Below are 576,716 nucleotides of genomic sequence, written 5' to 3'. Positions count from 1 at the left end.
CCCTCTTATAAGGCCTCTTGTCATGATATTGGGTCCACCTGATGATCTGGGAGAATCCCTCACATCAAATTCCTTAATTTAATCACATCTGCAATGATCCTTTTACAGATATAAACTAAATATTCACAGGTTCCAGGAATTGAGACATGGACATTTGTTAGGAGTATTGGGGGAGGTGGGTATCATTCTGCCTACCATACAGCCCCCAATTCGAGTTTTCTATTCTCAAGGGAAGCCATCTATCTCAATTATTTTTGGCAGAAAAATGACTCTCTGTAATCCAAGGTCATTTTTAAGAGCCTGATACTGTAGGAATCTCTGTGGGTATGCTCCATCCACACCCCCTTGAAAACAGATGGTCCTTCTACTCAAACACCTTAGGGAGCATATAGAATGCAGCTGCAGCCGAGCTCTCATTTTCCAATCATACACTGATTCAACATTTACTGACTGCTGTACTCTGGACCCTGTGACGGCTCTGGGAGAAGACACATAGTCCTTCCATTGAGAGGCTTGTGGTCAATTCATTTTCCCTGTGTCTTGTTCGTATCTTTTTCCTGATATCCAGCCCCATGCCAGGCATATGGCGTGTACTCAATAAAGAGTTTGTAGAGTTTGTTGAGCTGAAGTGAGCCGAGATGTTGCTCAGCATCATCACCTTCCAATAAATTCTTTCTGCTGCTGTCTTCCTGCTCGCATCATCTTTTGCGCCACTCATGATTCAGGGCAAGAAATGCCTCCCACTAGACTAGGGTCTAGCTGAAAGGACAGGATCTGGGCTGTATGTGTATGTGTGTAACTACTTTTCTTGAAGGCAAGTGTCCGCTGGCTGCAGATTTCCCTCCCACATGATGCTACACAGCAAGATGCCTGCGCCATTGCACCATGTGTTTCAAATTCATAAATACTTGTTGCATGGAGCAAGTGCCTTCCAGATCGTGCAAACACAGGAGGGACTTCTAATGCACTAAAGGAATGTGCTTCTGCAGCTAATGTCACATTAAATATGTATGCCCAAGAAACGGTAGCATTTTCTCCCACAGAGAAAGAAGTTAGGAGCAAACTCTGGAATGGCTCTGTCATGAGTGAAAAACAACAGCAACAACACATAAGTGGCACAAACAGCATCTGCAGTCATGCTTTGGTAATGAAGGGGTCCAGAGAACTGTTCATTTGCTTAACAAATACTGAGTGCCCACTGCATGGCAGGCACTGGCCTAGGCAATGAAGAAATTGGCAGTGAACAAGATAGTCAAAATGTTCTTACAGAGCTTACTTTAGTGAGGGTGGTGGAATGGCAATAGCTGACATTTTGCTGTGTGCTAACCCTGTGCCAGGGAGTGTAGTGAGTGCTTTGGCTATGTTAATTTCTTCTTGTCATCTACAGACTTATTTTCATTCCTCTTTTACAAGGGGAAGGAACTGAGCATAGAACAGTAAATTAACCTGCCCAAGGTGGCAAAACTTCAGGGTGGGCAAGTGGGGATTTGGTCCCAGGTAGTGCTGTGCTATGAATCCCACACTAAACAGCTTATTGGCTGCTTCTTCTCATATTAGAGGTAGGGAATTTAAGAGAAAGTCTTAATCTTCCAAGAGTCACAGCAGAGAAAGACAAATACTTTGGTTTCTGGGATTGGGGACTGGGAGGAAAGATAGGGAAGTTGAGAATGAGAAGAAAAAAGCAATAGGCTTCCTACTGGCCTCCATAATACCTGAAGTCCCATCATTAAGGGTTACTTATGTTTGGACAAACACTGTTGTGGTCTGTGTTAAGTACCCTTAGTATAAATTGAGCTAACCTCCTTTGAGTTTCTCCTAGAGGCCAGCAATACAGTAGGCACTTTACATAAGATACCTTATTTAATTTTTATATCAATTCTTTAAAGCCAATATAACACCATTTACCGAAGGATAAAGTTGGGTTAAGCTATTGGATGATGAAGGATTCAACCCTGGGTGTGTGGAAAGCCCTGTTTAGTGTTTTTTTTCATTGCTCCACCCCTCCCTTTTTTGCGCTCACCATCAATATTATTAAAATATTCAAACCAGTTAACCCAGGAAATCTACTTCTAAAGATTTGCTCTTAAAAACAATCAGATAGAAACAAGAATGTTTATTGTAGTCTTATTTACAACACCATATTGGAAAAATGGAATGAGAGAAGAACCCAAGTATCTAATGACAGAAAATAATTAAATAAATTGTGAGACTCATTTAATAAAATCCATGATACTTTTATAAAAGGTATATTTAAACATACAGAATTATTCTATTTATATTTGGCAAAAACAAATCAAGTTTTGCAGTAAAGTAAATATAAAGGTTTGCTTGTCTGTGTGTGTGGGTGTGTGTACGGGTATGTGCATGTCACAATTTCATGTGGCTCAAACTAACAGAAAAAAAAAAAAAAGAAAAACCTGGCTTGGCATGGTGGTGGCTCAAACTAACAGAAAAAAAAAAAAAAGAAAAACCTGGCTTGGCATGGTGGTGGCTCATGCCTATAATCCCAGCATTTTGAGAGGCCAAGGCAGACGGATCACTTGAGCTCAGGAGTTTGAGACCAGCCTGGGAAACATGGTGTAACCCCATCTCTATAAAAAATACAAAAATTAGCCAGGCATAGTGGTGCATGCCTGTGGTCCCAGCTACTTGGGAACCTGAAGTAGAAGGATCGCTGGAGCCCAGGAGGCAGAGGTTGCAGCGAGTTGAGACTGTAACACTGTAACTCCAGCCTGACCCTGTCTCAAAAAAAAAAAACCCCAAAAAACAAAAACAAAAACCCTGATGGGTGTACACCAAAATGCTAATTATGGTTATCTATTCATAGTGATTTCAAAAGGATTTTCACCTATTTGTGATTTTTTATAATTAAATTTTTCTTCAATGTGCATGCATTGCTCTTTGATCAGAGAAGCCTATAGAAATAAATGCAAATAATTAGAAACATAAAAATTCTATTTTGACATTTATTTTTCAGTAGCATGCTTGGCCTCTCAGGTGTTACGATCTGAGAATAGATTTTTTTAATGGACCAGTTCTAGTGGTTAAATTGAGAACTCATGACAAAAAAAATTGAACAGTTGGAAAAATTGATTTGTGAAATGACTTTTTTTTTTTTTTACTTTTGGAAACATTTGAGCTGAGTTATCAATCAAATTATGTGCAACCTTTAAGGTAATGAACTCACTGGACCATCTTAACACTGCCTGAGATGAAGATGGCATCAGATTAAAAGCTAAACTCTTACCTATGAAGAATTTGTAACTGGCTGAATTAACTGTAAACCAGCTAATCTGGTGTGTCATAGGAAATAATAGTCAAGGTTGATATGATGATCCAGTGCATGTCTCCACCAAGAATGACCACAATACTTGAAAGTCAAGATTTTGTTTATATTTCCCTTGGGAAGGTCAGATGTTTATTAGGTTAAATGAAAGTGCAAACTTTGAGCTATAGGAAAATGCAGATTGAACTGGAATCTTTGTTAGGAAAGAAAGGTACATTATAGAATATGCATTGGCAACAATGTCTTTAATGCAAGGGAAGCAATAATTCCCCTTGACAATGGAATGTCAAGGACATCTCAATTCATGATTTTGATTGTTGTGCCTCTATATTGCAAACCTTTGGTGTGGTCTCTATCCAGGACACAGAAGAGACTATCTTTTTAAACTCCAAGCTCTATTCCACATTGGAGTTTCCATGCCCTCAGAGAAATGAGAAGAGTCTCCTGGAGCTCTGCCTTCCTCCTAGTTTAGAAAGTCCAGGCTCTTGCTGTTGATTTTCCTTTCAGGTTTGGTGTTTTTTATTTTTTGGTTGAAATTTCTTCCTTTCTTTGTAAATGTGAGCTCCTCAAGGAAAGAAACCATTGTTGACACAGTTTTATGCACACCACAGTCACACATGCTTGTAGATAAAATGAGAAAAACAAGGTTCATATTTAGAAAACATTAAACTATGTGTTTATCACCCTCTCCTGCATAAATCATGTTTCTCAGCAGCCAGCCAGTCATCATGGTGGGAGGAAAGGATGGAGTAGAAATGGCATATGGGAAAATCCCTTTTAAATAGAAACTGGAAGTAGAAATTCCACCCTCCATGAGTAGGAGAAAGGGAGAGTAAAACAGGTAAAAGAAGCAGATGGTGAGAGGCCTGTTCCGAACACCCTTTCCAGGCAGGGAAGAATTGTAGATAGGCTAAGAGGAAACTAAAGGCAGGGGGCTTCTGCTCTGCATCCTATTCAGGGCTCACAGCTCACACAGCAAACATGGAGAGACCAGGATAGAGTCCAGGTTACCCACAGGCAGGGAGCCTGAATGAGCATTCCCGACTGAGCTCAGCTGCTGTGTGCAGCGAAGACACTCCCGCGGCCAAATGAAGGAGTCAAACTTTATTTTCTGGGCCATCAGGCCTTGAAGGAATTGTTCCTGTGCCTGTCAGCCTTGACCTCTGGCAGGGACCAGAAGGACAGTAGCCCACACTGACTACCCTCTATGGCCATTCCAGGAGCCCTATGGCCAGAGATTAAGCCCTACCTCCTGGGAAGACTTTAATCCACCTCAGCTGGCCACGAGGTAGATGACTTGTATCAAAGTACAGCAATCACTCTGCTGGGAAGAGAAACAGAAACATTGTACTCCAACACATACAAATCCTCTTGATTGACCCCCCCAAAAAAATTAAATGTCCAACTTACCATCCCTCCACCACTGCTGCAGGAATCGATTTTGCTCCCCAAATATTTATGACTTGTGGAATATAATGTAACTGCTCTGCTCAAGCAGGGTTCTGAGAGACTCGTGCCATGTTTCGTCTCAAAACCTGTTACCAGAAGAGGAGGATATTCTGTCAGAAACAGGGAGGGGGATAAAATTTACACCATCTTCTTTCTAGCCACTGACGCTTCTTAAGATTCATGGCCACTGTGTGTGTGCATTTCATCCAAGCATCTGGCCCTCCATTCCACAAATGCTAAGCAAGCATTCCCTCTGTGCCAGGGCTTGTGCTCACTCACAAGATGCAGACCCCTCCAGGAGCTAACGACCTGGAGTGGGTCAAATGGTGGGTCCTAAAAAAGATTCACCTATGTCATAAGCCCCAGAGCCCTGGATATTATCTTATATGGCAAAAGATATAATTAAATCAAGGATCTTAAGAGAAGGCACTTATTTTGGATTACCTAGGCTGGCCCTACATGTAATCACTGGCATCCTTATAAGAGAGACACACAGAGGAGAAGACACAGAAGAGATGGAGGCAGTGTGGCTACTGAGACAGAAATTGCAGTGAAGTGCCACAAGACAAGGAACATCTGGAGCCACCAAAAGCTGTTGGGGGCAAGGAACGATTCACCCCTAGAGCCTTCAGGGAAGTGTGGCCCTGCTGATTACCTTAATTCAGCCTCCAGAACTGGGACAGGATAATCTTTTGTGGTTTTAAATCATCCAGTCTGTGGGAATTCATTACAGGAGTCAGAGGAAACTAATCCAACACTAATAAGGGAAATGTCCCAGTTGGCCTTTCTGAGGGCAGCCAGGGGACAAGGGCAGGAGTTCCTTCTCAGGCCTCTTTCTGGGAAAGAACCCAGAAGTCCCTCCTGAAGGTAGATGTAGAGGAGTTTAAGACCAATCCTAGTGGGTCAGATTAATCTTCTATAACAATACAAGACTTTGGAGGAAAAAGAACCCTCTCCAAGTCCTTGCTACTGAGAGAACAGTCGGTCTTGAACACCATGTATACCCTTTGCCCAAATGGCCACCAGTCTGTGTCTTTTTATGTCATGGAAGCTCAGGTGGAGGAAGCCAGTATCTCTCTGTGTGGATAGGTAGTCTTCAGTATAGCTCTAGGTGAGTCTCCCACAAAGTTATCCCAAGTCACACTACCTACCTCTGGGAGGGCAGCTGGCTCAGATGGGGTGGGGGCTGGGCAGCTGGCTACATCACAGGCCAGTGCTGGGGAGAAGAATGGAGCACTTTAGGTCAGGCTTCAACCTCCTGAAGGGGGGTGGCCCTCTCCCTGGAGTCCAGTTGAAGACTGTATCTGTCTAATTTTGTTTGGGCTTTGCTGATGGATAGACACAAAGGTATTTAAGCCAACCAATGTGAGATCCCCACACTGATGGAGTAGAAGATTTCAGGATTGTGCATAATGTTCAGGAGGTAACATGTTACACCTGAAGGACCAGGACCACCACATTGCACAAGCTATGTCACATGTGACTTTTATCCATTCTTTTTTTTTTCTCACAACATCATATTCTCTGTGAATGGAAACTCCCAAAGTTTTGCAAGGTGAACGATCTGTCATGGACAAGCCAACATATCAAGGACAGCCAAGGCAGCTTTCTAAGCTGATGGAAATCACAGAATGATCTCTTAATGCAGGAGAGGATGCAAGGAAGGGCCACAAAGAGTGATAGAAGCAAGGAGCCCTGAGGATGGCTTCTGGTCAGCTGAAAGGGCAGGGAAAGATTCTTGGGAACAGGAGAACCTGGGCTGGGCTTGAAAACAGTACCACTTGAGAGAGGTGCTGCGGGATGCTGGGGTTAACCCTTTCATTTCTCTCTACGTTTCACCTAGTGCTGTTTACAACTCATCCATGATTTTTTTTTTTTCTTGGAGACAGAGTCTCACTCTGTCACCAGGCTGGAGTGCAGTGGCATGATCTCAGCTCACTGCAACCTCTGCTTCCCAGGTTCAAGTGATTCCACTGCCTCAGCTTCCCAAATAGCTGGGACTACAGGCGCATGCCACCACAGCCGGCTATTTCTTTTTTGTATTTTTAGTAGAGACTGAGTTTCACCACGTTGGCCAGGATGGTCTCAATCTTTTGAACTCGTGATCTGCCCGCCTTGGCCTCCCAAAGTGCTGGGATTACAGGCGTGAGCCACCATGCCCGGACCATGATTTTTAAATAATGCAATCCCTACTATACTCACCCAAGATCATGCTGTGTAAAGTTGCCCGTGTGAGGTGTAGCTCAATTGTAAATCAATCCGTGTGCCTGGGAGGATCTGCACTTAGGATTTGGATTTGGGGGTACATGTTGGAAGGCTGTGTGCTTTGTGGGCCCACGATGTGTTGATATGCCAGGTGTGTGTCCTCTGGCTCACAGTCCCGGGATCTCTCCTCGTACCTCATTTTAGCTGCTGCAGAGCCGTCTGCATACCGCTTTGAGGTGCCCCCTGGGACTCCCACGGATTTCACAGAGGCCGCGCAGCCTGTACTTAGAGGCAATCCATCCCAAACAGACTATCTAAGCTTTGTGAAAATCAAGCCAACTGCTTTTTATGTTTCACGAGAACAGATAAGCACAGGGAAACTTGGCTCCATTTATGTAAATTCTGGTTCAATTTCTGTCTGAGCATCAGGAGGCCCCCAAGGAATAAGGGAATTTCTACCACCAGGAGAGGGGTTTATCCAAGGCCACCAGAGACAGCATGTGGTCAGCTTGGAAAACTAAATCTGCTCTCTCATGGACCCACCTTAATGGACAAGGGAAGGAAAGGGTGGAGAGGAGAATGAACTGCCAGGTCACGGACACAAGTATTAGGAGGCAGAACACAGAAGGTGTGAGAAATGGGTCAGGGCAAACCGTTTAGAACTAAAGCTGTGAACACAGAGAACCTGAAAAAAGATGCCATATGGTTCAATAAAAATGCCTGAAATGCCTAATAAAAAATGTGTGAGTCTCAAATTATATATATATATCTGACTTAGGATACTTATTGACAATTAACATCACCCACTTTTACTTTGTGTTGCATCAGATGGCTTTTGCTCTTTTTTAGACCCTAATATTTTATTTAGAAAATTTTAATCCTGAAGAAAATAAACAAGTGCTAAATAAATAAAACACTGAATCTTTTTAGACATATTGAAATACTAGATTCTCTGTTGAAAAGAATACAAATGCTCCTCAGCTTTTGATGGAGTTACAGCTTGATAAGTCCACTGTAAGTTGAAAATATCTTAAGCCAAAAATGCATTTAATACACCTAATCTACTGAACATCATAGCTTCACCTAGCCTACCTTAGACATGCACATAGCACTTACATTATCCTACAACTGGGCAAAAATCATCCAACACAAAGCCTATCTTATAATAAAGTGTTTAATATTCCATGTAATTTATTGAATACTGTTCTGAAAGTGAAGAACAGAATGGTTGTATGAGTACGCAAAGTATGGTTTCCACTGAATGTGTATTGCTTTCATACCATTGTAAAGTCAAAAAGTCCTAAGTCAAACTGCAGTATGTTGGGGACTATCCGTCTATCCAAATATCAAGGCTATCAAGTCTTTAGGGATATAAGCGGCATAAGAAAGAATTGTGTCTGTTCCTCTGAGGGGATGCAGGAGGTTGGGGAGGTTAGGGGAGGTGGGAGTGCATGGTCAGGGCAGAAAGACGGGGCAGAGGATCAGAACCCCCAGTAACGTGCTTGGCCCTTCTGTGTGTGTGAGGCAATGACAAGGACGTAGTAAGTGGATTCAGAGAGAACCAGTGCTATGGTTGATTACAAACACTAAAGAGATGAGAAAGCTGAGGGACAAGGGCTAAACACAAATGTGACTCTGTGTTATCCTAATTTTGAGGGTGGGACAAGGTTAAGAAAATGTCCAGCTTCATAGTATTCATCAGGATGCTGGTAAAAAGTATTCTCAAATCAGTTTGTCCCATACAGCAAATGTATTGGCTCACGTAGCTGGAACAAGCAGGGGTTTGCACCACACCACCCTACACCACACACAGGACAAAGCCAGAATGTTTGATCTTGCGTTCTTTTCTCCTGCCTTCTGTAGCAGTGGAGAAGCCTCTGCCATGGATGCAGGCGGAGATCAGAAGGCCCATCTCAGGAGGGCCTGATAAGCCTGGGCATCAAGGAATGAGGAACAGAGAACCCAGGAATATTGCGCATCCAGACCAGACAGTTTAGCCACAAATATCCTGCTGCCAGAGGACAGGTGACTTTTATTTATTTTTACTTTTATCTTTATTTGTTTTCCGAGACAGAGTCTTGCTCTGTCTCCCAGGCCAGAGTGCAGTGGTGCGAACTCACCTCACTGCAACCCCTGCCTCCCAGGTTCAAGCAATTCTCCCGCCTCAGCCTCCTGAATAGCTGGGATTACAGGCACCCACCACCATGCCTGGCTAATTTTTGTATTTTTAGTAGAGACAGGGTTTCACTGCGTTGGCCAGGCTGGTCTCGAGCTCCTGACCTCGTGATCCACCTGTTTCAGCCTCCCAAAGTGCTGTAATTACAGGCGTGAACCACGGCACCCAGCCCAGGTCACCTTTAGGAACCACTTGCTGAGGGGATGGGCAGAGTCCTTTTGACCAGTGCTCCAGCCATGGGACAAACACTGCTGGGCTCAATGAACCTTTTGGAAGCCCAAGGGAGTATTTAAACCCCTCTAGACCCCTAAATCTAGCTCTGTGTTAGAAAGATATAGAAGTGGCTAGGACCCCTAACCTGTGTTTTCCTCCCGTGGCCCACCACTTCCAAAGGCTTCTGAGAAAGAGGGGCAGAGGAGCTGCTCTAGCCAAATTCACACTGTGTACCACTCTAAGGTTTTGGTCCAAAGCCCCTCTGTGGCCAGCTCCAGGGAGCAGGAGGATTCCTTTCGCAGGACCTAAAGACAGATCTAAGAAGAGCTCAGCTCCAGCAGCTCCATAGCCCTTCTTCCCTCAGCTCTTGACCCATTGTTTTACCTTGAGGGCCTTCTTACTTTCCCATCAGCCCACAGCCAATGGCCTAAGCCAGGTACTCCAGGTCTCCCTGCATGGCTGACACTTGAGTTGGTTTCTCCCTTGCTTTCCACAGGGAAGCAAGGGGAGATGTGTCTTCCCAGGCAGAAGGGACTGTGGGCTTCTGTTACCCCACTAGGCAAGCTATAAAACAGTGTTCAAGGAAGGTAGTTTCAAAGGATGACACTGCAGGTCAGGGAAGGCCAGAGAACAATGCCTCGTGCAAACCAGACCCCTGAAAGCCTGTGCCATCACAAAAGCTCCACTTCCTGGTACCTATACCTTTGCCATCCTCCTCTGGGTAAAGTGGTAGAGTGAGGGTCCTCACTGGCCTCGCCTCTGACCCTTTAAACTTTGCCTTCCTACCCACCCCACTGCCTGCTCTGGTCTCAGGGAATGGATGGTCACTGTATAGCCACTCACATCTCCCCCAGTGACCAGCAGGAGAGTCTCTCTTTCTCTCCCTTGTCTCTCTCCTTCTCTCTTTTCTGCTAAAAAGGAGTCTTGTATAATATAATGTTACCATGGGAGTTATATCCCATCACATTTGCTATATAATGTAATTTTGTCAAGGGAAGACATCCCATTGTCAGCTTGGGCGGGTATAACAAAGTACCACAGACAGGGCAGCTTAAACAGCAGGAATTTATTTCCCACCATTCTGGAGGCTAGAAGTCCAAGATCAACATGTTGGCAAGGTTATTTTCTCCTGAGGCCCCCTCTCCGTGGCTTGCAGATAGCCACCTTCCTGCCATGTCCCCACATGGCCTTTTCTCTGTGCACACACATTGCAGGCGTTTCTTCCTCTTACAGAGATACTAGTTATATTGGATTAGGGCCTCACCCTTATGTCTTGATTTAACCTTAATTACCTCTTTAAAGGCCCTATCGGCCAGGTGCAGTGACTCACGCCTGTAATCCCAGCACTTTGGGAGGCCAAGGCGGGCAGATCACCTGAGGTCAGGAGTTCAAGATTAGCCTGACCAATGTCATGAAACCTCACCTGTACTTAAGAAAAAATACAAAAATTAGCCGGGCGTAGTGGCAGGTGCCCATAATCTCAGCTACTTGGGAGGCTGAGGCAGGAGAATCGTTTGAACCCAGGAGGTGGAGGTTGCAGTGAGTTGAGATCGCTCCGTTGCACTACAGCCTGGGCAACAGGAGCAAAACTCTGTCTTAAAAATATATATAAATAAAAAATAAAAGCCCTATCTCCAAATATAGTCATATTGGGGGTTAGAGTTTGAGCATATGAATTTCAGGGGGACATAATTCAATCTCCAATAGTCACTTCTCCAGGCCTTTCCCGATTGCCTCATTCCCATCTTGCCCACCCCGCCCCCACAACCTTTCCATTCTGGCCAGGAAATAATGCAGGAATCAGGTGTCTGAGTCTCTGAGTATGCCTGCCCACTCACTCCCAGCACCCAGCCACATGTGTGCTGGAGACCACACATCCTTCTGTGTCTCTTCCCTTGAGGGCATTTCCACTAGAAGCCTGCGGCTTTGCAAAGCCAGGATTTTGTTTCTCTCTTCCATTTAATTAAGGAATGAGGCAGAAGGGCGCTTTCTCAAGTTTAATGACTGTTCTTAGTTAGCACCATCCAGCAAATGACTTCTTAAATTGAAGACCAAAAACACTCAATTTTCTGGATGTTTACTGTCATGTCTACAGCAACACAGCTGCCACTGAGCATGTGATTCCCAAGGCTCATGCTGAGATGGGAGGAGACGCCAGTCTCCTGGTGCCGAGACCTCCAAACAAAAACAACAACTGCCTGTCAGTCTCTGGGGCTGGCAAAACCATAGCCATTAGCCCAGGCACTCCTGCTCGCATTCCAGGGCAGCCTGATCCTCCAGACACCAGGCACAGCTGCCTGTTAGGAAAGGCAGGAGAAAGACATCTGATCCATGAGCAGAGAAAACACTCACCTCCTTCCAGTAAAAAGGCTGTCTGGAAATGCTGTCTGGCCTGAGAAGAGATAAAATGTTTCCCTGCAGGAGAAACGGTGCATTCAAAACACAGAAGTCAGTGTTTCTTCTTAGCAGGAGGCTCTGAATAGAGAAGGAAGGCTGGGTTCAGGAGTTAAATTGTACCTACATGGAAAACCCAGGCCTTTTTTCTGGATTTCTGTATGGCTGATGGGAGAAACAGAAGAAGGTGTCCTAGTGTCTCTGCTGGTGGAGTGGTGACCCATACCACCTCCTCTCTGTGGCATGGAGCAAGAGCATTCTCTAGCAAATTAGGATGGTCAGGAACCCCAGAATGCCTGAGCTGCAGCTACAGCTGTGGGGCAGTACCATCCATAGGGTGTTCTGAGGACCCTGACAGTACTTTAGCCTCAAGTTGATTGGAGCCACCTCCTGCACAGTGGGCTCCAAGGGCATGACTGAGACGAGGGCTCACATCCCAGGAAAAGCACATCAGTGCCACACGGGCCTTGTACCCACAGCAAAGACCAGTGTACCTGCTCTCAGCCCAACATCTACTCCCCAGTTATTCCTCTGCCCAGAATCCTTCTGCAGCTTTGCTTGTGTGGCTGTCATAGCTATAGGTGACAGAGGCCCATTCACATCTACTTTAGGTACCACATTTTCTTCCACTGAAGTTCTCAACAACCAGGATGCTATAGCCCTTACGGGCCTGTGGGACTTACCACATGTTGTTCCCTCTGCCTGGAAGTCTCCCCTTACCTCCTCACGCCCCATTGCTAATAGGTCAACTCCTGCTTTGGGAACCCAATGTTTCAGGAACTTACTAGGAGCCCTTGAAGACAAATACTGTGTCTTACATATCTACTCCCCTACATAGGGTGTCACACTGTGTACCAGGTGCTGCTGGCTTAGTCATCATTTGTTAAACGAATGAATATCAATGTATTAGTTTGCAATTGCTGTGATAATAAATTACTACAACTTGAGCAACTTAAAACAACACACATTTATTATCTCACAGTTTTTTGTGGTTCCGGAGCCTGGGCACAGCTTAGATGGCTCCTCTGCTTGAGGTTCCCCAAGACTGCAATCAAGGTATCAGCTAGGCAGTGTTCCTTTCTGGACCTGGGGTTCTCTAGCACGCTCATGTAGTTGTGCAGAATTCAATTCTTTGTGGTTGTAGAACTGAGGGCCTTCTAGAAGCCACTCCATTTTCCTGCTATGTTAGGAAATTAACATTATAGCAGCTTGCATCTTCCTTCACGACCAGCAGGAGAGTCTCTGTCCCTCTCTTGTCTGCTACGAAGGAGTCTTAAGTAATATAACATTACCATGAGAGTTATATCCCATCACCTTTGCTACACAATGTAATTTAATCAAGGGGAGGGCATCCCATTGCCATGTTCTACTGGTTAGAAGTAAGTCACGGGTTCTGCCTGTACCCAGGGAAAGGGAAATATACAAGGGCATGACTCACTGGGGCCACCTTAGGGTGGTCTGCCACAGTCAGCAACTCAAAATGAGAAACAATAAAAAAGAAAAAGCTAACATTTACTGAGCTCTTGTATATGCCAAGCTCTGTTCTAAACTCTCTGCAAGCATTATCTTATGAATGAATGAAGTGAAGAACCTGATGAAGGAAGTAGAGAGAGAACCTGGATATCCTATCTGGATACCATGATGTAGGAGAGAACAGCGGAAGGAGTTAAAAAGCAATAGCTGCCCTCCTCAACAAAATATTCCCTCTCCCCCCACCAGTCACGGTGACTCAGCTTCAAATCAACTAACCACAAATGTTTTCAAATCAGTTCTTGTCCTGTGAACAAGCCTCATGCCGTGACCCCAGGTCCTTTCTGCATGACACAGACCCTCTAAATTCCATGTGCTGGCCTGTCTGCCTGTCTGCTAAGCAGATGTATACTACCCAAGCCAGGCCCTACAGCCCCTTTCTCTGCAGTTGTGGACACTGCAGGCCACTCCCTTGTTGCTTCTCTGTCCCCCAATCCTAGTTCCTTCCATGTCTGTCTCCTCCTTTCTGGTTGATCACCTTTGGCCAGTTCTTAACTCTTGCTCTTGTCCAAAGATCTGTTTCCAGTCCAGCAGTCTTCTCATCCTTAACACCTCCCAGACCCTCCTTCCTACCCACTGTGAACATGACTGACCCTATGGCTTCAATCTTCACTGCCTGCCAATGACCCCGAGGACTGTCTTTCACCCCCAGCCTCCTCACAAATCTTCAGGCCCACAGATCCAATCACCATATGGGATATCCCACAGGCTTCCCAGCTCAACATGGGAAATTGAATTCATTGACTTTTCCCCAAATCTGCTCCTCGTACATCTTCTTCCCTGTTACCAAACAGAACTCCTTGGCCTCTTTCTCACTCTGAAATTCTCCTCTCGACACCATCAAATACATTCCACCTCGTCCTGCTGATTCTGCCTGTGGAACATTTCTCAATGCTTCTCCCCGTCTCTGCTCCACACTACCCTTCATGACCTGTCCTAATCTACCTCCTCAGTGGCATGTTTTGTCACCTCCATCCATCTTCCTGGAACCCTGCCCTCCAGCTACACTGAAACACTTCCAATTTTCTGAAGGAACCATTTTTCTTCTCCCGTCTAGCACTTTACCCTAAACGTTCTTTCCACCTGGTACATCTCCCTTCATGCACTCTTCTTTGACTGGCTAACTCATACTTGTCTTTCAGGACTCTGCTTAGATGCAACCTCATCCAGGAAGCCTTCCTGGACTTCTCCATGCAGATTGCACTGCTGTCTTTGGGGCTCCCAACTCCCCGTGCTATCTCTACCAGTTCGCATCACACAGTTCTGCCATCCTCTGTTCACTCACCTGATCTGTGAATTCCTCGAAGGCAAGATCCTGTGTCCCCAGGTCCTGGCTCATGGTGAACAGTGACAAATGTGGGCTGTCAATGGTAACAAACAAATCACCTGCCACCCACCTGCACCTCCAGCTGTCACCTGTCCATTTTGCCTGCACAGCCACCCCCATAAGATTTGTCTTAAGACTGTGCCCTGCTATTTCTGGCCCAGAACTTGAGGCTATGACCCTACTTGTCTCAGTCCATTTCAAAGATATTGATTTCACTTGGCTCCAAGGGTGGTGGGCCTGGAGAGTGTTCTGTAAGAGGCTAAATAAACACAGCTCACCTCCCCTGCCCCTACCAAGACACACACACTGTGGCTGCCTGTCTGCAGCATTCACGTGACAGTTTGCTCCCAGAGAATACTTGGAAGCGAATACTAACAAGAATTCACCTACTCTATTCTTTGGCTCAGTCTGAACCTCCAAACTTCTCTGGCTTCCTCTACCTCAGCTGAGTATAGCTGATGGTCCAGCCCCTTGCTGGGTACTGCAGGGAACTTAGCAAGAATAAAGTCAAAAAACGAAGTGTAAATGGGTAAAACTATTTGCATTTTTATCACTCAATAAGCTAATTTGTTAATATAAAATAATACCCCAGAAATCAGGAAGAAAAAAGACCAAAACAAACTGCAAAAAGTCAGGAAAAAGGGTAAGGTCTAGGAACATTTTAGAGGAAATGGCTCTTGAACATTTAAAATGGTGTTCAGCCTCATTTATATTTTTTAATGCAAAATGAAACTTATAATGCCGTATCTCACTTATTGAATTGACAAAGATCACAAAGTTTGATCACACATTGTGCTGATTAGAGTGTGAGGAACAGGAACTCTTGGGCACTACAGGGAGAAGTAGAAATCGGCACACTAGTAATGGAGAGCAGATCAACCATATGTATCGAAACTGGAAATGCTGACAGCTCTTCCTCTTCTAGAAATCTATCCCACCGGTATACATGCACACAGCAACATAATGCAGCCAAATCATTTGTTGCAGCATTGTTTTGGTAGCAGAAGCTCGGACAACTTATATATCCATCAATAGCAGATTGGGCTAAATAAATTATGGTATATACACGCAAGGGAATGTATGCAACTGCGAAAACAATGCAAGAACTCTTTATGTGCCGATGTTGAAAGTTATCCAGGCCGGGTGCGACGGCTCATGCCTGTAATCCCTGAACTTTGGGAGGCCGAGGTGGGCAGATCACAAGGTCAGGAGATCAAGACCATCCTGGCTAACACGGTGAAACCCCGTCTCTACTGAAAAATGCAAAAAAAAAAAAAATTAGCCGGGCGTGGTGGCGGGCGACTGTAGTCCCAGCTACTTGGGAGGCTGAGGCAGGAGAATGGCATGAACCCGGGAGGTGGAGCTTGCAGTGAGTGAGACTCCGTCTCAAAAAAAAAAGAAAGTTATCCAGATATATGTTTTATGTATGTGTGTATATGTATATAAATGTGTGTGCTTGTGTGTGTAGATACACATATATACACACACATTTATTATATCATGCATAAAATATCTGTGGGAGACAGGCATGGGGGAGAATTTTTCTCTCACTTCCTTCCTCAGTTTCTTGCTTACATATTTGTCCCATTCTGCTCACCCAACCCATGATTCCACTTCTCTAGCTGAGGCTTTCTCCTCTGGGGTAGGAGTCTTTGACATCCACTGGTTATAAAGATGTTTAGTGGGGAGGGCAAACAGCATGAAATCAGGGTTAGTTGCCTTGGCGCTGCTGTAACCTTAAATGTTAATGTTTCACAGGGCTCCATCCACTGCTTCTGCTTCTCTCATTTCATACATCAACTTCGGAGGCTCCCCTTCACCTGCGCGGCTCCAACTGTCCATCATCACTGAATATACCCAGTACTCCTCTCCAGCCTAGGCTTCTCTCTAAGCAAAATCCTAAGAGTGTATATTCCTGGACACCCTCACATCTGCTTAACAGAATCTCCTCTCCCAACCTGGAACCTGCAGAATATGGATCAGGGAGCCCAGATCAAAGACTGAGCACTATCAGACACATCCTTCCTCTAACACCATGTCCTATCCCACACCAAATCTTCCAGCTTTGACCTCACTCATGCTCTCAAATATGTCTGTCAGCTCCAATCCAACCCCTGCCTCCTGTTTTCTGACCTGGACCACCCTAATAGTTTCTTAATAGTTCTTCCTGCCTCCGAGGCCCTCCTTTTTTTCAAGCCACCCTCCACATTGCTGACAGACAGAGTTTTCTAAGATTCAAAGTTAACTAAGTGAAACCCCCTGCATAAGTTCTTTCAGTGGTTCCCCATATTATTATTTTTTAAAATTTTACTTCAAGTTCTGGGAGACGTGCAGAACATGCAGGCTTGTTACACAGGTATACATGTGCCATGGTGGTTTGCTGCAACTATCAACCCATCATCTAGGTTTTAAGCCCTGCATGCATTAGGTATTTGTCCTAATGCTCTCCCTCCCCTTGCCCCCTCTCCCCCAACAGGTTCTGGTGTGTGATGTTCCCCTCCCTGTGTCCATATTCTTTAAACTACAGTGTATTAGTTTATTCTTGAACTGCTATAAATAAAAACCTGAGACAAGGTAATTTACAAAGAACAGAAGTTTAATTGGCTTGTGGTTCTGCAGGCTGTACAGGAGGCATAGTGGCTTCTGCATCTGGGGAGGCCTCAGGAAGCTTCCAATCATGGAAGAAGGCAAAAGGGGAGCAGCATCTCACATAGTGGGAGCAAGGGCAAGACAGTGAGAGGGGAAGTGCTACACACTTTTAAACAATCAGATTTCATGAGAACTCACTCACTATTGAGAGGACAGTACCAAGAGGGGGTTAAACCATTCATAAAAAAACCACCCCGGTGATCCAATCAGCTCCCACCAGGCCCCACCTCCAACATTGGGGATTGAAATTCAATATGAGATTCAAGCAGAAACATAGATCCAAACCAAATCACACAGCGTGAACTCATTCATATGTCTTTCAAGGCACTCTGTGATGGGATTCCCTCCATCGCTTCAGCCTCATCTCTGGCTCACACACACCTATACACTCATGCACACAAACACACACACATCACATTCATGCAACAGTATTATTGAGGGCCTGCTTTATGCTAGGCACTGCTCTTAGTTCTGGGGACACACCAGTGAACAAAACAGACAAACTGCCTTCTCTGAAAGGACAAGAGGCAAAATTAAAAAATAAACCGTCCAAGAAAGCAAAATGATTGCAGATTTGACAACTGCCATAAGGAAATTATAGGCTGATATGATAGAGTACCAAAGGATTGGGGCTGGTGGGAGATACTCCTAACATGGGCAGTTAGGAAAGGCCCCTCTGATGAGATGAACTGTGAGCTGACCACACATGGGGCACCCACCACATCAAGCATCTCAAAGTGCCACTAGCCCTCACACTGGCGTGTGCTTCCCTACTATTTATTTTGCCTGAAATGTCCTCTCCCCTTCTCCAGCTCCCTAATCCTTGCTTATCCTCCAAGACTAATGTAAGATGTCACCTCTGCCAATAGCAAGCCTTTCTTGACCCCCAAGCTGGACTAAACACCCGTCCTCTGGGCTTGCACAGCTCCCCGGCATCCGTATATCACGGGCCTAGGCCCCAGAATATAATTTCCTATTTACTTGTCAGTCTATCCCACTGGATAGAAGTTGCTCCAGGACCAGGCAAGATTTCATAAAGTCCAGAGCACCAGGCTGAGGAGTCTGGGCTTGCTAAGGAGGGAGCCTATTGTAAAAGCTGGAGCCATGGGGTAGCAAAATGTAAGAGAAATATATCTCCATTCTGGCCATTTTTGACAGCTCGCTTTATTGCCTAAAAGGAAAATTCACTTGATGAACTCTGGGCCTGAAGATGCTTAAAAGATAAATATTTTTGAAACAGAGAAGCTACCCTTTGGAAAAATCAAAGCTTTTCTTTCATGTCAGTTTAAAAGATTTATGAGGCCTACTCCTTGCTGCGTCTCTGGGTAGATGTTGCCTGTGAATGCATTAATGAGTGGTAAAGAAACCTCAGAGCGGTGTGGTAAGTATGTGCCACCAGACACCAGACCACTGTCTCATTGTGACCCTTGCCAGGGGTGGGGGCTGGTTCCTGGGGCCATCACACACAAAATTGGCTGTATCAAAGCTCTTGCACAAGCTTTTGCAAGCAGCGTCTTGCTATAAATAAGCCCTGAGCTTGGAGCTGGGGAGATCTAGACACACTCACACTTCAGTACACTCACAACCCGAGATGTGTCAAGATTCATTTGGATATAAGTGTCAAGAACCCAACTCAGACTGGCTAACACAAAAAGGACTTTATAGGCTCACAAAACTGCCAAGTCTAGTGGTATGTTTGCCTGCAGGCCCGAGCAGATCAGGAGCTCAAATAGACTTGGAGGACCCAGGCTCCAGACCCCTCAGCTTTGTCTACCTCCATACTACTGTCACTCTCATCTGACCTCCCTGTACAAATGGGACCCAAGACTCTAGGCTTCCATCCCATCAGCTCAGCAAACCCAGAAGAAAAATGAGGCCTTGTTCCCAAGAGTTTCCTCAGGAATCCCAGGAGTAATTCTGATTGGCCAGTTTGAGGTCATGTGATAACCCCCAAATCAGGAAGGTCAGGTCAGCTCCAGCTCACCAGAGTGCAGAGTTCAGAGGAGTGTATCCTTGAGGAAAATCACAGCAATGCCACCTTATAAGAAAGAGGGGAATGGGAACTAGATCAACAAAAGCAAGAAATGCCCACCACACTGGACAAATCACTGCACCTCGCTGGGACTCAATTTTATCACATGCAATACAAGTGTGTCTATAACACAAGTGATTGGTCTACCCTGGGCAAACTCTAAAATTCTTTGAAATACCCAAAGAATTATATAAACTGAAGGCTGAAAAAGATTTATAGAAATGTTTTAGTGGGTCAGACCTGATGTTTTACCTAGGTGTATTGAGGTTTCAGGAAAGAAGTAGAGAGATGTCAGGAAGTACAACAATGCCCCCTGCTCACATCCCCCATAGAGCCAAACCCAGCACGGATGGTCTGACTCCAAGAGCAAAGTGGTGATTGGCTCCCCCGTCACATGGGTTCTTCCCCAGGCTCAGCACCTTTGGGCCTGGAGCAGTGCTTCTCAGATAGGAAAGTTTTTGCTGCTAGGGGACATTCAGCAAACTCTAGAGACATTTTTTATTGTTGTGATGCAGGGAGGATTGAGAGGTAGAGGCTGCTACTGGCCTGTGGAAGGTAGAAAGCAAAGATGCTGCCAAATATCCTAAAATGCACAGGACAGTTCCCACGACAAGGAAGAGTCTGGTCAAACACATCCATAGTGCTGAGGTTGAGAAACCCGGGTCTAGTGGGAACTGTTCTAGAGCACCTGCTATGTTCACCCAGGACTTAGGTGTAATGAATCCTATAATTTATACACAATTGCAATCAAGGAAAGTCACCATGGCTGCAGTGTGGATAATAGCTTGCAAAGGGGCATGAGAGGAGGAGCAGGGGAGACAACTTAGGAAGCAAATGCCATACTCCAGGTGAGATCAGGGCTGGCTCATGGGCGTAATATGACTTGTGCAGTCACACAAAGCCCCACACTCAGAAGGGCCTCCCCTTGGTTTAATGCTGTCCTGTCACTGTCTTGAAATTCTTAATAACTGTTGAGCAAGGGGCCCTACATTTTCATTTTGCAATGGGCCCTGCAAATCACGCAGCCATTCCTGGATGAGAGATACAAGGGCCTGAATCAGGCCAGAGATAATAACGGTTTGAACCAGGGCAGTAGCAAAGAGGACAGAGGGACCACCCCCTCACTGGGAAAGCATCACCCACTTTTCTAGCTCCCCAAAGTCATGGGCACCTGCCAGTTAAAAACAGGGGCCACAGTTTCAGAAAGTTTATTGTTGTAGGTGTAGTAAATCATGGTAGACTGAGTGAAGGGGACCAGAAGCCAAAGAAATGCATGGCCTTCCACTAGCCAGCTGGAACAATACTCCCATTCAATAAGGGATGGTTCTTGCCCACCTGGCATGCTTTGGAAGAGAGAAAGAAGGAACCTGTGCAGCACATGTGAGCAATGAGAAGCCTCATTGCTTTTAACATTGAAATAAGAACACATTTCTCTCAATGTCCATAGGCTGAATGCTGGGCAGCAGCACCAGAGCAGTTCCCTGATGGCAGGCCGGACTTGGACAAGGTCAATAATCTCAGGTTTTCCAGGGAGGCCTATGGGGTAGTCGTTATGAGCACGGACTCCAAAGTCAAGGGTATCTAAGTTCTCATTCACTCCACCACTATTAGTTCTGTGACTCTGAATAGTTTATTTAACCTCTCTGAGCCCCCATTTCTAGTAAATGAAAAACCAATAATACCAACTGCATGGAGGGGCTGCGTGAATCAAATGACATATTGTGCTTGTGAAACTCTTAGCACATTGCCTGGCCTTGAGCCTTAGTCTGCTCAACCATGAAGTAGGGATATAACTTAGCCACTCTGTCATAACGTGGCTGGAAGGATTCAAGTAGATGATTCATGGGTAAGTGTGAGGAGCGTTTGTTTTTGTTGTGGTCATCATGGCTTGGGCTCCCTGACTCAGACCATTTACCCTAAGATTGATCTCCATGATGAAGCTGATCCCACTGGGCAGATGTCAGAGGAAGTGCTGGCCCTGCCCATGGAGGAGAATCCCACCTCCAGCCCAGCAACCTAAAGGAAGCTGTGTCCCTTCAACTATGCCTCCATAAGAAGAAGCATATGGTTTTCTCAATATTTCCCTTGGTGACACCCAGAGGAACCCACTCTATATCCATAATCCTCTTCTTTATACCACAGTCAGCACTCTGAATACTGCAGTGTTTGGGAGTTGTGGTTTAAGTGTGTGTGTGTGTGTGTGCACATGTACTTGTGTTGAGGGAGAGGTTTCCTTTAAATGACCAAGGGATGATGGTACATATTTGCTGGAAATGTTTGTCACTAGCAGACAACCACCAAGGAAGCGTGAGCTCTGTTCTTCACTCCCTGCCCCCCACAGTGGCCAGCTCAGGATTACTGACCATTCCTTGTCTTTTGGACATGGACCATCTGATTCTATTTCTGAAACTTTGTACTAGATAGTGTAAAATAACAAACTGCCGTCTGGCAGTTGCAGAGGTCACTATTAAACAGAGAAGGCATTTTTCAAATTTCTCACCAGGGAAGTAGGTTAAAATCTGGAGTGCACACAGGAAGGAGACAGAGATGGAAGGCGCAACCTTGGAGTCCTCCATCCCAGTTTTTCCAGCATTGCTTATGCCCTGCCTGAGAGGATGAGGGCCTGGAAAGCCAGCTGGGGACATTATCACTGGCAATAATTTCAGCACCAGTCATTGTTTTTGAGAACTCACTGTATGCCAGGCATCACGCCACATCAAAAGTACCCTGGTTATGCATGAACTTTGTAACAGTCCCACAGGCGAGTGAAGCAGGAAGGACACAGGCGGTGGGGGTAGACAGGCTGAGTCGGAGTGCTGCTCCATCTTTAGCTGGGTGAGCATAGGCAGCCATTTAAACCTCCAAGGCTCAGATTCTTCACCCATAGAATAAGGATGATATCACTTTCCTCCTGCCAGAGGTACACCAGATACCCATCTTGTGCTTGTGGGAGTTGATTGTGCACTTGTCTTTCCAACTCTGTGTTTAGCGATGTCAAGTGGTGGGTTGAAATTAGCCATGTTGAAAATGTTTACATCTCAGAAATTGGCAAACCACAAATCAAGGCTTGCTTTTTTTTAGAGAGAGAGCTAGTTGTTAAACATTTATCAGCACACTAATATCTACCTCATACACATAGAAACTAAGGGAAATAATGTCTTTATAGCTCTCTGCATAATTCCTGGCACATACATGCTCAAAAGTTAATAACTATAATTATGTTTCATATTTTCATACAATGAAACTGATGCTCAGAGCAGTTGCATAACTTATCCTTGGCCACATAACTGCTATGTGGCAGAGACTGGCTGGTTCTGTCTGTACCTCTGTCCCCTCACTACTCTGCACAGCCTCTCGGGCAGAGGTACAGGTGAAAGTGAAAGAAGAGGAGGAAACAGTGTTCAGCAACTTGGTGATTCCTGGATGGAGGGGCAGGAGGGGTAGTGGAAAGGGAAGATTTGAGCATATCTGGAGGGACAATGGGACTCAGAGACACCAAAAAGCCATTCCAGGCTAGGGAATGAAGTGAGCAGAGGCACAAAGATGGGAGTGAGAGTGGCCCATAGCCTGGGTGAGGTTGTTTGCCTCCTTCTTACAGCAAGGACACAATCCAAGCCAAACTTTGACTTCTTTGCAGTTCTTTCAATGTTGGCAAAGTTTTGGAGTCTGCAACAGTCTGCTTTAAACTTACATTGCCTTCCACTTAGGAACGCCATCCTCCCAAAAGCCACTATAATGTGCTCATCCTTCTTGTAGTCTCTCAGACAAACAGCTCTAGTTGTTCCAAAGTTCTCCTTCATGTCCCCTATTGCACCACTCAGTTAGAACACATTTAGGATTAAATACAATATAACCTAATTATATTTAATGATAAGTAGTGAAGTTTTTTAAAATAAAGTCATCGTTTTATTGGTCATAGTAGTAGATTTATGGACCATCTTCATCTTATTGTTTACCTGTCCCTGTGAGGTTGGTGTCATCATACCCATATGAGAGATGAGGAAAATGAAGGCTCAGAAAAATCCAGTGACTTGACTAAGTAACCTCGGCTGGGAGGTTGCTGTAGCAGGATTCAATTTCAAATCTGTCTGACATCAAAGCTCCTATTCTTCGCACCAAGCAACCCACTATTTTTCTGTGGCCTGTTTTGGTACACATTCAGCTTCCTGGCAACAGGCCCTGATGCTGCATCCCCCCTCATCCCCTCCAGGAAACCTGCAAAGAGCCCAGAATGCACACTCTGATCAAATGTTGCTCAAACTAGTAGCAGCGTTTGGAAGGCGCTTCATGACCTGCAGAGTTGCTCCCAGTATGAGGCACTGCCAAGTGGGAGCAAACAATACTTGTGTCCATGCTCAAGGCATTGGTGGGGATTTAGTCTCAGTGACTTGGGAGTATTAGGCTCCCAAGCGCTGCCAGCTCCAAGCAGCAGCCCCAGTGATTTCGAGCATTTGCTGCTGAGACATAGCAAGCAGATGGGAGCAAGGCAGCCTGACCGGGGGCAGGCATCCCATGCCTGCCTCTGCCGAGTCACACCAGAGAAAAAATCAGAGGACGAGGACTGAGATAACGAGCAGATGCCCACGAGCTCCTTTGGTCACCAGACAGCTGGGCCTAATGGAAAGCCCACGTGCCTGGAATCGGAAGGTGAGTTCTCCTCCTGACTACTAACTCAGGCTGCATAACCTTGAGCAAGGAATTTCCCTAGAAATGTCAGGCTCCCCAGCTGTCAAGTAGAAATAGTAAGACTTAACAGGTCTACCTCATGCAGCAGCACTGGCCGTTTCAAATAGGGTCTTTCTCAACTCTGAGCTCTTCCAAGAAGCATTTTATTATTATTTCTGGACAGTGTTTTCTCCTATCTCTGAACTTTTCTTTTCTTTGAGATGAAGTCTCACTCTGTCGCCAGGCTGGAGTGCAGTAGCGTGACCTTGGCTCACTGCAACCTCCACCTCCCAGGTTCAAGCGATTCTCCAGCCTCATCCTCCCAAGTAGCTGGGACGACAGGCACATGCCACCACACCCAGCTAATTTTTGTATTTTTAGTAGAGATGGGGTTTCACCATGTTGCCCGGGATAGTCTTGATCTCTTGACCTCATGATCCATCTGCCTCTGCTCCCGAAGTGTTGAGATTACAGGGGTGAGCCACTGTGCCCGGTCCCGTCTCTGAACTTCTAAAGAATTTGCTCAAATATTCTGGTTATAAACATACTACATGATCATTGTGGAAAATTTAGAAAATACATAAAAGAAAACAACATAAATTATTCATAATTCCATCATTCATAAATATTTTTCACATTTTGTTATCTATCATGTTATATATATATATAAATGGTTAAGATAATTTTCTACAGTTTGCATTTTTCTTTTTTATTTAATGCTATATCAAAAAATTTAAGGTCATTAAAAATATGTTTATGAGCATGATTTTTAGTCTGTAAAATATCCCATTGTATCCAAGTGCCAATCCATTTAATCCTTCCCCTATTGTTGAACATTTAGAAGTCTTCCAATATTTTGATATTATAAATTGTATTTCACAAACATCTTTCTTCATAAAGCTTTTTTCTTCCCCATCTCTGATCATTCACTTAGATTTCTAGAAATGAAACCGTCTTGTCAAAGGGTAGCAGCATTTTGAAGGCTCTTGTGGCATACAGAAATGTCGCAGCAATGTTCATTCCCATCAGCAATGTGGGCTAGGCCAACCTCCTATGGTCTTTCCATCATTTGACTATTATCCTTTTTTAAAGTCTTATTATTCTGATTCAGATAAAATAGGTTCTGACTGCTGCTTCATTCAGATTTTTTAAATTACTTGTTAGGTATTCTGCTCATTTCCATGATGGGCTTAATTCTGCTTCACAGATCTGCCTGTGTCTTCCATTGCATCCACCTGTACATCTATCTAATCTCCTGAGAGACAAGGCCTGAACCCACAGTGGTGGACTGCACCAAAATGCCTTCTCTGGCCCCTGTTCAGATGTCTCAGAAGGGTCCCATCACTTTCCAACCTCACCCAGTCTGTCTTGTGATGTGCCTGGCTCTTTCCTCACCGACTCAGGATCTTTAAAGGCCTCCAGGGCCACATCACACAGCAGGACCTGGCAGCCAAGACAGTGAATTGCGATGGCTTATGAGCCTTCCCACCCATTAAACAGAAAGCTTCTTGAGAGGCTCTCTGTATCCATTAGCTCTCAGTGTAGGGGACACTATTCCCTACCTTTCTCTGTGTTAACAAGCCTTGGCCCACAATAGGAATCTTCAGTCCCAAACTCCCCCTAGAAGTACCAGTTAGGAGCATACATCCTTTCCTCCATTTCCCAGTCACTCATGACAGTGTGTGAGATAGGAGAGACTGGCAGGAAGGAGCTGGGCGTGTGCACAAGTCAAGCTAGTCTCCGGGACTCTGTCAAGTGAGACTGCCTGACCTCAAGATGCCTGTCCTTCTCCATGCCTAAGACTACAAGGTGATCCTATCAAGGCAGGCCTCTCTCCCATGGCTTGTGCCAACGTCAGCACAGTTCAGAGAGGATGAGGAGCAGAAAGGCCCCAAATGACCTCAGATGCAGGCCTTTTCTCTCTGCTCTCCAACCTTAACACCCATAATGCTGATGTTTCGGTTTCTCCCTAACTTGCTGGCCCAGGAGTCATTAAGAGAAAGGAAAGAGAACTCTTGTCACCCCAGGTTCTGCAACACTCACAAAGGTGGCTTTGTGTAGGGAAAGGCTGCATCAGTGGTCTTGCCACCCTCTTCTAGAACTAAGTGAGAGTGCTCTGGAATTAACAAATAAGTAATTTCTAAAATCCACGAAATTAACTTTTTATCTTAGACTATTGTTTCTCAAATTTATTTCTAGATTTTGTGGGCTATGATTGGCATGCATATGTAAAAAATAAAACTTTGGGATCAATTTGCATTAGAAGAACTTTGTAAAACAAAGTTAATAGGTTTGTTACCCACGAGACTTCTCAGAGTCTTTAATATACTGATATATGTTGTGAATCTTCAAGAAAAGTTTGAGACATATGTTTCACAAACATCTTTGACTTCTGAACTCTTTACTGGTTACCTCATACAGAACTAGGGTTCAAGAGAGCATGACTTGGGAACCCTACATTATGTCTCACATTTCCCTCCACCATATATGTATGATATTTCCCAGGAGAAACATCATACACCTCTAGTAGGAAAGAAAGCTCTGGCCTAGTCTCTCCCTGAATCAATTCTCTTTCTATCCAAGTCCTAGCGCAGGCTCTGGGACTGAGTCTGCTTAGATAATATAGGGCAGAGGTCAACAAACTTTGTCTTGTAAAGAGCCAAATAACAAATATTTTAGGTTTGGCAGGCCATACAGTATCTGTTGCAACTATTCACCTCTGCTATTCCAGCTTGAAAGTAGCCATAGATAATACTCAAATGGGCATGGCTGTGTTCTAGTAAAACTTTATCCACAAAAACAGACTGCGGGTCACATTTGGCTCAGGGACCATAGTTTGCTGACCCTTGTTGTAGGGCATCTCAGACTGGGGAGGAAGGGCCCCTGGGGACTGAGTCTGAAGAAGTAAGTTGTGATAGGGGAAGTCATGACAACCCCCCAAGGGGAGTCCAGTGACCCACCCTTGGACAAGAAAGCATTTCCTGAAGCCTGCCACAGTGCAAATGATGGGTAAACAGTCATTTTCCCTCCCTGCTTTGGGGTTCAGCAGGTATAGCTGCCTTCAATACTCAATGCTACCGGTGTGTGATCATAAAAAGTTTCTAAAACGTGAAATGCCCCTGGGAAGCCACATGAGGTCTTGTGTGAAATCCCCAGCATTCCTCAAGAAGTGGATTTCCTTAGGTGAACTGAGGGTCAGTGGCCTTGTCTGAACCAGGATGCTTAATTAGAGAGCAGCTGCTGCAAACTCAGGCGGGAGAATAGGACCAAGTGTCTGCCTGCATTCCATGTGCCATTCTTACTCCTGAGTCCACTGTAGGGGAATGTGCAGGGAATGCAAGGACTGCCAGCAATGTAACCCCCAGAGCACTGGGCCATGTGGACTGAACAGGCTTCAGAGAGAGCAAAACAAGTGCCATTATCTATAAGTCAGGCCTTATCTTCCAACCTGTGATGGAGGGAACCGTGGAGTGCCATCACTCAGAATCAAGGGCTTTGTCAGCAGTGTGATGGGGCAAGCACAGAGGGGTGTGACTGTAGACAAAACCAGCTAGGAAAGCTTCCTGAGGGACTCAGAAAACCCCTCCTCACCCAGAAATTAATCCCAGGTGCCTGACCACAGCTAGAGACCCATCACTTCTTCTTTTTTTTTGTTTAGATCGAATCTCACTCTGCTGCCCAGGCTGGAGTGCAGTGGCCCAATCTTGGCTCACTGCAACCTCCACCTCCTGGGTTCAAGGAATTCTCCTACCTCAGCCTCCTGAGTAGCTGGGATTATAGGTACGTGCCACCACAGCCGACTAATTTTTTGTATTTTTAATAGAGACAGGGTTCCACCATGTTTGCCAGGCTGGTCTCGAACTCCTGACCTCAGGTGATCCACCCGCCTCGGCCTCCTAAAGTGCTGGAATTACAGATGTGAGCCACCACACCCAGCCACTCATCACTTCTTTAGGGAACCCCCAGTGGAACCTGCCTGATCATTGGCTTATCCACGCCCTGGAGCAGATCTCATCATGACCGTACACCTTGGATTTCTCTGAAGTCTTAATTTAAAATACTCTGCCCCAGGTTTGCCATGAGTCCTAATCTGTCACTCAGAAAATGTACAACCGTGACCGTATTTGGGGAAATAACTATGGTAATCTAAGTTATGACCAACAATTTGGGAGCTAGTTCTACATAGAGAAGGCTTCCTGGGAAGTTCAAGTTGGAAGATGCAGAAATATTGAACTTCCTGGGTCATCTCAAGAATCAAGAAAGACTATGGTACAAGATGTGCTGAAAAGGCCCTTATATGAGTAGACAGGGGTATCTTGGCAGAGTACCAAGAGCATCCATTAAAAGTGTTTATTAATAATTATTATTATTAATTATTAATAATAATTATTATTAATATTACTTATTATTAATAATAATTATTATTAATATTACTTATTATTAATAATAATTATTAATTACATGGTTCACTCCATCACAGCTTGGAAGGTAAGGCCTAACTTACAGATAATGGTGCTTGTTTGGCTATCTCTGAAGCCTGTTCAGTCCACATGGCCCAGTGCTCTGGGGGTTACATTGCTGGCATTCCTTGCATTCCCTGCACATTCCCTTCACATTCCCCTACCTATTATTATTAATTATTAATAATACAATTAATAATTAGATATTAATAATATATTAAATATTAATAATATAGTTATAATGATATTAATTAAATATTAATAATAATATAATTAATAACAATGATAAAAATGTTTGCAGACAAGAACCAATTGAGTGCCAAGAACTTCACAATTACCCATAGACAGATAAAACTAAAACCAGAGGCCTTTCCTCATCCTCTTAAACTGGCATGTATTAACTACAGTCTGTGCAGGAAGCCACTCCAGGTGATGCAGGGTGGCCAGAGAACTTGCCCTCGAAGAACTTATGACCTACTTAAGAAGTCAAGTGGTTAAATTTTAAAATTACATAAAAATAGAAAAGTCCAATAATACCTACACATCAAAATAAAAACAGAACTACCATTAGGCAGTATTTTGTACCTACCAATGGGCCTGAATGGAGGAGAAAAATCTTCATAAACTGAAAGAAAGGGAAGAAGAATGAGTTTTGGCAAAGTCAGGGAAATTTCCATGAAGAGTTCTCCATACGCCTTGGCTGGAAGAGACTTTCAAGACCATCCAGCCAAGAATATAATCATTAGACATGAACCTCCTTTCTTAACCATGGTAGGCACCATTAATAGGCCATGGAGTTATTTTCAGCTAAGCCAAGAAATGCAGTTTCAAAAAGGCAGAGCCAAACAATCAGAAATGTTACACAAAATGAAAATGCTATCACTAGGCCTTCAACCATAGAAGAAACAGGCACAGCAACTCAAGCAACCAAGGTCTCACCCAGGAGGTTAACAAGCAAGCCAAGACTAGAGCTCAAGGCTCGTGCCTCCGAATTCTGAGGCCTTTTCTGATATTGGGCAGAGGCAGTGGGCCTCTCCAGTGTGTATTATGTGTTGGAAACCCCAGATGCCCCTTGGAGAATCTCCTTTCATGTGGCTGCAGTGGCTGCTAGAACTCTTCCTTAACAGAAACCCAGATGCTGAGAAGTCCCAGGGCAGTTCTCAGGATTGAAGAAGGAGCCTTCTTGAGGGGTGACAGCTCTTATCCCAGCACTGTCCTGAGTGGGGAGTGTGATCCCAAAGAGGAAGGGGTCCTTCCATTCTGAGGAGATCAGGATATTGAGTACGAAGGGCACCAGCACAAAACAACTTTGTCTGGCTCTGTAAAATGGGGTTCAAATTAGCTCCAGGAGGTGGGAGGAGCTCCCATGTGAAAGCTGCTGAGTGTTGGCTGCAAGTGGCTCCCGCTGCCCCTTTCTTCAGCAAGTTGCCCTCATCCCTGCCCAGGAGGTCACCCTCATCCTCTCATCTGCTCACTGGGAGATGGGTGTGAGTGCAGTATTCATTTGGAAGTTCCCTGGATGGAGCCTAAGAAAAATTAACTAGGCTCAATCAGGTTAATTTTGCAACTTCATATTTATTAAGTCAATGGCTCTAAAACTTGAGAGTGCACAAGATAGCCTAGGGGGAGAGGAGAGGAGACTTTTTTAGAAATAGACCATTAGCCCAGCGCAGTGGCTGACGCCTGTAATCCCAGCACTTTGGGAGGCCTAGGCAGGTGGATCACGAGGTCAGGAGATCGAGACCATCCTGGCTAGCAGGTGAAACCCTGTCTCCACTAAAAAATACAAAAAATTAGCCGGGCGCGGTGGTGGGTGCCTGTAGTCCCAGCTACTCCCGAGGCTGAGGCAGGAGAATGGCGTGAACCCGGGAGGTGGAGCTTGCAGTGAGCCGAGATCGCACCACTGCACTCCAGCCTGGGTGACAGAGCGAGACTCCATCTCGAAAAAAAAAAAAAAGAAAGAAATAGACCATTAAGACTCATGCACAAGGAGAGTGAGGGCTGTAGTGAAAACAGTCTAGTCCCAAGGAATGCCTCAACAACAGAACTGGCTGCCAGTGGTTCCTACAGTCAAGGCCAAACTCCTAACCCATGACCTTCAAGGCCACCCCCCTACATCTTTACCCCACTCTCTCCTTCGCTGTCTGTGCTCCCATCACAAGGAACTTAAGAGAGCCTCACTAACTTCCACATCAAGGCCCTCACAGAAGCTGTTTCCTCTGCAGGGAAAACTCTGACCCCACTCTCAACCCAGTTCATTCCTACTTCATATCTCCTTTCAGGGGCCTTCCATGATACCTCCTCCCCATACCAGACTAGGCCCCACCATGAAAAAACACACTTGGGTGATGATATGTATGATGATTTTCCTACTGCCTGCCTCCTCTGAGCTGTAAACTGCCTAGAAGTATGGACAGTTTGTTTTTACTCACAGTTTTAGCCCTGTACCTGGCACCAGGCAGGCACCCAATAATAATTGTTTGGCCAAGTGGTCTTGCCATTGTGCCATTGTTCTTGCAAGTGGCATACCATTCCTACAATATTTATTGAGTATCTACTGTGGTGTGTGCCAGGGCCGGGACTAGGTTCTGAGTATATGAGGATGGATTAGACATCTGCCATACTCCTTCTACCACATATCGGACTGTAGATATTTGGCCTGTAGACACCAAGGCCTTTTAACATGACCTGTTGGAAATTTCAAATGTTGAAATATACTCTCACCTAGGAATGGGGAGGAACTTTCATTCTAAGGCAAGGTAATATATCTAGACCCCCCTAAGGATGTTCCCTCCTCCACCCCATTTGTCATCACGAAAGGATGGTTTAGGCAGATCTGTGATTGTGCTAGGATGTTGGTAAAATTGGGACAGAACCAGCAAGTTTGGCTCCTAATAGGTTGGTAAAATGTTGTCTCTCTACATCAGGCTTGGACTAGAACTTGCTTAAACACCTGTGACATATCAAATGCCAAGTGACAAAAACATTTCTAAGAATTCTTCCTGCTTGACAATGGCTTATTTTAATTTTAAGCTGCCCTAGACCATGACCATCCACAAGCCACTTGTGGTATCACACAGTACTCGTGCAATCCAAGTAATTTTACTATCAGGAAGTGTATAAATCATTGTCCTTTCTCATATCACTTTATAGCTTTTGACTATCTAATATAGGTAAGCTCATTTCTTCTAGAACCATAAATGAAGCATCCTTGCTAAGTATGAAATTAAGAAACAAAGGGTACAGTACCCCTCTCCCCAAGAAGGGGTGAGGATGGAAAGCTGGGAAGAGGAGACTTGGAAAGACTACAGGAATGCTGGTGGACATAGGTGTGTGAGTACCTCCCACCCACGAGGGAGAGTGCCCTGTGAAAAAAGCTGGCTGCTGAGGCTGCCAGGAAGATAAACCCATGGCAGCTGAGGAATATGAGAGTGGGCAGGGACTTGGGCATCAGACTAGCCTCAGATGCCTCAGCAAAGGCTGGCCTTCTGGGAAAGAAGAGGAGGTGACTGCCTTTGGGATTGGAGGAGGAGGTGCAATGGGAAGGCCCCCTCTTACCAAACACCTGTCTCTCTGGCCTGTATCAGAGCCCAAAACTGCCCTTACACCCTCCTTTGGGCTAAGGCTCCAAGGGTCTTCATTCAGACATTATCTTGGAGTACACCAGGGGAAGTCATTATATTCTGGTAAACCAATGATCTTCGATTGTCTGTACAGTAAAAACACCTAGGGATATTTTAAAAATCCAGGACCCAGGCCACACCAGACCAATTACATTAGAATCTCTGGGGCAAGGGCTCAGGCTTGAGTATTTTTTAACTCCCTAGGTGATTCTAATGTACAGTTGGGTGAGAACAATATCTTGATGAAGATTAGCTTCTTAGGCACAGTGTAAGAGCAAGGGGATGGCACATAGGTGTGGAGGAAGCACTGGGTGCCAGGTGCCCCATAGATATACTCAAGCCTCATCCTCATCCTCGCAACAGATGTAAAAGGGGGTCTTTATTATCCTCATATCTATAATAAGAGGTCTAGAGCTTGGGGAAGTGAAGTAGCAGTGTGGGTGTCAGCATCAATGCCTGTGCTTTTGGTGTTATATTCAAGAAATCATTGCTAAGATTGATGTCAAGAAGGTTTCCCCTATGTTTCCTTCTAGGAGTTTTACATTTTCAGGTCTTAAGCCTCTAATTCGTTTTGAGTTGATTTCGTGTAGGCGTAAGCTAAGCGTTCCGTTTTATACTTTTGTATGTACAAACTTGAAATGCCAAAAAGACTATTCTTTCCCCATTCTATAAACTTGGCACCCTTAAGATCATTCAAGCATATATTTTTTGGTTTATTACTGGGTTCTTTATTTTGGTCCATCGATCTATATGTCTGTCCTAATGCCAGTATCATACTATTTTAATTACTGTCACTTTTTAATATATTTTCTTTACTTTCCTTTATTTATTTGTTTATTTTGAGACAGAGTCTCACTCTGTCACCAAGGATGAAGTGCAGTGGTGCAATTTCGGCTCACTACAACCTCTGCCTCCCAGGTTCAAGCAATTCTCCTGCCTCAGCCTACCCAGTAGCTGGAACTACAAGCACGTGCCACCATTCCTGGCTAATTTTTAAAATACTTTTAGTAGAGATGGGGTTTGTCATGTTGACCAGGCTGGTCTCCAACTCCTGACCTCAAGTGATCTGCCTGCCTTGGCCTCCCAAGGTGCTGGAATTACAGGCGTAAGCCACCATGCCTGGCTGCTTTTTAATATATTTTCAAATCAGGAATTGAGAGGCCTCTAGCTTTGTTCTTCTTTCTCAATATTACTTTGGCTATTTAGGGGCCTTTTACAGTTTCATATAAATGTTTTAATTAAGAAACGAAGGGTACAGTGACTTTTCTATTTTGTTTTTCTATTTTGGTTAAAAAAACATGCTATTGAGGTTTTGATGAGATATTATTAATCTGTATACCACTTTGGGTAGTATGGGCATTTTTACAGTTTTTTTGTTTGTTTGGTTGGTTTTTTGTTGTTGTTGTTTTGGTTTTGAGACGGAGTCTCACTCTGTTGCCCAGGCTGGAATGTAATGGCACGTTCTTGGCTCACTGCAACCTCTGCCTCCTGGGCTCAAATGATTCTCCCACCTCAGCCTCCCGAGTAGCTGGGATTATAGGTATGTGCCACCACACCCAGCTAATTTTTTGTATTTTAGTAAAGACTGGGTTTCACCATGTTGCCCAAGGTGGTTACAAACTCCTGATTTTTTATTTTTGAGTATTTTATTCCTTTTGATGTTATTGTAAATGGAATTATTTTCTTAACTTCGTTTTCAAACAGTTTGTAGTTAGTGTGTAAAAATGCAGCCTATTTTGTATGTTGACTTTGTATTTTGCAACTTTATTGAATTCATTTATTAGTACTAATGGGGCTTTGTGTGTGAAGTTTTTAGGGATTCATATAAAATTATGTTATCTTATGTAAAAGGATACAATTTTACTCTTTCATTTCCAATTTGAATGAGTTTTATTCCTTTTTCTTGCCTAATTGCTCTAGCAAGGACTTTCAGTACTATGTTGAATAGAAGTGACAATTATAGTTAACAATAATTTTTTTGTATATTTCAAAATAGCTAGAAGAGAATTGCAATGTTCCCACCAAAAAGAAAAGATAGATGTTTGAGATTATAAATATCTCAATTGCCCTGATTTGATTATTATACATTGTATACAGGTATTAAAATATCACATATACCTCAAATATATGTACAAGAATTATATAAAAAGCCAAAACCACTACAGTTTCTCTGTCCTACACCCACCAGAATAGACATGTTATCAGAGTTTAAAATACCAAGAGTTGGCGAGGATTTGAGTAACTGAAACTGTCACATGTTAAAAAGAAAGAAAGAAAAAGAAGTGGCAAGAGTGAGCATCCCTGTCTTGCTTCTGCTCTTAGAAGAAAACCTTTCAGTTTTGTTTTGGTTTTTTTTTACCATCGAATATCATGTTGGCTGTGGGCTTGCCCTATATGGCCCTTATCATGTTGAGATAAATTCCTTCTGTACCTCTTTGTTGAGAGTTTTTATCATGAAAGGGTACTGAACTTTGTCAAATGCCTTCTCTGCAGCTATTGAGATATCACATGGTTTGTATCCTTCATTCTACTAATGTGATTATCACATTAATTGATTTGTGTATATTGAGCCATCCTGACCTTCCAGGAAAAAAGTCCCACTTGATTATAGCATATGTTTCATAATTCAGTGAAAATTTTTATGTGCTATTGAATTTAGTTTGCTATTATGTTGCGATGTTTGCTATTACGTTGCTATTGTGTTTGCTATTACATTTAATGGCAAAAAACACACAATTACTCTTGCACCAACTTAATGGTATTTTGTTGAGGATTTTTTCAACAATACTCATCAGGGATATTAGCCTGTGGTTTTCTTTCTTTCTTTTCTTTTTTTTTTTTTTTTTTTTTTTGATACAGGGTACCACTCTGTCACTCAGGCTGGAGTGCAGTGACATGATCACAGCTGACAGTAACCTCAAACTTCAGGGCTTAATTGATTCTCCTGCCTCAACCTCCTGAGGTTGCTTTTTTTGTTTTTCCTGTTTGTATTATAATGCTTTTTGTTCCTCTTTTTTTCTCTTGTTATCTTTCTTTGTGTTTCATTGACTCTTTGTAGTAATATATTTTGGGAGTTTTCTTCTTTTATGTATCTTTTATGGGTATTTTAATGTATGGTGTATGTAATATATGCCATAATTAAGTTGGATTTTTTTCCTGGAAGGTCAGGATGGCTCAGCATTCACAAATCAATTAATGTGATACACTGCATTAGTAGAATGAAGGATACAAATCATACGATCATCTCAATAGATGTAGAGAAAGAATTTGACAAAGTTCAAACATTCTTTCATGATAAAAACTCTCAACCAAACAGGCAAAGAAGGAATTTACCTCAACACAATAAGGGCCATATATGATAAACCTACATGTAAGACTATACGTGAATGCCACCATGGCTGGCTACATTTTAAAATTTTTATAGAGATGAGATCTTGCTATGTTGCCCAGGCTGGTCTCAAACTCCTGGCCTTAAGTGAGCCTCCTGCCTTGGCCTCCCAAAGTGCTATAATTACAGGCATGAGTACTGCACCTGGCTCCTCTTTTCTTGTAGTTGCTGACTGGCTTTGTTATCAGCATAATGTTGGCTTCATAAAATGAGTTTGAAAGTGTTTCCTTGTTTTCAATTTTCTGGAATAGTTTGAAAAAGATTGGTGTTAATTTTTTTTAAATGTTTGGCAGAATTTGCACTTCATACAAATAAAATTTTGAAAGCAGTAAGAAAGAAGGAACTCATTATGTGTACAGGAGCCTCTATAGGAATCTAAGCAAATTTCTCCGCAGAAACTTTGCAGGTTAGAAGGAAATGGAATGATATATTCAAAGTCCTGAAAGAAAAAAGAAAAAAAACCCTGACAACCAAGAATATTATACCCAGAAAAAGTATCCTTAAACAAATAAAGGAGAGAAAAATACTTGCCTAGACAAATAAAAGTTGAGGGAGTTCATTGCCACTAGACCTACCTGACAAGAAGGGGTTTTCCAAGTTGAAAAGAAAAGATACTAAATAGCAACATTAAAGCATATTAAAGTATAAAAGTCACTGGTAAAGATAAATATATAGACAAATACAGAATACTATAATATTCTGTATATTATATACAGATATACAGATTATTATAATGTATATACAGATATACATAATAATATAATGTAATGGTGATATGTAAATCAATTTTAGTTTCATAAAACAAAAGTATAAAAGCTAAAAGACAAAAGTACTAAAAATAACTATAACTACAAACATTTGTTAATGGGTATACAATATAAAAAGATATGAATTGTGACATAAATAACATTAAATGTGGGAAGCATTAAGTATGAGCTTTTTTATTTGACTGAAGTTATGTTGTTTTCAGCTTAAAATAGAATGTTATAAATATAGGGTGTTTAATGAAAGCCTTATGGTCAGCACAAAGATAAAATATCTATAAAAAGTACACAAAAGAAAAAAAACCCAAACATATTATTACAAAAAAAAAATCAATGAAACACAAAGGAAGGTAACAAGAGGGAAAAAGAGAAACAAAAACATTGTAACATGAACAGAAAACAATTAACAAAATAAAAAAGCAAGTGCTTCCTTATCAATAATATCTTTAAATGGAAATGGATTAAACTCCCCAATCAAAAGAGTGACTGAACGACTGGGAAAAAAAAAGAACCAACTGTATGCTGTCTACAAGAGACTCACTTTAGATTTGACACACATAAATTGAAGGTAAAGGGTTGGAAAAAGATATTCCATGCAAATAGTAAACAACAGATAGCAGGGGTGGCTATATTTAATAGTAGACAAAAGAGATGTCAAGTCAAAACTGTCACAAGAGACAAAGAAGGGCATCACATAATTATAAAAGGATCAATTTATCATGAAGATATAGCAATTATAAATACATATGCATGTAACATCAGAGCACCTAAATATATACAGGAAATATTGACAAAACTGAAGGGAGATAAAGAGAGTAATGTAATAACAGTAGGAAACTTAATTACCCCAGTTTGAGTAATGGACAGAAAATCCAGATTTGAATGACACTATGGACCAAATGGACAAACTAACATACAAAACATTTTACCCAAATGCAGCAGAATATGTATTCCTCTCAAGTGCACATGTACATTCTCCAAGATATAGTACATGTTAGGTCACAAAACAAGTCTTAAACAATTTAAAAAGACTGAAGTCATACTAAATATATTTTTCAATCACAATGGACTAAAACTAGAAATCAATAAATGAAGGAAAATGGAAAAAGTCACAAATATGTGAAAATTAAACAACATACTACTGAATAACCAATGGGTCAAAGAAGAAATCAAAAGGTAAATCATAAAATATCTTGAGATAAACACAAAAATATATAATATACCAAAACTTATGGGATGCAGCAAAAGAAGTACTAAGAGGGAAGTTTATAGCAATAAATACACTTAAAAAGAAAAAAATCTCAAATAACCTAACTCTACCAAGCTTGTCCAACCCATGGTTCATGGGCCACATGCAGACCAGGATGGATTTGAATGTGGCCCAACACAAATTCATAAACTTTCTTAAAACATGATGAGATTTTTTTGTGATTTTTTTGTACCTCAGCAGCTATCATTAGTGTTAGTGTATTTTATGTGTGACCCAAGACAATTCTTTTTCTTACAATGTGGCCCAGGTAAGCCAAAAGATTGGACACCCCTGCCTAGATCTTAACGAACCAGAAAAAGAACAAACTAACACCTAAAATAGCAGAAGGAAGGAAATAACAATGATTAGAACAGAAGTAAGTGAACTAAAAATGAGAGAAACAATAGAAGAAATGAATGAAACTAAAACTTTGATTTTTAAGAAGATAAATAAAATTGACAAACCTTTAGCTGTACCTAGCTTAGAAAAAAAAGAGAAGACTCAAATAAATAAAATCAGAAATTGAAGAAGAGACATTATAAATAAACAAGATCATAAAAACTGCTATGAGCAATTGTATGACAATAAACTGGATAACCTAGAAAAACTGGATAAATTCCTAGAAACATACAACATATAAAAACTGAATTAAAAAAAAACAGAAACTCTGAACAGATCAATGATGTGTAAGGAAATTCCTTCGATTTTTGTTTGTCTGAGAAAATCTTTATTTCTCCTTTATTTTTGAAGGATAATTTCACAGGGTACAGAATTCTAGGTTGGTGGATTTTTTTCTCTCAACACTTTAAATACTTTACTTCACTCTTTTCTTGCTCACATGGCTTCTTTTTTCTTTTTCTTTTTATTGTAATGTATTTAAGCTGTACAACATGATTTTTCATATACTTAGTGAAATGTTTACTATAGTTAAGCAAATTAATGCTTACCCATTTTTTTGTGGTAAGAGTCCTAAAAATCTACTCTCAGCAAATTTTCAGTATATAATACAACATTATTATTATAGTCCTCATGTTGTACATTCTCTAGCCTTATTCATCCTACATAGCTCAACTTTTTACCCTTTGACTACATTTCCCCATCCTCTCCCTGACAATCAGCATTTTATTCTCTGTTTCTATGTACTCAGGCTACGTGGTTTCTGAGGATAAGACAGAGTCAGATGTAATTCTTGTCTTTGCTGATCCATAAATAAGGTGCTTTTTCCTCTGGATTCTTTCAAGATTTTTTCTTTATCTTTGATTTTCTGTAGTTTGAAAGTGATATGCCTAGGCATAGTTTTTCTGGCGTTTAGGTGGCTTGGTGTTCTCTAAGCCTCCTTGATCTGATTTGGTGTCTGGGGAAATTCTCAGTCATTATTGTATCAATATTTCCTCTGTTTCTTTCTCTTCTCCTTCTGGTATTCTCATTATGCGTATGTTACATCTTTTGTAAGTGTCTCATAGTTCTTGGATATTCTATTCTGTTTCTTTTTTAAATCTTTTTTTTTCTTTGCCTTTCAGTTTTGGAAGTTTTTCTTGAGATATCCTCAAGCTCAGAGCTTCTTTCCTCAGACATCTTTATTCTACTAATAAGCCCATTAAAGGAATTCACCATTTCTGTTACAGTTATTTCATCTCTAACATTTCTTTCTGGTTCCTTCCTAGATGTTCTGTCTCTCTGTTTACATTGCCCATCTGCATGATGTCTACTTTTCCGTTAGAGCCCTTAGCATATTAATCATGGCTGTTATAAATTCCTATCTGATAATTCCAATATCCCTGCCATATCTGAGTCTGGTTTTAGTGTTTGCCCTCTGTCTTCAAGCTGTGGTAGTATGTCTTGTAATTTTTTCTTGATAGCCAGACCAATGAGGTGGGTAAAAGGAACTACTATAAATGGGCCTTTAGTAATGTGGTAGGAAGGTGTGGGGGGAAGGGAAGTATTTTATAGTCCTGTAATTAAATTAGGTCTCAATCTTTTAGTTAGTTTGTGGCTCTGGACTGTGAGCTTCACATTTGTTTCTCAGTACCACCTCCCTCCACTCCCACCCCTTTTAGTGGGACATGATAGCTAGAGTAGGCCATAATTGAGTATTTACCTTCTTCCACTTGGAAGATTAGAGGGGCCTGGGGTTTGGTATTTCCCATCCCCTATGTCAGTTAGGCTCTGATAAAAGCCCAGCAGGGTAGGCTCTGGTTAAGTAGTTTCCCCTGAGGGCAGGCCTTCTTAAGAATAGATTGCTCTGGCATATTTCAAAATGCTTCTTTTCCTTTTCTCCTGCTGGAAACATGAGGGGATTTTTTTTCCCAATATTCACAGTGAGAACCTGGTAAAACTCCAGCAGCTAAAACTCACAAAAGTGTGAGGGCCCCTCTATGGCCGTGTCCTCTTGGAGTTTTTCTCTCTCACACCTGTTCACATGGAGCCTCCACCAACTCATAAACTATAGTTCAGGGTGTTCTATCCTGACACTTGCTCTTTCTGAAGCTTCTGCTCCAGTAAGCTGTAACTCTCTGTATTCCCTTGTTGGTCTTTCCAGTTTGGGGGTCAGATGTCTGTTTTGTGAATTAATTATCTTACAGATTTAAAAAGAGTTATGAATTTTTCAGTTTATTCAATAGCTTTTTACTTGTCGTTAGGATAGAATGGTGACTTCCCAGCTTCTTACATGAGAGACTGGAAACCAGAAGTCACAAAAGGATGCTTGCTAAAAAGAAGCCTCATATCTCTGGCTCCTTCAAAGCTCACGAGAAGAGGTTGAGTGAGAGCTCTGAGTGAGGGATTGTCAGGAGGCAGGGCAGGCCTGATTTGGCCATGACTCATGGCCCTATGTGGTGTGACCTTGACGCAGGGCTGACTGAGTGTGAGAGTCTAAATGGTAGGCCCCTTTTTGTCCAGAGAAAAACCTCAGTGTAAATCTGGTCTTCTATGGAAAGGCCCTTCATTAGGCAAGTAGTCATTTCTTCTCTGAAGGCAGAGTCTTACTTGTACGATCAGCTTTGTTTTCTGTCACTTGGACAGGCAGCAATGAAATAGTGCTCCGAAAAATTACATTCCCAGCAATTTCAGAGCGTGCCTGGCTCATGAAGCATGCACATAATTGCTACTTCAAACAAGTTTGATAAATGAGGTGCAAAATATACTGCTACTTCCTCTGAACAATGTAAGGGGGTCTTATCTTAGGGGTCATTTTGTGTAATGAAAAACACGACTAATGAGTTCAATTAAAGAATTCATTAACAGTAGAAAATGTTTAGAACTAAAAACAAGCATCTTTACCTGGGACTGTCAAGCCAAGTCACCTCAGCTCAAAGCCTGAGGGGCCAAGGTTTCAGAGGGGCTGGTTTCTGGGCTGTGCTCAGCTACTTGTGACCTCCTTGGAAGTCCTTGGGCACATCCCGGGCCCTCTTTCTGCTTTATTTCTCCCAGCTGGGGAGCAAAGATTATACTTGACCCCTGGATTTTTAGATGTTGGTTCTGGGGCCAAATTTTACTACAAAAACCAGTCCTTTGCACTGGAACCATAGAGAGCCTACTGCCTAGCAGGACACCCAGGACAAAAATGAATGGCAATAGGTGAATTTCCATCCAGATGTCTGGTTTCTGAACACAGTGAAAAGAGCAGCATTGGGTGAATAAAATAGCTTCCATCTTAAATGACTATTTCAAACCTCCATGACAAAGGAAGGCATAAGTGTATGTGTTTATTGGGACCTGTGTGCAAGTGTGTGCATGTGTTTATGAGTGTGTGTTTTATGAGTGTTTATGCATAAGTGTGCATGAGTGTGTGAGAGTATGGATGTGAGTGGGTGGATGTGTGAGAGTGTGTATGTCTGTATATATACCTACATGTATCAGTAGGTTTATGAATGTGTATATGAACATACAGGTGTGTGTATGTGCAAGTTTGTGTGAAGGTGTGTGCATGTGTTTCTACAAGTATGTGTATGTGCTTGTTAAGTGCATATGTATGTGTACATGTGAGGGTATGTGCATGTGTATATGTGTGTGCATCAGTGAATGTGTATACAGGTGCATGCACATGTGTATCATTTTTTAGGTGTCCTGCCTTTTGCCCCCTCATACATGTGCTTTGCCCCCTGCTGGTATACTCCTTCAGAAGCTCTCTCTTCATATTATTTCCTTTGCACAAAGTAACCCCAAGCCGTAGTTTAATAACGCAGCCTGAAAGTGTATGTAGATCAATTTGTAACAGCCTTTAAAAGCAAATTGTTTTAAGCAGAAGACTACAGCATTGCAAAGCAGTACTAACCCATTCATATTATCTTGAAAAAAAGAGCAGGTTCTGCAGAGGAGAAGGCAAACTGTGCCCCAGAACTGAAAAGCCTGTCAGCTGTGAGAAAACAGAGAAGAGTTTATATTTAGAAAAGGTGCCAATTATTTCTTGTCACAAACATAATCTTATTAATGCTTAGTCAATAAAAGCTTTTGTTTTAAGAAATGTATAAGTACTTTATAAAGACCTAAATATATTTGGCCTGAGTCTATTCCAGACTTAACTATCAAAAATAAAGACACACTTTCAGCAGAATGAACTGAGGACATAAATTGAAAGCATAAACAGAAGCACTGTTCTCCTTCTATTCAAACAAGTGTTTGCAAACATTGGCCCAATTCTTAACACCTGCCCAGGTTTAAACATCACTTTCTGGAAGGAGAATTTGGCATTCTGGGGCTAAGAATGCACAGGTCATATAGAAATGTTCCCAGAAGACCAGAAAAGATGCCAATGGACTCAAAGGAAAAAGGAAAACACCCTCAGTTTCCATTCCAGCGTGATGTCTAGATGTGGTCAAAGCTCAAAAAGCTGCATTTTATAAATTAAGTGAACACATGAATAAATGAATTGATCAGCCAGTAAAATAATGCTATGGGAGAGAAATGATAAGCCCCTTCCTGGCTTACAGAACAACTTTCCATTAAGATGAATCCTGCCAATAATGTTTTTATTCTTAAGCCTGCATGATCCCCAGAAATTACAGGTTTCCCAGAAGAAATTCCAACGGCATAGTAATTTTCAGACACAACTATCTTTGTCAGCCAAAGGGATCAAATGTTATAGATATATTTGGTGTGAAAGTAGTGGTTCCTATTGTTGCAGTGACCGTTCTAATAATTGTGAGGATGTCTAAAACATATTGAAGCAGTTTGATTCAACTAATTTTTATTGAGCAACAAGATGCAGCAGTCAGGATACCCACCAGGAAGACCAGACCCACTCCTTACCGTAGAGCTCTTTGGGTCCTCACTCGGAACCTGTGTTAACAGTCCTTATAAGCTGGAAGATCTACTCTCCAAGACACAAAGACTCAACACTTCAAGTTAGAAAATAGATGGCTAGAGACGGCATAGTGATACTGACAAGAAATGATATCAGGTATAAAAAGGAAGGAGGAACATATATACCATTATGAAAGAATTCAGGGATATATGAAGTGCAAAACGCAAGGTAGAAAAAATACATAGTTTGCTATCAATTATCTATCAAAAAGGATTATAAATATATAAAATATATTTGCTTATATTAAAAGTACTGTAGGTCAGAGCTAGACTTCTTTAAATATACTTTGCTTTATAAAGTTAATTTTGGAACCCCATAAATGTTCTACATAAGTAAAAGACAAATTAAATTTTAGAAAAGTAATTCATTAAAATCAAAAGCAAAATGAAATAAGTGAACCTAACTCTGTATTCAGTGAGTAGTATAACCACACAGAGCAGAATTATTCCAAACAATTTAAAAACACAGTAATTTGACTCTACATCCATCCCTAGTGAAATATATCCTAAGGATAAAAATAACTGTAAAAAATATTTAAATTGATATGCAATGCTTAAATCATAATGTCCATGGTGGCGTTTGTACTGTTATTCTTAGACCATTGCATGTGTATTGTTAGTGAAGCACATGAGTAATTATCTGGTGACATTGAGAAATAATATTTCCAGTAAGGGAGAAAAGGCATATAGACATAAGATCAATAAAGTGAAGTAAAATTCCATAATCCTAACCTAAATTGTAGCAACAGTATTAACTCAGAATATATTTCATCTTAAATATATATCCACTCATTTCCATCTCTGTTCATTTTAAAAGCCTAGAAACAAAGGCTAAACCAGTGACAACGAGCGCTGCTAATGTCCGCTTTTCCTAAAAGAAAGCAAGAATCCTCGGAGAAATGTTTAATGACTAGTCTGTGGCAGGAATTCCACAAGTTGAGTCTGGGACATTAAAAAGCAAAGGAACTATGAAAGACTTTTAGGGTCATGTCAAAGGACTCAGGAGAAAACCTGAAGATGCTCCCACTGGCCAAAGGGAAGCCACTTGAGCTTCAATAATGATAACTATAATAGATTAAAGGACATCAAATATGACTAAATTCATCAGTTTATAAAAATCAAAAATAAACTATTTAGTCATCATTGGAAGATGCAAATGAACCAACTAATTATCTTAAAAATTGGTTAAGAGAGGGGGCATAATCAAGCATCTATCTTGCTTTTTCTAAATGAACTATCCCTCAGGGTAACTGCAGAGTTGATGAAAAGAAATATCTATTTATAGATGTATTCAGCTAATAAACAAGGGTGGCATGAGAGAATTAGCTTATCAACATTTTGCCAACCCCAGTGAATTAATGGGTCTAGGCAATGAGCATCAGTGTGTTTAAACGTGACAAAGAGACAACCAGACACTGCATGCCTCCTGAGGCAAGTGCACCGCACCGCCTATGAAGTAGTCTTGCCCCCCCACCAAAAAAAAAGTGAACCTGAATACAGTCAAGCCTCTAAATACGACTAAAAATACAGGCAACAGAGGAACTTGTTAAACTATACCACATAAATACAATCAGCAAAATTCAAAGTGTGACAAACTTTCCAGGACAAGTGACCGAGACCAGGTTCTCCAACAAATAAATTTCAAAAGAAAAGAATAAAGAGCAAATGTATAGATTAAAACAGACTAAAGAAAGATATTGATCTATCACAATGTTTAAATGTTATTTATATTCTTATTCAAACAAACTGTAAAAAAATGTATAAAATATTCAGGAAAATTTAAGCACATATTTGTTATTTGATGAAATTAAGGAATTATTGCTAATTTTCTCTATATGAAAATGGTATTGTGGCTATGATTTTTGAAGAGTTCTTCTCATATAAAGGCATAACCTAAAATATTTAGAAGTGAAGTGATAGAATAGCTGGAATTATTCCTGAAATAATCAGGAATGGGGTGGGAAGAAAGTAGGAAGAGAATATAGAGAAAAAAAGACTAGCTGTGACTTAGTAATTATTGAAGCTGGATGACGGATAAATGGGGGTTCATTATAGTACACACTCTACTTTTGTATATGTTTGCAGTTTTCCATGATAAAAAAGAAAAGAAAAAATAGCAGCTGACAGCCTTATAAAGGCTAAAGTAGCGAACAACAACAATAACAAAAGGTAGCAAGCAATAGGCAGTGTCTAAGAAGTCAGACACATGTAACAGAATGTACAGGTTCTTCCTCTAAAAAAAAAAAGGAAGAACTACAAAACCCACATAAGCCCCACCTATCTGAAAATCTCCATTTGTGGAAGACGTTAGCCTCTAATACCACCACAAATAAAGCTTCACTACTTTTTATGTTTATTGTAAAAATGCCATTTACATAGCATTCCCTAGCTCTCAAGAAACTTCTTTACCCACCTTCTAATTTAATGTTCCCAATATCACTGTGGAGATGCCATTATTAGTCTTACAGATGAGAATTCTGAATCTCAGAGGTGTTAAATGACTTATTCAAGGCCACACAGTGCTGACGCTGGGACCAAAAGCTGGATTTCCCACCTGTCTCCAGCGAGGTTGGGTTTCTACCTGTCCATGTTGGCTCCTCTTTGCAAAGGACATCATGACCTTCGGTGAACACACTGGGTCTCTCCCTTGGAGAAGTGGCACTACAATCTCCAAAAGGGCACATCATGCATGAAGCAAGCAAACCCCTCACAATCCACTGATTCTCACATTCCCAAGGTACCCGCCATTTCATTCAGTGTGCCATCACTGTCTCATTTATTTCAATCATATAACTGATGTTGAAAAATGGTTTCACTAGTGTTTTAGGCTTTGTTGTGCTCCCTGGTTAAAAATATTTATTTTAAGGCAGAAGCTTTCAGTTCCTAAAGGGTCTTTTTGCAGCTCAACTCACTTAATGCAGTGTCATGGAGCCTCATCTTTACCATGGCAAGGTGTGAGTTGCCACCCATGTGAACTAAGTTAGGATTCCTGTTTTGGCCTTTACTTCTTAGAAAATGACATCTCCCTAATTTTAGTAGACATTGGAGCTGGATAATTGACACCAAAGGCAACAAAATTGAACTCAGCTTCTTGGTGCAAAGCAGGAAGCAAAGCATTAGCTGAGAAGGTTGGCCATACTCTGTCACCCTATATGCCCAGTGATGTGACCAGAGGTCCCATCAGGGCAGGAGCCTGGACTTTTGTGTGGTTCTCTGAGTCAGTTCCTTAGTCCTCTAAACTTCACAGTCCCCATCTCAAAAATGAGGATGATAATCCCCACCAAATCTCAGGTGGTGACAGCTGAGAGAGCCATCATGTGGGAGTCCTGGAATCACTGGTGTTGTTAAGAAACTTTGATAAGAACTAGCTCTCAGAACAATGACCGCAGCCGTAACAGCCTGCATTCAGCAAATGCTGGCCATGTGCTGGGCATGGGCTTCCCACATTTCATCCTCACAGAGACCATGGAACAAAGGTAGGATTATGATTTCCATTTGCCGACGAGTACCTTGATACACACGGAGGAAGAGTAAATTGTTCAATCACCCAGCCTTCAGGTAGTGAGATAGTTAGACTCCTGGTCTTGCTGATGCCAAAACCATGCCCTTAACTGCTGGCTACATTGCCTTTGTATCATTAAATCCTAGTACAGGGGTAACAAATGTAAATGCCCAATCAGTATTTTAAGCAAATAAACAAATGAATAAATGGAAGAAAGAATGAATGATTAGTATCTCCTGGTGGTAAAGTGATTGTTCAGTCCATAGCACTGAATTTGTGCCTTGTGTACTATTGTGTTGGAGATGCCCAGGGCTTTGTCAAAAACATTTTTCTGCTGATTATGGTAATAATGCATGTTTGTAGTGGAAAATGAGGAAAGTGCAGAGAGGTATAAAGAAGAAAATAAAACTCATCCATAATCTACCCTTCAAAATGTAGGTGCTATTGACATTTGGGTGCATTTAACCTTAGAAAATGGAAAATCTTGGGTAGTCCAAGACCCAAAGTGGTCCTTTCTGTCTCTTCAAATGTCTTGGTACAGAGATTGTGCACATCAAGGAACTCAGCAGAATTCTAGTACCCTCTAATAATAATCATCATCATCATTTATACAGCATTTAACATGTTACAGGCATCATTCTAAATGCTTTGCATACTAACTTACTTACCAGCTGGAGAAAGAGCCACTTTATTGGTAAATTTCAAAATTTTATAGTATCATAAAATTTAGTCCAATAACCTTAAACTCTTCTCTCTTCCCTTCCTTTTCTCTACGCCCACAAAGAAAAAAAAATCTTTTTTAGTTAATATATGAGCAATGACTTATTAAGCAGTAGCTTTTACCAAAACATTAGGTATGGCTCTTGATAAAGAGGCTACCTTCCCTCTGACTCAAAAGATCTTGTTGGGTTATTAAGGAAACAGGACATAGGCCCACTAAGTAGTAATAATCACTTTAGACCAGCAGCATCAGCCACATCTGGGAACTTGTTAGAAAAGCAAATTTTCCAGCCCCATTCCAGACCTACTGAATTAGAAATGCTGGGGTGGGAGCCAGCGATGTGTGATTCAACAAGCCCTCCAGGTGTTGCTGATGCACACTCAAGTTTGGGAATCTCTGCTTTAAGAGGCTTCGATACCAATCATACCTGCTGTCAGACTGCAGACTGGAGCAATCAGGGAAGCCTTTCTGGAGGAGACGATTCTCAACTGGAGCCCAAAGAGGTCCTCTTTAGAAGGAGGAGAAATGAGGAGTAAGGGAGTACTAGGCTTAAGAATTTGAACAAAAGATGAGTATCTCTGTATAAGCCAGGGTTCCCTAGAGGGACAGAACTAATAGGATACACACACAGACACACACACACACACACACACACACACACACACACACATATATTTTTATTAAGTATTAACTTACGCGATCACAAGATCCCACAATAGGCTGTCTGCAAGCTTGAGGAGCAAGAAGAGCCAGTCTCAAAACTGAAGAACTTGGAGTTCAATGAGGGCATGAAGCATCCAGCATGGGAGAAACATGTAGACTGGGAGGCTAGGCCAGTCTCGCCTTTTTACGTTTTTCTGCCTCCTTTATATTCGCTGGCAGCTAATTAGATTGTGCCCACCAGATTTAGGGTGGGTCTGCCCTCCCCAGCACACTGACTCAAATTTAATCTCCTTTGGCAACACCCTCATAGACACACCCAGGATCAATACTTTGCATCCTTCAATCCAAACAAGTTGACACTCAGTATTAAATATCACAAGCTCCCCTTGCTGAGTTTGGGCAGCACAGCCAGAACTTGTGGAAATCCTTCACTCCCTCGCTTTTAGCTTTCAGTCCTGTCACCATCAGTCAATAGCCGTCAATGGCGATTACTGTGAAGAAGCAGGGAAATGCCGACTGGGCAAAAAGGCAGTGAGAGGTATGGGCAGCAAAGAGCCAGAGGTGGTGGAGAGGTGAGGCTTGGAGCCCACGGGCAGGCCCTCATTGACAGTCCTGTCCCCAGAAGTCATCCCCTGTGTCCTCTGTTACCACAGGCTGCTGAGCCTGCAGCCCAGGATTCCATGATCTCCCAACAGGGCACAGAAAGCCCAGAGCATGAAAGTCAGACCATCCATCAGTCAATGGGCACATTTCCACAAAGGTCTCTCATATCATATGAACAGCTGTGGACCGGGCAGTAGGGGGTTGAATGCCAAGTCCTGCTGGCCCTGGGACTGCTTTCCCTTATGTCCATTACTTGCTTTTCCCCTACTCTGCCCTGCAGGACAGAGGGGCTGACCTTCTTAAGTCTATATTTGCCAAGCTCCTAGGTCAGCAGGCTTCTGGCTGGCTCAACCAACGAGGATGGCAGGAGAAAGAGAGAAGCCAGGGTATTCATCCCCTGCTCTCTCTGCTTCACATGGCGTCTCCAGCCACAGCTGATCATCTTTATGGCTGTGGCCCCCATCATAGGCTCTGGCAAACTTCTTCCCTTTGTCTCCACAGCCCCCTCTTCACCAGTGCCTAGGGATTCCTGGGGCTGCTAATTTCCAGATTAAATTTGCTCCACTGAGCTAGGTGTTCTGCACTTTCTTTTCTCTGCTGGGCCTTGTCTGATCTAATGCCCTGCCCTCCTCTGCCAGCCCATCCCCCCTCAACATCTTCCTGAGTTGAGAGCCCTTCTGAGTTTCTTGGTTCTCATACAATGCCCAGACTCCTTGGCAGACCCCAAACCCCTCTCCAACTTCATTTCCTCCTGCTCTCCTATGGCCGAAGAGGAAGCCTCACCAATTTTTTCCTTATCTGATGTCCCAGGCCATGCCTGTTCATGTGTCCTTGTACTGGCCTCCTTCACCTTACCTGTATTGACCTATCAAAGCCCTCTCCTTCCTTCAGCACTCAGAGTGAACACCCACCCCTGTTTTCAGGAAACCTCCCTGCTCATATACACTTTCTCCTCTGATCCTTCAGGTCTCTTCTGACACCTGGCCTATCTCACATACAACATGAGAATATCTGCTAGGGATTTGCATAGATTTGGTCCCCAGCTCCGTGAGGGCAGGTCCAAGACATCCCAAATGTCTGTTTCCCCACTACACCAGGCACAGAACTTTCCATAGAATAGAGTCCACTGACACATCCTCACTGATCTCACAGCCTCTAACCTTGCTGCCTCTCTCATCTGTTCTCTACACTACTGTCCCAGTGGTCCCCCCAAAATTGTCAGGTTAGCTGCCTGCCCCTTCTGCAAGCCCTTCAACAGCCTTACTGCCTTCAGGATAGGGTCTGTTCTTCTCAGCATGGCCTACAGGCCTCCTTCGATGTGGCTGGGCTTGCAGTGGTGCTCTGGATGGGTTGTTGACTTAAATGGAGGGTAAAGACTATATCTTCCCCTCCTTCTGACCTGCTCCCCACCCCACCTGTCCCCCAGCTATGCCCAGGTCTGGACATATAAGTAGCAAATACATAATAATCAGGATTTGGTTCCCTGATGGATTAATTTTTAAGAACATGGGAGAGAGACTGAGGCAGACACAGACTTAAATCCTAGCTCCATCACTCCCTAGTCCTCTCAATTCTCCAAGCTTTATCTTCTTTCTGGCAATATGGGTACCTCCATCAAAGAACAGCAAACTAATCAATAAGGGCACTTCTGGCCTACTGCCAGTGCCTCCTAAGCACTGGTTATTGCATCATTATTGGCCAAGATACCCCTCCCACCCAAGTCCCCTTGCCTTTGAGGGAGTTTGGGTCTACCCTTCTCATAGAAAGACAGGTCCTTTCATGCACACTGCTGTAGAGGGGCTGAGGTCTCTGCTGCTCTTTGTCACTCACCCTGGCTCTAAACCTTCTCCCTTCTGTCTCTTTGAATGGCATGAAGACATTCAGCTACCCACAGGGTCCTCTAGCTCACCAGTAGTCTTAGAGCCTGCAGATTAGAGCAAGCTAATGCCTCCTTGATGAGGAGTGAAAAAGGTTGTCCTGGTGGAGGCTACTCCAACATTCTGTGTTTGGGGGAAACTTTGCATAGCTTGACACTCTGAGGTTCTGATGTCCTGACCCTGTCCCCTCACAGGTCACTCAATCCTGAGGGGAGGAGATGCCAAACACGGGGTAGAAGCTCAATGGTTCCTGTGAAACGAGAACTGGTTGAAATGAAGAAGGGTGGGAAAGTCCTCCTCAGAGGGTCAGAAGTTTACCTTCAGTAGAAACTTCAGTTCAGATTAACAAATATTTGGGGTGTAGCTAAGATAGGGCAAGAACTGAAAGAGCTAAGACTGGGTTTTTTGAGAATCCCGTTTTTTCGACTCTATATCTCCTGGTCCTTGCACAGTGTTTGTCCTCAGCAAAGGCTTAGGAAAACAAAAGGAAAAGACAGGGAAGGAAGGAAAGAGGCAATAGAGTCCCTACTGTGTGACAGGACCTGGGATCTAGAGATGGACAAGAAGCACTCCCTGATCCCATGGGAACCACATGTCCTAGAGCATCCTCACTGCCCAGACATGACCGCTGTTGAGATGGTCTGTCTCCCACCCCAGCACTCGGCTTTCTGAAGGCAGGCCCTCCCATCGGTTCTCCTCAAGTGGGGGCTGTGAGCACACCTCTGGAGACAGAAGGCTAGTGGGAGACCAAGGGCACACTTGAGAAAGAACCGAGGGACTATGGACACAGTCAAGTGAGAGGCCCCGATAGCAAGGGGTGCCAGACCCTAGATGAAAGGGAGAGCACTCATGCAGCAGATACAGTGACCGTAGCATTCTGGGAGCTTCCCAATCAAGTAGGCCTGGAGCAGAGCCTTAGCAAATAAGGCAGGTTTATTTGAATGAAGAGGAAGGAGCAGGGGCATGTGAGCTGTGGACAGGGCAGGAATACACATGGATGAGTGAGGAAACACAGTAGAGAGGCTGCATTAGCCAACAAGTGTGCCAGGTGTAGGTTCCATCCAGAGAAGTATTAGTAAGTACCAATAAAACTGTTAGCAAAACCTGACAACACTATTGCCCTAAGCAATTTATCACTTGCTTTTATACACACAGTTTCCTTCAGTTGTCACAAGGAGCCTCTTAGCCACCATTTGGCAATCCCTGTTCAATTGCTTCTCATATTCCCCTCATCAACCATTTCACACCCTTACCATGTTCTTGACATTTCTACCACCTCCTCATGCCCGTTGCTCTCAGTGCATGACCTTGTCTCCTGCTTCACATAGAAACGGAGACCCTCCAGGAAGCTTTCTTCTCAAGTTAGACACCACTGCTGGCTGCCATGTGCCCTAGGTCTGAACACCTTTTTATGGAGATGACTTTCCAGCTAGACTGGGAGTTCCCTGAGGCCCCATCTTATTTATCTCCCTGTTTCCTGGGCCCAGCACATAGTCTGGACCAGAGTAAGGGCTTAGGAGATATTTGCTGAAAGAATGAATGATTCCTACTTGTTTGTGGAGTAGTTATTATCATCTCCACTTTACAGCCAAACGAATTAACTGTCAAGGTTACCCTGCAAGCAAGGGCAGAACTAACTCTTAAATACAAAACTTCTGATCTCTGGTTCAGTACTCTCAAGGCCCTAAGATTCTCAAGAGAGGAGCCCGTGAGGGTCAGTAGGGTCATGTGTGAGATGAAGCTACTCGGATGGCTATCACTGTGCAGCTGATTATCTGCTCATGTCTGATCATGAGCATTCACTTCTCTACCAGTCATCCTCAGAAGTGCAGGATGAAGGGACGTATGTGGAGAAGCTGTGTGGGTGGAGAGCAGCCAACATATGGCTCCTATGCCTTCCTGTTTATGCGTGTTGATATTTCCCCATGCCATTTGCTGAGCCCATATCCTCTGTTTGTTTTGAAGTTAGTATAATTAGTGAACCGGGCCTGACTTCTCTCTCTGTGCCAGCTCTTGGCACACTTCTAACTAGATGGTTTCACTAAGGGGTTTCCCTGGCATATATGTAAATGCTGTGGTGCCATTTGCCCTTCCAGGGATGTGCCGATGGGATTGCCATGCGCCTCCCAGAGAGTGGGACATGAAAAGTCAACAGCAGAGAGGAAAAGTTTCAACACTTCCCCTTACCTCAGACTCTCTGCAACTCCAGTTGTCAGGAGATGGGGTCCCAAAAGGGGTGTGGTTTTAGGGGCTTTTCAGCACACACAGGTGGCATTGCTTCATGTGGCTCTGCTACTCCTTTGCTCGAAATCTTTTAAAGACCCCCTCGTTCTGCAGGGTCTGTCAAGAGCACCCTCCCTCCCCCTTCATTGCCTTCTACCTCTGCCCTCGTGCTTGTCTCTGCACCCAACTCTCCAACCAGTTTACCATGCCCCAGCCATTTCACCACTGCTCACCTGTGCTTTTGCCACTCCCTGCACCTGGAATGCCTTTCCTGATCTGCCCCGCACAAAGTATTATCACGTTCAATACCAGGTTATTATATTACTGCAAAGACTGGTTTGTTGTACCCATTCTACAGATGAAGAAACTGCAAGTTAGAAAAGTTGAGTAACATCCATGGTGACACAGTTAGTTAGTGGCTAGTTGGGATTTTGACCTGAGATCTCTTTCATGACAAACTCAATGCTCTTAAACACTTCATGCTTCTATGTTGTATTCTCATTTCTCAGGATTCAGTTCATACTTCCCCTCTTCTCCAAGGTCTCTCCTGATCCCCCTATACCCTGCCAAAAGCTTCTCTCTCTGTCTCTCCCTACACATCCTCCAGGCAGAATTCCGGCAGAGCACCTGAAATGGTGGACTTACCATTCTAGCACTTACTCTCTATCTCCCCACTGGATCAGGCATGCCCCAAGTCAGGGGAGGACTCATTTGTGGCACTTATAGGAAGCTCTGACAAACTTGCAGGCACCCAGTACAATGTTTTTAAATGAGCTAATTAATGGGTGACAAAGATAGCCTAAGTCTTAGTAAATGCAAAGGGTGATGGGAGTTAAAACTCATCCTTCCCAGAGTGACACATCCTTCTTTCATCATCTCAATACCTGGCATGCTTTTTGAGTTTCCAGGATTTACACTCAAGAGGCTCCCAATTTTCTCTTGGACAGTTTTCCTGCACAACATATGTGCAAACCTCATATGACATATGATACCTGCAGCAGAGTCTGGCTGATGATTGCTTCTGGGCACACAACTAGACCATGTATCTTGCTCTCTTTTGCAGTGAGGGGTAGCCATGTGACTGAGTGTCATGTGGCCGTGATATCCACCTTTCCAAATGGAGCACACTTTACTGTAACAAACATGTACTTAAATATTGACTCATATGAAGTGACTTTTATGAAAGAATCCAGGGTGGAGTTCCCTGGCTTCCTCACAAATGCCTACCTGAATGAGGCTTTACCTTCCCATGAAAAGGAGATCTGTAACCCTTCTCTCTGTCTCCTTTACCTGGAGGCAAAAATGCCTTCACGGTCTTCTACTGGTGCCATTTTCTTTAATTCAAGGGAAAGGACATGCTTGTTACTCTCCTTAACATACAGGAAAACAAGTTTCTAATGATGTTCTTTCTTGTCCTTCATCTTTCATGGGAAAAAGAGAAACTATGGAATAACTCAAGAGTTGGATGAGACCACTGATGCTATGAAAACCCTGGTGACAAAGTGTACCTGATCCAGGGAAGCACTTTCTCATTTTCTCTTAAGATAATTTGCACACAGCGATTCCCCTGGTAAGATGTGTCATTTTTACAGAGAGAAAAAGAGAAGAATGGTGGATATGTGGCTGAATGAGTCAAGCCATCTCCCTGCTCTCCTCATCCTTATTAGAGCAGTTAGCAATACTACACTCTAATTGTCTGTGTTTGTGTTCTCATCTCCCTCCCCATTGGTTTTGTTTTTGTTTTTTTGTTTTGTTTTGTTTTGTTTTGTTTTGTTTTTGAGATGGAGTTTCACTCTTGTCGCCCAGGCTGGAGTGCAATGGCAAATTCTCGGCTCACTGCAACCTCCGCCTCCTGGGTTCCAGCAATTCTCCTGCCTCAGCCTCCCGAGTAGCGGGGATTACAGGCGCCCACCACCATGCCCTGCTAATTTTTGTATTTTTAGTAGAGAAGGGGTTTTACCATGTTGGCCAGGCTGATCTCAAACTCCTGACCTGAAGGGATCCACCTGCTTCAGCCTCTCAAAGTGCTGGGATTACAGGCCCCCTCCTCATTGTTGTAAGAACTTCTGGAAGGAGGGATTTTGCCCTACTTTCTCCATATGCCCTGTCCTTAAACCTCATCACCCTTCAGTAAAAGTGGGCTAAATAAATGAATGTATGAATAAGGACATGGGCCAAAGTGAGGATCCCTCACTGAATTCTATCCCAAGTGATCTACAGTTGGGAACTTCACTGTGACTTATTTATGTTCTTATTCCTATACTGTAAATAAAAAGCACATAACAGGAGAAACAATCATAGAGTCCAGACGAGCCATCTCCCACCTTCACGACCACACCTCAAGTATCTCAGATTAAACAGATCAAACTCCAAGCACCAACAAACAGATCACCTACTGTGTGCCAGCACACTACTGGAGATGCAGTTAGAGGTGGCCATGTGACTGAGCGTCATATGGCTGTGATGTGCACCTTTCCAAGCTGAGCACACTTTACTATAACGAACACCATATTTAAATATTAACTCCTATGGAGTGACTTTTGTGAAAGAGTCCAGAAGGTGGAAGATGCCACACCTATTTCTGAACACTGCAGAAGTACAGGGCCCACGGCTACAGTGCTGGACAGCCCAGCTAAAGGCTGGACTGGGGAAGCTGCATAGTTTTTAGGGTCCAGAACAAAATGAAAATGTGGGGCTCTGGCCGGGGATGAGAAAGTCAATCACCTCTTCCCACAGACCTGCTGCCTCAACTCACAGTGGTCAGGCCAGCTCCAAGCTGCTGCATGTCCCCACCAGGACTGAAGGTGAATGGCAGGCCTTTGCAAGCCTCCACTGAGTGTGCTGTGGCACTGCTGGCCAGAGTGAGAGTAGCTTCCACATTGTCCCACCCTGAGATGTCATGGGGCACCCACTCGATCCTGACCTTCCCTATACCCGCACCTCGGCACAGCTAGGGGAAGAGGGTGACAGAAGACCATAGGCCTCCTCCAAGCAATGCAACCTGGTCACCACCCTTAGCAGCATAGGGCAGGGAGGGGAAGGAGAAGGCTAGGCAAGGCCCAGGATGCTTGGGAGTGGGAGCAGGCAGCTGAGAACCCATCCTGGCAAAACCTAAAGATAGCAGGAGGCGGGACCATGTGTGAGCCAAAGCTCAGCCTTGGCAGCATGTTCCATTGTCCTATCAGGCTTCACTTATAAAACACAAATTCAGAGATAAGTTATCACAAATTTTAAGACTAAATCCAGGAGCATTCAACCACCCTTCAGAACACAGGGCCTGTGTGCCTTGTTTTGTGCCCACAGAGCTGGCCCTGGGCTAGAGTGTCACTAACTATCTTGATCTGTTTTGTGTTGTTATAACAGAATACTTGGACTGGGTAATTTATTTTAAAAAGAGGTTTATTTGGCTCACAATTCTGGAGGCCTAAAAGTCCAAGAAGCATGGCCCCGGCCTCTGGTGAGCTTTTGGTGAGAGCCTTGTGCCACATCACAACATGATGGAAAAGGGGAAGGCCAGGAGAGTGCAGGAGAGAGAGACCAAACTCAAGAGGCAAACTCATGACAACAACCCACTCCCACAAGAACCAATCCATTCCCATGGGACCTATCCCAGCCTCTGAGAAAGAGATGAATTCATTTTGACCATCTAATCACCTCTTAAAACCACCACCTCCCAATACTGTTACACTGACAATTAAATCTCTCATGAATTTTGATGGGGCCAAACCATATCCAAACCACAGCACTGACTATAGAATCAAGAAGAAAGGGAAAACAGAATTTATCAGACAAACACTAAGGAGGAAGTGGAACCCGACTTCAGTATGAGTCCTGGAAAAGCATGAATGGGCAGACAGCTGAGAGAGACTATTACAGCCCATCCTGGCTGGATGTAGGAGAGGGCAAGCCTGGCCTGTGCTTTGTACCTATAGCTCTCCAAGTGTGGTCCCAGACAAGCAGCACCAGCAGCACTGGGAAAGTTGCTAGACATTCACATTCTCAGCTCACCCTAGACCCACCAAACCAGGGCCTCTAGGGTGGGGCCCAGCAATCTATATGATAACAACCCTCCAGATGATACCAATACATACTCATCTGTGAAAACCCCTGGTCTAGACCCAGCAGTGTTTGTAGACCACCAATACTCACAGTGATCCCACAGGGAGGAAACCTAACAGAGGCAATGCAGAATAGTGGTTCACAGCAGAGGCTGTGTAGGCAGACTGCCTGGGATTGAGCCCCAGCTGTGCCACTGCCTCACTGTGACCTTGGATGATTCAGTTAATCTCTCTGTACCTCCACTCCCCATCTGTAAGATGATAAAGATCCCACCTCTTGGGGTTGTTCTGATGATCAAATGTGTTAAGACTTGCCGAGTGGTTGGAAGAGAGTCTAGCATATAGTAAGTACTCTACAAGTGCTTTTTAATAAAAATACAATGATGGACGTTAGCATTGATCAAGCACTATATATTTGGCACTGGGCTATATTTATGGTGATGATCTCATTTGGTTGTCACCCAGGTTGTTGCTTTACTATTCATCTTCATTTTACAATGGAGAAGCTTGGGAAGCAAATCCCCAAGGGCAAACAGAAATTAAATTCTGGTTCCACTGCTTACTAGTCCTAAGTCTTTGAACCTGTTGCTTACCTTATTGATCCTCACTTTTGTCCTCTCTGGAGTGACAAAGTATTTGTCCAATTTGGTTGCAGTGAGGATCAAATTAAGTTCTGAAAGGAGTCTGGCAGATAGCAGGCCCTCAGTACATGCTGGCTCTTTGGTGGTAACCCATATACCTGTTCCGTGGGGTGGCCTGCTCGCACACTAGCTACCATGCTAATTGCAGGATGAGGTTTGTCCATCCAAATCTCAGCACACAGATGCCAGAGAATTCTTAATTGCCACATCCCTCTCCCAGCCCTGCTAATAAGAGAGAAACCTCCCTCCCATTATTCCTAAACCATTCCCTTTGAAGCAGCTGGAAATGGTGGCCTAGTCTTTCACCTTGTCTTGGCCATTTCTGTTATTTTTCTCCTTGAAGAAAGGACATAAATATTCAAAGAACACTGGCATTTAGATACCCTACAATTTAAGGACCTATTTAAAATTAAGCATGCTGAATAAAAGGCCTTTATGAGGTGTTCTAAACCCCTATAAAATACCATTGCCGACACCTCAGTAAGTGGGTTATTTGCAGCTTCATAAACAGAGCTATGTGGTGGGTGTCTTAGCTGCACTTGTCTCTACCTTTGTTCCTTCTCATAAATGTGGATTGGACCCTTGGAATACAGTTATGTGAGCCTAGCAGAAGGCACCAAGCTCAGCCTCAGATTGGGGATTCATTGAAGAATTATGTCCTGAAGCATGAGTAATCTCCGAGTGAGAAGAAAAGCAAACAGAGTCGGGGTTTGTGAAACCTGCACATAAATCTGAAGGTCCAAAATGCCCTTCTTCCTCTACACTTGATTTCCGCTTGCCTGGTGGTGGAGGGCCTGGACAATCTTCAAGCCCCCTTGCGCATCTCTGCAGGGGCCTTTTGTGGCTGTGAGGGGCTGAGATACCCCGACTCCAGTGGATCTCAGGTCAATGCCTCTCTGGGGAGTGGCCTTTGAACTATCTTTTCTGAAGCCATTTTCCCTGCTTTCTCACAGAAATGCGAAATGAAAATTCAAAGGGCAAACTACACACATACATTGTCCTAACGTCAATTTCTTGGTTCTATATTTTACTACAGTTACATAAGATGTAACCATTGAAAGAATCGAGGAAAGGGGACACAGGACTTCTCTGTCCTGCCTTTGCATGTTCCTATGAACCTATTTCAAAATAATTATTTCAAAATAAAATGTTAAAATAAATTCAAAGGGAGACACCGGGTTTTGAAGAGTATCCTTGGCTGCTCAGTGAATGGCACATGATGTGATGAGCTGTCATCACCTGCCATAGCGAACCAATTCCTGAAAGAGTTTGGGTGATTTATGTTTTTTGTAAACTGATCCTTGTCATTTAAACTCAGGAAGAAAATTTGATTCACTAGACATTTGTTAAATTGTCCACTAAGTATCCTGCTCTGTGCTGGACTGTTGAATTTGGTACTTGCTTAAAGGAATTTAGCAATTATAATTACAACAAACAACAATATTATATAATGGAGACTGCTACGTTTCGTACTATACTAAGGCCTAAATCTTTGCACAGGCTAGTTTCTTGGTCAGCACTTAACAAAATTCTCATTGATTGGTTGTCTGATTCAATGCTGTTTTTCCTATGTACATCTTGATTAATTTCAATTCAATAAGCAATTCAACAAATGTCTATTGAGCACCTATTATGTAAAGTCTGGAACTCAACAAATACCTACTAAAACTGATAATAACACTCAGTGCAGTAGGATTCAAATAAGTACGTCCAACCATGGCCAAACTGGGCTAACCATAGTAATGGCCATCCCAGGGCACTCACCATATATGGTTCATTGCAACAACTCTGTGTGATAGGTACTATCATTGTCATCATTATCACCATCATCCTCATTCTCATGTCGTAAAGAAGTAGGGAGATGAACTAACTTACCCAAGGTCATGCAGCTAGTGAGTGGTAGAGTAAGGATTCAAACCCAGCAGTATAGTTGCGGCATCGGGGTTTTTGACCCTATGCTACACTGCCTCTTTCTAAGAGACATAACCAAAATGGTACAGAGTGCTATGGAATCCCCTAGGCATGAATAATTCACTCTGAGTTGAAAAATAAAAGATTTCCCAGAGAAAGTGACATCACAACTGAGTTCTGAAGAGTACAGATTCAGTAAGCAGAGCTGAAGAGAAAGTGTTCCAGGTGGACTGAGTCCCCTGAGTAAAGGAGCAATGACTGGCGTTGTCCATGACTATGTACAACAAGCACTGCATTCCTCACCATTGTGTGGTGATGCCTGCATGTCAAAGCCCTAGGAACTCAGGTCCCATGTGGCCAGATGTGTCCACCATCAGAGTAGTCCCTATCTTGCTTTGCAAGCCCTCCAAGAGAACTCGCTTTTGTCATGTGAAAGTGCGAGACTGTCTTCTTCAGTAGTGGAGTTCCCTGTTCTTGTTCTCTGGGCTGCAATGAATTTTTGGCCCCAAAACACAGCAGAAATACCTTTAAGTACTCAGGCAAGAATCTTTTTAGTCTGGTAAAAAATACATAACACGAAGTGTACCCTCTTAACAAACTTTTAAGTGTACAGTACAGTATTGTTAACAATATGCACATTATTGTACAGCATGTCTCTAAAACTTTTTCATTTTGCATGACTGAAACCCAGCTAAGAATTCAAAGACAAAGAGTTGAGTCCCAAGTGGTGTACCTTGGATTAGGGTACTATCCAAGGTAATAAAATACCAATGCCCAGAGTAGCAGTTTCTCTGGTTGGTCCTCAGGAAATGCTAGAACAGAGAGAAAATCTTACTACTATCTTCTGCAATTATCTCACTACTGTTGAAAGTAAGACAGAAATCAAAGAGATAAAAACAGAATGGGAAATATTTTCCTTAAATAAAATAAACTAGAAAAAAATACATGAGACCACTTCAGAAACTACAGTGTTTCAGAGATGGGTTCTTTTCCAAAGACAAAGACAAAGACTGTGGCCATCGTCTAATGAGCACTGAGCTGGGAGTCCACTAAACTCTAGTCCAAATCCCACTTTTGCTTCTCAGATAGCAATATCTGCCATTCTAACTTCGTATAGTTCAAAAATAAAAATGAGATACTACACAAGAAAGCAGTCTATATCAGGAAAGCATTAATACATAGGACATTGTTACTGCTAATAAAGTAAAAAGTAATGCAGAAAGATTGGACAGATTTACTCCTACCAAATAAAAATATCTTAGGTTCTGATTTCCTCACAAATATACTAGATTAGAGCTCTAAGTCATCTTTTTATGGAATTAGCAAAGCCTGTTAGTAAAAAGGATACCAGCTCTCCTTTGAAGAACACTCATTTCTGGCATATCTTGATTGATAAGGCAGGACATTTGACAATGGCCTAATGACAGGACAGGGAATTTACCTTCTCTGGACCAGAAAATGAGGTGCCAGAACATGCAGAGAGGTCTCAGGTCAGACCCTGTTAATCTGAACAACAGGCCCCAGAGATTATGTTGAGTGTGAGGTTACATTATCCAACCCCAAGCTAAAACCACACTCACACCACATTCAGATAGTCAAAACACTTAATCATTTACCAAACTCTGTGGAGTCCCTGTATTCCATGGTCTCTGTCATAAAGTAATTTTTTGGAAAAAGTTGTGGAAGTGAGTTTATGGAGCATCTTGAGATTTCACCTGAGGATTTTAAATATTATCCCTAAATTTTTCCTAAAGAATTTAAATGAAAGAATGGTAATATCAATCTTGGTTTTTAGAAAGGTAGTGGGACTCTCTTTGAGACAGGAAGAGCAGCTAAGGACAGATAGTCTCAGCAAGAAAGAATAAATTCTGGCTGGTGCGGTGGCTCACGCCTGTAATCCCAGCACTTTGGGAAGCCAAGGTGGGTGGATCACCTGAGGTCAGGAGTTCAAGACCAGCCTCGTCAACGTGGGGAAACCCCATCTCTACTAAAAATATAAAAATTAGCCAGGCATGGTGGTGCATGCCTGTAATCCCAGCTAATCAGGAGACTGAGGCAAGAGAGTCACTGGAACCTGGCAGGTGGAGGTTGCGGTGACCCGAGATCATGCCACTGCACTCCAACCTGGTCAACAGAACAAGACTCAGTCTCAAAAAAATAAAAATAAAATAAATTCTAAACCAATAGTAAAGACAGTTGGAGAAGGAGGCACAGATTCTAGAAGTAATTTAATGGGAGATTCTACTGGGCTTGGTGTCTGGTTGGACAGAAATAAAGAACTCTTGAAGGTTGCCTAGATTTCTGGATTGGCATCTGAAATAACATTGGTGCCATTCACCAGGCCATAGAATACAGAATGAGGAAGAGTAGGCTTAAGAGAGGAGATGGTAAGAATGAGGAATTCTACTGTAGGCCCCAGAGTAGGGGCAGTCCTGGTGGAAATAGGTCTGGGATACAGGAATATTTCTTGGCTGGACTAAGAGTTGTCTGCAAGTTGATGATAATTAAAAACGTTAAACAAAAACATTGGCCAGGCAGTGTGTAGATTGTAAAGATACCGGATACCAAACCAGAACCTAGTGAACACCAGAGCTCACAGATGCAGAGGAAGTCTCACAAGATACCAAGAGGGACCAAACAACAAAGTGGGAGTAAACCCAGGAAAGAGTGGTAAGTGATGCCATGCAGAGACAGAGGTAGAAATTCAGTCAAATTTGCCCGCAATGAACACCACCAGGTCTTCGGTGTGATGATCTGATATTTCAAAAGAAATGAGCAATGGAATATTTGTTGAGTACCAGTCCTTTCTTAAAGTTCTGCTAGGAAGCCACAGAACTATAAGACACAATTCCTGCCTTCAAAGAACCTCAACTATTGATAAAAATTGATGATTACCAAAATAAGGGTATGAATCCTGAGAGTCATGAGGAGTCAAAGTGGGAGCAGGGAACAGGCGGTACTTAAGAAAGGCTTTCTGGAGAGGTAAATTGACACTTGAAAAGTGGCAAAGTGCTAGGTGGTGAACTGGGGATCCACAAAACAGAAACAAAGGCCAGAAGGGAAAGAAAAGAGGGCCCTGTGGGATGCAACTTGGCTACAATCAAGCTGTGTCCTTACCTACACTCTCCCTTGAAGCCGTGTTAAATGGCGTGCAATTCCTCCAAAACTCCAAGATGCCATGCCTCCAGGCCTTTTCATATACTCTGTCCACCACCCGGAGTGCCTCACACTCTTCCTATGCCTTAGTCCTATTATCTCCTCTTGAAACTGTCCTATGATGCCTGTGCTTGCCCTAGACAGATCAGAAGACTGTGAGTTCTCAAAGGGAAGAATCTGTATCTCAACTGTATATCCCCAGGGCCAAATTTAATATTATTCAATTCACAATATCATAATTGTTAAATAAATAAATGAATGGTAACCAGCAACATGAAATCAGATGGAAGAGGCGGGGAAGATGTCTTGAGAAGCAACATGTTTTTTAACTGATGATTCACCTGGTGTTTGAGTTTATAAATTTACTTTGCATTATTCCAATGTGAGACAAACTAACAGATCAATAGATCTTATAGTGGCAGTGTGAGGCAGGAATTAGATTTGGGGAGAAGCAAACATCAACTCTAGATTTAGAATTTTTTTTTTAGCCTATCAACTTTTTACCCACAAAATGCATTTTAATCCAAAGCAGGCTGGGTAATCACTTCTGAAATATTGCAACATATCCATAACTAATCACCTGGAGCCTGGGAGCCTAGCTTTATGGCAAGATAAATGTTTTCCATCTTTGACATTTTAATATTCAGAGAGTCATTGGCCTCAGAGAATTGTAGTTAACCAGTTTCCACTTCCTATTGTGCTGGGCTCTGCCAGCCCTTCTACCCAGCCCATTCCATGAGCACTGATGGGGGACTGGCTTCAGCAGCCTTTATTCCTCACTTCCTAACTGTAATTAATTCTCTATTACCTATTTATCCAGTCTCACCCTGGTGAAGAATGCAGGTTCTACAGACTGCTCTGGTTCAAAACCTAGTTGCAGCATTTTTTAGCTAAGGGACCCTGGGGAAGTTCCTTACCTTTCCTGAGACTCAGTTCCCTTACTTGTAGGGAGGGGATTATAATACACCTACTTCATGGGGTAATAGTTCCCAGCTGGGGAAATTTGGCATTGTCTGGAGACATTTTTCGTTGCCAAGATTAGGAAGAGAATGGCATTGGCTACTAGATAGAGGCCCAGGGATGCTGCTAACATCCTACCATGCACAGGACAACTCCCACAACAAAGAATTATCCAGCCCCAACCATCACGAGTGCCAAGGTTGAGAAATTCTGCTCATGAGGTTATTATGAAGGAGTCAATGAATGTTGGCTGTTCTCCACCTCATCATCAGAATGCCATCATTTCTCTTGGCATCTAGCTTCTTCATTCAAAATCCTTGTATGTTCTTTCTTCTATCCTCAACACAAATATCCTGACACAAGCCCACATCTTTTCAAACCTTTTCACATCAGTGTCTCCTACTTCAGCAACTTCCCCCTACTCTTCACACAGCCAAATTCTATCTATTCTTCAAATCAAAGCCCAAACTCACCTCCTCCCAAAAAGGTCCTGGCTACCCTAATCCATCAGCCTCACTCTCCCTTTACCTTCTTGTCATAGGGACCCTGGGCATGTTCCTTCTGTGTCTTACACTCAGTTTCCTCATCTGTGAACCAGGCAATGATGGAGCCTTTTATGGATCTCAATATCCACAACTCTTCTCTAAACAAGTATCAAAACTACTGAGAAATACAGCAAAGTTGAAGGAAGACAGTTTGAAAACAAAGCAAACTTTAAATCTCCGAAGTTTATGTCTGCAGACATTATTAATATGAATATATCTTCTAGATTTCCCTTGATTTTTTTTCTGATTTACTGGCAAATTCTCCCTCATAAGTTTAGAAGAAAAGCTCTTTTTATTTAATTATTTGGGGGAGGGGAAACCAAATGGTTATTAAAATCCCAGTGCATTGCCTCTCTGTGCTTTTCAGCCCCAGGCTCTCAGAGATGGAGCTCTCTGAGAGATGGAGGCTCTCAGAGATGACCATATGTTCCAATAAGCTTCACCCTCAGAGGCTTTTAGCTTCCATTAATAAATGTAATTGAGAGCAACGAAACATTTGGATCTCACTTTAATAAGTCAACAAAATGTAAATGAGGACTGCGGTTGGCAGGAGCCTTTTGTCCTGGAAAAGGAGGCATCTCTTCCACCTACAGCCTGCTTTATTTAGGGGCTCAGGATGGAAAAGGGGATGAAATGAAAGCATGCATATAGAAAACCTCTGTAGGTGAGGTTTGAGAGGCCCCCATGCCTCATGTGCCTCTGACGTGTACTCAATACAGTGCCTGAAATCCCACTATGAGTGGCTCAATTTATTCTTATCCACAGATGGTTCCTCCCTCAGGGTTCACTCCTAACATTGCCTTTGAGACTAACCCTATCCCTGGTTTGGGAGAATTTAAGAAGTTTGAGTGGTGAGTAGAAAAAGCACCAGAAACTTTTGCATTCTTATGAACGCCTGATAAACATCTTTTTACATAGTAATAATTCAGTAACAGTCACACACTTGCCTAGAAACCTCAGCCTCACACTGTCAAGCTGAAATGTAATGGACAAAGGTGGAAAATAAGTTCCTGTCCTCAGATCATTCTATCTAACCTGGGAGAAAACATTACAAGGGTAAAGCCATCACAGAGAAGTTAAGGAATAGCTGTGATGCAAAAAGCATGCAGGGAGGCCTGCGGTGTTTGCTGAGAGGAAGGGTTCTTTCATTCACACATTCAGAAAACATGGGGTGCCAGGCCTCTCAACAGGGTGATGATGAGTATTTAAATTTGCTGAGATCTGATATCTCCTGGACTTTCTGAGCCTAATCCACTGGTTTTGCCATTTGGAGGGCAGGTTGACAATATTTATGGAAGATGAGATACACACACTCTTTGACTCAGCAATTCTACTTCTAAATACTCATCAAACAAATATACTTGACATGTGAAATGTGGCATACATACAAAGATATTTGTGGCAGCAGCGTTCATAATAACAAAGAATCAGAAACAACCTAAATGTTCATCAAAAGGGGAACGCTTAAATAAATTAGTACAGCTGTGAAAAAGAGGTCATTTTTGTATACCAAAATGAAAAGCTATCTGGCATATTTTGTTAAATGAAGAAAGCAAGTTTCAGGACAGTGAATAGGGGAAAAATACCATTCTAAATCTCTGTCTATGTTTGTAAATGCACAGACCGTCTCTGGAAGCACACACATGAGGCTATTAATGGTGGTTGACTCTGGGAAGAAGAAATGGGTAGAGGAGGAGCTGGAAGAATAGCTTGCTCTTCTTTGTGTTTCCTATTTGTATCCTTTTGAATTTGTGCCCAGTATCTGTTTTCAAAGAATAAGTAACATTACTAAAGGAAAGAAAAGCAAGAGTTTTTTAGCTGAGGATATGAATCTCAGCCCTTCCACCTACCAGCTGCATGCCTAGATGTGCTGTCTAACCTTGCTGAGCCTTGGTTTTTTCAATTTCTAAGTAATAATAATGTTATCTACCATATCTGATTGTTGTGAGGACTGAAGGAGACAGTGGCCCATGCTAAGAGCTCAGTAAGTGGTATCCACTGCCACCGTCATAATCAACATCACAAGTGAAGAGCACTAACCATTGCAAAAAGGATGAGAAGGTGGTCTTGTTCTTTCCTTAACCACAGACTGATTCCTATCACTGACAAAGGACTGACCCCAACCTTAAATTCAGACTAAAAGTCCTGCTCAGATAGCACCCTATTCATGACCCTAGACATGGCCAAAGCAGGGTGTTGTCCCAGATGGATCCTATAGAAGAACCAGAAAAACAGTATGGCGTCAGGCTAGAGGTGTGGCTGCAACTATTTTGGTTTAAAAGCTCTCCAGTATGACTCCCCTCATTGCTGGCAAGAGTATAAATTGGCTCAACACTTTACAAAACTGTTAGGCAGTATTGACTAAAGCTAAACATAAATGTACCCTGTAACCAGTGTTTCCATTTCTCAATATATACCCAACAGAAATGAGTGCATATGTGCTCACAAATACTTGTACAAGAATGTATGTTCAGGGGTTGGGGGGCAGGGGAGGAATAGCATTGAGAGAAATGCCTAATGTAGATGACATGTTGATGGATGCAGTGAATCACCATGGCACATATATACCTATGTAACAAGTCTGCACATTCTGCACATGTATCCCAGAACTTAAAGTATAATTTTAAAAAAAGAATGTATATTCATAGAGCTTTATTTATAATAGCCAAAAATTGTTAACAATCAAAATGTCCATCATTAGGAGAATGGATAAACAAACTGTGGTATATTCATGGAATGGAATACTAGCCACCATTAAGAAAGAATTAACTACTAGTGTCCAACACAACATGGAGAAATCACACAGACATCATATTGGGGTAAAGGAAACCAGGCACAAAAAATGAACATAATATACGAGTCCAACAACTGGCAAAACTTATCAATGGTGAAATGAAAGAAGTTAAAATGGTGATTATCTTGGAAGAGTTGGTGCTCACCAGGAAGTGGCATAAAGAAAACTTCTAGAGTGCTGGAAATGCCCAATATTTTGATCTGCATGGTGTCACATGGGTGTCTACATAGGTAAATACAGACACACATCACGGAATGACATTTTGGTCAACAACTGATCACATATACAGCAGCGATCTCATAGGATTGTAATGAAATTGATAATTTTCTTTCGCCTACTGATGTAGTACCATTGTAATGTCATAGTGTAATACGTTACCTTTTCTATGTTTAGATATACATAGATACACAGATACTTACCATTGTGTTACAGTTGCCTACAGTATTCAATACAGTAACATGCTGTACAGGTATGTAGCCTAGGAGCAACAGGCTATATTATACAGCTTAGGTGTGTAGTAGGCTCCACCATCTAGGTTTGTGTAAGGACACTCTATGATGTTCATGCAACAACAAATTTGCCTATCAATGCATTTCTTAGAACATATTCCTGTCATTAATGATGCATGACTGTAGTCATCAAGCTGTAGCTCAAGATTTGTGCATTGTATACCTTTTATGGTATGCATTATACCTCAAATAAAAATGAAATAAGTAATAATAAAGCTCTGTCCCAAAAGTTTTATTGAACTTCTCCCTGTGTATTGATCTAACCTCAAAGGCCAGAAAGCCCATCCTGTTAGCTAAGTTGTCATCCCTTCCCATGAGGGTTTGAGCCTTTCTCACCTGGCTCTATTCAATTGGTCCTGGAAAATATTTCTACCAGAACAGACTTCTTGAGAGGTCATCTTATTCCCCAGTTGTCTGGTCTTGACAGCACACTAGTTGTCTTCACTGTGGGAGCAGCTGCTCCCACTCCCCCAAGGCTTTCTACACATGGGGTTTGGGCAGGGGAGTCTCACAGCAAGGAGGTAAGGTAGCAGATTGCCCCTCACTAAGGCTGTGGTTCTCTGTGGGAAGCCGGCTGCCCAAAGTGGGGAACAGGTGCCTCTGATCAACTGAAGAGCACAAATCCACCTACAACTTCAAGGAGGGGTCCTTTGTTATTTGTTTGGTGTCATAAACAGAGAGAAACAGATGGAAACCAGAATTGCTAATGCTCCCATCTGAGGCCCTTGGAGGCTCTTGGCTTCCATTCCAAGCTCCCTCTGCTGGTTCTTGGGAAAATGCATCCACTTGGCCGGTGTTTGTGCTCCAGACGGAACTGGCCTCAGGGAGGGAATCAGAGGCTAGAAACCTAGCTTCACAATGTTCTCCTCTTCCACCTCTTCATTGGAGTCCCCAAGGTGACTGGCTTTCCTGATCATCCCCACAGCAGGAGAGCCAGGAGAATGAGAAAGCTGGAGGTGTGATTTTGAGCGAGGGTGACCATTTTGAGCCAGGGTGACCACTTAGACACCCTCCCCTCCAAAAACACGCGTGTGTGCGCGCACACACACACACACACACCCCTACACACACACACACAGAATTTCTGAGAAAACTGGCTCCTCGGGAATAAACTGAAAATGTTCATCCACAGAGCAGTTTTCCCCGGGATTATGGAAAGTGATCTAAAATACCTCCAGTTCTTCAAAGCCCTAATTTACACAGAGTTAAATGGTAGAGAAGAGGTGGCCTTGAAGACCAGAGTTATGAGCTGCTTAAAATAAATGCATCTATTTCCATTTCTTGGCCCCCTCTAGGGGATCTTGTCTCTCAGGAATTCTCAAGACTGTTTTTATCTGGAGAAAGCTGAGAGATTTGTGAACTATGCCCAACTGAAGATAGGCGCCTGCTTTTGTTCCAACCTAAGGCGTCAGAATTCTCTCCTATGTCATTAAAACCATTTGAGGTGTAATTATAGCTCCTCTGCCAACTGACCCCTAGGAGTGGGGGTGCAGAAGGCAAGAAACGGAATGCACTCTTTTTAGACTTCTCAGTGCTTTCCCAATAACAGCTATTTAAAGCACTGTCAAGCTAACCAATGGCTGCAATCTTGTTAGAAATATGTTTGTCTTTTGGCTGGGCATGGTGGCTCACACCTATAATCCCAGCACTTTGAGAGGCCAAAGCGGGCAGATCACTTGAAGTCAGGAGATCGAGAACAGCCTGGCCAACACGGTGAAACCCCGTCTCTATTAAAAATGCAAAAATTAGCTGGGCATGGTGTCACATGTCCGTCGTCCAAACTACTCAGGAGGTTGAGGTGGGAGAATTGCTTGAACCCAGGAGGTGGAGGTTGCAGTGAGCTGAGATTGCACCACTGCACTGCAGCCTGGGCAACAGCAACAGCAAGACTCTGTCTCAAAAGAAAAGAAAAGAAAAAGAAAAAGTTTGTCTTTTAATTTTTGTTTTACAATTCCAAGACCTGGTTGAATTTGGGTCAAATTTAGCTTTAAATTCCTCAACAAATGTTTGGATTGACAAAGAAAACACAAGCATCAATATATAGTGCAAAGCCCACCTCTGTTCCGGTTGCTGTCTGGGCTGACAGCCAGTACTTCTGGCAACTTCAGTAGTGGAGAATGTATTTGTTCAGATCCGCAGGACTTGGTAGGACAGAGTGTAAACATCACAATAGCCTGGACCCTGAGACAACAGATTTGAAACATCTGGCCTATTGTTTAAAGTATGATCCAAATAGTAATCCCTATCATTTGTCTAAAACAATCGGGCTTCATATTGTATGAACTTTGGACCCACATGATGGATGAGAGTCACCTGTGTGCCACATTCCCAGTGGCCTTTCCCAACTATCTGAGATTCCCTTCCTGTCTCCACTCCATGCAACCCTCTAAATCTCAAGAAACCATCTCTCCATGCAAGGGATAAGCATGACACTATTATGGGGATAACAAGAAAGTTACCCCAATTTGTTCAGAAAGTGAATCTCTCACACAAATAACAATTTTTAGAAACAAATTGTGTTGAAGAGCAGGCAGCTAGGAACTCATTGGCCATGTTCTTCCAGAGTACCTCCACCACACACATCACCACACCTGACCTGCCCATCACTGCTCTGCCCTGTCTCATGCAACATGCTGTGGGTTGCTGGGAGAATAGGGTGGGCTTTAGGCTCAGGGTTGAGGTTGTACAGCCTTCAGGTAGGACAGGAGCTAGCTAGCAAGAGGAGGCAAAAAGAGAACCCTTGGGTAGAAGATCCCTCTGAGGGAGGAACTGCTACCTAAGAGGTGGGGCATGGACATAAAGGGGGTTGAACAGCATAGAGAATAACTGATTGACAGGGCTGCCATCAAGGAGCAGTTGCCAACATCCATTCTGAAGCTTTCAGGTTGTTAATATGGCTATGCTCAGGAGAAAGAAGGCTGAGTAGTCAAAAACGTTTGGGAAAAGCTTGATCAAAATTATATGGGTTCCTTTCAGCCAGACTTCTAAGAGCCTTTAATGTGTAAATGATGAGGATTATAGTTTTGGGTATGTATGCAACCTGTTAGATCTTACAGTCTCTCTCTCTCTCTCTCTCTCTCTCTCTCTCTGTCTCTTCCAGAGCATCTCAAAGGGTTAATGAGCTGCACCATTCTATTGTCAACTGGGTCAAGTTGAAAGCTCAGAATCTCCTTTTCTCTATGGCTCCAAGTTCAAGTTGGCTAAAAGCAGAACTTTCACAAGACTTGGGAAGTGGAAGTGAAGCAGTAACTGTTTCTCCCTAAACGTCTTTGAAGTCAGAAATGTAACAGAAAGACAGAGAGGTGCCTGATGGGTTTCAACTTGTTCTCATCCCGTTTCTAGCTCTAATCACCAACAGTGGTTCCACACCCACTACCAGATGCCTGGTTACCACAGAAATAGCAGCTGCAGAGATTCAACAGCTTCCCACATACCTTTCCATGAATCCCACCTCACATTTCCACTTCAACATTTGGACCTGCCTGACTTCTCAGATTCTCCCTGCAAGTTCCAACTTGCCCATCCATGTCAGGGCTTGAGGAGGATGGATGGTGACTATGATTCTCCAAATTCCCCTTTAAACTGCATTAGTTTGCTAGGGCTTACACCACAAAGTACCACAGATCAGTTAGCTTAAACAGAAGAAATTGATTTTCTCATGATCTGGAGCCTAGAAGTTCATGATCAAAGTATCAGTAGCATTAGTTTCTTCAGAGGCCTCTTATCTTGGCTTCTAGATGGCTGTATTCTCTTTGTCTTTACGTGGTCTTTCCTCTGTGTGTGTCTGTGTCCTAATTTCTTCTTATAAAGACACCAGTCAGATTAGGGCCCATCTTAGTGATTTATTTTACCTTAATTACCTCTTTAAAGACCCTGTCTCCAAATACAGTCAGATTCTGAGGTACTGGGGTTAGAACTTCAACATATGAATTCAAGGAGGGACCACAATTCAGCCCATAACATGAATCTTCACTTCCCAAATTTTTTTTCGCAATTGTGTAAAGTCTAATTCTTATAGTAAATCCCTTTTCCCGTGACATACACAGTGGCTCCACCTATCTGACTGAACCCAAATACAGAAGTGGTACTAGGATTGGACTGCTGCTGTAAAAGAAAATCAAAACTAGTTATATTGGCCTTGGGACTAGATGGTGGGCAGTGGCTGAAAAAGTAGTGAGGTCAAGTGATGCCCCAAATGCAACCTGCCTCCAGCTTGCAAAGAGGCAGTAGAGGGCTCTGGCTGGGAGTGGGTTGGAGTGCCTCAGGGACAGGGATACAGGTGGACTACCCCAAAATAAACCTCCTTTCAGCCATGGCTTACTGTGCTGATGGCTAAACCCAGAACGTGAAGAGACAGTCCTTCTCAAGGACACCTGGCCTGGTCTAGCCACCAAGCTGACCACGAGACAGGAGCCTCCAGCAACAGGGAAATAGCTATCTTCTCCAGATGACCAGACACATAGGTGAGGCAATTAGCGAACCACTTAAGTCTATCTATAATTAACTATCTATATGTGTGCCACAAACAATGCATGTCCTTCTTCTCCCCTACATTATGCTCCAGCCAAACCAAACCACTTATAGCTTCCTGAAATGTCAGGCTATTTCACGCCTCGGGGCCTTTGTTCAACTGCTCCCTCCCACTCGGAAGCCCTGCCAGCATAGCTGCCTAGCAAACATCTATTCATCTTTCAAGCACCACCTTTACTCTGCAGCTTTTTCTTTTGACATCCAGCTAGCTATCATTTATTAAGCATTTGCCATGTTTCAGGAAATATGCAAGCTACTTCATTTGATCCTCTTGACAGCTCTATGACATAGATACTCTTAGCCCTTTTTACAGATGAGAAAACAGGTTCCGAAAAGTTAAGTTATTTGCTCATAGTCATCCATCTATAGGTGGGACAATTGGGCTTCAAACTCAGACCATTGTGATGAAAGCCTGGCTCTACACATCCTCGTATACTTAATAAGATTGGTCCTCTGAAGCTAGGTTTGAGCCAGAGACTGAGGTGCTTTGGGGTTTCTACCAGCATCCTGATAAGTTTTATAGCAGTCTGGAGGTCAGCAACCCCATCTGAAAACAATTCTTTTCAAGCAAGGCACCCACCAATGTCTGGATCTCTCTGGAACCGCTTGAACAGGACACAGAAATGCCAGTCTGCATCAGGAGGGGCTCCCTCTGCCACAAGGCAGCTCCTGCTTGTCAGAAGTTCTCAGAATACCCCAGACACCTTATAGTGACTCCTGACTTCTCCAGAAGACAGTCATTCTTCCTACAGCAGAAGTGAGAAGTAGGACAAGACGTAGGTTCAAATCTTGCCACCACACTCTCTGCTCCTAGCCCCTCAAGTTGGGAATCAAGAGGCAAGCATCTAGTTTGTTTTGTTTGTTTGTTTTTTAATTTTTTTATTTCCATAGGTTTTTGGGGAACAGATAGTATTTGGTTACATGAGTAAGTTCTTTAGTGGTGATTTGTGAGATTTTGGTACCAAGGCCATGTTTCCCAGCCTTCATTTTCCAAAACACAATTAGGTCCTTGCCAAGTCGTGCTAGCTGTATCTTCCAGTCACTTGTTCATAAAGTCACCCATCTGAACTCTAAGTTGACCCTATTTCCTGTATACATGTCACATGTGCATATGTGGGTAGGGAGTAGGTGTGTGAGTGTGTGTTTTTGTGTGTAGGCATATAATGAAAAGTTTGAGACCAGCCTGGGCAACACAGGGAGATTCCATCTTAACAAAAAAAAAAAAAATTTAATTAAAAAATTAAAAAAAAATTTTTTTTAATTAGCCAAGTAGGGTGGCATGTGCCTGTAGTCCCAGCTACTCTGGAGGCTGAGGCAGGAGGATTGCTTGAGCCCAGGAGGTTGAGGCTGCAGTGAGCCATGATCGTGCCACTGCACTCCAGACTTGGTGACAAAGTAAGACCTTGTCTCAAAAATAATAAGATAAAATGAAATCCCATAATTCCATACACACAAGTGTTCTCCAAGCCTCCTATCACCCTTCAAGGCCTAACTTGACTCAACTCCCCAGCAAGGCTATCCCTACCTCTCTCTGGTCAGAGCTAACCCTCTTCTCCTCCATGTGTCCACCATGTCTCGCTCATATCTCTAGCTGGGTATCGATCATGCTCTGTTGTTATGTGTCTCCCCCACCCCTAAGTAGAGTGAGCTCTGAAGAAAGAAGCCAAAGTATTAAAAACTTTCATCACTTCTACCCCATATCAAATTGGTGCCATTGGGCAGCACGTTTGCTGTATGGTCTGCCTTCTTTGAAAGTTCTTCTGCTTCCCATGGCTCATTTTCACAAAGCCATATTTGCATTATTTAAGATTTCAAGGTTGTAGGTGCCCATTTTTCTTATGGGAACAAGTGACTAATGAAAACTTGAAATAAATCAAATTCCTTGCTCAGCGCAGTGTTGGCTACTTGGCACTCAATATATAAGTGTTGAATGAATGAATGATGTTTAATCATTCAAATTCACCCAAAGATATTTTTAATCTCAGAATTCCGCTTTACCCTAAAAAGAAAAAAACAGAGACTTGGACAAAGTTTATGGTCTAGTGAATATGGAAACATAGCTCTCTAGAGACAAGAAAATTGTCTCTTGTCCTTTGCTCTTCCTTATACTTCCTTCATCCTTTCCTCCTCTTGGCTTCTTGGCAAACACACTGTGCTGCTTAGAGGTCAGTGTTTTAAAAGTAAAATGTAAATGATGTTCATTTTCCCAATGAAATGGTAAGCTTCCATAAGAAAAAAACAAGTAAATATGAAGGGAGAAAGAAACAACTTGTGGTCCTGTAAGCTTTCATCTGCAGACTCTGAAAGAGGCATGAGGGTCAATGCCATTAAGACTTACTGCACAGGGGCAAAGAATGTAGGCTCCGCTGTTTACAGCACCATTTAACCAGACATGGAAGGTCCTTGTCTGTGCTATAAGACCAGAAAAAAAAAAGAGGTGAAAAACTAAATAAATAATAAAATACACAGCTATCATTTTTAAAAAATAATGTGCCCCCTACAGAAGTAACAAAAAATTTATAACCAGCACTACAACTTTAAGAGAATTTGGATAGGCAGTTATAGATAAGATAATAACACAAAAAATCAATAGTATTTCATCACACTGTCAAAAATCACCTAAAAACATAATCAAAAGTAGGATAGCACACACAATAAGAACAAAAACAAAAAAGTATCCACAAATTTAACAAAACCTGCATAGAATATTTTTTTCTCTGTAAGAAGATATACATAACATATGAGTAATCGAAGGGATACACCATGTTCAGTGACAGTTTAATATGGTGCATATGTTAAGCCTTCCAAATAAATAGAAAAAATTCAATGCAATTCCAATCAAAATGCAGCTCAATTTTTTAAGACCCCATTCCAAGACTTTAAAGGAAGAATACGGTGTCATAAATAGCTAAGTCCAAGAAGAGAGTAAAACCTTCTACAAAGCTGTAGTAATAACAACAGTATAGGATAGGCATAGGAATGAAATAGACGGATGGCACCCAATATACCAATAGTACCATCTATATACGGATACTTACATACAGTCAAAGTAGTACACAGAGCAATAGGAAAGAAGATTGCTTAGTGAGTGGTGTGGGGAAATTGGCTTGCCATAAGCTGGACAAGTTATTTTGTGCTGAAAGATTCCAAATGGAATAAATGTGTAATAGGAAAAGTAAAACTATAAACCTCATAGAAGAAAATGTAATTTACTATCTACAATCAAATACTCAAAAGCACAAATCATAAAGCAAAAAAAAACACATGAAAATGGATAGACATCACAATTTGGTAGTCATGAGATTTAACGAGGTGTACCATAGACAAAGTTAACAAATCAATGACAGACTGGAAGGAGATACTGCAATATGTAACACTAATAGTTGATTAATATCTAGGCTAAACTCTGTTGGGAACTTTAAATTACCAAGAAAAAGGTGGGAAACTCAATATTTTGAAGTGGTGGGAATATGAATAGGGAACTCACAAAATAGGAAGCCAAATGAATAATGAGTTAATACCCTTACTCTGTAGTAATCAATATATGCAAATTAAATTATAAATGAGACAGTGCTTTATACCCACCCAGGTAGCAGAAATTAGAAAAGTAGGTAATTTATAGTTGAGGTGAAGATGTGAGGATTTGGAAACACTGTGCATTGCTTGCTGGGATTTTAAGTTAGTACAGCTTTCTTGGAAAGCAATTTAGTAGGATTTGTTAAAACTATGGGGATTTGTGTCTATAATCTGACTATTCCACTCCCATTTATACATCCCAGAGATTTTTCACAGATCTAATAAGGGAACCAGTATGAGATGTTTATCAACAGTGTTATAAGTTTTAATAGCAGGAAGTTAAGCTTGGGGGTCCATCATTGGAGGGGTAGTTAAGTAAAATGTGCTGTAGAATAAAACACCAGGCAGCAGTTAGAAGCTGTGGACGAGATACACATAAATTCAACAAAGATAGACTTAAAAGCATGGATTGAAATGGGAAAAGTCAGAGCCAGAATAGGTTTTATGGGACAACGGTTTTTATGTAAATTAAAACCCAGGCATGCACAAAACAACTCCAGAGATTTTATAAGAAGACACACCTATTTAAATTTTTACACAAAACTCATTAGAGCAGGAGCCTATGAAGGGTGGGGGAATGGGTATGGTGATCAGAGATGGCGGGGGCGAATAAATAGATAAGTAGTAAACAAACAGACAGACCTGGAGAGAGTGGCCCCGTGTAAATAGATGGTAATGGCGAGGTGCTAAAAGAGGAAGAGGAGAGGAAAGAACAAAGGAGGGAAGGCACCCCAGCAAAAGAACCAGAGAGCCAGCAATGGCTTAGGAGCAAACTGGTTGGCTTCTTTCTAATCCTGGCTCTACCACTTAATAGATCTGACCTTGAGCAAGTGACTTCACTGGACTTGGTTTCAGTTTACTCGGCTGTAAAGCAGAAATGTTAATAGTACCTATATCAAAGGATCTTTTGAAGCTTAAATAGTATTCATGCAAAACACCTGACTAGCAGTAGGCGCTCAGTGAACATTAGCCATGATTGTTTCTATATCCATTCTGTGTTTTATAGTAATGTGTACTTTGAAAGAACTAAAGTGACATGACAATGAGAACAGACATGGGGTGTTTTAATTGGCCATCACATGGATCATTTAGTTCTACTAGCAGATAAAAATAGCGTCCCCACAAAGTGTTTATGGGGATTAAATCTGTAAAGAACGCCTTTAGCACATAGGAAGCACTTTGTAAATATTAGTTCCTAACATTGTTGCCAGGGGTGGCGGAAATCCCAGCCAGGCATCTCCAAATGGAAAGAGGATTCCATATCAAAACCCTTTCCAAAAAGTCCTTGTGTGATGGTAAATTCTTCCCAAAAAACCTAGGCACAGCCCCATAGGGGAGTCCACCCCCAAATCCATGACATCACCTCCGTGAAGCCATGAGAGTTGCGGGACTCCTGAATCTCTGGGGTTTTCATCCCAGGAAAGGGACTCAGTGGATGGATACAGATTTGTATGCCTTCTCCCTACAGCTTGCACCATGTTCTCCCTGTGGAAATGAAAGGCAATTTCAGGGGAAAGGGTTGATAGGTGGCCTCCCTTTATGAAATTAAATAGCCAGAAAGAACTCCAGGAGTTAAACAGCCATGTGTTTCTAAGGCAGTCCTGTGCCAAAGGCTCTGGAGAATTCTAGCTCTGACCATAGTAAAGCTATTCACCCTTGCCCAAGGAAACAATGTTTTAAATTTCCCAGACTATTTCTTCCTAAGTCATATTTGCCAAGTGGTGACTCTTCATTTTTGTTGGATTTTATTCTTCCAGATTTCTAATGGAAGTTTAAGTTTCTGGAGGTGGTAAGATTTTAGGAAACTTTCAGTCACATGGCATACATTGAATTTCTGGAGAAGACAGAACGATTTCTCTGTCTCTGAAGAGTAGCCCACATTTCCTGAGCCCAGCCCTGCACTAGGCTGTGAGGCTCTAGCAAGTTTCTGTCCTGGAGATAGTTGTTCTGTTACCAGCAACCCCAAAGATGGGCATCCTAACTAACATCTACTGAACCAGAATCTCATTATGACATCCACAGGCAAGCTTTAGGCACTTCAGCCTTCATGGGCCACTCCCTCCATAAAAAAATTAAAAATTATATTTTGTGACCACATTGGTATAAAGATGACTATAATATAGGCTGGATTCATTATTATATACTTACTATTATATCCATGTTTTTTTTCTGATTAAAAAAAAATAAGATATTTCATGGGCCCCTGAAATTATCATAGGCCCTAAGCTTGGTGCCTACCGGGCCCAGTGGCTAAGTCAGCCCTGTATTGAGCATCTGATATATGCTCCAGACCATTAGATGCTTTGAAGATATACAGAATGATGATAATGAGGAGGAGGAGCACATTATACCATTAATTGAGAGCTATGTATGTGACAGACACTATGACAAGGACTTTATATAAGTTACTTTTTAATACTCTGAGCAACCCTGTGAAGTTGCCATTGTAATTCCCATTTTACAGATACAGAAACTAAGGCTCAGAGAGATTAAGTGACTTATATAAGGCAGTAAATGGCAGAGCCAAGTCCAGCTGGCTATTAACACCCCACTGCATGGCCTTCTTCTGCCCTGGGATACCCAGCCACAGCCTGGGTGGGAGGAAACAAAACACACATCCGAATCAAAGGGCAGCATCGAAGACTCCACCAGGGCTAATTCAAGTGGTTCAGACTGTAGCTCATACAGAACATCAGCAGATAGAAATCTGGGGACATTCTCACCAAATAGATGGCACTTATCCCAGGCCTGTATATTAATCAAAGTTCTCCAGAGAAACAGAAGCAATAGGATATGTGTGTGTATGTATATGTATGTGTGTGTGTATATATATATATGTATATGTACATATATATAGATATATATTTATATAGATATATATAGAAAGAGATTATGGAAATTGGCTTATGTCATTATGGAGGCTGGGAAGCCCCACAATCTGCCATCTGCAAGCTAGAGAACCAGGAAAGCCAGTGGTATAATTTAATCCAAGTCTGTTTGCCTAAGAACCAGAACCAGAGGGGCCGCTGGGGTAAGTTCCAGAGCCTGAAGCCCTGAGAACCAGGAGTTCCAATGTCCACAGGCAGGAGAAGATGGATTTCCCAGCACAAGAAGAAGGGAAAGATTTTGCCCTTCCTCTGCCTTTTGTTCCGTTCCAGCCCTCAACACTTTGGATGACACCCACCCACGGTGAGGGTGGATTTTCTTTATTCAGTCTACCAATTCAAATGCTAGTCTCTTCCAGAAAAATCCTTACAGACATACCCAGAAATAATGTTTTATCAACTATATGGGCATCCATTAGCCCAGTCAAGTTGGCACATAAAATTAACCATCACAGCTTGGAAGACGAAAGAGAATTTGAGGAGAGAGAGGGTTCATTCCGGTTGGGTGAGAACATTCTGGCAAAGAGAGAAAGATGAGAGAGTAGCGTGTGTAAAGTCCACACAGAGCCCCTACTTCGGACTTGCCCTGCTTCTGCCTCTAAGCTACTAGCTAGGATTGTGCAGTGGGCTTCTAGTGCTGAAAGGCCCCAGTGATTTTGCCACATTTCACAGGTGTCTGTTAGCAAAACAGAGCCCCAAATGTGAGCACTTGCTTCATAGCCAACCATGCTAGAAAGCAGATGCTGTCAAACCAAGAAAATGATTTTACAGTTCTTACAAATGATGATTCTACTTCCCTTGGGGACTCAGAAGGAGCTTCTAAGAGAAAAACTCAGCTTCCCAATGATAGGGCTGTTTCCAAGTAAGAGTTGGCATTTGCATCAATTTTGCTGAGGGTGAGCAATTCCTTTTTCCTACTCCAACATGATGGGGCAGGATAAAAGAGTTTGGTTCCTTGAACGAGAGAAAAATATGTTTGAAACTGCAGTCTTGGGGGAAAGATGAAGTCTTGCAGGTTCAGCCCTAGTATTGGTGTTATAAAAGATGGTAACTGTAATGAGGAACATGTGAGGCTGATGGTATCCAACAGGATATGGTCGGCTGGAGACTTTGAACGGAGCCCCTGGACGTCTCTCCATGGGAGCAACCTAGGGAAGGGAGGAAGGACTAAGCATTCCCCAACACCCTTGGGAGTTGCCACTTGTCTCACAGCGTGGTAAGTTCCCATCAGTTTTTGTTTTTAATTGATTTAGTTTTTTCTGATTTTGCGGATTCTCTGATTTTTTCTGTGAGCCTCCTGTCTGCATCCTCTCTAAGCCTTCCCCTCACAGATGTCAGAAATCTTCCCAAAACTCTTGTCTGCGTCCTCTCTCAGCCTTCCCCTCACAGATATCAGAAATCTTCCCAAAACTCTTGTCTGCGTTTGTTGGCCCATAGCTTAGAGACCTCCTACACTCCCTGTGGTCTCAAAGTCCATTTAAATTTCCAAAACTGTTCATGCCTAAAGCCTATTGGCCAGAGAATGACTCTACTTTTTTTGAATTTTATTTCTCTCTTGCATTCAAGGTCCTTTACAATTTTGCCTTTCTGACCTGGACTCCCCATGGACCCTCCAGGACCTCAGCAGACCTCTCATTTATTCCCACTGCCATACTTTGGTTCCTATGTCTGTCCAACCTGAGATGCCCTTGCCATTCCTTCCTGCCTTTCCTTAACAACTTCATTCACCCTAAATTTACTGACCTCCTTCTCTGGGCCAGACCATGGGTTGGGAGTCAGATGGTGAAGACAGAGCTTCTGCTCTGATGGAGCTAGTGAGGGTGAGAGAAAAGGTAAAAGAACTGGAAACATGATGTAGTCATTAAAACAGTAAGAGAGAACTCATGGCACTATTGGGGCACACATCGGGGAATGGCCAGAGGAGGGGCAAGAGGCCTCTTTCCACCACCTCTAGGCAGCCTCCCCTGACCCTGCCAGCATGGCCTCCTCAAGCAGGCAGTCTGTGCAGGGGTTAAGAGTCCATATTTGGAGGCCTGGCTGCCTGAGTTTTTAATCTCAGCTTTATCACATACTAGCTGTGTGGCCTTGGGTTAATATCTTAACGTCTCTGAGCCTCAGTTTTCTAACATGTAAAATGGAGATAATAATAGTACTGACCACTAGAGTGACTACAAGAATTAAATGATATAATTACGTGTCTGGCACAGTGTTGGTGCTACAGAAGTGTTTGCTATTATTTTCTGGGGCCTTTGTATATCCATGCCTGTGGGTCATTTCCAGCACATTAGAGCTGCCCCATAAACACTGCTGGAAGGTAGTATTCAAGAAAATGGTGACTTTCATCTATATAGATACATATGTATCATCATAACCCTCTGCCTTGATCGCCATAATGACAATTCTTCTGTTGGAAGTACTCTATCTCATTGGCTCACACACTATACATAGACTCCCAAAGAGTGCTGATAACATTGCATTTTGATTGGCATTTTTTAAAATGATATTTTAAAAAAACTTCTGTCTTCAATGTCCAAGAATAGACTCCTCAGTAAGTCTTCCAGCTTCAGGCCTTGGACAGAATTGGAAGAGGAAGTGATCATTTGTCGTCTTTCTTTATAGAGTGCATTTCTGGCATCAATTCCATGCTAAATAAGACTTTTTAAAAATAGTCTTAACAAGCATTTTGACAGAGACTCCATTATGGATACAGAGAGATGTAGCCGTGGAGTCAGCATGTATGAAATCTGACCTGGCCCCAGACATATGGCCAGTGGCCCTCTCCTGAGGGATATGTCCAATGGCAGTGGGGACACTGGCTCAAGGTGACCATTTTGGAATATGGTGTTGGTTTGATGCTAAAGCTCTAAATGTCTCCCTTCCTTCAGCTGACACTCATTCCCTGTGTGAGGTAGGATTAGCCAACTGAGAGGCTGTTCATTCCACAATGCCCACTGCCCTGCTGGGTGCATTAAATGAGCCCCTCTTAGGGACATATCCCAGGGTGGGTCTTTTTTAGAGCCTTGTCTCTGCAAGATGAAGTCAAGATCAAACCTAAAATGTCAGTGAATATTGGCTGAGTGCTTTCATACATAAGTGATGGGCTTGGCTGGAAGGAGGGATTGTGTGGAGAGGGAAATGCCAGACTGTCACTGAAGAGCAGCATTGTGGGGTAGAAGGATCTGGGTCTTCACAGGTAGACATGCCTGGGCTCTGTGGAGCTTGTATCTTTCTCTCTGTGTACTCTGGGTTCCCATCTGTAAAGTGAGGATAATAATAATTGCTTTATAGGGATATGGTAAGGAATTATAATACTTACTATTGCAAATGCAGGAATGATCACTATTATTACATCACCTAAATACCCTGTAGAGGCAGGATAAGTCTGCACACAAAGATCACCTTAGGCAGGATAGTAGGTGCTTCATTCTGGAGAGGAAGACAGGAACCTGCTGCCAGCCAGGATCCCAAAGTAGCTGCTGTCATGGCACCCACCCAAAGTGGCTCTAAGGGCAGCTAACTGATGCCCACAACTCTATGCCTGCCACTGGCCCATCACTCCTCAAACATTTCATCAGATGTTGCTGCTAATTCCGGAACCCCTGCCTTACCCCTCTTCATCCTGGCCACTGGGGATTCCTCTCCATACTCCCTCTATTCCCCCACTTTCTCCTTCTCCCTGCCTTCTCTCTCCCTCATTTGCCTCTATTCCTTCTCCTATTCCTCCTCTTCCTTCTCTTCTTTCTGCTCTAATCACACTGCTCTGCCTTTTCTTCTTTTGGCCAGAAAGAAAGTGAAAAATCAAGTGGGACTGGGAAATAGAAGGGAAAGGAGCCACCTCTGAACATCCTTGATTCCAGTCAGTGTGGCCACCAGCACAGCTAGGGTCAAGATTCCAATCTAAGTGTGCTCCCATCTGGAAGACAAAGCTGGAAGATAATAGAGACACCCCAGAGCCCAACCCAACTTAGTACATGCAGGAAAATGATATCCCTGGGGCAGAAGGAGATTTAAATCCTTCCAAGCTCATGGGAGTTCTAGTGTTCCAGACTCCAATCAGGATCTTTCCCCTAGACTCAACCACGTGGTGTCCATTCAACAAGGTGCCTTTGAGACTTAACCTCCAGCCCCTTCTCTCATAAGCAGGCAGCTGATTCCCAGAACCCAAGCTGCAGGCCAGGTATCAGCTGAGCTGGAATTCAAGTGCTAGTCCCTCCATTCCTCACTGCCCTCCTCCCCCACCTTACCCACCTGCCTGTCAGCAATAGAAGGACTGGAGAGGTATGAATGATCCCCACCAAAACTCTTTCTTCCTCTCACTCCCCTGCAACACACACACCTATTGATAATGGCAGGTAGTGAAGGGGATTGTTTCTTTATTGCTCCTTTGCATTTTAAGAGATATTTATCAATTATTCAACCAATCAACAAGCAAACTTCCTGTACTCAGCACTGTGCTTACTTCCATGGGAGAATCAAAGAGGCAGAAGTTGTCACATTTACCTTGAAAGAGCTCACAACCTGGGTGGGAGAGACTAGCAGATTTTCGGCTCACATTTTTATGACATCTTTATTGAGATATAACTTATATACCATACAATTCACCCACTTATAGTGTACAGTTTAATGGTTTGGAGGCATACTCTCAGAGTTAGGCAACCATTACCACAATCAATTTTGTAATATTTTTATCATCTCAGAAAGAAAGTGTACCCATTAGCAGTCATTCCTCATTCTCCCTCCCCCAGCCCTAGGCAACCACTAATCTACTTTCTGTCTCTACAAATTTGTCTACTGAACATTTCACACAAATAGTATCATACAATGTGATGATACGATCCTTTGTGACTGGTTTCTTTCACTTAGCGCAATGTTTCAAGGTTCATTTATGTTGTAGCATCATCTGTACTTCATTCCGTTTCATGACCAAATACTATCCCATTGCATGAGTATACCACATTTTGTTTACTCATTCATCAGTTGATAAACATTTGGGTTGTTTCTACCTTTTGGTTATTATGAATAATGCTGATATGAAAATTTGATTGCAAGTCTTTATGTGATCATATGTTTTCATTTCTCTGAGGTATACACCTAAAAGTAGAATTTCTGGGTCATATGTAACTCTATGTTTAACATTTTGAGTAACTGCTAGACTATTTTCCTAAGTGGCTGTACCATTTTACATTCCCAGCAGTAGCGTATGAGGACTCCAACGTCTCCATATTCTTGCCAATACGTATTTGTCTTTTCGATTACAACCATCTAGTGGGTGTGAAGTGGTATCTCATTGTAGGCTTGATTTTCATTTTCTTAATGGCTAATTACATTGAGCATCTTTTTATGTACCTTTGGCCATTTGTATATCTTTTAGAGGAAAGCTGTCTATTCAGATTCTTCGCCCATTTTTAAATTGTGTTATTCACCTGCTTGGATTTTAACCCTTTGTTTATGAAATAGATTGACTTTCAATTACGTTAGGATTTATGAATATTTTAATCCATTTACATCTAAAAATACTCGTTTAAGAATGTTTATTGGCTCCATTGCCCAAATTGCATCACATTTTTCACATTATTCTCAAGTTAGATGGAGAAAACCGATCATCAGAAAGCCGTGGGTATAAACATGAACGGCTAGAAATACAAGTTTAGGCATGCCGTCTTTCAAACCAGAGTTTTGAACAGAATTTGAACAGAGTTCTTGACAGACAAGCCTACACTGGACACGTGAGGTGATCAGTGGTGGTTGTCCTTCTTACAACTACGCAAGCAGAGTGGGAACCAGCCTGAGTGCAAAGAAAAGTAGCATCCACCTCTGGAATCGGAGGCTCATCTGGCCTAGAGGCAACGGATTTGGGAATTTTTCACACCTGGGGGGATCTTCTGTGCCCTCCTCCTAGTTTCCCATCTACTCACCTGTTTGTTCCCTCAACTCCCCAGTACATACACTAACCCAGCCAGCCTGACGAGGATCAACTATGTAAGTAAGAGTAGGTGCCTCATTCATTGTAAGAAGCATCCTCTGAGCATCTACTTGTCTATGTGCCGGGTTCTATACCAGGCACTACGGCATTCACAAACCATTCCATAACATTAGTTAATCATGGTCTAGTGGGAAAATAGGCAGTTTCCATCCCATGCGACATACTTTGATAGAGGGACGTGAAGGGGGTTTGGGGCACAGAGGGAGGGCCTTACCCAGCCTGGATGTCCTAGAAAGCTTCCTGGAAGAGGGACCCCAGGCTGGCCCTTAATTGTTTAATAGAAGTTATTTAAGAATCCTTGGCTCAAGACATAGTGTATGTACACACCCCCGGAAGGAGAAAAACCGCAGTGACTGTAAGTTCAAGTTTTTTTGATCCACAGCATTTATAATAACAGAACAGCTATGCTCTTGATTTTTTCTGTATTTGTTTGTCTATTTAATAAATCTCAGGCAAAGAAAAAAGACGAAACCCCTATCTACAAGAAATTCCTCAATTATAATAACTTCCTTCACCTGCCGTGAATTCCATTCCACCCAGCTCCAGATTTAAAGATGTGTGCTTTAAATTCACAGATGGACTGTAACTTTCTCAGAAGCAGAGAAAACTTAGATTTCTCTTCTGTCTTCCATAGCTCCTAGCAAGACAGTAACCTTCCAAAAGGCAGAAAGTGTGTCTTTTCTATCTGTGCCTAAATCTCCAACTCTGAAAAAAGAGTCTGGCACAAAGAAAGGATCCAGTGAACATTGGAAGTTGAGGGCAGCTTCAAGGCTGAGCTGAGTCAAGACTTGGGCAAGCCTGAGCCCTGGGTCATGGAATCTTTAAGGGTAGGGCCAGGTGTTTCTCATTTGGGGGACCCTCCAATACTCATTTTGGAGTCCCTCAAGCACTAAGCCTGGCACAATGCCCAATGCATACAAGACAGTTAATGTCCAGTGCGTGTCTATTGAATGTGGTTGAAACATTCTGAATAGTCAAAAACAACTGAACTATTTTGACAGAATGATGGCCTTTTTAGATGACTTTGAGAGAACAAAGAGGGAACAGGACTCAGTTTAGAGGGCAGTGAGGAAACATCAGATGGCTACGAATTTTGATGGAACAGAGCCTCTCCCAGAGCACTATTGTTGGCCCTGAGTTCTGGTCTGAGCTCTGCCATCTGAAACTGGGCATCTAAGGTACTAACTGAAACAAGGAGTTTCCACTTCTCAGGGGTACTGGCCCAATAGCTGTGATGGCTGCTAGGGCTAAGGTGAGTTTTCTTTGTGTCAGGGAGACTTGCATGACTGAACCTGGAGGACAGAAGCAAGGTGAGAGAAGCATCCTGAGTTGCTCTTAAGAAGTCTTGATTCCCACTAATTTTTAACAATTCTCTCTCTCTCCCTCTTCTCTCTCTTCTGAAAGTTTTTTGGATCTTCGCTTTATCTCTGGTACTCTGGCCTTGGTGTAGCACATTTTTCATGTGCTAAGCATGTGGCAGGCTCTTTCTATCTGAAACTCAAGTCCTTCAGTTCTGGGAAATATACTTTTATTATCTCTTTGATAATTTCCTTCCACCAATCTTCTGTTCTCTCTTTCTGAAGCTCCTATTAGTTAAGTTTAGGCCTCATAGATTCAATCTGTAATTTATTTTCTTTCTTTCTTTTTTGTCATTTTGTTCCTTTTTCTGCTTTTTTATTCTCTGTTCTGGAATGATTCTACATGAGGGTGATAAGCCAGGTAGTCAGCATTCTTGTGGGGGCTGAGCAAAGGAGAGGCATTGGGCTCTCCCCAGTCAATTGTGGACTTTGAGTTGACCCCTGTGTTTTCAACACCATCCCCCAGAACCCCCTCTGTCCTGGGTTAATATCCTCAGTTCAGGCCTCACTGATAGAGTTTCTTTGGAGTCATCTCCCACGACCAGCCAAAGAAGAGGAGGACTTCAGTCTACCTGCTCCTTGTACAGACTTGCATTCTATCTGTCCGTCTGAGTCTTACCCTTGCCTCCCCACTCCTGGAATTTTGGCTCTGGGCGTGAAGCAGTTAAGTTCTCACTGCATCCCTGCTTCAGATAATGCATTCCAGCCATCTCCTTAACCTGCATCCCACCTTCCCCAAAGTATGGATCTATCACCCACTGTCATATTTGCTCCTATTCTCTTTGTCTTTGCAGATTTACATAATTTTTATTTCTTTTTTCTGCTATTTTATTGATCTATCAGGAGAGAGTAGAAATAAATGCATGTGTGCAAGTCGCCCTGTTTAACTCAAAGTCTCTATTTTTATTTCTTCTTTTGTTTAAAAAAAAATGCAATTTTATGCTGTCTCATACCAAACAGCTGTGATTGGATTTTAACAATTTAGAATGCCATTTTTTTCTAGACAGTTCTAACACATTTTCAAGAGCCTTAAAAAAATTCTCTTCTGGGAATTTCAAGAACCGATATATTCAACTCCCTCCCATCCTCAAACCCCCACCTCCCCAATAAAACCAGAAACCCAGATAATCCACTTAGGATTCAATCAACAAGGATTTGATGGGAACCAACTGCATTATTACTACATCATTAAATTGGTCACACAGGCCTCTGCAAGATCTACCTGTGAGGGTGAAAGTGAGGTTCTGAACCCTGCTGCCCTCACTTCTCTAACTGGACAATGCAGGGAGGAAGTGGGCCATCAGCCCTCAGAAAGATTTTGAAAGAGTGAAATGAGATGATAAATCTGAAAGCTCTTGGAAAATAAAAGGGCTATATAAATGTACAGTGTCATTACCAGACCTAGGGCAGCTCAGACAAATCCAGCCCTAACTCATTGTAACATTATTGGGCAAGTACATTACAATAATCTATTGTGGAGATAGAAATATCCCTGGACATGACAAATGCTTGGAAGTGTCTATGAAGAAATGTAACATTCATTAAGGAAATTAAAGCCCAGGACATCCAAGGTTGACTCAGGAAGAGATCTTCCCCATCCCTCTCTTCCTCTGCCATGGGGATCACAGAGGACATGTATGAAGATACTGGCATTTCAAAATGGAGGGAGTCTGGGTCCCTGAGTCACCAGCAGAGGCCCTTACTGAACCATATCAGACTTTCTTTAAGTGAAAACAAAACCCCTGTTGAGCTAAGCTACTGGGATTTAAGACTTGTTTTGTTACCACAATATAGCCCAGCCTGCCCTAACTAAGAAGGGCTGCTGCCTACACACCAGTGTCTGGGTGAGTTATATGGGGATGAGGGAAGGAGAGGATCACTTGGATGCTAAGGGCCTTCCCTCATGCCTGGAGGTGGAGCTGAAACCAGAAAGATCTCTGTCTTAGTCTGTTTGTGTTTCTATAAAGGAATACCTGAGGCTAGGTAATTTATGTATTTTTAAAAAGAAGTTTATTTGGCTCATGGTTCTGCAGACTGCACAAGAAGCAAGGCACCAGCATCTGCTCCCAGCTAGGGACTAGAGCTACTTCCACTCATGTCAGAAGGGGAAGGGGACCAGGTGTGTCACATGGCAAGAGAGGAAACAAGAGAGTGGGGAAGAGTTGCCAGGATCTTTTCAACAATCAGATCTTGCAGGAACTAATACAGTTAGCACTCACACATTACCAAGAGGAGAATAGCACCAAGTTGGTTATGAGCTTTCTGCCCCCACAACCCAAACACCCCCTACCAGGCCCTACCTTCAACACTGGGGATCAAATTTCAACATAAGATTTGAAGGGGAAAAAATACTCAAACTATATCAGGCCCCCTGGATTAGGCTTCATTAAAAATTCTGGAGTAAATAAACAAGAAGTGGCAAGATTGGAAGCAATTCACCTCAAAGGACATTACTTCTTCAGGGGGCTGCCACTGGGTGCCATCTTCTGTTTCCCTGATCTTCCCCCTGTGACAGGTCCCACAGCGCCATCTCACAGGCCTACTATGGAACCTATCTTCATGGAGGGACTTTTCTGCCTCCATTTCTTGGGGGAGGGGGAACCAACATTAGCCATGGCCTCCCTGACCAAAGAGACCCTGCCCCTGCCCAGAGGTGTGAGGTCTCCCTTTCATATCTTTCCTCCTTTCAAGGCTTTTTTTGGAAGACTGCACAGCCACTCAGCGTTCAGTTTCTGCCACAGGGACAGGTGCAGAAAGGGTGGCCTTGTCTTACCAACCTGCCTAATTTATGTTGAAACACAAATGACCCTCAGTCCTGACTAAAGTCACAGCTTTGAAAAACAGAAGTCCCTTGGACATCACATATTTCAGTAGATCTTAATCTTTTTTGAGTCACATAACCCTGTGAGGATCCAATGAAATCAGAAAAACACAAATATACACACTTTAACAAAACATTAAATGTGATTTTTTTCTGGTAGTGCCGGGATTATCACTAACCCCAACCTCGGGAGAAACGAGTCATCATGTATCCTACATTCTATGGTGAGCCCAAAGCAGTTAGAGCCAGACATTCACACCCCACCCCAAGGCTTGGATGAAATGGCAGAGCCAGGCCTGCCATCTCCAGCCATGGGCCACACTGTCCTTTACCAGTCTGTTTAACAAGGGTAAAGGGGACTGTCCCAAGGAGAAGGGATGTTGGTGGAGAAGAGGATCACACTCCCCTGCCAGAGTCAGGTGCAGGAGGCTCCAATAGATGAACTTACAGGGATTGAGGGAGCCTGCAAGAGGAGAGTGCTGGCATCACATACCCATAGGTGACTTGGCAAACTTAGCACTCATAGGCCCTCTAATATGGATGCTGGATGGAGTGAAGGCTGGTAATGCATTTTGGGGAAAGTTTGATATGTGTTCCTTGCTATTTGGGGTATATGTCTATACAGAGGCTGAGGCCTGCTTCTCTCCTAGAAATTTCTGAAGGTAGGAGACTGGCAGCAGCCCACATCAGCAGTGTCATGAGGAAGATGGTGTAGAGAGCCCCCACCACTATCACTAACATGTGTGACTCACACCTAGTGCAAGAAAGGACCCTCTTCCATGTCATGGCCCCCAGAAAAGGAGTTATGAATGTAGACTATGGGATAGAATGAAGAGTCTTGGCTGTCTCTTTATGGGTAAGTCCCCAGTTAAGGGAAAGTTGAACACCGACCCCAAAGCCCACGTACATCATTGATGTGGGGATTGCCATATCAGCCACCAGCCAGAGTTAAGACTGCCCCAAACCTCAGGGAGGCCAGCAGCCCCTGCCTCCGTTCCACTAACCAGTTCTCAGATGTGATGAAAGACTTCTGCTGTCTCTTTTTCTTCTCCTTGCTCTCAACCTTGAAGGACCCAGACCAAAGGGATAAAGGGGAGCAGGTGTCTGAAAGACATATCCCAGACCCCCAACTCTGTGGTGCCAGGCAAGGGAACAAATTATAACTACCTTGCTCCTACAAGTTCCTAGAGTCATGGGTAAAATCTTCACTGGAGGAGGAGAGGAGAGGAGAGGAGATCCAAATTGAGCTTCGGATTGAAACTTTGAACTGGACTCAATTTCTGATAACTGAAAGTGACAGAAAAGTGATGGATTCTGCCCAAGATGTTGCTAAGGTCTGAAAAGAGTCAACATACATAGCTAAAGGCAATGATTAGAGAAAATGAAATCATCTCATGCTTATAACCCAACTGAATTAAGACTATTCAATAAATCACATATGCACCCAAAATTTGGCATCTGATTTCAATATGTTCATGTACCACCAAAGATTTTTTTAATAATTATTTTATTTTTCCATTCAACCCATCCATTTTGTAGATTAGTGTAACCAGAGTAGAGGTAGTTTACCCAAAGACACATAGCTAGTAGCCGAACTTAGAGCAATTCACACCCATTGACTTCTGCAGGGTCAGTGGAAGCACCTGTGCCTATCATTGTCCTTAATCATCCCACTGGGCCTGCAAGGGTAGTGCTTCAAATCCAAACCACTGAATAGTTTTTTCTGTCCCCAGATAGTCTGAGGCAATCTGAAGTCAAGCCTGCATTAAAAAGAAGACCATCTCTTAGCTGGTGCTTTGCATACATTTGAGACTTTGAGACCGAGAATACAGGATAGGAAGACAAGCTGCATGATGCACTGCTTTGCTTAGAGCCCTGTGATTTCAGGACATGCGCATGCATATTTATACATAAGTTAAATAAAGGCCAAAACAAATCAAAAATATAAAGATTGTTGGATGGTCTGCCACTTTGGACAATTCACCTAGATTTATTCCCTCCATAATTGCTGACTACTGCATTTTAAGAGTTAATGGCCCCAAGGCCTAATTAAGGGAAGAAATGAAAGAGAATCTGAATAATGAACAGATTCTCATGCCCACATATAAGAAAATATGTGTGTTTCCAAGTTTACCTTAAATACCACTGAATTGTTTTATTTTTAAAAATTATAAGCCAACCTTTCTTTCCTGTTAGAAATTGTGCAAACATGGCACATCTTCAGCATGCCTTGCTAACGACAGATTCTATTATGTGTTTAATAATTGACTATTCAATAGAGCATTGATGCATTTTTGTCTGGAACTAATTCACCTTTGTCTGTGCTTCAGCATGAATGTTCAGTGAATCACAGATAGGATCGTAGAAGTGCTTCAAGTGCTGGCTGCCTGACACAGATCCACATCCTTGGGATTATTCATGTCAGGCCTGGGTTCAGAAACGTTCTAGCATGCTAAAACCACCTGAAACTGTGATTTATGAAAGTCAGAGAGTGCGAGAATACACCTTTTCCCTTCTAATGAAAACTAACAAATCACAGTCTGCAGGACACTTAAACCAGCAAAGAAATTGTAGGCTACAAAATTAACAAAAATGAACACCCTTACAGCCTATTAAGGCCATGGAGCTACCCAGCTGGAAATCAGGCTGAAGTGTGTTGACGGGGAAGCAGGTATTAGCAAATGCATATGTCTTGACTTCTCCGTAGTAAAAGGAAAATCCCTATTCCCTCCTGAAGAGTTTTCACCTTGCCTTTATGGGTTTAGATTTATGAATTTGAGCAGCACCCCAAACAGCACAAATGGTGCATAATTTTATGATGAACTGGGCACACCTTCCTGCAGGGCACTCTCCTGGGAAGGATGAGCTCTGTGCCTGAGCTCAGAGGCTGAACAGGGTTGGTGTGACATGAGCACCACAGACCTTAAAGGGGGTGGGGAAGAACTTATTCCAAAGCCGTTCTTATCCATTGCAATTATCTTGGTTATTTTTATATCAGAAACAGAAGACTTGGCGTGGACCTTGGCAGGGAATCCCGGGTACTGGCTGGAGGAAAAGGGCCCTCCAGCAGAAAACCTGGTTGCTTGGGTCTCTGCCCAGCCATGAAATAGTAGTATTCCAGAATGGGGGAAAAGGGAGTAATGAAGTCATAGGAGAAATATCTATTTTGGTCTTTTACAGAAGCTGGGGCATATGATTTGACAGCTAGTATATTGTTTCATTAAAATTTCCACGCACTTCAAAATTCCAGCTACAAAGTTAGATGTCTAGATCACCTTCTTGTTGTACCTTGAGTTAGTCAATGGAATTTCCATTGCTTGGGGATGTGGGATCTATTATTTTGATTTAGTGGATGTCCTAAAGGAATGAATGACTAAATTCATGTGTTCCATTAAAGGACTATACTCCTCTGTTAGATGCAGGAGAGAAAAAAAATGCCTGACTTTCTCTGCCATCATCATACTAGTTTCATTTGGTTGACTTGAATGCAGACATGCAAATTAGCATGTGCCCAAGGAGCAGGGGCTGAGGATTGCCTGTGCTTTCTGAGGCAGCCAGAGGGTGTGATTTAAGCTCCAGTTATAATCGAATCTGCACCTGGGCCAAGATTGGAGAGGTTGGCCTGCTGATCAATTCTATTTTTCACCAATCAGCAAAGTTGTTAAAATACCCTCAAAACCACTGCCCAAGCCTCAAGACCTCTTGAATGAACAGGAGCTAGCTGCTGTTTTTAACTTTATTATCCTTCAGAATAGTCAAGCTGGAGAATTAACAGCCAATAGTTTTAGCTATAACAATAACTTAAACTTATATAGCAGTTACTAAAGTATAGGCTTTGTTCTAAGTATATTCTAAGTATTAACTGATTTATTCACAATTATATTATATAAGGTAATTAGCTCAAAATTACAGATATGGAAGCTGATGCACAAAGAGGTTAAGTACCTTGCTCAAATTCACACAGCCAGTGGTAGAGCTGGATTTGGAACACAGGCTATCTGGTGCCATAGTCTATGTACTAAATCACCATGCTACTTTTTTGCATAGAGTAGAAATGCAACATGCTGTTGAATCATTGATAATGTAAAAGGTTTTGACCTTTTTTGCCATTAATTCTTTCATTCAGTCTCTAGCATGTACACAGCATTATGATAAACCATAAAGGAATAATGAAATATAAAGATGGAGCACAATCTTTCCTTCCACAATCCAAATAGAAAGATAAGGAGTGTGCAATGGTGAAGAGCAAAGGCTTGGGGTAGAGGGATTGCCAGCTGTGCCTCTTGGCAGCTGTGTCAACTTGGCAGTTTAACTTGCTTCTCAGAGCCTCAGTTTGCCCATGTGTAAAACTGAGATATTAAGCTCTGGCTTGAGGCATTCCACTCCCTTGCAGGAAGGTTGTGTTCACATAGGCCTACACTGAACGGTCACCATTAGAAAGTGCTTGAGGTGGGATGATGGATGGCCAAGGTCAGGGGCAGCAAACATGTCCTGGTATAGGTGATCAGCTGGAGATACTGTGCTAATGTTACGTTTTTAAAGAAGGTGTAGCAGGGCCACCAAGTGTAACCTCACAGAGGACAAGGGACACCAGACACATGGACTGTGGTGTGAATAGCACTACCTGGAGTTATGCAACATGGTGACCCTAGGGTGGGAGAGAAAAGCATGCCTGGAAAGGCTGAGGAGGGAAGATGTAAAGAAAGGAGAAACAGAGGCAGCTACTGAGGGAATTTTTTAAAGGAGTTATTTAGAAAAGTTTAATAAATGTGATGTAACTTCCCCTTCCATCTCTCTTTCTTTTTTTTTTTCTTTTTTTAAGACAGGGTCTTCCTGTCACCCAGGCTGGAGTGCAGTGGCACAATCACAGCTCACCACAGCCTCAGTCTCCTGAGCTCATGCAATTCTCCCACCTCAGCCTCTTAGTAGCTGGGAACACAGGTTCATGCACCACACCTGGCTAATTTTTTAAAAAATTTTGGAGAGACAGGGTCTTGCCATGTTGCCCAGACTGGTCTTGAACTTCTAGGCTGAAGCAATCTTCCTCGCCTCATGGCTGAGGTGAGGGCCTCAACCATGTGCCACATGCACCACATTGGCTGATGGTAGTGACTGCCTTCAGGCTGCACAAACACAGAGAGCTCCCCTTAAACCTCACACATCAACAGAGAGGTTAGAACCTGGAGACCACTGGGACACTATGGGTTCTATGGCTCCAGCTACATTATGAACTTCAAAGGGTTTGGCAATAGATAATTCTCCCAGAGAGGAAAGGCTTACCAGCTAGTCATGAGCCTGCCTAGTGTACCATCCCACAGCTCTCCAGTCCCCACATCTGGGAGAATCAGGTACTATTTGCTGAGTGCCCAGATGAGCCAGACACTGTCTTGGAGATTTTGGGGTCTGGGAAGATTACGTTAGAAACCAGTCTGCCTATTGCTAAATGTCCTATTTCCATCTGTACCCAGAGAAAATGGTTGGTAACCTTGGCCAGATGTGTTGGGGCATGCTCTGTCTCTTCAGAGGGACCCCTTCTTACACTCTAGGTAGCATGATTGTGTAATTAAACCCTATGAGGTGGGAGTTAGAATGACCATTTGACATAGATAAGGAAACCGAGTCTCTCTACATGAGAAACTTGCTCACATTACCCAGCTGCTAAATGGAAGCATTGGGATTTGAGGCCACCAGACACATGATGGGCCTGTCTGACCCAATTCTTCTCCTGCAGCCTGGCTAGAATGCTGCCCTCCAGCCTCACCTTTCCCATGCTTGCTCTCCTGTACTGCCACCCCACCTCCACTCATGCCAAAGACTTGCATCCCCCACGTATCACTGGGCCATTTCCGAGGCTCTTCTAAGTCCCCCCCTCCAACACTCCTAAAAGCTCAGCTGAGGTGCCATTTCTTCTAGAACACTTTCCTGGACACCCCACCACCACCCCCAAGGCTGAGCTCCCATGAGCTCCCATAGTGCCTGTGCTTCCCTTTATCATGGCTAATCAGTGAGTGTCATTGTCCTTTACTTCTCTGTACCCCTTGAGACTAGTTCAGGTGAGATTCATTCTCTAGCTCAGTGCCTAGACCAGGACCTAGCTCATCAGGGACTCAATAACTATTTGTGGAAATGAAAGAAAGGAGGGATGAAAAGAGAAAAGAAAGAGAGGAAGTTAGGGAGGGAGAGGAGGAGGAAAGAAAGGGGGAGACCTGACCCCCAAGGAACATCATACACTCCCCTTCCTATCCTAGCTAGTCTGACTTTCCCCCACCACTACCACCTGACCCTCATATCTGACAAAGACAGTGACTTCTCTATCTCCAGATCAGGGCACAGATTCCCAGGCTGGGGCAGTAAATTGACACTGCAGTCAATTTTTAGTCTTCCTGAAGGGCACAATTTGTTGGCTGGTGATCTGCAGTGAATTTTTAATCACAGATCATCTACTCCCCATCCCCTTGTCCCTGACAGGTCTTGGTACTGTGTGCTGATGGAACACAGACTCTGTTTGACTAAGGTCTGCAGTGGAACTAATCAGGAAGGGAGGATTGCTGCTTAAGCCTCTGCACTGGCTGCTGAAGCCTCATGCAAACATTTTCATATAGTAACTGTCCCCTCAGTGCGGGGGACATTTCGGAGTTGAAAGCATTAAGAGGTGTAGGGATAATTTGCTCACACCAGGTTACAAGGCCTCATGGCCACTACTACTAGGAGAGGCATGGAAGCTGGTGATACAAAGTCTGGTTGGGGGCAAATGTGGACCTAAGACTTCCCAAGTTATAAAGACTTTCCTGTTTGTGACCTCAATAAATCCTCACAACAGACACACTGGAGGTAATATCATAAAAGTTTTTTTGTTTGCTTGTTTTTTTAGTGAATGCTTATAACATGCCAGGTACTTTACACAATTGCTTTACAAACGCTACCTCTTTTATGTCCATGGAATTTAAGAGATAGTTTCTCTTATTTTACAGATGGTATGTTAAGTTCCTTGCCTAAAGTCACACAAGATGTGTGATGAAAGTTCTGGAGCATAGATTCAGGTCTACCTGCTGACAAAGGCCATGCATTTGACCAGGCTGACAAGCAATATGCCCATTTCACAGATGAAAAATTAGTACATGGTAAATTCAAGACAGAATTTGAGCAAAGGTGCAGAGAATTGAGTGTAGGCTCTGAAATGAGATAGAATGAAATTGAAGTCTTGGCTCAGCTACTTAGAAGATATGTGGCCTTGGGCAATGTGCTGAGCCTCTGTTTCCTCAAGTGTAAAACAGGAATAACAGCATCTGTCTTGCAAGATTGTTTGCTGCAAAACCTCTCAACATGCTGCCTCGAAAAAATCAAAATATTCTTACATTGCCCATCTTCTAGATTTCTGGAGCCATCAGTCTTTAGAAGCCAAAGAGTCATTCTTGGCTCAGGTTCTCCCTATGTTAAATGTTCATTCATTAAAGGTCACAGGGTAAAAGAAATAATTACTGTTGCTGAGCCCTGACCACATTTCAGGCACTGCACTAGGCACCTTCATGTGCTTGACACTGGCCTACAAAGTTGGGATTTTTATGCATTTTACAGGTGAGGAAACTGAGGCACAGAGAGGTGAGGTGATGGTCTCAGGTCTGGTCTGGGGCAGAGCCCAGGTTTTTTGGTCCCAAATTCTTTGCTGCCCATCCCACTTGTGATTTTCCATAGCAGTCAGTCACCTCCCAGAAAACAGCCCTTCCTTATTCGGAGCACCTGCTCTTTCATCAGGAGGCAAGGCCAAGTCTCACCTGTACAAGTTTGGCAAATTTTAGACAGCACAGCTCTACTAGGCAAATAACTTAATTATTTGGCCTTTTATGTTTTACTTTTCACCAGAATACAATGCATTCATTATGTAGGTAAGAGATTTTTCCATCTGTTTGCAAATAATATTATTTAGCCTTCTTTGTACTAAAGGGAATGTACTTAGGAGTAAAAAAGAAAGAGGAAAAAGAAAAAGAAAGGAGGAAATTACAGTGCATTATAGACCTAGGGGACATAATTACAGAAATACTGCAGGTTTTGCATTAGCTGAAAAATTGCAGCCATTTCATTGTGGGAATAAAGCTATTTTCTTTTATTTTAAAGTGGATCCTTCACCTTCCAAAGGGCTAATTATGGTACTGCCTACATGTTGTGCTCATAGGCTCCAATTTCATCTTTTCATTAACCACAATGGCAAATAACTAAATTGTGCCTGCGCTCTGGACGTATCTTCGTGATGGCTCTCCTAACTGACGGGAGGAACACAGCAATCACTTGTCGCATGACTCAGTCCATGTTTTCCATAATTGAGCCCACCGAAGACCTTGTCAGAGGCCCCTCCTTCAGCTCAGCCAAAAAAAATGTATAAAACAATGCAAGTGGGCAGCAGGAACAGGGAGGTCTGGGGATGGGGAGGCAGAGGGAGGGAAATTCAACGGCTGTTAAAAGATAAAAGCCCTAAACTGATGTTTATGGAGAGTCTTTAATGACATGGGAGAATGTTTGAAATATAATACTTAGAAGAAAAAGCAAGATATACAATGTGTGGACAGTATGATTTCAACTGTGTTACACATACATATATACACACACATATATTATGACATTTTATATTTAATATATATGTATCAATTAACAGATGTCTTTAATATCCCAATATAATAACTCAACCCCTAACCTCACAGAAAGGCAGAAATCCAAAGCATCCTCCTTGACATTTCAAGGACACCCTGAGAAAAGGAGATTTCCTTTTTCCAGGGGCAGCCTCTCTCCTCTTATTCCAGCCCCTCCTCTTGGCTCAGCTGTCAATCCCCTTGAGAGATCTCAGCACCGACCTTTTGTGCCCTGCTTTTCTCTCTAAGCCACTTAATCCCTCTCAGGACAAGGACCTGTCTCCTGCATTCCCCATGGCAGCAACAACATGAGGCTGTTTTGTGAAACAGCCTTTGTCCTAAAATGTTGAGGACAATAAGGTGGAGGCTGCAGCACATGGCAAGAAAACACTGGGAACCAAAAATCCGGCTTCTGTCTCTGAAGTTGATTGGACGTGATGGGCCCAGGCAAGATTTGCCTGGCACATCGTTCCTAAGGAAGCAGGTTAGTTCTGGTGCTCAGAGTTTCCTGTTCTGCCGTGTGTGTGTGTGTGTGTGTGTGTGTGTGTGTGTGTGTGTGTGTGTTGTGTGTGTTGTGTGTATGTGTGTGTGTCTGTGTGTGAGTGCATGCATGCACATGAGCACATATGCACATTCCTGTTTATCTCTGCCATTGGAGTGTCCCTCTCTGTGTCCCTTCCTCTCCATCCCTCTCTGTCTTTATCTCTGCCAGCTCCCCTCTCTCTATATCCCTCACTTTCTCCGTTTGTGTAACTCTATTTTAGACAATCTCTTAGGCTTCCCAACATGTTCACATATTTTCTTTTCCAATTTCTAGGATCCCAACAATGGAACTTTCCTTCTCTGCTGTCAACAAAGGACTAAAAAACTTCTGTGTGATTTGATACAGACAATTTAGAAAACTTTTGTTTCAAAGTTTCCCATCCAGACTAGCCAAGGAGAGCAAGGGAGGGGAGCTAATAAGCCCATTAAGGTGTCTTCCCAAACAAATGTTTTCTTTGTCCTTCTGCCCAAATGCAGAAACAGCTGCAGCTTTAAAAAATAGCATACTTTTATCTTTTGAAGGAAATATGTGAAAGTTTTAGCACTGGTTGTCTTTGGTTGGCAAGAAATTGTTTAGTGTTATTTATTTCTTCCTATTTTTCTGAATTTTCCAAATTGTCCACAGCAAGCATGACTACTTTATCATAATAAAATCTCCAATGTATTATGCACCTGCTAGATCTCTGACTTAATCTTCACAATAGCCCTAATAGGGAGATATTAATATGCCCATTTAGAGGTTCAGAAAGGTTAGGCAATTTACTCAAGGTCACACAAGCAGAGGTGGAAATCAAACTAGACCTTAGGCCCTGAGCCACTAAATAATGCTGCTTGTGGAGATGCCCGTCCTCTACTTCATCTGCAGGTGCAGAGCCTTGCACATACATGAAAGCTCACAAGATCATCTGAATTTCCTCACCTGACTCCTCATTGTAAATGTAAGTGCTTCAGTACATTATGATTCAAAACATTAGCTTTCCCTGGGAGGGGATACTACTTTCTCACCCCACTGACATCAGACTTGGCCCTGTGACCTGTGTTGGCAGAGGGACTATACATGCTTAGCTTATTGAACCTAAAAGTGGTATATGACTTGCTTATAAAACATAGAGGAAAACGACATGTCACTTCTGCACAAAAGTGGTAGGAGCAAGCCATAGTTTTCCATGTCCCTTTCTTCCCTCTGCCATAAGGCAATGTCTCCAAGAAGATCAGTGTATAAATAGGGAGTGAGCAAAGTAACAGTTGGCCCATGATAGAAATGTGGCCTGGCAAGAAATAGACCTTCATTTTTCTAAGCCATTGAGATGTGGAGGTTGCTTGTTACCACAGTGTAACTTAACCTAAGGTGACTGACTCAATATATGTAAAAATTCAAATGTATAAGCAGTTACTAATACACTTCATACTTCCTCTTCTTGGAAGAAAAATAATAGGAAAGTGTTGACCAAGCATTCGTGTGAAATTTCACTTGTCCTTTCTGAAAATGATCTTGGGAAAATTATCTCCTCCTCTAGGGTGTATTTCAGCAGCATGCTCTGTTGATGGGGCAGGCTGTCAGAATCAGTCCCAGTCATGGGCTCTGGAGCTGCCCAAGGAAAGGCAGGCCAGTTAATGCATGGATCTAAGTCATTACAGGACCACATGGAAGGAAGCATTCAGCCTGCTCTTCTCCTCTCAAGGGCCACTGAGTTCTAACCAACCTCAGCCACAACTGGAGGCTTGAGGCTCAGGTGCCATCTGGGCAAAGCATGAAGCAATAAAGACTGACAGAAGGAATGCTTGGGGGGAATGCAGCCAATTACCACCTTTTGGTCTGAGATCCAGAGAGACACACAGCCTTCACAGACAATCTGGTCTTTCCGTGCCATTAGCAAAGCTGCCTTCAAGAGAAGAATGGCAACTTAACCAAAAAATTTCAGGATGAGACTAGAAGAGTAGCTATCATCACTAAGGAACATGCAAAAAAGAAAGCAGTGCTTTTGCCACTGAATGAAGCAGTCAAGTGATTTTTCAAGGAATCCCTGGGGGGTAGACATGATCATCTAGTCCCTAAATGACTCAACTGGTTGCTTTGTTGCTGAAGTGTCTTTATTCAATTTGTTCTTTTCTCATGATTCTTGCATTCTTTCATTCTTTCCTTCACTCATTCTATAATTCATCCATTCCCTCACTCGTCCAGCCAGTGAGTACCCTGAGCACAGCACTGGTCCAGACATCACAGCACACAGAGTGCAGGCAAGTGCACAGGGCAGGGCCCGGTGGGTGGAGGAAGGAGACAGAGCCAGGGTTCGCAGCTCAGTCTTTGTTACTAGGAACAAGAACTCAGTGATGAAGCCTTCATGTCTGGCTATTATTTTAGATTCTGGAATATGGACAAAACCTGTTCCTCACTATAGATATCACCCTAAACTGCCCCACTTTGTTAGAAAGTTTGGCACATAGCTGTGAAACCTGTGCAGGGGACCTAGGGCACCCCATGGGCTCCTGTCAACAACTACTGGTTGGTAGAAGGTATGGCTGACAGGGAGATGTACTGCTCAAATCTGCCTTCAGAAAGGACTTGCTTCCCAGGTGTGAGGAGTGCAGTTTTCTGACAGTCTTCAGCTGTTAGCTTCTCCAGGGTCTGCCTCAAGTTTTCAAGCCAAGGCCATTCTGTTCTTTGGCCAGCTAGTGACGAAGCGAAGGGAAGGCACAGAAGCCCGGCCATTTCTGCTCAACACAGGACTCCTCTCATGGGTCTGCATCATAGTCTGACATCTCTTCTGTCCAATCCTGCTTCTGCCCTTTTTCTTTTACAGGTGTTTGTCCTTGTAAACCCTTTGCACCTTTAACTCCATCTCAGCAGCTGCTTCCTGAAGAAACAAACAGGCACGGAACACAGGAGGAAAAGTGGGAAGAAGGAAAGAAGGAATGGGCTCCTCTCATGCCAGGAGCTCTGAAGTTTGAGAATGGGTAATGTTTCTTGCCAGCTCCTTCTCCGAAGGCAGATCAAAGTTACGGGATCTAACTTTGCCTAAGAAGTCCTGTCCTCTCTTTGTAAAGTTACCATCTGAGGCAGGACAGCACCAGTTAAGAGACACTAGGTTAGTAGGAAAGATCAGGATATGGCCCTGTGGCCCTACTAGACCAGCTGGGCAGACTGAATGTGGCCACACAATTCTGGCTGTGAGCATTAGAGACAAATATGAAAGGGCCAGTGAGACCATAGAGGACCATTGCAGATCAGGGCCTTGCTGAGGCAGTAAAGATCAACATGGTTTTGCCACAGGAACATAGAGTAGGGAAGGCTGTAAGGAGGAGCAGGTGATATTTGATGTGAGCTTTGATGGGCAAGCTCCCGGGGTACACAGTTACAAACCAGGACTCACAGCCTGCTCAGTACATGTGTATTTAGAAAGCTGAGCATGCATCAAGGTATCACGAAGACTTCTTTGGACATAGCAACAGAAACTGACTCTGGCTAATGTAAAAGAAAAGAAGATTTGCAGGAAGGCCACTGGGGAGCTGAAGAACCAGGCAGGGGAGCAGAGAGAAGCCTGGAAGCTCTGGTGCCCTGTGTGGCAGGAGCTCTTTTTCAACAATTCCACCAGGGCACCACTGTGAAAATGGATGAACACCACGATTTTTAGTGTCAGAGTTTATTTGTTCATGATTCAATTTCTAAGGAGAGATACAGTGTTCTCCCACTAGCTTGGCAGGGTCTGATGTTTTGATTAACAGTCCTGACAAGAAAGTATGCACAATCCAAGAGGTAAGAAGAGAACCAGGAGAATGTGAGGTCACAGAGATAAGGGAGGAGAGGTTTCTATGAAGGCAATAGCCAATATCATCCAATGTGACCAACAGGTCCAGTAAAATGAGGACAAATATTTACCTATAGGAATTAGCAATCAGAAAAAGTGGTTTCAGTGTGGAGGTAAAAACAGAAGCTAGATGCTCTGGGTTGAAGATTAAAGACGAGGGAAAGTGCGGGAAGACCATTCCTTTGAGAGAACTGAATAAGAAGAGAAGGCAAGAGATTTGTTGTTAGAGATGTCATTAGATAAAGGGAAGAGTCTTTGAGGATAGGGGAGACTTGGCCCTCGTATAAGCTAAGAGAAGAGAGCACAGAAGAGGAGAACGTAAAGATACAGAAGAGAATGGCAATAACAGACAAATCACAGAGGCCAGAGGAAGCGATTAGGGCCTAGGCAAGGACCTCCTTTGCACTCTGTCTTTGATGTAGTGTGCTCCTTGCAGTTCAGAATATATTATACCTCACACTTTCTTGCTCTCTTGTTGCTTGAGTATGATTTTAATCTCTATGATGATTAATTTTATGTGTCAACTTGACTGGGCTAAGGGATGCCCAGATAGCTGGTAAAACATTATTTCTGGGTGCATATGTGAGGGTGTTTCTGGAAAAGACTATCATTTGAATCAGTAGACTGAGTAAAGAAATCACCCTCGTGAATGTGGGTGAGTATCCTCTAATCTACTGAGGGCTGGAACAGACCAAAAATCCAGAGGAAGGGCAAATTATCTCTCTTCTTGAGCTGGGACATCCATCTTCTCCTGCCCTCAGACATCAGAGTTTCTGATTCTTGGACCTTTAGAAACTTACACTAGCATCTCTCCTGCCTGCCCCAGTTTTCAGGCCTTCAGCTTCAAACCTGAAGTTACACCATCAGCTGCCCTGGTTTTCAGGTCTTTGGACTCAGACTGAATTACACCATGGGCTTTCCTGGCTCTCCAGCTTGCAGATGGCAGATGTGGGATTTCTTAGCCTCCATAATTATGTGAGCTAATTCCCTTAATAAATGTCCTCGTCTATCTATCTATCTATCTATCATCTATCTATCTATCCATCCTATTGGTTCTGTTTCCCTGAAGAACCCAGACTAATATAACCTCAATTCAACCATAAGCTCCTTGAAGGCAGGAACCATGTCTTTGTAAGCAGAACAGGAATGGTGCTGCATAGGAGATTGAGAGACCAGAATCCTAGGACTAATTTGTATTATCAGACTGTGCTAGACTGAAAGTTACTGATAACTACAGTGGTGTGGCCAGATAGGTTTTTTAATTTTCTTATAAAATAAGAAGGCTGGAAGTAGGCAGTTCAGAGCTGGTACAGCAGCTCCACGGTGTATTTAACATGTCAGACTCCTATTCATTCATTCAGCCATCTTTAGTAGGTGGCTTTGGAGTTCACGCTTGGAGTTCACTTCTAAGATTCATAATGGCTCCTTGGCCTCTGGGCTTATACCCACATTCTAAGCCAAAAGGAAAAAGGAGGAGAGGGACAGAAAGCTTGCAAAGCAAAATCTTCCTACTAATCCCAGGTGGACTCCTGTTTGCTTCTTGTGGCCATCTCTAGCTGCACAGGAGTCTACCGCTCTAAACTGAATTGGGGCTTCATTGTACTCTAGCTTCTCTGCATCCCTGCCTTCCTCCTAACAGCATTCTTTGGGTTTCCGTTTGGGAAATTGCCCCTCTCCACTATGAGAGTCTTAGTAGGAGAGTAAATTCAGATGCTTTCCTTTCAACTTCTGCAGTTGAAGGAGTTTGCCAACACCTTTCCCAGGACAAATAGGAGAGTGTATACTAATGTTGGCCAATCTGAGGGCCTCTCCCAAGACTTTGGCTAGTGTGCAAGTGAAACAAGGGCATAGAAAGTGTCTAGAGTTTAATCATCTATCTCTGCAGCAGCTTCCTGACCAGACCATTTCTACTAAGAGATTATTCCCAGGGTTTTCACTTTCTAGCTTTTCAGAGCTACTTTCTCCCTATCCGTTTCTAAGCCTGGATCTCCAAACTTTCTGTAAGTTCTGAAGGCCCAATCCTGCCAATAAACTCCCATCTACTGGGTCACAGAGACTGTTTCAATTGCTTCTAACAAAAAAGTCCTGACTAATACTCCAAACCCACCACTGGTCAGGCGTGATCTCGAGAAAATCCTCTAACCTCTCTGGGTACTCTCTACTGATCACAAAAGGATGGGTTATTCCTAAAGGCTTTTCCATTATGACTTTGACCACCTCCAGAAGGCCCTCTTTGTACCAAGTAGGCCCAAATGGACATCAAAGCCTGGATTAGGGTTTTAGCAATAGGGGTAAAATATAAAAGCTCCATTAGGAACGGCAGCTGACAGCACTGGGATGCTGCTACTGGAGCACTCCTTGGGCAATTAACCCAGGTAAGCACCAACCAAAACCCACTCCACTGCTTTTGGCACCAGAGTGCAATGTTTTCATTAGCAAACAGGCACTATTTAGTGTCTTCTTGCCATAATTATAAAGGTCCACTTATAATTCTGTGCTTTCAACTGTTCTTGATTATAAGACTTCTTAATTGTGCCACCATAAAACATGTTTTCAGGGGGAATCTGTTTTCCACTTTAAATTCTCTCCTGCAGCAATGTATTTGCCTTACAAAACTTCAGAATAAAGGGTAGAGGCTTCTGTAAATTCATAGTCTGTACCTTCAAGGAAAAATTACTTTGTTAGAATAGCAAAGTGGCCCCAGTTTGGCCTTATTTTCTAGCAAAAACTCATTGCTTAGCTGCATTTAATAATCCATGGAACATTTCTATTAACTTCAGTGTGTGAATTGTGTGACTGCAGAATGGGTAAAAAAAAAGTGAGAATCAGGAATACAAAATATGCAGAAAATGAAAATAAGTGAGATGTTAAATATTTGATCAAGGCCTTTATTTTCAGGTAACCAGTTGCCATCTTGGGGTCTCAAATGCCAACAGAAGCCACAGAATACTATTCTGAATTATTAAAGTGACTAGGAGAACCTTGTTTCTTTTTACTACTTTTAAATGAGTATGTAGCCTCTCAAGCTAACCTTTGCTTAAACATTTAACATAGACATTGGGTGAAATATAAAAAAGCAAAAGTTCTCAGTCTAATACTCAACCTGTAATTATAAATCAGATTACATAATACAGCTCAGCCATTTCATTTTATTTTTCTGTGTTCTAACAATTTTTTTCAGTTTGAGAGGAACCTAACCAAGATTAGTTGAAAGTCTGCATTCTAGAATATTTTTATCTGTATGTGTACTGAATATATTTTTCATTTGCTCAATTCAATGCATTCATTCATTCAACAGATATTTATTGAATATCAGGTGCTAGGCACTGTTGTGGGTGTGAGGACATATCAGGGAACAAAATGTATAAAGATTCAGCCACTCTTGGGCCCTACACTTCTGCGAGGGAGACAGATAATGAGCAAAATATCCTCCAATGATAGGTAGTAAGTACTACAAAAGGGGTTGTATGGGAGTATTTTTGTTTGTTAAGTGGAGCTGTCTACTAGAAAGCTAATGAATTGGGAAAGTTATCCTAAGAGTGGGCGGTGTGTTATTTAGGTCAATGAGGACAGCAGCACCATGGTTCTAGGTGCAAATAGGCCCAGTGTGTCCAAGGAACAGCAACAGAGTCAAGGAAACCAGAGATGAGAATGGCTGACAGCTGGAGCACTTGTCAGGGCAGATCCTTGAGGGCCTTGCACACCAGGGGGAGGACTTGAGATTTTACCCTAATTGTGGTGGAAGCCACTGGAAACTTTTGAGCAGAGGAGTGTTATAAACTGATTCACGTTTTAAAAGGATAATTTTAGCTCAATAGTAAGTATAGCCATGAAGCCAAATTGACAAAGTGAAGGTTTTCTAGTGAGGACCTGCTTTGATGCTTGTATAAGAAAGATCTGGCATGAGCACTATCTGTTCACTGTTTGTAAGAAAACACCTGGCCGGGCACGGTGGCTCATGCCTGTAATCCCAGCACTTTAGGAGGCCAAGGCGGGTGGATCACCTGAGGTCAGGACCAGCCTGGCCAACATGGTGAAACCTTGTCTCTTCTAAAAATACAAACATTAGCTGGGCGTGGTGGCGAGCGCTTGTAATCCCAGCTACTTGGGAAGCTGAGGCAGGAAAATCACTTGAACCTGGGAGGCGGAGGTTGCACGCCACTGCCCTCCAGCCTGGGCTACAAAAGTGAAATTTCATCTCAAAGAAAAGAAAAGAAAATGCCCATCTGCTGAAGTAGTTGCAGTGACTGAAAAGTTTGCCCTCTTTGGTCATTTGAAAAGTCCACCAGTCTCCCTTTTACATTTTACTTTTACCCACTCAAAGCTTGCTTTTCCTCAGCGACAGGTCAGAAGTCAAGGTTAGAATAGGTTCATCCAAATACAGAGGCTGCCCCAGTCTACGGCCTCATCACAATCCATCCACAAGCAAGCTTTCCAGAATGGCCTCAGGTCCATCCCAGGACTGTGACTCTCAGCCATCTGCACATTGCTTACTGCCCAAAGAGTTCCTCCTGAAACTTCATCAGCACACTGTTAAGTGATAGAAGGAAACTGCAGAATAGTGTTATACTGTAGCCAGATCTCATTTTAGTAATGACATTTTTATGCCTAGAAATAATGTTTTAAATGTTCAAAAATATGAGCTAAGTGGTCAGTTCCAGCTTTTTTCCCTGTAGAGACCTGTCTCCTGCAGCCTTGGGTGGGATGATTCCAAGGCATGCTCTTCACACAGTTTTCTAGGGTTTTCCCCTAGGATTAAGCCCTAAACATCTATTATAGTAGCTGGCTTAATCTTTTATTGAGCTCCCCTTTTCTTCCCTGTATTGCTTCTTCATTACTCTGCTGGTGTTCCATGTACCTCTCAAATAACTACTTGCATTAATTCTTACCTCAGGATCTGGTTCTGAGGCACTCAAGCTGAGACATCCTCTATGTAAAATCTTCCTCCTTCCTGAGGTGGCATTAGGTGGCCACCTTCCTTGAGCCATAATGGCAGATAGGATCCAGGAGAAATGAAACTTACCAATAAAGGAGAGATCTGAAAATATTATTCCCATTATACCCATAATCCAGTAGTCTTTTTGTGAGCTTAAGCAAATACAAGACTTGCATTTAGGTATTCCTCCTTCTAAAAAATTAGGAGGTAGTTGCCTCTCCAAAATGGATTTCTCAGCCATTGCGTCTTCACCGCTTAGGTTAGGTAAAGCTTGGCTATTATATGAGGTTCTTACCTTCCAGCACAAGGGGACGCTACTTTTTTAAAAAAATATTTTTATTTCCATAGGTTATTAGGGAACTGGTGGTATTTGGTTACATGAGTAAGTTCCTTAGAGGAGATTTGTAAGATTTTGGTATACCCATCACCCGAGCAGTATACACTGAACCCAATTTGTAGTCTTTTATCTCTCACTCCCTTCCCATTCTTCCCCTCTGAGTCCCCAAAGTCCACTGTGTCATTCTTATGTCTTTGCATCCTCATAGCATAGCTCCCACTTATGAGAATATACCATGTTTGGTTTTCCATTCCCGAGTTACTTCACTTAGAATAACACTCTCCAATCTCATCCAGTTGCTGTGAATGCCATTAATTCATTCCTTTTTTCTTGCCTAGGAAACCAGGCTTCCTCCTAGACCAAGCTTTAGTCTTCACTACCTCAGGCAGAGAAAGCTTCCCTTGCATGAGGAAGTCATTGCCCAGCCTCTTCTCTGCTCTCTGTGTGCAGCTTCTCCCTCCCTGGCCTAGGGCCCTGACCCAGAATGACTCTTCAGCCCACGATTTTAATCGAAGGCCTCTAATCAACCTGTGGTACTACATGCTACACAAGATTCTCAGAAATCCCTAAGCTTTCTCATGAGCCTCCCACCCTGCTGGGAAATAAGCTGACTTATCAATTAAAGAATATCCAAAGATGTTAAGCCACTTAATCCTCCCCAAAACTCAGTGCGGTAGGGGTTGTTACCTCCCATTATACGAAAGGAAAGTGAGGCTTGGGAAGTAAAGAGACTTGTCCAAGATCACCTTCTGGAGCCACATTTTACACCACAGGTAAGAGAAAAGGGATCCGAGAGGGCACGGACACTGTGTCTTCAGACTGAGTGGGGAAGTACCATTTACCTGGGTACTTATTGGGTGCAAGTTGCATGCCCCCGGTGCTAATACACAAGGGACAAATTTATGGGCCTCCTAAAACTGTGGACAGTGCACCCGTCCAGCCAACTTCATGGGTGCACCGTGAGGCTCTGGTGATGTGGACAGGCTTATAAAACACTCTCCATACTAAGATGAGGTTGTGTTCCTGTGTCTAGGAAACGCTGGAAATTAAGTGTACAGCAATCAAAAAACCTTGACATCATCCTTGATGTCTCTCTTTTTCGCACACTCCAATTCACTCCATTAGGAAACTGTATTGGCAGAATCTAGTGAATCTTGTCCTTCAAGGCCTCTCTCTGCAAGGCTCCCATGAGCCCTGGGGGCTTATGGAGAGTTCTGGGTGGGCAGAGGAAGCCAGACTGCGTTAGGGAAGCAAATTTGGGACCTAAATTTCCTAAGAAGGTTTTAGGGGATAGGGACCCCAATCTCTAAGACCCCAGGATTCTGTTAAGATTTATTTTCTCATTCCAAATAAATGTTCACTGGCAAGCCCTAATTCTGTCTTCTCTTTCTTAAGCAGCCCTCCCTTCCTTCTCCCCACACAACTGTGTATGCTTCAGGCCCCAGAAATCCTTCCCTGCTTTGAGGTCTGGCGTTTACCAGGGCAGGGCTTGAGAATAGAGGTGTAAATTTGTCAGAAGGAAACAGGGGCCGCGCAGTAAGAGAGTAGATCCTCATATAACATGGCAGAAAGTCAATGGATAAATCAAGAAATCGCTATGTAAGTTTCTTTTTTTATTTTTTTATTTTATTTATTTATTTTTTTTTTGCGACAAGCGGGTGACCACTAGAAGAAATTAACGGAGGAATTGTTAAAAAGAGCTGTGATGGGAGGGAGAAGTGGCCTGTTGCTTTCATTATAAGCAAATCTAGATAATTTTATTTTCTAATAAGTAAGTGGGCGTTACTTTCATGTATTTTTTTAAAAGAAAATTAAATAAAAATACAAAACAAACAGAATACAAAACAGGAGAATAAAAAAGCAAACACGCACGCAACACAAAAGAGCCTTGGCGGTTGGGAGCCAGCGGGCGGGGGCGGGGGCAGGGGAGAGGGCGGGGCTTAGGACCCTGGGCGGGGCCAGGGCCGGGTCTCCTTAGGGCCCGCCCCAGCGAAGGGGCGGGGCGCAGATCTGTTTCCCTCAGACTCCATCTGCCCGGGGCCGCTAAGGGAGCGCAAGGTCAAGTTCGCCTTGGCCCCGCCTCCAGCTCAGGTACTAGGGGATCTAGACCTGAGGCTGCCCGGGCCGGAGGCAGCCTTGAGTCCCGAGACCAAACGTCGTTTCCCTCTCGGACCTCGGGCGCCGGGCCGCGCGCTGACCGACAGCCCCTGCTAGGCCCAGCAGGTCCCCTAGTCCCCCGCAGTCCCCCGAGACTCGCCGAGCGCCGTTGCTGAGCCCTGCAAATAGCAGGTAAGCGCAGCGTGGGCCCCTCGTCAGCCCACTAGGACCTGGATCGCGGCTGAATGCCCGGGCCCACGTGACTCCTGGCCCCTAACTGAGTCCTGGGAGTCCCCGCTGGGGCGACAGGTGGCGGCGGAGTGCGGAGCCATCCGGGGTGGCGCGAACCGGGGGGACAGCTCCGCGCTGCCTCTGCGCGCCGGCGGTTCTCGCTGCAGCGTGTCAACCTAACCCCCAGCTCCCCTTTGGCTATGACCAGAGTCCCGGAGACGTGGGTTCGGATCCCACCTTTAGCACTCGTGCACTCAAAGGTTAAAAATATAAGCACAGTGTCTAACAAATACTTAACGTGTTCCACTCAGTGTCCGCTGCTGGGCTAAGTGCTGGGGTTACAGTAGCAGGCCAAAAAATGTGGTGCCCTCCCCCGTGCAGCTCACAGTCCAGTGGGGGGAGACCGACAGCAAATGGATATCTATGCAAACAAGTGTGAACGTTAAAACTGTGGTCAGAGCTATGAAGATTGAAATTCTAGGGTGCTGGAGAGATTTTATCAGGGCCCCCAGCTACAAAGGCTGCTGGAACTAAAACTTTAGAGAATTCCCGGGCGGGGAACAACAGAGCAAACTCATTTTGTTGGGAGAGAATGTGGCTTGAGGAAAGGAGGGTTGGTGGGGCTGGCCTGCAGAGAGCTGGGGGGAAAGCAAGTTCCTTAACCTTAACGTTCTCCTCTGTAAAATGGGATTGTTCTACCCATTGAGAATGGAAATGGTGAATGTAAATGACTTAGCACTGCGTGATGGGTGCTGGATGTTACTCTGCACTAAACATCCAAGGCTTGATGTTGTTCTGGACTAAACACAGTGTGCCTGCCTCTCAGCAAAGTCACTTCCCCTCTCCTTGAGTCCTGTTTCTTCCTCTATCAAATAAGTGGTTCTGAGTAGAATCTCTCAAACAGCCTGTTCTCTAAAATGATGACTGGTTTAGTTGTTCATTCTTGAAACATTTAACTGGCGCCCACTTTACCCTGGCTCTGAGGATTCAGAGAGAAATCAGACAGGGGCCCTGCCCTCCTGGAGCCCATGTCCGGTGGGCCAGGTGAAATAAAGTGACAGTTCCACCCTGGCACAACCCAGAGAAAGGGTTCTTACCCACTGGCCTTGCAGGGGAAAGCTTCTCTGTTTTTCTCAGAAAGCCACCCAGGAGCCCCTGAAGGTATGGTTCACACAGCTCCACTGAGCATCAGTTACTTCTTGAATTTCATTGGTGGTTCTCAGCTTTTGGTGTCACCTCTTAAAACTGGACAGAAGACTTCCCAGAAGCAGCAACTATGCTGGGACCTTGCTAAGGACGTGTCAGACCTTGAGACCCCATGGATTTGGGAGAGCATTTTAGGTTTCAGGAAACATCTGTCAGCTGCTCACTGTATTTTATTGGCTCAAATGATCCCAATTTCTTATTTGGCTCTGTTCACAACATTGTTGTAGACAAAGAAAGTGCTCCATGAAAACCAACTGAGAGGCCCAGAGAGTAGGGGAACCCAGATGAGGCAGGAGTCTGGCACCATTTGTGGGGAGTGGTAAAAAAGAACAGGTATGATGTTAACAGAGGGTGTTGGAGGGAAGAGGAGAGAGAGCAGCCATTGTGCAGCCTCTCTTTTCCCCTCTCAGACCACTGCAGGATGCCAGCCCATGAGAAGGGAAGCTCCAGGCTTGGTGGTCACAGACCTGGCACTTCTCAGCTCTGTGACTGACCCTGGGCAGCTCACTCACCTTGTGAGTCGTGAGGATTGCTCAGGCTTAACAGGTGCTTAGCATATCGTTGGCCCTGAAGAAATATTAACTCCCACCCTCTCCTTCTCCTGAATGAACTAAAATATACATAGTTGTAGTGTCTACCTCAGAAGGTTATTATGGGGATTTAATGAGGACCTAAAATACATAGAGCAGTACCTGACATGTGGGAGGATACTACTACTATAACTATTGATATCGTTCCTTAGTCTGGACAAAAATTGATGAAACAAGACAGGGCAGAGGCGGGAGAGGGATAGGAGTGGAGGCAGTATGAGGAATTGTGCAGGGTGATTAGTCAGGGGGTTAGATTATCTGTTGCAGTGGTTTTGCCATAAAGCAAGAGCCTGGCAGCAGAGAGGGGTGTTCTGCATGATAAAGGGCCTCCTGGGCAGCTGCACTGTCAGAAAGCCCCAGAAAGCCCCAGTGTCTTTGTAGACTCAGGCCAAAGAAAGCGTAGCAAAAGTTGGAGAAAACTAGGGTTGAAAAGGGTCTAAAATGGTCTTTTTGATGATGTGTCTCTAACTGATGGCTGAGTGGGGGTTCCCTGCAGGGGGCTGCCACTGCACCTTGCAGACCCTTGCCATCCCTTTGAGCATGGTAACTGCCTGAGACCGTTCTGGCTCTTTGACCTGGGAGCTATGGAGTCTAATTTTGCAAACTTCTCACCCAGCAGAGTACCAGGCCAAAAAGGCATGAATCAGTAATGAACAAATAAATGAACATAAACCCAAGAGGCAGATTTTTCATGGTATATGTGCACGTGTGTGTGTGTGTGTGTGTGTGTGTGTATGTTTAAAAGGAATACGAAGGTAAGGAAAGATGACTAATGTATTTAAGCATTTGCTGAGGGCCAAATATTTTCATGTATGTCGCAGCTTAGTGGTGAACACCATAGTCTTGTAGTCAGATAAAATTGCTCGTGTGACTTTCCCATGTATCACCAAAGTGCTCTAAACCTGTTTTTGCATCTGTAAAATGAGAATCACTGTAGCTAATTCATAGGGCTGTTAGGAGCATTAAGCAAGATAAGCATATGAAGCACTGACCTCAGTATACAACATGCAGTATGGTAAGTGCCCGGTCAATAATGGCTGCCTTATTATTATATTTATTAATCTTCCCAATGATCTCCACAGTGGTAAGGAAACTGAAGGCCCTAGGCACAGAAGGGTGGCATGGATTCTGAACTGAGTCCCATCTGGAAGCAAAGGCACTCTGCAGACACTAACCAGACAGCTTGTGTGAAATGAAATCAACTTTATGTGCATTTCATTCGTTACTTAAAGCACTTGACTAAGTGAAATTTTAAAAAGAAAAAAACCTGCAAAATTATAATTTGTGTGCCTTTCAAGTTCAGGTATTTTATCATCTCGATAAATCTTCCATACATCTATGTTAAACCACTTTGAGCTGTCAAAGCTCTTAAATAAAGTGGCTCGTCCTCACCAGTGTCTGTCTTTGCTCGTTTATCATGGTTCCCCAGTAAAGATGGACAGATCCCATTTTGCGGGGCAGGCCTCAGGATGGCAGCTCCTGCCCCATTGGTTTAGCTGTGCAGTTCTGCATGATGGTATTTAACAAACCACAGTGGACTCATGATTCCTTCATCATTGTGTCTCCCACATACACATAGACCCATGTGCCACTCTAGGAATTAGGAATAGAAAGGCAATCTATTGCTAGAGAGAATCTGAGAAATCAGCTCCAGGGAAATCTAAGATTCTCTGTAATAGGTTTTGGGTGGAAGTGCCTGGGATGAGGGTGACCATGCATCTGGAAGTCAGCACTGTCTGCTCTTTCCACCCAGAAGTGCTGTGTCTGGGCTGCCTTCCTGCCCAGTGAAATCCTGGTCTTCATCCCTGTGCCTCTCTGCTGTCCCTGCCTCTGGCCAGAGCTGCCCCTAAATCCAGAATCCCTGGGGCAGCGGCAGAGGCACACTCTGTTGCAGGGAAGCCTTCCTGAATCCCTCCTCAGCCTTCCCATAGTACCAGCGGGTGCCTGTCGGCATGCCCTTCTCTGGCCACGCTGAATTACCTCCTCTGCTTGGCTGTGAGCACTTCCACAGCTTTGGACCAAGTGTTCCCTGTACTTAGCACCATGCCTGGCACGTTGTTTCTCTCTCTCTCTCTCTATTCCTTCCTCCCTTTCTTTCTTCTACACATACTTCAGGCAGTGTCCTGGGGATTCAAACAGTGAGTCAAAATGACATAGTCCTGACCCTCATGGAGTCTGCACACATCATGAGACAGATTTAACAATAGAATTAAGCACATACACACATAGCAACACATTTTAAACTGGCTTAACTCTCCTGAAGGAGGAGGCTGGTGTCAGGGCCGCATGTGGAAGGGAGAAAGATAGAGAAATATAGTCAGTATCACTATAGACAGAGGGGCCAAAAGTGTTGGAGGGAGGCTTATGTTCCTTTTTTCATATACACCCTTGAAGACCGCTGGATGATATTTTTCTATAAATCCTGGTAAGCAGTGGTGTATGCTGCCAAGGTCATCCTATTGAGAATGTACACTTTTAAAAACAACTGTGCTTCAGCTTCCAAATGGGAGAATAATGCTGTGATCCAATTCACTTACCCCTTTATAGTTTCCAGAGCTCCTCCTCGGATGTTGTCTGGTTGGGTGCTCCAGTTCTCAGCGTCATACATCTCATCTTGGGTAGCAGCAGCAAACAGGGATCCAGCTCACCTGAGGGTAAATCTAGTGGCGTGGGCACTGGAGCCTTTTCCCTTCTGAGTGACAGAGTCCACCTGAGAGCCTATTTGTTTCCTCCTTCTCTGATACTCCTGGGCACACCAGGCTGAGTCTCCAGCATAGATTTTATCATGTTGTGGCTAGTGGTCTGCTGTCTGAGAGGAAAGAAGGGCACTGCTGACTGCTGTTGTCCGGAAAGCTGGGCCCACCAATCTGTGTGCAGCTGTGGCAGGGTGAGCTGGCAGTGATCCTACCCATGCAGAGCCATGCCATGCCAGCACAGTCCTTCGTGAGGAACCAGCAGTTCTCCAGAGGGGCACCATGCCTGCCTTCGAAACCCATTCATTTCCACTGAGAACAGGGAGAAAGTCACACTAAAGACCTGTTCAAAATAAGATGTGATCCAAACAGCCTCAGGAAACATTCTCTGTCCATACTTGAATATTATTAGAGAGTTACTTTGGCCAGAGCTGTTGACAAAATACATCTCCAATCCCTACCAGTCTCAGATGTAGACCTTATCACCAGAGATGAGCTGCCGTCTTCTCTGCAGCAAAGGAAGGATGCATCACTGCACAGAGATTGAAAAGGCCCCCATGCTACTCTTAGTCGGGTGAGTTTGCCTGCCTTGCACAGACTGGTGGGGAAGGGCTATATTCTCAAGGTACAGCTATAATAGGATTGTAATTGTGTGGCTCTTAGCCATGGAGAAAAGAAGTGGTTCTGGAAATCTCCCTTTCATAAAGGCTGACACGCTGACAGTATTTATGCCTCTTGAAAGTACATGTTAAGTGGTGGATATTTATGAAAAGGGTTTTGAGGAGTAAATGTGTCCATCAGTCAACCTGGAACTTTTTAGAGCTCCTAAGATGGTTTTAAATTAGAGCCAATCTTCTTCCTGCCTTCCCCCTTCCATCAGTACGCCCCCCTTTCTTTGCTTTCTCTTATAAAAATGAAGTGTCAAGGCAGGACAGAGCCCGGGGATGAGGTTGGAACTGCCTTACAGAAGCAGAGTTAGCATATTAAAGGCAGGTGTGTAGGGGTTAGAGCCTTGATTCTGGTCCTTCCCCCTTGTCACAGTGTTCTGGAAAGAGGAGAGTACGGAGCAAGGCTGACAAGCATGGCTCAGCCTAATTGCATCCTAACCACTGCCATCAGCAGCCCTGATATCAGCCAGGCTGCTCGCTGAAAGGTTTACAACCATAAAGGAAAAGAATGATGAAAACATGTGATGCAAACCAACCCGAATTTGGGCTCAATAAGTGGCAGGTGGAAGTGAATGAGTGTCAGTGTCAATGAGGGAATCACACCAGGTCAGGTCAAGAGAAACCTTTAGAAGGCTGGAAGTTTCTCTGTGAGCCAGTGATCATTAGAACAGAATGCCTGTTACATGAATTAGTGTGTAGGAGTCTAACTTGGAATTATTACTCACTTTCAAATCTTCATTTTAAAGATCAGTAATAGGTTTATTGCACAAACCTTATACTTAGTAACAAAGACTGCTTTGCTTTTAATTTCCCCATCTGGCCTTCTTCTATGTAACTTATATGGTGCCGTTGATCATTCTTGTCTTAATGTTTGTGTGTGTGTGTGTGTGAGAGAGAGAGAGAAAGGATACCACTGTCTGTTACTCATGTTGTGTTTTGTAAGTAATCAAAGGACCGTCGATGATAAAAGTATAGGAGCTGCCTGTTTCAGGTGTCACTGAAATGCTGCTACCTTTTGGCTTCTTCTGAAATTCTGCTTTAAGAAAATAATCTGAAAATTAGAAAGAGCCACTGTATAAAAATGCTCTCTGCACCATTATTTGCCATGGTGAAAACTTGGAAGTGATCTGAATATACAGTATAGGAGGAGAACAAATTACAGAACGACAGGCTGATGGAGTATTATGTAGTACTTAGAAATATGAAGATTAGCCACATGGGAAACCTTAACATGCTCTGGGAACAGAATGCGGTTACATTACAGACATATTTAGGAAAACAGTCTTCAAGGGAACCCTCTAAGGGGACAAGAGTTACATATGAAAAAGGGAATTATGGATAACCTTTTTCATATATCAAGCTTTCTATATTATTTTATTATTCCTATAACTATTTTAAAATCTTAAAATCAGCCAAATTAAACAATGATCTTTCTTCAGTTTGTAATTTTAGGCCACTACCTTTGTGGCCTCATCCTGAATTAAATCATCCAATCAAAAAGAATGTTAAAGCCAGGTTTGGCTCCCTGTTTCCATGTTTCCAGTCCAGAGATACACTCTGGGTTCCTGGCTGAATGGCCTGCAGATGTGTTCACCCTGTCCCTGTAGACTTGAATTCTCAGGGTTTTTAAGTTAAAGAAGGCCATTGCCTCTCCTGGTCCCCAGTACTGTGGGAGGAAGGAGGAATTTGGAATTGCAGCCTTCAGAGCCCTTATTGGTGACATTTCAGCAAACTCTCCCCACAACCCAACACACACAGTTACTAATTGCCTAGGGTAGCCCTGTATCATTCTGGCATCTTGTCTTGCAGGCATTGTATTCTAGTACCTCAGGAACTGGATATTATGTGTGTACTGCCAACTCTCACTGTGATGGCGTTATATCCGTGTATTCTTTGCTACCTAATGCTGGCCAAAGCCTAGTGCATTAAACTCATTCAATTGGCTAAACATTAGGAAATCATGTCACAAGACAAGGACTTGAGTCTGAGTAGTTTATTTGAAAGTGGACCCCAGGAAGCACTAGCAAAAGGTAGGGAAATTAGCCGGGGAAGTGTACCATCAAGCAGATGTCCAGCAGGGGCATCTGGGCTTTAATCCTGATGGGGATCTCCAGAGCCAGCGCAGAACCATCTCAGAGTTATCCCGTCATGGGGCTGGGGGCTGGGTATACACATACCATTTCTGTCAGTCATTGCTGAGACAAAGAGATAGAGATGCTGTCAGTGGAAGTCAAGCTGGCTTGCTCTAAGACGATGAGGCCTGGGGCTCAGGGCATGGCACTGACAGTGTCTGCTGTACTGTTCTTCCCTTTAACACCATGAACATTATCAGCGTACTAAACTGAAGATAACCAAGTCCACAATTCCCTGCTAAATCAGACCCAGTTACACTACATTGAAGACTGCATTAAGTATAACCAACCCCAAAAGTTTGAGAAAAAAATCATGGATGGAAAACTTTAAATAAGAAAAACATTACCATATTTCTTCCTAGTAAATTGGAATAGACTACCAAAATTTGATTTTAGTGGCAGAATGCTAGTTTTCTGCAACTGTACAGTTTAAGACCCAACACTTTAAAGGAAGGCTTGAGTGTGTAAGGTTTATCTTTATTATGGCAATGTTTTTTCCTCTCTTGTAGCTTGATGATTCCTGTTATTTTTCTGGTAGATTAAGATGATATTAAAAGAAAACTTCATTAGGAGAAAATATTTAACTTTATTTGTATTAATCCATAATTATATCTCCAGTGCCATGTTTTAATATTAATATTGGATTTACTTGCTGTACTCACTAATACAAGAGGATGGCAGAAAATTTCTGTAGTTATGGCTTTAGGTGCTATGATAAATATTTTGTAGTCATTGCCTTTATATAGAAACACTTCATCTCCAATTAAAGATTTAGTAGCTCTTCATCAAAGTATCTATTCACAAACGAGGCATACTCTATGGTTGTGCTGACATTTCAACTTAATTCACTCTATAGTTTTGTGGATCCCAAATCTTTTTTTTTTTTTTTTTTTTTTTTCTGAGACAGGGTCTCACTCTGTTGCCCAGGCTGGAATGCAGTGGCATGATCTTGGCACTCACTTCAACCTCCGCCTCCCAGGTTCAAGCAGTCCTCCCATCTCAGCCTCAGGAGTAGCTGGGACTACAGGCATGCACCACCACACCTGGCTAATTTTTTTTTGTACCTTGTAGAGATGGGGTTTCACCATATTGTTCAGGCTGGTTTTGAACTCCAAGGCTCAAGTGATCTGCCTGCCTTGGCCTCCCGAAGTGCTGAGATTACAGGCATGAGCCACTGCGCCCAGTGCCCCCGTCCATTTTATATGCTTTTCTCCGCCATGCATAGAAGAGGAATAGCAGCAGAAATTTGGGGCATAATGCAGATTCTAGAAACACTCTCTATGTCTTTATTAAGTCTATTGGAATATTTGTCACTACAAATAAAGGCCATACTCCAAGAAATGATTTAAAATTGTAAATCACGTAGCAAGTTCAATAGGGTTTAGTGTTAAAATTCATATGCTTTCAGTTCTGGGCATTTTAGATTTGTGTAGAAAGAATTCAAGATCTTAGTGTTTTAGATCAATAAAGTCATTTCCCTTTAAGTTATGGTCCAAGATGCATTCCATAAAGACTGAGATGACAAATACCTGGTGTTTATGTATTTTTCCATACCCTATGCAGATGGCAGACATCATTGACTGATACCCAAGCCTGATTTCTCCTCAGCAAAGTTCTCTACGCAGCCAGCTGCTGCAGTTAATCAGAATTAGTTCCCTAGATGAAGTCTATGGACTCTCCATGCTCTTACATACCTTTGTACTTGTCCCTGCCATTTCTGTGAATGGTCAACAAAGGAAGTTTTCATAGTCTCCCTTCCAAAAAACATTTTTTAAAGATGAATTCAAGAGGCAGCTGGTTTGCTCACCTAGTGCCTTTTGAGCCACCTCTCTGTTATGCAGATGGTAGGTATTCTATTTGTCAATGACTGACTGTCTCCCTTCCTTTTGTCCTTCTATCATGTGCATTTTGATTTTCTTTCTTCATTTCCTCTAATGTTGCTAAGAAGATAAAACAGGAAGCCCCAAATTATTTGCTATTTTCTCTCTTATAAAGTTTGTTTGAAGTCATTTGTATTAATGGAAATGCATTGAGATTTTGATTTTCTTTTCCTCCCCTCAGGAAGACTGCTCTGCTATAGGTCACCAGCGACCTTCACATTACCAAATCTTACAGGCTTTCTCTGTCCATATTTTCAGTGCAACATGTGACACCTCAGACCATGCCCCACCTTTTGAACTGTTCTTTCTTGGACTTTCTTCTCTCTTCCCTCATTGTTTCTTCTTTGACTTCTCTACCTGCTCCCTTTCCTCTGCTGGCATTTTTAGTGGGGCATCCCCAAGATTCTTCCCTTGGGTTCCTCTTGCCTGTACGTTACACCTGGATAATTTCATTCACACACCTGGTTTGTAACCATCACCTTTATATGGATACCTCCCATATCCTTATCTCTATCACATCCTTTCCCTATAACCCAGACATCTGTGTCCAGCAGCCTGTTGAATGCTTTCTCATGTGGCTCCTATAGGCCTCTAGAGTCAGCATGTTTTGTTTGTTCTAGACTATTTCCTTTTGCACAAGGCTGACTAAATACTTGCCCCTCTCAGATTGTTTCTGCTACCTCCTTGAAGTCATACATACACCATTATGGGCTTGTCAGAAAGCTTCTGTCTTGGAAAATCAAGTGTAAGACAAGAGCACAAACCAAGAACTGGGGCTTAAAATTTAGAAACTTGAAACAAAACTATAATTTTATTGTCTCTCACAATTCTGGGGGTTGACTGGGCTCAACCAGGCAGTTCTCACTCTGGGTCTCATTCAGAGGCAGTTAGAAGGGGGCTGAGGCTGGACCCACTCCAAAGGCTTCCTCAGTAAAGAGAAACCTAGAGAATGGGAGCAAATATTTGCAAACTGTCCATCTGACAAGGAATTAATAACAAGCCTATATGAAGAACTCAACTCAATAGCAAAAAAAAGCCCAAATATTTTGATTTTTTTAAATGTGCAAATGATCCGAAGGACATTTCACAAAACAAGACATGCAAATGGCCAACAGACACATGAAAAATCCCCAACATCACTAACATCAGGGAAATGCAAATCAAAACCACAATGAGAGGTTATCTCACCCTATTTAAAATGACTATTATCAAAAAGACAAAAAACAACAAATGCTGGCAAGGATGAAGAAAAAGAGGAACACTACTACATCATTGATGGGAATGTATTAAATAACTTAGTACAACCATTATGAAGAGCAGTATGGAAGTTCCTCAGAAAACTAAAAGTAGATCAACCAAATGATCCAGCAATCCCACTGCTGGGTATGTACCCAAAAGAAAGGAAATCAGCATATTGAGGAGATATCTGCACTCACATGTTTATTGTGGTACTATTCATAATAGCCAAGACTTGGAATCAACCTAAATGTCCATCAGCATGCCAACCATTCTATCAATCAATAAAGAAAATGTGGTATTATATACATAATGATACATTATTTGGCCATAAAAAAGAATGAAATTCTGTCATTTGCAGCAACATGGATGGAACTGGAGGACATTATGTTAAGTGAAATAAGCCAGGCACAGAAAGAAAATTATTGCATGTTCTCACTCATGTGGGAGCTAAAAGAGTTGATCTCATGAAGGTTGAGTAGAATGATCATAACCAGAGGGTAGCAAGGGTTGGGGAGGGGTGAGGCTGGTACAGTAAAGGGAGGTTGGTTAATAGGTACAAACATACAGTTAGGAGTAAGTTCTAGTGTCTGATAGCACAGTAGGGTGACAATAGTTAACAGTAATTTATTGTAGATTTTTAAATTGCAGGAAGAGGAGATTTGGAATGTTCCCAACATAAAGATGGTAAATATTTGAGGTTATGGATTTCTTCATCATTACACATTGTATGCATGTAGCAAAATATCACAAGTTACCCTATCAATATGTACAATTATTATGTATTAACACAAAACAAAATAATTTTTAAAAGGCTTTCTCACTCAGTGGCTGACAATTGATGGCGGCTGGCAGCTGGGGCCTCCACTGGGATGCTGGAATGGCACATCAGGTGGCCTAGATTTCTGCACAGCATGGCAGCTGGGTCCTAAGAACAGGTATCCCTGGAGGACCAGGTGGGAGCTGAGTCACCTCTTATGGTCTACCCTCAAAAGTCTCATAGTATCACTTTTGCCATATTTTCTGGCCTGCCTATCTTCAGGGGGACAAAATAGACCCACCTCTCTGTGGGAGGCATGTCACTGTCCCATTGTAAGAAGAGCATGTGGACAGCGCATGCTGTTGTGCGTGGGTTGGAAAATACATCCTGCCACAGGTCTCCAACATGTCTGACTACTCCTCTGAGAACCACCTGGAATGACACAGAAGCTTTCTGTTTTATTTATTAAATTTTTTGATAGGTAACATATTTACATGATTCAAAAGTTAAGAAAAATAAATATGAATATATTCAATGAAAATATTCCCTCTCATCTCATAGCTTCTACCTTTGCCTCCCCATAGACAATCACTGCTATATTTTTTATATGCTTTCAGAGTTTATAGATATTTTGATATTTCACTCTTTTTATACAAAACAATATTTCATACTCTCTGTTCTACATTTTGCTTTTTTTTTCACTTAAAATAATTCTGGAGATGACTTATCAATACAAAAAGGTCTCTCTCTCTCTCTCTCTCTCTCTCTCTCTCTCCTGTTACAAATGAATAGTATTCTATTGTGGGCTTTACTTGAGATCACTAAATTAGTTTTCTATGGGTAGGCACTGAGCAGTTTCCAATTTTTTACCGTTACAGACAACACTGCAGTGAATAACATATGCCATCTTTCATGGGAGATAATTAGGAAGCCTTCCTCAAGAGCTCAAGCCAGCATGGTCATCCTCTTCCCACAGTGCCTTATACCTCATTCCATCATGGCACTTACCATGTCTCCTTTCATCAGACCATGGCTCCTAGAGATTATGGACTGTGGCTACTGTAACTTATTTCCATACTGCCTAGCACAGGGCCCTCTGTGTCCACACTTTGCCGAAGACGTCTGTGCCAAGGAGGGAAGAAGGAGGGAGGGAGGCAAATGAGTACAGGTGTCTCAGGGGCCTGTGTTTCGCCTCCTCTTATTGCATCTGTAACTGCATTTCTTAGTGGCAGGTACCACTTAAGGCCTGTGTGGTTTCTTCCTCAATCTGTCACTGAAACTGGAATCTGGTTCTACCCTGTTTGGCCTGGCTTCGTGTACAGGGTGTATCCCAGAAGACTCCAGCCTGAAGCCTAGTTTCTGTAGAGTCTCCCAGGTCAGCCCAGAACTACTCCCTGACAGCTTGTCCTGTTCAAAAATAGCACCAGCAGGAGTTTATTGTGGAGGAGGGTGTGGGTAGTGGTCATCACATAATAGTACTAAGATATCATTGAAAAATTGCTGTCCTGATAAAAATCCAGCAAAATAGAATTCTCCTTTGTCAAGGAAGTATTCTTAAATCTCAGACTCTTATTGTTTTTGCTAGGTTGTCAAGGAAGTATTCTTAAATCTCAGACTCTTATTGTTTTTGCTAGGAAATGTATTCTTTAAGGAATATAAATTGTTTTTGTTAAATTAAGGAGGAAAAATTCTAATTTTCACAAGAAAGATTGATAGTTGTGCTCACTGCTTTAAAGAAGGCTTTCTGGGGGAGCTTATATTCAAGATTCTTTCTATTGTAAGGAAGAGAAACTTCACTGAAGCTAAATTAAGCAAAATTAGGAGTATGGCTAACATAATAGAAATGTTTTGGGGAATCAACACAGCTGGGTCCAGGTTACCAAATAGATGATGGTGCTAGGAATCTCACCTTCTCCGTCTTTCAGCTCTTATTACCACTGAGTTGGCTTCATTCTTTAAGGTAGGGAAGATAGGAGTTCCAGGCTTACATGGAGTTTATAGCCCCTTATCTCAAAACATACTCTTTTTTTCCAGTATCCCTATTGAAAGAGGAACTGATTTGTTCTTCAGGAATCATAGCTCCTGGACCACTCATTTTTCACAGAAAGTTGAAGTTTTCTAGCCATCTTGATTGACAGACTTTTCAGAATCATGAGGAATCGTAGTCTAGCAGTTTTGAAAGCGAAGGTGTTGCAGGACCACACAATGGAGCTGCCTACCATGGATGGTGATTCAAAATTTGAATTTCAGACTGTGAAGAGTATCTAACTTGGGGATGCTAGACCTAAATTAAGAAAGGGTTCCTATGTTAATCTCTCTACTTTCATATATGTTTGATATTTTCTGTAATATAAAGTGCTTTAAAAAAGTGCATTAAAAAATGTTTAATGTCTTGGTTTGGGAACTCTCAACAAACAAGTCTTCACATTTCTATATGTTTACTGTCTGATTTTCTCAACTTCTGTTTTTCTTTTCATTGCACAAAGAGACCTTAATCCTTACTTCCCTCTAAGCTGGGAATTCAGGGGAAAAAACACAGTAGTTGACTTCAGATTTGTGTGGTGTGCTTGGAGGGCATTGGGGTGAAGACAGTCAGGTGCCCTTAAATCCATGTTTCCAAGCTTCCCAGAACAAAAGCCTCAGAAAATTCCAGCCAGGGAGAGAAGGAAGTCTGTGCTGTGACCATAAGTCTACATCTCCCCCTTTCACGGGCAGTACTTGAGCTGGGGTCAGTGTGGACAGATCAGTTGAGGGCTCAGTAGGTCCTGACTTCGGGTCATGTGTATAGTTAGAGGGAGGCCCAGATGCTCAGAGGGTCATGAACTAGCTGCTGGAGGGACTCTTAGAGAGTGTTTAGACTGCCTTTTTATTTTACAGGTGAGGAAGCTGAGGCCAGAGGAGTTAAGTGGCCCAAATTCACACAGTGAAGTAGCAGGAGCAGAGCTAGGTTTGAGATCCCAGAATCTAACTTTGGAGTCTAGTACTACTTAATAGCTGTTTGACTTTGAGTAAGCACCATTGCTTCTCTGAGCACCTTGAGACAGGCAGAATAATGGCCTTCCAAATGTCTACATCCTAATTCCCAGAACCTGTGAATGTGTTTGGTTCTGTGGCATGGGGGCATTAAGATTGCAGATGAAATTAAAGTTGCCGATTATCTGACCCTAAAATAAGGAGAATATCCTGGACCATCCAGGTGGACCCAATCTAATCACAAATATGCTTATCAGTGAAAGATGGAGGCAGGAGAGTCAGAGAGATGTAGCATGAGAAAAACTGGACTGCCCATTGCTGGCTTGGAAGCTGGAAGGGAGGCAGGAGCCACAGAATGTGGCAGCCTCTAGAAGCTGGGAAAGACAAGAATAGATTCTCCCCCAGAGCCTCCAGAAAGGAACACAGCCCTGCTGACACCTTAACTGTAGTCCCTTTTGGACTTCTGACTTCCAGAACTATAAGATAATAAATGTGTGTTGTTTTAAACCACTAAGCTTGGAGTAGTTGCAACAGCAATAGGAAACGAATACACCTGTAAAGGGGAATAGTCGTACCTCCCTCAAAAGCCTGGCATTTACAGTCAGGGAAATCGTGTCTGAAAATTACCCAGAAAAGATCCTGGAACACAGTAGATGCTTCATAAAGAGTAATATTGATTGGGGGGTCATTAAAAGAGAGCAAAGGGAGAGTAGCTGATGGGCAGGTGTCTGAAGAACCAAAGTCTGTGCCTCTGTGGCAAGGCACAGGACTACTAAGAGGCCAATAGAAGACACCAGATGGCCCAATGGGTGGCCAAAGGCACCCTTGGAGAACCTCTCTGCTCCTAGAGTCAGCGAGGCCTTCCTCCTCCAATTCTTCAGTACTTCCATCTCCAGCAGCACCACTGTACATCAGAGGAAGCAGGAGCTAGGAGCCCACCTTGAGGACTTGGTAGGATGTGGGCCTCTCTTTGACCCCTGAGCTTCTGCCTGGCCATCACCCTAATGCTACTGCCTACCCTCATGGCCTTAAAGATTATTACTGCTACTCCCAGTGTTAGCAGCTGCACTTTTATGAGCTTACTATGGGCCAGGCACTCTGTGACACTGTCTCATTTAATCTTCATAACAGCCCTCTGAGGCAGGTCTTTCTCCCCCATATTACAGATGAGCAGATAGAAGCTCCAAGAGGTCAAGCTGTTTGACTGATGGGTCAAACAGCCCATCAGTGACAGAACCAGGATTACAAATTAGGTTCATCTGACTCCAGATCCAGCCTCTTAGACAAAGCTGGTTACCAGGTAGGAGAAGAGAGACAACCGGCATTCACTGGCTACTGGAAGGAGGCCTGGGAGAGTTGTGTCTGGATATTGTGAACCTGTGGGAATGAGAGCCCCCATATCTCCAAGAGGAGTCCCCCGCTAGAGGAAGTGCTCCCTCCCATCCTGGTGCACTTGTGGGAATGATGGAGCCCTCAGATGGGACACACTTGCTTCTTGAGGATTTTGCGGGGACATTCACACCTACCATTCTGAGTCACCATGACTGTGTCTGTGTTTTATTTTTCTAAAAAAAAAATACACTGATGTTGGATTAGATGATATCAAGGAATTTTTGTTAACTGTTAATTTCAGGTGTGATCATATTGTGGTAAAGTAAGACGGTGTCCTTATTTTAGAAAGTGGACTTTATTTTTGAAGCATTGAAAGGTAAAATAACATGGTGTTTATAATGTGCCTTCATATACTTAAGAGGGGAAAAGGTGAAGTAAATATAGAAGTATGTCAATAATTTGGGGGGGCGACCTCTATGTGGCAGTTTATTATACTGTTATTGTTTCCAATTTTTCTTTTTGTTTTTAGAGACAGGGCCTCACTCTATTGCCCAGCTGAGTGCAGTGGCACAGTCATAGCTCACTATCACCTTGAACTCCTGGGATCAACCAATCCTCCCACCTGGACTTCCAAGTAGCTAAAACTACAGGCATACACCAACACACCTGGCTACGTTATTTAAAATTTCCTGTAGAGATAGGTCTTGCTGTGTTATGCAGACTGCTCTCAAACTCCTGGCTACAAGTGATCCTTGCACTTCAGCCTCCCAAAGTGCTGGGATTACAGGTATGAGCCACCACACCTAGCCCTCTACTTTTCTATATGTTTGTGATTTTTCATAACAAAATTTTTTTTAAAGTCACTGAGTACAAGGATGTACTTAGTCTTAGGCTGAGCTAGACGCAGCCCTACACTAGGTGCCTTGCCCGTGGTAAGGCAAATCTTGGGAACAGGCTCCAAGAAAGCCTTATCACCAGACTTGATTCTGAGTTCGCCCCGTTGCACAGGTGCTTTTGTTGAGCTCTTTATAGTCAATCTGCAATCAAGTAAATAAGAAACAGTTGGCTGAGTCTTTTATGATACCTGATCATTGAAAGATTGCTTATGGTATGCGACTGTCCTTCCACAAACAGCTGGGTGGGTTTTCCTCCATGGTGGCGTCATTCCTTTACTGTATTATGATACAAAAAAAGGACCATGGTGTTTTGTGAAATATCTCATGGTACATACTACTTAATAGGCATCGCATATGTCACTTCAGATTTCCCGGCACGTTTTCTTTAGCAAATTCTAATCTTTTTGGTTTTACATGAAAGTTCATTTTTCAAACTTAGCATTGGAACAGATAATCAGATTTTTTTTATCTCCCCTTAGCCTCCTCTTACTTTGTATTTTTCCTTATCAAAATAGCCAGCCGGTGAAAAGGAGCAGCCCTTGGAGTGTTTGTTGTTACCTTATCTTCTAACTGTAAGGTAACAATATTTCCAAGGACTTTACCAAATGTGAAGAACTGTGTTGAGTATCTTTAATAGAGACATCACTGCTAATCAGGAGGCCAGGTTTTGCCCAAGTTCTGGTTTAGCTCTCTAAATACAATGTTATCCTTCAGATAAAACTCCATTTCTTTCCTATAAGCCTTTGAACATATGAACGCATAACAGGTGACCTTAGTAGTAATTTCATGAATTCTTGGTGAAATGAATTGTATAAGATCAATGTATCTGCAAACTCATCACATTTTCTTGAGCTGTGAGGGACTTTAAGATGAATCTGGTACAGCTCTGTTAGTGGAGGAAACATTCATTTTAACTGTGTAGTCAATTCTCAATTAACAAGAGTAATGGAGTGGAAGGAGGTCACTGATAATCAAAAATCATAGTGAAAATAAAATTGTAGTGAACACTCAATTTTCTGAGGGCTGATTAACTGGTTTGTAGATTTAGGTTAATTCCCGGTGGACCATAGGATGTCATCCCTTTGGTCACTGGCCAGCAGCTGCTCACCGCTTGGCACCGACCCACCCTGTCTGTACTCAGGAGGAGAGGGGCTTCCCAGGAGCTGGACCAGGCAGACCTAGTTGACACTGGCTGGAGTGGTACCACAGTAGTGGAGACCTTAGTCTTGGGAGGCAGCAGTGGCCTTTTGGAATTGTCCCATCCACCTCTAAAGCAATGGGTCTCAAACTTCAAGAAATAGAACCACCAAGAGGGCTTGTTAAGACCCAAGTTGCTGGGCCCCAGCCCTGATTTCTGATTGCAAAGATCTGGAGTGGGATCTAAAAACGTGCATTTCTAGAAGCACCCAGATGATGCTGATACTGCTGGTCTTTGAAAATTACCACTTTCTAAAACGTTTCTCATCCTGCGTTGCACGCTAGAATCACCTGGGGAGTTTTAAAGACTATCGATGACTGGATGTACTTTGACCAATTACATGAAAGGCTTGGGTTGTGGGGCCCAGGCCAGGAGGATTTTTAAAGCTCCCCAGCTGGTTCTAATGTGCATCCAGGATTGACAACCATTGCTCAAGAATGTTTCCCACACCTCAAACACCTGCATGCAAGCCTCATGAGGTTTTTCTTATCTTTACTCCCCCCTATATGTTTGTTTAATATTTTTCTTTAAATCAGTTTTTCTGTTATGTAAACAGATATATTTAGAAAGCAAACCATGTATCCCTTGCATGTAGGAAAACTAGTTTCACAGGCCATAAATGGGGCATAGTTGTAAAAACAAATATATTATCATTTGGCATTTTTAAGTTCTCACCTGAAGTCATCTTGCATTCCATCACACTTGGGGAGTCTCTACTCTAGAACTGTGCTTTTTGATCTTCTATCACAAAGGTGATAAAATGCACTATTTATGTTCTTCATACACTCTCGTGGGCCAGAGGGCTATGCTAACTTTGAGCACCTCTGATCTCCCCAGCAAGACAAACAGGTCCTAATGCTAGTGAGTGCAACTGTGTTACAGAATAGCCTCGATTCAGTGATAATCCTTATTCACAAAAAAGGTGCTTCATCAATAGGAGAACAGATAAACTGTGGTATAGCCAAATAATGGAACACCATTCAGCAATGAAAAGGAACAAGCTGCTGACACACAGAACAATGTGAGTGAACCTCAGAAACATTGTGCTGAGTAAAACGGACACAGAAGACCAGACAGTGTGATTCTATTTATATTTAAAGTTCTAAAAGAGGTAAAATGTGTCTGTGGTGGAAAAACTTAGAATAGTGGCTGCTTGAGGGAGGGGTGCAGGGGGATTGAGAGGGAAGGGACACAAGGGGACGTTCAGGGTAAGGGAGATGTTCTATATGTTGAGAGGGGTTGGAGTTACACGGTGCATGATTTGTTAAAATTTATTACATGATGCCCTCAAGATTTGTGCATTTCATTGTAAGTTCAAAGAAACGAAAAAAAATGCTAAACAAATACTGAATTCTGGTTAATAACATGCATGCTGAAGTGTATAGAAATAAGTATGCTGCTGTCTGCGACTTCTTTTGAAAGGCATCAAAAACAGTAAGCGAGATTGCCAAATGGATAGAGGAGTAGGTATATGATAAAACAAACAGTAAAAAATTAATGGTAGAATCTAGGTGGTGAATATCCAGATGTTCACTTTAAAATTCTTTTGACTTTGCTGCATGTTTGAAAATCTTTCACAATAAAGTTTGGGAAGAAATTGCATACATTCAAAACAAACAAGTACTTCATCTGCATGTCTGCACTTTTGAGTTTTTGCCACCCCAGAGGGTCTTGATAGGGGATGGCTCCTCACAGAAGTCAAATGGGCAGAAGGCTTGGAGCAATGAGCTGGGATCGCGAGGGCAGGGTCCTTAAGAGAAGCTGCTGCACTGGGAGACAGGACTCTGAGCCTAGACTCTTCAGTGCTGGGCCCCACTGCAGGGGGAGAATGCCAAGGGTACTTCCTTCCTTTCACTTGTGCTGTATCTTGGGGAGTCCCAGGGTGGGTTAGCTGGGCAGTGAGCTCTGGGAAAGGAGCGCTGTAGAAGCTAGGTTAGATGTGGCCTGCAAATACTACCTGAGCCTTACCACAGAGAGGGGTGCTTCCCGAGCTCCTTCAACCAGCAGAACCCCAAAACACGCCACCCCTGATGTCCACTGGCTACCCTGAGACCAGAGAATGTTAAGGCTGGGGGTAGAGTGTGTTGGGGTTCCTGGGGCATGCACTTACCATTTTGGGGATTGGGCAGGTCCAATGGGCAAGAATGGCATTCTCAGGCCTGGTAGGAGGGAGCTCTTTAGGGAGCCCCAGAGCACACTCATGACATATCTCCACAGCATGCCCATTGCACCCCATGACACACTCCCACAGCACCACCACACCACACCCACCATGATACCCCCCACAGCAAAACCCCCAACAATGTACCCTCATGGCACATTCCCATGCTATATCCTCCATACCATACCCCTATGATCCATCCCCCACAACATGACTTCCACAACACATTGTGCAGCATGGCTCTCCTGTCACCGACCCTCACCCAACCTTCATGTCACACTTCCCCATGAGACACCTATAGGCCTATCCTGCATCAAACCCCTCCATGGCAGACTCCCCACCACAGAAGACCCCACAGCACCCCACCACAGCATATGCTTCTGTATGACAACCGCTGCAACACATACCAGCAACAGCCACAGCACACACCCCACTACACACCTCCTAAGATGCACCTCTGTTGAACCTTGAGTGGAGGCCCCATTGCCTTCGCTAGAGAAGAAAGAGTAATTTCTGACACCTGCGCACTAACCTGTTTTTCCTTCCTTTGCTTGGGCAAAGATCTTGAGATACACAGGAAGAAGAACAATTTACTCTTGAGGGAAGAAGTTATAATTGATGTCTAAAGGATAGTTAATATGCTGATTACATTTATTTCCTACAAAAATGAATGAGCCCATCTTGAATACCAAAGATCTTGTGGCTTGGATGGAGGGACCGAATGGGCTCAGTCAGGGCTCCTGTTAGTTTCTGCCCCTCTAAAGGCAGTGGGAAGTGAAATGGCCTGGCCGGCCCTTCACTACAGGAGCTTGAACTTGCCTGTATTTCCTAGTACCACAACTTGGGATGGAGCCCGGAGTTTCTGTGTCCCCATCAGAAAGAAGATGATAGCACTTCTCTGCAAATGTCTGCAGTATCTGCAAATATTAAAGATAAAAGTGTAGTTACAGGTACAGTATAGGTACTGCCAAAATATGAGTTAGTAGGCCTAAAAATCACCTAGTAAATAGTATATTAACTTTTAGTTACTAGTGATTTGTTATGCTTGATTTATTATTGTCATCCATGAAGGTTCAAAATGTGAAAATAATAAGATTTGGAATTCCTGTTTTCTACCACAAATAGCATTTTGGTCTTTGTTTGTTTTTAGAGACAGGGTCTCACTCTGTCACCCAGACTGGAGTGCAGTGGCACAACCATGGCTCACTGCAACCTCAACCTCGTGGGCTCAAGAGATCCTCCCATTTCAGCCTCCCAACTAGCTGGGACTACAAGCATGCACCACTACATCCAGCTATTTTTAAAAAACAGTTTTGTAGATATGGGGGTCTTACTGTGTTGCCCAGGCTGGTCTCAAACTCCTAACCTCAAGCAATCTGCCTGCCTCAGCCTCCCAAAGTGCTGGCATTTTGAGTATTTAAGTAGCTGCTTGTTTTTCCATATTTGACTGCCCCGTTAAAATGAGTTCCGTGAGAGCAGAGTATATTCTCCATGCCTCTTTCCCCAGGACTGAGCAGTCACACATGGAAGATGTTAAGAATTTGGATGGTCATCACAATAACAAAACTGTTAAGCTCATTCAAGCTGCACTTTAGAAATGAAGCCACCAATAGGACCTTCAAAACCATGGTTGTGATCTCATTTACATGCTACTCTGTCAATTAATGCTACATGCCAATTAAATGGGACATTAAGCTGCCAATAGGTCTGCAACTCTGCATGATAGAATCCTTTCCACTTCAGCCAGTGACCTGAATTCATTGCGTCCTATTCATTAATTACCAGGGTTTGTCCTCAACTCCATCCCCAGCCATCCCTAACCAGGGCAGAAAGGCAGCCAGACAGTCTTGTTTAGGAGAGATTGTGATGCAAGTTAGCATGGCTGGATTCCAGTCATATTACCAAACATTGTAGTTGCTTGGATGCATCTGAGTTAGTGACATTCTAATCTTTTAAAATTCCTGCTAGAAGCAGAAAAAGCAAGATTTAGAGCCGAAGAGTGTGAGGGGATGGCCAGTCACATAAAGCAGCCCAGTTTTCAAGGAGCTACTCTTGGAAAACCCTCAAAAGCAGCAATTCTGCTACCAGCTCAGCTCACCTCTGGTTTGCTGCAATCCAGCCAGGTTTTAGGTAAATAATCACAATGAGCAAATGTGCCCATCTGGAAGGACTGGTCTAACACATCCCATAAGCTTACATTTTAGTTTTCAAACTCTTGCTATTATATTGCCATTGGCAAAAGATGCAGCAGTGCTTACTACTTCCCTCCTTCTGTGGCTCGGGCACTTTAGTAATTTAGAAATGCTTCTTCTTCATCTAGAGAAGTAAAAATAATTATAATAGAAAATGGGTAATTTGCAGCTACAATGCCAGGCTGATAATCAAAACCTTGTAAATGGAAACATAAGCATATGTTTATCACTTCTTGAAATTAGAATGCAATTGAAAGTAGCTGTGGCCTCAAAGAGAGGGCATTATGGAAGGGAAGGCAGACTTACTTGTTAGTTGGAGACCTGCCTGCTAATGAGGCTTTTACGTTGCTGTTGTCTCAGGAGCAGTGAATAAAGGAAAGCATCCCTGAGAGCTGCTCAGCTTGTTCAGGGGACCCTCAGGTAATCACTTATAGACTGATCACTCTCTTGCATAAAACCACGCAGAGGCTTACCAGCCACCACCGTCAGGATCAAGTTTGACCTTGTCAACATAGAGCATAAGGCCCTTGGCAGGCTGGCGCAGGCCTCCCATGCACCTTAGCCACTCTGTTGACCCTGCTACTGCCTCAGCATGCTCCATGGCCTCTCACATTCCAAGGCCTTTGCAAATGCTGTTTTCTCTTCCCAACTCATTTACCTGCCTAACTCGTAGTCATCCTTCAAAACTCAAAACATCTGTTACTTCTTCTTAGCATCCCCCTCTTAACCTGACCGAGCCTAGGGCTCTCCTCTGCCCACCTAGGCTCCCTGTGTTTCCATTTGTGCCAGCTCTTACCACCCTGGGCTGTGACCGTCCTTAGCCTTTCTACCTCCCACCAGCACAGGCAGGTGAGCATCTAAGCATGACTGTGGTGTGTCTTTGTCTCCCTTGTTCTGGCATACTGCCTGACTCATAGCTGCTGTTTGATGTTTGCTGAATGAAGGGATTATTAATGGCAGTCAAGGACTTTGGAACCATTTTAAAGTTTGTCTTTGAAAAGCACAGTTATGACATAGAGTCATTGATAACATAAATCCTATAATGCATTCCACAGCCAGTTGGGCTGCTTGGGTCCTCTGTGTCTGTGTTCATTTTTGTGATAGGCTTAGGTTGGATCATGAGTTAGTCCTGCCCATTTTTCACATCAAAGGCAAAATTGGCCCTAGAAACATAATAGTTTTGCCTCTGTACCATAATCAGGACAGCAATGTGTTTGCTGCTTTGCATCTTATTTTTGTGATATTGTTATAAGTACTGAAGGGCACACAAATGCTTTCGGCATCTGAAGGAGGTCAGTTTCATTAATGAATCAGTTGTGAGCTCAGAAAGCAAGTTTTCTTACTTTTGCCCTTGCTTTGTAACCCAGCGTCTGGCTCTCTCTCTCCCTGGTGGGCCCACAGGCCTGCTAGTGAATGGGCATGTCTGCCAGTGGCTTAGTTTTTCATCACCATCCTTATTCTGAGTCAGTTCCAGGCTCATGGATCAGTAGGGACACACTGTTTACATTTAAATCAGACCCCTGGTTTGAAGTTGACTTTATTTTTATCTGCAGATTAATTGCCAAATGCTTAGCTTTTCAGCTAATCAGGTACCTCTCATGCTCCTATCCACAGGGAAGTAAAGGGGAGCTAAGTGCGAATCCTGCCTGAAGGATCCCATTCATAAGACATAGTGAGCATGATGGTTTTGGGAGCTGTCCCAGTGTAAGACTGTGTGTGCTCTGTACTCTACTAGCTCCTGGACACTGAGGGACAAGAGGGGGGAGCAGAAGCGCTGGTCAGAGGGCACTATTTGCCCTTGACCAGATCTCATAGCTTGTCTCCAACCTGCTGATCTACGGAATGATGAGGCTAAACTAGAAAATGTCTCTGGTCCCTTCTACCTTGCTCTGAAATGCTGCCACGCCCCAGGTTCGAGTTACAACGTGTTGCTGACTGTGACTCAAGCAGTGAGTGAATGGAAGTAGGGGAAGAAAGTCTAGGCAGCTACGGTTTGCTTGAGGAGTTTCTGGGGCTGGAATAGGGTGGGGCTGTGGGGAAGCTCATTTATCCATTCAGCCAGAATTTCGTAAACCTGGCTTATGCCCCAGCTGGGACAGAGCTAGGCACAGAGACCTTGAAGGCAACAAACTGAGCCCTCTCGGGCATCCTCCTGACCCCAACACGTGGCTACTACACTTAGCAGTCAGCTGTTTGTTTCCAAAAGTGTCAGTGCTGGCTGTATTTGCTAATATAGTCAAATAACTTTATTAAATATTATATAAACTAATGAGCTATGAGTATAAAAGGAAAGAGTAGGTTTTGCTGATAAATGATCTGTTTGATTGCTCAGAAAATAATGGCTTCAACTCACATAAGCATTTTATAACTCCTGATTTCCATTATTTTTAAATAGAACAGTTTTTTTTTAAATTATGGGGGTTTTAACAATATCACCTTTTGCATTATTCCATGGCACATTGAGAGGTGTAAGATATTTTGCATTTGAATTAAGAAACACACACACACCTTAGTCCCATGTTATTTACAGGATGACCTCTTAGGAGCCATTTAATCCAAACATAAGTAATTTTATAAAATGGAGTAGGCACAGAAAATGATAGAATAACACCAATACAGTGACATTTATGAAGCAATGACTCCATAAACTGCAACTTATGGCACCACCAACACCCCTGCCCCCGCTGCCAATCTATCCTTTCCTTTAACATTTTAACTCCATTATTTCAATAAAATGAGAGTAAAATACTTATCATGAAACCCATTTTGTACTTTGAATCTTTTTAATCCTCTCTTAGGTGAATGTGCCTCTCACTGGTGAGGCGCATACCTGCTTTTCTCTGGTCACTTTTGCTTCTGGACTTCTAGAAGTACAGCCAAAACTGTTTGCTCTCACAGAGGCAGAGCTGCATTTGGTTCTGTGGTGATTCCCAGCTTCTCTCGAGGAAGAGAAGATGCGTGGTTTATTGGATCTCAATACCCTCTCCCAGGGGAAGAGGCTGCAGGACATCTGTTTGCTTTTGCTTTCAAAATTAAAGTGGATGTAATTTGGTTTTGAAAATTTTGCAATTTCACTTAAAAACATTGCTGTTGGGAACCAGGGAGTCAATGTAGTAAAGTCCTCACAAGGGCCTCTCTTGGGCCCACTGAGAAGTGCTGTTGCCCCCCATAGGCTGCTCTTGCTCATACCCAGGTCCTGAGGGGCCATGCTACACAGCTCAGCAGAGACACCTGGAACACCTGGCAGGGTGGGGTCGAATCTCATCTCAGCTCACTCCTCCTTGCTGTGCAATCTTGGGCAAACAAGTTCAGTTCTCTAAGTCCCAGTTTCCTCATCTGCAAAGGTGGAGTAATAGCATCTAATTGAAATATGTGTGCCCCTTAAATGGTTGGAAATATTAGTCAGTGCAAATGCTTATTCTTTATCTTTCCTTGGATTGTTCACCCGGAGCCATTTAACCTCACTTCTGAGTCCCCTTACACACAGTGATGTTGATCATCTGGGTACCCACAAAATGTAAGGGGACATTACAGCCCCGGGCTGCTGCAGGGCAGTGAAGCTGTGAATCTTCTGGAATGCCATGCCAGGCCTGGGCACTGGCTGGCTGAGGGTAGGACTCAGGGCACGATGGTCTTCCCCAGGCATGGCTTCCTCCCAGCATCACCTCCAGCCTAGGCTTTGGGGGCCTCTAGACAAGGGCCTAGAATTTTCTCTGGCAGGCCTGAAGCTGGGTGGAACAGTGAGGGCTGGACACAGATCAAGGAGTGGGCTCCAGATATGCTGCTCAGTGAGGAAGGGAGGACTTAGGTCCCCAGGCTGTCAGTTTCCCTCCTCCAGGGCAGGGAGCATGGAGCATTCAGAGGAACACTGACTTTGGAATAGCAGAGAAGGCAGGAAATGGTTGGAGCAGGAGCACTGAGTTATGGCTGGGAGAAGCTTTAATAGGCCATTAAGGGGGTGGGATAGGGTAGGGGAAGTAATTAAGGAGGCCATTTTGCACCCTTGCCCGGAGCCTGGGACCCTGAGACCAGGAGTCTAGGGATTCGCTCTGCCCTCAGACCTGCCAGCTCTGCACACAGCCTGAGCTGTACCACAGATGTGGGCCACCTTAATTCCAGCAGCTACCTTTGAGATACACCCTTTGGTTTTCAGGATTCTGGAATCTCATCATGTCTGATGGAGAGGCAGTTCAAAGTCATTGGCAGTGGGTCAGCAGTATTGTCTGCAGATAAAGCATAGCTTCTCTTCTCTTAGTATCACAGATGTTAGGCAGCCTTCCCCTCTCAGAATAACCTCTAGCTTTTGAATCATTTGGCATGAATATATATGGAATCATTGGTGGAGTTTTTAGTCTGTTATTTTTCCATTCAGATTAGTTAGAAATGTACCTTCTTGAGCTAAGGCCTAATACAGAAACTACTTTGCAAAAAAAAATGGAGACTTGGGAAACTTAAAATGAAAATCATATAATGGAAGCCATTATTTAGTCTCTAATCCATGAGTTTTTATGCTGTGCGGGTATTTATATATTATACTTTCTACCAAAGTTCTTCACACAAACAGGCCTGAGTGGGTCTCTTACTTCTTACCAATTCTTACAAAAATTATGGTTAACATGTCATGCCAACTCCATGCTCTTCTTATTTTCCAACACATTTTCCTTTTACAATAGAAATGTTCATATTGGGTTAAATTAGAAAGTTATTTTAAATAATCACTTCTGAGGTATCAAAGTAAGGAAGATTTTATATTTTTTATTTTATAAATGATGTGGTGGTTTTCTTTGATTACTTCTTGGATCCTACTGTTCAGAGAAAATCAGATATTCCTTTTTGTAAGAGAAGTTATGAATCTTCCCTGAAGAGTTTTAGAAAGATAAATACTTCTCCCTTGGCATGATGTCAGCAACTTCTGCCTCGAGGAAGGGAAATGGAGTAGAGAATTGCTCCAGGTCCTTTTCAGCTTTAGATTTCTCTGAATTTATCGCTTTCACAGAAGGGATCTCCTGCATCTTCCACATTTGTCCCAGAGTGTCAATCTCATTAGGCCGAGGGATGAGGGTTATATGTCAGGATGCATTCCTCAGGTAAAACCTAAAAGTCTCCACAGCCAAAGAGCTTGGTTTATAAAGCACTGTCACAGTGTGATAGAAATCTCAGCCCTGAGTCCAGAGCTCTGACTCTAGCTCTGTTATTAACTTACTGTATAACCTTGGATAAGCAACATCACCTCTCCAGTACTCAACTACAAGTGAGTTTCTTCAATTATAACACAGGGGGTTTAGACCACATGTTAACATTCTGCAAATGGGAGCACAAAACCAACAAAGTTAAATATTTTGGTTAAGCATAAGCCTTCCAGATAGAGCATTCCCTCTGCCTAAGGAAAAATCCAACTCCCAATCTATGTATTTTTGTAACAGTATCTTTAAAATGCAGAAGATGAAAATCTTTCCTGAAATTTGTAATAAGGAGTCATAAAATGTCAACACTTTTTATGATTTGTGGCCAATCTTGGAGAAATATGTCTTGAAAAAATAAACATTTCATATTATATGGAGAAGAGAGAGGGATTGGTTCCTTTCATTCAGCAAAAAGCAGTAATTGCAGTAAGAGCCATCGCTTAAGAAGTATTTGTAGAGACCTGTCACCTGTAAAGCACTGCCCCTATGCAGTCTGTGTTTGAGATGGAAGTTACCCCATGCCCTTGCTTTTGTTTATCCAAAAGGCAAGTGGGCTCCTGGTTTCTTGTTGTCCAGAAATCACATCTTTGCTTTGGGGTCTTGAGACACACTCCCATTCATCTCTTCATGGCCCCTAAATTGAATGTTGTGAAGTCAATGCATGTTTCTCCTAGCTGTATTAATGCCTTTGGGGTGTGCAGTTTGTCAGCCTGACTGCATTAATCCAAAACAGTGTTTCAAATTGGCAAGTAAGGTGGGACCCTTTTGATCAAAGAGTTCTCCTTTTGTATGTGATGAAGCGTGGTTTGGGTGTGTTTTGGGGTGCACTCAGAGGAGTGAGGCTAGGGGTGTCCTTTTCAAAGGTATAGTGCCCCCCTCCCTGGTGTGCAACTCACAAACACTAGGAGGGCTGCGTACAATAGCTAACCGTGCAGGAACTGACTGCTCACTGGGGAGAAGCTGCCCTTCCAGGAGGTAAAACAACCTTTGGAAGCATCATCATATAGAATTTTTCAGAAGGAAAGTGTTCAAAAGACAGATTCCCTTGGCTTTTGTGTGAAACTGAGTCAATGAATGGTGACTTTGCCCCACTCTTGTAGAAGAGACAAAAGACGCACTTGCCTCAGACTTTGGCTACTTACTGTGTGTCTTTTTTTTCTTTTTTTAAATAAAAACATGGAAGACCACCAGGGAGTTTGGTGTAAAAGCCAGTTTTTTTGTTTGTTTGTTTGTTTGTTTGTTTTCTTTGCTTGCCATCCTGCAACATTAGCTGGGTTACAGGAAACTTCCAGAAACCACAGGCAATCTTTAAAGACCATCTCCTGCATAGCCCTTCACTGAGCACACAATTACTGAGGGTCGCCACTGTTTGCCAGACATCATTCAAAACAAGGTTCTCATAGTGTATCTTTATTGCATTTTCATCTTTTTTGATTCCTAAAATTACAAAAAAGAATACATGCTTAGGGAAAAAGTGCATTAGTATAAAGTAATACTAATAAAGCCCAAGTCTGTCCACTCTTCTTACCACCCCCTCAACAACCCTACTCCTTCCTTTGAAAGTAATGACTTCTTATTTGATGTGTACCCATCCAACAAATTCATAAACATATCTAGGTGTACATATATATAGTTTCTGTATATTATAACACAGATTGCTTTGTTTAAACCATGTGAGAAAATACTATAATATTGTCTGCAACTTACATTTTTTTACCAGTATTTACTCAATAATCTCCCACATCGGTATATGTAGAAGTACGTCACTCTTTTTAATAGCTGCATAGTATTACATGGAATGTAACCATTCCCTTGTTGGTAGACAGTGGGGTCTCTAATTTTTCACTATTGCAGATAAACCTTCAGAGGACAGTCTGATGACATATGTTTGCAGGTATCTGGCCATGTTTATTAATAATTAAACTATTTGTTTGAAGATATGTTTCTCCAACACATGTACATGCCTACACATCCCTATCGAAACTATGAGGTTAATTTATAGAAAGTTTCTTAAATCCTTGGTTCCCCTCTAATTACCTGCCCCTTCATACTTAATCTGTTCACATGTTTGCTTTAAGAACTAAGCATTTTTTTCTCATGCCTTCAGCCTCCTGCTTCAGGAGGGGACGCTGCCCAGAACTGGGAGTTGGCTGCCTGCTTTTCTTAACCTACATATATCAGTCCATTTTCACACTGCTATAAAGAATACCTGAGACTGGGTAATTTATAAAGAAAAGGGGTTTAATTGACTCACAGCTCCACATGGCTGAGGAGGCCTCAGGAAACTTACAATCATGGCAGAAGGCAAAGGGGAAGCAAGGCACGTCTTACATGGCAGCAGGTGAGAGAGAACACAGAGGAAACAGCCACTTTTAAATGATCAGATCTTGTGAGAACTCTCCCACTATCACAAGGACAACGTAGGGAAAACCCCCCCAGGATCCACTCACCTCCCACCAGATCCCTCCCTCAACATGTGGTGATTACAATTCAAGATAAGATGTGGGTGGGGACCACAGCCAAACCATATCACTACACTTGCATTCAACCCTCTCCTATTCCACTTGCTGCAGGCAGGAAGTTGAATTCAGCCAAATATCATCAAAGAACCATAGAATCTGGGGGATAGCTTTTGTACAAACTGAAACTCTTCCTTCCAACGTGTCTGTGAGTGTATTAGTTTTCTGTGGCTGCTGTAACAAATTACCATAAACTTGGTAGTTTAAAACAAAGGAAATTTATTTTCTCACAATTTTGGAGGCCAAAAGTTCGAAATCAGTATCCCTGAGCCAAAACCAAGGCATCAGCAGGGCTGCATTCAGTTCAGAGGCTCAAGGGAGAAATTTGTTCCTTGCTGAGTCCAGGTTCTGGTGGCTGCCAGCATTCCTTGTCTTGTCACTGCACCCCTCCAAACTTCAAGGCCAGCATCTTCAAATTTCCCTCTTCCATCTTCAAATGGCCTCTCTGTGTGTCAAAACTCCCCTTACCTCCCTTTTATAAGGATACATGTGATTGCATTTAGCACTCCCTCTTCTCAAGATTCTTAATCACATCTGCAATGACCCTTTTTCCAAGTAAAGTAACATTTACAGGTTCTAGGGATTAGGACCTGACATCTTTGGGGGACATTATTCAACCTAGTTTGATGGAGTTGTTGACCTCCTTTCCAATATATTTTACTGCTGGGGCACATTTGATATTTCCTTTGAACCATTTGGGAGAATGTATTTTTATTCATAAGGGAGGCAGAAATAGATGTTATTTTGCTCTGTACATTGAAAACTTAGCTAGAAAGGTGAAGTGCCAGAGTCAAGGTCAGACAGAAAATCTCTGGCTTACAAGCTTCTTAAATTGGAGACTGTGTGGCATGAATTGCATGCACAACTGTAATGAGTGAAATTACAAACGTGCCCATCTTCATTTTTCAATTTGGAAATATTTAGCTGTATGAAAGTTTATATGCCCTAGCTAGAAGGAAATTGAGAAGCTATCTATTATACCTTCTTTCCTGCAGATCAAACCAAACCCATGCCATACATTTTTTAAATCTTCCCAGATGTGCATACAGGTGTTCCACTCCTGTTCAAAATAAAGAATTGTGCTAGGCAATATTAAGGGCATAAGGCCAGGAGAAGTGCACACTGCTTAGGCATTTAGCAGCATTCAAATACAAGGATAAGGTTCGTGAGCGTACATTTAACTGACATTATGTCTCCTGCTTCAAACTCTTCAGTCCTCCCTGCAAAAAGCCTATTACGGTTTTGGACTTGGCCCTCCCCTTGCCATGTGAATGCTAATGTCTAATACCTCCATTTCCCAATTTCATAGCAGGCCTGCATGCTCATAAATTAAACTGCATCGCTCAGCATTATCATGTGCATTCTAGGATTTAGTCCAAAATGGCCCAAACTGCTGCCTATTTCAGCAGAACTCCCTTTGGCCATTGCCTGTTAATATATTATAGAGACATTAGGACAGTGATTTGAGAGTGCAGACCAGGCAGGTAGAGAACATACTTCCCTGCAGAGAGGTCTGTGGGCAAATGGGAGTGGCTCAGGGGAATGATTGTGGGGAGATGTTGGTTGCCTCATTTCAGACAGAGGATGGGGCCTACGTGGACTGCCCCACCTGAAACAGGGGGAATGCATCTGCCACAGACTGTCTTATAAAAAACTATTGAATGTGAATGGCTAAAGTTTAAAAGATAACAAATCAATTGAAAGAAGTAAAATAAATCCCAGACCATGGCTAAGTTTTGTCACTTTCTAAGCCAGTGATGGTGGTTTAAAAACATACCAAAATGTCCACCACAGAACCAGATTGTAAAGGAAACATAGTGGTGCTTGGCTTCTCAACATAACACTAAACACTGATACTTTTAAATCACAACCAAATCTGCACATGGTTTTTTAAAACTCAAGTAGTATAGAAGAGCATTCAATGAAAAGTTGCAGCTCTGTCCCTACTGCCCCCACCCCACCTACATCCCAAAGGCAAGTTGCTTTAGCCTTTTGAGTCTTTATTTTGGAAGTTAAAAGCAACTTTAAATTGTATGCCACTGAGTCCCATTATGAAAAAATAAAGATTTAACTCATTTATATTCTCTGCACCCTACCCTTCCTCTTTCCTCTCACTTTTGATGATTCTATTACAATGTTTATTCTTTAATTGGATACATTTTTACTTGAATAATACATTTTTATCGCTTGAGTCACAAATGGCCAGTTTGCCTATCCAATATCTGTTTCTCCCTTCTTCCTTATTAAAACAAACCCAATTTTGTTGAGAGCAACAATGTGCCATCAAAAAAAACTATACTCCTCAGTTTTCCTTGTGATAGTTTGCCTTGTTACAGTGTTCTGGCCAGTGAGATGTAAGCAGAAATTGTTGGGTAGGAAAACTCCTTATAAAGGGGACTGACTCAGCAGGTAGGTTCCCTTTACCCTTCTCCTCTCTTTCTTCTTCTTACCTGGAGCACAGGTATGATGGCTGGAGCTGCAACAGCGGTCATGCGACCATGAGATAATCTTGAGGGTAGCTGGAAGTCATGTTCTAAGAATAACAGAGAAAAAAATCTAGAGGGATCCTGGCAAATTGGTGACATCAGAGCTGCTGCCCTAACCCTAAACTGCCTATCTTCCTCATCTTCATTTTATGAGAGACAAGTTTAGGCCCTGTTTTGTCTAAGGCATTATTTTCCCCCACATTTGTTATTCACAACAAATCTGTGCCTCTCATTCATCAACTTTAATCAGTATCTAGACTCTCCACGAGGTGAGAGGAAACTATTGGTGCTTTTGCTGTCCTTCCCATCATTCTCCAACTACTGCTTCTGGTAGCTGTATTTTTCTTTTTTTCTTTTTTGAGATGGAGTCTCACTCTGTCACCCAGGCTGGAGTGCAGTGGCATGATCTCAGCTCACTGCAAACTCTGCCTCCCAGGTTCAAGCGATTCTCCTGCCTCAGCCTCCTGAGTAGCTGGGATTACAGGCGTGTGCCACCACACCCAGCTAATTTTAGTATTTTTAGTAGAGATGAGGTCTCACCATTTTGTTCAGGCTAGTCTCGAACTCCTGACCTCATGATCCATCCACCTCGGCCTCCCAAAGTACTGGGATTACAGGTGTGAGCCACCACTCCCGGCCGCGAGCTGTATTCTTACATTGCCAATGTTGATAACATTACCTTTCTATTCTGTGATTACAAGCCTTCTGTGTCTTTTCACTAGATTGACTCTAAAAGTTGAACACCATTAAATAGGATTTACATTATTATGACCACGTATGTGTTCACTCCTGGGTCAAGTGTCCCTGGATCACTCAAAGAGAAATTCCTAATATGGGAGTCAAATTAACTTTTTTCTCATATTCCATCAAGGAGTTAAAATTATGTCCCATTTTAATTTACATTATTTTTGGACCATGTTATTTATGGTCCTTTTTTCTTAGAGCTCCACATTTTCACACTCTGCCCTCAGCTCTTACTCCTCAGCCTATACAACTATCATTCTAGGTTCACCTTTCTCCAGGGTTAAATTACCTCTACTTAGGTTGTTTTTCTTCCTTGTTTTGCTGGAACACATCCTCAAAGAACTTCTTAGAGTGACTGAGTGGTAAACTTTGGGTCCTTTCATATTTTAAAGTGTATTTATTCTATTCCTGTACTTAAATGATGGTCTAGATTTAAAGTTGTTTTCTCTCAGTATGCTGGTATTGTTCATTGTATTTTTGCATGCAGTGTTGCAAATAAGAGGTCAGATGCATGCCAGTCTTATTTGCATTCTTTTGTGAATTTTTTCCTATTCCCTAGAAATCTCAGAGGTCTTTTCCTTATTGTTAGTGTTCTTTTATTTCAGGCCAAATGTGTTATCAATTAGGTTGATGTTGGTTGCAGCTGTCACACCAACTAAAATTGACTTAATGATAAAAAGGGTATTTGTTGGCTTACATAATTGAAATGCCCTAGATGGGATGAGATGGGATTGATGTTAGGAATATAGTTCTATCAGATCTCTGGTACTATTTATGTGTGATTCTCTTGGTATAGGCAACTGGGTAAATCTCAAGACAATCCTGATAGAACAGAAAACAAGGAATCAAGGCAGAGGTTGACAAGCAATGCAATGGCATTGAAGCCTGGCATCAGAGAAGGCTTAACAAGGAGACCTTTAATTTTAAATGTTTAATTGTGATAAAATACACATAATATAAAATTTACCATCTTCACCATTTTTAAGTGTGTAATAAATGCATTGATGTTGTTGTGCAAGCAATCTTCAGAACTTACCTCGCAAAACTAAAAGTCTATACCTATTAAACAATAAGTGTTCCTTCCCCCTCTCCTCCCACCCCCGGCACCGCCATTCTACTTTATCTTATTAATTTAACTGTTGTAGGTACCTCATGTAAGTGGAATTATTCAATAGTTGTTCTTTTGTGACTGGCTTATTTTTACTTAGCATGATGTCCTTAAGATTCATCTATATGGTAGCATATGTCAGAATTGCCTTCCTTGTAAGGCTAAATAATATTTTATTATATACATGCAACGTATATTTTGTTTTTCCATTCATTTTGTTGATCCATTCTTCCGTTAATGGACACTTGGTTTCCTTCCACCTTCTGGCTACTGTGAATAATGCTGCTGTGAATATGGGTGTACAAATATCTGTTTGTATCACTGTTTTTAATTCTTTTGAGTATATACTTAGAAGTGGAATTCCTGGATCATATGGCAATTCTATTTTAATCTTTTAAGGAACCTCCATACTGTTTTCTATAGCAGCTGCAGCATTTTACATTCCCACCAACAATGCACGGGGGTTCCCATTTCTCCACATTCTTGCAACACTTGGTATTTTCTATTTTTCAGTTAACAGTCATTCTAACAGGACGTGGTTTCTCATTGTGGTTTTGAATTTATTTCCCTAGTTATTAGGGATGTTGAGAATCTTTTCATGTGCTTCTTGGCCATTCATATGTTTTCTTTAAAGAAATGTCTACTCAAGTCCTTTGCCCACTTTTTAATTGGGTTGTTTGTTTTTGTTGTTGAGTAAAGAAGACCTTTTATGGACAGCCTTATATAGGCTGAGTGTTGGGGGGCAAAATTTAATAGACAGAAATGGATGGAAAGGACATTCTAGGCAGAGGGCCCAGCAGGATCAAAGGCATGGAGGTGTCAGAGTGCAGGGTACATTCAGGTTTTTTAAGTCACCAGGCTGTGTCAGACCATAAATTACAGGAGGGAAGCAGCCAGCACTAATGCAGGAAAAGCAGGGCTTCCTCACCCTCTGAAGAGGGGGAGTCAGGACACCACAATGAAGGAAGCCCCACTGTGGAGCCATCAAGAATGTGGAGACCATTCTACCAGATGCAGGGCTGCCCTCATCAATGTCCCCATGGTGCCCATGGGACACTGGATGCAGTCCAGAGGGGTCTGTTAAGAGGTTCTGGAGGCAGCTTACCCTGAGGTTAAGTTCTCAGGTCACAGTGCCAACCAAAAATAATGTTCATTCAAAAGTGTTTCTGAAAAGTTCCCAGGGCAGCGCCACAGTGGGGCTCAACATATCATCCTTTCCTAGGCCCCATACACCAAGGCCTCCTCAGGCACAGGTGCAGTCTCTCTTCAACTGCAACCCACATGAAGTTGCTTCCTTGATTTTAGAGACCACATTATGCAGAAGATACTTATCTTTGCACACTAGGATCACATTTGGCCCATGAAAGTGTACACACCATTAGAGAAAGGCAAGAACTGAGGCCTCTTGAGGTATATCTCTTTGGATGCTTTGGGCCACACGCCACTGAACACCTGATCAGCAGGCGCTTTAGCAATAAAGATATTTTAGCAGTTTATATAATAATAAGTCTGGAGAAAAGTAATACTGCACAAGGTTAATATAGTTCTCTAGGCCTTCCCTTTGTAGTCCTAGGAGGGCTGTAGCAGCCCCAAGCATCATATCCCTACACCACAGTGTCCAGGGGAGGGAGGGAAAGAAGAGACAGAAAAGGGGCTTTCTCATCAGTGCTCTTTCATCATCTGGGAGAATATTTCCTGATCTCCAGGTACTTTCTTTTGCATCTCATTGGCCAGAACTAGATCACATGCCCATGCCTAACCAATCACTAGCAAAGAGCTTGAGACTTCCATGGTAGGTGTGGTGCTATGGTTCTCATGCCTCTTATCCCCTGAAGCAAAATAAAATTGGTGTTTGTTAGCCAGAAGAAAAGGGAATTGCTGTGCTGCAAGAAGGACCAGCAGATTCTCCTGGGCTATATCACACTTGCTCTGGAACATCTGCTCATGGAAGACAGCGTAAATCATTTCATGTCAGCCTACATTTTATTTTATATGTAAATTATTATTTTATTTATTGAGTCCAGCACATACAGGTGAATTCTCATGAGTTGGATGTCTGTGGGCTGAAGCTTCACTGCCTTAATTTTGGGGTTGTTACCTTCATATGTCCTCCTTGGGCTTTATCCCAACCTCTGAGAATGGAGTGTTCTTTAGTTCCTCTGGCCTAACTATATTCTAGCTCTGCCTGTTGACCTTGAGGCCCAGGGATATGACTGGTCCCCTGGGGCCAGGCCCTTGCTTTCCTATCCTCTGGACAGCCTCTCTGTTCCAACTATAGAAAATGCTGTGCTTGTGGCATGCACACTCGTAGATCAACATGTATCACAATGGCCTAGAAAAAGAGCCATCAGCTAAGACGTAGCATAGCAGATCAATACGTTAGTTCTTTGGAAATCACAGAAGCAAATTAAGCTTTTGCTGATTTTTAAATTCACACACAGTAAGGAAAATCAACAAGTCCTCATTTTGTGGGAGGGAGCCTGGTATGGGGTTAGCTGGAGGTTTGTGTATAACTTGCTGGCAAATGTGTCAAGCTTCTTGACACTTGTTAACCTATGCATAGGCTTTGGTGGGAACATGGACAGGACATGTTCTGCCAGTTGTAGTTGTGGATTCTGAAGCAATAAGTGCAGGAAGAAACAAGACAGTTTGTCAGCTTAAGAATCATAGAGACTACAGTTGTTACTTATGAACTGCCTACCGTTCTGGCCTAATTTCTAGCCAACACAATAGCGATTATGCATACCATTAAATATATGTTGGATGAACTCAGTTAAAATTTTTAATTAATCACAGCCTCAAATCTGACTCAGGCCTGCTCTGACTTCATAGATCCCTGCCTAGATTTGCAGTTATCTGCTTATCACCATGGCAGTCTGCTCATAGCTCAGTAAAGAAGAGAAGCTGGGCTGCTTGGCTTATAATTTCTAGGAGGAAGTTATATTACACGAAATTGGAGAGAATGGCTCTGGACTTGGTTATGTTGTACCCAGTGAAAGTATCAGGTGAACAGCTCTTCTTGGGCATCATGTCTCTTGCCTGCACCTCCCAACTGTGATTCATAGAGCATCCACTGGCCTGTTCAGCCTTCATGGAGAGCCTGGCCAAGTTTCCACCCTTCCCAGATATTTCAGGATCCTATTGTCATCCTATTACCTTGAGGAAGTTGGTAGTAATGGCAGCTTGTTTTCTTTTTGAGTGAATGAATGAACAAACAAGCTAAAACAAAGTGGCCTTTTTTATTAGGATTTTTAGATTACATTTTAGGGCTGGTCCTAAGAGGATGTGAGAACTTAAGGACAAGGCTGAGTAGCATAGGGGAGACAACTGTCACCCTATATTCCTCAGCAATTTTTCTTTCTCCTTTACCAGAATCTTCATTTCTTAAAACCAGAAAGCAGCCTGGCTGATCTCCTGAGTTTTCCCCCAATCAGGCTGCTTTTGCCCACTCAGGCACAGGGCAGACACTGGGACACTAGCCCCTTCTGTGTGACCTCCTTCTGTTGACTGGAATCCACCACCCATACTGATGGTCATGGTACCATTTCTACTAGCATGTTCCTAGGACCCTTATGCATGCACAGTTTCAGAAAACCTGTCCTGCTGGTGCATGGGACTACAGAGTCCCACCATGCACTGTCCCACCTCACTGGGAAGGGGTTCTTCTGATTCTGTTTCCATGTGAAGACAGCTGGACTGTGGCCATGTAGACAGTCACTTTTATCTGAGTTTCTTTCTGATGGAAATAAATTGTATTATATATGGAAGGAGTGTGGTCAGGGCCTCATGACCTCTAGTATCTCCTCAGCATCTTTCTCTTCTCAATTGTCTGTCCCTCTGTGGTATTTCCTGGTTCACTAGGGGAACTCCAGAATTGACTCTGCTGTCTGTAAAGAACCATAAAGGGTCTGAAATTTTACCCTACTTGCAAGCTAACAAGTTAACCTGCCACAGTTTCATGGATGCTGGCAGAAGACATGAGACTTCTCCCTCGGAGACAAAAGACTTTATTACTCATGGCAACAGCAGTAGCCAGATGTCAGCATTTTCTTGTGCCATTTTCTGAGCTACAATTCCCACAGGAGGATGTGAAGATGGCCACATGATACCCATACTTGCAGTGGATTGTGTTATGGGAGAAGATCCCTGGGCTTCAGGAACCCAGATATTTTATCAGGGACAATAAACATGCCTGTCTTTTGCTCCAAAGAAGGACATCATCTTCATTATACTGGACAGTAACTCTGCCTGCCTTTGTCCCAGCAGGAGACAATATCAGTCTTCCAAGGCTGCTGTTAGCTATTCAAATATCTGTGAAAGAAAGTCCAGAACAATCAGCAGCCAATGCCTTACTTGAAAGACATGCAGAAACATAAGCAACCCATGGAGAACTGCCTCCCAACGTTGTCTTTGTTTTGACCTCATCCATACATTCAATTTGATTATTCCACACACGTTTTACACCTACTCTGAGCAAGACCCTATGCTTGGAGTGTAGGATACAAAAATAAAACACATTCTTTGCCCTCAAGAAGCTCACTCTCCAGTCAGATGGATAGGTGATGAATAGAGAGTAAGGTAGAATGGGATGAGATGTAAGAGAGAAAGTTCTAAGGGGATGTGGAAGGCAGAGGAGAAGACCCAACTTAGCTTGGAAGGAATAGGCATTGACAGCTTTGTAGAGGAGGTAAAAGTCTAAATGATGTAGCTATTAGCCTGGCATAAATAGGTGAGAGTGAGTGAGCACTCAGGACAGGATGAAAGGCAGTTTGACAGAGCAGCCATAGGGAGGGGGTTGGAGGGTAAGTAGCAAGGCTTGGGAGAAAAGGTCATGACCAGATTAGGGGCTCTGGATGACACCTGAAGAATTTCAACATTATCCAGAGTGAAACTGGTGGGGAAGGGATTAAGCAGGGAATCAGCATGTTGATGTGTGTGTTGACAGATCCCTTGGGCAGCTACGCAGAGGATGGATCAGAGGTGAGACTGGAAAAAAGACAGGCTAGGAGTGCATTCAGATCCAATTGAGAAATAATGAGTCCCAATCTAAGGCAGGGACTATGGAGTTTGAGAGAGGGATGAGCAATAAAGATATTACAGAGGTGGGACTGACAGACTCTCAAGTCAAGGGACGGAGATGAGCCACATGGCTGCCAGTTTTGTGATTTGGGCACTAGAAGGGCCATGATGCTGTCCCCTGATGTCATTACGAACAATTGCTCCTGCATTTTCCTGATACACAGGGAAGCCCCCAGGGTAGCAGATGGCATAGGATGCTTTCCCAACACTAAATGTGGCATATTGCCCACTGTTAGACTGGAGTGGGGGCCTTGGGATGGACCCCAGGTTGGGTATGGGCAGAGGCAGGGAGAGAATAGAGGAATCAAATATTACCACTAAGGTGGGAATCAGGAATCAGGGTCCTTGGATGGGGCTCAGCCAAGGCAGCAGATACAACTTATGGGGTTAAAACAAAATTTAAGTTTGGAAGGGAACTGACACCCCAGATTAGGATGCAGAAATTCTGAAGAGGTAAAGCAAACTGGGCAAAGGAGAAGTACCACATTTTGAAGGCAGTAATGGGGATGGGAGGGTGGACAAACCTGGGGCTCTGCTGTTTTGACTTGGGGAATATTTCTTCCACAGCTACCTGCTTCAGCCTAGATCCTGCCATGAAGCGGACTGCTGCTCCCTGGCTCCCACTCTGATCTGCTTTTCACTCTTGCCTTGTCTCCCAATTAATAAGGTAAATATCTCTTTTAGTCACCTTCCACTCTGCATTAGACCCAGTGGGATCCCTGCCCTCAGGGATTTACAGTGTGCTATGCAAGGAAAGAATGGAGGCTACAAAATATAGACTAAAAATATTTATATATAGACAACTATACTATGTCACCTTTTCAAGGTTAGAGGAGGGAGCTCTGACTTCCAGGTGGGCCTTGCAGGAAGCTCTACAGGAGAGTTGGCATGGAAGAGAACATTCTAGCACTAGGAAATGGCATAAACAGAGGCCCAAGAAGCAGGAACATGCAGAAGACACATTAGAGAATGGTAGATGATCCCAGCTTGGCGATGATATGGAGTACTTGTAAGGAATAGAGAAGGTGGGTGGGAGACAAGTAGGAGAGGTAGAGTGAGGCCAAAATCTCCATTTTCCATATGGTTCACTAAGGCTGAGACTGACCAATTAAATCATATAGTAAGCACAAGGCTATTTGCCAGATATTTCTGGCTTTCCACCTTCAGCACATAGAGACCAGTTGTACTTTCTAGCTCACTATAGTTGTGTGGGATCTATAGAGGTGACATGTGGCAATTTGGGGCCAAGCGTAAAGTTGCTGGTGAGGGACTTTCCAGAGCCTTCTTTTTCTCTACTATTGCTACTAACTGCATTCCATGTAGTGGCTGGTCTATCATCTTGAGTCATGGATTGAGGGACAAAGATAACACAGAGCAGAGCCCTCAACTGGTGTGGAATGGGTATGAATTATTAACATGAAATAAACCTTTATTGTTTTAAGCCACTAAGATTAAGGTTGTTTGTTAGTGCAGCTTACCTGGCCTCTCCTGACTCATACACTTAATCAAGGTAACTCGGTTAGAAAGTACTTGTTGGCTTTGATTCCATGTCTGTCTTGTCATCAAGCCAGTGTCAGGCAGACGTCTGTGTACCTTTAGGGGCCCATAAGCAGGGTCAAGTCTAGAGCTGTAGATTTGGACATCACCTACACAAATGTAGTAGGACATGGAAAGAAAGTAATAGAGATTTAGTCTGTGGACTTTGGGAGTGAGGCTTCTTGCCCTCATGTTCTTTCTGTCCCACAGGTTTGTAGTCAATTCCACATGGCCTATTGATAAGTAGGACATCATTGCTGCCTGCAGGGTCTGGAGGTTCAGAGATGCTGGCTTGAGTTTGTTGACAGCTGCACACTCATAACATTGCTAAAAACTTCATAAACTCTGATGCCTGGAAATAGCCCAAGTGATTTGAGGTTTTGCTCACTTGTAAATGTTTGAGTATTGTGTCCACAAATTGCAAATTGAGTAACTCAATTTCGAGGCACAGCTGTTATTTGGAAAAGACCCATCTAGGAACGCAAGCTCCTTGCAAAATAATTGTGCTTCATTTTTGTCAAGTATCAGAAAATCATTAAACTGCCAAGCCATATGGCAAATGCCCACTAGAAGCAGAGTGCAACAACGAGCCATAATGAATCTGTTTTGGGGAGAAGTACATAGGACAGCGTCTGGTTTTTGTGATCTACAGAAAAGATTCGCTGCTGCACATTTCAGCCATCCAGAGTCCTGAGTAAGGGTTTTTCCTCCCATGAAAAATTCATATAACAAATTTAGTTATGGTAGTTTTTTTTTTTCCTTAGGTGTATTTTTTTCCCTTTCAAACAATGTCCATTTGAGTTTCTGCATATAAAATAGACTTAACTGGGACAATAGAAACTTCTAAAAGTTTACATACTTTTCCATTTTTATATACTAACCCAATAAACATTCATTAAATATTGGCATAGCAGTTAGAATTAGGTTTAGCTGTGTATAATAGAAAAATGGAAAATAATGGTGGCTTTGAAGATCGTTTCTACCCCAGGTAAAAGAAACCTGGAGGTAGGCAGCCCGGGGTTGGCATGACAGCTTCAGGGTCATCAAGTCCTGGTTTTCTCTTGACCTATTCTTTGTCAAACCTGGAGTAGGTCCTTGTCCTCAGGGTCTAATACAGCTGCCATGCTCCAGCTATCACATTCCAGGTAGCAAGAGTAGAGGAGAGGAGAAAGGTATGCCTTTCCCTTTTAAGGACAGTGCCTGACCTAACACTTCTATTCAAAGATCACTGGCCAGACCTTAGGCATGTGGCCTCAGCCTACTGCCAAAGACATTGGGAAAGGTAGCAATATGCCCAGCTGAAGACGCATTCTGTGACTAAAGAGGATGGGAGAATGGATATTGAGGAGTCGCCAGCAAACTTTATCCTACCAGAGGTCCTTGATGCTTGTTCTTCCTGCTAGATTATAACCTTCTTGAGGACAGGAACAGATTTTATTTACTCCTCTATCTCCGAGGCACTAGCACAGTAGCTGGTAGGTTGTGTTTTTAATTTTCTGCTATTTGCATTCCTAACAGCAGACCCAAAATACTCCTCACCTTCTAACCCCCTCTTCTGCCTTCTTTGTCCATGTTGACAGATCAGCTATGATTTTAGGCATATTTATTTTTCATCAGAAAATTTTACTTCTACCAGAATGATATTAGACTGTCTGTTCATGTGTTTTTCAATATTGACTCTGAATTCCAGGGACAAGAGATGCTTAGAGGAGGGTTGTTTTCTTGGAGCTAGACAAAAGACTACACAGCATTGGTACTTGGGCTTGACCTTCCTCATCAGCACCCTTCAGTGGTGACATCTCCCAGGCTGAGCTGGCCTGAGCAAGCTGCCTAATAGGTAGAAGGATGCCGAATGTGTGTCCAAGGGCTGCCAGGTCTTAGGTAACTAGAAAAATGGGAGGTCTTTTTCAAACAAGGTAAAGAACCTCCTGGAAGCTGGTATAGGGAGTGACAAATTATGTTTTAAACACAATGAAAGACAAAGGAGCTAATATTTCTAGAGAACCCTCTATGGGCCAGGTACTGTGCTAGACAGGTCACCTCCAATAACCCTCATGAAAGTTCTAAGAGGTAGATATAATTATCTCCACTTTCTATGTGGCTCACTGAGCCTTAGGGAGGTTGATTGGACTCTTTACCAGAAAGCAAGCACAAACCCTTCCCTTCCAGGTGTGTTGAAAGAATTAGCATTGATGTGTGTGAAGTTTTTAGCACAGTGCCTAGCCTATTACTCAATAAACCCAGTAGTAGTTACTCAGACGTACTTTATTGTGGCAATTGAAACTAGTCCCAAATTATGAGTATGGCATTGCAAGAGATCTCATTCCACGCCTTGTGCTCCTTCAAATCTTTTGAAATTTCTCGAAACTAAAGAGTGGGCTGCCTGCTTTCCTGGGAGTCTCATAATTAGGATGAATGCTTAATTGACATGTTTGTTTCCTCCAAGGGGTGGCTGGCAGAGGATCCTTACACCGACAAGGAAGGTATGCTTTGCTTTTGTTTTTAGCAGCATTGTGTGCCCGTAGCAACAGCGGGTTAAAAAGAAAAAGTACTGGAGATCGCATGAAGGTTGATTGCCCTAGAGAAGTCGACACGCTCACACAGATGGAAATGATTTCACCGAGTCCTGAAAAATGTGGTCGTCAGCCCCACATACAAACCACGACTTGTGTTTTCTTTAAGATGAGGAGTCTGGTCAAGAGGTCTGTGTAATAAAAGATGTTTGTAGAATCCATTTCCATTCTGCCTGAAGCCATCTGCTTTATGTCTATAATAAACAGGGATGTTTTCAGCCACTTTCCCGGGCCTGGGCCCGTTACAAATGCTCACCGCAGGGAAAGGTAAATTGACTGCCTCCCAAGCGATGAGCATTTGCACGTTACATCTGCAGTGACGGCACTTAACCTTCCCGGGTCGCCTTCCTTACTGTGCCTCCGCGACGGCCTGTGACAAATGGGCTGAGGGGTGCACACTAGGTTAGAACTTAATACACATGGAGTATTGGCCAGCATCACATTACGTGGTGAGCCAAGTGAGATGTGAGCAGGCGGAAGAGGCCATATTCCAGGAAGATGGAGGCCGTCTGACCTTCTCCAGCCAGAAAGACCTGAGGGCAGCTGGGGCCGTCCTGAGACTTTCTGATGTACCCACTGTCCCTGAAACTTGCGGATGCACTTGAGTGCTCTTTCTGAAACACAGACTGAGCAAGTCACATCCCTGTTTAAAATCGTTCAGAGGCTTCCTCCTTGCCCATAGGATAAAATCTAAACTCCATAGGCACCCAGGGTCCCTCGTGATCCTTCCACTCTCTGCAGCTTCATCTTGAGCCACTCACACATCAGCTCCTGCCTACACGTGAGCCATACTGACATCTTTCAGCTCACCTCCCACCTTCAGCTGCTGTGTCTAGGCCTTCGCAGCGCTGTGCCTTGTGCCTGACACAGTATTCACTATCTTCCCCAGCATCTCAATTCCCTCTCCATTCTTGCTTTAGCTGGAAGGTCCCTTCTGACAGCCTGCCGCTAAAAAGATGGGTGTTTTAACTTCCTATGGCTGCTGTAACAAATCACTGCAGCCATAGGAAACTAATGTGTGGCTTAAAACAACACAAATTTGGCTGGGCACAGTGGCTCACGCCTGTAATCCCAGCACTTTGGGAGGCTGAGGCAGGCAGATCACCTGAGGTTGGGAGTTTGAGACCAGCCTGACCAACATGGAGAAACCCCGTCTCTACTAAAAATACAAAATTAGCAGGGCACAGTGGGACGTGCCTGTAATCCCAGTTACTCAGGAGGAAGAGGCAGGAGAATCACTTGAACCTGGGAGGCAGAGGCTGCGGTGAGTTGAGATCGTGCCATTGCACTCCAGCCTGGGCAACAAGAGCAAAACGCTATCTCAAAAAAAAAAAAAAAATCAAACAAAAACACAAATGTATTCCCTTCAAGTTTTGTAGGTCAGAAGTTTAAAATGAAGGGGTCCGCGTTCCTTCTAGAGGTCCTGGGGACAGTCATTTCCTCGCCTTCTCCAGCAGCTAGGGGCCGTTTGCATTGCTTGGTTCATGGCCCCTTCCTAGCACCTCTCTCTTCTCTGACGACTGCTTCTTTCACACATCTTCTTTCTCTGTTTAGCCCCGTTGCTGCCCTCTTTATGGGGGCCTTCATGATAAAACTGAGTAATCCAGGCTACCCTCCTCATTTCAAGATTCTTTATGTAATCACATCTGTAAAGTCCCTTTTGCCATGTAATATAACATATTCACAGGTTCCAAGGATTAGGACACGGTCATTTTCAGGAGCCAATTATTCAGCCTCTTGCAGTGAGGTGTTAAGCCCTGAGCCCTGATCCCTTACCCTGGGGGTTATTGCCTATTGAATTGTCCTTCCCATAGATGACTGGAAGCTCTTTGAGGGTGAGGGCTGCATCTGCATTGCCTCCTATTGCATCCTACTGTCCAGTAGAGGGCCTGGCCACTAGTAGATGCTTAATAAGCAGTTGTCCACTGAGTAGATGGCAGTCAGGGCAGTGCCAGAGACCAGGCTGTTGTAGAGAAACTGGACGGACTCTGAAAACCAGTGCAGTGAGCAATGTCTAGGCAGTAAAATCTGGAAGGAATTGTCTGGACTGTCTTGGCAAATGGACAGCCATCAACCTCCAGTTCTGTAGGGCAGAGGGATGACCTTGGTGTCAATGTGCAGGAGGCCAGCATATCCCTGTTGACAGGATCATGGTGGTAAAGAGGGCCCAATAGGCAAGGATGTCTTTTTTAAGTTTCAGATTGAGTCGGGTGAAGTGGGGCTTTGGGGAGGGATCTTGTGTGCCTTCAGGGAGCCAGAAAGTTCACTTTATATCTCTGGAAGGCTCATTCCATTGACTGGGACAGAACCAAAGAGAGGAGGTAGACATCTGACAAAAATACTTGGTCAGGGATAGACACTGACTCTGTTGTTCTTTCCACACACATTTCCTGAGTACCTATTGGTGCCAGGCACAGTGCTAGGAGTTGAAAGGACCAAGATGAATTTAAAAACCACTCTCTAATCACTTGAGCCCAGGAGTCTGAGGCTGCAGTGAGCTATGATTATGCCACTGCACTCCAAACTGGACAACAAAGTGGGACCCTGTCTCTTAAAAAAACAAATAAAAAATAAAAAACCTCTAAGATATTATCTTCCACTTGGAGAAGAGCAACATGCATTAAAAAAATGACAGTTCTCTGGTGAAGAAACAAAAAGGTGATAAAATATGTAACAAGTACAGAGTTAGCATGGTGGTGAGGGCAGTAGGGGGGAGGTAAATATTCCAGGGAGAAAACCTTGAAGGCAGATCATCAGGATGGCGTTTCAGGTGGTCATGACTGCTTTTGCAGAAGCAGCATGTTGTGCTTGAGGAGTGGGATGAAATGCTGTCTAGATGACTATGGAGTGGGAGGCAGTAAGCTGGGGAGGGGGCGGGAGCCAAAGGTAGAACCTGTTTGCCTTGTCTCCAGTTTAATGATAAATTCCAACAAGCCTGTACACCACATTCTCAACTTGTTAAATCCTTCAGCTGCAATTATCACTCTCTGGCCTCCATTAAATGCTTATTGATGAGAAGCCTTCCCCAATAGCAGAAGTCTCCCTCACTTGCTCCGTCTCACTAGATATTATTAGATGATAAGGGCAGATGGGACACTTTTATAGCATGCATCTTGCCTTGTGTCTGATGAGATTTGCACTCAAATTAGAGCCAGTTTATTGTCCTGGTGGATCCCTGGAGTGATTCCATTTTAGCCCTATCACTGTATTTCGCTGGGTTTGGCTTGGGAGGGTACTTAGTTGAAGCAAATTTGAGTGTACACATGGTACAGGTGCACTGACCCTGTTACTGATCCTGGGAATGTGCACTCCTGTGTCCTTCAGCCTGCGATATGGCCCAGACATAGCACAGTCACCACTAGAACAGTGTGGCTCAGTATGCCCACAGCAAAAAAAGAAAGAGAGGCACTTATTAAAGGTCATTTATTCTCCTTCTCAGCATCACACTTCATTGCTGTTGATGCCACCATTCAAACAAATTGTTCTAATTTATAGTTTCTGGGAACTTTTGGAAAAATGGATGAGAGCCCCAGGTTACCTGAGATGCTGTTACATATTTTAATGGTGCTAACAATGTATATTTTGTCAAAATGAAACAGGATTTTGAAAGACTTCATAACAGTTGTAAAAAAAAAACAGCCACCTTTTCAGATACAGTCATCACGAGGCTGCTCTTGTGAATAGCTTGGCACACTTTGCAAATATCTCATTAAACCATCCAACCTCCCTGGGAAAAAGCTAGCAGCAGCTTGTTGACTGCTTTCTTCCCACACAGTTGGGGGTATTCCTGCTGCCTCAAAGGAAGTATGGAGAGACCACGGCCCGCCTAGGCTGAGAGCTTTTCATCTTCACACTGTAGCTCAGAGTACATGCCCTCCAGCCTGCCAGTGCCCTGTTTCAGTCTTCACTGATCCCTACTCTGGGCCAGGCTCTGTGCTTCGAGCTGAAATCCCAAGAAGGAGAAAACACCACTTCCCTTCCTAAAGGGTTTACTGTCCAGTGGATAGGAAAGACACATAAGCAGGCTTTTTCAATAAAATGTCGCTTGTGGTTTATTAAAGGTAAGTCAGAGATGAGTTAACCTAAGCTAGATGTCAAAGAAGCCATCTCAGCAGCCTTCCACCCTCCCAAGTCCCAGACACTTGTATCCCCAACTCTGTGGCAGCCACAGTGAATTAGTTAATCCAGTTTCCAATCCCCTTTCCCTTACTGTTCTCACTGGAGAGGCTGTCAAGCTAAATAGATGCCTTTTCTGGCCTCTGTTGTAGCTACAGTGGCCATGTAACCTAGTTCTGGCCAATGAGACAGAAGCAAAATCTACAGGAGGTTCTAAAAAAGCTCTTGTGTTCTTGATTAAGAGGAATAGCCAATCTAGTACAGCTTCTTGCTCCTCCTTCTTGCCTTTATTGAGGTTATGATGTGACCATGAGACAGAAACTGAAAGAATTGTAGGTCATTGTTGAGCCCATGATTTCATGTCATTAGGTGCCTACTTCCAGACTTTTTGTCATGTTAGAAACAAATGAACCTCTCTTTGTTTAGACCACTGAGGTTAGGCTTCTGGTATTTGCAGCTAATATATCCCTAACTGATATAGGTACCTAGCAGGTAATTGATAAATAGTGATGAAGTAATAAATAATGTGATCATATGAATTGGATCTTAACATATTGGGATGTGCCGGGGGGTTTTCTGGTTGGAGGAAACCAAAATAGCCTGTACAGAAGGTTGAAGCAGGAAGCCATGAAGATCTCACAAAGAAGTCCTAATAGGTAGTTCATTGTTGCTAGAATATAAAGTAGGAAACTGGATGAAAGCCTGGAGAAGGAGATAACATGGGCCAAATTGAAACAGTTTCCTTTGATATAAGCAGGGTCCCAGGTTCCTGTGACTGAGCACTCTACATGTTGCCCCCAGAACTGCAGGATTACAGCTAAGACCATCACAGCAAGATGAATAATAAAGGCAATAAATGCATTCCTCCCATTGGTTTCTGTATTATCTATTACTGCATAACCAATTACATCAAAATGTAGCAGCTTAAGATAACACATTTATTTATTATTTTTATTTATTATCTCACAGTTTCTGTGGGTCGTGAATTCAGATATAATTTAACTTATAAAGCCTATCTTATAAAGCTTCAGTCAGTGTTCGCAGGGCTGCAATCACATCTGAAAACTTGACTGGGGAAAGATCACACCCACACTCATGCACATAGTTTTTGGCAGATCCAGTTCCTCACTGGCTGTTGGCCACCAGAGGTCTCTCTCACTTCCTGGGCCCATGGGCATCTCCACGGGGCAGCTCACAACCTGCCTGCTGGCTGCATCAGGGTGAGCAAGTAAGAAAGCAAAAGAGGTGAGCAAGAGGGAAGCCAGGGGCCTTTGGTAACCTTATCTCAGAAGTGGTAACCACTACTGCTGTATTCTGTTTGTTGTAAGCAAGTTTCAGCCTATACTTAAGGGATGAGATTACCAGTGAATACTAAAAGGATCATTGGGAGCCATCTTAAACACTGCCTACCACAGACACACCACCATCTCCTTTCTCCTCCTGCTCCATTAGGGTCAGCAGTAGCAGCACCTTTCTCACCATTGTCATCATCATCACCACAGCCACAGTGATTATTTATTAAATGCTTCTTACGTATCAGGCACTTTCCATATGTAACTATCCTCACTATAACCTTGTAAGAGTAAGTAACATTATCCCCATCTTGCAGGTTAGAAACCTGAGGCTCAGAGAGGGTCTGTGATTTGCCCTAGGCCTCACAGCCAGTGAGAGGTAGAACTAGGGGTCAACCAAGTCCCACCTCGAGGAGGCAGCATCTCAGAGGCAAGAGAGCCGTGTCTGCCAGCCTGCCCTGGAGCCTGGGCTGTTTCCTTCTCACCTTTAACCTCAACAGGGTGAGACCAGAGGGTGGGCTGCACCCTCTCAAAATGCTTGGGCCCCAGATAAAGGACAATAGGTGAGATCAGAATACAGTCTGCACATTAGATAATAGTCCAGTAACAATGTTGGTTTCCTGATTTTAATCATTGTTCTGCAGTTATGTAACAAAGTGTATTCATTCTGAGAAAACACATACTGAAGTATTTAGAAGTAAAGAGATTTTATGTCTATGACTTACTCTCAAACATTTCAGAAAAAATATTTATAAACAGGTATGTATGTGTGTGGAAAGAGAGTGATAAAGCAAGTGTGGTAAAATGTTAACATTGGGGAATCTGGATAAAGAGTATAAAACATTTTGTATAAATTTTGTAACTTTTTTCCAATAAGTCTGAAATTGTTTCAAAATAAAAAGTGTTTTAAAAGTGCTAATCTACTCTAGGACCTTGTGAGATCTATTAGGACTACCAGAGATGGCACTACGGGAGTCTTCTAGCCCTCCTTCTGACCCCGTGGTGATCTGTCAGAGCTCAAGGAGGATATAGAGGTTCAGAATAGAACATGGGTTCTGGGATCAGGCTGCCTTGGTTCCAGTCCTGGCCCAGTAGCTTCTAAGGTCCCTGAGCTGTATGAGTAACCACTCAGGGTCGTTAAAAAGGACTTGGCAAGAGAAGGATACGCCTTGGCATAGCACTTGGCATACTTCATGGCCCATGGCCAACCCTCCTTAAACGTTGTTTTAATGGCCTCCTCAGTCATCTTACAAGTGAGAAGTAATGGTCTGTGTGTGGTTTAGAGAGACTGATCTGGATAATTGTCTCAGTGCTAACTCCCTGACATGAGCTTTTGTCCCCATAAAAGCAGGGTGGCCACTGCAACAGGTGTGGATGTGCCTGACAAGATGAAGAGCCGAATACCTGTGGTGCTCCTGGCCTGTGGCTCCTTTAACCCCATCACCAACATGCACCTGCGCATGTTTGAGGTGGCCAGAGATCACCTACACCAAACAGGTCAGTCAGGGGGCCCTGAGTCCAACAGAAGAACTGGTGGGTTAGGCTTCATGGGGCTTTTCTGGCTGCTGGCATCACTATTATTAAAACAGCTCAATTTATTCACAGCATAACTAGTGGCATATTTTTTTCATCATATTCAAAGGGTTGATGCTTATAGTCTTGTGACATATGTACAAGTCATACCCCTTGCCATAGAGCTGAACACATCTCAAGGTCTCCCCTCCCTGCCCACCTCACATTGGCAATGAACGACAACAGGCCCTCTACAGAACCTGTGCCACAATCAGGGCATCCTTCCTGGTACTCCCAACATCTACCTACACAGCCAGATGAATAGGTAGCATGTGCCTTAGAAAGCTCCTGATACTCTTCAGAGGGTAAGAAAATGCTTGATAATGGGCATTTTGACATTTTCTCATTTTAAAGAATAGATCTTAGATTATTACAAATTAATAATCTTGTATATAGGGCATTTCCAATACAGATGGCATGACTTTGACAGGAATATTTAATCAGCTGGAAATATATAATCTGAGGATATTTCACCTGCTTGACTTTCTATTTCATTATTAAAGGAGTAAAGTGACATTTGTAATCTGCATGATTGTTTCTAAAGAATATAAATAATGTATCTGTTGCTATCGAGTATATATGAAATTATTTACTTGTATATTTATGAATGTATTATGTATTCATATATGTATTTTGTGTTTCTATATTGTTTGTAAAAAGTTTGCCTTTAAGGACATTGTTTTTATACCAGAATCCATCCCTATTTACTTTTAACATAGCAAAAAGTATTTGAGTAACATGGAAATTATTTCTTCAAAGAAATAATGCACAAGTATTAGTTCATTTTAAAGGAAATGTCTTTATTTTAGAAACATATTTTTATTGAAAAAGTAAAAGTGATATCCTATTACTACCAGTAGGACTGTACTGGTAGTAATAGGATAAATTTTGAGGACAATTTGGTGTTCTGTGACAAAAGATTTAAAGTCTCTACCCATACTCAGAACAAAGAGAAAAATGAACCAATGGAAACCAAACCAGATTTGATGCAGATATTAGAATTAGCAGACAAAGACTTGAAAACAATTATTATAATTATGTGCTATATATTCAAGTTAAGTAGAGATATGGACAATATAAAAGGACCCAAGTCAAACATCTAGAATTAAATACTACAACCTGTTAGATGAAAAATACACTATAAAGAATAAAAAACAGATTAGACATTACAGAAGAAAAGATTAGTGAACTTGAAGATGTAATAATAGGAACTATCTAAAAATACAGGAAGAAAAAATTTTAAAAAAGAAAGAATAACAATGAGATACGGGAAAACTTGAAGCAGCTTAATATACTTGGAATTGGAATCCCAGAAGGGGAAAACAAAGGAAGAACTAGAAAAAATATTTGAAGAAATAATAACTGAAATTTCTCCAAATTTGATGAAAACCCACAGATCCAACTATCTGAACAAACTCCAAACACAAGAAACGTTAAGAAAACAACACTGAAAAATATAATAATCAAATCTCTCAAAAGCAGTAATAGTCAAAAGCAACCACAGAACAAAAATAAAGATGACAGCAGACATCTTGTTACTGAATTTACCAAAAGAGAATTTAGTGTAATAGCATTGTTAGAGAACTGAAAGAAAATACTGTCGACCTAGAATTCTATATCCATTCCATATCTGGCAAAAATATCTTTCAAAAACGAAAGCAAAGTAAAGGCATTTTCAGATATTCAAAAGCTGAAAGAACTCACCACCAGCAAACCTGCACTACAAAAAATGCTAAATTCTTCAGGCAGAAGGAAAATAATACCAAACAGAAGCATGGACCAACACAGGAATACAGAGCACTGGAAATGGTAACAACATAGGGCAATTATATAAGATTTCTTATTGATTTTCTTTAAAAGGTAATTAACAGTTTAAATAAAAATAACAATACATTGTGGGATTTATAACCTATGTAGAAGTAAAATATATGATAACACTAGAATAAAGCTGAGGGGGTAAAAGGGAAGTATACATAAAGTGGTATAACATCACTTAAAGATAGACTGTAAGAAGTTAAAGGTATGTTTTAAACTCTAATGCAACTGCTAAAATGAAGCAGTTATAGTTAATAAGCATACAGAGGAAGTAAAATAGAATTGGAATATACTCAGTTAATTCAAAAGAAGAAAAAGAAGAAACAGGGAACAAAAAACAGATGAGACAAATAGAAAACAACATAAGAGATTTAAACCTAACTATATCAATAATCACATTAAATATAAGTAGCCTAACAACTTCTGCAAAGAGGCAGACTGCCAGATTCAATAAAATAAGCAAGACCCAACTATAAATAAGAAGCATACTTTAACCATAGTAACCCAAATAGGTTAAAAGTAAGAGAACAGAAAACTGTCCTATGCTAACACTAATTAAAAGAAAGCTGAAGTGGCTATAGTAATACAGAGAAAGTAGATTTCAGAGGAATGAATATTACGTGGGATAAATAAGGTCATTTCATAATCACAAAGGGGTTAATTCTTTAAGCAGAAGTAATACGCTTTTTGCACTTAGTAATATAACTTCAAAATACATAAGAAGCAAAAACTTATAGAATTGCAAGGAGAAATAGACAAACCCACATTTAGAGTCAGCTATTTTAATGCTCTTCTCAGTAATTAATAGAATAAGCACACAGAAAATTAATAGAAGACTTGAACAACACTATTAAACAATTTGACCTAATTGACATTTATAGACCACTGCATCCTACATCACAGAATACACATCCTTCCCAAGGGCACACAGAACATTTACCAAAATAAGCCATATTCTGAACCATAAAAGAAGTCTCCGCATGGCGCGGTGGCTCATGCCCGTAATCCCAACACTTTGGGAGGCCAAGGTGGGTGGATCACCTGAGGTCAGGAGTTTGAGACCAGCCTGGCCAACATGGTGAAACCCCGTCTCTACTAAGAATACAAAAATCAGCCAGGTGTGGTGGCACACACCTGTAATCCCAGCTACTCAGAAGGCTGAGGCAGGATAATCGGCTTGAATCCGAGAGGCAGAGGTTGCAGTGAGCCGAGATCGTGCCACTGCACTCCAGCCTGGGGAGTGCAGCGAGACTCTGTCTCAAAAAAAAAAAAAAGTCTCAATAAATGTAAAAGAACTGAAGTAATACAAAGTGTATTCTCTGACCACAGTGGAATTACATTAGAAATCAATAACAGAAAGATCTCCGAAAGATCCCCAAATATGGAAATAAAATAACATACTTTGAAAAACTCATGGGTCACAGAAGAAATCAAAATGGAAATTAGAAAACATTTTGAACTCAATGAAAGTGAAAACAATATATAAAAAATTTAGGATGCCACTGAAATAGTACTTAAGAAGAGTTTTATAGCACGAAATATTATATTAGGAAAAAAAGGTCTCAAATCAATGATTTCAACTTCCACTTTAATAAACAAATGAACAGATGAAAAACAAAATAAGCAGAAGAAAACAAATACAATAATTTGCCACACTATGACATTTTAGCAAATAACAGACCATATGTATGACAGTGGTCTGATAAGATTGTAATGGAGTTGAAAAATTCCTATTGACCAGTGACGTTATAGCATCGTGGCTCAAGGCATTACTTGTGTTTGTGGTGACGCTGGTGTAAACAAACCTACTGCATAACTAATCATATAAAAGTCTAAAAAGTCTAGCATAGGCCGGGCATGGTGGTTCACACCTGTCCAGCACTTTGGGAGGCCAATGCAGGCAGATCAGGAGGTCAAGAGTTCAAGACCAGCCTGGCCAAGATGGTGAAATCCCATCTCTACTAAAAATACAAAAATTAGCCAGGCCTGGTGGCACGCACCTGTAATCCCAGCTACTTGGGAGGCTCAGGCAGGGAATTGCTTGAACCTGGGAGGCAGAGGTTGCAGTGAGCTGAGATTGAGCTACTGCACTCCAGCCTGGGCGACAGAGTGAGACTCTGTCTCAATCAATCAATCAATCGACCAATTAAGTCTAGCATATACTATTATATACAGTACATAATAATTGATAATGGTAATAAATGACTAAGTTACTGATTTATGTATTTACTATACTATACTTTTATCCTTATTTTAGAGTCTATTTCTTCTGTTTATTTAAAAAAAAAGTTAACTGTAAAAGAGCCTCAGGCAGCTCCTTCAGAAAGAATTCCAGAAGAAGGCATTGTTATCATAGATGACAGCTCCATGCATGTTTCTGCCCCTGCAGACCTTCTAGTGGGACAAGATGTGGAAGTAGAAGATGGTGATATTGATGATCCTGATCATGTGTAGGCCTTGGCTAATCTGTGTGTTTGTATCTTAATTTCTAACAAAATTTACAAAGTAAACATTTAAAAATAAAACTTACAGGATAAGGATATGAAGAAAAATATTTTTATACATCTGTACAATGTTTGTGTTTTAAGCTAAGTATAATTACAAAAGAATCCAAAAGTTTAAAAAGTTGTCAAGTTTATAAAGTAAAAAAGTTATAGTAAGCTAAAGTTAATTTATTATTGAAGAAAGAAAAATATTTTTAAAAATTTAGCGTAGTTTAAATAAACAGTGTTTATAAAGTCTATAGGAGTCTACAGTAATACTGTAGTCCTTCACATTTACTCACGCCTTGATTCACCCAGAGCAACTTCCAGTCCTGCAGCTCCATTCATGGTAAGTGCCCTATAAAAGTATACTGTTTATATATATATATATATAATATATATAATATATATTATATATCATATATACATTTTATATATATATCATATATATCATATATATATCATATATATGATATATATGATATATATACACACACACTTTTTTTTTGAGACAGAGTCTTGCTCTGTCACCCAGGCTGGAGTGCAGTGCCATGATCTCAGCTCACAGCAACCTCCACCTCCCATGTTCAAGCGATTCTCCTGTCTCAGTCTCCCGAGTAGCTGAGACTACAGGCATGCATCACCATGCCTGGCTGATTTTTTTGTATTTTTAGTAAAGATGGGGTTTCATCATATTGGTCAGGCTGGTCTTGAACTCCTGACCTTGTGGTCAGCCTGCCTCGGCCTCCCAAAGTGCTGGGATTAAAGGTGTGAGCCACCGTGCCTGGCGTGTTTATCTTTTATACCATGTTTTTTACTGTACCTTTTCTGTGTTTAGATATGTTTAGAACACTTCCCAAAAAAAATATACAATCGTCCATCAGGTATATGAAAAACTGCTAAACATTACTAATCATCAGAGAAATGCAAATCAAAACCAACAAGAAATATCATCTTACCCGGTCAGAATGGCTATTATTAAAATAACAAAAAATAGCCAATGTTGGTGATGATGCAGAGAAAAGGGAACTCTTGTAAACTATTGGTGAGAATGTAAACTAGAACAGCCATTATGAAAAACAGTATGGAGATATCTCAAAAAACTAAAAATATAACTACTATTTGATTCAGCAATCCCACTACAAGGTATCTACCCAAAGGAAAAGAAATCAATATATAAAAGGGATACCAGTACTCACATGTTTATTGCAGCACTATTCACAATAGCAAAGATATGGAATCAACCTAAGTGTCCATCAATGGATGAAGAGATAATGAAAATGTGGTATATATACATAATGGAATACTATTCTGCCACAAAAAAGAATGAAATCATGTCATTTACAGCAACATGGATGGAACTGGAGATCATTATCTTAAGTGAAATAAGCCAGACACAAAAAGATGGATCTCACTTATATGTGGAAGCTAAAAAATTTGAACACATGGAGGTGGAGAGTGGAAAGATAGTTAACGGAGACTGGGAAGGGTGAGTTAGGGAAGAAGCAGAAGGATGAAGAGAACTAGGTTAAAAGGTACAAACATGCAGTAAGACAGAAGGAAAAAATTCTGGCCAGGCATGGTGACTCATGCCTGTAATCCCAGCACTTTGGGAGGCCAAGGTGGGTGGATCACTTGAGGCCAGGAGTTGAAGACCAACCTGGCCAACATGGCAAAACCCTGTCTCTACTAAAAATACAAAAATTAGCTGGACATGGTGGTACACACCTGTAATCACAGCTACTCGGGAGGCAGAGGCATGAGAATCAGTTGAACCTGGGTGGCTTGCAGTGAGCCGAGATCATGTCACTGCACTTCAGTCCAGGCAACAGAGCAAAGCCCTGTCTCGACAAACAAAATAAAACAAAATAATAACCCAGTGAAAAACTGGGCCAAATATTTGAACAGACACTTCACCAAAGAAGACATATGGATGAAATATTAGTATATGGAAAGATGCTCAATAGCATTAGGGAAATGCAGATGAAGATCACGGTGAGATACCACTGGACCCCTATTAGAATGACTAAAATTAAAAATTGATTATACCAAGTATGGCTAAGGACCTGAAGCAATTGGAATTTTCATACACTGTTGGTGGGGATGTAAATAGTGGAATGGCTGTGGAAAATAACTTCGCAGTTTCTTAAAAGTTAAATATGGCCAATTGCATGGCTCATGCCTGTAATCTCAACACTTTGGGAGTCTGAGGTGAGAGGATGGCTTGAGCCCAACCTGGGCGACATAGCAAGATCCTATCTCTACAAAAATTGGAAAAAAAAATAGCCAAGCATTGCAGTACATGCCTGTGGTCCTAGCTACTCAGGATGCTGAGGCAAGAGGATTACATGAGTCTAAGAGTTCAAAACCATAGTGAGCTATGATTGCACCACTGCACAATGTCATAGATGACAGCTCCATGCGTATTTCTGCCCCTACAGACCTTCTAGTGGGACAAGATGTGGAGTTATAAGACGGTGATATCAGGACAACAGAGTGACATCCTGTCTCAAAAAAAAAAAGTTAAATGTGTGTTTACTATATTACTGTATGATTCAGCCATTCTATTTCTATTTACACAAGAGAAATGAAAGCAAATGCAAATACTTGTGCATGAATGTTCAGAGCAGCTTTAATTATAGTAGCCTCAAACTGGAAATAAGCCAAATATCCATCAACATGTGAATAGTTAAACAGATTGTGGTTTATGCATACAACGGAATAGTATTCAGCAATAAAAAGGAATGAACCAGCAGTAGACATGAATTTTGAAATAATTATGCTAAGTGAAAAAAGTCAGACCAAAAAGAGTATATAGTATATGAATTCTGTTTACATAAAATTCTAGAAAATATAAATTAATCTACAGTAAGTGCAAAAAGAGAGGATAATGGTTATGTTCATTATCTTACTTGTGGTGTGGGTTTCAGGGGTATATACGTATGTCAAAACCTATCAAATATACCCTTTAAAGATATGCACTTTATTGTGTGTCAGTTATACCTCAGTAAAAAACATCAAACTTTAAAAAAAAAAAAAAAAGACTCCACAAGGTTGCTTCAGTTATACATAAGATACAATACATTCTTTAGGGCAAAAGACACAACAAATAAATAGTAAGAGAAATTGGAAACTATAAAATTCCACAGAGATTTAGAAGACGTATAAACTAAATACCATATATGGACCTTATCTGAATCCTGATTCAAACAAATCAAATATCAAATGATATTCATGAGGGAGTTGGAGAAATTTGAAGACTGGCTGGATATTAGATGGTATTTAAAAATTATTGTTTAAATGTTTTCAGGCCAATAATGTTATTGCTGCTGTGTTAAAATAAAATGTGTCCTTATCTCTTAGGAAAAAATTTTGTACCCTTAGTCTAGCAGGGGGAGAAAGGATGTATTCCCTGTATAGCTGAAAATAGTGAGCAGAATAACGTTAAAGTTATTTTGAGGGTATATAACTTCCTCTTGGCTTGATAAAACATAGGCTTGACTGTTAGCCACTGAGTGCCTTTTCCTGCCAACCTTCACTTGTCAGAAAGGCCCCTGGCATCTTGGGTGTTGTCTTTGTTGTGAGATTTACCAGGGGGCAGGGCTTGTACTCTACTTTGTAGAATGAGCTGCTTCTCAGACAGGTCTACCTACACACTGTATTAAGACACTTGATGGACTTGCAGGCTCTCCTTTAGCCTCAGGAGAAGCTTTGGCATGGCCCAGTGAGATTTCAGAGAGTACTCCTGGTCCCCAAAGGCCATGATAACCACAGCGTACATAGATAATTGATCACACTGGATACATTATATGTTTATATTATATATAATTTCTGTCATTTGGAATACTAGTAGGTAGAGGGGTTTTGGTCACATATGACCTCAATCACCCTCTTGCCTTTATTTTCAGTCCTCCCTCCCTGGAAAGTACTTGGTCATTTTTGAGAGTTCAGAATGGACTCTTCTACCTATGTTAGTGTTGTACATTGGGTTGCCACCTTTCAACATTCCACAGATATTTACTGCATCTTCCAAGCACTATTGCTGAAAATAGAGTTGGTTAAATTGCATCCCCTACCCAAAAGGATTACACAGCATAGGTGGTGACAGACCTACCACATGGTAGCAGGTGATTGTGGCGCTAGGTGCAAAGGAAGGGCATCTTCCACCTGGAGTTAGGGAAAATTCCCTGGAGGAGGTTTAGCCAGGCACAGTTTAGGCAGCATATATGCACAGAAAGCAGCATGGGTAAAACCCGGCAGTGGAGGAGAATCACGTTCCAGTGCACGGGAGAAACATAAGGCTGACAAGATGGGGAGGACTCAGGCATAGAGATGAGGTTGATAAAGGAGAATGGACCCACTTGCCACCATGAGAGTATGTGGAGTGAATTTTCCTTCTCTGCACAGCCAGGCATCACCCACTGCTACCCACAGCCAGCTGATCTGTGCACCGAGCCATAACCCGAACCATCTTCTTTCCAAGGACAGATAATTTAAACAGTGCCTTTATTCTCCATCTGAATCAACTCATGATTAAGTCTGAATGAAACTTTGGTCCCAAGCTTTCTTTTTTCATTAAGAAAAGTAAATCTTTCTTCCGTGGGTGTATTTTCACTAAAACAATTCACAATTTTCATTCAATATTACTTGCATATAAATCAAATTAAGCTGAAACAGTTTGTTTAGTAACTTTAAATAGAAATTAATAGTATCTTCCTGGTTTGCTGCAGTAGCACTAACTACTTTTGGGCCTTGCACTCTTTCCCCTTTCACAAGCATTCCTTCTTCAAACTACAATTGTCCTTCCTTTGTTGATTTCTTCCTTTTTCTCCTGAAATAACAACATAACCTTAAAAGCTGACAGAGACACTATAATATATCAAAACTTTTAACTATCTTTAGTCCTGTGATAACACACCTCTTTATGAGGAAAAAAGTGTGCATTATATAAAAAGGAACTTACGTCTGTAGATTTCATTGTTAATAATACACTGCCAAAGTCATCCGTGCTCAAGAGACAAAATGTTGAACCCAGCTGTTTTTTTCACACTCCTTTACTTGAAAGAATGTTTGGGAATTAGATATAGGCTGGTACAATTGTGTGTTATCTGTGGATTTTCTCTACTTTACAGTGTGGTTCTTTAATCATGGGTACATCTTTGCCTTGTGTCACGTGCTATGCAAGTTGTCACAGAGAAGATTCTCAAAGGCTTGATGGATGAATTTGTGTAGTGGATGTGGGTGGTTTTAAAAAGTTCATTTGGAATTTTTATTCCTATTTTGCTGATTTTTGACAGAAAATGATTCAGCACAACATATGACTAGTCAGTAGCTTTGGACATACCTAAAGCATTCATTGAATATTTAAGAATTTAAGCCTGCATTTCTCTTAAGATGTTGGATGTATTCCCAGTTGTAAATGCTTGTTTTCCCAACGTGTAAGTAAGTTTCCCAACAAACTTACTAATAGAGATTGAATTACATTTAAATTCTGTTTACTGTTATTGAGACAGTTAGTTACTTCTAATCAATATAACTTAATTATTGGCCTGTATTTCAGCAATAATCCACGTGTGTTTATTTTAAATCGAACTTTGTCAGTTAATACTTATTTAGTTAACAACTATTTAGCACTTGTTTATTTTCTGTATTTAACAAACACTTATGTCATCCTTTCTGTTTGCCACGTAGTGCTCTAAGTGCATTACATGAACTCATTTAATTTTCATAACAGCCCTACCAGGTGGGTACTGCTATTCTCCCTATTTTACAGATGAGGAAGCTGAGGCTAAGGCTCAGAGAGATTGAATAACTTGCCTGAGATCACACAGCCAGAAAGTACTAGAGCCAGTTTGCCTCAGAATCCATGCACATAACCACCATGCCATGCAGCCTCCATTCATTCACCTTATCTTTTATTGCGTGTCCACCTGTGTTGGGTGTTGTACTCGATGCAAGGATACATGGGAGCAGAAGTAGCCTCTGTGGTTCTGGAATAGACAAACACTAACTGAATCCCACAGAGACAAAAATTACCAAGGTGACATATGCCACTCAGGGGGACGCTCCCAGTGCCATCAGTGTGAACAGTGTGACATTCTAATGCAGACAGAGGGTCCAGAGAAGGTTTTTCTGAGAATGTTAAGGACTGAGCTGGAGGAGAATGATGAGGTACTTCTTAAGTTAAAGGTGAAGTTCGCTGGAGTCAGGGGATTCAGAAAAAGAACATTCTTGGCTTAAGAAAGTGCATATGCAAAGACTCTGTATTGGAAGAGAACGTGGCCACTGAGGAGTGACCAGGAGGCACAGAGCAAAAGGACATGTTGCAGTAGGTAAAGCAAGAGACACAGAAAGAGGCAAACCATGACAGCCTTGCAGGCCATTTGTGAAAAATGTGCTTTTTAATCCTAGAGCTGTGAGAGGATGAGAATATATGCGTCCACCCTGCAGCACATACACACACACACAGAGAGAGAGAAGAGTGGATGAAGAGAAACCAGTTCAGAGGGAGTTGAAGCAATATTTTTGATGAGAGGGTGACAATGGCAATAAACAGAAGTTGACAGTGAAGGTATAATTAGAAGGTAAAATTGACCTGGTAATGGATTGAATGTGAGGAAGAGAGAGTGCTACCCACTAGAAAGAGAGAGTCCTGAAGGAGGGCCAGATCTGGGGAACAGACAAGTTTACCTTCACACTTGCTGAGTTTGAGAGACCTATCAGAATACAAGACTGGAGAGAGACATTTATGAGTGACCTGTAGGTAATAAATGAAGGTATCCTTAGGGGTAAATGAGATCACAGAGAGAGTGAGAGAGACCTGTAAGGAGAGACGAGCCCTGAGGAGCCCCAGGCTTTGACAGCCTTACAAAGGAGAATCGGCTTACAAAGAAGTTCAAGAAGACCCAAGAAATAGGAGGAACCAGAGTAGTTTCTGTCACAGAAGACAGAAAAGATGAAGGATCCCCAGCATTAAGTGTTAAGAATTTAGTATTGGAGTTAGATGAAGACTGAAAAATCACATCTGTGCAGTTCAGCAATGTAGATGTCTGGGAGAATGGCTTTGTTGGTGATATCTGGGAGAATGGCTTTGTTGGTGATATCTAGGAGAATGGCTTTGTTGAAGCAGTGGTATTGACAACTGGATTGGCTATGCATTCAGGAGAGACTAGGAGAAGAGGAGATAGAGGTGGCTAGTAGCAACAGTCCTCTTGTGAATGGCAAGGACCCAGGTAAAGTGAGGTTGAATGTATAAGAACAAGGAGAGATTATTTGTCATAATAACAAGGGGAGACAATTGAGACAAGCAGCCCTGGGGGAGCATACATGCCCTGTCCAGAAGGGAGAGTGGCCATGCCTTCTAATTTCCCACACAAGAAGCTAGAAATAGGAATTTTCATGTTTGAAAGATTGTTGATGGCTGCATTGCTTGCAACTGCAAAATATGGAAAACAAAATATTAAACTCTAAACAAATATTCTACTCTAATAAGTAGATTTCTTTTTCCTGATACACACGCTAGCATTCTGAAACTACTTTCTGTGTATACTAGCATTGAGCAATAAGTACATATCTTATAGATAATGGAAGTCACGCATCTCACTGTTGGAGAAAGAAGCTACAAATGTGGACAGAGAGAAGTTACAAATGTCCTGTGATATGGGATTGGAATTAAAGGTATCAGGGTGAACTCATGAATAGATAAGATAAAAAGGATAGATACAGTGGGTGGGTCGGTGGGTGGGTAGATGGATAAATGGATGGATGGGTGGGTGGATGGATAGATAGATAGATAGATAGATAGATAGATAGATAGATAGATAGAAAATGTGTGTGGATATTTATATAGATACACATACAACGCTATCTTAGCCCTGTCTGCTGAGAGAGCCTAGAAATAGTTGTACCCCAGTAGCCATAATATAAACCAGCATCCTAATTTTGGTTTCTAAGTACCATTTTATACTAAAAGAGCTCCTTAGAAAAATGGTTGAATCTGGGGCTGGGGATGGAAAATACAAGATAAACTTGGAACATTTTGTGGTACCAAAAAGTAAGGAAGTGTTCAAAGAATGGCACATGTCAAAGGGACACTACAGCCAATGTAAGGTCTCCCACCAATAAAATCTGAGGACAACTTGAACATAAAAACAAATAATAAGGGATTATAACTCATTTAATACATTTACAGTCTATGAGTCTAAACTGATTTAAAACCAATAAATATATTGGTTAATTAAATGAACAAACAAATGCAAAAAAGGGGAAGGCTCTTTCTTACAGTAGAATGCCAATGCAGGAGGAATAGTGTAATCAGAAAACCACCATTTAGCAACCATCCAAATAATTGATTTATGCAAGAATCACTAATGAATCTTAATACTAGCAGGTTGAAATAACAAGATATGTACACGGTCACCAAGTAACTCCTGACAATAGACTGATTAATTCCACAGGAAAAAATATCTTTACAGCTGAGAAATGTAGCAGATACAACCTTAACCAAGTGATCAAAGCTAACACCACCAATATGGGACATAATGACCTCATGTATGTTGTGATATGATGCACCGAGGAGGGTCCACCCCAACTTCTGTGCTGGTTCTGCCAGAAGGGCGTACCCTGTACCTCCTCCTGAGGAAACATCAGACAAGCCTAAAGTGAGGGACATTCTGCAAAATAATTGGCCTATACAAAATGTCAGTGTCATGAAAGACAAACTAAAGAGCTATTCCAGAAGAAAGCAAGCTAAAGAGAACCCAGGTCTGTGGGCCCAAGGCCAGTGTCTCTCTCACTGCCTTGTGCTCAGAGAGGCAACAGTAGGTTTCTATGAGGCCTCCTCAATGGGCAAGTCCCAAACACAGATTTGGTGAGAGCAGAGAGTCTGGTAGACTAGCAGAAAGTAGGGAAGTAGTCAGGGTTTGATCGTGGAGTCTGAAATGCCTGATAAGGAATGGGGACTTTAGGTGAAAGGGACACATTGAAAGTTTTTTTTTTTTTTAGTAAAATATCATAAATGTATACATACACATCTAAAGGCAAATTGATATTTTAAATTTCATCAGTCTTTACAGTTGCTATTCTAGCATCTCTTTTTATTATTATTATTATACTTTAAGATTTAGGGTACATGTGCACAACCTGCAGGTTAGTTACATATGTATACATGTGCCATGTTGGTATGCTGCACCCATTAACTCGTCATTTACATTAGGTATATCTCCTAATGCTATCCCTCCCCCCTTCCCCCACCCCACAACAGGCCCTGGTGTGTGATGTTCCCCTTCCTGTGTCCATGTGTTCTCATTGTTCAATTCCCACCTATGAGTGAGAACATGCGGGTGTTTGGTTTTTTTGTCCTTGCGATACTTTGCTGAGAATGATGGTTTCCAGCTTCATCCATGTCCCTACAAAGGACATGAACTCATCATTTTTTATGGCTGCATAGTATTCCATGGTGTATATGTGCCACATTTTCTTAATCTAGTCTATCATTGTTGGACATTTGGGTTGGTTCCAAGTCTTTGCTATTGTGAATAGTGCCGCAATAAACATACGTGTGCATGTGTCTTTATAGCAGCATGATTTATAATCCTTTGGGTATATACCCAGTAATGGGATGGCTGGGTCAAATGGTATTTCTAGTTCTAGATCCCTGAGGAATCACCACACTGACTTCCACAATGGTTGAACTAGTTTACAGTCCCACCAACAGTGTAAAAGTGTACGTATTTCTCCACATCCTCTCCAGCACCTGTTGTTCCCTGACTTTTTAATGATTGCCATCCTAACTGGTATGAGATGGTATCTCATTGTGGTTTTGATTTGCATTTCTCTGATGGCCAGTGATGATGAGCATTTTTTCATGTGTCTTTTGGCTGCATAAATATCTTCTTTTGAGAAGTGTCTGTTCATATCCTTCACCCACTTTGTGATGGGGTTGTTTGATTTTTTCTTGTAAATTTGTTTGAGTTCATTGTAGATTCCGGGTATTAGCCCTTTGTCAGATGAGTAGATTGCAAAAATTTTATCCCATTCTGTAGGTTGCCCGTTCACTCTGATGGTAGTTTCTTTTGCTGTGCGGAAGCTCTTTAGTTTAATTAGATCCCATTTGTCAATTTTTGCTTTTGTTGCCATTGCTTTTGGTGTTTTAGACATGAAGTCCTTGCCCATGCCTATGTCCTGTATGGTATTGCCTAGGTTTTCTTCTAGGGTTTTTATGGTTTTAGATCTAACATTTAGGTCTTTAATCCATCTTGAATTGATTTTTGTATAAGGTGTAAGGAAGAGATCCAGTTTCAGCTTTCTACATATGGCAAGCCAGTTTTCCCAGCACCATTTATTAAATAGGGAATCCTTTCCCCATTTCTTGTTTTTGTCAGGTTTGTCAAAGATCAGATAGTTGTAGATATGTGGCATTATTTCTGAGGGCTCTGTTCTGTTCCATTGGTCTATATCTCTGTTTTGGTACCAGTACCATGCTGTTTTGGAAAGTCTTTAACCAACTCGCTCACCATGTGCTTACTAGGCCATGGGAGGAGCCTTAGCAAGGAATCTTCAGACACCCTGTGGAAAAGCAACTGCTAGAATCTCTCAGCAACCTGATTCTCAGCCCAGATCCTCATCCAGTGATAGGACTTGCTGACTCTGAGCATTCAGGCCCACTTCACCAGAAGAGGGATGCATGCATTTAGACTACCTGCCTGCAACCTGGTCCAAATGCATACTGGAATGCATGCAGAATACAGGGAGAATACAACTCCATTTGCCTGCAGCCTGGTCCAGCATACATTTCCCACCTCATTGCCAAGGTGATCTTGTGACACCTTGTCAAATGCCTGGATAAGGTTCTGTATTCATGGCTGTTGCTTGCCTGCTCATCTGGAAACTCTACCGAGTAGGAAAATGACTTATTCTGAGTGAACTCTTGCTAGCCATGAGCAGTCCTCTCTTTTTCGAAGCAATCAGAAACTATCAGTTTTAGACTCGGTTCCCTGATTTTGCTCTAGTTCACGTTCAGAGTCCCAAACTATGGTCTCCAGAATGTATCCTCTATGCATTTTTTTTTTTTTTTTGAGACGGAGTTTTGCTCTTGTTGCCCAAGCTGGAGTGCAATGGCACAGTCTCGGCTCACCGCAACTTCTGCCTTCCGGATTCAAGCAATCCTCCTGCCTCAGCCTCCCAAGTAGATGGGATTACAGGCATGCGCCACCACACCTGGCTAATTTTGTATTTTTAGTAGAGACAGGGTTTCTGCATGTTGGTCAGGCTGGTCTCGAACTCCCGACCTCCGGTGATCCGCCCGCCTCAGCCCCACAAAGTGCTGGGATTACAGGCGTAAGCAACCACGTCCAGCCCCCCTCTATTGTTTTTTTATGATCGACTCAACAGATACCCCCAGAAAGAAGAGTACTAGTTCTCTTGATTTGTGGAGCAGAAATGGGCACAGATGTGCTGTCAGCCAAATCTCTGTCCTGTCACGGGCAGGATACAGGAGGCCATGCCTGGCAGCCTGCCAACACAAAGCCCCCCACCCAGCCCTGGCTCACTGCCCAGCTAAGCTTAGCTCTCACTTGGTTGCTCCTGGGTCTTGGGATTCTCTTCTCTATCTCTGCTTTCCCTTAGATGCCACAACCCACAAAAGAAAGAACTGCAGAATTTTGGTGAACTTCAGAGGGCGCATGCTCCCCTCCTTGTGACCATGGTGTCACAGAAAGAGATCACTAGGTTTGGAGTCAAATTTTGGTGTCAAACTCACTTGCTGTATGACCTTGAACAATTTACCCCATCTCTCTAGCTTGTGTTTCCTCAATTGTGAATTAGGAATAATATATCCTCATCATACAGGGTTATTTATTTTAAGGATTAAATATGATGATCTACATAAACTGTCTAGCCCATGCAATATATGTTTGGTCTCTTTTCTTGCATCCTGAGTGGGCCCCAACTCAACACTTCGTTAAAGCATCTCCTATTCCTGTGGCCATGACCAGACAGGTTAACATAATACTCTTATAACTATGCATGGAAGAAAGAAAGCCTCAAGACAGTTTCTCCTGTTTTCTTTTAGACCTTTCTTGATTCTTTATGATGTTATTTCCTAACGATCCTGCCCCACGTGCTTGTGGCATCCCAGATTAAATTGCATCGTAAAGATAACAACCCAGTCCAAAGCCTTGTCCTTTTCTTAACACCACCACCCCCCCCATCCTCACCAACTTTGGACAACCTTGAGGAGAGGAAAGGTATTTTATGGCTCCCAGTTTTTCCTCTCAGTGACTTGCATTTTAAATTGAAGTATATTTATTGTAATATCATTTACACCAGCAATTTTCTGTGTTAAATAAAAATGTCTTATCAGTGTCCAATGTGATGTATATCACTTTTGCTACCTTGGTGATTTTAATTTGAATTCTCTATTGCACAGTGAATATGGAGAGAATTAAATGCATATGATAAGGTGGTGCAGTACAATCTGAGATAAGGGGGAAATTAAGCTATGATAATTCTATTTAAGGCAGTGACAGCCCCAGTTCTGGGTCTTCTGGGCTTTAGGAGATACCACAAGAGCATGAGTAAATATTATATAAGCTCAGCATGTTGCTTTAATCTTGGGCTCACACGGATGTTTATTAATCAAATATAGTGATTTTAATATATATTCATGGAAAATTCTCCAGCCTGGTCTGAAAAACTATTCATTTTCACATTTCTAACTTAAAAGATTTTTCTGGAGAAGATAGTTTTAAGAATGTTGAATTACTCCAACAATTGTTTTGAACCAAGATAATTTTTTTTCATATCATGTGAGGCTTCAAGGATTTGAGGCTACACATGTTAGATTCCAAATTCTTTTAAAATGCTTTCCTGATTTAATAACAAACAGCATTTTCCTTCTTTTTAATATGTCTATCTTGAGATATGGTTTAAATGAAACAGATCTTGAAAGGGTCTCTGAGAAGGAAATTTTCATGGCATGTCCTCTAGCACCAGACTTGACTGCACCAGGTCAGGGGATAAACAGCACTTTGCAGATGAGTGTGCTTTATTTTGAGGCCCTCAGACACTTCATGAGACCCCTGTATTCTGGAATTCACTGCCTCACTACTGCTGATATACACAATGCTATGAAAAATGGGGAACCATTACTCATATATTTGCTAATTATGATACCTCTCACCTCTTCCCCTCTTTTCCCATCCTCTTCTCTTTTCCCCCAACCAAATAAAAAACTAAAACAAATACATATATTTGTTTTATTTTTTGCTTATTTAGTTTTACTGTCTTATTCCTTAATGTGTGCACCTGTAGTCTCAGCTACTCTGGAGGTTTAGGCAGGAGGATCGCTTGAGCCCAGGAGTTCTGGGCTGTAGTGCACTGTGCTGATCCACTAAGTTCTGCATCAGTATGGTGACCTCCTGGGAGTGGGGGACCACCAGGTTGCCTAAGGAGTGGTGAACAGGTCCTGGTTAGAAACAGAGCAGGTGAAAACTCCTGGGCTGATTAATAGTGGGATAGCACTTGTGAATAGCCACTGCACTTCAGCCTGGGCAACATAGCAAGATTTTGTCTCTTAAAAAAAAAACAAGTAAGTTGCAAACCACATATCCGACAAGGGACTAGTGTTTAGAATATCTAAAGAACTTTAAAAATTTAACAAAACACAATCAGGAAATGAACAAAATACATGAAGAACCATTTCACGAAGAGGATACACAGATAGCGGATAAGCACATGAGAAAATATTTAACAACATTAACAATTAGGGAAATGCAACGTAAAACCCACAATAAGATATTACTACACACCTGCCAAAATGGCTAAGATAAAAAATGGCAACACCATCAAATTTTGGAAGGAATGCCGAGAAACTGCACCTCTTATAATTGCTGGAGGGAATTTAAAATGGCACAGCCACTCTGGAAAGCAGTTTGGCAGTTTCTTGTAAAACTAAACATGCAATTGCCATATGACCCAGCAGTTGCACTCACAGGCATTTATCCCAGAGAAATGAAAACTTGTGTTCACACAGAAACCTGTACACAAACGTTCATCACAGTTTCATTTACAATAGCCAGAAACTAGAAACCACCCAAATGTCCTTCAAGGGGCGAATAATTAAACTGTGATACATCCATACCATAGACTACTCCCCAGCAATAAAAGAAACAAATCATTCGTGCAACAACTTGGATGATCTCCAGGGAATAATGCTGAGTGAAAAACACCAATCCTAAAAGGTTACATACTATGTGATTCAATATCTGTAACTTTCTTGAAATGATAAAATTGTGTAAGTAAGGAACATATCAGTGGTTAACAGGGATTAGAGATGGAGTTTGGGAGACAGGAGAGAAGTGGGTGTGGTTATAAAAGGGCAACACAAGGGTTCCTTATAGTGATGGAAGTGAAGCATTCTGTGCCTTGACTGTGGCGATGATTACATGAAAACTACAGATGGGATGAAATTTCACAGAACTACCACACAATCAAAGGACTGTATGGAAAATGAGTGAATTTTGAGTAAGATCAGTGGATGACATCTATCTGAATATCCTGGTTGTGACATTGTGGTATAATATTGCAAGATGTTACCATTGGGGGTAACTAGGTAAGGGGTACACGGGATAATTCTGTATTATTTCTACAACTATATGTAAATCTACATTTATCTCAGTTAAAAAAATACAAAAAGAAACAACATATTTGATTAATTAAATGTTAATTAAGCATGAAAGGGTGAACAGCGGAAGTGACACTGTCCTTCACTGGACTTCTTCCAGTGCCCAAGTTTTCAAATAGCCAATTCATCCTCAAAACAGTTGTGTGAAGTAAGTTTTAACATTCCTATTCTATAGGTACAAGGAAACTTGAGGACTGGAGGGGTAATAAGTTTTGCAAGTGTTTGTTAGGTAAAGCCCCAGTCTCAAAGAGTGCAAAGCCAGTGCCCTCATCCTTGGCAACTAGGGCGCCCCTTCTGAGCAGGCCATGCTGTCTCTGCTGCTGTCGCTGCTGCTATACCAGCCAGCCAAGCCCAACTCTTCACTTCCTGAGGAGGCAGCTCCAGGGTTAATATGCCAAGGCCAGTAACCATCTTTGTCTTCCAAATGGGAAGCGATGATCATTCAGAGTGGAGAACCAGCAGTTGGCTTCTTTGCTAAACAGACCATAAAGAGAAACCATGCAAAGAGCATTCAGAAAACCCAGGATGCCTCAGATAAAACAGAGTGAGGTAAAATTCCCAGCAGCACAAAGACATTAATTAAAGTGAATTGAATAGATGTGTCTGTATAAATATTCCTAAAGATGGGGTTGTCAAGACGGAGTTAGGCCTTGGGGAAATTTATGAGTTACTGATAATTATAGGGAAAATAAATCTTAAAAGGACAAAATCATTTAAGAATAGATTTTATAAACTAATGAAATTGGTGGCTTACAACGGGTAGATGGGAACAGAATAGAAAGAATGGGGAAATGGCAAAGGGGTAGAAGATAGGATGAGGGCAGAGAGACCCTTCTCTGAGTGTTCCTCTTTATATAGCTCTGACTATTGGAACAATGGGATCACATGCCAGAAAACTAAATATACAATGAAAGCCAATCAGGAGGCAAGGGGAACCCAAGATGAAATGCAAATAGTAACAAATGAGCCTGGCTCTATTACAAATGAATACATAGCCACACTGAGGGCAGTAGGAAAGAAAATAACCTCAGTAATATGGAAAGCAGCATTGTGATTGGATACTGCAAGGCTAAGGACAAGAAAAGGTGTACACAAGTCCTGTTCACTAGTTAGTAATTTGTTTTCCACAGGGGTGTGGATGAGCAATTTTGAAACTATTTTATGTAAGTACTAAGATTGAGTAAATGATTGTAGATAATGGAGCCAGGTTTCTTAAGTTGAAGAAAGGAATTATGAATAAAGGAGTGGAGGCTAAAATAAACTCTTTGGTGTTGTATTGGAATTGGAGGTTTCAGTATGAACAGTTTTCAATATGTATACAGATGGATAGTTTTAGAAATAAGTACAGAGTGGTGTGTGTACACATTTGAGGATAGATATAGATAGTTGCAGATATAATTAATATAATTATATATTTATATAAAATTTTCTAGCTTTGCCTTCTAAGAGGGCCTAGAAACCATGAAACCCCAGTAGCAATGAGTACAGCTAGTCCCCTTGGTTTCTAAATGCCATTCTTCAATAAAAGAAACCAGGGCTCCTTGGAGAAATGGTTGATTCCAGGGCTGGGGCAGGGAGCTTACAAGATAAGCCTGAACATCTTGCAGTTCTGAAAGCAAGGAAATGCTTAAATGATGGGAGAATGTAAAAAAGCCACAGGAGCCAACTTAAAGGAGCTTTCATTGGGCAAATCTGGGATAATTTGAGGAACAAAATACATAATGAGAAGGGATTACACCCCACAGAATAAAATAAGTACCCATGAATCCATATTGACAAAAATAAATGATTAGATGAATACAGAAATGCAGGAGAAAGGTCAATCCTTCCTTACGGTAGAATACTAATTAATATTGTAGAAAGAATGTCAGAAATAGAAAATAACTATTTTACAAACTAATTTAACAGTAATAATTGTTACAGAGCAGAATCATCAATGATGCTAAAATTAGTAGGTGAAATATGATGGGAATCAGGATATTTACATAATCTCAAAGTGTTTTCTTACAGGACACATATTATTTACAGATACGCAGGGGGAAATACTAACTTATGTGGAGAAATCTAGAATATACCACTCAACCAAGTATCAAAGTTAATATGACCAAAATGAAGACAAATCAACATCATGTACCCTCTGATGTAGGATGTATTGAGAAGAGCACAGCATCAGTTCTGAGGTATTCTTGCCTAAGGTGAATAAGCTTAATCTAATCATGAGAAAACACCAACCAAACTGAGGGATGTTCTACAAAATAACTGACCAGTGCTCTTTGTAAAAGCCCAGGTGCTGAAGACTGAGGAGCTGTCCTTGATTAGCAGAGACTGTAGATACAGGACAACTATGTGCAATGTGAGATCCTCGATTGAACTGTGGAACAATAGGGAAATAGAAATGATGTCTCTAGATCAGTGTTGAATTAATGTTAGTTTCCTGGTTCAGATCACTGTACCATGGTTATTTAAGTTATTAACATTAGTAGAAGCTGAATAAAGGATATATGGGAACTCTTTGTACTATCTTTAAAACACTCATAAGTCTAAAATTATTTAAAAATAAAATATGTAGAATTACAAAGGAAGACAATTTTCTTGAAGTCATTATCTAGATATTTAAGTAAATTTGTTACAGAAAAAAAAAAAAATCACATGAAGCCAAAATAATAGTAATGTTATATGTGCATGGCTCTTTAAATTTTACAAAAAGAATTTTACATTGTTATTTAATTGCCAAAACAATCCCATGAGGTTGGCATTATTGCCCCCTCCCCCATTTTAGGGACAAAGAATTTAAGAGATGCGTAGTATGGTAAAAACAAGCACCAAAAACATAAAAAAAAAACTTCAAAGCCAGGCAAATGGGCCTGCTTTCAAATCCAAGCACTACCATTTCCAGCTTGTGCCAAACCAATTAAGAAACTTTAGAGAAATTCTGGCAATTGGCTTTTGAGATTTTTGTGAGAATATAAACCCTGTAAACAGCACAGAGCCTGGCACATTCTGGGCACTTAAGAGAAAAGGAAGATGAGGATGAAGATGATGATGGTACTTTAGAGCTGAAAAGCATCTTTGAGTTCAGCCCAGAACTCCCCTGCTCCCAGCATAGAGTTGATCACCTCAAAAGCGGTTTTGGCCCCACTGTGGACATTGTGAAGTGGGTTTATACCCTCACAGATTAATTCTGTTTGAGGGAGCCCAACATAAAAAAAAATCTGTGCCTGTCCATATATGTAGAATATACATATGTTTGCATGTATTTGTATATTGAAAGAGTTAACAATAGGTGCATTCACAAACCAATAATTTCTAATATCAAGATGTCTAAGGAATGAATAAGGATGAGGAGGAAGGACTGGTGATCACCTGGTAGCACCCTTTGTGCCGCCCTCAGACTCATCGCTGATCTGCCTCCAGTGGGTCTTGCTATCGGTGGATGTGCTTGAAAAACTTTGCAGCAATTCGAACCTGAGATATTTTTTCTTGAGACGCACTAAGAACTTGAACACACCTGATAAGTTATGGGATAAGGATCAGGAGGGCTGGCATCGCCCCACCCAGTGCCCTGCATACTGCAGTTCCTCATTGCATACTTACTGGCATGAATTAATGAGGATTTTGCTGAGAGTGGTTGTTGCTCTGCCACCACATTCTGCACCACACTGCTTTGCACTTGTTGGTTTTTCGTGTCTTTTTTCCCCCCTTAGATTTCAGTGAACTTGCATTTCCTCTGGGACTAGGCTTAAAAATCAGCACATGAGATAAATTGCATATAATCAACAATATCCTTGAACATCCCTTAAATTACTTCATGCAAGATGATATATTTATACAACTGATGTACACACACTGCATCTGTGTGTAGACAATGTGCAGACAGTGTGTTAAAATGTAGAGTGTTGGTTAAGATCATGGGCCCTGGAACCAGACTACCTGGGTTTAGATCTTAGTCTTACAATTAATTAGCTTTGTAAGCTTAGGCTAATTATTTAACCTCTTCATGCCACAGTTTGTTCATTAGGAAAATGAGAATGACAGTCACACTCCTTTCATACAGGAGTTAAAAGGATTAAAGAGAGTATATGTAAAGCCTTTGGCACAATTCCTGAGACTCATATATGCCACTCTTTATTATTATTGTACATTTATATATGTGCAATATATACAGCAATGCATACATAAAATGTAATTTTAAAATAGCTCAGTTACATAAACTTGAGCATATAGTTGAGTAAATTAAACACTTGTCTGCTGTAATCCCCTCCCACCAACCTGAACATTCCTCAAAGCAGCAATAAAACTTAATTTTGTGCTGATTTTAAAGCCCCTCTAGTTGCTACGTGGCTTGCACCAGGGGCTGCTCCCTTACAACTAGCTGAAGCCCAGTGTCTACATTTATGAAGGCAGAAATGAATCTTCCAATGAGTTTAGCTGACATGCAGTCGTGTGTGACATCTTTGCCTCCTGTCATAGAGGTAATTGAGGGACCCCTACCTTGGATCAGAAGTCTTATTTAAACTAGACCTTAGACCTCAGGATTCTGCTATGATACCATGTCTGGTTCCACTTGATGGCTATTGGGATGCCATAGTAACTAGGGGAACATATGTGCAATTATATCTAGTGACCAACCTTTGAATATGACCTAGAATAATGAAACTATGCTTTCTATCTCTTCTTCTTTCTTCATCTGGATGTGGAAAGGACAGTGGCGACAGTGGGTGCAGTGGTGGTGGCTGCTTTAACAGCAGTAGTGGTGATGTTTGCACTAGTGGCAGTGGTGGTAGTACAGATCATGGCAGTAATGATGGCAGCAGCATTGGTTAGTTGGAGTGTGGTGGTAATGCTGTTAGTGATTATTGGCATAGCAATGAGGCATATTAGTGGCAGCGGTGGTAATATGGTGTTGGTCATAGTGACCGTGATGGCAGTTGTCTCGCTGGGCACGGTAGGATGGTAGTGGTGCTATTAATGTGATAGTGGTAGTGGGAATCATCGTGTTGGTCGATGCTGATCATGATTTGATGATGGTGGCACTGTTGGTGATGGTGAAGGAGATTGTGATTTCCGTAATTTAGGTCAGTGTTTTAACCTGAATTTCAGAAGCAGGAAGTTGATATTGGAGAAAATGCCCCCAAATATCTCATATACACCCCAAATTGTAAAATATTTTCCTAAGTCTGGGTAACATGGGCAAAGCATCCAAATGAAAGTAACCAATTCCCGTGATATAATTTGCTGATAGAGCTGACTGAGTATTTCACAAAGTGTGGTCCTGTGAACACTCATCCAGCAGAGGGATCCATAAAAACTAAACAAGCATGGGAAGCCCAGGGACTTCTGTCCCCTTCTTGGAGAATTACTGTGCACATTAAGGGCTCTCAAAGGATCCGCAATCTGCAGTAAAAGTCTGTTTCACTTTGTTTGCCCTCGTGTTTCCCAAACATATTTGATCACTTAACCCTTTTTCTTTGGGGAAGGTAGGTGCCTATCAATCATTAGGTAGAACAGTTAGAGAAACAATATAAACAACACTTGAAATAAAAAGAAAAATAAAACTTGAAAAAAGTTTCCCCACAGGGACTAATTTTCAGGTGCTTAGTGAGAATGGGCAACTTTAGGTTATTTTAAATGTCTTGTATTGCAAAGTGGAAAAGATCATCTTAAATTTACATGATCAGAATTGTGTACAAGGAATCCATTAGACATGTAAATTAAGAGTATTATTAGAAACAAACCTCAAAAATGAAATTGCATTAACTACATCAAACATTTACAATCTAAGAAACCCATATCCTTTTATTCTATACTTATAAAATTAGTAATTTGATCATTATAGAAAAGTAGCCCTTGTTTACGTTGGAGCCCAGTGCTAAGTTAATAAAATAACCTTGGATGACTGAAAGGAAGTGGTCTCTCTATAGCCAATGCCAATCTGTGGTTCTCCACTAGCACATAAGAATTGCCTGGGATGCTTGTGAATAATTAAAGTGCCTAAACCTCACTGCCAGTAAGCAGATTTGGTTACAATCTGGAATTTGCATTTTTGTCAATGACATCAATGCAGACTTCACTTTGAAAAATACCAGAAGGAACTGACATTAATATATTGTCTTCTATCCTGTTCATTCTACCCAATGTCAATTTTAGGAAAAAATCTTGTTTCAAGTTTCCTGTTCCTGTAGCAGTTTCAGGAGCAGCCCAGGCAAGGGAGGTTGACTGGTGGGCCAAGCAGGTCTCTTCCCTAATACAATGCTGTTAACCTCAAGGGCAGAGTCCACAGCTCCATCAGATGTGCTTAAAGAATTAAGAAAATGGCTTCCTGATTTCTACAGTGATTCCTTCCCATTTAGTGAGTAATCATTAGTCTTAACATGAATAATGCAAAAAAGGCAGCTAAGCAGTTTAAATTTTATCCATAAAATTAAGCCCTGTGTTTCACCACAGCATTTAACTCCATGACCTATTTTATTGAATCCCCCGCATATCTTGGACAGCTTCCTTGAGTGTAAATTACCATGAAGGTAAATTGAAAATGTATCAAGAAATGGGCAAGGATGTTAATGCAGAATCAAGGCATCATCGAGCTTCAGTTGTTATGAAGATTTTTTAAAGTATCTTTCCAATACAGTTAAAGTGAAAAGAATTGATTTGATTAACAAGGCTTTACCTTTCTTAGGTTACCATCTGCCTTCAACATTGTAGGTGATTCAGTTTCAATGTCCCATCCTCCAGAAAACGTGTTCCAACCTGTTCAGAGCTTCTTTCGGGCTCCTGACACTTCCCTCATGTGTTTCTGCCCAGCAGTGACTACCCATCTGGAGACTGTCCAACTCCCTTGGGACTTTATCCCCCACCCCCAACCCCATCCTGTGAGAGCAGGGCTCCCATCATATTTATTTCTGAATCCACATTGCTGGTACACTCTCTGGCTTGAAGTGTGTGCTAAACTGTCTGCTAAAGAATCAGTGTGTTCCCCTCTTGACTTAAAAGCAGGAAAGGAAATGTTATTTGTAGTGAAAACAAGGAGGCAGGTAGGGGAAAATTCAGATTCTACTGATATTTCTAGTGTGCTTTCCAACCGTGTATCTGCCCCTGAACTATCCCTATATTAGTCATTTGAGTCTTACGCCATGCCTCCGAAGTGTGTGGTATTATTTATTCTTATTGCACAAGTGAAGGGAATAGGGTATAGAGAGGTTAAGTAATTTGCCCCAGGTCACACAGCTCATAAGTAGCAGAGGCTCACACTTAGGTCTGTCTCTGCATGCTGGACCTCAAATTCCTGTTACTGCAAAGCCTGGCTTGAAAGGACAGTTGAAGTAACAGATTGCCCAGGCTCAGTTATTTGTTAATAGAGGACAGAGCTGCTTTGCCTAGATTCCACACATGGAGGATGTCCAGTGCAGTGTTGAGCAGCTTGCCTTCAGCAGGAGCAGACTTTATGCCCAGCCAGAACTGCCTGATTACAACCTGTCCTCACTGCCTGCTCCCTGGCTGCCTTTCTTCCTATGTGAGGTTCCTGCCAGGTCTGAGGATCCCAAAGAGAAGGTAATGAGTTTTTGAGGGGCCATGAGACCCTAGCATTTGGGAGTTCTGGTGAGTGCTTTTTAAAACCCACCTACTGCGAAAAGATTCTGGTCAGTGGGCAGAGAGACACAGCTGGGTGTTAAATGATGGGAGACAGAGGCTTGCAAAAAAGGAGATTCTAATGCTCCAAAAGCAGGCAGGACCCCAACGGAGCACCCCTTCCTCTGGAAGCTATGTAAGGGCTCAGACACACAGAAGGTGCTGCCAGCCAACCAGTGCCACATGTCTGAGACTCAGAGAGATGATTGCAGAGAAAGGAACAGGAAAAAGAAGAAACAAAAACATCCTTTCTGCCAGGTGTGGTGGCAGGCATCAATTTCAAAGGCCTCTTTGTGACTGGATTGAAAAAGCCAGGAGCAGGGAGAAGAATAGATCCAGGTGGCAGGCCTATAATCCCAGCACTTTGGGAAGCCAAGGTGGGTGGATCACCTGAGGTCAGGAGTTCGAGACCAGCCTGACCAACATGGTGAAATGCTGTCTCTCCTGAGAAATACAAAAAAAATAGCCAGCGTGGTGGTGGGTGCCTGTAATCCCAGCTACTCGGAAGGCTGAGGCAGGAGAATCCCTTGAACCCAGGAGGCAGAGGTTGCAGTGAGCCAAGATTGCGCCATTGCACTCTAGCCAGTGCTACAAGAGCAAAACTCCGTCTCAAAAAAAAAAAAAAAATCCTTTCTATCCAGGACCAAAGGGAAGTTTAAACCCTATGAAATATTGCTGCTTTGTTGTTTACTTTGCCAAATTCTTAAGAAGTTGCACACAAAGAAAGCAGGACATTTGGAAATAAAGAAAGAGAAACCTCATACTGACAAGCTCAGGCACTGAAAGATTCTGAAGACCAAAGTGGGCTTTATAGTGTGCAGGAAGAGTTTGCTGATTGAAAGGAAGACTCTTCACACACAAAGAAGTAAGAGAAATTGAAGCCAGACAGAAGAGCACATATTCCAAGGGCACTGAGGAGAGAGGGCAGATGATCACACTTCCAGTAATGGCCACCGTGGTCCCAGCTGGCCGACTGTGCTGCCAGAGGGCTAGGCTCCATTTTGGAGTAATGGGAAGACCTGGATCTATTCTTCTCCCTGCTCTTGGCTTCCTCAATCCAGTCACACAGAGGCCTTTGAAATTGATGGGCACTTCTGGCCAGCAGGACACAGGGCGGAGCAGTAAATAGGTGTTCTCAAATTCATTTGGATCACACAGTTGAAGAGCTCTCTGGAGAAACAAAAAAAGATGCAAAACATTAAATAAGCTTGAAGACTGATAAGGAAAATAAAGACAATGGTGCTAAAATGGCCTCAAAGTCTCAGTAGCCACAGCCAGATCATATTTTCCAAGCTTCACTTAGAGGCGAGGTTTAATCACAACAGTCTGTTTGTAAAGGCATGCATAACCATTTAGTTGAGATTCTGGTCTTTTTTATGTTTTTTCTTAACATGCTACATTACCCCAAGCTTCTTTGTTACTTGATTCTTAACACCACTTGTGACAGTTGCTCCTGATCTCTTAGATTTTTGTCTTTCAAGGCCTTTGTTTCCCAGGGTGCACTTCAGCCAACACAACCAAGGGAAGAAGAAAATGGGCAAAAGTGTGCATGAGGTGGTAGGGGCCAGACTGTGCTTGTGCCCACAGAAACACCAAGCTTCTCCCAGCAAAAGCCCCAGAACTGAAGTCTGCAAAAGGGAAGAGGCAAATTAGTAATCATTCTGTGCTACAGAGCAGCCACGTCTGAGCATTACCTAATGCTTTTCTCAATTGTTTTGACACATGTAGTTTTGTTTTAAATATGTATGGTAATTTTTAATAAAATGCTGATAAGTGTGCCAAGCCATTCTCTGTGGAAATAATGAAGTCTTTACAGTTTGGAATGCTATTAAGTCTTTGCTTCACGGTTTGTGAGGCTGCTAGCATTTTAAGCAGCAATAACATTTTATTGAGGCCCAGTCTTGCTGAGGGGGATGGTCAGCTCTAGAAGGGGCAGTTTTTCCATCACACCTTAGAGTGACCTGGTTTGGGGCTACACATAGATGGAGGTGGAGCTACTTAGTGGTACCCTTCTTAGCCCTGCCTGGCTTAGCTACTACCTCTCCAAAATTCACTGTCCATCATCAGTACAGTGCAGTAGAAAAAAAAATATGGGCAAACCTGGGTTTGAATCTCAAGCCTACCATTTTCAGGTAGTATAACCATGGGAAAAATCACATAAACTTTTTGAATCTCCATTCCTGTTCCAGTTATCAGTATATAACAAACCACCCCAAACTTACTGGTGTAAATTGACCATTCTGTTATGCTCATAGATTCAGTGGGTCAGGAATTTCACCAGAGCACAACTGGGTGGCTTGTCCCTGCTCCATGATACCTGGGGACTCAGCTGAGAAGTCTTGAAGACTGTGACCGAGTGGAGTCCCTGCAGTCATCCAGGGACTCTTCATTCATGTGTCTGGCAGTTGGTGCTGGGTGTTGGACATTGACTACAGCACATGCATGTGGCCACACTGTGGGGTCTTTCTGAGTAGGCTAGTTTGGGCGTTTTTTAGAACCCATTCATGGCAGCTGGGTTCTAAAACCAAGTGCCCCAAGACCATAAGATGTAAGTGCATGGCATTTTTATGACCTAACCTCAGAAGTCACAAAGTATCACTTCTGCCATTGAGTAAAGCAGTCACAAATACCTACCCCAGCCCCCTAGGAGGAACACAGACTTCACCTCTCAATGGAAGAGTGGCCAGGTTCTAGAAGAGCATGTAAACCAGGAGATGAGATGATCCTGTGGCCATGTTTTGAAAAGACCATCTGTCACAATTCTCTCCTCTAGTGAGCCTACCAGGCCAGAGAATGGAGGGAGTGATGATTGCCAAGCACAAGCTAAGTGCCATGAGCTGTTCATCTGTTATCTAATTCTATTTATTTAAGTCTTAAAATAGTATCCACACTTTTTTGTTTGTTTTCAGATAAGACATTATATTGGTCAGCTTCAGCTGCATAAAAACTACAAATTATCAACGGCATACAAGAATAAGCAGTTTATTTCTTGATCACAGATCTTGAGTCAGCTGAGACAGATGTGTTCCTCCTCTCCTATTCTGAGGTTTAAGAGAGTTAGCAGAGGAAGTGGCTGCCTTATGTATTCTTCTCATGTAGATAGCACAGGCAGAGGATTGCAAGCCCCACCAAGCAAGCAAGCTTTAAGTTTCTGTTTATGTCCCATCTGCTACTATCCCATTGGTCAAAGCAAGTCTCATAGCCAATTCCAAAGTCAAGGGGCAGGGAAATACATTCTGGCCTTTGTGAGGCTGTGGCAGAGATGTGGGTGTATAATACTATAATGGCAGAGTGAGGAATTGGGAGCAATAATTCAATCTACCATAGCTATTTTCTAGCACAAAGAAAATTGAATAAGGATATTGTGGCGTTACAGCTAGTGTTTAACAATATAATCTTAGGTGCAAAATACCCATATAAAGTAGTAGGTTATCAAATTGCTAATAAAAGAATAATTCAACAAGACCAGGTAGCATTTATCCTAGGTATTCAAGGACAATATACCATAAAGATATCTATTAATATACCACATTACTAAGACAATATATTTTTATGAAACTTAAATCATCATCTCAATACACACTTGAGTCATTCAATAAAATCCAGCACCTACTTGGGGATTTTTTTTATGCTCTCAGTAAATTAGAACTGTAAGGATCCTTCCTTAGCATGATGCATAATGGCATAACACTTCAAAAGCATCCCCACAGAAGCAAGGGAATAGAAAAGAATGCCTACTCACCACCATTATTTTCCAATGGTATCAGTCAAAAATAAGAAATATAGTTATAGAAAGGAGATTCAGTTTTCATTACTTGCAGGTGGTGTTACTGTGTCCTTAGAAAGTCCAGGAGAAGCATTTGAAAAACTATTAGAACTAATAAGTTCAGTAAGGTAGCCCAGATTCAAAATAAACCAATCAAAGTATGGGATTTCCTATATAATGGTTGTAATGCAATGTAATAAAAATATATATATATATATATATATATATATATATATATATATATATATATACACACATGACAAAAATATAGTGGAAAAAAGATCCCATTCACAAGATGAACAGCCAAGGACATTTGTTACTAGGACTAACCTGAACCATATACATGAAGGGCACCAAGGGCAGCAGGCAGCAGCTCGGCCTGCTCTGAGGCTGGACTAAATGGAAACATGACCAGCTCCTCACAAAAACAGTCATTTATTGATTGGCTTTCCGGTGAAAATGCCAATGGGTGGATATTTTTCTTTATTTGTTAACTTGAGAAAAGTATCCAGAGGCTCTCCCAGAAGACTAACCAGGTGCTCAGAAAGCTTTCAGAGATATCAAAAGGTAATTGTTTTTGAAAGTGATTAAATGAGTGTGATACTGACTCCAGACAGCATAATGGAACATGACTCTATATAAAAAGATAATATAAGGTAAAAACAAAAAATAAGTGGGAGTCAGGGAGGTTATTTAGTAAAAGAAAACAACATAGTCACTTAAGTATTTGGAAGGGAAAAAAAAGCAGTTTGATTTCCTACCACATATATTTCACTTAGTAAAATACTAAACATAAAACCTAAATGTGGAGAATTCCCTGTCAATGGCTGTTTCCTTTGACCTGCACCTACCTCCTGGAACTACACAGGCAGTATATTTCCAGGGGTAGAGAAAAAAATTATGGTAGGCCTAAATGTTGCCTTTATCCTTTCTCCGTGAGCAAAGTAATTAAACAGAACCTCCCCAGGCTCTGACAGGGCCACCCAGCAGCCCATAAGGGACAGATAGACCTTTCTGGAAAAGGCTGACTCGTCAGAGAAAAACCATAGGTCATACGAAAAGGGACTGCAGTTCCAAAGTAGGGACCAGGTGGCAGATTCAGGGCAAGTGGCTCTCCATTTAAGAATATAAAATTTTGTAGGTTGCCTGTTCAGTCTGATGGTAGTTTCTTTTGCTGTGCAGAAGCTTTTTAATTTAATTAGATCCCATTTGTCAATTTTGGCTTTTGTTGCCATTGCTTTTGGTGTTTTGGACATGAAGTCCTTGCCCATGCCTATGTCCTGAATGGTAATGCCTAGGTTTTCTTCTAGGGTTTTTATGGTTTTAGCTCTAACGTTTAACTCTTTAATCCATCTTGAATTGATATTTGTATAAGGTGTAAGGAAGGGATCCAGTTTCAGCTTTCTACATATGGCTAGCCAGTTTTCCCAGCACCATTTATTAAATAGGGAATCCTTTCCCCATTGCTTGTTTTTCTCAGGTTTGTCAAAGATCAGATAGTTGTAGATATGCGGCGTTATTTCTGAGGGCTCTCTTCCGTTCCATTGATCTATATCTCTGTTTTGGTACCAGTACCATGCTGTTTTGGTTACTGTAGCCTTATAGTATAGTTTGAAGTCAGGTAGCATGATGCCTCCAGATTTCTTCTTTTGGCTTAGGATTGACTTCGCAATGCGGGCTCTTTTTTGGTTCCATATGAACTTTAAAGTAGTTTTTCCAATTCTGTGAAGAAAGTCATTGGTAGCTTGATGGGGATGGCATTGAATCTGTAAATTACCTTGGGCAGTATGGCCATTTTCGCGATATTGATTCTTCCTACCCATGAGCATGGAATGTTCTTCCATTTGTTTGTATCCTCTTTCATTTCCTTGAGCAGTGGTTTGTAGTTCTCCTTGAAGAGGTCCTTCACATCCCTTGTAAGTTGGATTCCTAGGTATTTTATTCTCTTTGAAGCAATTGTGAATGGGAATTCACTCATGATTTGGCTCTCTGTTTGTCTGTTGCTGGTGTATAAGAATGCTTGTTATTTTTGTACATTGATTTTGTATCCTGAGACTTGCTGAAGTTGTTTATCAGCTTAAGGAGATTTTGGGCTGAAACAATGGGGTTTTCTAGATACACAATCATGTCGTCTGCAAACAGGGACAATTTGACTTCCTCTTTTCCTAATTGAATACCCTTTATTTCCTTCTCCTGCCTAATTGCCCTGGCCAGAACTTCCAACACTATGTTGAATAGGAGTGGTGAGAGAGGGCATCCCTGTCTTGTGCCCGTTTTCAAAGGAAATGCTTCCAGTTTTTGCCCATTCAGTATGATATCGGCTGTGGGTTTGTCATAGATAGCTCTTATTATTTTGAGATACGTCTCATCAATACCTAATTTATTGAGAGTTTTTAGCATGAAGGGTTGTTGAATTTTTCAAAGGCCTTTTCTGCATCTATTGAGATAATCATGTGGTTTTTGTCTTTGGTTCTGTTTATATGCTGGATTACATTTACTGATTTGCGTATATTGAACCAGTCTTGCATCCCAGGGATGAAGCCCACTTGATCATGGTGGATAAGCTTTTTGATGTGCTGCTGGATTCGGTTTGCCAGTATTTTATTGAGGATTTTTGCATCAATGTTCATCAAGGATACTGGTCTAAAATTCTCTTTTTTTGTTGTGTCTCTGTCAGGCTTTGGTATCAGGATGATGCTGGCCTCATAAACTGAGTTAGGGAGGATTCCCTCTTTTTCTATTGATTGGAATAGTTTCAGAAGGAATGGTACGAGTTCCTCCTTGTACCTCTGGTAGAATTCAGGTGTGAATCCATCAGGTCCTGGACTCTTTTCGGTTGGTAAGCTATTGATTATTGCCACATTTTCAGCTCCTGTTATTGGTCTATTCAGAGATTCAACTTCTTCCTTGTTTAGTCTTGGGAGAGTGTATGTGTCGAGGAATTTATCCATTTCTTCTAGATTTTCTAGTTTATTTGCATAGAGTTGTTTGTAGTATTCTCTGATGGTAGTTTGTATTTCTGTAGGATCGGTGGTGATATCCCCTTTATCATTTTTTATTGCGTCTATTTGATTATTCTCTCTTTTTTTCTTTATTAGTCTTGCTAGTGATCTATCAATTTTGTTGATCTTTTCAAAAAACCAGCTCCTGGATTCGTTAATTTTTTGAAGGGTTTTTTGTGTCTCTATTTCCTTCAGTTCTGCTCTGATTTTAGTTATTTCTTGCCTTCTGCTAGCTTTTGAATGTGTTTGCTCTTGCTTTTCTAGTTCTTTTAATTGTGATGTTAGGGTGTCAATTTTGGATCTTTCCTGCTTTCTCTTGTGGGCATTTAGTGCTATAAATTTCCCTCTACACACTGCTTTGAATGTGTCCCAGAGATTCTGGTATGTTGTGTCTTTGTTCTCATTGGTTTCAAAGAACATCTTTATTTCTGCCTTCATTTCGTTATGTACCCAGTAGTCATTCAGGAGCAGGTTGTTCAGTTTCCATGTAGTTGAGCGGTTTTGAGTGAGATTCTTAATCCTGAGTTCTAGTTTGATTGCACTGTGGTCTGAGAGATAGTTTGTTATAATTTCTGTTATTTTACATTTGCTGAGGAGTGCTTTACTTCCAACTATGTGGTCAATGTTGGAATAGGTGGGGTGTGGTGCTGAAAAAAATGTATATTCTGTTGATTTGGGGTAGAGACTTCTGTAGATGTCTATTAGGTCCGCTTGGTGCAGAGCTGAGTTCAATTCCTGGGTATCCTTGTTAACTTTCTGTCTCGTTGATCTGTCTAATGTTGACAGTGGGGTGTTAAAGTCTCCCATTATTATTGTGTGGGAGTCTAAGTCTCTTTGTAGGTCACTAAGGACTTTATGAATCTGGGTGCTCCTGTATTGGGTGCATACATATTTAGGATAGTTAGCTCTTCTTGTTGATCCCTTTACCATGATGTAATGGCCTTCTTTGTCTCTTTTGATCTTTGTTGGTTTAAAGTCTGTTTTGTCAGAGACTAGGATTGCAACCCCTGCCTTTTTTTGTTTTCCATTTGCTTGGTAGATCTTCCTCCATCCTTTTATTTTGAGCCTATGTGTGTCTCTGCACATGAGATGGGTTTCCTGAATACAGCACATTGATGGGTCTTGACTCTTTATCCAATTTGCCAGTCTGTGTCTTTTAATTGGAGCATTTAGTCCATTTACATTTAAAGTTAATATTGTTATGTGTGAATTTGATCCTGTCATTATGATGTTAGCTGGTTATTTTGCTCGTTAGTTGATGCAGTTTCCTCCTAGTCTCAATGGTCTTTATATTTTGGCATGATTTTGCAGTGGCTGGTACCCGTTGTTCCTTTCCATGTTTAGTGCTTCCTTCAGGAGCTCTTTTAGGGCAGGCCTGGTAGTGACAAAATCTCTCAGCATTTGCTTGTCTGTAAAGGATTTTATTTCTCCTTCACTTATGAAGCTTAGTTTGGCTGGATATGAAATTCTGGGTTGAAAATTCTTTTCTTTAAGAATGTTGAATATTGGCCCCCACTCTCTTCTGGCTTGTAGAGTTTCTGCTGAGAGATCTGCTGTTAGTCTGATGGGCTTCCCTTTGAGGGTAACCCAACCTTTCTCTCTGGCTGCCCTTAACATTTTTTCCTTCATTTCAACTTTGGTGAATCTGACAATTATGTGTCTTGGAGTTGCTCTTCTCGAGGAGTATCTTTGTGGAGTTCTCTGTATTTCCTGAATTTGAATGTTGGCCTGCCTTGCTAGATTGGGGAAGTTCTCCTGGATAATATCCTGCAGAGTGTTTTCCAACTTGGTTCCATTCTCCCCGTCACTTTCAGGTACACCAATCAGACGTAGATTTGGTCTTTTCACATAGTCCCATATTTCTTGGACACTTTGCTCATTTCTTTTTATTCTTTTTTCTCTAAACTTCCCTTCTCACTTCATTTCATTCATTTCATCTTCCATCGCTGATACCCTTTCTTCCACTTGATCGCATCGGCTCCTGAGGCTTCTGCATTCTTCACATAGTTCTCGAGCCTTGGTTTTCAGCTCCATCAGCTCCTTTAAGCACTTCTCTGTATTGGTTAGTCTAGTTATACATTCTTCTAAATTTTTTTCAAAGTTTTCAACTTCTTTGCCTTTGGTTTGAATTTCCTCCCGTAGCTTGGAGTAATTTGATTGTCTGAAGCCTTCTTCTCTCAGCTCGTCAAAGTCATTCTCCATCCAGCTTTGTTCCATTGCTGGTGAGGAACTGCGTTCCTTTGGAGGAGGAGAGGCGCTCTGATTTTTAGAGTTTCCAGTTTTTCTGCTCTGTTTTTTCCCCATCTTTGTGGTTTTATCTACTTTTGGTCTTTGATGATGGTGAAGTACAGATGGGTTTTTGGTGTGGATGTCCTTTCTGTTTGTTAGTTTTCCTTCTAACAGACAGGACCCTCAGCTGCAGGTCTGTTGGAGTACCCGGCCTTGTGAGGTGTCAGTCTGCCCCTGCTGGGGGGTGCCTCCCAGTTAGGCTGCTCGGGGGTCAGGGGTCAGGGACCCACTTAAGGAGGCAGTCTGCCCGTTCTCAGATCTCCAGCTGCGTGGTGGGAGAACCACTGCTCTCTTCAAAGCTGTCAGACAGGGACATTTAAGTCTGCAGAGGTTACTGCTGTCTTTTTGTTTGTCTGTACCCTGCCCCCAGAGGTGGAGCCTACAGAGGCAGGCAGGCCTCCTTGAGCTGTGGTGGGCTCCACCCAGTTCGAGCTTCCCGGCTGCTTTGTTTACCTAAGCAAGCCTGGGCAATGGCGGGCGCCCCTTCCCGAGCCTCGTTGCCGCCTTGCAGTTTGATCTCAGACTGCTGTGCTAGCAATCAGCGCGATTCCGTGGGCGTAGGACCCTCTGAGCCAGGTGTGGGATATAGTCTCGTCGTGCGCCGTTTCTTAAGCCGGTCTGAAAAGCGCAATATTCGGGTGGGAGTGACCCGATTTTCCAGGTGCGTCCGTCACCCCTTTCTTTGACTCGGAAAGGGAACTCCCTGACCCCTTGCGCTTCCCAGGTGAGGCAATGCCTCGCCCTGCTTCGGCTCGCGCACGGTGCGCACACACACTGGCCTGCGCCCACTGTCTGGCACTCCCTAGTGAGATGAACCCGGTACCTCAGATGGAAATGCAGAAATCACCCGTCTTCTGTGTCGCTCTCACTGGGAGCTGTAGACCGGAGCTGTTCCTATTCGGCCATCTTGGCTCCTCCTCTGAGTAAATTCTTTTTTTATATATTTTTAATCTATATCATTATGCAGCTATTAAAAGTGATGTTTTCAAGAGTGCTAATGACCAAGAAAAACCCTTATGATATAATCTAAATAAAGAAGAATTAAAAGTGAATTTACGTGGTTTGAAGAAAAGTATAAAAAAATACAAAATGAACTATAATATAAACCATATTAACATCTTAGATACGTTTTATTAACTTTTTATCCTTCACACTTTTCAGTAGACTGTAATATTTCTACAGCACGCATTAATTTTTAAGCTTATTTTATATATCATATTTATAAATTTATTAGATAATAAAAGTTGTTACTCTAAGGCTTATAGTGTTATTTGTTCCATCCTCATTTCTGATTCCTGGTTCCCAGAGCAATCACTTATGACTCTTTCAGATGTTTTCTCTGGTACTTGACTCCCCATTTCTAAATAACAAGCTTATACTGTTATATCTTGTTTTTTCAGATTTAGATAATATATCTTGGCTTCCTTCAGGAAAAATGAAGATTTCACTCTCTCACACCTCCACCCTCCCATTCACACCTCGCCTCCACCACATGCTCCCAAATTGATTAGCTCATAACTTTGGGTTTGATTCATATTATTGTTCACATTTATGTCTATGTAAATAGTGTCAAGAAAACCATGCAGTGCACTATGATTCCACTGCCTCCCATATAAACTTTGGGTTTTTTCCTAGAGTTAGTAATTGTTCATGTATTTGTTGCCTTAGTTTCCTATGCCTATCATTAATTCAGTCCCAATTTTACCAAAAGATCTCTAAAACTCTTCTTAGTACAGACAAATTCATCAGATGATCTGTCTGTTCCGTTTTGTGTCTGCCCATATCCCTCCTGAAGCCCTCCAGGTCCTAGCTGGACATCCAGCTCTCTGTACCCACTATACTGTCATCCTGGGATTGCCTTTCACTGTCTCCCTGGGGATTCTCTGTGCCTGTTTCCTGATTCAAAACCCCTGTTTCTTGGATCCCATGCCTTCTGCTTTTGGGTTTACTCTCTTATTTGGGTGGTGGAGTTCGTCTTCTGGCATCTTTGTGAGAAAGGGTATAGAGGAGGTAAATTTTCTGAGACCTAGCATGTATGAACACAACTTCATGCCATACTTCAGAGGGCAGTAAACTACAGCCCATGGGCCAAATCTGATCCATAGCCTATTTTCATTCATGTTGTGAGCTATGGGATGGTTTGCTTACATTTTTTAAATGGCTTTTAAAATTATGCAACAAAGCTTGTATGTGGCCCATAAAAACTGTATGTGGCCTGCAAAGCCTAAACTATTTACTATCTGTCCAATAATGGAAAAAGCCTGCTGACACCTGTTCTAATTGATTGGTAGTTTGGCCAAATGTAGAATTAAGGTTGGAAATGATTTTCCTTTAACATTTTGAAGACTTCACTCCACTGTCTCCTGGATTCAAGACTTGCTGTTGAGAAATCCAATGCTATCCTGCTTTCCAGTTCTGTATGTTAAACCTCTGGTTTTCTCTTTTGAAACTTTCAGGACCTTCTCTTTAAACCTACTCATCTAAAATCTTATAATGTTTTGCCATTGTGTGAATCTTCTTTTATGCCAAATGTTGATTCTCAGAGGACCATTGATTCTGAAAATGTATGTCCTTCTAGTCTGGGAAAATAGAATGTCTTATTTATTTGATAATTTCTTCTGTTTTCCTGTTCTCTTTCAGAAATTTCTATTAGTTCACTGTGTACCTCCTATATTAAACCTCTAGTCTTTTCTTCTATTTTACAATTCCTGCATACAATTCCTGCAAATCCTGCATACAATTTCTGCATTGCCTTTGTATCCTCCAAGTTCCTTTGCTCCTGGTGGCTGTTTTAGTCTCTGTCTTTCATGGTGAGCACCTTTCCAAAATTTGTCTCTTCCTAGACTGTCCACTCATGTTTGCAGATCAGGCCCTAAATGCAGGCTAGAAGCTCTGGATGTGAATGTAAAGCTGATAGACCTCATGGTTATATGGTCAGGCCCTAGGTTCAAGACCCCCAAATGTGTGTAGGTGTTGGTGTCTTTTCCTAGGTAGGTCTGTTCCCCAGAGAGACATTCTGGGAAACATACTTAATCCTTCTGTCTTAAAGATGTTACTTCCCCTCCCTCAGCTGTGCCTATATTTGAGAATAAAGGTTCTCTCTGGTCCAACCCAGGCAGAAAGTAGATATGCGCCCTTCTGCCACAATGGGAGGATAACGTAGGCGATTAGAGGCTGGGGTGGATCCAAGGACTCTTCATACAAACTCTCAACTGGCCCTCCTGTTTTCAGGCCCTCTGGCACCCCCACCTGGAGAGGTTCTTGGCTCCTCCGATTCCTGAGCCACTCTGGGCCTCTGCTACTGCACAGCTTGCCTCTTACTGCCTTCCCTGCATGCAGAAGACTCTGCTTGGTTTATTATCAATTTTTATCAGCTCTCCAGTGTCCAAAATGTTTTGCATTTTCCCAACTATTGTCTCCTTTTGCACTCTCTTTGCCCTTATGATTTCATACTTTATTTATTCCTTTATTATCATTTTCTTAGTTTTCAGAGAGGGTAGAGATAAACAAGGAATTCTGTCTGTAGGGATGGTATATCTTCATTCTAACTAATGTGCTCGTCGTGTTACCCAGAACGAAAAGACAAGTTCACGTCCTTAAGGAGCGCTCAGTGTCATGGGAAAGGCACAGGCAGATGAATCATTTTCATACAGGTGCTGTAATGGAGATGTGTCTGAGCAGCAGAGGGTCACAGGAGAAGTATCTGCATCTAGTGGGGGAGGGCCTGAGAGGGTCACTGGGATTGTGACCTAGAGCAGTGGGGAAGGGAAAAGGCTTGGACTTATGACCATTTGGAGGGCAAGAAGGAGTTTTAGATCAAATTGTTATTTTTATTGACTCTCCTCTCCTGGGTGCTATAAAAAAGCATTGATTTCTCAATGCAGGGCCTGTCCTATCAAGATGAGCTAAACCATCACAGGTGACACCTGGGTATCCAACATGCCCAGCAGAGCTGCCTGGAGAGAGCCCTGTCCTTCCACCATTTTCTTCTATAAAACAGAAATTAATGTGAAGGTTAAATGTATGTAAATTGCTCAAGAAAGTCAGCACCCAGCAGGAGTTAGTCCTCCCAACCCCCATTTCTTTTAAACAGGAAGAGAAAAAGAAGGAGCATGTATGTCCCATGTATAACATGAGCTCAGATGCGCAGAAAGATAACTTACTTTGCTTTCTATAACATTCAACTTGATCTTAAGCCACCATTTCCATGAATTGTGAAAAAATATGTCACTTCAAGGGATTCCTGAAGTGGTAAACTTTTTAATTTTCAGCTTAGTCTTTTACAGGTTAGTTATTAATCAAGTGCATTTTTTCCTGCCTACCTCCCCAAGAGTGCATTAAGCATCCTGGATGGCTTAGCATCCTGGCTTCCAAAACAGGGCAGCTGCCCTCACTACTTTCTAGCCGAGGGATCTGTCCTTAATCTTAGGCACTGGCATCTATCCACTCTCGCTCCACTATTGAAGCCTCCTCAGCTTCTCTTGTCTCAGGCATTATATCCCTGTTGTCTGGACCTGTGCCTTGGCTCCCCATGGTACTGTCAATGCCATAGTCCCTGGCTTTGGACTGTACTCCCTATACCCTGTATCTACCCGCTAGTAGCCCAGGCACCTGCTGACTGCTAATTCTCAGCCTCCTTCACTATTCCTCTCAAGGAGACTTAGAATTGCTGTGGATCTGTGCCATACCTTGCCAAAGCTGAAGGAGGCTGTTCTGAAGCTCTCTCTGCTATACACGCCACATGCCATTTCTATTCTGTCAGTGCCGTTGTGTATTGGCACAGGGCAATGCAAGGTGGTCTTCCAGAATTCCAGATGGGAAGCAAAATATAAACTCCACTGCTCTAACATTGTCAGATTTAACTGGGCATCTTAACTATGCCCTCCCAAACCCCAATACAAATTAGGTTTATCTCTGCAGGGTATGAGAGTATAGGGAGCAGGCCTAATACCTGTCTAAACTGTCACCACAGACATTGTCTATCAGGCTTTTCTCTGCCCTTCTGCCCATTCTTCCACCTCACCTCACCCTCAGGCCAAAAAGGGCCTTTTGTTTTCATTTTCACTTTCTTTTCTTTTTACTGCTCTGTGGGCTTTAGTGAAACTGTGCACTCTGATTCCCCGGGTTTTCTGGTTCTTGATTATTTTAAGAGTAACTTTTGGAACTTAAATAAACCTTTTCTCTCTCAATATAGCCTGGCTCTTTTAAATGAAAGCTTTAACCTTCACAAGCATTACCTCTGAAATGAGTTTCAAGAGCCAGTTGTGGGAGTCAAAAACTGAATATGACCTCCTTGCTCTCAGCTGGGTTCTGCCATCCCCTTGAAGGAGGGGGTACCTCAGCCCTCAGGAAGGAGAGCCTGGGCCTGCCAGGATTACCATGGAAGGAAAATGCTTCCAGTTTCCAGGGGGGCAGCCTACACTCTTAGGATCAACTTTTCCATTAAAACAACAAAAAGTGGTGGGTAGCACGTTTTCCACACTTCACCTTTTTTAAACTTTTATTTTGGGTTCGAGGGTACATGTGAAGGTTTGTTATGTAGATAAACTCATGTCTCAGGGGTCTATTGCACAGATTATTTCATCACCCAGGTATTAAGCTTGGTGCCCATTAGTTATTTTCTCTGCTTCTCTCACTCTCCACCCTCCACCCTCAAGTAGACCCCAGTGTGTATTGGTCCCTTCTTTGTGATCATGAGTTCTCATCATTAGCTTCCACTTAGAAGTGAGAACATGCGGTATTGGTTTTCTGTTCTGCTTCTCTTTAGCAAACTTCACTATTAAAGCTAAAAAGCTGAGAGATAAACACCTGGAACCAGAGAGGTTAGCAGGCTATGGGAGCACCAGAGCCACTGGTGCCCTGTTGAGCACTTGCCAGAACGGCTCACTTAAGCTTTGAATCAGCAGCCATGCAAGTCGGGAAGAACAGAATTCAGAGACTGGATCCCTTCCAAGCTGAGAAGCCTCAGAGTTGACTTCCCCTACATTCAGCTGAACCCACAAGGAGCTATACCCTCCGGGGTAAGGTAAACTAGATCTTAATTCACCTTTTCCCCCTAATCCTAGAGAACTTCTGAGAAGCCTTAGTGCTTTAGTGCTGAGGCAAAAGAGGAAAAGTGAAAGAATAAAATATCCCTAGGAAGAAGCAGCCACACATGAGTCCTTGCTCAGATTTGAAACTCCCATCCTGGATTAGCCAAAAAAACTCAAGCCAGGAATTTGATTTCAGGTTATTCATGAGTTTTAGGTGCCTGGCAAAAGCAAATATGAAGTGTCTCTGGAATATCTATCTTAGATCTGGAGGATCTTTCACAAATAACTGCTCAGGAGCATTCACCAGAAAACATTGAAAAATAACTAGGCACAAAAGAAAACAATATGACTAAGAACTATCAGAAAAAACAGACAACAGAAATAACCTGTACAGACTTTGAAACTGGCATTGTATGATACAGATTTTAAAAGTAGTATTTATATCTAAAGAAAAAAGAAACTATAGAAAGTCACCAGATTTGATGAAAAACTCATCAGAATTTCTAGAAATTATGACCAAAATAAACAAAATTAAAAGTTCATTGAAAGCTCATTAAATGTGTGCACACCAAAAACAGGATCCCAAAATACATGGAGTAGAAACTGATAGAGCTGAAAGGCAAAATAGACAAATTCGCAATTATAGGTAGAGATTTCAACACCCCACAATTGCCAATTACTACTGCTAGACAGAACTACTGGACAGAAAATCAGCAAGGATATAGAAATAAAGACACTCAACAACAGCATCAAATTGATGTGTAACAGAACTCTCCATCATCCAACAACAGCAGAATATATATTTTTTTCAAGCACCTATGGAATATTCACTAAGATAGGTCATATTCTGAGCTATAAAACAATCCTGAAAATGTATGAAACAAAAGTTGAAAGTACTAAAAAGAAAAACGGAAAATCCACAATCATAGTGAGAGATTTTAACATGCCTCTGTTTATAACTAATAAAAGAGGCAGACAAAAAAATCAGAACATAGATTTAAGCAAAACAATTAGTAATCTTGACTGAATGGACAGAACATTACATTTGACAACCATAGAATATGCATTCTTTTTAAGCACACGTAGGACATTTACCAAAACTCACCATATACTAGGACATCAAATATCAACACATTTCACAAGATTGAATCAATATAGAGTATATTCTCTGACTGCAGTGCAACTAAGCTAGAAATCAATAACAAAAGATAACCAAAAATCACAATATGTTTGGTAATTAAGAAAAATACTTCTAAATAAGTCATGGATCAAAACAGACATCATAATGGAAATTAGAAAATGCTTTGAACTGAATGATCATGAAAACACTACATATCAAAATTTGTGGGATTGTTTAGAGGGCAATTTTATAGCCTGAACTGTATATAGTAGGAAATAAGGATGTGAGGGTGATCTGGCTGAGACATCTGTCACCCCACTGATTGCCAGAGTTGATTCGGCTGATCTGGCTGCCTAGACGGGTTCCCCTTCCTCCCTCACCGCTCCATGTGCATCCCTCCCAAAGCTGCGTGCTCGGCTGAAGAGGATGACCATCCCCGATAGAGGAGGACCGGTCTTCAGTCAAGGGTATACAAGTAGCTGCACTCCTCTGCTAGAACCTCCAAACAAGTTCTCAAGGAAAGAAGGCAGACTGCAAATTAATTAGTTAGGCATACATCACAAGAAGTTAGAAAAAGAATAGCAAAATAACACCAATAGAGTAGAAGGATAGAATTATTTAAAATAAGACCAGAAATTAGTGAAACAGAAAGCAAAGCTTCAGTAGAGAAAACTAATATGCCAGAAGTTGGTTCTTTGAAAAGAACCAACTAATGAAATGACAAGCCTCTAGCAATATTGCCCAAGGAAAAAGAAAGAAGTCACAACCAACATTAGGAATGAAAATGGGCATCACTGCAGATGGTGCAGATAAAAGACATTAAACAGATAAAAGAATATCATACCGTCTGGTCCGTGCGCGATCACAGCCCGTCGCGTGGCTCGGGCTTGGGCAGAGCTGGAGACGCGTGGAGCTGTTCGAGGACTCGCAGTGCACATATGATATGTGTTTTAGAAATAGCTGTTAAACTTTTGTTTGAATGAAGAATGTCTCTCAATCCACCTATATTTCTCAAATGAAGTGAAGAAAATAATTCAAACTTTGTGGAAACAAAACAGTCACAAACTACTTCCATAGCTTCAGATGATATGTGTTTTAGAAATAGCTGTTAAACTTTTGTTTGAATGAAGAATGTCTCTCAATCCACCTATATTTCTCAAATGAAGTGAAGAAAATAATTCAAACTTTGTGGAAACAAAACAGTCACAAACTACTTCCATAGCTTCAGAAGATCCCCTTCAAAACTTATGTTTAGCATCTCAAGAAGTTCTTCAAAAAGCTCAGCAAAGTGGGAGATCAAAATGTCTCAAATGTGGTGGTTCCAGAATGTTCTACTGCTCTACATGTTACATTCCAGTTGAAAATGTACCTATTGAACAGATTCCACTTGTGAAACTTCCATTGAAGATTGACATCATTAAACATCCAAATGAAACAGATGGTAAAAGTACTGCTATACATGCAAAACTCTTAGCACCTGAATTTGCAAACATTTACACGTTTTCTTGTATTCCAGAATATGAAGAAAAGGACCATGAAGTTGCACTTGTTTTTCCTGGACCTCAGTCTATCTCAATAAAAGATATTTCTTTTCATCTGCAAAAAAGGATTCAAAATAATGTTAGCAGCAAAAATGATGACCCTGACAAGTCATCTTTTAAACGCAAAAGAACTGAAGAACAAGCGTTCTGTGATTTGAATGACAGCAAGTGCAAAGGCACAACACTGAAAAAAATTATATTTATAGATAGCACCTGGAACCAAACAAACAAAATATTCACTGATGAGCGACTTCAAGGTAAAAAATATATATATATTTTTTTGGACTGCTCCTCCCTCCAACTTATTTTGAAAAAACTTCAAACTTACAGATAATTTGAAAGAAGAGTTGCATTGAATACCTATATATTTTGCCACATTTACTTTATTTCTCTATTTCTCTTTATTATATATGTGAGCTTGTATTTATATATTATATATATTTTTTGTTGACCAATTGAAAGTAAGTTTCAGGCTTTGTAACACTTCACCCTTAAATATTAAGTGTACATTTTCTTTTCTTTTTTTTTTTTTTTTTTTTTTTTTGAGACAGTCCCACTCTGTTGCCCAGGCTGGAGTGCAATGGTGCAATCTTGACTCACTGCAACCTCCTCCTCCTGGGTTCAAGTGATCCACCCACCTCAGCCTCCCAAGTAGCTGGGATTACAGGTGCCCACCACCACACCTGCCTAAATTTTGTATTTTTAGCAGAGACAGGGATTTGCCACGTTGGCCAGGCTGCTCTCAAATTCCTGACCTCAGGTGATCCTCCTGCCTTGGCCTCCCAAAGTGCTGGGATTACAGGCATGAGCTATCATGTCCGGCCTAAGTGTACATTTTCTAAGAATAAGAATATTCTCTTATATTAATAAAGAATGACATCTCTTTTATAAACACCCCAATGGTGAACACATTTACTAAGAAGTTAGATCTTCTCTTTTGTTTTTTGCCTTACATGTGGTTTTTTTTTCTTTTTTTTTTTTTTTTTTTTTTTTGAGAGGGAGTCTTGCTCTGTTGCCTAGGCTCACAGTGGCGTAATCTCGGCTCACTGCAACCTCTGCCTCCTGGGCTCAGGCGATTCTCCTGCCTCAGCCTTGCTAGCAGCTGGGATTACAGGCACACACCATTATGCCCAGCTAATTTTTTTGTATTTTCATAGAGACAGGTTTCACCATGTTGGCCAAGCTGGTTTCAAACTCCTGACCTCAGGTGATCCCCCCACCCCGGCCTCCCAAAGTGCTGGGATTACAGGCATGAGCCACCGCACCCAGCCTGCCTTACAGTTTTTAAAAATAACTTTATTGAGGAAGAATTAACATATAATAAACTACGTATGTTTCAAGAGTATTAAAGTTGTCTCATATGTGTACAGCCGTGAGACCATCACTACAAGTTAGAAAATGAACATATCCAACCCCTGCCAAAGTTTCTGCCTGACTTTTATCATCTTTCTCATCCAGCTTTCCCCACAGCACACTTCCACGCTCTCCAACCCCATCTCTAATCAATGATCTATATCTACTTATTATAGATTAGGTACATTTTCTGGAATATTATATAAATTGAATCATATAGTATGTACTCTTTTCCTTTTTTTGGTTTGGCTTTCTCACACAAAATAAATAACTTGACACTCATTTTTGTTGTAGCATGTATCCATAGGTCATACATTTATTGCCAAGTAGTATTTCGTTGTATGGATATGCTACAATTAGTGTTATCTGTTTATCTGTTGATGGACATTTACACTACTTGTTTCCCATTTTCTACTATTTCAAATAAAGTTGCTATGACACTTGTGTAAAAAAAAAAAAAAGATGTTCTCCTGTATAATAAATACAGTACCATTATCACTCCTAAGAAAATTAATGAAAATTACATATCATCTAATATACTGTCCATATTCAAATTTCCCTAATTGACCCAAAAATACCTCTTGTAGCTTCCCCCCATATAGCATTTAAACTCATCACAATTTGGTTATTCTGTATCTTTAGTCTCTTTTAATCTAGAGTAGTCCTGTTTTTGTTTTTCATGACTTAGACTTTTGTGAAGAGGACAGGTCAATTGTCTGAATGTTTCATTGTGATTAGTTCCAGTCTAAATATGTTGGCTAGGATACTTACAGGTAAGGATAAATCCAGAGTTGTCTATGTCTAGTTTATATCTATTGTTTGGGTATAATTATTAATAACATGTAATTTCACTCTCAGAAATGAACCTTTTAGCTGATAAATTGTATGGTTAACCAATTCATAGGTGAATTCATACTTTATTGTTGTATCAAATTAGGATGCACACAATGCAAATTGTTCTATTATTTGTGATAACTTTCATTGCTTGATTAAAGCGGTGATTGCCAAAAAAAAAAGAATATCACAACTAACTTTATGCCAGTAAATTTCAAATTTTAGATATGATGAATAAAATCCTGGAAAATGTAAGTTGCCAAAATCATAATGAAGAAGTGAAATTCTGAATTATAATCATTAAGGAAATTAAATCAGTAGTCAAAAATTTGACTACTGAGTCTACTCCCACTCAGGATGAGGCACTGGAGATATTTAGCACCTGCCTGAATTCGGGCTGCCAGGTGGCGAGCGTCTGTCTGTATGTGCAACACCACTGCTCTCTCTTATGTAGGAATGTACCAGGTCATCCAGGGTATCATCTCTCCTGTCAGTGACAACACAAATTAAACTCTAGCCTCACAAAACTTCACTGGTGAGTTCTACAAAACACTCAGAAAAAAATGTTATTTCAGGCTGGGCACGGTGGCTCATGGCTGTAATCCCAGCACTTTGGGAGGCCGAGATGGGTGGATCACTTGAGGTCAGGGGTTGGAGACCAGCCTAGCCAACATGGCAAAACCCTGTCTCTACTAAAAATTTAAAAATTGGTCGGGCATGGTGGTGCATGCCTGTAGTCTCAGCTACTCGGGAGGCTGAGATTGCACCACTGCACTCCAGCCTGGGTGACAGAGCAAGACTCTGTCTCAAAAAGAAAGTTATTTCAGTCCTAACACACAAGATCTCTTACAGCATAGAAAGAGAGAACTCTCCAACGCTTTTTATGAGGCTAGCACAACCTTGATACCAAAATCTGATTAGGACAGTGAGAGAAAGGAAAATTATAGACCTGTCTTACTACCTAAAAAACAAATTAGCAAAGTGAACCCACCAGTACACAAGAAAGGTAATATATCTTGGCCAAATAGGGCTTATCTCAGGAATGCAGTGTTAGTTTAGGATTAGAAAATTAATCAATGCAATTTACCATATTAACTAAGTAAAGGAGAAAAAAAATCACACAATCAAGAGTTGCAGAAAAATCATTTAATAAAATTCAATGTTCATTTATGGCAGGCACTCTTAAACTAGGAATAACAGGGAATGTCTCAAAATAACATATTTGTCAAGATAGACTAGGCTAGCTGCAATAATAAATCCTCCAGTTTTAGAAGCTTAACACACAAAAATTTCTCTCTCCCCAGATGAATCCCATGTGGTTTAGACGATCTACAGGGCAGTTATCATGGTTAGTGAGCACAGTCCATGGCTATTTCAAAGTACGCTTTCCCACTCCATCAGCAGCACATTCCTCCCAGGTCAGTGGTGGCCTGTGCGACTAGTCCATCTACAGCCAATACCCACCAACCCTGGTTCACGCTAAAATCCCATCCCTTTGTCCTTCATCCTCAAAATCCCCATTTGGGCTAAGAAACTATATATAATTTTCATCCTCACATAGAGGGCAAAAATAGTGCCCCTGTTAATTCCTATAGAAGGGGAAGTCATGCTGTTCCTCAACTATATCCTGATCCTAACTGTCCTCACTGCTGTATGGGACCCTTGCCTGAGCGCCACCCTCACAGCCTTTGTCTCAGCAGAGAAGCCTTTCTCTCAGTGCTACCCGGGTTGTAGAAGGCTCTAGAGGAGAAGCACATGTTCACTAAGGTAGTGCCTTTACCCTTGCCTAAGGGAGCTACCCTTTCTCCCCCATGAGAGAATGCCAGAGTCTACTACCACTCAGGATGAGGCACTGGAGACATTTAGCACCTGCCTGAATTCAGGCTGCCAGGTGGTGAGCATCTGTCTGTATGTGCAACACCACTGCTCTCTCTTACCTAGGAATGTACCAGGTCATCCAGGGTATCATCTCTCCTGTCAACGACACCTATGGGAAGAAAGACCTCGCAGCTTCTCATCACCGAGTGGCCATGGCCCGGCTGGCCCTGCAGACATCCGACTGGATCCGGGTGGACCCTTGGGAGAGTGAGCAGGCACAGTGGATGGAGACAGTGAAGGTGCTGAGGTAATGGTAGTCACTCTCCTGTGTGATGACCAGGGGCCACGGGAGATGTCTGCAGAGCTTACAGGGTAAAAGGTAGGGCAGATTGTGGGGCTGGGTTTCTGCCAGACCTTCTCAGCAAATATCCAAGAAGCAGTTTCTACTTAGCAGGAGAGAGATCAACAGATTCACATTCTCAGAGAGGTCCCTGAGCAGAAAAATTACAAAACACTGTACTTTCAAATGCACTTTGTGGAAACACCCAACCTTATTTCAGATGACGGTAGCACTGGGGTCTAGTGCCACCACTTAGTAGCTGTGTGACTTTGAGCAAGTGATCTGAAGCCTCTGAGACATATTTCTCACTTGCAAAATGGAGACAACAAAACCGAATGAGGATTTTTTATATGTAAATAACTTTCCTGACCCAGAACTACATAATAATATTCAGTAGGTGGGACCTTTTGTTATTTTTATCATTGTCTAAGTTGAAAACTACATCTATAGAATAAGCTGTCTTTTTTAATTGTACAATTCCTGGGTTCTGTAAACCCAGACTTTTATGTGAAATAGAAAAAAAAGACTATAAATCTAGAAACAGTTACTCTGGATTATTTTTTCTTCTGGAATTTCTATTTGTATTCAGCATAAGTAATAAAACTGTTTAAAACCCCAAGCCAGCCCTGCATGTTAGGGCAGTGGGTCACTAGCTTGTGTCTGCAGACTTTAAGGGGGAATTGCCAGAGAAGCAGGAAGTCCCACCTCTCCTGGCTGTTGGGATTGTGAGTATGGCCTGCCTCATCACTAATGACAACCAGCTCTGCTGGAAGGGATTGCAAATTGCTGTGTCTTTTGTCTATTTAGAACCACTAGGATTGGCAGGAAATGGGAGGCAAAGGGACAAGGTGGAATGACTGACAGGCCTGTTCATAATGTGTTTTAGTTTTCATTTTTAACTTATCTTCAAAATCACTTGGGAGAAAAAGATTTACCTTTTTAGTAGAGGTAATCATTTAGTTTTTATATCCTGGTTCTTATTACTTACCTTTTACTGTGGAAAGAAGCAGCCAGAAGCATTCAGCAGTTACAGTGTTGCTTCAGAACCTGTTGCCAAATTAAAAGGAAAGCCATTATAAAATAATTGTTATGACACATGCTCTTCTTTATTTTTTAATGACCCATTAGTATAAACAAAGACCCTTATATTGAAAATTATATAAGGAATAAATTGACACCTAGATCATCCTTTTAGAATGAGTCATGCAGTCATTTCTCATTTATCTAGGCTAAGAGAGGGGGAATAGAAGCAAGAGAATAGATCATCCAACAAGTAATTTAGCTTTAATATGTAGGCAGAAACAGACGCTTGCTCCTCCACCCAGTGAGAAGCACTGTAGCCTAGGACACAGGTTTTAGAGCAAAATTTACTAGCTGAATTACTTGATATAAGTGATTTAGCCTCCCTGAGTCTCAATTTCTCACCTAATAAAATGGAAATGACATCACCCACTTCACTAGGATTCCGTGTGAATTAAATGAGATGATGTAGGCAAAACACCTGGTTTATGGTAGGTACTTAATAATGTTAGCTACCTTCCCTGAATCCCTAATGCTGGCCCATAATTTGTCCTCAAAACAGATAAGCCATTCATGGATAAATAGGAGTTGACCATAGTACTATTTACGATTACTTGTGCTTCTGCTGCAAAATACAGGAGTGAGCTAAGATTGTACTGAACGCATTCATTTTCTTTTTAATTTTTTTTTTTTGAGATAGGGTCTCAAAAAAAGCTCCATGGTGATTCCAATACATGGCTAGCCCACCACTTCAGCTGCCAAGTTTATTAATTAAGCTCTGTTGCCCAGGCTGGAGTGCAGTGGCATGATCTCGGCTCACTGCAACCTCCACCTCCTGGGTTCAAGCAATTCTCCTGCCTCAGCCTCCCAAGTAGCTGGGATTACAGGCACACACCACCATGCCCAGCTAATTTTTTGTATTTTTAGTAGAGACGGGGGTTCACCATGTTGGCCAGGCTGGTCTCCAACTCCGACCTCAGGCGATCCACCTACCTCAGCCTCCCAAAGTGCTGGGATTACAGGCATGAGTCACCACACCAGGCCTCTTTTTAATTTTTTTTAAATAACTCCTTTATTCTTGTGTTGCTCAGTGTTAGTTTGCACACGGGAATCACCCAGGGAGCTTTTAAAAGTACCCATGTCATTGGTCTGGGTTGGGGCATCAGGATTTTTAAAAGCTACCTGGTGATTCTAATATATGGCTAGCTCACAGCTTCAGCTGCCAAGTATATGAATTAAGCTTATGATCAGTACCAAGATGCATCCAAACCAGTGGTCTCAACTCTGGCTGCAGAAATCACTTAATAAGCTTTTTTAAATGCTCACCTCCTCCCACCCACCCCAGAGATTTTGATTTGTCAGGGGTGGGCTCTAAACATTGCTATTTTCATAAAGGTTCCCATATGTATTTTGTGCAACCAAAATTGAGAATCACTGTTACAGTCAACACAGTTTTATCAAATGCTGATTAAGATTTTTAAAATTATTATTTGGAGTAAGTTTCATCTCCAAAATGTACCAACTGCATTTGTGTTTGATTACTAACACTTTCCGAAAATTATCAAAATCAAAGTTTTTTAAGACTGAAAATCCAGTTATAATTGTAAAGTCAGGTGGTTTTAGAAGCATGGTAGAAATCCACCCCATCTTTTGCTCCATTTAGTGTCCTCTTGATAAAGTCCGTAGTGAATCTGCATCATAGTGACATAGTAACAAACATCTCTATGATGTAAATTCACTGTAGAGCTTACTGAGGATTCCTTCTTTCCCTATAAGATAGTTTGTTCTTTGCAGACATGATCTTGTGTTGTCCTCATTTTACAGATAAAGAAACTGAGGCTCAGAGAGGCTACGTTAATCACGGTCACACACAAATAGGACGTGGAGCTCCCATCTGTGGAGCTCTGAAGCCATGCTTATGGCCATCTTCAAAACAGGGATCTGCAGGCTGGGAACATGATGTGGCTGGCTTTACACCTCCCACAGTTGCCCTCCAATCTTTCCTGAAGACCAGTGGGACTGCTGAGGACACCAAGAACATGCCCCCAGGGTCAATCCACAGGCCCAAGGTACCACTCAGGCAGGCAGCAAGAAGCAGTTAATGGTCATGCCCCATAGAGGCGCAGTGGAAGTCCCTGGCAAATGCATGTTGTATTGGAAGTAATTATTTCCACAACAAAGTTCAGAGATCCAGCTAATATTCAAAGTAGGGTCAACCTGAACTAGGACCTTCAAGGTAAGTAAAATGAGAATCACCACCACCTTTTACTAATCACCCTCTATGTGTGCCAAGCTCTTTCATGTATATCTAGTAAGCTCAGCAACTCCAAGAGGTAGGTGGGTTTAGCCCTATTTTATATATAAGGACATGGAGATTCAGAAAGGGTTGTAAAATACTTCAAGTCCTACAGTTAGAAAGTGGAGGTGAGACTCAATCTACTTCAGTCTGATGTGAGAGCCCATGCCAATCCAAGGGTGAATCCTCAGAAATAAAGTTTACCAAAATCAAAGCAGTAAAACGATAATGAAAACACTGAGTCCAGCCAGGCTCTAAGAAGACTCTGCTGAGTCTCTGAGATGATCTAGAAGGGCTTTGAACCAGGTTAAATGTATTCATTCATCCACTCCTTCCAACATTCCTGAATTCAGCAGACTTAAGGAGCATTTTCATGGGTGCTAGGAATATAAAGATGAATTCCGTGGGGTCCCTTTTCACAATCTGGTGGGAAGATAGACTAAGAGTAATGATAATAACAGCTAACACTTATTGGGCTCTTTCTGTATATGGGCTGGTGCTAAGCGTTTCAATTAATCCTCACACCAGCTCTCTGGGGCAGGTTCTGCCGTTATCCCTCATTCTCTAGATGAGGAAACTAGAGACACCAAGACTCCAGAGCTACCAGTTAGAGCCAGAATTCCAACCCAGTCTAATTCTAGAACTTAACACTGAGCTGCCTCCCAATTATAATCAGCAGCAGGCCACTTCCCCAGCATTTGGCAAGGTGGAAGCAATTTTTCATTCATGATCTTTTGATACTCAGTGTAGATAAGCCCAGCATTAACTTTCATGACCAATTTACAGATGAGGTCCACGTGGCTCTGAGAGTATCAATGCTACAGGGTGTCAGGGTCATTCAGCAAAAAAGCCTGAACTTAAACCCACCCACTCTGGCTGAAAAGCATATGCTTTTCCCACCAGGCACTACTGCCCCCTAAATACAGTTCTAGTAAATGCATAATACAGGAAGTGGAAGTTGGAAGATCAAATTGATACAAGAAGGGGTGTATAATGGTTGCCTGTGTTTGACAAAAGCATATATAAGTATCTCATGATTTGCAGAAGATAGATTGCTAAAGAAGGCAGGCATGCCAAATTTGTGAAAGTCTAATCATATTTGAAATGCCCAGTGCACTTTGTGTGTATTAACCCCTTTAATCTTCATAACCACCCATCAGAGGTGGGCACTGTCATAATTCCTCACTGGCAGATGCAGCACCATCCACATAGAGACTTGAAATCACCCACCCAGGGTCACACAGCCAGCTGGTGGAGGAGCTGAGATTCAACCCAGGCCATCTGGCTGCAAGCCCTGGCTCTTGGCCATCACCCTATTGCCTTCTAAAGTACTAGTTTCTAATGAGAGCAGGCAGCTTTTCTGGGAGCTAGCTGTGGGCCATGCACTGTGCCAGTGCTTCATGTGCATGGCTCATTCACCTTCACAAGAGCCTAAAAGTAGGTGTTGTTATCCCTGCTTCTCAAATGAAAATGTGTCTTGAATTCAAGTCTGTCTGATTCTAATAGCCCATGTCCTTAACCCCTACTCAGCAGTGCCTCCTTTTTTTTTTGAGAAATATTGAAGAAAATGTTAAAAGAATAGAAATGTACTAATTTCCCTGCCTTCACCCATGTCACATGGAAAGTAGTGGACTGTCTTGGACAGGACTCTCCATGAAGACCCACATGGCTTTCTGTCCCAGCTCCTGGCAATGCCTGCCACAGAGTAGGCCCTCAACAGATATTTGTGGAATGAGTGAACTAAAGTAGATAAAAGCAGGCTGAGACAAAATCTGAAAATCCCTGGGTGGCTTTGAGGGCTGGAGGACAGACATACCCTGAGCCCATATGTTTACAACACAGGCATCATCACAGCAAACTGCTCAGATCTCCACCCCAGATGGAAGGCCCAGACCATGGCAAGGCACTCTTCTCGACCCCTGCAGGTGGGTGCTGATCCTCTTGTCTGTAGGAGAATGAGATGTCAGGGATTCTGTGAGAACTGAAGGGGGTAGGGGTGGTCACAGCTGCAGAGGACTTGAGTCCAACCCTCTGGGCACAGATAAGGAATTTAAGGCCTGCCTGGTTGGGATGACACTTCTGAGGTTGAAGTTCAGATTAGACAATCTGCCACCACCCCCTGTAAATTGCTCTGCTAATTTGGGATTTTTTGCCCCAAAGAAGTTTACCTACCCTTGTGACTTGTTCTAATGACATGGATTATAGTCAGGGTCACACAGGGATAAACTGATGAGTGCTGCTGGGTTTCTTTTAAAAGCCTTAGCCTTTTTGAATGTAAAATATGCCATTATAAAACTTGAACAAAGAGACTAAGACTTTATTTATAGCAGAATTACTCAATGGTTCACTCAAAAGAGGAAACCTATTTTTAAGGGAATTTAAAGTTGGTTTGGATTATCCTCTTAATTTGTAAGCCTAGATGTGTAAGCCAGGAAGTGTTGTAATTTCCTGGTGTTCGAGAAAACCTTGTTGGCTGTGATTTCACAGTATGAGCTGCCCTGGTGTCAAGGGCAAAATGCATAATGCTCTCATGCAAATAAGCAGAAGCACCATGCAGCGGTGGGCGTGCAGATTCCAGCAGGTCATCTGCAGAATTTCCTACGGCAGGGTCTCCCGACTTTGGTTGGTGGAACACTGCTTCCAGAATAGAAGAGTTTAGGAATGCTGGGGTTTAGCACACCTAATGTGGTTTCTCTACTGAAGGACTTTTTAGAGCCTTTACTATGTCCATGTGCATTGTGATTCTACAAGAAAGAGAAATACCTTGCAGTCATTCTTACCATTTTTTTAAGTATGGAACTCTTTGTTTAATATCTGTTAGTATTTTTCAGAACTAGTGCTTCCTAGAGCAAGATTGGGAAACACTCTTCTAAAAAGACTTGGAAATGCTACCAGGCCCTAAAGGTGCCATGCAACAGTCCCCAAATACTGGCCAGAGGATCCCTCACAGCAGTATCCCCTGTGCGGCTTGTTAAAAGCACTAATTCCCAGGTGTCTTCCCTTCTGAGTGGGAGTAGAGCCCAGGAATCTGGATATTTAATAAGCACTCTGAGGATTTGCTTTACAGCCAGTCTGGGGGGCTGTGCATGAGAGTAAGAATCTAAGAAGGAGTTACAATACCTCCTATATAATCATCTTATATAATGTTTATTGTATTCCTCTGGTCTTTCTGTCTGCCTGTCCTCTCCGTTACCTGCATGGGCTCCTTCCCACCCATCCCCGATAAGCACAGTGCCCAGTATTCATTATCAGCCTCTCCCTTCTTTCTGCATCATCTCTGGCTCAGCAGGTATTCTTAAAAGGATTCTACAGACACTTTTTGAGCACCTCACTGGAACAGACTCTGGGCTCAGGCTGAGAACAGAGACAGCCAGCCCCAGCCCCCACCTCAAGCTGGAGACAGGGTATGAATGGAGGTGAGTCCAGGCATGAATTAGGAAGGCTGCATGGAGGAGGGGGCACCTGCACTGAGACTTGCAGGATGACTGGATTATTGAGGTTGGAGACATTTCTGGGCCAAGGGGCAGACTAAGGAAAGCACAAGGGCAGGAGATAGCATAAGTGTGAGGCACTCCATGCCACTAGGGCAGACTGGAGCCTCCAGTGAGAGGCAGGGGCAGCCAGAGTGACTCAGGAGGGACAACACACTGAGGCCACCATCCTCGCACACTTCACCTCTCTGCATATGCTTCCAGAATCCCTGTCTCAGCTTTTTGCCTGGCCTCCCCTCCTTCCTCTTAATTCTTGGTTCCCCTATTGAAAACCTATCTGTCTGTGAGGCCCAGTTCAGAATTCACCTTCCCTGTGGAACCAGCCCCAGCTGCTCTCATTAATATGAACTCTCTCCCTCTGCCAAAGCCCACTCCAGGTTCTTTCCAGAATCATTTTTCTAGGGGCTACCAACTTAATCTGCTTGGCCCTATATTGTTGAGGGCCTCTTTCTCTCTGTTCAGACCCTAAATCCCACTCACTTGTTCTATTCTAAAGTAACTATTTAAAAAAAAAGGAAGTTTACATGAAATGAAAACTATGTTTTGAAGATGGCCGAATAGGAACAGCTCCAGTCTACAGCTCCCAGCAAGAGCGATACAGAAGACGGGTGATTTCTGCATTTCCAACTGAGGTACCAGGTTCATCTCACTGGGGAGTGTCAGAGAGTAGGTGCAGGACAGTGGAAGCAGCGTACCGTGCACGAGCCGAAGCAGGGCGAGGCATTGCCTCACCCGGGAAGCACAAGGGGTCAGGGAATTCCCTTTCCTAGTCAAAGAAAGCAGTGACAGACGGCACCTGGAAAATCGGGTCACTCCCACCCTAATACTGCGCTTTTCCAATGGGCTTAAAAAACGGCACACCAGGAGATTATATCCCACACATGGCTCGGAGGGTCCTACACCCACAGAGTCTTGCTCATTGCTAGCACAGCAGTCCGAGATCAAACTGCAAGGTGGCAGCGAGGCTGGGGGAGGGGTGCCCGCCATTGCCGAGTTAGTTGTTTCATTAGGTAAACAAAGCGTCCAGGAAGCTCCAACTGGGTGGAGCCCACCACAGCTCAAGGAGGCCTGCCTGCCTCTGAAGGCTCCACCTCTGGGGGCAGGACACAGACAAACAAAAAGACAGCAGTAACCTCTGCAGACTTAAAATGTCCCTCTCTGACGCTTTGAAGAGAGTAGTGGTTCTCCCAGCACGCAGCTTGAGATCTGAGAACGGGCAGACTGCCTCCTCAAGTAGGTCCCTGACCCCCGAGTAGCCTAACTGGGAGGCATCCCCCAGTGGGGCGGACTGACACCTCACACGGCCGAGTACTCCTCTGAGACAAAACTTCCAGAGGAACGATCAGGCAGCAGCATCTGCGGTTCACCAATATCTGCTGTTCTGCAGCCACCACTGCTGATACCCAGGCAAACGGGGTCTGGAGGGGACCTCTAGCAAACTCCAGCAGACATGCAGCTGAGGGTCCTGTCTGTTAGAAGGAAAACTAACAAACAGAAAGGACATCCACACCAAAAACCCATCTATACGTCACCATCATCAAAGACCAAAGGTAGATAAAACCACAAAGATGGGAAAAAAACAGAGCAGAAAAACTGGAAACTCTAAAAATCAGAGTGCCTCTCCTCCTCCAAAGGAACGCAGCTCCTCACCAGCAATGGAACAAAGTTGGACAGAGAATGACTTTGACGAGTTGAGAGAAGAAGGCTTCAGACGATCAAACTACTCCGAGCTACAGGAGGAAATCTGAACCAATGGCAAAGAAGTTAAAATCTTTGAAAAAAATTTAGACGAATGGATAACTAGAATAACCAATGCACAGAAGTCCTTAAAGGACCTGATGGAGCTGAAAACCAAGGCACGAGAGCTACCTGACGAATGTAGAAGCCTCAGGAGCCGATGCGATCAACTGGAAGAAAGGGTATCAGTGATGGAAGATGAAATGAATGAAATGAAATGATAAGAGAAGTTTAGAGGAAAAAGAGTAAAAAGAAACGAACAAAGCCTCCAAGAAATATGGGACTATATGAAAAGACCAAATCTACGTCTGATTGGTGTGCCTGAAAGTGACGGGGAGAATGGAACCAACTTGGAAAACACTCTGCAGGATATTATCCAGGAGAACTTCCCCAGTCTAGCAAGGCAGGCCAACATTCAAATTCAGGAAATACAGAGAATACCACAAAGATACTTCTCGAGAAGAGCAACTCCAAGACACATAATTGTCAGATTCACCAAAGTTAAAATGAAGGAAAAAATGTTAAGGGCAGCCAGAGAGAAAGGTCGGGTTACCCTCAAAGGGAAGCCCATCAGACTAACAGCGGACCTCTCGGCAGAAACTCTACAAGCCAGAAGAGAGTGGAGACCAATATTCAACATTCTTAAAGAAAAGAATTTTCAACCCAGAATTTCATATCCAGCCAAACTAAGCTTCATAAGTGAAGGAGAAATAAAACCCTTTACAGACAAGCAAATGCTGAGAGATTTTGTCACCACCAGGCCTGCCCTAAAAGAGCTCCTGAAGGAAGCACTAAACATGGAAAGGAACAACTGGTACCAGCCACTGCAAAATCATGCCAAATTGTAAAGATCATCAAGGCTAGGAAGAAACTGCATCAACTAACGAGCAAAATAACCAGCTAACATCATAATGACAGGATCAAATTCACACATAACAATATTAACTTTAAATGTAAATTGGCTAAATGCTCCAATTAAAAGACACAGACTGGTAAATTGGATAAAGAGTCAAGACCCATCAGTGTGCTGTATTCAGGAAACCCATCTCACGGGCAGAGACACACATAGGCTCAAAATAAAGGGATGGAGGAAGATCTACCAAGCAAATGGAAAACAAAAAAAGGCAGGGGTTGCAATCCTAGTCTCTGATAAAACAGACTTTAAACCAACAAAGATCAAAAGAGACAAAGAAGGCCATTACATCATGGTAAAGGGATCAATTCAACAGGAAGAGCTAACTATCCTAAATATATATGCACCCAATACAGGAGCACCCACATTCATAAAGCAAGTCCTTAGTGACCTACAAAGAGACTTAGACTCCCACACAATAATAATGGGAGACTTTAACACTCCACTGTCAACATTAGACAGATCAACAAGACAGAAAGTTAACAAGGATACCCAGGAATTGAACTGAGCTCTGCACCAAGCAGACTTAATAGACATCTACAGAACTCTCCACCTGAAATCAACAGAATATACATTCTTTTCAGCACCACACCACACCTACTCCAAAATTGACCACATAGTTGGAAGTAAAGCACTCCTCAGCAAATGTAAAAGAACAGAAATTATAACAAACTGTCCCTCAGACCACAGTGCAATCAAACTAGAACTCAGGATTAAGAAACTCACTCAAAACCGCTCAGCTACATGGAAACGGAACAACCTGCTCCTGAATGACTACTGGGTAAATAATGAAATGAAGGCAAAAATAAAGATGTTCTTTGAAACCAATGAGAACAAAGACACAACATACCAGAATCTCTGGGACACATTCAAAGCAGTGTGTAGAGGGAAATTTATAGCACTAAAGGCCACAAGACAAAGCAGGAAAGATCCAAAATTGACACCCTAACATCACAATTAAAAGAACTAGAAAAGCAAGAGCAAACACATTCAAAAGCTAGCAGAAGGCAAGAAATAACTAAAATCAGAGCAGAACTGAAGGAAATAGAGACACAAAAACACCCTTCAAAAAAGTAATGAATCCAGGAGCTGGTTTTTTGAAAGGATCAACAAAATTGATAGACCACTAGCAAGACTAATAAAGAAGAAAAGAGAGAAGAATCAAATAGACGCAATAAAAAATGATAAAGGGGATATCACCACCAATCCCACAGAAATACAAACTACCATCAGAGAATACTATAAACACCTCTATGCAAATAAACTAGAAAATCCAGAAGAAATGGATAAATTCCTGGACACATACACCCTCCCAAGACTAAACCAGGAAGAAGTTGAATCTCTGAATAGACCAATAATAGGCTCTGAAATTGAGGCAATAATCAATAGCTTACCAACCAAAAAAAGTCCAGGACCAGATGGATTCACAGCCAAATTCTATCAGAGGTACAAAGAGGAGCTGGTACCATTCCTTCTGAAACTATTGCAATCAATAGAAAAAGAGGGAATCCTCCCTAACTCATTTTATGAGGCCAGCATCATCCTGATACCAAAGCCTGGCAGAGACACAACAAAAAAAGAGAATTTTAGACCAATATCCTTGATGAACATCGATGCAAAAATCCTCAATAAAATACTGGCAAACCGAATCCAGCAGCACATCAAAAAGCATATCCACCATGATCAAGTGGGCTTCATCCCTGGGATGCAAGGCTGGTTCAACATATGCAAATCAATAAATGTAATCCAGCATATAAACAGAACCAAATCTCAATAGATGCAGAAAAGGCCTTTGACAAAATTCAACAACACTTCATGCTAAAAACTCTCAATAAATTAGGTATTGATGGGATGTATCTCAAAATAATAAGAGCTATCTATGACAAACCCACAGCCAATATCATACTGAATGGGCAAAAACTGGAAGCATTCCCTTTGAAAACGGGCACAAGACAGGGATGCCCTCTCTCACCACTCCTATTCAACATAGTGTTGGAAGTTCTGGTCAGGGCAATCAGGCAGGAGAAGGAAATAAAGGGTATTCAGTTAGGAAAAGAGGAAGTCAAATTGTCCCTGTTTGCAGATGACATGATTGTATATCTAGAAAACCCCATCGTCTCAGCCCAAAATCTCCTCAAGCTGATAAGCAACTTCAGCAAAGTCTCAGGATACAAAATCAATGTACAAAAATCACAAGCATTCTTATACACCAATAACAGACAAACAGCCAAATCGTGAGTGAACTCCCATTCACAATTGCTTCAAAGAGAATAAAATACCTAGGAATCCAACTTACAAGGGATGTGAAGGACCTCTTCAAGGAGAACTACAAACCACTGCTCAATGAAATAAAAGAGGATACAAACAAATGGAAGAACATTCCATGCTCATGGGTAGGAAGAATCAATATCATGAAAATGGCCATACTGCCCAAGGTAATTTATAGATTCAATGCCATCTCCATCAACCTACCAATGACTTTCTTCACAGAATTGGAAAAAACTACTTTAAAGTTCATATGGAACCAAAAAAGAGCCCGCATTGCCAAGTCAATCCTAAGCCAAAAGAACAAATCTGGAGGCATCATGCTACCTGACTTCAAACTATACTACAAGGCTACAGTAACCAAAACAGCATGGTACTGGTACCAAAACAGAGATATAGACCAATGGAACAGAACAGAGCCCTCAGAAATAATGCCACCTATCTACAACTATCTGATCTTTGACAAACCTGAGAAAAACAAGCAATGGGGAAAGGATTCCCTATTTAATAAATGGTGCTGGGAAAACTGGCTAGCCATATGTAGAAAGCTGAAACTGGATCCCTTCCTTACACCTTATATAAAAATTAATTCAAGATGGATTAAAGACTTAAATGTTAGACCTAAAACCATAAAAACCCTAGAAGAAAACCTAGGCATTACCATTCAGGACATAGGCATGGGCAAGGACTTCATGTCTAAAACACCAAAAGCAATGGCAATGAAAGCCAAAATTGACAAATGGGATCTAATTAAACTAAAGAGCTTCTGCACAGCAAAAGAAACTACCATCAGAGTGAACAGGTAACTTACAGAATGGGAGAAAATTTTTGCAACCTACTCATCTGACAAAGGGCTAATATCCAGAATCTACAATGAACTCAAACAAATTTACAAGAAAAAAACAAACAACTCCATCAGAAAGTGGGCAAAGGATATGAACAGACACTTCTCAAAAGAAGACATTTATGCAGCCAAAAAACACATGAAAAAATGCTCATCATCACTGGCCATCAGAGAAATGCAAATCAAAACCACAATGAGATACCATCTCACACCAGTTAGAATGGCGATCATTAAAAAGTCAGGAAACAACAGGTGCTGGAGAGGAGGTGGAGAAATAGGGAGAATTTTACACTTTGGTGGGACTGTAAACTAGTTCAACCATTGTGGAATTCAGTGTGGCGATTCCTCAGGGATCTAGAACTAGAAATACCATTTGACCCAGCCATCCCATTACTGGGTATATACCCAAAGGATTATAAATCATGCTGCTATAAAGACACATGCACACGTATGTTTATTGCAGCACTATTCACAATAGCGAAGACTTGGAACCAACCCAAATGTCCAACAACGATAGACTGGATTAAGAAAATGTGGCACATATACACCATGGAATTCTATGCAGCCATAGAAAATGATGAGTTCATGTCCTTTGTAGGGACATGGATGAAACTGGAAACCATCATTCTCAGCAAACTATCACAAGGACAAAAAACCAAACACCGCATGTTCTCACTCGTAGGTGGGAATTGAACAATGAGAACACATGGACACAGGAAGGGGAACATCACACAGTAGGGACTGTTGTGGGGTGGGGGAAGGGGGGAGGGATAGCATTAGGAGATATACCTAATGCTAAATGACGAGTTAATGGGTGCAGCACACCAACATGGCATATGTATACGTATGTAACAAACCTGCACGTTGTGCACATGTACCCTAAAACTTAAAGTACAATAATAATAAAATTTTTAAAAAAAGAAAACTATGTTTTTCAGTTTACCAAAATATATCAGGGACTTTAAAAATCTTTGCACTCTTTGCTTGATAAATTCCCATTCTAGGAATCTGGCTAAGGAAATAATTAGAGATTGGGACAAAGATTTATGCAGAAAGATGTTTATCACAACAGTTTTTACAATGGCAGGAAGTAAAAGCAATATCAATGTTTAAATATAAAGGAAAGTATACCTAAATTATACTGTATACATAGCATAAAGAAACTACATAAAAGGTTTTGATGATGTGGAGAAACACTTATGAAGGAAGTGGAAAAAAATCAGGATACAATACTGCATATAATCTTAAGTATATAAAAATATGACTATACTTCCCATCTGTTAGCATGTCTAAATAGAAAAGACTAAGGAAATACACTAAAAACTGATGGTGTTTTGTAGAAAGCAGAATTAATATTGTTGTTGTTATTTCTGCTTTAAATACTTACATATTTTCCATACATTCCATAATGAACACAGTTTGATGTTTGTAATTGGGGTAAAATGTAGAGCAATTAAAAACAGGAAGGTGGAATTTTTCTCAGCATAAGTTTGGCTTTTGATGAGATGGCATGTGTGTTACTAGTGACATATTTCTAAAGGACCATTTTGTGTGCTGCGTATTTTATTGGTGTGCTGTTATACTCTGGGGTTGCAAATTACGTGATGAGCTCGGCAATTTCTGGCTGCCAGAGCCTTGCTTTGCCCATCACTTCTATGATTTGCAGGCCTCCTTGGGCTCACCCAGAGTCATATGGATTGCTACATTCTGGGCTGCTTGGGTGTGACACTTTGGGATGGATGATGCCTTCAGTTCTTTAACAGCTGACTCTGTCTGTCTTTTGTGAAGGTGGCGCCCACCCATGGCTGATGGAACCAAGCACAGCTCAGCCACATTCAGAGGATTCCCTCTCCCAACAGAGCAGGCCCTTTATCTGTTTCCGTTTTATACTGAATGTTCCAAGGTGGCCTTGTATGGTAAATTTAGGTGCTGCCTGTCAGATGCTTCATCTCTCATGTCCTGTTTAGACCCAGAAGTCCCACATTTCTGAGTGTGTCTGTGAGGTACCATGACAGACATCACTGTTGGTGGCAGTGTTCACATGCTGCGCCAGACAGGAAATTTACATTGCATTCTCTCCATCACTCAATTCCCATAACTTCCAAAGAAAGCTTTACTATCCCCATTTTATGGCTGAAGAAACAGGCCCATAGGCTAAGTAATTTTCCTGAGGGTACCAGCAGATTTAAAGTTGAACCCAGAGCTGACTGACCTCAAGATTGGTGTTCTTTGATCTCACAGACTTAGGACAACCAAACTTTCAAAGATCCTAGTGGCACTTCCCTCACAGTCTATGTAAATTTCAGTTTTATCTACCTTTCAAAGCCCTTAGCTACTCAAAGGTAGAGCACACTGCCCCCAGAATGCCTATGGACATCCCATTTGTTTATGTATCTGTATCACTGTTAGGAGAAATCGTATTGATTTCTTTATACTACACCCTGGAGTTACATACTTAGGACTTGGATAGAGTCACTCGGTCTAAAAATTTTGTAACAGTGTTGTAAATGGATTTGGAAGAGATGTGTGAATGCGTTTGTGAGCCCTGAAGACAGGACTGCCAGGAATTAGAAGTCTGAGGCCCATGTTGCCCGAGAAGTGATCTATCACATGGTATTGTCGTCATGAAATAACAGGCACCACCAGCCTCACAGACATGCCTTTGATTTGGGGGGCAGGGGAGGTGTGGGCCCTTGTTCCTTCTAGGCAAGGCTCAAAGTGAATAGTATTCCTTGCTGTCATTGTTAATGAATCAAACGGTACCCAATGTTGAAACTGACATGCAGAAATTGTCCCCACAAAAAAATCTATTGGAAAAAGGAGGTGGTATCTTCTCTGTTCTCTGACCTGTAGGAAGAGAGGGGGTGTGTCCCAGGTCCCAGCAAATCCTGGAATGAAATGCACATCATAGTACCTCCCCCATAGGAAGACCACATAAAACTACCTAATTGTTTGAAAGACCAAACACTGTTCTCCTTTATACTACACTGGTTGGATAGATAAGAAATTGGAGTAAAACTTCACAGATGCAGAACCGTTCAAATATACATATGTGTTGTGAGCAATGGGACCAGCCCAAATTAGTGAAAAGTGTGAGTTACTGAATAATTGTTAAATGCTGTTTTATTGGTTTAAAAAGGCCAGACACTGGGAGACAATTCATAAATGTTGAGTGGGTGTTTCTATGAATAGAGTGGTAGATAAATGAGTAAATGGATAAGTGAATGAATGAATAAATGAAGGGTAATATCCTCATTTTAAAGTTGAGATCACATGAGGTATTGAACGTCAGAACCAGAATTTGGGTGTAAGGTGTCTGGCTCTAGAGTCTTAGTTTGTAACCACTAAGAGTTCATACATGCATGAATGAAGGAATGTTTGAATATCGTTTACTAGACCAGTATTATGCCGCTAGAGCATTTGAAAAGTGTGTTTCTGTGATTGCATATGTTGCTTTAAATGAGTCTAGAGCTCATCATCTCATGGATGGGGAAACTGATACCCAGAGAAAGGTCTTGGCTCTGGCCGCACAGCAGCCTGTGCCCAGTTGAGGCCAGGACTCAGACTTCTCCATGACACCTCCAGTCTCTCACTTTCCATTCCACAGTTGCTCCAGTGCTTTTGTGTGAACTCATCTCTCTGGTCCACATTTGGATTCCTTTAAAGGTTCCACCTTAGAGGATCCTAAACTGACCATTTACACAAGTTTTTCTCCAGTATGGTAGCCCTGGAGCCTCTCTTTACTCAGACTTTGTGGTGACTGACAGGGGCCAGTACTCTGGGACCCCAGTCTTTGCCATTTACTGAAGCTGGGATCAGCTTCTGGAAGAATCAGAGACCCTGCAGCTTGTTTCTAGCATAGACTTGGATTTCCTTTGCTGATTAGCTCACCAAGAGGGACACGGATAGTGCCAGGAAAATCAGTCTGGAACTCTAGGAAGGGCTTCTCCAGTATAATGCAGGTACAGATTTCCACCAGCAGGCAGCAGCAGAACCCAGCAGTTACAAATGCCACACCTGGAGGATGGCTGCCTGGGTTTGACACCTGACTTATCTGCCTAACTGAGTGACCTCAGGCAAGTCACTTATCTCTCTCTGCCTCAGTTGCCCCCTCCATAAAATGGGCACAATACTCACCTCATAAATTGTTCTGGGGTGCATATGGTATTATACACATAAAGAGCTTAGTAGTAGTGCCCACAGTAATCTCCCAATAAATGTTATGTATTATTTCATTATCACAATTAGCATTCTGTTAGAACACATTCCAAAGGATTATCCACATTAAGCATTGTTCTAGAGCTTTGTTTTATTGGAAACTGCAATGAAAAGGCCACCAGCTGGAGTCTTAGAGACCTTTTGTTTATCCAAAGAGCCTTTATAATTAATCTTTATAGTGAGATTGTTATATAAAAGTGCCAGGTACTAGTTCCTAGTAACACAAGGGCTGAAATGGATTTCAAATAAGGCAGTGACTTGTCCAAGGCCCATGGCTTGTTGGTCTCAGAGCTTTCAGAACCTTACCTTCTATCAGAAGACACAGTACTGGGTACAGCACAGCCACCTTTAGAGCACTCTGCCTTGGTCCAAAGCAACCACAGACAGACTTCTGTTAGAACACTGAAAAGAAAAAAAATCGTATTCCTTGGCACTTTTCCAATATTAAACAAAAGGTGTATTGATTAAATCATTACTTACAACTGTATTCCCTGAAATGGCTGCAGATTCATTTACATGCTTTTTCTTTTCAAGTCATGAACATGGAGACACTGAGTTCTCGATACATCCAAGAAAAGCATTTTGTGAGACTTTCCAATGATGTTGTCTTTCCTGGCAGTGACCTCTCTCTAACTTTACTGGGTCCATCCTTGTTTTTGCAGCTGTGCCTGAGCTGAAGCTTCTCTGTGGGGCAGACGTCTTGAAGACCTTCCAGACCCCCAACCTCTGGAAGGATGCGCACATCCAGGAAATAGTGGAGAAGTTTGGCTTGGTGTGCGTGGGCCGAGTAGGTCACGACCCAAAAGGTTACATCGCAGAATCTCCCATCCTACGGATGCACCAGCACAACATTCACCTGGCCAAGGAGCCTGTGCAGAATGAGATCAGTGCCACATACATCAGGCGAGCCTTGGGCCAAGGGCAGAGCGTAAAGTACCTGATTCCCGATGCTGTCATCACGTACATCAAGGACCATGGCCTCTACACCAAGGGCAGTACCTGGAAAGGCAAAAGCACCCAGAGCACTGAGGGCAAGACAAGCTAGGGAGGGGGGACTCAGCACCCACACCTCCTCCAACAAGCTCCTGCTGGGGAGAGGGCTGTTAAGGTTTCTGTTTTACTTTGGTTTTTGCTTCTCCATTTTTCATTTGCTTTATTTCTACAGTGATTCTACTTCTGAGGAGTCTTCTGTCCCAGGAAGAGATACCTTCTTTACAGGAGAGGAAAGGTCTAAATCACAAGGATAGACATTTATCAAAGAAGTTAAAATGGTGTGGCAGGTCATTAGGATTAGGCAGAATCTCTCAGAGCTGCTGGACAAGGAGGTCTACTTATTTTGTGTGGATGGTAATTATGGCATGCACGCTGAATGCAGTTCTGAGCATGGCAGCGGCCCCTGAGGGTCAGATCAGAATTGCCCACAATGTGTTTTTTAACTAGGACCAGGTGCAGCATGCTAGTCTTGATTGGAAAGATTTGACAGGATGCTAATTACTGAACAGTGGGTTTTGTCAACGCCCTGGTTTCAGAATATGAACTGAGGAGTCAAACAGTTGGAAACAGCACATTGCTGATTTACACTGGATCTTGCCTTAGAAACCATTGTCTGCCTGCCTAACCAGCTTTTCATAAAATTTAAACAAAACTCTTTCTACGTAGTGATCCTCAAGCAATATTTTTGATACAGCAAGTGTCAAACTTGCTATAGCATAAAAGCCGGGGCTCCTGATTTCCAGGTTTCTAAAAAGGAACTGAGGTAAAACAGATGCCTGACCGTTTTAAAGGATCTTTTTTAATGTTTTATGACTGCCTGTCTGTTTGAATACTGGCAAAGGGATAAATAATAAATTGACATCAAAAAGTACTAATGAAAAATTTCTCTTTTTTCTTCCTTTGTTATATTATTAATGCCTGATGTACCAGCTGTTGCTCTTCTTTTTAGCTGCTTCATGAAATTTGCTACTGTTCCAATTGAACTGGCATGAATTTAAAAGTTTGTGTTTCCAGGTAGTAGGAATGGAGGAAGCAATTGCTTTTTGGTGCCACACAAACGGCCTTCTAAAAGAAACCACTGGGCCGATAGCTCTTTTCAGGTAGGTCTCTGAAATATTAGAACAGGGGCCTCATGTGCATGTAGGATTTGTCATTCCGTTACCAAATTAGGGAAAGGTTTTGATTGGCCTAATTATGTTTGGGTTTACTCATTATACTTGCTGACCACATGACTGAATGCATTCAGAATTTACGTCTCCATGGTTTTACTCTGGTTCATCCTTGCTACAGGTTTAGTCATGCAGAAAAACAAAGGGCCCGTTAGGAAGAATCTATTTTCTCCCCCCCCGCAAAACATCTCAGTGTTTGCATATGTGTCATGAAGTGAAGTAGGAAATCAGGATTTTCTGGATCCAGCAAGGTCAGGGTGGGGAGCAGATTTTGATCCCTGCAACCGCTGAAGCTGCCAGCCATTCCTCACCCTAAATGAACTCTGCACTCCAAGAGGTCCCTAAGGACCCTGAGAATCCAGGGGGATAGGAATCAGACAGCCTTGTCCAAAAGCTGCCACAGCAAGCTGTGTGACTTTGACTAACTCCCTTCCCCCACTGTGAGCCTCCATTTCCCTGCCTCTAAAATGGGAGGTTTAATCAGACACCTCTAAATTATCTTCTAGTTCTGGTTTTCTAAGACTCTGAGTGCCTCTGACTTCAGCCTACCCAGCCTTCTTTGGATCCAGTGCATGTCTAGCCAGACTGGAAGCTCCCCAGGGGCAGAGAATCTTTGTTTCCAGGGTCCCAGAAAGGGCCCTAATTATATGGATCTCTAATTTCAAATCAATAATTTTTATTCTTATTTCTGGAAAAGGGCCTTCAAAATTATACAAGGTTTTGACTCTACAAAATGGATTTGCCATTTGCCCTGATGACAGTGTAGACAGAAGGGAAGTGACAATGTATTTGAGACCTGAAGGGTGAGTTCACAAGATCTGGGGATGGGTGGAGGCAGCTGGCTTTCAGGAAGAGGGAACATCACATGCAAAGGCCTTGAGGAAGAAGAGGCCAAAATGTGCAGCATGCTGAGCTGGATTCATCATCACTTCCTGGAGAAGGGGTACCTTATTGCATCATGCACCTGACAGCAGGTGTCTGAAGCCCCCATGCCCCTGTCCAGGCTTTCCATAGGCTCAGGGCACCAAGTCCAACCAGTCTGGAGGTGATGTCATCATCTCCCTGATCCATGTGTGCATCATGCAGCCCCTACCAGGCAAAACATCCATTTCTGAGCCTTTATGTTGTCTCTTTCTAAAATAAAACAACAAAACCTACTTCATTAAATACATATATAAATAAAACATTATATGTCTTAATTTCTGTACTCTCACTTTATCTCATTGATTCATGTAGCCTCCTTTTTTTAGCATCAGAAGAGAAATATGTATCACTGCTGTGCTCCTGACTTATTGTGTTAACACTGACCTGCATACCTGATTCCACATTCCTTTCCGTTCCCTCGGGTCTTTTCTGCATCTGCTTTGCCAGGGTGTTTTGTTTATTTTGCAAGAACAGAAAAACAGTGGTTTGGGCTCCTGAGTAAATAGAATTTCCAGCCTTAAATAAAGGTTCTCCTGTGATAGCATGTAGTGCCCAAATGAGAGGAGCTCTGTATCCTAGCCTGAGGAAAGGATTTTTCATTTATAATACTGTCTGTGTCACTTGGGACGGAATGATGTGAAATCCCATGTTAAACCAACAGCGCTCCAGATTTGCAAGGTACATTTGGTAATTGGGTTAATACATGAATATGAATTTCCTTATCCCCATCCTCACACTTTCTAGGCTAACAGTATTTCTGCCCTCCCTTTCTGCAAGGATCTTCATGCACAGATTGTGTTCAGTTTCAGTCATGAAGTTATTTTCCTGGATCAAAAATTGGCATTATAGATATACATGTGTGACTAATAAACAATCTGTAATAATGCATCTAGGCACACGCCTCAGAGTATTTTAGTATTGTTGAAATAACCTCATAGAGGATTGTTCATGGCACCACAGACTGTGAGGACTAGAGGGAATCTTCAAATTCATCTTGTCCTACATTTCCAAATTATCAAATATGTAAATCCCACAAATGAATGGAGTTTCACTACTAGAAAGAATAATAATAATGTGTTCTGTGCATGAGTTTGGGGAGGCCTCCTTTCTGTTCCCCTGTTGAAAATCTATAATGTGTGGAGTGCGTGCCCTCTCAGTCCTACCTTCTATACACCCGCTGTATGGAGCTGCTTTTCTCCATCCCTTCTGTTGCTTCTCCATCCAAACTGCCATCATCTCTCACTTGGATCACCCAACAGCCTCCTAACAGGATGCCCCAATCCAGTCCTGACCCCTCCAGTCCATTCTCCACATAGCAGGTAGGGCAGCTGTATGTGTGTGCAAATCTGGTCATATTACTTCCCTTCCCAAACTCCTTCTGAGGGACATTAAGAAAATGAAAAGATAAGCCACAGACTGGGGAAAAAATTGCAAAATGTATATCTAATAAACAATTTAAATTCAGGATATCTAAAGAACTCTGATGACAAAAATAAGAAGACTAACAACTCAATTAAAAAATGACCAAAAGATTTGACTAGACATGTGCGGGAGACGGGAACACAGCAGGCCTGATGTTGCTCTGTAGAAGGGTCTGCCTGTGGAGCTGGCCTTTGCCTGGCATCTGAGAACCTGGCTTTTGGAATGTTACCTATGTTTCCAGCTGATAAGGCTGTTTTGCCTTCCCAGGGCACTGAATCCTACAGTACCAGCTTGCCTAAACTGTTTGTACAAACAGTATGATTAATGGTGCACACCTGCTTTTCTCCTAGGAGTTTGGAATTTCAGTAATCACCATTGGTTGTGTGGCAGAAGAGTGCCTACATCACTAGGCCACAAAAAACTCTGGATGTCGAGTCTCAAGCAAGGCCCCCAGGCAGAAACAGCATGCACTGTTGCTGCATTTCACTGCTGGGGAGAGAAGCATGTTCAGTGCAAACCCCACCCTAGAAGACAGAACTTTAAAAGCCTGCATGTGGACACCTCCAGACTCTACCTTATGTGCCTTTCCTCCTGTTGTGTGGTGTTTCACTATGGTAACCATTGCATGGATGCAACTGCCTCTGAGGTCTGTGAGTCCCTCAAGCAAGTCCCCAAACAAGATGTTTCACCAAAGAAGATAACATAGATGAATATAATTAGCACATGAAAAGGTGCTCAACACCATTAGTCATTAGAGAAATACAAACCAGAACCACACTGAGATACCATTTTATGCCCACTAAAATAGTTCAAATCAATCTAGCATCCACTCTTAGATATCTATTAAAAGGAGGTAAAAACATATGTCCACTCAGACTTATAGGCAAACATCTGTAGCACCATAATTCACTATAGTAAACACAGGAAGCAATTCAGGTGCCCCTCAACTGACAAATATATAAACAAATGTATTATATCCATGCAATGGGATACTGTTCAGCAATTTTACAAAGGACTAGTGATGCCTGCAACAACATGGATGAACCTCAAAATGAGCTAAGTGAAAGAAACCAGACACAGAAGATACATATTAAATGATTCCATTCACATGAAATTTCTAGAAAAGGCAAAACTATAGAAGCAAAAGCAGGTCAGTGCCTGGGAATGGCATTGACAGCAAGTGGGCACAAGAAAATTTTGGGGGTGATAAAAATGTTCTAAAACTAGATTGTGATGATAGTTGCACAACTGTGTACATTTACTAAGGCTCATCAAACTGTGCCCATAAAATGGGTAGATATTGTGTTATTTAAATGACACCTTAATTAAGGTGTTTAAAAGAAAAATTCCCCTGAGTTTCTCCTGCTTGCATTTGAAGTGAAAACCCAGCTCCTCATGGGGTGGCCGCCTCCCCCCGGCAGCTCTTTCTGTCTCTGCTTCATCCATGGGGCTTTCTCCAGTTTCTCACCCCACCCTCCTTCCCATGAGTGCTCCAGCAGGTGCTGTTCCCTCTGCCTGGCACGCTTTCTTGCTTCTCCACTTCCTTGGAGTAACTCAGAGTCTTCTTCAACTCTCTACCTCAAGTCACGTCTCGCAGGAAGCCTCTCTGGCTCTGCCCACTGCAGTCCTACCTCCCTGCCCTTCTCCTTGGGGACACTCATGACTCCTGAAACTGTTGACTCTTCTCCTAAGTACAGCTTCTGGCTCATAGTGGGTGCTCAATAAATATTTCATAAAATAATGTCTGAATAATCATCTGAATTGTTCTGAGAAGCCCATGATAAACAAACCTGTTTAACTTTGTGTAAACCAGTGTTTCTGAGGCATGTTTTCACAAAGAACCCCCACCTTTTTTTTTTTTAAATGGAGTCTCACTCTGTCACCCAGGCTGGAGTGCAGTGGCGCGATCTTGGCTCACTGCAACCTCTGCCTCCTGGGAAGAACCCCTTTTTATACACATATACTTGATAGTATGTGCAACACAATATTTAGAAGAACAGTTTAGTAAGTTACTGTCTAAAGTTTTTTTCTAGTTTTTTTTTTCCTGCTACAAACAATGCTGCAACAAACACTCTTATGCATAAACCCTTAGAAGCCAGTGCTTTTGTTGGATAGATTCCCAGGAGTGTTTATTGCTATGTTAAATGGTATGTGTACATTTTATTCTAATAGATCTTACCAGATTGTAGACAGTAGATTTTAAGTAAGTTGATTTTTAAAAAAATAAAAAGCAGAATCCCATAGAGCTGCTAAAATTCTCATTTCCTTATTCCTTTCCAGAGAATCTCCTTCATTATCTTTGAGACAAACATGAGCAAAATCCATTTATTTATTTCAACAGATAATCTATGATGAAGAATTTCAGGAATTTATTTGCCACAAAGAGATAGCAATTCACGGGCAAACATTGTTCCTAGCATTTGCTGGGTGCCTAAGTCAAGGATTATTTTTAATTATTGGCAAAAAGGAACTCTTCAAACTGCCTAAATAAAGGAGGTGGGAGCATCAGGTATCATAAGAATGTCAAGAATGGAAGGACCCAATGACAGGACATATGATAGGTTTCAGGAGAACTGGGAAAAAAAGAAGAAATTGAAGTTCCCTCCTCTCCCCTCTCTCTCTCCCTCCTCCTCCTCTTCCTTTCTCTCTCCCTTCTCTCTCCCTGTCCTTCCCTCTCTCCCTCCTCTTCCCCTTTCTCCCTCTTCTTCCCTCTGTCCATCTCTTTCTTCCTCTCTCTCTCCTTCCTCCTCTCTCTCCTTTCTCTCTCCTTTTCTCTCCCTCTCTCTCCCTCCTTCTCTCTCTTCCCTATCTTCTCTCTTTCTCTTCTTCTCTCTCCTTCTCTCTCCCTATCCAGCAGCCTTAACATCTATGGCCAGATGACCCTCCCCCTTCACCCCTCATCTCAGTGTCATGATTCCAAATTCCCAGAGACATGCGCTGTCCCTGAATGGACTTGTTCATCCTTGCCCATGTGGCCATGACTGGCAGGTCGGGGCCATATGTTTCTTCTTCAAACTGTGGCAGTGACATTTCTGTAAAGGGGAAGAGTAAGTAGGAAGAAGGAAATGATAGGCACCCCAAACAGTTGAGTAAGTGCCCCTTAAATCACAAAGTAACCCAAGTAACCTGGCATTTTGTGCATATATCCTCTTACTCCTGTTTTGCTAGAGGCAGTAGACTAGGGTGGCATGCTGGTGGCCAAACCACACCACTGGAGGGAGAAAGGAAAGCTGGCGGGGATGGCACCTACATGTCAGCCCCTCTTCACTGTTCTCCTTCCACTGTGGGCATCCAGCACCTGAGCCTGGCTGGTTGGGCAGAAGCTGGGCCTGGATGAGCCTGACTTCCACAGGGGAGGGCAGAGGAAAGGGACTGAAGCTGGCTGGTGAGCCACCACCTTCAGGCCGATTCTGCAGAGGAACCAGGAAACTCCTGCCCAAGAGGCGCACTGAGCTCAGAACTGGGAGCATCAAGCCAGGCATGAGGGCCCAATCCTCTGCAGCCCCAGAACCTTGTCTCCAAAATTCAACTGGCTTCTTGGAAAAAGGATGGCAAATTTGTACAAATGGATGCTTGTGAGGATTGTGTGGATTTTCATCTCATCTCAAGGTGTCATCTCTTCCAGAGACCTGTCTTCCCTAACCAGTACCCTGCACCTCATTCCCATCAAAGCTGGAGGAGAGTCTCTCCTCTGTGCTCCCGAGCCCCTGTACATCCCCAGTCACATCTCCACTCATCCTGGTTTTCCCATTTCCGTGGCTGTCTCCTTGGCCTGACTGTGTACCTGGTGACAGCAGGGGCTGTGTTGGAACCAGCTCAGTGTCTCACAGTATGCAGACCAAATACCCCATGGAATGGCTTCTGGATAGTCTGGTGAAGGCCTGGCATCCACTCCCCCTTCCTAACAACATCCTGAGTTCCTTTTAACAGCTTTTCTTCCTCATCTGGTGGAGCATTGCTGCATGCTCATTCCCAGATTTTAAACCTGAAGTACAGCAACAGACTGAAAAAGACTGGAGTTTGTTCTAGTGGCTGTGTTCTAACCAGAACCCAGTATGAGGTCACACTTGTTTTTCTTATTTCCCTCCCAAAAATGTTGTTTACTGCTTGATAATCCATCTAATAAATTTTCTTATTTCTTAAGTTCTCCAGAATCTGTTTCTGCTCCTTGCATCTTAAATAGAAAGAAGGGTAGGGGGATGATGGAAGAAAGGAAGTGAGGGAGGGAGGGAGGGAGGGAGGAGGGAAAGTAACTCAAACCCTGAGTGAATGAATGGGTGAAATAAGACCACAGCCTGGCTGGAAAGCCTGCCATCAGCAGGCCAGAAGTGGACAATGGTGATGGTTGCTGTGATGAGCAATACTGTTTTTCTGGAACAGCCAGACCAAGCCCAGACATTCACATCTATGTCAACACTGTGCCAGCCATGGAGATTATTTCAGAAAATTCTCCCCAGCCTTCACAAATGTTATCAGGCCCACGGTGTCCTCTGCCATCTCAGTTATGACTAATGGACATCTACTGAGCTCCTGCTAATAGAGACAGGAAGGCCAAGGCCCTGGGCCTCAGATTGCCCCAGATTGCCAGGGTCAGAGCACAGGGAAGTGGCCAGGGCAACTGAGCTATAAAGATATCTGGGCTCAGGTTCCCAACATGCAGAGAGCATAAGACTCACCTACAGAGCTTGGTAAAGATGCCATCTGCTGGGCGCATCCAGACTCTGATTCAGTAACCTGGAGTAGGCCCAGGAATCTGGGCTTTAACAACACCCCAGGACTCTGAGGCAAATGGTCTCTATTTAGGAGACACTGAGAATTGAGAGAAGGAAGAAATGCAGGTAGGCGTGCCCTGGCAGCAGCAGACAGCTTGGCCTCTGATGAACCTCTGCAGAGCTCCTAGGGGATGGAGCGCATCTGCCCTTCACCCCCTCCCAAGATAATTCCTCCCAAAATATCTTCAAATTGTGCTGCAGTCACTCGGGTGTCAAAAGCATTCAATAGCTTCTCATCATCTCGAGAAAAACGCCTGGCTTCTCGGTCGACCTTTGAGCCTCTGAATCTCATCACTTCCTTTTGCTCCTGTCTGTTCTCTAGTTGTTTATCCATGAACCCTCTCCCCTGAACATCTTGAGATCTTCTCTGTTGCTGTAATAAATCACTGGCTTCCCACCTCACAATATTTGCCCATACCATTTCTCTGATCCAGAATGCACTCCCCTCTCCTCCTATCCCCTCTTAGTACTATTCTGTCTTTGGGACCCCCTTGAGCCCCGTGTCTTCCAGAAAGCTCCCCCTCCTAACTCTGGTCCCCCTCCTCTGACCTCAAGGCTTATGTTGGTGTCACTCTGTATTAGATAACTGAGGCGATATGGGGGTTCTCTGCCTCTGAATCAGGGAATGTCAGAGAGTCCATGAGGAGAAATCCATTTACATTGCCTGACCTGGAAAGATTGGAATGAAATGGGGTGCAGGCAGATTTCCAGAGCAAGTCTGAGTTGGACTCTCAGGTCTCCAGACCACTGCATCAATTCTCAGTAGCACACCGGGCATCTTGACCCAACCCTAAGCTCTAAGTTAACCAACTGTGTTCTTGCTTCATCACCCCGGTCCTCCCTGAGCCCCTTTCTGTGCTTCTCCTGCCCTTAGGTACACTGTGGTTGCCCAGACATCCAGAGGCCCAAACAAAATGGTTTTCTTAGTTCCTCAGGTGGACCCTAGACTGAGAAATAACCAACTGAAAGGTGTGAATTCAACAAAAATCACACCCTATCCCACACCTCCAAGGAGGCTACCCAAATAATGACTCCACAGTGTGGCAATAACAGAAAACAGTGTGGGCTTTGGAATCACACAGAACTGGGTTAGAATTAAGATTTTTTGACTTGAAACTATGTATGCGGTATTCAGCCAATTACTTACTCTCTCCAAATTTCATTATTTGCATCTGTAAAAGAGTGATAAGAACACCTATCCCATGCTGTGGTTCAAGGATTAAATTAGATAATATACGCAACATATTTGCTACATGGTGACCACGCAAACAGTGGCTGGGATCATCCTCGTCATGGTCTTCATCAGGCTTTATGAAAAAAAATTTCTGAACCTTTCTTTTATGCTCATCACGATGTATCCCAGTGCTCCTGTGTCTTGCCTGGGGCTCCTCCACATCCACTATTTGGTCTGTCAAGGAAAATAAAGGCAAGTACTTTGTCAAGGGCCCCGGGAGCCTATGTGCAGATACAATTATTTTAAGATGGGCAGGATTTTGAATATGCTACTCCCTTGAGTCATTACCTTTTGCTGTGTAATGAACCACTCCAAAATTAAGTGATCTAAAATCAGAACCACTTATTATTTTTCATGAGTCTAACAGTTAGCTGGTACCTCTGGGCAAAGATCAGCTGATCTTGCCTGGGCTCACTTACATGTACAGTGGTGACTGGTGGTTGTCTGAGATAATGTGGGTGGCTGAGCCATGTGTCTGTCACCCATCAGACCAGCCAGATGTGTTCACCTGGAAGCAGGTAGTAGTGTCCCAAGTGTCTGAGAACAGAAGCTGCAAGGCCTCTGGAGGTTATGCCCAGAACCGATAACAACTAATTGCTTCCACCACAAATTCTACTGATCAAAGCAAGTCATGAGGCCAGCCTAAATTCAAGGGTTGGGAAAATATACCCCATCTCTTGATGAGAGGAGCTGCAAAGCATTGTGATTTATGGCCACTTCTGTAATCTACGCAGGCCTCGAGCATTTCTCTGCATCCCTTGTGATTCTCAATCGTGCACTAAAGTGAAAATATCTGTTTTAAAATAAAGACGGATGGACAGTTGGAAGGAAGGACAGAAGGATAGTTATACGTGCAATGCTGTATATGAACGAGTGAGTGTGTAGATAGATGAATAGGTAGGCGGTGGGACAATTCCTGTGGAGGTGTATTATGTGGGTAGATAGAAGGAGGTTGTTGTGATAGAAGATGGATTTGTGGCTGGGTGGGAAGGTGATCTTCACACCCCACTCTCATCCCTATAGCCCTGGAGCATGGCGGCACAAGAACAAGACAGCTGTGCCTGTCATTGTATTAGCCCTGGCCATCTCCTGGAAGGCAGAACCCTCCCCTCCCCACCCACTGCACCCCTACAGTATGCTCCATTCCTGTTGTGCTGGCTGGCTTGCCACAGAAGCTCACGTATATAACTTTGTTTCCATAACCACATTTCTCTCCTCTTCTTCTTTCTCTTGTAGTGACACTCCTGTGCTTAAACCTTTTCAGTGGCTCCCTGTTTTCTACAGGATGGAACCCAAGTAGCTCGATATCACCTGTAAGGCTCTCCATGGCCTGGCCCCGCCTGTCTCTCCAATATTTTCTCCCAGTGTATTGGACCATCTCATCCCTCCTGCCCCCCACTGTTCCCCATTTGCCATGCTGAGCCACATTTGGTTATTCTACTTTCCCTGAAGATGCCAGCTTTCCTATGCCATCAACCACCATCTTAACCTTGAAGCACATTTTACAATCCTCTACTTGTTACATTTCTGTCTCCCACTGGACTTTGACTTCCTCAGGATTGTGTCTCACTCATGGCACTGCCCTCAGCATCTAGCCCAGTTTCAGGCACCCAGAAGGTGCCCAGAAGTGTTTGCTGAAAGGATTCATAAGCCCACAGCTTTGGCACCTTCCTCTAGTTCTTTTAAGTTCATGTTACTGTGTGTCCAGCTCTTAACCAGGTGCTTCAAGGAATACAGAAGGAATTTAAGACAGTCACTAGCCACAAAGAATTGACAGTCTGGGTGAAGGAGCTGAAGCAGGTGTGAACAAGCACTCATGCATGAGAAAAATCTCTGTCCACCCAAGGCAGTATAAGCAGCACCTCTGGGAGAGCCCAGGGTTCTCCAGATTCAGAGTGGAGATCATGGTGGAGTTGGAACACAAGGACCTTGGTGAGTGGAGGATAAAGAGAAGATGGAGAATATTTGGGCCAGGGGATCTACAGGAAGGGAATCTAAGACTGGACTGTGAGGGCACAGAAGACAAAGCCACCAGCACAAGATGGTAATGAAAAGGGAAGTGGGCATATGGCTGGGAAAAGATGTTGGGGCTGGATAGTGGAGGACCTGCAGGGACAAGGAAGAGAAGGAAACTGACTCCTCAAAACAACCCTGTGAGGATGATGGCTCAGAGACATTATGTGACTGACTGACCCAAGACCACTCAACTAGAGAATGGTGGGCCTGGGACTCAACACCAGGCTGACTCTAAAACCCAGCTCTGTTCATTGCACTGGACTCTATCTCTCCAGAGGCACTGGGGCTTCATAAATATTATTATAATGCTACTGGGAATGTGTTCTCTGTTCTTGAATCAATGTGCTCCTGGCCTATTTCTTATCTTTTTGGAAGTACAGACTCTCCACAAGCTGCCTAAACATCGTGTTTATCCTCTGCTGCTTCTGAGGAGACAAGACAGATACTGAGGCCTTGAGGCTAACCCTGAAGGGGTGACTTTGGCACACTGCTCGAGGCCGCCCCTCTTAGTCATGGGTCAGCATGAGCCCTGATCTGGATTCACTCACAGGGAGGGCCTTAGAGGACTTGATCCCAGGCTTCCTGGAAATCAATGCGTGTTTGACCAGCTGCTCCCCTTTCATCTCTTCATTGTATAATTCTGCCCCAAGAACGTAAAAACATTGCTATGGCAAGATTTGTTCTTTTTAAATCTGGCCAGAGCCTCACTAAGGTGCATTAATCTTTAACTGTTTATAGATTTTTCTGTTTAGAATGTATGCCCTGTGCTTTCATTTCACTTGGGGATTCAAGTTCTACTCCCATATTGATGATGACTTGGGAGACTTATTTTCTCTCTGGGATTTCCTTCTGCAGGCTCATTTATCAGGTCCAGCAGGCCAGGATCCCATGGATCTCTGCTTCATTCCAGAAGCAATAGGTAGTTAAGACATTGGGCTTTAGGATCAGACAAAGCCAGGGACAAACTGAGTCCCCGGCCCTGCCACTCTACCCATGTGTCCTTGAGCTAGTTATAAAACCTCTCTAAACCTCATGCTCTTCTGAAAATGAAGACCCAATGGAGTTTTATCTTACCCAGGATTCTACAATCAGCACAAAACCCATAAATAGTCATAACAATTACTTTTGCAAAGTCTAACTCTGTGCAAGAACTCCCATCTCATCTCACCCTCCCATCCCTCACCCTTTCCCATCTCCCCTTTTCTTCCAAGGCTAACTACCTGCTCTTCCTCTATTCACCTTATAGGACCACCTGCAATTCTCACCATCACCCATTGCTCCTGATTAGCTCAATAAGGGGGTGCGGGGTGAAATACACAAAACTACCATCTTCCTTAAAAGGCAGGAGGTGGGGAAGGCTGTAAATGTATATAATTCATACCTTTTTCAAATTTACTACTGGCCAAAAATACATTTTAAGAGTTAAACCAAAGTGAAAACACCAAATCGAATAAATTTTCTGATAAGTCTTAAGTCCTCAAGGCCCAAGTACACCAAGTACTTGAGAAAGACTGCTCAAGGTAAGAGATTAAAAAAACAATCCTCCCTCATACCTCACCACTGGCTCAATGGCCCTATGGAAAGCAAAACAAGCACCCATGTGGATGAATAATCTGCTTACACCTCTCTTCTGTCTAAAACTAACTTGGCAATGGCTGCTCCTAGTTGCCAAGCTTCTCAGATAGCCTGCTCTACCTCCCACTTCAGTCCTTTTATGGGCATGTCATGGCATAGAGAGGCTGACTGGCCACCAGTAGGCAGATAAATTATACTGACCCTTACCCCAACTTTCAGTGACTCTAATAAAACCAAATTGTCATTGACATCTCACTTGAAAATTCCTTTAGTAATTGCTTCTGACTAAAAAACATTCTTAGATCACTGTCATGGCATCATAAGGGACAGAATCATGACATTCTCAGTCGTTTCATCTATCATGTCTCTCATAGGTTGAAATGGCCACTTAAAGACTAAAATCAGACTGAAATTCAAAGGCTGACTGTTTCTGATTTCCTATCAGCTATGCCACTACCTGAGATGCTGTTTCTCAGCTGATCCAAGCCCTGAGCAACCAACCTGTTAGGCATCCATAACTCCACCAAAGTCCCCTTAGTCCCACTATCCGGGTTGATGGGCCTCTGAGACGCATAAGGTCTTCACCCCCAAGATAGGGCTGTCAGGACACAAGGCAAGTTCTCCCTGGCACAACCTTGGAACTCATGTGTGGGCTTCTACCAGCCGATGGGTAACCCCTATCCCCAGTCCACATCTATGCTTGCCCCACTGATACCACAAGCTTCCACAGGACCCATGTTCCCTCTTCCAGGAGGCACTTCTCTTGCAAATGGATCGATGTCTACAGGGCTGCAGGACTGGAGAGTCGAGACTGAGGTATATTTGTAGAAGGATGTTAGTCTGGGCGAGTAGGCTGGGATAGAAAAAGTAGGTGTTCTGTTTTTCACAAAACTGCCACAACTAATAGCAGTTGCCTCATTGAGTGCCTGGATCTGCCCACTGAACCACGTTGTCATCACTGTGGGCAGGATCCTTGCCAAGTTCCACCTGCTAAACCACCCTTTCCAAGGTGCCCTAGCCATCTAGTGGCAACACAGAAGAGTCTGCCACATGAGCCTGTGGTTGAAGAACAGGAAGGCATGTGAAAGATGACCCTCCCTCCCTAAAACTGGACCCTGACATAACTTACTGGGGAGCCTACCAAGATGGTGGATAGATATAGCTGCTTATGGGGCCACCTCCCATCTTCCCAGATCCTTGGAAACCCAGCTGTACTCAGAGCCTGGTACATATGGCATTTCTGGTAGCATGTTACACTGAGCAGCCATTCACATGACGTACATCCAGGAATAAGAACTGCAAGTAGAATTTATAAATACAATTTAATAAAACAAACCCGGAAGTCATATTTGTGTTGAGTAGTTGCATCCCACTCTGATAATTATTCACATGTACAGAGGGGATTAATTGAGGCTTTTATAATGCTAGCTAAATAAGAAAATGACTACTCACTTCTTGGTATCAAAACCCTCCCCCAATGCAAATGCAAATTACCCCAAGATACCCTTTTTCACTTGCAAAAATCCAAGAGTTTGAAAACATCATCTGATGGGAAGGCTGTGAGGAAACAGATGTGTTCATACATTGCTGGTGGAAAGGCAAAATAATATAATCCTATGGAAGGAAATTCAGCAATATCTAGCAAAATTGCGTTAGGTATTTGCCCTTTGACATAGCAATTCCATTTCCAGGAATCTATTCCAAAAATACACTGGCAAAAATATAAAAAGATTTAACCCACTCACTGCAGCACTGTTTTTTACAGGAAAAGACTGGAAATTACCTATGTATCCATGAGTACGATACTGGTTCCAGAACCTATAGTATATCCACATAAGGGAGCGCCATGCAGCTGTAAAAGAGGAGGAAGAGGCTGGGTGCGGTGGCTCACGCCTGTAATCCCAGCACTTTGGGAGGCCGAGGCGGGTGGATCACGAGGTCAGGAGATCGAGACCATCCTGGCTAACACGGTGAAACCCCGTCTCTACTAAAAATACAAAAAAATTAGCCAGGCATGGTGGTGGGCACCTGTGGTCCCAGCTACTTGGGAGGCTGAGGCAGGAGAATGGCGTGAACCCGGGAGGCGGAGCTTGCAGTGAGCTGAGATGGCGCCACTGCACTCCAGCCTGGGCAACAGAGCGAGACTCCGTCTCAAAAAAAAAAAAAAAAAAAAAAAAAAAAGAGGAGGAAGCTCTCTGTATATTACCGTGGAGAAATCTCCAGGATGTTTTACTAAGTTAAAGAAAAGTGTATGTTATGCTACTATTTATCCAAAAAAGCAGAGCTGTATATATATATTTAAATTTATATCTTATAATGAAAGAATAAACCATAAAATAAAAGAGATAACCAATGGTATTATATAAAACTTTTTTGGATCCCAATTCAAACAAATACACTGAAAAAAAAAGAGGTAATTGAATACCTGCTGAATATTTGATGACATTAGGAATTAATATTTTTTTCTAGTCATGATGATGTTGTGGTTATATTTCCAAAAAGTGACTCCTTCTTAGAAGCAGTCATCCAAAGAAGTTGCGTTGTCCATGCACTGCTATGCAATTATATGTTTTCAGCAAGATAATCTCAGAGGGACCCACAAAAGTGCGCCTTGAGAAGGAACTGCCTTTGAATACCCACCAACCCAGACAGACAGAAGCAGATTATTACAGTGGAAGTAAGAACTTCACAGTCCAATATCACTACCCCCTTTCCTTGTTTAGTACAGGAGGAAAAAAAAAATAAAAATTTAAATTTAAAAAGCCCAGCTATCTGGGTAACATAAGAGAAGCAAAATGCAGAAAAATAATTTCCTATAGCTTTCTAGCCCAAAGTCATAAATTGGGACAGAAAGAATGTTGAGATCACATTAAGGCCTTGCTTATTATATTGACTGACATTTTTATTACTGGAATGAGATTTTTTTTTCCTTGATATGGTAGGCAGAATAATGGCTTTCCCAAAGTGTCCATATCTTAATCTCAAATAGGCTGGCTACCTTTTTAATGGCAAAAGTGACTCTGGAGATGTGATTAAAGATCTAAGATGGAGAGGTTATCCTGGATTATCTGGGTGGGCATAATGCAATCACATAGGTATCTATACAAAAGGCAAGGGAGTCAGAGAAGAAAATGTAAGGAAGGAAGCAACAGTCCGAATGAAGTGGCCACAAGCAAGGAAATGCAGGCAGCATCTAAAAGCTAGAGAAGGTAAGGAAGAGATATTTCCCTAGAGCCTCCAGAGGGAATGCAATTCTGCCAACACCTTGATTTCAGTCCATGAGACCCATTTCAGACTTCTGACCTTCAGAACTGTAAAAGTTCTTGTTGTTTTAAGCTTTTAAAAAATGAGTTCTTATCTTTGAGAGATACTTTTTGAAATGTCCCCAGATGATATGATATCCAGTATTTGCCTCAAAATAATTTTGAAAATTGGGGAGTAGGTGGTGATATAGATGAAATGAGATTGGCTATGGGTTAATAATTGGTGAAGCTAGGAAATGAATCCATGGTGGCTCAATATACTATTCTCTTTAAGTTTACATACGTTCAAAATTTCCTATAATAAAATAAGAAAGAGAGAGAACAAAAAAAGGAGAGAAAGAAACCCATCTCTTGTACTGTATGTCATAATCTGAGAAACAAATATGTGATTGTATGAAGAGGGTCAGATAGAAAGTAGCTGACCCACACTGCAGAACCATTTTCTACACAGAAATAAATCCACCAGCCACCCTTGAAAGTGGGTTGAAGACTGTGGGGCCTGTAGACATGGTATGTCATTTGCATGTTTGAATATTCATGAACTCATCAAAGAGGAGTGTCCTCAGTAGACCTCAATGCCCCTTAGCCTCTGTGGCCTCTTGACAAGCTCTCTCACTCCCCTACACAGGAAGGCAGCTTTGTTGGGCCACTCTCATCCTTTCAGACATTAACCTCATAGATGGCATGGTAATGGCTCGGAGATTTGAGCAGGGTCATTCTCCATCGCATAACTCCGGAGACATATTTGAACACAGGAAAAAGGAAGATTTTAGAAGTCTCCAAGATAACAATGAGCCCTTGAGAAGAAAAGCAGGGACATGGTCTGAGAGACAGGGAAGCCAGATGAGAAATATTTTCTTATAAGTTGTAGAAGTATCAGGCCACCTTTCCCCTGCTAGGAGTGAATCTCTTGGCATGGGGCAGACCTGGCAGACAGGGTGGGATGAGACTGCAAGTCACCCCCTACCCCAGGATCTTGAGAGAAATATCTTCTGGGGGCTGGGGACAGAACCTCAGGGTCTGTTTCAGGGCTCTCCTCCAACCCCATTGCCTTTGGGAAGCTCTGCCACCCCAACAACTGGGGACCCTGGCAAGCTGCTTGATCTGCAGTGATACAGGCATAGTACTGCCCGCCTCACAAGGCAGGCGATTGAGGCATCATTTCATGGACCTATTTTTCTTTTTTCTTTTTCTTTTTTGAGATGGAGTTTCACTGTGATACCCAGGCTGGAGTGCAATGGCACAATCTCGGCTCACCACAATCTCAGCTTCCCAGGTTCAAGCAATTATCCTGTCCAGCCTCCCAAGTAGCTGGAACTACAGGTGTGTGCCACCACACCTGCCTAATTTTTGTATTTTTAGTAAAGACGGGGTTTCATCATATTGGCCAGGCTGGTCTCAAACTCCTGAACTCAAGTGATCTGCCCACCTCGGCCTCCCAAAGTGCTGGGATTACAGGGGTGACCCACCATGCCCGGCCCATGGACATATTTTTCTGAGCTCTGGTTTGTTCCTGTGGAGTTGACTGATCAGCTGAAAAATGAAAAGGCATATTTCCTTCCTATCCTCACAGGAAGGGCCTGCAGTGTCCCTGAGCTTCCCTCACTCAGGAGCTCACGCTGGAGATCCTTGGCTGTCTCCTCTCCTCCCCAACATAAAATTGTTCTTTGTGCCTGTCTAACTCACTCTATACACAGGCCAGGGTGGTTTCCCACTGGTCTGGCTCTTCTTTGTGGCCTTGGGAGCAATTTGAGCCCCCAAGAATTGGTTGTAGATCTCTGCTGCTCTTCTTTAAAGCTATTGAATAAAGCGAACCCCATTAGAGGTGCCTGAGTATACTGACATCTCTTTCTCTCAGTCATTTACAAGTTGGCCGTTGCTTTGGCACTCTGGCACTCCATTGCTCACCTGTCTCCTTGGTCACCTGGACTATCCTTCCTCCTCCTCATCTCTCTGATCCTGGCTGTCCTCAAGCTCCAGCTAGAGCCTCACCCCGTCCAGGGAGCCCTCACTGATTGCAAGCCCACACAGACACCCTCCTTCTTCTTTACATACTGTGTTCAGTTACTCTTTCTTTGCTTCACACATTCCAAGGAAGATTAACCCAGACAGAAAGGAGCTCCAAAAAATACTTTTTGTTTCCAAATCGAGAACCAAATGGATTAAATCAAGCACAACAGCATGGGCTGAGGAAGGATAACTTTGATGGTAGCTGATGCTTCTGAAGAGCATTTCCCATTTCAACTCATTAGACTGATCTTAAAGCCCCAGAAGAGGGGCACAAACCAGCACCCAGGCTCTCCCTTGTCTTTTCCCTCCCTTCTAGGGCCCCTCTGGCTCAAACAGCAGTGGATCTGGAACAGTACTCAGTGCCACGCCCTGTAGATTCCTCATCCTTTGCTTCTCAGCACCCTGAGAGGTAGTCAGAGTGTCCCCATTTCACAGATGTGGTGACTAAGCCACAAAGAGATCAAGTATCTTACCCCAAATCACTCTGGTAGACAGTGACCCAGCTAGCAAGAACAGGCATTCTGCCTCTAAAGCCTACACATGCAGCCTACCCTTTGCTGCAAGAAATAGCACAGCCACCAGGGGCTGTGCCTGGGAGGAGACCCAGAAGGGCAGGAGCGTACTGACCCATTTGGAAGACTAGACAAAGAGGTGGACAGACAGAAACTGAGTGAAACTAGCTGAATTAAGTGCTATATGTTCAGCTGACCAGGTCAGAAAAGTGAGATCAGGTGAGCAGAAGTTATCCAACGTGGTCAGAAGAGGGAGGAGTGGCAAGCTTGTGGTTCTTTGGGATGGACAAGAAGGACTGGAGAGGTGGGCAGGCCTCTGCCTCGAGCACGAAAGGGCCATTCCAAGCATGGCAGGGAGTCAGAACAGACTGGCCTCTGCTGTGTGCCAGGCACTGTGCTGAGCATTTGGCATAAACCATCTCAGGTGATTCAGCATAAAGGGAGAAGTTTGGGGAGGATGAGAAATCCGGCTAGCTGGGCTGGAGGCATCAGAGAGCAGGGAGAAGAGTTTAGACTAGTTGGAAGTGACCAAGGAATGGCCAGTTCACTGCTTAAGCCTTTGACCAATGCTCCATTCTGGTAAGTCAGGATAACAAGAAAGCCCAAAGCATGGCTGGCCCTGGTGGGATGCCTTACAGAACCTGGGCCAGGCCCCATCCATCCTTGCGAGGTGTCTTATTGCACCTTCAGGTTGGAAGGACTGGGATAGGTTGCCCTGAGTGCCCAGCCAAGATGAGCCCTGGGCTGGCTAGGGAGGGACACAGAGCCAGTGCTTGTGTGAACAACTGATGACCTAACCATCCAGAGCCAGACAAAGAAGCAGTGGGAAACAAGGGCCTAGAGCTGGCTCTCAACCAGGGCTGGTTTACCCAGCACCCACACCCCAGTGCCTTTGACAATGTCTGGCGACATCTTTGTGTCTGGGTGCCACTGGGATCTAATGGGTAGAGGCCAGGGATGCCACTAAATATCCTACAGTACACAGGACAGGCTCCTGTAACAAAGACTTATGTGGCCTAGAATGTCAGTAGCACAGAGATTAAGAAACAAATCCTAGTCTAGGGAAAGAGGGTGAGAAGCGCTGAAATCCAAGTTGCTGCCTGGGAGGAAGCTGTCTCTACCCTGAGGAAGAGGCTCCTTTTCCTAATTCAGCCTGCACTGTGAGAACACATGTGAGCCCCAGGGAGGCACCCTGGGGAAGGTGGTGCTAGAGGGGAAGAAAATGTTATCTGCTGTCACTTAGGCTGTGATTTGTGCAAAAAGCGATTTAAAAGAGGTAGTCAAAAAGAGGGTCAAAAAGTCAGCCCATGTGATTATGTCATCTACTTGGTGGCAAATGCAGTTAAACCACAATGACATACCCACGCAGGTGACAAAGGAGATGTGATCAAAGATTTTCATTGCAGTACTGCTTTTAATAGTGAAAGATCAGAAACAATATAGTTTGTCCATCAGGGGACAAGCTGGATAAGCAATGGAATACTCCGTAAAATAATGGGGATACTTTCTATGTACAGCTATGGAAAAGTCTCCAGAATATATTAAGTGAATAAAGCAAAGTCCAGAACACCGTGGAGTACAGTGCTGCCATTAGGTGAAACGGGAGGAAACATTAATAAACAGTATATTGCTTACATTTGCATAAAGCAGCAGTGGATCTCAAAGTTGATTGTGCATCAGAATCACCCAGAAGGCTTTTTTAGCCACATGCACTTCAAATAACATCAACTATTTTACTTATTTATTTATTTATTTATTGAGCCAGAGTCTCACTCTGTCGCCCAGGCTGGAGTGTAGTGGCACGATCTCGGCTCACTACAACCTCCTCCTCCCGGGTTCAAGCTATTCTCCTGCCTCAGCCTCCCGAGTAGTTGGGACTACAGGCGCCCGCGACCACGCCCGGCTAATTTTTTGTATTTTTAGTAGAGACGAGGTTTTACCGTGTTGCCCAGGCTGGTGTCGAATTCCTGACCTCAGGTGATCCGCCCGCCTCGGCCTCCCAAAGTGCTGGGATTACAGGCGTGAGCCGCCGTGCCCGGCATCCTTTCTTTTATTTTCGGGAGAGACGTGGAAAGTGCCCCAATTTTCTCGCCCGTAGTTGAACCTCCCAGCTTTCCTGACCCCAGCCACCACCGGCGCGAGGCTTTAGACAAAGGCCTGTAAGTGGCCTCTTTCCTTAATCACGCCAGCACAAACCCCAGGAGATTGTTTCCCAACTCCCGAGTGGCTGCTGAGTGTGAGAAGTTAATGGCGTTTGAAGGAAATCCCCAGCAGCCGAAGAGTTCGGCCAACAAAGCAAACGTCCCGTCTCCGGTCTCCTCTTCCTTTGTAGGGGAAACGAACTGAACGTCTGAAACGAAGGTGGCGCGGCCTGGACAAACCTGACCCTTCGACATCCCCCGCCCCTGCGCCCGCCCTCGCTAAGCGGGGAGGAGCGACCGCTACAATGGATCCTCCCGCAGGCTTTGTGCGCGCTGGGAATCCAGCTGTCGCCGCCCCGCAGAGCCCCCTGTCCCCGGAGGGCGCTCATTTCCGGGCCGCCCACCACCCGCGTAGCACCGGCAGCCGCTGTCCCGGCAGTCTCCAGCCGTCCCGCCCGCTTGTGGCCAACTGGCTCCAGTCACTCCCCGAAATGCCAGTCGACTTCACTGGGTACTGGAAGATGTTGGTCAACGAGAATTTCGAGGAGTACCTGCGCGCCCTCGGTAAGCGCTGCCCGCTGCGCCCTGGGCGCCCCGCCGAGCAGCTCCGGGCCGCTCCCTAGAGCCCTCCCGAGACGCTGCCTGCCTGCCTCCATCCCGGCGAGCCGCGGTCCGGTGCCCCCGGACGCCAGAAAGGGCGTCCTCGGCCACCGCTCCCAGGGCAGCCCCCAGGCTGCAGATTGGAGAATTCGGGGTTGTTAGGTTAACCGGTGGCAAATGTCTGCTCGTTGGCCCTGGAGGTGGGTAATTTCATTAGTAAATCTGGGGCTTGGTTTGCTACTTTTTGTTTTTAAACGGTTAACATAAGAGCAGAAAACTTTGTTGGGGGCGGCAGGGGAGGCACAGGCAGGCTGTGCGCAGAGACAACGCAAAGCCAGCGGGAACCCTAACAGTGTTCGCGGGCGGAGAGGGCTCCTGGGGCCCCGCTACCTTGGGAACGGTTCTCTGAGTTTCCCTGCCAACTCTCTGGCGCTCTCTCTCTCCCCGTTCAACCCCCACCGCAGACGTCAATGTGGCCTTGCGCAAAATCGCCAACTTGCTGAAGCCAGACAAAGAGATCGTGCAGGACGGTGACCATATGATCATCCGCACGCTGAGCACTTTTAGGAACTACATCATGGACTTCCAGGTTGGGAAGGAGTTTGAGGAGGATCTGACAGGCATAGATGACCGCAAGTGCATGGTGAGGATTCGCGTCCACCTGGTGTCTCCTGCCCAGGGGGCCTGACCAAGGGCTGGGCTAGTTCATCCGAGAGGGGGCAAGGGCCTGAGGGACTGAAAACTCTTCCCACTCTCAGCCCCCATGGTGGGCAGCACCAACTCATGAAGCATCCTGCTCTATCTACACTGGAAGGTGATGGTTATGAAGGCTGCCATGTGCTGTGTCTCCACTGCGTTCAGGCACTCTGCCCGGTGCTTTATGCACATGACTTCACCTAAGCCTCACACAGCCTTTGAGGGAGATATGAATATGCCCATTTTACAGATGAAGAAACAGTCTCAAAGAGATGAAGTAACATGTCCAGAGTAGCACAGCTAGGGAGGGTCTGGAGTTCAAAGCATGTCTGTTGATGCCGTTCTCTGGCTGACTGGGCTGGTGGAGGGTAAAAGAAAAGAAAGGAGGAAAGAAAAAAGAAACACAGGTAACCCCTTTGAAGTGTAAACTTTCAGTATGACTTAGTGTGAAGTCACTCCAGGAAGCTGGGGGCCCCTTGATCTCTGCTGGAAGCCCCCTGATCTGCCCATCCTTGCCCCAGAGCTGGGATTTGGCTCCTGGCCATCCCCTGCCCCACCCTGTCATCCAATGCCTACTGAGCATTCTTTGAACTTTGCAGCTGACACCTATTCAGTAAGTCAGGGCCCCTCCAGCCCAGACCAGAGGAAACAGCAGTGGGGGAAGAGGGAGGGCCAAGAGCTCCCTTCCACAAGGGTGGGAAACTCCTGACCCAGGACATCCCAATTAGTACTGCCACAGCAGATGCCGGAAGGCCAGCCCCAGGCCTCCATCAACATTATCTGGTTGCTGGGAGGTCAAGGTACTCTTGTTCTCCCTTTATAGTCTTGGGTTCAGAAGTGGCTTATGTTCATCCCAGGAGCCACCTTGCTTATTGATGGGGTCCTCACCCACCACCTCCCACCATTTACCAAGGGTCTTTACCGCTGGTCTGCTGTGTGTCCAGCACTGTGCTAGTCATCTTACAGCACAGCACAGTGAGGGAGGGATAAGTAACCCCATGTTATGCAGTGACTGAGGCTCAGACAGAGGAAGAGACTTGTAAGAGATGAGACTTGAGCCCTGGGCCTTCTGATGTTGAAGCCCACAGTCCTGCTTTCTGCCAGCTTCTCTGCTGGTAGTCTGTGCAGAAACAAGATAGCTGAGGTCTGTTAGGATTGTAGTTGAAGGGATGCCCATGTCTGGGAATAGGCATCTGGAGCCTGGATGACTCATCCCCCCACCTTGTCTATTCATCTGAAGGCAGTCAGGATTGGTATCTGAGTCTGCTGTTTGGAATGATGGGAAAGAGGGGGTAGTCAGCAGGGAGTGGCCTTGGAAGGACCACTAATGGGAGAAAACACCATTGTTGCAGAGAAATGTCAGGTTGTGCCTTTAAAAATCTCAAGGACTCTTAATCTGCAGGAAAGACTCACAATAGGAAAGGAGACCTTCAGATGGCATCTGCCTTTCTCATTACTGCCCAAGACCTGCTCCCCGGCACACTGCATGGAACTTTGCTCCTTAAGAATAATCCTTACCCCCACTCACTATTGTGGAACTCACAGATCACATCGAACCTTTATTTTGGGTCACCACAAATCTGGCATGTGCTGGCTTGTACTAATTATCTTCACTCTTTCCTTCCTTTCTTCATCCATTAACACATGAAACATTTATTGATCACCTAGTAATACTAGCAAATGCAGTACTCATCAAGTGCTTACTGTCATGCCAGATGCTATTCAAACGTTACATTAGCTGACTTAATCTTCACAACACCCTTTCAAGCCTCATTTTACAGATAAGAAAACCACTGCAGGATTTCTTGCTGTGTGACCTTGGGGAAGTGCAGAGGGAGGATTTTAGTTAACCACTGCCCTGAACATACTGCTTCCCTCACGGGCTGGTCACCACGGCAGGCACAGGACAGCAGAGCATGTCACAGGCCCTGATGTCCAGGAAAGCAAAGTCTTTGCAGTGGAGGCAGGCACACCAACACTCGCAACACAGTGTGGCAAAGAAAAGCACAGGGTGGGAGTGAGGGGATGGGGACTACCCAGAGAAGGGGATCCCAGAAGAATTTCTGAAAGAGGTGACTTCTGTGCTTCATTGTAAAATAAAGCAGGGAGGTAGAAGGGAGGGTTTTGGATACAAAGGAAAGGACAAGGGCCACCTTTTCTTCTCACTACAGCATCAGCGTCAATCGAGCATCAAGCAGTAGTCGAGCAGACCGTGCAGATTCAGCCACTGGACGAATCCAGTGAAACTGGTCTAGGATGCATGGTTACTATCACTGCCCCAGGACTCAGGGATGCCCACTCTCAAGTAGATAGCCATTCGCTCACCTGTTGTGGCCTGTTGGGAGATGGAACAGCCTGTCTGCTCTGCTCAAGCCTTCGCCTAGCCCCATGCAGTACAGAAAAGCCCTTCTCTCTGGGCTGGCCGCTGGGTGGTATGCTGCTTTGGACTGCCGGAAGGACATGGCTGGATGGGGGTAGGATGATAGAATTAGAGCAGCTGTCAGGCCTGAGACTTGTGAATGGAGGGGAGCTGGGTACCCAGAGGCCACCAGCTGGGCTCTCTGAGGGCCGCCAGGGGTCCTGGACAAGGTGGTTGCCAAAGATCACTTTCACTGCTACCCCCTCTGCCTCACACACTGGGCACCCATCAGCCAGGAGCAGTGGCCCAGAGGAGTTTGTTCCCAGCATATTACAGGAGTCCCATTCTCACTTGGGATCGGTCATTCGTCTATTTTTTTCATTCCTCTCTGGACACCACAAGCATCTCATGGTGCTTCCACTATCTTTGCAACCCCTGTGTCAATGAGACAAATCACACACGATTCCTGCCCTCATGGAGTTCAGTGTAAGGAGGAGGCAAATTGAAGCAGCCAATCACGACGTAGTGGACACTGTGCTGATACAGGCAGAGAAGCACTCCCTGCTCGGTCTGAGAGGTCAGGGAACGCTCCCACAGGAATTGGAGTCTGAACTGTGGCTTATAGGATAGACAGGAAGTAGCCAGGCAAACAGAAAGGGGTTGAAAGAAAGGCCACGGCCGAAAGCTGTCCCACACCAAGCCCTGGGCTTGGCCCTGGGGTCGCAGAGGCAACAAGGCCTTCTGGACACCCAGGCCAGTGGAGGAGACAGGCACATCTTCAGGCCATTACAGCTCAATGCATGATGGGAGCACGGTGGGCTGGGGAGCATACAGCTGGGAGTAGGAAAGCAGTGGTCAGGGAAAGTCCCAGAGGAGGCGACAGCTGAGAGGGGCCTTAAAGGACTAATTAGGGCAGATGTGGAGAAAAGGATAAGAGCTTTCCAGTAAGCGGGAACCACATGTACAAAGGCCCAGGGTCAGAAAAGCCTGGCTGGGAGGGAGTTTCAGAGGTGAGAGAGGAGCAGTCTGCGAAGACTTCAGCATGCCTGGAGTGCAAGATGTGGCTGGGAGAGAAGAGAGCCAGGAGAACCTGGCAGGGAGACTTGATGTGACCCTGACAGGCCTCTGTGAGTCCTTGCTGGGAGAGGTGTGGCCAGGCTGACATCCCTCCCCAAAGGGCAGAGGCTCTCACTGGCTGAGAGATCTCTGATCCTGCCTCTTTTCCATGGGAACCTTATCTGTATTCTAGAACTGCAGCCAGAGGGTGAAACCCAGCCTGCAGATGTGTTTTGTTTGGCCTGTACAATGTTTGAAAAGCTTCAGAGTCAGTTGCCAATAATTGCCAAAGATTGTAAGATTTCACAGAAAATCCGTATTTCTGGCTGTTCTTAACAAAAACAACAAGAAAAGGAAAGGCCCTGGAAACACTGGGCACCTGTTTATTCCTGCACTGCGTGGATCCCTGGAATATGTTGCAGCTGCTCCCTTTAGATGTTACATTTCCTAGTTTACCACAGTCTTCAGCCCATCCTGTTACCTGAAGTCAAGGATCAAATGGCCATTTGTCGCTGTTTGCACTGTGGGTTCCTTTAGAGCTGTGGATCCCAAAGCAGAGGCAGCAGCAGCAGCAGCAGCATCACAGGGAACCTCTTAGAAATACAGATTATCTGGCCACACCCCTGGCCTACTGAATCAGAAACTCTGGGAGTGGGGCCAGCTATCTGTGGTTCAATAAGCCCTCCAGGTGGTTCTGATGCAACTAAAGCTTAAGAATCACTGCTCTGGAGTAAAGAAACATACTCTGTTCCTGTGTCTCTATAAAAAAATGGAAAACTGTAAAATTAGGTGTACAGGGCCATGGGCATGTAGAGGGCCAGTTTGGCCCATCACCTGAGTCCTATGGACATTGCAGTCCATGCCCAGAACCACCTGAAACAGCTCTGTGTTCTCTCCCCAGGTGGAGGGGTGGAGGGACTCAGATCTGGGCGGCTCTGCATCACTAGGCTCACATTTCCAGTCTGATCTAATCAGATTTTATGTGACCACAAACAGCAGGCACTATTTTGGTAGAGATATACAAAGTCTGGGCTCAGCTGAACAGACACAGGGCTTTTCTCCATTGCTTCCTGCATGCCTTTGTCCATAAAAATGTGCGATCAGGCCCAGCAAGGAACCAGCAGCATTTGTTGAATATAACACATATGTGCTTTGGCAGGGTGGGAGCTCTTGAGAAAGGAAGGTGCTCTGACTTCAGATAGTGTTTTCTCACTCCCGAGGAAGCGAGCGCCTCAAAATGATTTGGTTCTTTGTCTCGAAGTCCCCCCAGCATGAGCAGGTTTTGTGGGAGAAGACTGAGCCTCGGCCAGGAATCACAGCCGTGAGCCTGGCTCTGCGGGGGTGGCAGAAGGGCCATTTGTCATCCCCGTGTCCAGGTCATGTTTTTCCTGTAGGAGATGGCTTTGTTCACTCGGGGAACAGGCGCCTCCCCCTGTGGCTGGAGCCTCAGCTTCATATCCATCGTTGAACTTAGGATGACCCCTCCACAGGGCCTGCCTTCTGCTCCCAGCCCTCCGCCCCTCTGTCGCTTTCTTTGTTTTTATTATAAAAGGAAAATATTCAAATAGCACAAGAAAGTATGGGCTGAAAAGGGCCCCTTCCCCCACTTGGCCTGATTCCCACTTGGTGGATCTGTCCGGAAATCTTCCTCAGACTTATAATTGATCTATCTATTGATTAGGCAGTTGGCCAAGGTCTCTATCTAAAACCAAAAGAAAGAAAGGAAAAGAAAAAAAGGAATCCACTTCTCTACATATTTTTTTAACTCAGTGATATTTCTTACACATTTTTCCATATCAGCACTTACAGATTTTCTAAGTTCTTTTTTAACCGTCTATGTTTCCTTTCCTTCCCTCCCTTGACTTCCTTACTTACATCCTTCTATTTCTCCACCCATCCATCCATCCATCTAATTATATATGGTAATACATGAAATCCAACAAAGTACTGTTGACACTTTGGTTTAAACTCTTGCCAGCTTTCTGATCCTATTCTTGACCCATTAAAGAGATTTTTTGATTTGTTTTAAAAAACACACACACACACACGCACACACAATGCCACTGGCTAAATTAACTCCCTGGGCTGCAGCGCTGAGAATGCCGTTGGATGTGGGAGCCTCTGAGAGCTGCCCCTGCCCAGATCAGGCACCCGGCATTCAGCTGGGCCCTTTCCAGGCTAGAAACACAGGATCTCTTTCATGTCTTAGCTAAAGTTCTCCGACCTTTGAAATCGGTGTCAGCAGCGTGCTTTTGAGGATTACAAAAAGAAGAATTAAAGCAACCCAAATAAAATTCACAAAGTAGCTTTCAAAAATCACACTGCTTTGTTGGGTTTTGGGTTTTGTTAGGCAGGAACAAAGGAAAATAACATGTACTGAATCTTTACTAAGTGCCATGCCTGCCCCAATTGCTTTTTGTACTTTTTCTCCTTTGGTCCCCACAACAAATGCTGTTCAGTAAGTATCATTATACTCATTTCACAGATGAGAATCTGAGGCTCAAAGAAGTGAAGTGCCTTTTTAGCCCAAGGTCACCCTTGGGCTAGCTGGTGGCAGAGGAAGAATTCTAATTAGTCTGTTTATAAAGCTCTCTACCCCAAGGTCTCCCACAGAGCTTTGCTGAAGGCCAGCACCTCAGTTCCTTATTGTGAGCCTTCTCACAGTCTGAAGGTAAACCCAGGCAGTTTTGACAAGGCCTAGGATGAGTGAAAGGAGCACCGGTATTAGAGTCAGAACATCTATTTGAATTCTTCTCGATTATCTGACAGCGGCCTTAAATGATTAGACACACTGCCTTTGTTTTCATATCTGCAAAACGGGCATCATAATTGCTGCTCAGCGTGTCTCACAAGGCAAAGCTGAGGACCATAGAGATAGTACAGGGCACATGAGCTTGGGAAGCCACAATACTATGTGAGAACAGGGCCAGGGCCTGTGATACCCGAGACTGAGGGGCATGGCATAATCACTTATGATGGCCAGGTATTTACTGAATGAATTACAGCTGTTTGTTTTTCTGACCAACATTGTTCCTCCACCTCCCACCCAAGAGAAGCACTGTTTTCTTTATGGTGGGAATTACTCCTCCTCAACCTTTTGGGTCCTGGTGGGGCTGCAAATCATAGTACCCTGTCTCTTCTGGGAAGAGCACCTTCTGATAGGGTGATCACAGTGTCCCGTGGCCTGTCACATACTTGTGTATGTGGCCCAAGCTGGGCCAGTCACCATTTCCTGGGAGTTAATTTAGGAACCCTGAGAGACAGGTGAGTTCTATTCCGTTAAAGGTTGATGAGCTGTTATGATGTAAGCTTGGTGTTCTCTGAGGCCAGTCCCCTTACCCCACCTTCCTTAGCTGCATGGAAAAATCCAATTGAAGGAAAGTAAAAGATGAGGCCAATAGAGACAGAGAGAATGCAACATTAGAGGGTTACTAGAGTTCCTGACGCACCATTCCTAGATTTTCCATGTACTTCAACCAATACATTTTTTTTCTTTCACCTTAAGTTATGTGAATTGGTTTCCTGCCACTTGCATCTGAAAACATCCTAAGACATTCAAACTCCAGATATCAAGCGTTAAGACCCACATAAGTAGTTAGAGCAGTGGTTCTCAAATTTGAGCATGCCTTACCCCTAGAATTTCTCATTCTGAAAGTCTGGGGTGAGGCTTGAGAACTTGTTTTTCTAACAGGTTCCTGGATGATGCTGATGCTGTTGGTTCAAGGACCATGCTTTTGATAACTACTAACAAAGAAAAACAAGGAAGCAGGCTGGCCTGTGCCTAGTTTCCTGTGATTTTTCTCATCATGATTCAATGTAATAAGCCTGTGCTGGGGTAAAATGTGCCTAGTTCTAGGGGATGAATGAGAATAGGTAGGTGTAGCTCCATCCCAGGATCAGGGTAGTGGGGGATGAAGACTGCCTGGGGACCTCAATCTTGCAGCAGCCCACAGTGGTTTGCAATTGAGGGTCCAAGTAAGTGATACCAATAGTGTGTGCAGCTGGACAGGTGTGAGGTACAACAGAGCAATTAGGAGCTTTGACTTTGAGATGGACCTGGATTTGAATCCTGGTTCTGCCGTACAGCTGTTTCCTTGGCAAGGGTACTTTATCCCTCTGAGCTTCAATGTGCTCATTTGTAAAAGGAGCCAAGGGTAATACCCACCTAATGGAGTTATGTGAGAATTAAATATGGTGATGAATTATTTCTGTTTCCTGTTGCTGTGTAACAAACCACTCTGAAACTTAGTACCCTAACTCAACAATATTTATTTTGTTCACAAATCTGCAATTTGGACAGGGCTCAGTGGGGATGCCTTGTCCCTGCTGCCTGCCCTGCCAGTGGGGAGGTAGAGGATCCACTTTCCAGATGGCTAACCCACACTTACTCTCTGCTGGGTGCCTGGGCTTCCTCACTACGTGGCAGGTAGTTTCCAAGAATGCAAACACCATAGGGTGCCAGCTACCTTTAATACAGGGATTAGTGCGTTCTTCCTTTCTTCCTTCCTCTTCCCACCCCTTCCCTCTTTCTTCCCTCTGTCTTTCCTGAACTGAGGGTCCAAGGATAGCATAGGAATACTCTGGGAAAGAATGGTATAAACAAGATGGGTGTGAAGGTGGGGATGGCATGGAACCCAGTCTCCAAAACCTACCTTTGCCAGCTTTACAGTGGAACTGGTCCTGCACTAAGAAAATAAAAAATAATAATAATAATCTTCTCACAATGTGCAATAAATCAGAAAATCATCTTACTCTTTGACTCAGGGATCCCACTTATGGGATTATATTCCAGGAAAATCACTCTATTTGTACAAAGGTATCTGTTAGTCACTCTGTGATAATAATTCTCAACAACCCACAGAAGCATAACCACTATCTCAGGGCCTACTATGCGGCAGGCCCTGCCCTGTCATTTTATGTTTATTTAATCTCCTAACAATCCTGGATAGGAGGTGCTACTCTCCCATTTTACAGACAGGGAGCCAAAGGTCCTGCCCAGGTTCACATTACTGATTAACCATAGATTTGTGATCTCACTTCGGATGTCTCTGATTCCCTACTTTGTATGGTTTTTATAGAACAGGCTGTCTCCTGCTGGTATACCTAAATATCAAATAACTATGGGTGGTTAGAAAGACTGGCTTTTTAATTCCATAGACCACTATGTAGCCGTGTAAATGATCACTATGAAGATAAATGAAAAGTTTTTATAGGCATTCAGTCACCAAGTTCCATAGATTCTGCTTCTTAACGTCTCTTCCTGTTTTTCTTCATTCCCACTGCTCTGAATATCTCGTGCCAGTAATAATAATAACAATTAACATCTCTCGTGCTTACTGTGTGCCAGGCTCAGCGCTTTCCATGGATTATTTCATTTAATTACTGCAGTATCTTCACATTCATCTCCATTTTACCATGCTCAACACTTCAGCCCATCCCTCCCTTTCTAAAAAGGGAATCTGATCATGCTACTCCCCAGCTCAAAATTCCCAAGGGCTTCCCAGTGCTGATGGGTAAAAGCCAGATGGCACTCAGGCTCTTCAGATCATGGCCCTGCCTGTCTCTCCAGCCCTATTCCTTCCCTCACTCCTTATGCTTGGCCCCATCCCATCATTTGTCAGTGCCTTCACTTGCCATCCTCTTTGCATCCCTCTACTCACTTCTCTGAGGTATTTCTTTGCCTCTTCCTCTAGGAGGAGAATTACCCACTGGTCAAGACCCAGCCCAGGCTTATCTGCTCTGTTGATCCCATCCTGATTCCCCATCCCACCACTGTGCCCTTCCTTTGCCTTGCAGCCTCTCTCTTCAGGTGCTGCTTTTAGGGCACCTGTGATGCTAGTTAATGTGTCTGAGATTCTACACAGCAGCAGCCACACCATCATGGGCTCAGTGGGCTCCAATGTGTTCATTAAATGAATGTTAAGTGAAAATAGCAGAACCTCAGAAACATAAATGGTAGTCATTGACCATATCACTGCAAGATGCAATTGCCATTTAATAATAGCTCATGTTTATTAGGTATTCCATGTGCTAAAAATTCTTCTAAGCACTTTCCATGCATTAATTCTTTTAATCCTCACAATAATTCTATGATGAAGATGCCAAAATTCTTCCTATATTATACATGAAGAAAATGACTCAGTCTGACTGAGTTGTAACTGGTTCTGCTCTAGAGCTAGACCAGCCGGACCAGCCAGACTGTCATCTTTGGGATCTCATTTCTGCCCCTTACAAAGTGGGTGGCCTTATGCAAGCTACTTCACTTCTCTGTGCCTTTACTTGTCTGCGAAATGGGGATAATTATGAAATAGGGGATACCTGCTTTGTGGTGAGGATTAGATGAACGGTGTGTGGGAAAACCCACAGTGCAAACTGCCCCATCAGTATGAGCTGTTATTATTAATCCTCTCACACTGACCTGTGACCTCCAGAAGACAAATTCTGGGGGTGGTCACATGTATGAAGGGATACCTGGCAAACCAGAGAAGAGCTAGCAGGATTATGAGAGTGGAGGCTGGCCTGAAAAGGCACCTGCCTCTCCATACCCGCAGGGAACAGGATGGACTAGGCCAAGAGCAGAGAGGAATTATTGCTTACTGCACATTTTGTGTGTCCTGCACTGAAATAGGTCCTTGAAACCCCTTGTTTCATTTCATCCTGATGGCTCTGCTCTGTGGCTGGGCTCACTAGCCCCATTTTGCAGATGAGGAAGTGAAGGCTCAGAGAGGTGGAGTAAATTGCTTTGGTCACCCAGCAAGAACAAGGTGAGAACCTGCAGTTCAGGTCTGCCTCTACCCAAGGCTATCATTGGGTCCCTCCTGAATGCCCAGCTTGGCAGGCAGGCAGCTGTCCCATGACTGAGCCAGACCAGGCCCGCAGCCTGCCAGGTGATATTCAATGGCCATAATATTCATGCCAGCAAAATGTTCATGTGGGAACAGTAGGCAGACCATGGGCTCAGAGCTAGGCAGAGGGGATTTAAACCATGTCTTATACTATTCCTAGTTGCGTGCCTTTGCATATAGAGCCTAAGCACTCTGAGCCTTAGAGACTCAGGGTCAAATCACTCCAATGGTTAACCCCTTTCTATAAGGCTTACCTGTGAGGAAGAAACAGCCACATTGCTCAGAGAAAGCGTGGTGTTCACTGCAAGAGTGCCACTAGAATGCTTTCTGCTATTCATTCATTCATTCAACAAATGGTAATGCACATTTTCTCTGCCATGGATTCTAACATGGGGGCTGGTATCCTGCAGTGAATAAAAGGATCCCAGACCCCAAGGAGTTCTTCATCAAGAGATCCTGACATGCTCACTCTTCCCTGGTTACCTGGTTACTGATCTAGCACCTCTTATCTTCTGGGAGCTATTTATTTCTATTTGCCTTGAGATATATATATATATCTATTTATATATATATATATTTTATGTATATATATAAAATAGAGGCCAGAGATTCCCATGGAAGGGATGAGGCCTTCAGTGCCCCTCCTAAGCACTCTCTGACAGGATGTCCCCTCTCTTATTCTTATTCTCCCACCCTACCCCCAACTTCCACACCCCTGCCTTTGCTGGTGGAACTAATAACACACCAATTGCTTGTACTGGCCCCAGGTAGCAGATCCAGCACGGCCTGCCAGGTAAGCAAGCATCTGGATTTTCCATGGCACCAGGTTTGGCCAGCTGGAGCACGAAGACATACTGTGAGGAAGAAGAGAGGCTGTGAGCAATCTCCCCAGTAAATTCTGGGTCAGAGGTACAGGGTCAGCCTTCATGGGGAAGGTCAACCCACAGAGTTAAGCTGGGCAAAACCTATGTAGAAACTTCCCTCATGCAGACCCTGCTGTCCCTGATTTTCCTGCAACTGCCTGGGCTTGTTCCCTTTGCCTGGGACTCCCTTGTTCCTCTTCTTCCTCTTTCCACTTTTTTTTTTCTTTTTTTTTTGAAACGGAGTTTCACTCTTGTTTTCCAGGCTGGAGTGCAATCGCGTGATCTCAGCTCACTGTAACCTCTGCCTCCCGGGTTCAAGCAATTCTCCTGCCTCAGCCTCCCAAGTAGCTGGGATTACAGTCACACGCCACCACACCTGGATAATTTTGTATTTTTGGTAGAGACAGGGTTTCACTATGTTGGTCAGGCTGGTCTCAAACTCCTGAGCTCAGGTGATCCATCTGCCTCAGCCTCCCAAAATGCTGGGATTACAAGTGTGAGCCACTACACCTGGTTCTTCTTTCCACTGTTTGCTAACTCCCATGGTGTTTTCTGGCATCACTTCCAGCATTATTTCTAGCCTTACCTCTTCCAGGAAGCCTTCCCTGATGGGCCTCTGTCTCTACCTTAAAGGCTGTCGAGGTGCCTTCTGACTTCCATAACCTCCAGCATTTGTCTACCAGTACTTACCATTCTGCTGGAATTCTCTGTCTTCTTACCTTCTTCTCAGATAATCTGTGAGCCCTCAAGAGCAGGCCACTGACCTTACTTCCCTCTCTCCAGCACCTACAGCTGGTGCATAGGAGGTGTGAAACCCATGATTGCTGAATGCCGTTCCCTTGCACAGAACCACGTGGTGAATTCCTATTGCTCAGTCAAGGGTCAGTTTAAAGCAGGGAACTGCAGAGCACAGTCATCAAGAGCATGAGCTCTAGAGCCAAATCTCATCTCCCCACTTCACGGCTGGGTGAACTTCAGGCCTCAGTCTCCACATTTGTAAAATGATGAGAAGCATACCTGCTCTAGGAGGTTGTCAGGAGTCAACTGGTATGACATATACTTTGCCTAGTACCCTGCCCAGCACATAATGTTGGGCATTATCATTATCATAACAACACATGTTGTTATGATATTGATTATGGTGACTGATAATGACAGCAATGCTATCACTCCCACCAGGGAGCCTTCCCTGACCCCCCAGGCTGGGTTGCGGGCCGTCATCCCTCCCAGCATATAGCACAGAGGTGTCATTGCCTTCTCTCCAGGCTGAGCTACCCCATGACAGAGCTTCTGTGCAGCCCAGCCTTAGGGCCACCCTAAGTGCTAGGTCCCTGGGATGAATGAGTGCAGTTCCACAGGGCCCTGTGACCTTCTCCAGTCCTGTTCCCACCTCCTTATCCAGAACCTTGGCCTTGAGCACTCCAATGGTTTAAACTGACTCTAGGAACTTTCTGAATTGTTTAAGGAAAAATAACTATAACATGTCAAGTTTATTAGTCTTAACATTTTCTCATTTTGTCTTAATAATTGTGTTATCATTTGCTGTTAGCTTTTTCATGGTATTAGAATTGCATTCTTTCATGCTCACAAAAGCTTTGTTGTGGCTATACTATTTATAGTGATTGCTTTGAACATCTATTATGTCTCTAATTACTCGTTCACATTTTAAGGCCTTATTAATTTAGTTTTAATCTGCTTTTAGAGTGAAACTGGCTTTTCCTCTTGAATGTGCTGACTTTTGATTCCAGCCCCCCAGGAATGGATCAGAGAAGAGGAGCCGCTACCCACCCACTCATCAGCCTGGCCTCAGGGGCAGCTCATGGACTTTTTAGCCAGAGAGAACCGGGTTCAAGTTATGGCTCAAGCCCTAACCCCTTGGTGATGGGCTGGTTACTTATAGAAGCCTAATTTTTATCAGCTCTAAAGCTTGAAGATTTAGTGAAACATTGTGGAAAGCTCCCAGCACAGTACCTGGCACCTGGCAGGTTCTCTGTCATCTCCCCTACTTTTCCCTCCTGATCACTTATTTAACACAAGCACCAGATGCTGAAAACCCTCTAATTGTCCCAGGAACACACATACCCTCAAAGGGAGAAGCACACTTTCAAATCAAACTCCAGGATTTGCATCTTTTAGCAATTTCCATTATGCGGAGAAAGTATCTACTCACTGTCTGGTTTTGAAATTTTACCCCAAATCGAAAGAGCATGGGTTTTGGTGTCAGACCTGGGTCGGTCCTGGCTCTGGCCTTTGCAGGCAGTATCACCACGGGCAAGGCTTCACCTCTCATAACCTGGCTGTGGAACCACAGAAACAACAGAATTCAGTCCCAGCCCTCCAGAGGTGGATCCGTAAACAGAGGGACTACTAGGGCTGGGTGGAGGGCTGTGAGTGATCCAACATCCCCTGCTCTTGAGAGTGGTGTTTTAGCATGGGAGTGTTAATGAATGTCACAAGTTTCTTGATACCAAATAGAGTTCCTACCATTTGCAGGTCATACCGGTCACTGCCAAGAGATGGCTTATTTAGTGGGAATTGTCTGGCACTCCTAGTATAAGTCACCTAAGTGGGGCAAGTGGGCCTTGAAACATCCCTGGGAGACACTCACTCAGGCTGCCTGTGGGAGCTGGGCTTTTTGTGTCACTCTCCCATGCAGCAGTGACGGCTGGGGTTTCTAAGTGGTCAGAGGAGCTGGAAAATGGCTTCTGAAGTAACAGTCCCTTGTCATAGTGGTACAAAGATGTCTTCATTCATCTGTTGGCACATGTCTCTGGGTAAACTGCCGGCAAGGCCAAAGTGATGGGGGTTATTATTAGTTTTTAATAGAAAAGTTAGACTGGCTTCACTTTCCAACCAGCTTCCCTAGTTCCAGCCCATTTGCAGACTTTTGGGTGGTCTGTGGGATGAAAATTTCTTGTGAGGAGGTGAGCTGAAGATGGCCATCCCTCCTGGTTGCTCTTGGATTGTCTGGGCTTCATTTCTAAGGCGGTCCCAGAGCCCATGTGGGGGTTGGGGGAAGCAGCATTGTCTAGCCCCTTTGGTTTGTACCCATGTTCACCCCACCCCCACAGCCACCTGCCTTTTCTGTGGGACTTGAAAAGCATCAGGAATATCTTCCTACCTGAAATTCTTCCATTAGACCCTGATTAATTGGATTAATCTAGGAAACCAGATTAAATGACCATTTAACGACCCTTTCAGATCTGGCTGAATCCTTGTCCCCGAATGTTCACTGCTCCTGATCTAGCAAAGACAGCTGGCTGCTGACTTCAGAGGGAGGTCATGGAATAAGTTATTGGGTCCTAGGGAAAGTTGTTTTCATAAGTTCTACTTTGTGTCACAAGAAAATGAATTATCATTGTTTGTTAGGCATTCACCTTCCAACATTACTTATTTCCTTTTCCCTGTCATTTGTGTTTAAGTGATAGTCCCCCTCCTTGGCTCCACACCTCCTTTTTCTGTTCTTATGACAAATCAGATTCTCTTTGAAATAACTAGTCTATTCCCACAAGATAAAAAACTTAAAATGAAAAATCCAGTCCCACCAAAAGTTAACATGGGGAGAGTGGGAGAATTAAATCACACTGCTGAGCCATCCCAGCTATCAGTGGGGGTCTTCAAACAGATCTTCTGCTTAAACAAAGACCAGTTAACATATAAAGGAAGCAGGCATCGTGGTGCTCAGCAGGCAGCCCCTGCAGGTCTCCTCATGGATCCCAGTATCCTAGAAAGAGAAGGAGCTTCCAAAACCTTGGCCATGATGAATAGCATGTCAGTCACTGCTTCACAAATCTCCAACTCTTAAAAAAAAGGCTTTCATTATTGTTCAACATTGACAAGGAAACCCATCTTTATCTAAGCTCTGGGCATCATGATTACCATTACCTAGTGCCTCCTATATGCCAGCCCTATGCATTTTCTGTATATTTTCTCAAATCCTCAGAACAACCTGGTGAAGTAGGTGCTTTGTTTATCTAATGCCATGTAACCAGCCCAAAACTTAATAGGTTAAAACAACAACCTTATATTCTCATGATTCTGTTGGTTAATTGTGCAGTTCAGCTGCCTGTGGCTGTGTTCAGCTGAAAGCTCAGTTGGGGCGCCTCAGCTCTTCTCCAAGTGGCTTCTTTCCCATCCTCCAGGGCTTCTCCTTGTGCCCTTTCTCTTTGGCAGAATATCCTGGACTGCCTTAACATATAGCAGCTGGGTTTCAAGAGGGGAAGATTCCAAGAGGACAAGCCCCCAGCATACAAGTGTTTATAAAGGCACTACTTCCATCATGCTTGTTCATGTCTCACTAGCCAGAGCTAGTCACGTGGCCAAACCAAGCCGATGTAGGAAGAGACTTCACAGGGGTTTGAATATCATGAGACTCGGGAGTCACCAGTGGAAGAGTCTACCACAGTAGGTATCGTTTAGCCTTCTTTTGCAGTTGAGGGCACAGAGACTCAGAGAGGTTAATCCAGTTGCCCAATGTCATCCAACATAGTCAGGAACAGAGGACCCAGCTCTCTCTGATACCATGTTCTTTGCTGCCCATACTAAGTCAACCTGATATAGGTTGAGGTGGTATAGTAGGAGGCGGGCAGGGACCAGGAGCCAAGTATAAATGGCCAGTAAGCTTCCAGGATTCTTTAACCCAGAGTACAACCTGACCAATTCCCTGGCCCACCTGCCCGCCTGGATGGTTCTACCCAACAGCACAGGCAGCAAAGACAGGCACTGAAAACATGCTCCAGGCCACAGTCTGGGTTTTTCAGTCTGATATTCTGGCCCCATCTCCCCACCACCCCCCAACAACCTTGTTCCTCCTCTCCTTAACTCCAGGATAGTCTTCTACAACACTGGCTTGTTGTCATTTCTCCCTCATCACCTCCTACCCCTTTCATCCTTTTTCACTCTGCCTAGAATGCCCCTCCCATTTTTAGAAACTCCTTTGAGGCCATGACAGCCTGGGCACTTCTCTGTGGGGACCTCTACAGGCAGAAATCTTTAAGACCTCTTTCTGACTCCCAGCACCCATACCCCCACAATGGTTGGAATGAACTTAAGGGTGTTCCTCCAGGAGTCTGCTCGGAGTCTTAGCACAATGTCCATGTGTTTTTCTGCAGCCCCCAATGATTTTAGCCACCATCTCGTGGGCACCTGGCAGGTGCCCTGCCCTAGACTGGGAAACAAGTGGGCACCAAGTCATGCAAAGCCCGTGCTCCAGCCCAGATTCTTTCTCTCATTTACTAGGTGACCAGAGAAAGTCATGGAACCTCTCTGAGCTCAGCCACCCCTCTACATCCAATACAGACAAGAATAATCTCTGCTTTGTCCAACTCCTAGCACTTTAGGAGGCCAAGGCAGGTGGATCACCTGAGGTCAAAGAAAATAATCTCTGCTTTGTCCAGTATCAGAGTCAACAGAAGCTTGGGGTTAAGAAAGGCTTTCTGGGAGACTGATGCAGTATGCATGTGATAGGGATCCTTCCCTTTAAGAAGCCTGGTTTGTAGGGCTCTCAGAAAGGCTCCTCTACACCCCAACAGACTTCTGCTCTCTCTATCCCTCAATCTGTCAAGCTGCCTGAAATTCTGCCATCTGTCATTCTTTTGGGCTAAGGTATTATTATTGTTTATATCCAGATGGCCCCTGTTAAAAGATGCCAGCGATCTGGAAATGGTAACACAGTAGCCCCAGGAGCAAAAGCATGCTTTACCATTAATAAACATCTCTCTCATGGTCATTCTCTGACCCTGGTGTTGGAAGGTAAATAGGTGTGAGCTTTCTGGAGATAAAGTTGGCAATACTCATCAAAAGCTTTACAAATATGCACACTCTTTGATGCAACAATTCCTCCTCTGGAAATTTCTTCTAAGGGAACAATGTGTTCAAAACTATGTATACAAAGAAGTCTTATTTATAGTAGCACAGAATTATAAATAAATAACTTAAATGTCCAAAATAGGTAATTGGCTAAATAACAGTATGTATGTACAATCAAATACTATCAGGGACTGTTTTGTGGGCCTGTGACAAAGGCAGTCCATCAGGGCCCCAGGCTCAGAAAGCCCCTCACTTGGTTTAATGCTCTGCTGTCACCAGCTTAAAAATCTTAATGATTTTGAGCAAAGAATCCCTCATTTTCATTTTGTGGTGGACCACACACACACTATGTAGCTACTTCCTAGAATATTACGTAGCAATTAAAATAATGCTTATGGAGAATATTTGTTGAAATGGGAAGTTGCTTCAATTAAATGAAGAAATGAGGATATGAAACCATAAATGATGCAATCCTAATTTTGTATAAAACAGAAACATGTAGATAGATAGATAGATATAAAAAAAAAAGAGTGGATGGAAATTTACCATACATTGTAACATATACAATGTTAGAGCAATTATCTCTTTTTTTTTTTTTTTTAAGACGGAATTTTGCTCTTGTTGTCCAGGCTGGAATGCGATGACATTATCTCAGCTCACTGCAACCTCCACCTCCCGGGTTCAAGCAATTCTCCTGCCTTAGCCTCCCAAGTAGCTGGAATTACAGGCATGCACCACCACGCCCAGCTAATTTTGTATTTTCAGTAAAGAAGTAGAGACGGGGTTTTACCATGTTGATCAGGCTGGTCTCGAACTCCTGACCCCAGGTGATCCACCTGCCTCAGCCTCCTAAAGTGCTAGGATTACAGGTATGAGCCACCACGCCTGGCCTAGAGTAATCATCTCTAAAGAAACAAAACTACATGTATCATTTTTATTACCATTTTCTTCTTCGGTGTTTTTTTTTTTAATTTTCCAATACAAAGACTATGACTATACTTCCTGACTAATATTTCCAGAAGAGGCAAAAATGTATGTCATAGCTGAAAACAAGCAATTGTCTCTTGTGCCTCTGAGTGAATCCGGAACCCTTCATATGCACAGTAGCCTTCTGGATAAACACATGAAGAGAAGATCAGTTGATGAGGAAACCAAGTGTTCTTATGAGCTTCTTGAAGCTGAGGACTGATTTCTGGGTCCCCACTTCCCTCTACAGGCCTGGGATGGAAGGAGCACGGATAAGTGAATGGGTGTCCTGTCTTATTTATGGCATGAGGTCATGAGTAGTCTTTACCCATGACATGTCTCACCACACATTAACCACACTATGTTTTGCGTTCTCTCTAGCCTGGGACTAGACTGTGCCCTGAGTGAATTTCTGGATCAGAGAGAGGATCTGCCCCCCAAGTCCTTTTATGCCCCATTTCTCTCTGGAGCAGAGAGCAGACTTACTCCTATGCAAAGCTGGGGGAGCACATGTGGCTCCACCTGCCTCCCTCGTGCATGTGTCGCATTGCAGGCTTCACCCCAACAGCAGGGGGCAGTAGTGATCAGCAGGCCCAGGTGGGAGGCCTGGGGTGGGGAGGTCCTCCTGCAGGGAGTGGCCCCACTAACGCCACACCCATCTCCCATAAGTCTCCTCTCCCAAATCCTTTATTCGGCTGTTGCTGACTGTCCTGACTCAGCTGAGCATGGCAAGGAACACAAGGATCCTAGAACCTTAGCTCTCTACATTCAAGGCCTGAGTTAATGTCCCCATGTGACAGATGAGAGCACAGGGGCCCTGAAAAGGGAAGGATTTGCTGAGAGCCACACAGTGAGCAAGGGGCAAACAGAGTGCTGAGCACTACTGTGGGGAGGCCAGGCTCATAACACAGAACTGCCCCATATGGGACGGCTATTCAAAAGAAGGTGGGCAGCCCCAAATATGAGTGATGCCCACTGCACTTTCTGTGTGCCCACATCTGCGACATGTGTCCCAGTCTAGGGCACACTCATGGCTATGCTGGGATGACAGGACCACCTTGCCTCTGAAGTCCAACACTTTTTTCAGCCCCGTGTTGCTAGGTGGGCCTTTTCTGCTCCACTAAGACTGAAATCTCCCCAGGACACAGGCTGGGCCTCCTCCTCCTGCCTGTCTTCCCTTCAGCATGCCCAGCACATGGCAGGGCTCACAGTGCTCAGGGAAGATGTGGGGGCTCAAATGTGGGGTGTAGAGGGTGTCACAGTGCTCATCTGTGCTCTGCCAAGCCCAGGCTGGGCTGTGGGATTTTCCTCGCCTTCCTCCTCAGTTCCCTGGTGCCCTCCTGATGAGCTCCTAAGTGTACTTCCCGCTGTCCCACCTCAGGCCTTCACCGGGTGGTGGGCTACTGGGAGCTCTTCTCCACAGCGCCTCCTTTCCTCTCCTTCAGCTCCATTCTTCTCTCCTTAGAGCCCAGCCCTAGTGAATCCCACTCCCTGGACTCTCACCTGGGCTCCCACAGCCTCTGGCCTATAACCCTGGTGACCATGAACGCTTCAAGAAGCAATTTAGTCCATTGGGGTGGGGACCTTCAGAGCCCCACAGATCTGTGTTCAGACCTGGTTCTTCTACTGAACAACATGGGTGAACTTGGCAAGTCCCTTAAGCTGATCTGTGAAAAGGAGATGCTAATCCCTGCTCACGTGGATAGGCATGAGGCTTCAGAGACAGCACAGAGAGTGCCTGGCAGAGCAGGTAGGCAGCTAACAGCTGCCATTTGTACCTTCACTGGGTTATTTATATCTAAGGTCATTCTCCCTGTGAGATGAAGAGCGCTTTGAGGGCAGGGGTGGGGTCTTTTTGGTATCCCAGGACTTAGCATAGGTTGAAACAATGAATGGATGAATGAAGTGTCTGGGGATGGTCAGGGTACACTCTGAGAAGTCTGCCCCTCACCATAAGATTCTGGAAAACATCCTTCACCCCTCACACCCAGCTGTGCTCAGCCCTCAGGCCCTCCTCTCCACCTTAGCCCCATTCTCAGTGCTTGCAATGACAGCCCCACTCCAATGACTTTTTCCCTCCTAATTACCCTTTTAAATAAAATTTATGAAGGTTTTCATAAATTTTAAAACTGATTTACACACTTTAATAAAAGCATGTGATGGACAGGGAGTATTAGGCTGCAGATTTTCTACAATGAAATTGACGTGAGCACATCCCAGATTATCAAGTTTGGGAGCTGCCCCCTCCCCCAGCCTCCAGGAGCTCCCCGCTTGCTCAGGATTGACAAATGTGTCTCTTTCTTGGCAGACAACAGTGAGCTGGGACGGAGACAAGCTCCAGTGTGTGCAGAAGGGTGAGAAGGAGGGGCGTGGCTGGACCCAGTGGATCGAGGGTGATGAGCTGCACCTGGTAGGTTCCTGGGCTGGGTCAGGCCGGGTCCCCAGAGGCCCTGGTCATTGTTGAGGTCCAGATGGACCTTGGAAAAAGGCACCATGGATGGGCCTTGGTTCTGTTCTAAAGCTTCTCTTCCAAGGGCCTGGAAAAGATGCCTGGGTGACTTTAAAAACCAAGCAATGTATTTTCAAGGTCTAGGCTGACCCAATCATCTAATCAGAGGGAAGAGGTGAGGAGTTATATCCATTAAGCATCAGCAATGAGCTAAGCCCTTTTGCATTCTATAACTCTATTCTCTCAGAATAGGAATATGGCTCTTATTTTAGAGATGAGGACCTGGGGGCTCTGAAAGATTAGATTACATGTCCAAATTGCACAACTAGAAAGTGACAGAACAAACATTTGCTCCCAAATGATGTATATATTCACCATGCCAAATTGTATAGGCCAAAGCCAAGAAGGATTCTCTAAGCTTCTCTAAGATATGATCTCAATCTGGGTCAGCGGGAGGTGATTCGGGAGGGGAAGCGTCAAGGGGTCCTGTTGGTCAGCTCTGAGCCACATCCATTCCTCTCAGCCAGCTCTGTCTGTAGGGTGCTGCAGAGCACTCCACTATACAGTTTAACTGTCTTTCCAAACAATTGGTTACTTAAACCAACTCTTGGGGAAAAATAACAGCCAATGAGTATTTTTAGAGTTCTTGCCGTAAGTGTGACTCTGCTCTGGCCAATGACCAACATCTGCTTTTGTTTCAGGAGATGAGAGTGGAAGGTGTGGTCTGCAAGCAAGTATTCAAGAAGGTGCAGTGAGGCCCAGGCAGACAACCTTGTCCCAAGGAATCAGCAGGATGTGTGGGCCAGGATCCCCCTCTTTGCACAGCATGAGGCAAAAATGTCCAGCCACCCCCAGGCATCTGTTAGCAGAGTCTGTCTCTTGGCTTTGTCACTTTTCCTTTTCTTAAAACAAAGCCATGCCAATAAAGTGATCTGTGTTCAAAACGTCTGTTTGGGGGAAGTTTCACTGCCCACTGTGCTCACTTTTTCTCCAGGGCTTCTGAGGCCAGCTTCTCCTAGTGCCACCCATGGGCAGAGTGGATAAATTCAGCCACATGTCCTGAAATTGCACCGTGTTTCTCTCCAGAGGCACAGGCTTGGGTCTAGAATGGGAGGTGGGAGAGTGGCCTGACATTCAATCATTTGTGTATCAAGTAGCTACCATGTTATGTATCTAATTGTGGCCAAAGTATAGTGAGTGCCACAAAAGCAGGAGAAGATACCTTCCACCCTAGAGATCCAACCAACAGAGAATGTCTATATAACTGCACAGTACACCAAGGAGATGCTTCATCATTATTTGTGAATGAAATGGAACTGGACAGAATTTTAAGCCCAAAGCATAAAATTACTTAAACATAAGTAATTACCTATTGGATTTAATTTCAGAGATGTCATGAGATGTCACCACCCTCAGACCATCCACCCCATCTACGGGCTGGTATCAGCCCTTTCTTTTCACTGTTGTAGATGAAGCAGAACTTGCAATTCCCCCTAAAAGAGACAGAGCAGCCTCACGTTCACACTAAAGTGTAGGAGATTGCTAGCTGCACCTTTGCATAAAGAAACACAAACAGGAGTGAGGATGTGAGAGATCGTGGATAGGGAAAACAATTGGAAAAGAGAAGACACATGGAGGACTCCCTTTGTGAATCTGACAATATGCCCAGACTATGCCCTACTCCTTGACAAGAGTTAGGAGTCAGAACAGCTGAGTAAAAATCCCAACTTCAGCACTCACAGGGCAACACCACACTCCTCTGGACTTCACTTCTCCAGTCAGAAAACCACAAAACGAACCTGCCTCACCTACTGCACAGGTGGGTTGTGAAACTTGTAACCTGCAAAGCACTGGACCAGTAGTTCTCAGACCTGGCTAAATGTTAGAACCACTTGGAGAGTTTTCAAAATTCCATATGCACAGGCCACTCCCTACAACCAATTACATCTAAATGTTTCAAAATACCAGGCATACTATGTTGTTTGCTTATTTTTTGAGCGGGTCTTATTCCGCTGCCCAGGCTGGAATGCAGTGGCACGATCTTGACTTGCTGCAACTTCCATCTCCTAGGCTCAAGCAATCCTCCTGCCTCAGCCTCCCAAGTAGCTGGGACTACAGGTGTGTGCCATGATGCCTGGCTAATTTTTGTATTTTTTGTATAGATGGGGTTTCACCATGTTGCCCAGTCTGGTCTTGAACTCCTGGGCTCAAGCAATCCTGCCTCAGCCTTCCAGAATGCTGGGATTACAGGTGTAAGCCTTTGCACCGGCCACTACTTATGTTTTTAAGGTTCCCCCAGGTGATTTTAATATGCAACTGGAGTTGAAAACTGGTGCCCTAGACCAGTTTCAGGGTTCTCAACTGGGGGGTCAGTCAGTGCTCATTCCACCCCCAGGGTTAGAGATATTTAGCGATATCTGGAGACACACTTTATTTCACAACTTGGGTGCAGGGCACTATTAGCATCTATTGGTTAGTGGCTACGGATACTGCTAAACATCCTATTATGCACAGGAAAGCTCTCACAACAAATAATTATCCCACCCAAAATGTCAATAGTCGTGACATTGAGAAACCCTGCCTCACACAAATGTAAGAAATGCTTTTTTTTATTATAGGAATCATTTCCCTAGCCTAGACAAGGAAATGAAAACTCAAAATTGCATAATATTCTGTAGACCCCTGCACCGCTGTGGCCCTGGTCTCTGTTCCTGAGGTTGGAAAACTCAAAGGTAAAGAGTCTTATAAAGACCATTCATTCATCACACACATATTTAATGAAGATCTATTATGTGCCAGGCACTAATCTTCTTGGGCATGCAGAAATGTTTGAAACACCGCAAGTTCCCATCCCATCCCAGGTATTGCAACTTCCATCACACCTCCACCCCCAATGCATAAAAGCCTCACCCAACAGTTAAGTTCTGATGGAGGACTCAAAATTACGGCCTTGTTAGCCTAAGTGTGCACGGAATGTAGGAGTTGTGGCCCTACCCTCAGGAACCTCTGGTCCCATGGGAAGATTCAGTCCCACGCTGATTGAACAGCTTGAATACTGGGACTGATCTTAGTGGGCAGTGGGGAGCCACAGGAGGTTTTTGAGCAGAAAAGTGACATGATCATCCTCTGAGCAGAATTAATCAGGCAGCCATTCTCTTGGTAGTAAGAAAAAAAAAAGAGTGAGGAATACCAGTTAGCACAGGACAGTCACATTTAATTCGAAATTCACTTCATATGAGATTAATCTTCCCAAAGAAATACATGTAAAGTAAGAGGAATGTTTCCTATTTTACATAAATCTATAACCACAGAAACAGACTTTTGGCTTTAATGCTGCTTTTCATTTTCTCAGCACTATCCAAAATTTGCAGAGGGCTTGCTCCTAAGTTGGTGGCAGCATGCATCACGGGGGTCGTTCGGGCTTCTTGGTGGCATGTTAGCACCTCTCACCTCTGGTCCAAAGCTACTGATGTTCGCTCCATTTTTGGAACACTACTGCAAGTTCCACACTTAACCAGCACTTGGATGCCATTGTTATAGGATATAAAAAAAGATTTTCAATTCTAACAGCACCTGATAACATAACTGGGCATTAATAAAGAAATAACTCTGTGAATTTCCAAAGCATGGCTGTGATGCCCACGAGGACTGACAAAGGATGGAGGTTGTGTATTTATCAGCTTACCTGGTACCTCTAGGCTGTGGAAGTAGAGTTAACCACATCTGACAATTCCCTGGGCCTGCCACCTTGAAAAGTACAGGATTTTTGACATTTTTGAACTGAAAGTTACAATATTTCAAAACATACTCTGAGTCTTTATTTTTTATTTATTTATTTTGAGACAGAGTCTCATGTGTCGCCCAGGCTGGAGTGCAGTGGTGATCTTGGCTCACTGCAACCTCCGCCTCCCGGGTTCAAGCAATTTTCCTTTCTCAGCCTCCCGAGTAGCTGGGATTACAGGCATCAGCCACCATGCCCAGCTAATTTTTGTATTTTTTGTAGAGACGAGGTTTTGCCGTGTTGGCCAGGCTGGTCTCAAATTCCTGGCCTCAAGTAATCTGCCCGCCTCGGCCTCCCAAAGTGCTGGGATTACAGGCAGGAGCCACCGCGCCTGGCCTCTGAATCTTTATTAATATATATACATTACATAACTGCAAGTTTTTAAAAAGTAGGACTGTCATGTGAAGTAACTCTGGCAGGATGCACTGAAGCTGAGCCCAGCGCAGTAACAGGCCCTCAGTGAGGAAAGGCAGAGCGTGAAGTGGTTGAGTGTCCAAGCTCTGGAGGCACAGGGCCGGGGTTAAAATCCCAGCTCTGCCACTTCCTAGTTCTGTGAAGTTAAGGCAAGTCATGCAAACTCTCTGTGCCTCAGTTTATTCATCTGTAAATTGAGGCTAACTACTACTCATAGATGTTTTGTAAGGATTAAATGAATCTAATACATGTAAGCAACTTAGAGTAGATATATTTTATTTGCAAAGAGATTTGAACAGTGTCTGGTATATAACAAGCCGATTTACATGTGGGGTTTTTTCTTCTTTTTTTTTTTAAATGGGCCTGAGAGGCACCTCAGGAGTGGAATCCACATGACTTTTTGCTCACAGGGCATGGATAGAAACTGAAACCCAGGGAGAGCCAGGGAAGCATTTAATAGAAATTGAGGAGGGAGATTAGTGGGTAGCCTGGCTAGGGCGGGAAGCCCCCAGACACTGTCTCAGTAGCAAGGAGAGGGGCTAGGACAGGGCTTTTACCTCCTGAGGATGCAAACCCAGCTGCAGGTTGTCTGCCACCCCTCTCTCTACACACACACACAAGATACTAGTCAGGACATTGGAGCTTCTGATGCACAGACACCATGACCCGAAATCACAGAGCTGGTGGGAGGACAGACTTCGGACCCTAAACTCCCAAGACTCCTAAAATATTCCCTGGGCAACCTCCAAAATCTTTCCACAAGAAAAACATGGCAAATTGAACCCCAAGGGCCTCTCTGGAAGCCCTAATGTATAACTTCTGTCTCAATTAACCAGGGCACGACTATTGCTCCTTTCAGGAGCAAATTAAACAGCTCAACACTGCGATTGCACCTGTGTAACTCTCCTAGCTGTTCCCTATCCATGCCAACACTGCATGTATATATATATACACATATATATTTGATTCACTCTGAGAGGGACACTTAATAATGACATTTCCTATCCCCCCTCCAATTATCAAAATAAACCCTACCAGTCCTTCAGAGACAACCAACAGCCCACAAGATCCCCCTTGTTTGAGCGCTGAGCCTCTCAAAGGTGATCCTGGCCACTTCTACTTTCTGAAACAGGTGCCCCCAATAAAGAAATACTAGATCAGAATTACAAAAGTTGAAGATTATTTTAAGTGATTACATATAACAAATTAAATACAATGTAACATAATTAGGTGGTGCTAGTTCCAAAATAAGCATGGGACTTATAAAATTTATGAATTCATAGTGTAACTGGGGCAGTCTGGTCCAATCATCATGCACAGTTTACAGGCGGAGAACAACTTCATTCTGTCCCATCGCTGTCTCTCTTCAACCTTTGTGTGTAATTTCATTTGGAGATAATATCAAAAGTTGCAAAGTCTTTCATGAATGTGATATCTGGGCCAAATAGTCCCTGCCTTCAACACTGCATTCCCCATTGGAGGCCCTGTTTGAGCTCCTAACATTTAACTCAGTCTTACCATCTTAGACACATCTAGTAGTCATTGGTCTTGTTTGTGGCTGCCCACCATCTTTTGAACAACTCTCCCGTGTTTGGGGAATTTCCTTCCACCCAGCTAGGAATTCCATCTCTCCTAGGTATTAACAGCAGGATGAACTCACTTTTTCAGCTGATCTTGCAACCATGCTTCAGGCATAAGGCTGAGGTTCCCCTAATTAGATGCACCCCAGTGAAGAGATTTGGAAAGAGAGCCATGTGAGGAAGGTAGATTATATGGATTTGATCCTTTGGAAATGGTGGCAGCAGAGGAATGGCTTTGGGACAGCACCAGTGGTAGAGCTTCTGGTTCCTGCTGTCCAGTGTCATGGGCATTATCTACATTGGCGGTGGACACTGAGTAGTACTGCAGTGTAGATTGTGTATTGCTCCCTGATGCATAGCCTTTAGGCTTGATCCTAGAGATCTGTGGGATACCTAAAATTCTGTAATTCCTTTTCCACTTGAGCTATAGTGCGTTCTGTTTGCAATAAAGCACACTGACTGCCACACCTTTTGATGGGTATCTGCCTATCTCATAGCCCTCTTCTCTTCCCTGAGACCAGCCTCTCGTACCCATGGTGCCAGGCAGGAGAGGAAGCTGCTGCCATGTCTGTTCTTTCCAGCCTGGCCCACAGCCATAGCTGATTGACCAGGTTAGATAGACACCTGACTCATGACACCAAACAGCTCTCCCCTGGAAATCTGGAATGAGAATTCAGAGATGCTGGTGAGTCTCTGTTGTTGCTCAAATTGAGGATCCAGAGCCTGAGTTTTGGTGGGGCAGGAGGGGAAAGGAGTGTTCTGTTGACCTGTGTATACCAAGGCAGAAAAAGCTGGTCTGCAGAGAGAAAAATAAAGCAAATATGCAGAGAGAAGCCTGCAATGGAAGTTTCCATGTTCCTGGTGGCTTTTTAGATTGTGGACACAATAATCCTTTGTCAGGCCAAGTGACACTTCCCACTGGAAGACCTTAAGACTTATTCCTGTAGCTTCATATCACATTTCTCTTTCAGGCTTAAGCCAGTAGAATTTTGTTACTTTAAACTATAAGAATATTTTCTAAAATAGCCACTAATTTGGTAATTATCACGTACCTCTTGAGATTTCCCAAGATGGTTGTCTTGTATTGCTATTTTTTTCTATAATGTTTATATAAATATAATATTATATATAATATACACTTATACTTTTATTATATGAGTCTTATACATATAATAGCTTTGTTTTATACATAATCATGTGAGTTTGTGGGGTGGGGAGGCTACACTTAGCATATCTCTGCCATACATACCCTCTCACCTTCTTGAAGTAATTATATCAATTTTTTTTTTTTTGAGATGGAGTCTCACTCTGTCACCCAGGCTGGAGTGCAATGGTACAATCTCGGCTCACTGCAACCTCTGCCTCCCAGGTTCAAGCAATTCCGGTGCCTCAGGCTCTGAAGTAGCTGGGACTAGAGGCGCCTGCCACCACACCTGGCTATTTTTTATATTTTTAGTAGAGACAGGGTTTCACCATATTGGCCAGGCTGGTCTTGAACTCCTGGTCTCGTGATCTGCCCGCCTCAGCCTCCCAAAGTGCTGGGATTACAGGAGTGAGCCACCAAGCCCAACTCAATTTTTTAAATTACTTCAAATACATGATCACTTGTAAACATGTTTAGCTCTGAAGTGTGGAACTTAGAGGGCCAGGAGGAAAAGCATGACACTTGACTTTTACTTTTCATTTTATATCATGTTATATGATTTAAGTCATTTTAAAATGAGAATATATTCTCTTTATAATTAAGAAAAAGCTAATACCTCCTAATGAATGAATGAATCAAGGCAGTGATATCATAAAATAGAGAGGCAACCAGGAGGTGCTTGTGCCTCCTACAACACAGCACCTATGACGTGGTCTGCCAAGAGGTCAACTCTGAACCTGATCAAGACTTTGGATCTAGCTACAAATTTACAGAAAATGCAGAGATAGAGGGACAAATTAAAGGACATTATAGGGATGCAATCAGTAAAATGTAGACTGAGAGAAATTCTACAGAAGACTGGTTTCTTCTTGAAATAAATTGCAAGGAACAAAAAAGAAACCAAGAAGGAACCCACAGACTAAAGGAGATTCAGGAGACATATCAATCCATTGTACTACATGGCCTGTATTTGAAGGCTAATTTGAACAAATAAACTGTAAAAACAAAATAAACTTTAAAAAGGTAATTAGGGAAATTTGTAAACTGATTGGATATTTGATATTACCAAAAATACTGTACTGCTAAATTTTCAGGTGTGACAATGGCATTAAGGTCATGTATGTTAAAAGTTCTCTTTTAGAAATATATGCTAAAATATTTATGGGTAAAAGGGCATAATGTCTGGGATTTGTTTCAAGATAACTGAGGAGGAAAATAATAGCAGGAATGGAGTTGAAATGAGACTTGCCATGAGTTGATAAATTTTGAAGCTGGGTGATGGGTATATGGAATTCATTCAACTATCTTGGCTGCTTCTATAGATGTTTGAAATATTTCATGATTAAAAACTTTTTTAAAAGCAAATTAAAATAAATAAAATTTAAAATAAATAAGCCTGAACAAAATCAAACTCCATCTGGCTTCACTGTGAATCCCCTTGCAGAGCTGGTTGGCAGGGTTAGGCAGGCACTTTCCACTGTAGATCAAAGTACGGAAAGCAATCACTTCTCCTGGAAGGGAAGATGGAGGGTGAAGCTGCTTGTGAGTGGAAGCTGAGAAGCTGCAGTGCACTCTGGCCATCTGGTCTCCCTCAGCTCACAGGTGCTCTGGTTTCTAGGGCTGCACTGGGAAATGTGGTGCCAGCACCATGACTACAATACATCTCCACTCCATCTCAGCTAGCTTGCTCTACCACCCATCTGCAGCCAGCTTTCTCTGGCATAAACCATCCACATGGACCTCTGTAGCCAAGGGGCTGTTCAGAGGTGTGTGGGAATAATGGATCATCTGGAGCCAGATTCAGGTTCAGGTGCCCCAGTAGTCCAGGAGTGGCGGTAGGAGGCCACATCAAGGCAGTGGAATGGAGAGGAGGGGTGTTTGCAAGCAGCAATGCTAAGGGAGAATCCAAAGGACTTATTGAATGATCACATATAGAGAGAGAGAGAGATGGGAAAGCAGAAGAATCCAGAAAAAAATTCCCATCAAAAGTGCAGGGCAGTTTATTTCCTTTATATCCTTCGATCTTCACCATGAGTGTAGTGGACCACTGCCAATTTGCTTGTTGCACCTCTGTTCCTGAGGCCAACATGGAGGACAGCAGGGCACAAGAGATGAAGAGGTGCTTCCTTATTTAAGCAGCAGGAGTCAGTCCTTCCTGAAGTCAGTCCTAACCCTGTACTTTTTACTTATAAGTCAATAAGCAAACCCAACCCTTAACTAGTATGAGTTGGGGTTCTATTATTTGCAACTAAAATAGTCCTAACATAACAGTCTTGTGAGATAAATATTATTATCCCCATCTTCTTGATAAATAAATTGAATCTCTGAGAAGTTAATAAAATTGGTTAAAAGTATGCACTTATATATGTCAAAATAAGATATTCTTTCTTCCTAACCCATTTTTTTCTTTCCTCATTCATCTTTTATTTGAACTACAGAATAAGAGATTTTTGTGAGCATTGAGGTTATATAACAGGAGGTAGTCTCAGTGTTAACCAGAGAATTTTCCTGTAGACATTTAAGTTTGTTTGTTTGTTTGTTTGTTTTTGATACAGAGTTTCATTCTTGTCGCCCAGGCTGGAGTGCAATGGCATGATCTCAGCTCACTGCAACCTGTCTCTCTGATTCAAGCAATTCTCCTGCCTCAGCCTCCCAAGTAGCTGAGATTACAGGCCTGCACCACTACACTCAGCTAATTTTTTTTTTTTGTATTTTTGTATTTTTGCATTTTTGGTAGAGATGGGGTTTCACCATGTTGATCAGGCTGGTCTCAAACTCCTGACCTCAGGTGATCCACCCGCCTTGGCCTCCTAAAGTGCTGGGATTACAGGCGCGAGTCACCACACCCTTAAGTTTTAAAACTTAAGTACATTTAAGTTTTAAAACTAGAAGGAACTAAAGCCCCCTCCAATGCTGCCTAGGACTTCTAAGATCTAATCTGGCACCCACCACCCCACTACCACAAACACACCATTCTAACAGATCCTAGACCCTGGAGGTGGGAGATAGGAGGTGAGGGGAGCAGAGTGGTGATAAGACTTAAGTAGATGAAGCAGTGGAGAAGGAGGATAGAGACCTAGAGGAGAAGAGAGCTGAGGTGGTTTTAAAATATTTTGGCAAATTCTTTGACACAGCTTCTTCAAAAGGTGCAGACTAATTTCCTTTCACTTGAATGTGGACTGGCAGCAGAAGTAATGGTGTGTGACTTCCAACTCTAGGTCACAAGAGGTATAGCTTTCTCCTTGCTCTCTCTTCTGGACCACTTGATCTGAAGGAAGCCAGCCACTAGGTCATGAGGACATTCGAGCAGCCCTGTGGAAAGGCACATGTGGAGAGCAACTGAGACTTCTCACCCACAGCCTGTGAGCCACCATTAAGAGAAGATTCTCCAGCCCAGCTAAGCTACTCTTAAATTCTGGACCCAGAGGACTGTAAAATAATAAATATTTGTGTTATTTCAAACTACTAAGTCTTGGGGTAATCTGTTACAAAGCAATCAATAACTAATAAAGGAACTCTCAGATACACAATCAGGTTGGTTTCTGGAACCAGGAAGGACTGCTGTGCCCTGTCTTGTGAACCCCATGTGTCTGGCACACCAGTTCACAGCAAGACTTTCTTTCCACTCTGCAGGGTTTTGTAGGCAGAACTAAGAGGCAGCACTGGGATTGGCACCTGGGTCTCTGTGATGCCAAAGACTCTTCCCTTCTCATGAGGACACATTGCACAGTCTGGGTGCCAAGAAGCTACAAAAAGGGGACCCTGTAGCAGGTGGGGGAAAGAGCTAACAAACCTCAACTTGTTCTGAATCCTAAAGAGTCCAAAACTAAAGGATAGAATAAGATGCCAGTTCTCCTATCAACTTAATTACTTAATTAACTCAATGGAAATGTGATTAAGGTAGAGATTGAGATGAGATCATACCGGATTATGGTGGTCCCTAAATCCAATGAGTCTCTCTTTATAAGAGATAGAGACACACACACAGAAGGAGGCAATGTGAATATGGAGGCAAAAACTGGAGTGATGTGTTCACAAGACAAAGAATGCCAAGGGTTGCTGGCAACCACTAGAAGATAGCAGGGACCATTGAACAGATTCTCCCCTTGGAACCTGCAGAAGGAACCAACCCTGCCAACATCTCGATTTTTTTCTTACTTCTGGCCTCCTGAACTGAGAGAATAAATTTCTGTTATTATAAGCCACGAAACAAAAACACCAAGACAAACAAGAACAAGAACAACTACAACAAGAGCAATAACCCCAATGAAATAAAATAAATAAATGAGAGCAATATCAGATAACAATTTCAAAATGGCCTTGGGGGATTGAGATATCTCCCTGAAGTCTTTCATTCCTCGGTAAATGTGTGTTGACCACTGGCTCAGTGCTGAAACCATGACTGGCCATTCACTCAGGAAATGTCACATCAGGACAAGGGACTGAATGAGTACTCCAGAGGGCCAGTGCTCCAGGAGCTTGCTGGCATCTAGAGGGCAGTGTGAGATGCAGGAATCTAGAAAGACTCCCTGCAAGGGGGTTAAATACTTCCAAAGCTAAGGGGATATTTCTAGCAAGCACAGATACACAACCCCAGGTGTAGCGCTGTAGGCTGGTCCATTGTGTGGGGGCATTACCAGAAGGAAGAAGTATCTTTCTGCTTCTAAAAGAAGAACCTTAAGGGAGCAAGGCCTTAATCCAAAAAAGTGCTCTTAGACCCTCTGTGATGTCTCAGACACTGTGAGAAGTGGCAGGGGAGTTAGTTTCAGGGAACTTCCAGTGCCCACAGTAGCACCTTAATTCCTGTCATGTAGCATCTGCCCTGCTCATTTTGGTGTTTAAAGCCCCCTGAAGTCCCTTTTCTGAAAATCTGAACACTCTCTTTCTGTTTGAGCTAGGCTTGTCTCCTGAAGTGAATGTGATGGCTCCTGCACGACATTATTTTCCTTCCCATTTTCTCCTGAAAAATGCCTGATCCTTCCCTTTCTAGCAATTCTTACGAACTTGCTCAAAAAGTGCTTCCTCCAAGAAGCCCTCCTTGAGTCACTCTTTTCTAACTAAGTTTACTCAATTTCAGTTGGTTTGGTTCTGCTGAAATCTTGGCAGACAGGGGCCAAGTCAGGTTGCATATCAAGGAACTCTTTCTTACTGACCCATTTGATGACCACAGGGCCTCCATTAGACTTTCTCTAGCCAGGCAGGACCTAGTCTCATGCTGTTCACCTCTCCCTCTCTGCTGCTCCCTGAGTTCTCTAAGTTACTGGGTACAAAACTGTGCAATAAGTTAATTAATAGCCTGAACTTCACACAGTGTGTTTATCAGCCCAACCTTGATCATGCTTACATTTATGGCCCTTCTATGAAGACCTCCAGACCGTGTTAAGAAATCTTCCTGCCACGTAGCCATAGGTGGGGACCTTTGGCCCACAAAAGAGGCCACCTCTGAGAGGGTGCTGTTCTTCAGATGAGGTGGGCATTGCATCACCTAATCTGGGGTATGAAGATAATGCTTGGATATGTCTTCAGAAAATCTCTGCTCTTTTGCACTTTGGGACTCTCATTATTTTATAGCCCCTGATTAATAAACCCTCAAGGTTGCTGTAATCAACCACAGATTTTTCCCCCCAAGCCCTGCCTATTCTTCAAGACTCAGCTAAAAGCCCTACCTAAGCAAGATGACTTTCCCTTTGCCCTAGATAACCACTGCTGGCTAACATTATATCATTAATAAATTTTATTCTTTTTGTATTCTACTTACTCCCTTAAAAACCTTTGAATTAAACTGTAAATCAAAATTTAAATAGCAAAATGGTTAGAAATTGGTGATAATATTAAAACTACATGGGAAAAATATTTGCAAATTACATATTTGACAAAGGACTCATATCTAAAACAATATGGAACTCTCTAAACTCACCAGTTAAATAAAAAAAAAATCCAATAAGAAAATGGGCAAAAGACTTGAGTGGACATTCCACCAGTGAAGAAACAGAGATAGTAAACAAACACATTAAAAGATGTTTAACACAATTAGACATTAAGAAAATCCACATTAAAACCACAGTGACATACCACTAAATACTTGTTAGAATGGCAAAAATTAAAAATACTGATAATACTAAATGCTAGCTGGTACTAGTGCAGAAATAGACACATAAACCAATGGAACAGAATACAGAACCCTGAAATAAAACTGCACACCTACAACCCACTGATCTTTGACAAAGTCAGCAAAAATAAACAATGGGGAAAAGATACGCTAGTCAATAAATGGTTCTGTGAAAACTCCCTAACCATATGCAGAAGAATGAAACTGGATCCGTATCTCTAATCATATACAAAAATTAACACAAGATGGATTAAAGATTTAAATGTAAGACCTCAAACTACAAAAATCTGAGAATAAAACATAGAAATACACTTCTGGGCACTGGTCCAGGCAAAGAATTTATGACTAAATTTTCAAAAGCAAATGCAACAAAAACAAAAATTGACAATTGGGACCTAATTAAACTAAAGAGCTTCTGCCCAGCAAAACAAAACAAAACAATCAACAGAGTAAACACACAACCTACAGAATAGGAAAAAATATTTGCAAACTGTGCATCTGACAAAGAATCTATAGAAAACTTGAATAAATCGGCTGGGCGCGGTGGCTCATGCTTGTAATCCCAGCACTTTGGGAGGCTGAGGCAGGCGGATCACGAGGTCAGGAGATCCAGACCATCCTAGCTAACACAGTGAAACCCCGTCTCTACTAAAAATACAAAAAATTAGCCAGGCATGGTGGCAGGTGCTTGTAGTCCCAGCTACTCAGGAGGCTGAGGCTGGAGAATGGCGTGAATCCCGGGAGGCAGAGCTCGCAGTGAGCCGAGATCGCGCCACTGCACTCCAGCCTGGGGACAGAGCGAAACTCCATCTCAAAAAAAAAAATAACAATAATAATAATAATAAGCATAAGGACAATAGGAGGAAGAAATTGCTAAAGCAACAAGCAGAAATTAATGACACTGAAAACAAAAATAAAACAAATCTAAGAGTTGGATATTTAAAAATAAAGACACTACTACCTAATAACCAAACTAAGAAAAAATAAGAAATCACAAATACATAAAACTAAAAATAGAATGGGGAAACAGCCACTGATACAGAGGAAATAAAAGTAAATACAATTATTTCCTCAAAAAATGGAAAATTTTCAAGTAAAATAAGAAACACCAAAACTGGTCCTAGAATAGGCAGAAAATCTAAAGAGACCAATTGCCTTAGATGAAATCAAGAAAGTTATCAAGGAAATATCCTTTCCCACAAAAGCACCATGCCCAGATGGTATCATAGGCAATTTTTAATTAAATCTTCAAGGGGCAAATGATACTACTGCATTTTTTCTTTCAAGGTTTCGTGTGTGTGTGTGTGTGTGTGTGTGTGTGTGTGTGTGTGTATAACTTTGTTCCTTTTTGTCTTTGTTCTTTCATTCTCTCCACTTTAATGTTAGCATATTTTTACAAGATGTGCATTGTTCCATGGTACTATATTTTTAACTTATGTAAATGAGATTGTGTTATATATCTCATTGTGTTTCCTACATTTTTTTTTGCTTCATTCATTTGGGAGGGGGGTTCATTCATGTTGCTCTGTACACATTTAATTAATTGCTTCTAATAGTTTTATAATATTTCATGATGTACATTTACCACATTTTACCTCTTCACCTTGCCAGTATGGGATACACAAGTTCCTACAATGTCCCTATACAGGCCACTCATGGATCTATGTGAGAATTGCCTCAAGATATGTACTCCAGAAGTGGAAGGGTCTAGGGAATGCATAGACAATGTGTTTGACTGAATAGGGCCAGACTATGTTTGAGGTGGCTGTACCATCTACACATCCTCAAGCTCCCATATCCTTCTGTCCTGTGTATCACTACCACACTTGGAATTATCCACCTTCTACCTTTGGCTGGTTTAACAACTATAAAGTTATACTTCATTATTGTCTAATTCACATTTCCCTGACTCCTAATAAGTTTGCATACCATTTCACATATTTGTTAGAATTTTGAGTTTTACCTTCTGTGCTTGTAGTAGATATTATTAATATTCATTTGTTGGTTTGGATATTGCAACTGTTTTCTCTCATTCTGTTATAAATTAGCCTTCTCAGTAGTATCCTTTGTTGAACAGAAATCCTTAATTTTCTTTTAGAATGTTAGAAATTTCTTTACTATTATTTTTGGAATGTTAGAAATTTTTCTATTTTTTTCCAGAAACTCTTAATTTATATGTAATAAATATAATTTTTTGCGTGATAGTTTGTGTTTCTGAAGTTTTGTTTAAGAAGTCTTTCCTTCTTAGGTACAGAAATAATCTCCTACATCTTCTTAAAATGTTGTAGTTTTACCATTCACAGTTAGGTCTTTAATTAACATAGAATGCACCTTTGTATGTGGTGTTGGCAAGATATCTGGTCTTATTTCTCTCTGTATAATGAACCAGTTTGCTCACTCTCTGTTCCTCTCCCATTGAATCATAGTGGCACTTTCACTGTACACTAACTTCCCACATACACAGTGGTCTGTCTCTGAACTCTGTATTTTGCTCCACTGGTCTGTTTATCTAAACTTGTGTCAATATCATTGTATATTTATTACTTTGGCTTTGTAGTATATCTTAATATCTGGTAAGATAAATCCCCATCCTTCACTGTTCTTTATAAAGACTTAGCTATACATGGACTTTTATTCCTCCATATGAATTTTAGAGTGAATTTATCATATTCCCAAAAACATCTACATGGAATTTCATTTGGGAATACATTGAGTTTATAGATGAATTTGTGGGCAATATAAATCTTTGCAATGTTAAGTTATCCAATCCAAGGGCATAGACTGTCTCCCCCTTTATTCAATCATCTTCTGTGTCCTTTAATGGCAGTTTTAAGATTTCTCCTTAGAGATATTGTGTGTTTTTGCTTCTATTAATTCCTAGACTCTTTGTAGATTTCTTGCCCTTGTGAATAATTTCTCCCTCTTTTATTATATTTTCTAGTAAGTTATAGGTTGCATAAGGCAATACTATTGATTTTTGTAGGTTGCTCTTATATCTGGCAAACTTTCTGAATTCTCTTATCAGTTCTAATGGATTGGGTGTTGACTGTGATTTTTCCTAGGTAAATGATTATACCACCTCAAATAATGACAGCTTTAAGTCTTCACTTCCAACCCTAACCACCTCTTATGTAAAACAATCTAGGACAGAGAGAGGAAAAAGAAAAGCTTCCAAATTTATTTTACAAACCAGTACAGTATTCATACCCCAAACAGACAAGATAGTCTCAAATTTAAAAATGATATATTAGCCTTATTCATAAATATACATGTAAATATTCTAAATAAATATAACCAAATATAATCACAAAGCACATTTTAAAATATGCCATAAACAATGGTGTTAATTCCTAGAAGGTAAGGAAGATTCAATGTGATTTATTATATTAATATGTTAAAAGAGAAAATCATACAATGCTGAACATCTATTATTGATACTAACTTAAAAATGAATGCTGAGTAAAATAGATATGGATGGCTGACTTCTTAACAAGATACATTAAACTAAAAACTAACAAATCAGTCTTATCGTAAAAACACTACTAAAAGTATTTCCACTAAAATCAAGAAAAAAACAGGCTGGGCAAGGTGGCTCACACCTGTAATCCCCAGCACTTTGGGAAGCCGAGGCAGGCGGATCACCTGAGGTCAGCAGTTCGAGACCAGCCTGGCCAATATGGTGAAACCCTGTCTCTACTAAAAATACAAAATTTAGCCAGGCATGGTGGCGCACACCTGTAATCCCAGCTACTTGTGGGGCGGAGGCAGAAGAATTGCTTGAACTCAGGAGGTGTAGTTTAAAGTGAGCCAAGACAGCACCAATGCACTCCAGCCTGGGTGACAGAGCAAGACTCCATCTCAAAAAAAAAAAAAAGAAGAAGAAAACAAAAATGTCCACTGTCATCAGTATTATTAACTACTTTTTTGGAAGGTTTAGCCATTACATTTAGACAATCAAAAGCAATAAAAGTATAAAAATCGGAAATAAAAAGAAAAAACTATCAATATCTGTAGATGATGCAAATGCATACATAGAGAGTAGTCTCATGAGGCCGTCTGCTCCTCAACTAAAAAGAGTTCTGGAAATCCTCACTCATTATACTGATATGATCTGAAAGTTGCTTAAGTGTTTCCAAGTCAGATACCTCTACCTAAGAATCAATACTTTGAAGGGTCAGTATTTGAAGTAACCTTTTCCATAAGACTCTGAGCCTGTCCTTCTTTGTTGAAGACACCAACCCCAGCCTGTAGCTAACAGGAGAAACTTCAATAAGCATTAGAGTAAAACAAAAACCACTCATGAATGACAGAGCTATAATTATTTTATTAATTTTCAAGTGTAAAAGGACTGATGAGAATGTATAATAAAAATAATGCAAGAACAATGCAACAAGGAAAGTTGGTTGTTTGATTGGTGGCATGCAAAACAAAGATAATAAAGCCATTCACTTGAAAAAAATGTAAACAAATATCTCCTAGGGTAATGATTAAGTCTACTTTTTAAGAAATTAGTGAATGTCATATCCACTTTATAAAACTAGATGAATATGTTTTATAGAGGAAAAATTATTGAGCTACAACACACAATAATCCTTAGATTTAGCATGTAAATAGCATACCAAGAATATCAAGAAAAGAGATTCAGTAAGTCTGGAGTAGGGCTTAGACTTCTCTATTTCTATAAAACTTTGTGAGTATATCTGTGCATTGAGAACCACTGGCCTAAAATTATTCGATTCAAGCTTTTTAAAAAATGAAAAAAGGCTGTGGCCAATTAATATTTTAAACAACAATTGAAATGCACTATTGCTCAATATCATCAGGTAAAACACTACTAAGACTCAGACAAATATAGGAAAATTCAACAGAACTACTTTATAAGACTTTTTGATCAGTGTTTTCCTTAAAATTGAAACATATACAGAAAGCAAGGCATTGATGAATAACTCATAAGGCATAAAGTTTCTAAAATATTTATATTAATAGCATCTGACCTATGCAAATTTAATCTAGAGAACACAAGACAGATCGTCTGATGTGACAACTCTTCCATGCAACCCACAAAAGCTAATCATTTCCAGTATCTCTTTTTATAAAGTAAAAGAACAAATCTTTTTGATTTTCTAGGAATCCTCTGGGAAATCTCAAAAACTGTTTTAGGTATAAAAGATGTCCTGCAAGTTTTATTTTATTTTCTTCTATATTTCAGGTCTGATTTTAGAAAGGCAAAAATCAAAAAAGCTGTCAAAGATTTGGACACTTGATTAAGATAGGTTCATGAGTGCCTGAGAAATAGTATTTGGTTTCCTATTAAAGTGACAATAAGACATTTAAAAATGAATATACAAGGTAACATGGTTGTAAAGAACCCTACATGAAAGAAAAAACTTACTTTCATAAATAAGGGACATTTTTTCCTCTTCCTCTTCCTCCTTCTTCTCCCCTGCACACCCCCACTCCTCAGCCTCCCCCTCCTCTTTTTTTTTTCTTCTTCTCGTTTTTCTACTTTTTCATAGATAAGAGCATAAAGTTAACATACAGAATGTACAACTATTCAGGTGAGTCACAGAATCTTTGCTTTCTAGGCAGATTAACAGAAAGTAAATAGGGCAACCAACTATCCTGGTTTCTCTAGGAATGTTTTGGTTTTAGCGCCAAAAATTTCACATCCAGGAAACCCTGTGGTTCAAGGCAAATCAGGAAGGTTGGTTACCATAAAAAGAATAACCATTCACATTGTAGGAAAAGACAATCAGTAAATCAAGGAACCAAGCCCATCAAGACTGAGTGAATTTTGTAGAAGTTTTAACACATTTAGTAGCTTAAATACTAAGCTTTAACTTTGAAGTTTTAGCCTTTATTATGCTCTTTCATACTCTGGTGACACTTTTATTCTAATGCAGATATCAGGGGGTCCAGAAGTTTAAAACTAATTTTATAATAGTATGAAGCTCTTATTTATGATCACATGCTATACATTCATCATTGCCATCTTTAAATAAATGAATAAATGGATATTTTAAATATTTCCCAGTTTTGATTTTTAATATAGTAAATATAAATAGTTGTAATCACATATACAAAAGCTCTTTGAGGTCCTCAATAAGTGTGAAGTAATCTGAAGAACAAAAATTCCAAGAACTGCTGCTTATGGAAAAACAAAAGCATATTCTCAGTTGCATTTTTCTGTCACTATTGTTCCCAGTGTGGTTGTAACCACTCATATTAATTATAACTTTTAACTGAAGTAATTAACTTCTATTTCACAGAAAAGACAAGAAAGTGGATAATTAACATCTTTCTGTCATCTCAAAGCATTTAGCAGATTAACAAAATTCATAATACAACTTTTTGTAGTCTCATGCATCCCTGTGTAGCAAAAGTGAGCACATTTATTAACATGACTCATTGTTACAGCTTCTCTAACATACAAAAATAAGTAAAATTATCCTTAATAATATATGTCAGTGTCCTATCCTACTTAGTAACTAGATATCTATTGATTACATATTAATTTATTTAATATCGATATAAGGCTTAAGTTACCTAGAGATCTTAAAAATTATCTTCAACATGACATACTATAAAACACAATTACTGTTGAAATAAAAAGTGTGTCAGAATAAGGATTCACTTCACTTAGACATAAATTTACATTTTTTACAATCTTAAACATTACATAAAAGTAATGTTAGCTTATTTGATCAGTTAAAAAATAATAAGAAACACATACCCAGGTAAAATAAGCTGTTTGCTTATATTATGCTTAATAGTGATAAGTCAGAAAAGACAAAGCTGTTTTTATTAAACTCACATTGGTAAACTAGTCATTTGCCAAATATTTGCTTAATTATGTGAATTCAGATTCTTAAAAGGTTTCTGAGTTAGCTTCAGGAAGAACCAATTGTAGCACATTTTTATAGCACATTAAAGTATTAGAAATTTAATTAGCTTATGTTTTAGGGATTTTATATAGGCATTTATATATTCTATTAACCAATCAGAACAAATATCCTTTAACTTAAAAGACTTTGTAATCTTATTTACTTACACCCTCCAGAAATAGGAATATATATACACACATTGAGAGGTAAATGCCTTTCCAAATTACAGACAGAAAGCTCATAGCTTCAATTCTACAATTTTAGCCACAGGTCAAGTAACACAAGAGACACAGAAATTTAAAACAAAAAGCAAATTTAAAGACCCTTACCAATCCAGATATCAAAGAGATATTCTCCTTCCTAGTGGCCATGCAATTTCTAATTGATTTGTTTCAAAACAGACAAACATTCAAACGAACAGAAAACAAATTAAAAAGACTAACAAACCAGATTCTCTGTCATCTCTTACCCAACAACAAACAGGTATCTATCATCTATCTACACAGATCACCAAATAGCCAGATCATAAGGCCAAACTCCCAGTAATTGCTGTCACCAATGAAGTATAACCTACTGGCTGGAAAAGAATCAAAAACAAAACACAAAATTAACTGATAGGAAAAAAATTCCTGAGAATATAGAGCTGGCAAAGTTAAAGTTCTATTGCCACTTGGGATTCACCTTAAGGAGCCAAGAAAAAATGTGTCTTGACATAAGCTGCTCATAAAGTATACTTCTGTGGGCACAAGAATAAAGATGGTTTAAATCCACAAAAGCAAAGAAAGTGAAAAAAAAAAAAAGAAACAGATAAGTGACAGGAAAACTTGGCTCTGATCAGGAGAACTTATTGTGCATCTCAGCAGGAACTCCAAAATTGTTTAAAGATATTTTTTTCCAAAGGTACAGTCAGAACTCTCATATAAATATAAAATGAATACTTGGCAAATATTTTTAATTAACTCATTAATTAATGGGGGAACCAGTTAGATGTTACAATTGATTCAAATGAGGATTTGACTTGAAGAGATTTACATTCCCTACTGGAGAAAACCTCTTTGCATTGTGGTCAGGATTTAAATAAAATACCTATAGATTGAAAATATTTATATTATGCTCAGTTCCACAAGTTAACTTGTCTTTTTACAGAATTGGGAAATAGCTTACTCAAAGACAGCCAGAGGCAGAGAGAACCTGAATGAATGAGCTAGACAGAACACTCACTAATATTTTTTTACCCATTGAAAAATGTTCCAGAGCTATTCACAAAAGAATACAGATGGCATAAATCCACAAAATGAAATAAAGTGAAAAAGAAGAAACAGCAGATAAGTGATGGGAAAACTTGGAAAAGTGGTTGGATGAGTAGTAACTGACTGAGTAGAGTAAGTAAATGGAAATGCAAGTGTCAAAAAGGATTACGACAATGAGAAGCCATCCAGTTTCCTCACAGAATGCCTGAGAGGCTCAGAAGTCAGAAGCACCAAATGTCCTAGAAGGCAGGGATTAAGACTAAGAGCAGGAGAGTCAATAAAATACTTATAAAAGAAACAAAGACCAAGCACAATGTTCACCTGTAATCCCAGCACTTTGGGAGGCCAAGGCAGGTGGATTGTTTGAAGCCAGGAGTTCCAGCCCAACCTGGCAAACATGGCAAAACCCCGTATCTACTAAAAATACAAAAATTAGCCAGGCATGGTGGTGCATGCCTGTAATCCCAGCTACTCAGAAGGCTGAGACACAAAATTCGCTTGAACCTGGGAGGCAGAGGTTGCAGTGAGCTGAGATTGTGCCACTGTACTCCAGCCTAAGCACAGAGCAAGACTCTGTCTCAAAAATAAATAAATTAATTAAATAAAATAAAATTCCAGATTTTTACCTCTCTCCCATCAAAAAAATTGACTATGCCTGCCCAACTCTATCAAAAAATACAGGTTTACTTTCTAGGAAATTATTCCAGTCGACTTCTGTATTCTAAGACACCAAGCATAGCACAGCCTCCTTGAGTTGAGATGTAACCTAAACAGAAGGACTACTGTAAGAGGATGAAGGGCTCCCGGATGATATCTTAAAAAAAAAAAACAAAAACAAACAAACAAAAATTCTTATTCAATGTGCTTGATTCTAGTCAAAGATGTGTATTAAGTTGAAACACATAAAATTGAAAATATTCAACTATTTTGGGCCTACAGAAACTACCAATCTACCAATTTCAAGCAAACAAAAACCTGAGGCTATTGTTAACTCCAGGAAAAACAAAGAGTTGACAGGAATGGAAATCTAATCACAGTAAATTATTCAGCTCAACTACAAATAACATTTAAATAGTCAAAATAATACAAATACTGAATGTTGACCTACCCCAAAATTAAATAATACATATAGAGAGCCAATAGAAGGCATAAGTATATATGAGGGAAAGGAAGGAGGAACTATTATAAAAGAGAGAAATCTTCAACATCCATTGACAGAAGTCAATAGAAAATGTCTAAAATTGATATAATAAAAAAAGTAATATAAGCATATTATTTAGAAGTTGGAGGTAAGTGCCAGAGAAACAGCTAAGAGAGATGAAAACAGTTGTTTCTGGGAAGCAGGAACTCAGTGAGTAGAAGTGAGATGAAGGACTTCCACTTTATTATAAGCCTTATATACTTTGACTTTTGTAATAACTGTATGCATTGTTTGGGGGAAAATAAAACTATTTGTAAAGTATAATACAGAAAGCTAAAAAGCAACAGGAAACTGAGGGAAATACTTCTTTTTTTTTCTTTTTCTCTTTTTTTTTTAACAGCAGCGCTTTTATTTCTACTTACACAATGACGTGTTGCTGGGGACTGATGTTCTCACATAACAGTAGAAAACCAAAATTCATTGTCATCTCTTTAAAGAATCCAGAATTGCATACAAAAAAAAAACCTTACATAAATTAAAAGGATAAATATATTTACAGGTATAAATGCAAACTACTTCCAACTCAAGGCAAGTAACAGTCCATGGTGTTCTAGCAGGAAAACATCAGCTAAGAAAGAAAACTGGGTCCTATGGCTTGGACTTTTCCAACCCTGACAGACAGACCAGCAGGACAGAAACAATTGGTTCAGGAGCCCATGCGAGCCTCTAGAGAAATTCCAGAACACTCGGCCCTGACACATTAATACCTTGCACAGATCAGAGACTGCTGGCCACACAGACTCACCAAGCCACAGACTTGTCTTCCACAAGCATGTTCTTACCTCAGCCATGAAGTGACCAAACCACATGTATGTACTAAGGGTTGAAATCAAAGATATGTACAGGGTATTAAACAAATACCAAGGGGAACAGTTAACTTGAATACAAGGTCAAAATCAGCAACAAGTTCTACAATCCAGTGCTTATATCAGACACAACCTTCAAGGACAATTTCTTTGTGAAGGCTATTCCAGTTTTGTGAGGGTAGCATGAGGTGTATGCATTTGCCAAGGGCAAATTTATACTTCTGAATTAACCCATGCAGCAAATGCTACACATCTGTTCACAGTCCATTTAGAAGCATTTGTGGTGGACGACGGAGGGGCCCAACTCATCATACTCCTGCTTGCTAATCCACATCTGCTGGAAGGTGGACAGTGAGGCCAGGATGGAGCCACCAATCCACACTGAGTACTTGCACTCTGGGGGCATGATGATCTTGATCTTCATGGAGCTGGGTGCCAGGGCGGTGATCTCCTTCTGCATCCTGTCGGCAATTCCCAGATACATGGTGGTGCCACTGGACAGCACCATTTTGGCATACAGTTCTTTGCAGATGTCCACATCACACTTCATGATGGAGTTGAAGGTGGTCTCTTGGATGCCACAAGATTCCATGCCCTGGAAGGCTGAAACAGTGCCTCCGGTACCAGAACCACTCGTTGCCGATGGTGATGACCTGGCCATCAGGCACCTCGTAGCTCTTCTCCAGAGAGGAGGAGGATGCGCCAGTGGCCATCTTGTGCTCGAAGTCCAGGGCAATATTGCACAGCTTCTCCTTGATGTCACACACAATCTCCTGCTCAGCCATGGTGGTGAAACGGTAGCTGCACTCCATGAGGATCTTCATGAAGTAGTCAGTCAGGTCCCAGCCAGCCAGGTCCAGATGCAGGATGGCATGGGGGAGGGTGTAGCCCTCATAGATGGGTACCGTGTGGGCGACCCCATCTCCAGAATCCATGGCAATGCCAGTGGTGCGCCCAGAGGTGTAGAGGGACAGCACAGCTTGGATGGCCATGTACATGGCCAGGGTGTTGAAGACCTCAAACATGATCTGAGTCATCTCTCTGTTGGCCTTGGTCATCAGCACAAGGGGGGGCCTTGGTCATCAGCACAAGGTACTCTTCTGGGGCCACATGCAGCTTGTTGTAGAAGGTGTGGTGCCAGATCTTCTCCATGTCGTCCCACCTCATTGGTGATGATGTCATGCTTGATGGGGTACTTCAGGGTCAGGATGCTGTGCTTGGTCTGGGCCTCATCGCCCACATAGGAATCCTTCTGGCTCATGCCCACCATGACACCATGGTGCCAGGGGCACCTGACAATGGAAGGGAACATGGCTCGGGAAGCATCACCCCAGCAAAGCCAGCTTTGTACATGCTGGAGCCAATGTCAATGAAAAGCATGGTGATTTCTTCTTCCATTGTGACCGGCAGAGGAGGGGGGTGGCAGAGTGGTGGGAGAACAGAGTCCATGGGCTGGTGGCAGTGACTGAGACCCTGAGGGAAATATTTCTAACAGTTATACAATAAGATGAATTTCCTTAATTGTATTAGTCCGTTCTCACATTGCTATATAAAGAACTACCTGAGACTGGACAATTTATAAATAAAAGAGGTTTAATTGGCTCACAGTTTACAGGCTGTACAGGAAGCATGGCTGGGGAGGCCTCAGGAGACTTAGAATCATGGCAGAAGGCAAAGGGGAAGCAGGCACATCTTACATGGCCAGAGAAGGAGGAAGAGAGCAAAGTGGGAGGTGCTACACTTTTAAACAACCAAATCTTGTGAGAACTCATTCACTAGCATGAGAACAGCAAGGGGGAAATCTGCCCCTATGATCCAATCACCTCCCACCAGACCCCTCCTCCAACATTGGGGATTACAATTCGACATGAGATTTGAGTGGGGACACAAACCTAAATCATATCATTAATATATAACAAGTTTTAAAAATCAATTTAAAAGAGGCTAAAACAACCCGATTTAAAATGAACAAAGGACAAGAAAAGGCAGCTCACAAAAAAAGAAAAATGGTTCACAAATATTTGGAAATATTCTTAATTGTTACTTATAATCAAAGAAATTCACATTAAAACAATAAAGTACATTTTTACAAACCTATCTGTTTGGCAGACAGATTTAAATCGTATTGATAATCTCAGGGTTGCCAAGTATGTGACAAAATAAGAACTCTCATTCACTGGAACAACCTACATGAAAATCACTTTGACATTTTCTATAATGTGCACAAAAATATATGTTCAAGATATAACAGAATAGCACTGTTTGTAATTACAAGTAATAGAAAGCAACCCAAATAACCTGTGCCTATGAATTGGATGGCTAAATTAATCATGCTACCTTCAAGCACTGGGATACTATGCAGCAGTCAGAATGAAGAAGCTTTCTCTGTACTGATATGGAAAGTTTGCCAAGATACATTAAGTAGAACAGGATTGGAGAAGGTGGCCCAAGAGAGTTGAACAGAACCCTCCATTGATTGTCTCTACTGCAGGAACACCAAAATTGAACAACTATCCACACAAGAAAACACCTTCATAAGAACCAAAAATCAGGTGAGTGATCACAGTACTTAGTTTTAACATCCTACCAAGGAAAGAGGCACTGAAGAGCGTAGAAAAGATGGTCTTGAGTTGTCTACACCACTCATCCGCCATTCTCCAGCAGTACCTTGTGGTGCTGAGAGAGTCCGTGTGTTTGGAGGAGGAAGAGTGAAGTAATTGTGAAACTTTGCATTGGAACTCAGTGCTGCCCTGTCACAGCCAAAAGCAACACAGGACAGAATTCAGCAGGTTCCCATGGAAGAGCATTTGGATCAGCCCTAGCCAGAAGGAAATAATCCATTCCAGCAGTTGGAAACTAAGTTCCAGCTAGCCCCACCACTGTAGGCTAAAGTGCTCTGGAATCCTAAATAAACTTAAAAGGCAGTTTCAGACATAAAGTCTACCATTCCTGGGCAAGTCCTGATGCTGGGCTGGGCTTGGAGCCGGTGGACTTGCAGTGCATGCAACCCAGTGAGACACCAGCTGGGGCAGCCAAGGGAGTGCTTGCATGACCCCTCCCCCAACTCCAGGCAGCACAGCTTGCAGCTCCAGCAGAAACTCCTTTTGCTTAAGGGCAGAAGAGGGGAGAATAAAGAGGACATTTGTCTTGCAAATTGGATGCCTGCTCAGCTACAGTCTAATAGGGTAACAGGGCAGAGTTCTGAAGCCTCCATTCTAGGACCTAGTTTCCAGGCAACATTTCTAGACCCACCTTGGGCCAGAAAGTAACCTCCTCCCCTGAAGGGAAGGACCCAGAATTCATCACCTGGTGAATAAAGAGCCCTTGGTCCTTGAATAAACATTAGCAGCAGCCAGGCAGTAGTTGCCACAAGCCTTGCATGAGACCCAGTACCATGTTGGCTTCAGGTGTGACCCAGCACATTCTCAGCTGTGGTGGCCACAGGAAGGTAATCCTGCTTGAGGAAAAAACAGGGAAGAGTAAAAAGAACTTTGTCTTACAACTTGGATACCAGCTCAGCCACAGTAAAATAAAGCACCAAGTAGATTTCTAAAGTTCCCAATTCCAGACCCTACTAGCTCCTGGATGGCATTTGCAGACCTACCCTGGGTCAGAAGGGAACCCACTGCCCTGAAGGGAAAGAGCTCAGGCCTGGCAGGATTCACCACCTCCTGGTGACTAAAGAGCTCTTGGACCTTGAATAAACATCAGGTAGCCAGGCAACAGTCACAACAGGCCTTAGACAAGACCCAGTACTATGCTGGCTTCAGTAATGACCCAACACAGGTGCAGTGATCGTGGTCTTTGGAGTGCTTGTGTCACTCCTCCCCAGCTCCAGGCAGCTCAGCAGAAAGAGAGAAAGAGAGACTTCATTTGTTTGTTTGTTTGAGGGAGAGTGAGGGAAGAAAACAAGAGGCTCTGGCTGGTAATCCAAAAAATTCTCTCAGATCTTACTGAAGGCCACCAAGGCAGTATTTCTACCAGTCTGTAAGAGTCACAGCATTACTGGACTTAGCATGCCTCCTAATGCAGTTATGGCTGCAGTGACCAAAGACTTAGATCACAATACTCAATTCTCTTTGAATACTTGGGAAACTTTATCAAGAAGGACAAGTGCAAACAAGCCCAGACTTTGAAGATTAGAATAAATACCTAACTCTTCAATGCCCAGACATTGATAAACATCCACAAATATCAAGACCATCCCAGAAAATATGATCTCACCAAATAAACTGAATAAGGCACCAGTGAACAATTTCAGAGTGACAGAGATAAGTGACCTTTCAGAGAATTCGAAACAGCTGTTGTGAAAAAGCTAAGCAAAATTCAATATAACATAAAGAATTGAAAATCCTATCAGATAAACTTAATAAGAGAATGAAATAATTTTTTAAAAGTCAAGCAGAGATTCTAAAGCTGAAATATTCAACTGACAAATTGAAGAATGCCTCAGAGTCTCTCAACAGCAAAATTGATCAGGCAGAAGAAAGAATTAGTGTGCTTGAAGACAGGCTATTTGAAAATACAGAGGCAGGAGAGACAAAAGAAAAAAAAGAATAAAAAGAATAAAGTACACCTACAAGATCTATAAAATAGTGCCCAAATGGCAAATCTAAGAGTGAGTAATTGGCCTTAAAGAGGAGGTAGAGAGAGAGGGATAATGGTAGAAAATTTATTCAATAAGATAATAATGAAAACTTTCCAAACCTGCAGAAAGATATCAATATTCAAATACAAGAAAATTATAGGATGCCAAGCAGATTTAACCCAAATAAGACTACATCAAGACATTTAATAATCAAACTCCCAAAGATGAAGGATAAAGAGGGGTTCCTAAAAGCAGCTAGAAAAAAGAAACAAGTACCATACTATGGCGCTCTGGTACACCTGGCAGTAGACTTTTCAGTGGAAAGTTTATAGGCTAGGAGAGAGTGTCATCATAAATTTACAGAGCTGAAAAAAACCCTTTTATTTTAAAGTAGTACATCCAACAAAAATATTCTTCAAACAAGAAAGAGACATAAAGACTTTCCCAGATGAACAAAAGCTGAGGGGTTTTATTAACATCAGATTTGATGTTAAAAAAAATACCAGAAAGAGTTCTTCAATCTGAAATAAAATGACATTAACAAGCAATAAGAAATCATCTGAAGGTACAAAACTCACTGGTAATAGTAAATACACAGAAAACTATAAGATATTATAACACTGTAATCATGGTGTGTAAAGTACTCATATCTTAAGTAGAAAGGCAAAAAGATGAACCAATCAAAAATAATAACTACAACAACTTTTTAAGACATAGTATACTAAGACATAAATAGAAACAACAAAAAGTTAAAAGGCGGGGGTAATGAAGTTAAGCATTTTTATTAGTTTTTTGTTTGCTTGTTTTTACAATCAAGAGTTGTCATCAGTTTAAAATGATGGGTTATAAGATGTTATTTGCAAGCTTCATAGTAGCCTCAAATCAAAAACCTACAACAGATACACAAGAAATAAAAAGCAAGAAATAAAAACACATGACCATAGAAAATTAGTTTCACAAAAAGGAAGACAGGAAGGAAGGAAGAAAGAAGACTACAAAACAACCAGAAAACAAATAACAAAATGACAGGAGTAAGTCTTTACTTATCAATAATAACACTGAATGCAAATGTACTAAACTCTTCGATCAAAAGACAGAGTGGCTGAATAGATTAAAAAACAAGATTTTATGATCTGTTTCCTGCAATAAACACACTTCATCTATAAGACACAGATACACAGATAGACTTAAAATAAAGGGATGGAAAAAGATATTCCATGGAAATGAAAACCAAAAAAGCAGGAGTAGCTATATTTATATCAGACAGAATAGATCTCAAGACAAAAACTATAAAAAGAGACAAAGAAGGTTATTATATAATGATAAAGAGGTCAATTCAGCAAGAAGACATAACAATTTTAAATATGTATGCACCCAACATTGGAGTACCTAGATACATAAAGCAAATATTATTAGAGCTAAAGAGAAATACATTCCAATACAATAATAGCTGGAGACTTCAACACCCTACCTTCAGCATTGGACAGATCATTCAGACAGAAAAAATCAACAAAGAAGCATCAGACTTAACCTGCACTATACACCAAATGGACCTAATAGATATTTATAGAACATTTCATACTATGGCTGCAGAATACACATTCTTCTCCTCAGCACATGGATAGTTCTCAAGGATTGATCATATGTTAGGTCACAAAACAAGTGTTTAAAAACTCAAAAAAATTGAAATCATATCAAGTATCTTCTCTCACCACAAGGGAATAAAACTAGAAATCAATAGCAAGAGGAACTCTGGAAACTCTACAAACACATGGAAATTAAAGAATATGCTCCTGAATGACCAGTGGATCAATGAAGAAATTAAAAGAGGCATAAAAATATCTTGAAACAAATGAAAATGGAAACACAGTACAGCAAAACCTATGGGATACAGCAAAAGCAGTACTAAGAGGAAAACTTATAGTAATAAGCACCTATATCAAAAAAGTAGGAAAAACTTAAACAACAAATGATGCATTTTAAAGAACTAGAAAAGCAAGAGCAAATCAAACCTAAAATTAGTAGAAGAAGAGAAATAATAAAGATCAGAGCAGAAATAAATGAATGAGAAGGTCCTAGCCAGAGCAATCAGACAAGAGAATGAAATAAAAGGCATCCAAATTGGAATAGGAAGTCAAGCTATCTCTGCTTGCCAATGATATAATCATATACCTGGAAAACCTAAAGACTCCTACAAAAGACTCGTAGATTTGATGAACAAATTCAGTAAAGTCTCAGATTACAAAATCAATGTATACAAATAAGTAGCACTGCTATACACCAACAACAACCAAACTGAAAATCAAATCAAGAACTCAATCTCATTTATAATAGCTGCAAAAATTAAAATAAAATACCTAAGAATATACTTAACCAAGTAGGTGAGAGATCTCTACAAGCAGAATTACAAAACTGCTGAAAGAAATCATAGATATGATACAAACAAATGGAAACACATCCCATGCTCATGAATTGGAAGAATCAATATCATGAAAATGACCATACTGCCCAAAGCAATCTACAGATTCAATGCAATTCCTATCAAACTACCAATATTATTTTTCACAGAATTAGAAAAAAAAAATCCTAAAATTCATATGGAACCAAATAAGAGCCCAAATAATTAAAACAATCCTAAGGAAAAAGATCAAATAGGGACCATCACATTACCTAAGTTCAACTTATACTACAAGATTATAGTAATCGAACAGCATGGTTCTGATATAAAAATAGATAATTTAGACCAACGAAACAGAATAGAGAACCCAGAAATAAAACCTAGTATTTACAACCAACTGATATTCAACAAAGGATACAAAAACATAAATTGAGGAAAAGACACCCTATTCAATAAATGGTGCTGGGAACACTGGATAGCCACATGTAGGAGAATGAAACTGGATGCCTATCTCTCACTATATACAAAAATCAAATCAAGATGGATCAAAGACTTAAGTAAAATACCTGAAACCATAAACATTCTAGAAGAAAACTTAGAGAAAACTCTTCTGGACATTAGCCTAGGTAAAGAATTTATTACTAAGACCGCAAAAGTAAATGCAACAAAAACAAAAATAAATAAATGAGACCTGATTAAACTATAAAGCTTCTGCACAACAAAATAAATAATTATCAGAGTAAACAGACAACCCACAGAATGGGAGAAAATATTTGCAAGCTATGCATCCAGAAAGGAATATCCATAATCTACAAGGACCATGGAATACTATGCAGCCATAAAAAATGATGAGTTCATGTCCTTTGTAGGGACATGGATGAAATTGGAAATCATCATTCTCAGTAAACTATCGCAAGAACAAAAAACCAAACACCACATATTCTCACTCATAGGTGGGAATTGAACAATGAGAACACATGGACACAGGAAGGGGAACATCACACTCTGGGGACTGTTGTGGGGTGTGGGGATGGGGGAGGGATAGCATTGGGAGATATACCTAATGCTAGATGACGAGTTAGTGGGCGCAGTGCACCAGCATGTCACATGTATACATATGTAACTAACCTGCACATTGTGCACATGTACCCTAAAACTTAAAGTATAATAATAATAAAAAAAAAATAATTCACTTATTTAAAAAAAAGTGGCAAGAAAAAAAAAGTAATCCCATCAAAAATGGGCAAATGACAAGACGTTTCTCAAAAGAAGATACACAAATAGCCAACAAACATATGAAAAAATGCTCAACATCACTAGTCATCAGGGGAATGCAAATTAAAACCACAATGGTATATCACCTTACTCCAGCCAAAATGGCCATTATTAAAAAGTCAAAAAAAGCAATAGATGTTGGAATGGAGGTGGTGAAAAGGGAATGTTTATGCACTGCTGGTGGGAATGTAAGTTAGTACAAACTCTATGGAAAAAAGTATAGAGATTTCTTAAAGAACTAAAAGTAATCCATTAATAGATCCAGCAGTCCCACTACTGGGTATTTCCCCAAAGGAAAAGAAGTCATCATATCCAAAAGATACCTATACACGTATGTTTATCACAGTACAATTCACAATTGCAAAGATATAGAACCAACCTAACTGCCCATCAACCAATGAGTGGATAAAGAAAATGTGGTATGTGTATATGTATGTATGTATGTGTGTGTGTGTATATATATATATATATATATATATATATAACTATATATATATAACAATATATATATATAAATATATATATATTGTTATATATATATATATAGTTTTATATATATATATATATATATATATATAACAATATATATATAACACCCTGGAATACTACTCAGCCTTAAAAAGAATGAAAGCTCTCTTTTGCAGCAACTTGGATGGAGCTGGAGGCCATTATTCTAAGTGAAGTAACTCAAGAATGGAAAACCAAATACGGTATGTTCTCACCTATAAGTGGGAGCTAAGCTATAGGTATGCAAAGGCATACTGAGTGGTATAATGAACTTGAGACTCAGAAATGGGGAGGGTGGGAGTGGGGTGAAGAATAAGAAACTACATATTGGGTGCAATGTACACTACTCAGGTGATGGGTGCAGTAAAATCTCAGACTTCACCACTATACAATTCATCTATGTAAAAAAACCACTTGTATTCCAAAATCTATTGAAATTATATATTTTTGAAAAAATAGAAAGGAAAAGAAATACAAGTGTTAGTGAACTGAAGAAATAAGAGTTTCATACATTGCTAGCAGAAATGTAAAAAGGTGTAGTCACTTGGAAACATTTAGAAGTTCCTTAAAAAGTTAAATACAGAACTATTTCTATATCAGCAATTCCACTGCTAGGTATACACCCAAGAGATATTAAAACATAGGACCACAAAAAAAAACTTGCAATTGAATGTTTATAGCAGCATTATTTCTAGGAGACAAAAGTAGAAACCCAATGTTCATCAACAAATGAATGGATAAACAAACTGTGTTATATAGATACAATGGAATATTATTCAGCTATAAAAAGGAACTAAGTACTGACATATGCTGCAACTTGAACCTTGAAAACATTATGCTACGCAAGAGAAGCTCGACGTAAAAAGACATATATTGTATGGTTTGCTTTTTGATCCAGAATAGGTAAATCCATAGAAATGAAAGCAGATTGGAGGTTACCAGAGGATGGGGAGAGGGAGGAATGGGGAGTGACTATGTATGGCTGTTTTGTGAAGTGATAAAAAAGCTTTCAAATTAGAGCTGGTGTTTATACAATATTATGAATACACTAAATATCACCATATTGTACTTTAAAATGGTTCATTGTATATTATATAAATTTCCCCACAATTAAAAAAACTTTATATAGAAAAATATAGAGCTCATTTTTTAAAGAGATATATTTCAGGAATTAATTTTTAGCCTTTTCCAAAATTGTTCTTTTTAAAGTTACTTACCAAATAACTAACTTATTTGTTGAGCCCCTGCTACACATTCAGTATGCTTTTTCTTCCTACTCCAATGGCATTCAAATTTGGACTCTGCTCTTGATGCTCTAACATTGAAAATAACCTATCCCTTATAAGAAAAAAAAGAAATAAATGAATGAAATGAAAAAAATACAAAAAATCAATGAAATAAAAAGTCATTTTTTGAAAAGATAAATAAAATCAACAAACCTTTATGCAGACTAAGAAAAAAAGATCCAAATAAGTAAAATCAGAGATGAAAAAGGAGACATTACAACTGATACCACAGAAATTCAAAGGATCATTAGAAACTACTATGAGTAACTATATGCCAATAAATTTGAAAACCTAGAGGAAGTGAATAAATTCCTGGACACACACACCTACCAAGATTGAACCATGAAGAAATTCAAAACCTGATACACCAATAACAAGTAACGAGATTGAAGCCATAATAAAAAGTCTCAGCAAAATAATGCCTAGGACCTGATGGCTTCACTGCTGAATTCTGCCAAACATTTAAAGAAGAACCAGTATCAATTCTAGTCAAACTATTCCAAAAAATAAAGGAGGAAGGAATACTTCCAAACCCATTCTATGCGGCCAGTATTATCCTGATACCAAAACCAGACAAAGACCCGTCAAAAAAAGAAAACTACAAGTCAACGTCTCTGATAAACATTGATGCAAAAATTCTCAATGAGATACTAGCAAACCAAATTCAACAACACATTAAAAGGATCATTCATCATGACCAAGTGGGATTTATACCAGGGATGCAAGAGATAGTTTCACATATGCAAATAAATCAATGTGATATATCATATCAACAGAATGAAGGACAAAAACTATATGATCATTTCAGTTGATCCTGAAAAAGCATTTGATAAAGTTCAACATCCTTTCATGATAAAAAAGAAAAACCTCAAAAAACTGTGTATAGAAGGAACATACCTCAACACAATAAAAGCCATACATGACAAACCCTCAGCTAATATCATACTGAATAGGGAAAAACTGAAAGCTTTTCCTCTGAGATCTAGATCAAGATAAGGATGCCCACTGTCACCACTGTTATTCAACATAGTACTAGAAGTCCTAGATAGAGCAATCAGGCAAGAGAAAGAAAGAAAGGGGATCTAAATTGGAAAGGAAAAAGACAAATTATCCTTGTATTTATATCCAGGATATATATCCTTGTAAGTATATCCTTTGGTATACTTTGTATATACTTTGATATACCTATATGATATATATCCTTTACTAGTATTTATATCCTTTTACAAGGATATCCAAATTATCTTTGTAAAATATCCAGATGGTATTTTCTTATATTTAGGAAAATCTAAAGACGCCACAAAAAATCTACTAGAACTAATAAACAAATTCAGTAAAGTTCCAGGATGCAAAATCGACATACTAAAATCAGTAGTATTCATACATGCCAATGGCAAACAACCTGGAAAAGAAATCAAAAAACTAATCCCATTTACATAGCCATAAATAAAATAAAATGGCTAGGAATAAACTTAACCAAAGAAGTAAAAGATCTCTACAATAAAAACTATAAAGCACTGATGCAAGAAATGGAAGAGAACACCAAAGAACGGAAAAATATTCCATGTTCATGAATAGGAAGAATCAATATTGTTAAAATGTCCATGCTATAATACCTAAAGCAATCTACAGATTCAATGCCATCCCAAATGTACTATAAACTATTGACGTTCTTCACAAAATACTACTGACATTCAAAATACTAATGACATTCTTCACAAAAATAAAAAAAAAAATCTGAAAATTTAAATGAACCACAAAATATCCAGAATAGCCAAAACCATCCTGAGCAGAAAGAACAAAACTGGAGGAATCACATTACCTCCCTTCGAATTATACTACAGAGCTATAATAAATGGTACTGGCATAAAAACAGACACATAGGCCAATGAACAGAATAGAGAACCCAGAAACAAATCCCTACATCTACAGTGAGCTCATTTTCAGCAAAAGGGCCAAGAACACACATTGGAGAAAGAACAGTCTCTTCAATAAATGGCACTGTAGAAACTGGATATCCATATGCAGGGGAATGAAACTAGACTCATCTCTCACCATATACAAAAATCAAATAAAATGGATTAAAGACTTAAATCTAAGACCTCAAACTATGAAACCACTATAAGAAAACTTTGGGGAAAATCTTCAGGACATTGGCCTGGGCAAAGATTTCTTGAGTAGTACTCCACAAACACAGGCAACAAAAGCAAAAAAAGGCAAGTGAGATCACATCAAGTTAAAAAGCTTCTGCATAGCAAAGAAAACAGTCAACAAAGTGAAGAGACAACCCACAGAATGAAAGAAAATATTTGCAAACTATCCATCTGACAAATGATTAATAACCAGAATGTATAAGGAGCTCAAACAATTCAATAGGACAAAAATCTGATAATCTGATTTTAAAATGGGCAAAAGATTTGAATAGATATTTCCCAAAAGAAGTTACACAAATGACAAACAGGTATATGAAAAGGTGCTCAACGTCATTGACCATCAGAGAAATGCTAATCAAAACTACAATGAGATAGCGTCTCACCCCAGTTAAAATGGCTTGTATCCAAAAGACAGGCAATAGGCTGCTGAGGATGTGGAGAAAAGGGAACCCTGATACACTGTTAGTAGGAATGTAAATTTGTACATTCACTATGGAGAACAGTATAGAGGTTCCTCAAAAAGCTAAAAATAGAGCTATTATACAATCCAGCAATCCCACTGCTAGGTATATAACAAAGAGAAAGGAAATCAGTATATCAAAGAGACATTTGCACTTTCATGTTTATTGCAGCACTAGCCACAATAGCCAAGATTTGGAATCAACCCAAGTGTCCATCAACAGACGAATGGATAAAGAAAATATGGTACATATACACAATGGAGTACTATTCAGCCATAGAGAGATCAAGATCCTGTCATTTGCAACAACATGAATGGAACTGGAGAACATCATGTTAAGTGAAATAAGCCAGGCACAGAAAGACAAGCTTTACATGCTCTCACTTATTTGTGGGAGCTAGAAATTAAAACAACTGGACTCATGGAAATGGAGAGTATTATAGAATAATCATTACCAGAGACTGGGAAGAGTAGTGGGGAGGGGGAGTGGGGATAGTTAATGGGTACAAAAAAGATTACATAAAATTGAGTATTTTATAAAAGCACAACAGGGTGATTAAAGTCAACAACAGTTTATAGAATATTTTAAAATAACCAAAAGAGTATAACTGGAGTGTTTGTAACACAAAGAAAGGATAAATTCTTGAGGTGATAGATACCCCCATTTGCCCTGATGTGATTATTATGCATTGTATGCCTATATCAAAATACCTCCTGTTTGTAACCATAAAAATTATGTACCCATAAAAATTATGTACCTATAAAAAACTATGTACCCATAAAAATTAAAAATAATTATTTTTTAAAAAGATACTATTAAGTAAAAAAAATGAGGATTCAAGTTTGTTGTATTCTACTTTTTGGATAAAAAGACGAGGGAAAATATATCTTTATATTTGATTTTATAAAGAAACTCCGGAAAGATACACAAGAAATTAATACAAATAGTTTCCTGTTTAACAGTAGCAATAGTGGAAAATGAACATGAGTGAACCAGACTTTTCATTGTATATCTATTGCTTGAATTTCTAACTATGTGAATGTTATTACATTAATACCTGCTTTAAAATGCAATGAAATGTGAATAGATAAACAAATAAACAAGAATGAAGTAGATCATATGTACTGATTTGCAAAGATTTCCATAATATGTCAAATGAAAATGCCATACATTCCTTAGGTCTAGTGGAAAGAAAAGTCAGGGAATCTCAAGTTTCACTGGATGGGATTGCCAAGGGCATTCCAAGGATCCTTGGTAGAGAGGCAGGAACAGCTCCCTTGGGAAGAGGTGGTTTGGATTGACCACTGCCAGCTTACTACCTACTCTCAACTGTTGGGGGAGGTTGGAGAGGACAAGGGGATTGCAAAGGGCCCCTTCTTGGACCAGAGCAATTTGAGTCCTTGTGGCCATGGGAGGGATGAGGATTTGTAATCCCCCTGTTCTCCTGTTCTGCCTTAAGAAGGGGCACAATTTACATGAAAAATTAAGACTAGACCCAGCCCTACCTAGTGGCTGAAGGAACTCCAAGACACACTTTCCCCGGGGCCTCCATGTGAGGACAAATCTAATGGAGCATCTAGTTCTCCTACTGAGAACATTCAATTAAGCTAGATGTGCAAGTCACAGGGGCATTGCCCAGGAGTGGAAACCTGCGTACAAGCTGAGCAAACATTCCAGCCAATGGCCCTTTGCCTGCTAAGGGAATGCCTTCTTACATCAAGAGGAAGAAGAAAGCAGGACAGAGCTCGGCGAGCCTGGGTGGGCCTGGGCCTGGGCCAGAGAGAGACTGCTTGCCTGTAGGGAGCCAGCCCAGGAGCCCAGCTGCTGCAGTCAGATGCTCCCAAGGACAGCAGGTAAATTCCTGAGAGTCCTTGCTGTGCTCACTCTTAGCTGACTGATTTATCTCAGAACCAAGCTTCTAGGGAGACCCACCTCTGCTCTTTTTCATGTAGTCTCCAGAAAGCTTCTTGTAACCTGGAAAGATTGGTTATAGTTGATCATTTTCCTCCATCTTAAAAGTCACCTGAAGAATTCCACAAGGACTTAGGTAAGTAAATTCAGAAATGGAGTCACCCAGGCAACTGAGAAAATGGAATGTCCAGGTATGTGATTTGTGAGTGTAGCGGACAGAGTTGGGGGCCCTAGGACAGAACTTTTGAAATTGGGCTCTGCTACCAATTTTAAGATTGTGGTGTTCCTTAAATGGAAGTTGTAGGCAATAGTGGCTGAGTTATTGAGTAGCACTTGCTTTTTCTCATCCACTATCCCTCACTTTTTCCCCTCAGTACCAACCCCAGTTCCTACACATACATAGATCTGGAACAGAAGAATATGCTGAAGCTGTGTTTTGTTGAGGGCTTAGGACAAGTCACACACTTACTAGGAGTTTGGTCTGTCGCCCCCATATCTAGTTACTATCTTGGAACAAACACATACTATGTGCCAGGACTCTGTTAAGAGCTTTTTGGTTTTTTGGTGTTGTTTAATTCTTACAATGACCCTGATTCTCAAAGAATGAATCTGAGACTCAGAAACGTTACGGATCCCCCAGTTAGGAAGCGTTGAAACGTAGATTCAAAACTTGGTGTGGCTGACTCCAAGCTTTAGGATTTTATTTTCCCTCTCTATTTATTTCCTCTTTTATTTCTGTTACTCTAAAACAGTAGTTCTCAACTGTGGTTGTCAAGCAGCCGCAGCAGCACCCAGGAACTTACTTAAAAACATAAATTCTTGGACCCTAACCCAAACCTATTAAGTCAGAAATTCTAGAGGTGGAGCCCAGCGATCTGTGTTGTAATAAGCCTCCAGATGATTCTAATGCTTGTTAGAGGTTGAGAACCTCTGCTCTATAAGGGTTAGTCTTAATTTAAAAAAAAATGCTTAAACTAATATCTCTCACAAACATATAGTCAATCAGTAATTACAGCCTCCTTAGCACAAGTTTACTTCCCATCACTCATGTGGGTATAATACATGATTTTAGTTTGAGTTTGTACTAAATTGCTTTTCTATAAATAATCAACATAATTATACCTTTTTTATTAAGGTATAGTTTACATACAATAAGAAGGCACAGATCACAAGGGTAGAGTTTGAGTTTTACCTTTACCTGCTCTCCCTGGCCCCACAAAAACTGATCTATTGTATATCACTGTAGATTAGGCTTGTTCTTTTCTAGAGTTTCATGTAAATGAAATTATATAGTATATGATCTTTTGTGTCAAGCTTCTTTCCCTCAGCATAATGTCTGTGAGATTCATCTTTGCTGTGTATATCAGGAGAGTGCTCCTTTTTACTGTCGAGTAGTATTTCATTGTGTGAATATACCACAATTTATTTATCCATCAACTCGTTGATGGAAGTCTGGGTTGTTTCCATATTGTGGCTATTATATCTGAAACTTTTTTATATCATTCAAGTACGAGAGTATATCTGAAACTAAGGTTATATGGTAAGAGTATATCTGAAACTCTTACCATATAATGATAGTTGACTGGGTTTAGAATTTTATTCAAATGTATTTTCCCACATTATTACAAGATATTGTTCCCTTGTCATATTCCATCAGAGTTGTTGAAAAGCCTAATATCGATCTCATTATTACATTGTTCTTTTATAGGTAATCTGTATGGTTGTCTTTGTTCTCTCCGGGAAATTTTAGAATTTTATTTTTATCTACATTTGCATCACAGTATGTTCTGTGTTAATATATTCTGGGTAATCTCCTTGACTGCATCTTCTATTTCACTAATTTTTCTTAAGCTGTGTTTAATCAACTGTTTAACCCACCTATTACCTTTTTAATTTTAGTGATTATATTTTTAAGAACTACTCTTTTTAAATTTTTAATCTGTTTTTAAAAACATTATTTTATTCCTTTTTCATGTTTTCAGTGCTTTTAAATTTTCTTTATTCATTTTAAACATAATTATTTTATAGTCTGTACCTGATTTTATTAATTGAAACTCCTGGAAATCTAATTTCACTGTATGTTTCTTCTGATGATGCTCTTGGTGGGTTACAAAGAGCATCAGTTTGTATGTGTTTGTCAGTGTGTGTTACAATTTTGGATTATGAGCTCATATTTGGCATGGCTTTATCACACAGAATTCTGGTTGATCTGGTTTTGAAGGTGTGTTCCTCTTCACAGCTTTTACATTTACTTCTTCCTGGCAGCTTAAAAATGTTAACAAGCACAGGACATTTATTATTTTAATATTTTAGCTAACAGAAAGGATAAATTCAAACCCCAAACCAAGGTCAGAGCAGAACAGAACTTTTTTTTTTAACCTATGTAGATCCCATGCCAAGTAGATAAACTTTTTTCTTGTCTGTTGCTGCAGATTTTGACTAATTTACACCCTCAATGAGGGAGTAGCCCTTCAAGTGCCTGGCTTTATATAGACATCTCAGTTTCAAATTTGCGTCTTACACCAAGACAAATTCCTCCCCCCTCAATGCCCATGAAAACCCAAGCCCCTGGCTTAGTGCAATTAGCAACTCCTGTCTTGCCCCCAGCCCCTTCCCCTACCAGGCCAGCTTCTCATTACACATTCTTACAGGAGAGGCCTACGGGGTAGGAGGCCTCAGTTGCAGGCAGGAGGGACGGTGGAGGCCCTGGAATTTGACCTGGGAGGGACTATCTACTTCTCCAGCCCAGGAGGCTGAATGCTCAGTCTACAGCAGCTTCTGGCTGGACTTCACAGGATGAATCTCCAAGGTTTCTTATCTGTCTACTCCTTCCTCCACTCATTTTCCATTTGTGGTAAAGTTATTTCTTTCTCACCCCTTACCTTTCCCCATTGGCCTTTTGACAACAGCTGGGCCATTTTTCACTCTGTCTTCCTAACTCCAGTGTATTTACTGAAAGATAAATGTGCTGTTTTATATCCCTCGTACCACACACAGAGTCATTTACTTAGATTTCACAGCACAAGGATACATATATGAGAGCTGCAGTGTCATCATCAAAATAGGTCTCACTTTGGGAACTCATGGTATATCTGTCTCAGGCCACACCTCCATTCTTCACAGTCACTTCTCAGACACCACATCTTGGAATAGAGTGTCAGAGCAATAAACTAAACCCATTTCCATTGGGACAGCCCATTTGGAGAACATTCCTGAACCAAGGGTCCTTGTCCAGCTATGCCCCCACTTTGATCCAGGTGATCCTCAGCTTTCCCCTTGGATCTTAAAACAACATTCCACTACCCCTCTGCCTCCATCTGGACTCCCTCCAGGCTCAGCTTGCTTTTAGCAGAATCATGTTCCCAGAAAACACTTTTCTCATGTCTCACCCTGCTGCTAGGAAGTCCACAGGGCACCTTGCTTCCACAGGGAAGCAAGAGAGATTTGGTCTCTTAAGTCAGGCTCCAAACCTCTTTCAAAGCTGACCTAGCACACTGTTGAAGAAAAGGATTTGGAGCCCAACAGATCTGAGTTTGAATCCTGGCTCAACCACTTACAAGTTGTGATTAGACATGTGATTTAACCTCCATGATCCTTTCTCATCTGTAAAATAAGGATGGTTAAACATAACTCACAGAGCTCTTGTAAGCTGAAACAAGATGAAGTATGCATGCTGCCTGGAACAGAGTAGAGTAGAGCTCCACAGGTGTGAATTCTGTCTTTTCAGTTTCACCAGCCTTGCTATGAGTGCTGGATTCATGGCTGATAGACTCCAGGCTTGAGGCCTGGGTACTAGTGACCCATAGTACATGTGGGGTAGACCCTGGATGTTTGTTTTCTTCCATTACTGGATGAAATGTTCTGTGTGGGACAAGGGGCCCATGGGGACCCAGCCAGCCAAAAATGAGCTGCTCTAGGGCCCTGCTTATGGTGCAGGACACTAGGACACCCACGCCTGGCCATACCAGGACTTTGTTCGTGGGTTACCTATAGTCTCGCTGAACTTTACAAAGAAAAGTTCTTTTGAGTTGTGCTTCTGCCCTTTGAACCTCTTATCTTCAGAGTCACAAACCTGGCCCACTAGGCTATAAAAGAAGCTCATTCCAGTGTATTCTCCCTGCAGCCTGCTCCTTGCCATCCACCACAAACCCTCACCGAACCAGTGGCCACCACCATGACAAGGGACCAGAATGGAACCTGGGAGATGGAGAGTAATGAAAACTTTGAGGGCTACATGAAGGCCCTGGGTAAGGAGGAGACTGGGGATGGGGAGGGTAGCTGTTGTTGGGAGTACTGTGGTCTGGCCCTCCAGACAGTGCTGCTATGGAGTTCAACAGACCTGTGGCAAATCCTCATGCCTCATGTACAGCTGTGCAATATTAGGCAGATCATAAGAATTCTCTGAGGCTCAGTTTTCTCATCTGGAAACTGGGAATAATGATAAATGAGATTATGTCTAGGATGCCTTAGCACAGTGCCTGGCCCACAGAAAACATACACTGAATGTGTATGTCAGGAGGATACACACACAACAGAGTAAAGCCAAACTTGAGAGGATAACACAGTCGCTCTTCTGCCTTGTGACCACCATCTCTCTGATAACCACTTGGACCTGATATTATCCACCAATGACCTCTGCATTGTTCTTTTATCAGTTTTGTAATGGGGAAGCAGAAAAGAAATAGCTAGCAAATCTCTCAGCCTAGGGAAAATCAAGCTCATGGAAGCCTAGAGAGGCTGTTGTCAGATAGCACAAACAACCCACTGCTTATATGACTTCTGAACTGGGTTCCAGGCCAAGGGCTACCAATTGGTGCATGTCCTGAGTTCACCACAGAGTGGGTTCCCTGTGGAACTGGCAGAAAACACATAGCCCTGCCCAGCCTACAGGTTCTGCCTGGGACTAGAGTGAGTGGGTCCCCAGAGGGGAGCTCACAGTTACTGGGTGGCTCCTGTGCTCCAGGTGCTGAGCAAGGGGCTTTGGCTGCCTGACCTTATTCCATCCCTCAGCAGCCTCTTTATCACCTCTTCTAGCTTTAAAGTTCTCCACATATGGGGTAACTTCGCTGGAACTTCCTCCACATGCAGAATGAGAGAAACGGCAGTGGGTGGAGTTAGAGGCCCAATAATAACTTGGATATGATGGTGGGAGGTCTCTCCAAGAGTGGAAATCATGAGTTTTTTGGTGTGATAAACTTCTAGCTTGAAAATGTCCACCATGTCAATGAAAAAGGAGAGCTGTGATATGTTCCATATTTGTGGAACTAAGCACTTTCTTCATGTTCTTTTTTTTTTTTTTTTTTTTTTTTATTTTGGGGACAGAGTCTCGCTCTGTCGCCCAGGCTGGAGTGCAGTGGCGCGATCTCAGCTCACTGCAAGCCCACCTCCCGGGTTCATGCCATTCTCCTGCCTCAGCCTCCAGAGTAGCTGGGACTACAGGCACCCGCCACCACGCCTGGCTAATTTTTTGTATTTTTAATAGAGACGGATTTCACTATGTTAGCCAGGATGGTCTCAATCTCCTGACCTTGTGATCCACCCGCCTCGGCCTCCCAAAGTGCTGGGATTACAGACGTGAGCCACCGCACCCGGCCTCTTCATGTTCTTTAGACTGGTTTCCAACACTGAATAGCTTTCCTTTTCATTCTGGTTAGCAGGATTTTTACCTCAATATAGTTGGGAGGAGGAAGAAAGAGACAAAAATCCTCCTACCAGAGCCCCATCCTCAACCCTGTTGCACCTGTGATTTTTAGTACCAGGAGTGGCCAATAGAAATGGGATTCTGATACTACACATGGGTAAATGGATTGGAGCATAGCTTGGAACTAGAATTCTGAACAAGATTATACAGATAAGGAAACCAAAGCAGAAGGGTCAACACAGCTCGGACTAGAGTCCAGGGCTTGCTCTGTGACCGTGAACCAGTTTTTTAACCTTTTGGAACCTCGGTTTCCTCATCTGCCAAATAGAGATAATAGCCCCAGCCTTGCCTGTCCCTCCAGATGATATTAGATGTACTTGTGGTTTTGAGCAATTAAAAGTACTTTAACAAGGGTTATTTGGAAGTTTCAAGGTTTCAGCAATATGCTGAATAAGCCAGAGTCAAGTAATATAATTAGAAAGAAACCTTGTGTCTTTTGCTGCTTATGCTTCAGTAACAAAAAGTCCTATGATGACTTAGATTTAAAATCTAGGCTCTGTTTAGTTTATGGCTCTGCAGAGTGGACCCCTAAAGCCCACCTCTCTAGGCTTAAGGTGAGAAGCAAGCATTCCTACCACCCTCTTTCTCCTCCTGGGGGTTGGGAGGATGCAGAGTACACTACACCATCAGCTCTCTCCAAGAAATCCTGCCTCTAACAACAGCCTTCCTCTGGACTCTTTTCACATCAACTTACACCTTTAATGTGAGTAAGGGGCTCACAAGTTGTGAATGTGATATTTGAATATCTTCACCATTGAGGTTTCAGATTGGACTTCCTAATGCTCCTTGGCATCAAATATTTATTGTCTCTTAAAGCTTCAGCCAAAACTTCCAATTTAATATCACATTACATTGATTTCACTCTAATGAGCAAGTCGTTTGATCTCTTTGTCCCATGATCTCCGCAGTGTAGAGTGTTAGGCTGACACTCAACTGATTAAGATTAATACCATACATGGTACTACTAGGTAAACCCAGAGTGGGAATCTGTTGGTGCCTGGTTTACCCAGATGCTGACAGCCCAGTGTCTCAGGACCCCAGAAACTTGCTCCTGCCCAAGTCATGAGGCCCTGTGCAGAAATGCCTCACCCAGAGTCATCTTATCACCATTGAGGTAGGACCCCTTGTCCTTCTCAACCTGCCGTGGGAACATGGGTGGGGCAGGCATGGCAGTGATTGAAGACAGGTCTCAGGGGGCTCAGCTAGAAGCAGGCAAGGAAGAGCTGCCCCTTCAATCTAACCTGCTAAAAGCAGCCCAACAGATCTCAACAGTTTCCTCCATGCCCAGGACATAAGACAGGCTGCTTTCCCAACACTGAGATGTCAACGAAGCTTGCCTTCCTTACCCTTTTGAGCAGAGAGACCCTTAGCATTTGGGAAGAGTATGTGTAGACATCCTCAAATGTGTGACTATTGTTAAGGATGGTGCCTATTCCCTATCTAAGAATCATCGATTTCTAATACTTTAACCCCTAGCACTAGAGAGTTTGCTTTTTCTGTGGGCCTGGTTGTTGGTTCAGTAAGGAAAGAGCAACTCTACTGAGATGTGGGGTTGGGCAGTAAACTGGCTTTGTCACTAGCCCAGTGACCCACTCCACACACTGGCCTCCCATCATGACTCAGCCACCAGTCTCAGCAGAGTAACACATCATGGTAACCTTTGGGTTTGCCACAAATTACATCATTAAGAGTTCAAAAGGTGAGTGAGCCAAGGGTCAGTGGTACTTCCTCTCCTGCCTTCTTAGGCACCTGGTGTTTCTCACCCCAGATTCTTTCTTGACAGTGAGGAAACCAGTTGGTGAACTCTTTTGCCCTGAGGAACTTGTCATGTCCTGAAGTCAGTCCTCCTTCAGGTCAGATCAGGCGATGAAGGAATGGGAGGGGTGGTCTTCATTTTTAAGAGATGATCAAGAAGGACAGACATAAGGAGGTCTCAATAATGTGAAAGAATACTGGGAGAGAGTTCATTAACTCTGCCCAGGTGGGAATCATTCAACTTCTCTACCAAAGCTTTAGAAGGTGCTGTGGATGCCAGGGACTGTGCCATCTGAAGCAGAACCAACCCTGGAATCTGCTCTCAAGGAGTCAGGTTACAGCCATGCACAAATGGTATTCCTGTTTTTTATTACTGTTTGATGAATTACCCCCAAAACGTAGTGGTTTGGAACAACCACGTCATTTAATTATTATTTCTCATGGTTCTGGGGGCTGACTGGGTTCACCCCAATGGTTCCTGCTCAAAGTCTTTCATTTGGTTGCAATTGGGCAGCAGCTGGGGCTGGAGCCATCTCAGGCTTCCTTACTCATATGCATGTCTGGCAGTTGGTGCTGGCTGGCAGCTGAGACCTTAACTGGCCTTCAGCATCTACATGTGGTCTCCCCATGTGACCTGGGTTTCTTCACAGCATGCTGGCTGTATCCAAAGAGAAGAGATACAAGCTGCATGGCCTTTTATGACCCAGCTTCAGAAGCTACCGGGTACCACTTCCACCATATTCTATTGGTTGAAGTGGTACAAGCCTGCCTGCATTCAAGGAAAAGGGACATAGACCCCACCTCTCAGTGGGATGAATGTCAAGGTTGCATTGTAAGAACAGCATGTAGGATGAGAGGTGTTATTGCAGCCATTTAAGAAAATATAATCTGCCACAGATGGGCCAGTTGAGATTCTATGCCTTGGGCTCAAAGGGGCTATGGGTATCAATAGAACAATAGTAACAAGAAGTGTGTGCATGGTGGTGAAAGGAGCTACAGTACATGGAGTCAGTAAAGGCTTCCTGAGTACTTCTTGGTGGGGCTTTGAAGGAAGAACAGGAGTTCTCCATGCAGAGATGGAGTCAGGCATAGCCCCATGGGTGTGTGCACAGGCATGGGCCTGGGACACCAGAAGGCACTGTATTACCAAGGAGTGAAGTGCAAGGAGGAGGCAAAAGAATAGTCTGGAAAAGCAACAGGATCTTTAAGTCAGTGTGCTGCACATGAACTTCACCTTGCAAGGAGAGGGTCTAGGAAGAAATTGTATGCAGAGGAGAGAGATGCTATCAATGCTCACTCTAACAGAGATAGAGTGAATAGACCAGCAGACTGTCAGAGAACTAAAGAGGTTGTTACAATGACCCTGGGAAGGTATTGAGAGCAGTACCCAGAAAGGGTGAACAGGGAGATGTCCAGAGCAGGAAATAGACTGGATTTGGTGACTAGAGGAGGAAGAGTCAGGGAGGAGTCAGCCTAGAACATGAAAAACTATCACATAACTTTACCAGTGAAGATGGGGAAGCATGTGTCCAAAAATTAGATGTTAAATTTATACCTCTTTTAGGAAATTTTCATTCCATAAATTGTAACTATTTGGGGAAAACCCATTATTTTCTTAATTCACAAATGAAGGTGAGGATTATCTTCTATGAAGAACATCTTTTTCACTTAAATTGACATGCACAAACTTAAAAGTGCAGTGGCTATCACAAACAGTTCTAGTGGGTCTCTGAAAGCTCCACTAGGAAGGCAGAGCCCTGAGAGGCTGAAGTCAGACAGCTCCCATCTAAGTGGTCTCTGCCAGGAAATATTCCCCGAATATGTGTCTTGTGCAAAATCTCATCTTGACCATTTAAGAGCCTGCAGTCTAGCATGATGGGTGAGCACAAGCACAAATTATTCTCATACCATGATACACATCACACTAGAGCTTTATATGCATTTCTTCATTTTAGTGCATTCAGTTTTCAACAAATGTATCGAGCACCTATGACAAATCAGGAAGTGCTCTAGGCATTGGAGATATAGTGGGAAATGAGGAGACGAGTTCCCTGCCAGCATAGAGTTTACATGCTAGTGGGGAGACAGAAAGTAAACAAATAGTTTAAGGTTATTTTGGGTAGTGGTGAGTGCTGAGAAGAAAATTAAAAGAATAATGGAGTGGCGTGTGATGGGTGGTCAGGGAAGGTTTGAGGGGGTGACAGTGGAACCCAGGTTTGAACGCTGACTAGTATTATTCTGGACACAGGGGACAGCAAGTGCAAAGGTTTTGGGTGTGTTCAAGAACATGAAGCCAGGTGTGATGGCTCACACCTGTAATCCCAACACTTTGGGAGGCCAAGGCAAGAGGGTGACATGAGGCCAGGAGTTCATGATGAGCCTAGGCAACATAGTGAGGCTTCTGCCTCTACAAAAAATAGAAAATAAAAAAATTAGCTGGGCCTGGTAGCACGTTCCTGTGGTCCCAGCTACTCAGGAGGCTGAGGGGGGAGAATCACTTGGGCCCAAGGATTTGAGAAAGCTGGTGTGTTGGGAGTTGAAAGTGTGTGAGCCGGAGGGGTTGGGGGTGTGGTCAGGGAGTGAGAGTAGAAAGGTAGGCAGAAGGCAAAGCAGATACCAGCCTTATGCTGGGAAGACAAATTAATCCTCTTTGTATTCTTTAAGGATCACTATGGCCACAGCATGGAAAATGAATCATAGGAGGGCAAGATTGCAAGCAGAGAGGATGAGAGACCCATTAGGAGGCTGCTGTGTTGTCCAGGCAGGAAATGACCATGGCTTGGGCTAGGGCAGTGCCTGTGGAGCTGGAGAAAAGAGGACAGATTCAGCATATATTTTGCAGATAAAGCTCACGGGGTTTGCAGATGAATATGAAGTGAGAGGAAATGATAGAAATGAATTTGGGTCCCAGGCTTAGGCCTGAATAACTGGGCAGATGACAATCCCATTGCCTGAAATGGGGAAGTCACCGGGAGGAGTGAGTTTTGGTGGGGAGGTACCAGGCTGGGGTGGCGGGGGAGCATGCATTAAGAATTCTGGTTTGCATATTTTGGTTTCAGATATGTTACACATTCAAATGGAGTATTAAAATTGGCACTTTGATATGGGATATAGAGCTCAGGATATAGTCAGAGATAAATTCAGAAGAAATGCCTTCCGTTTTATGGGGTGAGGAATCCAGAGAAGTGGAGAGACTTATCCATGGCCACGTGTGGTTAGGAAATGATGGAGCCTAAGACAGGAGCCCAGGCTATCTGCTTCTAACACCCACAGCCCTTTCCTCAGCACTGTTCTTGGTAGGGGTATAAAACATGGAGGTAGGGAAGAAAGAGCTTCACTGTGAACAAGGTATGTCCAAATGGAGGCATCCAAAGTAAATAGGCAGGACCCTCAGAAACACTGAAAGAGAATCACTCAGAGTCCCTGGGTGAAAATGAGTAGGTAGATAGATAGATAGATAGATAGATAGATAGATAGATAGATAGATAGACAGACAGACAGACAGACAGACAGATAGATGTCTGATGCTCCAATTAAGAATTTGTTTCATAAAATCTGGATTCCTGATGGTGCTCACAAGTCAATGAAGGTATACACGTTGCCAAAGTCTCTACTTGAACCATATGGTACCTGGTAGGACTTTCAAAGGGGAAATGCTGAGGGATGGAAAAAGCCTAGGTAATGATAGGTGTCATCCCTTTGTACAAGTCTCCCCTTGCATGTGTTGGCATCAGCTCCACTCTAATGTCCATCCCAGTAAGCATGCAGTAGACTAAGAATGGGGAGGAGAAACAGTGCATAGGGAGCAGGGAGGCACCCTAGGGTCTCCAGCCTGCCCCCGGTGCCTAGAAGGAAGTGAGAGGAGGAGGCAGGCAGGGATCTCATCTAATTCCTTTCTAAATGTGTTTTCTGGAGGAGGAAGTGGCATGGAAAAAAGGAGAAAATTGTTCTTACACTCTGCTTCTCACAATTGCCTAAGAGTGCCAATGATTTGAGAATTAAGGAGTCCAAATTTGAAGCCCATCAAAGCTGCACTTTGAATGGTTCTCAGATTTCATATGATGAATACTTGTGCCTCTCTGCTCTTTAATTTACAAAGAGCACCTGCCCTTTTTGCCTGCAACTTTAGCTTTTTTCATAAGCACATTACAAAGCATTTTAATGTTGAGTAGCATACTCATATTTCACCTTTATGGCTTGTATTGTTCAAAATGCAGTTATGAAAAGTATGTTTTAATAAAGTCAGGTCCGTGTTGTTTTTTTTCCTTCTGCAGCAGCTAAAAGCCATATATATTATTCAGAAATAGCTTGCCTTTGGACCTTTCCTTCTGAGATAGAAATTCATTTCACCTGGCTATAAATCAGACTCAGAGATACCCTTAATCCAGAAAAGGAGATAAAACATGCTTGATAACCCTGGTGTTAAAATACCATACCAGGAAAATAATTTTCTCTGCAAAGTACGAAGAGGAAGTGTTTTTATAATCTGTGTGTGTGTGTGTGCATGTGTGTGTGTGTTTGTGTGTGTGTTCTACATCCTCAGTTAAACCCTTTTGATTAGAAATATCATGAGTCCACCAACAGAACATTTGGCTACCTTCCCTGGGGCAGAGCAGAGGCAACATGATTTACTGGGTTGTGCAAACACTGAAGGGTGGCCAAGAGGCCAAGCCATTTTTCAATCCAGAAGAGTAGTGATGCTTGATTCCATTTGCATAGTCTTCTAATAAGATTCCCCCGGCACTGGTCAGAAAGATTGACTAGGGATGGTGTTTCCAGGACAAACCAGTTCTGTCAGCAATAGGTATTTTTAACTGTGATCTACCTTTCTATGCAACCAGGGACAAGCAATACTTTTTACTGGGGAGCGGAGGTGTTAGTTGCAAATGACAACAGAATGCGTTTGTAAAGAAATTGTCAGGAGTGCTATCCTAACTGGGTAGCTCTGAGCTCACCACTTAAATTCTCACGGCCTCAGTTTCCACATCCATTGAGTGGAAATAGACTTGCTCTCAGAGGAACACTTCAGTTCTAAATTTCTCTGTAGATTTTCAATTATTCCTTAGTGGTTTTACCTAGAGCCTTCCCCTGTTTCTTCTGGTTATGGTTAACAGATGACCTATGGTTTTTCTTTTCTCATCTCCTAACTATTGTTCCAGAAGTATGGTTTAGCACAGCTCAGACCTTAGCACAAAGGACTGGAGAAGGAGCTGAAGTTGGTTCTACCCATCACCAGACTATAGAGCGAGGAAACTGATCCACACAGAGAAAAGTGTTGCCAGGCTGGATAAAATGCCTATGGGACAGACCAAGTCTATGACAGTAAGAGAGTGTATCAGCCACCATTCCCACTTCTCCTGTGGAGTCCAAGCCCCTTGCAAAACATGGAGTGCAGACAGCTATGGAGATGCATAAATATGACCCAAAACTTTCACTCTGGACTGAATGCTGACTTGGTCCCTACTTGACCCAAACAGATAAGGCCAAGAGTGGACGGCAATGTGCACTGCATATGGACAAGCTACTTGGTACTATGTAAAGCATTTTACCATTATTTTTACTGAATCCACACTGTAAATAGTCCTCTGAAGTGAGCATTCTTTTCCTCATTTTCCTACAAAGGAAGAGTGATTTCTCCAAGGTCACACAGCTAGCTAGGAAATAAGAGACAGGATTGTACCTGCATCTGCCCCTTACCCTTACTCATTTATACCACAGTTCTAAGCTTTAGCATGCACATGATCACTTGGAAGACTTGTAAGGACAAGCAGAGCCTGGCCAACAGAGCTCCTACTTTATAGGTCTAGGGTGGGCCCCAGATTTTGCATTTCTTTTATTTTTATTTATATTTATTTATTTAGAAACAGGGTCTTGCTCTGTCACCCAGCCTGGAGTGCCGTGGCACAGAACCTGCATTTCTAACACGTTCCCAGGTGCTAATGCTGCTGCCAGCCCAGGAACCTCACTTTAATAATCACTGTCCTGGCCCTTGCTGCCTCCATTAGCTAATCCATAGTACTTCTTGAGTACCTACTATTTGCCTAGCTCAAGACCTGGTTCTATGATGGTGTGGTGGGGAAGAACACAGAGCAAGAAGATGTCATTGTCCTTGTCCTCATAGAGGTGAAACTGCAGGAAAGAATAACCAACTCCATGAAAAATGCAGGGGGAAATGCTAAGTACTGTTGGCAGGCAGAGGGGAGCAGTAAAACTGTTTGGCCTGGATAGCAGGTAAGGAAGGAGGCAAGAAAGAGTAGGAGGAGGCAAATCTGGGGCTCGGCCTTATGAGATTTGGAAAGCTGGGACAAGAGTGACAGGGATTCAGAGAGCAACTGTTCAAGGGATATGTGGGAAAACACAAAGAACTAAGGAAATTGGCCTGTGAGATCAGGGGCTTCATAATGATATTATGATGATGGCAGCCTCCATTTACAGAGCCATGATCACAGGCTGCCAGCCACTGGGCAAAGCTCTTCACAAACACCATCAAATTTGATCCTCACAACAAGGTGATGCAGTTAATAACAGCTCCACATACGGCCACTGCCCTCTGCTGCTTTAGATCTGGAACCAAATGTCCAGCGACGAGACTGAAGCTGGACACACTTGGGGCAGAAGGAGAGAAATATCAGCTGGAGTGTGACATGCCAGCCTCTTGCCAGTTCCTCTGCACGACACAAGCATGTGCTTGTACTCACTAGAACAAGGAAGATGCTCTTCAGTGGCTTGTAGCAATTTTAAGGAAGGGTTCATTTTTTAAGTCGGAAATACTTGACCACTTGGTCCTACCTAAACAGGTCAGCAGTTACCTTGAAGAGAGAAAAATTAAATAGGTATGATTGCAAGGCCAAGGTGGCTGAGATACATGTGTCAGAAAGGGTTTGGTAAGCCCTTTCCATAGTAAGTTGTGTCGGGACACCTGGCAGACTGCATATTCCTCCACAGAGGGGCTCCGTGGCCACCTCAGACTTTGAAAAGGTGCATCCTCTACCTTCCCTCCAACTTGGAGCTACAAAGCACCTTTCCCATATTAAAGAATCTATGAAATTCTACAGGGCAGAAACCAGCTTGTCTTGGTTTTAATTCCTCATCTCCCAAACTTACTTGCTCGTGAGCCCATTTTTTTGACCACCAAACATCCGATGGAGCTGTACCCCATGGCAAATACAGTGGGGAAGTGGGGGCTCTAGGAATGTTGGCCAAGAAGACTAGAGGAATTCACAGAACCAAAGGCAGCCGAGAGACCGTTCGTCTCTCCCCACACCCCATGCCTCACAGGCTATGTGACTTGGACGTGCTCACGTACAATTCCATAAGCCACAGAGGTGAAGCGAAATGAGCTGCCAGATAATGTAGCCGGCTGGAGTGTGATTGCTTCAGCTCTCACTTATTATACAGCCCTGGGCCTAGAAAACAATTGCCATTTGGTGGGGGACAGTATGCAAGGGCTTTGGAAAACAAACTGCCTCAAACAGGGAGGGCTCATCCAACTGAATCCCACAGTCCCTGTGTCTCCAGGGGAAATTTAACAGAATCAGAAGTTACTAGTATCTTGGGCAGCCACAGAAATTGCACACATGGGGATGGTCTAACTGGGCTACCCCAGAGCTTGGGGAGCACAGCACTGGCCCTTGAGACAGATCATCCTAAGTTCAAGTACCATCTCGACTGCCTCCTCACCACATAATCCAGGGAAAGTGACACAACTTCTCTGAGGCAGTTTTTCCGCCGTGGCAAAATGAGGATAAAATAAAACTTATCTTGTGGGTTTATTTGAAGAATAAAATGAGGAAGGTTTCCCAAGGGAGGTTACACCCTGAGCCACCATCCCTAGACACTATCCCTAGACACAAAGGGACACCATCCCTAGACACAAAGCGTGTCTTAATTGCCACCCCAAATATTACCAAGAGTCCACACAGCATGGCTCGCAGATTCACCTTACCTAAAATTCAGTTCACTATGTATCCCCATAAAACTAGTTCCCTCTTTTATTCCCTGGCTCTCATCTTGATCATCCAAGCTCAGAACAACTGTTTCTTCCTTCCAACTCAATCTCTCTACACATCTATCCAATTACCAAGCCACTACAATTGCTGTATCAGCCATGTATATTTAGACAAGTAGACTGACCTCTCTAGGTCTTACTTCATCATCTCTGACATGAAAAGTAGGCACTTTAACAGTAAGTAGCTTTCAAAATTTTTAAACCATAGAAGTCTTTTTCCAAACAGCCTCCTATGGACAAAGTTCAAAATCTGAAATCACTGAGCTCTACCACCCAGAGATTCTAGGTCTGGGATAGGACCCAGAAATCTGCATTTTTTTCATTGTTTCAGGTGATCCAGAAAGGAAACTAGCTTTGGGACCCACTGGTTCCTAGACATGGAAGGTACTCAACAAATAGTAGAGAATGAGAGGTGAGCAAGGCACTGGCATTTGTGCAGCAGCTCATGCCAACTTGAACTTACTTCTCTTTTCAACTTAGGATACAGGTATGTAATCTTTTTACCTTCTGGCTAGCTAATATTACTTAAAATTGTTCTGTCAGGCTCAAATCTGACTTTATACAAGTTAGAGTCTAAAGGTACCCAGGGCCCTTTCTCATGCAGCTGTGATTCTGTTGTGGATTCAGATTGCTGACCCAAAGTGAGGTTCAACTCGGCCTCTCCTTGATTTTGGGGAAAAGGGGAGTAATAGTGACCAAAGAAGGATTTTTTTTTTTGAGATGGAGTCTCGCTCTATTGCGAGGAGTGCAATGGCACAATCTTGGCTTACTGCAACCTCCGCCTCCCGGGTTCAAGTGATTCTCCCGCCTCAGCCTCCCGAGTAGCTAGGATTACAGGCACCTCCATCATGCCCGAATAATTTTTGTATTTTTGTAGAGACAGGGTTTCACCATGTTGGCCAGGCTGGTCTTGAACTCCTGACCCCAGGTGATCCACCCACCTAGGCCTCCCAAAGTGCTGGGATTACAGGCGTGAGCCACCAGGCCCAGACCCAAAGAAGGATTTTTGAAGGAAATGGGTCAGAAAGGAAATGGGGAGAGAGTAAGGGAAGTGATGCTTGGCCACCATGGGAAGACAGCAGAGTCGTCAATCTCCAAACTGACAGGAACTTCCTGAGCTACCTGCTGCTCTGTCTTTCATGGCCACAATATAGTGTTTGTCCTGTACCGGACACTGCACAACATGAAATTTCATCACTTACATATCATAAAGATGGTACTGCAGTTCTCAGAGAAATAGCACTCGATAAATTTGAACTGTTCTTATTCTTGAGGTCAATATTATCTTTGGGTTTTAATAGAATCAATTCTAGGTTTTTTAAAACCTTCTCAGTGGATTTTCTAAAAAAAATATTAAAGATTTAAATTGGCATCTAAAGATATTTGGAGAATTTACAGGCATAATGGGAATCAGATATTTGACTAAAGACCAAGAGTGATGATTTCATAGCAAGGAAAGAAATTCAAGTATTTTCAGAACTATCCTCTCTTTCTAGATCTACTCCACAGGCCAACAACTTTTTGGCATGGCTCTAGTTGAGCCACATTTTATGCTTAACTAGGGGTTTGCTTCTTCTTGTAATATGCAACGCTTAGGACATTCAACACTCCTTCGGTTTGTTTCAACATTTTCATAATAAAAATGTAAACAATTATTAACCTATCCCTTAAAAACAACAGAAGAGGCCGGGCACAGTGGCTCATGCCTGTAATCCCAGCATTTTGGGAGGCCGAGGTGGGCAGATCACAAGGTCAGGAGATCAAAACAATCCTGGCTAAAATGGTGAAAACCGATCTCTATTAAAAATACAAAAAATTAACCAGACATGGTGGTGGGCACCTGTAGTCCCAGCTACTTGGGAGGCTGAGGCAAGAGAATGGCATGAACCTGGGAGGCAGAGCTTATAGTGGGCCAAGATTGCACCACTGCACTCCAGTCTGGGCAACAGAGCGAGACTCCATCTCAAGAAAGAAAAAAAAAGAAGAAATCTCTGAACAAATATTTATTTTCCAGAATACGTTTAAAACTACCTTGGGGGCCAGGCATGATGGTTCACACCCATAATCCCAGCATTTTGGGAAACTGAGGCACATGGATCGCTTGAGCTCAGGAGTTTGAGACCAGCCTGGGCAAATGGTGAAACCCCATCTCTACAAAAAATACGAAAATTAGCTGGGTATGGTGGTGTGCACCTGCTGTCCCAGCTACTTGGGAGGCTGAAATGGGAGGATCACTTGAGCCCAGGAGGTCAAGGTTGCAGTGAGCCAAAATCATGTCACTGCACTCCAGCCTGGGCGACAGAGTGAGACCCTGTCTCGAAAAAACAAAACAAAAAACAAATCTATACTGGGGGCTAAGAACTGAGGCAGAACAGTCTGCTGTTAAAATGAAAGCTTGTAACTATCCCTCCCCGCTGTGGACATTAACAAAAGTTTCCTAAGTTTCATCTTTATCCATGATTAAAACTAGTGATTTCCAAAGTCTTTTTTCTTTTAAATCATGAGATCTTTTTGTTCAGCAAACTCTTAGGAGGATGCCCAACAGGTCAGATAGAATAGAGCTGCTGTGACGTGTGTGTGTGTGTGTGTGTGTGTGTGTGTGTGTGTGTGTTGGGGAGCTGCAGCTTAGGGGTGAGGCTTGCGTGCTACATCTCCCTCCCATCAGGGATCCTGAGGAGGTGCCAGGAGACTCCTAGGTTTCCCAGCAACTGACTGAAATGCCCAACTTGGCCACGAGTAAGATGCTTGTTTCCCACTTAAGCAAAGACAGGTGGCCTACACACAATCTGTGTCTCTAGTCTTGAATGTTTGGTCTTGTTAACGAAATGAATGAGTCTGGCTGAGCACATCATAACCTCCACAACTCCCTTTGCCAACAGATATTGATTTTGCCACCCGCAAGATTGCAGTACGTCTCACTCAGACGAAGGTTATTGATCAAGATGGTGATAACTTCAAGACAAAAACCACTAGCACATTCCGCAACTATGATGTGGATTTCACTGTTGGAGTAGAGTTTGACGAGTACACAAAGAGCCTGGATAACCGGCATGTTAAGGTACTGACCGGGGCTGGTGTTTTTCATTCACACATTCTGTGCCAGGGGCTGGCTATTTGGTATCATGATGAAAAAAAAAATATTAGAAACAACCTGGGAAAAATCAGGAAAGGAGGACCAGGATGGCCTTAATCATGCTGGCAATGAGCAATTATTGACAGTTTAGTAGGAAGAGGCAGGCCTAGGAGAGATTAAGAGCTCAACCTCTCCATGATCCAGGGCCAGGGCCTATGAGTCATATACAGCCATGGGCCTGGCAGGCAGAGGGAAGAGGGCAAGGTGGAACATCACAGGGAGGGACAGCACCTGCACCTGCTGGGGAGCAAGGGCACATGGAAAGGTGGCAGCCCTGCCCAGTGCCAGCCAAGCACTGCCATGGAGGAGCGAAGCCTGAAGATGCCAGATTTTTTTTAGGAGATGTAGAGAAATCAGATGTTTTTATATAAAATATCTCAAATTTTTATGATTCTGCTGAAAAAGAGCAAGTATAAAATGAAACATCTCAATTATAGATGATCCCAGCTGATTTCATTTTTTTAGAAAAGAATGATCCAAATTAAACAAAAAAAAAAATCAGTAGGTTAAGTGGAGTCAAGATTTATCCAGCCCTAATAACTTGGAGAAATCTCTGGCAAGTTTGTGGCTTCTGTCCTAGCATTGCCTTAACCAACAAGGGATAATCTAGGCAACTCTCCATGTATCAGAAGGCCAGACTTTCACCATTTGAACTACTGAATATAGATGGGACCCTGAAAGCAGGCAGAAAACAACTCTGAGAGGGGAGTAGGGAGTTATCTCAAAGCCCAAAAACTTGAGTTTGCAGAAGAAGCAGGCTCTTGCCCACAGGAGCTGTTTGTAAATAAGGCAGAGGCAGCAGGGAGAAGTGGAGAGGTGCTGGGAAGGCAAGGGTAACAGCAGCTCTCCCCAGCATCACCGTGTGGTATCCCAACCCAGTAACCAGCCCTCCTGCTCACATTCATGCTCAGTGTGCCTGTTTTTGATTTTCCAAATCAAATTACACCTGGTCAGTCCCCACCAAACAGGAATAGGAGAAATCCAATCTCAGTTGTATTTAAGGATTCCACCAAACCTTCCCACTGTAACGAACCCCAGGGATATGCAGTCCAAGAGATTTGGGAAGGTTCCCGGCTTGTCATTTTTCATGGTTGCAATTGACTGTTCACTGTCTATGCCCATGCATTTTATACAAGGCTGGGCAGTATGAATATTCAAAGCATCCTTTCCCTCTGGGCCAATTCAGCCACTGGAACCTCTGTCCTATCTCCCAAACTGAGGGAGGACAGAGCTGAGTACTCTGACCCAAGGTATCTGTGCTGTCACCTTCCCACCCCCGGCAAAGGGCCAGCCCTTCAAGTGCCACAACAAAGCAAGCAACACCCTCTGCCCTGCCCTGCCCCCCTCACCATGAGTCCTGATCTTCCCAAGGTCAGGCCACTACCCAGAGACTCTCACACTGTCCTTCCAGGAGTTCATTAGAAGTCAGAGGTCTCAACTCTCCCCGAAAGCAATGGGCACAAGCTCTGACTCCTCTCCTGGGGTGGGGAGGAAAAGCTGTTATTATTATTTGGTGACAATTAAAAGCCAAGAGAGCTGGACACACTTTATTTCTCAGTCAAGTTGTCCTGTAGCATTGATAATCTCAGCCATCAAGTCAAGGTTGAATTATATTTAGTGTTCTTTGCTAAAGAAAAGTAGGGAAATATAAAGCATGATGGAAATTTTTCCACCAGAGCACTCTTGGCATGAGAACTTATGATTCTGGGCCCTGGAATGTCCACTTATGGAACCCCTCCCTGAGGGGATAATGGATCAACAAGCCTTTTCTGAACCTGTGAACCATCTGGCTGAAAAGCCAATTCATTGGACACCAGAATTGCTAGGAAAATTGATCTCAGAATTTCTTGCATCACTCTGCTGTTCCAACCCAATCAGTGCAAAATGATTCATTTTCCCTCACCTTTCTGTTTTGGTTGTGGGCTCTTGAAAAGCAGGCCTGTCCTCTCTGACTTGATCCTTTGTGACCTTTGATGGTAGAGAACTTGTTCTTCCTAAAATAAATCACCCTTCCAGCCCTTAATGAATTCCACGTGTTAACACACTCCTACCTTTCTTCTGTCTCTCCGTGTTCCATTTTCTCCCCTCTCCAGTCAGCAGTTAGCCCTGCAGAAAGAGAGAGAATCCTCTTTCCCACAGCTTGCCTCCTCTTTGCCTTCACTAGAAAGCCAGAGTGAATGCACACACACACACACACACACACTCACACACACCCTTAGTAGGGAGTGAGAAGTACCCAGGACAGTTTGCCCAGCCTCCAACAATGGGCCATTCCCATGAGAATCACCATGCAGAGCAGATGCCCAAGGGACTACCTACTTCCTGTAACTTCACTGGAACCCTTCAGCTGGAAGGGGGTGCTAGACAGTGGGCAAATCTCTTTCTCTGATTAATTTCTTTCTTTTTTTTTTTTGAGACAGAGTTTCACTCTCGTTGCTCAGGCTGGAGTGCAGTGGCTCAATTTAGGCTCATTGCAACCTCCACCTCCCAGGTTCAAGCAATTCTCCTGCCTCAGCCTCCCAAGTAGCTGGGATTACAGGCGTGCGCCACCATGCCTGGCTAAATATATATATATATTTATATATAAATATATGTAAATATGAATACACACACACACACACACACACACACACACATATATATAGTAGAAACAGGGTTTCACCATGTTGGTCAGGCTGGTCGTGAACTCCTGATCTCAAGGGATCCACCCGCCTCGGCCTCCAAAACTGCTGGGGTTACAGGCGTGAGCCACCATGCCTGGCCTCTGTGATTAATTTCTGTCACCCACACTTGGTGGCATGCCTGAGTGAACACCTATACACGTGTGGGAGTGTGAGGATGTGTGAGTGTGAGAGTGTGTGTGGTACTCCTCATGCTATTGTTTTCCAGGGCTCCATGTCTCAACTACTTGGTCACCCTTACAAGCCCTCTGGAAATCTCCCCACTCGGCAGTGTGGAGGAGAGGTGCATGTTGTGCCCTGTAGTGCCCAGTTCTATGCCAGCCCAGAGCAGAAGCAATGCAACCACATTGATCACAGAGTCAATTCTCCTCTGAGGAGTCAGGGACTCCCCTTAGGAAGGACTTCCTGTGGGTTCTATGTATTCCCAACTTCCTATCCTGGCTGATTTCTAAGAGAAGTTAAAGCCCCTTCCAAAACTACACAAGCTACCCCCAAAATAAAATAAAATTAAAAATAAGCAATTGATACCCATGTAATGGAATGTGGAGTATATGCAGCCATGAAAAAGGATGAAGGACAGACTCATGCTACAAAATGGATGCACCTGGAAAACGAGCTAAGTGAGAGAAGCCCCACACAAAAGGTCACGTATTGTGTGATGTATGTGAGACGTCCAGAACAGGCAAATTCATAGAGAGAGAAAGTGGTTGCCCAGAGACAGGGGATAGAGGAAATGAATGGTGATTGCTAGTACATAGGGGTTCCTTTTGGGGCGTGAAGAAAATCACCTGGATTTAGATATATTGATGGTTACGCAACCTTATGTACTAAAAGCTACCGAATTGTGTATCTTAAAAGGGTGAATTTTATATTTTGTGAATTATATCTCAATAATAAAATAAGTAATTGAAATTGGGGCAGACAGTAAGGGCAGGGAAAAGCAGGGAAGACAATGGCGGTTAGAGCCAATAATGCCATTCTGATGGCAGAAGAAGATGGGAGCCCCCAGAAGAGGAGTGGCAGACAGGCGCTGCCAGAGGAAGGGCCCTGCAGGCGAACCAAAGAACTCTTAATTGAGGGCAAGTGCGCTAAGGAGGGTTGAGCATGTGAATACTGTCCTTCAATGCTCTTAAAGAGCTGTTGTTTTCCTTTAAAAAAAAAAAGTGTTGGCGAGTAATTCCAACTTACAGAAAAGTTACAAGAATATAACAAAAAACACCTGTACACTCTTTACCAAGAGTTACCACATTTTGCCCCTTTGCTTTGTCATGTGCACATGCTTTCTCTCTAACATACAAATATTTTTTTCTGAACAATCAGATGCCTTAGCCCTAAATACTTCCGTATGTATTTCCTAATAATTAAGGTATTCTCTTGTAAAACTGCAATATGGTTATCAGCTTCTATAAGTTTAACATTGATACAGTGCCTGTATCTAATTTATCATAAAGGGCTGTTTTAAGCAATGTTAGCTTTGGAAACTGTGATAGTGGAAAGCATGGTGGGAGCCCAGGTTTCTTCAATTCTGTGTACAGCTATCTGCCCTTGGAATGTACTCCTTCTTTATCCCCTAGCTGAGAAAGAAGGGCTTTCCTCACTTGTTTCCATTTCCTCAACCTGAGGATCTTTTAAGCAATTGAGCCTCCTTTAAAAATCTCTTCTGATGCAGGGATGAAGGGCACCAACTAAAAGCAGATTAAATTGAGAAATTTTAGTTCATTTAACCATTCTCTTCTTTCTGCTTCTTATTTTTATATAGGAGTAAGGCTATAATATTGTAAGTATTATCATAATTTATTGGTAACCAATTTACTTTAGGGTCAGAACAACTTTTAATCTTGCTGTCCAGTATGAGTTATTAAAATAAAATATTAGGACAGGCCCATGCACTAACATTTTTCTCCTTCCTTCTTCCTTCCTTCCATAAAATTTGCTAAGCCCCTACTACATGCCAGGGCTAAGTCAGTAGCTAGTGATAAAATGATGAATCAGACGCCCTCTCCTGCCTTCAGGCATTGCAAGCCTCCTGGGGAAGGCAGACAAGTAAATGAACAATGACCATATTGATGTACGTGTGTGCACTCTGGTAGGACCATAGAAACTAAGGCAAGGAAGCAAATGGATTTACTTCAAGATTATGTTTCAACAAATAGAGATTCATTCAACAATGCTGATCACTGTGCTGAGTCTGGTGTTGCAGAAATGAACAGCAGATACAGCATCTTCTTTCATGGAGCTTACTGTCTACTGGGGGAGACAGGCATCAATTCAGCCAACACGTGTTAGGTATCTATCATGTGTGAGGCAATCTGGGAGTGAGGAGGACAGACGACACCGTCCTTGCCCAAATTGAAGACATGAGTCCTTTCTCATCTCTTTAGAGGAAAACTCAGAGTCCAAAGCTCATGATAAGAAAGAGCAAATTATTATTCCAGACATCTTCCTCCCAAAAGAGCAAGGAAGGCAACCTATGAATATAGCTTCTCCAAGACCTTTAAAGATGTGAGGTTTAGGATGGTCCTAAAGGAAAAGGAGACCTTTTTTTTCTTTAGAAAACATGTAGAATTTTATTTTCAAATTAGCTTTGGGAATATGAATACATGCAGATGGTTAAAAAAAATCAAAAAGTAAAAAGTAACATTTTCTTTCTATCCTAGCCCCAGCCACAAGTTCTCTCCTCAGGGACAATCACTAGTAAGGGTTTCTTTTACTTCCTTGCAGGAAACATGTACAGACATATGCATGCATGCATACCCACCCCCGTCTGCTTTATGCATTTGGCTCTGCTCCTTGCTTTTTCGACTTAAACCATACACTACGGCTATATTCTTTCAATGACTGCATAGCAGGGATGAACCATACCATATTTAACTAGCCACCCACTGACAGAATTTACGAAGCTTCTAGTCCTTTGCTGTAACAAAGAATGCTGTGATGCACTGGGGAGTAAAATGAGAAGGAATAAAATTGTACATAAAGTATATAATATGGTCAAGGTCAAATATTATTTTAGAAATAGGTAGATTTAACAATCTGTAGAAAACAGATTTGTACCAAAAAAAACAGGCCCAAATGTACAAGGACACTGGGGAAAAAACCACAGGTCAGTTTATCACCAACTGGGTTTACAAGACACCAAGAAAAGTAAACATCTGGTCCTTAGCATAATATTGTTCAGAGAGGCATAATGTAGTTTGCACATACTTGGAAGAAAATCAGCTAGCATCAGGGTCATCCCCGAAGAAGAACAACACAGGCACAGAAGCATTCTTCAGATGGGAATGACATAATCATCTCAGGAAGGGCACGCCTAATTTGGGCACAGAAGTGGTTGGCCCTGTAGGACCACCTAGGGGTAGTACAGATTATAGCAGGTATTAGGAGGGGTAAAAGTGGGGAACAGAAGGAGGAGAAATTTGAAGAGTAAATAGTTTGTAAACATGTACACAGGGGTTTGAGCACTCTTGGGATTCAGAAGGCCTACGGCTTCTCCAACCTGCTGGCCACTGTAGCCTGGCTGTTCAGCACATGTTCTGCTGCTGCCCCTGTGCTATTAACCAGTTGGCATTGCTGCTGGGAGGAACCCAAGAACCAGAAGGTCCACCCATCTGGTTCTGGATAAGAAGGCAGGTACTGGAGCCATCTGGGCAACCCCCTGATTATTTAGGGAGCTCCCCTGCCTTTATTGGTGTCCTATAGTGGGCAGGTCTCACAGTGTGATTCCTGAAGGAGAAATTCCCAGAAGTAGAATTTCTAGGTCAGAAAGTACATGCAGTTTTATATTTTGAAAGGTAATATAAAATTGCCCTCCAAAGAGATTTATACCAATTTATATCCCCATGTGCCCTGTATAAGAGAGAGTGCCTGCTTCTCTACTCTCCCTCCAATTCAGTGTATTATCAAACTCTTTGATCTTTGACCATATGATGAATTGTATCTGAAAAACAAAGTCTTCATTTGCATTTCTCTTATAATGTGAGGCTGAATGTCTTTTCTTATGTTTAGAAGCCATCTGCTAGGGCTCTCTCCCCCTTGTAAGCTGTTGGTTCATGTTCTTTGTTAACGTGAACTATTAAGTTAATGACATTTTTCTTATTGATTTACAGGAGCCCTTTATATATATAAGGAAATCAAATCTTTGCTGATATGTTATCATTTTCCCCCAGTTTTTTGTTTCTCTGTTGACTTTAAGGTATTTTCCCCTTCCAGAAATTTTACATCGTTATATAGTGAAATTTATCATCTTCTCCCCACTGATTTGAAATGCTATTTTTACCATAAGGAAAAATGGAAGAGTAGAATTCCTTGAAAGAAAACAGAGCAAGCCAAGATAAGCTGGTTTGGCTGGAATGGAGGGTGTATGTGGAAAATGACATTGGAAGCATCTTGGCTCCCTGAGGCTGAGGGCTCTGCCCTTCGAGTAAGCAAGACCCTGAAATGGCTGCAGGAATTGCAGCTGCAGGTTTAGATTTGTTCAGTCCCTCAAGACCATGTGTTTGATTTGCCTGGGAATCTGTCTTTACAGGCACTGGTCACCTGGGAAGGTGATGTCCTTGTGTGTGTGCAAAAGGGGGAGAAGGAGAACCGCGGCTGGAAGCAGTGGATTGAGGGGGACAAGCTGTACCTGGTAAGTACTGGGTTCTGCTCAGCTCACTTCCATTGTGCTTACACACGCTACTGTGGTCACCTAGCCAGGTGTTTTGACAAGAAAAATGGCCCTGCACTCCTACCCCGAGCTCCAGCCAAATGCATGTGGTCATATAGTCAGAAAGCCATTCCCATCTGGCTCAGGGGACTCCAGGAAGAAATCTATATGGCTGTTTCTGTGAACAGCTGCAATTCAAAAGAAAGTTCAAAATGCTGAGTTAGGAAGCAGAGATCCAAGGAGAAATACAGGGAACCTGCTAAAGACCAGCTGGGGAGAAATGTGAGCCACAGAATTTAGATGCCCTGGAGGAGGGTGGGACAGGGCCTTCTCATAATGATGGGAGCCTGGGAGAGAGAGTGGGGTGGGGAGGAGACAGGACCCACTCTGCCTGGGAACTGCCACAGGTATTGACCTCTCTCCATGAGGTATGTCCTTCTGACCCCAAAATATTTTAAGGTAATTTGGTACTAGAACAGAGCAGTAGGAACAATAACTGATATCCTTAAATATCTTATACCTGTTGAGACAGCTTAATTTTTTATTCTTCAATCTTCAAGGCACTTCATGGGTTCAGCATTCAAATGGTGAAAAATCTCTCACTCCTTCATCCTTTTTCGCTCATTTGTAAATGAATGGCTCATTCAGTGAATGGCTCTTCATTCATTAATTCACTCACCTTTGGAATGAGGCAGGTACCTGGCTCCAATGTCAGTATTCAGGTTGCCACAGTGCCCTTCACAGCCAGCCTTGCTTCACCTGAGATCTTTATTTTGAAGGCAATGTCAGCTAATGATATATGGGAGGCATTTATCGTGTTTTGCATTGATGGCTTTCCCTACCTGCACTGGTTTGGATGGTGGATTTTTCTAATTGTAATACAATCCCCAGTGCTCTCTGTGGCTTAGACAATGGATTCACAGTCAACTGCAATGATTGTGGTGGTCCTTCCCACACTCATGTTTTTCCCTCCTCCTTCGAGGATCAGTGAGGGTCAAATAAGGCCTGGGCTCCCTCTATCTGGATGAAAAGCGGGACCTTGTCGGCTGCACAGGCAAGCCTGGGAAAGCCCTTCTGCACCTCACACCCTGCGGGTACCTGCGCCACCACCAGCCAATGTTCTAATCACCAGAGGCCAGAAAGCCCACAGGGTGGAGGGGCAGCTCACTGGCCAGCATCTTTTCAGGCCCCTACCTTCCAAACACTTCTCTACACTAGGTCCTTTCCTTCCTCATGGCTTCGCTGCCTTTTATAAATTAGGTCATGTTACTTTAATCATGGGAGTAGGAGAAATCCTGCCCAAGAGGGTCATTTCTTTGCATTTTTCATTTTTATAGTTGTTCAAGCTCAATTCAAGTGTCAAAATCAAATTACTGCTACCTGCAGGGCATGCCCGCTGATTGGGTCTGTGAGATGCACTTTGCCCAGAATACCTAAGTGTCCTCTTTATTCCAACCTCCCACCCCCAGATACCAAGGGGGCTGAGGGCTGGGCAGAAGAAAGGCCTGGCTTGTTAGACCCTCACCCACTTTCTGACGTTGCAGGAGCTGACCTGTGGTGACCAGGTGTGCCGTCAAGTGTTCAAAAAGAAATGATGGCGACGTGGGAGGCCTGCCAAGCACAAGCTCCCCACTGCCCACACTGAGTGGTCTACTGGCTTTGAGAAACAGCTGTGGGGACCTTCCCACTCTTGACAGAGCCCCATTAAGGCATCTGGGTGGGTTTTAAACAGAATGCCTATGTAGCAGTGATAGACATATTCCCCTCCTTTGAAACCTAGCATTAAATGGAAAAACAAAAATTACTCCCATATTTTGAAACCCTTTATATGGATCTCCGTTTATTTCTAGAGCTGTCAGTTTTACCCACAGACAGAAGAGATGACTGTCTGTGTGGTTTTTGCATGTTTATTAATTTGTTTCAATTTATTTTATTTTGTTTCTTTTTTCTTAGCTTGTTTGTTGGTTGTGGGGGACATGGGGGGTGGGGAGGAGGGCATTTTACCTAGAAACATTCTGTGGCCCGCACAGCATCTGCTACTGATTCTTGAACATCCTCGTCTGAGACTCATTCCTTTGGATGCACATTATTTCTCAAAAGTTCTATTTTAGGATACATATGCCTCCCAGTCTGCAACTTGCCCTGGGCAGCCTGGGCAGAGCTATTCCAACAGATCTGCAGTGCCAGCTGCTCTTGGCCCAAGCCAGCCCACTGTCCATCAGCCCTGTGCTGTGGAGGGGGTCACTAACTACAGGTCTACTCAGACTCAGTGTAACTTCTCAACTACTGCCACATGCCAGGTGCTGCAAACTCTGGGGCCAGGAGGCCTGAATTCAAGTCCTGCCCCTTCACTTCTTAGCTGGTTGACCATGGGCCTGTCATTTGGCCTCTCTGTCCTCATTTTCCTCTATCATAATATGAAGAAGAGACAAAACTATCATCTCCTCCACTGGGTCATTGTGAGGATTAAGCAATTTAAAACATGCAAAGTGTTTGGAACGGGCCCTGGTATGTGGTAAGGATTCAGTCCCTGTTAGCCCTGGTCCTTCTGCTGAGTTACCCCCTCCACAGTCTCAGGGGTCCTGGTGAGCAGATGCTAACTAGAGATAGGTCAATACTTCCACAACCTTCTGGTGCCTTCAGAACATTAGGTTCATTATTCTGAGCAGAATTGTATTTTGCTGCTGGATACGCAGATGGAATAGTGCACCTGGAAGGACAGAGTGGTTAATGCAGACGGATTTGTGATGGATCATTCACGGGGTCCTAAATTCATGGGGTCCCACAGGTAAAAGGCATGTCCTTCATCCTTCTGTCCCACCATTAGGCAAGCATTCTCTTTGTAAAGCAGGTTTATCCCCAGAGGGGTAGCACATGGTGTTAGCACACTTTGGTATGATTTGAATGATCAGATCTTTTCATTGATCCTGAACATCCTAAATGGGATTAGGGGGATGGATAGAAAGGCTGCAATCCAGCCATGTGGCCCAGGGCCAGCCTTGGCTCAAGCCCTTTGATCAAGCCATCATGCTATGGGCCTCCTGGCAAGCTGTGCTCCCAAACAACCAAGCCATGTTCCTGCAGCAAGAAAGCCAGAAAAGTGCCTGGCTGGAGCCTCATGTTAGCCGGGAGAACGGAGGAGGCGGAGTTCTCTCACATGCATGGCCTTTTTGGTCAAGTCAGTGAGAGGCGCTGGGGAGGAAGGGGAGCCTCCTGAGGAAGTGCAGGCCTCCTCTCCTGGGGCAGACAGGGAACCAAGTAGAGGGACCAGTGAAGTGGGCCCTTTGTCCCCACCTTCCTAGAGCTTCCCCAAGAGCCCATCCCCACTCCTATCACTCTCGCCAGGCTTGCCCTTGCTCGCCACAGGCTCAAATGACCTCTCATCTGTCCCTCAAGAAAACCCTATTGAATGAGGTTGTGTCTGAAGCCCACTGGGGACTCACTGTGAAGTATTCTGCGCAGGTAAGGGGTTAGTATTTATTTTTGATCCTGGGTTAAGATTCCATGAAAAGGTTTATGGTCAAATAAATTTGGAGAACTATATCCCCTTCCTAGAAATTCACAATGAGAATTAGCATTTTTAAAGCTCTGACAAGTCCTCCAGCAAAGACACCCAGCCTGAAACCATGGAATCCCCTTCACCCAGAAGAGTTCCACATCCACAGTGTGCTTTGGAAGCAATGAACTCATTCCCAACATGTGCATGCCACTTTTTCAATTATACATGGCAACAATATACTTTAAAACTCTCATTTTCCAAGTGGAATAGTCTCAGTATATTTTTTCCACAAATGAAAAGTAACTGAATGAATTAGTTTACCTATAGTATGAAAGACTCATGGTGGCTGTATTCATTCTACTGATAATTCTTTTTCAAAGAAGATGCATCTGAACTCAAAGTAGTAAAATTTTAGGTCCCATTGAAAAGCCTGGGCATCTATTTTGGGCCAGGGCCTTCTTTTCATTCCAGCACTCACTGTGGATGGGATAAGTCAAGTTGCCTCTCTCATATTTCTGTTCCCTCAGCCTGTTTCAGAACCAAACCATGGCAGGAATGCTTCACTCCAGCACCAACAAGCCTAGTCGGGAATACAGTAGAAAAGATTAAATTTTAAGACCCATCTAGGGCTTATACTGAGGACAGGGCAGGCCAGTGGGAAGCACTCTTGGAACCTCAGAACCCTACCTCCAGGGAGTATCATGAGAGACATTGGGGTTAGCCATTAACCAGTGGGGCCTGTTCTTGAAAGTTAAAGAAAACCTGTCCTTGAAAGTTAAAAAAAAAATTCAGGCTCACAAATGGGCAGCATTGCAGTGTGGTTCAAGCTTGGACTTTGGCATCAGCCCTTGGTTTGAACATGGACCTTGTCACTCTCCAGCTGTGTGACTATGCAGCAGTTACTTCCCCTCTCTGAGCCTCCCCTTTCTCATCTGTAAAGTAAGGATTATAGAACCTGCTGCATGGGAAGTAGTAAGGAATGAATAAGACCCTGTGGTACAGTGCCTGAAACAACAGTCAATTCTCTCCCTATATACAGATTCTCCTCCCCAATCCCATATATTTATCCATTGTAATACATATATAATGAGGTGATTATTTCCTTCATGAAAACTCTTTGCTTTCTAAGAGTTTTAATACTGAGATCACTTACTGTAGTCATTTCCAAATGTGAAGATCAAACAGAAGGACTTATTAAAAACACAGATTACTGCCACCTCCCCTGCTCCTCTAATCTGGTTCTGAGGTCAGGGACAGGGCCCTGGAATATGTATTATTTCAAGCTCCCCAGTCGAGTCCTCTGCAAGTGCTTAGCAAATACACTGGTAAACCCAGCCTCGTTCATCCAAAGCATGATCATTTTAAACATATTTTCCCACATATGCACACCCACATTCTCAAGCAAAAGCCCAAGTCCACCTCCATAGGTGAGTAAAGTCAGTGGTCAAAGGTCATGTGAACCACTCACACATCTTTCTGCTGATGCAGTATTAGGGCCCCTGACTGTGTCCAACGAGTCCTATAAGAGAAGCGACGTCACCCTCTCTAGAGCAGCTTCATAATGGGGGAGATGTTTAGGCCCTGGATAATGGCAGTGGGTGATGGGAACAGGGTATGGGTGATGGGAACAGGTGGAGAAGGAACCAGCACAAGCAAAGGCGGGAAGCAGAAAAAGGCAAGGAGGGTTGGGGAGAGGTGGGGTGGGGGTTCTTGCCCATGGTGGAAGGCAGGAGGACCAGGATCTGGAGGGCTGTTCTCTCAGGCTTGGGTAGGTCATGAACACTTGTTTGGTCTCAGTCAGTGCACCAGGAGAGCCAGAGCTTCTGAGGAGAGTGATGTATCTGGGATTCTGCAGCTCAGAAAATGATACCCCAAAGTATAGCACTTTGGTGTGCTGAGTACTTTGAACTAAAGGACATTGGAAGACCTCAGAAGCAACCTCAGAACCATGGTCTCTTTGACTTCCTGCTTCCTATCTCTCACCCCTCATTTCTCCCTCAAAGCAAGTCATAGAAACATAATTCCTTGTACCCTAGGTGGGTCATAAAAACTGGAACCCCTCTCCCCCAAAGTAAGCCATGAACCCTGGAAATACTACTCTGACCTCCCCATCCCCTTCTGTCTAGGAGGTGGCCAAAAAGAAATTCTCTGACCTACCCTTATCTGATATTAGATCCTAAGGCCCTCATTGCAGAGGGGTCCTGCATCATACCCAGAAGGAAGAAATGCTACAACAGAGAGGCCAAGAAGAATCTGAACAGACAGGCCTTGCTGGGTTTTCCCATTCAGTCTATTACTACTGGATTATACCCCTTTTGTCCAATACAAAAAGAGTACATGGCTGTCCACTCTTCATCAAACCTAAGCATAAAAACAGTTTCCCCTGGGTCTTGGGGTCTTCATTTTTGAAGTCTCCCATATCACATAAAAGCTTGATTAAATAAATGTGTTATGCTTTTCTCTTGTTAACCTATCTTTTGTTCTAGGAGTGTGGTGGGGAGGAAAGATGTCACTCTTTTTCATCCCTAGGAGGACATGAACCAGGAATGCACTCCAGTCATTGTTGACAGGACAGATGAAGGTGGGGAGAGGAACCCAGGATCAAGTATTTCAGGGGAGAAGCAGTGAGGGACCCATATTAGGGATAGGGAGTGGTCACAGGAAGGAAGGGAAGAACAAGAGAGGTGCTTTAAGGAGCTGCCACACTAGGCAGGGCTGCATAAAGCTCACAGAGGAGGTGAGGGCATAAAGATGGTTGTGGGTGTGGGGACGAGGGAGGACAAATACACACAACACAGCTCAGCAGTGGCAGAGGGAGAGGGGGGTGCCAAAGGGAAGATCACGTGTTGAGTTAAGCCTGTTGTACATGAGGTGACAGAGCAATGACTGCAAAGGCTGGCACGCTCTGTCTCCCTCAACCACTGCCACCCTCCAATGACTAATTGTTACCCCCTTCAAGAGTCCAGCAGCTGCTGCTGGCTGAGAAGGGAGGGAGGTTTTGGCTGGGGCCAGAGCTGATGAAACAGTGACTGCCAGTTTTGAGGCTGGGAGATGCTGATGCCACAAGGGATAAGGGGAGCTACAGAAGGGACAGGAGGGGAGAATGAGGAAGAAGAGAAAGGAGGAAGGAGGAGAGGAGAGAATGTTGCAGGGAGAGGAAGGGAAACAGAGGGGAGAGGTGAAGAGGAAGGGATGAGGGGGTAGAGGAGGAGAGAAGATGGGAAAGGAGGGGAAAGGGTAGGAGGAAAGGGAAGTGAAGAGGAAGGCAGAGGGAAGAGGAAGGGAGAGGAGAGAAAGAGAGAGGAGAAAAGAGCAGAGGAGGGGGAAAGAATGGGAGAGAGGAAAGCAGGGAAGAGGATAAGGCAAAGGAAGAAGAAAGAAGAGGAGAGGGAAGAGGAGGGAGAAAGACTGGAACAAGTAAGAAGAGGGGAGAGAGATAGGAGAAGCTTGGAAAGAACACCTGCTCCTCACCAGCAAGAGATGAAAAGAGGAACAGGTGGGAGCTATGTCTTGCCTACCCAGGGTTCACAGACCACAGTCAGAGCAATAGCAGCTGAGACAGACCCCAGGGGCTTTCTGTAGCCTCTGTTGTTTTTTTCTCCAATGCAAAGGAAGATTCATTTTAGAACTAGGCAATTAAAGCAGAGCTAGTGCACCCACAGGAGGCTCATCCTGGGCCCTCAACTGGTCTTCAAGGCAAGGAATAGATCCAGGTTGTAGGCTTAATCCTTTGTTAAGCACCTCCTCTGTCCCTATTTGAGCTGTTTCCAGGACTAGGATGTAGGTGCCCATTCAGACCAGGTGAAATACTCAAAGTCCCATATTTGGTAAGTAGCAGAGGCAGAATTTGAACACAGGGGTTCTCTCTCCAGAGCCCTAAGGCCCTCCACACAGGAGGCGGCCCCTGACAGGGACAGGGCTATCCTTCCCCCAGCAATCTCCAGAGCCCTGGCATCTTCAGAGACCTCTAATCCCATTTCTTCCCAATCATTTGAAACCAGGAGTGTTAGATAGTTTTTGCATTGCTATAAGTACCTGGGACTGGGTAATTTATAAAGAAAAGAGGTTTAATTGACTCACAGTTGTGCAGGCTGTACGAGTATGGCTCTGGCATCTACCTCCAATAAGGGCCTCAGGAAGGTTATAATCATTGCACAAGGCAAAGGGGGAGCCAGTGATGTCACATGGCAAGAAAGAGAGCAAGAAACAGTCAGGTGGAGGTTCTGGGCTCTTTTAAACAACCAGATCTCACAAAAACTAACCAAGTGAGAACTCATTATCACCAAGGGGATGGCACTAAACCATTCATAATGAATCCATCACCATGATCCAATCACCTCCCACCAGAACCTACATCCAACATTGGGAATCACACTTCAACATGAAATTGGTGGGGTGGGGGTGGTGGGGACAAACATCCAAACCATATCCCCAAACTTTATTTTTCTGAAATTGGCATTCACTTTAGGTCTCCTTTGAGACCAATACCACTGCAGACAGGTGGTCATCAAAAGTGACTTGTTTGCATTTTCCCCTGCTGGGGCGGAGTGGGTGGGGAGAGATAGGTCCCACCTCTGTGGAGAGCCTAACAGAGCTAATGGAAAGACTGGCCTCCTGGAGCTGATTCTTCCACTTGAATCTGCTCTTTTCATTCGTGATTTGTGATTGATTAGAAGGGCAGGGATTGGGGAAATTTAATTTTGGCTCCCTGATTACACTTGTTGTGTAGACAGATACAATTAGAATCTGGGGCTTAAGAAAATGAAATAGAAATGAACTAGACAGAATTTTCAAGAACTTTAAACATTTGATCACTACTTTTCTGGGGCTGGTGCTCACTTTAATTGCTCCTCATGCTTCTGGCCTGCTAAAGCTACAGAAAGCAAGGGAGGGCCAGAGGAAAGCCTGTAAAAAGATGAACAAAATCCCACCTTTGGGGAATATTACAATGGGAAATGTACTCAGCCAAAAAAGAGCTTCCTGAGATCCTATCATGGGTCAGGTGCTGTGTCAGAGGCTTAGGGACACAGAATGTATCCGTCTGAGTCCCACCACGGAAACAGAAACCATGCTAGGCATTTCACACAGAGGAAATTTAGTACGGGGAACAGGTTACACAGAAGATGGAAAAGCTGAGGAGCCAAATAGGAGATGGTGAAGCAAGTCAGAACTTAGCAACATCAGAAAGCTGCCAATTACTAGATAGAGGGACACAAGGAGGAACGTGGTGTTTTCAGAACCCAGAAGCCAGGGCTGCCAAGCAGGGCTGGATCATAGAGAGGAGCTATCAGGGAGACACAGCCACTACCAAAAACCCCTGAAAGAGAAAAAGGAAGACGAGACAGAGAAGCATCCTGGCTTCTCCTTTTTTCCCACTTTTTCATCTCCCATCAGCGCTCCCCTTGGTAGAAACTAGCCGGAAGCCTGCCACTGCCCAGGGAGCCTGGAAAATGTAGTTCCCCGCAGTGCAGAGCAGAAAGGGGAAGGCATCTGATAGCAAATGGGCATGGAGAAGCACGCAGGCAAGTGGCCCCAACCCCTGTCCTCAAGAAGCTCCTGGTCAGACCATCACAAGGATGCATGAGAGGGACCATGCGGGAGGCTGTAGGAGCCCAGAGGAGCCCAGAGGAGTGACTTGCAGCCAAACCTGGGTGGGAGGGTTGCCCATCAGCACTATCGCCTGACCTGAGGTTTAAGGACTAAATGTGATTTGGAGAGGTCACCTCTGAAGTAAAGGGAAGAAGGAAAGGGGCCATCACAGCTAACAACGCCCTCCTTGTACCCTGCGGTATGCCAGGTACTTTACAGGCATACGTGAGCTCTCTTAATTCTCAATACAACCTTACACAGTGATATTATTCTCACTGTACAAATGAGACTGATGCTTAGCAGTGTAAGATAAACATGCCCAGGAGACAGGCAGGACATCAGGGTTGGAGTTGAAATGCAGTTTCATGGAGCCCAGGCTCTTACTGGCCTCTCCCTGTGCAGGGGGCTGCCTTACTGTTATCACCCATCAGTCTTTGGGCAAATGTGACCTTTTCCAAATGCAGACAAACCTTAATCCCAATCTTAAAGGACAATGAAGTTAATAAAAGAAAGCACTTATTGAATTGGAACAAAAGACTATTTTATTAGCCTAATTACTTTTAACTCCTATTAAGTGTTTCAAAGCTCAATGGAAGTGTTTACTTTTATTAAGGTTCATTGTTTTAAGCTTAAAAAGCAATGTTTTCAAACTTAAAACTTCTCAAGAGCCCAGGTCCTTGGCCTCATTGCAGACCCGCTGGCCTGGGCAAGCCAGGGGTGTCACCTGTCTGTGGCCAGGTGTGAGTGTGAGCATGCGGGGACTCTGAGCCTCCTCTTTATAGTGCGCCTCACACTTGCAATTATTTAATGATCTGTAACTATTGATAATTGATGTTCCCATCCTCCTGGGTCAGAAACTCCCCAAGGGCTGAGACAGTTATCTTTCGTGTCCTGTTCTCCTTCCTGGTGTCTCTGTCCTTTGCCCGTCAGCATCACTCACAGTCAGCCAGCCTATTTATCAAGCACTTATCAGTGCCAGCACCTGTGATAGATGCCAGACATTTCTTTCATCCACCTATTCATTCAAGGAGCATTTATTGATCGTCTAGTATGAACCAGCCCCAGTCACCAGGCATTGAGGAAATCATTGGTAAGTAAAAGAGGCAAGTTACCTCTCAACACAGATTTTGTTTTTAAACCTCACAGTCTTGCAGGTGTCATTGTCCTCATTTTATAAACAAGAAGAGTGAAGTTCATACATGGTGAGCAGGTTGTTCAAAAGCACACCCCTAAGAAGTGACAGGGCCAGGACTCATCTCTTCCCTTCTCAACACTTCCTCTCCTCCTTGCTGGGTGGGGTGGCAGGCAGAGGGAGAACCTGCAAATTAACTGGAGAAATTGGAAGACCCAAAGTCAATGGTTTATGTGTTTCTCATTAAAATAAAAGAGTTCCCTGTAATCCACTAGCCACAGAGGAATGATATTCTATTTGTAACATGCTCTACACAGTGCCTGGCATGAAACAGTCACTGAATAAATTGTGGCCAAAACAATAGTCTATCATCACTCTCTTGTTTTAAACCAAAATGGGACCATATTGCTCTAGTGCAGTGGTTCTCAACCAGGGACAATTTTGCCCCCCAGAGGACATTCAGCAATGTCTGGTGACATTTTCAGTTGTCAAAACTGGGGGTGGGGTGCTACTGGCATCTAGTAGGTAAAGGCCAGGAATGCTGCTAATCATCCTACAACATGCAGGACAGCCCCAAATGTCACTATTGCAGAGAATGAGAAGCTGGTATTGTGGAGACTTTTCCTGGGTTGTTGATTATTCTTTGATAACATTATTTTCCACGATTGACCACATGGCTGATGACTTTCTGGAATACATTTGTTAAAAAGACTTTTTTTTTTTTCTGGCCTTATAATCCAAGTTTAGGATTAATCTTACCCCAACTTAATAGACTTCCAGACAGTTGCAGTTGTCTACAAGATTTCCTCCTAGTAGGGCTTTGGGTGTTGGCACCGTTTGGCTCATTCTACTCTCCCTGGGTCTTATTGACTTTCAGGGAGCCTAGAAGAGCTGGACAAAACCTGCTTCTTTGCAGAAAGAGTCGGGGTTCCAAAGATTTCGTTACGATTTTTTAAAGATCACTCTCTCAAAGTTCTTTCTCTCCCATATCACAGGCCTGGAGGCCCTTTCTTAGTCCCATTGTGACCTTTGGGGAATGTTAATGCACTTCTAGCTCATGGAAACCCCGGAAGCCAGTGTCGTGTGACATGAGCCCAGCCGGATTAGAATGATTTCAAATCTTTTTAGGATTAAAGAACAATGGCCTTGTCAGAAATGTCAGGATAATTAGAAAAAATAGTGCTGCTTTCCCTAATCAGATGAGGTTCTGGGGGCTGCAAAGGCATCAGCCAGGAAGCGGCTCCATTTTCTCTAAAACATGAGGCCATGGAAGACTTACAGGGTCAAGACTCTCACCCCTGATTCTCCACCTTGGCCAGAAGTGGGAGTCCTCGGTTTATCGTCTGCCAATTATACCTCAATAAACCTTTTTTAAAAAATGTTTTAAGTAAGGACTATGAGGGGAACCTGGTTATCTCTGGCTAGAGGGATAAGGAGTTCAATAAAACTCACAGAACTAGAGCCATGAAAGCCTCAGTGGTCATCTGACACTACTCCTCTCTGTGAGAAGCCATAGAAGAGACTTGCTAAGATCACTTAGTGATGGGGGAAGCTGGGACTCAAATTCAGATTTTCCTGTCTTGCATTCCAGACCTCTTTCCAATGACAATGAGGGTCTAAGGAAAATAGCCACCACACTGAAAGCCATGCTGCCCTCTCTCGGGCTCTCATGCTTTCAAATCAGGAGACATTATAAAGCACTGCACTGGGTTCAGGGTAACTAAAAGGACCATCTTACATTTATGAGGTGTCTGTCAGTTGTTATGGCACGTTCATATTTGTTATCTTATGTAATCTTTATAAGAACTAGGATGGAAAGGTAGTATCAAAATCTCAATGGCTGATGAGGAAACCAAGGCACAAAAAGGTTAATTTGATTTTCCCTGGTCTAGGTAGCTAACAACGGAGCTGGCACTTCAACACTGTTTGCCCAACCCTTGTCCCCTAGACCTTTCCCTGCTCCTTTGCGTTTCATATCTATTGCCTGAATTCCAAGCTCCCTTTTCAGAAAGACCCCACTGGTGGTCATGTGAAGGTCGAATCGTATCCCATTTGGCCTGTGTCTCAGTACCCAGGGCCCGGGATCTGTGTGCAGGGCTGGGGGGCTACGGATCCTCTCTAGGAGTCTCAGCTTTGACACTGAGTCATCTTTTGAAAGTACGTATATGATAATAAAGGTAATCATTTTTGAGTACTTACTGTGTGCCAGGCACAGAGCTAGACCCCTCCCATGCATTTGCTCATTTAGTCCTCACAATAACTCAGTGGGGTAGGTAGCATTTTTATCCCCATTTTACAGACAAGGCTCTCTGATGCTCAGAACACCCAAGGAACCTGTCCACATTTCCCAGCTGTGGAGCAGCAGAGCCTGCAATAAACACAGATTGGAAAGCCCCCCTTGCTTTAAGCAAGTGCTGGTTAATGTCCTACAATAGGACTGTTATGAGCACTACATTTCATAGTGCAGGAGAGAAGAGCATTGGCTAATGGGGCTTTCTCAGGAATTCCATGTCAGATAAGCTTTTGTTTGTTAAGCATTCACTGGATGCAGAGCCCTCTCCAGGCTCTAGGATCTGAGCTGCCACCCAAGTCAGAAGCAGAGGCCTGGTGTCCTTTGAAATCCTGATTCTACTCAGCTGCTTCTTTCTGAGCTCCAGAATGTGAAAATGATACATGTGGGAATAGTGGGCTCCACTGTATTCAGGCTTGTGTTCTCTTTATGGGTGGGCAGTGGGTGCGCATGAGGCCAGCAGGGAATGATGCCAAAGAAAACTGAGGTTCTTGTATGCCCTAGAGATGGGCTCTGGGTGGCTGAGCAGGTCAGACCATGAGAAGAGGCACTTGAAAACAAAGAAGAGGAAGAAGGATTTTTAGGTTCTGCCCCCATCGTGGCTTTCTGGATGCCAGGAGGAATTATTGGTGAGCGTCCAGCTGGACCCCAATCAGTGATGCTGCTGACTCTCTGGAACCTGCCATTTTGCTCCTATTCACTTGTCTTTCATTTTTTGCCATACATCACCCTGCTTTAAAAAGAGACCTCTAACTGACTGTACAATGACATCCCTGCTCAGGCAGTCTCCCAGCCCTGCCCTGCCTCTCCCCTGCAATATTTCCTCAGATGCAGTGGCCAAGGCAGGTCATCCTCATGCCTGAGAAATCACTGAAAGGGGAATCTGGCTGAGCCCCCAGCTCCCAACCACAACCCTTTCCCTCCCTGCTTTCAACTCTGCTAAATAAGAAAGCTGGCTCAGGCATGGTATGAAGGATACTATCTTGTCCTGCCTCTCAAAAGCAATGGGCACCACTTTACGAACCAGTTGGCATGGCGACTGAGCCAAGAGGATGCTTTCAAAATGAGCAATTTAACATAAAATGATCCTTGCATTTTTAACTGAATGTCACATTCCCGTAATTGTAGGACAGCTAATTGGGTAATTGTTCAAAATGTCTTATTTCTGTTCTCATTCCACTGAATGTGTATACATGCAAGCACACACACACACAGTCACACACACACACAGAGTCACACTCACAATGGGCCATGCTACTAATGCCATGGTTACCAATGACCAAATTCATGAAGCATTTGACCTCAATGCTGGACAATTTGGTGGCTATTGATTCATCAGCGTCATCACTACCTAACTGTGTTCAACCCGACACAGGCCCTTCTTCATTCCCCTCCTCTCATACAGAGGATGTTTGTGACTTTCAAGACGTCAAACCTGTACTCTCACACACCCACTCCAACAGAGGGGAAATCTGCCTGGTCAGGGAACTCTGACTTAAGAAAGTTATGGCATGGCTCTGCCTATGTTTTTGAATTCCGAAGCCCCAGCCTAAGCATGTGTCCAGGGTTTATTGTATATCCATCTTTTAACATTAATTCCATGAAAAGCATACGTGTTGTCATCTGAGACAAAACTGCCTGTTTATTTGTTCTGATTTAATCCTGGATTCCATGGCATACATGCTTGGTGCCTGAACTGGAACCCAGCTCTTTGAATTCACTGCTTTGGTATACTAGTTGCCACAAAATATTTTTTGTTGTAAACATTGTTTCCGAAACTCTAATCTGGTGAGCAATTCCGTTTTGCTGGGTTCCTATGTTAAACTGACTTTAGAGAGAAGGTATCCACCATACCTCAGGACAGACTGTCCCTCCAAAAAGAGCATGGAGGACTGGTTAACTCATCTTAATTATTTTTTTAAATTCAAATTGCTGCTCTGAATAAACTAGAAGTAGCCACATGTGCTCAACTTGTGTTTCAGCCTGGGGCAGCAGACTGAGTCTGCTGTTTAATTGTGCTGAAATCCAGAGATGAAAAGCTGGTAACCAAGAGTCTGTCACCCAGAGGGGGTAATGGAAACCCCACTCCATCTCAGATGACAGACACCATTCTGACCTTTTATTGCTGATTGCAAGCCTTTTGAGTATAAAGCATTCTCTTTTGTTCTGATTTTCTGACAACTGTTTAATCATGTTCTATTCATAGAAATTACAGTAAAATTCTGTTGTTTCTCATGTATCAAACAAGATAATGCACATGGAAATCAAGTTCTGGAAATGAATAATAAAATCCTAAACCTCCCAGCAGTAGTGAAATCCTGAAGTGTGCTGAAGGCGAGGTATGTAGGTACAGACTGGGAGGCATAGAAGACATTCATCCTGCCACAAACATTTCCAAATACATTTGCCCTCAAACCAAGGTCCAATCATCAATAAAATGAAAGTCCAATTTTAACAGCACAATGGAAAAACTTTGAGTAGGGAACTGACATTTATTATCTTTAATGTACATTATTTTATCCGATCCCTACAATGGCCCTATAATGTATGTTCCATTAACTCCATTTTATGGACAAGGGAACCGAGGCTAGGGATGAGAGACAATGCCCCAAGGCTGCCTGGTCAATAAGCTGCTGGGTGCTGATTCTAAAGGCCTCATTCTGATTTTCAAAACATTTCAACTGCCACAACTCCAGTGTCCCATCAGCTGCCTGCCCAGCTGGTCATAGGTCACTTCAGGCCAAGCAGCTGTTCCTGAGACAACCTGAGGGCTCATGGCTGAAGAATTGTCCTAAGGACAAGCAAAGTGGCCACTCACTAAGAAGCAAACATAACCCAGTCTCCTTTCTTCTGTGTCTTCCTTATCCCACAGTGCTTCAGGTACCTCAAAAGCCTCTTGGCTCAAGGAAGGCAGATAGACAAGCTTTTTCTTTTTTTTTTTTTTTTTTTAAAGAGGGCAAAGCATTTTTATTGTTGTTTTAAATAAAAGTGATACATATTTGATGTAAAAAATAAACTTCAATGCAATATAGAGAAGTGCAAAAAATGGCAAAAAATTAGAACGTTGATAACATCTTGGCAAACACCCAGTTGGGCACTTTTCTGAACATAAGCACGTGATCATAGGTGTGCAGAAGAGCCTCAGGAGGGTCTCCTCTTTCATGCTGTTCCATAATCTAATTATTCTCACGCAGAATTAGAAAGTGCAGGTATAATTCCTTCTTTTTTCAACACTGTGTGGTATTCCACTTTTTAAATTTCCAACGAATCCCTGACTGTATACATTATTTTTGCTATTACAAACAACAGAACATCCTTTAAAATATATAGTTTTTGTCTGTTTGTTTCTTATGTATCTGTGATTATCTCCCTAATCATTAATTCCCAAAAGCAGTGAGTTAACCAAAAATCTAAGACCTTTGCTTTCTCTTCTTTTTCTTTCATTGCTATAAAAATCGGAACAAAAACCAGCTGCCTCAAAATGACCAGAGGAGATTTTCTCCTATTCCTTGGGGGACTTCTTCATCTATTCCTTACCTTCTACTTATTGCTTGCTTTCATATTTGTGATTCATACCTTTTTATTTTGCTCATTATAGTGTAGGTGGCTCTGAAAAAACTTCCTTTATGGACTCCATCCTACTGTTCCTAAAGGCTGTTTGTCTTCTCCAGCTTCTAGAGGCTGGGGTAATTCAAGTCTATCCAATTTTTTGTAGCCTCAGGGTACAGTAGGGAGGAGAAGAACTCATTTGTAAGTGACATGAAGCCTGAAGGACTTTGCCTCTCTCTCTACTGGGATTTTAATAAAGTCCACAGGCAGCTCCCCTGAGGCTTTATAATGGTCCCTCCATTCAGGAAAAGAACTCAAGGACCAGTGAGCCCTATATCCACTGTGGCCTTTCTAGAATAGTTAGGGGCTTTTATTTAAGCCTTTTTGTTTTGTTTTGTTTTTTAATTTTCTACAGAATGCCTGTTCATTGCCTACTGTTGCCAGATTTAGCCATCATCATCAATATTATCATCATCTTCATCCCAGGACACCCAGTTACATTTGAATTTCAGAAAGACAAAAAAAAATATTTTAGTATATTTATGTCCCAAATACTGCATAAGGCATCCCCTAAACTCATTGTTTATCTGAAATTCAAATTTGACTACATATCCTGTGTCTAAGCTGGCAGTCTTACCTCAGTTCCTTTCTCTCCAGATTAGGACATAGTCATGTGAATTCTCAGAAGTTTTTTCACTTACCTTCTTCCATCAGAATAGCTTATTGGAAACTTTTACGGGTCATGGTAAGTCAAGCTAGACTTCATTTTATTATTCGATCGCCACTTTTTGAACTTCCTAGCATGAAGTTGTACCCCTTTCCTTGACTGGCTGCTGCTGGGGTGGGGGGTGAGGGTGGGGCTGGAGGACAGGAGCTGGCTTAATTTTTTTTATTATTGTTTAAATTCTTTAATTAAGTACTCCTGAAGGGCAAATGTGCAATCTAACTTCATTCTCTATCCAAAGCTCAGAAACTCCATTATGTATTGGAGTTTTTTGAAAATGTAATAGGGAGATCTAATCCATAACCCCTAACAAATCTCCTTGAAAATCTATTTTCTCTTCTACCTAAATCTCGTATACTCCACTCTCACTGATGCCCTTCACTGGCTAAAGGCCCTCAAAATTCTCTCTACTCCCAGCCATCTCAACATTTTCTCCCCTCATCTCCTCCCTTCCTTCTCTTAAATCTTTATTCTACAGACTGACTTCCTTCCCTAAAGTCTAAGTTCTTCCTCTCTTTCTTCTTTCTTTTCTACTTTCTTGTCCTTCTCTACTCAATTAGTTCTTCAGAAACAACTTCAAACTTGCCTGGTGTGGGGTGGGGTAGAGAGGAATTGAGGTAGGGATAGAATTGAAGCAGGTGGAAAATTGGTGGGTATTCTCATTGGTGGACTGAGGGAGGGAAATGTCTTTGAAATCTTTTATGCTAATAATTGATCATGGATATCCCATCTCATATCTCAGTGGTGGACTTCACAGTTAAAGGGTTCAAAGTCACATAGCTAGTCAGGGGCATAGCTTAAACCCAGATCTCTGGATTCCAAAGCCTGGGCACCTTTTATTTCATGCTGCTGCTTTTCTCACATTTTAGACATACACTGTAGTAGAGATATTAATTTAACATTCACTACCTAATGGTAGGCACAGTGGTCATGGTGATGGATTCCCCAACATCTAGTCCTCCCTCTAGTATTAATTTGCTAGGGTTGTCATAACAAAGTACCACAAAGTGGGTGGCTTAAACAATAGAACTGTATGGTCTCACAGTTCTAGAAGATAGAAGTCCAAGATCAAGTTGTTGGCAGGATTGGTTCCTTCTAAGCGCTGTGAGGGAAAACCTGTTCCATGCTGCTTTCCAGGATTTGTCATTCCTTGGCTTCTGCTGTATCACCCCAAACTCTGCCTTCATATTCCCTGTTCTCCCTGAATGAGTCTCTGAATTTGCCCTCTGTATAATGACACCAGTCACAGTAGATTAGGGGTCCACGCTACCTCATTATGACCTCATCTTAACTAATAACAACTGCAATGAGTCTATTTCTGACGAAGCTCACATTCTGAGGTACTGGGGGTTAGGAATTGAAATATGAATTTTGTGGAGGAAAACAATTCAACCCATAGCAGCCACAAGAGATTGACATAAACCAATTATGTTCTTCTCTTCTTGCTAGTCACTGGTTTAGAAGTGGGCATGTAATTTAGGAATAACCAATGAGACTTGAGTGGAAGTCTTCCAGAATCTCATAGGAAAGCCTTCCTGGGTCCTAAAGAGTTACACAAATAGGCTTCTTTCTCAAAACACTGTCAAGTCTGGGTGTGACATCTAGAACTGCTACAGCCATAAGGTCCCCATCCTCAGGATAAACCAATACGGAGATGCACATAGAACAGAGAGAATCACAGAGCAGCCAAGTCCCCCGATAATGTTTTCCAGATGCCCCCACCTGTGGAATTCTTATCATGTTAACTAATATGTTTCCCTATTTCTTAAGCCAATTTGAGTCAGAATCTTCTGTTATCTGTGACCAAAAGCATTCTAAGTGATATCAACTAAAAAGACACTACTAAGTAGGTAAAGTATAAATACTGTTCAAAATTCATTCAGCCCTTCAGCTTTAAAATGATACAAACCATAATGATTGGCATTATTTCAAATTTAGTACATGAAGTGAGACTGATTAACATATCATGTGATACCATTTTAAATTTTCTTAGCTCGAATTTGCAACAACAGAAAAAGCACAGTTTGTTTTCTAACTCGAGTGTGCATCAGCCTTACCTAGGAGGCTTATTGAAACAGATTGCTGAGCCTCACCTACAGAGTTTCTGATTTAGGAGATCCAAGGTGAAGCCTGAGAATTTCCATTTCTAACCAGTTTCCAGATACTGCTGGTCAGCATACTACACTTTGAGAACTTCTGCGATACTAAAATAAACCTTTGTATTGCCAAAACAGCCTGGGATATGTGATCCTTGTCTGCGTGCAGGGTCTTAAAAACAACTGTAAAATTGATCATCATTACGGAGTATATACCACATACAGACCACTGCACTGAATGTTTTGCATTCCTTTAGTGACTTGTCACACTGACTCCTTGAGGTGGGTTTACCAATCTCCTATAGATGGGGAAACCGAGGCACAAGAGCTAAGTTACTCATCTAAGGGAAAGAACCATGATCCAGTCCCAGGCCTGTGTGACTACATGGTCTTTTACAAAATATTTGCCCATCAGAGACAAAATACTGGTCTAGCTAGAACTCAGGTTGATGCAGCAGGACAACTGGGAAATTACTGTGTACTGCAGCTTGAAGAAAAAGGGCATCTCTGGCTGAAATCAATCACCCTCAGCCTGGGAGGTGAGTGGCTCTTCGCTGGCTCTTTCCCCTGGGGCAGCTCAGCCTTCTGCTGGAAGAATCTGCCTTGGAGGAGAAAGCCATAGGGCTGACAGCGGTGCTCTGCCATTTCCTCCCCCACGCAGTGGGTGCTGCTGGCCTGTGGAGACCTGTGCTGCCAGCCACGCCCCATGCCTCCTGATTGTGCTTTGCCTCTCGCTGCCATACAAGTCAGGGCTGGCACCTCATTTTCCGCTGCAGAGACAAGGCATTGCCTCCTGGAGGCCAGAGGGAGGACAGGAGGAAATCCAGGGAAGCAGACCCTTTCAGTGTCTGGTGAGTCCCAGGATCTGAACCACTCCCTGAATGGGCAGTTTATTCTCATGTGAAATGTCTTAATCATCACAAGGAATACAGACAAGGAAGGCAAGCATGCTGGATTCCTCACTCAGCAAAACAACCCCAATTGTGCAACTCCTCCAAGAAGGCAGCTGAGGAGTTACTTCCTGTTGTTGTTGTTTTCATTGCTCTGGCATTTAAGCCTGACAGAAATCATAAGACATTATTCCTTGAAGAAGCTGGGATATAGCAACAGGTCACTATTCGTTGGAAGCTATTGATAAACCTGATGTGCCAAGGGAGAGCAGAGATTGGCACCTCTGGCTAAAAACATTTGGGGACTGGACCCTGAGAAATGATTTTCCTTCAAGAAAGGACAGTGCCCCCACCCACCTGACAAAACTTTGCTGGGTAGAGGGTTGTGCAGGGAGGTAGGGGGAACAGGAACCACCTTGACTTCATCATCTTTCTCCTCCCAATACACTCTTCCCTAAGGCCCTCTTTCCACTGAGGAATGGACCACAGACTCAGGCCCAAGGTCTTAGAGGATCTTACTCCTCCCACAAATTTCCATATGCAACTGCTTGTTAAACTCTGCTGATTTGTCATTTCTGGGTGGGAGTCCTTGAATGAATGAGCTGAAATTGGTACCCATAGCAATTATCTGACCCAAGCTCTTCACTTTAAAGAAGACTCCCAGGAAAGGAAGTTAACTTGCCCAAGATCACATGAAATGGTTACGGCTAAGCTATGCCAAAGAAAGACCCCACTGAGGGCTGGTGCTGGGAAGAAGCTGGCTAGGGGACACATCTGACCCAGCTTAGGTTTGTGCCTACATTTCCTAAAGAAGTGAGGCAGAGGGGAGGAGCGACACACATGTCAATGAGGGTTAAGGGGAAGAAACCAACTGGGAAGGAAATTAATCTTCATAGAGTTCTACTTCAGTTCTGGGAGCTGAGGTACTACAAGCTCAGCTTACCTCTCACTCTCCTTAGGACCAGATTTTTAACCCTATTTTACTAATGAGAAAATTGAAGCCCATAGAGGTTAAGTAATTTGCCCAATACTACATAGTTTATACCCAACAGAGCCAGAATGAAAAGCCAGGTCTCTGTACAATTCTCTTAGGTTCACACCTCCTTCTCTAATCAACTCCCAACCCCACACCCCATAAGGTCAAGCCAGGATAACCAAACCAACCTCCTACCAGGTACCCCACCTTGGAAATCTCTGCAAGTCAGGCCACCTCTACATCACCACTAGATTGTTTTTCTCAGAACCCCCTTATTTAAAATAGTCAGAATGTTGTATAGGTAGAAGTAGGTAATATGTAGACTTTTGTGTCTGCCTTCTTTCACTTACTATAATGTTTTTGATAGTCCTCCATGATTTTGTTCACTCCTTTTTTTTTTTTAACTGAGTAGCATTGCATTGTATAGACACAGTATAGTTTGTTTATCCATTCACCAGCTGATGGGCATTTGGGTTGCCTCAAAGTTTTTGGTTATTATGAATAAAGCTATAAACATTCCCATCCAAGTCTCTGTGGACATATATTTTCACTTCTCTTGAGTAAATACTTAGAAGTGGAATTGCTAAAAATTACATTAAGTATATGCTTAACTTTATAAGAAACTGCCAAACTGTTTACCAAAGTGGCCTTACTATTTTGCATTCCTGCCAACAGTGTATGAAAGTTCCAGCTGCTCCATATCTTTGTCAACACTTGGTCTTGTCTTTTAAATTTTAGTCATCTAATGAATATGTGGTGATGTTTCATTGTGGATTTTTTGTTGTTATTGTTTTTTTGTTGTTTTATTTAGTTTTTTTTTTTTGAGATGGAGTCTCTCTCTGTCTCCCAGGCTGGAGTGCAGTGGCGTGATCTCAGCTCACTGCAACCTCCACCTCCCAGGTTGAAGTAATTCTCCTGCCTCAGCCTCCCAAGTAGCTGGGACTACAGGTGTGTGCCAGCACACCTGGCTAATTTTTGTGTTTTTAGTACAGACAGAGTTTCACCATGTTTGCCAGGCTGTTCTCAAATTCCTGACCTCAGGTGATCTGCCCACCTTGGCCTCCTAAAGTGCTGGGATTACAGGCGTGAGCCACTGCACCCAGCCTTCACTGTGGTTCTAACTAATGATGTTGAGCAATTTTTTACGTATGTATTTGCCATCTGAATATGTTCTTTAGTGAAGTGTCTGTTCAAATCTTTTACCCATTTTTTAATTTGGGTTGCCTTCTTATTACTGAGTTGTAAGAATTCTTTCATATATTCTAGATATAAGTTCTTTGTTGGACATATATTTTGCAAACATTTTCTACCAGTCTAGAGCTTGCCTTCTCATTTTCTTAATGATGACTTTTGAAGACACTGTCTTTTGATGAACTCCAATTTAATAAATTTTTTATTTTATAACTCATCCTTTTTGTATCCTATTTTAGAAATCTTTGTCTAACCCAAGATCACTAAGACTTTTTCCCATCTTTTCTTCTATAAGCTTTACAGTTGGCTCTTACATTTAGGTCTATGATCTATTTAATTTTTATATGTTGTGTGACAAAAAGGTCAAGTTCTATACTTTTGCATAAAGATCTCCAATTACCAACCCTTCTATTTTTTGAGGCTCCCCATACACTTTAAAAACAAAGTAAGTTATGCCAAAACAGAATTTTTAAATATTGTGACATACTTTAAATGTTCACAGTTAATACATTAATTCTCTTAACCCAAAATTATGAAGGAACACTGATTGTATATTCAATCTCATTTGCTAAAATTATCTTACCATTTTTGGAGACAGAGCCCACCCCCACCTGCCCTGCAAGATCCCCAACTCTGCTTCCTTGAGGTAACTTTCTCTGCATTCTCCAATAGGGCTGAATTGCCTGCAGGGGCTCACAAGATGGCCCTTGGTACTTAACACAACAGCTACTGCTTGTGGTGGGCCTATTGCTTTACATGTAGGTGTTACACACAAAAATATTACATAACATGTACAAATGTAACATATGATTCTCACAACAAATAACATATTACTATCCTTATTTTACAGTTGAGGAAACTAGGCCCAGAAGTTTTAAGTGCTTTGCCCAAGACCACTAAATGAGGAAAAAGTAAAGAAGCTGGGACTTAAGCCCAGCTATGCAGGGGCTGGAGCCCTACTGTCCACACCTGACCATCTTCTACAGATCCAGGCTTAATACCCATTATACTGCTCCTGTGAGTTCCTGAACTCTGGGTTGTGTGACCATTTCAGTTGGATGGAACTGGCCTTTGTCATTTTTATGGAAATAAAAGAAGGGAGGTTTTCCTCAATAAATAGAGGATATAAAATAAGATTATAGGAATAATTTTTCCTCAGGCTTTTCATTTTAAAAAATTTCAAAGATACAGAATGCTGAAAGAGGAACACTTATATCATACATCTAGATTTAATAACTGTTAACATTTTGCCACATTTACTGTACTCAGTAGACTACACATTTTTCAGAATTATTTGAGAATAAGTTGCAGACATCAGTACACCTCACCCCTAAACACTTAAACACGTATCTCCTAAAAGCAAGGATATTCTCCTACAGAATGGTAATACCTAAGAAAGGGCAATACTTACATACTTTAGTCATACTAAATACTTTAATAATACTAATTATTAAATACTACTACAATAATAATACTACTAATAATAAAGTAATACTTAAGAAAATTAATAATTCCTAGTTTATAATATCCAGTTTAAATTCAAATATCCTTGATTGTCTCTAAAATGACTTTTTGAAAAGAAGCAGGATCCCATCAGAGATTGACACTTTGTCAATCTGTATAAGGACACCAGTCATAGTAGATTAGGGGTCCACCCTACCTCATTACAACCTCATCTTAACTAATAACATTTGCAATGACTCTATTTCTGAAGAAGCTCACACTCTGAGCTACTGGGGGTTAGGACTTAAACATGAATTTTGAAGAGGGACATAATTGAGCCCATAGCAACTGCAAGAGATTGATATTGTTATGTCTCTTTAGCCTCTTTTAATTGACAACATCCTCACTACTTTTGTTTTATGTTTTTATGACATTGACTTTTTAAACAGTACAGGGCTATTTTCTTGTAAATAGTCCATATTCTGGATGTGTCTCATTGTTTCCTAGCCTCCTAGCCTGTCAGTGACTGGCTGAGCCCAGGGAAGCAGAGCAGGGAGGAATTATGTGAATTTCATGGTAAATAAAAGTTGTGATGTGTGGAGAGGCAGAATGGTGCCTTGGCAGAGAGCAGGACAAGCATTCAGGAGACCTGGCTTCAAAGCCCAACCACTGCCTACCAGTTGTCTGCCTCCTTGGACTTCCCCACCAACCCACCATGCATAATGGGGGACAGGCCCAGGTGATGTACATGGTTAGCAAATACAGCCTTAGGGAAGGGCTCAAAAAAGGATAGGAGCCCATGAGAGAACACAACAGTAAAATTGAAGGCAACCCCATTGGCCAAAACCGGAATGAATTGAGAAATAAGTAAACAAGAAAAGTATTGCATTATAATTCATAAAATAAATATCCACGATTCCTTACTGATATAAAAATAAAAATTCCAAAAATAAATTGGGAAGAAGGGATAGTTCTTACTTACAGAAGAATTCCAATTAATAAATGTAGATGAAATGGGAAAATATTTTTAAAAGTCACCATTAGGCAAACACCACAGTAATAATTATTACAGGCAAAAATCTACCAATGGCTGCTCAAATTAGTATAAGAAATTTTGAGGAGAAACAAAATAGTTGCATAGTGTCAAATACGTCCTTCAAGATATTCACTAATTATGAAGAGAAAAATGGTAATTTTACAGTGAAGAAAGCCAGCAGATACTGCCTTCACCAAATGATCAAGGTTAATTATCACCAGTAATAAGACTTATTGACATCATGTACTCCCTGATCCATAGACTGAGGTCATATCACCGTTGTATGCCTGCCAAAAATGCATAACCTCAATTCAATAGTGAGAAAACATCAAGCAAACCCCGATTGACAGTTATTCTGCAATATAACTGACTTGCCTTATTTAAAAGTGGCAGGGTCACAAAAGACAAGGAAAGACTGGAAAGACTGAGGAAATGTCACAGATTAGAGGAGACCAAGGAGACATGGCAACTGAATGCGATGTGAGATCCAATCAATGAAAGAACTGGTGAAATTCACATTAGGCCTGTTGCTTGATTAATAGTAATTAATAACACTCATAACATCACTAATAGTACCCATGTTAATTTCATGGTTTTGATCACTGTATTATGGTTATTTAAGATGTTCCTTTAACATTTAGGGAAGCCAAGCAATGCATATATGAGTACTCACTGTACATTTTTTGCACCTTTTCTGTAAGTCAAAATTTGTTTCAAAAGAAAAAGTTAAAAAAAAAATAGCCACATGTGTAAGTAAAGTTGAAGGTCTCCTAGCCACTGTGGTCTGAAGGACACAGATGAAAGTCCCCTACCTTCAATGTTTTCCCCTCCAGCAGCCTGTCAAGACGCCTGAAATCCCACCATTCAAAACACATTACTTTCTTTTTCTTTTTTTTTTTTTTTGGAGACAGAGTCTCACTCTGCCTCCCAGACTGGAGTGCAATGGCGTGATCTCCGCTCACTGCAACCTCCGCCTCCCAGGTTCAAGCAATTCTCCTGCCTCAGCCCCCTGAGTAGCTAGTATTACAGGCGTCTGCCACTACGCCCGGCTAATTTTTGTATTTTTAGTAGAGACAGGGTTTCATTATGTTGGCTAGGCTGGTCTCGAACTCCTGACCTCAGGTAATCCATTACTTTCAACGAATATTTTGTGTTTCTGAAAGTCCAGAGAGTCACGTAATGTATTTATTGAGCACTTTCTATGTTCAGGGACCTACTAGGTACTAGGGATAGGTAGTGGATAAGGCAGACAGCACCTCTGCCCCACTAGAGCTTATATTCAGCTGTAGCCTCTTAGTACAATGTTAAGATGAGTTGGTTTGCTTCAATTCCTACAGAGGCCATAAACCAGGATCCTAAGAAGAGGTAAATTTGGGTAAGTGAAAGAGGGGAGGCTAAAGCTTAGAGCATACAGCTGCTGAAAGATTTAAGAACTAAGCGTGACACTGAGACAAGTAGGATGGTGCACGAGGAGAAATACAGTTTGAGGAGTTGAATACACATGAAAACTGAATTGAACCTAAAATAATAATAGCCAACCCCTGGAAAGCACTGGTTATGTGGCAGGTACTGTTCTCATGAATTTATATGTATGGTAACTCCTTAGACCCTCACGGCAGCCCTGTGGGGCAAGGTACTGTTATTATCCCCTTTTGCAGATAAAGGAGCTGAGGCGCTGAGGGTCGCACAGCTGGTACGTGCTGGATGGAGTTGGGCCATGGGCCTGGGTAGTTTGTCTCTAGAGACAGTACACCTCACACGCATGGACTGCTGCTGTTCCCAGAGCTGAGCGACAACACTTTGGCACAGAGAAGGAAGGAGAATGGCAAAGCCAAGATCAAGTCCTCGTATCTAGGTCTAAAGGAGAGAAGAAGAAGAGGAAGAGGAAGAGGAAGCCGAGTCTTGCTTTGTGTGAGTGCTACTATGTCTTAAGCAGGATACCCAGTGCTTTCCCTGTATTAGTATCTAAAATTCATGCTTCTGAGATACTGTCATTCTCATTTTACAGAGGAGGCTTAGAGAGATGAAGTATTTTGCCCAAGGTCACATAGTTCTAGTAACAGGTGAAGCCAGGATTTAGCTGATTTATGGAAAGCTTTAGATTTGGTTGCTCTCAGTCTCACCACTGGCCTAGCACTAAATAAGCATGTGTTTCTCTCTCCCTCTCTCTCTCTCTCTCTCTCTCTCTCTCTCTCTCTCTCTCTCTCTCTCCTCTCCCCCCACCTTCCCTCTTCCTCTCCCTCCCCCTCTCCTCTCACACACTAAAGTTAATTATTTAATGCCCGTAATATATATCTTGAGGATGGCATTTTGCAGCACTGAGCTTTAAACAGTACATGTTTAAATACATTTAATCCAATGAATATTTCAAGGTAATTAATCTCCACAGCGTGAGAGAATGTTCAGGTTTCCCAGCACATCAAAATACATCTGAATCAGCTGAGGAAATGATTTGCACACTCTGCAGTGGGTTGAGAAAGATTCACTTAAAGACTTTCAGATCTGACTCCCTGGTGTTAACGAGCAGAAAGGCTGCTAAAGAGAAGGATTAAGGCGCCTCCTAGTGGTTATATTTATGCAAGGAGAGAATATGGCTAACAACTATTGGGCAAGAGGACTACTTGTTTGAGTTGGCTGGGGTGGAAGAGTTTTGTTTTGTTTGTTTTTGTTTTTGTTTTTGGAGAGTACTATCCTGCAAATGTGTGCACATACACATATGTACACACATGCATAATTCACATAATTTTTGTGTATCAAATACACATCACCATGGTACGTGGCACCCGTGTTATATGCTACTGTTTTATGAGTGTGGGAGTATGGTGGAATAACAGTGGGTGAGAATTTGCATGGGTGCCTACCCACATGATTTTGCCTGGACTCTCTAACCCTTCTGCAGGTGTTGAGATGACTATATTTGTTGAAGATTTAGTTTGAGCCTATAGAACTCAATGGATGGAGTTAATTGGCCTGATTTCCAACTCATGACGTTAATAGTAGTAATAGCTGCCATCAACTGAAGGATTATAGCTGTGGCCATATATATGTGTGGGTTTCATATGCTATATCTATATATTACTATACATAGTTATAGTTATTACTATAATATATAATACAGTAATTATTACTATATTACTATAATAATAACTATATCTAGTAATATACAGATAGCTATATATACATATAAATGTGTATATATAATCCCATGTGATCCTCTTGTCAATCCTGTAAGAGATTAGTGTCATTAACCCACATCACTGATGAGAAAACTGAGGCTCAGAACTTGAGCAACTTTTCCAAAGTCACACAACTTGTCAAAACCAGGCCTGCTGATTCCTGAGTCCATGTTATTAACTTTATACTGCCTCTGCATCACATTTCACACGGCAATGAACTTGTGCTAGCAGTATCAAATCAACTAATATTTATTATTTACCTGCTAGAGGCAACCTACTAGTAAAAGACACTGTGCTTGGTACTGTTGAGGGAACACACACACACACACACACACACACAAATTATGATGCCTATCCTCAAAAATTTAATAGTTTTATTGAATAAGATAATAAAGATAATAAAGACTTTAAAATTTAAGTCTTTTTTGAAAAAAAAATATTTAAGGTGACAGAATAACCTTAGAAGATAGGGCATTAGACAACACTTATTTAATTGCCAAATAAATAAGAATTACCATGGGGAAGGTCAATTCAGCGGGTATTTGAGCTGGGTTTTGAAAGTTGAGTGAGCGAAAGGGGCAGGTAGTGCTTTCCTGAAAGGAGGCTACTCCAGAGAGCCATGAAACACGGTGAAGTAGCCAGAAAACACTGGGCTGGGGACCTGGAGCCCCAGAGACTCAGTCACAGGCCTGCTGAGGACACTTAGGCAAGGCATCGTTGCCTCTTTACACCTCAGTCTCACCATCTGTACCTTTAGGCAATTGGCCCCACTCAGAACCTCTTTGGCCTAAAATTCTACATTCCGTAAGTCTAGCAATTTGAACTGAGTCATAGTCCATAAAGGACTACAGAGTGTCAGGAAGTTTTATTAGTGGTGGAGTGGCTGAGCTGTCATTTCAACCTGCTCACCATCTGGAGGAAAAAGGGGCAATACCTCTCATCCACACTCATAAACATGCTGAAGGGTTCCTTTCATGGTTAATGGCAGCACACCCTCTGGCACATGCGGAAGGACCAAAGATATGCAGTACCATTACCTAGATGGTGGGTATGGCATTACATATCAAGATGTTTTTCCTAGCATCATGATTTGGTGCCTTACACACGTCACTGTGTAATAGAAAAAAGACGGTATCATTGGGAACCCGACCTGAAAAAACAGCCCATTTGTGTACTTTCCCATGAATGGTTTGTAGTTCTCCACATGCACATTCTCATTTTATCTCCAGACCTTGGAAAATGCTGCTATCTCTGCTTGGAACAAACATACACACTCATACTCATGCACACACTCCTGTGCACATATACCTTTATTCATAATATTCAGTGGCATTTATTAGGAGGTATGAATCCCAGATGATAGCTCAAGAGCACAAGCAACATACTTTATTTATAGGTTAATACAGAGCAGAGTCCCTATTCTGGTAGGTGGGAAGCAAATTTGGAGCATCTCTCTGTCCTCTTGATTACATCTAGATTCTGGGGCGGAATGAGGGGGAGCTTATGTAATGTCCTTGATGTTTCCTGTCCACACTAGCTGAGAGATCCCCTGAGCTATCTGTTAGGGAGTTCACTGTGGAGATGTTCCTTGTTCCCAGCTCTCAAGCTTTCTTAGTGGCTTCTGTGCCCAGTCCCTGGCACACAAAAAATTACTCTGCCATGCCCTGCCGTGCCACATATGGTGCCTTCTCTACTCCCTCATACACCCCTCACAGCCACTTCCATCCCTCTCTGGGTAATTCTAGCCCTCCTGGGCCTTTATGCAGGAAAAAGGCACATGGGCCTTTAGCTCTTGGGCTCCACAAATCTATTTGGTGCTTCTGTGGTCTTTTCCCCAGGGATATATCTAAAAACTCAAAAGGAGAAGACTCCTCTTCAGGACCAGCAGTAGCTTGACTTTCCTTCCCCACCCCTCCTTTCTCTAGGAATTCTTTCTGAATTTCAGAAGTTGGAAGCTTTCAGAAAGCTTCTTCGTGCAAGAGTTCAGTCCAATCAGGAGAATGCCCTAGGCAGGTTCATAATAAGGAACATACAATAAAATAACTGATCTCTGGAGGTGTCAAGATCATACAAAAGACAAAGAAAGACCCAGGAACAATTGGAGACTGTCAGAGAACAGGGAGAAATGACAATCAAATACAATGTGGTATGTTGAATAGTATCCTGGAACAACAAAAACCAAAAAAAAAAAAAAAATACATTAGTGGAGGCCAGGCGCTACGGTAGCTCATGCCTGTAATCCCAACACTTTGGGAGACCGAGGGGGGCGGATCACCTGAGGTCAGGAGTTTGAGACCAGCCTGGCCAACATGGCAAAACCCCATCTCTACTAAATACACAAAATTTAGCCAGGCATGATAGCACATGCCTATAGCCCCGACTACTCGGGAAGCTGAGACAGGAGAATCACTTGAACCTGGAGGCGGAGGTTGCAGTGAGCCAAGATCACGCGACTGCACTCCAGCCTTGGTTAATGGTATTGTGCCAATGTTAATTTCCCAGTTCTGATCATTGTTCTATGTTTACACAAGATGTTAACAATTGTGATAGTATAGGTGAAAAATATATAAAAACTCTGTACTATTTTGCAATTTTTCAGTAGCCACATGTTCATTGCTAGTACATAGCAATAAATTCATTTTCGTATGTTCATCTTGTATCCTACAAGTTTGCTAAACTCACTTATTAGTTTTTATGTAGATTACTTGGGATTTGCTGTATAGACTACCATGTCATTTGCAAACAGGGACAGCTTTATTTCTCCTCTCTAATATGTATGCTTTCTATTTCCTTTTATTGCTTTTTTGCTTGGGTTAAAACGCCTATCACTGTGTTGAATAAGAGTGATGAGAGTGGAGATCCTTGTCTCGTTCCTGATCATAGCGGGAAAGCACATATTGTGTCATTATTGTATTTTTCAGTTCTAAAATTTCCATTTGGTTCTTCTTTATATCTTTTATTTCTTTGCTGATACTTTCTTTTTACTTTTCTAAGACTTTTAACTTTTGTTTCAAGTATGTTCATTAATGGCTCATTGAAACACTTATGATGGCTGTTATAAAATCTTTGTCATATAATTCTAAAATTTCTGGCATCATGGTATTGACATCTATTGACTGTCTTTTTCATTCAATTTTAAATCTTCCTGGTTCTTGATGTGACAAGTGATTTTCAACAGAAACCTGATCGTTTCTATTGAAATGATCTTTATCTTATCTGAACCTTCTGTTTTAGCTGACTTCTTCTGACACACTGCTCCAGCAAGGTGGTAAGGGGTGGAAGGGCATCTCATTTTTGCCAGGAGTAGGTTCCCCGCTCATCCTCCATGGGCACTTGACAGGATAAGGGATTCTTTGCTACTGCTAGGTGGGATTAGAAGTTCCAGCTTCCCACAAGGCCTCTCTACTGAGACTTCCCTAGCTGGGAGGAGTAGGAGTACCTTATTACTATTCCCCACATGGCCCCTGCTGACGCCATGCAGGTGGCTGAGAGGGTGGCTTTCTTACTGCTAGGCCTTCTCTATACTAGTCCACTGGGATGATGGAGGAGCACCTCATTACTGATAGTTTAGGGAAGAAGTCCAGGCTTCCCACATGGTCTCCACTGACACTGTGGAAGGGTGGGTCTCGTTATCACCCAGTGGAGATTAAAGTCCCAACTCTCTACTTGGCCTTCTCTGGCACCACCCCAGTAGGGGAGTTGGGACAGTTCATCACAGCTAGGTGAGGGTGGACATTTAAGCTCATAACTTGGTCTTTGTTGGCATAAGTGGGGTGGAGCAGCATTTTTTTCCTTTGGTGCTTGGCTGGAGTACAGAAATTATTACAGTTATCGTCTAAAAGTTTTCTGCCTTGCTAGGCTGCCTTTTCCTGGTCCACTGGTTAATGAGAACAGGCTTTTATTTGGGCTACGTTTGTTTGTGTCCATTGGTGTTTCTATGTTGCTGACTTCTTCAGCTCCAAGTCTGGGAAATACAGTGCAAAAAAGAAAACCCAGGGAACTCACCATTGTGTCATTATTTGGGTTCTGAAGTCCCTAGATGGTCTTTTATGGTCTTTTATACTTATGGAGAGAAATAGGTGGAAATATGTCTCCTCCATGTTCCTGGAAGTGAAAGTAAAAAACTGATTTTACAAATTTGAAAACATCTTGAATCATTAGGAGTTCTCGAGTCTATGTCCTGAGTCCTTTCTTTCCCTACCCCCACTAGACTAGAAGGGACACCTTGTGTATCTGTTTTCACCAATATATCTTGTCCCTGCGGTACTAATTATAGAATAGCACCATAAATAAAAGGAGAGGGGGAGGGGAGTAAGAGCACAAACGGTATGTGGAAATATCAGGTGCCAAAAAATTAGGTTAATAGTTTTAAAAGATACCCTCATCTCAAATATATTATCTTTATATCCTTTGCAGCAATATGAGTTAGGTGTTATTATCATTTTACACTGAAAGACTGAGGTTGCTGAAGGTGGCAAACTTCTGTATGTCAAGAAGGCATGAAGAGATGAAACCAGCTAAGTCTATCCTTTTTATTAGGTAAGCAAAGGTTTTCCAGAACCCCTCACCAGCAGACTTCTACTTGCATCTCACTACTACAACAACGATGTCACATGGCCATCCCTCGCTGCAAGCAAATATGGAAGAGCTAGTGAATGTTTCAAGCGGATGGCAATGAGGAGAAGGTTCAGAATGGCTGTTGGATCCACCCCTCTTCAGTTTTGCCATAATCTGTAACTATTAATAAGGAGCCTCCTTCCTAGTCAGGTTGACCCAAATCTCTGGAAAGCCTACTGCACTTTTCAAAAGCATAGTCAATATGCTTTCATATTTGGAAACTTTAAAAATGGATAATATGTATAAAGAAAATTAAACTTAATATCTACTTGATGTCTGGAAACCTGTGAAAGATGTAGTGTTTAATATATGGGGCAGAATTTTCACATTTAACCAAAGGGGCATGAATTTAAACAGGTTAAAAAGCATTGTATTAAGAAGTGAGCACTGGCCGGGCGCAGTGGCTAACACCTATAATCCCAGCACTTTGGGAGGCCGAGGCGGGCAGATCACCTGAGGTCAGGAGTTCGAGACCAACCTGACCAACATGGTGAAACCTCATCTCTACTAAAAATGCAAAAATTAGCTGGGTGTGGTGGCAGGCGCCTGTAATCCCAGCTACTCGGGAAGCTGAGGTGAGAGAATCGCTTGAACCTGGGAGGCGGAGGTTGCAGTGAGCCAAGATTGTGCCAGTGCACTCCAGCCTGAGCAAGAAGAGAGAAACTCTGTTTAAAAAAAAAAAAAAAAAGTGAGCACCATGGGCACTATTAAGAGGCACTACCCAATACCCTAAGGTTACAGGAACTCCACTGGCCACATACAAAGATAAGCTGACTACCGTCTTTGTCAGCTGCAACTTATCTATTGAAGAAGGCCATGTTCTCTGGACCTGTTGAGTGTCAAGCTGCAAGGTGTCATAAATAGTTTGGTGGCCCTGTTAGTGTTAGCTGTTCTTAAAGTGACAAGGAGATCCACAGGGGTAGGGAGAGAGGAAGACACATGCTGTCAGCCACAGCCAGGGCTAAATGCCTTGCTGGCAGCATTTTCCTTCAGGGTTAACCAGCACACAGAGTAGCCAAGCTCAGGTAATTTTAGGAAAAGATCTTCCACTCCACATGATTGCTAATTGCCTACAAAGCAAAGCACAGTAGAAATAGCAGGCAGATATGAAACTCCAAATGTTGGTGATAACTGTATTTAATCTCTCCTAAAGGAACACTAAAGAGACTTTAATACTTTTGTTGGGGGGGAAATCCAACGTGTGAAAAGAGAAACAGCAATTGCTGACAGAGTCACTTTCCACCTGAAGGAACTGTGCCAAAATCAATTTCTAATAGGAGGGAAGGGTAATGAGAGTGCATTGTGGATTACAGTCACATTCTACATCTCTAAAAGCTTCTCTGGACAGACTGTAAATTACATTGACCTTAAAGAAAATGTTCACACTTTGGTTTTTATGAACATTCCACCTGGATAGTGTGACCTGGCTTTAGATAAAATAAGAAATAAACCAAGAAACCAACAGCCATACAGAGCCAGCAGTCAGAACTGGTTTGATTATTGATTCTGACTGTTTTCTTCCTGCCCATATATCTAGAGAGCAAAGAGCATTATTTCCATAAATGATATCCAAACCCAGGTCCAATTTGGAATAGCTATTTGATATCCCAACCTTGCTTTGACAATTGCTAAAATCAATGTGATATTTGGGGCATTAAAAAAAACAGACACCAACTCTGGAAAACTTAAGCCTAAAAGGTATGTATCAAAAGTATATTAGCTGGGGAACAAGGCAGAGCCATGATCCTACCACAGGATCTGTTTGCTCAGCACAGCATCATGGGCGCTACAAGCACTATGGGTATCGCTGCCTCTAAATCTTCTCCACTGGTGCTGTTGCATTTCACTGCCCTGGACATGCTCTCTATGCTACCACTCTGCTGCAAATTACCACCAGCTGACCAGCCTCTCAAGATTCAGTTCTGGCAGGAACACCTATAAGGTGCTACTACAACAACCTATAAGGTTGTACTGAGACCACATGACCACACTTAAGCACAAGGTGCCAGGGTATGGGGAATTCTCAATACAGGAAGGGTATACTGGGCAGCCAGAACAACAAATCCACTGTAAATGAGTTTAAAAAAATAAAGGGCCACTCCTATATGATATCCAAATTTATAAATATATAATACTATATATGATATTATTTATTATATTCCATATACATATATATACACACACACACATACATAGATACATTCTAAAAAAAATTAGTGTTTTCTGGAAATCAATCAATATTTATAGACAGGGTTACCATGAGTAGGTTTGGGTCCTGTGAAGACCTTATTTTCAAGACCTCAGCAGTAGAAGACAGGCTAAAAATCTTTACATGGGAGTTGCACTGGGTCCTTTTCCAGACTTCCGGGCTCCAGTGATTTGTACCAGTTCCCTGCCCATTACACCTTCACCCCATCTTCTAGTCCACTTTTTCTTGACTCTTTTTTTTAGACATTTACTTCTGACCAAAGTGTTATAGGAGACACAACATAGAAAGAAGAGAAGAGAACTAACTTTTGCAGAATGTTTATTTAATGAGTATTTTAGGAGCCTACTTAGCTTAACATTATCCTTATAGGAGGTAGAGCTGTAACTTTACAACACCCATCTGGGTTTAAGGCCCGGCTCTACCAGATATTGTGACCTTGGGCAAGTTATTTAACCTTTGTAACCACCATATTTCTCATCATAAAATGGGAAGCAAGATGGCAGAATACAAGGCTCCACCTATTGTCCCACTTGCAAGGAATCCAAGTTAACAACTATATACACGAGCAAAGCACCTCCATAAGAACCACAAATCAGGTGAGCACTCATAGTACCTGGTTTTAACTTCATATCACTGAAAGAGGCACTGAAGAGGTAGGAAAAACAGTCTTGAAGCCCCGACACCATCCTTCCCTCATCCGCAGCAGTGCAGCATGGTGTGGAGAGTATTTCTGGGTGCTGGGGAGAGGGAGAGCATAGCAAGTGTGAGGCATTGATGAACTCAAGGCTGTCTGTTAGACCAGAAAGAAAAACCAAACCAAACTCAGCTTATATCCACCCACAGAGGAAGCATTTGGACCAGCCCTAGCCAGAGGGGAATCACTAATCCCCAGAGGTCAATTGCCATGATGGGCTAAAGGGCTCTGGGTCTCTAAGTAAATTTGAAAGGCTGTCTAGGCCATAAGGACTGAACTCTTAGGTGAGTGGTAGTGCTGAACTGGGTGGACTTGGGGGCATGTGACTACTGAGACACCAGCAGGGATAGCTAAGAAAGTGCTGGCATCACCCCTCCCCTAACCCCGGCTGCACAACTCATGGCTCCAAAAGAGAGCCCTTCCTTTCACTTGAGGAGAGGAGAGAGAAGAGTGGAGGGGACTGTGTCTTGTATCTTTGATCCCACAGCAGAATAGGGCACTGGTCAGAGTCATGAGGCCCCTGTTCCAAGCCCTAGCTCCTAAATGACATTTCCAGAAACACCCTGGGGCAGAAAGGAATCTGCTGCCTTGAAGGGAAGAACCCAGTCCTGGCAGCATTGATCACATGCTAACTGAAGAGCCTTTGGGTCCTGAATAACCAGCAGTGATGCCCAGGTACTATGTTGAAGGCCTTGGGTGAGCCTCTGAAACTTGCTGGCTTCAGGTACCAGCTTGACCACAGGGGAGTAGAGCACCAGGGGGGCTCTTGGGGTCCCCGATTCAAAGACTTGACTCTTGGATGGCATTCTGGACCCACCCTGGGCCAGAAGGGAGCCCATTGCTCTGAAGGGTGGGTCCCAGGAAAGACAGCATTCACCACAAGCTGACTGAAGAGCCCTTGGGTCTTAAGGGAACATCAGTGGCAGTCTGGTAGAACTCCCCATGGCCTGTAATGGTGGTAGCTAGAGGATGAAGCTTTTCTGCCTTTGTAAAGAGGAGGGAAGAATGGGAAGGACTGCCATCCTGTGGCTTGATGGCCAGCTCAGCCACAATACAATAGAATACCAGGTAGACTTCTAAGGATTTTGACTCTAGTCTCTGACCCCAGATGGCACCTCTAGACCCATCTGGGGCCTGGGGGGATTCACCAACCTGGACACAAGCCTGGCTGGCTTTGCTACCTGTGATTGTAAAGCCACAAGGCCTTGAGCAAACATAGGCAATAGCCAGGGAGTGGTTCAGCAGGCCTTGGGTGAGACCCACTACTGTGCTGGCTTCAGGTCTGACCCAGCGAGTCATAGTGGTGGTGGCTGCAGGTGTGCATGTGTCACTCCACACCCAGATTTAGGTGGCTCAGAACTGAAAGAGAGAGACACGGTTTGCTTGGGAAAAAGTAAGGCAAGAGAACAAGAATCTCTGCCTGGTAATACAGATAATTCTTCCAGATCTTGTCCAAGACCATCAAGGTGGTACCTCTATGAGTCTTCAAGAACTATAGAATTACTAAGCATGGGGTGCCCCCTAAAGCAGATACAGCTTAGATCTCAACACCCAAGTCCTTTCAAATATCTGAAAAATCTTCTCAACAAGTACAGGTACAAAGAAGCCCAGACAGTTAAAACTATAATAAATACCTAACTCCTCAATGCCTAGACATCTACACGTATAAAGATAATCCAGGAAAACATGACCTCACCAAATGAACTAAATAAGGCACCAGGGAGCAATCCTGGAGAAACATAAATATGTTACCTTTAAGACAGAAAATTCAAAATAGCTGTGTTGAGGAAACTCAAATTCAAGATAACACAGAGATGGAATTCAGAATTCTATCAGCTAGATTTCACAAAGAGATTGAAATAAAAAGAATCAAGCAGAAATTCTGGAGCAAAAAAATGCAGTTGGCACACTGAACAATGCATTAGAGTCCTTTAATAGCAGAATGAATCAAGCAGAAGAAAAAAATTAGTGAACTTAAAGACAAATTATTTGAAAATACACCATCAGAGGAGACCAAAAAAAGAATAAAAAACAATGAAACATGCCTACAGAACCTAATAAATAGCCTCGAAAGGGCAAATCTAAGAGTTATTTGTCTTAAAGAGAAGGTAGAGAAAGAGATAGGGGTAGAAAGTTTATTCAAAGGGATAACAACAGAAAACTTCCCAAACCTAGAGAAAGATATTAAATATCCAAGTACAAGAAGGCTGTAGAATATCAAGCAGATTTAACCCAAAGAAGACTACCTCAAGTTGTTTAATAATCAAACTCCCAAGGATCAAGGATAAAGAAAGGATCTTAAAAGCAGCAAGAGAAAAGAAACAAATATCATACAATGGAGCTCCCATACATCTGGCTGCAGACTTCTCAGTGGAAACCTTACAGGCCAGGAGACAGTGGCATGACATATTTAAAGGGCTGAAGGAAAATAACTTTTGCCCTAGAATAATATATCTTATGAAAAACTTTTCAGACATGAAGGAGAAATGAAGACTTTCTCAGACAAAAAAAGCTGAAGGATTTCATCAACACCAGATCTGTCCTATAAGAAATGCTAAAGGGAGTACTTCAGAAAGAAGAGGATGTTAATGAGCAATAACTAATTACCTGAAGGTACAAAACTCACTGGTAATAGTAAGTACATAGAAAAACACAGAATATTATAAGACTGTAACTGGGTTGTATAAACTACTCTTATCCTAAGTAGAAAGACTAAATGATGAACCAATCAAAAATAACAACTACAACAACTTTTCAAGACAATGACAGTACAATAAGATATAAATAGGAACAACAAAATGTTAAAAAGTGGAGGGATAAAGTTAAGGCATATAATTTTTATTAGTTTTTTGTGCTTGTTTGTTTATGACAAATAGTGTTAAGTTGGTATCAGCTCAAAATAATGGGTTATAAGATAGTAGTTGCAAGTCTCATTGTAACCTCAAACCAAGAAACATACACCAAATACACAAAAATTAAAAAGCAAGGAAGTAAATTATATTACCAGAGAAAATCACTAAAGGAAGACAAGGAAAAAAAGGAATACCACAAAACAACTGGAAAACAAATTACAAAATGGCAAGAGTAAGTCCTTACTCATCAATAATAAATGTAAATGGACTATACTCTCCAATCAAAAGACATAAAGTGGCCGAGTGGATGAAAAAACAAGAACCACTTATCTGTTGCCTACAAGAAACACAATTCATCTATAAATATATACATATACTGAAAATGAAAGGATGGAAAAAGATATGCCATGCTAATGAAAACCAAAGAACAGAGGAGCAGAAGTAAATGGAGCAGTAGCTATATTTATATCACACAAAATAGATTTCAAGACAAAAAGTGTAAGAAGAGACAAAGAAGATCACTGTATAATGATAAAGAGGCCAATTCAGCAAAAGAATATAACAATATACATGTACCCAACACTGTAGCATCCAGATATATAAAGCAAATATTATTAGAGCTAAAGAGAGATATAGGACCCAATACAATAATAATGTGGAGACATGAACATCCCACTTTCAGCACTGGACAAACTTCCAGGCAGAAAAGCAATAAAGAAACTTCAGTCTTAATATGCACTATACACCACATGGATCTAATAGATATTTACAGAAAATTAGATCCAAGAGCTGCAGAATGCACACTCTTTTTCTCAGCACATGGATCATTCTCAAGGATATACCGTATGTTTGGTCACAAAACAAGTCTTAAAACATTCAAGAAACAAATGAAACAATATCAAGCATCTTCTCTGACCACAATAGAATAAACCTAGAAATCAATAGCTAGAGGAATTTATGAAACTATACAAATATATGGTAATTAAATAGTATGCTCCTGAATAACCAGTGGGTCAATGAAGGAATTAAGGAAATTGAAAAATGTGTTGAAATAAATTATAATGGAAACACAACATATCAAAACCTATGGAATACAGAAAAAGGAGTCCTAAGATGGAAGTTTATAAGTGTCTATACCAAAAAAGAGGAAAAACATCAAATAAACAATCTAATGATGCATCTTAAAAAACTAGAAAAGCAAGAACAAACCAGACCCAAAATTAGTAGAAGAAAAGAAATAATAATAATTTCAGCAGTTTCAGGTTACAAAATCAATGTGCAAAAATTACTAGCCTTTGGGAGATGTGGGGGAGATGGTAGATAGGAAACAGGGCTAATGTGCAATTCCCACATAGACAGACAGAACAGTATGTGGAGACTCACACTGTAATCTTTTGCTCCAAGAATCACTGCAGAAACATACCAGGAAAACCAAAAGAATTCATACATCCTTTGAAAGAACTGTGACACCACTGCAAATTCCATGAAACAGGTGAAAAACTGTGAGTTTTCAAAGTGTGAGGGGGGCAAACCTGCCTCCAAACACACATCCCCACTGGGGAATCTGAAAATACAGATCTCAGGAGAATGATTTAACCTTACCTAGAAATGAAATTGATTTAGGGAGTCACATGAAACATAAAAATAGAAGTAGCAGTAGGAAGTGCCTTGAAGGCACTCCCACTAGCTTGAGCCCAGGGAAGCCTTCCCCGAGTATAACTCACATGGGCCCTTAGGGAAGGCAGCCAGTGGTATTAACGAGAGGTCACAGTGCAAAGGAAACTCCCATCTGAAACTGGTAGTGGTTTCAAATGGGCACAAATTTTCTCAAGTGGAGTCTGGGGGATGAGTGGGAGCTGCTGCAGGTATGAGTGTAGGAACACAGGAGTTGGCAACAGGGTGAGCAGATGGGGAGGGGCAAGGTCCAAAGGCTATGCCTTCTTTCTCTGTGGGGTAGTTCACAGCCTGGGGCAAGGTCTGAGTGAGGCACCATGGGAGCAACACTAGCTCTGCCAACTGCATGGGAGATGAGGGAGGCCTTTTGTTACCAGCCATCCCCCACTTCCCTGGCAAACTATATGACACAGCAGAGGTGACCAAGAGCCCCTCTGGAACATAACCCCATTAGCCTGAGAAACACCCCCACATCCCCTACAGGGGACACAACAAGCCCCACCCAAGAAGAGTCTGAGCCCAGACTCACCTAATTCTGCCCCCACCTAAGGGTATTTCCCCACCTACCCTGGTAGCCAAACACAAAATATAGAAACTCCTGGGAACTTTAGGGCCCCGCCCACCACCTGAAAAACCAAATACTTACCCTGGCCATCTTAGAGCAAGCTTAGGGAACCCTACTGCTACCACAGCTGGCACTCTCTTGAAAGTACCACCTCCTGGCTGGAGGCCAACCAATTCAGGCCATTACAGCAACTCATGACAGAATAACTATGAATCCAGGAAGGAGAATACAACACCTAATTCCACTGCCTGCAACATCCTGGCTAACCAGAGGTCCTGAGTGTGTCCACATGACAACTTCACCGCTAGCATAACCAGCATTCAAAAAATCCAGCACACTAAACATATCTACAACCACAGAGTCCCCTTCAGTTTTCTGCCACCTCTACCAGAGCAGGTACTTGTATCCACAGCTGGAAGACCTGAAGACAGATCAATCACATAACAGGACTCTTTGCAGACATCCCCCAGCACCAGCCCAGAGCCAGGTAACCCTACTGGGTGGCTAGACCCAGAAGAGCGGTAACAATAACTGCAGTCCAGATCTCAGGAAGCCCCATCCCTAGGGGAATAGGAAAATCACCACATCAAGCGATCACTCTGTGGGACAAGAGAATCTGAACAGCAGGCCTTGAGTTTCAAACCTCTCCACTGAAATAGTCTACCCAAATGAGAAGGAACCAGAAAAGTAATTCTGGTAATATGACAAAATAGAGTTCTATGACTTCCCCAAAAGGTCACACTAGTTCCCCAGCAATGGATCCAAACCAAAAAGAAATCTCTGAATTACCAGATAAAGAATTCAGAAGGTTGATTATTAAGCTACTCAAGGAGATAGCACAGAAAAGTGAAAGCCAACTTAAAGAGATTTTTAACAAATACAGGGTATGGATGAAAACTTCTCCAGATAAATAGATATCATAAAGAAAAAACATTCACAACTTCTGGAAATGAAAGACACACTTAGGGAAATACAAAATGCACTGGAAAGTGTCAACAGTAGAGTAGAACAAGTAGAAGAAAGAACTTTAGAGCTGGAAGACCAGGATTTTGAATTAACCCAATCAGACAAAGACACAGAAAGAAGAATTTTAAAAAATGAACGAAGTTTCCAGGAAATTTGGGATTACATTAAACAGCCAAACCTAAAAGTGATCAGCATTCCTGAGGAAAAAGAGAAATCTAAAAGTTTGGAAAACTTATTGGAGGGAATAATTGAGGGAAAATTCCCTGGCCTTGCTAGAGATATAGAAATTCAAATACAATAAGCTGAAAGAACACCTGGGAAATTCATCAGAAAAAGATCATCACCTAGGCACATAGCCATCAGGTTATCTAAAGTCAAGATGAAGGAAAGAATCTTAAGAGATGTGAGACAAAAGCATCAGATAACCTATAGAGGAAAACCAGTAAGATTAACAGCAGACTTCTCAGCAGAAACCTTACAAGCCAGAAGGGATTGAAGTCCCAGTTTTAGCCTCCTGAAACAAAATAATTGTCAGCCAAGAGTTTTGAATCCAGCAAAACTAAGCTTCATAAATGAAGGAGAGATAAAGTCTTTTTCAGACAAAGGCTGAGAGAATTCACCACTACTAAGCCAGCACTATAAGAAATGCTAAAAGGAGTTCAAAATCTTAAAACAAAACGTTGAAATACACCAAAATAGAACCTCCTTAAAGTATAACTCTCACAGGACCTATAAAACAATAATAGGTAAAAAACCAGGGTTTTTTAAGGCAACAACTAACATGATGAATAGAACAGTACCTCACATCTCAATACTAATATTGAATGTAAGTGGCCTAAATGCTTCACTTAATAGATGCAGAATGGCAGAATGGTAGAATGGATAAAAATTCACTAAGTATCCGCTGCCTTCAAGAGACTCACCTAACTCATAAGGACTCATATAAACTTAAGGTAAAGGGGTGGGAAAAGATATTCCACACAAATGGAAACTAAAAGCAAGCAGGAGTAACTATTCCTATATCAGAGACAAGAGACTTTAAAGCAACAACGGTTATAAAAGAGACAAAGAAGAACATTATATAATGATAAAAGGACTAGTCCAATAGGAAAATATCACAATCCCAAATACATAAGCACCCAACACTGGAGCTCCCAAATTTATGAAACAATTACTACTAGACCTAAGAAATGAGATAGATGGCAACACAATAACAGTGGAGGACTTCAATAATCCACTGACAGCACTAGACAGGTCATCAAGACAGAAAGCCAACATAGAAACAATGGACTTAATCTATACCCTAGAACAAATGGACTTAAAAGATATTTACAGAACATTCTACCTAATAACTGCAGAATATGCATTCTTTTCCTCAGCACACAGAACATTCTCCAAGATAGATAGATCACAAAACAAGTCTCAATAAATTTAAGAAAATCAAAATTATATCAAGTATTCTCTCAGACTACAGTGTAATAAAATTGGAAATTAACTTCAAAAGCAACCCTCAAAACTATACAAATACATGGAAATAAATTAAATAAAATCTGCTCTTGAATAATCTTTGGTTCAACAATGAAATCAAGATGGAAATTAATAAGTTATTTGAGCTGAATGATAAGTAGTCACATAAGTTATCAAAACCTCTGGAATACAGTAAAAGCAGTGTTAACAGGAAAGTTCACAGCATTAAATGCCTACATCAAAAAGTCTGAAAGAGCGCACATAGACACTCCAAGGTCACACCTCAAGGAACTAGAGAAACAAGAACAACCCAAACCCAAACCCAGCAGAAGAAAAGAAATAACCAAGACCAGAGCAGGACTAAATGAAATTGACAAAAAAAAAAAAAAAATACAAAAGATAAACGGAACAAAAAGCTGGTTCTTTGAAAAGATAAACAAAATTGATAGACCATTAGTGAGACTAACGAAGAAAAGAAGAGAGAAGATCCAAACAAACTCAATTAGAAATGAAATGGGAGATATTACAACTGATGCCACAGAAATACAAAAGATTATTCAAGTCTACTATGAACACCTTTACTCACAGAAACTAGAAAATCTAGAGATGAATAAATTCCTGGAAATATACAGCTATCCTAGATTAAATCAGGAAGAAATAGAAACTCTGAACAGACCAATAACAAGTAAACAAATTGGAACAGTAATAAAAAAAAAAAGTTGCCAACGAAAAAAGTCCAGGACCAGATGGATTCACAGCTGAATTTTGTCAGACATTCAAAGAAGAATTGATACCAATCTTACTGAAACTATTCCAAAAGATAAAGAAAGAGGAAATTCTCCCTAAGTCATTCTGTGAAGCCAGTATCATGCTAATTCCAAAACCAGGAAAGGACATAATAGGAAAACTACAGCCCAATATCCCAGATGAACACAGATGCAAAAATCCTCAACAAGATACTAGCCAACCAAATCCAACAGCATATCAAAAAAATAATATATACCATGATCAAGTGGATTTCATACCAAAGCATCAGGGATGGCTTAACATACACAAGTCAATAAATGTGATACATCACATAAACAGAATTAAAAACAAAAATCTTATTATCATCTCAACAGATGCAGAAAAAGCATTTGACAAAATCCAGCATCCCTTGTGATTAAAACCCTCAGCAAAATTGACATAGAAGGGTTACACCTGAAGATAATAAAAGCCATCTATGAGAAACCCACAGCCAACATTATACTGAATAGGGAAAAGTTGAAATCTTCCCCCTGAGAACTGGAACAAGATAAGGATGCCCACTTTCACCACTACTTCTTCTTCTCCTTTTTGTTTAAAAATTTAACTTTAAGTTCTAGGGTACATGTGCACAACGCGCAGGCTTGACACATGGGTATACATGTGCCATGCTGGTTTCCTGCAGCCATCAACTCATCATTTACCTTAGGTATTTCTCCTAATGCTATCCCTCCCCCAGCCCCCCACCCCATGACAGGCCCCGGTGTGTGATGTTCCCCTTCCTGTGTCCAAGTGATCTCATTATTCAATTCCCACCTATGACTGAGAACATGCAGTGTTTGATTTTCTCTCCTTGTGATAGTTTGCAGAGAATGATGGTTTCCAGCTTCATCTATGTCCCTGCAAAGGACATGAACTCATCCTTTTTTATGGCTGCATAGTATTCCATGGTGTATATGTGCCACATTTTCTTAATCCAGTCTATCATTGATGGACATTTGGGTTGGTTCCAAGTCTTTGCTATTGTGAATAGTGCCACAATAAACATACGTGTGCATGTGTCTTTATAGTAGCATGATTTATAATCCTTTGGGTATATACCCAGTAATGGGATTGCTGAGTCAAATGGTAATTCTAGTTCTAGATCCTTGAGGAAACACCACACTGTCTTTCACAATGGTTGAACTAGTTTACAGTCCCACCAACAGTGTAAAAGTGTTCCTATTTCTCCACATCCTCTCCAGCATCTGTTGTTTCCTGACTTTTTAATGATTGCCATTCTAACTGGTGTGAGATGGTATCTCATTGTGGTTTTGATTTGCATTTCTCTGATGACCAGTGATGATGAGCATTTTTTCATGTGTCTGTTAGATGCACAGATGTCTTCTTTTGAGAAGTGTCTGTTCATATCCTTTGCCCACTTTTTGATAGGGTTGTTTTCTTCTTGTAAATTTGTTTGAGTTCTTTGCAGATTCTGGATATTAGCCCTTTGTCAGATGGGTAGATTGTAAAAATTTTCTCCCATTCTGTAGGTTGTCTGTTCACTCTGATGGTACTTTCTTTTGCGTGCAGAAGCTGTTTAGTTTAATCAGATTCCATTTGCCTATTTTGGCTTTTGTTGCCATTGCTTTTGGTGTTTTAGTCATGAAGTACTTGCCCAAGCCTATGTCCTGAATGGTATTGCCTAGGTTTTCTTCTAGGGTTTTTATGGTTTTAGGTCTATCATTTAAGTCTTTAATCCATCTTGAATTAATCTGTGTATAAGGTGTAAGGAAGGGATCCAGTTTCAGCTTTCTGCATATAGCTAGCCAATTTTCCCAGTACCATTTATTAAATAGGGAATCCTTTCTCCATTTCTTGTTTTTGTCAGGTTTGTCAAAGATCAGATGGTTGTAGATGTGTGGTGTTATTTCTGAGGCCTCTGTTCTGTTCCATTGGTCTATATCTCTGTTTTTGTACCAGTACTATGCTGTTTTGGTTACTGTAGCCTTGTAGTATACTTTGAAGTCAGATAGCGTGATGCCTCCAGCTTTGTTCTTTTGGCTTAGGATTGTGTTTGCAATGCGGGCTCTTTTTTGGTTCCATATGAACTTTAAAGTAGTTTTTTCCAATTCTGTGAAGAAAGACATTGGTAGCTTGATGGGGATGGCATTGAATCTATAAATTACTTTGGGCGATATGGCCATTTTCACAATATTGATTCTTCCTTTCCATGAGCATGGAATATTCTTCCATTTGTTTGTGTCCTCTTTTATTTCCTTGAGCAGTAGTTTGTAGTTCTCCTTGAAGAGGTCCTTCACATCCCTTGTAAGTTGGATTCCTAGGTATTTTATTCTCTTCATAGCAATTGTGAATGGGAGTTCACTCATGATTTGGCTCTCTGTTTGTCTGTTAATGGTGTATAGGAATGCTTGTGATTTTTGTATATTGATTTTGTATCCTGAGACTTTGCTGAAGTTGCTTATCAACTTAAGGAGATTTTGGGCTGAGATGATGGGGTTTTCTAAATATGCAATCATGTCATCTGCAAACAGGGACAATTTGACTTCCTCTTCTCCTAACTGAATACTCTTTATTTCTTTCTCTTGCCTGATTGCCATAGCCAGAACTTCCAATACTATGTTGAATAGGAGTGGTGAGAGAGGGCATCCATGTCTTGTGCCAGTTTTCAAAGGGAATGCTTCCAGTTTTTGCCCATTCAGTATGATATTGGCTGTGGGTTTGTCATAAATAGCTCTTATTGTTTTGAGATACGTTCCATCAATACCTAGTTTATTAAGAGTTTTTAGCATGAATGCTGTTGAATTTTGTCAAAGGCCTTTTCTGCATCTATTGAGATAATCATGTGGTTTCTTGTCATTGGTTCTGTTTATGTGATGGATTACATTTATTGATTTGCACATGTTCAACCAGCCTTGCATCCCAGGGATGAAGCCAACTTGATTGTGGTGGATAAGCTTTTTGATGTGCTGCTGGATTCAGTTTGCCAGTATTTTATTGAGGATTTTCATATTGATGTTCATCAGGGATATTGGTCTAAAATTCTCTTTTTTTGTTGTGTCTCTGTCAGGCTTTGGTATCAGGATGATGTTGGCCTCATAAAATGAGTTAGGGAGGATTCCCTCTTTTTCTATTGATTGGAATAGTTTCAGAAGGGATGGTACCAGCTCCTCTTTGTACCTCTGGTAGAATTTGGCTGTGAATCCATCTGGTCCTAGACATTTTTTGGTTGGCAAGCTATTAATTATTGCCTCAATTTCAGAGCCTGTTATTGGTCTATTCAGAGATTCAACTTCTTCCTGGTTTAGTCTTGGGAGGGTGTATGTGTCCCAGAATTTATCCATTTCTTCTGGATTTTCTAGTTTATTTGACTAGAGGTGTTTATAGTATTCTATGATGGTAGTTTGTATTTCTGTGGGATCAGTGGTGATATCCCCTTTGTCATTTTTTATTGCGTCTATTTGATTCTTCTCTCTTTTCTTCTTTATTAGTCTTGCTAGAGGTCTATCAATTTTGTTGATCTTTTCAAAAAACCAGCTCCCAGATTCATTGATTTTTTTGAAGGATTTTTTTTGCATCTCTATATCTTTCAGTTCTGTTCTGATCTTAGTTATTTCTTGCCTTCTGCTAGCTTTTGAATTTGTTTGCTCTTTCTTCTCTAGTTCTTTTAATTGTTATGTTAGGGTGTCAATTTTAGATCTTTCCTGCTTTCTCTTGTGGGCATTTAGTGCTATAAATGTCCCTCTATACACTGCTTTAAATGTGTCCCAGAGATTCTGGTATGTTGTGTCTTTGTTCTCATTGGTTTCAAAGAACATCTTTATTTCTGCCTTCATTTTGTTATTTACCCAGTAGTCATTCAGGAGCAAGTTGTTCAGTTTCCATGCAGTTGTGCAGTTTTGAGTGAGTTTCTTAGTCCTGAGTTCTAATTTAATTGCACTGTGATCTGAGAGATAGTTTGTTGTGATTTCTGTTCTTTTACATTTGCTGAGGAGTGCTTTACTTCCAATTATGTGGTCAATTTTAGAATAAGTGCGATGTGGTACTGAGAAGAATGTATATTCTATTGACTTGGGGTGGAGAATTCTGTAGATGTCTATTAGGTCTGCTTGTTGCAGAGCTGAGTTCAGGTCCTGGATATCCTTGTTAACCTTCTGTCTCGTTGATCTGTCTAATATTGACAGTGGGGTGTTAAAGTCTCCCATTATTATTATTGTGTGGGAGTCGAAGTCTCTTTGTAGGTCTCTAGGACTTGCTTTATGAATATGGGTGCTCCTGTATTGGGTGCATATATATTTAGGATAGTTAGCTCTTCTTGTTGAATTGATCCCTTTACCATTATGTAATGGCCTTCTTTGTCTCTTTTCATCTTTGTTGGTTTAAAGTCTGTTTTACTGGAGACTAGGATTGCAACCCTGCTTTTTTTTGCTTTCCATTTGCTTGGTAGATCTTCCTCCATCCCTTTATTTTGAGCCTATGTGCGTCTTTGCACATGAGATGGGTCTCCTGAATACAGCACACCGATGGGTCTTGACTCTTTATCCAATTTGACAGTCTGTGTCTTTTAATTGGTGCATTTAGCCCATTTACATTTAAAGTTAATATTGTTATGTGTGAATTTGATCCTGTCATTATGATGTTCACTGGTTATTTTGCCCATTAATTGATGGAGTTTCTTCATAGCGTCGATGGTCTTTACAATTCGGCCTGTTTTTGCAGTGGCTGGTACCAATTGTTTCTTTCCATGTTTAGTGCTTCCTTCAGGAGCTCTTGTAAGGCAGGCCTGGTGGTGACAAAATCTCTCAGCATTTGCTTGTCTGTAAAGTATTTTATTTCTCCTTCACTTATGAAGCTTAGTTTGGCTGGATATGAAATTCTGGGTTGAAAATTCTTTTCTTTAAGAATGTTGAATATTGACCCCCACTCTCTTCTGGCTTGTAAGGTTTCTGCTGAGCGATCCGCTGTTAGTCTGATGGGCTCCCCTTTGTGGATAACCCAACCTTTGTCTCTGGCTGTCCTAAACACTTTTTCCTTCATTTCAACCTTGGTGAATCTGACAATTATGTGTCTTGGGGTTGCTCTTCTCAAGGAGTATCTTTGTGGTGTTCTCTGTATTTCCTGAATTGGAATGTTGGCCTACCTTGCTATGTTGGCCTACCTTGCTCTGTTGGGGAAGTTCTCCTGGATAATATCCTGAAGAGTGTTTTCCAACTTGGTTCCATTCTCCCCATCACTTTCCGGTGCACCAATCAAATGTAGATTTGGTCTTTCCACATAGTTCCATATTTCTTGGAGGTTTTGTTCATTTCTTTTTACTCTTTTTTCTCTAAACTTCTCTTCTTGCTTTATTTCATTAATTTGATCTTCAATCACTGACAGTCTTTCTTCCACTTGATCAAATTGGCTATTGAAGCTTGTGCATGGGTCACAAAGTTCTCGTGCCATGGTTTTCAGCTCCATCAGGTCATTTAAGATCTTCTCTATACTGTTTATTCTAGTTAGCCATTCATCTAATCTTTTTTCAAGGTTTTTAGCTTCCTTGCGATGGGTTCAAACATCCTTCTTTAGCTCGGAGAAGTTTGTTATTACCGACCTTCTGAAGCCTACTTCTGTCAACTCGTCAAAGTCATTCTCCGTCCAGCTTTGTTCCATTGCTGGCAAGGAGCTGCGATCCTTTGGAGGAGAAGAGGTTCTCGATTTTTTAGAATTTTCAGCTTTTCTGCTTTGGTTTCTCCCCATCTTTGTGGTTTTACCTACCTTTGGTCTTTGATGTTGGTGACCTACAAATGGGGTTTTGGTGTAGATGACCTTTTTGTTGATGTTGATGCTATTCCTTTCTGTTTGTTAGTTTTCCTTCTAACAGTCAGGTCCCTCAGCTGCAGGTCTGTTGCAGTTTGCTGAAGTTCCACTCCAGACTGTGTTTGCCTGAGTATCACCAGCAGAGGCTGCAGAACAGCAAATACTGCAGAATGGAAAATATTGCTGCCTGATCCTTCCTCTGGAAGCTTCGTCCCAGAGGGGTAGCCACCTATATGAGGTGTCTGTCGGCCCGTACTGGGAGATCTCTCCCAGTTAGGCTGCACGGGGGTCAGGGACCCACTTGAGGAGACAGTCTGTCTGTTCTCAGAGCTCAAACGCCGTGCTGGGAGAACAACTGCTCTCTTCAGAGCTGTCAGACTGGGACGTTTAAGTCTGCAGAAGTTGTCTGCTGCCTTTTGTTCAGCTATGCCCTGCCCACAGAGGAGGAGTCTAGAGGCAGTAGGCTTTGTTGAGCTGTGGTGGGCTCCAACCAGTTTGAGCTCCCTGGCTGCTTTGTTTACCTGCTCAAGCCTCAGCAATAGCAGATGCCCCTCCCCCAGCCAGGCTGCCATCTTGCAGATCAATTTCAGACTGCTATGCTAGCAGTGAGCAAGGCTCCGTGGGCGTGGGAGCCACTGAGCCAGGCATGGAAGAGAATCACCTTGTCTGCTGGTTGCTAAGACCTTGGGAAAAGCACAGTATTTGGGCGGGAGTGTCCCGTTTTTCCAGGTAGTCTGTCACCCTTCCTTTGGCTAGGAAAGGGGAATCCCCCGACCCCTTGCACTTCCCAGGTGAGGTGATACCCTGCCCTGCTTCAGCTCACCCTCCATGGGCTACACCCACTGTCCAACCAGTCCCAGTGAGATGAACGAGGTACCTCAGTTGGAAATGCAGAAATCACCCATCTTCTGTGTTGATCATGCTGGGAGCTGCATGATCAGAGCTGTTCCTATTCGGCCATCTTGGAACACCCCCGACTTTCACCACTTCTATTCAATATAGTACTGGAAGTCCTAGCTAGAGCAATCAGACAAGAGGAAGAAATACAGGGCATCCAAATTGGTAAAGACGAAGTCAAACTGTCGCTTTTTGCTGATGATATGATTGTATAGCTGGAAAACCCTAAAGACTCATCCAAAAAGCTCCTAGGTCTGATAAATGAATTCAGTAGTTTCAGGATACAAAATCAATGTACACAAATCAGTAGCACTGCTATACACCAACAATGACCAAGCTGAGAAACAAATCAGGATCTCTACACTTTTTGCAAAAGCTGCAAAAAATAAAATAAAATACTTATGAATATATCTAACCAAGGAGGTAAAATATCTCTACAAGGAAGATTCCAAAACACTGCTGAAATAAATTATCAATGACACAAACAAATGTAAACACATCCCATGCTCATGGATGGGTAGAATCAATATTGTGAAAATGACCATGCTGCCAAAAGCAATCTACAGGTTCAATGCAATTCCCATCAAAGTACCAACATCATTCTTCACACAATTAATAAAAGCAATATTAGTTGTGTGAAGCATATCCTAAAATTCATATGGAACCAAAAAAAGAGCCCACATAGCCAAAGCAAGAATAAGCAAAAGGAACAAATCTGAAGGCATCACATTACCCAACTTCAAACTATACTACTAGGCTATCATTACCAAAACAGCACGGAACTGCTATAAAAATAGGCATGTAGACTAATGAAAGAGAAAAGAGAACCCAGAAATAAAGCCAAATACTTACAGCCAACTGATCTTTGACAAAGCAAACAAAAACATAAAGTGAGAAAAGGACACCCTATTCAACAAGTGGTGCTGGGATAATTGGCAAGCCACATGTAGAAGAATGAAATGGGATCTGCATCTCTCACCTTATATTAAAATCAACTCAAGATGGATCAAAGACTTAAATCTAAGACCAGAAACCATAAAAATTCCAGAAGATAACATTGGTAAAATTCTTATAGATGTTGGCTTAGGCAAAGAGCTCATGACCCAGAATCCAAAAGCAAGTGCAACAAAAACAAAAATAAATAGATGGGACATAATTAAACTAAAAAGCTTCTGTGCAGCAAAATAATAATCATCAGAGTAAACAGACAACCAACAGATGGGAGAAAATATTTGCAAAATATGTATCCGACAAAGAAGTAATATCCAGAATCTACAAGGAATGCAAATAAATCAGCAAGACAAAAAGCAAATAATTCCATCAAAAAGTGGCAAAGGACATGAATAGACAATTCTCAAAAGAAGATATACAAATGGCCAACAAACATATGAAAAAATGCTCAATATCACTAATTATCACAGAAATGCAAATTAAAACCACAATGAGATACCACGTTACTGCTGCAAGAATGGTCATAATTAAAAATCAAAAAATAATAGATGTTGCTGTGGATGTGTTGAAAAGGGAACACTTTTACATTGCTGGTGGGAATGTAGACTAGTACAACCACTATGAAAATCAGTATGTAGATTCCTTAAAGAATTAATAGTAGAACTACCATTTGATCCAGCAATCCCACTACTCCTGGGTATCTACTCAGAGGAAAAGAAGTCATTATATGAAAAAGACACTTGCACACATGTGTTTATAGTAGCACAATTCACAATGGCAAAAATATGGAACCAGTCTTAATGTCCGTCGACCAACAAGTAGATAAAGAAAATGTGGTGTATATGCACAATGGAATACTACTCAGCCATAAAAGGAATAAAATAATGGCATTTGCAGCAACCTGGATGCAGCTGGATACCATTATTCTAAGTGAAGTAACTCAGGAATGGAAAACCAAACATCACATGTTCTCACTTATAAGTGGGAGCTAAGCTATGAGGATGCAAAATAATAATAATAATATGATGGACTTTGGGGACTTGGGGGGAAGGTGGGGAGGGGAGTACGGGATAAAAGACTACACATTGGGTACAGTGTACACTGTTCATGTGACAGGTGCACCAAAAATCTCAGAAATTACCATTAAAGAACTTATCCATGTAATAAAAAACCACCTGTTCCCCAAAAACTTTTGAAATAGAAAAAAATTAAAAATAAAAAAAACAAAAATAACTAGTATGCCTATACACCAACAACAGCCAAGCCAAGAGCCAAATCAGGAAGGCAATCCCATTCACAATTGCTACAAAAAGAAAAAATACCTAGGAATATAGCTAACCAGGGAGGTAAAAGATCTCTACAATAAAAATTACAAAACACTGCTCAAAGAAATCAGAGAAGACACAAACAAATGGGGAAAATCATCCCATGCTCATGGATAGAAAGAATGAATATCATTAAAACGGCCATAGTACCCAAAGCTATTTAGAGATTCAATGTTAATCCTATCAAACTACCAACAACATTCCTCACAGGACTAGAAAAAACTATTTTAAAATTTATATGGAACAAAATAAGAGCCCAATAGCCAAGGCAATCCTAAGCAAAAAGAACAAACCTGGAGGCATCACATTACTTGACTTCAAAGTACACTACAGGGCTACAGTAACCAAAACAGCATGGTACTGCTACAGAGCAAACAGGCAACCTACAGAGTGGGAGAAAATTTTTGCTATCTATCCATCTGACAAAGGTCAAATATCCAGAATCTACAAGGAACTTAAACAAATTTACAAGAAAAAAAACCATGAAAAAGTGGGCAAAGGACACAAACAGACACTTCTCAAAAGAACACATTCATGCGGCCAAAAATCATATGAATAAAAGCTCAACATCACTGATCATTAGAGAAATGCAAATCAAAACCACAGTGAGGTACCATCTCACACCAGTCAGAATGGCCATTATTAAAAAGTCAAAAAATAACAGATGATGGAGAAGTTGTGGAATAAAGGGAATACTCATAAACTGTTTGTGGGAGTGTAAGTTAGTTCAATCATTGTGGAAAGCCATATGGTGGTTCCTCAAAGAGCTAAAAACAGAACAACCATTCAACCCAGCAATCCCATTACTGGGTATATACCCAGAGGAATATAAATCATTCTACCATAAAGACACATGCACGTGAATGTTTATTGCAGCACTATTAACAATAGCAAAGACATGGAAACAACCTAAATGCCCATCAATGACAGATTGGATAAAGAAAATGTGGTATATATACACCATGGAATACTATGCAGCCATAAAAAAGAATGAAATTGTGTCTTTTGTGGGAACATGGATGTAGCTGGAGGCTATTATCCTTAGCAAACTCATGTAGGAACAGAAAACCAAATGCCACATGTTCTCACTTATAAGTGAGAGCTAAATGATGAGAACCCATGAATGCAAAAAAGGGAACAAAAGACACTGAGGTCTACGTGAGGATGGAGGGTGGGAGGAGGGAGAGGAGCAGAAAAGATAACCCCTGGGAACTAAGATTAATATCTGCATGATGAAATAATCTATACAACAAACCCCCATGACATAAGTTTACCTATATAACAACCCTTCACATATGCCTCTGAACCTAAAAGTTTAAAAATTTTAATTGTACATTTGAAAATAACTAAAGAGTATAATCGGACTGTTTGTAACACAAGGATAAATGCTTGAGGGGATGAACACTCCATTCTTCATTATGTGATTTTTTTTTTTTTTTGAGATGGAGCCTTGCTCTGTCACCCAGGCTGGAGTGCAGTAGCGTGATCTCGGCTCACTGCAACCTCTGCCTCCCAGGTTCAAGCGATTCTCCTGCCTCAGCCTCCCAAGTAGCTGGGACTACAGGCGTGTGCCACTATGCCTGGCTGTCTTTTTTTGTTTGTTTGTTTTTGTTTTGTATTTTTAGTAGATACAGGGTTTCACCCTATTGGCCAGACTGGTCTCAATCTCCTGACCTGGTGATCCGCCCACGTCAGCCTCCCAAAGTGCTGGGATTACAGGCTTGAACCACCACGCCTGGCCCATGATGTGATTATTATATATTGTATGCCTATATCAAAACATCTCATGTATCTCATAAATATATACACCTACAATGTACCCACAAAAATTAAAAAGAAAAAGTAATAAAGTGGGAATATTTTCAGGGTTGCTGAATGAAAAGCATCAAACTCTGTGAAATATGGCCAACTGCTATTATTATCTCTGCCTTCTGAAATCTGGCCCATTTTTCTACTTTTATTTTTTTAATTAATATTTAATAAGTGTACATATTTATGAGGTACAGTGTGATATTTCAATACATGTATACAATGTGTAATTATCAAATCACAGTAATTAGCATATCCATCATCTCAAACATTTATCATTTCTTTGTGTTGGGAGCATTCAAAATCTGCTCTTCTAGCTATTTGAAAATATACAGTAAATGTTGTTAATTATGATCACTTTACAGTGCTATGGAACACTATAATTTATTCCTCTGATCTAGCTGTAATTTTGTATCCATTAACCAACCTCTGGCTATCTCCCACTACCTCATCTTTCCTCGTCTCTAGTAACTACCATTCTCCTCTCTACATTTTTAAGATAAACATTTTTAGCTTCTACATACGGGTGAGAACATGTATTATTTGTCTTTCTCTGCCTGGCTTATTTCACTTTACATAATGTCCTCCAAATTCACCCATGTTGCCACGAATTATAGAATTTTCTTCTTTTTTATGGCTGATTAGTATTTCATTGTGTATATATACCACTTTTTCTTCATCTATTCATCTGTTGATGGACAGTTTGGTTGATTCCACATCTTGGCCATTATAAATAATGCTGCAATAAACATGGAGTGCAGATGTCTCCTTAACACACTGATCTCCTTTCCTTTGAATATATACCCAGTAGTGGGATTGCTGGATCATGTGGTAGCTCTATTTTTAGGTTTTTTTTTTTTTTGGCAACCTCCATACTGTTTTTCATAATGTACATTCCCACCAACAATATATAAGAGTTTCTCGTTCTCTGTATTTTTGCATTTGTTGTCTTTTTTTTTTTTTTTTTTGCATTTTCAAATATTCTCTGTATCTTTGCATTTTTTCATATACCTGTTAGCCATGTATATGTCTTCTCTCAAGGGATGTCTAATTTCTCTCAAATGAGGTATCTCATTTGATTCTGGCCTATTCTTAAGTGTCTCCTTCTCCATGAAATTTTCCTCAATCTCCTAAGGCAGCAAGTATCCCCAGAAATTGTATGAAAAAAAATGTGCATATGTACACTTCTCCCCTTGGGAGAAGATTCTGCTGTAACCAGGGAATACCAGTGACTGCTATGAACCATTCACTCATATTCTTATCCAGGTGAGAGAAGGAGCAGTGACAGAGAGAATGGAGGCAGAACTTGAGACAGGTGATTGAACAGAAGCTGTTAGAGAGCCAAGGCCACGAGATGCTGCAAGAAAATAAGAATATGAAGAAACATGAGAAAAGTTCTTGCCAAATATGTCAGAATTTTATACAGCCACATCACCCAAAGATGAGTTCCATTTTCAGGGCACTGGGAAGGCCTCTGTCTCACTTCCTTTTAAAATGTAGCTACTATTCCATTATGCAGTTCCTTGCCAATTAAGCCTTGACCTCTTTCATCTACTCTAAATCAGAATAACTTACCGCTATTATTGTCTTTCATCTTTAAAATGCTTTTATTAAGACTCAATTATAAACTCCCTCAGAGGCTTCTGGTTTCTGGCAATAGCAGGCTAGGTTATTCAGGTCAACACTCTTGCTGAAAACAACAACAAAAATACTGATAACATATATTTAAACAAACACCACTACCTTAAAATAATCAAATATTTGAAAACACAATTAAGAACTTCCAGGTCAACATTTGGATAAAATCCTGCTACCAAAATAGTAAGAAGACTACTGAATGATCAAAATCCTTAGAAGTATCTGTCAATACTGCTGTAGTCACTATGGGCCAAATGGATACTAGTCAAGTGCGGCCCACAGAAACTGGAGAGTCTTACTGGGTATTCTTCCCAAATTAATACACATGCAAATTAAGGATAAACCAGACCTAAATTTGCCTCTCTTACCCCTCAACCTGAAAGGACTGCAGGAAAACTGCCTTGGTACTAAGCAAAGAAGAAGAAAAAAAAGGAACAAAATGTCCTTGAGAAGCTGTGGCCATAGACCAAATTCTTATGGCTTTGTACCATGGGTACACTTAGCCTGCATGAGCCAGACTTTAAGCCAAGCATGTGCTGTGAGGAGATCTCAACTGTTGTCCCCAGGTGCCTGACAAAAACAAAATAAAGCCTCTCTAGAGGAGGACACACCCAGACTAGGTTTCAGAGTATCCTCCTAAATAATTTGAGGACAATTGCCAGTTATCTAGTCAAAGATAACAAATAACCAAGGGAATAAGAACGAGCAAAACAACAGAGAGAAGGAATAGACCCACACAGGCTTCAGCTATTAGACCTAGATTAAAAAACAATTATGGTTACGATGTTTATAGAAATGAATGGCAACCTTGAAATTAACTATAGTAGACTATAAAAAGTCACATATCATGTCTGAAAAGAAATGAAACTAAAAACAAAAACATAGTAACTGAAATAAAAACTCAACAATTATATTTGCAACATATTGCCAATACCTGTATAAGAGAGAAATAATGAACTGGAGGGCCGATTGAGGAGGTGGGGTCAGAAGACCATGCATAGAATGCAGTACTGAGAGGAAAAAAATAACCACATATACAAGATGTGGAGAACATAGGAGAATATAGTACAAAGTTCTAACATTGGCATGCCAGGAAGCAGTGGATAAGAGCGTAGGGTAGAGCTTGAGAATTTTTTGTAACTGATAAGACACCAATTCACAGATTTAAGACTCGGTCAATTCCATGCAGAAAAGAATGAAACTCATGCTTAGACAACTGGTTATGAAAGTGCAGAAACCTAAGATAAAGAGAAAATCTTAAAACAGTCAGAGAAAATTCTCTTCAAAGGAGCAACTAACAATAGGCTGCTTAACAGCGTGTCAGTAAAGGGTAGACCGATACAGGTTTAATATGGTCAAAGAAAATTAGTGCTAACCTAGAATTTACAATAACAACAAAGAGTGCCACTCAAGAACAAATTTGGTCCCTGTTCTTAGTCTGTGATCCCCTATAAAGTTCTGGACACTCTGGGAGAGGCTTGAAAAATCCACGTTGCTTGCATTTTAAGAGTAATGGATAAGGTCATAAGTTAATCAGACCCATGTTTGAGAAAGTTGTAGAACAAGGCCCTGCTATGGCACACAGAGTTGGTGAAAAGGGATGAGAGGGTACCTGAGAGGTGGGAGGTGGCTGACAGAGACCATCCAGCCCTACCTTAAAATCTTCCCTGCTGCGAATATAGCTTGTTGGTGGAAAATACCTGCTTTCTCCTTTCCTTGACTCCTCATCACTTGGTACATCAAGGACCAGTTCCTTATCCCTTACCGGCAGGGTTGACATTCAAAATATTTAATAATGCTAAGTACCAGTACGTATCAATCAGAAAAGACACCTAATGTAAGTCCAGATCCTGGCTGCTGCATAGGATCAAGATCCTGGGGGCCCCCTGTGGTATAAATTGTTAAACACTTTAGTAGCTGGATTGTGGAAAAGCCCCAGAGGAGGAACCTGATCCGCTAGGATAATGCAGATATTCAAGGCAGAGGCTATTTAGCAACAAGTATTTCCATATTTTAATACATGCATTGGCAACACTAGTACATACTAACTGAATAAGAGCCCTGCTTACAGCCCTTCCACCAGGAACCTTAACAGCTCTCAACCTTCTGCTCCCGGATCATTTGCCTTATGATTCCCCTTTCAACTTTAAACCTTTCAATAATGCTGCTTTCTTGTCTAGTTCTACCAGGAATACCCCTTACCATAAAATCCATTTTTTTCTCAGAACCTAGTTCTGAGTTCCCTTGAAACACTGAGACAGAAATTGCATATTCTCTTTTGGTGGACTGTTCATTCCTGAATATGCCTGTATCATTTCGTTTCACCCTAGTGGGCTTTATAAAATGAGAATCTAGATTTACGCAGAAAATAAGAGGTATTTCTTTGCTGTGGGCAGATTTAAAATAAGCTTTCTTCAAAATGGCAAGCTCCTTTGGTACATTTTGTTTGCTTAAAATAACTTTGTTTCTGGCTGGACATGGTGGCTCACGCCTTTAATCTCAGCACTTTGGGAGGCTGAGGTGGGCGGATCACAAGGTCAGGAGTTCGAGAGCAGCCTGGCCAATATGGTGAATCCCCGTCTCTACTAAAAATACAAAAAAAAAAAAAAAAAACAAGCCAGGCATGGAGGCACACGCCTGCAGAACCAGCTACTCGGGAGGCTGAGGGAGGAGAATTGCTTGAACCTGGGAGGCAGAGGTTGTAGTGAGCCAAGATCGCGCCACTGCACTCCAGCCTGAGTGATAGAGCGAGACTTCATCTCAAAAAATAAATAACTTTGTTTTTTTATTACACACTATATAATAGAAAAATAGAAAATACAAATAAAATCACTTATAATCTTCTACTTCTTTCAGATATTGACTTTATTTATGTCTATTCGTCTATCTATATGTATGTATATAAAGTGAATGTTACACTTTATATATAAACCCTTTTAGGATAAAGTTATATCTATATTCATTGTCAGTGTCAGATGCACCAAAGTATGGCCATATTTAGCTAAAGAAACAATTTCTTCTTCCTAGAGACAATAGCTTTATTTGGATTTTAGTGACTATATCAAACACTATCAATGTGAAGTTGCTTTGACATCAAATGAAAAATCCTGTCGTAGTGCTACTCAATATGTTTTGGATGATCATCTTCAGATACAAAAGCATATCATGAGTTCAGAACCCCAGGAATTCATTTTTAAACCTTGGGACTTGGAGTACATTTGAATTCAAATTCAGTAATGCCCTTAGATCAACTTGAACTGACAAATGCTTCAGAAGAAAGAGGAATAAAGCAATTTGATGAAAATCACACTGTGCAGTGCCTTGTCACTCCAGATATTTCACTTTTACATTAAATTTTTTTTCAATTAATTTAAAGGTAACTGCTATATGCCAGATATTCAGGCTATTCATCATTATTATTCATTTATTTATATGCAGCACTGTCATTTCCAAGGACATAATTCTTAATGAAACATAATTACTCTAAACCTATCTACTTGCTTATATAAAACTTTGTGAAATCTTTTTCCTAGAAAGAAAGTTAAACATTGGTTGAGAGAATGTTCACCTGGGACCTCTACATACCAGGCACACTTGGCCTGTATTCCTTGTCCCCTCATGCCTACCAGCCTCCTTGTCCTGAGCCCCAGGAGCCTCAGGTTTGTAGAGCATTGTTCCAAGCACAACAAAATCTCAACAAAAATTTGCTGATGGAAGGTGGCTTCCAGAGAAAAAGAACAATGCATGCTATGAAAGATGTGGGAAACGCTACTACACTGGCACTTGAATTAAGTAAAGACAAATGCCCATTAAAACACCCTGCAGGCACTCCCCTCATCCACTTCGTTTGACAAGAACATAGAATCACAGACTCAAAAGTATAAAAAAGCTTACAACAGGAAGAGACTTTGGAGCTAATGCTGTCCATTATTATTTTGTAGGTAATAAAACTAAGACCCAGAGATTCACTTCACTTGACAACCCTGGGGCAAAGAAGTACCCAGAGCCCACTGGTCATGACTTACCATGGGGTCTGTACCCCATGAGTGAAGAGTGGGGTAGAGAACGAATCCGCAGATGGAGAACTGTGGAGATCACTAACAAACTCCCCAGTCTACTGCCATATTTACAATGTCTAGCAATTCCCATCTATGAAATCACCTCCTTTGTTTCATTCAAAGCTCACTTTAAACTTTGACTCCTCTAAAAATACTCATTAGAAAAACATAAGGTTAATGTAATTTTTAAGGTAAAATTAACACAAGTCAAACACATTACTAATAATCTGGATTTTTACACTTTCAGGTAAACAAAAGTTAGCATCCTCTGCATCTGGAATTCTACATCAAACTCCCATGGAGTAAATTTAACAAATTTAAAATGTTTAGAAGGTAGTCACATGAAGTGTACAGCACATTGTGGTTGGTCAATGCTTTTGCAATCAGTCCAACATTTGCCTCTAAGTGTTGGGCAACCACAAACTCCATTTTTCTTGGAAGACAGTTCAGTGGATCTCCAACTCAATTTAGTCTGCTGCTGGCTGCTACTTGACTATGTGGTCAAAACTTTTGCTTTCATTCACCTCATACAGAAATCAGGCTGATAATCTTAACATTTCCTCTAACAGGAAAAGTAACTGACATGTGATGATGTATCAGTAATGGAGCATGAAGATTACCCTACTTAACATTCTTAAATGGTTCCCCAGAGCCTACAGGATAAAGTCCAGACTCCTTTAACTGGCTATCATGGATCTTCAGAATCTGAATCTCATTTATCTTTCTAATACCATTTCTCAATCCTCCCCCTTCTTACTCTCTGGCCCAGGCATGCTGAACTATTCTTAGCTCTCTGGAAAAGTCAAATGCTCTAGATATACTCTCTTGACATTTACCTGGCTAGTTCCTACTCACACTACAAAGGTCCATTTAGTGGCCTGCATCCATTTGGAGCCTATCATAATTAAATCAAGCATGCCCTAAATGCAGGAACAGTCAACCCACTTACAGTGAGACACCTCTCACATCAACATTTGCCTTTCTTCACTAATCGCTTGGTAAAATAGTTTATACTGATGACCTCTACTTTTTTTATCATCCAATAATTTCTAAACCCTTTGTAAACTTGCCTTCCCTACCATTACTCAACTTTTTTGAAGGCTGATAGTGTCCTCATAATCATTTATTTCATTGGCAATAGTTTTGGCAAATACTAAGCCTCCTTAAATTCTCTAAAGCTATCAAGATGCTAGTCACCCAGTCACATTTTCCCTTTCTTTTCCTTCTGTGACATAAAGTTATTCTGGGTCTCTTATTCTGATTGTTCCTACACTGACTCCACTTCTTTTTCTTTCACTTTTTCTTCTTTCCTGATTCTCTTTCTCTGATTGTTCCTTCATTGGCTCCACTATCATTCACTGGCTCCACATCTTCCTCTGATTAAAGATATTCTTCTGGGTTCATTAGATTAAAAACATCAGCAATAGGATGCCTCCCACTCCCTCAATTCAACAAACGCATTTGTGTATCCAGTTGATTCTAGCTTCTCAGGGAAAAAAGGAGAAATTACAATCCAGTAAAAAAAGATGTTAGTATCATTAAATATAACTTAGGTTCATATCTCAGGTCTGTCAGTCATGAGCAATGTGGCATGAGGTATACTACTTAATCAATTTAAGCCTCTGTTTTTCATCTATAAATTGGAGAAAATAATGCCTATCTTTTAGTATTACTTTATGAATTGCAGTATGCAAAGTACATATTCCAATGGCAGGTAGGTACATAGTGGGCATTTAATAAAAATTTTTCCTTATTACTGTTATTTCCACACTCACTTCCACCAAACTTATATAGTCTGTTTCAACTTCTTTTAGTGTGTCATACACATCAACAAAAGACAAATCATCTAGAGTACAGATATAAACAGGTTTCCTATCTGGCCCAGTAAGTCCCAACTGCTTGACTCAAAGCTCAATTTCTCCCGATTTAAAAATCTTCAGGTTCTAGCCCCAAGCTTCCTCTTCAACCTTCTCCCTCACTGCTCTTCTAAATGAATACCATTCTCCAAACAAATTGGACCTTTTTTGGTTCTCAAACATGCCGTATACTCTTCACCTCAAAGTCCACCTCAGATTCTACCTCCTTTATGAAACTTATCTCCCTAGCTGGATATTTTATCTTCAGAGTATTTTACTGGTACTTCTCTCAGAAGGTACTCATATTCTGCCTGGTATTCAATTATTTGTGCATAAATAACCTTTCCTGCTTATAAATTGTAACCCCTTTGAAGGGAGAAACTAGGTTCCTATTCGTGCTAGTACTTACCACTTAGCTAAGTGATAACACATGTATATTTAAAAATAATAAACAAGGCTGGGTGTGGTGGCTCAAGCCTGTAATCCCAGCACTTTGGGAGGCAACGCAGGCAGATCACCTGGGGTCAGGAGTTCAAGATCAGCCTGGCCAACATGGTGAAATCCCATCTCTTCTAAAACTACAAAAATCAGCCAGGCGTGGTGGCGTGCACCCGTAGTCCCAGCTACTGGGGAGACTGAGGCAGGGGAATCGCTTGAACCCGGGAGGTGGAGGTTGCAGTGAGCTGAGATGGCGCCACTGCACTCCAGCCTGGGTGACAATGTGAGACACCATCTCAAGATAAATAAATAAATACAAATAAAATAAAATAATAAACAAAAAACCCTGACTCTTTCTCAACGAATTATTTTCCTCAACTTCTTATGAAGAGGTAGGAATAGGGTGGGAAGGGAACAGTGTATATAGGGTACTTACAGAGGCACTGCAACCTGAATTCCCACTTGGAATTCTCCCAGCTGCTGCAAAAAGGCAGGGCTGAAATAGCTATTATAGAAATTGACTAGGTAAGACTTTAAGATCTGTTAATCGATTGCAGTCAACCTCTTGGGAAACCCTTTACCAATCTGCTAAGCTTGTCTATATTTCTTTTCTTCCCAACGGTTATTTTTCCTAACCTTCCAGTCTCCTCTAAACCAAGTAAACAAAAGATTTTAATTTAAACCCACAGTCGAACGCCTAGTGAAATACACGTGTATATTTAATGTTATGTATTAGTTCCTATTTAAGAATTTTATTTCTTTAAAATTTATTTCAACCAAAATCCAACACCAAATTCTATGGGTAATATCTTAAGGCAGCACCTAGTATAGTGCTTTGTATATAGTACACATTCAGTATGTAATGGTTAAAAGAGTGAATTTACAGTCTACAATTGCAGGACTTAATTTTGGCTAATTGCAGTGGAAAACATGAGAAAAGATATAGTCCAAGTAAGAATGACACTTGAGGGTTCAGGCCCGCAACACCAGCTAGGTAGACCCTTAGGTGGCCCAGTGGTATACAAAGATTTAAGCATTCCCAGCTGAGCCCCTTGACAATAGAGATACATCATTTTATTTTGTATCACTTAGTACTGTGCCAAATCCAAAAATACTCTCTCAAGTGCAAGAGTATTCAGGAGTTAGAAATATTGAAAGTTCCACTATTCAAGCAAATTAGGTATAGTTCATATAATTTTTTCAACTCAGGATCCTCAGTCACTCCATAGAGTAAGCAAAGTATGCAATTACTAGAATTATTAGTCTCAATTTACATAAGATCACACTGCTGGCACTAAACTCCAGTTCCAGACTCTTTTTTCCACTATTGAATGCCACAGAAACATAAAAAAAAAAAAAATGGAAGGATCTTTAGAAACCATGTAGCTGGATTTTTTTTAAGATGATGAAAACTGAGGCCCATGAAGAGAGTCACATTAGCTCAAGGCTCCTACTAAAGCCAAATAATTTCGTGCAAAATCATCTCCCTCTGATTATCATTATCTACACACACAAATACATAATTTTTCTTTTTGCCTTTCTGAAAATCTGGAGGTCTGAAAAGACTTTAAGATTTCTCTCAAGTTAAAAATACACGTTTGTACGTGTAACCAGAGGGCAAGTTTTCTATGGTCCACATGTTTTCTTAAAAAAAAAAAAAAAAAGGAAATACAGGAGATGTGCAGTGCGTGTGACAGGCAAATGTTCTCGAACTTTATTGTGTAGTGTAACCCCTATGGCACAGGCCCTTAGAATTCAGCCACATTAATGAAGAGATATTTTTATGTAGTAGAAAGAGCACAAACTTTGAGGTGTTTTGTTTTGAGACAGAGTCTTGCTCTGTTGCCCAGGCTGGAGTGCAGTGGCGCGATCTCAGCTCACTGCAACCTCCACCTCCTGGGTTCTAAGCGATTCTCCTGTCAGCCTCTGGAACAGCTTGGATTACAGGCGCCCGCCACCACGCCAGGCTAATTTTGTATTTTTAATAGAGACGGGGTTTCACCATGTTGGCCAGGCTGGTCTCGAACTCCTGACCTCAGGTGATCCACCCGTTTCGGCCTCCCAAAGTGCTGGGATTACAGGCGTGAGCCACCGCGCCCGGCCCAACTTTGAGGTTTTATCTGCCACTTACTATGCAGTCTTGGCTAGAACACTTAACTTCTTTGAGCCCGAGTTTCCTCATCATTAAATGGAGATAATTCAGGTTTGATGTGAAGATTTGAGAAGAAGGTATGTCTGACACACTGCCGAAGATCGATAAATATTTGTTGAATGAATAACACAGCCAGCCGAAGCTCAACAAAAGACACATACACAAACACACCCACACGGTTGGGTAGTTGCCGTCTCCCGGGGAGCTCCAGAAGTGTAAGCTCTCAGCCCTCCCTCTGACTTCAGAAGCCTGAAGCTACTAAGCCCGCAGCCCGGTGCGTCTCTTCGCAGCCTTAATCAGTGCCCGGGCAAAGGCCTGCAGAGAATTCTCTGGGCCTCGCACCAGGCCCCAAGAACACACTGGAGACTCGTTTCGCCTTCTCCCTCGCCGTTTCCCCCCTCCAGGGCCAGAGTCCGAGGAAGCCCGATAGCGGTTCTCGGCCTCCGAAACACAACTACAACACTGGGGAGCTTGCCCTGCAGTTAGCGTCCAGCGGGGATTAGGCACTTCGTTTTCCTCATCGTTTCAATCTCTATCTTCTGGTCGGGGTCCAAGCTCAGCGGCACCACGTCACGGCCCTTAGTGGTCTAGGCCACACCCCTCCTTCCCGACAGCCTCAAGTCCACTACCAGCGGTCTGGAAGGCCACGTTGCCTAGGAAACTGGGGCGGGGCTTGGGAAACGACGGCCCTGCGCGCAGTTTGCGCAGGCGCTCCGGCCCTGGCCTCTGACTATCGCGAGAATCGGCTCCCGGAAGTTCCACGTCAGTCAGTCTGACGGTCAGTGGATCGGTGGGTTTATCTCAAGGCCTGAGTAGCCGGTAACAAACGAGGGTTCCCGGGATTGGACCGACGCAGCCATGGTAGGTCCAGATCCCGTAGAAGGGAGCGGGGTCCCATAGGTTACGGCCGATTCCTGGAGCTTCTGGACTGAGGGCCGCGGTAAGCAGTGGTCTGGGCTCCCGCTGCGGCCGCCGCCTCAGGCCTTGCGGGGTCTTGGTCGTTTGATTCCAGGAAGGGAGAAGGCGGTGGGGCCTAGGGGACCGGGGTGATTTGGGGAGGCAAAGCCTGCTAGTGAGGGGTTTTGTCTCCCCTGGCGCTTGTGGCGCTTGCCAGAGCTCCTGCAGTCTGCAGCGGGATCGGTGGTGTAGGGAAACACAGAAGCCGAATGTGTTGAACTCCGTAGGAGGCTTTGGTAAAACTAAAGTTTGCCTTTAAAACGGTGGTAGTTAATCTACACTCCTGTTGGGCTTATTCTGGGGATAGTGTGTGCTGGCTACAAACTATAAACAAGCAAAGAAGCCAAAAACAAATGTATATGGAGTCAAAAATGGAATTTCAAATGCTTTGATATCTCAGCTGTTAGGTTTCTAAGGGGAGAAGAAGGGTTGGGAGGAAGGGGGTGCTGTTTATAACACTGGCTGGTGTGCTTTTATGCATTTGCAAATCCAGTGGCTGGTAAGAATAGTAATTGTTAGAGCACTTTGTTATTATCACCGTAACCCTAAAAAACGCCCTAGACTAGTTTGCACAAGAGTGTTATAATAATAAGGAAAGAAAACGATAGTATAAGAATATCTTCCGTCTCTATTGAAAATGCAAAAAAAAAAAAAAGAAATTAGCCGGGCGTGGTGGCGGGCCCCTGTAGTCCCAGCTACTCAGGAGGCTGAGGCAGGAGAATCGCTTGAACCCGGGAGGCAGAGGCTGCAGTGAGCCGAGGTCGCACCACTGCACTCCAGCCTGGGACAGAGCAAGACTCCGTCTCAAAAAAAAAAAAAAAAAAACTTGTTATGAAGCACAGAATCAAACATTTTGGAGCTTGAAGACGCTAGGGATTAAGTCCCTCATCTTAAGTTAAAAAATTTTTTTAAATTATGTTTCTACAAGGTTAATTGTGGCAAAGTTGGAACTAGGAAAAAGTTAGGAATACTCCCAGGGAAAATGCACAGAGAAACAAACATTTTTGCATAAAATTCAGTGCATTCATTCACAGACACCCCCCCCCACAATCCATGGACCTTCTTTTTTTTTTTAATTTGTTTTATAAAAAATATGGAACGCTTCACGGATTTGCGTGTCATACTTGCGCAGGGGCCACGCTAATCTCCTCTCTATGTGCTGCCGAAGCTAGCACTATCCGTGGACTTTCTTGGGCACCCAGGTTACAGTCCCTGAACAAGACCTCAAGCCTCTTAATTAGAGCACTTCGTATTACTAACTACCTGATGTAGTTTGGGTCTGCTGTGGTTGCAGTAATGGACGTTTTTGGAAAAGGCTCTTGGATCTGCCTAATTTCATTTTCTTTTGCCGTCTTTACATTTACCAGTGTATTTCTATAATGAAATATTGCCTTCATTCTTTATATATTTTAAATCCTTTGTGGAAAATACAAAACGTGAATTCATTCATTTGTACATTTACCATAGAATATTTAGTGTCTGCCATGCACTTTGCTAAACATGGCTGCCTAATTCTCACAGCAGCTGGGAGATAGAGTTATATGTTTGTGAAGTGGTTACTGTAGGTCAGGCACTGCTCTAACTGGCTAACTCTGAATTTAATTCTTACAGCACTAAGAGGTAGATAATAATAATATTCCTGTTTTACATAAGTCAAACTTGAAAGAGGTTAAGTAAATTTGCCCACTATTGCACATCTGAAATGAGTGGTGGAACTGAAATTTAAATCCATCATGGCTTTCTAGTCTTGTGTTATGGTATCTGTTCTTAAACCCCCATACTCAAATATATAAGGTGATCTGGAGATAAAGACATGTATAAGCAATGACCCTGGCTTTAAGGAGGATCTACTCTAGAAAGCAAGAAAAGATGTGTACACAAGTGTACCATGAACAGTTAAAATGAAATCCTATAGGATTCCCTAGGAAAGAATGCTTCAGGCTAGGGTAACTAGAAAGGTCTTACTGGTGGCAGTGGCATTTAAGCTGAGTCCTAAATGCATCCAGCTTTTGGAAGGTGGAGGGATATATTTAAAGTTGAGGATACAGTGTGAGCATCCTAATCATCTTTGTCCCAAAGTACCTAGTACATTGTCTTATTCAAAATAGTCACTTAACTGTTGGGAGAAATATTATCACAAGAACCCTTGCCTGTTCGTTCTTTCTTTCTTTTCTTTCTTTTCTTTTTCTTTTCTTTCCTTCCTTACTTCCTTCTTTCCTTCTTTCTTTCTTTCTTTCTTTCTTGACAGAATCTCACTCTGTCGCCCAGGCTGGAGTGCAGTGGTGCAATCGTGGCTCACTGCAACCTCCACCTCCCAGATTCAAGTGATTCTGCAGCCTCAGCCTGCCGAGTAGCTGGGACTGCAGGCGCGTGCCACCACGTCCAACTAATTTTTTTTTTTTTTTTTGTATTTTTAGTAGAGACGGGGTTTCACCATGTTGGCCAGGCTGGTCTCAAACTCCTGACTTCAGGTGATCCTCCCGCCTCAGCTTCCCAAAGTACTGAGATTACAGGCATGAGTCACCACGCCTGGCTGCCTGTTCTTTTTTAAACTGAGATTTGTGCTTTGGGAGTATGTAGAGGTTTACTGGGGTTGCTCAGAGTTCATTGGCCCAACTTATGGAGCATCACTTTTACTCAATAATCAATAATTTAAAATATTTTAAAGTAAAATGTTCACAATTTGTAAGTGTCCAATTTCCTCATTACTGGAGGAAAATTGTGAGACATGCTGGCTTATATGAAAACCCTCACCATGGTTCCTGCCTGGTACATAATAGACTCTTCATACCTGTTGACTCCATAGAGATTTAAAAAGAAGTTAAAATTTGTAATAGTAATTTATGGGGCAGAATTCAGAAATGAAGTAAAAAGCCTTGATTTTGGGAACTAGCAAGGAATGTTAAGATGATGATTTGAAAGTGGAAAATTGGAGCTGGGAGACCGAGGTGGGTGGATCACAAGGTCAGGAGAGGAGTTCGAGACCAGCCTGGCCAATATGGTGAAACCCTGTCTCTAAAAATACAAAAATTAGCTGGACATGGTGGCAGGCACCTGTAGTCCCCAGCTACTCGGGAGGCTGAGGCAGAATCCCTTGAACCTGGGAGGTGGAGGTTGCAGTGAGCCGAGATCACGCCACTGCCCTCCAGTCTGGGCGACAGAGCAAGACTCTGTCTCAAAAAAAAAAACAAGAAAGTAGAAAATTGGAGAGAGGAAGGGACTGATGACAGTGAAAACATTTTTGAGGAGATTGAAGAGAAGAGCCAGAGAACTCTGATCTTTTAAAGTAAGAGGTAAAGGTTGTTGCTGAAAATGAAGGAGGCGTGGGTAGAACAAGACTTGAAGTAGTCAATGACCCAAATTTGATAAAAATCCCCAAAAAAGATGAGTAAAAGCATTGTGAGGTGTTTTGTCTCAGGAAGTTGTCTCTGCTAGATCTTCTTTTTATATTCAAAAGTAACCTTAAATTTCTGTCCCATTCATGATCATCATAGAAGATCACAGCAATAAAGATTTGACAGTAACTCAACTTGCCAAATGAGCTTTTAGGTTGTGTTTAAGACCTGTTGAAGGGGAAATATATTTTAAATCAGTCTTTTCTCAGCATGCCTCCTAGAGAGAATTAAGCCCACTGCCCTAAGGATCATTGTATATATTGAATTAACTTTTCTCCTATAATGGCATTTTTTGGAGAATGGAGAAAATAGTTATTCAAATAATTATCTGTTCTGTAATTCAAAGGAAGAATTTGGCTTGAAAATGCTAGTATAAACTATTCATATTTTCTGACTTGAGAGAATGTTTTTATTTTTGTTTTAAATTTTTCCAATTTTCATTGTTTCTGTAATTTAAATCCATTAAAATATTTCAGACATTCCCATTTGATACCAAAGGCCATCATGCATAGGGATATAACCCTTATTGATCACACATTATGTTACCTAGCATTTACTAGTATTTTTGACAAGATAAATCTACCATTTTTCTCCAAAGAACTCAATATTATGCTTTATGGTTACTAGGACTTCATGAATAACACTTCTTCAGAATATTTCCTGATATGACACTATTGACCTGGGCACAAAATTGTGATTTGTGAATATTTAAAATTCATTGGCCGGGTGCGGGGGTTCACGCCTGTAATCCTAGCACTTTGGGAGGCCGAGGCGGGCGGATCACAAGGTCAGGAGATCGAAACCATCCTGGCTAACACGGTGAAACCCTGTCTCTACTGAAAATACAAAAAATTAGCTGGGCATGGTAGCATGCGCCTGTAGTCCCAGCTACTTGGGAGGCTGAGGCAGGAGAATCGCTTGAACCCGGGAAGCAGAGGTTTCAGTGAGCAGAGATCAGCGCCACTGCACTCCAGCCTGGACGACAGAGCGAGACTTCGCCACTGCACTCCAGCCTGGACGACAGAGCGAGACTTCGTCTCAAAAAGAAAAAAAGTAAATTTATTTACTAGATAATTCTATGAACTAGAGGTTCTCAAAATGTGGTCTGCGATTCCTTAAGAGTCCCTAAAACTCTTTCAGGAGGTCCACAAATTAAAATTATTTTCTTAACAGTGAGACGCTATTGGCACCTTTCACAATGTTGATATTTGCACTGATGGTGTAAAAGTAGTGGAAGGTAAAACTGCTAGTGAAGTGACACCAAATTGTACTGTTAGTATATTCTTCATTGTGACAGTTTTTTAAAAAGTCATTTTCACTTAAGAATGTCATTGATGAAACAGTAAAAATGTTATTACCTCTCCACACTTGAGTATGCATCTTTTAAATTCTGTGTGGTGAAATGGGGAGTATGCATAAAGCAGTTCTACTGCATACCGAAGTATCGTAGTTGTCTCAAGGGGAAACACTTGTAGCGTTTTTAAGTTGTGAGCTTTACTTGAAACAATGACTGAGAAACTCTGCTTATTCAGACTTGAATATTTGGTCGACATTTTTTAAAAACCTGAAAGAGGTTGGCTGGTCCCTGACAGTATTTCTTGCCAATGATAAAATTAAAGCTTTCAAGTGAAAGTTCGAATTTTGAAAAACTCACTGAACTTGATGGATTTCCAATGCTTAAAGGCTTATCAGTTGAAGTAGGTGGTGAAATTAGTGAATGTGTAATTTTTTTAATACAGTATCATGATGTTGTTAGCATCTAGAAGATGTGCATAATTCAGTGGACCAGCATTTTCCAAACGACCAATGCTTAATGGTAGAAAAACATGCATGAGAGAAAGATCCATTCAAAGTATGGACTTAACCAATGGATTTTAATGTAACGAAGTATAAACAGCTTATTGATACGGTTTCAGATTTTACCTTGCAAGTAGCCTTTAAGAAACTACCACTTCTCGAATTTCGAAGAATTTCAAGTAATGAAAAAACTATTAAGATACTCCTCACTTTCCAACTAGGTATCTGTGAGACCAGGCATTATTTTGTAGACATTAACCAAAACAACATATCACAACATATTGAAGGCAGAAGCAGATAATGAGAAACCATCTGTCTTCTGTTAAGTCAGATTATAAAGAGTTCTGCAAAAATGTAAAATATTGCCACTCTTTTCACTAAATTTTTTGAAAACATAGTTATTTTTCATAAAAACATGTTATTTTAATTAACATGTACTGGATTTATTTTTGTTATTTGAAAATGAATTAATATATAAATATTTTAAAGTTGTCTCAGGTTTAATTTTTAACATGGTAACATGCCAATAGCTAAAACTCACATAAACAAAAGCTCTTAGGGGTCCTCAAAGTGTTTAAGGACTATAAAGGAATCCTTAGAGCAAAAAGCTTGAAGACCACTGCTGTAAATCTTAAAATGTTGAATATTCTGATTTTTTTGATGTGTAAATGAAGAAATAAGTGCTTAGACTTGAAACTGTTTCAAAAGCTTAGCAAAGTAGTAGCTGAATTGTTTTGTAGGCCTATTCATGCACTTATTTAGTTAAAATCTCAAACATATTTTATTTGGCTTAGCAATTTAATTTTTTTAATGTTTCTTTTTAGCCTCTGCGACTTGATATCAAAAGAAAGCTAACTGCTAGATCTGATCGAGTTAAGAGTGTGGATCTGCATCCTACAGAGCCATGGATGTTGGCAAGTCTTTACAATGGCAGTGTGTGTGTTTGGAATCATGAAACACAGGTAGGAATTTTTCAGGACTGTATTAGAAATAAAATACTATGTGAGACTGTGTTTATAATGAAAGAGAAGAAATATTATAACAGAATCCAGAATCTATATGCAAACTGCTTTCTCAAGTTGGTACAAAGTATTTTAAATATGAAGGAACTAACATTTATGAGGGGATAGTTTGTAGGAGAAACTGTCCTGGGTATGTTATATACAATATTTAAATATAACAACTCTGACTTAGGTAGTATTAGCTCTTTTTTGAAATTGAGAAAACTGATGGTATTATAGAATCACTTGCTAAAGTATTTAATCGTTAGTTTTCCATTCAGTGAATACTCTATCTTAAGAATGATATCGTTAAATTTATTTTTCTCCCAGATGCCCAATATAATGATACACAGATAAATCTTTCACTCAGCCATATAGATTATATCAGGGAAATATTTATAGTCAGCTTTTGATTATACACACATCTTACAGATTGTCTGCCTGAATGCTTGACTCATTCTCTTTCACCTGAGTAAATAACATATCCTTCAAATTAGTTTGTCTCATATTTTCCAGTCTTCCTAGACTGTATTTAAGAGTACAAAGCATATAGTTAGCACTATACTATACAGTTGTGTCTACTTATATAGTAATTATCCTTAACGTCCAAAGTTAAGTTCTTGAAATCCAGGTAAAATTCGCATTTGAGGAATTTAAAATGGCAAAATGACATCAAGGAACCAAAGCCAGAAGTAAACCTAAAAACACCTTTATACTTTTATACTCACTGTAATGAAACAGAAATGACTGTACACTAAACTCATACCCTGTATTAGTCTGTTCTCACACTGCTGTAAAGAACTACCTGAGACTGGGTAATTTATGAAGGAAAGAGGTTTAATTGACTCACAGTTCCACAGGCTTAACAGGAAGCATGACTGGGAGGCCTCAGGAAACTTAAAATTTTGGCAGCAGGTGAAGGGGAAGCAAGCACCTTCTTCACATGATGGCAGGAGAGAGAGAGCAAAGTGGGAAGTGCCACACACTTTTAAACCATCAGATCTCATGAGAAGTCACTATCACGAGAACGGCAAGGGGGAAATCCACCCCCATGATCCAATCACCTCCCACCAGGGTCCTCCTCCAATTTGACATGAGATTTGGGTGGGGATACAAATCCAAACCATATCATAGTCCATCAGTGACATTTTATATAAATTAACATTTTGTTTTCTGCTGTATCTCAGTACCTATAACATTACCTGGCACATAGTAAATGCTCAATAATTATTTGTTCAACCAATGAATAATATGCATTTCACTTATCACTAGTTCAGTATTTGTGTTCTCTACAATTTCAGATCTTTATCTTGTGAATTGTTTTTGCTTTGATGCAAATAACTTTTTTTTTTTGCTTTTTGTTTAGTTCTTGAGATGTTTAAAATATTTCTGATTTTATGTTTAACAGATACGTTGGTGTCCTCTCTCTCTGATTATTCCTAGGGATTCCCTCTTATCAGCTACATTTACCTATCTCAGCTCTATCACTTGATCATCGTATGTTCTAAAGCCCAGGCGTACTTTTCTTATCTTTCTCTAGGCTTTATTGTAATATATCTCTGCTTTATCTGCATTTCCACTTTGCCTCCTTTTTCTCTTCTATACCTTTTTCTGCCCTATGACAGGACCATCTGCTTCCCCTTTCATAATTCATCTCAGTGGTAATTTCATGTTTAATTTCCTTCTTTCCTCTAAGAATGGAGGTTCTGTGAGGACAAGGATTACCCTCATCTTATTTCCCACTGTTGGTCCAGTGCATGAGGCACTACCTGATACACTGTCAGGCTCCTGGTAGATAGTAAGTCTTTGTTGAATGATTAATCTGTCTTTGATTCTCCCTGTTTTTTCCCTGTGTTTATATCACCAACAGCATTTACCACTCCTATATTGAGAGCAAATTCTTGAGAGAGCCAAAAAGGTTTTTGGAAGTAAAAAGGTTTTTAGATGTACTTGAATTTCAAATAAGGAGATGCTATATATTCTTTGAGGTGGTACATGCAGTGGTTTAAAAAACATAGTATTTTAGGATTTGAAGCCAACTTGCTGATTAAATTATATAGGCAAGCCTTTTAACCATGCTGAGCCTCTTTATTTATCTGAAGTGAAGATGATATTATTGCCTTGCCTACATCACAGGATTGTCAAAAAGATAAAATAAAATTAGATAAAATTGTGTATGAAACCTATAAAGTACCATATAAGTATTAGTCATTAGTTATACTTTCCTAATCTACGTTGAGTATTTGTATGTATTGTGTGTGTAGCTTTTCTTACTCTTTATTTGCATCAGTCATAGCCCCTAACATGGCGTTGAACCTTGGCTATTTCTTCTGCAGCTGCTTTATTTTTACTGCTCAGCAGATCCCTGGATTTGTTGGCTCCTCATGAGCTTTTGTGGATTTTTCTGCCGTGTTATAGATCGCATGTTGTGTCTACTCTCAGTTTCTGTATCATAGTCAGCTGGTAGTGATTCTACAGGTTAGAGTTGAAGTGCCTACTCATTCAGCCTTTGTCTAAAGAATCTTTGAACTCTGGCTTGAAAAGTCAGAGTAGGACAGTTCTTATGAACCGGTCCCTATTACTTTTTTAGTGCACATGGTTAATCAATCAGTAAGATTATATTGTGTTTCTTAGTTATTTCATTTTTGCTCTCTGATACAAAAAAGGATTAGAAAATGATAGTTTGACTTTCAGACTTTTAAGAACAGGCATCAAAGAAGGAGAACAAAGAGGTACCATGATCTCTGCTCTTTCTAGGAGGGTCTCTACCTTTATCCTATGTGTATAATTCCATTCTGAGCAGCTCGGAGGAACATATAAGTCACGGTGTTTTCATATTTTATTAAAAAGAAATAATAACATTTGTATGGAATCATATTGCTAAAGCATGCAAAAGAATTGTACCTTATTCATGAGTCACTTTTATGGGTTTCAATTTCAAAAAGACTGACTAGGTGCAGTGGCTCACGCCTGTAATCCCAGCACTTGGGAGGCTGAGACGGGTGGATCACTTGAGGCCAGGAGTTCGAGACTACCCTGGCCAACATGGTGAAACCCCGTCTGTACGAAAAATACAAAAATTTGCTTGGCATGGTGGTGCACACCTGTAATCCCAGCTACTTGGGTAACTGAAGCATGAGAATCACTTGAACCTGGGAGGCGGAGGTCGCAGTGAGCCAAGATTGTGCCACTGTACTGCACTTCAGCCTGGGTGACAGAGTAAGACTGTCTCAAAAAAAAAAAAAAAAAAAAAAAGAAAAGAAAAAAAGAAACTAAGAGCTAATTCATTCAACAAATATTTATTACACACTACTTGTGTGCCAGCCACTGTTCTATCCTCTGCCTATACAGTGTGAAAAATATTCCTGCCTTTGGAGAGCTTAGCAGGAAAGATTGGCACTAAACATAATTATGAGGTGCTACATTATGAAAGGGAAGTACAAGTTTCCATGGGTGGATTTTCAAGTCAGAGACAACAAGAGCAGAGGTGAGGCTGGGAGTAGCCAAAGGTGAGGCTGGAAAAGGGAGGGAAGGGCTGGAGCACAGAGGATCTGGAATACCATCTTGTGGATATTTGCCTTCTCTTATCTTTTAAAAAGTGTTTTAATTTCGAATCTATTAAAAGATAGTTGGTCTTTTTTAAAAATTTGAATGTTGAGCTTTTATATTTTAGCCTGAGAATATACTAAAATGAGAAGTGATCTTAAAAATTGGATGTTTGAAATATAACAGAGTAGATTTTGTGGTTATTTTCTTATAGCTCAATTTGTGTATTCTTGTTACATTTTAAAGACACTGGTGAAGACATTTGAAGTATGTGATCTTCCTGTTCGAGCTGCAAAGTTTGTTGCAAGGAAGAATTGGGTTGTGACAGGAGCGGTAAGTAATTAATATGAATCTCTATTCCCATTTTCTGAATTGGTCAATGATTGTGTAAATTTGTTGCAGGATTTTGATTCCCGATTTGTTTTGTTATTTACAGCAATGTTTTGAGGCATAGACTTTATTCCTTGAGCCTGTGATATAGTTTTTTTGTATAATTTACTTGATAACAGGGATGATGGTTTTAAAATTTCTGTTTCTAGGATGACATGCAGATTAGAGTGTTCAATTACAATACTCTGGAGAGAGTTCATATGTTTGAAGCACACTCAGACTACATTCGCTGTATTGCTGTTCATCCAACCCAGCCTTTCATTCTAACTAGCAGTGGTAAGAGATGACCTTTTTTGGTCATGTGCGTCTCTTTGGGTAATTCATTTTCATTCACTGAGACATGCTATGCTTTAACTGCTGTTACAAATATAATTCTAATTCCAAGCGGCCTTTAAACTATTTAGATCCATTACTGTGCTATTGATGCTGCTTGTGTTTGTACTATAATGAAATATCAACTGTACTTAGGATTTGTGTAATGATTGCTCCAGTTCCTGTCAGAGAAGACCTACAAGTCTAGATGTTTAAACATCTGCTGAACAGAAAGGTCATTTACATGTTGATGAGTGAGTTTTTGGCAGATTGCCATAGACCCTATTCAGTTCAATCTTTATATTCAAACTAGTTTGCTCCTTGGTATTGTGTATAAATAGTAGACCTCTTGGAGGACTGGAAAAAGAGGTAGCACTGAATTAGTAATAGCTCTTTGAAATGTTTTTAAATTAAAAATTGAGAAGTAATTAAAAACTTTTTAAAAACCAATCTTGTGAGGGCAAATGCTTGTTCTCTACATAGTCATTGCTATCACTATTCAGTCATGCTTAGATCTAGTCAAACTTATATTACTCTTTGGCCATTCTTTAATGCCCACTGAATTTTTAAGTTTTTTCACAGAATTTTTATATTTTCTATTTCTAATCTATTTTATTTATTTTATCTCCACTTTTCTGTAGAGAGTTAAATTTATTTTTAAGATAAATAAGCATTTTGAAAACTCTATTTGGTTTTGATTCTATTTCTGTAAGTCATGGATTATATGGTTTGTGTTAGGTTTGCTTCTTCTAAAGACTGTGTCTTAGTTATGAAGTGAAAAAATAGAATTACAACTAACTTGAGACTTTCTTTTGGCCTAGATGACATGCTTATTAAGCTCTGGGACTGGGATAAAAAATGGTCTTGCTCACAAGTGTTTGAAGGACACACCCATTATGTTATGCAGATTGTGATCAACCCCAAAGATAACAATCAGTTTGCCAGTGCCTCTTTGGACAGGACTATCAAGGTAGGGCATCCACATTTTGTGTCAGTTATCATTATTAGTGAACTATACTTGCCTTAGGTGTTTTACTGTTGACTGGTCAGAAATGTACCCATCTTAAAAATTTTCCTCAAAAGCCTGTTTTGAAGTCAAAATAGGATTTCTCATTTTAATCCAAACGACATGTTCTGTTTAGAAAAATATTGTGGCAACTCAGTGCTCTTAATGAGGAGCGTTTTTCTGTGTGGAGGCAGCATGTTATAAAAATTTTTTAGCCTTTGGAAACCCAGAATAAGAAAAATGCCAATATCTTTTTAGGATACTACTGTCCTCTCCTTTTAGTATTCATTGTTGACTTCTGCTCATCGTTTATCTATTTTACATTTAAATTCCATATGCCTCTATTCTCTCTTTCTTACTCCATTTTACCACACTGCTGTCTGTTATCTTTCTGAAACAGTTCCTGATCTAAGGATAAAGTCCAAATGCCTTAGTGTGGAATACAAGGATTTCCAGGACTAGCCTGGGCTAATATTATGCGACATCTCCTAAAACCCTGGTCTACTCACCATCCTCTAGAGAGGCTATGAATGTTCACAAAACCTTACTTCATTGAACTGTTCCATCTTCCTGCACTTCTCTTTATTTTCCTATTTTGATATATTTTCCTCCGGAGAATTACTCAGCTTTTAAGGTTTAGCACAAATATTTACTCTTGAGAACCTCTTGTCAGACATCAACTTCACCTCTAGACAGAGCCAGTTATGCTTATCCCATTTCTTCCATTGCTTTTTGCCTCTGTTTCAGCCTTTCTCAGATTGAATTATTATTACACGTTTTTGGAAATCTTTATCCCCTGAAATACTGGATTTGGGGGATAGAAACTGTGTCACTCCCTTTCCCCAGCCATTCAATAGCAAACAGCAAAGTGCCTTACCTGACCTAGATGCTTAATACATGTTGCAGTGAGGGCAATCATGCTTCTTTTTTTTATCATAATATTTAAAATATTTCCATGCCAGGCACGGTGGCTCACGCCTGTAATCCCAGCACTTTGGGAGACCGAGGCAGGTGGATCACAAGGTCAGGAGATCGAGACCATCCTGGCTAACACGGTGAAACCCCGTCTCTACTAAAAATACAAAAAATTAGCTGGGTGTGGTGGCAGGCGCCTGTAGCCCCATCTACTCGGGAGGCTGAGGCAGGAGAATGGCATGAACCTGGGAGGCAGAGCTTGCAGTGAGCCGAGATTGCGCCACTGCGCTCCAACTTGGGGGACAGAGCGAGACTCCATCTCAAATAAATAAATAAATTAATTAATTAATTAAAATATTTCCATATGCATTGACTTAAAATAAATTAACTTTTGCTTACATGTTTGCTTTCACCTATATAAAACACTGTTAGTAGTTTTCCTTTATGTAAAATGTTATGTGTCTGAATATCTTAGGGTTTTAACCTTAGCTATTTTGCCTTTGATTGGATTATCCTTGCTTTTGACATAGATTAACTTTGAAATTAGTTGTAAACTTTTATTTTTACTAATTTAGGTTTATCTTGAGAACAATAATTGTCTTATCTTCAGTTCCAATAAAGTTTATTTTATACAGTAATTGATAAACATTTGTTACACGTTTATACTCCCCACAGGGCCTCCCATATAATAGGCACTCAATAAATATTTGTAAAGATAAAGCTTAATTCTGTGCTGTGGTAATTTTTAACAATTTTCTACACTTTAAATTGGTAATTAGGCAGTAATTTTCTCCTTTTAATAGGCCTTTATTTTTATTTATTTATTTATGTATTTTTGAGTTACGGTCTGTGTTGCCTAGGCTGGAGTGCAGTGGCATGATCACAGCTCACTGTAACCTCAAACTTCTGGGCTAAAGCGATCCTCCTGCCTCAGCCTCCTGAGTTGTTAGGACTACATGCGTGTGCCTTCATGCCCAGCTAATTTTTTACTTTTTACTTTTTTGTAGAGACAAGGTCTTGCTGTGTTGTCCAGGTTGGTCTTGAGCTCTTGGGCTCAAGTGATAACTTCCATCTCGGCCTCCTAAAGTGCTGGGATTACAGGTGTGAGCCACCACACCCAGCAACTTTTAATATATCTTACTAAATCTACTTTCATGAGCTGTATATTAAATCTATAATAAAATAATTTCATAACATCTAGATTCCTGGGCGTCACTGTGGATTGACTGACTTATAATCTCTAGAGATAAAGCCTGGAAATTGGCACTTCTTTTAAAGAACGCCATAGTGATTTTGCTCCCTGAAAATTCAAGTAAAATGAGAAAGAACAAAAACCAAACAGGATAAAAAATAAAATTTGATAGCTCTTCTCTCCTGGGCTTTGGCATTTTACATAATGTGTCAGAAATATGGTGGATTTGCCTTTTGTAAAGCAAGGCCCCATATTGACTGGCCGATGCTGTTTCTCTCTGCAGGTGTGGCAGTTGGGCTCTTCGTCACCAAACTTCACTTTGGAAGGACATGAGAAAGGCGTGAATTGCATTGATTACTACAGTGGTGGGGACAAGCCATACCTCATTTCAGGTGCAGATGACCGTCTTGTTAAAATATGGGATTATCAGGTACAGTTTTTCATAACCTTACTTCCATATGTTAGATATGTTTCTTACTATTTCTTATAGGACAGTTAAGACTTGGGTTGTTGAAAACTGTTCACAGCATAATAACTTAAGGTATCAGTATTTGCACCTAAACTGTGTTCCCAGAATTCTCCATAAAAATGAAAACAATGCATATCAAGATTTTAAAAATAAAATACCAACATGTTCATATTTCATTTCATAATTGCATTTAGAAATTTTAACATTTTAATGTTGAATTATCCTCCATAATCTTCATTGATAGACTTCTATTCATTTTTGTAAGCTAGCAGATCAACAATTACCAACCATTTTGCCAAATCGTACTCTTGTAAACCTAGTTATGAATTCTTGTTAACATGCTTCCTATCTCTAAGATTTTCTTATATTTTGATATTTTTGTTTTCCACATCAAAAGTTCCCATAAGCAATTAATAAAATGAGGTCTAGAAAGTCAGTTTTTCCTTGAAACATTTTCAGATTTGTACTTAAATCCAGAATAAAAATATTAAAGGCTAAAGCAGCACTGTCTACTTAGCCAGTGATGGTAGGTGTGAGTTTTAAGGGGGAAATCTATTATCCTGAGAATTTGGGGGAATAATATTCAGACAAAAGCCTTCTTGGGTTTTTTTCCCCTTCTTTAAATGTGATAGTTACATTTACATTTATTTTACAAAGTAATTAGATAAAATATTCATATATACAACAAGATCATCCTATTTCAAAAATTTCTATATTGGATATTATTTAGATTTTCATGACTACTATCATTTATAATGTATCTGTACACTGAGAAAATTAAGGGCGGGCTGGTTACATGTTTTTCATTAATAAAACATGTTTTCTATGTCTTAATTACAGAATAAAACATGTGTGCAGACACTGGAAGGACATGCCCAAAATGTGTCTTGTGCCAGCTTTCATCCTGAGTTGCCAATCATTATCACAGGTTCAGAAGATGGTAAGTTAGAAGGGTATGTTTATTCCTGTGCTAGTAACTACTCAGTGGGCATTTAAAGCAAGTAATGTCTCTGCATTATAATTGTAGGTTTCCAAGGATTTTGATATTTTTATTAAAGTACCAGACTTAAGCTATAAAAGAGTAAAGGGGCATTATTTTCATCATCATCATCATCATCATCATCATCATCGTCATCATTCTCATGTATTTTGATTCTGTCACTTAAATAAGAGGACCGTCAGCTGTCCTAAAGAGAAACTGAAAAAGCATGTGCTTTGGAGTCAAACAAACCTGGGTTCAAAATCAGGCTCTGTTATGTCATGAATGTGTGTTTGGGCAAATTATGAAATGGAAACATATATATCTGCTTCATAAAATTATAGTGAGAAGAAATTGTGGGTAGAAAGCATCTGGCACATAGGAAACACTTTACCCAGGAAATCCTGTTATTATTTCATGTTTAAAATCGTAATTCTTAGTTTTTGTTTCTTATATGTTATGTGTTATGTTTATGTTGCTTTTAAAAATCATTTAAAGACAGTAGGTCAAAAAATTGGTCATTAAGCTGCCAGGAAGTGTTATCTGTTTGAATAGAAAGACTTCTATGGGTCTCTTTCACCTGACACAGTTTATTGTCGGATGTTTGTATCAAAAGGGAGTATTTACATTGTTCTTTTTAGGAACAGTACGTATTTGGCATTCAAGCACCTACCGGCTTGAGAGCACACTGAATTATGGAATGGAGAGGGTATGGTGCGTGGCCAGTCTAAGAGGGTCAAACAATGTCGCTTTGGGCTATGATGAAGGGAGCATCATTGTTAAGGTAATTATACTATCCCTCTCAGTAGGTGGACATAGGCAAAACCATTTTCTTTGTATTTTAGTACTGTCATCTTCCAAGTAACCAGTTTTATAAAACTGGCACTTCTTTCATTAAGCACTAGACATTAAGCAATGAAGATTTAAAGTGGAAGAAAGGAAATGGAGCTCTCTGTTAGGTGAAAAAAATAATCTGTTTTGTTTTGGTTTTATTCATTTTCCTTTTCATTGCTGAGAGCTATTTTTCTTTCTTTCAGCTTGGTCGGGAGGAACCTGCCATGTCCATGGATGCCAATGGAAAGATAATTTGGGCCAAGCATTCAGAAGTCCAGCAGGCCAACCTAAAAGCAATGGGAGATGCTGAAATTAAAGATGGTGAAAGATTGCCACTGGCAGTAAAGGATATGGGCAGTTGTGAAATATACCCTCAGACTATTCAGCACAATCCTAATGGGCGGTAAGCCATCACCAAAATTGTCCCTCAGCTTCTGTGTATGTTAGAACAGGTTTGCAGATCCACAGTCCACTCTTGCCCTGTGGTTGGCATCTCTAATCATTCCTCAATGTGCTTTTGCCCTGGCCTCACAATCCTCAACACAGCTGCAGTCAGCCATGCCACTTGATCAAGTTGGCACAAAAGATGGAGCATGTTTCCCATCTGGACTTGTTCTATACCACACAATTTTGAATAGTTAAATAGTAGTTTCCTGTTATTTCGCATGCATTGAGTTTGTGTTTTTGTGTGCTCCTTTGAGGGCAAGGAGTATGTCTTATGCTGAGACTTAGTAGGTGCCCTCTCTAAATGCTTGCTGACTCATTGCTCTTTCAAGAAGAAAACCTGACTCTGAGATATGTGTCTTTTGAAAAAGTTTTGGGATTGATAATAATTCTGTTTCTTATTTGTAATTCGAACTGTCAGTTGAATTTCTCCCTTAAGATTTGTAAGTCACCAAACATCTTGTGAGAGAGGAGTTTCTAGCACAGTGAAGTCTAAACCTGTGGAGCTTTAAAATTATTTTACAGCAGGTCTGGGCATCTTATAATGCTGTGCTGAGTATTGAAAAAGACAAAAGATATAAACCAAGTATGCCGCCTAGTTCAGTAAATGGTATCCATAATTATTTGTAATATAATTGTCTTATAAAGGTTAAGAATGCATTATGCATATTTCCCTTAATATCGTAAAACATTCTTGGCTGTAAGTTTTGCCTTTGGCAGTCTTTTGATACCAGCCTTTACAGTGTTATAAACAACTTTAAAGATAGTTGTCTTATGTCCATTGGGAAAATTTTCGTTGACTCTGCAGCATTCTGTTTTCTCATTATTTAAATGTTAAAATATCCTCTGTATTTTGCTGAATTTAAGTCTTTAAAACCTGGAGTGAGATATTTTTATTCATTTGAATGATCAGCTTTAAAATGAAGATAGTCTTTGTAATAATATAGTGCCTTCCTGTGGTATAAATGTCATGAGCAAAGTTCTAGGCATCTTGGTGCTCAACAAATACTGGTTGAATAATTGGAATCCTCCTCCTTTGCATTTCCAGCCATTCTCACCTTCCTGCCTCCAGTTGCCTTTATTTATGAGAAGACCATTCCAATAACATTTCAGCAGTAATGCCATATTCATAATTTCCTTTTCAATTTGTTGGCTAGAATTTTTTTTGTAACTTTGTATTCAAAGAAATGTATAACTTTTAAAAGATGTTAAATTGTAATAATGAACTAAATAACATTTGTTATTAGAATTCTTTTACCATAACATGAATTATTGTTCCTTAACTTCTACATGTCTTTGGTCCTCTGTACTTCCCTCCCTGGCTTCTGTGATTTCTAGGTTTGTGGTGGTGTGTGGTGATGGGGAGTATATCATCTACACAGCAATGGCATTGAGAAACAAGAGCTTTGGATCTGCTCAGGAGTTTGCATGGGCCCACGATTCTTCAGAGTAAGTTTTGATTGTATGATAGCCAGCATGCCCTGATTGCAGATGTGTTGTGTGCTGCTTGAAGACTCTCAAGGCTTGATGTGGGCTGTGATTCTCCGTGTTAAAAAACAGTTCTCACCAGAGCTGTCCATTGGAAGATGAGAGTCAGAGGCGAGTGTATAGCATGAGCCGTCTTAGTGCTTTCTTTGTTCTGCGTTAGGCTGGCTCACTCAAGCTGATACAATAATTCCATTTAACTGGGGACCCAGCACCCATTTCTTTGATGGAGCCCATGGCAGGACCTGGTGCTTTATGGGCTTAAGGCACAGTAGACCCTCATGTCTGCCTTGGCAGGCCTTGGCATGCCCTCCCTGTGATGTAGTGTCCTGAGGTGCTACTGCCCCTTTATGAGCTACTTGGGAGTGATGTTGTGGTTTGATCATTTTGATGAGAAATTTATTAAATCTTTTTTAAAACTTATTTTCTGTGATAGTACCCACTGCCCATTCTTAACAAATTTCTGTCTGAATTCAGAATGTTCATAAAATGTTCTCATTAAAAGCAGGAAAGATCATTTAACTCTGACTTTTTTACTAGTCATTGGCTCTGGTTCCTTTTTGATTCCTGTTTAATGCACGTAATAAACATTAGGGGTTTAGTGTTTTCAGACCACACAACTGAATTACATTTTCACAGTTTTTTTAGTTTTGTTTGCCCCACATTTTATGTTGCATCTTGCCCCCAACAGTGGGGTAACTTAAGCCTCAGCGTTGTGTAATAAGATACATTTTTTAAAATGTTACAACAGTAAGATTTATTGAGAGGTATGGAATTGTTCTGATATTTTCATAAATTTCCTAAATACACATATACATACAGTTCTATGTATTCAAAGGTAATGTGTTATCTTAAGCAAAATTATAGTTGATGAATTGCCTTCTCTCAGCACACCTCTTCCTCTATTTTGATAGTCCTTTTTTTCAGCTCTATCCAGCCAAGACCTTGCTCAGCATCTTTCCTGTCCTGAGCAAAGCCCTCATCACATCACTTCCTCAGACAATCTTAAATATCCAGTGATAGCCACAGCTCCTTTTTTCAAGGCAGAGGCCTGAATATAAGCAGTTGTTGCTGATGATGGCTGATTAATGAACCATTTGTCACAGTTTTTATTATTTAAATCGCCCTTATTGAGGTATAATTTACAGAAGACAGAATGTACCACTTAATTGTACAGCGATCCCCCGATCTGTGGTTTCCCTTCCTGCAGTTTTAGTTACCCACAGTCAACTGTGTTCCAAAAATATTAAGTGGAAAAGTCCAGAAATAAACAACTCATAAGTTTTAAATTGCCCAGTGTTCTGAGTTGCATGGTGAAATCTTGAGCCATCCTACCTGGGACGTGAATCATCGCTTTGTCTAGCATATCCACATTGTATATGCTGCCCACCTCTTACATTATAGGAAAAAACATAGTGTATATAGGGTTCAGTACTATCTGAGGTTTCAGGCATCCATTGGGGCTTAGAACGTATCCCCCATGGATAAGGGAGGACTACTGTTCATGTCAGTAGATTTGGGCAAATGTATGTAATCCGTAACTACTAACACAATCAAATTATAGAACATTTCTATCATCCCCGCAAAATCCCCTTGTCTCCATTAACAGTCTGTCCATACCCCCCATCCACCCATTCCCCAGTCCCAGGCAAACACTGATGAGTGCCTTTTGTCACTATATAGATTAGAGTTGTCTTTGGAGTTTCATATAAATGGAATCATACAGTATGTACTCTTGAGTCCAGCATCTTTTGTTCAGTATAATGTTTTTGAGATTCATCCATATTCTTGCCTGGATCAGTAATTGGTTTCTTTATTTGCAGAGTAGCATTCCATTATATGAATATACGATAATTTGTTTAATCATTCACCTATTGTGGACATTTGGGTCATTTTCAGTTTCTAAAGTGGTTTGTAAGCCCTAGTAATTCATGTCATACACAGTATAAAACCCTTTCATCATTTGTCCAACTGTAAGGAGTTCTCTGATCTCTTAGGAAAACAGTACATCAGATAATCTTCAAATATTTATTTTATATTTTTGCATAATTACTGAAAAATATTTGAAGATATTTCCAACATTTGGTAGAACTATGATTTAGTATATAACATGTTATGTTTGCCTTCCCTTTTTTCTCCCAGGTATGCAATAAGAGAGAGCAACAGCATTGTAAAGATATTTAAGAACTTTAAGGAAAAAAAATCATTTAAACCAGATTTTGGAGCAGAAAGTGAGTGTGATCTACATATGATACATTTTTAAATTCTTTGTAATGGCTCAAAAATGCCTAAGCAAAACTCTTTTTATGTTCCCTTTAGGTATCTACGGCGGCTTCTTATTGGGAGTCAGATCTGTAAATGGCTTAGCCTTCTATGACTGGGACAATACAGAACTCATACGAAGAATTGAAATTCAGCCCAAACATGTGAGTTTCCCCTCCATTGTTGTTTTTGGAATATTTATTTTTGTGATGAGTTCTGGGTCCCTAAGGCCAAGAAGTGTCTTTTGTACCCTGCTCTCCCTCTTCGATTATCAAAAGCCATTTAAAATATAAAACAGCACTTAGAATTTAAATAACTTCTTATACTTTTGAAATACACATTGTCTACGGCCTCATTAGGATACAACAATCCTGATTTTCTGAGCAATTGGAGGTAAGTGGCAGTGCCATTTTGACAGGAAAAAAGCATGCTTTGAGAACAAGAAGTCAGAGAATTCTTGACTTGGAAATGCCTTCTTCCACATAGTTCAGAAAACCTTTTCATACATTTTGATGATAGCTGCTTGAACTTGAGGTGACCATCTCCAGTGACAAAGTGTTTACCTTTAGAACTGCCCGCTGCTTTGACAGTTTTCACTGTCAGGAGATTATCTTTGGAAACAAACCAGCTTTTCTGGGGTCTGGTTCTAGAGCACGCATCCTCAGTGGGTGTAAACATTGACTTGGGGGCTTACTCTTTATGAATAAAGCATAGCTATACATATGTATATGCATTATATATGTATATCTGTGGTATTAAAATTTCATTGGGGGAGGTGATTAGAAAAATGTCCAGAAAGACTTCTAGGGAGGGTGGGTGAAAATGAAAAAAATAAAAAAGGTGATAAACACTGTTCTAGAGCAAGAGGGAATAGGCTACTGGTCCTCTGTGTAGCACATTCAGTGTTTACTGACAGCTCTCCTTTCCTGTCTCCCTTTGGTCTTTCCATTGCTAGGCTAAATAGCATAGCCACATAATAGCTGGCCACCCTCCCAAATAATGCCACATAAAATTGTTAAGTGAATACTTATCATCTTGATATAAGAAGGTAAATGTTGTAAGAAACCAAGTATGTGCAGTTTGTCATATCCACTCAGAAATCCAAATCAGTTGTCTATGATTTTGTTGTGTTGCAGATTTTCTGGTCTGACTCTGGAGAGCTAGTCTGTATTGCTACTGAGGAATCATTTTTTATCCTTAAGTATCTGTCAGAAAAAGTCTTGGCTGCACAGGAAACACATGAGGGAGTTACTGAAGATGGCATTGAAGATGCCTTTGAGGTAATTGCATCAGCACAACTTTCGCTTTCAGCTTTGTTTTTAAATGATTTATATTCTTACAACAGACTTTACTGATTTTAACATTTCGTTATAAATTAGGTGTAGGGAGACAGCATTTAAGGATTTCTGGTGAAATGTGAAAAATTAAAATCGTAACTCATAGATCAAAATTTAAAATAAATATGTTTAAAAGAAATTTGTACTTTGATTTTAAGAATTCTTTAGACTTACTTTGATATCTTTCAGTAAAGAAATTATAGTTGTTTTGGTCCTAAGACTATTTAGTCAGTGATTTAAATAAGCTCCCAAATGGTAAATCATTTATTGTGCAGATGTCCTAGATTTTGTGAAATACTTAATATTTCATTGTCATGTTATGAAGGGTCTAAGTTTAGATCAGTATTCTTTTATATCATGATTTTGACCCAACAATGAGATTTCACATTACAAATACTAATCTAGGAATCTGTTCTGTGTTTTGTTTTGTTTTTTTTTCTGTTTTGAGCCTAAGGGTTATATTGAGTAGGAATCTGTTCTTAAATGAAGAAAGAAATTCCAGCGGGGTGCAGTGGCTCACACCTATAATCCCAGCACTTTGGGAGGCCGAGGTGGGCAGATCACTTGAGGTCAGGAGTCTAAGACCAGCCTGGCCAGCATGGTGAAACCCTGTCTCTACGAAAAACATAAGAATTAGCCAGGCATGGTGGCGGGCGCCTGTAATCCCAGATACTTGGGAGGCTGAGGCAGGAGAATCACTTGAATCCGGGAGGTAGAAGTTGGCAGTGAGCAGAGGTTACGCCACTGTACTACAGCCTGGGCAACAGAGACTTCATCTCAAAAAAAAAAAAAAATTCCAAGGAAAATTTTTTTTTTCTAGAAATAGGAAGGATTTTACTTTGCATTCCTTATTCTGCCATATCACCCTCAGATATATTCAGCTTTTTATTGAGAGATTTCTGATGTTGGATAAAGTAATTGTCTTTATTTTTCTTTCTGCAGGTTCTTGGTGAGATTCAGGAAATTGTGAAAACAGGGCTTTGGGTAGGCGATTGCTTCATTTACACAAGTTCTGTGAACAGATTAAATTATTATGTTGGAGGAGAAATAGTCACCATTGCCCACTTGGACAGGTACCTGAGTATCATTTTGCATTTGTCCTAAATTTTAAAGTGTGTTTAGAAAAATCTGTTGCTGGCTTGTAGCAATGATAGGCTGATTTTTCAGTGTTATAGTTTTAGTAGGTTGCCTATTGTTAACCAGAATTGTGTCAATCAAATGGGAAGGTTTTGAGCAAGAGGGAGATTGGCGGGGTGTGTGTTTGTGTAATTGCAGATTTGAATTTCTAACTTGGTTTCTGTTTCTTTTATAGGACGATGTATCTCCTAGGCTACATTCCTAAAGACAACAGGCTTTATCTGGGGGATAAAGAATTGAACATCATTAGCTATTCCCTGCTGGTTTCAGTCCTGGAATACCAGACAGCTGTCATGCGGAGGGACTTTAGCATGGCTGATAAGGTCCTTCCTACCATTCCAAAAGAACAGAGGACCAGAGTTGCACACTTTTTGGAAAAGCAGGTAAGAGGTTTTGTTTTTTTCTTTTTGTTTTTTAAAACTTGCAATTTGAAAGCAAATTATTATGGAGTTGAAAAACTTTATTTCTTAATTGCCAACTGATTTCCTGTGGCAATAGAATTTCTCCTGTGAGTTTAAGGCACTTATTACAGCACATGATACACCCTTCTTACACTCTTCCTTCTCCTTTCTCAGTGCCCCCTTTAAATGTTGGAGGTGATTTTCAGTCTTCCTTTTCTGTGCACTTATTTTCCAGTCTCCTGATATTTTCATTTCTACACTGCATTTTTAGCTTTATCCCATCTGCTTTTTAAAAAAAAATGATTAAAATACATATAAAATGTACCATGACATGACTTTTTCTTATGTAATGTTTTTTAAGCAAAGTTACATATGTGCAAAGCATAAAGTAAGTTTTGCAAAGCTTAAGAAAAAAATCAGCCCTCCTTTTTGCTTTCTACTCCCTAGAGGTAATTATTTTATCTAATTCTTTTGGTATTTATTTCCATATCTCTAAATAACTTGAGGTATAGCAGTTTCTTCATTTCTTAGCTTTAGGCATTTCTTGTGACTTCCCCCTCTGTAGAAGATGAGAATTTCGCCTTCTTTCATTCCCCTGCGTCTACCACATACATGCCACTTTCCTATCCTTTATCTCTCAGAATAGTTCTAATTTTGATTGATCACTACTCAAATGTTTACATTATTATGGCTATGTAATCACTGCTCACAGGTGAACATGTAGCATATTATCTAGCTTTCCTTTCCTGCAATTGTTTGTTTTCCCTAGTTTATAATTGTCTTTTTCCCCCCTTTGCTTAATTTTCTATGTACCTGTGGTTAATTCTCCCTGGACTTTGCTGGTTCTCCAGAGTTCCTGAAGATCTCCTTTCAGTTTGCTTAGTCTCCTTCAGACTGCACTGGTTTTCCTGCTCTCATCATGGATTTCCCCTCACCATCATGTTGGGGCTTCCTTTGCTTCTGTCCTGTTGGATCCATTGTTTCTTATACCCCTATCTCCTTTCCTGCTTTGCTCCCTCATTTTAGGGGAACATGCCCTTCAGCAATTTCCTGAGAAAAGGATTGTTAATGAGAGATAAATTGTTTTGTGACTTTGAATATCTGAAAGTGCCATTGTTCTACCCTAAAACATATTCAACCATTTAACTGGTATATAATTGTTGGAGGTAATTTTCTCTCAGAATTTTGAAGGCATTGTTCCATTGCCTTGTAGTTATTGTTGAAGTCTAAAGCCATTTTTATTCCTCATTCTTAGTACATGACCTGGTTTTTCTCTGTGGAAACTTTCTGAATGTCATCTCTGTTGTACTGAAATGTTATAATCATGGTAGGCCTTGGTAGGAATCAGTTTTCATTAATTCTGCCAGTTATTAGATGAGCTTTTTTAATGGGAAACTTATGTCCTACATTTCTGAAGGATTTTCATGAATCGTTCTATGGTGATATCCTTCGTTTTCTGTATTCTGTCTTTCTGGAATTGTTCATGTTGTATGTCCTGCACTGATTTTCCTATTCTCTTTTAAAATCTTATTGTTTATAGATAAAAGTTTCTCGTATCTTTCTACAGATATGAATGATATATTTCTGTTTTTAGATTTTGAAGTTTTCTCTTCCCCCTATATGGTATGCTTCCTTCACGTTCCTTTTATTGCTTCATTTTGATCTGCATCTTTGCTGTTAGTGATTTTCCTCAAGTATCTGATGTCCTTGGGCCCTCATTTAAGAGTGAAGGTACAAGAAACAGATCAGAAGGTCTGAATTTGTGGGTGGGGCATATTGGGTTTGGATTTCACAATATCTGGTGTGGTTGGCCCATTTGATTAGGGAGTCTCAATGTCAGTATCTTTAGCCAATGAATTTTTGATGACTTTCCATTTATGTAATGAATTTAACAAGCACTTAACAATGTGCTAGGCACTGTTCCTGCTGACATGTAGCCTTCATGGAGTTGACATTTTAGTATTTTTAAGTCTTTTCCCTTGGGCTCAGTAGATTTTACTGAAAAGCTCCCCAGTCACCATCATTTTGGGGTCTCAGTAGAAGATACCTTGGAGTCTCAGTATTTAATATTTCATTGAGTCTGTGTATCCATTTTCATAATCTCCTGTCTTCCTTTGATACTCTGTACTTTTTCCTCCAAGTGTGCTTGGAATCTCCTGGTCTGGAGACTCTTTAGTTTGTCCTCTCCAAAGAATAAACCTGTCTTCTTTGTCATGAGGTGGGAGAGGGGAGGTGAGAGAGGGGAGGTGGGAGAGGGGAGCGGATCTAGAGTTTCTGAATGCTTTTAGGGCAGTTTGTTTGTTTTTAGCCCTACCATTCATGAGACACACTGGGTGTAAATCACATTGTTTCTATGCTGTTCTCACTCCTGATTTAGGATCTGTTTTCTCTACTGTTTTAACAAAATGTTTATATTCCTCCACCAGCTTTCCAGCTTCCAAACTTTTGTTACTGTTTCCTCTCCCTTTCTGTGTGTCGTTGGGAGCTTATGCCTTTAAAAAAAAATCCTTTTAGTGTGATTTTATTAGTAGTAGGGAATTAGCAGAAAACAAAAGTATATATTTTAGTCCGCCTCATTTCATGTGTTTTGCCCTTGGCTGTATCTGACTAGTTCCAGAGATCTTCCATCCTCCACTCTTGGGTTTTATGTTATCTATATCAATGCTAGTGGAAAAAAAGTAACTCCGGTTATTTAGAATGCCTTATTTACATCGTATTCATGGATGGATCGGGGCGGGTTGGCAGCCTGTATAAGCTGAGAAGTTAAAACATTTCAAACTTGATGATAAAGCCATCCTGAAGATATAGCCAGACAGAACCCTAAAGCTGTCCAGCTTCTCAATCTTGACTATCCCATAAATGAGCATTCTCCCTCAGTCTGGTGAAGAGGTAAACTATCCCTGAGCTTTTTGTGTAACACATTACATCCCTAGAGCTAAAAATGACCCCATCAGTAGTGTTTGTCTTGAAGGAGAAGCTAATTTAATAATTACAATAGTTGATTTAAAACAGTGGTCCCCAACCTTTTTGGCACCAGGGACCAGTTTCGTGGCAGATAGACAATTTTTCCACAGATGGGAAGGGGGTACATTTCAGGATGAAACTGTTCCACCTCAGATCGTCAGGCATTAAGAGTCTCATAAAGAGCACAGAACCTAGATCCATCACATGTACAGTTCACAATAGGGTTCATGCTCCTATGAGAATCTAATGCCGTTACAGGCGGAGTTTAGGCGGTAATGCTCACTCACCCACCCACCCACTGCTCACCCTCTGCTGTGCGGCCTGATTCCTAACAGGCCACAGACTGGTTGTTTGGGAGACCCCTGGTTTAAAAGCTTGTTCTTAATGCCTTAATGGAGCATGGGAAGGAAATTTTAGACTTCCTGTCTTTTGGATACTTGCTGAGGAACTGGACTTGAGACCAACAATAAAGGAATAGGTAATGACACCTAATTGGTGACTGGACCTGAATACACAATGTTTGCTATGACCTACAGATGACAGAAAGTTGGAAGGTTTTATATTTGACTCCCGTTTCTTTGGCCATTTACTGCTAATAGTCTCATCTGCAAAATGAGGGGTTGGACTAGATGATCTCTACTTCCCAGCCTAGTTGAGTAGATTACCAACAGCTAAGTTTACACTGCTGTGCCTAGTTTTCTTCTTTTGAAATGATTCTTGTTTAGTCAACTTTGCAAAATTCCTTTCTTTTTGACATATCTGTTTATATTTACATTTCCAGTTTTACTGGTTACTTGAGTTTAACATTAGCCAGCTTCCATTATCCTAATAAACAGTAAGAATTCTGTCACTGAATATTTTATCTGCCAGGTTTGTTCTTACCACTTCCTTTAATGACTCCTTAATTATTCCATCTTCTTATTAAATAGTGGGGTTTCTAGTTTGAGAGGGAAATGATTTGCTCTGTGAATGTGTGTACACTGTATATGTGTGTGTATATATATATATATAAAACATACATACATTTTTGTATGCATAAATATATATAATTTTTAAAAATCTGTTTAGGGCTTCAAGCAGCAAGCTCTTACAGTATCCACAGATCCTGAGCATCGTTTTGAGCTTGCTCTTCAGCTTGGAGAGTTAAAAATTGCATACCAGTTAGCAGTGGAAGCAGAGGTATGTACTAATTCATGATTTTTCATAACTGATGGAAAAGTCAGTAGGTACTTCTATGTGTTTGGTGTAATGTTTTGTTATTAAAGTTTTCCCAAATGCAAATTAGTGGCTCATTTTGTTGAAGTTATTGTCTCTCTCTTATCTTTTTAAAAGATGTATTATGTTAAACTTTGCATAAGTTAAATTGATTACATTGGAGATATTCTTAGCACTCTAATTTGTTTTAAGAAAAATTGTTTTCATATCTTATGTGAGCTCTATTTTGCAAGATAAGAAAAGATGTAAAATAGTATGTAAACTAGTCTGGAAAGCCTAAGAGTACAGACATAGCAGTTATTTGCCAATGTCTGAAACTAACTAAAAATATGTTGGTTTTGAAAGACAGCCCAACCCCCTCATCTTTTGGTGTTGAATAGAGCAGGCAGTCAGAGAAGGACAGTGCTGCCTTGGTGGCACTCACCTTCAGCAGCAGATGCTCTTAGCACATCTGGTCTAAATGTTTGAGCTAAATGAGCTGTTCAGGGAGGCTCAAGTGGGAGAAATGTTAATACCATTTTTGTAATGATATTTTTATAGATCTTTGTATATTGAGGCTCCCAATTGTTTCAGACTGGCATTTACTGGTAAATTAATTTCAGATGTGCAAAATAAATTTTAGCTACGTTAAGATCATCTAAACATGCAGCATTTTGAGTTCTGAAAAGCTACAAGTGAGACATAATATTATTGTGAAATATTTAAAGACGTAGTTTTGTATGCTTTCAAAAAAGTGATATTAAATCACTTGTTAAAATAATTGCAGTCTAATTGCCTTAAAACTCCAGTGAGATGGTTTTACTTTCCCTGTGTAATTATAAGATAAAAGTATAATGGGTTGACGATAATTATTTGCACATCATTAAAATTGATTTGTGTTTAAATTCATTTTGTATACATTAATAATTTCCATTTCCTCACTGTACATTTTGCAATGCCATTCTTATTTTGATAGAGCCAACTTAACAAACACAGCTCTTTTTATAAACATTGTCTGCACAGTTAACAGAATAATGTTGGAAATGTAAATGCTTATTTCTAAAGATATTTTAACTTGGAAACTCTTTTCTTACAGTCAGAACAGAAGTGGAAACAACTTGCTGAACTTGCCATTAGTAAATGTCAGTTTGGCCTAGCCCAGGAGTGCCTGCATCATGCACAGGATTATGGGGGCCTGCTGCTTTTGGCCACTGCCTCTGGAAATGCTAATATGGTGAACAAGCTAGCAGAGGGTGCGGAGAGAGATGGCAAAAATAATGTGGCATTCATGAGCTACTTTTTACAGGGCAAGTGAGTATTAATTTAAAAGATTAATTAATTCTACACTGAGGATGGTTTTTGGAGAGGGAAGTGAAGAATGAACCCTGGAGAGAACTGATGAATGGCCAAATGGTGTTGAATAGACGGGGCAGTCAGAACAGGACAGTGCTGCCTTGGTGGCACTCACCTTCAGCAAGGGATGCCCTTAGCACATCTATCTAAATGTTTGAGCTAAATGAGCTGTTCAGGGAGGCTCAAGTGGGAGAAATGTTAAACACCTTCTTCAACAGCCCTGCCAGTTAATGGTGGAAGCATTTTATTTTATGATTGCAGGAGGCTATTGAGCTGCTCTAGTAGGTACCTGAAGGGCAGGTGATTTTACCCAAATTGGATAACTTTGATCCATTTATGGCAAGAACAAAAGGGGATAAGTATGCCACTTACTTGTAGATTTGAGCCCACTATAAAGCATAAAGATGTCTCATATTTTTAAGTCTAACCGAGTTAGCATAAACCAAATCATTTGGACATTAGTTGGCAGTATTATGAAATAAAACACAAAAGTATTCTTTCCTTTTTTTTTTTTTTTTTTTGAGATGGAATCTCACTCTGTTGCCCAGGCTGGAGTGCAGTGGCATGATCTCGGCTAATTGCAGCCTCTGTCTCCCTCGTTCAAGCCCTTCTCCTGCCTTAGCCTCCCAAGTAGCTGGGATTACAGGCATGCGCCACCACACCCGGCTTGTGTTTTTAATAGAGATGGGGTCTCACCATGTTGGCCAGGCTGGTCTCAAACTCCTGACCTCAAATGATCCGCCTGCCTCGTCCTCCCAAAGTGCTGGGATTATAGGTGTGAGCCACCACGCCCAGCCCGAAAGTATTCTTTAACCTTCTCCTACATACTGATTTTTTTTTTTTTTTACAATCCCATACTTCGCCATATAACTTTGAACGTGCACCCCATTGTATGTATGTGAATGTATTTATGAATTTATATACCTGTAAGAATAGACCCTATTCCTTATCCATAATTCAAAAATCCAAAAATATTCTGAAAACAGTTATAACTGTTTTGATGGCAAGACCTGAGCTGAACTGCTTTAGTATTTTTAGTTGCTTTTATACCAACTTGGTACATTTTTATTGCATTTAACATTCCTATGTAAGTTATTGCAGTATTAATGTTTGTGGCTTTTTCATGCTGAGGATGTAAGGTAATACATAGTATACATACTGTATCACCTTTCGAAAATCCAAAAAATCCTGAATTCTGAAACATATTGTCCACATCATAAAACTTGCACAGAAAAAAAATGAAATTAAAATAGAAGAAAAAATAAGACACCATGGTATTCTGCTGGGCACCACTGGCTTGTCTGGCCCTTCCCATGTTGGAGACACTGCCCTAGATATTTGTCTTGTGGAACTGAATTTCTGCTGGCATATATCCTTATGCCTTTAAAATTTGCTAATCTAACCTGCCTTAACTCCTCTTGAAAAGCCCCTTTAGGTTCTTAGGAATTATAATAATTAAGTTAAGTAGATTCAAAGTAGTCAGGAAAGCTGTCTTATCCCTCATACCCTTGCAGTGTGTTGATTAACAACCATTAAAAGACAAGTGACAGAAATGAGATATATGTGTGAAGATTGGGGAGATTTTTGGCTTTGTAACACTAAATTTACTTTGTGTTAAGTACCCATTATTATAGTGTTTATTCTTGGTAACAGTACCTCTCCTTTTTAATGTTTAGGGTTGATGCCTGCCTAGAGCTCTTAATTAGAACTGGACGGCTGCCAGAAGCTGCCTTCTTGGCCCGAACTTACTTACCCAGTCAGGTTTCAAGGTACAGACTTTTAATTTTAGGAAGAAATGTTTCCAATAAAAAGAGAGCACATTTACTTAGTCTCTCTTTGGTTCCATGATGTCTATAATAGGGTAGTGAAACTCTGGAGAGAGAATCTCTCAAAAGTCAATCAGAAAGCAGCAGAATCCCTTGCTGACCCAACAGAGTATGAAAACCTGTTCCCTGGATTAAAAGAAGCCTTTGTTGTTGAAGAATGGGTGAAGGAAACACATGCTGATCTGTGGCCAGCCAAACAATACCCACTTGTCACGGTGAGTGGCCAGGATGTCAAGCTTCATTTATTGTAACTACAGGGTGGAAGTACATTCAGGACTTCAGATTTTGAACTGCTGTCTTCTTTTAAAATTAAGAGCTGATATCTGGGATTTAGGCCAAGTTCATAGGTAAATTATGATTTCAGAATATCTCATTTCATCATTGCTTTATTCTCTGATAGCCAAATGAAGAGAGAAATGTCATGGAAGAGGGAAAAGACTTTCAGCCCTCAAGATCTACAGCTCAACAGGTCAGTAGAGCACTTCATGTGATAAATTTGGCTGAGATGGTTCACTTTTTTTTTTTTTCTTTTGAGACAGAGTTTCGCTCCATTGCCCTGGCTGGAGTGCAGTGGCGCGATCTAGGCTCACTGCAAGCTCTGTCTCCCGGGTTCACGCCATTCTCCTGCCTCAGCCTCCCGAGTAGCTGGGGTAATTACAGGCGCCCATCACCGGTCCGGCTAATTTTTTTGTATTTTTATTAGAGACAGGGTTTCACTGCATTAGCCAGGATGGTCTCGATCTCCTGACCTCATGATCCACCTGCTTCGGCCTCCCAAAGTGCTGGGATTACAGGCGTGAGCCACTGTGCCTGGCTGAGATGGTTCACTTTTAAACATCATCTCCCACTTCCTAATTCTGATCATCCTTTTCTTGGGGGAAAACTTTAAATTCCCGAGTAAATTCCCTTGTCTTCATATATATCTTCACTTGTGGTTTCAGGAACTTGATGGGAAACCTGCTTCTCCTACTCCGGTTATTGTGGCCTCCCACACAGCCAACAAAGAAGAAAAGGTAGGTCAGACATCATACTCAAACCTCCCTCTACCCCATCTTCCTCCCCATCAATATCTGGAGGATACGTAGGCCTCTGTGGTTTAAGTGACATCAGTTTCAGAGCAGGGGCTTTGAAATGGGAAGATGCTCTTTTTGACTATTAAGAAAATCTTAGTTCTCACTTTGAATCATGAACCCACGGATAACTTTCCTTTAACAGTACTGTAAAACTTAATTACCCTCTTCCTTTTGTCTGCAGAGTTTACTCGAACTAGAAGTAGATTTGGATAATTTGGAATTAGAAGATATTGACACAACAGATATCAATCTGGATGAAGATATTTTGGATGATTGACTGTAATGCTTTCCATTTACCTGACTAAACAGATCATTATTATATATAGGTATTGATTGCTACCCTGACCACAGTGCTTTGGACTATGAGAAACTTCTTAGATTTTTATATGTAAATGCTGTGGACCACTGGGAGCACAATGCCCACATCATCTTAAGAAGAGTTTATGTGCAGCATTTAAATCACTGTGTTTTCCTTGTTAACTAAAACAGACATGGGCTTTGATTTTTTTCATACTATTAGACCATATCTCATAAAACCTTTTGAATTAATGAAGGTACTTGTTTCCTTTCTCAATAATGAAAATAGGCTTCTAGTTTTAGAAGGCTGAGCCGAAACTACACCTTGCCTAGGGATCAGCCCCACTGTCTTTTCTTTGTATAACTAAATCTGCATTTTCAAATGTTGTCAATCACATTTTTCTTAGAGCTGAATATCCAGGCTGTAATTCTCTAAACCCTTTTTCTTGACCTCATTGCATCATTCCACAGGTCTTGCCCCGATTTTGTCTAGCAGCTACCCATTTCTGGAGTCAGGATGTGAAACCTCTGTTCCTCTGACCTCATTAAGCTGGGGGTCTGTCTAAGTTAACGTTTGCCCTATTTGGTAACACAAAAACACACCAGACTTTTTAACCGTACGCTCATCTAACATGATTTGAGAAATTCATAACCAGGCACTCAAATATCCTTGTAGCCTACGAAAAGTGAGTAGGGTAATAATTTTTGCTTTGTAGGGAGAACTACAAATTGATATCTTTTAATCTGGCCATTTTTTAACATTTAGCTCAATATTAACAGAGAAATGTAGTCAGTATTTAGTAAAATAAATGTATTTTTAAAATATTTTTAGGAAGCTGCAGAATGGCGACTGAGTGCTTCTTGATAAGTCTGCAGTGTTAGTTCTATATAGGCTCCCTTCTGTGCTTCTGTTTTTGCAAAGACCTGTTTAAATTAAAAAGAAAATTTTAAAACAATAGGACATATGCTATTTATAAAGTTTTTCAGTTTTAAGACATCATTAGCATTTCTGTAGTAGCAAAGAGTCCTACTTAAAAAGGGCTTTCAGATTTCACAATTTTTCCCCCGATTATACAATAATTAATAAACACACATGGACAGAAAAACAATACCCAACACATTTCAAGCAATACTAATTCTAAACACCAGAAGTATCCAATTAAGACCCTGACATTGTATTAATATTAATACTTCCTTCGAGATCAAAACAAAAACCATTAGGTTAGAGAGAAATCTGGAGGCTAAGAGTTACCAAACTAACTTTTGACTTTAAAGAATATTTTCTCCAAAAACATTGCGCTTTATCAGGTTCATAAAGAAAATCAGTACTGTAGTTTCTCTCTACTCTTCCTAGGATGTCATCACAGGTCATTGTTTCCTTAGCTTTGCAGCATGCAAACAGTATTACTAGGATAGAAGCCAGTTCCACAAAACCATGTATATTCTGAGCATTAGAAGAGATGAAATTAATTATACAATCTCCTCCCCTTCCCTTCCTGAAAATATCATCTCAACTCTCAGCACTTACAGATAAATGTACATAAGCCCATGGTTTTGAGAGGTATGCAGCTCCAAAATGACAATACAGCTAAGGCTTGATGATATACAAGCATCACACTCTCCACTTCTTGACACATGCCCATTTCCCCCGATGTGATGTGACCACACAAAGACAGGAAGCTGCTCTGGGGGACATGTGCTACTTAGTCCTCTACCCTGTCCTGTTGGTGGCTTGAACACCTCAGATGCAGCTCAGCCCTTCCAGTGCTCCAAAGAACAAAGGGGCTGCTCCCTGCACTGTCAGAACTTCTCTGGACTCCAGCTGCTAGCACCACATCACTCAACCTACTTTACTGCACTTTACCCCCCTCCCCTGTCTGTTTCTATTGTCCAGGCTGAAGAAATATGGGGACAAATCATACTGATGTTTTCAAGACCACAGATGTCCCATATTCACAAATCTGTTTAGTTACCATTAATTATGACCCAATTCTGAATTTTTCCCAGCTCAATTACCACCACAAAACAACCAATATGAAAAAAAAACTTTACCTTGATTAAATTTATTCCCTCAGCAGCCTGATCCTTGGCCCCTTGAGCCGACTGGCCATCTGGATGGAGCACGTGATACAGCTGGACCAAGTTGGTTGCATCATCGATTCTGAGAATGAAAGGGTTTAATGTTATCTAGGGGTTTTCTTCATTTGATTCACAGTCCTATAAAAGTGTGTGCCAACTTCAAACTAAATTACATTTCAGACTTTCCTCAGGCTGGAGGGATTGGGGAAGGACCTTCAGTTTTACAGTTTCAAAAGCATTTTCAGGAAAATTGACTAATTTAGGCCTCACACCAACTCCGTGAGGCAGCTAGGGCAGGAGTCACTGCAGGAAGTGTCCAATTTATGAAAGTGAATATATTCCAAATGTGGCTATATTCTTTTTGGAAAAAGAGCACCATTTCTCACAGAAACAGCATTCCTAATGGTAGACAATTTCCAGGCCAGCTTACTTCACCAGCATGTAATAGTCTAATCCAACTCAGAGGACAGAAACACAGCTTCATCCCACATAAGCAGGAGGGTGGTGGTCACAGGGATCTCAAAGTCACTTGCCTCTAAGTGACATTTGCTAACAGACAAATGCCTCTACAAGAGGCCCCCTAAGATTCCAAGGAAAGGATTCACAGGAACGCATTAGTAAAATAGCATCCTAGTGAAGCAAATTTGAAATTATACACACACATCAGACAAAAAGGAAAATCGGGTTCTACATCAGCAATCTGTCTTAACTTCAGCATCACACAACTACCTATGAAGAAGACAGAACAAGAATTCAGTTCTTCTGGTCTGTACTTCTCAGAAATGTATAAACAATTTTTATCAACATTAAAACTGTCCTAGCAAAACCAAACAATCACTATCTTTTCACACAGCTGACACTTTCCCACCATTTGCCATCTCATCGCTGGAGGGCACAGAAAAACGACACTCAAAATGCTTGTGCTTTTGAGGCTCTGCTATATACACTAAGTGAACTACTGGCTTCCAGTTGGGAATGGAGGGCTGAGGACACCCTAATTCAGTGCTTCCGCAGCTAGCACTCTTCAGCCTTCCCTGCGTTCCCCTTACCTGAGCTGGGGGATGAAGAGCAGGGTGACAGTGGGAGTAAGTACAGAATTCCTCAAGCCTTGGTAGCCTTAGAGAAATGCTCTGGGCTTATACTGAGGCTCATCTACCCTAAAGGCCATCTCTCAGGAAAACAGAGCTGTTGTATCATAAAGCTTTTCAGGGGGAAAAAAATAAAAAATGTTCATCACAAATCTATTGTGCTTGTTATAATCTAACAAAGTCCACTAAATGTAGTAACGAAATGTCTCCCCAATAAAAAATTAAGATTCCCTTTGGAGCTTAGGCATGTGGCCTTATAAAGAGCTTAACTGGACTGCTACCTGTTGGTATGTTCAGGGCTTCATTAGGTTCATGCTTAAGTATAATGCCTGTGCCTCACAGAACAATTTAAATTTAGCTTAACACCCCACCCATACTTAAAGAGCAAATAAATTATATTTCGAAAAGATTTTAAAATAATCTCAATATAAAAACCAACAGTGGGAACTGAGTCTGGAATAAATGTGTGCAGAATCCTAATTCTTTTCTGAGCTCCACTCAGTGAGGATATGCACCCTCTACTGTCCAGCCTGTGGTTTGCAGTAAGCTCACTCTTCTGTTCAGAATGACCACAGGAGGGCCTTTACCTAGGAATAGCAGGAAAAGCTAAGTAAGTACTCAAACTTCCCTCCCAGTAAGCATGAATTGCTTCAGATGTAAAGCTTACATGTGATGAGTAATACTATAATATCATACATTAATATATCCTAATAAACTTTAATTTTCAAACATTTCTGCGTTGCTCTAATTTTTTGTAAGAACATACTGTTTTAATAATAAAGCAATTTCAGAATGATTAAACTCAAGAAACTTTATAAGTGGAAAATTCATTCACAGGAGATAACGTACATAAAGACAAGTCACTTGAGCATCCCCATCAACACCAGCCCCCAATTATGGGGTATGAAGGTATATTTCTGCCCTCTGATTTTTATTACACTACATATGCTGGTGAAATGGGCTAGCCTGGAAATCATCATCATTAGGAATATTGTTTCTATGAGAAATGATGCCCTTTTTCCAAGTATGGGCTGATTTTATTCTGAAAATAAGTTCTGTGGAACTTTCAGTTCCACATGCCTTACCTTTGTGTATATGGTTTGTATTACATGTTAGGATACTCTGCGAGTCAAAAACTAACAGTCTGAAGGTGGCAATAATCTCAAAACTGTCTTGTAGTTCAGACTTGAGTCCAGCAAGGGCTTTTTGTGGAAAGTTGACTTTCTTACTACAGCCATGCTGCTTCCTTGTCATTTTGGCCTTCCTAAATCAACTGATAGAAAGATGCTCAAAAACTATTTTCTCTTCAGTTTTACCACAAGTTGTATTATTATTTCCAGCTAGAAGCCTGGGAGCACACCAGCTTGATGCTAAAATACAACAGGTATTTTTTGTTTCATGCTACTCTGAAAAGAAGCTAACTTTTTCATGCCTTAAAAATCTTGCAAAAGCAAGGGATATCAAAAGTATTTTCATAAGTTAAAGGATGGTGTTTACTGAAAAGCCCTAGAAATAGTTCTACCAGAAAACAACCACAGAGCTTATTTCTACTTCTTTACATTTCCTATTTAATCCCCCTTTCGGTATCTGGAAAGTTCAGCAACCCAGGAGCATTGGTGAGCTCAGGATAAGTTAATATTGAGGGTTTACAGTACAGATCCAAAGCCACTTACTCTTTCAAGAGAAAGTAAGTGGCTTACTTACACTTTATATAAAAGCAAAAACTAGGAGAGCTAGGTTATACTAAAAGAACAAATCCATAAACTGAGGTAAGCAAGCACTAGACAGTACACTGTTATCACTGGAAAAATACCATAGCCTAAATACAGATGAACTGTTAGAGCAATAAGAATGATTCTTTCACTTACTAAGATCATACTTACAAATCTCTCTGAATCTGGTCAATCAGCAAACCATCAATCTTTTTATTATTTACAAAATACCACACCATTCCACCAAAGTATCTTGTTGAACGTAAAAGGTCATATTTTCCACGTTTATCTATATCTTCATAGGTCTTGTGATGAACCTATCCACATAAAATGCAACTCTTCAGAAACATGAAAATAAGAAGTATGCAGCATTATTCAACGTACACTGATTAGCATGAGTGCTGCCCAAGCAAGTAAAACCAGGTCTACTTACAGTTGCCTCCATATCATTAACCAATTGGTATGATTTAAACCATTCCTAGTACAACCCACCTTAGGTGGGAAGGAGGATTCTATTAAGAAAGAATTTTGGCCAGGCACAGTGGCTCATGCCTATAATCCCAACACTTTGGGAAGCTGAGGTGGGAGGACTGCTTGAGCAGTCCTCATCTCTAGGAAAATTTTTTAAAAAATTAGCTGGGCATGGCAGGCCACAGAATAAGACCCTGTCTTTAAAAAAATTAAAAGAGAAGAATTTGTCTAAATGACAGCAAGTCTGTGCCTTCTCCACTGTAGAAGTATGTGGCAGCCTGAAGCAAAATACCAAACATTTATAGCCATATTAAGTACTTTTTGGCAGGCCAACTACAATTTATTAAGCACCGATTATGCATATAGAGACCACTGGAAATAATGTAGCACCCACTTCTTGGTCACTATGGCAGAAAAGAAATCAAGTATTTTTTCACTACTCTCCCTTTCCCCTATCCCTCCCCCCATCAACTACCCTATTCTACCAGCTAGCCCATTCCATCTTATTAACTAAAGGTCCTTCAGTCCTCCTTCCAGATTGATCTTCCTAAATGAAGGTTCTGATGGGGGCATTCCTCTGTTCAAAAGGCTTTCAAAGGTCTGCTGACTGAATTCCAGATTCCTCAGCCTAGCATCTGAGGTCACCTATGATGTGGCTACATCCACCTTCCTAACTTAATCTTTAATCACTCCCCTACATATACATGGCATATATAAGCAAACCAGATCACTGGCCGTTTCTCAAGCCTCCTTTTTTCCTGCCTGTTGCTTATACTGTTCTCTCTACCTGAAACACCTCACCCAGCTCCACCTGCCACAACATTTCCTGCACTTCTAGAACCCTCCTTTACACCCCTATGAAGGCTTTCTTCAAAGAATTTGTAATCTTCTCTTAGTGTCTAGCATTTTAGGCCTGAGGAGATAATTATTTGTATACTTACTAGCACCTTTCCCCACAGCCATATCCGGACTGCTGGCTTTGGCACAGCATACTCTATCCTAGTTCGTGGCATCACCTATACTACCCAAGATAATACCTTACACATAGAAGGTACTAATGAATACTTACTGAGCTGTAAGACAAACACACTGTACTTCAGCAAAATTTTAGTAAATAATTTGATTCCTATACGGTAAACTGAAAAGAGAATAGGCTTTGTCATCAAACTTGGGTCCTAACCCTACCACTTAGTAGCTATGCAACTTTCAGCAAGCTACTTAATTCTACAAGCTTAAATTCCCTCATCTTTAATCAAGGGTTGTTGTGATTATAAAATATATATCTGGCACACAACTGTACTCAATAGATTTTCAGGTATTTCTCTTCCCTTTCCCCTGTATCAAAACTTACAACGAAATTCATTGAGCTAGATTAAAAATCTTACTCATAACCATACTTAAGCCTATATTTTAGAAACTAAAATCTACTCACCTTGATATACTCTGTGGAATCTGGCTCAAACTGGGCAAAGCAGAGATTGAGGACATCAACATGCCTGTCCTGGCTATACATAGTCTAAAACCACACAGCAGAGTTAGCATCACATGAGAACACTGAAGTTCAGCACCTGTCCTGATGTCATGACAGGCCTGCCCACCCACATACTGGCCACTCTGTGCTCCTCAAGAAGCATAAAGAAAGAACACAGGCTTTGTAATTGTCACACCTAGATTCAAATTCCAGCTAAGCCAATTATGAGAGAACCCTAGTACAACCCATCTTGGGTGGTAAGGAGGATTCTATTAAGAAAGAAGTCGGCCAGGCATGGTGGCTCACGCCTGTAATCCCAGCACTTTGGGAGTCGGATTGCGGGGGGGGGGTGCGAATCCCGAGGTCAGGAGTTCAAGACCAGCCTGGCCAACATGGTGAAACCCCATCTCTACTAAAAATACAAAAATTAGCCAAGCGTGGTGGCGGGCGCCTGTAATCCCAGCTACTCATGAGGCTGAGGCAGAAGAATCACTTGAAACCAGAAGGTGGAGGTTGCAGTGAGCTGAGATCCCGCCACTGCACTTCAGCCTGGGCAAAAGGAGCGAAACTCCATTTCAAAAAAAAAAAAAAGTCAAGTTATCATTAGAAATGTTTATCTGGATCAAGGCACAAAGCCAACTGGTTCTACAAATAAATCATCACCACTGGCTCTAAAACATAAAACCTAAGTCACCTTACCCTAAGATTTTCTTCCTTGAAAATTATTGGTGTCAAAATTTTACGACCTTCTTTTGGGAAATAAACTTGTATCATTCGGTCCCGTTCTTCCCAAGAGGCTTTGCGTAGTGTGCCACTTGGTTCTCTGACGACAATAAAACGCTCCTAAAATAGAAAAACATAATCAAGGATGCGTTTGTGAGGACGTATTTTTAGTTCCTGTGTCCCACTAAGGCCATTATAAGAATAATTTGCAATCAACAATATAAAATGCAATCATGCATATGAGATCAATGATAATTTTAAACCTCAAAGACTTGGCAAGGTTTGATATTTCCTTCACTAATCACTGCTGTGCATCTGACAATCAGAAATCTAAAATGAAAGTATTCAGTAAGTACCAACTATGGTGCTAACGTGAGTTCGATACGAAAAAAGCTGAGATTCATCTATATCCATTTTAGAGGAAAGAAGTGCTATGACCTTTCCAAACTTTCATTTCTCTATCCCAAAGTCTCATCTAAACAGATTTTACTACTTTATGATCTATGTTTAAAGTCCTTGGGATAAAAAGAACAAACCCAAGAATGAGGAGTCTTACTTCTACACTTTTATGATTTCTTATATTGGCATTAGACATAAACATGTCTGAGAGGCTGTCTGGTCCAACTGTCTCTGGTCACTTCGATCTTCCAACTGCCAACTCCCAGGCCATGGGATCACTTCCTCCTCTAAATTCTACCTACTTTTTATACCATTCAACTGGAAATTTACCCCACACAAGATTTTTGGCATCCCTCAGATATTGTTATATAACTGGAAAAGGGCAGGAAATGTGGATTATAATTTTTTGCAATACCGGGAGTGGCATACATGGAGCTTTGCACATTGCTGATAATTGATACACACCTGATTAATGTATAAATTAACCAAACAGTACTGACTCTCAAGTTTTCAGAGGTGTAGGAGTCTCTAAATGTGTTCTGAAGATAACATAGATGAAACTTCCATCAACACTGCCAATCGAAAAAAAAAAAGCACATGCCAACATAATACAATTTTTCCTCAGAAGGATTTTGGTAATTTGAGAAACCTGAATTCCAAGTTCCTTTCTCCTTTTCAAGTTACAAAATGCTTCCCAACCAACATGCACAGCACTGCAAACATATATTAAAGCATCACAAAACAAAAACTGTAATTAAAATTGAAACTCTGTGACTCATGTTCATTATGTCAAATATACAGATGGCTGGTGTTGAACATAGCTCAAATCGTTTTCTAACCATAATCATGTATAATAAAAGATTAATATGGAGTGAACCTTCTCCTAAACTCAGCATTCTATAGTGTTCTAACGTATTCTGTGGGCTGAATTGTAAACTATTCTCTTTTTATTCTTTACTTGCAAAGGCTCAAATACAAAGCTTACATATTTCTAAAATGCCAGAGTGTTCTTTTAAATTTGCAATCAAGTAAAGAGGAGCCAGAGAATAACAATCACAACAGAAGAAGTGGTGATGCCTGAAAATTATCTGAGAAACATCTGTCATTCTTACTGAAAATTCTGGAAAGCGAAAATCCTTTATGATGCCTGAGTTTCTTGGCATCATCAAGGAATTTATAAGACAGAAACATTCTATCTTCTCAAAAAGCTTCAGCTAAAGAAATCCATCTAACTTAGGCGAAAAGAGTCTCCTGCTTCCATTGCCTTGTAGATTTTTGTCCATTTGTGGTTTGGGATGGGTTTCTGTCTGTATCTGTGTACTCCTTGTTCTGCCTCAGCACATCTGGAATCTGGAAAATACTGTGCCTATTATCTGCTGAGAAATGGTAACACCATGATGTGGGGCTGGTCTGCATTTCTCATCCCTCATATAGTATATCTTCCAGAAGGGTCTCACCCAGTCAGAGGAAATCTGGTTTGGACGCATCAGAGACAGCCAGGTCACATCATCTCTCAAGCCCTTCTCCACATAGTATTTCAAAGAAAGATCATTTTGCGATTAGACATATACTCACCCGGTGTGGTATGCTATATGATATATCAGTAAACACATATTTGGTTGTTTCTGTTCCTTCCAAAATCTTATCTTCAGCTAACACATCATTTATTGGTACTCGCTCTTCCAGAACTGGTGGCATTTTTAATCGTACTTTAGCTGCCTCAACTGCCTGTCTTGTAGCCTAATGAAAGAAAATATTTATTAAGGAAAGCCACAAGGTTACATAATATAAGGATCATCTGACAAAAGCACATACTAATAAAAAATGCAAAAACCTGCATAGAAAAGAAGGTGTAGCCACAAATCAGTGAGTAAAAAGCCAAACCTGGACTTGTGAGCCCTGGCCTTTGCCTCTGCGATGTGGCTGAGACCACCAGCTATAGACTCAACCGTTATCAAAACCACAAAGGCATGCTCTGAGACAAAGCCAGGCTACAAAAGCTGCTTGAAACAGAATAAAAGAATGCAGTTTTGGGGTGCTTACTATGTGCCAGATAGTGTTCAAACAGTCTAAATGTATTTGGCTGATTTAATGGCCTCAATTACCTTATGAGTTAGGTGCAATTGTTATCATCTCCATTTTACAGAAGAAAAAACAGAGGCATACAGATGTTAAGTAAATTGCTAGAAAATTGCAACACTGGTATTTGAACCTAGACAACCCAACTTCAAAGCCCATTCTCTTAACCATTGACTACATTGCTTCATGCCATACTGTTAAAAGCAGTTACCTCTAGGAGGTGAAAAGATGGACTTTTACTCTTCATGTAATCTACTACTGGAGAGAGATATATATATTTTGCTGACTATAAATTACTTTTGAATCAGAAAGACGAGTATTAATGCTTTACGTATTCATACATCAAAGTGTTTTCCACGCAGCACTCAGTACCCATGGTACTGAGGACACTGGTGCCTGGAAAACATGCTGTTTCCATGCAGGATCTCACAATCTCCCCAAAGCTTCAGCCCCAAGGCAGATCACAGTAGATGTTTCTCCAGGAAGGAAGCTGGAGCAGGCAGAAAAAAGGAGGGGTGCTCAGGCTGCCTTGAGAGGAGAGAGGATACTCTCTGAACACCCAGACCTGATCCATATGCCCTAGTCTGCTCAATTCCAGCCATGCTCCCTGCCCCTCTCTGGCAGCCTACTCACATTTCTTTTCTCAGTTCTATGCCTGGTATTACCTTTCACTAGTGCCTATGGAAGAATAGCTATAAGCATCTGGAGGGGCCTCTAGAAATGTTGTTTAAACCCTTAAAGAAAGGTATTCTAACAATATTCCTGCATTCACGTACCTCTTCCAACTGTGCCTGAGTCATTAGCTTATAGGTTGGTGGCTTCAGTTCTTGTATAGCTGGCTTAAAAGTCTTCTGCAAGTTCAAGCCTGTCATTTTCGTGAGTATGCTTTGAACTTCCTCATCCATAAATGTAGGTTTCTTGGTCTCTGGGCTACCAGATTCTGCTAAAATGGACTTTAGTAAATAAGAAGCTGACAAAAATGACAAGCTAACAAGACCTCTAAATAGAAAAGTCAGTTAACAATAAAAAGCATTAGCACAATGTCTACCTTGGCACTGCAAAATGCTAATACCTATGAGATGCATTCATTTATTTCTTCATTTAAGATTTACTGAGCACTCATTATGATGAGGAGATAGACTCGGTCTCTGCCAAAAGGACAGACTACTAGAGGAAGTAACAGTAATAAAGTAATTAATGTAATAACTGTAATGGTTGCTGCCACTTACAGAGCTGTCTCCTATATGGCAGGTATAACACACATTTTCAGGAATGCTTATAACCACTCACAAAATAGGTACTGATAAACCCAATTTTATAAATGAGGATGCTGAAGCCTATCCAAAGACAACTAGCTATTAAGTGATAGAGTCAAAATTTAAACCAAGGTTTGTCTGGTTCTGGATCCTAGATGGTTTCCAATTTATCATAGCGCTCCTCGGTATAAGTGGGAGGTGTGGGGAGACATAATGTGAGAGGTATGGTATACAGGAGAGGTACGGGGCTTGGGTGATTGCAGAGGAAGAAACTAAGCATAGCCTGGACTAGGGATGGGCATGACAGGGTCAAAGAAAGCGTCCCAAGAGCCTCATCACGGCAGAGAAAAAAGGGAGGGAAAGTCTAGGCTAAGAGATTGCAGCTAGGAAAGAGGCTTGGTTCACTGGACATGATACTGAAGAGGCCGTGTGTTATCATGGAAGAGCCTTTGACATAAGCAGAGAATCAAATCTTAGCTCAGCCTCATGCAGTTTGCTTATTGCTTTGCCTAACTTCTACTTCCATTTCCATTAGCAAAAAAGAAAGAAAAAGCCATTTGTTCCTAGTCACCTCTTCTTCTCCTATAAATGTTGGTATCCCTACAGATTCTGAACGATGTCCTTTTCTCCCTTCTCAGATTCTTACTCGATGATTTCTCCTATCCTGCCACGACTTCAATTACCTTTATATGCCAGAAACTCTAAAATCTGAATCTCCTGCCAAGATCACCTTCCATCCAATTACTCAACCTCTCTCATGTACTTGAATACTGCCAAGTCAGAACCCATCAACTTTCCCTTGTCTCAAACCTGCATTTTCTGTTCCCTATCTCAGCATCATCCAGTAGGCCATACAGGCCAGAAATCTTACAGCCATTCCTAAATTCTCCCTGATCCTCCAGATCTAGCCAATAGCAGTAGTAATAACAACAACAGTAATCAAATAGCTGTAGTAATAATAACAGTAATTATAAGAGCTACCATTTATTAGCTATTTACTACATGCCAATACTGACTGAGCTAAGTACTTTACACATTCAGCCCATTTAATACTCACAACAACCCATGAGGTAAACACGAAGATTATCCCAATTTTACAAAAAAAAAAAAAAAACAAAAAAAAAAACACCACTGGCAGAGAACATACTGATTGTTTGCCTTCATAAATCTCATTTTAATCCTCCATTTCCCACTGCCACTACTCTAGTCAAGGCTATCCTCATCTCTTGCATCAGCCTCCCTTTCTCCATTCTGGCCCCACTACAGATCATTCTCCACAGAGCAACCAGAGTAATCTCTTTAAAATGTAATCAAGATTACTCCCAAGCTTAAAATTCACGAATGGCTTCCAACCTCATTTAGAAAAAAAGTTAAGGTGGTCTGCTTACCTACACTATGTCTCTCACTAAGTGATGTGCTCTATGAAGACCAGACCTTGTCTTATACTCATCTCTGGCACCCAGGGTTCCTCAGGGTATCCAGCACACAGCAAGTGCTCAGCACTACTCTCTCCTCAGTCTCACCCATTCACTCACCTTTAGTTACCATTTTTACTCCGATGTTCCTCACTTTATATTTAACTCCATACTAAACAGTTGACTCTTAAAGTCACCTCAAATTTAATGTGTCCCAAATAGGTTTAATTCCGCCTCCTTTCCCATCTCCTGATCTCATCTACTCCTGCACTACCCCCGCCCCCAAAATAACGGTTCCAACAATTAATTAATCTTCTTCATCTTGGTGTAAATGGGACAACCCTCTATTCCAATCAAAAACTTAAGAAACAATCTTAATTTGTCCCTTTAAACTCATATCCAAAGCCTTAATCAAGCCTTATCAATCCTACCTCCAAAATGGGTTCCCAAATATCTGTGCTCAGTCTCATTTCTGGACATCTGCTACTGTCCCCTATGCTTGAGAAGCTTCTTGCTTTCTCCTTAGCATGGCTAACCAGATCTCAGCTTTGGTCATATTTGCCAGGAACCCTTCCCTGACCTTCCAACCTAGTTTGAGTGCCTCTCCTGTGTGCGTCCCCTATAACAACCCGGGTCACACTGCACTGCCAATTCCCCATGGACATGAGTTCCCACAGGGAAATGTCTGTGTCAGTCTTAGTTTGCCATATCCCACAGAGCTTAGCACAGTGCTCTGCACGGAGCGGAACTCAGGCACTGTAGTTGAGTGAGTGAACGAATGAACAGATATGCAGGTGATGACAAACTCTACAGGTACAGAAGGAAGACAGCTGAATCTGAGGAAGCGCTAGGATACGTGTCGCGGGGGCTATCGCGTGGTTTTCGCCTGCCAGAAACAGGATCTACGTCTCCCAGAAGAACGCCCCAGCGAAAGTCCGGAAGGTCACTTACCGGCCTCGGAGCTGAACCGGCGGCGTGGCAGCCCCATCTCGAAAGAGCAAGGTAGCGGTTGGAGCAGGCCACCGTGCCAGGGCTGGATTCGAGCCCGGAAACAGACCCGTTCCACGCCCGGAGAACTCCTCAAGAGGCTCCACAGCAATACAGTTGTTCCGAGGGGCGCCATGATTATCAGAAGCCACTTGCGCCGGAAGTGGTTGGGAGGGATTCCGAGTCACACCCAGTTCTTGCAGCACTCTGGGAAATGTAGTCTAGTTAAAGGCGGAAAGGGCCGGAAGTCTTCCGGGCCCTTATAGATTGTTTCTTCTAAACTACTTATTCACAAGTAGACGGTGTTTATGTCCTTCCCTATGCATAAAGTTAAAACTTACACCTTTTTCCCTATATGCTCTTTTTCCTACCCGTTTCCATCGTTCTAAATAACAAATTTCCGGCCAGGCGCCGTGGCTCACGCCTGTAATCCCAGCAGTCTGGGAGGCCAAGGCGGGCGGATCACCTGAGGTCAGGAGTTCGAGATTAGCCTGGCCAACATGGTGAAACCCCCGTCTCTACTAAAAATATAAAAATTAGCCAAGCATGGTGGCGGGCGCCTGTACCAGGAGAATCGCTTGAACCGAGGAGGCAAAGGTTGCATTGAGCCAAGATCGTGCCATTGCACTCCAGCCTGAGCAACAAAGCAAGACTCCATCTCAAATAAACAAACAAACAAACACTCTAGCCTGGGTGACAGAGTGAGACTCTTGTCTCAAATAAATACATAATTTATGTATTCCACTTCCTGCCCAAACCTTCTCCCCCATCCTCAGGTTTAAATCCAACTACTTCTTAAATTTCTCCATCCACACTGCTCACATGCACCCTAAATCTAACTCCTGACTCCAAGCCCTGATTACCACCACCACCACTGCCACTGCCAATTCATACACCTGATTCTCTGTCTCAACACTTATTCCTTTCCTTTATAGCCCATTTTATAATCTGTTATTTTGCTCTTTATCTGCTTATTTCTTTTTCTCACCCCATGAACACAGTGACTCTACATATTTTATTGCAATATCACCTAGCCTAGTACATCTACGTGCACAGCAAACTTTTGTTGAATAAATGAATGAATGATTAAATGATTCTTTACATTTTTTCCAGCTATCCAGGATGTGCAGGTCTTATCCTTCTCTAGACTATAGATTGGTGCCTGTGCTAAGCACTTATCCCAAGGCCTGGGAAAACAGGGTGTTAGTAAACTCTTGTTTGACTTAGCTGGATGAATAGACTCACCTTCCAGCCTCAGCTATTTTCCCCCAACTTAGCATTAATATTAACAGTGCTGTTTATGAACTCATTCCCTATTTGGGAGGGGAAGGGAGAGCACTAGGCTTGGTGCCTATTTAGGCAAGTCTGCTGCCCTGCACTTCCCAATGCTTACACCTACATGATAGCAGGTGTCAGAGACTAGTGGCAGGATGAATGCAGGTGTCTCCCAGCCCATGCCTTTTCTCTGAAAATGAACCCTCTACTTTCTTCCCATAGCTGAGGGAGCAGGCCTCAGTGGCTATGTTTTTCCTGTAAACATCCTCCTGGACACAGCTGATTGGACACTTAGTGCAGGATGAATGAATCCATTGGCTGCTGTATTAGCATTAGTTTCCTGTGGCTGCTATAACAAACTACCACAAATATTATGGTTTAAAATAACAAAAATGTATTCTTTCACAATTCCGCATGAGAAATCTGAAATCAGTATTACTGAGCTGAAATCAAGGGAGCTCTGCTCCCCTTAGAGTCTATCTCTGGAGAAGAATCTGCCCCTTGTCTCTTCCAGTTTCTGATGACTGTAAACATTCCTTTGCCTGTGGCTGCATCATTTCAATCTCTGCCTCCATCTTCACATCAGCTTCTCTTCTTCTATTTGTGCCAAATCTTCCTCTGTTTTCTTCTTATAAGGATGTATGTGATTGCATAATCACTGACCCACCCTGATAATCCAAGATAATCCCCATTTTAAAATCTTTAACTTAATCACATCTGCAAAGACCATGTTTCCATATAAGGTAACATCCACAAGTTCCATGGATTAGAGTGCAGTTATACTTGGGAGGAAGTATGGGGGCATTCTTCAGCCTACCCCAGATGACCAGGCACCAAGCAGATTTTTTCTCAATAATTCAAACTATGAGACATAGAATAGTCGACGGTGGAAGCTTGAAGTGAATAACTAAGTATTTAGGGTTTGGGCTGAAGCAGCCTTTTTCAGCAATGTGCTCACTGATGAGTGAGCAGGGAAAAGCCACTCTGCAGAGAGAGGCAGGAAAATGGAGCAGATCCTCAGAAGCAGAGATGGGAGAATATGTACGGAGAGAGATGGAGAAAGGTGGTGTCTTGGCCAGAGAGCTTCCCACTTTCCTTTCAATGACCTCTTTTACTTGGGGTACAGTGAGTTTTACTGATATGGAGTAATGAAGATTCCTGGTTTAAGCTATAACCTCAGGCAGATGCCCACATCTTTCAGAGCCCCAGTACCTCACCTGCAAAATGGGCATAATGACAATACTTATCTTGCAAACTTTGAGAATAAAGTACTTTCAGGATCTGATGTCTGGTGTTTCATAAAGATGGTGTGAGAAGGTTGTGTGGTGGCAAGTCAATTACTTTCTTTTTTTCTTTTCCGTTTTTTTTTTTCTTTTGAGACAGGGTCTTTCTTACTTTGTCACCATGGCTGGAGTGCAGTAGCATGATCTCAGCTCACTGCAACCTCTGCCTCCTGGGCTCAAGCAATCCTCCCACCTTAGCCTCCCAAGTAGCTAGGACTACAGGTGCACACCACCATGCCCAGCTAATTTTTGTGTTGTCCAGGCTGGTCTTGAACTCCTGGGCTCAAGTGATCTGCCCGCCTCAGCCTACCAAAGTGCTGGAATTGCAGGCATGAGCCATGGCACCCAAGTCAGTTACTTTCTGAGGATGGTATTCAGAAGTACTCTGGTTGCAAGAAACAAATCTTTCCTGAGTAAAACTGAAATGGGAGTAATTGGAAGGATACTGAATATCTCACAGAATTCAAGAAAAAGCTCAACAGCCAAGCCTCAGGAAGGACTTGAAAGATGGCAGCTCCAAGAACCCCAGAGGCAGGAACTCAAGAGATCTCTCCAGGAGGTTGCAGTCCTAATGGCTTGGTTCCAACTCCCTGCCTTCCATCCAATCTAAGTTCCTGGTGAGAGAGGCTGATTGGCCTGGGTGGGGTTCTGTTCACCACTGGGGGTTGGGGAGGGTTGGCCCTCTGACTGACAGTCCCAAGGCTATCTGGCTGCAGCTACTGTTAGGATTCATTAGGTCATATCTTCACCAGCTCTGTGGAGCAAGCATGGTTTTCTATTATTTGTAAAACAAAAGTATAGTGATGCCTCAGTGGGGAGTGCCTTATCCCACTCTCAGTGATTTAACAGGGTCTGGACTTCTGTTTTTTAAAAGATATATTTTATCCTAAGCTTTTAGAAGTCAAGATGGGGTTAGGGGATAAAAGTCAGGGAGAGGAATGGAGAGAGGAAGAACAGAGCCCAAGGAAGAAAGGTGACAGTCTGGACAACGCAAGAACCCCTGCGGTCTCCAGCAACCACACTCATGTGACTTCTGTAAGTCTTCAATTCCCTATCCTTGAGGCCTCCCAAAAGGTCCACATCCACCCCACTTTTGACTTCACCCAGAGTTTTTATTCTTCTGGCCCCTATTCAAAGTCCAAACCTCTTACATGTTCCTACAGAGACACAAATTCCATGGCCGAAATTCCCCTTTGTGTGCTGAGAAGGGACTGGTAGCAAGGAAAAAACCAAAGATCCAGTAACGAGAAGGGACAAGTGATGTTGTGGATCCCTGAGGAAGCTTCAGGGGATGAAGATTCTAAGTGGAGGCATTGGTAGTAGATGCAAAGGAGCCTTTGCACCAGTAGGCCAGGAGTTAAGGATGGTTAGAGTGGATACGTTTTGGGGAGAGAATCAGAGAGCCTTCCTGCCTCTCTGTCCCTTTTTCTGAGCACTGGAAAGCAAAATCATTGGTCGAGAAGAGGTACGGTTGTGTTGGGAGCTATAGGAATGAGCAGTTTGAAGTATCTGCTGGGGCTGGGCACATGGCTGGGATGCAACCTGCTGAGCAGTGGGACAGTCAGTAGCAGTGCAGAAGAGGAGATAATTCCAGAGAAAGAGGGGAAACATCAGAAGACATTCCTGGAAGCCTGTGTGAGGGTTTGCCTGAGCAAAAAAACCTTGAACAATGGTAGGAATGGTTGAAGATGTGATGGCCCAAGCCCCTTCCCTCTCACTCAGAGTGCACTGTCTTCTCATCAGCCCTGTTAGTCTTCATGGCAAATTAGTGAGGCAGACAGGGCAGGCACTGATATTCCCATCTTTTATATGCATAAACTGAGGCTCTGAAGTTATGGGTCTTGCGCATGACCACCCAATTTATTCCATGCAGTGACAAGGCTGAACTCTGAGGTACCTGGCAGCTCTTATGGTGGAAAAGCTCTGTTCTACATGTGTTCTATGGGGTGAAGAAAAACATTGACACTTCCAGAAATTACATAGACTGACTTCTGAGCCAGAATATGGCCCAAAAGAGAGAAGGAGGGAGACTGTCCTCCACCACAAGCCAGTGGGGGCGGATGAGTCAGTTCCTCTAACCCTGGAGTTATCAGTTTATCTCCAATTTTCCACGTGACACTCTGTCCTTTTTCTTCTGATAGCATCCACTGAACTACAATTCTACACCAAACTGAACACTTGAAACAGAAAATGATTGCCAGGGGCCAAGGCTACATCAGTCTGTGATGACAGACAGACCCTCTGTCCTATAGCACAGGGACATAAATGTCAAAGGCACTAAGGCTGGCTGCTACTTGCCACCCCAGCTGCCCCCAAAGGGACTTGGGCCCAGAGCAGTGGCCCCATGACACAGCGATCATGGATATGTTTTGTAATAAATGGCACTTGGCTCCCCTGCTCCCAAGATCTGGCTGCTGTCAGGTTTGGTGTGGAACATTTTGTCTAAAGGACATGCTGGCCTGGGTTGAAAGTAATTCCCATCAGCTCAGAACTGGGTGGTCTGTCACTAGGTTATTTTTCAATTTGATCTGGACTCAGGAAGTCCCTCAGACTGAGAACTGGTATTTTCAAAGGTTAATAAGCCTGTCAGAAATTTCTTTCATGGGAAAATGTGATGTATCTGATTGCCCTGACTTGCATGCAGCTCCCCCAGGTCAGGGGCCTGGGCATAATTTCACTTGAGACTTAGGACTTCAGTGTTTTGAAGATTCTTGGGGCCTGGCTGGGAGAGGCTGGCAAAAGGATGTAGTGGTGGCTGTTTGCAGGAAGCCAGAGCCAGAAAGGGAAAATGTGTGTTCTTAGGACTAAGTGTGTGCCTCTGTGTATGTGCAACCACATATGTGTGTGCTCAGCTGTATGTGTCATGCAAGCGTGTATGTGCATAGGTGTGTGTGTTCAGGGGATACATGTGGATGCATTTGTGTATGTGTGTGGCCATTTTTGTATGCATGCAAATGTGTGTATTCAAATATGTGCATGTGCGTATGTGTACCCATGTGTGTGCAGGTACATTTGTATACATGTGGTTGAGTATATGCGTGTGTGTGTGTGTGTGGCCTTACATGGGTGTTCAGGTGGAAATACATGTGTTCACATGTGTTTATTGGCTTGGGAATGGGATACATTTAATGGTAGGAGCACAGGCTTTGGAATCAGACAGACATGGGTTCAAATACTAGCTCCGCAACTTATTAGCTATATGAGCCCATTTTACTCACCACCTGCTAGTTCCTCCTCTTTAAGATGGAATGATAACAACTTCCACATAGGACTGGGGTGAGGGTGAACAGACAGGAAGCAGATGGTGCTCTGGCACACAGTCAGTGGCCATCAAGTGGTAAATAGTATTATCACTATTACTATCATCATCTTCATCATTCTCATCCTCATCCTCATCATCATCATTCTTGTTCCATCTCATCTTATTCCTTATGAATGTTCAGTGGCATTCATTCTCCTCCCTTAGAAACTGTCCAGGGATGCAAACGTTCCAGGCTGAAATGAACTGACTTGACCTAGCAGTCCATAGAAATGAGTGATCAAACGAAGTCCCCTCACCCCTTGTGACTTTTGCTACTTTAGCAAATCACAATTTCCCCATCAGCTGAATTGTACCAGTAAACATCCTTGCTCAGTGAGTTTCCTTCTATGCTGGTAATTCTTGTAGGGATGAAAGTAATCAAACATTTGTTGACCACCTTCTGCACACTCAGACCTGAGACAAACCCTGTGGAAAATACGGAAAGAGAATACAGATATCCCGAACCTCAACAATTTCCCAGTGGAGTTTTGTTTTTTAAAATAAATAGGTTTATATTTTTATATAAATAAATAAATAGGTTTATTCAGGTATAATTGGCATACAACAAACTTCACACACTGAAAGCATATAATTTGATAAGTTTTGACGTATGTGTCTGCCATATAACCATAACCACAGTCAAGATAATGAAAATATCCATCACTCTGAAAACTTCCTCATACTCCTTGGTAGGTAATCCCTTCCTCCTGCTGTTCCCAAATAACTCTCTCCCCTGGAAGCCACTGCTTTCTTTCACTTTGGATAGTTTGCATTTTCTAGAATTTCATATAAAAGGCACCACAAGTTTATATTCTCTTTTGTCTGGCTTTTTGCACCTAATATAATTATTTTAAGATTCACTCATGGTGTCATGTGTATCAATAGTTTGTTCCTTTCCTTTCTACTGCTGAGTAGTATCTATCGTGGTTTATGGACCACAACTTGTTATCCTTTCATCTGTTGAGGGACTTTTGGGTTTTTCCCAGTCTTTGGTTATAACAAATAAAGCTCCTATGAACACTTGTGTACACGTCTTTGCACATATGTTTTCATTTCTCCTGGGTAAATATCTGGGAATGAATGGTTGACTGTGTTTAACTTTTTAAGAAACTCCCACATTTTTCTAAAGTAATTGTACCATTTTACATCTCCATCAACATATTATATGAGAGTATTGTTTCCTCAGCATCTTCGTCAACACTTAAAATAGTCATTCCTCTTAATGTTAGCCTTCTAATAAATGTGTTATGGTATCTCACTGTGGTTTTCAATTTCATTGGTCTAATGACTATTGATGTTGAGCATCTTTTCATGTGCTAATTTTCCATTCATTTGTCGATTCATCTATTCAAATCTTTTGCCTACTTTAGAAATCTAGTTGTTTGGTTTTTTATTTTTTAATTTCATGAATTCTTAAATATCAGAATATATATATGTATATTCTGGATACAAGTCCAATATTAAAATATGTTTTCAAACATTTTTCTCCCATTTGGTGGCTTACCTTTGTATTTTCTTTTTTTTTTTTTTTTTTTAATTATACTTTAAGTTTTAGGGTACATGTGCACATTGTGCAGGTTAGTTACATATGTATACATGTGCCATGCTGGTGCGCTGCACCCACTAACTCGTCATCTAGCATTAGGTATATCTCCCAATGCTATCCCTCCCCCCTCCCCCCTCCCCACCACAGTCCCCAGAGTGTGATATTCCCCTTCCTGTGTCCATGTGATCTCATTGTTCAATTCCCACCTATGAGTGAGAATATGCGGTGTTTGGTTTTCTGTTCTTGCGATAGTTTACTGAGAATGATGGTTTCCAATTTCATCCATGTCCCTACAAAGGACATGAACTCATCATTTTTTATGGCTGCATAGTATTCCATGGTGTATATGTGCCACATTTTCTTAATCCAGTCTATCATTGTTGGACATTTGGGTTGGTTCCAAGTCTTTGCTACTGTGAATAATGCTGCAATAAACATACGTGTGCATGTGTCTTTATAGCAGCATGATTTATAGTCCTTTGGGTATATACCCAGTAATGGGATGGCTGGGTCAAATGGTATTTCTAGTTCTAGATCCCTGAGGAATCGCCACACTGATTTCCACAATGGTTGAACTAGTTTACAGTCCCACCAACAGTGTAAAAGTGTTCCTATTTCTCCACATCCTCTCCAGCACCTGTTGTTTCCTGACTTTTTAATGATTGCCATTCTAACTGGTGTGAGATGATATCTCATAGTGGTTTTGATTTGCATTTCTCTGATGGCCAGTGATGATGAGCATTTTTTCATGTGTTTTTTGGCTGCATAAATGTCTTCTTTTGAGAAGTGTCTGTTCATGTCCTTTGCCCACTTTTTGATGGGGTTGTTTGTTTTTTTCTTGTAAATTTGTTTGAGTTCATTGTAGATTCTGGATATTAGCCCTTTGTCAGATGAGTAGGTTGCGAAAATTTTCACCCATTTTGTAGGTTGCCTGTTCACTCTGATGGTAGTTTCTTTTGCTGTGCAGAAGCTCCTTAGTTTAATTAGATCCCATTTGTCAATTTTGGCTTTTGTTGCCATTGCTTTTGGTGTTTTAGACATGAAGTCCTTGCCCATGCCTATGTCCTGAATGGTATTGCCTAGGTTTTCTTCTAGGGTTCTTATGGTTTTAGGTCTAACATGTAAGTCTTTAATCCATCTTGAATTAATTTTTGTATAAGGTGTAAGGAAGGGATCCAGTTTCAGCTTTCTACATATGGCTAGCCAGTTTTCCCAGCACCATTTATTAAATAGGGAATCCTTTCCCCATTGCTTGTTTCTCTCAGGTTTGTCAAAGATCAGAGAGTTGTAGATATGCAGCGTTATTTCTGAGGGCTCTGTTCTGTTCCATTGATCTATATCTCTGTTTTGGTACCAGTACCGTGCTGTTTTGGTTACTGTAGCCTTGTGGTATAGTTTGAAGTCAGGTAGCATGATGCCTCCAGCTTTGTTCTTTTGGCTTAGGATTGACTTGGCGATATGGGCTCTTTTTTGGTTCCATATGAACTTTAAAGTAGTTTTTTCCAATTCTGTGAAGAAAGTCATTGGTAGCTTGATGGGGATGGCATTGAATCTATAAATTACCTTGGGCAGTATGGCCATTTTCACGAAATTGATTCTTCCTACTCATGAGCATGGAATGTTCTTCCATTTGTTTGTATCCTCTTTTATTTCATTGAGCAGTGGTTTGTAGTTCTCCTTGAAGAAGTCCTTCACATCCCTTGTAAGTTGGATTCCTAGGTATTTTATTCTCTTTGAAGCAATTGTGAATGGGAGTTCACTCATGATTTGGCTCTCTGTTTGTCTGTTATTGGTGTATAAGAATGCTTGTGACTTTTGTACATTGATTTTGCACCCTGAGACTTTGCTGAAGTTGCTTATCAGCTTAAGGAGATTTTGGGCTGAGACAATGGGGTTTTCTAGATATGCAATCATGTCGTCTGCAAACAGGGACAATTTGACTTCCTCTTTTCCTAAGTGAATACCCTTTATTTTCTTCTCTTGCCTAATTGCCCTGGCCAGAACTTCCAACACTGTGTTGAATAGGAGTGGTGAGAGAGGGCATCCCTGTCTTGTGCCAGTTTTCAAAGGGAATGCTTCCAGTTTTTGCCCATTCAGTATGATATTGGCTGTGGGTTTGTCATAGATAGCTCTTATTATTTTGAGATACGTCCCATCAATACCTAATTTATTGAGAGTTTTTAGCATGAAGGTTGTTGAATTTTGTCAAAGGCCTTTTCTGCATCTATTGAGATAATCATATGGTTTTTGTCTTTGGTTCTGTTTATACGCTGGATTACATTTATTGATTTGCGTATATTGAACCAGCCTTGCATCCCAGGGATGAAGCCCACTTGATCATGGTGGATAAGCTTTTTGATGTGCTGCTGGATTCGGTTTGCCAGTATTTTATTGAGGATTTTTGCATCAATGTTCATCAAGGATATTGGTCTAAAATTCTCTTTTTTGGTTGTGTCTCTGCCCGGCTTGGTATCAGGATGATGCTGGCCTTATAAAATGAGTTAGGGAGGATTCCCTCTTTTTCTATTGATTGGAATAGTTTCAGAAGGAATGGTACCAGCTCCTCCTTGTACCTCTGGTAGAATTTCGCTGTGAATCCATCTGGTCCGGGACTCTTTTTGGTTGGTAAGCTATTGATTATTGCCACAATTTCAGAGCCTGTTACTGGTCTATTCAGAGATTCAACTTCTTCCTGGTTTAGTCTTGGGAGGGTGTATGTGTCGAGAAATTTATCCATTTCTTCTAGATTTTCTAGTTTATTTGCGTAGAGGTGTTTGTAGTATTCTCTGATGGTAATTTGTATTTCTGTAGGATCGGTGGTGATATCCCCTTTATCATTTTTTATTGCGTCTATTTGATTCTTCTCTCTTTTCTTCTTTATTAGTCGTGCTAGCGGTCTATCAATTTTGTTGATCCTTTCAAAAAACCAGCTCCTGGATTCATTAATTTTTTGAAGGGTTTTTTGTGTCTCTATTTCCTTCAGTTCTGCTCTGATTTTAGTTATTTCTTGCCTTCTCCTAGCTTTTGAATGTGTTTGCTTTTGCTTTTCTAGTTCTTTTAATTGTGATGTTAGGGTGTCAATTTTGGATCTTTCCTGCTTTCTCTTGTGGGCATTTAGTGCTATAAATTTCCCTCTACACACTGCTTTGAATGTGTCCCAGAGATTCTGGTATGTTGTGTCTTTGTTCTCATTGGTTTCAAAGAACATCTTTATTTCTGCATTCATTTTGTTATGTACCCAGTAGTCATTCAGGAGCAGGGTTGTTCAGTTTCCATGTAGTTGAGCGGATTTGAGTGAGTTTCTTAATCCTGAGTTCTACTTTGATTGCACTGTGGTCTGAGGGACAGTTTGCTATAATTTCTGATCTTTTACATTTGCTGAGGAGAGCTTTACTTCCAACTATGTGGTCAATTTTGGAATAGGTGTGGTGCTGAAAAAAATGTATATTCTGTTGATTTCGGGTGGAGAGTTCTGTAGATGTCTATTAGGTCCACTTGGTGCAGAGCTGAGTTCAATTCCTGGGTATCCTTGTTAACTTTCTGTCTCGTTGATCTGTCTAATGTTGACAGTGGGGTGTTAAAGTCTCCCAATATTATTGTGTGGGAGTCTAAGTCTCTTTGTAGGTCACTCAGGACTTGCTTTATGAATCTAGGTGCTCCTGTATTGGGTGCATATATATTTAGGATAGTTAGCTCTTCTTGTTGAATTGATCCCTTTACCATTATGTAATGGCCTTCTTTGTCTCTTTTGATCTTTGTTGGTTTAAAGTCTGTTTTATCAGAGACTAGGATTGCAACCCCTGATTTAGGCCTTTTTTGTAAGTTCTACGTTTATGCTTAACTTTCAAAAGAGATGGAATACAGTTATAATCACTTTTCATGTCCTTCTCTGCTAATTCTATGTGTGTGTCAGTTCTGGGTTAGTTTACATTAACTAGTTCTCATGAGGCATTATGTTTTTTCTGCCTTTATATGCCTGTTAATCTTTGTTTGGATGTCACACATTATGAATTTTACTTTTTTGGGTGCTGCATTTTTTGGTATTCTTATAGATATTCTTGTCCAGAGTGTAGTTAGCAAATTGGAAACATTTGCTCTTTTTGGATATTCCTTCACAATTTGTTGAGCCATTTAAATAAATAGCTCCATCTAGGGCTATTTATTTCCCATTACTAAGGCAAGACTTTACAAAGATTCTACCCAATGCCCCATAATTTAGGAGTTGTTCCATTCTTGTTGGTGGAACCAGGCACTATTTTCAGCACTCTATGTGTGTGTTCTGTCCACTGTTCCTAATCCTCCTGGATGCCTTCCCTGACCCACAGCTTTCAGGCAGTTTCTTCATACACATGCTCTGATCAGTACTCTGCTGAGTAATTGATGAGGACCCTTTGCAGATCCTGAGTTCCCTGTCTGTGTAGCGCTCTGTCTCTTTGGTACTCTGATTAGCAAACCCTAGCCACCTTGGTCTCCCTGAGCACTCAGTGTTATCTCCTGAATGCAGGGAGTTTTCTAGGCTCTGCCTGGATTCCCCTCTCTGTGCCATCGCCTGGAAAGTCCCTCAAGGCAGTAAGTTGTGAAAATAGTAGGGATCCTCTTGTTTGTATCCTCTCTTTCAGGAATCACTGACCTTCATTTCAAGCCACTGTCCAGTATCTTAAAAACAAGTTTTATATATTTTGCCTGTTTCGTTTCCTTATTTCAGGTAAGTCTGGTCCCTGTTCCTCTATCTTGGTTGGAAGTGGAAGTCCTCCTCAATGAAGTTGGCGGGACAAAAACACCTCAATGATACCATTAAGGAGTAATTTAAGATTGCAGGCCATGCATTTTCTAGACCTAGAATTTTCAAAGGATATTTTTCTTCTGGTTTAAAAACTATAGTTGATGAGGACTCACAAACTAATACAAATCATGAAGCAATTATAAAAAGCATGACATTCCAGGAAATTGGAACTGCCACTGAATGTCTAGGATGGAGGGTCTCCATGGCAGAGGATTTCCTAATGAGTGGTTGGAGTGAGCTAAAGGATGAGGCGGGCTGCAGAGACGTGAGCAGCAAGACTAAGCAGGTTCCCCTGTTACATGCTGTCATAGTATCCTAGCCCTGCATTGATAGTGCTTATGAAGAGTTTAATTAAATAATTGTTAGTTTACTTGGTTATTATCTATTTTACCTTCCTGGCTAAAGGCTCCATAAGGGCAGAGCCTTTAGCACTATATCTTCAGTAGACATCAGTGTGTTTGACACATAGTAGAAGCTCAAGAAATAGCCATTGAATAAATGGGTCAGGTGCGGTGGCTCATGCCTGTCAGTCCAGCACTTTGGGAGGCCAAGGCAGACAGATCACCTGAGGTCAGGAGCGTGAGACCAGCCTGGCCAACATGGTGAAACCCCATTTCTACTAAAAATACAAAAATTAGCCGGGCATGGTGGCACGCACCTGTAATCCCACCTACTCGGGAGGCTGAAGCAGGAGGATCACTTGAACCTGGGAGGCGGAGGTTGCAGTGAGCCAAGATCGTGCCACTGCACTCCAGCCTGGGTGACACAGCAAGACTCCGTCTCAAAAAAAAAAAAATACCCCATCGAATAAATGAATAAATAAATAATGATGAGTAGAATTAGCAGAGCAGGGCCCAGGCCTCCAGGCAAAGATGAGAAGAACCAGCCCTTCTAAGGACTGGAGAACAGCAACGATGATGATCTGGGGGGCGGACAGAGCCCACAGTTCATCCTTGTGTGTGCTCAGTACTTAGTGGCTGCTCACAATTGTGCAAGTTAGCAGAATGTTCTGGTTGTCCACTGCACTGTAACCAACTCTCCAAAACTTGGCAGCATTTATTTTGCTCGTGAATCTGAAATTTGGGTAGGGCTTGGTGGGGACAGCTCATCTCTGCCCTCTCTTGTACCAGCTGGAGTAGCTCAAAGGCTGTGCCTGTGATCATCCAAAGGCTTATTTGTCACATGTGTGCCAGTTGATGTTGGCTGTCAGCTGAGATCTCAGTGGGGGCTGTCAGGCAGAATACCTACACGTGGCTTCTCTGTGTGGCCTGCACTTCTTCATATCCTGGTGGCTGGATTCCAAAAGTCGGCATCTCAGGAGATAGAGAGCCAGTCCAAAGCCATATCACCTGTTCTAACCTCGTCTTGGAAATCACACAGCATCACTCCCATCTCACTTTATTCAGTAGAAGCTAGTTGCTAAAGCTGGCCAGTATTCAAGGAGAGATGAATTAGACTCCACTTTTTGAAGGGACAAGTGTGAAAGAGCGTGTGGGCATGTTTCTAGACCGCCCTGCAGAGTTCCTGTAGAGTGCTGCCGCATGTTGGGCCTGTGTACTGTGAGGAGGCCCCAGCCCAGCTGAGGGGAGGTGATATTGACACAGGAGTGGGTAATGATGGGGACAGCATGAGAGCCTGGCATCAGATAGTTTGGGGCTCCTAGCAGGGCTGCAGATCTGGGGACAACAAGCCCCCTCACCCTGAGAGCTGGGTGCTCAGTGGGGGAGACCTCCCTAGAGGAAGACATAATTGAGGTGTGGCAAGAGGGCAGGACACTTCTGGGAAGGAGGTGTGAGGTGAGGCTGTGGGGTGGTATGTGGCCTGTCCAAGCCCTAACAGCTGCTGAGTGGCAAGTGGCTTGAACCCATATCTGTGTGTTGGAAGGGGCTGTGTTCTTCCACTGCAGCAGCAGCAGCAGCAGCTCTAAGAATACAGTGATGATAATAGCAATGGTTCTTCCCAGGGGAGCCAGAGACCCACAGGCTTTGAAATTAATGTGAATCCCGGCTCTGTCTTGTACTAGTAGGGTGAATTTGTATGTGTTACTCCACTTCTCTGAAATTCAATTTCTCTTTTGTAAAATGGGCTTGATAATCCCCACCTTTCAGTGTTGCCACGGGGCTTAGTGATAATCCTCATGACATGTCTAGCAGCGTGGGGTGCAGAGAAGATTCTCAGTGAGTGGTACCCAGTACTACCTTTGCAGAGCGCTTTACCATTTTACATTACGGCCTTTTCATTTGTTCCCCAAAATCACTTGAGAGAGGAAGGGCGGGGATGGTCATCTTGGGTGCAGGTAAGGAGCAGGGACAGCGTGGACAAGGCATGTGTGGGCCAAGCGGCAGGCACTGGAGGCGGCATGCAAGCACCTAGCAAGTTCAGAGGTGCTCCAGATTCCTGGACAGCGCCCTCCTCCGCGTAGTGAGGGACGCGTGTTCTCCTGGCGGGGGGGCCGCTAGGTGGCGCTGTGGGACCGCCGTGGGGAGCCAAACGCTGGAGCAAGGCGTCCTCTCTGGCGATTAAACCTTAGGCTGCCCTTCCGGGCCACGCCCTCAGTGGAGCTGGGGCAGCCCGGCTCCGTGTTCCGCATCTCTTGGACTCACACAGAGACAGAATGCATTCTCCTTTTCATGCAGCCTCATGCTACCTTCTCCACTGGCACTGCAGACAGACCCTCCACCCTCTCTCCTTCCTGCCACAGAGGCATAGGGTCTCTCAGGACAGAGGGGGCTGTGGGAGCCAACAGCACCCGTTCTAGGAGAGAGGGTGACTTTGCTGCAAGACCCTGTCTAGTTCCTAAATACCCAAGGCTACATCTGGGCATGCAAACCCCTCTTTCTAATGCTGTAAATTTAGTGATAAATCTCCACAACCATTTCTTTGGGGAGACTTACTTTTCCATGAGGTGGGGGCCACATTTCCCTCCCATCTAGTCTGGCACTTGGTAACCCCACCTGTGCCCACAGGCCTTTGCCATGAATTTCAGGGTGTGGTAGAGGAGAGAGCCTGCGTCAGGAGCCCATCAAATCTGTAACGCAAGCTCAGCCTCCACAAACCAGTAATTTAAAGTCAGAGTCACTGCGGTAACTCCTCTGAGGCTCATCTGCAGAGTGGGGACAGTAATCCCTACTTTGTAGGGTTGCAGTGAGAAATAAATGATGTGTCTTGTGGATGTGCTTTGTCTGTTGGAAATCTCTAGCCACCTGTGAGATGTGGTTATCACAAAAAGATAACACCTTTGGACAGCCTTGGGACATGTACAAAGTGGCTGGTGTGGGCAGAAAGTGCCAGGAAGATGACAGCAGGGTGGGAGGGAGACATGGGCCTTGAGCCAGGTAGTCAGGGTTAAGGGTGTGAGAGCGAGTGGGACTCACACAAGCATAGTGATTGGGAAGTGTCAGCGAGTGGGATCTGGCCCATGTGGCCAGAAGGTGAAGACAGGGCCAGACTGAGGGGGCCTTCAGTGCCTGGACACTGAATCTGAACCCAGTTCTGCAGCCATCAGGGAATATTTATGGATTCTCAATCTCCATCTAAGAAGGGGCAGCCCCTGGACAGGTCCCTCCAGCAGCGGTGGGAATGGGAGAGGGGCACAGCCGGGAAGCTCTTGTAATCACTGTGCACTTCACCCTGCTCTTAATTGTGAAACACTTGATTCAAAACACTGCTCCTCCTCCAAGTTCTCCTGATGGTTGAAATGGGCTTGAGGGTCGAGGTCCGCTGGTTCTTTCTGTCTCTGGAGGACAGGCCCAGCTGGCCGCAGTAGACTGCCTTGACAGCTGATTCAGTGCTGTTCACACACATGCTTCACCTGCCCTGACACAGGAAGAGTGTCTCCAGGCTTCGCCTCCCACCTCCCCACGAGGCAGGAAGCCCAGCCCCAGGCCTGTCTGAGCTGTCTCAGAGAGAAGCTGGGTTATGGAACCACAGCGGCCTCCCACTCCCAGCACACACACACACACACACACACACGAAATGAAATGCGTGGTGGACAGGGAAAGCCACGCAAAACCACAGGACCATGTGCTGTGCTCACATGCCAGACACACACAAGAAGGAAGATATGCTGCAGCCAGCCTGGCCTCCTCCTACACAGAGTGGCAGGGTTGGCTTTCCCTCCACAGCAACCTCATCACCAATCCTTGGAACTGTTGGCCAGGAGGCCTTAGTTGTGGGCCAGACGTCTTGGCCAGTGGGCTCTTCTGTTGGGAAGTAAAGGAGGCACCTGAAATTGCTTTCCATTCTCTGCCTGTGGCTGAGAATCTTTCCCAAATGCCAATGTTCACAGTGCCCATCATTTTTGATAACTTTGGGTGAAACATCCCTTGAACATCAACTCTGAACCCCAGCAACAGAAAGCCTACAGAAGGAGTAGAAGGGCAAGAATTGGAGAAGTTGAGTTGGCCTAAAGATACTCATGGGGACTGCCTCTCTGGAGGAAAGTTTATTTCCGTGCATTACGATCCTTCTTCCTACAGGGAAAAGGCAGGGGAAGAAGGCAGAATCTGGGGCAATGGGAGGCTCGGTTTTTTTGGATTCCGGCTTGGCAAGATGTATGTTCTGAGATCTGAGAGCAATTTCATGTTATGTGATTTTTTTCCCCTCCCCGTGGTAGCCTGGCAAGACCCTTGAGCCAGAAAAGAGGCTGAGAAGCCAACTCCCATCTGTGTCAGGAGTGCTTTGTGCTTCAGTTTTTCTGTCTGCAATATGGGGATAACAGTACACACAGGCATTTCACAGGGTTGCCATGAGAATTAATGGATAGATGTAAAAGATTTAGAAAAGCGTAATGCACAGTTTAATGGAGGTGGTATTTTCCCCCCAGTGGAAAAAATAAACAGTATATTCTTACTACATACAAGTACAACCTCAGTCCCCAAAGCCAAGTGAGTCTGAGAAACAAAGCCAAAAGCGAATCTAGAGGGCGGGAGCTGGAATTCTTGGTGAGGTGGCCTTTGAGTTGAGGGCTTTCCCTCCCTCTGATGGCTCCAGCAGCTCCCCCGGCCCTGCCTGATGAAAGGGAAGACAGGCTCTGTTGTGGCTTGACACATGCCCCAGATGTTAGGTTGCAACTTTGTTCAGCAATTAGCTCTCAGAGGTGGCAGCTGTGTGGAAAGGGCCAGGGCTTGGAACCAGGGTGCCTGTGTCCCACTGCCAGCCAGGCCCTACACCAGCTCAGAACCCTTGGGGGAGCTGCTCAGCTTAATCAAATAGGGATAAAGCACAGGAGCACAGGCCTGCTCCTTCGGGTTGCTAGATTTACCAAATAAAAATACAGGACACCCAGATATATTTGAACTTCATATAATCAACAAATAATCATTTAGTACCAGTATATCCCATGCAATATTTGGAACATATTTATATTAAAAATATTATTTAATATTTATCTGAAATTCAAATTGAACTGGGCATCCTGTATTTTATCTGGCAACCCTACTCCTTCATGAGACTCTACAAGGAGTCCACTGGTTGAAGGGGACCTCTCTGCCTCCTCTCTGGTCTTAGTCAGCTCAGGCTGCCCTAACAAAATACCATAGACTGGGTGGCTTAAACAAAAGTAATTAATTTTCTTCTAGTTCCACAGGCTCGGAAGTCTGAGATCAGGGTGCCAGCATGGTTGGTCAGGTTCCGGCGCGGGCCCTCTTCCTCCCTGTAGAGACTGCCTTCTCTCTATGTCCTCATATGGCCTTTCCTCCATGTGTGCCCATGGAGGGGACAGAGATCTCCCTCTGTTCCTCTTCGTACAAGGCCAAAATCCTACAAGATTACAGCCCTCCCTTATGACCTCACTTAACCTTAATTACCTCTTAAAGACTCTATCTCCAGATACAGCCACATTGGGTGTTAGGGCTTCAACATACAAGTTTCGGGGGGACACAATTCAGTCCAGAGCAGCCCCCTCCACTGTTGTCAATGTGGCTTAGACTTGTGACTGTGGCTGTCAAGGGACAGTGTGGTGCAGTGGGAGGCCCAGGGGCCCATTTAACAGTCTTCCCAAGGTCCCCAGCTTCCATGGCAGACTGGGTGCTCTGCTTCTCATCCCTGAGCTGAGGCCTCCTCTGTGCAATGGAATGATGTTGGCCCTGTCTCAAAAGGGTTACTTGAGAGGAAAATGAGATGTTGCTGGTAAAGCACCTAATATGGCCATGCACACAGTGGCCCCAAGTGCACCGGCTACCTACCATGCCAGCTGCTCACCCGCCCCCATCATGCCAGGCGGCCTGCTGGCAGGCACCCATGTTCCCTGGGAGGGAAAGCCTCTCCCTCACTGTGGCCTCCTTGCACCTGTTTCCACTGCTATCACCATTCCAGGCTGCCAGTCTGGCCAGCTGCTGCCTCCTCAGTGCCTGACATGGTTTGGCTCTGTCCCCACCCAAATCTCATTTTGAATTGTAGCTCCCATAATTTTCACATGTTGTGGGAGATAATTGAATCATGGGGGCAGTTTCCCCCATACTGTTCTTGTGGTGGAGAATAAGTCTCCCGAAATCTGATGGTTTTATAAGGGGCTTCCTCTTTAGCTTGGCTCTCATTTTCTGTCTCGTCTGCCACCGTGTAAGACGTGCCTTTTGCCTTCTGCCATAATTATGAGGCCTCCCCAGCCACGTGGAACTGTGAGTCTCCATTAAACCTCTTTTTCCTTATAAATCACCCAGTCTTGGGTATGTCTTTATCAGCAGCATGAAAATGGACTAATACAGTGCCTGTCTGCCTTCCTTTCCAGAAACCTTGCTGGATATGCTCTCTGATGACCAGAATTCATCAGTGTAATTGGTCCCAGAATGTAGCAGAGAAATAGACAAGCTCACACCATCAGCCCATTCCCTCTCCAACCCAACTAAGGCCTTCCAGAAATCCGGCCCCCTCAGGGAAGCATAGCTAGTGTCCAAGATGGGGCTGGCTCTCTGCTGCCCCAATTTTGGGGCCCCAAGTGGCTTTCAAGACAAAGTATATCTGGGGATGGAGGTTGGTGGAGAATCATGAGACGGATGAGGACTCTGGGGTCTTTTGCTTTTGTTCTCTAAGCCCAAGGAGCAGTCAGGGCCGAGTGGCCCGCTGGGAAGTACAGGGGTTAAGAAACAGGAGCCTCTGCCCTGCCTCCCCCAAAGCCCTGGGCCCATCCCTTAGCCCTGCTGGCCTGCAGTTTTCCTTTTGTCAGAAAGAGAGACCAACCCATGCATGGGCCACCTCTCAAAATCATTCATTCATTCTTCCAACACACAGCCTTCTCCCAGGATTGGAGGAGGACACAGGGGACACACAGAGGAGAAGGACACATCCTTGCCATCGTGGGGGCTCCTGACCGGAGGGAGGGATGGAGATGATGCAGCCACAACGCAGTGGAAAGTGCCTGGACAGAAGCAGGCTCGGGACACACAGGATAGGATGGGGTCCAGTCCCAACGTGAGCAGACAAAAGGGAACAATGATGCAATGGGCATCATTGACAAAAATTTAAGTCAGCCATCTCAAATGTTGGCAACAATGTGGTACAGTAGGAACATAACATTCTGCCAGTGGGAAGCCCATTTAGTTCAACTTCTCCAAAAAACACTGGAGACATTCATTCCTTAAGACGCAGAAATCCCACTCCTAGGTATGTGCCCTACAGAAACATCCACATGTGCACCAGGAGATCTGTACTGGAACACTCCCAGCAGCAATGCTCATAGAAGCCCCAACTGGAAACAGCTCCCCGAGGGCCAGCAGTGACAGAATGTGAACGATTGAACAGTGGCACGTTCACACAATAGAATGCTATACAGCAATGAAAATGAACACAAGGTGGCTGCATGCAATAATAAGGATGAATCTCACAAGCACAATTTTGGCAAAAAAGGCCAGATGCAAAAAAAAGTGCATATTGCATGGTTCCATTCTCATGAAGTTTTAGAACATTCAAAACTATATTGCTTCGGGATGTGTACATGGAGGTAACAAATCTCAAAATGAAAACTAGGATTAGCACCAAGTCAGAAAGGTGGTTTATTTCCATCTAGTGGTTTCTCTAGGACAGAGGTTCTCAACTGGGGATGATTTGTCAATGTCTGTAGGATATCTGTCAATGTCTGGAGGGGTGTATTTGATTGTGATGACCCTGAGGAGGGGTGGGAAGCAGGGTAAACATGCTACCGGCATGTACTAGATGCTATTGGCCAGGGACGCTGCTAAATATCCTACAACGCACAGGACATCCCTCCCCGGCCCACACCCCCAACACCAAGGAATTATTCTTCCCACCATGTCATAGTGCCGACCTTGAGACATCCTGGTCTAGGAGAAAAAGGAAGATGCTCACATGGGGCTTCTAAGATCCTGGCAATGTACATGGGGGTTCATTTAAAGTGCATCCTTTAAGTTCTACATAAAGATTTCATACACTCTAGAATAATTACAGAGAATGCAGTTGGGTGTTTGGGAAGATCAGCAGGGAGACCCATGAGGTGAAGTACAGATCTCCCGGTGCACATGTGGACGTTTCTCTAGGGCACATACCTAGGAGTGGGATTTCTGGGTCTTAGCATCTGGCCGCAAGGGGAGCCCAGGACCAGGGTTGTTGCTGGGACACCCTCACAAAGCGCTTCAGATACCTGGGCAGTCTGACACTGGCCCGCAACAATCACCCAAGAAACTGGCACACAGAGGGGCTCCCAATGCTAAGGATGAGTGCCCTGCCCAGTGAGGTGAGTCCTCTGGGTTCTGCTCTACTGTGGGGTGCTGCAGAGGCCACAGGGGGCCAGGTAGAGAGAAGGCCTGGTTGGCCGCCCCGCCACCACTCTCAGGAGGGCCTGGGGGTCCAGGGTTTCAATGAGGCATTTTTGGTGGTACCAAGAACTACATCCTTTCACATCCACTTATGGGTGAACCACCCAAACAAACTCTGAGCTTTTTCACTCCAAGATTAATAAGGAAGACAGCAGCAACCTATACTAGAATTCAAACTCAAACTTGTGTTTGAATCTTGACTTGCCACTTAGAAGCAGCGTGACCTTGGACAAGTTACTTGATTTTGCTGAACCTCAGCTTCGTCGTGTGTAAAAACTGATGTCTATGGCATAGCGTTGGCATGAGGAAGAGATAAAATGATGTTGGTAAAATGGCCAGACCGGCATCCAGGGCATAGTAGTGGCTACTAAGTGGCAGCCATGACTGGTCACTGTCAGAGGCAGCACAGCCGCTGTGAGATGCTGAGGAGTGTGGTTGGCAGCGGCTACCATGGGCTCTCCACCTCACTCAGTGTCACTCGTGATGGTTCAGACCTCTTGTGTCTTCTACCTGTATCCCTGCTAATAGCCCTTGGCCCTGACTGATTTAAAAATTATTAGCTCCTTTGGGGAAACAAGGGAAGGAATTTGGGTCCAGACCTGGGCCAAGGCTTTGAAAGAGGAGCATGCTTCCTGGGGCACAGGCACTGGTGTGAGAGCCTGCATATCAACAGGAAACGAAGGGCCCCTCGGCTCTGCTTCCACCACCTCCACAGGCACCCTGATACTCTTGCCAGGGTCTCAGCTCTGTTTTGTTTCACAAAAAAAAGACCATGTGCCATATCAGTCAGGTGCCGAGCAGGCAAGAGATGGCACATTCGATTTAGGATCACTTGAAGGGAATTTAATAACTATTCAAATAGCATGACCTCGGACCTCATGAGTGAGATCTAGGGACACCTCAGGGACAGTACAGATTCTGAAAGGGTGGGAGGATGAAAGGTTTACCAGAACCTGGAAGGGGAGCATGGTCCAGGCAGGGGTGCCTGGAGGGAGCTGTGACCTTCAGTCCAGGGACATGAGCAGCCTGCCACAACCCTGCAGGATCTGCTAGAGGAATAAATAACTCCCACCCATTTATCCCCTGCCCTTAGATCTCCTGCTGGTACCTTGCATTGGTCTAATCTAACAAGAACACAGTGGACAAGAGAGTCTTTATGCAGTCCATTCTGGTCAAACTTCTGGACACAGAACAGGATGGCAGGAGAGTGGGTGTACACAGAAAATGCTCAGCACAGGGGTGTTTGAAGGGGGTTTCCTTCAAAGGAGGCTCCATTTGGAGGCTCTCTGTGGTGATGGGTCCCTTCCTTGTATGTCAGTCTTATGAAGACTGTTTCATGTCTAAGTGACATTTTAAAAATCAACTTTATTGAGGTGCAACTGACACATAATAAAACGCATCCATGTTAGATGTACCCTTTGGTAAGCCTTGGGGAATGTATACAGCTGTTGTACAGAACACTCCCATCACTCTAGGTACCCTGCTCCCCTTCCCCATCAGTGCTCCACCCCAGCCTTGCCTCTGAGCAGCCACGGAGCTACTTCCTGTCATTATAGAACGGATTTGTCTTTTCTGGAGATTCATATAGATGGAATAACCCAGCATGTACTCTTCGATGTCTGATTTCTTTCACTCTGCATGATTTTGAGATTTATTGTGTATACAGGTTGTTTATTGATTTCACCAATGAGTTAGTATTCCATTGTGCCAATATGTCATGATTTATTTATTCCTTCACCTATTGATGGACGTGTGGGCTATTTTTAGGTTTTTGCTATTATGAATAAAGCTTCTATGACTATTTGCAAAGGAGACTTTATACAGACAAATGTTTTCATTTCTCTCAGGTAAATATCCAGGAAGGAGATTGCTGGGTCATATGATAAGCCTCTGTTTAACTAGATAAGAAACTGCCAATCAATTTTCTAAAATGGTCTTATTTTTTGCAACCCACCAGCAAAGTATGAGGGTACTAATTGCTCCACATCCTCATCAGCACAGAATCTTCTGTCTTTTTAATGTTAGCCATTCTAGTGGGAGAGGAGGTGGTGATATCTCATTGTAGTTTACTTTGAATTTCTCTATGACTAATGACATTCGGCATCTTTTCATGTGCCTGCTGCCCATTCTGATATCTTCTTTTGTGAAGTGTTTGTTCAAATCTTCTGCTTTTTTTAAGTTGTCTGTATACTTAACATTGAGTTAATTCCCTCCAGTTTATGGCCTGCCCTTTTGTTTCTTAACAGTGAAATTTGAAAACCAGACTTTTAAAAAATCTCTCATTAGGGTACTTCTTAAATGTGACTATTAGGCCATGTAAGAAGGGCCAGTTCTCCTCACCCTGCCTCACTCCAGGGTTGCCCAGGTTCTCCTTTATCGCACGAGTTCTCAAAGGAGAGAAGCTGGCTGGAAAAACCGCCTCTGCGTCAGCTGAGAGGAGCCCACAGAGGCACTCTGCTTCTTCCCTTGGCCTAAAGCAAACAGGAAGGCACAGCTCTGGGGGCTCACGATAGGGACCCTGTTGAAGCTGCTGAGTCTTCAGCCACTCGAACCAGGTCCTACCTCGGTGCCAGGCCTTGGGCCATGATGCCCTTCACAGGCATCTTCTGGCTGACTCCTCACTGCCACCTGTGAGGTGGAGTCACTGTTCCCCTTTGATGGATGAGGAATCGGAGGCACAGACTAGTATGTCTGTTGGGAGACAGAAAATGTCTTTTTGACAAAGCGAATTTCATATAAGGCACTGTTAACCAGGGCTTGCAGAACAGAAAGGCAAAGGGGAATGCTGAGACATCAGAGGTAGTAACAGCAGGAATATATGAAGCCCTCTTACAAGTCAATAATAAGGAAGTAATCTAATTGTTTAAAATAGGCAAATGATTTGAGCAGACACTTCAAAGAAAATACAGGGATGGCAAATAAGCACATGAAAAGATCCTCAGGGTCAGTAACAGCCCCTAGGGCTGAGGGAACAAGGGTGAGAGTGTGGGCTTATAAAGATGTGGACACTTGGGAGGGGGCTGCAAGGCTGAGGCCCAGATTTCTGAGGGGGTGTCTCTCAGAGGACCCCATGGGACAGGTCTGCGAATGGGGAGGAAACTGACAGCTGGAACCAGCGGCTGCTGCTGGGGTGCAGGGCCATTGCATTGCTGGGGTGTTGCCAACAGAACAGGAAACAGACACAAAGGAGCTGACCCCTTCTCCATCCACCAGTGTTGCAGGCTCCCTCTAGTGCCCCCTCTTGGCAGAGCCTAACAAGGAGTTCTGGCAAGGCATACTGGTGATTTGTGGGATCCCAGAACATCACAGAGGGACGCTGGTTTGAAGCTGAGAGACAATGGCTTAATAACGAGCACCACAAATAAAGTCATTTGCCCAGCGAGTATAGCTAGTAAGTGGCAGAGTTTTTAACCCAGGAGCATATGACTCTGAGGCCAGTGCCCAGGTGGGGGTTAGAAGGAAACACTGGACAGGTGCCAGCCCCAGAGGCCGGGCTGACAAGTTTGGTGTGTTGGGCACTGGAGCAGGGGCAGAGGGCTGGGCAGGCAGCATCATAGTGAATACCAGGGACCCACCACGGGTCCTAAGCATGGAGCCAGGGCTGCTGAGGAAGCCGAGCTGGAGCAGTTGTGACACTGGGGTATGTGGGGGACACCGTACATGCTGCTGAGCTGGATCCCCATCTCAGCCCAGATAGGCAGGAAGACAACCAGAGTAAACTGAGGTCCTGGCTCTGGGCTCTGCACCCATGGGTCCTGCGATGCCCCTGCCTGCCTGAGTCAGGAGCTCCAGCCAGGGACAAGAAGAGCAGAGCCCAAGGAGCTGGACATTCACACCTCTCTCCTCATCTCAGACACAGCACCCTCTTTTTTGGCCAAAACCTTCCCAGGACAAAGCCATTGAGGTCCCAGATGGAACATTCCAAGATTTATTTGCAGTTTTCTTCTGAAACTAGCTTCTCTACTGTGGTGACCATGAGCCAGCCACCATTCCACCTCTGTGAGTCCCTCTTTGAGTCGCTGATTCCTAGAGAATGAGACCACACCCCAGTCTCAAAAGGTGTTGGGATGAGCTCTTGCATTGAAGTGTGAGTTGCTTTTCCCTCGCCCCTGCCAAATCCTCCAGCCTTCCCCAGGCAGGTCCATCCTGGGTGGTCAGCAGCAGGAGACTCCCACCTGTGTGCCTTGTTCCTCCCCTTTCAGTCGTCCTCTGGATATGCAGCTGCTGAACGGCGATCCCGGGCCCACATCCACATGTGGAATTCCTCTGAGCCAGCCTTCCACTGGGGAGACCTGTACCCCAAGCTTTCAGGTCCCCTAATGACTATCTCTCCTCTCTATGATGGGGCTGCACCTGGTCTGATCTCTAAGCTGTGGTACACCCAGGGATTAGGGGCACTGGCTTTGTATCCAAACAGCTGTAGGTTAAAACCCTAACTTTGCTGTGGGCTAGTTGTGGGACATTGGGCAAAGTACTCAATCTTTCTGTGTTTTATTTTATTGTTTGTCAAACCTATAGGCTAACATTAGTATGCCCACCCTCAGTGATTTATTAGGAGGCTTGGATGAGTCCAGGCATGACAGCCCTGGCACAGTGCCAGGTGTCTGGCCACTACTCAAGCAACGGAGCTGTTGCAATTAGAGTCGGCTTCAGATCTGGGGCTTCTAGGGTCTCCTTTGGTCCTCCACTCACCTCTAGGGCATAAACATCGTCTGTGCTTTTTAATTTCCCACACTAGCCCAGCAGGGAATTGCATCCCCTTATCTATGTCCCCTCCCCATCCAGCCCTTCCAGCTACAACATCAGCCTCTCATTCCCTGGCAGGGCTCAAGCTGTTATGATCTGGCTTTGGACAAGAGGAGCCGTTGATCCCCTCATGGACATCTTGGGCACTGGGTTCATCCAGGTGCCTCACTGCTCAGCAGCTCGTGGACAGGCCCTCTGGCCTGTGGCTTGTGGGCCTGTTGGACTGTAGTCCCAGCTGGCTCTCTTCACGTGCTCCAGCATCCGTGGGCAGCGCGATGCCTGCCTTCTCCGCTTTGATCAGGGCAGGGGGCTGCTCAACAGTTAGTTTGGGACCATCTCTGTGATGCATTTTGACAGACTTGGCCAAGCATATGCTTTAAATCCTAATGAGAAAGGGTCTTTTTAAGTAAAGGGAGCCCACAGCAGCCTTCAAAGCGCTCTCTGGACAAACTAGGGAGTATGATGAACCCTGGCTCTGTATCATCCTGCAGCCTAGTGTGCAAATGCAGTGCAAGAGAGGACCTCTAGCTTGTCCTTCAGTCCAAATGGGTGACAGCAGAGTTGAGTCATGGCCTGACTCAGCCACACCTCCACCAGGTTCAACCTCCTGAGACCTTTTCCCAGGTTTCCTTGTGCTCTGACTCTGATAGCTCCTCTGAACTGGTCCACCTTGGCTCTTTATTGTAAACTGCCTTAAGCAGACCTTGCATTCTTTCTAATGGCTTCAGAAGGAGTTAGATAATTTATAACTGACTCACCTGGAAAAACTTAATGAGATTTCAACTCAGTACTTCTGAAAAATAAATGATATCCAGACACAAGGACTTACAGAGTAGATGGAACATTCCAAACAAAAAGATTCCACCCTTATTTTTATTCTTTTGTTCTTAGCCCCCCTGTTCCAACAGATACAAACATATCATCGAGATGCAACTGCCACCCTGGGGTCACAGCTCTCTGGCTGACAGCAGGGTCAGCCGTTCTCCCTGAAGGTGCATACAGCCAGACTATGCCTCCAGGAAGTCATAGAAGGAAGCTTCCCTGGAGCCAGAATGTCCTTCTGTGTTTAATTTTCCCATAAGTCAGCTCTGATTATGAGGGATGGCCTCGTGTTTCATATATTCAGCGCCAAGTTCTGTGGAGCACCTTGCAGGGGTGGGGAAGCCCCCTGGCTGGCAGACGGGGGCAGAAGGGTGACTGCTCACCAGGTCACCCCCAGCACACACGTCTGCTACCTATCAGATCTCATTGGAGGAATGACCCACCAGACGCTGAGCTCATCTGACAGCCTCCTCCTAATGAGACCCAGGGCTGCTCCCAAGCTTGTGTGAGAGGCTGGATGGAGAGGAACCCCCCACAAACCTGGAGAAACATCTCCAAGGGAAAAATGATGTCTTCTTCTGAGTCTGCTTTGGTATGTGAAATGGTGGACTCCAGGAACTTCTGAGAAGCAGATACCTTCATGCTCCACCTTCTACCTGGGATGGTTGTTCTCAGGACCCTCAGGTAAAGCAGAAACTTTCAATATTTACTTATGACACTCATCTCCATTGCAGGCCTTCACCCTTCACATGCAAGAGGAGGCAAGCTCAGTTGAGTTCTCACCTCCAAGAACTTGCAGTTCTCCTGGGGAGGCAGGACCGATGCCCATGGAACAAGGTGTGCCAGTGAGCCCCACAGAAAGGGGCAGTTTCCCGCACCAGGATACACTTCAAAAAAGCACAATTCAGATTATGCATTCCCTGCTGAAGATGCTCCACTGCGTCTTATACCACTTGAGAAAAAATTCCAGACTCCTCTCCAATGTACTTCAGTCCCTGCCCAACTGGGCTCCAGTCAGGGTGGGGTTTTTTGTCGTTGTTGTTCTTCAAATGCTGTCCACCACCCCAGAGGTTGTTTCTTTGCTGTTCGTGGGCCTGGAGTCCCCTTTCCCCAGGTCTTTACATGGCTGCTCCATCTCTCCATAGAAGTTGCAGCTCAAGTGCCACCTTTTCAGAGAGCCCTTCCTGGACCGTTCAGTATAAATGAAGTTCTTTCCCCAAGTACTCCTGATGGCAGCAACTTGTCACAGTGTCCTTCTTTGCCCTTACCATGAGCTGGTATTTTTCTTGTGTATTGATTCACTGATTAATTGCTTCCTTGATTATCCCTCATGCTGCCCATTAGAATGTAGCTCCATGGGAGCAGGGACCTTGTCTATCTTGTCCTCCATGGTATCCTAGAATTCTAAGATGTAGGATAGCTTAACAGAGGAGACTCTTGAAATATTTGTTAAATATGTGATAAAAAATAAAAGGAAGAATCTATGCATGGCAGCTGCTTTGAAGTGTTCCTAGCAGACCACACCAACAGCCAGGGTTGCAATAATGACTGCAGCCCCAGCACCTGCCAGTGCAGGGAACTAAGCCTTAGTTCCCTTGTAAGTAAAATAATAGAATTGCTGGAGGATTAAGTGTGGGATCCCTGGTGATGATACAGGGTGAGACACAGTAAGTGCTTCAGAATGTGTGGCTTCATCCCCACTACCATCACCACACGAGCATCATCACCATCATCACCATCATCAGCACCACTACCACCACCACCATCCTCCACTGCAGCTCAGCAATGACCCACTCTGAACATTCCTTGTTGTCTCCTCGGCTTTTGTCACATGAAGCTTCCTGCCCTGGCTCTCTTTCCTTGCTTGGTCTCACTTGAACCACTGACATTGTTGGTTTCCAGACCAATGTCATCCCAACCTTTCTCCCTGCTAATAGAAACCTGCTTATATGATTATAGATGTCTTCATTTCAGGGAAGGTGGGCCCAGAGGGTGGTCTGCAAAGTGGGCACAAGAACCAGCCACCATTAAGCTTCTGGGAGAAATTTCCCTTCCAAAAAAGAGAGATACACAAGCCTGATTTGACTACAGATGTATAAGAATGTGATGTTTGGTCAGGCACAGTGGCTCAAGCTTGTAATCTCAGCATTTTGGGAGGCCGAGGTGGGTGGATGGCTTGAGCTCAGGAGTTCAAGACCAGCCTGGGCAATGTGGCAAAACCCTGTCTCTATAAAAAATACACAAATTAGCCAGGCATGGCAGCACACATCTGTAGTCCCAGCTACTCGGGAGGCTGAGGTGGGAGAATTGCTTGAACCTGGGAGGTCAAGGCTGCAGTGAGCCATGATTGTGCCACTGCACTCCAGCCTGGGTGACAGAGCAAGACCCTGTCTCAAACAAAAAAAACAAATGTGATGTCTGTAGTTGTGGCGGCCATGTTGTAACCATGAGGCAATATGCACAGGGACAGAAATGCTGACATGCTGAGGATAAGAGATAAACAGCTAGAAAGAGCCTTGGTCCTTGATGACATCCTTGAGCCACTGAACTGACTTGGGATCCACCTTTTTTTAGCCTTAATGTTAAGAATCTACACTTTCTGTTACTCTTAATTGTTACTTGTAGCCAAAAGCTAAGACAGCAAACATGGTTTCAAACCATCTTCAAAGTTCTGACGTGGCACTTCCTAAAGCAATCTACTCCAGCCAGCCATGTGCCCACCCTATGAGATACCAGCTAAACAGCGCCTACTGAAGAACCCACCCGTGCCCCCTTTCACTCTCTCCCGCAGAAGGAAGAAAGGACACACACTGAAGTGCCCCAGAAGGTGGATAGGAATTGAGATGGAAGAATATGGGAGCACAGCAAGAACCCTCCCGTTCGGAGGGAGGAAGGAGTGGGGCACAACTGTCTTCGAAGACATCCTGCTTCTGAGTATCTAAAAAGATGATCTGAGAGAGAAGAGGTAGAACAAGTTCACATGTGAGATACTGTGCCCTCAGTACAGATTTGTGGCTGAACCTCAGATTAATCTTGTTTCATGGTCAACAATTTAACATATTACACACTGGACTATGCCCCCAAATGAGGTTTTATTTTCTCTCTCTCTCTATATCCCCCATCAGAATGGTGGAGGGAAGCAGTGAGCCACTGGATTTAACAGCTGAAGGAATCCTAGTGTCTTGCAGGTAAAGCAAGCCTTGCTGAGCCTTTCTCCCCTTCCCCCATTTTTCTTCCCAGGAGAGCTTCTAGGAGTAGGCGGGAGATTATGTATCCTCCTTTGATGGAGGGAGGGGTCTTGGGAAAGGAAGAGAGAAGCCTTGGGGTTGTTCTCTGGACCCCTGCTGGCTTCCCCTGACAGAGCTCAGGGCTGAGAACTTTGGTCTTTCTTTCAGCATGCTCACTGCCCACTGGACTCCCCCACCAGGCTGACTTGGCCCCGGCTCCATTCTTAGCAATGTTGCACACCCTGTTTCTCAGCCACACACCACCTGGCCTTGGCCCAGTCTCCCGCAGCCTGGTCTCTCCTCTGGGGTCACCTTGACCCTCACAATGGCAGCCCCATGGCAGCTCCACCTCCTACTTCTCATAGCTTTTGGTGACAGCTGGAGGACAACTCCAGATTCCTCCAGAGGAGCCAAAGGAGACTGGCTGCTACGTGGTAGTCTCCCTGCCCAGCCGTGGCTGACTCTGTCTTTTGGGCAATGGCATCACGTTGGATGCGGCGCTCTCTAAGAGGGAGCAAAATTTCCTCAGTCTAGCTCCCTGGAAATCATATGTAAGCCCTGAAATCAGACATAGCCTAAGACTTATCTGTGTCTTCTTACAACACATCTCTCTTGGGTTTCTCTTTGGGAGAAACTGTAGGAAAGCAGGATGGCACAGTCCAACCACTTCCCCTGCCTTCCTCTTCTTTCTTTCTCCCAAGACTGAAACAGGTTTCCTTCCGCTTGCAGCTTGAAGGGACTCCTCTAGGCACGTCTCCCTCCCCTGCCCTAGCAATATCCACTTTCTACGCTATGCCTGCTCTTTTCTCCCCTGAAGCACTAACCCCATGGCTTTGCCTCAGTGGTTAGGTGGGACTTCAGAGGAAAAAAAGCCACATTACTCATATTGCAATATATGTTGAGAGGCACTTAAACATAGTATCCCTAGTATATTCCCATCTGCACATTCTTCTGGGACCTACTAGTAGCTGCCGAGGCAAAGCCTGCTGTTTCCCAGCAGTCTTCCAGCTCATTGACTAGAATTTATTTCTGAATGAGAAGCCGTGCATAGCTCCCTCTTGCTGGGCTTGTCCAGAAGATAACAATGGCTCTCCCCCTCTCTTCCTCCCCTTTCCTCTCCATTTCAGCCAGCCTCTGCTTTCTGGCTGGGCCTCCAGGCTCTGGTGCTTTCACCAGTGCAGAGCAGCCAAGCTTGGGTCACAACTGTCCTGCACATAGGCCAGAGCAGGGCCACTCCGAGCTTGTGATCAACATGGCTGCGCTAGACAAGAAAGGATTCCTGGAGGAGGTGTGCCTAAGGACTCAGCCCTGAAGGGCAGATAAGAATCAGATTGGGGAGAGGAAGAGATGTCTTGCTCAATGACTCAGAGGCAGGAATGAACTGCTAAGAATATGCACTTGCCTGAAACTTCCCTGGTGAACCCTTACTTGACCTTCCAGACCCAGCTCCAAAGGGCTCCAAAGTTCTGTTAACCTTGCCGAACCATACTCTATGCCAATGGTGAAAAAGACATAGGCCCTCCATGATCAGAGGCACTGGGTACTCCCACTGTCCTGGACCCCTGGCAGCCCCCCAGCTCCATTCTGCAGTTTCCCTAAGGTCTGAGAGTCCAGGCCTATCCTTTGGTCTTGAGTAAGGAGGACCCCTTTGTGGCTCTCGGAAATTCATCCCCTGGACTTCAGATTGATTGATTTTGCACCCCCAGGAGAACTCTCAGCTTTAGTCACTGGAGGACAGACACATTCTTGTCCTCATCCATGTTTCCAAATTCATCAATCTGCTGTGTGGCCTTGGCAAGCCTCTTAACCTCTCTGGACCAGTTTCTTCATTCATAATATAAGGATCACACTGTGTCCCTTACAGGTCTGAGGATCCCATACTTTCATGCATGTAATACACTTAGCACACAATATGTACTCAGTGTCAGTTACTGTATCTCTTCAAACCTCATCTGGTAAAGTGGGGCCTACTTTACCAAGAAGCTTGTCTTCTTCCCTATTCATCCACATAAGTTTGTGCCAGGCTTCCTGGCAGCCATTACCAAGTACATCATCAAGAGGAGTGTGTCTACCCCCAGAGGCCTCATCCCTCCCAGGGCCTCTGGTCTCTCTGTAGTCCCCCAAGGACTCCCGTGCTCGCTCCTCTCTTGTCCCTTGGGTACAGCAGAGTCCCGGGAACACTCAGACTCCCTCATCTCCCTGTTCTGTCACCACCCTAAATCCTTCCAACCCATCTCCCTGCTCTCGTTCCTGACCTCTTTTCCCCAACACACTCACACACACATGCACACACACACACAGGCACACAATCACACTCATGCACGTTCTCAGACATGTACACAGATATACCCACAGGCTCACTCGTGTGCCCTCCAGAAATCATGTACTAAGTTCTGACCATATCAAAATGCCTTAAATGCACAGTGAAAAAGTAGGTTTAAATGGTACTAGGGGATGAAGACACCAGTCTCCTCACACCTGGAAAGTCAGGGTAAATTAAATGGAACAGAGATCATGTAAAGACAGGAGAATGAGAAGTTCACCTCTGTGATGCAGCTTGCAGATAGAGAAGCACAGTGATTGGGAACAGCAGCTCTCTGCTCAGACAGCCAAGGGGCTCAACTCACTGCTCTGCCATTTCCCAGCTGTGTGACCTCTGGCAAGTTACTTAACCTCCCTGAGTCTCCATGTCTCCTCTGAAAACTGAAGACAATAGGACCCACCTTGGAGTAGGGTTATAAGAATTAATCTAGATAATATATATAAAATGCTGAGCACGTGACAGGCACTCAATAAGCAGAACAGCTTTTTATTATCATTATCAGGCACTCAGGGACTGGGAAATAAATGAAGGTCAGAGGAGCCAAGGAGAGCTGTGTGGAGGGGGTCGACATTGAACTGGCCTCATAGAGGGGTCAGGGAGTTAGTGGGAAGCGATGTGGGCCTGGGAAACAGAATTGGCACCTGCATGGTTCGGGCTGGCAGAGGTTTTATCCTGCAGCCAGGAAGGCATTTGGAGGAAATGCTAAGTCTAGAGTCAATCCTATTAAAAATCCTCCTACCGCAAACTCATTTGGAACTGGCTGGAGGTCCTCAGCATCTGTGAGCATCTTGGGTATGTTACAATAAGCATCAATCCAGAAGGAAGCTCAGGCCCAGACCCCAGGTCAGAGCCCTGATGAAGGACTCTTCAGGTCTTTGGTCTTGAGTAAGGAGGACCCCTTTTGTGGCTCTCAGAAATTCATCCCCTGGACTTCAGATTGATTGATTTTGCACCCTCAGGAGCACATCTACTCATTCTTCAAGATGCAGCTTGTGTCTTCTCCTCTGGGAAAGGACTCCTCTTGTTGGGTTGGCCCCTCCACATTGTATGGCCCCAAATCACAGTGGAATCTAGAAGAACAAAAGCTTGGAACCAACGAACCCAGCTTTGAACCCTGCTTCCCACTACTGGCCATGTGACCTCAGACAAGGCAATTCACCTCTCTGAGCTTGCCTTATGGGTTGGGCCTAGCACGGTGTCTGGCAAACAGCAGGTACTCAATGATGATAGTTGTCAGCAACCCTAATTCCGGTGCCAGCCCGCCTCCCAGTTCTGTTTCCTGCCTGAGCTTTTAACTCCCCTTTCTGAGGATCTGGGCCCACGTGGTCACTGTGCGTGATGTTCCTCCCCTCAATGTGAATGCTAACGTTCCTCTTCTCTCTGGAAGAATTCAAAGGGCCCTGGAAACTTGTTTATTAGGAAAAGCTGTGGGAGTCTGTCCTGCTTGGTGGAGGCGCTGACCTCTCCCATCCTTCCTTGCATATTTCTCCCCAGCGACATCTTTTCATGTTCCCTGGCTCACTGGGCTGAGTCACAGATCTGTAAATCCTGACCACAGAAAGCTTGGCAAAGTGTGTTAGGTGTTTATTGGAAAGGGAAGGAGGCATATGATCAAAACATTGGCCGTGGCTTTAGTCTCTAAAACTTGCAAGAGTAAGTTTTAAAATTTATGTTTGAAGCATCTAATCAGATTCATAGAGCACTCTTTTAAAAAAAAGCATAATGAAAATAAGATTGTATAATACTCCTCAGTGGCAGTCAGATCCGTGGGCTGCCTTTGTATGGGGCCAGATATCTCCATGAAAATGAAGAAATTTAATTCAGTTTTCAGTTTTCCTATTGATACAAAACATCAGTTAGACCGCCCCACGGACACACACAGACTGTAGTTCTCTGCAAAGCCCCATGCTGATCATGCCTCCATGCCTTTGCCCATGCTACTCCCACTGCCTGCAAGTCCATTTCACTCGCTTTAGGAAACATTTGTGGCTACTCTGTGTTAGGCCCCGGGCTGGGCACTGGAGACAAAGGGATGAGTCACAGTCCCTGACCTCTAGAATTAGTGAGGAAGAGAGGCTAACAGGAGACCCAAGCTGAACCTTGACAGATGAGTAGCAGTTCTCCAAATGGACAAAAAAAGAGGGGCCTTTCTCATGTGAGCACATCTACTCATTCTTCAAGATGCAGCTGTGTCTTCTCCTCTGGGAAAGGACCCCTCTTGTTGGGCTGGCCACTCCACACTGTATATTGTATGCTCCCTCCCATGACCATCCTCACATCAAAACCCATTTCCTGGTTAATTTATCTGCCAGATAGTCTAGACTAGGGGTTTTGGAGAACTGACATTGTTTCTTCTCTCCTGCATCTCCCGTGCCCAGCTCCCAATCTGCTGAATGGCAGGTTCATTAGGTGTTTGATGTTGTTTTTAAGCTGAGCATCACTGTCATCAGCAGGCAAGAGCCGAAGCAGCCATGTGGCGTTATGAGAGCCACGCCTGAACCATACCCACCAGGCCCCTGTTGCTTTAAGCATCTGAGCCCTGAAGGAGTCTGAGTGGGATTAACCCCTGGATCTCAGCCTCATTCCTGCTTCGTGGTTTGGTGGTGGTATTGGGAGGGGCTACTCAATCAAGGAGGAAATATGCTTGGAAATGAAAGCACTTCCCTTTCTGATCTGACTGGCTCTACCTTGCTCCCTGCCTTCTTAGTATGCATGTATTCAGCCCCATTTCAAGACTTACCCTCAGTATCTTCCCCACCCTTATGGGCTGAGCTGGGCTTCCTCGCTTCACCTCCCCCACCCCTGCTCCAGTCCTCTCCAAAGACAAATTGCTTACATCTGTCAAGGCTTTTCTGATTAATAGAGGAATATGCTGTGGGATGTCATCAGGGGTTCAGAGGCTTTTGATCAAAGGGGGAGGGGGAGCCAGGCCACACATCCCTGCTGGTTCATTTATCAGGTCAGTTTCAGCACCTTTCCTCCCAAGTGCCCTGACAAAGGCCTCCTCACCAGCCCACCATCAGCTCATGTGCTCCCTATGGGAGAGGAGCAGAGAGGAAATGGTGTTCCAGTAAGGGGACAGTGGGGAGCAAGACACAAGGAGAGAGGGAGAGGAGCAAGCTGGGGGGCCACAGCATGGGCACTGGTCCTCGGGGCAGGGTACTTGAAGTGCTTTTCATTCTACACAGCCACGGGGACGAACACATACCAGGCAATTCCCTCGAAGCATGGAAAGGAAAGAAGGAAGGAAGGAAGGGAGGGAGGGAGGGAGGGAGGGAGACCTTTGGATGACTAAACCAAAGAGAGAATGAGGGACTGAGGGATCTATAAAAGAATGAATAAAGGAGGGGGAAAATGATTGAATTAATGAGTCAGTAAATGTCTGGATGCAGTCATAAATTAATGATTTACAGCAGTCCTTACAAGAGTGGGACTTTTTGCACAGACTCATCTCTCATTTTTTCTTCAATTCAGCCATTGGTTGGTGTTAAAAAGACCCAGCTTGGAGGAGCAACACTAAGGCAAGTTTGAAGTAATTCAGGCTTCACCTCCACCCCAGCTTCTCCCATCCAAGGGACCCTCTTCCTTTCCTTTTGGCCCACTTGGCATTTGTTAATAGGCCCTGTGAGCTGGGCAAGAGCAAATGAGGCCTGGAGTGGTTGGGGGACTCACACAGAGGAAGGGGCAGCACAAGGATGGGGCCTGCCTCTCATCTCATGCCTTTTCCTGCAGAGCCAGGTCCCTGAGGAGGAACTGGTATCTGTCACAAGCTCTGTGTGTCCTCAGGCTGCAAGGCTACTGCCTACTGTGTCCCTTGAAGAACACCCCTATTGGGAACTTTACAATGGGAACTCCAAAGAGCCATGTAGGGTTTGCTTTAGAGGCTGCTACACTAGACTCTGAGGATTTAGATTAACCTAATTTAATGACACGGATGACTGCCTGGCTTGAAGTTCCTTGCTACAATTTTTTTCTTTCAACTCGCTCAACAATTATTTCCCTCAAGTTGGTTGCAGATGCAGCCTGCCTGGGAATTATAATCCATTCCTTACTGAGCAGCAAGGAGGCCAGGGAGATGCTGGCCCCATCTACATGCACACCACCCAGGCACGGGGGCTGGTGGGCAGGCAGCACTGTGGGCTGTGTCTGTGCCACTGCTTAGAACTTGCAAAAAAGGCCTGAGTCTTGCTAGGCTAGGCTGGCTGTCCTGGGACCCGGCAGGCAAGAGACTCCATGGAGACACAGCTGGCTGGCTCCTGACTGGGTGGTGGCTGTCTCTATCCCCTGCTCTTAGCTCAGAGGGAGCATCCCCACACAGACACGCAACACACACAGTCATGCACAATCACAAAAGACACATATGGACTCATCCAAGATGAGATGCACATGGACACTCAGTCACAGATGCACACAAACACACACATCTAGATACGACCCCCACACAGAGGTACTGAAAGACACACACATACCCCCAGACACACCAAGCTCATCCACCCCAGTATCCCACTGTCCTTAGCCTGGAATCTGATTCAACTCGATCCAACAACCACTTATGGAGTGCTATCTGCATGCAAGTTCTCAATGAGCAGACCCAGAAATATTCATGGCCTAGGACTGAAGATCACAGAGACACATAATTCATTCAGCCAGTGCTTAGCAAATGCTCCAGTGTGGAAGGCTCTGCAGAGGGCAGTGGAGGGCACATGAGTCCCTCCTGTGTTCACAGATCTCATGACAGAGATAAAGGAACATCCATCCTGGTTATCACCCAAAAGCAAGGTTTTAAAGAAGGCCTCCTCTGGGCTGGGCCCTGGAAGATACTGCCTGCACCTTCCAGAAGCCCACATTCAGCTGGGGAGGCACACAGGTAAACAGGCCATGGCACCACCATATTCCAGGGCTGTTACAGGGGGCTGTAGAGTCCTGAGGAGCCTGAGGGTTCTTGGAGGGCTTCCTGGAGGAGGTGAGGGACTAGATAAAAATAGCAGGATGGGCACTCCGGGTATGAGAAGGGGCTCAGGCAAAAACCCAAGGCCACCAGGGAGAAGCTATGTTCAGAGAAGGGCAGTTCATAGAGTGGGACTCGGCCATGGGGAACATCTAAAGGAGTCAAATGCCAGCCTTGCTGCCCTAGCAAGTCAGCACCAACTTACAGGTAACAATGCTGCTGTAATTTGCATTAAAAACACCTTTCCCCTGGAGTAGGAAGCTGTTTCAGGATTTTCCCATGCTGCCCAAATGCATTGGCCATGCTACTGACCCCCATCTCGCCCCTGGCCCCCTCCCCTGCTGGTTTCCAGTACTTTCAGAGGCTGCTACAGCCCAAGAGAAAGATGTGCTCTGGGATAACTCCTCACTGCTGTCTGTGGGCCACCGCCTCATACCCTGCCAGTACCTAGGCCCTGGCCTGGAACAGGATTTCTAAGGCCACAGTCTTGATTTCATTTGTCCTGGGTAGATGCAGGGGCTTGGCCAGTTGTGAGACCCTATACAATGATCAGTTCTTAGAGAGATTTGTCACCTAGAAAAGCCAGATAACACCCTGAGCAGCCAGTTCCCAGGGACATGGCCCTGGCCCAGGTTTTCCCCCTGGAGTGCCCCCTCCCTTCATTCTTCCCCATTTTTCATCCTTCCTTTCAGCTGGCTAACTCTAGCCCTTCCAGACCAAGCTGACATGTCACCTCTCCCAAGAAGACTTTCTGAGCCCCCATCCCCAGTACCCCAGGGGAGTCAGACACACTTTCTCTGTGCTCCCCTCTATGGCCCTTATCAAGCAACACAGTCACTGTCTGTTTACTTAGTGATCTCCCCAGAGATCCCGACAGCTCTTCCTGTGGCCCGGACTCCCCACAGAGCCTATGCACCAGCTATTTATTGCTGCCTAACAAATTATCCCAGAACCTAGTGACTCAAATCTACAATAGTTATATTTTACCTCCAAGGTTTCCAGAGGTCAGGAATTTAGCACAGATGGGACACTTTGTCCACAATGTCTGGGCCTGAGCTAGGGTCTGGGACCATCTGAAGGATCATTCACAATGTGTGGTGGTTGATGCTGCCTATTGACTGCAGGACTACCTGGGCCTCTCCATGTGACCTGAGCTTCCTCCCAGCATGGCATCTGGGTTCCAAGAGCAAGCATCCCAAAAGAGAGTGTGGGGTTGTGGGGAGAAAGAGAGAGAGAGGGAAACAACTGGAATCTGTATCCTTTTTATGACCTAAAATCAGAAGTCATATAATAGCACTTCTACCATATTCTATTGGCCAAAGCAGTCATACACACCCATCCAGATTCAAGGGGAGTAAATGCAGGTCCCCCTAGGTGGAAGGAGTGTCCGTCACCCTGCAAGAAAGGCATATGGGGTGAGATAAACATAGGGCATGGCTATCTTTGGAAAAAATAATATGTCACAATCTGTTACCAATAGATGCTCAACGAAGGGCTGTTGAGTGAATGAATGAATGAATGATCCTTTCTCTGCACTATCCATCTCCCCTCTGTCCTCAGACAGTTCTTCTCAGTTCAGAATCCAACTAACTCTGACAATCCCAAGCGCCAGGTCATAGCCCCTCTTTCTGTTTTGGAAGCCAAGGGGCCATGAACTCCCTCCCAGCTCCAAAGTTGTCAGAATTGTCCCCAGAGTTTCAGGGTGTTCACTGTGGTTTTCAGAAACAGGGCAATAATGTCGAGAATTAGAGAGGCCACCAGAGCAGAACCGGGAGGCAGTTTCCTTGCTGATCCACAGACACAGTTTTAGGAGGAAGATCTAAGGAATTAAACATTAGGGGAAAGCTTCTTTTAAAGGTTTTCAAGATTTAAATAACTGTCTTCAGCTATTTTTTTTTAGGAGAAAAAGAACTACTTGTACTATCTGATAATATTTTTCGAGCTCTAATTTTGGTTTTTTTTTTTTTTTTTTTTTTTTTTTGAGATGGAGTCTCACTCTGTCGCCCAGGCTGGAGCGCAGTGGCGCGATCTCGGCTCACTGCAAGCTCCGCCTCCCAGGTTCACGCCATTCTCCTGCCTCAGCCTCCTGAGTAGCTGGGACTACAGGCGCCCGCCACCACGCCTGGCTAATTTTTTGTATTTTTAGTAGAGATGGGGTTTCACCGTGTTAGCCAGGATGGTCTCGATCTCCTGACCTCATGATCCGCCTGCCTCGGCCTCCCAAAGTGCTGGGATTACAGGCACGAGCCACCGCGCCGGGCCCTGAGTTCTAATTTTTTAGTAACTATTATTTGCTTTCACAGTTTTTCTAATTAATAAGAGAATGCATTGAGACTTTACAAAGAGCCAGACTCTGTGCTAAGTGCTTTAGAGACGCTATTTCTGTAATGGGTCAAAAACTACTGATGTATCAGCATTCAGAGGCTTCCTCCACTTGCCATATTCGAATGCAAATCAGCTCATCAATGGGGAGAGAACAGAAAAACCCTTCAGTGAGTGAGGGTTTTTTGGAGTAGGTACAGGATATGGGAGAAGTGAGGTGAGGAGGAGAGCATCTTTCAGAATCATTGTGGTGGTTACGCAAGAGATCTCCTGTAATGTTATTCAAGAGAAGCAACAAAGATTGAAGAAGTACTTTTTAAGTTATTTTTGGTGCTTGGACTGAGCTTCTTTGAATGAGACTCTATACAAAGTCTGAGCCACTGAGACACTGGAAGCTATAAGGGTTACATCTCACTTGATTCTTACAACAGTGTGATGAAAGAGAAACTCCCATTATTTCCTTTAAGCAGCTGAGAAAAATAAGATTTAGAGAGTCTAAGAATATGCACAAGACCACAGTGTGACAAGTGGCTAGTCCAGGACTAAAGCCCAGATGTCTCTGATCTGGAGACGAATCTCCTACTCACTACGTCACCTCTTGTCTTAAACTCTGTAGATAACTGGGAGAGAGGAGCATGGGCATTTTACTAGAAAAGGATTTCAGGAATTATTCCCCAGGTGGGAGTGGAGCGGGCAAGAAATCCAAGACAGGTGGTTTTCACTCTCCAGATGAGGCCAGATGAGCAGGAACATCTCAGATTTGCTAAAGCTTTCAAGAACACATTCCCTCCTCCGCTTCATTGGAGCTAGGCCTTGCCCCTGACAATCATACTTACTACAATCCCCTCCATTAGCCACGTTGGGCCTTCTATCTGTGATGTCCTTTCCTCCATCTCACCACCAATCCAGCTCTTATCCTTTTTTTAAGATGCCATCTCCTCCATGGAGTTACCTGTGAGCACCCCAGTCACAGAGCATGGAAATGGGTGTGGCTCTCATCACCTCACCTGAACTATAACTACCTGTATGCAGAGAACACACCTGTTCCTGTTCCTTCTCTCTCTCTCCCCTCTCTGCCCCCTTCTCTCTTCCCTGGAGCAGCTAGCCCAGGCCCAAGCACATGGTAGGTGTCCACTTAGAACATTTTGTGCTGCTCTGGGGGAAAGAAAAAGTAATCTGAGTATTATAGACTGAATATTTGTCTCCCCCAAATTCCTATACTGAAGTCTAATCCTACTGTGATAGTATTTGGAGGTAGGACCTTGGGAGATAATAAGCCATGAGGGTAGAGCCCTCATGAATGGGATTAGTGCCTTTATAATAAGAGGCCAGAGAGCTGGCTCACTCTTTCCCCCATGTGTGGACACAATGAGAGCTCAGCGTTCTGCAACGTGGAAGAGGGCCCTCGCCAGAACCTGACCATGCTGGCACCCTGATCTTAAGCTTTCAGCCTCCAGGGCTGTGAGAAACAAACTCCTATTTTTTGTAAGCCACCCAGTCCTTTGAACTTTGCTATAGCAGCCCAAATGACTAAGACACCGAGTTTTGTAGGTAGTTTTTTCAGAAAATCAAATCCAATAAAACAAATCTGACGATTCCTAATTCAGAGCCTCAATGGCTCCTGTGCTCTCAGCTCTTCCTTTTGTGTTTGTTCTGTTGAGTGAAAGTATGGGGAGCCTTAAAACAAACCAGGCTCATCTCCAGAAGACCTGAGCCCTCTGTCTGCCTCAGGTCGTTTCCCAAAAAATCGCAACACACACATGCACACACCCCACCTGTTCTACGTCATGTTCTGGAAGGTCTCATTCTCAGCTGAAATCCCCAAACTCCTTGGCCTGATACACTGATCCCCTCCCCAGATCTGGACCTACCTCCACCAGGCCAACCTCACCTCTCACCACTTCCTGCCTTGAATCCCTGGCAAATTACCTAAGCTCCCTGAGCCTCAGTCACTGCAACTTAGAACGGGGGGTCATAATAATGCCTGACATTTAGGAACAACTCAGTAAAGAGCTTTGAAATGCACGAGTGATCAAACGATACCTAATTCATAGGGTTATTTTGAGGATTCATGGAAATGTAATGAGAAAGGAGCAGAATACACAGCAAGCACTCAGCAAATAGTAGCTCAAAATAGGTGGAAAGACCGAAAGACCACTGTGATGTTTCTTGCCGTTCACAGCCAAAATTTCTTCTTCTTTTTTTACATAACCACATCTCTATCTGATCTAAGCATTCTTAGGAAACAGTAACAAACAAAACACAAAACCAAAACAACCAGCAACAGTAACCTCATAACTGTTTCCTGTGACCACACACAGATGCCAAGCATACTTTAGCTGAGCCAGTCCAGCCACCAGAGAGAGAGCACGCGATGCCCTGATGATATCCAGCAAAGTGAGCCCGAGAACACTCCTGTGGGGTGAGTCAGACTCCAGAGTAGAGACGAGGACTGCCAGAATGAGCTGAAGTGCTGTGTGTTGCCAGCTACGGTCAAGAATTGTCATCCAGGGTGGTGGCCATATGCATGCAATGTGCACAGCTCTGGGGCTGGAGACACAACTCGGCCCCTGAGTCTGAGGGGCTTCAGGAGTGAACCAGAGCACAGGCAATCAAAGGAACAGAGGGAGGCTATGATGAGCTCAGGCTTCCACATGATGGAGCCTCATTGTCAACCACGCCACGTGGAAGTAGTTGCTTTGCTTGCTTAAGCAGGAATCTTCCTCAACATTCTATGGCTATTCATGGAGGCTGACTCCTCTTTCCCCGACACTGACCCACAGTGCATTCACTGTCGATTCCCCAAGGCAGCAGGCCTAGGGTTGGGGCAGGTCCCAGGCTGTTCTAACTGTTCATGCTACTGACTTCTGTGTGGATCTGAGTAGCTCTGGGCAGGGCCCACCATGCAGGACTGGCACTAATAAGTAGGAGGTACTGTTAGTGCTGATGCAGCTGGGGCCACAACATCCTGAGTGCAGGCTCTGTCCACTCATGCCAGGAGCCAGGCGAGGCCTGCCTGGGATGCAAGCCATTTGGATGCTCAGCTCCACATGGGTGGGTGTCCAAGAGAGGTGTGGCCCGGACTTGGTGGGCCCACTAAAGCCCAGCACTCTGGACCCTGCAGAGCATCCTGGATGTCAAGGTTTCTCCTGACCCTCCAGCCACCCCTCTGGACCTCAAACTTGGACCTGAACTCAGATCTCTTCTGGCCTGGAGGCTCTGCTTTTGCCTATGTACTCAAAGCATCAGCACCTTCCCAAGGCAACAAGTCTTTGTTCTGCTTTACAGAGGGAATGAAGGGAAGCTGGGGTAAGTATCAACTCTTGGCCAGCTGAGTCACTCTATCAGTGAAGTTGCTTCTTCCTCTGAGGGTCAACAATGAGGCTTTGAGAGGCTAGGCTCTCCCAGACCAACAGGCGAAGTGGCTCAGCTGGCTGTGTGGAGAAGCACCCCAGCCAGAAAAGTTGCCCACAGCAACCCCGTGCGCAAACAGCTCCCCAGAGTAAGGGCAAGCTGGAATGCTGCCCCCATGCCATCGCTCTGAGGCAGGGAGTTTTCTAGGTCAGTTCAGCGCATGGGTGCCCCTGACATTCCCCGAGCCCTCCCTGCCCTGGTGCCCTGTGAGAGCTGCCCCTGCCCTCACAGTCTGGAGAGACACCAGCCAGGAACATTTCCCTTCTATTTATTGTTATGGCTGGTTGGTTGGTTGTCTTCTCCAACCACACAAGTAGAGCTAAATCTGTAGACAATTTTACAAACACCAAAAATTGCAGAGAGAGACAATTAAAATTATGATATTTTTTCTTTCAGTCTCCCCCTGCCCCTCCCCAACCTGGTTCACTTTCTTTACATAATTGAGATCCTAAAGTATTTATCGTTCTGTGGTTCGATGTTCAGCTCCTCCCATCACACCTATGGCTTGACATTTTCAGTAAGCTTTTTCTCATTTCATTAAATTCTGTTTGTAAACCCCATTTTTGAAGGCTGCATAGTCTTCCTTCACTGGGCTGAGCCAGGGTTAATCTAAGCATTCCTCTAGTGTAGGCTTTGTATATTTGTTTGTTTTGTGGCATTGCAAAAGCAATGATATGAAAAACTTTGCTGGCATTTCAAAATATTTCTTTGGGATACAGTCCTAGAAGTGGCATTATTGGGTAAAGTATAGGAACATTTTTAGGGCTCTTGGTCCCTGTTGCCCAATCGCCTTTGGGAGGACTGACCATTTTACACTTGGTAAACAGCGAATTCAATACATGGTACTTAGTGCCTGTGACAGAGGATCCCTCAACCACAAACCTCACTGCTCTGAATCCAAGTATCTTGCCACCGCTATCAATTCAGGGATTTGCAAGTACCAAACAGTCTCCTTTCTCCCCACCCTCAAAGGCCACCTTCCCCACATAATAAAAGACTTTGAACATCCTTGGAAAGATTTCTGGGCCCAGGAGCTAGGCAGACCAGGTTCCAGAACATTTGTCACCAGTGAGCTGATGACAGTCTTCATTGGTCAAGCAGGAGGCTTGAACTGGAGGGTCCCTAATGTCCCCCAGCTTGTGACTCAGTCTGGCAGTATAGGAGTTAGGGTCCAGGCTTTGGTGTCAAGCTGCATTGGTTCAAGCCCCAGCTTTGCCACTTGCCAGCAGCATGATCATGAGCAAGTTACTTGACTGGCCTAAGCCTCAATCTTATAATATGTAAAATGGGAATGAAGGAAATTAAATTATTTATCAAGCGATGGTGAGGATTGAATGTAATTAAAAATTTAAAAATTTTAAAACAGTGCCTGGCACAGAGTAAATACTCTATAAAGGGCTTGATACCAGAGCATGTGCTTGCTTTCAATTATAAACATCAACCCAGCTGAAGGGGGTCTCTAAGGTTGGTGTAAACAGAGTCAGGGAAGAGAGAAAATGCTCGCAGCCCACAGTGGCCCAAGCTATCTGGCAGTGGCCTTGCCCCATCTCTGTCTGGCCCAGGCAGTTCCTGGCACTTGCTTTTCATCTAACCTGAGGTCTGGCTGTGCAGCACCCCTCAGGCAGGGCGGCTCTGAAACTCAATGCTTCCGTGGGAGGAGAGTTGAAGGCCGCTTCACCAGGTGGTTATCAAAGGCCTGGCCGCCACAGAGGCTTGGGAACATAATCTCCGGAAAGAGATTGTCTGAACTCGGCTTGCTGGGGAACAAGGACGCTGACTCTGATAAGCCCGAGCAGTAGCCAAGGAGGAATTGGACCTGGGAGCTCGGGAGGACCTTGATGACTCATCCTGTAGACATTTCCTGGGGGCGATGGTGAGCCAGAAGCCAGATGCACACTCTAGGTGGTAGAGGGTTGGGGAAGATCAGGACAGAATCCTCTCTCTGGGATGAGGATGGAAAGAAAGAGCCATGATCACAAATGTGCCTCCTTGTCAGGAGCCAGCTCCATGCCTGGCAGCCAGCGACTGAGCCAAGCCAGGATCTCCCAGGATGAGTACAGGGTTAGTCAGGGGCCGCAGAGGCCCTCAGGAGGAAAGGGTCATGGCTCTGGTCAATAAGGCCTGCTGGTGGCTCTGCCCCTAGTGCTGTAGTCAGTTTTGCTCACCAGCAAACCCCTAATTCCAGGACAGGATATCCTCATTGGGGGAGATTGGGTAGGAGTGATGACTGGCATTTTACGGATCTCAACCAGAAACTGAGGTTGAGAGCGATCAGAAAATGTGTCTAAAATAATAAAGTGAATTAGGGGTCAAGTCAGCATGTGAACATACGTCTCCTACAGCTCATTTCTGTGACGGGCTCACAGGTCTGGGACAAAAGAGGTTAAGAACATCTGAACTAGTTATTGATGTGTTGAACAAAGCCATCCTACAGAAATGAAGTGAAATGATTGTATGTAATAGGAATTAAATTTCTGCAGTGAACTCTCTCACGGTTTCTTAATGGGAAGCATGAAAAAGCAAGTGCTAAAAGGTATTTTTCCTTTCTTGATGGCCTTGAAATTCAGCATCCAGTCAACAATCATTAATATCCACTTTGGTGGATCCTGTTACCTACCTGGCCTCCACTGCTTTTTTTCTCTTTCCAAACAGAACCTTGATTTCATGCAGCTATTGGCCTCCCTCACGCCTAGCTCCTCAGAGGCACAATAGTTATCCTAAACCCATGCTTCCCAGATGGTGCACCAAGGCGCCCCCAGGTGCTGCAGTGAACTCACAGTAGCACCAAGTGATATTTTCAATTTTCAAGAAACACAGTGACATCCATTGGAATCATGAGATTAGTTCAAGGTACTTCGCAATATTAACATTCATGATGTCATAGCTTTGTGGAACCAGGTTTTCAATGGTTGCTGTCATAAAAAATAAGTACTGCACAAATATCTATGTAAATAAGAAAAAAGAATAGCGGGTCCAGTCTAATTCCCAGGTTTGAGAGGTTGTGCAGGCCCGACAGGCACACACATCCCATTAACAAATAATTGTGGGCAATTAAGAGTGATATAAAAATATTACTTTTCTTTCCATTTTATGTGCATTAATTTTTCAAATGGCTGCAAAATTGTTAAGACATACTTATTAAATTGTTTGTACCTAACGGCTTAACAAACGGAACTATTGGGTATTTCTTTTGGCCTAGAATGCTGTGAAAAAATACTAAGGCACTAAGGGTGGCATAACCAAGAAAGTTTAGAAACCTCTGCCCTAAGCTAATCAGAACATGGTGTTTCCCTGGCACATGTCCAGGGTCCAGAGTGGGTCATTGTCCCTATCAGACTGAGGATAAGGATACCTGTGCCAGGATTGGGGAAATTTATTCTCTCATTTATGCTGGGCAAAAACAGACAGGAACAGAGACCCAAGTGTGTGTGTGTTCACTGTGTGTGATCACTGGTGATCAAAGGGGAGACGTCCTTAGCGTGGCATCCATGCTGAAGACAACAGAGGAGACCCAGGTCCCTGATGCCATTGCTGAGCTGCTGGATCTGCCCACCCTGCCTCTAGGCTTCCTGTAGTATGAGATAAGACATTTCCTTATTGACATGGTAGTTTGAGTCATGGATTCTGTTACTTGCAGCCCACAGCATTCTAAGGGATAAACAAATCTACTGTGATTGAAGCTGTGTTAGGAGGAGCTGGGGATGTGCAAAGGAGCAGCAGAGCCTCTGTCTTCGGGAGTCATGAGGCAGAGGAGCCACAGGAACTCCTTATGGTTAAGGTCTGCGCAAAGCTCTCCTAGGACAGGGGCAAGAGAGTTGACTTTTCCTGGAGTGAAGTTGAGGGCAGTCCATTCAGTAGTCTTTTAGGAGGGCACTGTCCCCATAACATGGCACTTGTGCCATCTTCCTAGGCTTCTAGGCACACTGCACCAGAGCTCACTGCTCCAAATGTCTTCCTCACCACAAGCTTCTTGAGGGCTCCTGAGAACTCTCCTAGCTTAACCCCAGACATACCTTGGCTCATCAACCACAATGAATCAAACAAAATGAAAAGACTAAAAGAGTAGGTGGAAAATGAGGTGAGGGGAGATGGAGGGCTTCCAGAAAGAGGGATCAGCACAGGTGAATGCAGAAATGTGTATTGACATAACAAGTACTATGGGCCTGGGCCTTGCTGGCACTGCACATCAGTGATGAACAAAGCACATGTGGCTCCTTCCCTGAGGGAACGCACAGCTCATTGAGCCTTCTGGGGGAAGCAAGCTCGATGGAGGTGAAATATGTAAGCACAAATCGTGGGGAAAGGAGAGGATAGTCGGGCAGAATAGCAGGGAGCCTAGTTTAGATCAGTGGTGAGGGAAGGCTTCCCTGAGGAGGTGATACCTAAGCTAAAATACAAAGGAGAAGGAGCCAGCCAGGCATAGCGGGAGAAGAGCACTGCATCAGAGGAAAAAGTGCAGTGAGGGCCATGATGCGGGCATGCACTCAGCAGTTGGGGGAACAGAATGAGTCCAGGCCAGAGCTGCCAGATTCAGTGGCACACATGCATGCATGCACACACACATATACACACAAACAGAAGTTAAATGTGGATTTCAGATAAACAATGAATATTTCCTTAGTGTAAATATGTCCCAAATATTGCACAGGATATATTTATACCAAAAAAGTCCCATTGCTTATCTGAAGTTCAAATTTAACCGCGCATCCTGTGTTTCATTCTGCAACCCCAGTCCATTCTGACCAGAGCAGAGTGGGCAGAGGGAAATGGCCTGAGAGAGATCAGAGGTGGGACCAGTGCAGATCCTGCAGGGCCTGGCAAGGGCTGGATGCTATCAGTGCAATGAGAAGCCAGAGATTAGTGAGAACAGAGTTGGCACAGAAGGACATGACTTTGATGCAGCCAGTACGGCACAGTGGTTAAGTTTAAGCTGCATGGACTCTGGACCTCGACAAGCTGGGTTCTGGTCCAGGCTCTGCTGCTGACAGCTGTGTAGTCTCAGGTGAGCTATGAAGCATTCTGCAACTCAGTTTCCTTATCTATCTGAAGGGCATGATGGAAGTGATAATGCTCCCCACAAGGCTGTTGTGCACAAAGCACCTAGAACAACCCCCACATCAGTCAGTCTGCTTTCTGCTTTAATAGGATTGCTTTTTGTTTTTTGTTTATTTTGTTTTGTTTTGTTTCGTTTTGTTTTGTTTTGTTTTGTGATGGAGTCTCGCTCTGTCGCCCAGGCCGGACTGCGGACTGCAGTGGTGCAATCTCGGCTCACTGCAAGCTCCGCTTCCCGGGTTCACGCCATTCTCCTGCCTCAGCCTCCCGAGTAGCTGGGGTTATAGGTGCACACCACCATGGCTGGCTAGTTTTTGTATTTTTAGTAGAGACTGGGTTTCGCCACGTTGACCTGCCTGGTCTCGAACTTCTGACCTCAAGTGGTCCACCCATCTCGGCCTCCTAAAGTGCTGGGATCACAGGCTTGAGCTATCGTGCTCAGCCAGGATTCTTTAAACAGATCACATTGGCTGCTGTATGGAAAGGTGGAAGGGAGAAGGAGACCAGGGAGGAAGCTCCAGGTGACAGATGATGGTGACCATTGAGGTGGAGGGAGTGGCTGAACTCAAGGCTTGTTTGGAGACAAGGCTGCAGGATTTGGCAAGCTTCGGGGCATGGATGAGGTGGGATAAGGTGGTTAGTCTTGCTGGAGCACGGTGCAAGCACCAATCAGGGAGGAGTGAGAAGTAACATTCCTTCTCCCCAGACTGCTCCAGAGGCTTCTCCAGGCAGGTGGAATGGAGCTGTCCTACCCTTCTGGCAGGGCCAGATGAGGATGGAGACGGGATCTCGCAGAGGCCAGGAGCTGTGGTCATGGAAAGGGCGGCCTCTGCTCTGCAGTGGTCTCCACACTTTTCCCTGTCCTGCAGAGGTAGGATTTGGCCCAAATTTAGTAGTCACATCAAGCTGCCATCTCCATGGATTAAAATTGGCTCTAAATGCAAATCAAGAGAGAAATTACAACAATGCGAGCATCCTTGCCTTCTATTTCTGGCACCTCAGTAACTTTAGAAAGTTCTGACCAATTTAAACGGTTTATCATTTCAGGAAAATTCCACTCCTCTTCCAGAGTGAGGCCCAGCTTGCCAAGCTCCTGCCCAAACAGTCAGACATTTCAGATGTGCATCATTGCCAAAGCAGGCACAGATGGGAAGCCACAGTGCACTGCTTGCTGCTGAACCTCAGACCTAGGGGCCACGTGGCCAGGCGTGCCAGGCCCTAGCCCCTCTCCCTCTGGGCCAGGGCTCAGCGCTGGACTCCAGGGATAGCTGCAGCTGTCAGACTCTGATCCAGGATCCTACAGGGAACATCAGAGACTGCTTGGGACAGTAAACACAGGGAAGCCGGGGAGCTGCTGAGGAGGCTCGAGTCCCAAAAACACTGGTCCTTGGGGTACCAAAGATGGAAGACCATTGTACATTCACAGCAAGCCCTGTCTCCTCATCCGTCTTAAAATCAAAAGTGGAGAGATATGGGCTGGGTGCAGTGGCTCACGCCTGTAATCCCAGCACTTTGGGAGGCTGAGGTGGGCAGATTACGAGGTCAGGAAATCGAGAGCATCCTGGCTAACACGGTGAAACCCCGTCTCTACTAAAAATATCAAAAAAATTAGCTGGGTGTGGTGGCAGGCACCTGTAGTCTCAGCTACTCGGGAGGCTGAGGCAGGAGAATGGCGTGAACCCGGGAGGCGGAGCTTGCAGTGAGCCGAGATCGCGCCACTGCACTCCAGCCTGGCGACAGAGCGAGACTCCATCTCAAAATAAAAAAAAAAGTGGAGAGATACATACCCTAACAATGAACAAACTCATCCAGGGTACACCCTCCTCACCCTACAAACAGAATATTATAACAGCTTCCAAACTGTCTCCTGGCCTCCAGGCTGAGATTGATTAACTGTGTCTGCCATGAGCACAGGATCAGGGAGTGTGCCAAGTTTTTCCCATTCACAGACTGGACAAATCTTCTTGGAATACAGACGTTATTAGTGTTCCTTAGTTCAAAGAGCTGCAGTGGTTCCCTGCTGCCTCCAGAAAAAGTTAAGCTTGGAACCTGAGGCTCCTCACAATCTGCATCCCACTTGCCCAGCCAGTCTTAACTCCCACCTGTTACCCACCAAAAGCTGTGTTTCAGAAGCCTGGCTGCCTCACGGCCAGCCTCAAACATGCCTTCAATATTCCAATGTACCTTTACTCACTGGGCTCCACCTGACTGGAATGCCCTCTTTTCCCTTCCCAAAGACTATTAGACCTAACTCAAGGCCTTCTTCTCCAGGAACCCATCCCTGGTCACCCAGTCCCAGCAGCCACCTTCCACTTAGCTTCTACAGCACCTAAGTTTTTGTGCTTTTCCATGGCCTGGAAGAATCCCTTGCCTTTTATGCACACAGAGCTTGTCTGCCCATCTAGACTATAAGCTCCCTGAAGGCAGGGATGCTGCCTTGTTCATTCCCTTGGCAGGGAAGGGAAACATCTACCCTGTGCCAAGAACTGTGCTAGGGATTTTCATCCATTCTTTTACTCAAGCCTGATAACAACCCCATGTTGTGAGTACAACCACCTCCATTTTATACGTGGAGAAAATCAAACCTCAGAGAGGTTAAGTGACTTGTCCAGGGTCACACAGCTAATAAATGTCTGGGCTGAAATTTAGACGCTGATCTCCCTGAATTTAAATCCAGTCTTCTTTTGCCTTGCTGCTGGAGTCCTCTCATGGAAAGCGGTAGTTACACAGAGGACCCTGGAGAAGGCAATGCTGAACCCCATGGATGTGCCCGACACATAGGAGACACTGAATACATACCTGTGGTTTCACTCACAAAGCCCTCATTGTGGAGTCTGATATGTGAAGCAGGCTGTGGAGGGACTTATTAAGCAGTGGGACTTGCCCAGCCACCCCCCAACCCTACTTCCCAGGTGATCACTAATTCCACCCACAGAAAACTAGCACAGCCAGGAAGCCACTCAGATCATGAATTTTCTGCCCTTTTATTTCACGGCTGCCCCCTCCCTCTACCCCCAGGCTTCAGGCTTCAACCATCCTGGATGATCCAGCCTGGAGCGGCTGAGGCTGCCACACTGACTGCTCCAACTACACAGAGAAGCCAGAAACGTCTGTCACTTGTGCCCTTGGTTTATCTTTAGAAGAAGAATGACTGAAAGGACCTCCACTGCCCAGGATGATTGTTTTGACAAGTTTTTATTGCGCATCAAATTGCGTCATTGTTTTGTTTAGCATTGAAAGGAGTTAAATTGCTATGAACTTAATGCGCCACCCCTAGTAAACCATTAGGTCCCTTCTGTGTTCCTGACTTTATAAGTCTGTTTCCCTCAGAGGAACATCTGTTGTATACTTAAATGACCTTAGTTCAAAGGCACGATCAACAAAAAATTTCTTAACTCCACTAGGAAGCATTCGAGGGGATCGTTTCTCTGCACTGGTCGTACAGGATGAGGGGCTTCTCTGTTAGCAGCTGTGTACATCTGCCCGTGGGGGCAGAGGCCCCTCTCTTTCTGCACATCATTAAAGATGCTCAGGCCTGTTTTTCAGCCTGTTTCCCACTCTGACCCAGGCAAGTGAGTCTCGCCAAAGTCTCCATTTTACAGGCATCGATAGCCAGGGTTCCACTCAAATGTAATTTTTACCCCATGTGCGGAGGGAGTGTGATGAAAGACAAGCGAGGAGTGCTCTGCTAATCCTTGGAAAGAACATGAATGGGCATTAGGAATTTCGAGCAACTTGACAAGTGTAGGAAAAACAGATTGTTCTTAGCCAAACACAGAGGAATTTGAGGAGAAAAACGAGCCTGCTGCAGAGAAAGATTCTAAGGACACCATCTTGGAGGCCATAAAAATCATATTGGAAACAGAGATGGCATCAGCCTTTCTGGCTTCCGCGTTATTAGCTCATCCTGACGTTATCCCCATTTTACAGATGAGTCAGCAGGCACTGAGAGCTCCCGACTTGACCAGAAGAGTGCCCAGGCATCTGACTCCAGCCATCCTCTTTCATAGGCAGCTCCTGCTCAGGGTTAAAGTGAACCAGCCACAGTTTATACAGATGAAGAGAATGACGGCGTGGACAATCACAGTGAAGTATTCCAATGTCTCTTTCCCTCCAGCTCCTCTGCTGAGGACTGAGCTCTCAGTGGTCTCCACAAAGTTAGCCAATAGTCTTTTCGTTCTTACGGTTTGGTCAGATTTCCCAGGGAATATGACTTTCGAGGATCCTCTGATGTCGGGCCCATCAAACATCAGGAAAATACAAAACTGCATTTCTCCAGGAGGATGAGGAGAGGTGGGTTGTCCCAGTTAAGCAAAGCTGGGGTTACTCAAGGGTTGCACTGTCCAGGCTGGCTGAAGAGTTGTCATGGAGAAAGGGCCCCAGCTGGGGCTTCAGACTATGTCTTGGGGCCTCTTCCCTAAAATGGGTCTTTGTGTCTGCATGCACATGTGAGTCTTTATGAGTTGTTGAAACTTTTCTGGAAGTTGGTGGGTTTCTGTAATGCTGGATCATGGACTTGTGCCCTCTTGCAGTTGGGAAAGTCATTACTAAAAATAAAGCTGGGTTTTGCCTTATTTGGAGAGGACTGGCCTGCATCGTCTCTCTCTTCCTATGTTGCCTTTTAGAGCAAGTTGAAGGGCTTTATCATGAAAAAAGAGTGGTTTTTAAAAGTATAGACCAAATCCTATGGCAAGATTTTTAGAGACTGCTAGAATCTTTTTTGTTGGACCAAAATGTTGCAGCATTTATTCTATGATGCTGGTAGCCTGTGGATCCATCTGGATCTGAGGAACCGTGAGGGTTTTATTTAATTTTGATCCTTGAAGTATTCATTGAAATGGCCTGTGACTCACAGCCATGTTATTCTTTTATTTGTCCATTCATTTATCCATTCGGTCAATCAAAGGTAATTGAAGAAAATCTGTGTCAGGCTCCATGATGGGCTTTACGGATGCAGAAATGAATGCCTCACCATTCTGCTCTGCAGGATTTTACCACATGGCTTCAGAGGCTAGTGGTCACAGCCCTGGATCTCAGTGCTGTGGGGCTGTGCTAGGGTTGGAGGGGGGAAGTCAGGGAAGAGACAGAGAAGGGCTCCTAACCTGGCTTAGGGAGTGAGGGAGGGGCTTCCAGACCCAAGTTTTAGAGGAATGAAGAACAGAAGAAGGAAGACAGGAGAGAATTCCAGGCAGAGGGGATGACACATACAAAGGCCTGGGTGATGGGGGGATTCTAAGCACTTCCTGGGGTCCCTCTGAAAGGTAGAGAATGACTGGGCATATCTGGATGCAGACCCAGCACAAGGGTGAGGCTGGCAGGGCTAAATAAAGACAGGATCTGCCCCACACCTACACAATTCACCTTACTTCCCTCTCTCTGATCCCGTCTTGTCAGTCCACATCTTCGTCAATACTCATATTCTGTTCATCATGGATTTTTTTTCATTAATTTTGGTTTTTAAAAGATTGCACTAAAACATTATTTATTTTGATTGCTGAGTTTTTTGGTGCCCCCTTAAATTCTGCACCCAAGGTGGGTGGGCTCCTCATTCACCTCATCCTCATCCTGGCTCATTCAAGAGAAGAGGCCTAGAAGTGGGCAGGACAGGGCCCAGGAGTGACCCTTTCAGCTCAGGACTTTACCCTTCACCCTGAAGGCAGCCGGGAGCCACCGGGGATGGTGAAGCAGGGAAGTAACCCCATCAGATGTATTTTAGAAAGCCTCCTGGCAGCGGCAGGGTGGAGGGGGGCAGGAGGCAGAGGGCTTAAAAGCAGAATCCCAGGTGACAGCCAATGAGGGCCCAAGTCAAGGCCAGGAAAATGGAGTTTAGGAGGAAGGCCTGGTCAGGAGCAACACACACTGAAGATTCTAGCAGGCCCAGCATCCAGCCTCCCTAGGCTGTCTTTGGCAAAGGGTGGGTAGAGAATACCCAGATCTTCCAATGGGCAGAGTGAGATGTAGGGTTAAAGTGGTCAGATGACCTGGTTGCAGCTGCCTGGGGCCAAGCTGAGCCCTGCCATGCCCACCCTACAGGCTGGAGCTGTCCAGCTCCCTGCTGGATAGGGGCCATTTGCAGGGCTCTTTTCCCCACTTTGCCCCCACCCCACCCCCTAGCCTAGCCCAGTAGGTCCTGGGCCCTTAGGCAGGACAGGGGCCCCAGGAGCAACGATCTCAGCTCAGCACGCAGGCATAAAGACACACAGGCAGGGAGGTGGGAGGGCAAAAGGAGGTCTGGTCCCCATTAGGGGCCATTTGCTTGTGGTATCAGGCCATTGGGGCTGCGGGCTGGTTAACAGGCATGGCCACGGGCTGCTGGGAAGGAGCTGCTGCCTTGAAATCGCATTGATTGGCTCTAATTTTTCCTGCTCCACACAGGGGGCCCAAAGGCAGCTTAATGCAGGCTGGCAGCCGTAGCAGCCCAAGACAGGATGTCTCTCATGACTAAGAAAAGACAGGGGGCTTCATTTTCTCCAACTGGTGCTTCCAGATAATGCAATTTACTGTCACTAAAATCTCAGCTGGTCAAATTCCACCTCTTCCAAGAAGCCTTCCTGCCCTTTCTAACCCCTGGGCTCTGACATCAGGCACATCTGGGTCCCTTCCCATCTCTGTGTCCTCCCCTTATCCCCCTAACCCCTTTGAAAGCCTCAACTTGTTTCTCTCGCTGCAGGAATGGACGGGCAGGACCCCCATGGCAGACATGTGGTGACAATGATGGGGTGACATAATGATGAGGCACCCTGCTCTGCACAGACCTTCTCTTCTCAGAGCAGGCCTGGCCTTCATATCCAGATGCCTGCCACTGTCCCAATCCCACACCCTAACCCCACCGGATTTGATACACTTCTCTGAAGCTACATGGGAGGAACCTGGTTTTCTCCTTTGAGGACACAGCCCACCCCCACCAAAGAATCCAGGCCTCCAGACCTGAGGGCAAATTTCCCTCTTCCATTTTCTTGCTCACTGCCCACTGTTGTTTTATCTTTTCTCCCTTCTCTCCCTCTCTGCCTCCCCATCACTGGCTTCCCTGGGTAGCATCTCAGGGCCTGCAAATGCTGGGCTCCTGGCTTCTCCCTCTGGCCATTTCTCTGCCTTCATCTTCTTCATCTCCTTATTCTCCAACAAGCTTCCAGCTCTTTCCTTCTTCATTCAGCAATATTTATCAAATAGTCTTTAGTGCCTGCCATGTGCCAAAGGCTGTGCTAGGCCCTGGGCATAAATGGATGGGCCGACATAGGGAATGTCCTAACCATGTCCTCTTGCTTTCTGTCATTTCTGTCTTCACTTTGGGGTCCTTCTTGGGCTGGGAGGGAAACCAGGCCTGCCCTGTCACCACAGAGCGGAGCAAAGCCAGGACCTTGACAGACCATCGTTGCTTCCCTCCCTCCTACTCCAGCCCACACCTGCCTAGGGACGCAGAGGCGCTCCCACTACTCTCTTCCTCCCCCTCTCCCTCCAGGGGCTATTCCTTCCCCCATAAGGTGAGTGAATGAGGAGTAGGGCACCTCCTTTTTTAGTCAGCTCCATCGTGGGGATGGGACAGTGGAAGACAGAGAGGCACAGGAGAAGAGCAGAGAGGACCGAGTGGTGAGGTCACCACAGAGTCAGGCCCATAAAGTGCTGCTTCCTCTGCTGGCCTGGCCAGCAGCCCCAGATCGTTTCAAAGGGCTTGATAAACAGCTTGGCAACCTTATCTCCCCCACACCCCACAGCACAGCATTACAGACTGGGAGAGGCAGCCGTCCTGGCCAGCCGGCCGGCAGCAGCACCGAGGGTAAGGTGCTCCTCTGCTGGGTCAAGGTGCTCCAGGCTCCTTTCTGAGCCCCACAACTGGCCGCCTTCTGGCAGCCACACAGCTGCAATCCCTGCCTGGTCTTGTGAAGCACATCTGTTCACAGTCAGGGGTCAGTGCCCATCCAGGAGCAAGGCAGCATCTACTCAGACCCCCAAGTGTGTATACCCGAGCCTGCATGCACCCAGGCACATGTGGGCACTCTGCACACCACAGATGCCTGCAAAGACACACAGGCACCCCCATGTGTCCACAGGCCCCAGTGCACCCTCAGGTTCACACACATATACTCACATAAGTAAGAATATGTTCAGTCCAGGAATTATATAGCCAGGTGGATTGCAGGAGCAGGGAGGAGTTCTTTCAAATGAAAAATAAAATATGGGCAAAGGAAATTCTGAAACAGCTTTAAAAGAAAAAAAGTAGAAGGAGCCAAGCCAACATCTTAGTGCTTCTGATGCTATCAGATTGGACTGAACTAACATGGGGGCTCAGTCTTGTTCCTCAGGGTTTTGTTCTCCTCTTGGGGCACATCCAGCCCTCTGCCTGGCAGGGCCCAGCAGTGGGGAAGAGAGAGGAACCCTGGCCTGCGCTAGGAGCATCAGGACAGAGGCAGCCCTGCCCACAGCATGCCCAGGTCCTCACTGAGCCTTTCACGCACAGGGATTGCTCCAGGCTCTGAACTGATCCCATGGTCAACCATCGTTTACCTGTCTGTCCAGAGGGATCGGTATTGTAGCTCCAGCACATGGGCTCTGGGACCAGGCTGCTCGGGTTCAAATCCTAATTCTGCTACTGCCCAGTGGGTGACTTGGGGTGCTTGGACTCTGTGAGTCTCAGTTTATCCTTCACTAAAATGGGTGTGATATTCCTATTTTACAAGGCCCTTGTAAGGATTCAATAAGATAATCTGTTATTATCTTATTGAGACCCAATAAAAGCTCAAGCAGTGTTACAATTCCTATGGTTAATCCTGCTAAAGGGAATGTTGAGACACCCTCACTCCCTTTAGTGTATTCAGCCTGCTCTTTCTGTTCTGCAGGGAGTGGAAGGCAAAGTACTTAAGGCAGTGGTTCCAGAGTGTGGTCCCAGCTCAGCAGCAGCAGCAGCACCTGGAAACTGGTTACAAATGCAGATTCTAGACCCCACCCCAGACCTACTTACTGTATCAGAAACTCTTGGGCAAGGCTGAGTATTGTGTGTTTTAACAGGCCCTGCAGAAGATTCTGATGCATGCTCAAGCTTGAGAATCACTGGGAAAGGTCAGGACATGGCACTTAGGCAGTAGATCCCAGCACCCACCTGTGTTAGCCTTTTATGGTTGTTCCCTAGAAATCTCCACCACCAAGCTCTGGGGTGAGGCCCTGAGTCCCAGACCCTGGCGTCCACACCCTGTCCCTATTTGACTCCCTCTTGGTCACCACGATTGCCTCTATTCTGCCTGCACCAGCCCTTCCCTACCCCCACAGCCGGCATGCTGGGGGGCCGGCCCCACCTCAGCCCTGCATCCAGCCTGAGTCCAGCTGGGCTGGACCCAACTCTGGAGTGGGAGACACAGGCACTTGACTTCAAAGCCCTGTCAGAGTGAGCCTGGTTTGCAGTGGAGGTCAAAGATAAACCAAGGAACAATTCGGCCAGAAAATGGGCTGTGAGGGGGAATGGGCGGAGGGAAGGGGGAAGGGGAGGGCAGCAGGGGGAGTGGGGTTCAGCTGTCCAGACCGCCAAGAAGGAAAGGCAACTGAAGCTTGTCTCTACAGACAGGAAGATGAGGAGCCCTCCTGCAACCAGGCCCCACCTAGGCACCCTTTGGTTAGGCAACCTGAGAAAGGGGTCTGGCCCCACCCTACCCCATCTCCACCCACTGCATGAGTTTGGATTGCATCTGTTCTGTCCTGATCCCTTGCATTTCCTCTCAATAGCAACGTGTGGTCAGAGCTGGGACAGACACTTGACTTTACTGACAAGCACCTTCTGGAGGCAACACAGTTGGGTGGAGTAGAGCAAGAGTCAGGTGTGACCCAGGTGTCTAGTACAGGTGCTGCCGTCTACACTGCATGGAGCTGCCTGTGCCACTCCCTGTCCTGCTGGGAACTTCAGGTGATGTCTGCATATGTCTTCCTGAGTGAGATCCACAGTTCCCGGCACTGCCATGGCCACACCTGTACCCCGGGCACTCCTCCCATTTATGCCACAGGTGTGCCCCTCGGGAGCACAGGAGTGGGGTGAAGGTCTGTGAGTTCCATTCTACACCAGAGCAGTGGGACAGAGGGTAGTGTGAGAGAACAATATGCTAGGGTGAGCCCCCAAAACCCATGGTGGATGGCTGGTGGGCATGCTGGGGAGGCCGCCTTGGACTCTGGGCTGCTGGAGACACTATGTGGAATGGGCTCTCCCCCAGGTATCAGCGGGGAGGGAGGTGTGCACACCATGTATCCGTGCCACTGTGTGCTCCGCATGTGCACACGTAGTATCTTGTATAACCCTTAGAGTCCTCTTTCAAGGTAGGTATTCATTTCTCCTTTTTACAAAGAGGAGAGAGGATGGGTGGGGCCCAGCATGTCACAGTTAGAAAGCAGCCACACAGGGATTAGTCGGGTTGAGCCCAAAGCCTCAGGGCCCCCATTAGCCTCTGCCATGGTGGAGAAGCAACAGAGCAGCCCCTGTGGGCAGCAGCTGTGATTCCTCCTGAGGGGCCACCTGCTCTGCCTGAGTCCTCATTGTGGGAAGGACTCTTGTGCCTGCACTGTCCTTGGCAGCCACACAGAAGCACTTGGATCTTTGGTCATCCACAAAGCCTGTACATGACCTCTACGTCCAAGATGAGCTGGTGAGGAGAGGTTGTTATCACCATTGCTCCCATTTTCAGGCAGGGAAAGCAGAGTTCAGGGAGGGGCCCTGCCCAGGTGTGCCCCAACGGGTAAGTGAGGAAGCTGGACTTGGGGCCCAGCTCATGTGGACAGGCACTGTCAGCTAGATGTGCTGAGATATCAGTGAGAGCAGAGGTCCCGAGGAGGGTGTGATGAGCATGTTTTAGTCCTCAGGGTGTTAACCAACATTACTTTAAATTAATGTAAACTTCATAGTGCAGAAGCATACATAATAAGATATGCATGTCCCCTCGACAATGCCAGTCACCTCCCCAGAGGTAACCACTATAGTAAAACGGCCAAGTCTCCATCCAGAGCTTTTCTATGTACTCACAAACACCTACAAGCACTTCTAGACTAGATTTTTGTTTTGTTTTGTTTTAGAGGCAGGGTCTCACTCTGTTGCCAGGGCTGGAGTGTAGTGGCAAGATCATAGCTCACTGCAGCCTTGACCTTCTGGACTCCTGGGCTCAAGCAATCCTCCTACCTCAGCCTCATGAGTAGCTGAGACTATAGGCACATGCCACTGCACCCATCTAACTTTCTTTTATTATTAATTTTTGTAGAGACGGGGGGTCTCACTTTGTTGCCCAGACTGGTCTTGAACTCCTGGCTTCAAGCAATCCTTCCACCTCGGCCTCCCAAAGTGCTGGGATTACAGACATGAGTCAAAGCAACTGGACAGATTTTCATTTTTAAAGAAATGTTCAATATTACATATATTGTGCTGTGACTCGCTTTTTTTTTTTTTTTTTTTTTTTTTTTTTGAGACGGAGTCTCACTCTGTTGCCAGGGCTGGAGTACAGTGGTGCAATCTCAGCTCACTGCAACCTCCACCTCCCAGGTTAAGCGATTCTCCTGCCTCAGCCTCCCAAGTAGCTGGGATTACAGGCGCCCGCCACTACACCCAGCTAATTTTTTGTATTTTTACTAGAGACGGGGTTTCACCATGTTGGCCAGGCTGGTCTCGAACTCCTGACCTCATGACCTGCCCGCCTCGGCCTCCCAAAGTGCTGGGATTACAGGCGTGAGCCACCGCGCCTGGCCAACTCACTTTTTTTATTTAATATTTCATGGGAATATTCCACATCAGTATATAAAGTTCATACCATATTCCTTTTCGGCAGCAGAGGCTATCCAAGAATAAAAGTCATGCAGTCTGATTACTCACAGAAGCTAGTGCTGAGCTATGGCCAGTTCCTATCCATCTGTAGGCTGAGGGAGGAGCCGCTGGCCCAGCTGCCTGTCAGACTGTCCCACATCTCAGGCAAGGCTGTGAGATCACCCCAGGCTTCCCTTAGGGTGATGCTGGCATTGGTGTCCTCCTGCCTGGCCCCACCCCCCATTCCCCAGGCTCCAAGTACCCTCGTGCTGGCTTGAGTCTCTCCAGTCCATTTCCACTGGCCCATGCTGGGGTATCTGAGGCCTAACGTGCTACCCTTTCTGGGAGTGTGGGCATCCTAAGAGGAGGCAGTGTCTTTACTCAAAGGAGCAAGGCCTGAATCAAGGCATAATGGCAGGAGAGGTGCAGAGACAGGCAGGGTGCAGAGGCCTGCTAAACTTCACGTGGTAGTGCAGATGCCCCACAGATCCTGCCTTCATGCTGGTCCAGCCTGTACCCCCTGTGTGAAGATGTCTGCTGCCCACTGGGTCAGGCTTAAGCAATCTGTATCAGTACACTCAAAGCCCTCCAATCTGGCCCAGTCTCCTGGCAGGCATCCTGGTCTCAAGGCCCCCGTTATCCTCCACAGGAAAGGGCTTTGATGCAAGGGGCCCTCCAGCACTGGCAGCTGTAGGCTCCAGGCTCACCCCTCATCTTTCTCTCCCTCTAGCTCCAAGATGCCATAGCTGAGCTCCCATACTTCACTGATACTCAACTGCTCTGCAGGCTCCCGTCTCTCTGTCATTGTCCTTGGTCCCCCCTCCACTTGGAATCCCCTTCCATCAACCTGTTGAAACTCTACCTGCACCCCGTCCTCTCTGGAGAATGGTCTCAATAGCCACCACCACTCTCCACCTCAGGCTCCCCTGACATCCAAGCTGTCTATGACAATCAGCACCCTCTGCCTGGCAGATCCTATGTCAACCCAGCTCCTGTCCACTCCACCAGACTGCAGGTCCTCAGGACAGGGACTGTGTCTTACTCCCACCCCCAAAGCCCAGGCAGGGCCTGGCACAGAGCAGGTTCCCAGTGGTTTCTCGCCCAGGTGGCTGCAGCCCCGGGCCCAACTCCTCCTTCACCAGCAGGAAGCACCTCCTTGGATCACAGGGAAGCCCTTACGCCACAGTTCAAGACTGTGCTGATCACAGTGAGGAAAGTACAGTGTGGCTGTTCACTGTGGTTTCTCTCCTTGGCTCCTAAACATTGACGAAGTATCTACTATGTGACAAACATCATGCTGGTTAAATGATCACTCACTTCAAAGAGTTTGCAGTCTAGTCAAGAAGCAGATAGTGTCCTGGTAGAGGAAAGCTGTGTGTGTGTGTGTGTGTGTGTGTGTGTGTGTGTGTGTGTGTGTGTGTGTGTGTGTGTGTGTTGAGGAGGGGGCTCTGAGAGCACAGCATAGAGAGTTGAAAAAGCCTTCTTGGAGGAGGTGAAATTTAACCTGAGTTTTGCTGAATAGAAGTTTTCCAGGAAGAAAAGGTTGGGGGAGGACATTCCAGGCAAGGGAACAACCTGTGCGAAGTCACAGAGACAAAGTGGAACTGCACAGGGAGCCTCCTGTCACAGCACTGCCCACTCTGGCTGTGACAGTCTCCCCTGCCCAGCCCAAGCATGCTGCTCGGGAATACTTGCCGAGTTATGCTGAACTGAGTTCCCTTCTGCTCTGCTGTTGCTGAGGGAAGGTTCCTGAAACGGAGAATGGGATGAGACTTCCCAACACTCTGACTGCTCCAGAGGCATTTTCCACTTCCAAATGTTGTCTCTGTGTGCCTGGGACAGCTCTTCTCAGGGGCACAGCAGGCCACATCTCCTGGCCAGGGTGCCCCCAGCTTGGCTCCATTTGGAGACTCAGGCCATTAGAAAAGAGGGCAGCAATTGAAGGGATGGGTGAAAGCAGCCAAGGCTCAATGTCTCAAGCCCTTCTGTCCATGTTCAGTCCTTCCTCTCACTTGCTGGGTGGCAGTGTCTGCATCATTTCCCCTCTCTCAGCCCTAGCTCCTGAAATTGCAATGAAGTTATTTCTGATTAAAGATCCCTACAGACACGATTGGAACAACAACTTGGTACACTGACAGACTTGTGCATCTTCTTAGCAGTCTGCATCCCCTGCTTCCCTGGAAGACATTCTGCCCCTCCCTCCATCATCTCCTCAAGGCAGGGCTGGGCAGGCACAAGGCTAACCGGCCACACATCAGGCAGTACTTCCTCTCTTCCCTTCCTTCTTCTCCTCCATGCTGCACAAAGTCTTTGACCTGGTTCTTCTCCCTCTGGGGAGGACCTTTCCAAGCACTCACATGCCCTCCTGGCACTTTCTCATGAGCCAGGTGACCTCTGAGAATTCTGCCATCTCATGCTACTCAGAACTGACCAGTGAACAGAGCAGGGAAACCAGTTAATTGCTTCAGAGGCCAAGGTGGTCAGAGGCCCTGGCGAAGATCTCAGACTACCTGGGTCCAGGCACACATCTGAGAGCTGTCCCAGACCTGCCTGCTATAGGCATTGCCCTGTGGCACCCACAGCCCCTGGGAAGAACAGGCACATGCACCTCTCCTGCCCTGGTTGCCAGAGATGCTGGCAAGAAACCCATCTGGAGTCGATGCTGCACACTCACAGCCAGCAGCATCTGCCAGTGGCGTGACCTGGCCCATATTTCGCCAGCAGTGAAGAAAAGAGAAAGCATCCCCCATCCTTACCCGCTCTAATTGCCTTCCTTCCGCCTGCAGGGAGGGAAATTGCCTCGTTCTGCCAGAACTTTGCCTCCAGGAGGCTTTCAGGAGAAAGTCTTCTTCCAGAAGAATGGCTTCCTTTGGCATCTGGCAGGGCGTGTGCAGTGCGTATCCTCAGCGTCAGAGGCAGAGTCAGTGCCGGCCATGGCAGGGGGCGGGGAGGTGTAATAAGCGGAGACAGCTGCCGCCTCTGTTGTAAGGCCAGCATTGAGGAGCCGTTGCATAGATAATTGGGGCGATGTCCTGGTACACTGAGGAGATCCACTTCCAGATGGCACTGAGGGACCACTTAGAACAATTAGCCAGGGGAGATGACTCCACCTGCTATTTTTAGAGGGTACCACATCTGGAGGTGGTATCTTTTGGCTGGAAAAGTCTGCACCAAAGGCAGAGGGATTTGCATAATCTTCCATGATCGACTCATCAAGATTTCTCCACCCATCAAGATGTTTTTAGCTTTTCAGATGACAAATCATTCTGGTGTTTTGTGCATGGCGCCTGGCCCTAGAGCAGCCTCCAGATTATCTTTTTAATCAGTGCTCAATGCCATACTGGAAGGAGAGGAGAGAGCCATGCAGTCTTGCTTCCTGTGGCCCAGTTTTCCAGCTCTGTCCATAGGAGGTGGTGCTGAGTGGCTGGGAACCAAGTCTCAGGCATGGCTGGGGTGCTTCTCTGGGCTCATGGATCTGTTTGCTGGGAATGCAGCTGAAATGTTGTCCCAGGATCCCCAGGCAGTAAGCTTCAGACAATGAGACCAAGGGGATATGGATTTTGGAGTCAGACAGATGTGAGCTCAAATGCCAGCCATTTGTTGTGGGCTTGGGTGAGCCACTTCACTCTGCTGTGCTTTAGCTCTCCAGCTTAAAACGGGAGGAGACCTACCTTGGAGAAGCAGAACTAAACACGCTGCAGGGGATGGTGTGGATTTTCACACAAGACCTCAGTAGACAAAGCTGTGCCTTTCTTTATTTCCCAGCATAGCTTTGCACTTGAATCTGGGTCCATTCATGGCTGGAAGCCCTTGGGCCGCTTTGCAGGAGATCCAGCCTCTTTCTTTCTTTCTCAATCAATTCTTGGTCAACTTAGGTCAATCTAACACTCCTTCCCTTTCTCTTCCTTTTTTTGTCCCCTATGAGATGGAAGTTCCAGGCATTAGAGGGATTGACCTAGGTCAATCTAACACTCCTTCCCTTTCTCTTCCTTTTTTTTGTCCCCTATGAGATGGAAGTTCCAGGCATTAGAGGCAGAGGCAACTGCCTCTCCCTCCAGTCAGCCCAGATGTCCCTTGCCTGGCCTTTGACCATTGGCCCCTGGCCACACTGTGACTCCCTGCTACCACATCTGCACATTTCCACTTCTCTGCTCACCAAGTCCATGCAGTCACTTGGTGTCCCTCTTGTTCTGTTGGAAGATGTCTCCAGATCTGCCTGCCCTTCTCTCAGTTATATCCTCACCCAGTGGGGCCCAGTAAATTCACAGACACTCCCCTACACTGTTTCAGAGGTTCTTGATGTCGCTGCCAGACATTTCTTCCCTTTCTTCCTTACTAGCCTGACAACCACCCCCCCCACCACACCTCTCTCCAGGAAGTGTTACCTGACCACAAGTTTACTCAAACCAATGGCCTTCCTCTGCAGCACAAGCAACGGGCCCAAGCTCCAACACTATGTCTGAGTGCCTGGACCGTCTGATGTGTTTTCTTACACTACCAGCTCACACTGGTAGATCTGGGTCCCCATTGGGAAGTCCTGAGAGTAGCTACAGTCCTCTCCTGCAGCCTGGCCAGGGCTCAGCCCCCAGCCCAGCCTGCACTATGCCATGCTGTGCTCCCCTGTGGCGGGGCAGGGTTGTTTCTTTGACTTTCCTACTCTCTGGTATTCTCTAAGCTTTATACAGTCAACACAGATCACTCTTTGCTCCTGAATGTTAAAGAATGTCTTTCTGATTTTTCTTAAAGTTAAAGCAGTCTTGGATGACGAGCTGTCCTTGAGCCCCCTTACCTAGAAGGTAGGATTGAGGTATGATGAAAAGTGTGGGCTTTAGCTCAAATTCTGACTCAGTTCCTTATGTTGACCTTGGATCATTTTTATTTCCCTCTTTAACTTCAGTGTCCTCAACTCTAGGTGGGAATAACAACCACACATCCCTCCCAGGACTGTGGGGCCCTCAGCATAGCACTCTGCTTGGAGTAACTGCTCAGAGGAGGGCTGTCACTATTATTGTCATCTTTGTCCCACTGACAGAGCCAAGTTGGGTGGACTCATTCCCAGGAGCATATGGCTTCTCACGCTCACCCCAGTCAAGCCCCTGGGCACTCTTCATCAGCAGGGCCACCCCATGGCAGGGGAGGCACCATTGTGATGAGAGGTAGCCCCCAGTTTCAGGAAATGGAAGATCTCAGGCTCCCGGGAGAAGTCAGATACCCCCACACTGCCACCATGGTTCACCACTGGAGCCGCTATGGAGAGGTGGCTCCTTGCCACCCCACATTCCCTTCATCTCCCATGCCTTCTTCCAACTGCCCAATCCTCATCAGCTCCCAACTCCCTTTCACCTCCCCAAATCCCTTCTATCTCTTTTTTTTTTTTTTTTTCCAAAACGGAGTCTCACTCTGTCGCCCAGGCTGGAGAGCAGTGGCGCGATCTCGGCTCACTGCAAGCTCCGCCTTCTAGGTTCACGCCATTCTTCTGCCTTAGCCTCCCGAGTAGCTGGGACTACAGGTGCCCACCACCACACCCAGCTAATTTTTTTGTATTTTTAGTAGAGATGGGGTTTCACCGTGTTAGCCAGGATGGTCTCAATCTCCTGACCTCATGATCTGCCCGTCTCAGCCTCCCAAAGTGCTGGGATTACAGGCATGAGCCACTGCGCCCAGCCATACCCCTTCTATCTCTTGCAAAGACAAACCCACTGTCTTAAAGTAGCCCATTTCATGTCCATCCAGAAATACATCTTTCCAATCCAGCCTAGAAAACAGCTGCAAACAAGGGAGAAGGCCACAAGAGAAGCCCTCAAAGGGCATTTTGGGTGTCCATGTAAGGACAGGGCTCAAGAGACCAAGGTGCCACGCAGAAACAGAAGCCTGGGGCTTCTGACATCAGGGCCAGCCCTGGTGCAGGTGTAAGTCCAGGAGTGCCTTCTCCCAGGCTGCCACAGCAGGAGCTTTCTGGGGGCAGATTTTCACATTGGTCAGAGGCAGCTTCCTGGAGCCTTAGGACCAGTGGTCATTGGCCTACAGGGTGGCAAAAGGCAGAGCCAGGCAGGAAGGGGGCAGTGGGAAGTGTACCCCACCCAGGCTGCTACCTATGGTGGGCACACAGCTGAGCCATCTCTGGGAGCCCAGCATCTCCCAAGTCATGGCCTGGCCTAGAATAGGAGGAAAGAAGGGGCTGGATTCTTACCTAAGCCAGCTGGAGCTGTGAAACATGGGAATGAGAAACTCAAAAGTAGACAACACAGAGCGAAGGTTCATTTAGTCAGGAGCTGGAATTTTCACACCAGCTCACATGATCTTACATTCACTCTGGAGGTGTGTAAGGTCTTCTGAGCCCTGTAATCAGATGGTAAATGTGAAGCTCAGAGACATCAGTGATTTGTACAATGTGTAGATGTATGATTTGGGGGAAGTGGCTTAACCTCTCTGGCCTTCAGCATCTCCCGTTAAAGCTCTTTCCTTGCAAGGCTCTTGCAAGGAAAAGAGAGGAAATACACATACAATGGTCAGCACTGTGCCCAGCCCGCAGAAGGTGCTATGTACATGGCCATAATCTTTATCAGTTCCAGGGAAGGTCCAATTTAGCCTGGTAGAGAAGAAAAACGGGGAATGTGGGCCCTCCTATGGGGCAGGGATGGCAGGGCTCACACTCCCCTTCGAGAAAAGAGACTTTGGCTAGGCATCGCTAGGGTTTCCCCTGCCCAAGAAGTCTTTAAAATTTATGCCATATCCCAGCCACTCCAAAAAGTGAACATGATTCTCATTTTATCAATTAGGAAATATATTAAGAGAGGTAAAATAACTTGCTAAATGTCACATAGCTGAGAAGCAATAGAACGGGCTTTAAAATTAGGTCTTCCTAATTTCAAATTTAAGTTCTTCCCAAACACCCTACTGCTTCCCAGAGCTCCAAAGCTGAATTCAGAGATAACTTCCAGCCACCTCACTTTAGCCACATTTCTTCAGGAACTCATAGCCTTTAACAAAAATATATTGTGAAATATGCCATACTTACAAAAGAATACTTTAATATAAGTATATAATACAAGGAGTAATGAAATTTATATGTACTTAAAAATAATGTGTCTTTGATGCAGTTTCACCAAAATGTATGTGGTTCTGAATTCCTACTTTTCTTGTTTATGATTTGTTATGCTTCTAACATCCAAGTTTTGGTGTCTTTTAACAATTCTGGGAAAATGTTAGCCATTATTTATTTGAATACTGCCTCTTCCCCATTCCCTCTATAAACATCTCCTTCTGGAATTCCAAGGACCTCCACACACTATGCTTCATGTCATAACCTTACTTTCTTCTTGTTCTTATCTTTATCTCTCTGACCTGCATACTGGATAATTTCTTAAGAATTATCAGTTTATTAATTTTCTCTTCAGCTGTGTCTAATCTGTTGTAAATTCATTTGCTGAATTTTTTAATTGTTATATACATTTTCCTAGTAGTTCCAGGTTTTTTACAAATCTGCATTTTTAAAAAGTGTCCTGTACTGTGTTCATACTTTTAAACATTCATTTCTTAGAACACACAGTTATTTTTCATGTCTGTTTATTTTAATATCTGAAGTTTTTGTAGATCTGATTCTACAGTCTATTGTTTCTGTTGGTTCTCACTCATGGTCCCTTATCTTCTGGTGTGATTTTATGATTCTTGACTGGAACTGAAATCCTCATTGGAACTTTACATCTGTGGGAAATCTTTGAGGCCTCAGCTGAACGTGCCATTTTGCAAAGATAATTTGTTTTTGTTTCTGCCAGTCACTTGTTGGGAAGCACCAACTTGGGACTCTGTTGAATTAAATTTTCTGCTTAAGAATTTCTGACAACGTATGAATTTGGATCATGTATCCATGTGAGAATCGACTTTTGGTTAAGTATTCTCAGGAGAATTAACTTTTTTCTACATGGGACCAAATTGTCCTTGCTCTCTTCTATGCAGCAGATTTATTTCTTAGTTACTTTTACATTGAAAGTGTAGCTATTGAGGCCCCAGCATTATGCAGGGGTCTTTTATTAGACAATCCACTTGGGCAGGCCCCAGGGCCCCATTATTTACCTATTTTCTCCCATTCCAGCTCAGCATCAACATGCAGGCTTAAAGTCACCAGGGGATGGTAGATCCTGGAACAAAACCGGCACTGTGCTCCATCATCCTGTGTTTACACTCTCCACGCAGTTTCAGTCTCTGTGACCCTATACTTTCTTGTCAATTCAGTCGTGTATTAAAATTTTTAAAATATTTTGTCTGATAGATCATTGTTTTCATTTGGAAAGTTGTTCAGGGTATTTAAGGCCCCTTGCTCCAGAAATGGAAGTCCCTGCACAGAGATTTTGGACAAAAATATAAAGTATTTCCTGCCTCAAAGCTAGATGCAAGCAAATTTAGACTGATGGTAAATATTTTTCTAAGATACTTTTTCTAAGATACCACTTTCCCTTTTCTATCCTCCTTCCAGTAATTTTCTCCATCCTTAAATATATTTGTTTCTCACTGTTGCTCTTCCCTTTCCCTCACTAGAAAAAAAAAAATAAACTCATGCTAAAGTGTTAATGACCAAAACCAACTTACCTCTACTCCTTAGTATCCTGTGTATCAGGAAACTTTAAAATTTTTCTTTTCTTTCAAGATTTACATTTTGAAAGGATCCTGGAGTTGATAGTTTGATTGAACGGAGTGACTCTCCGATTTTAAATTCTAGGATGCCCTTTCAGCCAGGGAAGAGCTTTCTCCAAATTGTCCCCAGACCAGACTGCTTAAAGGCCATTCCTTTGGTCCCTAGAGCCCACAATGTGTAAGGATGGTCAAGGAGTTCATTAGCTTCTTTGTTAGCTGCCCAGCCACACCCTCAGAGTTCCAAAAGCATCTCAGCCCCTCACCTGGCGGACCCACCAGGAGCTGTGCACATTAGCACACTAGATCTGGCCAAACCTGCCAGCGGGGTTTAGAAGCCTACACAGCTTATTCTTCTCTGCTGACTCTTACTAGTACTTCTCATCCTCCCTCCTGCTTCAGGGGAAATAGGGTCACTGATGGATGCAGAAAGAAAAATGGATTCCAGTGTTTTCAAGACAGAGAGCTTAACCCCAGTCTCTGATAAATACTTAAGGCACATTTCTGTGTGAGATCTTGGGAAAGCACACAAGCCCCTCACATAGGCTCTGACCCAGACAGAATCAGTGCCCCCAGATACCCCCGCCCACCCTTGTAGAGCATTGCCCTCTCTTTCATCCTGGTCACCTACCTATACTAGGCATACTCAGGGGCCTGGACAGCTGCCTCATCTGCTCCTTCCCCTTTGCGGGGTGGTTCAGGGATGTAATCTGGGCAGACTCTCAGTGGCAGCTTGAGAGACCTCAGGTAACATGTGCATAAAAGCTCTCTGAGACCCACTCTCTAGTTTAGGGTCCATTTCTCCCTGTTAGTGGGGTTAGGGGATACCAGGGGCTAGAAGGAGTAGACAGAGGTAATGGGAAGGTGAGGAACAAACACAGGCCTTTCCTGGGCTTGGCCTGTCAGATAACCCTGGCCCACTCATACACGAGTGGATGGTGTTCTAGTTATATAGTGCTGCATAACAAACTACCCAAAACGTAGTGGCTTAAAACAACAATTGTCATTAATTTCATTTATGAATATGCAAAATAAGTAGAGCTTGGTGGGGGTAGCTCATCTTTGCTCATCAGCTAAGGCAACTCAGTTGGGGTTGGAAGATCCACTTCCAGGATAATTTACATGGCTGGAAAGTTGGTGTCAGCTGCCGGCTGGGAATTCATCTCAGGCTGTTGGCTGGGGGCTTCTTCACAGCATGATGGTTGGGTTCCAAGAGTGAATGTTCCAAGATGTCAAGGCAGAGGCAGCAAGACTTCTCATGACTTAGGCTTGGAAGCCCAAGATACCATTTCTGCTGCATTCTAAGTCACTAATGCCAACTCATATTCAAGGGACAGAGGACTAGACATCTCTCAGTTGGAACACTTAGAAAGATGTGGCCATCTTTAGTTTACTACACATAAGTCTGGATGAATAGGAATGTTCCTGTTTCATTCAGTGTGTGTGTGTGTGTGTGTGTGTGTGTGTGTTTTGGGGGTGGGCAGTTATTTATCCATTCATTCAACAAGCACTTTAGAAAATCTCCTCAGGGACATCTGAGACAATGTCCCACTCTCAAGAAGCTCCCAATCATGTGGGGGGAAGTAGACACAGATGGGTAAGTGTGTATATTCATTCATCTATTTAATATGTATTGTTTGAGCACCTACTGAGTGCTATGCTGGGTGATGGGGTGCAGGGTGGCCATGCTGGACAGGCCCTGTCTTCAGGGAGCTCACAATTTGTCAGAGAAGACAAACATCAAACCTGTTATTACAAAAGAGTGTGATGAGGGCTGAGGGAGGAGCTGCATGGGGCTGGGAGGTCTCTAGCAGGCAGGTGTGATAGTCTCTCTGGAAAAGAGGTGTTTAAGTATAAACTTGCAGATGATGTTTGTGCAGATGAAGGGAAGGAAGCAAGTACACTCCCAGTAGAGGCAGCAACCCATGTGAAGATTCAGAGGCAAGGAAGAGTGAGAAGCATTTGAGGGCTTCACAGACAAATAGAGTAGTATGTACTTAGGTGTGGATATCCATGTGTATGCATGCTGGAAGTATGTGTGGGTCTGTGTGTGTATGTGCATGTGAGTGCATATATGTAGTTGTGCATGTGTGTTTTTGTGTGTTGTTAGAGCAATACCAAGAGCTTCCTCTCTGCACCTGGCTTTAGCTTATGGAGTGTCCCTACTCTGCAATCTAGAGGTCTGGGAAATAGTACACCCCGTCACTGCTGCCACACATCCCATGTGCACCCATGACCCATCCCATTCCACACCTTAGCTTGCACACAGGAATATGTTGATGTGGCCTGTGATTGGCATACAGCACTGAGCACTCAGAAGAGGCGGCTGCTCCAGTTCCAGCCTTAAGGCAACCTGCCTACCTCCTCCTCAGCCTGTCAGGTCTGCCGATGACCCAAGCCCAGGGTGATATAGGAGCAATGGCGCTAGAAGGGATCCTGCCACTTGACCAGTCCCTGACCACCAATGGGCCTCAGAGTTCTCTGTTGTGAGAAAGGGACCTATGGTGTGAGGAAGAGATTCCCTCCTCATGTGAGTCAGGCAATCCCATCTCAAAAACATGCATAAAAGCTCTCTGAGACCCGCTCTCTAGTTTGGCATCAATTTCTCCCTATTAGTGGGTTTTGAGGATGCCACAGCTGGGAGGAGTAGGCACAGGGAGTGGGGAGGCGAGGAACAAAGTCAGGCCTTTCCTGGACTCAGCCTCTTAGATAATCCTGGCCCTGAGAGAAAGCTGTCCCAGCCCCACAGCCCCACCTTGCCTGCTGTTTGCTCCTCGGCTACACACCAGAGAGAAAAAAGCAATTTAATTTTTTTAATTAAAAAAAATTGTATTGAGGTATAATTTACCTAAAATAAAATGCAGACATGTTATGTATAGTTGGATGAGTTTTGGCAAATTTAAACATCCGTGTAATCACCACCTCAGTGGAGATATAGAACATTTCCGGCTCCCTGGAAAGTTTCTCCCATGCTCCTTTGCAGTCAATGTCCCCTTTGCCATTACTATAGATTAGTTTTCCTGTTCTAGAACTTGACGTAAATGCAGTCATTTAGAATGCATTTTTCTGTGTCTGGATTCTTCTGCTCAGCATAATCCTTCTGAGTTATATCTGCATTGTTGCATGGGGTCAGTGGTTTCTTCCTTTTCGTTGCTGAGTAATACTCCATAGCATGAATGGACCGTGTTTATCCATTCACTTGTTGACAGACATTCACTTGTTTCCTCTTTTTCCTTTCTAGGTGACTTTTCAGAAGTTCCATATAACATTTCTTTTCGAATTTTAATGGCCAAAAATAGTCACATGGCCACACCTAGCTACAAGGAATCTGGGAAATGCAGCTCTAGTTGAATAGCAGTTGGGATTTTTTCCTAGGAGGAAGGTGAGAGTGGATACTGGGGACAACTAGTGGTCTCAATTTGGCAGAAACTAAGGTCCAGAGAAGCACTGATGTCACCAAAGTCATCCAGGTCCTCATAATAGAGGTGGGTCAAGGCTCCGGATTTAGAGCCTTTTCAATCTGTCAGCAGTAGACCACCTCACATTCAGTGGCAGTCATCCATGGGCCAGCACCCAGGGTCTAGGGCACCAGGAGAGAGCACCATGAAGAAGCTGAATGGCATCAGGTAGGAAGGGTAACACTGATGCCATGGGCATTTGACTGAACACTCACTATGCACCAGGTACTGGGCTGGTCCCTTCACCCAACATGCCAGCTGATTCACACAGCTGTTAGTCCCATTTCTCAGATGAGGAAACTGACATTTGGAGAGGTTAACTAACTTGACTGAGATCACGCAGCTAGCAAATGGTGTCTATAGGGCTCTAGACCTTCAGTTCTGCAGAAGGCAAGTTCTGATCACAGATAGAAATATAGGGTTTCTCAACATGCTTTCTAACAGGTAGAAGGAACCTCTATCTCAAGACTCATAAATAAATAGTCCTTTTAGGGCCCCCGCTGGCAGCCTCAGGGGCCTGCCACAGACCCCTACTCTTCTAATTCACTCAGGATTTTTACTCATAATTCTACTTTCCTCCATTTCATGCCTATAACATATTAACATAAACAACAGTGCTGACAGCAGCTCAGCTCTCACTGGCTCATGCTGGAATCTCACTGATGATTTTCATCAGGAAAAAAGACTAAACAGGTTAAGATGATTAAATTTTCTTAAACCTACAGCTAAGCCTAATCAAAGCCATTTGTGCAGAGGTGTGTGTGTGTGTGTGTGTGTGTGTGTGTGTGTGTGTGTGCGTTTTCCTTTGCTGGAAAGTTGACTGGCAGTTTCAAATGGATGGGTCTGACTTCTGGGAGAACAGAATTAAAGCATTTTCTGCAACTTCCAGACATTAGCATAGGCCATTTCCACTTCCCCGTCTGGGCTGGAACTGTCATTTTCCCTGAGAAACATCTGATGATGAAAATGAGTGTCTACATTTCATCCCCTCCCTGACTTCCCCCCCAAAGTTGAGTCCTTTTATGATTGCAGCTTTTTGTGTTGAATGAGCAAGAAAGTGTCACTGATTCCTAATTTCCAGACATTTAGGGGGTCAGGAGCCTTTCATACAGGCTGATCATATAATCTTGGCCAAACCCTTTGCCCTCTCTGGGCTTTGGCTTCCCAATCTGCAAAATGGGGAGGTTGGTCCTAAGGATCTCCAAATCAGCAGAGTAGAGCACAGCAAATGGGGTGTGACAGGAACCAGTCTCCTCCACGTGTGTGCTGTTCTTTGTCACACAAAGCTCACAGGCATCCTTACTGATTATGTTCTATAACCTATCTGTATGCTCAAAGGGGCACCCACAGGGCATAGCTTTTCCCTCTCTGACATCCTCAAAAATCCTCTCAAACCTGTCTTCACCTTCACAAGGTTTCAGTGGACCCCAAAGCCAGGAATTAAACCACATTTTCAGGTATTAAGAAGGCCAGTCTCATCCTGTATTAGTCCATTTTCACACTGCTATAAAGACACTACCTGGGACTGGGTTTACAAAGGAAAGAGGTTTAATTGATTCACAGTTCCACATGGCTAGGGAGGCCTCAGGAGACTTACAATCCTGATGGAAGGGGAAGAGGAAGTAGGTAGCTTCTTCACAAGGCAGCAGGAGAGAGACAGAGTGAGCAAAGGGGAAGTGCCACACTTTTAAACCATCAGATTTCCTGAGGACTCACTCACTATCATGAGAACAGCATGGGGGAAACCACCCCCATAATCCAATCACCTCCCACTAGGTACCTCCCTCAACACGTGGGGATTACAATTCAAGATGAGATTTGGGTGGCGACACAGAGCCAAACCATATCACATTCCATTTAAAACTTCAATCTCTCTCCCAATTCAATACTCCTTTCCCTTTCCCAGCGTTCACCTGTGACACCTCACTCAAGAACCTGGAAGTGCGGTAGGAAGCATGGTCACTTTCATTTTTCCTCTCCCCAGTTCCAGGCATTCCAGAGCTGGGTAGGAGCCTGGGGGGTAGATTTGGGGGTTAGGAAGGAGACTAGAGAAAGGAGAAGCAAGGCCCTATTTGTAGTACCCTCTAGGACATCCGTAGCTAGCTGTTTTCCCTCTACAACTTCAGGCATCCAAACGCTGACCATCACACCCACCCACTGGGTATGTATCTGTAGACTCTTACAGGGACCTGCTCACCACACTGTACAGTTCTCTGGCTGACTCTTGCAACCTTCCTCAGCACTACCACCACAAGTGGCCCTCCTCATGGTTTCTTGCTGCTCGGGTTCCCTCTCCCTAGCAGGCAGGTCCTGTCATGACAGCTTGAGCCCCAGCACTTCCCATGGTGTCCACATGACCCACAGGAAACTCTCATGTGAGGCTGCTCTACTGCCACTGCACTTGTCCCTCTCCCTGCTGCCATAGGCCACTCCTGCAAGCCCCATGAGTTCCTAGAAAGAAGCAGGCAGCAGTCTCCATGTTCACAGCTACACCCAAACTCCAGGTGGTGTGTGCCATGATCACTCTCACCACACTTCCCTTAGAGCAGCAAGATGGCCCTTGGGTTTCTAAAGCTCAGCAAATATCCTTCCCTAGAACAGTCCACTCCCAAATTCTGCAAGTACTTTTTAAGTCCTCTTAACATGTTTGGGTGGAACACCACCCCACATGGTGTGGAAGAGATGGAAGGGCACAAAGACTCTTGAATTCCTTCCAAATATCTACTTTCTTTTATGTAGGCTGGAGGCGGGGGATGGGGATTGGTAGTCACTGGACCACTTCTGCTACCTTTTAGCAATCTGCAGGGATGTGGCTGGCATCTTACTTACAATGTATTTTTAGCTTTGAGGCGTCAATCAACCTCCAGAAACATTAATACTGTGTTGCATAACTTTTAGGATTTTTCTCAGTACTTTCTCCCAGAAAAAGAAGATAAAACTAAACACAAAGCAAGCAGAAGAAAGGAAATAAAGACTTAAGTAACAATAAATGAAATAAAGAATAGAAAAACGATAGAGACAATCAACAAAACCAAATGCCATTCTTTGAAAAGATCAATAAAACTGACAAACTTTTAGCCCAACTGACAAATATATAAAGGAGATAGAAGACTCAAAAACTAAAATCAGAAAAAAAAGGATTATAAGGGAATACTATGAACAACCATATGCTACAAATTAGATAATTAGGTGAAATGGACAAATTCCTAGAAAAACATAAACTACCAAAACCAACTCAAGAAGAAACAGAAAATTTAAATAGACCTATAAGAAGAAAAGAGAATTCATAATTTTAAAACTTCCCACAAGGAAATGCCCAGGTCCACATGGCTTTGCTCGTGAATTCTACCAAACATTTAAATAATGATACCAATACTTCACAAACTCTTCTAAAAGTAGAACGGGGAGGAATTCCCAACTCATTCTCTGAGGCCAAAATTACCCTGATACCAAAACCAGACAAAAACATCACAGAAAAGAAAACTACAGATCAATATCTCTTATGAATATAAATGCAAAAATTCTCAACAAAATACTAGCAAACTAAATCCAGCAACATATAAAAAGGATTATATACCATAATCAAGTGGGATTTATCCCAGGAAGGCCAGATTGGTTTAACATCTGAAAAATCAATTCATGTAATACGCTCTATTAATAGAGTAAAGAACACAAACCACACGATCATCTCTATAGACACAGAAAAGGCATTTGGCAAAGTCCAAGAGGGAGGAGAGGGAAAGGCACTCCAGACAGGGGAAACAACCTAAACAAAGGCACAAGGGGAAAAGAGTTTTATTTAGAGGATGTACAGGGAATAAAGAAGTATTTTCAGAAACCAGATGGGTGTCAATCTATAGAGAGCCTTGAATATACCAGTCTAAGGGATCAAGAGGGAGCCATGAGAGTGCTGAGCAAAGCTTTGACATAATTTAAATGACGCTTTAGGAAGCTAAACTGGACAAAATTATCCAGTGATCCATTTATATACACCAATATGACTCCAAGATACAGAGTAACAATCAACACAATTTTCTGGAGGATAAACTGCAATCTAATTTACTCCCAGCGTGGATCCAGGTTTCGCAGCTGAAAGTACGTATCAGTTTTGAGGCCCTCTTTAAGATAAAAAATTAAAATTAAAAATCAAAAAAAGGTACAAAAGTGAACGCTTATTTACAAGGAGGAAAGAAATTACAACATGCCCATGGCTACTCCAAACCATTCAATTCAAGAAGTGAGAAGGAGGGGATGTTAGAATGGAAAGAGGTAGGAATCTTAACCAATTATAGTTATTATATCTGACTTTTGCCAACTGTACAAAAATATATGACCATGTGGGACGACGCATGAGCTTTGAGAGAATCCCTGCACAGGAGGAGCCATGAAGCCCAGGCCTCCTAGCCTCATGGTGAATCTGCCCTGTGGTGTGCTGAAGCCAGTATGCACAGGTTCATAACAAGCAAGCATGAACACTTCTTCCCAATGGCACATTCAGTGACACAGATCAGCCATGGAGTGAGTATTTAGTTACACTACAGAAATTGGTAAATGCTACAAATTTGGGCTTCCTCCATTCCAGAAAGCTGGCTGTTAAACATTTGCCAGCATGCCACTGAATCCACTTCTATTTATGGCTACAATGTTTGCCAATTCTGGTCCTTGGCACAGAGTCCCTGTCATTGGCCATCACAGCTGGACTATTCAGAGGTCAAAGTCCTTAGAGTCAATGTCAAACCAGGGGAGATGTCTCTAGTACAGTGATCTCAGAGCCTTCCAGTGTGCCCTGCCCACTCTCCTCACTATGCCCCTTCACTCTCTTACCTTCTCTGCACCTCACCCACCAAAAGAAGCCAAAGCAGTGCTCCCAGCATCTCTGAGCAGGTGAGACGAGAACATTTCAGACCAGGACTGAATGTGAGCGAGGGGCCTTTTTTTCAGGCCTAATGGAGCCAGGAGACAGGATCACAGGGGAGGGCAGCCGTCCAAGCTACTTCTATGGGGAATGGTTGGCTTTGGAGTCCTTTAGGTTAATGACCCTAAAGATAAAGCTGTGCCCTGACCATCTCATGACCTGTTGGCCCTGTGTCTGCTGGATCAGCTGACATCTCCATCCTTCGGCATTCTCAGAGCAGTGAGGCCCTCCTCAGTGCTCACACCACCTCTCATTTACCCTAAATATGCTCACCTCCGGTTCTAAGGACTCCTCATTCCACATAACGGACTAGGGGGAGGAATCAGTGCTCTGCACTCTGCAGGCCCTCCTTCTGCTCTTCCTTCCCTTTCCAGAGAGAGGCTGCCTCAGGTTTTAGTAGGACCCATAGAGCCAGGCTTTTCTACCTTTTCTCTGGATCTGTAGGCCCACTGTACTGATAGGGAAACTGAGGCTCAGAAATCAGAAGTCACACTGAGGCCTGTCTGACCCCAACATCTGTGCCCTTTTCATTCTGCTATGCTGCCTCTTGAATAGGTATGGATTCTGCCTCCTGCAAGCATGAAGCGAAGTCCCTAAGCAGAATGCATTCCCAACCCAACCTACGGGGTCCAGAATGGCACAGAGCTCCCAATGTAGCAACCTCCAACCTTAGAGCTATGGGGATGAACGGGTGGGAGATGAGGCAGGATACAGATGGGGTAAAGAAGGAGTTAAGCAGGAATATGGTAGTGGCCATGAGGACACAACTGAATGGTACTCAGTGGTCTATATGGGGTTCCCGCTCATCTCTGGGGATGCTTATGTGGAGATGTGTACAGCATTCATCAGCTATCAACCAGTGTCATAATAACTGCCTGTGAGCACACCTGCCCAGGCTCTATGAGGCCCCTCTGAGAATAAGCACAATCAACAGTGATTTAGGGATTGCACTTTGAGCCAAAAGTTGTACGTTCAAATCCTGGCTCTACTGCTAACTAGCCATAGGACCAAAGGGAAGTCACCTTGCCTCTCTGGGGTTGTTTCCCTCCCTGTAAAATGGAGATGAGAGGCCAGCTCACTCAAGGCAGGCAGTGTAGTCTAATGGTCAGGCACATACACTTTGAGGACATAGAACATAGACTCATAATCCCAGTGCAGCCATTTGCAAACTAGGGATCCTGGACAAATTACCTCTCTGTGTTTCAGTTTGCTCACCTGTAATATGGAGACAGTAATACTATCTAATTGAGAGTGAGAGATAGATTTTTTTTTAGATGGAGCCTCACTCTGTCGCCCAGGCTGGAGTGCAGTAGTGTGATCTTGGCTCACTGCAACCTCTACCTTCTGGGTTCAAGCGATTCTCCTGCCTCAGCCTCCTGAGTAGCTGGGACTACAGGCGCACACCACCACGTCTGGCTAATTTTTATATTTTTAAATAGAGATGGGGTTTTACCATGTTGGCCAGGCTGGTCTCGAACTCCTGAGCTCAAGTGATCTACCTGCCTCGGCCTCCCAAAGTGCTAGGATCACAGGCGTGAGCCACCGTGCCCAGCCAGAGGGATAGATATTTATGTAGAGATTATATATAGATATATTTTTAAGGACTAAATGAAATAATATCTGTAAAGAACCAAGAATACCAAGAACAGTGCCTGACATTTCCAGCTATTCAGCATCAGCTAGTGCATCTATTCAGGCCTCAGCCTGTGGCTCTCAGCCTAGAGGAGGACTCTGGCCCCCAGGACTGAGTTACTCACTCCAGGAGATTTTGTGCCAGCCATGTCGCCCCATACAGAAGGTCTCCCACAGCTGCCAGACCTCTGTCATCCATCCCACTGGCCCCACCACTCACCCCGCTCAGATTTCCAATTATTTGTCCTGTTTTGAATTCAAGTGGGATATTAGCAGTGAGTCTGGCTTTATTAATGGCGGCATCTTTAGTGTTATCGACTTTCTCACTCACTCCTCGCTCTCACTCCAAGCTCTGTTTCCTTTAATTAAGCCCCAAGCTAAGTGCTGAGCAGGTGATGTGAGTCTGGAACAGCCTTTGTTCTGGGATTTAGGCACTTTCTCATGAGCTTGGGAATGGAGAGACAGCGTGCTACTGCCTTTGAAGTCTGACATCCATCCCCACAATCAGAAAAGTGGGACAGTGTAGAGCGTCAGGCCAGAGAGGCAGAAACTATACTCTGTCCCCACTCAGCCTCCCTACCTGTAAAGTTGGGGGTGAGACGCATGAGAGTGTCTGCCATCCCTCTCAGCCCCGTGACACTTGGCATCTACTGAGGATTGGAAGGTCAGCCCAGCAGACTATGCCAGAGGCTCCATTCTGCAGACTCACTGATGAGGTGACAAAAGCCACAGACACCAAAAAGGCAGTGAGCCATAGAGAAAATAGCCCAAACTTTGGCATACTTAGCTTCAGTTTGAATCCTGATCCTGCTGCTCTTGTCTTGCCTCGGTAAGTTATAAGCATATTGAGCTCAACTGCCTCCTCTATAAAATGGGGTGATGGTATCTACCTCCCTGGGGATGACATATGGGAGTCATCTTCAATGCCAGCCCTGATACTGTGAGTATCTCACTGTGCAACAAGTTTGCTGTTTGAAGGCTACTTATTCCCAGCTCTGATCCCTGCTTGGCTGTGGGTCTCTGTATGAATCTCCTGACTACAGAGACAGAATTAATCTTTTCTGTGCATTATTCTGTATCTTGTCATGGATGGATGCATATGTACATCATTGCATGCATCCTATACTATTGAAATGATGGTGGATGTGTCTATATTTCCACCTAGGGCCTGCTTTTTATTCTCTCTTTGACAGGTAAGTGGAGAGGGAAGCAGGATCAGGAAATTGTAGGCAGTTGGTGACTGTCAGCTGAATTCAGTTCAATTTACTATATAGTAAGCCATCATCACAGTTGCCCAGCAGACCCTCACCTGGACGAGATAAGCAGGTGTCTTGGGTATCTGTGGCTTTTGTCACCCCATCAATGAGTCTGCAGAATGGAGCCTCCAGCATGGTCTGCTGGTCTGACTTTCCAATCCTGAGTAGATGCCAAGTGTCACAGGCGTCGCTTGGTTTAGGGCTTGAAGCTTTCCTAAGTACTATCTGAAAAGTGAGATCCAAGGCAGGTTATTCACTGTCAAGAAGTGAGTATATAAAAGATTGAGTATAAAACCCCAGCACAATGCCTGCCACAAGGAAATACCTAGCAAATGTCATTAAATTGTTGATGTAATGAAGGCCCTAGATAATAAACACTATGGTGTTCGTAACTGGCTTATGCAGATGGGTATCCACACTCACAATCCCTGCCTCACTGTGTGGCTGGAAAGCCCCATCCCTTCCAGCTGGCCTTAATACCCACGCAGGCCCTCAGACAATCACTGCACTATTCTAGTTTAATCTCCCAGGTGAGGGGGCAGCTGTGGGTTGGGTAGAAAGATAAACAGCCAAGTGACCTCTATCAGGTGGTGAACAGCAGCTTTGGGCCTCTTTCCCCAAGGAATGGAGTTGGGGGTCTCAATGCTACTATCCAAGCAGTACTGGAACCGCCACAGACTTCACCATTCACCCTGTCACTCTTCCCTGGGGGCCTTTCTCATCTCCCCTCTGAAGCCCTGCCCACCCTCCTGATCTCTGCCTGCCCCTCCAAAAGGGCTCTCAGCCCCATGGTCCCAGCGATGCTCCATAGCACACGGCACGGCTGCTTCCTCTCAGTCCCTGGCTGCAGTCAGCCTGCTTCTCCTCTATCTACCCTACCAGAGTGTGGGTTCCTTTGGGCTGGGTCTGCTCTGGTTCTTCTCTACATCCCCAGCACCTAGAGGAGGAGCCAATCCAGAGCAGGCATTCAGGAAAACTCTGGTAAACTGGCTTCAGTCCCAGATGCCCAAATGATGTCCACAGTTTTTTTTTGTTTTGTTTTGTTTTGTTTTTAATAGTTCGTAAATTTCATTCAATTCTAGAAGCATCTGCTCCCCACTCCTGGGCACCAGTCCTGTGCCTAAGTCAGAACTACAGGTCCCAGTGTATAAGACTAAATTCCGGATGAAACAAACAAAAGGGGAGAAGGTACTGGAATGAAGAGTGCATGGACCTCCACGGCTGGATTGAGGGCTGGACCATGGCCCTACAACTCTCTCTCTGTTTCTCAGCTCCATTTCCCAGGTACTGACTTTTCAGGCAAACTCCCCACACCAAGTGACCAGATGGCCACCTCAAGCTCCAGGTTTTGATTCTCCCAGCTCAGCAGCTCCAGAGACAAGAATGCCTCTTCCTGCCACTGCCCAAGGAGGCCTCTCATTGGCCCAGTGTGAGGCACATGCTTTTCTTTTCTTTTTCTTTTTCTTTTCTTTATTTTATTTTATTTTTTTTTTTTTTTTTGAGACAGAGTCTCACTCTCTTGCCAGGCTGGAGTGTAGTGGCGCGATCTCAGCTCACTGTAACCTCCGCCTCCTGGGTTCAAGCGATTCTCCTGCCTCAGCCTCCTGAGTAGCTGGGACTACAGGCGTGTGCCACCACGCCCAGTTAATTTTTGTATTTTTAGTAGAGACGGGGTTTCACCATGTTGACCAGGATGGTCTCGATCTCTTGACCTCGTGATCCACCCGCCTCGGCCTCCCAAAGTGCTGGGATTACAGGCGTGAGCCACCGCGCCCAGCTGGGGCACATGCTAATCCCTGAACCAATCATTGTGGCTGAGGGGAACAGTGCTCTGATTGGCTAGGTTAGGGTTCCAGCCCAGGGAGCCAAGGGCTGTGTATAGTCAGCCCTGCCCAGATGACGTGGACTTGGGGGCCCGCGTAGTTTCCCTAAGGAAAATCAGGGTGCTCTTTCCAAAAGAAGGGGAATGGGTAGGCAAAAGCAATCAATATTCACTGGACCGCAAGGTGCCTTCAGGAGACCAAGCAAAAACAATCCAAGTGACTAACGGCCTAATTAAGAGACAACTCTGTCTCATCGAAGCCGAACTGTGTATCACAGACTCTCAGGGCTGCTGGAGATGAAAAGAGAGGGCTGGAGCAATTTGGAAGGCTTCCTGGAGGGGGAGGTGGGACTTAAAGGACTGGTTGACCCAAGAAAAAGGGCGGTTGTGTTTCCAGGCTGCTATGTGCAGACATGAGAGAGATGGGGTTTGCCTTTGGACATCATACCAGGGCACAGGGCTGTCACCAAGACCACACTGGGGGTACTGAGGAGAGGGAGTTAAGGGGCAGGAGAGCCTCGCCCATCCAAAGGGCCAGGCTCCACCCATAGGACCCAAGCCAGCAAGATCAAAATCTAATTTACTCATTAGGCATGTTTTTTCTGTACAAATCAAATCATGGGCTATTTTTCCACATCATAAATATTGTTTTAAACTCTTGCTCATGGGCAATTAGATTACAAGCATCGCCTGGTGAGCTATACGCCAGCACATTTGGCGTGTCTCTGGCTGCTTAGTGAGCAATTTCCTTTTTAAATGTTTCCCAATGATTTTTTAAGGGTCTTTGAAATCTTCTCCCTAGTGATGTGTGAGGGCCCTTGTCTGTGGCTATTAATGTCCGTAACAGCCCAAGAGAGACTCAGCCTCATCTGTGTTATTTTCCAAACAGCCCAGGCTGAGCTCTGCACCCCTTCCTTGTATTTCTTGCTGTTCCAAAGGCCTTCACCAGCCAGCTAAGGACTGTCCCTGCCTCTGTCTTTGTGCTAAAGACTCAGGAAAGTATACACCCTGTGCATCAGCTCTCAGTAGACCGGCATGCCAGTATCAAGATCTTCATTCATTTTGGGCAAGTTATTCCACTTACCCTCCCTGAGTCTGGGTTTTGACATCTATAGAAAGGGATCAAGGCTTGCCTCACCCAAATGGTTCCCTATTCTCCTCTGCTGGCCTTTCTGGGCCCTCTATGATCTTCCACAGCTGCCAGAAAGACTTTTGTTCTGATGATCCCCAAATACACTCCCTTCCCTTTCAGGTCAGCTCCCTGCTCCCTTACGTGCTTCTTCCTCCCACCCTGGCTCACCTTAGCCTTGCCCTGGAGGAACAGCTCTCTCCCTTGAGACACACATAACCCCAACATGATCTGGCTAAGCACCAGAGCCACCTCCTCCAGGAAGTGCTTCGTGACTGCCCTGGCCCTCAACTATCTGTCTTTTCTCTGGCCTTCCACTCCACAGAACGCTCTTTAGTCCCTGACTACAACCACCTCTTACTGAGCACCTAGTGTGTACCAGGCACTATGGTAGAGGCTGTATATGCTATTTTTTTTTCAGTCCTCCTAACAGTCCTGCAAGGTAAATATTATTATTCCTATTTTGCAGGTGAGAAAACTGAGGCTCAGAGAGGTAAACTGACATCTCAAGGTCACACCGCTTGTAATGGCCAAGCCAGAATTTGAGATTATTTTCCCCCTAAAAAGGACAATCTTATATGGAGCTTCTGCTTTGCCAGGCGGGGGCTGTGCCTCATTTAATCCCCACAACATCCCCCCACGATGTAGGTAGTGCTATCTCCATTTTACATAAGAGAAAGGCCTAGAGAAGTAGCATCTTACATCCACCGCTTCTCAGCCAATACATGGAGTGAGATTCAACGTTAGACCTGCTGACTCCACAGATTTACTCCTCCTACCCTTCACCCTACTCCCAAACAGCCCCACAGGTGTGGCTGCCTTGTCTCAAAGCTAAAGGACAGACTCTACTTCTCAAGGCCCTGGACTACTTTCCCAAAGACTGTGCACCCATTCTGAGCTGTGAGCATGAAGGAGGAAGGTTAGAAGCCCAACCTCAGGGAGAAAGGTCCAGAGAGCATGACAAAATATGAACTCTCTTCTGACGATTTCCTTCCTTCCTTCCTTCCTTTGTTCCTTCCTTCCACAAGTATTTATACGCAGTACTCTGTGCAGTTACCACTCCCTCCCTTCCTCCCTCCCTCCCTCCCTCCCTGCCTACCCCCCTTCCTCCCTCCCTCCCTCCCTCCCTCCCTCCCTTCCTTCCACAAGTATTTATGCAGCAGTACTCTGTGCAAGAGGGTACCTGGCTGTACGTCCCTCTGTGATTTAGAAGGACAAAGTCACTGCCTGTCTCCCAGCCAAGGGCTTTCTGGTGAAGTGCTCCCAGGGCTGCTGGTTCTCCTAGAGGAGGTGCTCCTGGGAGGCAGTTATAGGCATAGATGTCCTGGAGGCCACACACCAGGGGGCAGGGCTGGAGGAGTGCTGATCTGGGGTTCCTGGCCCCTGCACTGAACAGAGGGACACGGCTTAGGGTTCCCAGGGCAATGTCTGTCCCCAGGGAATGATGTCAGCTCTGCCCTTAAAGGGAGGTGAGCTGGCCTGTTGGGAGGTATCAAGGAGTTATAAGAATAAAGGACTCCCCCAGCCCCCAATTTCAGCAGTGCTTGCATCTCCGGCATCCCCAGCAGGGGCTCCTCTCTGTGCCTGAAGTTATGAGGCAGCCTCCTTGCAGTACAATGAGCCTGCTCCCCAGGCTCTGGCTCTGGCCTCCCTGTTCATTCCTCCTGTTGTCGCTTTTACTGAACTGAGCTTTGGCCTATACTACAGAGCATGGTGAGATGCCTCCTCATAAAGGGTCCTGTTGTCACTGTTGAGGGATGATGCTCCTGCTCCTGAGGTCATCATCCATCACATCACATCTCATCCTCATGAAAAACTGGCCCCTTCCAACAGTCCTCACAGTCCCAGCACCAGTAACTCAAGTTTCTTCTAACCTGGCTAGTTTTTAATATTGTAAATATTATGACTTCTATATCTGATCACATATCCCTCTTTGCCTTGGTTGCTAAGAAACTCAGAGTCAACGGTCATCTTACTCTCAGCAACTCTACAGGACCTTATGTTACAAGAGCCTTATTTCTTTTTCCTGTCTTGATTTTCACCTTAGCCTCAACTTCCTCATGTGTCTTTATTAAATTCTTTTGGACTGAATATATTTCTGTAACAACCTCAAATTTAACACTTCCCTACTGTGTGACCTAAGGAAAGCTAAGTAACCTCTCTGAGCCTCAGTTTCCTGGATGCTAAAGTAAGAGGAGGAACACACACCTCACAATATTCTATGAGAGTAAATTAAGCCAACGTGGGCCAGACACTTGGCACTAGAACAGTTAGCTGTTATTTACTTTTATTACAGAGATGAATAAATAAAATTAAATAAACTTAGAGATACTGGTTTGGAAAGAATTCCCCTTTTATATTCTCTTTGGTCACAAGCAAAGATTGGAAGCTAAGAGTGGTTAGAATTTAAGATTGGATTTAGCCCACACTCCAAATCACTCCACTACATAGCCAGCCTCTCCTCACCCAGAAGCCTTCACTGTGTGGCTCCCACATTATCTTTCTAAAGGAGCCCAGATGGCAGAGAGAGGCTGGCTAGAGTTGGGGCTGCCTACGCTCCTTACCTAAGAGGTTCCCCACGATATGAACCCTGGGTCTTGGTAGCTGGGCAATCTGTTGGGGGAAGTGATCTTGAGAGAAAAGTCATCTAGAAAGAGGAGAAGGTCTGTGGAAAATTGGGTATCCCAGAGCTGCTGCTTCTATTCCTCTCCAATTAGAACCAGGGAACAGCAGAGCTGGAAGGCACTACTTAGAGAGTAGTCATCCAGCTGCTTTATTTTGCCCAGAGAAAAACTGAGGCCCAGAGAGGGAAAGGGATTGGCCTGAGGTCACAAAGCAACATACGAAACTCCTTGCCTCCTCCATGACTCCAGCCAAGACCTCTCTCCTGAACTTCAGACCCAGGTCCAATTTCCCACGTGACACCTCCAGTTAGATGACTGATGGGTACCTCAAACTTAGCACATCCAAAACTGAAGTCCTAAATTTGCCCCAAAACCTATGCCTGCCACAGTCTTCCTTTATCTTTCTCCCTCTGTCCTCACCCCCTTTCTCTCTTTCCCCCTCTCTCTTCCTCCCTCCCCCTCCCTCACCACACCCGATATTTGGTCTGTTATCTAATCCTATTGTCCAGATTTTCACTACATTTCACTCCCTGGCTCAGTTTCCCATCTTCTTCCACCTGAGTGTCCCCCTCACTGGTCTCTTGCTTTTGTCCTGGGACCGTAAGACTATTCCCAACATATGAACCAGAGTGGAAACATAAATAGGATCATGTCCTATTTATGGACATGTGGGCCCTCTGCCCACATGTCCCTGCCCCCCAGTGGCTTCCAGTTTTGCTCAGGGTAAAAGCAAAGTTCTCTGTGACCCACAGCATCCTCCATGATTTGCCCTCCTCGACATCCCCCACTTCTCTTACCTCACCTCCTACCCCTCTGCCCCTTATTCAATCCGCTGCAGCCAAACCCACCCTCTTAATGTGCCCCCAAGAGCCTTTGCACTGTCTGTTTCCCCTGGCAGGTGCTCTTCCCCCAACATCCACAAAGCTAGTTTCCTCACTTCCTCCAGGTCTCTACTCAAAAATTACTTTCTCCCTCATATGATTTTCAATAAGGGGGCCAAAACTATTAACTGGGGAAAGGACAGTCTTTTCAATAAATGATACGGGAAAAGAAAAATGTACACATTCAAAAGAATGAAGTTGGAACCTTAACTAACATCATATATGAAAATTAACTCAAAAAGGATCAAATACCTAAATGTAAGACCTAAACCTATAAAACTCTTAAAACATAGGAGAAAAACTTCATGACATTGAGCTTGTCAATGATTTATTGGATATAATACCAAAAGCATAGGCAACACCACCAAAATAGATTGGGCATCATCAAAATTAAAAACTGTTGTGCATCAAGTACACTACCAACACAGTGAAAAGGCAACCGATTGAATGAGAAAAAAAAAATTTGCAAATCATATACCTGATAAGGGATCAATACTAGAATATACAAAGAACTCCTAAAAATCAACAATAAAAAGCAAATAACCCAAATAAAAAATGGGCAAAGGACTTAATTAGCCATTTCTCCAAAGATAATATACAAATGGCATATGCATAGGAAATAAGCATATGAAAAGACAACATCACTAATCATTAGAAAAATGCAAATCAAAACCTCCATGAGATACCACTTCACACCCATTAGGATCAGTACTATTTTTTTTTTTAAAGCAGGAAACAAGTGCTGGCAAGGATGTGAGAGAAGTTGGAACCATTGTGCATTTTTGCTGGGAATGTAAAGTGGTACAGCTGCTGTGGAAAACAGTATGGCAGTTTCCAATAATTAAGCAGTGAATTACTATGTGATCCAGCAATTCTACTTCTGCGTATATATGCAAAAGAATCGAAGGCAGGGACTAAACAGTTATTTATATAGTAATGCTCATAGTAACATTATCCACAGTCACCAAAGGGCGGAAAGAACCCAGATATTCCTCATCAGATTAATGGAAAAACAAAATGTAGTATATACACATACTGGAATATCATTCAGCCTTCAAAAGGAATGAAATTCTGACATATACTACATTAGGATGAACCTGGAAAACATTATGTTGTATGAAATAAGCCTGACACAACAGGGCAAATCTTGTATGATTCCACTTATATAAGGTAGTGTGAGGAGCATATGAGTAGTTTTTATATAAGGCATATATGTGGTATATCATTACACTAATAAGAGGCACAGAGTGGCCGGGTGCAGTGGCTCACACTTGTAATCCCAGCACTTCGGGAGGCCGAAGCAGGTAGATCCTCTGAGGACCTCTGAGACCAGCCTGGCCAATACAGAGAAACCCTGACTCTACTAAAAATACAAAAATGAGCCGGGCATGGTGGCACGTGCCTGTAGTCCCAGCTACTCTGGAGGCTGAGGCAGGAGAATCGCTTGAACCCAGGAGGCGGAGGTTGCAGAGAGCCAAGATCACGCCACTGCACTCCAGCCTGGGCGACAGAGCAAGAGTCTGTCTCAAAAAAAAAAAAAAAAAAAAAAAAAGAAAGAAAGAAAGAAAAAGAGGCACAGAGTAGTCAAATTCTTAGAGACAGAAGGTGGTAGAACAGGGGTTAGCAGGGGCTGAAGTGAGAGGGAAATGGGGAGTTATTGCTTAAGGCATACAGAAGTTCAGCATAGGATGACTTTAAAGTGCGGGAGACAGATGGTGGTGATGAATGCACAACAATGGGACTGTAGCTACCATTGAACTATATACTTAAAAATGGCTAAGATGTACATTTCATGTTATGTATATTTTACCACAATAAAAATACATAAATTTTAAAAATTACCTTCTCAATGAGGCCTTCCCTGGATACTCTAAAATTTCAACATTTCCTCCACTAGATATTTCACATCTCCTTTCCTTACTTCATTTTTTGTTAGTACTTATCACTATCTCACACATTATTATATTTTAATGCCTCATACCACCAAAAGAGATACTAGAATATACGCTCAATAAGGACAGAGATTTTCATCTGTTTACTACTGCATTGCCAGCACCCAGGCCAGTGCTTGGCATGTACACATATAAATGTTTGTTGAATGAATGTAAAACACCAAGGGGTGGGTAGGACTGAGAAAAGATGCTCTGGGCCATCTCTAGGGAATCCACAGTTCCCAAGAGGGGCTCTGATCCTAGAAAGGAGCTGGAACCCTAGAGGCGCTTCCAGGCTCTCCCACCCCTCAGCTACTCCCGGCCACCTGGGGAGCTGCTCTATTAGATTATGTTAGTTCAGTGGCCGGAAGGGCAGGGAGTTCATGGGAAAGGAGCTCATCAGAGTCGAAAGGGAATCCAGGAAGGATCCCTCACTCCCACTGCAAACACTTCCACATCCCTGGGAAGGTGGCTGATGGGTGCACCCAGCAGGAGCAGCTGCCAGGCCAGGCTCTGGGGCAACAAGCCAGCTGCAAGCACTTATTGGGCACCCACTGTGTGTCCAGATCCTTGCTGAGGTTATGGAGCCATTAAGAGAATTTTTCTGCTTCTAGGAGTTGTACTCGAGGAAACACACATGCATCCACACACATACCCACACACACCACTGGGTCCTTCAGGTGAGAACTGAATGCTCCATCATATGGTGTAGGCCAGGCAGTCTGGCAGTGTCCCTTCCCTTTTCATGGGTTTTTACCCTCTTTTATGCAACCAGAGAATTCCTGTTCCTGGGCCTTTTCTCATCTGTCCACATTTACTTCCAGGGAAGTATACTACGCTGGTCATTCATACCTAGTAATGTGAAGTAATCTAAATGTTTTTTCTCTTCAAGGGATTTGACATCTAATATCCATCTTTAACTTTTCAGTGACATTTCTTATGCCCTGAGAAATGGATGTGAGGCTTCAGGAGTGGCTGGGGAATAACTGTGTGGAGCGTTCTCCTAGGGCCTTGAAATGAGGCCCTGCGAGCCATGTGGGTCCTAATCCCCTCTGCATCCTGATATAGTCCTGGAGGCCCTTAAGAGATGACCACAGTGGGCTAGCAGGCTGGAGGTGATGCTTCTGAGAATGGGGGCTGGGGGGGGGGGGCGTCCTGTCCCATAGCAAGCTGAGACAGGGAACTAGGGCTGGGAGGACAGAAAACCCAGCTAACTAAAGCCAAGATATGAAGGGAAGAAACCATGTTTTCCTTCCAAGGACTCAAGATTCATGTCTAATTTTTGGACATTCATGGAGCTTCCCTGCACCCAGCCCTGGGCTAAGCACTGGGGACAAAGATGCATTGGATGCCATCCCTATCCTCACAGAACACATCTAGAGGCTATTCTAAAACAGGGATTCAAGGGGGCTAGAGGAGCCCAGAGAATGGGACCCTTGCTCAGCCTGCAGGATAAGTGACACTTCTAGGAAGGGACAACATCCAGTCTGGGTCCCGATGGTTTAATGACAATTGGGCAGGTGCAGAGGTGACGGAATAAAACTCCAACCTGGGAGATGGCATGTCCAGAGGCCCATGACAACTCTTCAGGAGCAGCAAATGCTCAGTGACAGGGAGTTTATCATGTGAGCAGGAAGAACATTGAGATTGAAGAGACTAGTGGGACTAGATCCTGAGGGACTTGGGTGTCATGGTGAGCATTTGGATATTCTCCTTGAAGACGGATCTCTAAGCAAGGGTGTGATGTGGTCAGATATGTGATTTAAAAGGTTTTTCTGGCTGCTTTGTGTAGAATGGATGGAGTAGAACTGGGAGAAGAGACTGGAGTGTATGGAATCTGTTGGGAAGTTGCTGAGTAATGCAAAGGATAAACCAGGGTGGCCCAAATTTGTAGAGCACCAGAACTTGGTGATTAGCCAAGGATAAGTTAAATGTGGTAAAGTCAGGATGAGGGAGTGTCAAGGATGAGCATGAGTTGGGAGCTTGGGCAGCTGAGTAATGATTGTCCCAGTCAATGTCTGGGGTGGGGGAAAAAATGGCACAAGTGCTTTCTGAAGTGTTGAAGTGAGATGTCTATTGGACATTCAGGTGGAAACCTATGAAGTTCTGGAGCTCACAGGGGAGGTCTGAGCTAGAAATATGGGTTTGGAAGCCACCTACACACAGCGGGTAACTGAAACCACCACTAGAAATGAGATCACTCAGAGGAGGTGTAGTAATGAGGACAAAGTTTAGGAAACATGCCCTAGGAATCCTAGCATTCAAGGTTGGGCAGAGAATGACAGGCTCCAAAGTTGGTGAAGAAAGAGCAACCAGAAAGACCATCTCTGAGAGTGAAGAGCCTGGATGGCCAACTTCAGGGGTGGTCATTCAGTCATTCAATAAACATGTGTTTGTGAGCTTGAGATTGGACGGAGTGCAGAGAGGGGCTGAGAATTGTCTCCCTGTTTAGGGAGCTCAGGTAACCTTTGCAACCTCCCTCAGTCAGAGATCACTGCAAAATCAGCAAGAAGGAAGGCCCTGCAGTTCTTCTGCCCACTGTCCTTTCTTTTCAGATGCTTTATCTCATGTGCATTGGGAGCCAGCATGAGTCCTGGAGTCCAACCACTTGGATCCGAATCTCATCTCAACCTTTTACAAGCTCCATGATCTTTGCCAACTTACTTAACTTCTCTGAACCCTAGAGGTTCCATTCATGAAATGGGGACAACAGCTACCTCTCAGAGTTGTTGTGAAGATCAAGGATTACATGTGTAAAAATCACCCAGTAGAATTCCTGGCACATAGTAGAGGCCATTCATTCTTTGAACAAATATCCTTTGAGTATCTTCTATGTTTCTGGACACTGGGCCACGCTTAGGAGTACAAAGATGAATATTGCAGGACTCCTCTCAAGGAAATCAAGTGAAGGAGATGGCAAGTAACAGACAGTAGCTGCCAAGTGAGATTGGTGCCCTGGAGTTGGAGCTTGGAGTGGAGGGCCGGGGTGGGCGGCGGGAGGTGCTGGGTTCTATTCCAGCTCTGCTCTCACTTGCTGTGTCCATGAGCATTAACTTAGCCTCTCTGAGCTCCAGGTTCATCTGTAAAATAGAGATGATCACACCTGCCCAAGTACTCCCTACTGTGAGGAGACTGGCTGAAGTGTTGAAATTCAGAACGTTTCTTTCCAGGGTTGCTAGAAACTTCAAGGAGAAGCTGAAATGGAGGCCGGAGGTAACAGAAACAGTTGGAAAGAAAGCAAGCCAGCAACAGAGCAAGCCAGGATCATTGCCCTCTGGCTCCCACGGCCTCTACCCTCAGCACTATCGACATGAAGGGGAGCTGCTGAGGACTTCCCAAACCAAAAGGGAAAACAAGTGCATTCTTGAGATTAGCTGAGACAAACAACAGCCGGGAGCCTCATGTTCCCATGGACCCTGCCGGGGCTGTCCCCAGAAGAGGGGCTGGGCTGGCCTCCGGTGGAAGAAGGCCAAGCATTTTGAAAGGGCCACACCTGTGAAAAGGCACTCCCTCTGGCACTTGTCCTGGTTCCGGGGACCACACTTTGGGCTTCTACTCTGTGTTTCCCATGGCTCAGGGCTCAGTGCACAGCTGAGTTCCTTTAGCCCCCCAACACCTGTTGACCTACTGGGGACCAGAGCCTGCATCAGGCTTGGGGGGCATAAAATGGTAAATAGAGCCACCACCCCTGAGTCTTCTGAGGAGTCCTTGTGTGCCCTGTGGAGTGAGCTGGAAGGACCAACAGTATGGTCTATGCTGAGACAGGTTCAAGGACCTGGGGTCAGAAGGAACCCTGAGGCTTGCTTCCCAGTGGGGGTGGCCACAGAACAGACCCCTAGAGCCAAGATCATCAGGCAGTTATTCATGGAGATGAATAGCCAGGGCTTCACTACTGATCCAGAGTTCTGACCACCTCAGGTCTCTGAAGTGCAGAGCCATAACCCTGGCTCATTTCACCTCTGCAGATCCCATCAGTGCCCTGGCTTGGTGGAAATCTCAGAAGTATAATATTCTACTCCTCAAGAGGGCTTACAGCTTCGTCCGCCCCCCTCTCAGGATGGTTATGTCTAAGAGGGCAGGCCTTACCCCAAAGGACTGAGTATCTCGGGTTAGATTTTCAGGCATCAGATGGGTCAACAGCCTCAGGCCCTGAACTTCACTAAACAAGGACATGCCTCCTCTACCCACATGAGAGGCCTTCCTCAAGCATCTCGAGAGTTGTCAGGGCTATCTATCTCTCAGTCCTGGAAGGAAAGGACAGAGGCCCCATGGCTGAGGGGTGTCCCCAAGCTGGCCCCCTTCACTCAGCTTGGTCCCTCTTTTCTCTTCTTCCCCTGTTTTCCCCCTTACCAGCATGCCCTGAATATTCACCAGGGCCAGGACAGACCCTCAGAGCCCCAGAAGAGGCTAGATGAAGCGGCAGATGCAGGAAAAGGACATTATCTTGAGTGACTGGACAGGGGTCAGACTACAATGGACAAAGGGGCAGGCCTGGGCCCAGCTGGGAACAGCCTTGTGCCAATGGGGAGGTGGGATTGGGCAATCAGAAGTACACACTCAAGGCAACGATTGCAGCAGTAGCATGGCAAAGAACTGAAAGAGAAACTAAGGGTGCCTATCTCTACCTCGGCTGCAGTGAGAGTAGCAGCAAAGGAACCGAGGGAGTTCTGCCTTTGCTTTTCATAGGCAAGGTAGCCAGGCCTTAGGGTTTTGAGTTCTAGACTTCCTACTCCCTAGAGATTTTAGTTTCACAGTAGGAAAAATGAAGAAAGAGAAGTTGCCTGGAGTCAACTGCAAATGAGGTTCCTTTCTAAAGGTCTACATCCATGGAGATAGTCAAGGAGTAAGGAGGAGGCCGGGGCTGGACGAGGAGAAGGAAATGGAGTTGGGGAAGAGAAAGAGGTAGAGAGGAGAAAGAGGGGAGGAGGAGGAAGAAGGAGGGAGGAGGAGAGAGGAGGAAAAAGGAGGGAGGAGGAGAGAGAAGGAAAAGGAGAAGAAGGGGAGGAGCAAGAGGAGGAAATAGAGAAGCAGAGAAGAGGGAGGATGAAGAGGAGGTCAGGGAGCAGGAGGAGGCAGAGAGATCCTGGGCCTGGGAGGTCAGAATTCCATGGGTAGAGGATCCATGCCTGCTGGTGCACAAAGCCCTAAAAGTGACAAGGCTCTAAATGGGGTGGCCACATAGGGCTGTCCAAACTTTGAACACTATGTGTTATATACTTACCAGCCGCAGAGAAGGTCCCCGAGGCCAAGCCTGTGGTGGGACAGAGCTGATACAGTTGGCAGAGCTGCTGTCTTGGAACAGATCTGGTGGGTCTGCTCAGATGTGTCTGGGCAGCTGCAGACAACAGGCTTTGCCCCCATGAGCTTCTGAGGCCTCCAGAGTTCCAGGCTCCTGCTCTTCTCAGGGTAGGGAGAAGGAGCCTCACTCCACAAAAAGTGACCTTTTGTGATCCTCAAGTTTTGTAGATCAATTTTCAGCTGTTTGATACCAGTTATCAGGTTGCTCTTCTGTGCAATTTTTCTCTGCTTGATATGCGGTAAAAATAATTTTTAAGAATAAATTTGCTTTAAAAATAATAAATAGTCCATAGAGATTATATCAAGATGGCACACTGAACATATGTGTCTGCCTGCCTTTTCACAAATGACCAAGTCAAAACCAAAACAAAACAAAAAACAAAAATTAGATTTTTGGCTGATGGAATTCAGCCAAAGACATCAGTCAAAGACCCTCAACTAGGGACCACTGTGAAATATGGTACAACTCTGGGGATGCTCCAAGCTAAAAGGTGGCTGGAATAGGGAGTACAAATAAGTGACCATTGGCATGGTTGTTTGGGGCATGGCATCTGGAACATTTAGGCAAGTGGGTCTCTTAGCCCCATTCCTGATCCCAAGCATCAGGCAGCAGAAACCTTAGCCTATACACCAGAGGCTTAGACCAGAGAAGTCTAAGATGAGACCCAATATTCCTGCTTATAGTATATGTCAACTTCACATACCTTTGTTCTCCCACACTCACCCCAATCTCTCCCTCCATAAAGAAATTACTAGAAGCAGGCTAATCAGCATGTGAAAAATAGTATCTCCAGATTAGTACACTGGGAATCTCAAAAACACAGAAAGGTACACACCAAAGAATCACCAATATATGAAAGAAAGGCACCAAACTCAACCAATAGTAACAACAAGTAAGAAAAGAGAGTTAGGAGATAGTCTGAAAGCAACTTTTAAGGTATAGTAATGTCCTCAGGGAGATAATAAAGGATACCACATCCATGAAACAAGAAACAGCTGACATTAAAAAAAAGACAAAGTTCTTGAAAATAAAATATATGATTATCAAAATGTAAAAACTCAATTAAATGTACTGAATTCCAGAAAGAGAAAGGCTGAGAAGTAAATTCCTGTGCTAAAACAGCAGTCCCCAACCTTTTTGGCACCAGGGACCAGTTTTATGGAAGACAATTTTTTCATGGACCGGAGTGGCAGGGAGGGTTTCAGGATTATTCAAGTGCATTATATTTATTGTACACTTTATTATTATTACATTGTAACATATAATGAAATAATTATACAACTCACCATAATGTAGAATTAGTAGGAGCCCTAAGCTTGTTTTCCTTCAACTAGACAGTCCCATCTAGGGGTGATGGGAGGCAGTGACAGATCATCAGGCATTAGATTGTCATAAGGAGCCCACAACCTAGATCCCTCACATGCAAAGCACAATAGGATTTGTGCTCCTAAGAGAATCTAATGCCACTGCTGATCTGACAGGAGGCAGAGCTCAGGCAGTGATATGAGCAATGGGGAGTGGCTGTAAATACAGATGAAGCTTCACTCGTTCACCCGCTGCTCACCTCCTGCTGTGCAGCCCAGTGCCTAACAGGCCACAGACCAGTATCAGTCCATGGCGCAGGGGTTGGGGATCCCTGTGCTAAAAGATTGTACTAATTTCTTCAAGATTCAGGGCAGATGTAAAAATGACCAGAAAGTGCAAAAGAATAATTAAGGGATATATGGACTTAGAAATCAGTTTCTATCAAATAGTAGTTTTAGAAGAAATGAACAGAGAAAAATAAGGAGGGGTAAAATTAGTGAGAAAGTAGAAGACATCAGCATCCTTCTAGGAAGGCAAACCAACCCAGGTGCAGGCTCATTCTCTGGAACACAGCCCTGGAGACACCCCAGAAGTCAAAGGGATGTTAGTAAGCCTGTTAACCAACATACAAACTCTGAAATGACTTCACCACTGCGAGACAACGGAAGGTGGTTTCACTGTGATGCATGTGTTGCAAGGAGGAGGATGGGAAATAGCAGCTTAGAGCATAAGAAGACCAAACACCAAGGACAAGAGACAGGTTAGGAGAGAGGCTGGACTGCCCTCTTCTCTCCTTCCTATTGCTCTGGGAATAACATGCTTTCCCTTGACTCCTGTGAGGCAGAACGATAGCGGCCAGATATCAAGATGGCTTTCAAGTCCCACTGGAATGTGAAATAGTTTGCAGCAGATAAAGAAATACTGACAGAGTCCTGCATTCTCTCCTCTCCTGTCTACCTTCTATAGCCCCTGGCAAGCTGGCTGCAGTTGAGGAAGTCAGGTCTTGAAAAATCAGCACTGTCAGTATGGAAATAATTCCACAGGCCCCTCACCTTAAGGCACATTTGCCCCATCTCCTCCTTGTCCTGAACACATTAGGAGGAGGGGCAGAAGCCTCTCTTCTCAGTTACACTTCATCAGTCTAGGTAGCTAATACCTCCAGGAGTCAACAAGGACAAGCACGGAGGCATCTTAGGAGTGTGACTGTTATGAGGAAAGGACAGACTGAGCCATCTCTACCAGGTGAAACAGAACTAATGGGAAATAAAAACAACTCAAAAATGGGCATATTAAACTTCCTCAAAGATACGTTGAGAATACTGGAAACAAAGAGCATGAATCAGAAGTCACAATGAACCAGCTGAAAATCCTGGGTATGAAACATATACTATTTGGAATAAAGAACTCATGGATGGGTACAGCAGCAGAATGGATACAACTGAAGAAAGAATCAGTACACTCCATGATCAGGTTGAGGACAGCAATCCCAGATGGCATCATGAAAAGACTGCATAAATGAAAGAAAAGTTCAGAGATAAAGAAAGTAGAAGAACAAATGCCAACTCAGAGAACAAGTTAACTCCCAGAAATAGAGACAAAAATAAACAGCAGAAGACATACTTAAAGAAATATGGTTGAGAACGTCACAGAATGAAAGAGACAAAACCTTAAATGGAAATGCCTTGAAAAGTGAAACAATGTAAATAAGAAGAAAGATCTCTTCACATTATAGTGAGAATAAAGAGCATCAAAGACAAAAAGAAAATTTTAAAGCAGCCAGACAGGCTACTTGGGGATGCTGAGGCAGGAGGATCCCTTGAGCCTAGAAGTTGGAGACTAAAAGCAGATCATCTACTAAAAAGTAAGAATTAAGGCTAGGTGTAGTGGCTCATACCTGTAATCCTAGCACTTTGGGAGGCTGAGGTGGGCAGATGGCTTGAGCTTGGGAGTTTGAGACCAGCCTGGGCAACACCGCAAAACCCCATCTCTGCAAAAAATACAAAAATTATCCAGGCATGGTGGCTTATGCCTGTACTCTCAGCTACTCAGGAGGCTGAGATGGGAGGATGGCTTGAGCCTGGGAGGCAGAGATTGCAGTGAGCTGAGATGGCACCATTGCACTCTAGCCTGAGCAACAGAGACCCGACCCTGTCTCAAAAAAAAAAAAAAAAAATCAGTTGGCATCAACCTTCTCAACAGCAACACTGGATACAAAAAGACAAAGAATGTTATTTTCAAAGGGCTGAAGTAAAAGAACTTGAAACCAGTATAGTATGTTCAGGAAAACTATCATTTAAATGTGAAAGCAAAATAAAGACACTTTCAGTAATACAAGATCTTATGTGCTTTACCACACACAAACTCTCAGTGAAAAAAAAAACTCTTGATGGACATACTCAGAAATAGAGAAATAGAAACAAGAAAACAAAAAGAAACATACATAAAAAAAAAGAAAAAAAGGAGAAATAGAAATAACAACTCTATGGAGGAGTCTGTGGAATATGGAGGATTCTGTGAAATATCGGTAGGGTTGCCAGACTTAGGAGCAACAACAGGACACTGGGTTACATTTCAATTTCAGAAAAATGATGAGTAATTTTTTAGAATATGTATGTCCTGTACAATACTCAAATTTATCTAGGCCTCCTGTAATTCACCTGGCAATTCTAGATATGGGCTGGAAGTATGGGTAAATAAATTAATAGAGTTAATTATAGTCTAAATAAATAAAACCCTAATAAAACAAAAGTGATATCCTTCAAACTCCAGAACGAAAATTGTAGATGAAATATATGGTGACAGGTAGAGGGAGAAAACCAGTAGGAGGTAAGAAATGGCTCAAGTAACTGTCATATTCAGCAGGAAGATGGAGAAGGTGATAATAAGCATAAGTTGTTAAGTTAGAGGCAACCACAGAAGAATAAATAAAGGATGTACGAGTTTCGTATCAGCAGAAAGAAATGGATCTATCCAATAGAAGTTAGAAAAAGGGAAAATTGAAATAATACAAAAGGATAGTAAATAGAAAACAGGAACTGAAATTGCTGAGATAAGTACCAACATAATAGCAACTATAGTATACTTCACCAATCAAAAGATAGACTCTCAGAATTGATTTTGTTTTTTTTTTAATAGAGATGGGGTTTTGCCACATTGCCCAGGGTGGTCTTGAACTCCTGGGCTCAAGCAATCCTCCCACCTCGGCCTCCCAAAATGCTAGGATTACAGGCATGAACCACTGCACCCAGCCTCTCAGAATGGATTTTTTTAAAAAATCAAACCATGTATTGCCCAGAAGAAAATACCTCAAACAGAAGGATATAGAATGTTGGAAAATAAAGGAATTAAAGATGATATTATAGGTAAATATAAAATGAGAGTAGTACTTTAATATATATCTTATATTAAAATTTTATCTTATATTAAAATTATTTTATATTAAAATTATATATTTTATCTTATATTAAAATTTTAAGGCAAAAAAATCTCATAAAGAGAAAAAAATTATGTCCTGGTAAAATGAATAATACATCTTTAAGACACAAAGATTACATACCCACATAAAACTAAAGATATAGCTTCAAAATATATAAATTAACAATTAATTTATTATTGCTATATACTATAGAAAAAATTTATGTCAATAATTTTGGTTGGAGATTTTGACACATTCTTTTCAGAAATTAACATATCAATCAGAAAAATATTAACACAACCAAAGTTTAAAATTTATGGTAGTCCAGACACTGTGGCTCACGCCTGTCATACCAGCACTTTGGGAGGCTGAGGTGGATGGACTGTTTGAGCCCTGAAGTTCGAGACCAGCCTTGGCAACATACAGAAACCCTGTCTCTCCAAAAATACAAAATTAGTCAGGTGTTGTGGCGTGTGCCTGCAGTCCCAGCTACTCGGGAGGCTGAGGTGGGAGAATGGCTTGAGCCCACGAGGTCGAGGCTGCAGTGAGCTATGACTGCACCATAGCACTCCAGCCTGGGTGATAGAGCATGTCCCTGTCTCAAAAAAATAAAATAAAAAATAACATTTATGCTTAAAAATTATGAGATATTTATATCTGAATTGTACCATATGTCAAAATCCATAGTTTATAGCTAAAGCAGTACTTAGAGAAAGTTTATAGCTTTTAAATACATTTATCAGACCATAAATAAAGTAAGCATTCAAATTAAGAAGCTGGAAGAACAGCAAAAAAATCCCCAAAAGAAAAAAAAAGAAATATTAAAAAAATTATAAAAGCAGAAATCAACAAAATAGAGAACACTCAAATAAAACAAAGAAAATATTAAACTGGCTCTTTAAAAACACTAATAAAATGGACAAATCCATCAAGACTGACAAAGGAAAAAAGAGAAAATTTTAAGCAAAATGCAGAATGAAAAAGAATTATGAACAATCAATGTGATAACAATGGATACAGTTCTGGAAAGAGTATATAGTGCCAAATGTGGTAAAAGATTAACTCAAAATAAAATAATCATTAAAAAATAGAAATTATGGAATTAAAGACTACCTTGTTCCTACTGCCCACTTCAAACACCATGAAAAACCTCAAGCTTAGGTGGCTTTATAGACAGACCAACACAATCTTAAGAAACTGTTAAACTCTTTGTTATACAAGATGTTCCAGAAAACAGTAAAGTCTGTCCAAACTCATTTTATGAAGCTTATGTATTTGAGATTCCAAAGGCAGATAAGGATCTTATAAGGAAAGAAAATAAGACCCTTAAAAATAGTTATCTGAATCCAAAAGTGTATTAAAAAGAATACATTATACTGCAATAAAATTTTTAGAAGTTAATGTATTCCACACATTGATGGACCAATGGAGAAAATTACATTATTGTGTCATTAGGTGCCAAAAAAAATAGCCTAATTATTTATGATAAAAATATAATTATTTGTGATAAAAGTTCTCAGAAAACTAAGAGACAGAACTTCCTTATGTTAACATGGCTATAGATTAAAACATGGAGTAAATATCACACTCCATGGAAAATCTTTAGGCATTTCTCTTTAATATCAACAACCAATCAAAGATGTCCACTGTCACTGTTTTAACTACTTTCACCCTAGTACTAGCAGCCCCACCCTATAGAATAGAACAAGAAAATGAAATAAGAGGTAAAAGATAGAAAGGGAAGAATCAAAACTCTCATATTTGCAGATAATTTGATTATCTACATAGAAAAATACAACAAAACTGGATAAACAATAGAAATAATAAGAACATTTAGCAAAGCTGTCAGAAACAAGATTCACTTCCAAAAGTCAGTGCTGTTCTCTATACCACTACCACCCAAACTACAATAGAAAACAAGATGCCATTCATGGTAGCAGCAAAAAAACAAAATGCCTAGGAGTTATACCGGCCATGCACAATAAAGAATACCTGGGACAAAGTGAATAGGCCAGTGGCACATTGGGAGGAGATATTGTAATAATTAATGTCAGAATTCTAAAGGAACTCTTGCAAATGAAGAAGGACAGTTCAAGTGGGGGAAACCTGAATGACTAACAAGTTTATGGAGAGACGCTTCATCTTGGTAACTAGAATGTTTTTCTAATTAGAATAATAATTAGTAATTAGAATACTGATTTTCTAGTTAGTAATTAGAAAAATAAATCTAACAAGATACAATTTTGCAGCCATTAGAGTAGTAAAAATTATAAAGTTGAACAATAACAAATGATGGTGATGGTGTATGCAGGGAAAGAAACCCTGTTTTAACATCAGTGGGTGTGTAGACTGGTATAGAAATTCTGAAAAACAATCTGGAAGCAATTAGTATAATACAATTCAGCATGCATATATCCTGTGACCCATCAACTCCATTCCTGATACTGCTCTGGAAAAAATTGGTGCGTGGCTCCATAAAGGAACATATATAGGGATGCCTATCACGTCGATGATTCTCATAGCAGGGAGTGGGGGCAACCTAGGATTTAATCACTAAGAAAATGGATAAACAAAACGTAGTGGCATATGCTGCAGATAGCAAAAGGAATCATATATTGAGATCCATGCGGTAACATGGATATGGTTTAGAAACATTATGTTTAACAACAGAAAAGAATAGAACAGAAGGAGGTTTATACCATATCATTTATGTAAATCTAAAACCCATACATACACACACACAACTGCTAAATATTTCAAAGACCTATCCTTTCAACTGAATCAATAAATATTCAAATGAAAAGAGAGTTTAGCAAGTTGTCAGAAACAATGTTATGGTCTAAATGTTTGTGTTCCCCCAAAATTCTTATGTTGAAATTTTAGCACGCAAGGTGGAGGACCTTTGGGAGGTAATTAGGTCATCAGGTATAGACCTTAAGAATGGGAATAACACTCTTATAAAAGAGGTTCCTCGCACCTTCTACCATGTGAAGACACAGCAAGAAGGTGTCACCTATGAATCAGGACACGGGCACTCACCAGCCACTGAATCTATGGACACCCTGATCTTACACTTCCCACCCTCCAGAACTGCAAGAAACAAATGTTGTTTAGAAGCCACCTAGTCCAGGGTATTTTGTTGTCCTGTCTAAGACACACAATATCAAGTTACAAAACTCAACAGCATTCTCTAAACCAGAAATCATTAGAAAATGTAACACAAAAAAGATGCCATTCAGGATTCAGAAAAAAAAAAAAAACTGTCATCTAAGAATTATCTTGACAAAGAATACCTAACACCTCCACTGAAGGGCACAAAAGATTTGAATAAGCAGACATCCCATACTTTTGGGTGGGAACATCTAATAGTATAAGGATGTTGATGCTCCCCCAAATAACCTAAAACACCCTGTAATCACAATTAAAAGTCCAAGAGGTGTTTTTAAAGTTTTTAAATTTATATGGACATATACACAGAAAAATAAAGAACCATAAATAAACTATTTTGAAATTGCCCAAATAGCTATTAAGACATACTACAAAGCCATAACAATAAAAACAGTCTATTGCTGGCACAAGGACACACAAATGGACAATGGTACGGAAGATAGAGCTCAGAGACCTGCTCCTGTATATATGATAATTTGACACAGATAAAGTGACATCGCAAATTAATGTGGAAAAGATTATCTCTTTACAAAATTGCCTTGGAAAAAATGGCTTACTTCAGAAAAAAACTTAAACTGGATCCTTATCTAACATAATGCATAAAGACAGAATTTGGATAGATTAAAGGCTTAAGAGTAAAATGTAAAACTATAAAACTGATAGTAGATAATAAATCTCTGTATCCTAGAGATGGAAGACTCCTTAAATAAAATTCTCAAATTATACATCACAAGCAGTAAGTTAATCAATTTTAAAAGATGATTTGATTAAATAAAATTTAGGTATTTTTCTTCATTGACAGAAGTCATAGACAAAATTATAGGCAGATGGTTGGAAGAAAATATTTACAATGTATTAAATTGACAAGAATCTAATTTCTAAAAGGATCTCCTAAAAAATCAACAATAACCACAAAAAAGACACAGTCAAAACAACAGAAAAAAAAAGAATGGTAAAATGATAAGAACAGGTAATTGCAAAGAGAAAACTGAAACAGCTACCGTGTTTAGTGATTAGAGAAATGCAAATTAAAATAAAAGAAATTTCTATGTTCTTAGTAGATTGGAAAAAAATTAGAAAATCAGACAATGGTAATGTTCACAGAAAGTTTGAATACAGTGTCTTCCATTCCCTAGTGACAGGAATGTGCAGTGATACACACATTTGGGGGATAAATCTGGCAGTATTTAATTAAGTGAAGAAAATCTATACCCACAATTCAGAAGTTGCCCTCCTGGATATGTATTTCCAGAAAAATCCCACATAGGTCCACAGGGGACATATGTGAGATGTTCATCATCGTGTTGTTTGAGGTGGCAAGGAACAGAGGCAACTGAGGTCCCTTCACCAGGGGATGGAGTGCTATGCAGCAAATAAAGCATGGGCTGCTGGACCATCCCTAAGGACTGTGTGTTCAGAGCAACATGGGTGGGTCTTCGAAAACCAGTGCTCAGTGAAAAGCCTAAGAAACAAGTTCTGCAGTAAAATGCCACGTGTGTAAATGGAAAATATCTTCACAGATAAACAACTCTATATATTTTATAAGAACATATAGAAATGTTTAGGGATGGGAAGTAAAGGCATTGGAGGAGCTGAGGAAACAAAACAGAATAAATAAAACAAGAGAAGGGCCCTGAATAGACAAATAAGGGCAATGATCATGAACTGGGGAACTTGGTAAACTCAACGCCCTGCACCTGAGGTCTAAAAGGGAAAAAGAAAATAGGTACATAAACAAAAATACCATAGAGAGCAAGGATATATACCAAAGCCGCTAGCAAGGGTACTACTGCGGGGTGGGGAGGGGGAAGGAGGGATGGAAGTGTAGATTAATGATATGAGAGGCAAAAACTGGTAACATCAGATGAGAAAAGTTACGCGCAGACCAATGGTGAGTAGGCGTTGAATTGAGGTGAATGATAAACTCAACTCTGCACCACAAGTTCAAAGAAATAGAAGAAGACAATTGCTCAAAGTTGAAGACCCTAAAGTTTCCCAAACCAAGTACAAAGTTAACTGAAAATGATTATCAATGAACACAATAATAAAAAATAAATTGTAAAGTATTTACATTTCACAGTCTTAATAAGAATTCTCTTTAATCATAGATGCTCCCAGAGAGGAGAAAAAAAACAGATAAAATATAGAGGAATAAGAATGATGTTAACAGGAGACTTCTTACAAGCGACATTAAATGCAAGAAAACAATGGGGAAATAATGCTAATGTTATTTATTAAGGATTGTTTATCAAGGATAATGTTATTTATTGAGGGTTAAAAATAATTCAAATAGGTCTTAAATATAAAGTTCTATACCCAGCCAAACACTCATTTAGATGTGAAAGCGACTAATGCCATTTTCAGACATTTGAGAATTCAGAATTCTTTCCATCTACAAACCTCTAAATAATGGACTGAGAATGGACAAATAAATCCAAAAGAAATATGTTGCTAATTATAAACATGAATGGAATAATATCTTTAAATATTGACAATAAAGATTTATAGGCAACCACAGAATATAAATGGAAATAAGTAAATTTTATCAACATAACAAAGAGTAGGAAAGGAAAACACAAAAATGGCAATAAGAAAATAATGTAAACAAAAGCTTAAAATAAGGTGGCAGAAATGAGCTTAAATATTTCAGAAAGTAAAATAGTTTAATAAATTAAAATCTTATAAAAGCCAAGGAGTCTCAGATTAGGTTAAAAAAAATAGAAAGCCATGCAAGCAATGGGAAAATGATACTCTCCCCACACAAACATACCCTGCTCCAAAGGAGAAAAGTTTCGAGGCCAATAAACACTCTCAGTTCCATGGAAATGCAAATCAAAACAACACACAATAAATCTTGTTTTTTGCCAGTCAGGTGGGCAAATATTTTAAAGTATTGATGATCTCAAGGCAAGGAAGTAGAGAGGGGTACTGTTGTGTTGCTAAAGAGTGGGGTGTAAGCGTACCCCACACTAGACAGAATCCACTAAAACTGCCTATATCCATATTCCACAATTCAGAGACTCCACTTACTAATATACACCGGAGAGAAATGCTCCCACATGCTATCAGGGATGTGGAACAGTCAGCCAGTCTGGAGAAACATATAGAAATACTTAGACTTGTACAAGGATGTACTCTGCAGCATTGTTTGTAAGACTGCAAATAAGAAACTGCACAAATGTATATCAGCAACTAAATACACACATAAAATGTAATGTGTAATTTTATGATAGAATTCTACATAGTTAGATCAGTTAAAAAGAACAAGATCTACATACAGCAACAGGGTTGGATTTTTTTTTTAAATAGAGTAAGTTTAAAATGAAATGTGCACAATGCTACATAGTGTATGACATCATCTACATAAATTTAAAACCACAAAAATCCTAATGTGTACTATTTAGAAACAGCATGCATGTATGTAAAAGCATGATTAATAGATAGGAAGGGCACCCACCAAACTCATGAGAGTGGATGCTTCAGGAAAGTCTGGGGGAGACAAGGAGTGTTGGTTAAGAGAACTGTAGCTCTATCTGTGATTGTTTGTTTCTTATAAAAAGAGAAAGAGGGAGAAAAAGATCAACAGTAATCAGTCCTCGGTTGTGTGAATCTGTGCTCGTTACATCTGTGCACTCTTCTATTTAAAAAAAAAAAAAACACTTCTCAAGGAAAAAATACAAATAAGGCAAATGATAAAGAAAAAGATACAAAAGTATTAACGTCAGAACACAGAGAAGGCTTGACCAAGAAGGAAAAAAAATTCAAGAGACAAACCCATTTGCTTACTACTGATAAATGAACATCTAGGAGATATAAAATCATTAATCTTTATATACCTAAAACACAGCTTAACAATACATAAAGCAAAAACAGAAACCAAAAGGAGAAATTGACAAAGCTATGATCAAAATGGGAGACTTTAACATTTCTCACTCAGAAATCAACAAATCAAGTAGAAAAAAATAAGTAGGGGTATACTTGATTAACAATCATGCTCTAATAGCTATAAATAGAACTTAATGCTTAACAAACTTAACGATACCCATTTTCCCCAAATATACATGAACCACATTGGAAAATGAATTACGCTACGGAAAAATTTTTCAGAATTCCCAAAATTAAAAATCATAAGGATCTCATTCACTGGCTTACTAGTCACTGGAAAAGCAAAGTGAAGAAAAACAGAAAGTGGGAGAGGAGAGGAGAGGAGTAGGAAACAGCTGTGGCATAACCTCCTGTGGGTGCCTGTGAGTCCCGGAGAGGAGGCTGACGCTGCATACAAATCCGTTCTTCCTCTCAGTGAGCCCTCTCGGAGCACACACTCAGCGCTGGGTGCTGGGACACAACTAGGAACACCACAGTCACTGCCCTCAGGGAGTCCACTGTCTAGAGTTTAGGAGGGAAGGCAATGCCCCCCATAATGTAAGGTACCAAGAAAATAGTCCCCTCATTCCTGGGACTGAAGGCGGAGAGGCAATCTAGAGATTCCGTTTCATCCCCACATAGAGCTCCAAAATAAATACCAGGAGCTTGCCTGAACACTGCCTCCCTGGTTTTTATTTAAAACCCAAATGCCTCTGGGAGGAAGGCAGAAAAGTTCCCAAAGTCTTGACGAAAGTGAGGTTTTCCAAGGGAGTGGGTTAGAGACAGAAGGGAGCTGGCACAGGGGGAGGAGAGAAGACGGAGCTGCCACAGAGCAGGCTGGAGGAAGAGGAGGAAGAAGGGCAATGTGGGCAGAAGGGAGAGTCCCGAAAGGACTAGGCAGGATGCTGGGAGCCAGATCCAAGGTGCCACGGTTTCCCCGGGTTCATACTGTTTGGAAAGAAAGCTTAAAGTTATTCTGGAAAAACAGTTTATGTATATCTCTTCCAGGGGTGATTGTTCTGTTTCTGAAGTACAATAGAGAAAAGAAAGAAAAAGGAGAGAAACGAAAAAGAAAGAAAGAGGAAGAAAAAGAGGGGAAGGGAGAGAAAAGAGAGAGGCAAGTGAGGTAGGAAGGAAGGAAAGAAGGGAGATAGGGAAAAAGAAGCAGAATCATGGATACCCTGACAGGAAAAAAACATAAAGGTCTGGATTGGGCCCCACCCCGATCCCACTTCCCACTAAGACTCTTTTTGTTAGGGAGGATTTTCTGAGAAAATGTACCTATAATTAGCTAACAACTTTGGGTCCTTAGTGTCTGAAATAGTCTCTCATTACTTTTCGACTAGTTCAGAAATCCCAAACACGGTGTTCTGAGATTCTGAGGCAGATGTGATGGGAAGAGCAAGGCTTTCTGGCCCCAGAAAGGACACTGGGCAATTCCTGGAATTAAAGAATGTAGAAATGCCCTCATTTCTGTGAGCATCTCCTCCATGTTTGAGTTTGCCAACAAACCATGAGAGCCCATGGCTGGGTGCCTCACATGGATCTGGCACTGACTAGGTGCTTGTAAATGTTTGCTGATGGAACAAGTAGAGAAAGTAATGAAGCCCAGACTCAGGAAGTAAGTTTTTGACATGGCCCAAGAACTTGGCTGCAACCTGGACTGCCTTGGTTCCCAGGAAGCCTGTGACACTAAGACCTTTGCCCCCCCGACTTGAGGGAGAGACACATATCACTGGATGGACCAGGGGTCAAGCTGATCTTGGATAAGAGATGGCATTAGGCTAGTAGGGCCAGAGTGACTCTGGGGGGACTTCCTTTGAGAACACATTCAGGCTGTAAGGCTTGGTAAAGAACTATCTTGGTCCCTGAGATCTCAGAAGGAAGCAATGGGTGAAACTGGAGTAGATTCTAGTGGAGTCGTGGGTCTTTAAGTGTTTCTCCATGGTCACGTTTTTTTGATATGGAATCACATGCTTTGATAAGGAACAGCCCCAGGAGGCAGTGGAGCAGTGAACTCATCTTGCTCTCCAGCTGCCTTTTCAGAAGAATTTTATTTTCTTCTAGCAAAGCAATGTTACATACATTCAGCTAAGATATTTTTCTTCTAATGGAGCTAAATGCCGTATCATAGACAAGATCCACCCATCTAATTTGAAAGAAGGTCAGTAAGTAGAGAATAGCTTAAATGGCAATAAAGTTATGGGAGAAACTGATTAAACTTATATACATGTGCAGTTACAGACCAAAGTTAAAAAAAAAAAAACAAAAAAAAAAACCTCTCCTTGGAATGAAACCAAATGATAGCCTGGATACTAAACTGAAGTGATATTGTTCCAATTTTTCCTTTATCAGACAAAAGAAAAAGTCTTTCCATGTAGCCTTTTGACATAGAACTAATTTAAAGAAGATTTGGGAGTATGATGCAGGATCAGATGCCTTTGCAAATTCCTTGCTGTTTTCATTTGAAATATCTCATTTATGCTCAAATTTCCGATTGGAAATTTAATGACTTCTTCTTTAAGGGAAGTTGGCAAGCTGGGTTGGTTTAAATACAAATCTCCCAAAGGTAAAAGATCCGACATCATTATAAAAATAGAAAATATTCTCATTGTCCTTTTGAGATGTTTCTCCTAGAAGTCGGGGGATGTTTCTGAACAGCAGATGCGTTTTGGTAAAACAAAGTTGGAAAATATGTGAAACTCTTGACATTAAAACTACTTCCTGAGTTGTGTCAAGTTCTGTGGCTGCCCAGGGTAACTGAGACCATTCTCTCTGTGGCAATAAACTTGTTGGAAAATGCCCCAGTAATAGAAACACTCATAATTTGCTGCCTGGTGATTTTTACCTCAATTCTGGACAAGTCCTTTACCCTCTGAGCCTTGGTATCCCTATCTGTCAAATGGGGAGGCTGGCCTCCATAACCTTTAGGGACTCTTCAAGCATGGATATTCTCTGAGTTTATGACTCATTAACATATAAAATGTGATTTGCATTCAGCTGGTAGGAAACATTTTTTTCAAACTAGCAAAATATCAGATTGCTGAGTAATTTCTCAAATCAGACATGGATCATCCAGTGCAATCAAGTAACAACCCATTTTCTACAAGCAGCCCAAACTGACCTGAAATGAACTGCTTCTCTCCCTCTGTCCCACCCAGCCTGAGATGAGCCAATTCAAAGGCCTGATTAAGTCGAGGAATAAATAAAGAGATACCCTTCTATAATGAAAACAAGCTAAGAGTTGCTTTCCCATGGTAGGTCAGTGCACGCTCATGCCTTTGCTGAAAATTCAATTGCAGAGAGCATCTTGACCACCTTTCAACCTGCAGGTAGGCCTAATCAGTTTAACCTCCCTCAAAAGCCTTTAGGGTCTAGGACCACGTCTTGTTCACCTCTGTGTCCAGGTCCTACATCAGGGCCTGACAGAATACAGAGTAAATGTATTAATAAAACAGATCGTTGAAATGGCCTATCTAGACACTGCTTCAACATTTACATAGAGGAGGATCGGGGCAGAAATCTATTACAAAGACAGGGAGGTAGCTAGGAGATTTGTCTTGGAGCTACAGTTGCTCAGCAAGGACACTGAATTTACTGAGACTGTAGTTGTTTATTGATTGTTTAATTTGTTTACTTAATTAGACTGTACCTAGGGTAGTTTGGGAGGCAGATGGTGATGGGAATTTGGACAGCTTCTTCCTGAGCCACCCCCACCATGCCACCCAGGGCAATTGATACCATGATGTCTGAGGACTTCCTCACAGAGTGTCCCATGCAGAGGTATACAGGACAGAAGAGGAATGTGCTTTTTTCTCATAGATGTTTCCCTTTCCTGTTTGCACAACTTCAGACCATGCAGTCATTGTAGCTGTAGGAAGCAGCATGTACCATGTGTGACTGTGTGTGCATGGGCTTCTTGCATAAGGGTTCTAGTGCATGGTGTTTCCCTAGGAGGGCAGGGTGGAGGGAACAGTGGACAGAACACGGGCTTTGGAGATGGATGGGGCTGGGTTTTTAATCCTGGGTGGGGGCAGTGGTGCTGAAGAACCTTATGATGTTGACAGGCCACCTAATCTCTCATCTGTAAAGAAGGGAGAATCCTACTTCCCTCACAGGCATATACCTAGACTGCCATAAATGGCTGCAACTTATACCATTCATTCACCTTTTTGTCATATGGGCCTGTTTTACACGGGCCTCTCCAGGCCCTCGTGGCAGGCTCTGTTCTCCCCCTGTAAACACAAGGAACACATTTTCTTTGTCCTGCCGAAGTAGTGGAACAAGTCTGTGCAGATGACCCCTGACCTCATCCAGGAGTGGAGTCAGGGGTAATCACACAAGTGGAGGCACTGTGCACAAAAGCCTGGGTTAGTTAGTGCCACTTGGAGGAGTCTAGGGCAAATGTTAGGACAGGACAGACAGGACCTCAAATCAGTTTTGCCACTCAGACACCAAGGATCCTTGAGTCCTGACAAACCTGGCCTTTTCAGACCCTGCCAGTGATGACTGGGGTTGGGAAAGTCAGGTTAAATTTCCTGACCTACTTGTCCCAGCCTGACTGGGACCATTTCTCATTCAAACCACAAATCCCAGTGAGGCATTGTTGATGTGTCCGTGCAGGTATGTGTATGCGCGAGCACACATGTGCAGGCAGGCACATGTACATGTATGCACATGGATATGGGAAGTTTTTCCCCTTAAAGGGAATACTACATGATTATAAAATAATCACATAGTGATTATTTGAAAATGGAAACAGAAAACTTACTTCAAATATGAGAAACACCTTTAGAAATAAGAGCTTTAAAAAATCTCAATTTTTGAAAAAAAAATTCCCTGAAACACTGACCAAATGGACATATTAGAAGCTGTGAAGCATGGCAAAATAATGAATTGTTAGGCACATGCTATGTTTAGAATATATCCACATAATAAACCAATATCAAGCATGTAATGTTTTTAATTACCCTTATTAAATACAATAACTGACATTAAAATCAACACTCACATAATCCCTTTCTTGTGCTGTACTTTCACTTTGCTTTCTTTTCGGGCGGGCATCTAGCAAACTTCTTTTGCAGACACTCCATAATGTTAGCTGATTAAATGTATTCAAATGTAAAATGGATGCCATATCCTCAGAAGCATTCACAGGTAAACTTTGAACTTGGAAGCCAAAATAATGTTACACTGACTAGGAAAAACCATTGGGCTTGGATCTCCACAGCCTATTCCAGTCTTCTAGCATTACGTGGCAGCAGCATATTGTCCCAGAAAAGCCAGCTAATTTTAGAGAAAATTCATCCTTTTACCTGGCCCGTGAGAGATATCAGTACACCTAGGTTTCAACATCTGCTGTGAGGAAGATTAAGAACAAGATCCTAATTTCTGGTACACTCTTGATGTTGGAAAAATATCAGCTAGCAAGCATTATTAGTTATCTTTGAGTTGACAAGAATGCGGGATTAAGTTTCTTTAAGGCAATTACACTTTTGATGACCCCTCTGCATATAAAACATGTTAGCTAATGGGGGTGCAGAGGGGCAGGCTTAAGTGTTTGATCAGGAAATCCTGCGTGAGCATATTGGATGGAAATTTGATTAGTAGCCTTAGTGACGGGCGATCAGATCCTTTGGGTCTGCACAATCAGATCTGGCAGGACTTGCCTTCTTGCCTCTTTGAAGGAGGTGAACATTTGTACAGAATCAAGACAGTGCTGGGTCCTTGGGTTTTTTTTTTTTTCTGGGTCCTTTTCTTTAAGTTATTGCAGACGAAAGCCTGAGAAGTACCTTTTATTTTCCTTCAACAATATGTTTGCAGTTACCTTAATGTTGAAGAATAAAATAAAAATCAGCCTGTCCTTGAAAATTTGAGGGCAGAGGAAGTAGAAATAAAAAAATAAATAAAAACAGAGCCAGAAGGGACCAAAGAGAACCTTGTTATAAGAATAATGGCAAACACTGATACTCAAACAACACCACACTCGAAGCATTGCTGCAAAGGCTTTCAAACAATTTGCACAAGGCCTCTATTTGACAGAGAAGGAAATTCACAGCACGGTGAAGTGGCCCAAGGTAAGGCAGCCAGGATTTAAGCCCCTGATCCAGGCTCTTGACCACTCTACACACTCCACACACTTCTACCTTCCCCATGTTCTAAGTGGGAAACTGAGTTCCAGAGAGAAGCCGTGACTCTCCCAAAGTGAGTCAGCTGTGAATAAAGCCATATTCTCCTTCTTTCTTCATTCTGGGGCTCTTCTCTTATGCCTCAAAGCTTCACCTTCCTCTGTCAGTGTGGCCAAAACAAGTCTGAGCTGGGTGCTTTATATCCATCATATCATACAATTCTTTGTTTGTTTGTTTGAGACACAGTCTTGCTCTATCACCCAGGCTGGAGTGCAGTGGCACGATCTCAGCTCACTGCAACCTCCATCTCCCAGGTTCAAGCAATTCTCTGCCTCAGCCTCCCAAGTAGCTGGGATTACAGGTGCCCACCGCCACACCTGGCTAATTTTTTTTTTCTTTTTTTTGTATTTTTAGTAGAGACAGGGTTTCACCAAGTTGGCCAGGCTGGTCTTGAACTCCTGACCTCATGATCCACCCACCTCGGCCTTCCAAAGTGCTGGGATTACAGGCATGAGCCACTGCACCCGGCCATATCATACAATTCTTAAATCACCCTTAGAAAGGGATACAATTTCCATTTTACACACAAAAGAAACTGTGGTCTCAGAGAGGTTAGGCAACCTGCCCGTAATCACACAGCAAGAAACAAAAAAGAGATTTGATCTCACATCTGTCTCATTCCAGAGTATTCTCCTTCCCACTTTCTCTGTGAGAAAAAATTAGGCTGAGAGGAGAGGAGGAAAGAATAACCCCAGCAATATTTTGGGGCCAAACAGTCATTAAAGGGATGAGTTTACATTATGCAAATTTGTTAATGCATTTGTTTAGCACAAGGAACAGAGTCCATTTTTCATATTAGGTGTATTTAGTTGAACTAACAGGTATTTTCCATATGCCTGAACTCCAGTCAGTGAAATAAGGCCCAGCATTAGCAATGAGCCTTTAGTCATGGCCAGATCCAGTCTTTAAAACATGCATCGCTTAAAAAAAAAAAAAAAAAAAAAACAGTCACACACAAACACACACACACACACCCACCCCATATAGTCTATGTTTTAATCTTCCCCTTTTTTACATGGTCTGTAAGGTCCCCAGGTTCCTCTTTCAGTGTGAACCATAAAACACAGAGATATGTTTATAAGATAAATAAAACAAAACAGTCTAGAAATCTCTCACTAGAAAAAAGTGATCAAGGTATATTCTGGCATCAGATTGACCCTCAGTCACAGGAAAGTCAATTAATTGTAATGGCCATATGGATAGATTATTCTGGGAAATCTTCGACATGACTTCAGCCCTGCTGCCTGACAAGGGGATACACATCAAATGTGCCAGCCCCTTCTGAGGGAGCAACAACAGTAGGGGGGACCCACCAGCACACCAACTCACCTCAGACAGCAAGGCCCGACTCGCAGGGAATGCAATATCTGTCCCTTCCTCAACTGGGAAGCTGGATTCTGCCATTTGAAAACATCTTGCTTCTTGTAAGTTCATAATCATGCGAGTGAAATGCATTTTTTTGAGACAGGGTCTTGCTATGTTGCCCAGGCTAGTCTCAAACTTCTGGGCTCAAGTGATCCTCCCACCTCTGCCTGAAATGCATTTTAAAAATACAATATAATACTAAAATTAAAACAGCAACTCTCATTTTTTTTTTGCAGGAAGAGGGAGGACACTATACACATAGGTTAATCTATGTCTAAATGAGCTCAATTTGTTTTCTTGAGGTTTCAATGTTTCCCTTTCCTTTGAAATTTTTTATCTATTACAAAAATAATTCACAGAAGAATAGAAGACAAAAATCTTCCCTAGTCCTACCACCCAGTGAGAGCTACCATTAAGATTAATATTGTATTTTTCCAGATATTTTCAGTCTAATATATAATTACAATCATTGGACATAATCAAAATAGCTATACTAATTTTTGAAAAAGCTTACTTGTGTTTTTTTTTTTTTTTTAATTGTAAAACTAATATAAACTCTTAGAAAAAGTTCCAGGTAAGTGAACAGAATACTATAGGGAAGAAAATGAAAATTCCCTCTAGGCTACCCCTCAGCAAGAAACCCTCTTAATGGGAATCCCCAGGCTCTGAGTGGCTCCCCTCTCCAGCTTGGATCCTCAGCTCCAAAGCCCCACTGTCCTGTCTCTGTGTCCTGGGACAGGGGACAAGGGGCTGTCCTTACATTAATGCTCCACATGCCTCCACCCAAGTCCAGGCAGCCAGCCCTTCAGCCCTGGGGCGGCAAACCCACCCTAGAGTCCTTCATCTTCTTGGCTACTTTATGTCAAAATATTCATATTTGTTTTTTACTTAATAGCTAATGTCCTTTGCCGGCAACCCCCTGCCGCACCCCATTTTAAATATTATGGTCCTAATTACAGAGGATGATTACTGAATGACCAAATGGGGAAGGCAGACCCTGATCACACTCTGGAGGCCCAGCCTCTCTCTTACAAAATGGGACTCTTTTTTTTTTTTTTTTAACACCATCCAATGATGTCACCCGTTTGCGGTTTCTCTGGGACTTTATTAAAATGTTTGTGACGGAGCCAATGTAAACCATCCTAAATCCAACACAGAGCTGAAAGGACTGATTTTAGGGAATGTGAAGATATGGATCATTGGGCCTGTCGAAGCCCCATCTTGAGCCAATTATTGGTGTCATCTTGAGCCAATTTAATCAATCCAAGAGGGATTGGAGGGTGGAAGGGGGCGCAAGCGGGGGTTGTGAGCGTTGGTCAAACATGCTGGCTCAAATGCTTGTGTCATGAAAGCTACACAGCTCTAGCTTTCTGGATTTCAGTTGCTGCTCTAACACGCGCTTTCATCCCAGGGTACCCTATCTTGTGCCAGTTTCAGCCACATTGTTGGGTTTGTTTGAAATTGCTGAGCAGGGCTGATCTAGGTCTGAAAGATTAAGCCCCCGGAAGTCTTAATGGTCACTTCTCATTTGGGAGACAATGTCAAGGAAGCAGACCCCACAGACACCACTGACATCCGACCCATTTAGGGACCCAGGGAAACCAGCCCTTCCGCCTCTCACCCCAGACGGACTGTTCACCACTGACATCCGACCCATTTAGGGACCCAGGGAAACCAGCCCTTCCAGACGGACTGTACCAAGAAAGGGTCAGGAGCAGTCTAAGTGGGATGCTTAGAAACAAAATCCAGTGACAAACAACAGCCTTGAGTATTTATTTTTTGTTGAGTTTTTCTTTCTTTTTTAAAATTGGTTATCCAGCATTATAAATTACAAAGTGGATGTTTTTCTCACTTAAAAAAAAATGACTAGAAAGAAAAGACCCAGAGTCACCATCAATAGAAATATTTGACCATGTCAAGAGCTAAAGTAACATCAGCTTCCATTTTCTATTTTATACTCGGTGCCTCGAATGGATGACACAAATATAGGCAAGGCACAAACAGAATATTAGATATTTTCTTTACAAACCCACAGAAAATGATTGATATATGTGGCACACAATTATTTTATTTATCCACATATTTATGTATATTTGTCTATGCTCCAAAAAGGATGTAAGGGGTGTACCTGGACCTGAAATAGTTGATTAGCTGCCCCATCCTCTCTCCTACATTCTTCTCCCCATCTAAGTTTCAAAGGACTGCTCCTCCTCCCTCCCCTGGGGCAGCGCTTCACATTTTTTATGATACCAAAAGGGTCTAGGCTGCCTAGTATGTGTATGTTGTGTGTTTTGATGAATAACATCCATGAATATTCTCAATCACTTCTCCAGAACCAGCTATTTGTCTTGGATATAGCGCTACGCAAGCCCGGCGTGGTTTGGAATAGCTAACACTGCAGTAAGCCTTGTCACAGTGCATCTCTGCATGAGCTTGAGGCCACAGAGCAGAACGTGGGCCGATAATACAATTGTTTTCAACCCCATAAAATTGAAGAGAAAGGTCCTCTTGAGTTTTGGAATGCATGCTTGCTGTCAGTTCAAAAAGGAGGTATCCAAAATCTTAAGCCAGGAACAAAAGAATACGAGTCTGACAACCGCCTTGATGTTCCCAAATTTAACCACTTTAAAGAACCCTGCCTCCCTCATCATTGAATTATTTTCACAAAACAATGGATGTTGAATTTATCTTTTCCTATAATATGCAATCTGAAAGTTGTTTTGATTGAAACTGACTTTCCTTCTATTATAACTTGTTTCCAAAGACTTTGATTGCTAAACTTGTAATTTCTGCAAACCTGATGGACTTCTGGGACAATACAGGGGCTTCGTTACTCTGAACGTGTTCAAAACAAATCCAGAATGAACTTTTATCACTGCAACCTCCAGAGAAAGAGTAGGAAAGGCAACTCTGGGCTGAGTTGGCTTGGTCCAAGTCAGTATCTCCACTTGAGAATGTGTTAGTCTGTTTAGAAGTCAGGCTAATCCTACCTTTCAATTATAGAAGGAAACAGATTTTAAATTCAAGACTCAAGGTGGGTCCTCTGAGTGTGAGGATCAAACGCTCTGGTGCTTTCAACAGCAAACGCTACTGCCTGTCTCAAGGCGGAGGCCAGCCGGGACTGCAGGGTTTATAAACAATGCTCTGCTATTTATTGGAGTTGCCCACCCGAATCCAAATCTTCCTCTCTTCAATAGCGGCCTATTTACCGCAGTTTAAATCAGGGTTCTGCAGCCCTGCCGGGGTCTGCAATTTATTACTTGCTGCAAGAGCTCAGACCCAGAGTTTAAATGTCCCGAGTTGAAAGTTTATACCAGTCAGGACAGAAAATTATTCTCTCTGCCTAGGTTGAAGCACATTACTTCTTTATTGAATTAATTATGATAAGGATCATAACTTTAAACGAGGGGTGAGGTGCTGGCTTTCCACTGGGATTGCTTGGAGCAATTTTCATCCAAGCATTTTTGTGGAGTTATTGAGTCTGGCAGGTCTGAACTTTAGAGAGGAGTAACTTTCTCCAGAACTTGAAAGGGGTTGGACATTGATCCAGGCAAAGCTTTACCAGATTCCATGTCTCGAGACAGGGAAATTTGCACTGCATGCTGAACAAATAACTGCGGGACCGGATGAAAGACAGCTCAGCAACTCCTCATGTGGCCTCGAGCATGGCCTTTCCCTGGCAGACATGGCCCAGGGAGGGCAAGGGACAAACAGGAACAGAAAGGTCCCCAGCAAGCCCATCCTCCCCTGCCTCTTTATCTTCCAAGCCCAACCTGGGCTGCAGGGCTGTGCAAGTGGCATACTGGATCCTGGGTCCAAATCCTGGTTCTGCCACTTACTAGTGGGGTGATATGAAGAGTGTTCCTTTTCTTCTTTCTGTCTCACCCAACATCTCTGGACTACTTTAAGAAGTGTGTGTATATGTTACATATGTATAAATATGTTATACATACACACTATATCTATAGTGTGTGTATATATGATTATATATAATATATAAGTATTACACACAAATATATATACACATATATATGTGCATAATACACACACACCTGGCACTTAGTTGGGGCTTAATTAAATTATATATACATATATATTTGTGCATAATACACACACACACACACACACACACACAAACACACACACACACACCTGGCACTTAGTTGGGGCTTAATTAAAGGTAGTCATGATTACCATTGTCATTATTATCAGGAAAATGAAAAAGTTAAGCCAGACCAATATCTCATATGTCTTTGAACTAAAATCTCCCCAACTCCTACCCAGGTGACAAAGCAGTGTGGGTCTCTGGCTGTGGGCCCAGGCCTCCATGCTGCCAGCTGGACTGCACTCAAGGCCGTCTTCCTGGCTCCTCCACCCACCCCCACCCCCACTCTGCAGAGTCAGGAGTTTTGCTGCCTGGGTTCCAAGTGCTGTGGCTATTCCTGGATGTCTCCCATACAGGCCCCACCATCTGGATCCTGGTAGCCCTGTAGTGACAGGCTTTACCAGGGAAGAAAGGGGCTTTCCCAGCACACCTTTACACTCAGCGAGGTAGCCAGCTCAGTGGATAAAGCCTTGCTTGCAACTCAAATTAGGGTTGACGTATAATTTATCATCTGAACCAGGGCACGTTTAACAATGAAAAGGGCACTGCTAATAATTACTTTGAGACATCACACATAACCAAGACTGGCCTGGCACCTCGGATGTATGGCCAGCTATTCTCAGACCACTGTAGTCTCAGACCATGCTTCCTCATTACAGAAAACATTCCATTTGCATGAACTTTACTAAGTCCACCTCTTCAAAATAACCTTCCTTAATGATTTGACAGCTCCAGGCCAGCATGGTCTGACAGGGCCCTGAACAGCCACAGCCAGCTCCCAGCCATGAATGGATTATGCAGTGTTTTTCCTTCATTGTTCCCCTGTTCCCCATGGGAGAGTGACTGTGTGAAAGTGGCTATGGAGCCCAGTGTCTAAGTCATCTTTTGGGACTTGAAGAGAAGGGGACCCTCAGGAGGCCAAAGAGCCAAAGCTCATCACACCCTTTAGTCCAGGTGATGGGGTACTGAGATCACATCCACACCAACATGCTCATCTACAATCCAGCACAACCCCAGCAATTCTACTGACGGCCTTGGCAGCTATTACTTGGTGAGCAATTGCAATGCGCCTGGTCCTTGCTCAGGGTCTCACATTGAATTACTTCATTAGATCCTCCCTAAAATCCTAACAGGCAGTTCTATCGTTAACAATGATAGATGAGAAAACTGAGACACAGAGAAGTTAAGTAACCTGCCCAAGTTCACCATACATAAAAGTGGCCCAGCTGGGCTTTGAACTCCAGCAACCTGGAGCTGACCCTTAGAAGCAAAGATGTACTGTAAAGAGTGAAAATGGGCTTAGGCCTTGATTCAAAACCTGCCTTTACCCGTTCCTCATTGTGACCCTGGGCAAGTTCCCTTTTTAAATAACTTAATCCTCAATATAGGACCTAGGCTTGTTGTAAGGTCAAAAGAGACAACGTATGTGCAGCTATCTCATAAGGTATAGGAACCCAAGTACAGTTTCTTAACATAATCTGTTGCAACAGTCCTACCTGACAGTGAATCCTCCACTGTGTCCCAGCAAGTGGCCACCCAGCCTGGCTTAGAACATGCTGTCTGTCCCCAGTTCTTATCCTCAGGGCCTTGCCCTCAGCAGCTCAGGACCTGGCCTCAGCCCCAGATCCCTCGGAAGGTCAGCTCAGCTCTGAAAGAGAAGCCCACCATCCCAGGAGTTCAAACCATCAGGTCCTGACAGAGATGGCACCACTTTGGAGAGGTTTTATTTCAGCTACTTCCAAGGGACTGTATACCCCAAAGTTCCCATTCTGGAGATGTGCCTGCAGCCCATGCACCACGATTGTCCAGAAGCTAGGTCTACCAGGCACTCAGCCAATCAAGTGGCCAGTGAGTCAGGAGGCCTGGGGCTCCATCGCCCAGCTGGCAAGCCCATTAAACATCCACCCTGAGGCCCTCTCCAGGCAGGACACACAAAACTGAGACAATGGCTCTTCCTCACGCCTTCCCTTCTCCCTGCAAAAGTGTGTTTTGCATCCCACCCTACCCCGTGGAGCCCACATGGTTTAAGTTACTGGAGCCCCCTCTGAAGGGGGTGGTCTATTACTTTCATCTGTCAAAGAGAAGATACCACAGCTGGGAGCAAGGCAAGGTCTGGGCACAGGGACAGTAAGCAGGGACTGGGCCAGGTGGTCTGGCCGGCAGCCTGCCCAGGCCTCCCTTCACTCTCTCAGACCTGTGGCGCCTGCCCAAGCCATGCCTCTGTATCAGGAGGGTCCCTTCCTCCCAACAGGGTTAACCAGAGGTGAGTGTGGGACAAATGTTAGGTTCCTCAGCTTTCTACAATGCAGGGCAGACAACAAGACTGCCATGCTTCAGAGGGGATACAGGCTGAAAACAGCAACAGGTTCCAGGAGGGTTTTGAGAGTTGCAGAGAATGTGACAGAGTAGGGAATATGACTAATTTTGAACAGGGTAGCCTGTATCATCATTCAGCATCTATTCTCATTCAAGGGTTCGATGTTCTTCAAGAAAAAAAAAGGTCAATTTATTCACACTAAAATGTGAATGACTAAATGTTCCTTATGCATTGTACTTCATAGAAGTGTTTCACAGAAAACATGTAAATAGAAATTGCCAATGCAACTCTTCAGTTACTACCTCCCCTGATAAACAAATGCACACACACACACTGACACCAACAAGCACAAACACATGCCTCCCCATCCAAACCAAACTACTTAGTATTTTCTGAGCACCCTGGACCCTCTCTTCAGGCCAGGCTTTTATACTACCTACAACTCATGAAAGCATCCCTTCACTTTGTTTCCCTGGTTATCTTAAGTTCACCCTTCAAAACTCATCCCACTTAGCACCTCCAAGAAGCTTTCCCTGCTTGCACCTGCCCCAGGCTGCATTAGGAATTGCTCCATGAGGTGCTCTCTGCATGCTCCGCAGGTAGGGCCCTCTCCATCCTGGGCTGTCATGGTTTCCTGATCTGACTCTCCCACTAGACTGTCAGCTCCTCCAGGCCTGGGTCTCGTGCTCCATTTTATTCCTAAGGCCTATACAAGGCTTGGCACAGAGTAGCATCTTGAGGAGTGTTGGTTGAATGAAAAAATGACAATCTGCATCAAGGAAGCTTCTTTCTTTCTGAGTAAGGAGTATGTAGAGCCAGGCACACATGGAAGAGTGCCTGAGTGTAACACAGTTCTGCACCTAACAGATGCACCCACAAAAACACATGGGCTCTTTTCCCCTGACCAAACACCATTCATCAGTTTCCTAAGAATCATTCTGCCCACAGCTGGGGAAAAAACAAACAGTATCAAGAGCCTGAAGAATGGCAGAAGACCCTGTGCCTCTCAATATGTCATTGGGGTCCCTGGAGATATATGTAATGAAAAATGTTAAAACTAGCCAGTAAATAAATATGCCATGCTGAGTTTGGTGTCCACAACCTCTCAGACCTGCAGTTGTCACCACCCCACCAGCCCACACATCATCAGGTCCACCCAGAGACAAGCAAATGGTTTCTCAAAACACAGTGGTTTTTATTTATGGTTTTTATGACAGCACATCCTTCTAGACTACCTGTTTCTGTCACTTGGACCTAAAGCAATAGCTTGCTTCTTTCTGCCACCCCAAGCTCTAGAGCCTGTCCAGGGCCAGAGACTGCCCATCATAATAGGAGTTTCCCAGGATACATTTGCCACAAGACACGCACGGGCATGCCCATCTGCCCACACATCTATATGCACAAGCACATGTGCGCGCACACACACACAGGCATGGGAAATCACAGGGTGGGGAATTGAGAGCATCGGCTCTAGAGCTGTCCCACTTGGGTTCAAGTCCTGACTCCATCCACATTTACTATCTGGATGGCCTTGAGCAAAATATTTAACCATCCTGGGCCTCCATTTCCTCATCTGCAAAATGGGGAAAATTATCATTCTTACCCCATAGGAGTAGGCTAAGATTAAATCAACCTAAAGTACTCCTAACAATGTTCAGCTATCATACACACTATAAATAAATGTCAGCAATCACGATCATGTACTCACACATACAGAAATTCACACTGCTAACCTGTGGTTTCCCCATAAGTGATTCTCAGTCGTAAGCAAGAAAGTTCCTTTCCTTGACTCTCTTATAACCTAAAGTACCCTGAGAGTAGGGGTTATGGTTAGGACTCACAATCATTCATTCATTCATTCACTCAACAAACATTTTTTTTTCTTTTTGAGACAGAGTTTCGCTCTTGTTGCCCAGGCTGGAGTGCAATGGTGTGATCTCAGCTCACTGTAACCTCCGCCTCCCTGGTTCAAGTGATTCTTCTGCCTCAGCCTCCCGAGTAGATGGGATTACAGGTGCCTGCCACCATGCCCAGCTAATTTTGTATTTTTAATAGAGACAGGGTTTCACTATGTTGGTCAGGCTGGTCTCGAACTCCTGACCTCAGGTGATCCACCTATCTCAGCCTCCCAAAGTGCTGGGATTACAGGCGTTAGCCACCATGCCCAGCCTCCAACAAACATTTAATGAACACCTGCAATGTGCCAGGGATGGATCAAGATCTAGCCTGGCCTTGAAGAGTGCACAGGTGACAATGGTCTGTGATAAGTGCCATAATAAAGTGGAGAGAAAGGGAAATAATCCAGCTCAGGAAATCAGGGAAGGCTTCTTGAAGGAAAGAACGTCTACATACTAAAAGCTGAGTACAAGTTAGCCATGTGAAGGGGTGAAGAGGATGGGAGATGGACTCAGGCTGCACTGACTCAATTAATTATAACAATCAGTAACTACCATTTATTGAGCATTTTCTCCGTGCCAGGGCCAGTGTCAAGCATTTTAGCCATAGCATCTCACTGAAGCCTCACTCTCAGCTTTGAGTAGAGGGACAGCCTCTGCTTTGTATTTTGTTCATGCTGTATCCTCAATGCCTAGAATGCTCCCCAGAACTTAAGTAGTACCCAATAAACATTTGTAGAATGAATAAAAATCAAACACTGCCATGAAGGTGGTCCTAAAATGACCCCCATTTTACAGATGAGGAAACTGAGGTGTAGAGAAATCAAGTGACTTGCTGAAGGATGCTCCACAGCGAAGTGTGGAATGGAGCTAGGATCGGATGGAGCTCTGTCTGGTGTTGGGCTGGGACTCTCACCTCCCCGTCTGCTGGTCAGGCCAAGTGCATTATTCAGGTTCACTGAGGATGAGGCTGGCCTGAGGGACCTCAGCAGCCAAAGCAGCCACCCTCTCACATGTGACCTGAGAAAAACCAGGTCACAGACGAAACCCCACTCCCTACACAGCGGGCTCTGTGGAGGGCCAGCCAGTGGGGTGCCCAGCTGGCTCAGCAGCCTGTGTTTACATTTCTCCCTCAATCTGGAGGCTGCAGATTGAAATTATCTCCTCTCTGCCGTGTCAGCCTGTCCTGAGGTTCGCTCCCAGCCCCAGCAACTCCCAGCAAGCTCAAGGCAGTCCCAGCTGGGACATGATAAAGACGGCTCTGTACCATGGGTTTCATTTGGATGGGAGAGGAAGGCCCTCCCCTCAGCTTAGGCTGCAGCAGAGCCTTTTCAGTTAGCAGTCTGCCCTTCCTGGGGACTGAGGGAAAGCAGAGGGGCCCCCACTGTACCCCAGCCCCAACGGCCTCTGAGAGCCATAGGAGTACCACCACAGGACCCTGGGGGAGCAGAGTCTACAGCTGACCCAGGCTTCCATACTGCAGCCCAGATCATCTGCTGGGCAGATGACTTCTAGGGGATGGGGGAGATGTAGGGCACCTCCCCATGGCCAGCCTCACTATCTCTGTGAGGAAAGTACTTGCTGTGCAACCCTGGGCCAGTTCCCTCCCCTATCTGTGCCTCAGTTACTTCATCTGTACAATGAAGGACTAGGATAGATGATCTTGGGTGACATGCTGCAATTTGCCATGCCAGGCTCTTCTAAGCTTCCTGAGGGCAGAGGCCAGACTTTATTCCTATCAGCATCCCCAGCAGCCTGCATAATGCCTGACACTCAGAACACTCAGGGAGTGTTTGTTGACTGAATGAATGACAAAGATCTGCCTGTCCCCCTCCCTTTCCAAGCCCCCCAGGGACCTCATGAACTCCATCACACCTGGAACCCATCTTAGTGATCCCTTGGCCAGCCCCCGACTCCAGGTCATATCTTGATCTACAGATTAATCTTTCCCTATCTGTGCTGTCAGTGTGGGGTCTCAATAAATATCACTTAGTGCACTATAGGAACTTGATAAATACTGGTTATTACCATTATTATTACAGTATCAGACAAATTCATTCACACTAAGATCTTAATAATGAATAAAAAATGAACAGATCTGTATTCTAGATGGGTTCTAAGAAGGGACAATCGCAGGGAACAGATCTCTAACCATGACATCTCAAGTGCTACAGCAGGTGCTAACCTGGGTCCAGGTGAGGGAACAGGGAGGGCAGGCTTTCCAACAGGGAAACAGAGTCTTGAGACCAAGGTCCACATCTCAGAGAGACTGAGGAGGCAGAGACAGGGCAGGAGGTGTACAGACACATCCCTCTGCTGAGAAGTCATATACTTACCCCTTGTGGAAGGGTCTGGGATGCTTCCTATGACTTGTGGGCCAACACTGGACTAGAGGCAGAAGGGGTCATCATGGGGCTGAGCCACACAAATGCTCTGTGGCAGGAAGGCACACTTGGCCTAGAACCACATACCAAGCCTGAGGAATTTGCAAAGAGCTAAAAATTCTGAGTAAAATATCAGCAATACAAAACAATTAAAGACACAAAGGTTTGGGCACTAGACTATGCCACAGAGGTGCCCACCACAGAACCCTGGGGGAGCACTGGAATCCTAGTCATACTTCAAAATCCTCATAAGGATTTCTGCTTCTGGTGGTATTGTGAATTAGATATTCTATTGATGGAGGGGGGATGAGCAGGGGCCATACAAACAAACCTCCTAATACAAAAAGAAAACTAGATGAAATACATCAAACATCTTTTTAAATGCAGAACTGAACTTGTAGTAAAATAAGAACTCTCTAAATGTCAGAAGTGGAGAGGAGACAGGACTCCAGCCTGTGGAGCCAACGCTGCCCCAGCAAAGCTGTCAGGCATTTGCTGAGACAGGGTTTATTGGCAACAGAGGATACAAGGTCTTAGGCTCCCCCACCCTGCCCCACTCCCACAACAGAAGCTGGGCTTCTTGAAGAGCTACATCCTAAGTACAAGGATAGACTAGAAAAGGAATCTGCACACAGCAAAGGGAAACAACTAGGCTATCTTAGGCTCAGATCCAAGTAGGGAAAGGAAAATAAAAGAATAAAGCCTCCACTGACAATTCATAACCATAGCCTCACCCTGCAGGTCGAGGATTCAAATTTACACTACCTGCCCAGTTCAAGAAACCCCAAGTCAAGGAATTAAAGCATCCCCAGGCTGGTGGTTCTCTGGGACAACAGGAAGAGGCAAAAGCAACTTCTTTCTGGAAGAGCACGTCATCAACCCAGGTCCCTTAGGTTCCCTGCAGGAGTAGAGCAGTCAAGTAGAGCTCACAATAAAAAAAAAAAAAAAAGTTATAAGACACATGAGGAACAGTAAGTGAGAATCATCACAAGCAACCAATAGCAGACTTATACCCAGAAAGACCTGAGACATTGGAATGATTAGATATAATACATAAAATAGGTATATTTTTAAAATGTTTAATGAAGTAAAACAGGGAAGAAAAAACTCAGCAAGGAACAGAGATTATTAAAAATGGCCAGGCCTATTTGGAAAGTAAATAAATAAAACCTCTTAAAATAGAAACTCAAATTATTGAAGTTTAAGGCCCAATGAAATTGGTTAAGCAATTGAGAATTTGTGAGTTGGGAGGCAGATCTAAAGATATTACTAATAGTGCAGCACAGAGAGAGAGAGATGAAAAATGTAAGCAGGACTAAGAGGCATGGAGGATAGAATGAGAAGATCTAAACTATGTCTAATTGGAGTTCCTGAAGAAGACATTTAGAATTTCTTCTGAGATAATGAAGAAATAATGGCTAAGAATTTTTGAAAATTGATAAAAGACGTAAATAATGAGATTCAGGAACCACAAGTAACCCAGGCAGGATAAGTAAAAACAAATTCTCAGCCGGGCGCAGTGGCTCACGCCTGTAATCCCAGCACTTTGGGAGGCCAAGGCGGGCAGATCATGGGGTCAGGAGATCAAGACCATCCTGGCTAACATCTACTAAAAATACCAAAAAAATTAGCCAGGCGTGGTGGCGGGTGCCTGTAGTCCCAGCTAGTTGGGAGGCTGAGGCAGGAGAATGGCGTGAACCTGGGAGGCAGAGCTTGCAGTGAGCCGAGATCGCACCACTGCACTTCAGCCTGGGCAACAGAGCGAGACTCCATCAAAAAAAACAAAACAAAAGAATTCACGTGTAGACACATCATAGGGAAACTGTAGAATACAGAATCTTTAAAAATACTACAGGAAAAAGACTACAGATCACTTGTACAAGAACAAGCAGACAAGCAGCAATGTTTTCAACCACAACAATGGGAGCAGGAAGGCAGTGAAATAACATCTTCAATGTGCTAAGGGAAAATAACTATCTACCTAGAATTCTGAACCGAACATAACACTCACTTATGAATAAGAGGACAAGAGCCATTTCAGACCAAGAACTAAGTTGACTACTATATGCCCTCACTAAAGCACCAAAGGAAGAAGGAAAGTGATTCCAGAAAGATCTCATACACACAAGGGACTTGAGAACAAAGAAAATAGTATATAGGTGGGCAAAGTTCAACAAGTATCAGTTCTATTGAACAGTAACAATAAAGGTTCATGTTGGGATAAAAAATGACTTGAAACTAAATTAGTGGACATTGATAACAAGCAAGGTATGGAAGATGGCAAGAGGATAATTGCCTTTCAGTGTGAAAGGCACATGTTAAAACTTTTATTTTTTGCTACCTTGTCAAAGACACATGTTAAAACTTTAAGAGTAACCACTAAAATGAGAGTATAAACTTTCTAAATCAATAGAGGAGGAAAATGGAATTTTTAAAATATCTTCAAGTTGAGCAAGGCATGAATAGTCCCCGACCTTGAGAATCTCAGAGTCTGGTGCAGAAGGCAAGCAAATAAAAACATAATTCTATTGACAACATTTTAAATATATATGGTAAAATATATTAAAGAATGTGGGGAGGTGGGTTGATAGTCATGACACACATGAATGTGAATTGGTACAGTTGCTCCAGAGGACAGCTTGCCATTAGATTCCCCGCCATTCCCCTCTCACTGCCAGGCCTCGCTGAGCCATTCACCCCTGTGCAGGCCTGTGCAAAGGAGGTACACACAGGCATGCTACTGCAGCATTATGGGAATACCAGAGACCCAGAAACAGCCTACACACCCACTAATGAAGGAATGGCCAAAACCACAAATATTTCTCCACAGCATAAAGAAGGACAAGGTAGATCTACTATGTTCTAATATCTAATAACTAATCCTACACACAAACACACACACATCACAGAAAGATATCTTCCAGGCCCAGGATAGGGCCCTGGAACCTCATAAGTGTGCAATGAATGTGAACTAAACTGAATGGTACACAATACTGCAGAGAGGGGTCAGGAGAGACACAGAGATCTAGAACTTGTGAGCCAGGAGGAGCTTTCAGCAGAAACAGAATAAGCTAAAAGAAGAGAGTTCCTGGCTGACACTGTGAGGATGCTGGGGCAAAGGCAGAGGCGGAGCCCGCAGACTCCTCCCAGGCACTTCTGGTGCATAGGTGCATGCTCCCCTCCCAAGCCCACACTTGAGGGATTCTGGGAGTTCAGGACCAAATCTGGTCTAGGGTGAGGGTGGGAAGAGGAGGTTGGAAAAGGCCCAGGCAGCGAGCCACCACCCTTGCCTCCTTCCCACACTATCAGCTCTTGTCTTCCTGTTTGACCAAACTTGTCAAGCATGTTTTTGAAAGTTCCTATCCTTGAGAAGAGTTATGGGGCATGTGAGGTCTGGATCTCTCAGGAGGCCACAGTGACCACCCAGGCCACAGCTTCACCTCTGTCCTGAACTCCCAGGGAGGAAAATGTCTACAGTATTTGGGCCACAGGGCTCGCTTCCTACCAGGCATCTCTCTTACGGGAGTCCTGTGGGGTTAGGTGAACTCAGCTGTGTGTGTGCATGTACTTCTCCAACTCAACTGCTACCTGACCACACATAAGACTCGCCCCCTATATTCTGAGCACATTCTTAGACACTGGAGATGAATCAGCCCCTTTCTGTGCCTTAGTCCTTGACTACCTCTGCCACCTCTTCTTTCACCATTCCATACTTTATGCAGAATATTAGTATATCCCTACACACAATAGGTTGTTTCTTACTTCTGAGCCTTTACTCAATGCTGTTCCTCCTGCCTGGGACTCATTTCCTCTCTTATCTGATTAATGGTTATTTGTCTTTTAGATTCAGTAGTCACTGCCTCCAGGAAGTCTTCCCTGACACCCCTCTACTCCAAATTGGGCTCTATCTCTCTTTGGGATTTTCATCATGGCCTAGGCTTATTATGTCTATTATGAAATTCCTATCAATACTAAAAGCAAGATTTATGAAGTTCCATGAATGACACTAAGCATTTAATAGGTATTAACATTTTTAAACTTCATATTATGTCTATGAAATGAGAGATCTTCTAATTGCCTTTCTGAGAGTAATCCTCCCTTATTTCTTACCATAATAACTTAACTCTGATCCTATTGGGAATAGGAATGTGCCCAGGTTAATAATTACATTTTATTTATAACCTTGCAATTAAATTCTGATCAATGGGATATAGATAAAAGTTGTTAGGTGAGAATAATGAAAAAACCTTCTAAAGGATGGCTGCTGTAGCTGAAAAACACATCTTACTCTTCCTCCTTCATTCTTCTTCCAGCCTGGAATGTTGGCATAATGGCTGAAGCTGCAGTAGCCATCTTGCGACCATGAGACTGTCTTGAAAAATGAAGCCACCTTCTAAAAATGGTAAAATAGAAAAATAGTAGGAGGAGTTCTGCTTATGATATGGTCAACAGACCCACTGGACCAAACTTCCCAGCAATTGTAACTATTAACTCTAGACAAAATAAAAAATGCAACTATCCAAAGGAACTAGAAAGCAGGCAGATGTTGGAGGGAAGCTGACATCTGGAAGAAGGAATGGGGCCCAGGATATTTCCCATTTTTACGGCTTTCAGCTTGTAGATAGTTCAAAATCATCTTGAATACACACTGAGTAGTGAGTAGCCTGTAGGGTGACTCACACTCTTATTGAAAACCTATAGTTTTTCTGACTTAGAGAACCAGAGAACAAAGCTCAGAGAAACCTCAGCTGCCAAAAAGTAAAGGAGTAATCCTAGAAAGTAGAGAGCCAAAGACAAAGAGCCATGAATTCTATGTAAAAACTCTGGCTAAACTCTGGCTAATTGCTGAACCTTGCATGCATGGAATAGGCTCAAACCTGCCCAGCTTATAACAAAAGTACTCAGCTGAGATTTGTATTGCTGCCCCAGAGACAGAGTTTGCAGTTTGAATCCAAACAAGCAAATTACCAGCTAAAACAAACCAAAAAAAATCAACACCATCCATAAGAATAGAACAGAGTCCAGGGCATCCAAAATATTACATTCACAATGTCCAGGATATGAAAAAATTACAACATGAAGAACAAGGAAGCTTGACTAATTGCCAAAAGAAAAGACAAGACAATAAAGATCCAGTTGTTGGAGTTAGCAGACTAGAATTTTAAAGCCGTTATTGTAACTATAATCAAAGAGGTAACAAAAATATACTTGTAATGAATAAATATGGGAAGAGATGCTTGTGCTGCTGTTTCTAGACAGAGCATACCTGGAGAAGTTGGGGTATTTGTGCAGAGCTGGTTTTGAGGAGAGAGGGAAAGAAAAGGAGAGGGGAAGAGACAGGAAAAGGAAGGGAAAGGAAAGAGGAAGGGCAAGGAGAAGAGAAAGAAAGTGGAGAAGGAGACAGATGAGTAAGTATAAGGGTTCCAATGGATGGAGAACAGCATCTTGGGAAGGCAGTTTTCCTCTAAACTGGTCCCTGCCTCCTGACCCTCTGACCTGAGAGTCACCCCTCCTCAGGGTGCATCAGTCCTCCTCCTGTCACCCTGAACTGCCCTCAGAAGCACTGCTCATCCTGTGACCCTCTAACTCCAGCTTCCTCTGATACTGCTTCATCCAGGCAGAAACACTGTAATACTCATCAAAGGCCCAGGGTGAGGAACAGGGAAACAAACCCAGACTCTACTATAAATTAGGGCAGTTGTAGGATAGGACTTACTCTGTATAACTGCAAGCCCCTTCCCATCCTAGCTCCCAGCTTCCTTCCATCAAGTCTGAATCTATGGACAGTTGTACCCCATGGTTCTCTGGAGGATTCTGTCTGGACAGCTGGCCCAACCTCACCTTCATCTTGAAGTGCATCTTGAACAGCAGCCTGAGACTGCTCTTGGGAGCTCTAAGAGGGCTCTGGGTATACCCAGAGAACAAAAAATTCAAGATATGATTTCTGTATTGCAACACCAAAGTAATAGCACTTTGTTCACTGACAGCAGCAAACAGGGCATTGATAAACACTGGAACCCAAATTACTTTTGTACCCTCCCCAGGCACCTTCACAGCTCTTTTCTGCCCCACATAATGGTTCTGTGTGAATGCTAAAATAGATAGTCCTCTCTCCCACTTTATACAAGTCAAAACTGAGGCCTTGGAGATTAAGGGATGGGTTTCCATTTGCACAGTGATGTACAATAAGTAGCAGATGTAGGTCTACAATCCAGGAGTCCTGTTTGCCAGCCAAAGTCCTATCCCACTAATCAGGGAGTCAGGTACCTTCCCCCAAGCCCATTCTATTATCCTACACGCTAACTATCACTTGTGATATAGGCATGCTCATCTTCATCAACTGTGAGTTCTTAAGAGGATAGGGACTGTATGCTTTTCCTTCTCTGCCTCCAGAAGCTAACATGGAGCAGACAGAGACTTGGAAAGCATGATGTAAAAACTTAAATCAGCCTGGGAAAGGGAAGACTTAACCATAGTGCAAGGCAGAAATTCTCTGACAGTTACCCTTTTCCTCCCAACAAGCATGTGACTGCAGCAGCTGCTTGGGGAAGCAGCCACTCCAGCATTAGAGACCACCAGCATAAACACAATCCATGACATCTTTAGGCAAAGGAAATTGAAACCAACTAGTTTGGTTGGCAATCTTTTTTTATTTAGCATCCCTCTAAAACCAGGCAAGCAAAGCAGTCAGCTCAGAAGCCACAGAACTGGAATGCATTTAAGGGCTCTGAGGTTGTCCAACCGGAACCTGCACATTCAGAGACCCCACCTCATTCCCGATTCCTGAAAAACTGATTGAGTTGAGACAGGAAGAGTAACTGGCGGGTGATTGCAGACTATCCAGTGTCAGCTCATTGTTCCAGGAGGAAGCTGTCAGGACAAGACCTCCCGGCCGTGCCTAGGGCCTCTGGTTCTTATTTTTCTCTTTGTAGGTGGGAGGATTGGGGGGGTGGTGGCAGGGAGCCATCACCCTTTCTCCCACCCAACTGGACACTCCCAATTAGATGTCATCAACCCAGGGTCTCCACATTCCCAACTCCTGGAGGCCTCAGACAAGGGGAGTAGGGGATACCTAATGCTATTTTCCCCTGGAGTTCCCTTTAAAACAAACTATTATTTTTTTAAAATTTTATTTTATTGTGGTTTGAAGACTTAACGTGATATCTAACCTCTTACTAAAATTTTAAGTATACAATACGGCATAATTAACTATATGCACTATGTTGCACAACAGATCTCTAGAACTTCTTCATCTTACTTAGCAGAAACTTCTTGCCCATTGATTAACTAATTAGTTAATTAACTCTCCATTCTCCTTACCTACCATCCCCTGGAAACCATGATCCTACTTTCTGTCTCTAAGACTGTGACTAGTCTAAGTAACTCACATAAGTGGAATCATACAATATTTATTTTTTGTGACTAGCTTATTTCACTTAGCATAATGTCCTAAAGTTTTATCCGTGTTGTAACACTGTAAGAATTTCCTTCCTTTTTAAGGCTGAATAATATTCCATTGTATACCATATACAATATATACCATATTTTCTTTATCCATTCATCAATCCGCGAACATTTAGCCTATTTCCAAATCTCAGATACTGTGAATAGTGCTGCAATGAACATGGGAGTGTGTTCTGTGCGGGAAATGCTCAAGGGGAAAAGAAAAGGCACACACACAATACCTTTAAGGCTAAACAAGCTTTAACCCCTGTAAATGACAATGCAGACATAATAAGCAAATGATATAATAAGCAAATGATGTAATAAGCAAATGATATAATAAGGAAATTGCAATGGGAAGAGGAGAAGGGAAAAGAGAGATATATATTTACACTCACCAGACTATGGAGGATTCACCAGCAGACTGGGAAGCAACAGCCTGAGCTCCAGAATCGGCCACTCATCCGTGCACAGACGAGAAAAGGTCTCATGAAGTTTCAGTACAATCTGGGACCCTAGCTCTTTTTATAACAAGTTGTTTGGCATGAGGCCCAGTCACAAAGGCCCTTCGCGACTGGGCTCAAGGAACACAAAAAGGTCAGCTTGTTTCTGCGATTGTCTATTGTTTTTCAATAACTAACATATAGGAATAGATTGAAATAGAGATTTCTCCGAAACAGTGCTGGATGAGTGTCTCAAGGGGCTCACACAAACTGTTGTGGGACTTGGTGACCATTGTTTCTGTCTATGTTCAATTGAGTTCAAATTTAATATTTAACTTTCCCTCCACAAGGTGGTAATATCTCTTCAATATCCTGACTTCAAAATATCTAGAAGTGGCATTGCTGGATATGTAGTTCTAGTTTTAAATTTTTGAGAAACCTATATGCTGTTTTCCATAACTGCTGCACCATTTTGCATTCCTACCAACAGCATGCAAAGCTTCCAACTTCTCCATATCCTCACCAACACTTCTTGCCTTTTGTTTTTTTGATAATAACCCTCCTGATAGATGTGAAATGGTATCTCATTGTGGTTTTGATTTGCATTTCCATAATGATTAGTGATGCTGAACATCTTTTTATATACCTATTTGCCATTTGTGTGACTTCTTTGAAGAAATGTCTATTCAAGTCTTTAGCCCATTTTTAAATCAAGTTATTAGGTTTTTTTTTTGTATTGAGTAACAGGTGCTCCTTATATAGTTTGGAAATTAACCCCTTATTATAGATGGTTTGCAAATATTTTCTCCTAGAAAATATTTAACTCTGTTAGTTGTTTCTGTTGCTGTACAGAGATTTTAGTTTAATGTAGTCTTACTTCTCTATTTTTGTTTTTGTTGCCTGTGTTGTTGGTATCATATACATGAAATAATGCTAAGACTCATGTCATGAAATTTTTCATTTTCTTCTACAAGTTTTACAGTTTCACACCTCACATTTTAAGCCTTTAATCTATTTTAGTTGATTTTTGTATATAAGATAAAGGGTCCAATTTCATTCTTTTGCATGTGACTATCCAGTTTTCCCAACACCTCTTGTTGAAGAGATTATCCTTTCCCTATCATGTATTCTTGGTATCCTTGTCAAAGATCAGTTGACTGTATATGCATGGATTTATTTATCCATGGATATATAATGAAACAACTCCATCTGTTCCATTGTCTACAGGTCTGTCTTTATGCCAGTACCATACTGTTTTGATTACTGTATCTTTGTAATATATTTTGAAAATACCTTAACATAATAAAGGCTATCTATGAAAAGGCCGCAGCTAACATCACCTCCATGGTGAAAAACTGAAACCTTTTCCTCTAAGATCAGAGACAAGACAAGGATGCCCACTCCTTGCCATATGTACTGGAAGTCCTAGTCAAAACAATTAGGTAAGAAAAAGAAATAAAAGTCATGTAAATCAGAAAGGAAGAAGTAAAACTATCCTTGTTCACAGATGACATAATCTTACACATAGAAAACCCTAAAGCCTCCATTAAAAAACTGTAGAAATAATAAATGAATTCAGTAAACTTGCAGGATACAAAATCAACATGCAAAACTCAGTTGTGTTTTTATATACTAACAATGAACTATCTGAAAAAGAAAATTAGAAAAACAATTCCATTTATAATAGCACCAAAAAGAATAAACAGGAATAAACTTAACTAAGGAGGTGAAATATTTGTATACCAAAAACTACGAAATATTGATTAAAAAATTAAAGAAGATACAAATAAATGGAACAATATCACATGTTCATGTATTGGAAGAAGTAATATTGTCAAGATATCAATACCACCCAAAGTGATCTATAGATTTAATATAATCCCTATTAAAATCTCAATGATGTTTTTGGTAGAAATAGAAAAATCTATCCTAAAATTCATATAGAATCTCAAAGGACCCCAAATAGCCCAAACAACCTTTAAAAGGAAGAACAAAGCCAGAGAACTCACACTTCTCAATTTCAAAACTTACTACAAAGCTACAGTAATCAGTGTGGTACTGGTATAATGACAGATATAGAGACCAGCGGAATAGAGAATCCAGAAATAAATCCTGAATATAGGGTCAAATAATTTTTGACAAGGGTGCCAGGACCATTTAATGGGGAAAGGACAGTCTTTTCAACAAATGATGTTGAAAGTCGTTTCAACAAATGACTGTCGTTTCAAAAAAAGGACAGTCTTTTCAACAAATGTTTCAGCAAACTGAATATTCACATACAAAAGTGGCAAGCTGGATCTTTACCTAACACCATTCACAAAAAATTAACTCAAAATGGACCAAAGACCTAAATATAACAGCTAAGACTATAAAACTCTTACAAGAAACACAGGGCAAAAACTTCATGACACTGGATTTGGCAGCAATTTCTTGGATATGACAGACAAAGGCAGAGGCAACAAAACAATCATTAAAAATGGACTTCATGAAGTCAGTGTGGCGATTCCTCAGGGATCTAGAACTAGAAATACCATTTGACCCAGCAATCCCATTACTGGGTATATACCCAAAGGATTATAAATCATGCTGCTATAAGGACACATGCACTCCTATGTTTATTGCGGCACTATTCACAATAGCAAAGACTTGGAACCAACCCAAATGTCCAACAATGATAGACTGGATTAAGAAAATGTGGCACATATACACCATGGAATACTATGCAGGCATAAAAAATGATGAGTTCATGTCCTTTATAGAGACATGGATGAAGCTGGAAACCATCATTCTCAGCAAAGTATCGCAAGGACAAAAAACCAAACACTGCATGTTCTCACTCATAGGTGGGAATTGAACAATGAGAACACATGGACACAGGAAGGGGAATATCACACACCGGGGCCTGTTGTGGGGTGGGGAGACGGGGGAGGGATAGCATTAGGAGATATACCTAATGTTAAATGACGAGTTAATGGGTGCAGCACACCAACATGGCACATGTATACATATGTAACTAACCTGCACATTGTGCATATGTACCCTAAAACTTAAAGTATAATTAAAAAAGATATGCATTTCCTTTTCCAACTAATCATGAAGAATAATAAGTAATGTAAGATCAGAATAAACAAAATTCCTGAAGACAAAAAAAATGGACTTCATGAAAATTTTTAAATTTTGTACATAAAAGACAGTATCAATGGAATAAGAAGGCAACCCACAGAATGAGGGGAAATATTGGCAAATCATGTATCTAAGAAGAGATGAATGATGAATATCCAGAGTATATAAAGAACTCCTAAAACTCAACAACAACAAATCAGCCTGATTCAAAATGAAAAAAGAACTTGAATGAACATTCCTCCAAAACAGATATACAGATGGCCAATAAGCACATCCTGCTCATCAACTGGCTTTTTTTCTTTCTTTTTTGTTTAACAACAATGTGACAAACATTGAGCTACGTGCTTATTTAATTTACTCCTCAGAGTAAACCTATTAGGTAGATATTATTATCTCCATATTCGGATGAGAGGAATGAGGCTCAGAGAGGTTGGGTAACTTTCTCAAGTTGATA

At 42.8% G+C, this 576,716-nt stretch overlaps 6 protein-coding genes, 3 long non-coding RNA genes and 5 pseudogenes across 40 annotated transcripts, besides 25 other annotated features; 9 read left to right on the top strand and 5 right to left on the bottom strand.

Moving 5' to 3' along the window:
• Positions 13,323-13,617: an enhancer, noted in NCBI's record as "tiled region #1318; HepG2 Activating non-DNase unmatched - State 22:ReprW, and K562 Activating non-DNase unmatched - State 22:ReprW". NCBI's record gives its function as "activates a minimal TATA promoter and a strong SV40 promoter by Sharpr-MPRA in HepG2 and K562 cells {active_cell/tissue: HepG2 | K562}" and the evidence as "EXISTENCE:reporter gene assay evidence [ECO:0000049][PMID:27701403]".
• Positions 108,189-108,238: a silencer, noted in NCBI's record as "silent region_14769". NCBI's record gives its function as "represses an Ori minimal core promoter by ATAC-STARR-seq in GM12878 lymphoblastoid cells {active_cell/tissue: GM12878}" and the evidence as "EXISTENCE:reporter gene assay evidence [ECO:0000049][PMID:35858748]".
• On the top strand, positions 108,214-226,084 carry NMNAT3 (nicotinamide nucleotide adenylyltransferase 3). Of its 23 annotated transcripts, NM_001401599.1 has the most exons (8): positions 108,292-108,559; positions 148,202-148,301; positions 151,617-151,653; positions 158,500-158,648; positions 203,056-203,337; positions 207,209-207,392; positions 212,584-212,666; positions 224,872-226,073. In NM_001401599.1, the coding sequence occupies exons 4-8, from the start codon at positions 158,540-158,542 to the stop codon at positions 225,252-225,254; spliced, it is 1,041 nt and encodes a 346-aa protein (NP_001388528.1). In that variant the 5' UTR covers positions 108,292-108,559; positions 148,202-148,301; positions 151,617-151,653; positions 158,500-158,539; the 3' UTR covers positions 225,255-226,073.
• Positions 176,325-176,595, top strand: RN7SL724P (RNA, 7SL, cytoplasmic 724, pseudogene; annotated as a pseudogene).
• Positions 177,904-178,423: an enhancer, noted in NCBI's record as "OCT4-NANOG hESC enhancer chr3:139326683-139327202 (GRCh37/hg19 assembly coordinates)". NCBI's record gives its function as "activates a minimal SCP1, AML or CMV promoter by ChIP-STARR-seq in naive H9 embryonic stem cells {active_cell/tissue: H9 hESC(naive)}" and the evidence as "EXISTENCE:reporter gene assay evidence [ECO:0000049][PMID:30033119]".
• Positions 199,340-199,729: an enhancer, noted in NCBI's record as "active region_20615". NCBI's record gives its function as "activates an Ori minimal core promoter by ATAC-STARR-seq in GM12878 lymphoblastoid cells {active_cell/tissue: GM12878}" and the evidence as "EXISTENCE:reporter gene assay evidence [ECO:0000049][PMID:35858748]".
• Positions 201,819-202,058, top strand: RN7SKP124 (RN7SK pseudogene 124; annotated as a pseudogene).
• DTWD1P1 (DTWD1 pseudogene 1) lies at positions 202,623-203,337 on the top strand (annotated as a pseudogene).
• COPB2-DT (COPB2 divergent transcript) lies at positions 202,945-396,461 on the bottom strand. 2 transcript variants are annotated; one of them, NR_121609.1, is made up of 5 exons: positions 396,331-396,461; positions 366,584-366,707; positions 363,150-363,248; positions 208,414-208,472; positions 202,945-203,135 (listed from the first exon to the last, which is right to left on the bottom strand). It is a non-coding gene; the product is annotated as a COPB2 divergent transcript (long non-coding RNA). The 2 variants fall into 2 exon arrangements; NR_121608.1 differs by lacking the exons at positions 202,945-203,135; positions 208,414-208,472 and adding an exon at positions 341,660-341,970.
• Positions 246,522-268,826, top strand: RBP1 (retinol binding protein 1). 4 transcript variants are annotated; one of them, NM_002899.5, is made up of 4 exons: positions 246,522-246,804; positions 247,305-247,483; positions 267,742-267,843; positions 268,584-268,826. In NM_002899.5, the coding sequence occupies exons 1-4, from the start codon at positions 246,546-246,548 to the stop codon at positions 268,635-268,637; spliced, it is 594 nt and encodes a 197-aa protein (NP_002890.2). In that variant the 5' UTR covers positions 246,522-246,545; the 3' UTR covers positions 268,638-268,826. The 4 variants fall into 4 exon arrangements, with proteins under 4 accessions (NP_002890.2, NP_001124465.1, NP_001124464.1 ...); NM_001365940.2 differs by having other exon boundaries at positions 246,628-246,804; NM_001130993.3 differs by lacking the exons at positions 267,742-267,843; positions 268,584-268,826 and adding an exon at positions 260,362-261,853.
• Positions 247,447-248,646: an enhancer, noted in NCBI's record as "CDK7 strongly-dependent group 2 enhancer chr3:139256460-139257659 (GRCh37/hg19 assembly coordinates)". NCBI's record gives its function as "activates an origin of replication core promoter dependent on BRD2, BRD4, P300/CBP, MED14 and CDK7 cofactors, with strong dependence on CDK7, by STARR-seq in HCT116 cells {active_cell/tissue: HCT116}" and the evidence as "EXISTENCE:reporter gene assay evidence [ECO:0000049][PMID:35650434]".
• Positions 250,492-251,139: an enhancer, noted in NCBI's record as "H3K4me1 hESC enhancer chr3:139253967-139254614 (GRCh37/hg19 assembly coordinates)". NCBI's record gives its function as "activates a minimal SCP1, AML or CMV promoter by ChIP-STARR-seq in primed H9 embryonic stem cells {active_cell/tissue: H9 hESC(primed)}" and the evidence as "EXISTENCE:reporter gene assay evidence [ECO:0000049][PMID:30033119]".
• Positions 251,786-252,287: an enhancer, noted in NCBI's record as "H3K4me1 hESC enhancer chr3:139252819-139253320 (GRCh37/hg19 assembly coordinates)". NCBI's record gives its function as "activates a minimal SCP1, AML or CMV promoter by ChIP-STARR-seq in primed H9 embryonic stem cells {active_cell/tissue: H9 hESC(primed)}" and the evidence as "EXISTENCE:reporter gene assay evidence [ECO:0000049][PMID:30033119]".
• Positions 252,263-252,557: an enhancer, noted in NCBI's record as "tiled region #7279; K562 Activating non-DNase unmatched - State 7:EnhWF". NCBI's record gives its function as "activates a minimal TATA promoter and a strong SV40 promoter by Sharpr-MPRA in K562 cells {active_cell/tissue: K562}" and the evidence as "EXISTENCE:reporter gene assay evidence [ECO:0000049][PMID:27701403]".
• On the bottom strand, positions 290,582-292,521 carry ACTG1P1 (actin gamma 1 pseudogene 1; annotated as a pseudogene).
• On the top strand, positions 309,748-333,380 carry RBP2 (retinol binding protein 2). The gene is made up of 4 exons (NM_004164.3): positions 309,748-309,877; positions 323,974-324,152; positions 331,434-331,535; positions 333,098-333,380. Exons 1-4 carry the CDS (start codon positions 309,805-309,807, stop codon positions 333,146-333,148), a joined length of 405 nt encoding a protein of 134 aa, NP_004155.2. The 5' UTR covers positions 309,748-309,804; the 3' UTR covers positions 333,149-333,380.
• Positions 312,218-313,417: an enhancer, noted in NCBI's record as "BRD4-independent group 4 enhancer chr3:139191689-139192888 (GRCh37/hg19 assembly coordinates)". NCBI's record gives its function as "activates an origin of replication core promoter dependent on BRD2, P300/CBP, MED14 and CDK7 cofactors, and independent of BRD4, by STARR-seq in HCT116 cells {active_cell/tissue: HCT116}" and the evidence as "EXISTENCE:reporter gene assay evidence [ECO:0000049][PMID:35650434]".
• Positions 395,769-396,331: an enhancer, noted in NCBI's record as "H3K27ac-H3K4me1 hESC enhancer chr3:139108775-139109337 (GRCh37/hg19 assembly coordinates)". NCBI's record gives its function as "activates a minimal SCP1, AML or CMV promoter by ChIP-STARR-seq in naive H9 embryonic stem cells {active_cell/tissue: H9 hESC(naive)}" and the evidence as "EXISTENCE:reporter gene assay evidence [ECO:0000049][PMID:30033119]".
• Positions 395,769-396,399: a biological region, named in NCBI's record as "H3K27ac-H3K4me1 hESC enhancer GRCh37_chr3:139108775-139109337".
• Positions 395,780-395,889: an enhancer, noted in NCBI's record as "active region_20614". NCBI's record gives its function as "activates an Ori minimal core promoter by ATAC-STARR-seq in GM12878 lymphoblastoid cells {active_cell/tissue: GM12878}" and the evidence as "EXISTENCE:reporter gene assay evidence [ECO:0000049][PMID:35858748]".
• Positions 396,100-396,399: an enhancer, noted in NCBI's record as "active region_20613". NCBI's record gives its function as "activates an Ori minimal core promoter by ATAC-STARR-seq in GM12878 lymphoblastoid cells {active_cell/tissue: GM12878}" and the evidence as "EXISTENCE:reporter gene assay evidence [ECO:0000049][PMID:35858748]".
• Positions 396,332-396,893: an enhancer, noted in NCBI's record as "H3K27ac hESC enhancer chr3:139108213-139108774 (GRCh37/hg19 assembly coordinates)". NCBI's record gives its function as "activates a minimal SCP1, AML or CMV promoter by ChIP-STARR-seq in naive H9 embryonic stem cells {active_cell/tissue: H9 hESC(naive)}" and the evidence as "EXISTENCE:reporter gene assay evidence [ECO:0000049][PMID:30033119]".
• Positions 396,332-396,939: a biological region, named in NCBI's record as "H3K27ac hESC enhancer GRCh37_chr3:139108213-139108774".
• Positions 396,584-428,858, top strand: COPB2 (coat protein complex I subunit beta 2). Of its 4 annotated transcripts, NM_001410834.1 has the most exons (23): positions 396,617-396,716; positions 400,835-401,260; positions 402,829-402,966; positions 406,798-406,884; positions 407,091-407,217; positions 408,075-408,223; positions 410,650-410,796; positions 411,676-411,775; positions 412,456-412,598; positions 412,852-413,051; positions 414,431-414,541; positions 416,720-416,808; positions 416,897-417,003; positions 417,976-418,119; positions 419,119-419,249; positions 419,489-419,696; positions 423,747-423,857; positions 424,969-425,183; positions 426,902-426,994; positions 427,086-427,266; positions 427,452-427,520; positions 427,993-428,064; positions 428,306-428,858. In NM_001410834.1, exons 3-23 carry the CDS (start codon positions 402,913-402,915, stop codon positions 428,399-428,401), a joined length of 2,634 nt encoding a protein of 877 aa, NP_001397763.1. In that variant the 5' UTR covers positions 396,617-396,716; positions 400,835-401,260; positions 402,829-402,912; the 3' UTR covers positions 428,402-428,858. The 4 variants fall into 4 exon arrangements, 3 of the variants coding, with proteins under 3 accessions (NP_001397763.1, NP_004757.1, XP_047305189.1); NR_023350.1 differs by lacking the exon at positions 400,835-401,260 and having other exon boundaries at positions 396,584-396,795; positions 428,306-428,673; NM_004766.3 differs by lacking the exon at positions 400,835-401,260.
• Positions 396,690-396,939: an enhancer, noted in NCBI's record as "active region_20612". NCBI's record gives its function as "activates an Ori minimal core promoter by ATAC-STARR-seq in GM12878 lymphoblastoid cells {active_cell/tissue: GM12878}" and the evidence as "EXISTENCE:reporter gene assay evidence [ECO:0000049][PMID:35858748]".
• Positions 397,900-397,985, bottom strand: LOC124906339 (uncharacterized; annotated as a pseudogene).
• On the bottom strand, positions 429,124-442,270 carry MRPS22 (mitochondrial ribosomal protein S22). 3 transcript variants are annotated; one of them, NM_001363893.1, is made up of 8 exons: positions 442,066-442,270; positions 439,220-439,383; positions 437,940-438,104; positions 435,942-436,085; positions 435,204-435,287; positions 433,472-433,617; positions 430,474-430,582; positions 429,124-429,345 (listed from the first exon to the last, which is right to left on the bottom strand). In NM_001363893.1, the coding sequence occupies exons 1-8, from the start codon at positions 442,235-442,237 to the stop codon at positions 429,250-429,252; spliced, it is 1,080 nt and encodes a 359-aa protein (NP_001350822.1). In that variant the 5' UTR covers positions 442,238-442,270; the 3' UTR covers positions 429,124-429,249. The 3 variants fall into 3 exon arrangements, with proteins under 3 accessions (NP_001350822.1, NP_001350786.1, NP_064576.1); NM_001363857.1 differs by lacking the exon at positions 442,066-442,270 and adding an exon at positions 441,546-441,713 and having other exon boundaries at positions 439,220-439,386; NM_020191.4 differs by having other exon boundaries at positions 429,135-429,345; positions 439,220-439,386; positions 442,066-442,244.
• Positions 441,637-441,756: an enhancer, noted in NCBI's record as "active region_20611". NCBI's record gives its function as "activates an Ori minimal core promoter by ATAC-STARR-seq in GM12878 lymphoblastoid cells {active_cell/tissue: GM12878}" and the evidence as "EXISTENCE:reporter gene assay evidence [ECO:0000049][PMID:35858748]".
• Positions 441,767-441,866: an enhancer, noted in NCBI's record as "active region_20610". NCBI's record gives its function as "activates an Ori minimal core promoter by ATAC-STARR-seq in GM12878 lymphoblastoid cells {active_cell/tissue: GM12878}" and the evidence as "EXISTENCE:reporter gene assay evidence [ECO:0000049][PMID:35858748]".
• Positions 441,767-442,186: a biological region, named in NCBI's record as "Sharpr-MPRA regulatory region 3993".
• Positions 441,843-442,137: an enhancer, noted in NCBI's record as "tiled region #3993; HepG2 Activating non-DNase unmatched - State 1:Tss, and K562 Activating DNase matched - State 1:Tss". NCBI's record gives its function as "activates a minimal TATA promoter and a strong SV40 promoter by Sharpr-MPRA in HepG2 and K562 cells {active_cell/tissue: HepG2 | K562}" and the evidence as "EXISTENCE:reporter gene assay evidence [ECO:0000049][PMID:27701403]".
• Positions 442,097-442,186: an enhancer, noted in NCBI's record as "active region_20609". NCBI's record gives its function as "activates an Ori minimal core promoter by ATAC-STARR-seq in GM12878 lymphoblastoid cells {active_cell/tissue: GM12878}" and the evidence as "EXISTENCE:reporter gene assay evidence [ECO:0000049][PMID:35858748]".
• LOC124909439 (uncharacterized) lies at positions 445,391-470,119 on the top strand. The gene is made up of 2 exons (XM_047449421.1): positions 445,391-445,694; positions 469,360-470,119. The coding sequence occupies exons 1-2, from the start codon at positions 445,566-445,568 to the stop codon at positions 469,768-469,770; spliced, it is 540 nt and encodes a 179-aa protein (XP_047305377.1). The 5' UTR covers positions 445,391-445,565; the 3' UTR covers positions 469,771-470,119.
• A 22,971-nt stretch (positions 470,120-493,090) lies between these two features.
• LOC124906290 (uncharacterized) lies at positions 493,091-504,661 on the bottom strand. The gene is made up of 2 exons (XR_007096115.1): positions 504,429-504,661; positions 493,091-503,733 (listed from the first exon to the last, which is right to left on the bottom strand). It is a non-coding gene; the product is annotated as an uncharacterized LOC124906290 (long non-coding RNA).
• Positions 496,804-497,032: a silencer, noted in NCBI's record as "fragment chr3:139008074-139008302 (GRCh37/hg19 assembly coordinates)". NCBI's record gives its function as "represses an EF-1alpha promoter that drives an FKBP-Casp9 reporter gene in an ReSE screen in K562 erythroleukemia cells {active_cell/tissue: K562}" and the evidence as "EXISTENCE:reporter gene assay evidence [ECO:0000049][PMID:32094911]".
• Positions 502,709-502,900: a silencer, noted in NCBI's record as "fragment chr3:139002206-139002397 (GRCh37/hg19 assembly coordinates)". NCBI's record gives its function as "represses an EF-1alpha promoter that drives an FKBP-Casp9 reporter gene in an ReSE screen in K562 erythroleukemia cells {active_cell/tissue: K562}" and the evidence as "EXISTENCE:reporter gene assay evidence [ECO:0000049][PMID:32094911]".
• Positions 530,349-530,516: a silencer, noted in NCBI's record as "fragment chr3:138974590-138974757 (GRCh37/hg19 assembly coordinates)". NCBI's record gives its function as "represses an EF-1alpha promoter that drives an FKBP-Casp9 reporter gene in an ReSE screen in HepG2 liver carcinoma cells {active_cell/tissue: HepG2}" and the evidence as "EXISTENCE:reporter gene assay evidence [ECO:0000049][PMID:32094911]".
• Positions 552,742-553,272, top strand: PISRT1 (PISRT1 lncRNA). Its single transcript, NR_027070.1, has one exon. It is a non-coding gene; the product is annotated as a PISRT1 lncRNA (long non-coding RNA).
• Positions 563,518-564,017: an enhancer, noted in NCBI's record as "H3K4me1 hESC enhancer chr3:138941089-138941588 (GRCh37/hg19 assembly coordinates)". NCBI's record gives its function as "activates a minimal SCP1, AML or CMV promoter by ChIP-STARR-seq in primed H9 embryonic stem cells {active_cell/tissue: H9 hESC(primed)}" and the evidence as "EXISTENCE:reporter gene assay evidence [ECO:0000049][PMID:30033119]".

This window comes from Homo sapiens, chromosome 3 (assembly GCF_000001405.40).
Source record: "Homo sapiens chromosome 3, GRCh38.p14 Primary Assembly".
NCBI classification, from domain to species: domain Eukaryota; kingdom Metazoa; phylum Chordata; class Mammalia; order Primates; family Hominidae; genus Homo; species Homo sapiens.
This window is presented reverse-complemented; position numbering and strand designations above follow the sequence as displayed.

Coding starts and splice junctions, on each gene's coding strand:
- NMNAT3 (NM_001401598.1), top strand. CDS start 158,540: ATGAAGAGCCGAATACCTGTGGTGCTCCTGGCCTGTGGCTCCTTTAAC. Junction 158,649..203,055: donor AGATCACCTACACCAAACAG/GTCAGTCAGGGG, acceptor CTTGTATTCCAG/AATATGAAGAAAAGGACCAT. Junction 203,338..207,208: donor CACTGATGAGCGACTTCAAG/GTAAAAAATATA, acceptor TCTCTTACCTAG/GAATGTACCAGGTCATCCAG.
- RBP1 (NM_002899.5), top strand. CDS start 246,546: ATGGATCCTCCCGCAGGCTTTGTGCGCGCTGGGAATCCAGCTGTCGCC. Junction 246,805..247,304: donor GGAGTACCTGCGCGCCCTCG/GTAAGCGCTGCC, acceptor CCCCCACCGCAG/ACGTCAATGTGGCCTTGCGC. Junction 247,484..267,741: donor TAGATGACCGCAAGTGCATG/GTGAGGATTCGC, acceptor CTTTCTTGGCAG/ACAACAGTGAGCTGGGACGG.
- RBP2 (NM_004164.3), top strand. CDS start 309,805: ATGACAAGGGACCAGAATGGAACCTGGGAGATGGAGAGTAATGAAAAC. Junction 324,153..331,433: donor TGGATAACCGGCATGTTAAG/GTACTGACCGGG, acceptor CTGTCTTTACAG/GCACTGGTCACCTGGGAAGG. Junction 331,536..333,097: donor AGGGGGACAAGCTGTACCTG/GTAAGTACTGGG, acceptor CTGACGTTGCAG/GAGCTGACCTGTGGTGACCA.
- COPB2 (NM_004766.3), top strand. Junction 419,250..419,488: donor ACCATTGCCCACTTGGACAG/GTACCTGAGTAT, acceptor TTTCTTTTATAG/GACGATGTATCTCCTAGGCT. Junction 419,697..423,746: donor CACACTTTTTGGAAAAGCAG/GTAAGAGGTTTT, acceptor AAATCTGTTTAG/GGCTTCAAGCAGCAAGCTCT.
- MRPS22 (NM_020191.4), bottom strand. CDS start 442,237: ATGGCGCCCCTCGGAACAACTGTATTGCTGTGGAGCCTCTTGAGGAGT. Junction 438,105..439,219: donor CTCAGGCACAGTTGGAAGAG/GTACGTGAATGC, acceptor TTCTTTCATTAG/GCTACAAGACAGGCAGTTGA. Junction 433,618..435,203: donor ATTCCACAGAGTATATCAAG/GTGAGTAGATTT, acceptor TTATGTGGATAG/GTTCATCACAAGACCTATGA.
- LOC124909439 (XM_047449421.1), top strand. CDS start 445,566: ATGGGGTTAGGGGATAAAAGTCAGGGAGAGGAATGGAGAGAGGAAGAA. Junction 445,695..469,359: donor ACCACACTCATGTGACTTCT/GTAAGTCTTCAA, acceptor TCTCCATTGCAG/GCCTTCACCCTTCACATGCA.